The sequence below is a fragment of the Stenella coeruleoalba genome, assembly GCF_951394435.1.
Source record: "Stenella coeruleoalba genome assembly, chromosome: 2".
Lineage (NCBI taxonomy): Eukaryota > Metazoa > Chordata > Mammalia > Artiodactyla > Delphinidae > Stenella > Stenella coeruleoalba.
This window is the reverse complement of record NC_137147.1, coordinates 150,346,401-150,790,661: the sequence shown is the minus strand read 5'-3', so window position 1 is coordinate 150,790,661 and position 444,261 is coordinate 150,346,401. Positions and strand designations below refer to the sequence as shown.

Here is a 444,261-nt window from a genome sequence, read left to right as displayed (position 1 = left end):
AATTCACGGGACAGAAGCTCCTGTGCTCAGGATTCTTCCAGACCCCACCCCATGCACCTATTCCTTTGGCTGTTCCTCTGTACCCTTTACAGTATCCTTTATAATAAGCCAATAATAGTAAGCAGAGTGTTTCCCTGAGTTCTGAGCCATTATAGCAAATTATCAAACCTGAGGGGAGGGTCGTGGGAACTCCTGATTCGTAGCCAGAAGTTGGACAGAAGTTGGATAGAAGTTGGACAGAAGTGTGGGTAACCTGGGGACCCACTATTTGCATAGTGGGACTGATCCCCTTAACCTGTGTGCTAACTCTAGATTAATAATGTCAGAATTGAATTAAATTGTGGGACACCACTTCGTGTGCACAGAGAATTGGAGAATTGCTTGGTGTGGAAAATCTACACACTTGGCGTCAGAAGTGCTACGAGCAGAGAAACAGTTTTCTTTTAGCCAGGCACCTTTCAGCTCTCCATCTGGGTGGCTGAACCTCTTTCCATGCGGCTTGGGGCTCCAAGAGGGCAAACGTGGAAGCTGCACAGTCTTTTAAGACCTGGCACAGTATCACTTCTGCTGCTTCTATTTGTCAAAACAGGTCACGAAGCCAGCCCAGACTCAAGGGGAGGAGAAATAGACTTCTGGTCTCTATGCAAGGACACAAAAGATTTTGTGGCCATCTTTTTACTATTTATTTATTTATTTATTTATTTATTTTATTTATTTTTGGCTGCATTGGGCCTTCGTTGCTGTGCACGGGCTTTCTTTAGATGGGTCGAGTGGGGTCGACTTTTCATTGCGGTGCGTGGGCTTCTCATTGTGGTGGCTTCTCTTGTTGCGGAGCACAGGCTCTAGCTGCGCGGGCTTCAGTAGTTGTGGCGCGTTGGCTCAGTAGTTGTGGCTCACGGGCTCTAGAGTGCAGACTCAGTAGTTGTGGCTCACGGGCTTTGTTGCTCTGCAGCATATGGGATCTTCCCGGACCAGGGCTCGAACCCGTGTCCCCTGCGTTGGCAGCCGGATTCTTAACCACTGCACCACCAGGGAAGCTCTTTGTGGCCATCTTTATCATCTATCACAATCCATCCTCTGGCCATAAATTACTGGCATTTCTCCCTTATGCAAAACACATTCATCTCTTCCAGTACCTCCCAAAGTCTCACCCAGTATGGCAGCTGCTCGGTGCCCAGAATTTCATCATTTGGATCAGGTCTGGATGTGGATGAGGTTGCTTGGGTGTGGCTTTTCTCAGTCTGGAAACCTGTGAACTAAAAATTCAAGTTATCTGCCACCATCACCAACCCCCCTCCCCCAACCCCGCATGCAGTGGTGAGAGAGGGATAAGATAGCAGCAGATGCTCCCGTTCTCAGGGGGAGGACATTAAAGGCACGTAGCAGGCACGGGTCCTTAGCAGTTCTAAAAGCCAGCTGTACACATGTTGCCAGTTTCCCTAGGTCTGGAGGGAGGGACTATTGCTTGATTGGGGCCTGCTTCTGCTCCCTCCTCCACCACACCCCGCCAAATTACCATCACATCACCTTGTTCTTTTTTTCTTGCCATTTGAAATGATCTTGTTTATGAATTTTCTAATATGTTCACTTTTTCCTCAATCCATTGTTCTTAGCTGTTGGCTCTGTCCTCTGAGACCTTTTTCATTTTCCATGAGAAATGGTTCATCTCTGAGGCTGATTTCTCAGTCTGCTTCTTGCTCATGGAAAGGTGGGAGCCCAGAGGCCTCTTTTCATTTTCAACTGTCTTTGTTCCTTTAAGTGTGTACAGTTCCTTTTAAAATGCTGTGGATGTTCTGTATGGTAAATTATAATCTACTCCATTAGACAAGAGTCACACACCGATCCACACATCTCTTGGGAACGGGCCCTCTGCATTTTGGGCTCTGAGGTCTTAAAATAGGTCTTACAGCCACACCCTCAACTTGATCTTGACTAAGATCACGTTTGGCTGGCAGCATGCTGAGGCCATTTATTATTTTTTCTGCTTGAAAACTGAAATTCTCGTTCATCCTTCCTTCCCATATTTTATGACAGGCAGCTAAAAGAAGCAGATTAACCCCTTTGGCATTCTACTTGGAAGTTTCCTTTGGACAGACCCACAAGTTCATTAAGTACATTTTCTATCTTACATGTTACCGCAGTCATCAGCTTTACCAGCTGTTCCCCAGCTTTACAACACAGATGACCATCTTTCCAGCGTTCCATTTGCTCACTGCCTTTGCCACCCTTCCAGCCTTCCTCCATGGCTCAATCTCAAAATCACCTGCTTTAGGTTTCCGTTACAGCAGCACCCCACTTCCAGGTGCTACTTTCTCTTTCCGTTTTCTATTGCCATGTAATTAACCACCCCCCAAAATAATGACTGAAAACAGTGATTTATTGTTTCTCATGATTTTGTGGGTTGACTGCAGTAACGTGACCACGTTCTTTTAGGAGCTCGGTGGCGCTGCACTGTCCAAGGTGAACTCTCATCCTCCAGAGGGTGTCTCCATGTGGCCCCTCATCACTCACTAGTCTAGCTCAAGTCACTTTTCAGCATGGTGGCTAGCTTCCAGAGACAGCGTTCCAAGAGGACAAGCTCTAGTGTGCGAGTGCTAATCCAGTCTCCTTCTACCATGCTTGCTAATGTCCCACTGGCCAAAGCAAAGCACACGATCAAGTAAACTTGCTTATGAGTTTTCTAATTTGTTTACTATTTTCCTCTCCCTACCAAAATATAATATCAGGGGTTCTTGTCTACTTTGTTCATAGCTGTATTCCCAGAATTCCAAGTAGCTCCAGTACATACTAAGTACTTAATAAACTTTTTCTTTTTGTTTTCTGGCTGTGTGGCATGCAGGATACCAAGGACATGAATATTGGAAGGGATGATTTGTTGGGGGTCACTGTCTACCACACTCTCCAGCTGTATGTCTGACCAGTTTCTCCCTTGTTTATTATGCTGAATTTACACTGTGTTCCTTGCTGTTCCCTGACACAGAAATCTCTTCCTTGCCTCAGTCTTTTTGATTTTCTCTGCCTGGTTCACTCTATACCCAGTCTTCAAATTGCTGTTCTTTTATATTCTTCAGGTATCAGCTGAAATGTCACACCTCCCCTCCTTCCACCAGGCCGAGTTACTATCACATTACCTTGTTCCTTTCTTTCTTGACATTTGAAATAAACTTGTTTATGAATTTTCTAATTTGTTTACTATTTTCCTCTCCCTACCAAAATATAATATCAGGGGTTCTTGTCTACTTTGTTCATAGCTGTATTCCCAGAATTCCAAGTAGGTCCAGTACATACTAAGTACTTAATAACCTTTTCCTTTTTTTCTTTTTTTTTCTGGCTCTGCGGCATGCAGGATCTTAGTTCCCTGACCTGGGATTGAACCCATGCCCCCTGCAGTGGAACCATGGAGCCTAACCACTGGACCGCAAGGGAATTCCCAATAAATGTTTCTGACGTGTGATGAATGAACAAATGGATGGACAAATGGATGAACTAACTAAATCAGTGTAAAGAAATTTGTAAGTAAATATGCTTATTTTTGTAGAAACTGTATCAAAGTTTTAAACAACTACTGACTACTAAAAATCAGGAGTGATCCAGAAAAAGCCTTTTTGAGAACTGGACTGAACAATGGTTATAGCTTGCTGAAATATTTAAAATAAATGATATACTTGAGATTTGTTTCAAGATAATCTGGAGAACATGGGGAAAATGGATGGGAGTACAGAGAAAATGAGACTGACTGTGAATTGATACTTATTTAAGTTGGGTTAAGGGTACATGAAGGTTCATTATACTGTTCTCTTAACTTACATATTTGTTTGAAATTTCCATAATAAAAAGTTTTAAAATTACATGTAGATTATTAAGGGACTGAAGAGCATTGGAAAGACTGTGAGAAATATTCATAAGTATGAACTAATTTATTAATATTCCTACTTCTCCTACATCTTTTAGAAAGAGATATGATGGGAGGCATTTTAAAGATCATCTAGAAATGTCATTGGCTAGATACTCTGAAGGTTATTTAGATGTTGCATTTAACCTGTAATAGACCTTATTTTAAAATATTCCTGGAACTTTGCATGTGGAACAGATTTCGGTAAAGCAAGTCATTTCCCCATTGATTTCCATTCAATTTTGAAGACATGCTCTCATACCTCCTGATTTCCCAGTCTGCTAATTATAGCCCAAGGTAGGAGATGGGAAGTACAGAGCTCATGTAAGCATTGGCATTTTGCCTTGATCTGGGGCTCAATCAGGTATCTGGTGCAAGAAATTTTTATGTTCTCTGCCTGGATCAAGAAGAAGCCAGGGAGAGCAGGAGCTTGCCTCCACAGATGCCATCCTCAAACTGACAACTGCTTTGCCTGGCTTTGTTATCAGTCTGGGGAGTTGCTAGTAGGTTGGCAGAATTCAATTAATAAGGACTTTTAATTATTATATATCTTCCTTACAAGTCATAATTTGGGGAAATATAGAAGAAATACAGTTTTGTCCCTGGTATCAAAGAGCCTGAAGATTTCAAGGGCTTAGGAACAAGTCCAGCCTTAAGCATTATATAATATTTTCCATCCAGAACTAGAAGAAGAGTAATGTGTTTGGGGGCTGTCATATCCTGGGCATTCATTTAAGGGATCAGGGCCATGGGGCCAAAATCATTCAGCACAAAGCTTATTCATGAGTGAGCAATGGAATCGATGATGTGGTTCTTGGGGCAGAAGACCAGGTGACTGGTTTGCAGGCAGAGGAGTGAGCTCTCCCACTCCTAGACATCCCCAGATTTATTATAACTAGGCAAATCCATTCAGGAAGACCATTCTGCTGGGCATCTCTGCCTCTGGAATAGAGATAAGGCAACAAGTATGAATTTGTTTTAATGGAAGTCTCTTTGCTGGGGGATTTGTCCTCATTCAGAATTCACACACACCCCCCTACATTTAATGCTGTCTGATTATAAAAATGGTTGGAAGAAGGCCAAAACACAGAAATAGAGGTGTGTGGAGGGAAGAGACCTGGGGTAAGAGAAGCATAACAGTTTAGGGTGCTCTCAGCTGCAAGTAACAGTGAACCGCAAGTGTGGGTTAACTTCAGGCAGCTTCTCGTTCTCAGGGAGGCCCTGAATTTATACTGGAGGCCAGGGGCCAGGTGGCCTGAGTATTGGTCTTGAGTCATCACTTTTCTCACCTTTCCAAACCCAGTTTTCCCATTTGAACAAGGAGGGTGTGGTCTAACTTCTCTGAGATATCAGGATCTAAAGATCCAGGAATATTTGGTGTGTAGTTCCTGTAGGTGGGTAGTAGATCATGGACAAGTGGGAGGAACTAGTTCCTCATTTTGTGATTATGTTCAAAGGCCCACATTGACCTTGGCTTTTTGGAATAAGTTAAATGAAGGTACCTGCCACGGTGCTCAATGAATGTGTCTCCTGCTTCCTTCCCATAGGTGAAGCCCACCTTCCATATGTAGGACCACATCACCTGGACAAGAGAGAGAAGCAGTTCTGATTTGCAAATGCAAACACAAGCCTATGTCAAGACTTCCTTTCAAAAAGGGCTTATTAAATTAAAAAAATATACATTTGCATAGCATAATTTCACATAGACAACAGTAGACTCCAATCACAAAAATAAAAATATAAAAATGTTATATTCTTATTGGAATTCAGTTAGATTTGAGGATGTTACCATTTACAGACTCATGATAAAACAGTAGTTTAATCAAAGATCTGTTTAATGCAAATATTTGGAGTCCTACCAGAAAGACCATAAGGCTATTGTCAAATCAGTTAAATGTCTGTTACAAGCAGTAAGGGTGACCATCTGCTGTGGTTGGCAAAAAATTAACATATTTCAAAATACAAACACTTCTCAGTCTACCCCTACAGACCTCAAAGCAGTCATCTTCGCTATAGACAGTTTGGATCTAATATCTAGTACTTCAACTAAAACGATATCCAATGTCTTTAAACAGGCAAGAGATATTGGATAATAAATGTTCCATTTATTTGCTATTATGAAAGATGACAAGTTCTTAGCTTATTAATACTTCGTGCCTTGTTGAGAAACTCAATCTGAAAATCCCTGGTGTTAATTCAATTAGGCAAACAAGGATTGTGCCCTTGCTCTAGACAGTTCATTGGGCTCCATTGTTTGAGGTATACAATGAAAGGAGACTTCAGGGAGCCTCCAATTTAGTGGGGGCTATGGATACGCACGTTTGCCCATACAAGGCAGAATACTATCACAGAGGCTGAATCCAGTGCCACAGGAGTCTTCTTATTTTATAGGCTTGTAAGGCAAAGGTTACCCCTAAGATGGCAGTTGCGGTGGATTTTGAAGGAAAGTATGACCTCAGTTAAAGAAAAAAAAAGTACAGAGGACAGCCTGAGCAAGACTAACAGGCATAGGAATGCACTCTACTCAGGACATAGCACGTGGTCCTGTTTGGCTACATGCGTTTTGTAAGATGAAGCTCAAAAAGTTGTGTGGGAACAATGGTGGGCATCTATTATGATTTTTGCCTGGCTTTGATTCTCCTTCTTCTAGAAACAGCACCATGGTTTTCCCTTGGGAATCTATGCCTGCCCTCTTTTTCAGCTCATGTGACTTGAAGGAGCTGATTGTGCAATGCCATGAATACCATCTAAAAGGCTTGGATTTTGAGTTCCATATTTCAAATCTCTTATTTAATAGAAGGGAGAATCATGAAAACCTTTGTAAATGAAAGAATGTTCAAACATGTACAGAAGTAAAACAAAACAAAACAGTGAATCTCTATAAGCCCCATACCCAGACTAAACAATTATAGGCATACCTCATTGTATTGTGCTTTGGTTTATTGCACTTTGCAGATAATGTGTTTTTTACAAATTGGAGGTTTGTAGCAAGCCTGAGTTGAGCAAGTCTATCAGCGCCATTTTCCCAACAGCATTATTTCTAAATTAAGGTATGTACATTGTTTTTTTTGTTTGTTTGTTTGTTTTTGTTTTGTTTTTTGCGGTACGTGGGCCTCTCACTGTTGTGGCCTTTCCTGCTGCGGAGCACAGGCTCCGGACACGCAGGCTCAGCCGCCATGGCTCACGGGCCCAGCCGCTCCGCAGCATGTGGGATCTTCCCGGACCAGGGCACGAACCCGTGTCCCCTGCATCGGCAGGCGGACTCTCAACCACTGCGCCACCAGGGAAGCCCCTGTACATTGTTTTTTTTTTAGAAATAATGCTATTGCACACTTAATAGACTACAGTATAGTGTAAACATAACTTTTACATACACTGGCAGACCAAAAAATTCATGTGACTCGCTTTATTGCAATATTCACTTGATTGCAGTGGTCTGAAACCAAACCTGCAATATTTCTGAGGTATGCCTGTGTCAAGATTTTATCATTCTTCCTCTATCCTCCGCTCTGTCTTTTGCCAAAGTATTTCAGAGCAAATCCTGGACATCCTGTGTTTTCAATTCTATGTATTTTAGCATGCGTCTCTAAAAAGTATGGACATTTTCTTACAAACAAAATGTCATCGTCACACCTAATGATTCTTTGGGATTGACTAATCCCCAGTCCATATTAAAATTCCCACTGCTATATTTAAAATAGATAACCAACAAGGACCTACTGTATAGCACAGGGAACTCTGCTCAATATTCTGTAATAACCTAAATGGGAAAAGAATTTGAAAGAGAATGGATACATGTATATGTATAACTGAATCACTCTGCTGTACACCTGAAACTAACACAACATTATTAATCAACTATACTTCAAAATAAAATAAAAATTGAAAAACAAAATAAAGTAAAATCTCCCTATCTAAAAAATGTCTTTGGTTAGCTGGCTTGTTTAAATCATGTTCTAAACAAGGTCCACACATGGAATGTGGTTTTTATAGCTCTTCAGTTTATTTTAATCCACAGCAGCCCTACTCACCCCACCTTTTTCCTTTATTTACTATGAACTTTAATATAACGTTTTAAAAAGTGTCTTTTAATCTACAGGTTCTCCTTCCATTGCTTTTTCTTTTTTTTCCTTGTAAGTTATTTGTTAAAGAAACTCAACTGTTTGGCCTGTAGTTTCCCAGACTCTGGATTCTACTGATTATATCTCCATGATGCAGTGTTTCATGATCTGTGTACTTCCTGTAAATTGGTAATTGGGTACAGAGACTTGATTAGATTTCAGTTTAATTTTTGGAGGCAAGCCTACTTAATTGTGAACTGTACTCTTCTATATTGGGGCACATGATGTCTTTTTAATTCTCTCTTTGTGATATTAGTAGCTGTCAATGCCCATTGTCTAGATCCATTCAATTCATTAGGGATTGCAAAATGACGATATTCCAATTTTATCACTCCCTTACTTATTAGCTAAAACATTTCTATATAGAGTAGCTCCCCCTCATCTATTATTTGATTATCCAGTAGTATAGCTCACATAGGAAAGGCAGGATAAATATTTGATTGTTTCCCTTTACCCAGTTTTAAAAATAATAAGTTGGTTGCCTATCACCCTCAAAAGGTGACCAATTAATTTTTTAGGATCATTAAAACTCATGGATTAAAACATTTTAAGTGTGTCAATCCCCTGAAGTTATTACCCCTATGGAGTTTAATTGTTCCAACTCTGGCCAGTGGCAGCTTCTTCAAGTTGGGTCTTATGTCCTTTTGACATGACCTCAGTAGTATTTGATAGTTTCCTTGCTATCGTATGGCAAGATATTCCATGAGTTCACACTGATACTTCCAATGCAAAGTCAGGACTGTAATGTTTTTACTTAACATCTTCTGTTTTACATCGGTATCACCTTTCTTCTGAGAATCCAGGTTCTCAGAGACCAGAGAATGATAGAATTAGAAGATCACACAATTACAGTGTGCATGGTCTTGCATTATACCCCACTACAGTCTCAGCAAAATCACCCATTGTACCATCACCAGTACTACTGAAACAGTTTAAAAACTGTTTGCATATACTCTCTCCATTTTCTTTAGTTTGATTTTATATACATTTTCAGAGCATATAGCCAATACATAGTATGCTCTTTCTTCTCTAACCCTCATGTGGTCTTTGTTTTACAAGTAAATAGGTATTTAATGCTCACCACCGGTCCTTAGGTTGACATCTCTCTAGTCGTTTGGACATTTGAAGTCTGTTCTCTAGTAGATTCTTTACGAAATGTGCAAGGAAACAATATTAAATGCCTGTGCTCCCCCAATGTTTCTAAAAGAGTATGGCATCAAGCATAGATTTTTATTTTATTTTTTTGGCTAACCTGATAGGTAAGGAGGGCCAACTTGGCATAGTTTTAATTTGTATTTCTCTTAGTATGAATCAGGTTGAGAATTTTTTTTTAATGTTTAAGGATCATTTCTTCTTTCTGTGAGCTGTCTGTTCACATCTTTTGTCCACTTTTCTATGGGGTTGTTGGTGTTCCTTCTTCCCCCGTTTTTAGGAGTTCTTTCCATATTGGAGCCATTACTCCTTTGTATGTGGTATGTGTTAGAAATATCTCTTCCTACTTTGTCATTTGTTATTTGACTTTACTTATAGGGATTTAGGAATATGACTCTGTTTAATACCTAGTAGGGTCAACCCCTCAGACATTGCTTTTTTTTTTAAAGATTTTGTTTTGGCGGGGGGCTATAATTAATTATATTCTAAGAATACATTCAACTTGTCTAGAAAAAAAGATTGACATTTTTGTTGGGATCATGTTAAATTCATCAATTATCTTAGTGATGTTGTGTCTTCCCATCTAAGAACACGGTTTTCTCATTCCATTTGCTCTAGTCTACCTTGTGTCTTTCAGTAAAAGTGTTTTAAAAATTCTCCTTATATAACTTTTGCACGTTTCCCATTAGGTTCATGGCTGGATATTTTATCTTTTTTCTTGCTAGCATAAAAAGGATCTTCTCTTGCATTATATCTTCTAGCTGGTTATTGTTTATATATACGAAGAACACTGATTTCTGAATATCAAAGGCTTTTGAGTTAAGGATTTCAAAGGTGACATAGTACAGAGATGATTAGAAAAGTGAGAGATAATTAAGTTACCGATATTTCAAGTGAGAAATGAATCCATGTACCAGGGCAGGATCAGGAGGGAAAAGAAGAACAAGGAGATAGGGACATCAAAGGTATAGAACTTGGAAACTAATTTGATGTTGAGGAGAGGATGAAGGAAAGGGCACATGAGCTTTCAACTGAGTGACTGCAATGATAGTAATGTTGTTAACAAATAATAGGAAGAGGAGAGGGTTGGGGAAAAGAGAGTGGATTTCAATTCTGGGTGCTTAGATTTTAAGACTGGAAGTCAGGGAGAGGCTGGAAGCCATCTGGAGGAGCTGTAGGAGTGTTAGAAATGACTAGGGAGAGAAAGCAGAATGAGAAAAGACAATGATAGGATGTTGAAGGATTTCTATATCTAAATAATAGGCAGAGGAAGCCGATTTATGAGAGAGATGGGCAATGAGGGGTCTGAGGTAGGAAGTGAACCAGAAAATAAAGCCATAGAAACCAAAGGAACAGTGTTGCAGGATTTACTAATTATGAAATCACCAGTAATTTTGAGACAGCCATTTCAGAACTGTTGTGAGGGTGTGGTAAAGTTATGAAAGACTAAGTAGAGAGATTATATTGACTAGGGGTGAATTGGCGTAGGAAATTTAAACTCTGTGTCCTTCAAACATGTGAAATCTAAATACATGGTATCATGATTTAAATAATCTATGAAGGTGTCAGTTAAACAAACATGCTCAGGTTGACAATAACTTGGTTTAAATTAAATTTTGTTAACGGTGATTTCTTATGGACACATAACCTAATTCAAAGTTCAGCCCTTTGTCTGAATATAATTCTTACTTTACCTCCTGACAGATGTGATATGTGTGTGTTCAAGTAAAACAGTGCATTTTAGTGCTAAAAAGGACAAGAATTTTTCCCACTCCTAGGTGAATGTCTGTTCTTTTATGTAGGCATTTATAACAATCATAATAGTTTATATTTAGGGTTTACAAAATATTGTCATTTCTCACTGAACTTCACAAAAGATTCTGGGATGTAACCAGAACAGAGGTCATTATTCTTCATAAAGTGCAAAGAGGGGGAAAGAATGACAGAACCAGGTCTGGATCTCCGATGTTCATGACTCCTACCTTGTAGGCGCATGAGTCAGAGTTATGTGTAGGAAATGTTTATTCTAGGTATTTTAAGCAAAAAAATACTTAATGCAGGGAATTTGGTACTTCTACATAACATGGAAGAACAAGCTTTAGACTGTGCCTCCAGAAATGACAACCAGAACAACACGGTAGAGTTGATCATTTGGGGGACAAGTTCATACCTGAGACCACTCCACGGATCAGGAAGCCAGACCAGGAAGTTGCTGATACTGCTGCTGTTACCATCACTGCCGCCGCTCGACTGTATCTTGATATTCACGGAACTGCTGACTTGGCACTGGGACGTGGACCCTAGATACCAAAGAATCTCAAGAATGGCCTCTAGAACATTGCTGCTGCTATGAGCTTGCTTTCAAGAAAATCACCAAAAATGGGTAGGAGGATAGCTTCTGTTTCATTTTCATCCTCCAGATCTTGCAAGAATGCATCGAATAGACAGCATGCAATTCATATCCAGAACCCAAGCTGTGAGGAAGTCTAGAAAATGTAGTTTTGGGCTTCCCAGGGTCTGCATAAGAGGAAGAGGCTGGAACAGAAATTGAGCAAGCTGTTCCACGGTACTTGCCATAGTAAAACTTTTGTCTTCATTCAAGATGTTGGCAAAAATAACGAACAGGCCAGAACCATGTGGCACACCACTAGGAAATGCTCTCCAGATGGTTATCATTACGAGTACTCATATAACTTGGTAGGGTGATGGTTATAATTGGCAGAGCTGAGATTTAAACCTAGGTCTGACACCAATGACCGGAAAGCCGTATTTCCTTTTGATTCAATCAATTTTCTTTTGTTGTTTAAGTAGCTTAGAATCCACCTGAATTTATTCTTTATATTGGGCAGTCATGAAACACTATTCAAATCTGTGCTAAAATCAGGGTATTCTTTCCAAGAGTCTCTCCTGATTTACCAATTTCAACGAAAAGGAGATGCAAGTTTGTCATTCTGCAGGGGAACCCACGATGGTTTAGTGATCCCCATGCTAATCTAACATTCCCCACTCCTGCTTAAAACCTTCTAGTGGCTACATTGGTTAGAATTTGCATTTGCGTTGAGTAACAGAAAACTCAGAATGACTTGAACCAGAAAGAAACTTCTGCCTCACATAAAACACATCCAGAGGCAACAGTCAGGACTAGTAGGGCAGCTTCCCTCACAGTCATCAGGGCTTCGGGCTCTTTCTATCTTGTTACTCCATCATCCTCTGTGGCCTTACCGCAAAGTCCAAGGGAGCTACTGGAGTTCTAGTCATCATATCTACATTCTAGCCAGCTGAGAGGAAGGAGTGCAGGAACACTTCGAAGAAACACACAAACCTTTTGATTCTTTTTGGCTGAGTACTTGGTAAGCAGCTCCACTTAGCTACAAGGGAAGCTGGTAAATGTCTTTTGTGCAGATGGCTAGGAGAATGTGTTAGTGGCAAACAGCAGTCTCTGCTACAGTGACATCACTGCATCCTGCAATCCTGTTCATTGTGCATCTTCCTCATCATATTGTAAAATTTAAAAATGGCAGATGTCTTCTCCTACTCCTGGCACAGACACTGACATATTTTAGGCACTTTATCATTTGTTCAACAAAACATTTTTTGCCTAGTTTTTATTTCCTGATGAAATTTAAGAGGTGGTTTTAAAATAGATATGATTAGGTATACCTGTAAGACGTGCTTGAAAATCTGTGCGTAAAACAAAATTTTCTATTTAAATCTTACTTCTCCCTTGATTTCCAATACATTAGGGCATGTATTTCCAAGGGGGGGGAGAAGGGGAAAGGAACGCAAATAATTTAGAGGAAACTTACAAAATACAGGCAAAATCCAAAAGCAACAAAAATGCAAAGGAAGTATAAGAAATATAAGGATCAGAGGTTAAACAGAAACAAAATTCCCACGAAAATCAAATTTAATTTTAAATTTTAAGCCAGAATGAAAATTTCAAAGAAGCCACCAAATCAAACTACTACTGTAGGTAATTTGAACAAGTATCTTCAAGTACAGCATAATAGTTGAGAACTTGGCTTTGGAACCAAGTTAATTGCAGCTCTTCCTATTATTAGCTGTTACTCCTACCAGTTAATATCTGAGCTAAAATTTTCTCACTTGAAAAATGATATTCTTTCGTAATTGTTACAATGAGAAAATCAGAATATATGTGAAGTATTTAATACAAGGTTTAGTGCAAGGAAATATTCTATATATGGTAGTAATACCATTCTCATGATACATTTCACTTATAAAACTATTTTCCCTTCTCTCTAAAATTAAGTAGTTCTTAGAAATAAAACCTATCTTGAAAGTTGTTGCCTTTTTGTTTTTCCCCTTCTAAACTTATAGCTCCAGGACTAGTCATATACGTATTTTTTAAAAATTCCAGATCATGTGCTATTGATAAATGATCCCATTCACAAATTTGTAATTCTAATTATTTAAAAATTCATTGATAGCAATGTATATCAAAATAAATCTCTACAGACTCAACAGAATCAAAATCTCGGTCTTCTATGACAGTAATAGGTACTGAGGCAATTTACACTTATGATATTCCATAATATCTGATTTTCAACTCAAGAGAGGGAGGCAAGACACAAGTTAACAGTTTACACTAGTTTACAGGCTACTTCTAAATGTAGTCCTTACTAACGACCTCTTTTGCCCAGTTCATGGATCCTCAGAGTGTGAACTCTCACCTTTTTTCTTCTAGATAGCATGCCATATATACTTCTAATTCGCACTTATCAAAGAACATGCAATCAGTTCTTCACAAGACTATGAGCCTCTCTCAAAGGTGGGCACAATATCTTAAGTCCCTGGTATCTTCTCTAGGTTATGGAACTCATTTTCAGTGGATGATCACATGCTCCTGGAAATGGGCCCCTCCCCTAGCTATAAAAGATGAATCAAGAATCTAAACTAGTTAGTTTTATGGTGGGCCTTGACCTTCTTTTTTCTAACAAGATTAAGTAGGGGGTGGAGTGGGAGGGAGTAATGGGAGAGTATGGGAAAGATATTTTTCTCTCTGATAAAAGGCTGAGAGCTGCCCTTACCACCTTGTTTGGGATGTATGAAGATACCATATTTGGAGCTGTGGTAGTCATCTTGTGACCATGAGGCAATAGACACAGAACAGCAACGCTGAAGCTGATGGAACACAGAAAAAAACACTGAGTCACTGAATGAACCTGAGCACCTCCTATCACCAAAATTCTTATTAAGCTAAAAATAAATGTCCTTATGGCTGAAGTCAGTGTTAGGTTTTCTCTTACTTGCAGCCAAAAGCACCTCAGATACTACATAACACTTCTTCCTCCAGAATTTCTTATTGGTTCATTATATCCATTGGTTCCTGTTCTGCTTGCCTGTTCTTCACCAAAATGCCTATAATGCTTTTGGACATAGCTATGCTTTAAAATTTTCTGTTACTTTTCTATTCAAAGTTCCCCAAATACCCATATCTAGGTACTACACAGACTAACATTTGAAAGCAAACAGTATATGTCAGTGAACGAAAGACCTTTTTTTTTTTTTTTGGACAACATAAAGCTCTATGCCATGTATCATTCATTGGTAATAAACTCTAAGTTAGTAGCAGAGTTCTGATGAACAAAATAAGATTTGTGTAGCCCTCCGGATTAATAGCAGAGAATAGATTAGCAGCACTGTTCCTCCTGATGCTGATTTTTTCCCATTTTCTCAACTTTCATGAGATCAAAGGAAGAAACGCTTCAGGTCTGTTTACAAAATGGCATGCTGTCTACATAAAACGGATCCCATAAATCACCTTAAGATCCAGTCAGTTTAATATAAAATGTTTTTAATTGTTTTTGAAAACATTTAAAAAACAATTTTTGAGCACTTTCAATAAAAAAAGAGAACTGAAATGCTACTGCAATATTCAACTACTGTAGTTTCAGCAGGTACAACAGACAACAAAACACTGGGGAAATCTTGAATTTTTGCACTAAATGAAAACATGAAACAGGGCTTGTTTTTGTCATTTATGGTGTAGTAAAACACATTATAGTACAAGACTGTTATATGAACCTCTGATGCACTGCACAAAAAAACACTTTCCTTCTTTTCAGTTCAAAAGTCAGTGCTTATTGCAATTATATGCAAAATTATTTACTTCATGAAGTCTTATCATGATAAACAGTATGCAAAATGTTTAAAACATCAAAACAATGAAAATAATCTGAGAAAAGAACATATTCAACAATAACTAAGCAGAATTAGTAAACATAAAAAAGCAAATAACTTGTGAATAACTATGCTTGTCTGGTTAACAATGAACCAGTTTCAGTACAGCCAAGAAAAAAAAAAAAAGTGGTTACAGGAATACCTAGTACTGTACAAGATAAGTCAATAACACTCATGCACATTTTGTGATCATGTATTAACATGGTGAAGCAAACTAAACTTAACTTTTCCTGCTGTAATATTCTCATGTAAGAGAATAAGAAATAGAAATATCTCATTGAGATTAATGCACATTGCTACATAAGACAATTTTATCTGTCACTTTGATGACATTTTGTCTTTTCATAATGAAACACATTTAAAAAGTTTAATCTGTGGACTGTATTGGTTGCATTTATCCTAAGAGATGTGCCTACCACAGGTTCAACAAATTTAGTGCAATATATGAACCCCAGAAAGTTTGCTGGACGAATTCAACCAAATTTAAAGTGTTTGCTGCAATACTGTACAGGGGGTTAAAAATCCTCCAGTCTTTATATTTTTATCAAAAAAGATTTCCATTATTTTTGTATTAGTAGGAAGTTAATAATGTAAACAAGGGATTAGAATGGCCTCAAAATCTCCTTTTCAGAGTATCTCATGTAGAAAGGCTCCCATCATTTGTTAAAAGAAATCACACAGTTTCCTTTGGGTATTGCATACTTTGGTGTGCAGTAGTGCTGTGTCTCAATGTACAGTGAAGAAATAACTAGCATCAAGAAAGAAAATCTAACAGATCATTAAATCAAGATAACAGCAAACACACACAAATGCCAATAACTAGGACATATCAATATATAAACCTCTGAGCCAAACCTAGCACCATTTATTTATCAAAATGTTAATACCCTACTTTGCAAATTTATTGAACAATGAAATCTTATTAAATTAAACCCTTCATCACATTTGTTAAATATTCATGGATTGTAGTCTTCTGATTGGCTTACTAATTAAGGTAAAGGAAAGCTTAGCTAGGCTCAAGGTAGCATAGAAATGGTTTAATGTTAGCTTTAAAAACTTAACGGCAATTTTTAAGTCTATTTGAAACTGATCTTGAAGCTCACTTAAATGGAGCTGTCAACTAATGAGAAGATTTGTGTCACCATGAAGTTCATAAATAATTATTCACAAAACAAAATGGGAGCCACAGAGAGAAACATTTTAAAACAAATCCTGAGTGCTTCTTTTGCAATTGTGGTTATCACAATAAATAAAAATTAAGCATGTTATAAAATGCTCCTCTTCTTCAAGTACTATTGATATCCCCTTTGTTTTATCAGAGATACAAAGATTTGTGACTTCAGACCTCAGGTGGTGAAATGTTTTCTGTTTAGTTTTTTATGTTCTCTCCTGCTTATTTGTCTTTCAAAGGGATTCTCATGATCAAATTGCATTTCTATATTCAGGAGCAGTGAAGGAGTCAGTCACTAAATCGAGGACTTATAATTAAAACCCTTCAAAATAAATCTTAAATAGAATTTTAATATGTGCATGCAGACATACTGTGATGAAACTAAGAAAATGCTTTTAGTTTCCTTCTAAATTCCCCTATCTCAACTACCAAATAATAAAACATAAAATATTCTTCTAACATGCTTTTATTTATTCTATTAAATTACAATGTTTGGAATTACGTACTTGTTTTGTTTGTGTGTGTGTGCACGTGCGGGCATGTCTCTGTGTAAGCTCCATGTTAAAATCAACATTTTAAAAGAAGACTAATGCAAGGTCACAAATATAAATGGCTACTAGTTTTTTCCTTTTAAATATTTTAGCGCAGCTTTTGCTTTCCTTACATTAATATTTAATTTTCCATTATCTTCTCCTATTTAAGCCCTTCGTTGCAGGTGCAAATGGTACTGAAGTCCCAGAAAGTCCTACAGAGATTTTTTTTTCATTCTACAGTAGCTCTATGCTTCAAGCCTAAATATTTATAATAACCTGAATATTATCCCTGTTTCAAGGAAGACCTTCTTGTCTACAGTTCACCTTAACTATGATTTCATATCTAAATGATAATGCCAACAACAAAAAATATCCTATACCTAAAATCAATGGTTTCCTCTAAAATCTGTGCAGATCAACCAATGAATTAAAATAAACTTATACAAAATAAAGATCTAGACTGCTCTCGTAAAAGCTGGTTATTCTTTTGCTTACTAGCGAACAATGTGATTAAATGGGGAACATTATAAAATTGAAAACCTAATATTTGTTTTTCTACAGCCTACTCTCTTCAGAAACTTGTTAAGAGCTGAGGCGAGTCTAACCATTTCCTACTGAAGAAGAAACCGCTTCTGCAGCAAACTCTTAAAATGTCACAATTAATAGTAAGTGTTTCTGCTGCGGGAGGCACTTCCATTAAGACAAATACAATACATATGTCTTTCGATACAGTGTGCTACATATTATAAAATACAATTTAACCCAACATTTCAACAGTAGGGTGGTCCTTGCTTTCTATCCATTCAAAACCTGATGAAGTCATAGAGCTCATGGATTCACTGCAAATTTGTTGAAATAATGGGTCATTCTTTAATTCTTCCAGTGTAGCTTCATCATCTTGTCCCTGCTGACGACCTGGATCAAACAGTAGATTTGGATCTAAAGCGTTCAAATCATTGATGCTGCCTGAGAGCTCAGAAGACAACCTGATGTCGCTAGAAAAATCAGATGCAGGATTAGTGAGATCAGATGCTACCTGACCTACCAGCTGCTGGTTGGTTTGCAAGCTGTCTCCACTCAACAGGTCTTTAACAGTGCTACTGAAATCTAATTGTTGCTCTCCAATTTCTGATTGTGCTTGATTATCGCCAGGAGAAAAACTGATCTGATCGGTGCTATTACTTTTGGTGAGGTAAGATGGTGCTTGGAATTCATAAATAGAAGTGCTGGAATCGATCATATTCTGCGGATTGGCACTAGGAAAGACAGTGGAAGTTTCCAAAATCTGAGTGAGATTCATCCGGGCTGTATAATTGGAGGGCAGGTTGTTCATGCCCAAACCTCTCACTGCATCATCATTGTCAGAATCAAGTTTACTCAACAAAACATTGGTTATTTTTTTACTGTTTGTTTGCTTCTGAAGAGCATTTGGGAAGGCTGTTTGCATCATGACTGTCAATGGAACCGACTGACTTCTTTGAGCTATGTTGTTGGCACATGCATCCGTGTGAACGTTTGTGAAAATATGAACTTCAGGGGTTACTGGACTTCCAAAGGGGGTCACATTAGATCGGGGGATATTAGATACTGGGTAGAGGGTGCTTCCACTAAGATTACGTTGGCGATGAACAGCAGGGCTCACGCTTCGGCACCGGAAGTTGCTGCTGGCCGAAGAGTTAGTTCCTTTATTATCAAGAGGGGCAGGGACCGCAAAGCCCTCCTGTTTGTTGGTGTTACTTACAGTGGCACCTTGATGCTGCACAGGAGAGACAGGAGTCAGACGACCAAAATGAGTGTCATGATGTCTGGATTGAGACTGGTAGGACTGTCCAGGCACAGCAAAAGCATGAGGTTTCCTGAAACGGTCTTCCACTAGTTCCTGATAGCTTGGGAGAATGCCATGGCCAGAAACGGATGAATTACCAACCCCACTATACCCATTATTCATCCATTCAAGCTTGGTTTTGTCGGGGTGTGTGGCCATGGGTCTCTGCATCGGTTTCACAGGACTACTTGAGACAATGCTGGCGTCATGATATGCCATACTGGAGCTTATTGGGGTAAATGCAAATGGATTCCTGCATTCCACGGGGCTGGGAGGGACACTGCTGCTGCAGTTAGAATGGGGAGTACCGATGGGTGTATGTCGGCTACTTCCTAAAGCACTATCCACGGGCGTGGTCTGGGCCAACCTGGAGCAAGGGCTCTCCCGTGACAGGCTCTGAGACCCAGCAACCACTTCAGATGTAGGGGTGGGGGTGGGGGTGGGGGTCGGGGTCGGGGTGGGGGTCGGGGTGGGGGTGGGGATCGGAGTGCCATTGCTACGGATGGGGTGATAGAAGTGGGTGCTGGGGGCGTGAGATGACGCTGGAGCGCCTGGAGTCACAGACTGACTCTGAAGGGTCATTCCCAAACAGTTACCGTAAGCATGGGAATTGTTCATTGACATCTGCTGCTCCATGAGTACCAGCTCCTCTACAATACTGTCCTGTGTAAGCTCCTCATCGAAAGGAAAGTAGCTTTCATTTGCTTGGGAAACAGAAGGCTCGAACTCCTTCAGTTCGGACTGTAGAGGTAACTGATCTGAAGACTGTGCTTGCATTTGACTCAAAGAAGATTCTTGTATCTGGCTGTGTAGTTGCTGGGAATACGTGTCCTGTGGCATTCCTTCTAATTCCCAAACAGACTTCTCTAAGTCATTGATATCAGAGTGCTCAGGAACTGTCATGACACTGATATCTTGCTGTTGTTCACAGCCGGCAGATAGAAACTCAGAATCCTTAGTGACCTGTTGCCATTCATTTGGATTAAAGCTGCCATGCGATTTTGAATCACTGTCCAAGAGAAAGACACTGCCTTCAAGCTTTACTTTTATATCTGGAGATGATGATGGTGTGGTTTGCTGTTCTGAAGCTAAATCACTGGTAACAAGAGCAGAGGAATTCACTTGCTGAGGATGACTTGCCACTACGTGTGAGTTAACATTTGTTGATACCTTGCTAGGAATCTGAGAACCTGCTGCTGAACTTTCCGTTTTCCCTGAATGTGGAACCTTTTGGTCCTTCTTAACACTGCCTGGTTTCTGACCTTCTGAGATAACTGCAGAAAGCTGTTCCACAATTGGTTTCTTTACAGGAGGCACCTGGGACTCTTGCAATGCAGAAGACAGCCGCTTTCTTGGACTTTTAGTGCATAATTTAGGGTCTTTATTTATTGAGTCACCATTAGATGGTGAGCTGGTGCTGGTGAAAGTTAAGTTCTGAGTGGCAACTGAGAGAGTGATAGTGCTTTGATTATTGCCTGTTGAAGTGCCTGGCAGAATTTCATTACAGCGATTTTTACATTTGGTCCTCTGGTCACAGACCTTAGTTGCTTTTATTTCATTAACACCTTCATTTGAAGGTTTTTGCACTACTCCCTCTGTATTACTTTTCTGCCCTGAGAGGGCACTAGGTGTTGTTTTGGGCACGTCAGCCCCATCAGAGTTCTCTTGGCACTGTACAGGATGCTCATCTGATGACATCTCAGGTTCCATTTTGACTTCCACAGCAGATGGTCCCCCGGTGCTGCTGGTCCTGGATCCAGGAGACTGAAGTGAAACAACAGAACCATTCTTGATCTGTGGAAGGGTCCTTGATTCTTCCGTTGTCGCTGCAGCACTGTTTACTGAGGCAGAATGTTTCAGAGGGGCACTACTGTTGCTGGGTGTGAGGGATATTGCTGTCATTTTCACCACATTTAGAGAACTCACGTGTGACGTGGGTACAACAGCGGTTTTGATGGGACTACTAGTAAAGAGGACAGTAGTTGGAGAGCGGATGGTGAGGGCACTGGTGTTGGCTGGTTTGGGTAAGATCTGAGGGTAGCGGTGTCGGGCAGAGCGATCCCCCCCAGGACTGGCTGGGACGTGCTGAGGAGTCTTTGGTGCCTGCTTCACAGACTGCATGTGCTGGGTGACCACCTGTACATTGAGGGGAAGAACTTTGCCGTCAGAAGAACTCATTGGACTTGGTGAAGTTACCAGTTGCCTGGTCCGTTGGACCTGTTAAAAAGGCGGAAAACAAAAATATCAGATGTAACAAGTCTAGAATACAAATAGCAATTCATATATTCATTAGTATTAAGGCATTTAATACATGTAATGCTAAAAAGAAAAAAAAAGACAGTTCGTATGTTAGACAAGTTTTTAGACCAGATTCGATAGGATCAGACAAGTAAATACTATAATAAATGCAACATAGTGTAATACAGTTACCAAATACAATGATATGTAAGAAGAGAATTATTAAGACTTCAGTGAAAAACTTCACATTTGTGATGAATACTTGCTAAAACAATGAATTTGAAGGAGGTTATAGGGAGCAGAAATAAAATCTTGAAGAAACATGCAACTATAAAGGTATCTAACTGGAGTCTGTGGCAAGATGACTCACTCACAGGGGAGACTGTCTTATAAATGGATCTACCTTGGGCATTACTAATAAATCACTGCGGATAAGGTCTCAGATAAAACTACTGCCTTCCCCAGTTTGCTCTACAATGAATAGTGCAAGAGTATGGTTCCCAGGTATTCCATGTTTCAATAACATGATGATGACGATGATAAGGATAATGATAAGAACAGGAAAAACCACAAGATACTATATTTCCCTAATAACATCATAAATAACAACATAAAATACCATCTTGCTTTAGCATGATGCACTCTCATTTTATTTTTATTTTTTTATTTTTAAACATTAAAAAAACATTTATTTATTTATTTTTGGCTGCTTTGGCTCTTTGTTGCTGTGTGTGGGCTTTTCTCTAGTTGCGGCAAGTGGGGGCTACTCTTCGTTGTGGTGCACGGGCTTCTCATTGTGCATGGGCTTCTCATTGCGGTGGCTTCTCTTGTTGTTCGGCATGGGCTCTAGGAGCACGGGCTTCAGTAGTTGTGGCATGCGGGCTCAACAGTTGTGGCTCACGGGCTCTAGAGCGCAGGCTCAGTAGTTGTGGTGCACGGGCCTAGTTGCTCTGCGGCATGTGGGATCTTCCCGGACCAGGGCTTGAACCCGTGTCCCCTGCACTGGCAGGCGGATTCTTAACCGTGGCGCCACTAGGGAAGCCCCTGCACTCTCATTTTAAAAGCCTCTTCATCATAAACTCAGTTGTGTGAGACAGACAAGTAGACCATAACCTCTATTTGTTGATAAGGAAAGAGACTCAGAGTAGCTTAGAGACTTGACCGAGGTCCCACCATTGAGACAAGTCTATGTTAATGTACTACCAACACATATTACAATTTTGCTCCATCTGAATGTTAAAAAGGAAACAAATATAAACCAAAAAAAGTTTGCAATTTTGTCACCTTTGCTTGGCTAGAGATGAAACAACTCTGAAAATGACTCATCTCTTACATAAAGCTCTGACTGGTTATGTGCAAACTTGTATGTCTTGTAATTGCACTTCCGTTCCTTTTATAGCTCACGCTGTAATCAACAACGTATATCCTGAATAAAAGAACCGACTGAAGTGAAATCTGTGTGTGGTCACAAAATCAGTTTATAACTGAATCTACACCTATACTTGCCTCCTTCTTCTGTGCCACTTTTAACTAAACAACTGACTTCCCACAATCCCAGTAAGGCCAAATGCTATTTAATGATATTACCGGAATGGGACTAGGGACAGCTGCCACAACGATACCAATAGGCTGAGGAGAGAGGATTGCAGGATTTCCATTAGAAAGACTAGTCACTCCATTGGTTGTAGCGCCTTCTGATTTTTTTGCTGAGGACTCTCCTGGCAAAGGGGATTGTAGTTTCTGTTCTTGTTGTTTCTTTTGGATTTTCCGTTGCAATTGCTGTTTAGCGTCAATAGGAGATGGCAGAGTCTTCACTTGAGGCTGAAAGGAATTACTTTCAGCTGTAGGTATAAAAGCAGAAGGCTGGGTAATTCCTTTAATTCCTGAAAATAAACAGAAAGTAAAGCTAAAATACTCCTCTTTATACAAAGCGGTTACAACTCAATTTCTAAGACTATGTAGCCATTTACTGGACAAAGCAACCAAACCCAGCAAATTTTAACTCACAGTTTCTTTATGAAGCATAAATATTACACTTCCAGTTTATAAACATTTGTCAATATGGTTTTAACTGACACCTTAAAATACGGTTCAACTTGGGTGACAGCTGTAGTTATATCTGCAATAATAGATGAAGATTTTGAAAAGAGTAGTAGCTATGTCACTAATGTGCAAAAGCTAAGATAAATGCCAAGAGAGCATGTTTTACATATTATCAGTAGATGTCAGAAAAATCTTCCTTCCCCCTTCTCTAATTAAGAAATTCATGCATTTTCATGATTTTAATACTCAGTCCACAAGGGGTACTCAATAAATATTTGCTGAAACCATCCATATCTTAGGAAAAAATTGTACGGGGAAAACAAGTCTTTAATTCTACATGAATTTCACGAAAACAGGTAATACAATTTTAACCGCTTTAATTAATTAATTATTCCAGTATGACCTAGGAGAAATTAAGCAGAGCTTCTTAATAAGACTAAGGTTAAGGTATTCTAAAAAAGGGTCACTGAGAAAGCTTTTTAAAGTAGTAGTAAGATCAACACTGAGGAAAAGGGATGATAAAATAAGCAAGGGATAAATTTTAAGAAAACTTGATTATGTAATACAACTGATTTTTCAAAAGCTCATTTCACATTTAGGGAGTGGCATTAAGATCATTAGATAGTGAGCAGGGGTCAGTAGAAACAGTGGAGAGAGGCAAAGGGAGGACACCCCTGTCCTGCTGGCACATCCTGACCTTCCCTTCCCCAGCCGTTTCTGCTTTTCATCTTGTCAACAGCAACAGCTTCGTGAGGGGGAGGCGGGAAGGAGAGAAAGGGACTGTAAACTCTAACCCACACACTCACTGCTCAACAATCCCACATGTTCTGACCGCCCTTTTATCACCTAAGTACTATTCTTTCTCCTCAAATCCAACTCGAATTGCGCTGCTCCCATCCAGTCCGCAGCCTCGGCTCTGGCTGCTCAGCACCTGAACCCGAGGGCCTGTGCCAACCGCTCAAGCTCGCTGCCTCATGCCTCCTGCTAGGGTTTCTGGACAGGCATGAGTTCCAAGCAGCTGCTTACAAAGGACGTCTGTAATACAACCTGTTCTTAATATGGAGACGATATTTACAAAAAACCAAGTGCACCTTCAAAGGAAGAAGATTCATCACTACCAAAGATATTTTTAAAAGTGGCAATGGGGCTTCCCTGGTGGTGCAGTGGTTAGGAATTTCCCTGCCAATGCAGGGGACACGGGTTCGAGCCCTGGTCCGGGAAGATCTCACATGCTGCGGAGCAGCTAAGCCGTGTGCCACAACTACTGAGCCTGAGCTCTAGAGCCTGTGAGCGGCAACTGCTGAGCCCAGGTGCCACAACTACTGAAGCCTGTGCACCTAGAGCCCACGCTCCACAACAAGAGAAGCCACCGCAATGAGGAGCCTGTGCACCACAACGAAGAGAAAGACGCTTGCTGCAACTAGAGAAAGCCTGCATGCAGCAGCGAAGACCCACTGCAGCCAAAAATAAATTAAAAAAAAAAAGTGGCAATGGCTGAGAACGAAATTTCAGAAGATTGTTAAAAAAACAGTCAGCCTCCCGAGCTACTTTCAAAAAGTGAAAATGCCTACTTATATATGTGATTTTTAGTATTTTGGTTTAAAAAATATACCTTTCTTCACACTTAGCCTTAAAAATCCATTCATTCAACATTTCTTTCAGTGAGACTATGTGAATAATGTGGGAAATAAGAAGATAGAGATGTCTCTGTTTCTTTACCCCATGATACCTCCTAAGTCCTCAACTTGTGGAAGTACTCTTCTGGGTGTCAGTAGGGGTAGCAGAAAGAGAACACAGAAAGCTGAAGGGCCCATATCTTTTAGAACCTCATTTTGCCAGAAGCTAGGAAGACAGTCTGGTGTAAAGGAGTAACCTGGGTTTTGGAGAAGGACAAACCAGGATTCAAATTCTGGCTAATTCCACTACTTATTTGACTATGGACAAATTACTTAACCTCCCTGAATCTGTTTCCCGATCTGTAAAATGGGAATAAATATCCCCTACCTTACAGGACCGCTGGGAGAATAAATGAGGTAACAGATGTGAGCTATCTAGCTAGATAAGGCTGCCTAAGCACTCTTCTGCCCCTGTGTAACTACATAACTATACAGATTAGAGCCATCCATTTTATATCGAGACAGGAAAAACTATGAGGAGGCTCTTGTAAAAAGCTATTTTGCTGATATTTATGGTCCTCAATTGACAATAAAATGAGAGAACAGAACAATCTCTCTCACACACATACTGCAAATGCTTAAAGCTTCTGATAAATTTAAACAGAGAAAAAGGATTCCTTATTAAAATAATGAAGTTAAGATAGAAAAGTAAAGTCATTTAAGAGTATAATTATAATTATAATTCTGGCTGTGATAAATCTACTGTTTCATATTAATAAATTTTTTATAGAAGTTATAATTTCCTAGAGTAATAAAAAAATGTATTCACTCTTTTTTTAGGTTTATAAAGTATGACTGAAATAAGACATTTTAAAAATTTCATTAAAATAGATACTTTACACAGCTATTAATTTAGGAGGGAGTTATTATTCCAACGATACTGTCAGTCCTAATACTGTTAATTCTTAAGTTGCTATCTGAATAAAAATACTCATCTGAATGCATATTAAAAAAATCACTCCTGCTATTTCATAGTAATGCTTCACATGGTTTATTTTTTGTAAGACTAAGGTACCTTTCACATTGTCCAAAGATCATTTCACTTATAAGTATTAGTTTAGGGGATAAGAGTCGTAGCAAGTAATTAAAAAACTTAATCTTACTTTATATTTGTAATATTTAATTTATCAATTTAGAAATACATATATACTTAAAAGTACACATACGCATCTTCTTTAAACTTTAAAACAGCAATGGAAAAATTAATGAAATACCAACTAGGAAATCATAAAAGTTTCATACTTAAGCAGAGCAACATACAAAGCTATAACTTAAAGTTTATCATGAAAGAACTATTATTATTTTTGTTAGCTCAACAAGCCCATCTGAATTTAGTATTAAGGGAAGTAAGAGTGGACGCATACAAATACTAAAAAGGCAAAGGAGGTTTTTAGCTAAGCTCTTCTTTTTACTACCAACTCTAAAGACAGTTAACACCCTGTCAGTTTTAGCTTGTTAATAATTTTGTACCTGGTGGTGCTGCGGCCATTACAGTTAGAGCTGCCATCGACTTGGTGCCTATATAGTGACTTTTTACAAGGAAGCGGGCTAATTCCAAGACCGTGTCAAATGGCTGGCTTAACACTTTCTGGGCCCATTCACACACAAGACGGCAAGCAGAAGTGATAACTTCCTCATCAATATTTTGAAGCTGCCCGGAAGGTTCAGCTCCTTCCAACTAAACAAAGGAAAAAGGAAAAAACTTTTAAAAGAAAGTTCAGAGAAATTAAATTGAAGCACACTTAAGATACATGTTCTTAATCAGAAGACACAATATAAAACTATTGAGTCAAAGTAGTACTAAGTGAGTGGTACTGGCAGGCATAAAAGTACTGCAAATATGAGGTCTATGCCTATACCCACTGGTGCACAGCCACCAGCAGTGTTGTGAATATAACATTTAAACATATATTGTTAAACATATATGGAGACTAACAGATCTTTTGAATTTTTTAAAAAGCCTTTTCTAACATCAAGAAAACAAGCTATGCCATAAGCCGTATTTCCTCTTCTGAAAACATTCGTTCTACACGTTATTCTATAACTTAAATTTGCCTCTTGACAATATATACCATAGATATATCTACCAATCAGGAACTTTAGATCCATCTTTTTTCTCCTTAATTTCACGAACCACGGTGATATAAGTCATATATGCTAACAGTTACCAGCCACTGTTGAATTTTTTGGCTCATTTATTTAGTAAAAGACAGTTCCTGGTCCCTGGTTTTATCCAAATGAGACCATGCAGAATCGTTTCAATGTTGATAATAAGGTACAATTCTACTTATCAAAAAGAAAAGGCAGAAATTCTTACCCCATCCCCAGTTTTGTGAAAATCAAGATTGGGTAGTGTTGGCATATGAACAAAAGCTTTTTTTCTTAGTCCACTGTAGCAATACGTAATAAATGGTTAAGGTCTGAAGTACTCGAAATTAAATGAACTGTTTATATAGTTAGCACTTGAAAAGTAACCATATATGAAATGAGAATAAAATCAGCCTGAGATACCATCGACTTTCTGAATTCTTCTGTAAAAGAAAACTTAATTATTAGAAGCTCAGGACACCTTTACTCTTTTGAAACTGAAACAGTCCTTGTAGAATGTTACTGGCTCAAATGGAACAAAATGATTTTCATCTGTTATAAATTTTATGAATAAATGTTCCTAATAAGCGGTGCCAGCCACCAGTAACAAACAGGTCAGAAGGAAAGGAATATCCAGATGGAAACCTGGCAGAGAGAAGGGAAACTTTAGCCCAGGGCACTGGGACAAAAACAACTCTTATGAGTGTCACAAGAGCTTTAACCTTTTCACTTCTCTTTTTCCACTGAAACGTACAGGATTATCACCTGTAACATGCCAAAGACACATGAAGACATTTTTGTTTGTACTCAGGAAACAAGACTCGGTCGTGCAACAACTGGTTACAGAACACCTGGAGCCGTTTGAGAAAAGCAGCCTCTCCCCTTCCCCTCTTCATCTCCCCCACAGCAGAATTTTTATGTTTTGGAAAAGGCCAAAAGCTAAGCAGAGAGAAATGATGCATTTCTAATATGATACAGAGACCCTCCATGTTACAATCTTCTTCCAAGGGTAGGAAGAACTTTAGTAAACTCTTAATTTTAATTTCCTTACTTCTGTTTGCTCCTAAGTATTTCTCTATCATGAGAGGGGCCTTTTCTATGCCCTGGCTTTAATTTTAATACAGCCTTTAAAGGGTTGGATGAAAATACAAAGAGAACACTAATCCTACAGCACAAGTTCCACAAAAAAATTGTTTGAATGTTGTATATATTACCAAAGAGATCCCTATGTTTCTAAATTAGAGGAAGGAAAGATGATAAACTAACATCTTTCTCCACTTTCACTGACATAATTTACAACTGCTGTACTGTGGCGTGCCTTAGTAATTCTATTGTTAAGGAAAAGAAGATCAGACCATTAAGAACACATTATAGTGACAGAGTAAGGTGAAATCTATCACAATCCTAATAACCACTATTTGTTATTTCTCTTGCAGTGTGATAAACAGCTGGGAAAATACAATTTACAATTATTCTAAGTACTTTTGAGTCGTTTATATTTGTTGATTTAAATTTATTTCTAAATATAGTTGCTAGTTGAACTACAGCAGCAGATGTTCTGTAATAAGGGAGAACTTAAAGAGATTACTAAAAACCATTCTGGTAAAGGATATTTAGATTTGCCTCTCGTGCCCAGACGACGTGCCTTCATGTTTGGAAAGACATTTTTCATGATCTTTCCAAAGTCAGCAGCACTTAATGGATGGTAACCAAGATTGTCACAATAGCTCCTGCAAAAGAAGGAGGGATCAATTCAGAGAGAGCAACAGAATTCAGAATCATATTAGCACAGCGTTATTTCAGTCCAATTTGACCCCTATGACAAAGTGAAAAAACACATCTTCAAGTCATTCACCACAAATTTCATTGATACATGCTCATCCTTCTTTAAAGACTAACTCAGGCTTACTTAGCTTGTTTCATCCTCAGGGTACACAGTACTACTGCTTTTAATAGCAAAAACTTGCAGTAAGACATTGGCAGTACAACGTTTTCCAGCTACAATCCAAACGTGCATTCTGAAATGAGAATATCCAGGCTCGACCAGTAAGGCTATACGTTTCCACATATATATCAAGCTCACATACTGGAATAATTTCCAATGTAAACATTATGTGTGTCAGACATTAGAGACAAAACTACTACATGGTTTGGAATAGAAACACGATGTATTAGAACTAAAAGGGACCTTAGGGATCATCTATACCAACACTCTCATTTTACCAATAAGGGAAAAAAATGAAGGCACAGTGTTCTCACCCCCCCTCCCCCATTATTGCAAGGAGAAAGTACCTTGTAAGGCAGTAACTTCAAGTGGGACCAGGGAAACAAGCCAAGTCTCACCTACTACTAGATCAGGTGTTCTGTTTTTCTATACAGCTGCCAGTCATGGGTAAAAGGCCAATTCCTTCTCTACCAGTTCAGCAGCAGGAAAATGCCATGTCCTGTTCTGGCTACCAAGGCCAACAGTTATGAGGAGAACCGCTACCAAAGAGCAAGTCAGAGGAATTCCAAAATAACTCAATCAAATCTCCCCAGCTCATCCCCCATTTCAGCATCAACTAGAGCAGCTTCTTGATGAAGCAGTCATGCAGTAGAGAGCCAAGGAGAGAGGTTTAGGATGAAGAAGGAAAACCCCTGGAATGGGCAGCATATAACAGTAACTGGGACTTGAGTTCTTGTAGATGGCTGAATACCCTGGCAACATTCTTGAAGTGACCTGAATTCCAGAAGTCAAATTGGTAGACTCAGGAGAAGGTTGGGACCCCTGGGAGACTTAATAGAGAGAACAGGGTAGGTCTGAAGACTGGTGTTTTTCTTGATTGTGCCCTCCCTATCCCAGCACCAAATACCACACACTTCTGCTGGGGGTGGGGCTGAGGGGAAGGAGAAGAGTTGCCTGGCAAGTGCATTCTCAACAATGCCGCACAGTAGGGAGAAGGGAAAGGAGCTAATATGTATCGAAAACTCCCTCTATAAGAAATATCAGATACATCATATGTAAGTTGAGACTAATACTCCAAGTGTCTGGGGGCCAAGGTTTAAAGCACAAAGTGAAGGAGTGACTATTTTGGGGGGCTGACAATTTAAATGAATTGCATCAAATCATAACCATCTCAGTAGCAAGTTAAATTGGTCATCTTTATGGTTTAAACCAGCGCAGAAAGAAAATGTGAATGATCTCTTTTACACCTTAGGGACTTGATACTTGTTTCCTCTACCTGGAATATTTTCTTACCCTTCAAGCCCCTGCTTGTTATGATTTTGAAAGGGTCTCTACTGACTACCCTATCTAAAGCAGTACTCTCCTGCCATACCCTCACCATATTCCTTGTGTGTGTACTTTCTTTTCAATGCCTGACTTAAAATTATGTAACAGCCAATTTATTTGTTATGTATCCTCCATTAGACTGTAAGTTCAACCAGGGCAGTGACCATATCTATCTGGTTCATCACTGTATTCTTAGCACTCGGAACAAGACTGAAGAGTCATATTATGCCCACGTGTCACATTAAACCTTAATATGACATACAACTTAAAATGACTTTAAATATGACTTAATAAGTATGTCACATTTAAAATGACAAGAACCTTAAAGAAACACATAAAACAAACAAAGCAAAAAAGAAAACAGTGCCCACTGGCTCCTATGACAGCACTGGCAGAGGGGCCTAAAAAAACTGAAACCAAATAAAGAGAATCAAAGCAATGAGTCTAATGAGAGATATAATATCCATTCTCTTCTCCTTTTGTGATTTAGGTTTTGATATTTTTTCCATTATATTAGTATACCGAAGTTCTTTATTTTGGCAGAAGGGGTAGGTGGAAGGTTGACAAAATTAAGTATCAGGATGACGAATGCAAAATTTGTTTGTCAAACTGAACTAATCCTGAGTGTGATTTCAGAATGTGACCATCTAGTTTCATCTGGTTTTTGATTCTTATTTATTCCACTAGAAGCAGGGAATTCACTATTTGGAAGGATAACAATGAACTTACCTTTAAAATACTCTTTAGTGGATAAATATATAAAGTATCGGTTGGCCAAAAGGTTCGTTTGGTTTTTTCTGTAAGATGGCTCTAGTAGCACTTATTGTCTTTAACTTCATTCAAAACAATTTTGTTAGATTGTATGTGACAGCTGTCATATCAGCGTGCATTTAAAAAAAGACATCAAAACTGGTGAAGTTTTGTGTAGCCATTTTAATATTGAAGATGGAAGGAAAAAAGCAACATTATTTCAAGAAAGGTAAAAACGCAACCGAAATGCAAAAAAAGATTTGTGCAGCACATGGAGAAGGTGCTGTGACTGACTGAAGGTGTCAAAAGTGGTTTGCGAAGTTCTGTGCTGGAGATTTCTCGTTGGACAATGTTCCACGGTTGGGTAGACAATTGAAGTTGATAGTGATCAAATAGAGATATTAATTGAGATCAATCAACGTCATCCCACGTGGGAGATAGCAGACATACTCAAAATATCCAAATCAAGCGCTGAAAATCATTTGCACCAGCTTGGTTATGTTCATTGCTTTCATGTTTGGGTTCCACATAAGTTAAGCGAAAAAAACCTTCTTGACCGTATTTCCACATGTGATTCTCTACTAAAACATAACGAAAACGCTCTGTTTTTAAAACAAACTGTGACGGGCGATGAAAAGTGGATACCGTACAATAATGTGAAACAGAACAGATCATGGGGCAAGCGAAATGAACCACCACCAACCACACCAAAGGCCGGTCTTCACCCAAAGAAGGTGATGTTGTGTATATGGTGGTATTGGAAGGGAGTCCTCTATTATGAACTCCTTCTGGAAAATCAAAGATTAAGTCAAACAAGTTCCCAATTAGACCAACTGAAAGCAGCACTCCACGAAAAGCATCCAGAACTAGTCAACAGAAAACACAGAATCTTCCATCAGGACAATGCAAGACCACATGTTTCTCTGATGACCAGGCAAAAACTATTACAGCTTGGCTGGGAAGTTCTGATTCATCCGCCATATTCAACAGACATTGCACCTTCAGATTTCCATTTATTTTGGTCTTTACAAAATCCTCTTAATGGAAAAAATTTCAATTCCCTGGAAGACTGTAAAAGGCACCTGGAACAGTTCTTTGCTCAAAAAGATAAAGTTTTGGGAAGATGGAATTATGAAGTTGCCTGAAAAATGGCAGAAGGTGAATACGTTGTTCCATAAAGTTCTTGGTGAAAATGAAAATTGTCTTTTATTTTTACTTAAAACCGAAGGCACTTTTTGGCCAACCCAATACTTTGGAGACATATAATAAACAACTCAAATTATACCTCCTGAATCATATAGTAGGCAATGTTAAGAATAAAACTGCTTATGGTTCAAGACTCTATACGTTGACACCTTACATGTCAAAGAGAAAATAAAGAGCGCCTCAATTTGAAAGTAACAATGACAATACCCAGACAGGTCATCAATTTCTTTAATTTTGTGAAATTAATGAACTGGAAATGAGTTCAGAAGGTTGTATAGTTCAACTTCCTGCCAGGTGTGGAAATGGCTATCCTCCTGAATGATGGGTTACCTCTGAACACTTCTCCTGATAGGAAGGGCTCTATATTGTGACCTGGCCTATCCAATTTTCAGTGGTTCTAATTTTCAAAGAAAAATAACTTATTACAGCCTCTTCCCCATTGAGAAGTTCTAGACATTCAGTGACACTGTTTAATATAATTAAGCATTTATAGGCTATCTATTCATAATTTTGAAACCAGGGCTATATAAGATGCCATAGGTCATTCCAGGCCATGTGGAGATCTTGGATAGTTTACACCTTGTTTTCCTGCTTCATAACTAAACTGCAGGTTGATCAAGCAAGATATGGTGTCAGTTAACACCTAACTCAGCGTCAGATTATATTTATGCAAGACTCAAAAAAGGGGAAGGTACAGAGAATGTTCTGTTCACAGGATAACTAACACTCTAATGCCATTCTTAAAATGAGATTTTTCCTTTGGTCTTGCTCTTTTTTTAAAAGTATGCTTTACAGACTTTGAAATTAAGCTTAATATTTAATATGGCCATGAACATGTCACTCAAAATCCTCAGTAGCAAGTCAGTCTTCAATGTTTATTCATACCATTTACAAATAAACTATTAAGTTAAAGGTAAACACTGCTTAAAGGTACAAAAATACAAATAAAAATCATAAAAGACTTGTGGCAAAATATAGTCATAGGATACATAACAATACCTGGACAGTTTTGGACTGCTTTGTATGTGTTACATCAATTAATCCCCCCAACCACCTTGAGGCAGGTTGTTTTTTTTTTGTTTTTTTTCCTGTGAAGCTGTTTTTATAGTTCTTTTGAGACATTAAATTTCAAAACCCATTATAAATAAGCCCCTATTTTCTTACAGATGTTAAAAAAAATGGCCTCAACATTATTTATATGAAAACATTCACACATACTTTAGTATACATAAAGTATATGTTACCTATACTGCCTAAATGCCAGTTAATGAGGATGGTGACAGTAGCTCCTAGAATGCAATTAAGCTGTCTCCTTGCAATGACACATTATTACCTATAAAAAGACTGATGCAAAAGATAATCCTTACATTATTATGTAGAAAATAAAGAAAACAGCATGTGTATAAAATGTTATAAAGTCCAACTGCTTTTATTTATAAGAACATGCTTTCAATTTGTGCACCAAAAATTCTAATTTGCCTATGGACTCCTACAATTCAAGGCATATACTTCTGACTTAATGTATGATTTCAAGATTTTTTATTTTTAACCTCTTGACCAAGTTCACTCATCTCTCCCACCCTCTACCATCATCCTTTGACAACAAACAATATATTATCTATATCTGTTAGCTTTTTTTTTAAAGGGATTTTTAGTTTCAACATGTAAGAGAGATCACATTGTATTCGTCTTTCTCTGTTTGACTTATTTCACTTAGCATAATGCCCTTGAGGTCCATCCATGTTGCTGCAAATGGAAAGATTTCATTCTTTTTTACAGCTGAATAATATTCCACTGTATATACACACAATTTCTTTATCCATTCATTCATCATTGGACACTTAGGTTGTTTCCATGTCTTGGCTATTGTAAACAGTGCTGCAGTGAACATGAAGGTGCTTATCTTTTTGAGTTAGTGTTTCATTTGTCAGATATATACCCAGAAGTGGAACTCTGGATCATATGATAGTTGTATTTTTAATTTTTTGAGGAACCTCCATACTGTTTTTCATAGTGGCTGCACCAATTTATATTCCTACCAACAGTGCACGAGGGTTCAATTTTCTCCACATCCTCACCAACACTTGTTATTTGAGTTCTTTTTGATAACAGCCATTCTGACAGGTGTGAGGTGATATCTCATTGTGGTTTTTTCATTTCCCTGATGATTTGTGATGTTGAGCATCTTTTCACGTACCTGTTGTCCATCTTTATGTCTTCTTTGGAAAATGTCTATTGAGATGTTCTACCCCATTTTAAAATCGAATTACTTTTTTTTTCCCGTTATTGAGTTGTACGAGTTTTTTATACACTTTGAATATTAACCCCTTAACAGATATATGACTTGCAAATATTTTCTCCCATTCAGTAGGTTACCTTTTTATTTGGTTGATGGTTTTCTTTGCTGTGTGGAAGTTGTTTGGTTTGATATAGTTCCACTTTTTATCTTTGCTTTTAAAAAATTTTATTTTTGGTGTCAGATTAAAGAAATCATCGCCAAGACCTATGTCAAGGAGCTTGCTACCTATGTTTTCTTCTAGGAGTTTTATGATTTCAGATCTTATGTTCAAGTCTTTAATCCATTTTGAGTTGATTTTCCTGTACAGTATAAGATAGTGTTCCAGTTTCACTCTTTTGCATGTGGGTCTCCAGTTTTCTCAACTCCATTTATTGGAGAGACTGTCCTTACCCCACTAATTTTGGCTCCTCTGTTGTAAATTAATTGATCACATATGTGTGGGTTTATTTCTGGGCTCTCTATTCTGCTCCATTCAACTATGTGTTTGTCTTTATGCCAATACCATACTGTTTTAATTACTATAGATATGAAATAGAGCTTGAAATCAGGGAGTGTGATGCTTACACGTTTGTTCGTCTTTCTCAAGATTGCTTTGGCCACTTGAGGTCTTTTGTGGTTTCATAAAAATTTTAGAATTCTTTGTTCTATTTCTGTGAAAAATGCTATTGGAATTTTGATAGGGATTGTATTGAATCTGTAGACTGCTTTGGGTAGTATGGACATTTTAACACTATTAATTCTCCCAATCCATGAGCACAAAATATCTCTCCACTTATTTGTGCCTTCTTCAACTACTCTCCTTGATGTCTTGTAGTTTTCAGTATGCAGGTCTTGAACATCTTTGGTTAAATGTAATCCTAGGTATTTTATCCTTTTTAATGCAGTTGGAAATGGGATTGTTTTCTTAATTTTGCTTTCTCATAGTTTGTTATTAGTGTGTAGAAATGCAAAAGATTTTCGTGTATTGATTTTGTATCCTGCAACATTACTCAATTTGTTTATTCGTTCTAGAAGTTTTTTTGTTGGAGTCTTTAGGGTTTTCTATATATAACGTCACGTCACCTGCAAATGGTGACAGTTTTACTCCCTCCTTTCCAATATGGATGCCTTTTATTTCTTGTTCTTGCCTAATTGCTCTGGCTAAGACTCCCAACACTATGCTGAATAAAAGTGGCAAAAGTGGGCATCCCTGTCTTGTTCCTAATCTTACAGGAAAAGCTTTCAATTTTTGAGTATGATGTTGACTGTGGGCTTGTTGTACAATATATGGCTTCTGTTATGTTGGGGTACATTCCCTTCATAGCCACTTTGTTGAGTTGTTATCATAAATGAATGTTGATTTTTGTCAAATGCTTTTCCTGTAGCTATGGAAACGATCATATGATTTTTATCCTTCATTTTGTTAATGTGTTGAATCACATTGACTGATATGTGAATGTTGAGCCAGCCTTGCATCTCTAGAATAAATCCCACTTGATCATGGCATATGATCCTTTCAATGTATTGTTGAATTGTTTGCTAATATTTTTTACACCTGTATTCATCAGGAATACTGGCCTGTAATTTTCTTTTTTTGTGGCATCCTTGTCCGGTTTGGGGATCAGGGTAATGCTGGCCTCACAAAATGAGTTTGGAAGAGTTTCCACCCCTTCTATTTTTTGGAAGAGTTTGAGAAGGATAGGTAGTAATTCTTCTTTGAATGTTTGGTGGAATTCACCAGTGAACCTGCCTGGTCCTGGACTTTTGTTTGTTGGCAGGTTTTTGATTAGTGATTCCGTCTCCTTACTAGTAATCAGTTGGGTCAGATTTTCTATTTCTTCATGATTCAGTCTTGGTAGGTTGTATGTTTCTAGGAGTTTATCCATTTCTTCTAGGTTGTTCAATATGTTGGCATATAACTGTTCAAAGTAGTCTCGTATGATCCTTTGTATTCTGTGCTATCAGTTGTACCATCTTCTCTTCACTTCTGTTGTTATTTATTTGAGTCCTCTCTTTTTTTCTTGGTGAGTCTAGCTTACGGTTTTTCAGTATTGTTTATCTTTTCAGAGAACCAGCTCTTATTTTCATTGATATTTTCTATTGTCTCTTTCATTTATTTCTGCTCTAACCTTTGTTATTCCTTTCCTTCTAGTAACTTTAGGCTTTATTCTTCTTTATCTAGTGAGGTGAAAAGTAAGGTTGTTTATTTGAGACTTTTCTTGTTTCTTAAGGTAGGCATTTATTGCCATTAACTTTCCTCTTAGAACTGCTTTTACTATATTCCATAAACTTTGTTATATTCCCATTTTCATTAGTCTCAAAGTATTTTTTTATTTCTCTTTCGATTTCTTCTTTGACTCATTGGTTGTTCAAGTAGCATGTTGTTTAAGTTCCACATATTTGTGAACTTTACACTTTTCTTCATGTAATTGATTTCAAATTCATACCGCTGTGGTTGGAAGAGATGCTTGACATGATGTCAATTCTCTTACATTTATTAAGACTTTGTCTTGTGGCTTAACATATGATCTATCCTGGAGAACGTTCCATCTGTACTTGAAAAGAATGTATTCTCTTGTTTTTGGATGGAATGTCTTTTATATATCTGTTAAGTATATCTGGTCTGCTGTGTTTTTGTTTTTTTTTTGCAATATGCAGGCCTCTCACTGTTGCGGCCTCTCCCATTGTGGAGCACAGGCTCCGGACGTGCAGGCTCAGCGGCCATGGCTCATGGGCCCAGCCGCTCTGTGGCATGTGGGACCTTCCTGGACTGGGGCACAAATCCGTGTCCCCTGCATCGGCAGGCGGACCCTCAACCACTGCGCCACCAGGGAAGCCCCTACTGTGTCTTTTAAGGATGATGTTTCCTTATTGATTTTCTGTCTGGATGATCTATCCACTGAGGTAAAGGGGGCATTAGAGTCCGCTACTATTGCTGTACTGGTGTCTGTTTCTCACTTCAAGTTTGTTAATATATGCTTTACATACTTAGGTCCTCCTAAGTTGGATAAAAAAATATTTTATAAATGTTTTATCTTCTTGTTGGGTTGGCCCAATATAATATAATGTCTTCTTTGTCTCTTATTATATAGCCTTTGTTTGAAAGTCAATTTTGATAAAAGTATAGCTACCCCAGCTTATTTTGGTTTCTGTTTTCATGGAGTATCTTTTTCTATCCCTTCACTTTCAAGTCTCTGTGTGTCCTTATATCTAAAGCAAGTCTCCTGTAGGTAGCATATAGATGGGTTTTGTTTTTTATCTATTCAGCCACTCTGTCTTTTGATTGAAGGAGTTAGTAAATTTACATTTAAAGTAATTATTGACAGGTATGTACTTATTGCCATCTTATTTGTTTTCTGGAAGTTTTTGTGGTTCCTCTCTTGCTCTTGCTCTCTTTCTTTGTAGTCTGATGACCTTCTTTAGTGATATGCTTGTACTGCTTTCTCTCTATCTTTTGTGAATTTACTATAGGTTTTTGCCTTATGGTTACCATAAGGCTTACATATAAAAACTTTTAACAGTCTACTTCAGGTGGTTAACACCTTAAATTTGATTACATTCTGAAGTTCAACGTTTTTACTCTGCCCTCCAATGTTTTATGTCACATTTTATATCTTTTAATCTTCTGTATCCATTAGTTATTATAATCATAGTTTTACTACTTGTCTTTTTATCTTCATACTAGCTTTATAACTAACCCATTACATTTACTATATATTTACTTTCTCAGTGACACTTATTCTTTCATATGTTTTCTTGTTACTAGTTAGTACCCTTTCTTTAGAGCTTATAGAAGTCCCTTTAACATTTCTTGTAAGGCTGGTTCATGGGTGATAAACTCCTTTAGCTTTTGCTTGGTTTAAAATCTCTTTATCTCTCCTTCAATTCTGAATGATAACTTTGCTGGATAGAGTATTCTTGATCACAGATGGAGATTTTTTTCCTTTCAGCATTTTGAATATATTGTGCCAATCCCAAAGGCTTGTAAAGTTTCTGCTGACCAATCTGCAGGTAATCTTATGAGGGTCTGCTTGTACATAACTAGTTGTTTTTTCTTGCTGCTTTTAAGATTCTCTCCATGTCTTTAACTTCTGACATTTTAATTATAATGTGTCTTATCTCCATTTTATTAAGAATTTTTGCTGAGGTTTTACCTTGTTCTTTCATTTGGAACACTTATATATATATATTTTAAATTTATTTATTTATTTATTTTTGGCTGCATTGGGTCTTCGTTGCTGTGTGTGGGCTTTCTCTAGTTGCGGCAAGCGGGGGCTACTCTTTGTTGTGGTGCACGGGTTTCTCATTGTGGTGGCTTCTCTTGTGGAGCATGGGCTCTAGGCGCACGGGTTTCAGTAGTTGTGGCTCTCAGGCTCAGTAGTTGTGACTTGCAGGCTCTAGAGCGCAGGCTCAATAGTTGTGGTGCACGGGCTTAGTTGCTAAGCAGCATATGGGATCTTCATGGACCAGGGCTCGAACCCATGTCCCCTGCACTGGCAGGCAGATTCTTAACCACTGCACCACCAGGGAAGTCCCTGGAACATATTCCTTTGTTTCTTCATTTTGCTTAACTCTGTGTTGGTTTCTATGCAGTAGATGAAACTACCACCCCTCCCAGTCTTGAAGGATGTAGGAGATGAAACTTGTTGTTCAACTCTGTCCTAGGTCTTGGTTGTCCCTTAAACTTTTGTGCTTGTCCAAGCAGCTTATTATATCTTTAATAGCTCCCAGTAGTTAGGTATGTACCAAGACCTATCAAGGTCCCAGAAGGGAGGATCTCAGCACCTAAAATCAGGCTGACTGGAAGTTGGACCCTCAGGCAGCAGCTTTTAAAAGTATGCAAGTATATATAGTCCAGTATGACTACAGCATAAACCCTGCTTGCCACCAGAGCCAAGCAATCTGGAGGTGTCACTTGGGCAGTTGCAAAAATCAGGGCTCCTGACAAGTGTATGAGATACTGGTGAGCTGGAGCAAGGCAGAGGGAAAGAGGCAAGACTACATCTATTCCTTGAGAGTAGCTCTGTAGGCCACTAGACATATGCCAAACCTGAAGCCTACCCCTTAGGCCAAAGCTCGAGGAAAGCAAAGAGGCTTCCTTCACAGAAAAACTGGGGATGGGAGGGGGTGTCCCAGTCTGCTGTCTGTGCAGTGCCTTGGAGGTGGTACTTGGCCAAGAACTGTCTTTCCAACTGCCACATTACTCTGGAATGACCCAGGAATGCAAGCCCCCCCGGCTACCAGAGCCAGTTGATTTAGGGGCATCCCCTGGGCAGTGGCTACAAAAACCAGGCTGCCAGATGAATGGAAAGCTCCCCCTGGGGGCACACTGGCATTCAGAAGTGTGGCAGAGGGAGAGCACAAACATAGCACCAGCCCTCTGAGGTCTCCGAAAAGGATTACAATCAGTTGCTAGATACACGGTTAAGTAGAAGCCTGCCCCTCAGGCTGCAGCCGTGACAGCTGGGTAACAGGTCTCCACAGAAAAACCGAGCTCTTGGGTCTGTGACTGCTGCTGTGCCTAGAGGTGGTAGCTGTTGAAGAACTCTTTCTCTGTTGGTTACAGTCCTGTGGGACCCTTTACTGTAAGCCCCACTGGCACCGGTGCCATGCTATGTAGAGGTATCCTCTGGCAGCAGCCACAAAAATCAGGGTGCCAGACAAGGGTGTACGATCTCCTTTCTGGGTGACTGTGTGTTACAGTTCCATTGGACTGGGAACACAAGCTCCCCTGGCCTCCAAAGCAAGGCAATTAAGACGTGTCTCCTGGGCGGAAACTGCAAAAATCAGGGCACCAGATACATGTAGTAGCTTCCTTCTGGGAGATACTGATATTCTGGAGCACAGCAAAGAGAGACTGCGAAGATAGCACCTGCAAGTCTCTGTCCCTGGACAGTGTTCCAGCTGTCTCCTACATGTGTCTTCAATTGGATGCCTACCCCTCAGGCTGATGCTTTAATATAAGTAGGTGATCCTCCTTCCCTTATGTCTGGGCAAGACAGGCTGACTCTGAGCTGGGCCCTGGGGCAGGTAAGTCCGAGTGTGTGGGCCCTCCAATAGCCATGTCTCAGAACCTTATAGTCTTGTAGTTCTCGGGCTGTGAGCCCCACTGGTTTTCAAAATTATATGTTTTTTTGAGGGTTCGTCTCTCAGGTGCAGGTCTTAAAACTTGGGGTGTGCAATGTGGAGTGTGAACCCTTTGCTCCTAATGAGAAGCTCCGGGTTTTGAGTTCCCTCTTGATTGGAGGTTGCTGTGTCACTGGTGGGGTTTATGGCAAGATTGTGTCTGAGCCTCCCCTACCTGCTTCATGTGGCTTTCTTCTTGTTTGTCTGATGTGTAGTCGTCACTCGGCCAGCCTTTAGGTTTTTTTTAAAGAGGAAATTTTCCATATGTAGCTGGAGACTCAGTGTGTCCATGGGAGGAGATGAGTTCAAGAGCTTCCTGCATCAAGATCTTGAACTGTTCTCCCCAAGTATTTTTTATTATACACATTTTATAAATGAGACACTTGCATAGAGAGCTGAATCTGGAAAGAATTTGCTCATCTAGCCTAATCCACTCATTTTATACGTGAGAAGATTTTGTTACTAATCAGTGAGTGTAAGCAAACTGAATGGCTTGGAAAGCAACCAAAATTATATCACTGAAAGTTTTTCTAATACTTCGAAAGAGAAGAACTCATTAATTTCTATTAGGAGTCTTTTTCTTACCAAGACCTATAGTATTATTAACATTCATGTATTACAGATGACAATAAAAGATGGAATTTAGAAAGGTCCCAAAGACATGGTAGAATTATATTCCCTTACAAGTATTAAGCAAATAATACATTCACTAGGTAATACATAAATGAGGTAAAAGTAATACGGTCAAACGTCTAATTAGCCTGAGCCTTTGAAAGTATAACAGTTGTTGAAATCCTCCAATAATTTTAAGGTACAATTAGATCGAGTCTCTGGAGAGAAAACTCTTTGAAGGGGCCTGACCTTGATCATAAAGAGATTTGATTTTTCTTATTGTTCCCGGTTCTGGACAGAACAATAATACACAGCTGAGTCTGAGGCATGGCTAAAGTCCACCAGCGTCTGGCATTTGACAGGAACACTCAGAGAACACTGCAGAAGTACACAGTGTAAAGTACATGAAGATTTGGTGTCCCAGGGAATAGCACAGCTGGAAAAGCACTGCATAAGTCTGTTGGTTAGTTATGGTGTCTTCTAGTCTAGGCCCTGGAGAGAAACTAAGAGCTGTTAATAGTACCATTAAGCCGAGCTTAGACTAAGATCAAACATCACCTTTGAAATTCACGTGGTAAATCTTATTTTTGTGGTAACTACATAAGAAACAATATACTTAAAAGATTACTTTGAAGTCAACATAATTAATTTAAAGAAGAATTAGAGCATCTCCCCACAACTAGGACACCTGCTGGCGGCTGGTGGGGAACACTGATGCCCAAGGAGATAGGCGGAACCCTCAAGTGAACCAGTAGGACATGGGGGGACTGAGGGGGGAGGGCAGTGGAGGCCAGACAGGATCGGCACCCTTGAGACCAGGGAGATCAAGAGAGGCAGGCAGGAGGGACTCTGCAGGAAGAGCGGGAGAGAAGCGGAGGGTGACCGCCTGGCCCACTTGGGCCGGGGAGCCTGTTGAGCTCCCAGGCAAGTCCCCTGTCCTCTGAGGCCCCCCTGTCCCCGCTGCCACGTTGGTTCTTGGGGCATAGGAGAGATCAGGAAAGACAGGCAGGAGAGGCCCTCCCAGACCGGAGGAGCAGGAGAGGAGAGGAGGGTGTTTACCCCGCCCACTCGAGCCCAGGAAGCCTGCTGGGATCCCAGGTGAGGTCCTCTGCCCTCTGAGACCAGGGGTGGGGGCATGTCTGGGCCCCTTCTGTTCCTTGAGCTTAACTAAGCTCCAACCCCCACAGACCCCAGAGCCTTTTCCAGCCCTGTGGGTCCTAAGCATAGGCCCTGCCCACAACCCAAACCTCACCCTTGTTTCAGCACCCCCCTCCACAGCCAAGGCCTCCCCGCCACAACTTTTTTTCTTTTCCCCCATCCCCTTTCTTACTATTGTGGTACTGATGTACCTTCTGGTTGTTTATTCATCTATATTTTAATTTTTAAGTTCTTTCTAACATATCTGTTACTTTCCTAGTCTAATTTTATTTTTTACTTTGTAATTGCTTTTTTGTTTTGTTTTGTTTTGTTTGCCATCCCACGCAGCTTGCAGGATCTTGGTTCACGAGCCAGAGGTCGGGCCGAAGCTCCTGCGGTGGGAGCTCCAAGTCCGAACTACTGGACTAACAGAGAACCTCAGACCCCAGGGAATATTCATCAGAATGAGGTCTCACAAAGTTCCTCATCTCAGCACCAAGACCCACCGAAGCTCCTGCGGTGGGAGCTCCAAGTCCGAACTACTGGACTAACAGAGAACCTCAGACCCCAGGGAATATTCATCAGAATGAGGTCTCACAAAGTTCCTCATCTCAGCACCAAGACTCAGCTCTACCCAACAGCCGACAACCCCCAGTGTTGGAAGCCTCAGGCCAAACAACCAGTAAAACAGGAACACAATCCCACCCATCAAAAAAAACAAAGAAAAAAGAAAAAGAGACGGCAAAACAATATGTCACAGTTGAAGGAGCAAGGTAAAAACCTACAAGACCAAATGAATGAAGAGGAAATAAGCACTCTACCTGAAAAAGAATTCAGAGTAACGACAGTAAAGATGATCCAGACTCTCAGAAAGAGAAGGGAGGTACAAACTGAGAAAATACAAGAAATGTTTAACAAAGATCTAGAAGAACTAAAGACCAAGCAAACAGAGATGAACAACACAATACTGAAATGAAAAACACACTAAAGGCATCAATAACAGAATAACTGAGGCAGAAGAACGAATATGGGAGCAGGAAGACAAAATGGTGGAAATAACTGCCAAGGAGAAGATTAAAGAAAAAAGAATGAAAAGAATGGAAGACAATCTCAGAGACCTCTGGGACAACACTAAACGCAACAACATTTGAATTATAGGATTCCCGGAAAAAGAAGAGAAAAAGAAAGGGTGTGAGAAAATATTTGAAGAGATTATAGCTAAAAACTTCCCTAACATGGGAAAGGAAATAGTCACCCAAGTCCAGGAAGTACAGAGAGTCCCATACAGGATAAACCCTAGGCAAAACACACCAAGATACATATTAATCAAACTAACAAAGATTAAATTCAAAGAAAAGATATTAAAACCAGCAAGGGAAAAACAAAAAGTAACACACAAAGGAATCCCCATGAGGTTATCAGCTGATTTTTCAGCGGAAACTCTGCAGGCCAGAAGGGAGTGGCAGGATATACTTAAAGTGATGAAAGAGAAAAACCTACAACCAAGATTACTCTACCCAGCAAGGATCTCATTCAGATTCGATGAAGTCAAAAGCTTTTCAGACAAGCAAAAGCTAAGAGAAATGAGCACCACCAAACCAGCTTTAAAACAAATGCTAAAGAAACTTCTCTAGGCAGGAACCACAAGAGAAGAAAGAGACCCACAAAAACAAACCCAAAACAATTAAGAAAATGGTCATAGGAGCACACATATCGATAACAACCTTGAATGTAAATGGATTAAATGCCCCAACCAAAAGAGACAGACTGGCTGAATGGATACAAAAAAAAGACCCATGTATATGTTGTCTACAAGAGACCCACTTCAGACCTAGGAACACATACAGACTGAAAATGAGGGGATGGAAAAAGATATTCCATGCAAATGGAAATCAAAAGAAAGCTGGAGGGCTTCCCTGGTGGCGCGGTGGTTGAGAGTCTGCCTGCCGATGCAGGGGACATGGGTTCGTGCCCCGGTCCGGGAAGATCCCACATGCCGCGGAGCGGCTGGGCCCGTGAGCTGTGGCCGCCGAGCCTGTGCGTCCGGAGCCTGTGCATCCGGAGCCTGTGCTCCGCAGCGGGAGAGGCCACAACAGTGAGAGGCCCACGTACCGCAAAAAAAAAAAAAAAAAAAAAGAAAGCTGGAGTAGCAATATTCATATCAGATAAAATAGACTTTTAAAATAAAGATAGTTATAAGAGACAAGGAAGGACACTACATAATGATCAAGGGATCAATCCAAGAAGATATAACAACTATAAATATATATGCACCCAACATAGGAGCACCTCAATACATAAGGCAACTGCTAACAGCTATAAAAGAGGAAATCGACAGTAACACAGTAATAGTGGGGGACTTTAACTCCTCACTTACACCAATGGACAACCATCCAAACAGAAAATTAATAAGGAAACAGGAGCTTTAAATGACACAATAGACCAGATAGATTTAATTGATATTTATAGGACAGTCCATCCAAAAACAGCAGATTACACTTTCTTCTCAAGTGCACATGGAACATTCTCCAGGATAGATCACATCTTGGGTGACAAATCAAGCCTCGGAAAATGAAAGAAAATTGAAATCATATCAAGCATCTTTTCTGACCATAACGCTATGAGATTGGAAATCAATTACAGGAAAAAAATTGTAAAATACACAAATACATGGAGGCTAAACGGTGTGCTACTAAATAACCAAGAGATCACTGAAGAAATCAAAGAAGAAATAAAAAAATACATAAAAACAAATGACAATAAAAACAGGACAACACAAAACCTATGGGACGCAGCAAAAGCAGTTCTAATAGGGAAGCTTATAGCAATTCAATCTCACCTCAAGAAACAAGAAACATCTCAAATAAACAATCTAAGCCTACACTTAAAACAACTAGAGAAAGAAAAACAAAGAAAACCCAAAATCAGTAGAAGGAAAGAAATCATATAGAGCAGAAATAAATTCAATAGAAACGGAGAAAACAATAGCAAAGTACAATAAAACTAAAAGCTGGTTCTTTGAGAAGATAAAATTGATAAACCCTTAGCCAAAGTCATCAAGAAAAAAAGGGAGAGGATGCAAATCAATAAAATTAGAAATGAAAATGGAGAAATCACCACTGACACTGCAGAAATACAAAGGATTATAAGACACTACTACAAACAACTATATGCCAATAAAATGGACAACCATGAAGAAACGGAAGAATTCTTGGAAAGGTACAATCTTCCAGATTGAACCAGGAAGAATTAGAAAATATAAACAGACATATCACAAGTAATGAAATTGAAAATGTAATTAAAAATCTTCCAACAAACAAAAGTCCAGGACCTGATGGCTTCACAGGCAAATTCTATCAAACATTTAGAGAAGAGCTAACACCAATCCTTCTCAAACTCTTCCAAAAAATTGCAGTGGGAGAAACACTCCCAAATTCATTCTACGAAGCCATCACCCTGATACCAAAACCAGAAAAAGATATCACAAAAAAAGAAAATTACAGAGCAATATCACTGATGAACATAGATGCAAAAATCTGAACAAAATACTAGCAAACAGAACCCAACAGCACGTTAAAAGGATCATACACCATGATCAAGTGAGACTTATTCCAGGGATGCAAGGATTCTTCAATATACGCAAATCAATCAGTGTGATACACCACATTAACAAATTAGGAAAAAACCCCATATGATCATCTCAATACATGCAGAAAAAGCTTTTGACACAATTCAACACCCATTTATGATAAAAACTCTCCAGAAAATAGGCATAGAGGGAACCTACCTCCACATAATAAAAGCCATATATGACAAACCCACAGCAAGCATCATACTCAATGGTGAAAAACTGAAAGCATTTCCACTAAGATCAGGAACAAGACAAAGACGTCCACTCTTGCCACTATTATTCAACATAGTTTTGGAAGTCCTAGCCACAGCAATCAGAGAAGAAAAGGAAATAAAAGGAATACAAGTTGGAAAATAAGAGGTAAAACTGTCACTGTTTGTTAATCACATGATACTATACATGGAAAATCCTAAAGATGCCACCAGAAATCTACTAGAGCTAATCAATGAATTTGGTAAGGTTGCAGGATACAAAATTAATGCACAGAAATCTCTGGCATTCCTATACACCAACAATGAAAAAGCAGAAAGAGAAATTAAGGAAAACTCCCATTTACCATTGCAATAAAAAGAATAAAATACCTAGGAATAAACCTGCCTAAGGAGGTGAAAGACTTGTCCACAGAAAACTATAAAACACTGATGAAAGAAATCCAAGATGACATAAACAGATGGAGAAATATACCATGTTCTTGGATTGGAAGAATCAACACTGAAAATGACTACACTACCCAAAGTGACCTACAGATTCAATGCATTCCCTATCAAGCTACCAATGGCATTCTTCACAGAATTAGAACAAAAAATTTTACAATCCATATGGAAATACAAAAGACCCTGAATAGCCAAAGCAATCTTGAGAATGAAAAACGGAGTTGGAGGAATCAGGCTCCCTAACTTTGAACGATACCACAAAGCTACAGTAATCAAGACAGTATGGTACTGGCACAAAAACAGAAATATAGATCAATAGTACAGGATAGATGCCCAGAGATAAACCCACGGACATATGGGCAACTAATTTACGACAAAGGAGTCAAGAACATACAATGGAGAAAAGGCAGCCTCTTCAATAAGTGCGCTGGGAAAACTGGACGGCTATGTTTAAAAGAATGAAATTAGAACACTCCCTAACACCATACACCAAAAATAAACTCCAAATGGATTAAAGACTTAAATGTAAGACCAGACACTATAAAACTCTTTGAGGGAGGCATAGAAAAACACTCTTGGACATAAACCACAGCAAGATTTTTTTTTTTCTTTTTTCTCAGTACGTGGGCTTCTCACTGTTTGTGGCCTCTCCCGTTGCGGAGCACAGGTTCTGGACGCGCAGGCCCAGCGGCCATGGCTCACGGGCCCAGCCACTCCGCGGCACATGGGATCCTCCCGGACCGGGACACGAACCCACGTCCCCTGCATCGGCAGGCGGATCCTCAACCACTGCGCCACCAGGGAAGCCCGCAAGATCTTTTTTGACCTACCTCCTAGAGTAACGGAAATAAAAACAAAAATAAACAAATGGGACTTAATTAAACTTAAAAGCTTTTGCACAGCAAAGGAAACTATAAACAAGACAAAAAGACAACCCTCAGAATGGGAGAAAATATTTGCAAATGAAACAACAGAGAAAGGATTAATCTCCAAAATATACAAAAACCTCATGGAGCTCAATATCAAAAAAAAAAAAACCAATCCAGTTAAAAAATGGGTGGAAGACTTAAACAGACATTTCACCAAGGATGACACAGATGTCCAAGAGGCACATGAAAAGATGCTCAACATCACCAATTATTAGAGAAATGCAAATCAAAACTACAATGAGGTAACACCTCACGCTGGTCAGAATCAAAATATCTAGAAACAATAAATGCTGGAAAGGGTGTGGTGAAAAGTGAACCTTCCTCCACTTTTGGTGGGAATGTAAATTGATACAACCACTATGGAAAACAGTACAGCAGTTCCTTAAAAATCTAAAAATAGAACTACCATACGACCCAGCAATCCCAGTACTGGGCATATACCCTGAAAAAACTATAATTCAAAAAGAGACACGTACCACAATGTTCACTGCAGCACCATTTACAACAGCCAGGACATGGAACCAACCTAAATGTCTATTGACAGATGAATAGATAAAGAAGATGTGGCACATATATACAATGGAATATTACTCAGCCATAAAAAGAAACAAAATTGAGTTATCTGTAGTGAGGTGGATGGACTTAGAGTCTGTTATACAGAGTGAAGTAAGTCAGAAAGAGAAAAACAAATATCAAATACCATATGCTAACGCATATATATGGAATCCAAAAAAAAAAAAAAAAGGTACTGATGAACCTAGTTGCAGGGCAGGAGTAAAGAGGTAGACACAGAGAATGGACTTGAGGACATGGGGTGGGAGAGGGAAGCTGGGACGAAGTGAGAGTAGCATCAACATATATACACTACCGAATGTAAAACAGTTGGCTGGTGGGAAGCAGCAGCATAGCACAGGGAGATAGGCTCAGTGCTTCGTGATGACCTAGAGGGGTGGGATAGGGAGGATGGGAGGGAGGCTCAAGAGGGCAGGGATATGGGGACATGTGTTATGCATATGGCTGATTTGCTCTGTTGTGCAACAGAAACCAACACAGTATTCTGAAACAATTATACTCCAATAAAGATCTATTAAAAAATAAAAATAAATAATTAAACTACCATGTATATATAAACAAATGATCATAATGATCATGTATGACCTTAGTAACCAGGTCTTTTCTTCCAACTTGCCTTTCCTTTTTCATGGGATTATTAGCTGAAATGATTTTAGGTAACAATCCCATGAAAAAGACTCAGCCATGATGAATCATGATTGGTATGTCAAGGATCTTATTGCAAAGTTTAAAAATTACTAATAAAAGAATATAAACCTCAGGTGTAGTCACTGATAAATCCTCAATATTTTAAAAAGGAATTTGTGTCAATTTTTTAATAATAAAAAGTAAATATTTCTGCTTTTATTATTTCTTAAAAAAGACTTGATTTCTCACTATTGCTTATAAAAGAGCCATTTAAAACAATTATCCTTTTGCTCAATTTGGATTGTAGTTTTTTTTTTAATTAAAAAAAATATCTCTGTATATAGTGCAAACTATACTGGTATGCTTACTTTCATTTCTAGATTGTCTCAGTTTTTCTTTGTTTTAAATTAACCTCACATAAAATGTTCAGATTATATGAATGTAGTTTCTGCATACAGATTAAGAATGAACAAAAATACTGAAGCAGTGGGCCTTGAGTCAATTAATTCCTGATCAACCATTTCTGTTCTTTGAGTTTCCACTCAAATCCAATTTTACTACAATTTTTCTTCAATAGTTTCAAACATTTCTGAAATAATTTTAGTAAAATGATAAGTTCAGACAGGAACAAGGTTGTCTACATTTAAAAACCCCCAACAAACTCCAACATCATCTTGTGTATTCACACCATGTTATAGATGAAGAAACAAAAGAATAGAGAAGTAGAGATGACTTGCAAGTTCATTAGTGAAGGGTTCTTCTATCACCAATGGGCCAAGCAGAGTTTTATACAATGGGTATTCAATATATATTTGTTAACTGGTGGCAGTGCAACATCTTCCTTCTGAAGAACATCGATCAGTTCCCAATTTAATCTGCTGCATAAAGTTTCCAATCAATAAATATATAAAGCTATGATGTATACAGCATGGCATTCTTCTAGAAACTATGTCAGCAGTTAATGATGGGTGTGATATATTTACCTGCCTTTAAAGATTATACAGGAGAGAAAAATAAAGACTTAAATAGGTCCTTCATGAAAAAGGATATCCGACCGGCCAAAAAAAATATTAAAAAATCAGTCAACTTTATTTAGTCATCAAGGAAATGCAAATTAAAACCCAAATGGGAAAAAAACCTAATGTCCATACACAGTAGAATGGAAAAAGAAATTGTGGTATATATTCATAAACAGAATACTAAACAGCAATTAGAACGAATGAACCAAAACTACAGAAAGCAAAATGCTTGAATCTTACAAACAAAATGTTGATCATTGTATAATTTCATTCATATAATGTTCTAAAACAAGCAAAGCTAATCCATGGTGTTTAGAAGCCAGGAGAGCAGTTGCTCTTGGCAAGGGTAGGGTGGAGGTGGTGGGAAGGGTAGTGACTGGAAGAGGAAACAAGGGGCCTCTGGGATAATGGCCATGCTCAGTTTCTTGATGTGGAAGCTAGTAATACATGCATACTCACTGCGTGAAAATTTATTAAGTTGTACACTTACAAGGTGTGTACTTTTCTATGTGTATGTTACACCTCAAAGAAAGTTACATAAAACACTGTAAATAAATGGTAAGAGAGATACAAAAAAGGTGTAATGTGATCAAAAAGTAGAGAGTAATTTAACTTACGTCATTGAGAATATAATCGTATATGGAGAAAGTGGATTTAAACTGGGCCTTAAAAAACAAGCAGATTTAATCATATGGGTGTTAGTGTGGGAGGGGGTGATTCGTGTAGAGGAGTGTGAACAAAAACTGAGAAGAGGAGGGTGTGCTTCTGAAATCTCAGTAAGTTCAAAAGAGCTAAGGTGTAGGATGAATGGTGAGGAAAAAGAAGGAGGGGGAAGAAGTTTATACAAAATAGGGATTACACCAGGTAGGCCAAAATGTTGGGTTGTGGAAGAGTTTGAGTAACAACTGCTGCCACATATTGAGGGCTTACTATGCTCTAGGCATTGTGACAAACATTATATATATATGGTTTTAATTAAACCTTAATAAAAACAGTATAGTATCTTTACATTTCACAAAGGGATAGAAAGCAACTGACACTAAAGATTAAGGACCTGCCTATGGCTACAAACCCCAGTACACTTTAAATTAGTCTCAAACTTTGATGTGGCTAATTCCAAAGTCTAATCTTTCTCTACCATATAATTCTGCCTTCCTCTGAAAAATAAAGGTGTTGAACTTTATTCTGTAGCAATGGTTAATATTAAATATAATTTAGAATGAGTCTTTCATAGTTTATGATTGTAGACTTTTAAAGAAAGTATAGAGGTCTTCATCTTCTAGGCTGAACAATCTTATTTATGTTTGAAACGGCTATTCCATTTGCTGTATCATTTCAGTTAACTTCAATGAAGTGTGGCACTCAGAACTGCATATACCATTTCTGGTCCTTTAACATTTATGAATTTCAATTTTATAGTTTTGGTGAAACATCAATGAACATTGCATAGTAAGGACCATTAAGATTCGCTTCTCCATAAAATACCCCATTCTTCAGCAGTAGCCTTGAAAAGTAACAGCCCGTATTCCTAGTTTGGGTGGCCGCCAGAAGAAATATAACACAGCTAGAGCTCTCTCAAAGCCTCATCCCAAAGACTCATTGTTTGTCTTGTGTGGTGGATCCTACGTAGACCCCACCTACTGGTTGTATTTGACCTGTGTTGGAACGTGCCCACTGTGAAAAGCTTTCTCCTTTGTCGGGGTGGAAGGATGGGGAAAAGAAGTTGTTAAAAAAAATTACAGGCAAGTATCTTAACTTCGTGACAGCCTGAGACACTGACTATCAATTAGGGCAAACAATAGACTAACCAAAAAGTTTAAAAGGCAAAGCTGGGAAGTAAGATGTCCAAAGAAGCTTTGAAAAGCTCCAACATACTCCTGGGAATCTAGAAAGCCATGTACATGCAAAGAGTTATGTGCAATTCAAGACCCAAGAAGTCCCTAAGCTCTAACCTTTTGCTAAACTTGAGGCTTCAAAAAAGCAGGAAGTGAAGGCTAAGGAAGAGCTGTCAACTGCTTGAGAGTTTATGGTGTACCCCAACATGCACACAGAGCCCTCTGGCAAAGACTGATTTATTGGTTTAAGATGTTTAAGGAAATCTCTGTCCAATCAACAGCTGACTATTAAGTGAACTGAGTAGAGACTTCAATGGACAGACAAAAATATGAGAATTCATCAGTAGCAGACTGGTCCTATAGGGAGTCATTTAGGATTAAATGAAAGGACAGTAAACAGTCATTCAAATCCACATTAAGAAATAAAGAACACCATTAAAGGTAACTACATAGGTAAATATAAAATACAGTCTAAATGTATTTTTTGTTTGTAACTCCTTTATTCTCCTATCTGATCTAAAAGACAACTACATAAAGCACCAAATATAAATCTGTGTTGAATGGGTACACAATGTATAAGATAAATGGGGGTGGGGAAGATAACAGAGATATATAGGAGCAAAAGTTTTTATATATTTTTGAAGTTAAGTTGGTTTTAATCCAAATAAGTGTTAACTGTAATCTCCAGGACAGCCACAGAAGAAAATAATTTAAAATACACAACTACAGTAAAAGAAACATGAAGGGGTTTAAAATGGTTTATTAGAAAATGCCCATTTATCACAAAACAAGTTAGTAATGACAGAATTGAAGAACAGACATAAAACATATAGAAAACAAACACAAAAATAGCAAATGTAAATATCATCAGTAGTTACATTAAATGTAAATGGATTAAACTTCCCAATGAAAAGGCAGGGACAGGCAGAACGGATTTAGAATAATATATGATCAAACTACATGTCATTTACGTACTACATATATATTTTACACTCAAAGACACACATAGGTTGAAAGTAAAAAAACAGAAAAAGATGCAGCATGCCAAAAGTAACGAAAAGAGAACTGAAATGCCAATTTTAATATCAGAGAAAAAGACTTTGACAAAAATTGTTACTAGAGAAAAAGAAAGTTATCATTTCATGACAAATGGGTCAACATCAAGAAGATACAACAATCATAACCTGTTATGTACCAAACAACAGAGCTCAAAATACATAAAACAAAAATGGACAGAAATGAAGAAAGAAACAGAAAATTTAACAATAATAATTGGAGATTTTAATACTCCACTTTCAGTAATAGATAGAACTAAGCAGAAGATATACAAGGAAATATAAAACAACAGTATAAACCAAATAGAAACAGTAGACATCTATAGAACACTCCACCACCCAACAACAGAATATACATTCTTCTCAAGTGTACATGGAATATTCTCCAAGATAGATCATATGTTAGGCTATAAAACAAGTCTCAATACATTTAAAGGGAATGAAATCACACAAAGTATTTTCTTCAACTATAACGGAATGGAATTAGAAATCAATAACTGAAGGAAATTGGAAATTCATAAATATGTGGAAATTACAAATGCGTCAAAGAAGAAATCAAAAGAGAAATTAGAAAATACATTGAGAAGAATAAAAATGAAGGCACAACATTCCAAAACTTATGGGATGTAGTGAAAGCAGTGTTTAGAGGAAAATTTATAGCTGCATATGCCTACATTAGAAAAGAAGAAAGGTCTCAAATGAATAATCTTCCATGTTAAGAAACTAGAAAAATTAAGAGGAAACTAAATCCAAAGCATGCAGAAGAGAGGAATAATATGGATTAGAGTGGAAGTAAATGAAACAGGAAATAGAAAAACAACAGAAAAAATTTAATGAAGCCAATAGTTGATTCTTTGAAAAAGGTCAACAAAGCTGATAAATCTTTAGCTAAGCAGACCAAAATAAAAAAAGAGAGAAGGCGCAACTAAAATCAGAAATAAAACAGGGATATTATGACCAACCTTACAGAAATAAAAGGGACTGTTCAAGAATACCATGAAAAACTGTATGCCAACAAACTAAATAACCTACATGAACAGGCAAATTCCTAGAAAGACACAAACTACCAAAGTGGACTCAAAAAGGAGTAAGACAATCTGATCTATAAAAAGAGACTGAATTAAATTTAATTTAACTGAATTTAACTGAATTTTAAAAGTACCCACAAAGAAAAGCCCAAGACTAGATGGCGTCACTGGTGAATTCTACCAAATAGTTAAAGATTAATACCAATCCTTCGTAAAGTCTTGCATAAAAACAGAAGAGGAATACTTCCAAACTCATTCTGTAAGGGCAATCTTACCTGATTCCAAAGCTAGACAAAGATATCAAAGAAAGAAAAATACAGACCGATATCCCTTATGATTATAGATGTAAAAATCCTTAACAAAATACTAGCAAACTGAGTTTGTCAGCATATATAAAGAATAATACATCGTGACTAAGTGTGATTTATCCCAGGAATACAAGACAGATTCAACATACAAAAATCAATCAATAACATAATACACTGTATTAATTGCATAAGAAAAAAATCTATCACGATTATCTAAATAGATGCGTAAAAAGCATTTGACAAATTTTAACATCCAACAATCTCGCAATAGAATGTAAGTTCCTCACATGTATAAAGATAATCTATGGAAAACCCATAGCTATCATAGTTAATGATGAAATGCTAAAGACTTCCCCCTTCAGACTGGGCTCATCATTTCTATTCAGCACTGTACTGGCGATTCTAGCAGAGCAATTAGACAAGAAAGTGGCATAAAAGCCAGATGAGAAAGGAAGAGGTAAAACTATCTCTATTTTCAGATGACATTATATGCAGAAAATCCTAAGGAATTTACTAAAAAAAAAAAACTATTATCAGAGCAAATAAACTAGTTCAGCAAGACTGCAGGATACAAGACAAACATATAAAAATTAGTCTTACTTCTATAAACTAGCAACAATCAAAAATGAAATTAAAAATTAACTCCATTTACAACATCATTAAAAAAAAAGCCAGGAATAAACTTAACAGAAGTATAAGATAACTAAAAAGTATAAGAAAACTATAAAACATTTCTTAAAAAATTAAAGACCTAAGGAAATGGAAATATATTCTGTGTTCATGGGTTGAAATAAGTAATACTGTTAAGATGACAATACTCCCAAATTGATATACAGATTCAATGCAATCTTTATGAAAATTCCAACTGTCTTCCTTACAGAAACTGAGAAGCTGATGCTAAAATCCATATGGAAATTCAAGGGACCCAGAAGAGTCAAAATAATCTTCCCAATTTCAAAAATTACTACAAAGCTAAAGTAATCAATACATCATAATACTAGCACAAAGAAAGATACATAAAGCGATGGAACAGAATTCAGAGTCCAGAAGTAAGCCCTTATACGTATGGTCAATTGATTTTCCACAAGGGTGCCAAGACCATTCAATGGGGAAGAAGCAGTCTTTTCAACAAATGATGCTGTGACAATTGGATATTGGATATCCATGTACAAAAGAATGAATTTGGGTATCTACTTCCCACCATGTACAAATATTAACTCAAAATGCAAAGACCCAAATGCCTGAGCTAAAAGTATAAAACTCTTATAATTATAAGCATAGTGTAAATCTGCAACAGTTTCTCAGATATGATACCTAAAAGCACAAGCAACCAAAGAAAAAATAAATTGGATTTCATCAAAATTAAGTTTTTGTTCATCAGATGACACTATCAAAACAATGAGGAAAGCCCAAAGAGTGGGAGAAATATATGCAAATCATAATATACCTAATAAGGATCTATTATCCTGAATAAATATAGAGCACTTATAACTAAATAATAAAAAAACAAATAACAAAAATGGGAAAAGAATAAATATTTCTCCAAAGGAAATATACAAATAGCCAATAAGCACATGAAAGGATGTTCAATATCATCAGTCATCAGGGAAATGCAAATCAAAACCATGAGCTACTACTTCGTATGTACTAGAATGGCTATAATATAAAAGGCAGACAAGTGTTGGTGAGGGTATAGAGAAATGCAACCCTCATACATTGTTGATACGAATGTAAATGGTGCAGCCATTCTGGAATACAGTTTGGTAATTTTTCAAAAAGTTAAACATAGAGTTACAATATGGTCCAGAAATTCCACTTCTAGATATATGCCCAAGAGAAAGGAAAACACATACCATATCAAGACCTGTAGACAAATGTTTACAGCAGCCTTATTTATAATACCAAAAAGTGTAAACAGCTCAAATGTTCATTAACTGATGGATGGATAAATAAAATGTGGTATATTCATACAATGGACTATTATTTGGCCATAAAAGAGAATGAAGTACTGATATATGATACAACATAGATACACATTGAAAACTACGTCAACTGAAAGAAGCCAGACAGGAAAGGCCACAAAATATATGAACCCATTTATATGAAATGTCCAGAATAGGCAAATTCATACAGAAAGATTATTTGTTGCTAGGGTCTGGGAGGAAGGAAAAATGGGTAGTTACCACTAATGGATAATGGGGTTTGGGGGAAGTAATGAAAATATTCTAGCATTAGACGTGACTGATGCACGACGTTGTAAATATACTAACACCCACAGAATTGTGCAATTTAAAAGTGAATTTTATGTGACATATCTCAAAATATAAAAGCTCATAAACAAAACAAAATGTATAGTTTTGCCTACCTGTGAATAACTGTCTTAGTCTATAATATGCAGTAAAATGAGACATTACTACTGTGTGAATCTGAATCATATGCTTTAAGACTGGGTAGTAAAAATAAATAAATAAACAAAAGACTGGGGAGTGGAAGTGACTCCTTTGCTGAGATATAAGCTAGCCAATTACATTTGCATAAGTAAGGCTCCACTGTTCTCAAATCATTAAAACACAGACTCCAAATATGAAAAAAATGTTTTTCTATATTTAAAATAGCTCCAAACCTGGTAATAGATGGATTAGAGGATTGTTAATTTTCCCAGGTGTGATAAAGTATTATGGTTATAAAAGGGATTGTTCTTACTCGTAAAAGTATCATATCCAAAACTTAATTTCATATGGTACAGGAAAAAAACTGTTGAATCTAGGTGGAGAATATGTGTATATTCTTACATTATTCTTTCAACATTTGTTATATTTGAAAATTTTGATAACAGAAGTTGGAGGAGAAATTGCCCTGAACACAAAACAGTTCTCCAGGGTAGATGATGACAGTACTGAATAGAAGCTGAAGAGATCTAAAAGAGTAAGGATATTCCCAAAACTATGAATTCATGTACGATGTATAGTGTCTACTTGGCAAATTTCAGGCTGCGTTACCTGGCAGCATCATGGTTTTGTGAAAGGGTGAAATGTTTGTTTTCTAATTCTGTTTTCTTTCTGATGGTACCCACTACGATTGATCTTTTTGGCCATGGCACAACATTAGGCTACTCTTCCCAGGATATAATTTATAAAGATCTTCCTGAGCCATTTATAAAAGGTAGCTGAAAATCCTCTTCCTGTAGTACAGGTTATTTTCTTAAATACACTTACTTTTGCCCACAGTGAAGTTTCCTGATTAAATATGCTTATGTGGATTTTTTCTGCCAACTTATATGCCTTAGGACTGTTCCTACAGTTGATATACTGCTGGCATTCTTGGCCTGATAGAGCTCAGCGTAAACTGCCTTTCTTCTTACATGGCCCACAGAGGACTACCCTGCTGTTTGTACTTCTCCTTTAAAGATGTTATTTGTTTACCCTCATTTTTACTTCCCTATCCTTCAGCAAAGTGATCCAGTAAAAAATAAAAACAAAAACATCCAGGCACACTACCTTGTTAAAGGCTTCTGAAAAATCAGAGTACCCTTTACTCTTCAATTTAAACATAATATAACCTAAACATAAAGGCAAATCTAACAGTAAAATAAAAATGGTTAAGTAGCCCGTATGTGGCACACCTAGATTTCACCTGAATTAATAAGTGTCCTGTAATACAACCCAGTTGTGACAACCAAAAATGTCCCCTGGCGGGCTAAACTACCTGTAGTCGAGAACCAGTACTCTAAAGCAGTACATGTCAACTCTGGCCTCAAAGTAAGAACACTTGGTAAGCATTTAAAATTCCTAATGCCCAGCTGCACCTCATATGAATTAAACTGGACTATCTGGGTAGACAGGGGTGAGAAACAGACTTGTTTTGAAAGCACCCCAGGTGACTGCAATTTTTAGCCAAACTACTCTGAAGTGACAATTTTATATATAATTTCTCTCTCCCTTAACTCTCAGAAAGAGAGGACAGGTGCATTTTGGGTATATGCTGGTCATGTCTAGTCTGGCTACTAGATGAAACAGTACACTCAGGGAAGAGGTGCTAAGAGCTGGGAAAGAAAAGACTTGTTATAAACTCATTTACTTTCAGTAAACAATTTTTTAACCTACACACCCAACGCAATTTTGAAGTTTTTAGAAATTCAATAGTACTGCTGCTTATAGTTGGTAGGGTGCCATGGAGGAAGGGAGAATGGACGGGTGGTGGGGTGGAGCCGGGGTGTGTGTGTAGGAGATAAAGTAAATAGGGTATATGCTCCCAGAGACATGCAGGGATTTCATGTTGACTGATTAGTTTCTTCCAGAGAGTTGCAGGAGAGAATGTAATGCATACAAGCAATACAGTTAATAAAGTTAATATTTTTAAGCATACATTTAAAATATTTTTCTATATTATCTCATCAAATTCACAGACTTGAATTATTAGAAAATGTAATAACTTCTGCCTAAAAAATTTTAATGAAGACAGAATATGGTGAGTTGCAGAGTGAATGAGACATGAGGAAGTTAATGTATGGCCCACTTCTACTGAAAGAAACTTCTTAGAAATCTAAAAGTTATTCTGCCTTAGGCTGTCAGGGTAGTTATTTACACTGTTTAAGTGTTTCCTAGGTGCTAGGTTCCTATGGGGATTTAAGGTTAATCTGGAAGGCCAGAAAACTTGAGATAGTTACATAATCATATGCTGCATTACACTGTCATATGCCAAAGTAAGTGAAGAAAAATTCTGGTTCAATGGACAGATCACATGCTTAAAAAAAAGTTAATATAAGGAATAAATCCTCCCACCCCCCCCCCCACCAAGGCACAGAGTAACAGCGGTCAGAAATCATCTCCCAGGCAGAATAACTTAACCCTTCAGAGAAATTTAAAAGGAGTGAGTGACAGTCAAGAGAAAGCAAAAGGTGAGGTAGAAATCTCAAGCCAGTCTGGGTGGTAGTGGGGAGGGGAAAGGGGAATGCAGTGCAGATTTGTTAAAAGTCTGCTAACAGAATAGTCCATTTCTCCCTTCCCTGCCCAATGTCCAGAACTATTCCCAGTAGCCAGTGGTGCTTCCTAAGCAGAAGTTTGGAAGAATCCTTCTGAAGAACAGAGAGACACCTGGAGAACATAGAGACATTTGGAAATCTCTCAAAATAAAGCCTGGTCACCTAAAAGTAAAGCCCAACAGCAGACAAGCTCTGGCTTGCCTTTCAAAATATGAAGATAACAAAGAGCACTGGACGTGTTTAAGAAAATCTCCAACGTGAAAGAAGATTTAAAAAAAAAATAAACTAAGAATAAAAATTCAGAAGCAGAGATAATGCAGGAAATGAAGACCAAAAAGAATGTGCATCTCTATGTGTTAGATGACTTATGTCCAAATTACAAAAACACAAATCCTTAGTAATTTCATGTATTGGAATTTGTTTTACTGATATACGTGTGTGTTCATTGACGGCAGCACTGTCAGTATTACCAAAAACGCTAGAAACAACCTAGATGTTGATCAACTGAAGTCTAAATATACATAATGATTCATATGATAGAATGAGATGAGGCCATTCGTAATTAAGATTAATTATGATTATTTAATTATAATAATTATACAGGCATACCTCAGAGATATTTCCGGTTGGGTTCCAGACCACCGCAATAAAGAGAACATCACCATAAAGCAGGTCACACGAAGTTTTTGGTTTCCCAGTGCATAACAAAACTATGTTTACACTATACTGTAGTCTATTAAGTGTGCAATAGCATTACATCTAAAAAACAACATACATACCTTAATTAAAAAACACTACTGCTAATAAATGCTAACTGTCACCTGAGCCTTCAGTGAGGCATAGTAAAATCAAAGATCACTGATCATCATAACAAGAATAATAATGATGAAAAAGCTTGAAATTCTGTGAGAATTAACCAAAATGTGACAAAGAGACATGAAGTAAGCAAATGCTGCTGGAAGAATGGTGTCAACAGACTTGCTTAAGGCAGGGTTGCCACAAACTTTCATTTGTAAAAACTGTAGTACCTATGAAGCACAGCATAGCAAAGCACAATAAAATGAGGTATGCCAGTATAGTAAAACGATTAATAATTAATGTTCTGTTATGGATAGATCTCAGGATACGTTGCTGGGTGAACAAATGCAAAGCAAAAAACCATGTAGACAGCACGTAAAGAAAGAGGAAACAAAAATATGTAATACTGCTTACCTGTACAGTATTACAAAATATTGCTGCAATGACAGAAAAGAAACTACAGTAAGTCCCCTACACATGAACGAGTTCCGTTCCGAGAATGCATTCGTAAGTTTAATTTCTTTGTGAGTCCAACAAAGTTAGCCTAGGTACCCAACTAACACAATCGGCTGTATAGTACTGTACTGTAATAGGCTTATAATACTTTTCACACAAATAATACAGAAAAAACAAACACAAAAAATAAAGAAAACCTTTTTAACCTTACAGTGCAGTACCTTGAAAAGTACCAGCTACACCACCGTTGCTTTTACGCTTGCTTCTGGACATCCTGGGCTTGAAATAAAGATACTGTACTACTTACTGTACTCTATCCAGTACTGTAAAGTACATAAAAGCAAAACTACTTGTAGAGGATGCATGCACATGACAATATATGCCAGACACGTGAACTAACTTACGTGATTGGACATGCAAACACACGTTTGCATCTTTGAAAGTTCTCAATTTGAAGGTTCGTATATAGGTGACTTACTGTAATATGAGTTGCTGCCTATAGGTTTAGAAAATGGGTGGCTGAAGACAAAGATGAGATGGACTTTCTTCCTTGTATACTTTTTATGCTTTATGATTTATAATCATGTGAATGTAATCATTCAAAAACTAAATTAGAATGGATAAACTAGCTTTTGATCTAACAATTCCAAGTACCACTGCTCCCTGAACAACCTGAGGCTGAACTGCATGGGTCCACTTATATGCAAAATTTTTAAAATAAATATTACTACAGTACTATACTATCCTTGGATGGTTGAATTCACAGATGTAGAACGAAGGATATGAAGTACCAAGTGTAAATTTATAGTGGATTTTTGGCTGCTTTGGGTCAGCACTCCTAACCCTTGCAATGTTCAAGAGTCAATCACAGTGTATACTTCAATGTTACTTTCATACAAGTGCAAAGATACTTCATTCAAGGCTGTTGAGCATTTTTTTAATAGTAGAAAAAATCAGGAACTACCTAAATGTCCATCAATAGAGGCTACACACACACACACACACACACACACACACACACACACACACACACACACACAGACACCATGGAACATTTATATTATGAAATACTGTGCAGCAGTAAAAAGAAAAAGAATGTAATAACTCTACATATATAGACAAGGAGAACTACCTAAGATATAGTACTTAGTGATAAAAGTAAGAACAACATTTACAGTATAGTTTCATTTTAAATAAAAAACTGTATGAATAACTGACAGGACTCATAGGTACAGAAAAAAAGAACAGGAAGATAAAGCTGTTAGGAATATTTAAATCTCAAGAGCATAGTGGGATGAAGGGGGGAATAAACAAAGATCTTAATTTGATGTTATATTTTCAGACTGTTTTAATTTGTTATAATGAACACATATTGTATATTATTTGTAGAATTAAAAACAAATTAATGTAAATAGCTCATAAGAGGTTAATATTCAGAATATATAAGGAACTCCTACAACTCAACAACATAAAAACAAACAACCCAATGCATAAATGGGCAAAAGAACTTGAATACATTTCTCCAAAGAAGATATACAAAAGGCCAATAAACATATGAAAACATGCTCAATACCACTAATCATTCAGGGAATGTAAATCAAAACCACAATGAGGGAATGGAAGAAGGTATCCCATGCAAACAGAAATCAAAAGAAATCTGGAGTAGCAATATTCATATCACACAAAATAGACTTTAAAATAAAGACTGTTATAAGAGACAAAGAAGGACACTACATAATGACCAAGGGATCAATCCAAGAAGACGATATAACAGTTGTAAATGTATATGCACCCAACACAGGAGCACCTTAATACATAAGGCAAATACTAACAACCATAAAGGGAGAAATCGACAGTAACACAACAATAGGAGGGGACTTTAACATCCCATTGGCATCAATGGATAGATCATCCAGACAGAAAATCAATAAGGAAACACAGGCCTTAAATGATACATTAAACTAGATGGACTTAATTGATATTTACAGAGCATTCCATCCAAAAGCAGCAGAATACACATTATTCCCACGTGCACGCGGAACATTCTCCAGGACTGACCACATGCTGGGCCACAAGGCGAGCCTTGGTAAATTTAAGAAAATTGAAATCATATCATGCATCTTTTCCGATCACAATGCTATGAGCTTAGAAATAAACTACAAAAAAAATTATAAAAAACACAAACACATGGAGGTTAAACAGTAATGCTTGAAACAACCAATGGACCACTGAAGAAATCAAAGATGAAATCAAAAACTACCTAGAGACAAGTGAAAACGAAACCACAATGATCCAAAACCTATGGGATGCAACAAAAGCAGTTCTAAGAGAGAAGTTTATAGCAATACAGTCTTACAACAGGAAACAAGAAAAATCTCAAATAAACAATCTAACCTTATACCTAAAGCAACTAGAGAAAGAACAAACAAAACCTAAAGTTAGCAGGAGGAAAGAAATTATAAAGTTCAGTGCAGAAATAAATGAAACAGAGACAAAGAAAACAATAGCAAAGATCAATGAAACTAAAAGCTGGTTCTTTGAAAAAGAAAAAGAAAATTGATAAACCTTTAGCCAGACTGATCAAGGAAAAAAGGGAGAGGAGTCAAATCAATAAAATTAGAAATGAAAAAGGAGAAGTTACAACTGACACCACAGAAATACAAAGGACCTGGTGGTCCAGGGCTTAAGACTGCGAGCTCCCGATGCAGGGGGCCCAGGTACAATCCCTGGTCAGGGAACTAGATCCTGCATGCTGCAATTAAAGATACCACACGTGGCAACGAAGATCCCACATGCTGCAACTAAGACCCGGCGCAGTCAAAAAGAAAAAAATAAATAAATATTTTTTAAAAAGAGGATCATAAGAGACTACTATGAGCAACTGTATGCCAATAAAATGGACAACCTAGAAGAAATGGACAAATTCTTAGAAAGGTACCTCCCAAGACTGAACCAGGAAGAAACAGAAAATATAAACAGACCAAGCACAAGCACTGAAATTGAAACTGTGATTAAAAAACTCCCAACAGGGCTTCCCTGGTGGCACAGTGGCTGAGAGTCCGCCTGCCGATGCAGGGGACACGGGTTCGTGCCCTGGTCTGGGAAGATCCCACATGCCGTGGAGCGGCTAGGCCCGTGAGGCATGGCCGCTGAGCCTGCACGTCCAGAGCCTGTGCTCCGCAACGGGAGAGGCCACAACAGTGACAGGCCCGTGTACCGCAAAAACAAAACAAAACAAAACAAAAACCTCCCAACAAACAAATGTCCAGGACCTGATGGCTTCACAGGTGAATTCTATCAAACATTTAGAGAAGAGCTAACATCTATCCTTCTGAAACTGTTCCCAAAAATTGCAGAGGAAGGAAAACTCCCAAACTCATTCTATGAGGTGACCATCACCCTAACACCAAAACCAGACAAAGATGCCACAAAAAAAGAAAATTAGAGGCCAATATCACTGATGAACATAGATGCAAAAATCCTCAGCAAAATACTAGCAATCTGAATCCAACAATACATTAAAAGGATCATACACATGATCAAGTGGGATTTCTCCCAGGGATGAAAGTATTTTTCAATATCCACTAATCAATCAGTGTGATACACTGTATCAACAAATTGAAGAATAAAAACCATATGATCATCTCAATACATGCAGAAGAAGCTTTTGACAAAATTCAGCACCCATTTATGATAAAAATTGCAGATATCAAAACTAATACAGAGGAATATGCTGCATTTCTATACACTAACAATGAAAGATCAGAAAGAGAAATTCAAGAAACAATCCCATTTACCATTGCATTAAAAAGAACAGGGCTTCCCTGGTGGCGCAGTGGTTGAGAGTCCACCTGCCGATGCAGGGTACGCCGGTTCGTGTTCCGGTCCGTGGAGGATCCCACATGCCACGGAGCGGCTGGGCCCGTGGGCCATGGCCACTGAGCCTACGCGTCTGGAGCCTGTGCTCCGCAACGGGAGAGGCCATGGCAGTGAGATGCCCGTGTATGGCAAAAAAAAAAAAAAAAAAAAGAACAAAATACCTAGGAATAAACCTATCTACAGAGGTGAAAGACCTGTACTCTGAAAACTATAAGATGATGATGAATGAAATCGAAGACAAAACACACAGATGGAAAGATATACCACGTTGACAGACTGGAAGAATCAATATTGTCAAAATGACTATACTACCAAAGGCAATCTACAGATTCAATGCAATCCCTATCAAATTACCAATGGCATTTTTCACAGAACTAGAACAAAAAATCCTAAAATTTGTATGGAGACACAAGATCCCAATCCCAAATAGCCAAAGCAATCTTGAGAAAGAAAAACAGAGCCTGAGGAATCAGGCTCCTGGACTTCAGACTATACTACAAAGCTACAGTCATCAAGGTACTATGATACTGGCACAAAAACAGAAATACAGATCAATGGAACATGATAGAAAGCCCAGAAATAAACCTATGCACCTATGGTCAATTAATCTACAACAAAGGAGGAAACACTACACAGTGGGGGCAAGACAGTCTCTTCAACAAATGGCACTGGGAAAACTGGACAGCTACATACAAAAAAATAAAATTAGATCATTCTTTAATACCATACACAAAAATAAGCTCAAAATGGATTAAAGACACTATAAAACTCCTAGAGGAAGACATAGGCAGAACACTCTGACAGAAACTGCAGCGATATCTTTTTTGATCCATCTCCCAGGATAATGGAAATAAAACCAAAAATAAACAAATGGGACCTAATTAAACTCAAAAGCTTTTGCATAGCAAAGGAAACCATAAACAAAACGAAAAGACAACCCACAGATTGGGAGAAAATATTTGCAAATGATGTGACCGACAAGGGATTAGTCTCCACAATTTACACACAGCTCATGTGGCTTAATATCATCAAAACAAACAACCCACTGGAAAAATGGGCAAAAGATCTAAATAGACATTTCTCCCAAGAAGACATACAGATGGCCAAGAGTCACAGGAAAAGATGTTCAATGTCACTAATTATTTGAGAAATGCAAACCAAAACCACAATGAGATATCACCTCACACGAGTCAAAATGGGCATCATCAAAAAATCTAGAAACAATAAATGTTGGAGAGGGTGTGGAGAAAAGGGAACACTCTTGCACTGCTGGTGGGAATGTGAATTGGTACAGCCACTATGGATAACAGTATGGAGGTTCCTTAAAAAACTAAAAATAGAGCTACCATATGACCTTGCAATCCTACTCCTGGGCATATATCCAGAGAAAAACATGGTCCGAAAGGATACATGCACCCCAGTGTTCACTGCAAGCACTGTTTACAATAGCCAAGACATGAAAGCAAACTAAATGTCCACTGACAGAGGAATGGATAAAGAAGATGTGGTATATATATACAACGGAATATTACTCAGCCATTAAAGAGAATGAAATAATGCCATTTGTAGCAGAATGGATGGACCCAGAGATTGTCATACTGAGTGAAGTAAGTCAGAGAAAGAGAAATATCATATGATATCCCTTATATGCAGAATCTAAAAAGAAACGATATGAATGAACTTATTCACAAAACAGAAACAGACTCACAGACTTAGAGAATGAACTAATGGTTACTGGGGGGGACGGGTGGGAGGAAGGGATAGTTAGGGAGTTTGGGATCAGTATGTACACACTGCTTTATTTAAAATGGATAACTAACAAGGACCTACTGTATAGCACAGGGATCTCTGCTCAATGTTATGTGGCAGCCTGGATGGGAGGCGAGTTTGGGGGAGAATGGATACATGTATGTGTATGGCTGAGATGCTTTGCTGTGCACCTGAAACTATCACAACATTGTTAATCGGCTATACTCAAATATAAAATAAGAAGTTAAAAAAAAAAAACCACGATGAGATACCACCTCACACCCACTAAAATGGCCACTATCAAAACCCCCAGAAAATAATAAGCATTGACAAGGATATGGAGAACCTTGTACACTGCTGGTGAGGTTGTAAAATGGTATAGTCATTATGAAAAACAATATGATAGTTCCTCATAAAATTAAAATAGAATTACCATATGAGCCAGCAATTCTGCTTTTGAGTATATACCCCAAATAACTGAAAGTAGGTCCTGAAGAGATATCTGTACACCCATGTTCATAGAAGCATTATTCATCACAGCCAAAAGGTAGAAGCAAGCTAAGTACCCATCACAGAAGAATGGATAAACAAAATTGTGAATACATATAATGGAATAGTCTGACACATGCTACTACATGGATGAACCTTGAGGACATTATGCTGAGTGAAATAAACTATTCACAAAAGGAGAATACCATATGATTCGGCTTATATGAGGTAATACTTGGAATAGTCAAATTCATAGAGACAGAAAGGTAGAATGGCGGTTGCCAGGTGCTCAGGGAGGAGGGAATGGGGGGTTATTGTTTGATGGGTACAGAGTTGCAGTTTTGCAAGAAGAAAAGAGTTCCCTGGATGTATGGTGGTGTGGTAGCACAACAATGTGAATGTACTCAGTACCACCAAACTATGAACTTAAAAAGGGTTATGATGGTAAATTTTATGTGTGTATTTTACCACAAATAAAAATAAATGTGGTTTTATTATAAGCAAGGCTTAGTGCAAGGTTTTTTTTTTTAAAGTATCTATTTGGGAAGAGAAAAAAAACACTATATTTAAATGGTAATTTAGAAAACCAGAAGACAGGATGATTAGCTTTAAATAAGTAACATAAATCAGTGATTTTCCAAACTTTTCCTCCCTTCCATAATGCATCTGAATTCTAAGTCGCTTAGTTTTCCCATCAGCCATAGTAGCTCGTTTTGGACGCAACAAGTAAAACCAGACTAGGGATTATGGGTGGTGGAGTGGGGACTTAGAAGCCTGGATCCCTGCTAATATTACAGAGCTGGCAAAAGGAAAACTGAATTCCTTCTTCTTGTTGCAGCTACTGCTCATTGCATGTTGCTATATGCAAATTAACTTGATCCCTAATGGATGAGACTGAAAAAAAAAAAATCTGTTCTCACCACCTCACGTCTCTACTTCTAACTACTTTTTCTTTCTCTAACCCTTTAAAAATAAGTCTCTACTCAAGTTCTTTACTTCCCACCTACTTACCTTTCATGACATTGAAATCAGGCTTCATTCCCTAATACGATGCGGAAACTGCTCTGGCAACAGATTCCAAATAGGCTATTAACTGACTTTCTTGTCTTCCTTCTTACTTGAGCTGCCTGACGCACACGAGACTGGAGCGAATTCCCTTCTCAAAATAATCTCTTTTCTCACATTATAACACAACGTGCTTTCTTGCTTCTCTTTTAAATTCCTCTTCATTTTTGGAGGGCTCTTGTTCTTCCTGTTCCTAACTCTTAAATACTAATTCTCTCCTTAACCTTACAGTTTCTCACTTTCTGCCGATGTTTGTTTTTATTAAGTTTTCAGTGAGCCTGCATGACCTGGTCATGGAAGTAGTCTAACGTTTTTGGCCTGGTCTCTGACATCTTCTCCTGAACTCTGATTATAAGCCTCCATGCATTACGTATTGCACCTTCCACCTAGAACCCCCTTCTCAATCCCTAGTCTGCTTGGTAAACTTCTCAGTTTTTATAGAAGTCACCTCTTCTGTGACGTCTGCCTTCACATTCACCAAGTTAAGCTATAGTAACTCTTTCTTTGCACCTGTTTACTTACTGGTCTGTTTCTCCTATTTGAGAGCAGGGATTGTGTGCATATAATGCTCGGTGAATTAATGCACTCAAATTAATTTATTTTTAATAATTTAATTTGTCCTCAGGAGTAGTAATGTTGAAGTCTTAATAGCATTAGCTAAAAGAAAAGTACTCAGTGCCTATCAATTGCAACATATCATGTTAGTGGCAGACGAAAAAAAAAAGTTAAGGTAGTAAGAGCAGTGATGGATTGATAACAGAAAGATTCAAGATACGGAACAGCTGGGCTCATGAACATGCAGTTTACACGGGTGGGGGTATTGGAAAGGACTGATTTTAAATTAGGAGACTTGCTTTGTAGTTCCAGTTATGACTATAACATATGTTTAGTACAGTTGGTGTAATTTTGGACAAGTCAGTCAGTCTTCTCTACAAATGTGTCAAATAACAGAACTAGTTCCTTTCCTGATATAATATTTACAATTCCAGCTTTATTCTCCACTGTGCTGTTACTGCTCTTCCTATTATTATTGTAAAGAGTTGAGGAGAGGAAGATGAGAGTAAATGAGCGCTCTGTGAAAGTACCAGAGGTCAGAAACATAGAGAAGGTGAGGGAAAGACAGATTATCAACTAGCTCCTTGAGAATCAAGTCAAAGGAAACACAGGGAAAACAGAAAACTAGGATAAGGACCTCTGTGAAACAGGCCACACCAAGGAAGTGTGAAAAAAAACTTACCTGAAAAGTAATAACTTAAAGGCTAGACAATGTATTTAGGGTAACAATTCAGACTACAAATATTAATGTAAATTTAAATGGTAAAAATCTTAAACCAATTTATGTCTTAAGCATATTTAGTATATATTTAACTATCAAATATGAACAAAAAGTCAGTAATCCCAAAATTGATCACTTTTAAGTTTTAGCTTACTATTTCCAATTAGTTATATATATTTAAAATACAATTAAGGCTTGGCAAATGCTACTCTAAAATTTTAAATTTTAAAAAGAATAGCAGGGACTTCCTGGTGGTGCAGTAGTTAAGAATCTGCCTGCCAGTGCAGGGGACACGGGTTCGAGCCCTGGTCCAGGAAGATCCCACGTGCCACGGAGCAACTAAGCCTGTGCACCACAACTACTGAGCCTGCGCCCTAGAGCCTGTGAGCCACAACTACTGAAGCCCGCGTGCCTAGAGCCCGTGCTCTGCAACAAGAGAAGCCACCGCAATGAGAAGCCCGCACACCACAACAAAGAGTAGCTCCCATGTGCCACAACTAGAGGAAGCCCGCGTGCAGCAACGAAGACCCAACACAGCCAAATAAAATAAATAAATAAATTTATATAAAAAAGAAAAAGGATAGCATTTGGGACAAGTTTCTAGAGGTAATAGGGATTAATGTAAAAAGAGCCCAGCTTTGAAGTCAGAAAACCTGGTTTCAGATTTGTCCAAAACAATTCACTTCTGAATCATAAGAACATCCACAAAGCAGGAATAATATCTGCTTCCATTTATTTCATACAGGTGATATAACATTAAACAATACGTATTTAAGAAATTTATAAATTCTACACATATGTTTAGGTCTGACCCAGATTATAGGTTGCTGTAAAACATATATATGTCATTTAACTCATGAAATGTTCACTATTTTAAAGGTCTTAAAACAAGTATGTTATTAGAACTTATTTCTACCTTCAAGGTTGTCCTAAGAATTTAACTTACATTGATTAATACAACAAATTACAAACGTAGATGGGTAAGCACTAAAGTATCACACATACAAAATTAATGACCATGCACAAACTAAAAAGCAAAACAGGGAATTCCCTGGTGGCGCAGTGGTTAAGAATCCGTCTGCCAATGCAGGGGACATGGATTCGAGCCCTGGTCTGGGAAGATCCCACATGCCGCAGAGCAACTAAGCCCGTGCGCCACAACTACTGAGCTTGCGCTCTAGAGCCCACGAGCCACAGCTACTGAGCCCGCATGCCACAAATACTGAAGCCCGCGCACCTAGAGCCCATGCTCCGCAACAAGAGAAGCTACCGCAATGAGAAGCCCGTGCACTGCAACGAAGAGTATCCCCAGCTCGCTGCAACTAAAGAAAGCCCGCACGCAGCCAACAAAGACCCAACACAGCCAAAAAAAAAAAAAAAAAAATTCTTTTTAAATTAAAAAAAATAAAAAGCAAAATAATCATATTCCTTAAAATATTACATAGATTTAAAAAAAATGGATTTGGAGAGAACATCTGTGTCCCAGGGAACACTGCAGCCAAAGTTGTCAAGTCTATAAATCTGAACATTTGTGATCCTACCGAGAATGAAAGCAAACAGATTTTCAGGAATGCTAAAACAGGCTACATATTATTTAGTAAGAAATCCACTTAGGATTAATGCTTGTGTTTCTCTAGCATACAGCAGGAAAAAGCAGCAGGAACTGTGGCTGCTGCTGTCTCTGTTGCTAAGTGTTTGCAAACATCAGAGTTCTCAGACTGGTTCATTCCACCAGCTTCTCCTATCGGTCAGATTTTAAGACCAAAGACAATTTTAGATTAAAAACTTTAGAAACATAATAATGTAAACTGCCTAAAACAAAATGACATAAATGGTAAAAATAAAAGGATGGAAAACTATATACTTATATTAGACAGATATCCAGAATGGGTTACAAATATTGGTATCAAAGGAGAATTTAAGACAAAATGCATTTAATATGACAGAGGATCTTTTTTTTTGTTGACAATAGGCTTTAACTATCATACAGATATATAATCATGAATGTTTTTTGTCTAACAGCCCCAAGACCTGTGCAGCAAAACCCATTAAAAACACCATAAGGAACTGTGAGAAATATCACTTTTGTAAGAGATTAACACAGTACTCATGCTAAACTAATTAAACAGACGAAAGAGTAAGGACTTCTTGCAGAATTCGAAGGATCTGAAAATTACAGGAACTGGATTCAGTGCTTATCAATATAAGTCAATATACAGTGCAAATAAAGAGAACGTCCAGACATATTTATAAAAATTGAACGTTAGTCTGAAAGTAAACCTCAATGATTATAAAAAAATCAAAAATTGAATGAGCCACATTCTTTGACTATAATATAATAAAACTAGGAATTAATAAAGTGCAAAACAAAATGGAAAAAGCCCTCAACTCCCTCAAGCACGTGAAAAGTTAAAAAAACCACTCCTAACTATTTTGGGTCAAAGAAGAAATCAAAGCTATAATTGCACACTATTAGAAAATAAAGGTATATTAGAAAATAAAGGTAATCATATCCATACCTAAGGAATACAGCCAGAACTATAAGAGGCAAATTCATAGATATAAAGATGGCTCTCCTGAATGGAAAGAGAGTCGTGTAGAATGTTGACTACCAGGCCGTGTATAGCAGAAGAATGAAAGTGGAATTAAAAATAAAGATCCAATTCGGAGATTTTTTTTTTGAGCTTTTATATTCAAGTTTATTCTTCATTTAATTTTTTTTTTTTTGGCGGTACACGGGCCTCTCACTGCTGTGGCCTCTCCCCTTGTGGAGCACAGGCTCCGGACGCGCAGGCTGAGCGGCCATGGCTCACGGGCCTAGCCGCTCCGCGGCATGTGGGATCTTCCCGGACCGGGGCACAAACCCGTGTCCCCTGTATCAGCAGGCGGACTCCCAACCACTGCGCCACCAGGGAAGCCCCTTCATTTAATTTTTAAAACACTACTATAGTTGAATATTAAAACAAACAGTAGCAAGTAGTGAGCATATTATGATTACGGTCCTTCACTCAATCACTACTGCAAATAAAATGCCAACAGTGAGTGTTATTCACTGGCCATATTAGGAGGTCTGACAAGGAACACCACCCCAAGGATGATGTTCATCATCCTCATATGCTTCTCCATTGTAATGGTGCCGTCTTTTTTATCTTAAATATGAAAAGAATGAAAACGAAGTAAGCATTCCATTTAATAAGGAAAAAACCTGAGAAAATCAGGGTAACAAAAATAGACACCTAAAAATGAGACATCAGGCAAAAAAAAAAAAAAACTGACTTATCAATCTTAGGGTTTTTTTTTTAACAAAACCAATAAAAATAAACTACAGCTAAATATACTTTGAAAAAAAGAGGAAAATTCAAATGACTAAAACTAGAAATATAAAAAAGGATATAACAGATAAAGAAGATATTCAATTTGTGAGAAAATAGTATATATAATGTTATGCCAATATATTTGAAAATCTGAATGAATTCCAGGAAAAACCAATGACCAAAACTAATGAAGTAAAAATCTAACCAGAAACCCCCCCCCCAAATTGTCAATGAATTACCTCCAACAAAGGTTCCAGGCCTAGATGGTATTATAGTTGAGTTCTTTAACATTTTCAAGAACAAATAATTCCCAAACCATATAAACTGTTCCAGAGCACAGGAAATTAGGGAAAGACTTCTAATTCATTTATGAAGCTGGCCAAACCCGATATCAAAACTTGACAAAGACAGCACAAAAACAGAAAATTACAGACCATATTCACTTATGAATATAGATGCAAAGATCCTAAAAAATATACTTGAAAATAGAAACCAACAGTATGCTAAAAGATTACAGATCTTGACATGAAGAAGACATTCATTCTAGGAATAAAAGAAGGGTTTATACTAGGTAGTATCTTTATATGTCATATCAATAGGTAACAGAAGAAGCAATGAATAATCTTAACAGATGCCCAAAAAGCATTAGATGAATTTCAATATCAATTTCTCATAAGAAAGCCAATAAAGTCTTGGTCAATTATAAATGATACACCCTTAACATCAAAGAACTGTAAGACAAAATGATGCCTATTATTGCTATTATTCAAAGTCAGAAGGAAAATCAATTCAATGTAATTAAATAAAGAGGATGAGGAAGATATACAGGATAAACGCTACCCAGAAGAGTCCAAAGTAATAGCTGAAAAATTAGGATTAAACGAAGTTCACTAAATATAAAATGTGCAACATAAATATAATAGAAGTCTACAGATATCTTACAAACCAAACCAATAATAAAATACATTTTTCATAATATAAATAACATAATAAAAATTTGTAAGGAATAAACTTAACAAGAAAAATAAGTGGAGTCAATTGAAGGAAAAATAACTAAAACTTTACTGAACGACACGAGAAAGATGTTAAGAAACATACTTCTAGCTCTGAAGTTAATTTTTCTAAAATAAATTTTCGTATTTAATGCATTTTGAATCAAAATTCCTTTGAGGTTTCCCTTTTAAAAAAAAGTTAGAAAAGTGATTCCAAACTTCACAAGAAATATTAAGTGGTATGAAAATAAAACCATGGAAATTTTTGAAAAAGAGGAATAATGAAGGAAGACTGTTCCCACTAGCTTTTTAAACATTTAATGGCTAAAATACTTAAAAATGGTATGGTACTGGCATAAGAACAGAAAAATACAAAGGAAGAAAATTGAATCCTAAAGGCTTTAGTAAGATAAAAATTACATTATAGATTAGTATTGAGAAAAAAATTGTCAATAAATAAGACTGGGAAATTAACCATTTAGAAAAAATTAAAATTAGCTCCTTATCTTATGGCATTTATCAAAATAAATGTATATATTTGGTCTAGAAGAACTAATGGGTTATATGTGAAAAATGAAGTAAGTAATATCTAGGGAAAATACACATGAGTATTCAGCTGCTAATGGAATTGGGAAGAAGTTCTTTCTAAGCAAAATAGCAATGTTACAAGCTGCAAAGAAAGAAGACAGATCAGACTACTTATTAAAAAATTAAATAATAAACAGCAATCTTGAAAAAAATTTATATTTCAATACTTAATATCCTTAATATATAATGGTTCATAAGCAGCAATTCCAATTGTAATAATCTACACTAAATTATATAGTCAAGAATGTTCACTGCAGTATTATTTGCAACTGTTCCCCCATTCAAGAATTGTGTAACCAGTGGGGTCAAGATTTGATTAAACAATAACAAGAACATATACATGAAAAGAAGGCGGTAGAAAAAATAAAAAGAATTAATAAGCCAAAATGGTTACTTGTAGGTAGTAAGATTACTGGTGCTAGTTTTCTTTTTATACATTTATAACTACCTGCCAAAACATTCATGATGAACACATACTACTTTCATAATTAGAAAAATTAACACATTAATCATCACTTTCATAAACACATGTGATTATCAGACTTCAGAAGTTTCAACAAATATAAAAATTCACAATAGTTTGTAAATCGACTGTCTTTGCATGTGGGAAGTCCCTTAAAACTTTGGTTCTATTAATATCTTAATTTAGCATAAAAATACAGTTAAAAGAAACCATACTGTCTTGGATTACATCTTCATTTTTTCTCTCAAAGGGATTCTGATTTTAATGGCTATGAAAGGGATTGATTTTCACACAAAGATATCTAAACATCACTGCAATGAATAGGAATGGCTTAAAATAAATGTACATTTCACATTAATAATATTTTTCAATGAATATTTAGAACAGATTCAATTTAAGGTTTGTCACTCTATGTTTTTACTCAGGAAACCTCATTAAAGCATTCCAAACTGGAAAATGACTAGTCCAAAAGGCCTGTAGAAAAGGACAAAATTTCTCTAAAAATCTCTTCTGGCAGGAAGTGTTATTTTGTGTCTAATTGAAATCTCTCCTCCTGTGATTTAAACTTCTTGTCCTTTAAAAAAATATAGCTATATTCCATTTTGCTTTCTCTAGACAACATAATTTAAAAACGTTTAAGTATCTATTTCCTAATACTTTGATCTACTTTTTGCCTGTCTCTAGCCTTTCTACAGTTTTCATCAAGTTATTTAAACCCACATAGCAAATTATGGTTTTAGGCAATGTACAATGAAATGAGAGAATAGCTTGGAGCTCCCACATGCTGTAATTCTGTGGAAACACAAACATACTTTCTTCTTAGAACATGGCATGCTGCTAATAGATGTTACTGTGCTGTGTCTCTTACAACACTCACATTATCTGTATGCATGTATACTAACCGTATATTAACAGATTCATATTTTGTGCAGCTTATTTATTGACACTAAGTGGAAGCCCTAGGCAACTTTATTTCTAACTACTTTCCCAACCTATTCTACTCGCTCTGCTTCATATCACTCAAATTGAACAGGTTTGCCTTCTCACTTATTATGAACTACTCATGGAATCTGAGTTCTAGCCTTATATTCATCCCTGACAAATTTTGGAAGACTGGAAGAGTCACCTAACTTTCAAGTTTTAATGTTTTGCCTATACAATGGGGATGGTAGTGTACTAGAAGACTTATAACACTGAAATTTTACTATGAATGTCAAGATCAGATTCCATTCAAGTCACTCATTTTTTTTTGAATTTTATTTTTTTATACAGCAGGTTCTTATTACTTATCCATTTTATACATATTAGTCAATCGCAACCTCCAAATTCATCACACCACCCCCCGAGCCCACCACTTTCCCCCGTTGGTGTCCATACGTTTGTTCTCTACATATGTTTCTCTATTTCTGCCCTGCAAACTGGTTCATCTGTACCATTTTTCTAGGTTCCACATATATGCATTAATGTACGATATTTATTTTTCTCTTTCTGACTTACTTCACTCTGTATGACAGTCTCTACATCCATCCACATCTCTACAAATGACCCAATTTCGTTTCTTTTTATGCTGAATAATATTCCATTGTATATATGTACCACAACTTCTTTATCCATTTGTCTGTCAATGGGCATTTAGATTGCTTCCATGACCTGGCTATTGGAAATAGTGCTGCAATGAACATTAGGGTGCATGTGTCTTTTTGAAATATGGTTCTCTCTGGGTATATGCCCAGTAGTGGGATTGTTGGGTCATATGGTTATTCCATTTTTAGTTTTTTAAGGAACCTCCATACTGTTCTCCATAGTGGCTGTATCAATTTACATTTCCACCAATAGTGCAAAAGGGTTCCCTCTTCTCCAAACCCTCTCCAGCATTTGTTGTTTGTAGATTTTCTGGTGATGCCCATTCTAACTGGTGTGAGGTGATACCTCACTGTAGTTTTGATTTGCATTTCTCTAATAATTAGTGATATTGAGCAGCTTTTCATGTGCTTCCTGGCCATCTGTATGACTTCTTTGGAGAAATGTCTATTTAGGTCTTCTGCCCATTTTTGGATTGGGTTGTTTGTTTTTTTAATATTGAGCTGCATGAGCTGTTTATACACTTTGGAGATTAATCCTTTGTCCACTGATTTGTTGGTAAATATTTTCTCCCATTCTGAGCGTTGTCTTTTCGTCTTGTTTATGGTTTTTCCTTTGCTGTGTAAAAGGTTTTAAGTTTCATTAGGTCCCATTTACTTATTTTTGGTTTTATTTCCATTACTCTAGGAGGTGGATCAAACAAAGAACTTGCTATGATTTATGTCAGACAGTGTTCTTCCTATGCTTTCCTCTAAGAGTTTTATAGTGTCCAGTCCTACATTTAGGTCTCTAATCCATTTTGAGTTTATTTTTGTGTATGGTGTTAGGGAGTGTTCTAATTTCATTCTTTTACATGTAGCTGTCCAGTTTTCCCAGCACCACTTATTGAAAAGACTGTCTTTTCTCCATTGTATATTCCTGCCTCCTTTGTCATAGATTAGTTGACCATAGGTGTATGGGTTTATCTCTGGGCTTTCTATCCTGTTCCATAGATCTATATTTCTGTTTTGGGGCCAATACCATACTGCCTTGATTACTGTAGCTTTGTAGTATAGTCTGAAGTCAAGGAGTCTGATTCCTCCAGCTCTATTTTTCTTCCCTCAAGACCGCTTTGGCTATTGGGGGTCTTTTGTGTTTCCATACAAATTTTAAGATTTTTTGTTCTAGTTCTGTAAAAACTGCCATTGGTAATTTGATAGGGATTGCATTGAATCTGTAGATTGCTTTGGGTAGTATAGTCATTTTCACAATATTGATTCTTCCAATCCAAGAACATGGTATATCTCTCCATCTGTTGATATCTTCCTTAACTTCTTTCATCAGTGTCTTACAGTTTTCTGCATACAGGTCTTTTGTCTCCCTAGGAAGGTTTATTCCTAGGTATTTCATTCTTTTTGTTGCAGTGGTAAATGGGAGTGTTTCCTTAATTTCTCTTTCAGATTTTTCATCATTAGTGTATAGGAATGCAAAGAGATTTCTGTGCATTAATTTTGTATCCTGCAACTTTACCAAATTCATTGATTAGCTCTAGTAGTTTTCTTGTGGCATCTTTAGGATTATCTATGTACAGTATCGTGTCATCTGCAAACAGTGACAGTTTTACTTCTTCTTTTCTAATTTGTATTCCTTTATTTCTTTTTCTTCTCTGATTGCTGTGGCTAGGACTTCCAAAACTATGTTGAATAATAGTGGCAAGAGTGGGCATCCTTGTCTTCTTCCTGAACTTAGAGGAAATACTTTCAGCTTTTCACCATTGAGAATGATGTTTGCTGTGGGTTTGTCATATATGGCCTTTATTATGTTGAGGTAGGTTCTCTCTATGCCCAATTTCTGGAGAGTTTTTATCATAAATGGGTATTCAATTTTGTCAAAAGCCTTTTCTGCATCTGTTGAGATGATCATATGGTTTTTACTCTCAGTTTGTTAATATGGTGTATCACATTGATTGATTTGCGTATATTGAAGCATCCTTGCATCCCTGGGAAAAATCCCACTTGATCATAGTGTATGATCCTTTTAATGTGTTGTTGGATTCTGTTTGCTAGTATTTTGTTGAGGATTTTTGCACCTATATTCATCAGTGATACTGGTCTGTAATTTTCTTTTTTTGACTATCTTTGTCTGGTTTTGGTATCAGGGTGATGGTGGCCTCACAGAATGAGTCTGGGAGTGTTTCTTCCTCTGTAATTTTTTGGAAGCGTTTGAAAAGGATGGGTGTTAGCTCTTCTCTAAATGTTTGACAGAATTCACCTGTGAAGCCATCTTGGCCTAGACTTTTGTGTTTGTTGGAAGGTTTTTAATCACAGTTTCAATTTCATTACTTCTGATTGGTCTCTTCAGATTGTCTATTTATTCCTGGTTCACTCTTGGAAGGTTATATCTTCCTAATAATTTGTCCATTTCTTCCAGGTTGTCCATTTTATTGGCATAGAGTTACTTGTAGTAGTCTCTTAGGATGCTTTGTACTAGTGCGGTGTCTGTTGTAACTTCTCCTTTTTCATTTCTAATTTTATTGATTTGAGTCCTCTCCCTCTTATTCTTGATGAGTCTGGCTAATGGTTTATCAATTTTGTTTATCTTCTCAAAGAACAAGCTTTTAGTTTTATTGATCTTTGCTATTGTTTTCTTTGTTTCTATTTAATTTATTTCTGCTCTGATCTTTATGATTTCGTTCCTTCTACTAAGTTTGGGTTTTGTTTGTTCTTCTTTCTGTAGTTCCTTTAGGTGTAAGATTAGATTGTTTGAGATTTTTCTTGTTTCTTGAGGTAGGCTTGTTTTGCTATAAACTTCCCTCTTAGAACTGCTTTTGCTGCATCACATAAGTTTTGGATCGTTGTGTTTTCATTGTCATTTGTCTCTAGGTATTTTTTGATTTCCTCTTTGATTTCTTCAGTGATATTTTGGTTATTTAGTAACGCATTGTTTAGCCTCCATGTGTTTGTGATTTTTATGTTTTTTTTCCCTGTAACTGATTACTAATCACATAGTGTTGTGGTCAGAAAAGATGCTTGATATGATTTCAATTTTCTTAAATTTACTGAGGCTTGATTTGTGACCCAAGATGTAATCTATCCTGGAGAATGTTCCATGTGCAGTTCAGAAGAAACTGTAATCTGCTGTTTTTGGATGGAATGTCCTATAAATATCAATTAAATCTATCTGGTGTGTTGTATCATTTAAAGCTTGTGTTTCTTTATTAATTTTCTGTTTGGGTGATCTGTCCATTGGTGTAAATGAGGTGTTAAAGTCCGCCACCACTATTGTGTTACTGTCGATTTCCTCTTTTATAGCTGTTTTAGCAGTTGCCTTATGTATTGAGGTGCTCCTATGTTGGGTTCATATATATTTATAATTGTTATACCTTCTTCTTGGATTGATCCCTTCATCATTATGTAGTGTCCTTCCCTGTCTCTTGTAACATTCTTTGATTTAAAGTCTGTTTTATCTGAGATGAGTATTGCTCCTCCAGCTTTCTTTTGATTTCCATTTGCATGGAATATCTTTTTCCATCCCCTCACTTTCAGTCTGTATGTGTCCCTAGGTCTGAAGTGCTTCTGCTGGGTGCCCTCTGGTGGATGAGGCTATGTAAGAGGTTTGTGTAAGTTTCCTGATGGGAGAGACTGGTCCCTAGTCACTCTTAATATTAAATTAGTGCCTACTATGTGGAAACACTATGTAGAATACAACAGTGAATAGCGTACATTCTTAGTGAAATGTGTTTTGAACTAAAATACTCAGATTCAGTTACAGTACTATTGTATAGTAATATACTGATTTTTATAAAGAGACAATCATTAGTATAATACTTTCAAATTCCATGAACAGAACTGGTATTTCTTTCCTATTTACGTCATTATCAAGAATTTCCCTTACCTACTACTTCCTTTTAAAACTCTAGCCTAAGTTACTTCCTTTTATTTCAGTTGCTCTCTACTGAATTGCGAATAAACCGCTCAAAATTGGAGCTACCATTCCTTGTCCCAAAACAATGTTATGTTTTGGTTCTCTTTTGTTTAGGAAAAACCTTTAACTTTTCTTAGTGAAAAAAATTGTAAGAATTTATGAGAACCTTAGAAAATGATTTCACAGCAAAATATTATAGAAAAATATAACTGTGCTTTGCCCAAGGCAGGAAACTTTTAGGAACGTAAGGACTGCTTTAATGGTTCAGAGTCATACTTCCACAAATGTAGGGTGCTGTCTCTAATGGTGACGCAAAGGGTTGTGCAGGAGAAGGATATCACTTCAAAAATATATAAATATCCTCGGTTTCCTTATTAATTCATTATGGAAATGTCATGCATTAATTTGTCCGATTTGCCTTTTGGGAAACATGAGACATTTTGGATAATTTGTTTTCCTCATTTCCTACCTCAGACAACTTTCAGAATTTTAGAGCTAAAGGAAACCTCATACCTCTTCAATCATCTCATTTTATAGATTATGCAACTGAAAAAATAGTGGTTAAAACACCTGTCCAGGTCACACAAGTTTAACGACAGAACCTATTCTCTTGATCCTCGATACAGGGTTTCTTAAACATATCATGTTTGCTTGATATTAATAAACTTTTAATGAATTTAAATTTACTTCTTTGTAGTTTCACAAGGTTATCTCTATCTTAATTAGAATTAACTTGTAGTTAAGAATTCATGCTCACTATATATATATTTTTTATATATATATTTTTTGTTTGTTTGTTTGTTTTTGTTTTTTCATATTCTTGATGAGGGCAGAAGCTGTGTTTTATTTGTTGTATCCTCAGAACTTCTTACAGGGTTTGACATGGCACATAGCAGGTATTCAGTAGACTGTTGTAGACTGAGAAAATGAACTTTATAGACTTGGATCACATGTACTCTTAGCTTTAATTTTTCTAAAGAGGAAAAATCTAAAGCTGTTCAGTTTAACCTTGTTCCCTTGATTATTTCAGACGTATTTCTCTAGACTTTCTCCAGTTCTACTGCATTTCTTAAGGTGAGGGAATCAGAATTTTGAATGAGCACAGAAAGTTTTCTTTCTAGATACCAATAATCTTCTCAGTAAGTGTAGTTCTTTTGCATCATCTTACACTGGCTAACAGCAGCACTTATTTGACACTTTTCTTCCACATTGTGTAAGTACAACACATACGTGGTCCTTGCTTTGATATTTCAATACCCAGAAAATTTTGGTTTCACTTACTCTGCTAGAACAAATTCCCGCTTCCAAATCAATTATAAAATGTTAAACAAGACTAGATTCAGCATCTATAACATTTATCCAGAAAGGCCCATTAGCCTCTATACTTGTGTTTTCCGTGTTTAAATAAGTTATCTGTACAATCAAAACTGTTTGAGTGTCTTCTATGTGCAAGCCACTGAACTCCTTCGTCTGAGTAAGTAATTCACAACATTCCAGATACTTAGCTTTTTCTCGGGGTGGCACAGAAAATGATTAGGAAAGTTTTGGATTCATGAAAAAGACATTTAAGAAATCTAAATAAAAAAGATGTTTTAGTTTTTCCTTATGCATTGATTTATTTATTGCCATCCACTGTCCCTCTACGAACCCCAGACACACCCTTCTTGTCATCCTTAAGAACTTCACAGGAATCCTTTTATTCACCAAACCTACTCCATTGTCCCTCTGCCCTCAGACATCCCTCCTGTGATCCAGAAGAACTCTAAAGAAATCCTTTTATTCAGTAATCCTGTTCTTTATTACACACGCTACCAGAGGAGCTTAGAAATGAATGGAATCCAGAGATTTCTAAGTTAAACTCTCATATACCAGTATGATATTTGCCAATGATAAAACAAATCATTATAGCCAAGTATAGTATACCATCTCTTTAATATACTGCATGCCTGACATATACACATAATACTTACTTGTACTCATCATAGACTTCCTGTTTGGGCAGTGAAGTCTCAGGATGCTCCTCTAGGGTATTCCGAATCCAGGAAAAGGCATGCATTTGCTGTGCCCGACTAGATGACATGGCATTCTGATCACTAATCATAAAACAAAAACATGTTTTAGCTGAACTAGACAGCAATTCATTGATAATTTTTGAACCAGGCCTAAATGTTCCACTAAAGGACTGTGTGTAAACTCACTATAAATGACCAAACCAAACTCAGGACATAAAGTATATGCCTAGTTATCCAAATACAAATTGTCCACCTGTGGTTGTGAGCCATTTTCTATAGCTAGTGTCTGACTAAAGTTATCGCCCTGTTCCATCCCCACCACCGTCTCTAAACTGGCAGAGATGATGGAGCATTGAAAACATAAGGTATTTGTTCGGCCAAAATTACCTCTAAGGGGATATTTGTTTATTTACTTGCCTGTTCATTTGCCTAAACTTACCAAATCATCAAACTATAAAATGAAAGTTATGGAAAAAATTGTTTATTTTCTATTTGCTTAGCATTCTCAAGTAACTACCCTGAATCTTACTAAAGCCTCTATGATCCAGAATGGAATTCACACTGGAGAGATCCTGAAAGGACAAGTCTCCCTCTATGGTCCTTTCTGTAACCAGTCCTCCTCTCCAGGACAACACCTCCACTAAACATCATAAATTTTTATTATTTGGCAGTGTCTCTTATAACATGAGGGAAGCTCCTCACTCATAAATAATAATTGATGCATTTTCAAAGAAATTACTGAGCAATTTCTAGGACAGAAAATTATTAAAATAGTTACAAAATGTGGTCCAAGGGGAAAAAAGTAAAAGCAACAGATTTTTCATTCCAGTTCTTTTCATACCTATACTTTTAAAGTAATGTTAAGCATAACTTATATGAATGAAATGAACTCTGAGAAATACTTAAAAGGGTAGAGAAACTCCTTTAAGAACAGAATGCATGAACCAACAACTTTTCTCTATATTTTCTAAATGAGGCTATTAAATATTTGTACTAATGAAAATAGAGTAATACCCCGCAAGCACTTAAAACATCACACATTTATCATAAATTCATGTGCCATACAGGCAATTCATTTTTTTTTCTTTTTTATGCTCTGTGATCTGCTTACCTGACAGTACCTAAAAAAACTCTTGCACTTTATTGCTCACAATACTTATCTGTTTATTCTTTGGCTTTCTGTTCAATTTTCAACATCTGCCACACTGTATAAATACACTAATCTGCTTATAAAACATAACCCAACTGCATTTCCCAGCACTCATCCAGGTACACAAATGAATTAGCAAAAACTATGGGTAAACACTTAACCAAATATGATCAAAGACTAAAAAGATCTACTGTTTTGACAGTCTGTTTCCTGATGGTTTTAGGAATAGTGCAAAACAATAACAACCACAACACACACATAAACACTGTAACTGAGGCAAAGACAAGAAGTGATATTACCTTTTCTCTCCATTGCTGAGACCAGAAGGCAGCTGAAGGTAGAGGTAGAGTTTCTCTAGGTCTGTAAACTTCTCAACTTCTTGCTGGTTAAAAAGGATTAAAAAGAAAGATCATTTAAAAAATTCTTGTTTCTCCCTCAACAAAATTTACTAACACCTCCCTAAAAATACTATCTCAATTTAAACCAGGTGGAATGAATCACTTGCCAAAGAAAACAGAATCTAGGCTTTTTTCTTATCAGTAAAATAATACAGTCAAGTTGTGTGATAAAGTTGGTAAGAAAAAATGGTACTTTCCTATTAATTCTTACATTCTAGGTATAAATAAAACCATAAATCAATGCTTAGACGAAAACTTCTCATCTTAAATCACATTTAAAGAAGGAGGGTTGTGCAATATTACAGGAAAAGTACTAGATTGGGAGTCAAGAGACTATTTATTAGTTGGCCTTAGCCTAACTATTTAACTGGTTATGAGGCTTCCATTCTCTGGCGGATTTTCCTTAGAAATGTGAAATGAATGAGATGATTTCTAGGCTTCTTTTCTATTTCTCAAAAATCTAGAACATGTGACTGATGATGCTACTATCACTGGGGGTGGAACTGAGGTTTAAAAATATAGTTATCCCTCAATATCCGTAGATAATTGGTTCCAGGAACCCCCTTCTCCCCTCCACGGATACCAAAATCCACAGATACACAAGTTCTTTATATAAAATGGTGTTATATAGCTAGTCCTCCTTATGCACAGTTCCTCCATAACTGAGGAATCAAATCTGATCCAGGGTTGGTCTAATCCGCGAATGCAGAACCTGTGGATACGGAGGGCCAACTGTTCCAAAGTACAACTAACAATCTGTTCCATGCTATGCAGATGTAATTACTCTCTGACTTGCAACAGTGGATGCTATTTGGAGAACCTACTTGTAAGACTGTCTATCACTACTGTTGTGCAACTTTGTCATTTTGTCTATAAATGTACCCTTTAAGAAAATTTCTGCTATGCAGAGGACTGTATAGTTTTCTTTCCCAGCTGAGTTTGCCACAGGATAGCTTTAAATGTGCCACAAATCCTACCTTAATAAAAAAAACATAATAAAATTTTGGTAGCCATATTCATTACAACTGAATTGCATTGCAATGGAAAATATGGACAGATTACTGGCATTCTTGGTGGCAGAATTTATTCTTACACAATAAAGCATAGCTCAAACATAGATCCAATTTTTTAAAAAAGATTACAATGATATAATTTAGCCTGTTCTTATTCTCACCAGAATTCATTCACGAAACAGTTTAATCTTAGAATTTATCCATAGAATGACTTAGTCTATCAATTACATGCAATTAACTCTCAAATCCATATTTTTTTCATTCCACTGTCTATGGGGTATTTTCCGATTAGCTCTTGCTTTAATATCTGATAGACTGATCAGCAATTATCCTGCATAACTCTTCCCTTGACAACAACAAAAAACCCCTACACGTACACAGGCATTTTCTTTCTCAGTTGTTACTTAGCACCTTCTTTTCTCTAGTTTCCCAGTGTTCAGTTTTGAGTCTGCCTAGTTCTGTTCCTCTTGTTGTATTACACTCTAATCCTTCATTTAGCCTTCTTAACTTTTTCCACCATGTTCTTCTAGTCTATTTCCCAGCCACCACATTAGTTTAAGTCTTTAGCTGTCTTTCTTTTAACAATAAAGGAGAATTCATCTACTCATTTATTTATTCACTAAGCTTACTTTCTGCAATGTTCCACAAATGATTTATAACTATGAACTTATACTGTGTATCACAACCTATACAAAGACTGGAAATAGACAGATGAACAACACAACAATAGGCCCTGCCCTTAAGGAACTTACAATGATTCTTGAATTACTAAAAATGTCTAACTACTTGCTTTCCCTGCCTCCAGCCTTTCCCCACTTTAATCTGTCGAAATGGAAATAAAAACAAAAATAAACAAATGGGACCTAATGAAACTTAAAAGCTTTTACACAGCAAAGGAAACCATAAACAAGACAAAAAGACAACCCTCAGAATGGGAGAAAATATTTGCAAATGAAGCAACTGACAAAGGATTAATCTCCAAAATTTACAAGCAGCTCATGCAGCTCAATATCAAAAAAAGAAACAACCTAATCCAAAAATGGGCAGAAGACCTAAATAGACATTTCTCTGAAGAAGCTATACAGATTGCCAACAAACACATGAAAGAATGCTCAACATCATTAATCATTAGAGAAATGCAAATCAAAACTACAATGAGATATCATCTCACACCCATCAGAATGGTCATCATCAAAAAATCTACAAACAATAAATGCTGGGGAGGGTGTGGAGAAAAGGGAACCCTCTTGCACTGTTGGTGGGAAGGTAAATTGATACAGCCACTGTGGAGAACAGTATGGAGGTTCCTTAAAAAACTATAAATAGAACTACCATATGACCCAGCAATCCCACTACTGGGCATATACCCTGAGCAAACCATAATTCAAAAAGAGTCATGTACCACAATGTTCACTGCAGCACTATTTACAATAGCCATGACATGGAAACAACCTAAGTGTCCACTGACAGATGAATGGATAAAGAAGATGTGGCACATATATACAATGGAATGTTACTCAGCCATAAAAAGAAATGAAATTGAGTTATTTGTAGTGAGGTGGATGGACCTAGAGTCTGTCATACAGAGTGAAGTCAGTCAGAAAAAGAAAAACAAATACCATAAGCTAACACATATATACGGAATCTAAGAAAAAAAAAGGTCATGAAGAACCTAGGGGCAAGACAAGAATAAAGACACAGACCTACTAGAGAATGGACTTGAGGATACGGGGAGGGGGAAGGGTAAGCTGGGACGAAGTGAGAGAGTGCCATGGACATATATACACTACCAAAAGTAAGAGATAGCTAGTGGGAAGCAGCTGCATAGCACAGGGAGATCAGCTCAGTGCTTTGTGACCACCTAGAGGGGTGGGATAGGGAGGGAGGGAGGGAGGGAGACGCAAGAGGGAAGAGATGTGGGGACATATGTGTATGTATAACTGATTCACTTTGTTATAAAGCAGAAACTAACACACCATTGTAAAGCAATTATACTCCAATAAAGATGTTAAAAAAAATAAAATAAAATGATGTAATGGAGATAAGCAATAAAATAAATAAATAAATATCACCCCTAAAATACCTCTTGTTCAATATTGTTAACATCACCCACGTAATCCCAACAGTGCCTCTCATATTAAATCGAACATAGATTATGTTACCAAAAAATCCATTCGTATTATTATGGGCAAAGTCTGAGAGAACACAACATAAAACATCATTTTTTTTGGATAAAGAAACTCTCTCTCTCAATGGAATATTATTCAGCCATTATAATGAGTGAAATCTTGCCATTTGTGGCAACATGGATGGACCTGGAGGGCACTATGCTAAGTGAAATAAGTGAGACAAAAAAGGATAAACAGCGTTATGATCTCCCCTTGTATGCGGAATCTAAAAACAACAAAACAGACAAAAAAACCCTGAGCCCATGGATACAGTGACGACTGGTGGTGGCCTGAGGTGGGGGGGTGGGAGTGGGGAAAATGGGTGAAGGAGGTCAAAAAGGTAAAAATTTCCAGTTACAAAATGAATGTCATAGGGATATAATGTACAGCATGGTGATTACAATTAATAATACTGTACTGCGTATTTGAAAGTAGCTAGGGTGGTAGATCTTGAAAGTTCCTGTCGTAAGAAAACTTATGTATGGTGACGGATGTTAGCTAGATTTACTGGGGTGATCAGTCTGCAATACAAGCATACCTCGAGGTACTATAGGTTCAGTTTCAGACCACTGCAATAAAACAAATACCGCAATAAGGCGAGTCACACAAATTTTTTGGTTTCTTAGTGCATATAAAAGTTATCTTTACCCTATACTATAGTCTATCAAGTATGCAATAGCATTACGTTTAATAAAACAAGGTACATACCTTAATTAAAAATACTTTATTGCTAAAAACATGCTAACCATCATCTGACAATGCAGGCAGGCTTACCACAAACCTTCAATTTATAAAAAATGCAGTATCTGTAAAGTGTAATAAAGCGCAATAAAATGAGGTGTACCTGTATATACAAGTATCAAATCATTATGTTGTACACCTGAAACTAATATAATGTTGTCAGTTACACCTCACTTAAAAAACATCAAATGAAAAACACATCATTTTTGATGACTAAGAATAAAAAAACTTCATACTGTTGGAGAAACCTTGGATGCTACAGTTTTCAATTTTTATATATGCTAGAGAAAAGAACAGAGAAGAAATTCCAGAAGGAATTCAGAAGATAATCCAAATTAGGATAAAGTGCCAAAGAGATTTAATTTAAAGACGGAATAGTTTTGAAAAAGATCAAACTCACTGCTGCCCCCCTTTTTTTTGCCTTTCAAACAATGAAAACTTACTACTGTCAATCACTCTTTTATTTGTTATGTAGGACTCAACACACAGAAGAAAAAATTGGGGGAGTTTACTAAAACTGATTATCAAAATTCTATGAAGCAAATGAGAACAAAACGATGCAAGTGTATAGTGATGGCATTCCAGTCCAGCAAAGCTGAGTTCACCACGAGGATTTTTGGTTTTGGATACACTTGTCATTTACGGCTAATCACTGGCTTCCAAAACAATGATCAGTGGTGTAGAAGACCTTAACCTTGCTTGATTATCAAGGCAAGAATATCATTTGGCAAGTATGTTAAACCTCAGATTATTTGATATACTTTGTAAAGATTTAAACATCAAGAATAAAAGGTTTGGACTTCCAAGGTGGCACAGTGGTTAACAATCCACCTGCCAATGCAGGGGACATGGGTTCGATTCCTGGTCCGGGAAGATCCCACATGCCATGGAGCAACTGAGTCCGTGCGCCACAACTACTGAGCCTGTGCTCTAGAGCCCGCGTGCCACAGCTACTGAAGTTCGCGGGCCTAGAGCCCGTGCTCCGCAACAAGAGAGGTCACTGCAATGAGAAGACCGTGCACCGCAACGAAGAGTAGCCCCCGCTTGCCACTACAGAAGGCCCGAGAGCAGCAACGAAGACCCAATGTCGCCAAAAAATAAAGAATTAGCTTTCTGTTCCAAGTGGAGATTCATTGGTTGTCAAAAAGAAATATGTTTGATGCATTTATGAAATGAAGGACAAAGCTGCTTTATTTTTAGAGTATTAGGAAAAAGACCAACTGCATAAATTAAAAAAAATTGTAATTTAAAAACTCAGCCATAAAAAGAAATGAAGTATTGATACATGCTGCAACATGGATGAACCCTGAAAACATTACGCTAAGTGAAAGAAGCCAGTCACAAAAAGCCGCATATCAAATGCCTTCACTTTTATGAAATACGCCGAACAGTCAAATCCATGGAGAGAGAAAGATTAGTGGCTGCCAAGGACTGGGAGGAGGGGAGTAAGAGGACTGACTGCTTAATGGGTTTCCTTTTGGGGTGATGAAATCATGTTTTAGAGCTGGGTAGAGGCAGTGTTTACATAACATTATGAATATACTATAATAAATATCACTAATGAGAAACTTTATGTTAAGTGTATTTTACAATTAAAAAATCACAATTTTTAATAGCATTTGGCATATTTGACAGATATATCTGAATATCTGACCTGAAACGTCAAATGACAAACAACAACATCTCTACTCATTAGTCTTAAAAGTCTTCATTTTCTCGAGTTGAAGAAGTTAAGTTCTCAAAGCAAAGTTACTGAAAATGTCTTCAAGTTTAGGGGGAACCTCAAATATTATCTAGTCTGTTGAATGAACTAAGGTGATGATTTCCCACTACTGGCGTTGAAAATCTTGCCCAAAAGCTTATGGGGACTTCTCTCTCACACAGTTCAATCTTTGCAAGAAGATATCCAAGGGATCTTGGAACTGAAGTTTGATTTAGATGTCAAAGACATGCCAGGAAACCCCTTTGGAGAATTTTTGGTAAAAATCTCCCTGTTTACTTCCCCGTAAGTAAGCAGACCTTGTGTGTCGATCATCCCATTTACATAAGCATACATTTATGTAGCTGGTTTTTCAGAAACTTTGGGTATGAAAACAAAGCAATGTTACAGACTTAATGTTGCAAATGACCTAGATAGTGCTTTGCTCTTTCACATCCTAGACAGAAAAGCATATAGCAAACAACCAGATTCAACATTCACTTTGATATCATATGATCCAGAGAAAATTAAAGGTGTAAAGCAAAATATACAAGATCAAGTTACTTTTGGAGGATCAAGGTGGAGTTTTGTGTTCGAGTTCTACCACTCCTATGCCCTTCCCCTCTGAAACTTTGGCTGATAAAGAATATTCACATGGGGCTTCCCTGGTGGCGCAGTGGTTGAGAGTCCGCCTGCCAATGCAGGGGACGCAGGTTCATGCCCCGGCCTGGGAGGATCCCACATGCCGCGGAGCGGCTAGGCCCGTGAGCCATGGCCGCTGAGCCTGCGCGTCCGGAGCCTGTGCTCCGCAACGGGAGAGGCCACAGCAGTGAGAGGCCCACGTACCGCAAAAAAAAAAAAAAAAAGAAAGAAAAAAAAAGAATATTCACATGAAGAACGAGAGCATGGAGCTATCTAATTCTTTCTATGAGGTGTAAGTAAAGTGGTTAAGAGAATAAGGAACAGAGACAGTTCATCAAATATTCCATCTGCTCACCTACATTTCTCAGCCTCTTCTGCAGTTAGTTTAGGGCCATGAACTTAGCACAAGTGATGCATTTCATTTCTCAGCTGACATAGTTAAGAATCAATGTGTCACCTCTATATCCTTTTTCCCCCTTTGTGGCACCTTGGCAGTCCTGTGTTTCAGTGGTGAGGCTATAACATGGCAATGTCTGTCAATGTGGGTTCCTGAGGGACTACGTGGAACAGGGTCCTCCAATGATTTGTGCTATACAGGTAGTGTGAATGAAAATAAGTTCTTCTGGTTAGGCCACTGATATTTCAAGCTTCTTTTGTTTCAGCAGCATAGCCTTGCCCATCCTGCTTAATATAGCAAGTCAGACCTTTCCCCCTAGCACTTCTGAGAGAACTGAAGATCCCTTTTAGATATGCAGATAAAAACGTTGAGAGAGGAACTGGGCTCCTCTCTAATCACAAAAGCTTTCATTTACTCATTTTTAGAATAGTATTTAACATATTTTGAAATTTCAAATTATATTAACCAAGAATATAAGATATTTATGTTTATCAAAATGAGACATGGGCTAAAAAAAGTTAAGAAGTACCAGTTTAGAATATACAGCCTTCATGCTCTCTCCCACTTTATTTAAAAAAAAAAAAAAAAAAACCTAGTTAAAAAATTCAGCTCTAATAGATTTTGTACACAAGGTCCTATAATATGCCTGTTTGTCCCTTTACTTTGGGCCACAGAAATTACTCAGGGATTTATACTCAATTAATTTGCATTTATTGATTGCTAAAAAACAGTTTTTCGGTATCTAGTTACACCTTCCCCCCTCAGCTAGATCGAAGATTCTGGTTTATCCAAACTCAATCACCTTTTGAAGCAGAATCCTGAAATGTAAGACAGAGCCAGATGGTACTCCTTTTAATATTTAATACTCCATTTAATTTTTAAATTTAAAATGATAAAGTATTTCAACCAAAGTATACAAAGTAGTACACATGTATCACTATCCATATTTAAAAGATGCTAACTTTTTACCATATTTGCTTCAGAATTCTTTCACTTTTTAGATTATACAGTAGTGTTTGTTATATGGACTGAAACCAGTTTATCCATTTCTTTATGACAGACAGTTGTTATAAAGTCTCATTATTTCAAAGAGTGCTGCAATAAAAAATTTTATTTGTGACTGTTGTGTCCTTGAGTGGGAGTTTTTTCTACAGTACGAACCTCCCTAAAAGTAGAAGTACTTGGTCATATAAGATGCCCATCTTCAACTTTGTTGGTATTCCCAAATTGCTCGCCAAAACTGTTATGCCTATTTATATTTCCAACAGCAATGCTACAGTTTCTCCACATCCTTGTTAAAACTTAAGATTTCCATTTTAGCTAATCTTATAAGTATGAAAAAGTATCTGTTTTATTTTACATTTTCTGATTGACGATGAGACTATCATATTATTTACCATTTGAGTTTACTCTAATACAATGGCTATCCAATTTTATCATGCATCAGAATCACCTGGAGAGCTTGTTAAAGATGACAGTTTCTGATTCAGTAGTCTGGAGCAGGGACCTTGACAACCTGGATTTCTAAAAAGTTCCCAGTGATGCTGATACTGCTAGTCAGAGGATCACATCTGAAGAACCACTGCTCAAGGAACTACACATTTAATGATGGGAATATTTACTATGTAGTCCACATAGTAATCTTCTATCGCTTAGAAGTGTTGCTAGTATCTTCTCTAGTTGTAGCTTGTATTTGCATTTTGTTTTTGGAGTCTTGAGATGCAGAGAAGTTTTTAATTTCCAGGCAGTCAAATATATCAATCTTTTCATTTATAATCTGTGCTTTGTTGTATCTTATTTTGAAATCCTTCTCTATCCCAATGTCATCAAGATATCCCATGTTTTCTTTTTAAAGTTTTGTTTTTCACATTTAGGTCTTTAGGTATTGTACTTAATTCCTCTAAAATTTATTTTTCTCTAAGTTATGAAGTAGAAACCTAATTAAAAATTTTCCTCAAGGTTAGCTAATTTTCCAAGTATAATTTATTGAATGATTCACCAATTCTAATTTTCATGCCACATCTATTATGGGATTCTTGTTTATTAAAGGTTAAAAATAATGCTGTTTTTACTTTCAGTATTTAAAAACAACTTTCACTGAGTTGGAATTTAACTTAGAAAAAATCTGGCAACTTATCCTTGAGAGGATCATATAGCAAAATGTATGATTCACTGATCCTTCTTGAACTTGTGAAACAGACTTTTCATATAAGAATATCTCCCAGTAACTGATGAGTGTAGTAATAAAGCGGCTTTGATGGAACTTTTAGAAATCCGAGGTTAATAGGCAAGTCTCATATTGATAAATTAATAGTTAGTGAGGATAAAGGAGCTATATCATGTATTATAGATGAATAAAGCAGCTGCTACTTGAGCTTGATTGGTGGACCTTTCAAATCTAATGTATCTAAAACAGTAGGATATAGTGCTAAGGTACAGGATACAGAATCAGAAGAGTTCCAGATTTGCCACTCATTAGCTCTGTGATATTAGGCAAGATGAGCATTAATTTTCAAGTCTGTAAAACAGTGATAAAATGCCCATAATATTTTTGTGAGGATTAAAATAAATTTATAAAAGGTATCTATAATAGGTATTATTATTACATAAATATTATTTTAAAATATATACTTGCTTAAAGTCAGATTTTGGCAAAAGAGTTTATAATTCAAATTCTATCAACAAGTATAGAATCTTTTATTTGAAAAAGCAAGGTATCTTAAGAAATTTAGGAAATATTCTGCCTGGTGACCTCCACTAGCTTAAGAGGTATACCACAAGAGCAAGGTTCCTAGATTTTATGTGAGCATCAGACTTGACCACAAATTACTGAAGACAATGTTCCACCAGCACTGACTTTCGTCAGGGTCTAAGTGCAGAAAAATGTAGACACTATTCCTTCCTGAGCCATCAAGATGTAACTGAAGTTAGAAAATATTTCTGATTAACTGTGATACTAGAGAGAAAGGAATGAATCTAAGCAGAATAGGTCAGAAATAAAAGCTTTCCCTAGGTTGGACTTGGAAAAAAATGTATAACTTTCCATTTGTCTTCCGTTATTAAAAAAAATACCTGAAACAATATTCTATATTTCAGAAAACTGAGTTAATTTTTAGTGCTTCAGCTTGTCTGCTCAGGACATCCACCTCCAAACTGTCAAAACATACCAGAAGAATTGCAGAGAACCAGGTAGAATTTTCAATGTCTTATTACTAGAACTTGAAAACCTTCAGACGGTAAGGAAAAACGTTCCCACTATTTACTGGCATAGAATACAGTTATAAGGTAGTCTGAGTGGAGAGATCTGCTCCGGTTTTTAGGGAACAACCTGAATCAGGTTTACCCCACAATTTCTCAAACATTACTAAAAAAGGTTTTCCCTGTTTGAAATAAATTTCTTTGCAGTGATGTGTTTCTTGTTATGAGACTTTGCTCTCAGGTGTTATTCAGGTTTGTTTTTTTTTACAAGGTCACAAAACTGGGGAAGGGTTGATGGTTATAAAGATGGTAACAAGTAAGGACTTAACTGAGGAGCTTTCATGCAAATCCTTAACGGATCATTATCTTTATTTCCAAAAGAAGCAGAAACTCCTGTTGAGATGTATAAACACCTTTCAAGGAACTAGTCAGGTTGACAATGACGGAGTCTTGATGGAAGATGACCAACCAGGGTGTCACATTCATGATTACTTCTTTAAATTTTACTTTTCAAACTAGTATCAGAAAAAGGTTTTAGAAGAATTTTTAATTTAAATTTGTATTTAGAACAGTTAGCTTAAAATCCAGAAACTTAAATTCTCCAGTTTGACAGTTTCTTCAGTTAAGTTACCAGGTAAGGAGCGAAAATATATACAATGACAGGATAATCAGACTTGAATTTGTTTTTTAATTTTGTAAACTTCAGAAACAAAACAAAACGTGAAAAAAATTCTAATTATTTCTTCCCCGACAAGAGACACTGATTCCGGAGCACAGTTACTAAAAGGCCTCTTTCTTGACCAGCATCACTGACAGAAGGACTTGAATGGGAAAGTAGAACCTTATTCTATAGCCTTTTAAAAAATTTATGGAAACAATGAACATACCTGATATTACATTCTCTCAGGCCCCAGCAGTTGTGAAAGCTGTCCTTCCACAGGATTGAATAAGGAAGATAGAGAAAAAGGTCAAGGTATAAGGATTCTATTTTTCAATTCGTTTTGCTTAGAATTCTTAATTTTCAGTTTCCTAACCTGCTATGAGAAGCATGTGGTCATTTTTTATAAATGTGCCCTAAAATATACTCTCTTGATTTTTTTTTTTTAGGGCTTAACAAAAAAGGAAGCTAAATCCCTCAAACTGAAATAATGAATAACATGGTAGCAAGTACCACAGCTACGTAAATGCCCAGATGACTAAAAACCAAATGCAATGCTGAGACAAGGGCATATTGCTAGGGTTCAAATAGGCAGAGGGTACAATAAACCTATAGATTTGAGTCCCTTTGAAACAGGATTCAAATGAGAGCCATCTCTAGGGAGAATACTTCTGCCCATAGTTAAATGCTACAAAAAGTGAGCATCACGGAATGATCATGTAATCTTTCTCTGGGTCATTTAGGTGAGGCAAAGGTTATTATCAATGTTTCTGTATGCTGTTTGAGAAGATCCTAGGGTTCTACTACTGGTTGGGGATAAGGCTGAGGGCACTAGCAAGAAGGATAAGGTTTAGGTCTTTCTAGTCACTGTGTTTAAAGTTTTTTTGTCTGTTTGTTTTTGTTTTTATGGCATGGAAAGAAAGGATAGTCCCTGGGAGCCCAGCTACTATTACGTTTCCGGAAAACTGGATTTGTTCTAATTGATTCTTCAAGATCACAAAGCTGCAGCCTCAACCAAGGTGTAGGCCACAGAGGAAAAGTTAGTTCTTTAATTCCTGTCTCTGCTCCTAGTAACCTTTCCTTCTTTCCCCCTTAGTTTATTTTTCTGTAAGTCTGAAAATAACTTAAAATGAACAAATAGAAAAACTAGAATACTATAAGAATTCATTTGTTTTCTATCAAAACGCATTATTGTGTATTGTATCATTCTTTGAATATAAAGGTACTAATGAAAATTGGGCTTATTTCAGGTAAATGGGTGAGAGATTGCCATCTTGGTCTATCCTATTCCTCTTAGTGGCAATAAAATGAATTTGAAAGCTAGCTGACAATGATAAAGGCATTCTTTACAATTACGAAAGAGAAAAGTAACCAGAACTCATGATTTGGGCCTTAGCGGCAATTTAGTCCACTTGAATTCCTAACAGGAGAAAACCCAAAGAACTGAAAACATTATAACTATATTATCCTCCCATACTGAGGGATAAAATAACTCATGTACTTGATGTAAATAAAAAGGAATAAAAGGTTCAAATTCCTCTGAATGGATGGCATGGCCCTATACAGATGATTTCTTTTTGTGATACTCAAAAAACAAAGCAAATGCAGCTATTTAAATCCAGCCCCTCTGTCAGCAAGCACCATGCCCCAACCCCTGCCAGGACAGGTAAAATCTACACAAAAGTAGCTCTCTTGAAAGTTACTCATTTCCTCTCCACCAAGTGGTTGAAAGGAAAAAGTCAGATTCTAAGCTAGGTCTTTACTAAGAGTAACCCCAGTGCTACATCACATGATAAACCCTATCTTCTATTCTAACAACGAGCCTTTTTCAAGTCTGATGTATTTTAATTAGATAGTCCAAACAAAATTTTTAGTTTCAATCAATACTGGGTCAGGAAATTGACCTTGGTCATCATTTAGTATTCATTATAGCAAGGATTTGAGGTGAGAAAGCATGCTTTCCTCCATAAAGGAGGAAAGGGAGGAAAGAAGTCTTTTCAAATTGTATATACCTCATACATGCCCCCTCAGTAACATATATCTCTGGAGGGCAGGAGAGGAGGTGTGCCTTTTGTGAAAAATTCTCCCTTGAGCAAGTTACTCGAATGTATTTCTGGGAGTGTGTCATCTGTCTTAGAAAGTCCCACTCTAATAACATTAGTCTGGTTCTCAGGAAGCAGATATCCTACACCCTGCTTCACATATCTTTTACTTCTCATCCAACCACTTCAGCAGTAGGCACATTAAAAGAATTGGTTTCTAACTTAAAACATTAACTATGGGATAGATTTGAAAAGTTTAAAAAATTAAATGAGATTATATTCATTCATTCATTCATTGAGTATTGAGTGCCAACTATGCTTTAGACATGCATGACCTTACATTTTAGTACCAGGGAGACAGAGAATAAAATTTAAAAGTAGAACATCCGTTACATGATAATGATAAATGCTATAAAGAATAAGTATTGGTAACGGGTACAATTTAAACTAGAGAGGTCAGGGAAGGTTTCATTGGGAAGTATGAAGATAAAACGTTTTACACAGTAGCTAACCAATAGGAAAGCTTCTCAAAGATCTTTACCATTATCCTTTGTTCTACCCTACTTTTGCTTTCTACTGACTGACTGCTGTAATGGCCAGGCAGGGCAAGAACTGACAGTAAAGAGGTCACATTACTAAGAGACAAAAATGGAGGCTGCCTTCTCATTATCTGTCCTCATACATACTATTATGGCTCCTCCAATCCTGTGATGAATGGCTCTCAGGAAAATCTTGCCCCCAAAGGATCTAACACAGAGGTCAGAAGCTCAAATGCCAGGTAGGTAATGCAAATGATTAAACTAGACTACAGGTAAGAAAAATATATATGTTTAGGAGTTAAATGCATGGCAGGAAAATGCAAGAAAACTGGAAAATACACATCATATAGAAATAAAGACTCATCAGTGTCCTAAGTTTTCAGAGAGGCCAGACACCTGATTTTTTTCTGTGAACTCTCCCAATTTTAAAATTTCAAATTTGAAATATGGCAACCAATTTGAAATTTAGAAAATGTTACCGTGGGCCAAAGGAAACACCTCTGTGGAATGGATCTAGTCTGTGGGTCTCCAGTTTAGCTCCTCAGGTCTACAGGGTTAAGGGTTGATTCCTTCCAGGGCCATAAGCACCAAGATGCTTGAGTTGCTGGACCAGGCCTGCTTGCTATCACCATCCAGTCCATAGCAACCATATGTTTTAAAATCCAGGATCTCTGGAATGTACAGTACTTCGATTCAGAGTAAGCTATATGAATAAGATGCTATAAGCCAAGATGAAATGAAACTGGAAAGGTTATACCCAGGGTAATATTCTCTACTGCAATGTTCCAGATAGGACCCTGGTGAGAATGTAAGTAATGTTGAACCTCTACTTAGATATCCATGATAAATGAATAGACTTGCTACAGACAGATTGCTTGCCCTGCTCCCCCCACTGCCTGTTTTCTAACCAACTTATTACTGTGCTAAACAGGGTTTTTCAGATGGGGTAGTTAGTACCTCCATTGTGATTCTCTTTCCAGGTTTTAGCATTTATAATGGACAACTCACGTGTGCCCAGAAAGTTGGTTCTTAGGATTCATCTAATAATAGACTTTGGTGTCCATTACAGAAGGAAAGTTTTTATAGAACATAGCTTAGACTGTTAATTATTGTTCATTTCCCCCAGGGAGGACAAACTAGTCCAGCGTGGGTGGGAGGCGACAGCAGAGTACTGAAGGACTACTTAATCAGCATTCAAAAACCTAACACACGCTGACTATTGATTGATTCCCTACAATCTTACCCTTTCAAGTTTTCTACTGTATTCCCTTGCAAGAGGACCCTATTGAGAGTTCTCCCCTGTAGGGAACCTGCCTCACTACAGAATAATCTGAATGATGGCATCTGTCACCAAATTTCAAGTTTCTCTAGCCCTCCAGAAGGAATAGGCATTCTGGCAACCTCACATCACTTTCAACTTCTCTCTCTTACTGGTAATCCTAGAAAGTCCTCCTTGGTTCAACTCGCATGAATATAACTCGCTCTCTCCCAGTATAGCAGACTTCGGTCAAGAAGTCTTTAGACTCATCTGTGCAAGGAAATCATTAGACATGTTCAATTTCTGCCCAGTTGAGTTTACTTGGCCTTCTTGGTGCACAGCATAGAATGCTCTGTAAAGCACATGCTTTATTAGGCCATGTTAACTCGTCAACACTGCATTTATTAAACTTAGAAGTAACTAGCAATACATAAGAGTCCTCTCTTAGAATACTGGTCAGTAGAGAGCCCTAGAAGTAAGGCAGTATACTCTTCCTAAGACATTTAAAATATGGACTTAAATGGATCTAAAATACAGTTGACCCTTGAGCAATATGGGGGTTAGGGGTGTCTACCATCCTTGTGGTTGAAAATTCGAGTATAACTTCACTGTTGGCCCTCCATACCACAGTTGCATTTGGGGACTCAACCAACCACAGATCCTGTACTACCATATTTAGCAAAAGAAATCTGCATATAAGGGACCCAAGCAGTTCAAAACTGTGTTGTTCAAGGGTCAACTGTACTTAGCCTCCCTTATTCCTCCTTTTAAGCCTTTTATCTCTCCAGCTGATGGGAAAAAAAGTAAACAAAGATTGTCTACTCTTATCTCTATAATCTTACTAGGATTGCTGTTGAATTGCCCAGTCCATGAGACAGAAATAGTTTTCTTCTTGCTTTCAACTGATTTCCTGATAAGCGAAACGTTATTTAACATTTACATTAGCTTTTCCTAATGGGAACCAAAATATATGGTCATTTTCCCCCCTCTCTTGTTAGTTCTAGTAACTCCAACACAACTAATCAATATAGGGGACCTCAACATTAGAACTGGTGAAAGATTGCTTCCTGGTAGCATACACACCTAATATACAGTAATATAAACAGGAAGTTCTCAATATCCTGATAGTTCTGGATAGCACATGGAAAATAATTTCTCTCTCTAGTGCAGAAACTTACCCTATCAGTTTTATCAATCACTTCCCAAATAGTGTGTCTTCTCATGAACATCAGTTTCATGAGAAGTTTTATGAGGGGAAAAAAGTCTTGTATATATTGAATATTTGTTAGGATTCACAATACACAGCAGTATATTAATAACAGCTCTTGACACATCCTTCAATCCAGAGTTCATGAAACATATTTGACTTTTGGAACCTTTTTTGCATATTAACATCCTATGGAATTATTCTTCCAAGGACCATATTTTGGGAAATTAACTATTATTTCCCATCCTTCTGTGGTTGAGCCTCACCAAACCAGGCCTTTTCTCCATCAAACATTCAGAATTATTTCTCTCACATTTTAGGCCTCGCTATAGCTTTCAGGTAGTCCAACTTTCATTCAACTAAAATAAGGGGCCTAGGTAATACGGAATGAGCAGCTTTCAAACTCTGCTGAGGTCTAGCTAATCCTAGGGGGTTGGAAGTATCAATGGTAAGATTTTTGCCTTGACTATTAAGCTGGTTATGAAAAATATAATTGGATCAGCTTTACAAATATATAATGACATTATAGATCTAAAATTGTTACAACTCATGAGAAATTTAGTTTAAGTCATGTTGATTACTATTAAAATTAAGTAAAAATCAACTGTTTTATTGCAAAAGCATTAAAATATTAACAAAAAACTCTGTTCACAATTATGCTTCTGCAAATATTTTCCATTTGTCTTTACTGATAAGCAGGCAAAATACTAGGCTTTAAAAATAGCACAGATACAATTTTCTATTTGTCACTTCTAGCATATTTCACAGCACCATAGTCTTCACAATTGTAATCAATTTAAATAGTTGAAATCATTTTAGCAATTTTGTTTTAATGAGCATATTATGTTTTTAAAATGGCATTCAAGCAACCTGCTTGCAAAAAAAGAGACTGAATTTAGAATTACTGACTACTAAAATTCAGTAAGATAATGAGGACAGCTTTACATTTTTTCTTTTCAGATTTATTTTCAAAGTGGATAATTACTTTCAGGAACATTTCTTAATTACAGGAAGATGAAGAAGTAGAATTCTTAAAAATTCATATATAATAACCTAATATTTCAGACACTTTAAAAATGTTATGTATATCACAGTTTTTTAAAAGCCTGGGCTCTGGAGTCAGACGATCTGGATTACAAGCCCAATTTTATCAATTAGCAAGTTTTATGACCTTGAGTAAGTTACTTAACCTGTCTGAGCCTGTTTCTTCATTTGTAAAATGAGGATAACAGATTAACCTCATAGGCAAATTATGAGGGGCGAATGATAAAATATGTAAAGCACTTGTCTGGCACATGATAATAAATAATAAATGTTAATAATAATAACAACAACACGTATAAAGAAACTCTGGGGATATTATGTGCATATTATACATTCTTTTTGATAATTATTGTTTGTGGATAATCATTCAGCAAATATTTACTGAGTGTCTTCCACGTACTAGACACTGCTAAGCACTGAGGATACCAAGACCGTAAGACACAGTCCTTACTACCAAAAGCTTATTCTTGGGGAAGAAAATCAATTAATCTGGGGATTAGCATACTATATGGTAAGAGCTTTAACAGCGGTATAAAGCTTTTTATAAGGTGCATGACAGCAGGGGACCTTAACATGAGAAGGTATGGCAGACAGGCTGGACTCAGACGTATATTGCTAACCACCTTCTTTTTGGTCTTCTTCTAGTAGGTATAGAGGCTAGAAAACAAAAAACTACATATCCTAGTTTCCATTGCAGCTCGAGGCCCCCAAGTGACATTACCCTGGAGGTGGAAGTTCCTGAAGTGGGTTTTTGAAACAGAAGTCCTGTACTGAAAACAAAGACAGAGCTTCCCTAGAAGAAAGCCCTTTGACCCTTCCTCCCTTCTTCCTGCCTTAGCATTTGGACAGAAGGCATGAAAGTGCAGCAGCCATCAATGACATGACAGGATAAAAGATGACACAGCAAAAAACAAAGGGCCTAGGATTCCAGTGGCATTACTGAGTTAACTGTACCACTCTTGGATGCCTAACTTTGGACTTATTAGATGACACAAACTCTTATTTCTTTAAGCCACCAATAGTTGGGGTTTTCTCTTATCTACAACTGAATGCATTCCTAATAGATAAAAAGCATTCCGAAAAGGGTTTTTGGGCCAAGTCCAAAAGGACTAGGAGTTATCCAAGTGAAGAAATCTGAGAAGGGTACAGGTGGCAGAGGAAACAGCACCTACAAAGGCCTGAAGGGGGAGGGAGCATAGAGTGTTGATACTGGCAGCTGTTCTACAATATGTACCTTCTGGCTTCCAGGCAGCTTTAGCCAGGTGATTCCCAACTTCTCTGTCTTCCACTGTCTATGTTTGAGGGGTTCAATATTCTCCCCTCATTGGTTCCATACGGTAAGCATTCATTCTTAAATGGTAAGTTTTGTGATGATGAACATAAAATGTTATCCCTGACTAACATTTAGACTTCTAGAAACATAAATGTGTGGCAATAAAGTCAATTAGATCCACATTAACAATTTACACATACAACACCTTCAACTGAAGCTGTCATGTGTGCTTACGATGTACCAGGCACTGTATTTATACTGTAAGCATACTTCCTTTTATTGAGCTTCCTTTTATCACACTTTGCAAACATTGTGTTTTTTACAATTTGAAGGTTTGTGGCATCCCTGCGTTGAGCAAATCTATCAGCACCATTTTCCCAATCTTATTTGCTCACTTTGCGTCTCTGAGTCACATTTTGGTCATTCTCACAGTATTTCAAAGTTTTCCATCATTATTATTATATCTGTTATGGTAATCTGTGATCAGTGATCTTTGATATTACTACTAAGACTTGCTGAAGACTCAGATGAGGGTTAGCATTGTTCAGCAATAAAGTATCTTTCAATTAAGGTATGTACAATTTTTTTTAGACATAATGCTATCACACACTTAAAAGACTACAGTATAGTATAAAAATAACTTCTTTTTAAAACTTTTTATTTTATATTGGAGTATAGCTGATTAACAATGCTGTGATAGTTTCAGGTGCAGAGCAAAATGACTCAGACATACATATACATAAAGATAACTTTTATATGCATTGGGAAACCAAAAAATTTGTGTGACTCGTTTTACTGCAATATTCACTTTACTGCAGTGGACTGGAACTAAACCCTCAGCATCTCTGAGGTATGCCTGTAACAAGTACAGTTGTTATTTCCTTTAATATTCACAGTAACTCAGTGGCTTAGGTACTATTATTATCACCTTTAAAAATATAACTAAAAAAAAAAAACTAAAATAGGTTAAAATTGTCCAAAATCAGACAATAATGGCAATAATGGTAGGGGCAAAGATTCAAATTCAGGACTGTGTCATTCTATAGCTTCAGCTCTGAGCCATTCTGTTATGCTGCCAGTTTCTCTTAGTTTCTGAACTATTTATCCCACTTTACTTGCTTAAATCCTTCCTGAATCTATGCAATAAAGTTTCAGTTCCCCATCTGTACTCTGGGGATGAGTGGGAGTGGTTTTGGCTGGTTCTCTCTTAACAGGTTAGTGTAGGAGGAAGGGAAATACCTAGCTGAGAAGAACAGGGGAAAAGAGGAGAATGCCAGGGGAAAAAAAAAAAGTTCCTTCCCTCTAAAGGAATGAGACCAGTTTCTGTTCTTACGGGCAAACTGTGAAGTAATTCCAACAAATAAATTCAAATGTTTTATCAAGTATATGGTCTCTAAAGAGGCCTCAACTGAAGGCGGTAACACTTCTTTACATTTTACATTGCAATATGTTTAATAATTGAGTCATTAGATTATACTCATTCATACATTTAACAAGTATTTATTGATCATCCTCATGTGCCTTTGGGCATATTCCAATATGTTCCTACACTCAAGAAGCCAAGAACAAATAAAAATGCTGATTATGACTATCATAGAGGTGACTGCGTAAAACAAATAAAGGTAAGCACAGGACATTAGGGGACAGAAAATGTATCAGACTCAGACCTGATAAATCACAGATGGTTTTCCGAGGGGTGATATCTAAGATGAATCTTAAAATATAACTAGATAGAGGGAAAAAAAAAAAGAGAGGATAGTCTAGACCACAGTTTCTCAACTTTAACACTACTGACAATTTTGGACTGATAAAGTGATGTCCTGTGTTTTACAGGATGTTTAAACAGCATACTTGTCCTCTACCCACTCAACTGGTAGCAAAACAAAAATGTCTCCAGATATTGTCAAATGTTTCCTGGGGGGCAAAACTGCCTCCAGTTGAGAACCACTGTCTAGATATGCACTATCCAAAAAGGTTGCCACTGGTCACTTGCGGCTATTTAACTTAAAATTAAATTAATAAAATTAACAGTTCAGTTTCTCAGTCACACTAGCCACATTCCAAGTGCTTAATACATAGCTACATGTGTCTACTGGCTACCATACTGAATAGTGCATATACAGAACATTTCTACCACCACAGAATGTTCTAATGGCTACTGCTGTTCTAGACTGAGAGAGTATATATTCTCTTTTCTTACTCCACAAATGTTCATTACAGCTTGCTGACAGCCTGTGGAGGGAGTAGAGAAAGATGACATTAAATAAGAAAAGTAAAGCCTGAGTATGAAGAAGGGTCTTCAATGCCTTAAAGATAGAACAATGGGGAACCAGCAAAAGGTCTTAAGCAAGGGTGCAAAATACACAGATTCACATTTCATAAAGATGATTGTAATGATATGTGAAGAATGGAATAAAAGTGGAGAGACGAGAAGCAGAAAACTAGCTGCAGTATTTCCAACAAGTAAAATGATCTGGATTAATGTAGGAGCTGTAGGGACAGACAAAAATGGAACAATTATGAAGACAGAAGTGATAGGACTTGGTGACTGACTAGATGTGAGGCAGGTGAGAAAGAGGATGAAAACAAGAAGGACCGCCAGGCTTTTAGGTTGGATGAGTGAGGATATTCACTAAGGCAATATGGTAGAAAGAATAATGGCCCTCCAAGATGTTCATGTCCTAATCCTTGAATCCCTGGAACCTGTTAACCTGCTTCCTTACATGGTAAAAGGGACTTTCCAGATGCGATTAAATTAAGGACCCTGAGGTGGGGAGAGCATCCTGGATTATCTAGTAGGCCTAATGTAATCACAACTGTCCTAGTAAGAGGGAAGTTGAGGGAGATTTGACTACAAAAAAGAGATGTGTCAGCGTGATACAGTGTAAGAAAGACTTGAGCAGCCATTGCTGGCTTTGAAGATGCAGCCACTAAAAGCAGTAAAAAAAGGCAAGGAAACAGATTCTCCCCTAGAGCCTCCAAAAGGAACACAGCTCTCTCGACACCTTCATTTTATCTAGGTGAGACCTGTGTCAGACTGCTGACCTGCAGAACTAAAAGATAATAAATGTGTGTTGTTTTAAGCCACTAAATTTATGATAATTTGTTACAGCTGCAATAAGAAACAAATACAAATATGTTCAGAATTTGGGGTGTGATACAGTGAGATTGGTTCTGGAAAAGCTGAGTCTGAAGTGCCTATGTGACATCTTAGTAAAATTGGTGAATTGATAACAGTTTGGCTGTATGGGTCTAGAGCTTAAACTGGGGATGTATAATTATGCATCATCAGTATACTGAGATTAATTGAAACCATCAAAATAGATGAGCTCACCATGGGCAAATATAGACAGAATACAGAGGACTTAGGTTGAGGAACAGGGGCCCTTGAAGAAACTGGGAAGGAACAGCCTAAGGTGTAACAGGAAAACCAGGATAGTGTGGCATCTAATGAATTAAAAGAATGAGAATGAACAAGGGAGGGTTAAAGGATGGTCAACAGAGTCAACCGAAAAAGGGTTGTCAAGTTAGAAACTGAGACTGTCCATTATATTTAGCAATGAGAGGTCATGGTATCCTTGATAAACACAAGTTTCAGAGGAGGAGACTGAATTCAATCAACACTTTGACTAAGCCTTGACTTTCTTCTTTCAAAAGAAAGAGGACAGGGTGGTAGCTAAAGAAGGGTTGTGTGTTTCGGAAGGATTGTTTTTTAGATGGAAAAAAATTAAGCACTGAACTCTTAATGGGAAAAGGTCAGTAGAAAATGAGAGCATAAAAGAACAGGAGGAAGAGAATAAATGAATTCAGAGACAGGAAGAGATGGAATCCAGGGCCTAGAAGGAGGAGATCAACCTTCAGATAGGCAGAAAGATATTTCTTCTGTTGGGAGGAAGGGAAGAAAGACATGGTACGGAAGTGAGGAACTACTGAGTTGGGAATTCGAAGTGGTTTTAATTTTGTGGGATACCTACACTGCATCTTCCTACTTCCTCAGAGAAGTAGGAGGTGAGATCATCTGCTGACAACAGAAGTGACTTTAGGAACTTTAGCTAAAGAAGCTTAAGTTAAAAAGAGCACATTTGTTGTCCATTTTCTGAAAACAGAGTTGTATATTCTACTGTCATTGGATGGAATGTTCTTAGCAAAAAAAATAAATGAGATGATTCTGTCTGAAGGCAACTTCTGAACTGTGGTATAGGAAGTAGGAACCCAAGCAGTTCAGTTTCTGAGATCAGTGTCTGAGAAGGCAAAGTACCAAAAGGAAGGAAGACACAGAAATATCTTCAAAATCTATACAAATCCCTATGTAGATTTGGAATCTACTGCTGAGTATTAAACTATATATGGGTAGAGGAAAACTCCATGAGGCTGGGAAAAGAACTACCAGGGAACTGTAACTGACTGTGACATGTTCAAATTCCAGTTAGACAGCACTGAGATCTCAGTCAACATCCAAGGAATGCAGTATAGACACTAGAGTGGTAACATTCTAGTGTAAAAGCTGAACTCTAAAGTCTAGCTATTCTAGACTTGCCACAACAGAGCTTAAACACAGCCTCAAAAGGATCAAACTAATCTGCAAGTAGTTTAGCTGCCAGCCAAAGAAAACTGCAATACATTTTAAAGAAAGAGAACAAAATCTAGACATTCTAAATAAATACTAAACTAAAAATTACTAGATGTGGAAAGAAGCAGAAAAACGTGATCCCATAATTGCAACAAAAACTCAGTAAATAAAAAGATACTTAGAGATAATATAACTAGCAAACAAGGACTTTAAAATAGCTATTATAAACATGCCCAAGGATAAAACAAGGAAAGAAATGGAGGATATATATATTAAAAAAATAACCAAGTGAAATTTCTAGAACTTAAAAAATGCAAGGTCTAAAATGGGTAATTCACTGAATAGAATTATAGCAGATTAGACACTTTAAGAAGATTAAGGAATGTGATAATAATAATAATAAAGAAATATAAAGTATCCAAAATGAAGCAAAAAGAGAAAAAAATAAACATAGCCTTAGTGTCCCGTGGAAAATTACTAAGGAATGCAATGCAGGCATAGTTTGAATCCCAAGATGGAAGGGGGCAAAGAAGAGTATTTGAATGGCTGGAAATTTTTGAAAGTTGATGAAAAATCATAAGCCCACAGGTTTGAGGAAGCTCAGTAAACCACAAGCAGGACAAAAACAAAGAAAACCATACTAAGGTTATAAAATTGCTAAAAACCACTAATAAATAATCTTAAAGGAAGCCAGAGAAAAAAACAACACATTACACACGGGAAAACAAGTTAAGAATGACAACAAACTTCTCAGTGGAGTCTATGCAAACCACAAGAAAACGGACCTACATTGCAAAAATGCTGAAAGAAAAAGTATCTAGAATTCTATACCCAGTGAAAACACCCTTTGTAAATGAAGGGAAATTAAAGACCTTTTTCAGATAAGCTAAAACTGGGAGAATTAATCAACAGGAGACCTACACTACAAGAAGATAAATAGCAAAATGGTATACATACATTCAACCAATCACAAGACAAAACTTGTCAAACTGGTTAAGAGACAAGCATATGATGTCAACAACAACAAAACACTTTAACTACAAAGACTCAGATTGCTTAGAAGTAAAAGAACGAAAAAAGATATGCCACACAAACACTAATTATAAGAACGATGGAGGGGCTATGGTGATATCAGACAAAGCAGACTTGAAAGCAACAAATGATACCAGAGTTAAAAATAGAAATATCATAATAAAAGAATCAATTCATGAAGAATACATAAAAATCCTAAAAATTTATGCTCCTATTAACAGCTTCAATACATGAAGCAAAACCTGACAAGATCAGAGAAAAAAAATTCACAATCACAAATATGAGATTTTAGGCATCCCTCTCAATAAGTGAAATAAGTAAAAAAAAAAAATCAGTAAGGATAAATGTCTTGAAAAACAATAACCAACTGATATATACATATATCAGTTTATATATCTATATATAAATATATATAGAGAGAGAGAGCACGCAGTCCATCCAATAACACTAGAATATACATTCTTTTCAAGTACACATGAAACATTCATGAATATATACCATAAACAAGATTCAATAATCACTCAACTATTTGGAAACTGATCAGCCTATATCTAAGTGTTCCATGGGTACAGGAATAAATCAGAATGGAAAATAGACAAAAAATTTAATTGAAAGATAATGAAAACACAACATAATTTATGGAACGTAGCTAAACCAATGCTTAGAGGATAATTTGCAGCATTAAATGCTTACAATGAAAAGAAAAAAAAGTTTGAAATTTCCTTCCTATTTACAAAGTAACAAAATTATTTAATATAATTAATTTTATTTATAAAATTTTTAAAACTCTAGCTAAATTGATCAAGAAAAAAGAAGACACAAATGGCCATTATCAGAAATTAAAGGAAACTGCTACAAATCCTACAGATAGGAAAGGATGATAAAGGAATATTATGAACATTACACTAACAAATTCACTAACATAGGAAACATGAACAAATTCCTTGAAAGACACAAACACCAAAACTGCGTGAAGAAAAAATTTAAGAATTTAATAACCTTATAATAATTAAAGAAACTGATTTCATAACTAAAACCTTTTCCACTGATAGTTTCACTAGTGACCTCTACCATAAACATTTAAAGAAGAGGGAATTCCCTGGCAGTCCAGTGGTTAGGACTTTGCGCTCTCACTGCCGAGGGTCCAGGTGAGGGCCTGGGTTCAATCTCTGGTCGGGGAACTAAGATCTCACAAGCCGTGCAGTGTGGCCAAAAGAAAAAAACAACCAAACATTTAAAGAAGAAATAATATTAATTTTAAATAAATCCCTTCAAAAAATAAAGGAAAAACACTTCCAAACTCATTTCATGAGCCAACATTACCCAGAGAGCAAAAACAAAAAGACATTATAAGAAAACAGCAGATCAAAAGTCCTGATTAACACAGACAATAGTCTTTAAAAAAACAGCAAATCCAATGTAGCAATATATAATAGTATAACACAACATACGGAAATATATGCACCATATGGAGTTTACCAGGGGAATGCAAAGATGGTTGATTTTGGAAAATCCCTCAGTGTAATTCACCTTTTTAACAGAATCATGTAGAAGTACCATGTGATTATTTCAGTAAGTGCAGAAAAAATCATTTGATAAAATCCAACATGTATTTTTGATAAAAATCCTCTTAGCAAAATAGGAACAGAAGGGAACATGTTCAACTTGAAAGGAGCATTCATAAAAAAGCTAATGCTAACATCACATTGTAAGGTGAATGAATAAACGGCTTTCTCCTAAGACTGAGAACAGGGAAGTAAATCCAATTCTCACCATTTCTATTCAACATTGAACTGAAGGTCCTAGCTGTGAATAAGGTGAGAAAAATGAGTAAGTAGACATTTAGACTGAAATGGAATTAAACTTTTCTTTATTCATGGATAATATGATTGATTTGGTAGAAAATCCAAAAAACTCTACATCTCATATGAGAATTTAGTAAGTATGCATACTCACAAGGTCAATATAAATATTAGCAACAAAACATTGGATAACAAACACTTTTTTTTTTTTTTGCGGTACGCGGGCCTCTCACTGTTGTGGCCTCTCCCGCTGCGGAGCACAGGCTCCGGAGGCGCAGGCCCAGCAGCCATGGCTCACGGGCCCAGCTGCTCCGCGGCATGTGGGATCTTCCTGGACCGGGGCACGAACCCGTGTCCCCTGCATCGGCAGACGGACTCTCAACCACTGCCCCACCAGAGAAGCCCACAAACACTTTTTAATGCCGTTTGTGATAACATCCAAAATCTTAAAATATCTAGGAATAATTTAAGCAAAACATATACAAGATCTATACACAGAAAACTAGAAAACACTGCTGAGAGAAATTATAGAAGAATCCACTAATATGGAGATATACTATGCTTATGGATTAAAAAACTTGTCATTAGGATGTCCACTGGCCCCAAATCTATCAATAAATTCACTGTAATCACAAACAAATCCCAGTAGACTTTTTTGTTGAAAGAAATTGACAAGGTTATTCTGAAATTTGTATGGAAATGCCAAAACCAATTTGAATTATCACACTACCTGATGTCAAGACTTTTGACAAAGCTACTGTAAACAAGACAGTGTGGTGATGTCATAAAGAAAGAGACAGCAATTGATGGAAAAAAGAGACTCTAGCCAAAGACCCACGCATAATGGTTTTTGATATAGGAAGTGACTGGGGAAGGGTAGACTTTTCAATAAGTGATGCTGGAACAACTGGATATCTATCCATACGGTAAAAAATAAACACTGAAGTTCACCTTATACCAAACAGAAAATTTAAATCAAAATGGTTCACAGACCTAACAGAAAAAGCTAAAACTATAAAACTTCTTGAAGAAAACATGATAAAATCTATGTGAGAAAGCTGAGCTATCTAGAACAAATGGAATGAAGAGCCAGCAAATCCTCCCCTCAAAATAACTCTAAAATGATGAAAAACTGTCAAAAAGAATGATTTTAGGGCTTTGGAAACTGATGAAAGGCAACAAACTGAGAGGTCTTTGGTCATTAAAAACTACTGAACTTCAGGTATTAACTGTGAGAGTCTGTTTTACTCTTGCTTGGGGCTTCTCCCATGACCTATCCCACATGGATGAGGCTGACTGTGTGTAAACATAAAAAGGAAACCATGATGAAAAGGAATGAAATAATAGGGAATCTTAATAAAAACAGAGAAACTAGAACACAGGGAAAAATAATCAGAAAAAAAGAAACAAAGCCCCAGAGACTAGAGTGATAAAATCAATAATTTCAACAGCAGTGTAATGGCAGCTTTCTATGGAGAGGGGAATCCAAGGGACAGAAAAAGTATTTGAAGAAATAATGGCTGAAAACTTCCCAAATCAAATTAATCTACAGATGCAAACTCAGCAAACCCAAAGTAGGATAAACACAAAGTGATCCACACCTACATATATAGTCACACTGTTGAAAGCAAGAGTAGGTGGGTGAGTGAACAGTGAATGAATTTATGAATGAATCTTGATAGCAATAAGAGAAAAACAACTCATCATGTACCAGAAAACAACATGATTAATGACTGACTTCTCATCAGAAACAATGAAGGCCAAAGGAGGAAAACTATCCTTCAAAACTGAAAGTAAAATAAAGACATTCACAGATAAATACTGATCAAGAGAATTCATTATGAGCAAACCTGCCTTGTAAGAAATACTAAGGGAAATCCTTTAGACCAAAGGAAATTATCCTTAATTCCTCTGTTTCTCCCTTCACATTCAATACGTCAGCAAGCAAGGCCTACTGGCTTTATATCGAAAATATGCCTTGAATTCATCTATTTTTTCCCCATCTTCCACTGTCATCATCCGAGCAAGAGCCTTATATTCTCACTTGGACTTTTCCACTAGCCTAACTGGCTTTCCTGCTCCTACTCTCATCCCCCTACAAGCCCATTTTCCAACAACAGCTAAGGTATTAAAAAACAGAAAAACAAAAACAAACAAAAAAGCTAGATCATACTATTTTCTTACTTAAAACCTTTTAATTGGCTTTCCACTCACTTAGAAGAAAATACATACTATTTGCCATAGCTAAATAAGCCCTATCTAGACTTTTCTCCTATCATCCTCTCCTCCTTTCATAAGTTCCAGCATACTGGGTTCTTTGTATTCTTCAAACATCCCAGACTCATTTCTGCTTCAGAATTTTTGTACTTTCTGTTCCCTCTGCCTAGTATGTGTCACTGGCAGATCTTCATACAAGACTGGCTTCCTATTATTCAGGTCTTCTCTCAAATGTCATTTTCTCAGAGACTTTTCCTAATCACCCAATCTGAGGTTATCCTACCCACCATCAGTTGTCTCCTGTTGCCTTTAAAAATTCTGTAATAGTATTTATGGTTACCTGAAGTTATAATGTTTACTTATTTTACCATTCATTTAATGTCTACTTCACACAATAAAATGTAAGATTCATGAAGACAGAGATCTTACTATCTTGTTCATCAAATACATATAAGTTTAAAACTTATGCTAAAATATAAACACTCCTGAACTCTTGAAAGATTAAAAAAACCCTTTTTGTTCTTATTTAGTATTTTATAAATGCCATATTTAATAAATTATAGTAGTCTTCTGTCTCAATTTTCTCAATGAAAAGAAAAAATTGAATAATCCTCCAACATTATCTCAGATACTGAAAAAAAAAAAAAAAGGGCAGGAGGTCTTAGATAGCAACTGTATCTGTCTTGTTTACCACTGTATTCTGACACCCAGACAGGGTCTAGCACAGAGTAATTATGCAATAGTTACTGAGTGACAGATATAAACAATGAGACTCCAGAGATGGGAGATTCAGAAAATGCTCTGGGGGGTGGGGGTAAGGTCGCCCAATCCATCCCCAATCACCACCTCCCTAGATCTTAAGAGCACTATTAAATCTATTTTAACAGACTGAATTTCTTGAGGGCAAGGCAACATGTCCTTTTAATGTTGTATCCCTTATACCTAGCATGGGCTCAATAATTATTTTTTGAAGTAAATGCAAGAGCATCAGTTTCTTCATTTGTAAAAGAGAAGTAACAAGATTATCTGCTTCAGAGGGTTACTGTGGAAAAAAAAAGACAATAAAGGTAAGTGAAAAAAAGGGGAAAACATCCCCACAAAGTCCTCTTTCTTAACTATTAGGTTAGAAAGGCATAGGAGAACTGATCAAGTTACCTGTTCTCCTATGAAGTACTGTTATCTACTCACCTACCTAGAAACTAACAATAATATCATAAACTAATAAGATCCCATACTATTTCAGCACCAGACACTACAGACACTTACTCCCTAACAAAAAAATGTTAGCTTATAGTGAAGACCTGAACATGAATAAGAAAGTTCTGATATCACAAACATAGAAAGAGGACTAACTACAGTGACATTTTGGGGAATCTAACAGTGCAGAATCACTGAATATTCTAGAGCCTAGGGAACATTCCATTAATATACACTTCCATGAAAGAAGTCAGTACTATTCCAGTAGTCTCAGTAGCTGCATACTTCTTCCCTCATATGTTTAAGAGAAGATCTAAGGAACTAAAAACACAATCTAAATTTAAACTATTTTTGTGGCTTTACGCCTAAAGGCCAGCAATCCAAACATAAAAAGTATATTATAGCAACAAAAACCAACCCATAAAGTATTTTAAAAAGCTATCATTTAAACAAATTCTTATAGTCTGCAAGTCAAACCTGAATGTAAACTATTATTGTGGTTTTAATTCCTGAAGTCTAGCAACGCAAATACAAAAAATACACTATCACAACAAAACTTAACCCATCAAACATCTTGAATTTTTTCTTTAACAAATCCTTTAAGAGTTGTTAGAAAAGAAAAATAAACATTCACTTTATTAAATGCTGAAGTGATCTTTAGTAAAAGCCAGTAAGTTTCAAAAACATGCAATTATTACTGATGAGATATAGGAAAGTATCTAGACAGCACATAGCCAGTTCACCCCTAGGGTTGTAATTAAATGTCAAATTTTATTCACTTAAATTGAGTTATACTTAAAATAAATATTTACTCAAAAATGTATTTTATATAGTGGGAAAAGCCTTATAACAAAAGAACTTTAAGATTAGTTATTTTACTTACCAAAATGCAGTCCACTTTAGATTGTATAGTTTTGCTAAAAGAAAAAGAAAGTTAAGTTAATAAGACTGATAAATTTATTAAATGTTCAAAGCATTTTCAAACAGACATCGTAATTCGTTATCGTACTATGAAAAAAATAAGCAAAAGTTCTTAAGATTAGGCATCATACCCTAAAACTGCATGTTTCACAAAGCAAAACAAAAGTCTGCTTCCCACTCATTGTACTAAATTCAATCCTAAAGCATGATCAGAATATTTTCTGAGTTCACTGCTACAGTCACCCTATTGCTGATATGCTCTATCTTTGTAAAAGATGTTTTTGAACAAAGTTTGTTTCTAGTGATACATAAAAGTGCAGATGTATTATTACACATAGAAATAGAACACAGAGTTTACAATGAATTATGATTTTTACTCTATGACTGCCACTCTGGACAATGATTTGTTTAGCATTTAAAAGCCATAATGGTGTAACATTATCTGTATTTCTAAAGACTTATTACAAAGTAGATTCTCTTGAGGACTTCCCTGGCAGTCCAGTGGTTAAGACTCCTCGTTTCCACTGCAGGGGATGCGGGTTCCATCCCTGGTTGCGGAACTAAGAGCCTGCATGCCGCGTGGCACGGCCAAAAAAAAAAAAAAGTAGATTCTCTTCCCCTCCTCTCTTTCTCCCCCTCTCTCATGCACACACACACACACAGACTCCATAGACATAAAAGTAATAATAAAGATTAGCTAATATAGTAATAAGTTGGAGAGAAAGACTGTATTTAGAAATAAATAACACAAAAAGCCACTATATAAAAATTTAACTGAACTATTGAATATAAGTGAACGATTAATATATAATATAAATGAAGCTGGTATAAAATAACTGAACTATAATTTGGATTTTAAAATATCGAAGTGCAAATGCAATGAAATCATGCAAAAGTTCAAAGACAGTTTATATACTATCTTGAATAGATGTTACAAACCAAATTATTTTCCATAAAAGGTTCTAGAGCCAAATAAATTAAAAAAAGGTGGTTATTTACCTTTGTATATAGCTATACAGTTAATCTATAGAGTAAGTAAAAATAAGTATTTAAATCACAATTCAGTTAATTCAATCAGTAACCTCAAAACTTTACACCTGTACTTGAATTTCAAATTTCATTATTTAAAGAACAAAGTATTACTGGATTAAGCTCAACTGCAAAATTCACAATGACTAAAAGGAAAAAGTAAATGATACCTCTAGGTAAGAGGAACTGAAATCCCCTCCTTACCATCCCACAGAAGATCTTTAGAAGTTTAAAATCTTTGGAGACTGTGTGTATAGCTTCTCACTCATTAGCAGCTAAAGTGTGCTGTTTTTCCCTCTTCTTCATAACTCCCACAGTTTCCCTGAGATAAGAAGGTAATCTACAGATTAAGAATTGATGCTAAAAAGTAATGTATCAAAAATACAACCGGGACTTCCCTGGTGGTCCAGTGGTTAAGAATCTGCCTTCCAATGCAGGGGGCTCGGGTTCGATCCCTGGTCGGGGAACTAAGATCTCACATGTCACGAGGCAACTAAGCCAACGTGCAACTACTGAGCCTGCATGCCCCAACTAGATAGAAGCCCACATGCCACAACTAGAGAAAAGACTGAGCCCACGTGCCACAACTAGAGACAAGTCTGAGCGCTACAACTAGAAGGAAGCCCACACGTCGATCCCGCGTGCGGCAACTAAGACCCGACACAGCCAAAAAAAACACAAAACAACCATTTCTCACCACCTTGGTCTAAACCATTATCATTTCTTTTCAAAACTGTTATAATAACCTTCTATCTGGTCTCCCTGCTTCTATCTTTACACCCCCACCACCTACCTTGTGGGCTATTCTCAACCAAGTAGCCAGAGTGATACCGTCCACCACATTAGTCCTACGCTCCAAGGTCCTTATCACGGCCAACAAAGCCCTGTATGATCCAGTCCTCTGCTATTTTTCTAATCTCATCTCATATTAGTCTACTCCTCATTCATTCAGCTCCTGCCACGCTGTCCTCCATGCTGCTTCTCAAGGCAGGAGTAGGGCCTTGCACTGGCTTTTTCGGTCAGCATCTAAGAATCTTCTCCCATGTAACTTATCTGTTCAGTTTCCTCATGACTTTGCTCAATATTGTCTTTCACAGACACTTCTTCCCTGACTACTTCCTCATGTAAAATACTCTCCATCACGCTCTATCCCTCTTATCCTGTTTTAAATTTCATTACTGCACTTACCACCATTTAATATTTTTATTAATTTATTTGTTTACTGGCTATCTTCCTTGTCTAGAATTTAAACTCTATGACAGCAGGATTCATCTGTTTTGCTCACTGCTGTATTACCATTTGGCATATGTTAGATGTTCAATAAAATCTGTTGAATAAATGAATGACAAACAGACATTTAGTCCCCCATATAAAGACAACTCTTTGGGACCACTTAAGAAAGAGTTTTCAGAGAAATTAATATGAACTTGAACATGTGATTATTTTAAAAACAATAGATCTAAATATATTCCCCTTCTACGAGAAAGTGACTGCTCTATAGGATATGTAAAGAGGATGACTGTGACTTCCTATCACAAACAAACAAGTTGGTAAATCTCTGAAAAGAATATGTAAAAGACGGCCTTTTAAAGAATAAACTTATAAAGTAAAATGGGAACACATCTAAATCTAGCCCTTCATACTTAACACAAACATGATAGAGGGATATAGAAGACATTTAAGTCCCCTTTGTTCTTCTGTCCAGTCTCACACCCTCCCCTACCTTCCCAAACACAACCATCATTAATCTGATGTATAACCTTCCCAGGTGGTATTTCAATACCTGTATTAGATCTACAAGCAACATACACTATTGCTCCATGAAGCTTTTAAGTGTTTATATAAATGCCATTACATTGTATATATTCTGCAAATGTCCTTTTCACTCAACCCTGTTTTTGAGATCTTTCCATGTCGACACACTTAGATGAAGTCCATTTATTTCAACTGCTCAAAGTATTCCATTGAATGAATGTATCAAATTTATTCATCCATTCCTCTATTGAAAGCCAATTATGTACTTTTCAGTTTTTCTACAAACAATGCTGCAATAATGTCTTTGTACATGTCTCCTGGTATACACAATCAAAAATTTCTCAGTTATAAGTCTAAAAGTTGATTTTCTAGGATTCATGGATATATCTTTTCAGTTTTATTATGTATTACAGAATTCCTTTCGCAAGCACTTGTATACATTCATACTTCCATCAGCAGTATATGTAGTCCCTATTATCCTGTCAACTTCCAAGAAAAAAAAATGTATATACATATGCCATTTATATATGATACATATATTATGCTGACATATATTAAAAACTTACTATTCTAATGGATATGAAAAACTCTTTGTCATTATCCCAATTACTAGCATTGTTGTATACCTTTTCACCTGCTTTTTGACCACATGGGTTCTCCTCCATAAACTGTTGGTTCTTGGCTTTTGCCCATTTTTAAGTGGAGTTGATGATTTCTTACTAAATTGTAGTAGTTCTTAATGTACTCTGGATACTAATCTTTTGCTTGTTACATATACTTAAGTTTGTTAGTGGTACATTTTAATAACTTACTAAAGTTTAAATTTTTGACTTAGTAAAATTTATTAATTTTTTTCCTTTATGACCTGTGTTTTTTGTCATAAGAAATCCTACCTAGCTAAGGTTTTAAAGACATTCTATATTTCATTCTAAAATTTCTGAAGGTAGTTTTGTTTTTGATCTTTATTTTAATCAGAATTTATTCTTGTTTGGTATCTGGCAAACCAATTGTTCTCTATTTTATTATGTCAAGTTTACATATATGTTTGAATCTGTTTCCAGCTTTTTTTCAGTTTTATTATTAATCTACTTGTCTATACTTAAGCCAACACCACACTTTGAATTTGTATGACACTCCTCAACCATTTTCGGAACAGCCTTGAGAATTCTTGGACCTCTAATTTCCAGGTGAGCTTTTTGTTTTTCCAACTCAACAGAAGTCCTAAGAGTTTTATTGAACTGCACTGATGTTGTAGATTGAACTGGGGGAGTTGACTGATAATTTGAATTTATTCTTGTCTGTTCTTTAAGAATGTCATGTAATTTTCTCTATATCTTTTGTTACAGAGTACTAGGTAGCTTGTAGATGGTATTGTAAACTGTATCTCTTTTTTCTTAATATGTTTTCTAATTGGCTTTTGCTAATGTGCATGCTGATGTGCAGAAAAACTATTGGTATTCTATGCTGGCCTTATATCCAGCAGCCTTCCTGAACTCTTATCTGTTCTAATAGTATGTAGATTCTCTTGTTGATAATAATTTCACTTACAATTAATGAAAATATTTTTTTTCCTTTCCAATCTTTAGGCCTCCCCCCACCCCCACACCCCGCTTCTTATCTAATTACTTTGGCTAAATCTCTCATCTAAAGGTGAAGAGTAGCAGTGATAGCAGACATCCTTGTTTCCAAATTTTGTTTCAAAAATTTAACATAATGTATCGTAATGTTCCATTTACTGGATGTTTTACAATTTCCTAAAATATTCTTTGAATAATGGATGCTTTGACTGAACTAAAATAAAATAATGCTTCACTATTGTAATGTTCTGCTTTGAAATGACAAGCTAACTTATATTAGAGTAACCTTCCCACCCTTAACAATTATATACTGTGGATAAAATATAAAAACAAACATTAAAATATAAAAACAAACAAGACCAAAAACAGGTAGCAACTGGAGGGAAGTCATCCTTAAAAGAAGGAACTGCACCAGGTAGGAGCTGTATTTATAGGGCTGTTGCCTGATAGCACTTATCTGCCCACACAGCAACAATCACTCAGGATGGAAGCAGAAATCTGCCTTCTTGCTAGCTGAGGAGCCACAAAGGACAAAGTCTAGGGCTGCCAGAGCCACTGTAAAATAAAGATGAATCCCAGAAAGGAAAATGTCACAAAATTTCTGTATAAATTATGCCCAAATATTTGGATGACCTTCATTTGGGGAAGACTCTAAGGTTACCAGCAAAAAGCAATAGCTGGAAGGTGTAAAGATGTGAGTTGAGACTTTTGTTGTTACTTAACACAAAAGAGATAATGTTGGAGTTTGAATCCAGCCCTGTTAACTGGCAACCAGGATAAAAAAAATTAACACTCATCAGAGAAAAATAACAGAATCCAAAGTCTACAACATATCACTCACAATACCCATTACACAAGCAAAATTTACCAGAACAAAGGAAAAAGAGACCCAGAGTCAAGAAAAAAAAAGCAGCTCAAAGAAACCAAATCCTGAATGACCTAGACATCAGAATTACCAGATGAAGACTTCAAAGCAAGTATTACAAACACATTCAAGTATTTAAAGGAAAATATGGTCATAATAAATGTACACCTGGGAGGAATCTCAGCTGAGAGATGGAACCAAAATGAAAGAACCAAATGGAAATTCTAGAAGTAAAAAGGACAATATCTGAAATGAAAAATTCATTGGATTACCTTAAAGGAGATCAGCTACAGCAGAAAAGGGGACACTAAACCAGTAAATAAATCAATACATTTTACTGATTCTAAAGGAGCAAGAAAAAGATCTTCAAAATAATAAACAGAGCTTCAGAAATTCATAGTACAATATCAAGTGGTCTAATTATGTACCACTGGAGAAGATAATGAGACAGAAAAATATCTGATAATGGCCAGAATTTCCCCAAATTTTGCAAAAAACACAAACTTACATATCCAAAGAAGCTCAGCAAATGACTGGGAAAGAGCATATATGGACTCTCTAGTATACTGTAATATACCCATTTCCCCTTTTCAGGAAAGAAGGACTCTGTCCCCCACACCTGCTGGGAGTGCTTCCAGCAGAAAGCCCTCAGCTGTCAGCCCCCTATGGGGATACCTATGCTGAAGAAAACTTCACTCCCTAAGGTCATACCTCCTTCCAGGGACAGCCCACATCCAGAGGCTGATCAACATGGGGGTAATAAAGGCCCAGCTCTTTGTCTTAACTTGGACATCTCTGATGGGCCATTGTAGCTTCAGAACTCTCCGCACTACAGCTTAACTTTCTCTCTGCTTCCCTCCAATCCATTCCTTTCATAGATGCCAGTCTCCTTAATAAAGTGGTTCTTAAAATGTGATTCTTGGACTAGCAACACCTGGGACTAGTTAGAAATGCAAATTTGTAAGTCCCACTTCAGGCCTACTGAATGAGAAAGCAGAAGCCCCACCCATCTGCAAAGACCTTCCTGTCAGCTTTTTGTGCCTCACTCTTAAATTCACTCAGATGGGTGTACAATTGGGAAAAATCTCTAATATGGAAGACAGAACATTCCCCTTATAAAGGGGGCATGAAACCATCACTTGGAAGGAAGAAGACCATGAAAGAAGGAAAAAAATTTTAATTCTCACAAAGGTAAAAACCAAAAAGTGGGTACTATATTACTATATATAAAAAAAAAAAAGTCACTAAAAAGTGGTGTCTTAGAAATTAAAACTATTGGGCTAAATTTTTCCTGTTTGCCCTTTCAGATCCAATTCCCACCCTCTGCAAAAGGAGGTTGGTCTTTATGCATTGTATCTATATGACTTCCTTCCCTTTTGGTTTCCAGTGGGCTGATATTAGTCACGAGAAGGAGGTGAGAGAGCAAAAGAGAGAGGAGGTATTTACCGCACTTGGCTTTTCTCTCTGACAAGGCAATAAGTTAGTGGTTGGGGGACTGTGGTTCTTCTTAGCTAGTCTTGTAAGACCTTTTTGACTCATTAAACTATGAGCATTAAAACTTCAATCAAAAATGAACCTTAAATATATAAAATTTAAATTAAAAAATCTCAAAGCTATCAAACAAGAAATGAGATTATCTATGAATATATTTGGGATTATAATTATTTTTTCACCATTATTTCAACTCATTAAGTTTAAGAAAACTTCTTCAGCAGCAGGAAAAATATGCACAAAGATACGATCATCGCTCGATAATGAACCACTGATGCACATTTGAACCTGCACTTAAGTGTTCTTCATTTTTATTTTTGAATAAAAATGTATTTTTATTCAAAATGTATTTTGTTAATTTTATCCACAAATAGCTTATGTTCAAATAATACATATTTAACATTAATATTTTTATAAGGTTTTTGACATTTTCTGAATTGTTGATAATTGATAATATTTGATATGCATTAAACTTTTGGCCTCACTTATTTTTTTAAAAATCGTTATTTTGTAAACATTTTAATTAAATAGTATCAACCTGGTATTTTGGTATTAGATAAAAACAAAATATCAGGATGATAATTTTGCTGTGCTATTGTAATTACAAAGTTTATGAAACATGACAATCATTCATCTTCTAAATCTTTTAGTTCAACCTTCGCATATCAAGTCAGATCACCACAATGTTATAAAGCAAAGCTTAATCCTAGACCAATGGAGTAAGAAAAAGGGGAAAACACACCAGCAAGGAGAGCATATAAAAACTTATGGAAGAGGGGTACAGTTTGAGAAAGCATATTTTGTTTTCCCTAAATCAAATTACAGAGTGAAGCTGGGGAAAACCCAGTAGGACTACACAAAAGAGAGTAAATTGAAGAAGCAGATGTTTAAAAAACAAAAACAAATAACTTAATCTAAGCCTACTTTACCTCAAAGAAACACTTCGCAAAAATACCCTGTAATATTTCCTTTCTTCAGACTTAAAATATGATACAATAACTAAATTAACAGTCATGGGCCAAACACACATGGTATATAATAAATACACTGTAAGTAAAAGGATGCGTGAAAGAACACTTAGAGACTTCTCTTGCTAAAAACATTTCAGAACCTGCTTCCCCACTTTAAACAAGTTGTTTCTAAACTATTTGTTTAATGCAAATAATATCATTCTAAGAGACTCCCACTCATCTCTTCCAACACCAGTTTGGCCTCCATCCAAAAGTTCAGTACTACTTCTAAATTTATTTGGAGTCCCCAAGTTTGAATTCAGACTCACAATTCCTATATTCTTGATTCAAAATTCTTGTGTTGCAGAAATAGAGATCTGTGAACACTAGATACAAGACTTCACCCACAGAAAATCTGAGGTAGCAGAGTACCGTGTAATATATCAACCGTAAGAACCTTTTGCATTCTAGTCTTACCAGGACCAATCAAACTCTTACATTCTTCTCTTGTAAAATACTTCTGTTAAAATATATTAAGACTTCAGATCTTTTTTGTGGATTATAACTCAGCTCACAATCCAACATATAAAATGAATTTTAACTTTACATTTGTCGATAATGAATGTGAAGCATTTACTTTCAGTTTGCTCAAATGAGAACAAATACAATTTTACATTAAAAAATAACCATAGTAATAGTGGCTAATTCTATAAAGGTTAAAAGGTGTAGCCAGAAAAATATAAAAAATTTTATATTTTTTATAGTGATAAAAAAATCCCACTATCCAGACATTTTGATTCAATTACTTAGAGTGTCATCTTAAATATAATTGGGATCTGTTGGTGAGAATGTGGAGAAATTGGAACGATTACACACTACTGGTGGGAATTTAAGATGGTAGACTTGCTGTGGAAAACAGGTTGGCGTTTCCTCAAAAAGTTAAACACAGAATTACGATAAAATCCAGCAATTCTACTCCTAGGTATATACCCAAAGAAATGAAAACAGCTATGCCAACAAAAACCTGTATATAAATATTCACAGATGCACTATTCACAAGAGCCAAAAGGTGAAAACAACCCAAATGTCCGTCAATGGATGAATGAATAAACAAAATGCAATACAGCCTCACAATGGGATTATTTAGCCACAAAAAGGAATTAAGTAATGACATGTGCTAAACATGGATGAATCTTAAAAATTTTGTGCTAAGAGAAGGCAGACACAAAAGGTCACATATTATATGATTTCATATATATAAAATACCCACAATATCTAAGAAGACAGATTGGTGATTGCCAGGGGCTGAGATGACAGGAGAATGAGAAGTGACTGCTTAATGCATATGGGGCTTCATTTTGGGGTAATGACAAAAATTCTGGACCTAGACAGAGGTGTTGGTTACACAACACTAAATACCAGTGAATTGTACACTTTATTTATTTATTTTTAATTTATTTTGGCTGCGTTGGGCCTTTGTTGCTGCATGCAGGCTTTCTCTAGTTGTGTTGAGTGGGGGCTACTCTTCGTTGTGGTGTGTGGGCTTCTCACTGCGGTGGCTTCTCTTGTTGTGGAGCACAGGCTCTAGGCGCGGGCTGCAGTAGTTGCAGCATGTGGGCTCAGTAGTTGCAGCACACAGGCTTAGTTGCTCTGCAGCATGTGGGATCTTCCCAGACTAGGGATCGAACCCATGTCCCCTGCATTGGCAGGAGGATTCTTAACCACTGCGCCACCACGGAAGTCCCTGAACTGTACACTTCAAATGGTTAATTTTATGTTATGTAAATTTTACCTCAGTGAAAAACAAATAATTGTTATCATAAAACTACGAAAAATTCATTTTGATGCTACCAGTGACTAATCAAGAAAGTACTGTTTATTTTTATAACCCAAAATGATTTAAAAATAGTTACTGTTTCACAGTTCTTATCTGCTTTTATGAACCTTCAGGTGATCTGCTTTGAAAGGAAATTAGCCTGTAGACCAACATTTCTCAATGGGCCATTGACATTTATTGGCATCCTTCTTTACAAGTTTGTCCTATACATTACAGGATGTTTTGCATTACTAGATGCTGCCCACTAAGTGTCAAGAGACATTATAACAACCAAAAATGCCCCACCTACTATCATACATACCTAGTTAAGACCCACTGCTCTAGACTGTAGAGAATAAAGTCATTTATATGCTATGTGTTGAGTCACATATGAGATGTTCTCTAACATGCCCAACACAATGCTCCACAAATGAGTCACTTCAAAAGTTCAAACTTCTTCAGGTATGAAAAGTGAACTTCTTGCTTTCTACAAAGGACACGGGAATATCTTGTTTTATTGCATTTTGCTTTTTTGCTCTCCACAAACAATGCATTTTTTATAAATTGAAGGTTGATGAGAAACCCTGCATCAAGCAAATCTACAGGTGTCATTTTTCCAGCAGCACTTGCTCACTTCATGTCTCTTTGTCATATTTTGGTAATTCTTGCAATATTTCAAACTTTTTCATTATTATTATACCTGTTATGGTGAACTGTGATCTTTGATGTCACTATTATAACTGTTTGGAGGCACCATGAACTGAGCCCATATAAGATGGCAAAATTAATCAATAAATGTTGTGTGAGTTCTGATTGCTCCACTGACCAGCCAATCCCCCATCTCTCACCCTCTCCTCAGGCCTCCCTGTTCCCTAAGACACAACAATATTGAAATTAGGCCAATAAATAACCCTACAATGGCCTCTACATGTTCAAGTGAAAGGAAGAGTCATATGTCCCTCACTTAATATCAAAAGCTAAACATGATTAAGCTAAGTGAGGAAGACATGTAGAGAGCTGAGACAGGCCCAAAGCTAGGCCTCTGGCACCAGTCAGCCAAGTTGCAAATGCAAAGCAAAGTTCTGGAAGGAAATTAAAAGTGCTACTCTGGTGAACACATGAATGATAGGACAGCAAAACAGCCTTATTGCTGATATGGAGACAGTCTGAATGGTCTGGAAAGAAGACCCAACTAGTCACAACATTCCCTTTGGCCAAAGCCTAATCTAGAGCAAGGCCCTAACTCTGCAATTCGATGAAGGAGAAGAAAAGTTTGAAGCTAGCAGAAGTTGGCTCATGAGGTTCCAGGAAAGAAGCCACCTTCATAACATGTAAGTGCAAGGTGAAGCAGCAAATGCTGATGTAGAAGCTGCAGCAAGTTATCCAGAAGATCTAGCTAAGATCAATAATGAAGGTGGCTACACTAAACAACAGATTTTCAGCGTAGACAAAAAAGCTTTATACTGGAAGAAGATGCCATCTAAGACTTTCATAGCTAGAGAGGAAAAGTCAAGGCCTGGCTTCAAAGCTTCAAAGGACAGGCTGACTCTCTTGTTAGGGGCTAATGCAGCTGGTGACTTTAAGTTGAAGCCAATGCTCATTTTACCACTAAGAAAATCCTAGGGCCCTTAAGAATTATGCTAAATCTACTCAGCCTAGATGGAATCACGTCTGTTTATAGCATGGTTTATTGAATATCTATGCTCAAAAAAAAAAAAAGATACCTTTCGAAATACTACTGCTTATCAATAATATATCTGGTCATCCAAGAGCTCTGATGGAAATGTACAACAAAATTAATGTTGCTTTCACACCTGCTAACACAACCATTTTGCAGCCCATGATCAGGACTTATTTTGACTTTCATGTCTTATTCTTTAAGAGATACATTTTGTAAGGCTACAGCTGCCACAGACAGTGATTCCTCTGATGAACCTGGGCAAAGTAAATCGAAAACCTTCTGGGAAGGATTTACCACTCCAGATTCCATTCATGATTCGAGTTGTAAGAAGTTGATTCTAACCTTCACGGATGACTTTGAGGGGTTCAAAACATCAGTGGAGGAAGTAAATGCAGAGGTGGTAGAAATAGCAAGAGAACCAGCATTAGAAGTGGAGCCTGAAGATGTGACCGAATTGCTGGAATCTCATGAGAAAACTTGAATGGATGAGGAGTGGCTTCTTATGGATGAGCAAGGAAAGTGGCTTCTTGAGATGGAATCTATTTCTGGTAAAGATGCTGTGAAGATTGTTGAAATAACATCAAAGGATTTATAATATTACATAAACTTAGTTGATAAAGCAGTGGCAGGGTTTGGGAGGACTGACTTCAATTTTTAAAGAAGTTCTACTATAGGTAATATGCTATCAGACAGCACTGCATGCGACAGAGAAATCAGTCTTGGAAGGAAGAGTCAATCGACGTGGCTAACTTTACTGCAATTTTAAGAATTGCCACAGCCACCCCAACCTTCAGCAACCACCACCCTGATCAGTCAGCAGCATCGACATCAAGGCAAGACCCTCACCAGCAAAATCATTATGACCCGCTGAAAGCTTAGGTGATGGTTAGAATTTTTTAGCAATAAAGTGTTTTTAAATTAAGGTAGGTACATTGCTTTTTTTTTAGACATAATGCTATTGGACACTTAATGAACTACAGTATATTGTAAACATAACTCTTATATGCACTAGGAAACCAAAAAATCCATGCCACTCACTTTATTCTGATATTCACTTTATTGCAGTGGTCTGGAATCGAATCTGTAATATCTCCAAGGTATGCCTGTATTATAAACGTTTGTTAATTTTATCATAAAATTCATTTTGTTGCTCTGAACATTAAAACTAATTTCAACCAGAATTAACTCTTGTCACTACTCTATAACTTTTGCCTATGATTTAATTACTGATTATATTATTAAAATTAACTTTTCAACTTAGTGACATTATTCCATTCACTAATATTTTCTTTTCTCTTATTATTTTTTAAATTATCAAGTTGCAGGAATATAGCAAAGTTACAAAGAGTATTAATAACACTCATGTACCTGCCAACCAGTTTGAACAAATCTGAACATTTTGCCTTTGTTCCCTTAAGGAAGAAAACTTTATGGATAAAACTGAAGCTGCTATGGTCCTTTTGCAATTGCATTTCACCATTCCTTTCTCAGTGGTGAGAACTATCCAGAAGTTGCTGTTTACCATTCCCATAAATGTTGAGATTTTTACTATAGATGTTGAGTTTACTCATAAACTATATAAAGCAGTTTTGTTTACTTTATAGACATGGAGTTATGATGCATATATCACTCTTTTTTTCCCTTTTACCTAATAGGCTTTAGAAGTTTATCTGCTTTGATTCATTCTAGTTTATCCATTTTTAACTGTTACATAGTGTGATGGGTTGCATTGTATCTCTCCCACCCCAAAATTCATATGTTGAAGTTCTAACCCTCAGTACCTCAGAATGTGACCTTATTTGGGGACAGGGTCTTTATAGGGGCAATCAAGTCAAAATGTTAATCAGTATTTGAGGGACGTTATTCCAATATGACTGGTGTGTTTATAAAAAAGGGAAAGGTGAACACAGAGAAATACATAGAGGGAAGATAATGTGAAGAGACATAAGGGGAGGGCCACCTACAAGCCAAGGAGAATGCCCTGTAAAAGAGATCCTTCCCTCATACCCCTCAGAAGGAATCAACCCTGCTGAAACCTTGATCTTGGACTTCTAGCCTCCAGAGCTATGAGAAAATTATTTTCTGTTGTTTAAGCTACCTCATCTGTGGTACTTGGTTGTGGCAGCCCTAGCAAAGTAATACATATAGTATCCCATTATTTGAACATACCACTTTTTATTTATACCTTCTCTCACTGAAGGACTTTTATGGTATTTCCAGCTCTATTTTTGAAACACACAATATTGCAACAAACATGTGGCACACAGATCTTACTATACACACTGCCAAGACTTTTCCTCAGATAGACACATACAGAAACATACATAGACAAACCTTGCAGGGGAATTCTGGAATGTTGATCTTCAACTTTCTAATTATTGCTAAACTGCCTTCAAAGTACACTCCATGAACTGTGCATAAGAATGATTTCTCCCTATCCTCTCCAAAATGTGGTAATGACAGACTTTTGCCAATCTCATGTGTGTGAAATATTTTGTTGTTTTAATATGCATTCCCCTATTAGTGAGGCTGAACATCTTTACATGTTTAATGACCATTAATCTTTCAACTGTGAACTACCTACTCATATCCTTTACACATTTTTCTATTTGGTTATTTGCCAATATTATATATATATATTACTTAGAGGAGCCCACTTATACTTTGGATACTAATCCTTTGCCAATTATTTGAATTACATATATCTTCTCCCCAGCTGCAACTTGTTTTTCGTTTTATGGCATTCATTGTTTTACAGAAAGTTTTTATTTTAATATAGTCAAATTTATTAGTATTTTTCTTCATGAGAAGTGTTTTTGGTGTCTTAAGTCTTCCTTTAAAAAATAAAGTCTTCCTTATCATGAGGCCACAGAGGTTTTTTATTTTTAATGTTTGCTTTTCACATTTAAGGGGTTAAATTTCCCTGGATTCTGCATGTGATATAAGCTTTTTTTCTTTCATATAGATAACTAAAGGTCCCAGCAGTCCCCCCTTTCCCTTAAAGATAAGGCCTATGTCTTATTAATCTGTTTCTTAAAATCACTTTTCCTGGTGCATATTAGGCAGTTATAAATGTGTGATCAATAAAAGGAGGAATAGAGGGAAGAAAAGGGAAAGAAAGGAAGGCAAGGTAGGGATGGGAGTGTGGGGAAAAGTATTCAGATCATAGTCCTTGGTGCAAACTAAATATCAGACCCATACAAGTCAAAAGGTATTAAAACAGATTCAGAGGTGGTCTGCAGGAAGATGACTTTCCAGAACTCTTGAAAGTTAAAGGCAAAGATATTACTCATGTGTACTGATACTGACTCTGCTTTTTCTCTCCCAGGATGAGAATATGGCCTTCCTGGTGTTGAATTGGTTCAAAAATCCAGAAAACTGTGATGTTGTAAGCATCACTTGATTGTTACATCAAGTCTTTGCAGAATGTTCATCAAAGCCTAAGTATAAAGGGCAAAGATATACCAAGAATTCGATATAATAACTCTAGCTGAATTTTTCCTGTAGGAAAGGTGGCTATATGTACCACAGGAAGCCTAGAGAGATTGGAAAAGCTGTTAAGAGGTAAGCTGTATTTATTACTATTCAGAACAGTCATGTGGCTTCTACATCCTTAACTAAATAATACAGGAACAATCAACAGGTGGGTGAATAGTCTCCTCCCAACCATTCTTAACCTGAAAGTCAAATGGGGGCGGGGGGAAAACAGAAAACAAAGAAAAGAATGAGACCTAGAATGACTTTTGTCTCAGTGGCCCTCAACAGAAAAACAGCTCCCTCGAGTAACATTATGGTATCTAGTTCAGTATAGTATAAGAAGTATGTTCCATAAGAGTGAAAGGGAATATTCTTGCTGAAATACTGAACCATGTCTGCATATTGAACCATATATACATCTAACCACCACTATACAGGAAAAAGAGGGGAAGAAAAATATGCTAAATAGCACCATGGGAATGAAACCAGCAAAACCCAGACTGTGGGAAAATCCCGAGAACAAATGATCCAGCTTCTTCAACAAATACAAAAACTACAAGAAAAAATTTAGAAGAACATCTACAGATTAAGAGATTATCAACCAACAGCAGTGTATGGATGCTGATTCAGACAAACTGTAAAGGAAAAAATAAAACAAAATGAGATGTGGAAATTTGAGCACTGACTGTATGCTTGCAAATATTAAGGAATCACTATTTTTTGTGTGTGTTAATCATAGAGCTATATTTATTAACAGATGAAATCATATGATGTTTGAGATTTCCTTCAAAATAATCAATGGAGGGTTATAGATTGGGTTATATAAAAATAAGATTAGCCAGAGACTAGTTGTTGAGGCTGAATAAGGACAGGAGAGTTCACTGCATTTTCTCTCCTCCTGTACACAACTGAAATTTTTCAAAAAAACGTTTAGAAAGTGGGAGTACTTAGTAGCTCCTTTTCGAAAGAAAAGCAAACTGACCATGTAGGTTCTAAAGCTGAGAGAATAGTTTGAGACCTAGAAACCTTCTGATGTTGATAAAACTCTGAAGGACTTAAATTCTGAGAGGACTATATAGAATACTTAAGATCATCCACTATAACCAATGTCTACTGAGTGATACTGAAAAATCATGTTGGTAGTACAGTCAGCCCTCAGTATCTGCGGGCTAACTGTACTACGCCATTTTGTATTAGGGATCTCAGTGGCGCAGATTTTGGTATCCGAGGGGAGTCCTAGAGCCAATCCTCCAAAGATAATGAGGGATGACTGTATTACAAAGTTTAGACTATAATGACTCATTTTCATAAAAAGTTTCTAATGAGTTATTTTTCCTTTTTTTGCTGTTCTTCCACATACAGGCATCTTTCATTATATGAGCTGGTTGTTCCAAATGCTGACTTTTACCATTAAAATTTGCTCTAAAAGGACTGTAAAAATCTGTACTTTGGGGAGGCAGGGTACTGAACAATATTGGTTGTTCTCTTTAGTCTCAATCTATGCATTTGCCCAATTTTTTTCAACGCAGATTTTCAGGTTGATAATAAAAGTTCAAATAGTCAACAGGATTCAAATGTGCAGTCAAATAAAAGGAAAGCATTTGCTCATAAATATACTTTTTAAAGTTAAAAAGACTCCTTCAAAGAAATTTATGTAGTAAGAAACACCATGATACATGTAGCAGGAAAAAAATATCATTTTTAAAAAAGATTTATTTATTATTTTTTAATTTATTTAATTTATTTTTGGCTGTGTCGGGTCTCAGTTGCGGCACGCGGGATCTTTCGTTGTGGCGCACGGGCTCTTCCTTGAAGTGCATGGGCTTCTCTCTAGCTGTGGCATGCAGGCTCCAGGGCATGTGGGCTCTGCAGTTGCGGTGCGCAGGTTTCAGAGTGCATGGGCTCTGTAATTTGCAGCGCGCAGGCTCTCCAGTTGAGGCGCCCGAGCTCAGTAGTTGGGGTGCGTGCTGGCTTAGTTGCCCCGCGGCATGTGGGATCTTAGTTCCCTGACCAGGGATTGAACCCACGTCCTCTGCATTGTAAGGCAGATTCTTTACCATTAGACCACCAAGGAAGTCCCAATACTGTGGTTTTTGAAAGAAGGAACTCCAATTTTGCCACTACCAGCGATATGCTTCTTACTTAGATGAACTGTTTTTTCTTGAGGAATGATACCTCCAAAATTTTTTGTGAACATTAAACAAGATGATTTATATAAAAGCCATACTGCAACAACAAGCAAGTAATAGATTGCCAATAAATGTTAAATGAAACTAAATAGTCAAATCCTTTTTCATTTATAGTAAGGAAACTAAGGATCAAAAAGATTAAATGGCTTGTGCAAGGTCACTCATTGATTTTTTTTAAACATCTTTATTGGAGTATAATTGCTTTAGAATGGTGTGTTAGTTTCTGCTTTATAACAAAGTGAATCAGCTATACATATACATATATCCCCATATCTCTTCCCTCTTGCGTCTCCCTCCCTCCCACCCTCTCTATCCCACCCCTCTAGGTGGTCACAAAGCACCAAATGGATCTCCCTTTGCTATGTGGCTGCTTCCCACCAGCTATCTATTTTACATTTGGTAGTCACACACTGCCCCATTATCTAGTAAAAAATACTAACTGATAATAATGCCTCTATTTTACACTGATATTTTAATTAAGAAGAAAAACTGTGCCCTAGTCTCATCACTTGGGAACTTACTTCTCCAAAAAACATTAGGTATTGCCGGTAAGTGGGCTGGATGAAGGCTTTGACTAGCTCCCAAGCCATATACTCTTTGCTGGGCTTCAATGCCCTCTAGTGCTGATCTGCAGAGGCCTCAGGTTCCAAACAGAATAGGTTAACAGTGCCCATAAAAATAACGAAGTGAAACATGAGACAAGTGCATGCACGTAGAGACCCATCTATAAAGGTGACTCCATTTTCTTTGGGAGATGAGATTTTTTTTTTTTTTTAAACATCTTTATTGGGGTATAATTGCTTTACGGAGATGAGATTTTTGAGAGGCTCTGTTTTCTTTTCAAACTTAAAAAAAAAACTTTTTACACTTTCTGTTTTTGTTTGAATTTTTATAATAAACATATTAAACTTTCAAAAACAAACTAAATTATGCAGAGGACAGAATCATGTGGGTAGCCCAGTGGGGTAAACTATTCTTCTCCCCCTACTGCATAGTTTCAGAAAAAGAGTTACACAGCCATGCAGCTTCATATCTTCTTATGTTACCTTATGAAAAAGCAGGATCAGAGAGAAGGTAAATCTTTAAATTGAGAAAAACAGATAAAGGTAAGTGACTTCATTTTCTTTGGAGGTACCTTATGTGTGATCAATAGGTGACATACGTGTAAGTCTTTTTTTTTTTTTTTTTTTTTTTTGTGGTACGCGGGCCTCTCACTGTTGTGGCCTCTCCCGTTGTGGAGCACAGGCTCCGGACACGCAGGCTCAGCGGCCACGGCTCACGGGCCCAGCCGCTCCGCAGCATGTGGGATCCTCCTGGACCGGGGCACAAACCCGTGTCCCCTGCATCGACAGGTGGACTCTCAATCACTGCGCCACCAGGGAAGCCCTGTGTAAGTCTTTTTAAACTAAAAAGCATTATACTAACCTGTGGTAGTCATTACTAGATGCTTAACTGAGATTCTAAAAGAAGGAAACCAAAGTGAGGATGGCTATAGAGGACTGAACTTAAAATGAGACTTCCTCGAAGATGGCAGATGCAGGCAATGATGCTTGATGTGCAGATCAGAAACTATGCTAATGGTTCATATAAACGGCTACAAGAATATTTCTTAAAATTGTACTTGAAGTGACCCTCGTGTATACTGCCTTCTTGAGACATGACTTACTACTACCCTTTTCTAGATTTTATTAGGGCTGTAGAGGGTTCAGTATTTCAATATCTGTTCAAAAAACGAAGCCACCAAGTTCAATGTCCTACTGTCTGCCATTTAAGCTCAAGAATCAAGGACTTTTGTCAGAAAGTTAAAAACCAATTTGATAGTTAATACTAAAATTATTTCCCCCAAAGCACTAAAAGAACCAAAAGCAGAGAGCCTAACCTAAAAACAGTGTTCCAATCTATAAAGTAGAAGATCATCCAAGGAGATCAAAGATATTCAATGCTCAGATGTTTTAGAAAGGAAGATACTGATGTATTTTAAAGACAGAATAGTTATCAATTCAAATAGGTAAAATAATTTATTAATGATACAGTTAGAAACAACTAGATTTTTCATCTTTCTATGACTAAAGCATGATTTCATAAAGGAACGTCTGGTAATAATCTCTTCTTGGGATACTTCAAAGAGACTTACAGAATGAAGGATCATTTGATCTTAGGTCAAAAGTTTTCAAAACAAAAACAGAATTCTTCCCTGGGCCAGAAAGCTTTATAAAAACCTAAATAACGAGGTTCAGTTCTTCAAGATCTGTCAGTGCATGGGAAAATTATCTACAGTCTCACTGACTAATAGCAATATAATACAAGCCACATACGTAATCTTAAATTATCCAGTAGTCACAGTAAGTAGTAAAAAACAGATGAAATTCATTTTAATTAAATATTTTATAAGTAATACATCAAAAAATTACCACCAGTATTTCAATATAAAAATCATTAAAATATTCTTGATAAAGATGTGGTACATATATACAATGGAATATTACTCAGCCATAAAAAGGAACGAAATTGGGTCATTTGTAGAGATGTGGATGGACCCAGAGTCTGTCATACAGACTGAAGTAAGCCAGAAAGAGAAAAACAAATATCATATATTAACACACACATGTGGAATCTAGAAAAATGGTACAGATGAACCTATCTTCAGGGCAGAAATAGAGACGCAGACATAGAGAACGGACATGTGGACACAGGACAGGGAAGGGGAGGGTAGGACAAATTAGGAGATTAGGACTGACATATATACGCTACCATGTGTACAATAGATGGCTAGTGGGAACATGCTATAAAGCACAGGAAGCTCAGCTCGGTGTTCTGTGATGACCTAGATGGGTGGGATGGGGGGAGGTGGTGGGAGGGAGGTCTGAGAGGGAGGGGATATAGTATACATATAGCTGATTCACTGCATTGTACAGCAGAAACTAACACAACATTGTAAAGCAATTATACTCCAATAAAAAATTTTTTTAATAAAAAAATAAAGGCATTAAGAGAGAAAAAAATTACCACCTCAGTATTTAAATACAAAAATCATTAAAATATTTTAGATTGTTTTTTCATACTTCTAAATCTTTGACATCCAGTATGTATTTTCTACTTAATACATCTCCATATGATTTAGCCATATTTCAAGTGCTTAATAGCCACATGTAGCTAGTGGCTAGTGTACTGGATAGCACAGGTGTATGGCACAGTATGTCTCCTGGGCTATACTTAAAAGACATATAAGACATATAAGACATCCCAGCATGTGGGATCTTCCCGGACCGGGGCACGAACCCATATCCCCTGCATCAGCAGGCGGACTCTCAACCACTGAGCCACCAGGGAAGCCCTCAATTGACTTTCGACAACAGTGCAAAAGCAATAATGGAGGAAAGACATTTTCAACAAACAGTGCTGGAGCAATTCAACAAACAGTGCTGGAGCAACAGTGCTGGAGCAAAAAAAATGAGGTACCATCTCACAGCCATTGGGATAACTACTATCAACAAAACAAAAAAACAAAACAGAACAACAAGTCTTGGTAAGGATATGGAGAAATTGGAACCCTTGTGCCATAAATACTGTAGTCATAATTATAATTAGCCTTGGCATTTGGTATTTCAAGTTCTTAACTTTGTCCTTCTTTAGGAGCACCTTGACTACTCTTCCACAAAAAGCTTAAAATTAGATAGTGTGTTTTTTTGAAAAACAATATTTTGTTTAAAATTGCATTGAATCTGTAGAACTATTTGGTAAGAAATGAAAAAAAATCTTCACAGTACTCTTTAAATAAACATGGTAAGTTTCTCCATTTATTTAGGTCTAAATTATTTTAAATCTTTCAATAAGGTTTTAAAATCTATTAAAAGGTTGGCACATTTCTTATTAGATTTATTTACAAGTACCTATTTGTTTTGTTACTGAATATGTTTTTAAATTAAATTTTATACTTGTATATAAATTTTTAGATAAAATTACTGTTGTATAGGCAAATGCAAATGACTCTTGCTAGATTATTTTAATAATTTCAGTAATTTTTATGTAGATTGAGTTTTCTATACAAATTAACCCATAAATTTGCTTTTTCCTTGTAATTATTCCTAACTTTAACTCATTTTATTTTTTTCTTTATTTCTGAATGTACAATGTGTATAAGAGTGATAAGAAACATCACCATCTTGTTTCTGATTTTAAAAAGTGTATTTTAAATCTTTTTCACTAATAGGTATGTTTTTTGTAGTTTCTTTGTAGATACACTTTTAACAAATCAAGAAAGTTCTATTCCTAGATTGTTAAGAGTTTTATCATAAACAGATACTGAATGTTATTAAATTCTTTTCCTGCATCACAGATAAATAATTTGTCTTCCTGCATGTTAAAGTGGTCATTTATATGAATAGTTTTGCTAATGCACTAACTTTGTACTCTGTAAAACTCAACCTTTTTAAACATTTTTGGCTTCAATCTTCTTATTTTTGTTTTGGACATTCTGTTCCTATGTTTGAGTGGTATAGTAAAATTAAAGACTATTTTTAAATATTCTACCTGATTTGGGTGCCAAGATTATCCTAGTCTCACAAAATGAGTAACAGTATATATTAGTTATTTGCTGTGTAATACATTACCTAAAAACTTAGTGGTTTAAAGCAACAAACTTTTCTAACAGTTTCTGTATGTCAGGAACTTGGGAGTGGCTTAGCTGGGTGGGGTCTAAGCATTTCTCATGGGGTTTCAGTCAGGATGTCAGCAGGGGCTGCAGTATCCATTGTCAAGATGGCCCAATCACATGCTGTTGGTGGGAGGCCTCACCTCCTCAAACAGAGGTTCCACCATAGCCTTGAGTGTCCTCATGATAATTAGCTGGCTATTCCAAGAATGAGTAATCCAACAGACAGAGTGAGGAAGAAGCTGCAGCGCCTTTTAAGAACTATTCTCTAAAGTCTCATACCATCGCTTCTGCTTTTTTTCTGTTAAGGCTGTGTCAATAGGGGACTTCCCTGATGGTCCAGTGGTAAAAAATCCGCCTTCCAATGCAGGGGACATGGGTTCTATCCCTGGTGGGGGAACTAACTAAGATCCCACATGCTACGGGGCAACTAAGCCCACGTGCCACAACTACTGAGCCTGTGTGCCTCAACTGGAGACCCCACGTGCTGCAAACTACAGAGCCCACACGCTCTGGAGCTCATGCACCACAACCAGAGAGAGAAAGCTCGCCCGCCGCAACAAAGAGCCTGCAACGAAAGATCCGGCATGCCGCAACTAAGACCTGGCACAGCCAAAATAAATAAATTAAAAAAAAAGGTTGCATCAATAGGTCCAGCCAGTACCCAAAGAGTTTAACATATTTTACAATGACCACAGAGTATTCTCTCTTTTTCTGATTTCCAAATTGGTGTACAATTGGAATGATCTGTTCCTTGAATATTTGGTTGATTCCACTTCTAAAACTATTGTGAGTTGGTATTTTCTTTGTAGGCAATTTTTGAAGAACAGATTCAACTTCCTTAATGGTTAAAGGGCAACCAGCTTTTCTGTTACTGAAGTAATTTAAAGTTTAAAAAAAATTTATCTACTGCATTTAATGTTTCCAATTTACTGACATCAAGGTTGCTTACAAATTCCCTTACTTTGATCTCTGCTGCATCCATAGTTATATCTCACTTTTCATCGCTAATATTATTTCTATCTACTTTTTTCTTGATTCATCACTCCTGAGTCTTGACCATTTAACAGGATTTTGCAAAGAAACGAACTCTGATGTTGGATCCTATCATATCTTGGTTTTCTATTCAATTGATTTTTATTCTTACCTTTATTACTTCCTTCCTTCTATTTTCTTTGGGTTAATTCTGTGGTTCATTTTTCATCTTAAACTGAAAGCTTAGCTCATGAATTTTCAATCCTTCTTTTTTCCTAATACAAGCGAGGAAAGCTACAAATTTCTCTATTAAGTACCAGTTAGCTACATCTGTAAGTTCTAACAGGGAATCTTTTCATTATCAGCCAGTTCTTACTATTTTCTAATATTCATCATCATTTCTTCTTTGAAGATATTTTTTAAATTGCTAAATGCATGGAGGTGTTATCAAACTTTTCATTATAAAAACAGTCAAAGCAAAGAAAATTTTTTAAAAAGTACAACCAACAACTGTATATATGCTTCACCTAGATTCAATAATAATTATTCGTCAAATTTATTTTCTCTTAATACACACACACATATATAGTATATATAACACATGCATTTTGCTATACCATTTAAAAGTTGTAGACACTAAGACACTTGATCCCTAAAGAGTCTGGCATGCATCTCCTAAGAATAAGCACAATCTCTTAAATAACCACAACTCCGTTATGTCACCTAAGAAAATTAATAATAATTCCACAAGATAGCATGTAGCCCACATTCACATTTTCCCTAATTATCTCAAGAATATCTTAGTATAGCTTCTATCCCAGAACCAGATCAAATCCAGATTCATACACTTTAAGTGGCTCTTCTATCTTTTATCTAGAACAGTCTCTTCCATTTTTCCCCTATGACATTCACTTTTTGAAGAGTCCAAGTCCAGGACAGTTGACTTGATAATGTCACATACTCTGGATTTTTGTGATTGCTTCCTCCTGATGGCACAAGTGAATGCAAGGACTATTCTAAAGCAAATACTTTATCTTTTCCACTAAACATTTTAAGTTATGAGTCAATGTCCATATAATCTGAGCACCAGTTTGGATGTCTGAGAACGCACTAGCTGAACTGCATGGTATGTAAGATTTATTTGATTATAGCTTTAATTTGACCCAAATTTAATGATATGCTTTGTTTTTGTTTTCTGGCAAAGTATTCAGACACAAATGCTAAATAGCTCAGGTAAATGATAGTTATCAATATTCTTTTACTCAACCAAACCAATTTGTCAGTTTTTCTTTCATTTTTATTATTTCTCCAGTAATGAACTAGCACCAAGGTCTACTGCATGTAATAACAGCATAGAGTTTAATCCTCATATTCAATAATTCACATATTAAAAAGAGAACCAATATTCCTTGATCCTGCCTTCTTCCCTGGTACAGTTATGACTGAGACTTAATCTTTCTCTACATCTTCCCTAAAGAGTAGGCTCTAAGGAGTCCTTCAACAATTCACTGACTACTGACTATTGTACATCATTAGTCCCTTAGGTCTTAAATCCCAAATAGAAGAAACATAGTGTCCCTAAAACCACAGCAGGGGCAATGCACTGTCAGGCTGATTACCTGGGAAACTGGAGAAAACACAGTGAGCCTGGTTTTTGGAACTACAGTACCTGGGCCTCTAGAGGCAAGAAGGGATGACAAATAGTTATTCTCTATTTGGGAAGGAAGTAGAGACTGAACTTTAACAGCATGTGCAGTGAGCAACAAGAAAGATCTAATCACCTCTGTCCAAAACAAAGCAAAAAAATACTAAAACAAAACAAAAACTCTCCCAGGTAATAATGTTATCACATACTAAGTGCCAATACACAGTATTTTATATACATTGCTTATAAAATGAGGTACAAAGAAATACAAATCTAGAAAAAGAACCAGAGTTCAAATGTAGGTCTGTCTTATTACAAACCTATACACTCACTATTTACCAATACCAGGTAAGAGAAACACCTAACTGCAAAATTAGAGAGTTAATGTCCATTAGAACAGTGAATAAACTAACGTAAATAAGTGAAGGAACTCAAGTTCAAATAAAAATTTAGTGAGCAAGATGACACTGGGAAAAGAAAAGGTTGGTAACATAATACCCTCTGAAGTTTACTACAAAAACCTAAAATATATTAAGTCCTTGGTTATTAACTGGCAAAACTACAATATTTACTTTTATTTCTTCTTTCATCAGTTCCTTTGTCATGTATATTGAAGCTCCATTACATGACAACACAAAAACGTGTTTTAGGTTTCTAGGTCTTTTTGATTAATTGGCTCTTTTATCATCATGAAATGTCCCTCCTTATCACTGGTGATGCTCTTTGTCTTGAAGACTACTTTGTCTAATATTAATAGAGCTGCTCCAACTTTCTCATTAGTGTTTACCAGTATGCCTTTTTTCCTTCCTTTTACACCTAGTCTGTATCTTTATAGTTACAGTGCATCTTGTGGAGACAGTATATAGTTGGGTCTTGCATTTCTATTCAGTCTGAAAATCTCTGCTTTGTAACTGTAGTGTTTAGTCCATTTACATTTAAGGTAAATATTAATATGGTTGGCTTTGCTTCATCTGGTATCTCTTAGTATTCCATTTTATCATCTCTATTGGCTTTTTAGCCATACCACTTTGTTGAGTGATTGCTTTAGGGATCTGTTCTATTATATCCTCAATCTATCACAGTCTACCTTCAGTTAATACTACACCATTGCATCATCTTACAAGTATGTGATTCAATCTACCTTCCTACTATCCTGTGCTACTGTCCCATGTTTTTTACTTTATCTCACAATATATTAACATTTTTGTTTTAAAGAGGCAATTTTAAATAGAATTTTTATAGATAATAAGAAATAAGAAAAATGTTATTTATATTTACCTAAATAAAGACCAATTCTGGCCCTCTCCATTCCCTCATTTAGAGCTGAGTTTCTGACTGGTATGTTTCCTTTAGCCTGAAAGACTTACTTTAGTATTACTAGTAGTGAATTCTGATGGTGATGAATTCTCTTAGCTTTTGCTCATCTGAAAACGTCTTTATTTTGCCTACAATGCTAAAAGATATTTTTGCTGGATTTATAATTCCAGGTTGATTTTTGTTTTCTTTCAGCACTTTATAAAGAATATATTCCGTTGTCTTTTAGTCTCCATTACTTCTGATGAGAAATCAGTGGTCATTCCTATTATTGTTCCCCTATTATAATGCAATGTCTTTCCCTCCCTTTAGCTACTTTTAAGGTGTTCTCTTTATGTTTGGTTTTCAGCAGTTTGACTTGATACGTTAGTATGGCTTCCCTTGTGTTTACTGTACTTGGAGTTTCTTGACCACCACAGGTCTGTGAATTTTCATCAAATTTGGAAATCTTTCAACTACTATCTTCAAATATCTTCCTGCTCCAATCTCTCTTCTCTTTCTGGGCTCTATTTACACAAACGTTCTACCACTCAATAGTGGCCCATGGATCACTGAGGCTTGTTCATTTTTTTTCCTCTCTTTTTTCTCTCTGTGCTTCAGTTCACTTAAGTTTTCTTCTGCCGTTTACAATTTGCTATTAAACCTATTCAGTGAATTTTTATTTCAGATACTGAATATTTCTGTTCTAGATTTTTCATTTGATAATTACTTAGATTTCCACTTCTGTTGAGATTCCCTACCTGCGCACATGGATCATGCCCATCTTTTCCTTTACATCCTTGAAAATATTTACCAGAGATAATTTTTATTTATTTATTTTAATTAATTAATTAAAATTTATTTATTTATTTTTTGGCTGTGTCAGGTCTTAGCTGCAGCGTGCAAGATTTTTGTTGAAGCAAACAGGATCTTTTGTTGCAGCACACAGGCTTCTCTCTAGTTGTGGCATGCAGGTTTTCTCTTCCCTAGTTGTGGCACACAGGCTGCAGGGTGTGTGGGCTCTGTAGTTGTGGCATGTAGGCTCTCTAGTTGAGGCACACGAGCTCAGTAGTTGTGGCGCGCAGGCTTAGTTGCCCCGTGGCATGTGGGGTCTTAGTTTCCTGACTAGGGATTGAACCCGCGTCCCCTGCATTGGAAGGTGGATTCTTTTACCACTGGACCACCAGGGAAGTCCCATTTACCAGAGATAATTTTTAATATCTGCCTGCTAATTCCACATCTCTGTCATCTCTGGGTCTGTTTCTATTGTTTTTTTCCTCTACAGATGAGTTGCATTTTCCTTCTTCTTCATATGTCTAATAATTTTTTATATAACTGGACACTGTGGGTACTATGTTGTTGAGTGTCTGAAGTTCCTTCAAAGTGTGTTTTCTTCTGGCAGGAAGTTAATGTATGGCAATTCAACATGATTCTGTTGAAGCTTAGTTTTAAGCTTTGTTGGAGTAGGTCTAGAACAGCCCTTACTCTATGGGTAAAATAGCCTTAGCCCTAAAATATAAGACTTTCTGGGGTCTCAACTAATACCCAAGGTGCTCAGCAAGGTCTTTCCAATCTGCTTGGTTGAAATTCTGTCTCTCAGCACCATGTGACCTTCAGAATCTCCTGCTGACTTAAAGGTCCCAGTAGTTGTTCTCTGAAAAAAGACCTGTCCTGCACATGTGGAGGTCACTATTTAGCCAAAGAATCTGACAATCACTGTTGAAATTTTTGAAGCTCCTTCTATAAGTATCTCCTTCCTTTCTAGTACCTCCAATTCCAGCTGTTTCAGCAGCCATGCACTCCAATCGCTGTTTCCACCATCTCATTAAATCTCTGGTCTCTCAGTGGGCTCTACTTCCCTGAGTTGCAGTCTGGAAAGCCAGAGTGAGCTCACCTCTTGAGTTTTCCTTTTCTTAGGGATTACAGCCCTTACCAAAAAACAACCTAATTAAAAAATGGGCAGAAGACCTGAATAAACAGTTTCCCAAAGAAGACATACAGATGGCCAACAGACACATGAAAAGATGCACAACACCACTTATCATCAGGGAAATGCAAATCAAAACCACAATGAGTTATCACCTCACACCTGTCAGAATGGCTATTACCAAAAAGACAAGAAATAACAAGTGTTGTCAAAGATGTGGAGAAAAGCGAACCCTTGTGGACTGTTGGCGAAAGGTAAATAGGCACAGCCACCATGGAAAACAGTATGAAGGTCCATCAAAAAATTAAAAAGAGAACTACCATATGATCCACCAATGCTACTGCTGAGTCTTTATCCAAAGAAAACAAAAACACTAACTCAAAAATATATATTCACCCTTATGTTCACTGCAGCATTATTTCAGTATCCAAGTTATGGAAGAAAGCTAAGTGTCCACTGATAGATAAATGAATAAAGAAATGGTGGTATATGTGTATATATAATTTACCATCATATTACTTAGTGTGTGTGTATTTATTTATTGTTTATTGTCTCCCTCAACTACACTGCAAGCTTTATGAAAGCAGACATTTTCCACTATTTTGTTTGCTGCTATAACCCCAGAGTTCTAAAAGAATCCCTGCTTAACAGCAGGTACTTATTATTTGTTGAATGAATCATTATATGAATATTAAAGAAGGATAAACTATACAATATGATTTAAACTAGACCAAAACAAAAATTATTTATAGGAAAAAAAACAAAAGAAACATGTTTATAAGTTTCCTGTAATTAATATTCTTTGCTTTGAAGATGTAAAAAATAAATGATCTTTTTGAAAAAGACAGTGCATTTGGATTACATATCAAACAAGAATAAATGCATATAAGTAAAAAAAGAACTAAAACATCTTTCTGACTAGTGATTTAAACTGTGACAAATTATTATTTATATCAACTTAAGACCATAAATATTTGCTAACGTAGCACTGTGGGAGATACAAAGATGAATAAGATATGGTTGTTGCCCATCAGGGACTCAACATCTACTGGGAAAGAAAGACATACACAGCACAAAATACAGTACATGCAAACTGTGATAAGTGCTATACTGGAAGTACAAGGTAAAATGGGGTAAAAGAAACACTGGAAAGAATACAGTAAACTGGGGTGGCCTAATTATGTTCTTGAAAACTGTCTTTGAATATGCAGAGGGAAAAGGGAAGCCAAAGCCAAGGAAAAGAGATGAAGACTATGTGACAGATCTGTAAGAGAACAGCACAAACTCCAAAACACCCATCAAGCAAGGGGTGCAAGGCAAGGATATCCTCCAGGGCTAGACAGAAAACCTAAATGTGTGATACATCAGTATCTAATACAAATAAGATGTGGTGGGCCATGCTGTGAAATCAAACAAATTGAAGGTATTCACATTAAAATTTCTGTAAAATTTTATAAAAAGCATTGGGCTAGTCCCTGGTAGACACACTGTGTAAGAGAAAGTAAGACAGAGAAGAAAAGCTGGAAACAAATTAGGAAGTGTTTAGACTTCATCCTGTAAGCAATTTGAAAAGAAATATCTTTTAAAGTAAAGTAAGTAAGCATTTCAGAGAGGTTCAAAAATACTAAAAATAAAATAAAATAAATAATTTTGAAAATCACCCACACCACCACTCCCAACATTATTGAAAGGCAGTATTTTGGTGTGTTCTTCTCTCACTCTCTCTTCTAAGATTAGGGTTGTGTGTGGGTGTGTGTGTATGTGCACATGTGTGTGTATGTTTGGTTATGTGTATGAAATGTACACCTATATTGTTTTTTTATTCCACTAAGAGTCTATCAAAATATTTTATTTATTTATTCTCCTCAATCATTTTTAATGGGAGCATAACCATTTAAATTTTATTCTGTTCAATCTGTCTTCTAATTTGGACTAGGAGGTAAAAAAAATTACTAAGTTTTTTGTTTTTCATTTTAAGTAGTAAAATCTTTTTTTCTTCTTTTTTTTTTTGGTTTGTTCTGAGATGTCTTCTACTACTTCTAACAGAAAAAAATCTTTCACTACACCAAAACTGATTTCTATTTTGTTCTAGTCTTTTATTTTAATCGACCCATTTTTTTTCTTTTCATTTAACTATTTATTCATCTGTAATATATTGATGACTGCTATGAGTTGCAGCTTTAAATTTAAGCAATTGTACTAATACCATTTCTTAAATAATCCTCCTGCTCATTTGTGGTGCCCTTTTTATCATGTATTTGTATTACAGTTGAAATAACAACTTGATTATGATTCTAAATTTTAAAAAAATATAAATGACAGTAACAAACAAAATTATATTATTAAATATTACTTAATGTAACAGCTTTATATTTGGAACTCAAGGGATGAATAATTGCAATCCAAAACAGCCAAATTATACAGGTCTAAAATACAGTTTTGTTTTGTTTTTTAATCTGCCATGATCACTCCAAAGCCCATTCATCTCTTTAAATTATCAGAAAGATTAAACACATATAACCTCAGCTATATACTCAAATAGCAAACACACTACAGCACTGACATCCCAGAACAATTTCCTATAAAACTGAATTTCTCAGGCTTCCCTGGTGGCGCAGTGGTTGAGAGTCCGCCTGCCGATGCAGGGGACGCGGGTTCGTGTCCCGGTCCAGGAAGATCCCACATGCCGCAAAGCGGCTGGGCCCGTGAGCCATGGCCGCTAAGCCTGTGCGTCCGGAGCCTGTGCTCCGCAACGGGAGAGGCCACAACAGTGAGATGCCCGCGTACCGCAAAACAAAAACAAAAACAAAAACTGAATTTCTCTAGCTGGGTTTCATTTATAGTCCCTCACAGTTCTTTGTCTTCATCCAGCAAAGCAATTGTCTGAGCAACCTCTAAATTCTTCATACTGCATTGCCAATGCTGGAATACAACTTCCAACTTACTTAAAAAAAAAGATTTTAAACAACTACAGAGAATTTATTCTGTTATTTAAATAAAGCAAGACTAAGCTGCATGTCTACCCAAATAAGCTGAAATTTTAGAGAATTCACAACACTTCACATTCTCACTTCAGGAGTCAGGTATCCCAAAATGTCCTTTTAGCTTAATTCCTATCTGTCTTCAACTGGTGGGAATTTGGTAGCCTTATATCTGGAGACTAAAGCAAGAAAGTAATCAGCCGAGCACAGCCCTTCCTTCTGTTAAACTTGCCTGCTGACTAACACCTTCTCTACAGTACATTATTAAATAATTTTGCATAATCTTTTCCATAGCAAAGGCTCATCACATCTTTTCTTTAAAAACCTGATTATGCATTTCCCTGGTGGTCCAGTGGTTAAGACTCCGCGCTTCCACTGCAAGGGGGCATGGGTTCCATCCCTGGTGGGGGAACTAAGATCCCACATGCAGAGAGACGTGGCCAAAAAAAAGAAAAAAAGGATAAAAACCTGATTAGGCTTTGAAATACCCTGATAAAAAAAATATAAAGCTATCAACTTCTCAGATTCTAAATTTAAGAAATGACATACAATTTTAATAAATTACATAAAGTTTTTTCTTTTATGATGGGGAGAGAAAGGTATGAGACAGAAAAAAACGTAAAAGAAGAGGGGGGAAGGAAAAGAATAAGAGAGAACAAAATAATAGAAAAAAGGGGGATGGAGAAAAATTGAGGGAGACAAACTAGGAGGTTCTGAATTAGCTGTTATAAACACCTTGTACTAATATGAGCACTGTGAGGAAACACTTCACAGTTTACTGGAAATTATCTCTTGTCTTGTTTTAGATGAGATGATCCACATTTATGAAACAAGTTTAAAGAAATAAATGTACTAGACCAATGTAAATATTTTGGGGCCACAGAGAGTCTGCCTAAAGAAATGACTAGAAGAAATGAGAAACTGATGATTAACTATGAAGATTAAGAGGAAGTACAGGGTAGATATCCACCGTTACTTATCCTGAGGGAAGTCCCCCCGAGGAGGATAGAGAACAAGGAATAGCTCTGGGAAGAGTGACAGACAGATGCTACATGCCAACTGCAGAGGCAGAACTGGAGGAAAAAAGACAGACAGTGATGAAAGAAACTGAGAAAGAAAACCCAGACTTAAATGTGCTAGAAGCAAAGATGGAACAAGAAGGTAATATACAGAGAAAACTGTAAATACTTACACACTGTGTTAAGACCTGCTCTTTCACATGACAAAAGTGTGACCCTGATGTAATTACCCACCAGTATTTAAGTCCATAACCAAAGATTTCCTTATCATTATGGTATATATGATATATAGAATGAAAAACTATAAATAGTTGAGCACATAATGTGTGAAACCCTCCAGAGAGGAAGAGCATAAAAACAAGAGTGCAGCCCCAAGAAAAGTGGCACCCAACACTGGGATGGGCGTAAGTGTGGTGAACCACAAGCCAAAGAACAAAAGAGAGCTTTCTTTAATGTTTGGAGGTTCTTCAGATCCATTTTACATAGGAGAAACTTCTTTGGAATTCTCTGTGTTTAAAAAAAAAAACAAAAAAACTCCAAAAATCCCCAAGCAAGAAATTGTGAATAAAAACTTTATTACTCTCCAAGGGGAAAAAAGCGATCAGAAAGATTTTTTAAAGAATTGAGATAGACATAAAAACATATGTGTTTAGTTAATCTTGAATTCCCTGGAAATGCCCTTCAAGAAATAAATCACATCCCCCCAGAATTAAGCCTTAAGGATCATAGCTAAGTGCGTAGGCTGTCTATATGCCAGACTTTCCTTCATACTGTTTCCCTCATACTGATTAGTACACTCAGGCTGTATTAATCAGACATGTCATCATTTCCAGATATTAAAAATAAAGAAGTGGGGCAGTGACACCACAAAGTCATTTTTTTTTCTCCTCCCCTACCTCCCCAATGAGAAATTATAAAGAAATTAAACAAATTTCTATTAAGAGCACTTAATACTTCTTCACAATAAAACATACTATAATATATATATATACACACACCAGTAAAATCTACCATACTGAGGGAAAAAGGAATATGTGGGAGAGTTTCAGAAAAATGTTTCATACTTCAAGCTAAAAAACACCAACTTGAGATAATACATATCAATTTGAATTCTGATAAAATGATTTATTTTTGGTAATGCTGTCTATATTAACACTAATTTAGACATTCAAAAAGATCATCTCTAAACAGAAATTTTAAATAAGCTATACTTTTGTACTGTTGAAAATGGTTTATCAAGAAAACTTAAGATTTTTAATGGTAAAAATACTAAAGTTTGCTATTTTTATTTATAACTCCTACACTTAGTAACTTATAACTTAAAACATGACATGAGGGGTAGACAGTGGAAGGTGGGAGAAGGAATAGCAGGAAAACTGCACCAGACCTCCAACTGAAGTTTAAAAGAAGTCTGGTACATAGTTATTAAGTTAGCTCCTGTACACATGCATGTATTCACTGCACTGGGGAAATATCTTTGAGAGATACAATCCCTGTCTTTATGGTGCTAATATTCTAACGGAGGAGACTATGAAGTTATTCAACTATTTTACTACAATTGTAATGCATGGTAACAAGAACTAGAACCTAGGAGAGTGATGGATCTGACTTACCTTAAATTATTCAGGAAAGATTCTTTCCTTTTCGAGTTATATGAGTTGAGCTCTGAATGATAAGCAGAAATTTACCAAGGGGGTATTAGGGCTGGGAAAGTGTGGACCAGTGAGCGTTTTAAAACATCAGTAGCATCATGTCACTCCTCTGGTCAGAGCCTTCCAGTGGCTGCCATCTCACTCAGAAGGAAAGCCTAAGTCTTACTGCTTACTAGACCTGCAAGGCCCTAAACAAATCTGCCCCTCCATCTCTGACTTCACTTGTACACTCTGATGCACTCTCATCGCTTGGCCTCCCTGGGGAGGCCTTCTCATGACTTTTGCATTTGCTGTTCCCTCAGCCTGGAAAACTTCCTTCAAATATGGTTCCTTCTATCACAGTACAGTAATTCACTAATTAGAATCAGGAAGTAACCTGAATTCTCTGTGTAAACAGATTGTGTGTTAAAGTGAAAAAGTTCTCTGAATTTTACCGTGGTTAAAAAATAGCCAACATTTACTGAGTACTTACCATGTGCCAGATTCTGTACTCAGTGTTTTACATGAATTATCTCATTTAATCTTCACTATAACCTTACCAGGTAAACACTATTACTGTTTCCATTTTACTGATAAAGGAGACAACTTCAAAAGGTTATGTGACTTGAGTGGCAAACCAAGGCAACTAATTTCAGAATATCTTATAATGACTTATACCACTGCACTGGACGGCCTCTTTGTGATTCTGATTACTTTCACTTTAAAACTGTTAAATATGTAAGATTTTAAAAATAAAAGTTACTCTATTTTGTAAGTTTTTATGCTTGGCAGAGAAAATTTCTAACCATCTTAAAGAGAAAATTAATTTAGGACGGTACAATGACCTCACTGGTTCAAAAACATGTTAAAGAAAAAAGTGAGAGCTGACATATTATGCTTTATAATTACAAATACATAAAGTAGAAATGTCTTAAAATAATGTGTGCCGTAGTAAGACTCACACAAGTGTTTAACCAGTTATGATGAAGCTCAAGGCAATACTTAGAAAAAATTTTTTTAGCAGAAAGCACCTAAATAGAAGAAAGCTTTTTAGCATATCTAAAGTAATGAAAGACTGGTCCACAGAGGATAAAGACAAGCAAAGACTGCAGGGAAAAAGAGCAGAGCCAAATGCAACTTCATTGCTTGAGTTTCTAGAAACCCATGTACTATTGTTAAGTCTCATCAACAGGTAAAACAAAAACTCTACCTCAAATGCTCCTACTACCTTTGACCCTGAAGAATTACAATTAGACAAATAACCTTTCCACTTCTAGTCAATATAATTAATTTCTCAATTGCTTAAAAAAAAATTAAAGCATTCTAAAATTAGATCATGGTGATGACTGCACAACTCTGTAGATATACTAAAACCCCTGAATTGTACACTTAGAACAGGTGAATTTAATGGTATGCAAATTATCTCATTAAAGCTGTTTAAAAAATCAGAATCTACGTAAGAAATGCTCAATAATTACTTGTAAAATTAATTTTAAATGGATATTAAATAGTTTATAGACAAAACTGGGCACAAAACATGGCCACTCTCCCTTGAGCTCTTTACCATTTAAACTGCTCACCATTTGCTTGCAACTTTTATAGCAAAGGTTCTCAAATTCAGTTACAACATATTCCTGAGCTATGTTACAAGTAATTGCTTACTAAATGTACCAAAGTATCAGAACAGTAATACTTGTAGACAACATATAGTTGGGGCTTGCTTTTTAACCTACTCTGACAGCCTCTTTTAATTGGTGTATTTAGAACATTCACATTTAAAGTGATTATTGATATAGCTGGATTAATATGTACCATATTTGTAACTACTATTCATTGCCTTTTTTTTTTTTTTTGGTCTTCTCCACCTTCTGCCTTCTTTCATTTTATTTGAGCATTTTATATGATTCTATTTTCTCTACTCTCTTAGCATGTCAATTATACTTCCTTTTTAAATCTTTTTACTGGTTACCCTAGGATACTTTTATGACTGCTCTAAGTTCACTTTCTTTCTACCCATCCATCCATCTATCCATCTATCTATCTATTTATGGCTGCATTGGGATTTCGTTGATGCGCCCGGTCTTTCTCTAGTGGCTGCGAGCGGGGGCTACTCCTCGTTGCAGCGTGCGGGCTTCTCACTGTGGTGGCTTCTCTTGTTGCGGAGCATGGGCTCCAGGCGTGCAGGCTTCAGTAGTTGTGGCACACGGGCTTAGTTGCTCCGAGGCATGTGGGATCTTTCTGGACCAGGGCTGGAACCCATGTCCCCTGCATTGGCAGGGGGATTCTTAACCACTGCACCACCAGGGAAGTTCACTTTTAAGTAACACTATACCACTTAACAGTCAGTGCAAGTACCTTTTAAGAGTATTCCCAATTCCTTCTTTCAGTCCCTTATAACATAACTGTCATTCTTTCACTTATCCATAGCTATAATTACCAAACGCATTATTTTGAACAAACTGTTAGCCATTAAATCAATTAAAGAAAAATAAGATTTTATTTGATCTTCATTTATTCCTTCTCACTCTTTCTATCTTTATGCAGACCTGAGTGTCTGTTCTATATCAGTTTCCTTCTCTTTGAAGAACTTCTTTTAACATTTCTTTCAAAGCAGGTCTACTGATAACGAATTCTCTCAATTTTTGTTGGTCTGAGAAAGCCTTTATTTCTCCTTCACTTTTTTTTAAATATGTTTATTATTTTTTTTTAATTAATTTATTTTTGGCTGCGTTGGGTCTTCATTGCTGTGCACAGGCTTTCTCTAATGGTGGTGAGCAGGGGCTACTCTTCGTTGTGGTGTGTGGGCTTCTCATTGCGGTGGCTTCTCTTGTTACGGAGCACAGGCTCTAAGCGGTGGGCTTCAGTAGTTGTGGCACACAGGCTCAATAGTTGTGACACACAGGCTCTAGGGCACAGGCTCAGTAGTTGTGGCGCATGAGCTTAGTTGCTCCGCGGCATGTGGGATCTTCCCGTACCAGGGCTCGAACCTGTGTCCCCTGCATTGGCTGGCAGATTCTTAACCACTTTGCCACCAGGGAAGCACTCTCCTTCACTTTTGAAGGATAATTTTACTGGTTGGTGGTTTCCTTCTTTCAATGCTAAATATATTACTCTACTCTCTTGGTTGCTTGCTTGCTTACTTGGTTTCTGAAGAGAAGTCTTATTGTAATTCTTACCCTTGTTCCTCTGTAGGTAAGGTGGTTATTTCCCTCTGAGTTCTTTCAAGATTTCCTCTTTGCCTTTAATCTTCTGCAGTTTGAACACAATATGCCTAGGTGTAGATACTTTTTATTTATCCTGCTTGGTATCCTCTAAGCTTCCTAGATCTGTGGTATGCTGTCTGTTATTAATTGGGGAAAATTCTGCCATTAAACTTCAAATACTTTTTCTGTTCCTCTCTTTCTTTCTTCTTCTGGTACTCCAATTATGCATGTTACATTTTCTGTAATCGTCTCACAGTCTTGGATATTCTGTTCCACCTTTTTCGTTCTTTCTTCCTCCCTGTATTTTAGTTCTGGAAGTTTCTATTGAGATATCTTCATACTTCATACTGATTCTTTCCTGAGTCATGTCCAGTCTACTGATGGACCCATCAAAGACATTCTCCATTTCTGTTATAGTATTTTTGATTATTAGCATTTCCTTTTGGTTCTTTCTTAGAGTTTCCATCTCTCTGCTTGCATTACCCATCTGTTCCTGCATGTTGTCCACTTTTTCCATTAGAGCCCTTAGCATATTAATCTAGTGATTTTAAATTCAGTCTGATAATTCCAAAATCTGTGTCATATCTGAGTCTGATTCTGATGCTTGGTTTACCTCTTCAGATTGTGCTTTTTTCCTTTTAGCATGCCTTGTAATTTTTTGCTGAAAGACAGACATGATGTTGGATAAAAGGAACTGAGATAGATAGCTCCTTACTGCAAGGTGTTATGTTCATCTGTCTAGGAGCTGGGCTGCGTTGTTTGCCATTGCTGTGGTGCCTGAAACTAAAATTTTCTCTAACTTCCTTGTTTTTGTCTCCCGTGTTGTCTGAGAGTACCTATAATAAGGTACTTATTAAGCAAGGTCTGAGGTTTATAGTTGTTTTAGCTGTAATCCCATTATTATACAGAAGCCCTACTGACGTGGTAAAATTGGGGGTGGGGGGTGAGGAGCATTCTACTGTCCTATGATTAGGTCTCAGGTCTTTTTTTTTTTTTTTTTTTTGCGGTATGTGGGCCTCTCACTGCTGTGGCCTCTCCCGTTGCGGAGCACAGGCTCCAGACGTGCAGGCTCAGCGGCCGTGGCTCACGGGCCCAGTCGCTCCGCGGCATGTGGGATCTTCCCAGACCGGGGCACGAACCCGTGTCCCCTGCATCGGCAGGCGGACTCTCGACCACTGCGCCACCAGGGAAGCCCCTGGTCTCAGGTCTTTCAGTGAGCCTGAGTTGGGTATTTCCCTTCCCCCACATAGAAGACTAGAGGGGACTGAAGTTGGGTATTTCCTTTCCCTCAGGTCAATTAGGCTTTGGTAAAGTCCCAGTTGGTTAGGCTGTGGTAGAAGTTTCCCTTGAGGCAGGCCTTCTTAAAGAGAACAAAGCGCTCTGGCTGTATCTCAAAATGGTTATTTTTCTCCTCCTTTTATTCTTGTTGCGACAACAGGAGTGAAGACTTTCAAGCTCTTTATATGTTGGACCAGAAATCAAAAGTCAGTATACTTTATTATCATCACTAGGAGCTGAGTTACGACTACTGCTGAAATATAACTCTCATTTGTATTCTAATATGCTTTGCATATAATCCTGGTTTTACCCAAGGGAGAATTACAAGACAATTAATATCAAGCAGGTGACTAGCATCCATTCTTTGTCAATGTAAGATAGTGAAGACTGAGAACAGTTATCTGTATTCTTTGCATACTTCTCCCAGGTAGCAGTGGTATACAGGGGTCCACAAAATACTGCCCAAGGGCCAAATCCTGCCAGCAGTGGAACAGATTTGGCCATCCCCATTCACTAATATGTTATTGATGGCTAATTTCCTAATACAACGGCAGAGTAAAGTAGTTGCAACAGAGACTCTATGTCCTACAAAGCCCAAAATATTTACTACTGGCCCGTGGAAGAAAAACCTTGCTGACTCCTGGGTTATACATCCCATACTTTCTTGCACATGTGGTCACTGGTATCGTGTGCCTGACTGCCTGTCTTTAAACTGTTGACCAGGGATGAGTGCAATGATGACTATGCACTATCTGTTTTATTTTTATTCATCAATTCACTTAACGTACAATTACTGAAACTAAAGATTTCGACTTAGTGGAAATCTTTTACAGCACAGTGTAAATGATGCTATAGCAGAATTATATTCAAGTACTATGAAAATTAAAATAAAGGAGTTACTAACTCTACCTGGGGTACTCAAGAATTGAGAATACTAAAGCTCTGCCACAGAGAAGACTTGGGTTTAATATTTTATTAGAAGATATCTCCTTTAAGCCAGTGGTTCTCTAACCTCAGTATCTATCAGAACCACTTGAAAGGCTACTAAAACAAAGACTGCGGGTCACACCCCCAGTTTCTGTTACAGTACATCTGAGGTAGAGTCCCCAAATTTACAGCTCTGACAAGTTCCCAGGTGATGCTAGTATGACCACCATTTGACAACCACTGTTCTAACAAACCAAGTGGCCTCATATAAATACAATTGTAAAGCTTAAAAAGTCTTTTAAAGATAAACTAGTTGCTGTATTTCTCTGAAAGAATATCTAGCAGGCCAAATAAACAAATTTAAAAGGCTCCATGTCAGATAAACAGGTCCAGCAGACTAGCCTGTTTTATGAATCTGAAATACTTCAGGCCCTCAGAATTATTTTCATATTTTAGTCATTCCCTCCTTACTTCCCAGATAAATCCACCTCCCTCAGTTACTTGCCCTCACTCACAGGTTTCCTTTGCTGTCTTCAGGCTTCAGTCATGACTCAACAAGTTACCTTAGCCTTGGATCTTGGCTCCCAAAATAAGTAGGTCAAACCTTCCACCAGGACCAAACATAAAAGAAGCTATCTCCAGCTCAACGTTAAGAGAGTCTTCAAAATTCCAAGTTTATCACTTGGGAACTAAGCTGGGACACAGCTGATCAGTCCAGAAAACCCTAACTAAATACAACTGACCTCTGAACAATGCGGAGGACAGGCTGCCCACCCCTGTGCAGTCAAAATTCTGAGTATAATTTTACAGTCACCCTAAGTATCTGTGGTTCCGCATCTGCGGTTTCAACCAACCACGCATGGTGTAGTACCACAGCACATACCTACTGAAAAAATTCCACATAAATGTGGACCCTCCCAGTTCAAACCCACGTTGTTCAAGGGTCAACTCTACTACTGTATACTCACTCATGAAAGGTTACAGAACTATGTAGTAGTCATCTGCTCAGTATTTTTTAAATGAGGGACACAACGGCTCTCACTTGGGATATACATCATTTTTTAATCTAAATACAGTGAAAGACATTTGACTAGTGAAACTGAAACTCGAAACATGATTACTTCAGTTTCACCCATATAATTTTTTAAAAAACAACTGCTATAAGGCCTCTATTATGTAAAATGCAGCATGAGTTTAATAACTTGTTTGGGGAGGAAATTATCTCATTAAATATATAAAATACAGAAACATTAATATGTAGAAAAAAATACCTCTAAGAATATAGTGAACAAAAATGGTATTCAGTAGTACCTACTGCTACATGAGAAATAAAAAGATGCAAAAGATGTTGCCCCCAGCTTCAAAGAACTTGTTGTTTATTGAAACAGCACAGGAAAAAAATTAAGAGTGATTAAGTGCTTAATTGTACAGACCTCAATATACAACATGAGGCCAAGAAAAAACAAATATGGACTAGGGTAGCTAAAGAATGTTTTATAGTACAATAACTTGTGCTATGACTTCAAAATAGTTAAAATGTGATTAAGCAGGATTTGGAGACAGGGGAGTGGAGATTCTAGAAAAGATACAAAGCAGGAGTGAAAGCAGGACCACAAAATATAAGACAGACAGTGGAGTGCCTGCTGCACTGAAGTGGAGCTGAATGCTTGTGAACAGCAAGAAGTAGGGCTGGATGTACTGTACAGGACTAGGTTACAAAGGCCTTTGAAACCTGACAAATATTCAATCACGGTACGGGGGGCAAGAAGAAATTACTGTAGGCTTTAGATACATAAAAAAGGATGTTTTAGAGACTGATTTTAGCAGCAGTATACAGCATCACTGAACAGGGGGAAAGGCCAGGGGCAGAGAACAGCCATTTTGCTGCTGTAATAATCCAGGAATGAGATAGTAAAGCACTTAGCTATGGTCCTGGCAGTAGAAATAGGAAGATAGGGAGAAACTTAAGTGACAAGGCGAACTTGGCAACATGTTAAAATATTGGGCAAGGGATGAGAGAGAAAAATCAAATATGAAGCCAATGCTGCTAGCCTTATAGAATGAAGGAACACGGGTATCTACTACCAAAAGAACTAGAATAATTGGAAAGGAAAGCAAATTGAGGTGGCAAGGCATCATGGCACAGAAGAAGGTTTAGTGTGAAAATGCCAAGTTTAACGTGACAATGGTGGCAACCTGTACTCTGGCGAATGAATGAGTAGATGTGGTTAGAGTTGTCTGGTGAGCCTATCTATTTCGTGACTTTAGCAAAGATATAAAAAGAGAAAAAGAATGGATGGCTGAGAAGTAAGTATTTGGATATGCACAATTAAAGAGCATCTAGAGGAAAGCAGCAGAACAGATAAAACATTAATCAGAGGTAAGGTCCCGAAAACAGAGATCCTACACCCTTGCCCATGGAATCCCCAATGCCTGGCAGAGCAGCTGATACAAAGGTGACTCTCAAAAAGGAATGAATGAGAATTTCCAAAGTGTGAAGGAATCTTACTAATCAGAAGAAAAGTTACAAAATGGAAAACAGAGTCTCAGAAAAGGCCACTAAGTTGGCAAGAAGAGCAGGAAGCCAGACTGCAAGAGTTAAAATGGGTAAGAGAGAGAAAAGATCTGAAGGACAGACGGCAGCCTAAAGGGAAGAGCAGCAGGATAGACAACGAGCATTATTTTACTTGTTTGGATATTTTTCCAAACTAAAATTAATACTTGCTCATTTAAAAAAAATTGGAGAATATAACAAAGCAGAGGGAAAAACCATACGTTGTTCCAACACCTAAGTGCAGACACAGTTAACACTTTTAAAATATATGTTCAAACTTATTCTACCAAAAATATGAGTGGGCTTACATACCATACAACAGGATAATATGTGAGGGACTGGAGGGAGGGAAAGAGATAAGGAAAATAGTAAAACTACCAGGGGTAAGATTAGTTAGCAATAATTACTATATTTCTTAAACCTTTTCTTAGTGGTCAGAAAAATAGTACTTTTCTGTTATAATTGTTATCATCGAGAGTAAAGATTTTTGCATATTTGTTAATAGTTTATGCTATTCTTCCTATAAAATGAGTATCTACATTCTTCATTCACTTACCTAATGACGTTTTTCTTATGACTATGAATGAGCTCTTTAGGTCTTTGAGGGATCAACTGTTTGTTTTACTGCAAAACCTCCAAGGTTGTTTGCTGCTGATTTAAGAAAGCCCTAAGCATGTATAAAGCCACAGGAAAAGCAGCCTATGGAAAAGAACAGTTTGATGATGCTGACAGAAAAGGGGTATGTGTTAAAACAAATTCCCTAAATATATGGACACAGATGAATCCAACGGGGAAAGCAAACTGCCTCCAATAATAGAAAAGTGCATAGATATAGATGCCAAGATATAGGAGCCAAGATATGGGCTGAATGAGATACATGAGGGACCCCCACATTAAATATTCTAATCCTCTTCATGAAGTGGCATCACTCACTGAGTCAATTCAGGGTACACAGTCCCCTGCCAAGACTGCTATTGGAGCAGTTCTGGTCCCCTGCCCCAGCTCCACCCACCCTCGTCCTTTTCTTCTCTATTACTACTTTATATTATTGCTTCCACCTCTGTGCATTAAAATTTAGATGAGAGGATTGTGATTGGTGAAAACCCCACTCCTCAGTCAAGCAAACTTTGTCCTAAGCTATTTTCCTCTAATTAGTCTCATTACTGGCAAGGCTTACTGTCATCCACAACTCTGAATCTAATTCCTGATAGTGGGAATAAAGACCTCCCAGTAAGCAAACTGTTAAATGTATCTGGATCAATAGCCCATCCCTTGATTTTTTGCTAAGGCCATGATCCTGAATTTTGCCAATAAAACTATTTTGTCCTCACTGAATCTTTCTCTCATCTAATTCGGTATTTGTTTATACCATTGATTACACCATCACTGCATGTAACAAAATCTTACTTTTGTTAAATTCAATTATGTTGCATACAACTACACACAGAGGGTGAATGTAAGGTAGAGCTAGCGTCATATTGCTTTTTAATCTTTCTATGCCTGTATGCAGTAGACATTAAAATAAATGTGCACTGAATTCAGTTTTCTTTGACCACTTGATTCCATAAATGCAGGATTAGTTGTTGACCTTCTCACTTCTTTGGAACTTGTATGTACAGAATTTGCCCAAACAAAGCTTGCTAATATCTTCTACTGCAGAAAAAGGGATCATGCATTTAGTAATTTGACAGTTAATTTTTTGATCATAGATTGCTTATACACAAATGCAGTTAATAAATCTAATGAATGCAATCAAATTACGGAAATGATTCACTTACATTAACTGAAGCATCTTGTTCAAATACATTTCCCAACCTCACAGAAGCACCAACTTTGCTCCAAGCAAGATATCACTGAAGTGACCCTCTTATCCAATTACATTTTAAAAATTTCATGTATACTGCAAAAACAATGGCAAATTCTTGGCTCTCCCATATACAAATAATATTTTACTGTCATATTGTAAACTACTTATTATGCAGTGATTGCTTTGTTTCAAGTATATTCGGTCTCTGAATTCCTATAAACCTTACATATTGGAAAATGAGAATGTTTCATTTAAATTCAGTAAAAATTCACTAAAATGGATTCATCTCAGGTAAGGCCAGTCTAAATTACTGAAAAAAAACTAATTTATACACTTTAGATCATTGTTCCTTAGGAGTTGGGAGAAGTTTCATGGAAGCAGTAGCACATGAGTTGGATCTTAAAGTTAGACACTTACATCAACAGAAAAAAGAGAAAGGTTTTTAAGGTAGCAGGTAAAAAGACCAGCACAGGCATCAGCAGAGAAACAAGATAATGAAAGCAAAGAAAAAGGGTTATGGATAATACAAACTGAAGTAGCCAATTAATACAGTAATCCCATTCCCATCTTGAAGCTACTTAGCAGCAAAGGATCATCAAAATAGGAAAGCCACAGAAAAATAAAAACACAAGAAAGAATGAAAAACACAAACCCAAGTGCTCTATATGCTTGGTTTGTATCTTAAAATTAGGAATCACAGATGGCAACCCCAAAGCTCTAGGGAGTCATCCATCAAGACAACCAATAGTTCTGATGCTTTACCTATAACACAGCTCAAATTCTAAAAATCACGGATTTCAGAAAGAAAAGGGGAGGTAAATATAGGGCATATGTACCATCACTTCCTATTCCCATGCCCTTGGTAGGCATCACTCATTAATCAGACTTGTGGCATGCAAGTTCAAGTCCATTTGAATCCTGTGTTGAAATGAGTGTAAAGGTATCCTTTGCTATCTGAACCCTTCCTATCCAAACCCAGACCACCACAAACAGGTTCAGGAATTTTTTTTTTTTTTTTTTAAGATAAAGCTATTTGGAGGATATGGTATTTCCCACCATATGTACTCTTGCTTCCCCAAATTCCAAAACAGAACAGATTCGGAACCTGTCACTCCGACCTCTCACTCTTCAAATTAAGAAACCAAATAGGGTACAAATAGCAAGGAATACACTTGTATGTTTTCAGTTTGTTCTGAGATACAAAACCTCACCTCCCACACATTCTTGTAATATATATAGGAGCTCCTGTAATAGATGCCTGATAGAGGTATTGTGCATAATTAACCAAACCTCATTGTTTTCTATTTCCTCTTATGAATAGGAAGTACACAGTCCATGACACAGAAAAAAGTAAACGTCTCAAGAAAGAAAAATTAAATCATGTTTTAAAGTTTTTATTCATGTGGGTTAAGGTTAAGCGTTAACTACCTTAATCTCATAGTCAGCAATCAAGTGCATTAAGGTTTCAGAGCTTATTGTTCCTTATTATCCTGCCCAGGGCAGAAAGAGTCTTCCTCTTATTGGCCCATGTTACTCTTCTTTAACCTGAACTTTTAGAACCTCAAGGAAGCAGAAAAGAAAGCAACTAAAAAGACCAAATGCAGGGGGCTTCCCTGGTGGGCAGTGGTTGAGAATCCGCCTGCCGATGCAGGGGACACGGGTTCGTGCCCCGGTCCAGGAAGATCCCACATGCCGCGGAGCGACTGGGCCCGTGAGCCACGGCCGCTGAGCCTGCGCATCCGGAGCCTGTGCTCCGCAGCGGGAGAGGCCACAACAGTGAAAGGCCCGCGTACCACAAAAAAAAAAAAAAATGTCTACCCTTGATGAATAAAGTGGTGAAGCTCAACTCAACACTCAATTTTCTGAAAAGAATACACACCTTTCTTATTTACATAACCAAATTTACAATATAACACTCTCTACTGCCTTAAAATATTATATTATTACTACAGGAGAAAAGTTCCTATGTGACATGCTCTTAAGTATTGAGCACCTCTTCATAAACAAAACAATCACACAAATAACCCCCCTAGTGCAATCTCTCAACTAGCAACTAGTAAACTCCCCAACACCAGGGAAGCACTACATAGTCTCACATATTTTTGCATAATCAACAACAGCTCTTAGAATACATTAAATGTAATACATGCTCAATAAATATTTGCAGACTGAATCTCATGTAACAGAACTCTTGCACGAGGTAACAATAAGTGAATTACACCTTCAGGTAGTTCTCCTGGGCTAGCACCCAAGAAAACACTGACAAAACCTAACAATCCATCCATTGAAAATGTTCTGCTGATTGTTGATTAATTAAATGTTAGTCTTTCACTGTACTTATGGTCTGCTTTATTATTGCTGTCAATATTAATTTAGTAAAAGAGCCATAGAAATTTAAGCTAAAGGAACTTGCAGGGTCATCTAGCATAAACCTTTCATTTTGCAGACAAGGAAACGAAGGGGTCTACTTTTCCCATGCTCTGGCACTTGTCACCGCATTTCCTGGTCCTCTAACTGAATGAAAGAGACGTTTTATTGCACATTTTTGCTTAGGTTAATATTACATGTGAATGGGCATTCCTCAAATGCCAGTCTCTAGAATAGTACTTTGTATACAGCAGGTACTCAGGTGAGTACTTAAACACTGTTCTTGCTTAAAGTGTTGAAATCTGAGTGAACGACAATGCTCATTTTCATTTGTACAGTTTTAGTGTGTAACATTTTTCTAATATAAAAAGTGATTTGACGTAAGTTTTTATTTAAAGCGTCTTTCATAACAAATAAGACATTTCTGCCTTTCCTACCACTGTGAAGTTCATTTCCCCCAATAATACCAAAAACTAATAGTGACACAGAAACCAAATCAGTTCTGCACATTACATCATTCAAGACACCTCCCAATGGGGAGAGCAAACTGGTCAATAATTTATACACACACATGATCAGTACCTAAGTTAAACGAGGCCATAAAGTTGAGGGGTTTGAAACTGCCTAACTTGCCTATCTGAGCAATAGGGAAGACAATTTCATCAGTTTCTGATCATAGAGGAGAACAAGGAATTGCCTTCTTTCTGGAATCAGAAACACTTAGTGCTAGGATGCACCATCACAGCTGGCCTCAATACAGACAAGCTAAAAGGACCCTAAGTCTTCGGTGTGCTTGGTATGGAAGATAGGTTGAACTCGGTAGGTGACATGTCAACCAACTAATCAAAATGTTTAAAAGCCAGCTGATGTACTAGTCAGTCTCTAATTTTAAAGCAAAATGAAAATCTTGGGCTTATGGTTAAAGTAAACTCTAAAGTCATGAGCTTTATAGCAAATGTTTCCCACTGAAGTTGAAGAAACAATAACTATTCCTTAGAGCTAAAAATTGCCTGTCCCAGAGCCAAGAACAAAACTGAACTACTGAGTTCTATGACAGGGGACAGAAATCAGAACAAATATGGCGCTAATAAGAAAAACGTATGGATCGCCGTACTTTGCTCACTGCAACTAAGAAATAAGAGAGTAAAACAAAATTGCTCAATTTGGGTTTAAATTCTAAATCTAAAATATACCAGATTCAGACCTCTGTATGACTTACAGGATTAAATAAAGACAAGGAACTATAGCCACAGCACTGCTCCCAGGATCTGACAATGAATCAGAGGAATCCTATAGCTTCCCTGTCACTCAATTTATCTCTTTCCATAAAGTGTGTAGAATAATGACACATCATATAGAACTGTTTTAAAAAAATGGTTTTTAAGGTCTTACTTGCAAATAGTTACATAAATAAAAATAATAACTGATAATAATGAATTCTTTTAAGAATCCCTGAATTTGTTTGTTGAGTAAATACAGTATTAGAACATTTTCTACAATGAAACATCATGATTTCTTTTGAATTTATAGGTAAATGTTTGTCGTCTACGTGACAGTCTAATTCCAAATATGCTAATCACCCCCAAACATGCAGGTATGATTATTCTTAAACATAACTAATCACAAACAGGCAGAGTGATTTCAAATGCAATTTTTCCACAGTAATTTTATTCTATCAGAGTTTCAGGAAAAACTGCTTTAAAAAGGAAAAGAAAAGCACTTAAATTCTTTTGGTCTAAATTAAATACAAACATTCTTTTTTTTTAAAACTGGGAAGACACTGGGAGATAAGAGGAAGGAAAAACTTGCTTCAGTATTCTTTTTTCAGGTAACCAAAGAGGGGTGCAATGTAAGTTAAAGAAGTTTGCAGTGAGGTTAGATTGTGCCTTTGTTTTAGGTTGCCAGTATGAGTTTTTATTTAGAAAAAATGCATGAGTTACTAGCTTTCCTTTTTTAATGAAAAGTTTATATCAGAATTCTATTATTTTCTATTACTTACAAAATATAAATACTATGTTATAGCATATTCAGTATTAAAACACACCTCTGCAAATAAATCTCCTTTCAAGTGAGTTGTGTAAGTGATCTGGACCTCTGTCTATGGAGTGGGAATAAGGAAGACCAAGAAAGGTACAGGCTCGTTACATTGGACTTAAGCTGAAGATACCCGTAAATATATTACACAAATACTACAAGACTATCAAGTTATCAAGTTAGTAACTTTATTTTGTAGAACTATCTTAAAAATACATTATATTTCCAATTCTTAAGAAATCTGGTTTCTGATGTTAATCATTAAGTACCATGATTTCAACTCTGAATACTTAATATTTTTTCCAAAGACTCATTTTTAATGCTTGAAATAACCATGGTCATACTTTTATCTAACAGTATTTTAGTTTACTAAACAGAATAGATTAATTATGAACTGACATAATAAATAATTCATTATCCAGCTAAAGGCCTACATCACATACTGTATATGTGTAAAATAGGAGGACAAGTTCAGACTTGTTTGTGACCTGCAAGTCCAATTATTTAGAAACTATGATCAACCTAAATGCAAAACCCTTTTGATAATTATTAAATGCCACATTTGTTTAATGCAATTTTAAATTCTCATTAGTAATGATACCAAAGGTTGATACAGGATGTACTACAAAACTGATAATCTTTCAGAACATTATCAAGTGATAAAATAATTGGTAAAAAGATACTGTTGCTTCAAAAAAATGAAAAGAGATACCTAAAGAACTGTACTCTTACCTATTAAAAGTCATTTTAATTTTATACACATACACACACTATTTCGTAGGAAGAGATTGTGGTGAAGGAGATTTCACTTTCTAATGTCTTTATTTTATATAGTCACTTGATGAATAACATAAATCCAGTCTTGCGGAGCAGCGGCTATGAGTCTATATATTACATAGAGCCACTAACGTTGTTTATGATCCACAAATGTTGTTTATTCTAAAGTTTTAAATATAAAGAAATAATTTTTGCAAATAGGATTTCTAAAGCTTAAAATTAAATGCTACTAAGTGTGCCAGTACAATTTTATGAAGCTATAAAATTGTACATTTGGGGATTAAGGTGTTTGTTGTCAGTTTTTCTTTTCAGAGCAAGTACCAAAAACTGAAGCACACTGTACTTCAGAAGTTTTTCTTACATTAAAATCAGCGCGGTTAAGTTGTAATGGATGTGTAAATATAAATTATCAATTAAAGAATAATTAAATCACATGATTTACCAAAAAGAGCACCACTCCACTATCATTATCATTCAAACACTTCAGTCCACTGCCTATACAACTTATTCATATTTTAAAAATATAAGGTGAAGGTTCCTTTCCCCTACTGTTCTCATAATAAATTAAAACATATACTTACTAATTCAACTTTCAAATTTGCCTTTCTTAAAAGATTTTAGTCCTTTAACTTGGATGTCCCTTACCTGAATGTAAAAACCAAAGTGCTCAATTCAGATTTCAGAGACACTAGTTACATCAAGTTAATAGGGGGGAAAAAAAGCCTGGTTTCTGGAAACCTTGATGGTAAGGAGATTAAGCATCTCTTCCTTTAAATTACAGCTTTAAAAGGGCATAGGGCATCCATCGAAGAATAAAGCCTTCTCTCTCTCTCTCTCTCACACGCACACACACAAGGCAATCCTATTTATCTGACCTATTCAAACTGTCACAGCAGGACTATTGTTAACCCTAAAAAATTCTCCTTTAAAATATTTAAACTTCATTTTAAAATTAAAACTGAAAGCAAGATACTCAGCTGCCAACTACTGTGTAGTATGAAACTATTAAAGCCTGCACTGACCTACTTCATATTATCATCATGACAATATGGATGTATGCCAAGAAAATAATGAAATTACTATATAACAAACTTTAATTTTCTATTCAAAAATTGTCACTGTTTTTAAATGTGTAAATATTGTACTGCAAGGCCAGTTGTTTTATACTTTTTAAGTTGCAATATAAAAAAAGGAGTTTTGATATTTCAGTAATCATATTCAATGATGAACATGCAAGATCTCATTTTTAAAATCAGAGCTTTTTTAAACACCACATTTAATTTTATTTTTAAACTTCTATTAAAAGCAGTCTCTTAGACTAAACTCCAAATAATGCTTTCCATTTTTAAAATAGCACTACACTTCTTAAAACATGTCAGTTAATGAAGAACCCTACAAAAATAATGCAAGTTCATGTTCAAAGAATATTTGCAATGGCTCTAACAGAGGACAGACTTAAGTCAGTGTATTTAATTATTAAAAGACTGCTACCAGTCTTTCAGAGTTTAATCTAATGTTGAAATATTAGAAATTATCATACAAGAAAGTATAGGAATAGCAAAGGATATTTCATCCATGGTTTCTAAAAAAAGACACACGGAATGGCAACACATTTATTTTAAATTAAGCACATCCTTTTAAATTAGAAAATCACTTTGCTGTGTAAACTACCACCTTAAAATATCTCATACTAAAGAAACCCTTTCTTCACAATCAATGCAAAGATTAAGATCCCTGGAAGAGAATTTTAATCTCAGAATAAAGAAGGCAAAAACATCCAGAAACAGCAGCTAAACCAACTGAAAGGAAGAGACACATTAGGTTTTGTGCTGCATATTAATATTCTTACGCACAGTGTCTGTTTGGTGAAAATTCACAATACACTTCTTCCTCCCAGTATGACTGCAAAAAGGAGTAAACACATTTTACATTCCTCAGTCCCAAATTCATGCTACCATCATGCACCATGACTTAATTTCGACCCGTATTCCTCTTACACATAAGTGAAAAACATAAATGACTTGTTTATCTGCACTCGAAATTGAGGAGGGGGCAAAAGCATTTTTTGGCTCCGGAGCCCAGGAGCTGATGCAAAGTCCCCACACCTCCAGAGGTCCTATGAATATGCACCCGACTTTGTGGAGACCCCCATTCAATGAATGCATCAGCCTCCTCCTCGGCTCCCTTGCCCGCCGCCCCCCACCCGCTTTGCAGCAGAAATGTGCCTGGGCTTTTTTACCCCAGCGATGGAGGATCCTCTTACCAGATGGAGTTCTTGATCCTGTGTTGCAGCGCCCTGGCCTCTGTCCCTGGCAGCCCGGGCACAAGGGCTGGCAGAGCCACCCCCGAGTTGGGGGCGCTGGGGGGAGGCTGCTGATGGGCATCAGGCTGCTGTGGTGGCGGCTGTTGTTGTTCCTCTGCCATCGCTGCTGGAGGGGGGGGGAGGGACGGGGGGAGGGAGGGAGGGAAGATGGGGGCGCGGGGAAGGGTGAGGGAAGAGACGGGGAGGGGAGGACGTCGGGGGAGAGGAGGAGGGGGGAGGGGAAGAGGAGGAGGAGGACGAGGAGGAGGAAGGAAGCTGGATAAGCTAGGCCTTTACCCCAGGGCTCGAGTGAGTCGCTTTCGCCTGCCGCCTGGGGGACATCACCGGGGAGACCGAGCGGCTCCTTACGGCCGGGGCGCTTCACCGCGGGAGAGGCATGGCGGCGCCCCTCAGCCCCCCGCCGCCACCGCCGCCGCCTCCTCCCGTCAGCGGCCGGGGCTTGGGGGGGTGAGGAGGGGGCGTCTGAACACGAGGTGGGGGGCAGGGCTCCCCCAAATCCAAGGAGAACGGTTGCTCAGGGACCTGGCGGCCTGGCCTTCCTTTCTTGCCCCCGGGGCTTTCTACTCCGGCAGCCCCGCGCTGCTGCAGCCCCAGGCTCGGCTCCACGCCACTCCCCACGCCGCCGCCGCCGCCGCCGCCGCGGCCACCGCTGCCCTGCCAGCCCCGGAGGCAGCCCAGTGCGCGCAGCCGCACTGCGGCCCGGCGCAGACGGCAAAACACCTACCGCTCGGCCGCGGGGGGGGGTGGGGGGGCGTGGACCAGTGTGTGCGGGATACGCGCGCGGGCGCGGGGGGCGCACGGGCGCGGAGGGCGGGCGCGGGCCAGCTGGGCCCGGAACGTGAGCCGCCGGGGCCGAGGAGGGGACTGGCCGAGCTGGTGGAGGAGAGCAGGAAAACGTGGGGGGAGGTGCTGGCGAGAGAAAGAGAACTTGCGTGAGGAGGAGGAGGAGAAACCAAATTTAACATTTGGCGTGGAAATGGGATTTTTTTTTTTTTTTGCATCCTCCAAGCAAGTAAAGTGAAATCAATCAACATTATCCTCCCTCCCCTCGGCAAGTGAGGATTACTTTCTCCTTGGGTAAAGGAAGAGAACTGAAGCAGGTAAGAGCATAAGCTGACTTTTCAGAAGCCCCCAAAGAAGAACACCCGTTGGAATTAACCACCCTTTAGGTCATTCAGTCTTGAACGGAAATCGCAAGGCAGGAGCTGGGTTGAGTGCTCCTCGGTCGGGCATTCAAAGCCCTCCAAATCTGGCCCCACTTTAGCTATCCAATCATAGCTGCCTCCATCCCCGTGCAAGAACTCCCGGCTCCAATCAGTGAAGTCTCCATGCCATTCTCAATGCGCCGCAGACTCATTCTTCCTTCGTGCCTTTGCTCGTGCTCTTCCTCTCACCTCCCTCCCCACCCCACCCCCTTTCCTGGATTGCCCTCCCTCCTCCTCTATACCGCTCTCCAGCCAACCCAAGCTCTCGGGCACAGCTCAAGTCGCGGCTTGTCAGGGTCCCTGGCAGCTAAGGCCCCTGCCTGCCTCGGAAAGAAACGCGTGTAGTTCTCACAACATGGAGGCTCAGGCTCCAGCCACAAGCTCCTTCCTTCGGAGCCAGTTGAACCCCTGGACGTACTCTCTGCCCCCTACCACGCTACTCATCTTTAAGAGCTAGCTTTGCCCACCAAGAGTAAGACTCCCTGCCAGAAACATGCAAGTCCCCTTTAAGAGCAGAAGAATTGGCTTTTCTAGGTGGGGCTGATCAGGGAGGCCTAAACTGCCTGGGTGTAGAAGACTACAGCCAAGGCCTCTGGCACCAGACGGAACAGCTGCTCAGCTCACACTGACCTTTCTATGGGCCTGTGGGTGTTATGAGCTATTCTGCTTTAACTTTTCTGACAGTTTCTATCAGGTTTCTACCTGTCAGATTCTCTGGCCACTTTCCTGCAGTGCTTGGACTTTGGGCAGTGAGTCCCTGCCACCTTTTAGACTCCTCCTGGGTGGGGAATCTGATTGGCTTGGGTTTCTTGGCCTTTGGAGTTCTAGGTTCCCTGCCTTGGCCTGGAACCTTTTCGCTTTTGCACCACTGTGCCCTCAGGCCTGACTCACAGAATCCACTCCCAGCTTCCCCCTGAGTTCTTGCACGTGGTGGGAGCAGGAGGAGTAGGAGGGAGGAAGGATACCTGCGTGCTAGACAGCTCCTCCATGAGGATTCAAAGCCCCTTGGATTCCTTTGCACCCTGAAACCCACTGCACTGACTCTGCCACACAAACAAGCCCCCTCTTCCATAACCTAGGGTCACTATTCGCTTAGCCATTTTTAGAAAATATTAGTTGTTTATGAATTCATTTTGCTTATGGACCCTTATGTTCTATGTAAAAACAGGCTTTTTTTCTGTACCAAATTGATAGACGTGCTGTGCACTAGACAGAAGCTTTGAAGAATGAAAATGCCTGATGTTTGCTGAGCACTTTTTACTGTGCAAGGCCGACCTAGCACTTTCCATATATTGTCATCCCCAAATTGTATAATGTAGTAATAGTCTCCCTATTTTACAGAACCAGAAGCTTAGCGAGGTTAACACTCTTAAAGTGACCCAAATAGTAAATGAGGGAGCCAGGATTTGAATCCTGAAGTCTAATGCCAGAGCTTACAAGCCTTGGTGAAAATGAAGTTATACTGAAAAATCTTGAATGCATGTCTAAGCTGTATATCCATGGGGAAGATGGAGGGAGTAAAAAGGCATTGGGGAAAGTTGCAAAGTCTCCCAGGTTCTAATTTTTTTACCTTGCCAAGAGAGAATGATGGCTCCACGTTGCCACACCCTGGGAGGGGGAGACCCTAGGGAGGAGGTTCATCCAAGAAGGGTAATGTATCTGAGACTGCCAAACGCCTTAAGAAAAGGAAGCTGAGAACCAAGACGTTTCTTTTAAAATTTACTACCGGGTGTCACACAGGCTGACTTCCCGACTGCTATTTTTCAGTGTTTTATAGGTTCCATAAAAGAGCATGTCATCCCAGCAGCCACTAGAGGGCACAGCAGAGCCGCAACCCTGAACTGCCCTCTAGCGGCCTGACGAGAGGGCAGTGTTGAGCCTGTGGGCCCTCAAGGGCCCACGGGGGGTTGACATCTGGGACTCTTAGGTTCAACCAGCAATGAGAGGGGTCGCAGATAATGTCAGACTTAAGAGATCTTATTGCCAGAATGGACATCCTTGCAGGGAGGCTTTAAAGAGTCAGCCCCCACTGCTCACTTAAAATCTGGGAGTGGAGTGTGTGTTTTGTTACCGTCTTCCGAGAGGGCGGTGAATACGGTTATACCAGTAGAAACCTAAAAGAAATCTGATGAAGTTATTCAAAATCGTGGGTGGGGACTCAAGCCAAACCCAGATACCTCGAGTAAAGGTGGCAGTGTAGCCATGGTGCTTCTGAAATTGTGTTTGCCCCCCTCTGGTTATGAAACTCTGTACTAAGGTCCCTCAGGGACCCAGAATCAATGTGGCTGAATTCCTCAGACCTTCGGTTTGACTCAGTGAGAAGTAGCGGAAAACATTATAGTGAACATGAATTTTCAAGAGAATACACTAAATTTTGAGCTTTTGTTTCTCAACCCTGAGGAGTATAAGTCTGTTCTCCCTGGGAAAGTGTACTCCCGTGGAAAATTTTGAGAAACGCTGATGTAGTGGGGAAGAAAGACTCCAGTCTGAGAGTCAGAAAACCTAGGAATTCAAACCCTCTGTTCTCATCTCTATAAAAATGAAAATCATTACCTATCTCACAGGGTTATTGTGAGAAACACATAAGGTGATACCTAAACCAGGGAAATGCTGTACACAGAGAAAGACAATCTATAAGGTGGATCGTGAGTACCTTGAAGCCTTATTTTATCTTAGTAATCCCGGGACACAATTCCTTACTCCTGGGTGTTCATATTTGTTGAATTGAGTAGTTACCTAACCTGAATTTTCTTAGCCCAGTACATTATACCATCTTGCTCTCTTATGTCTAAACTTTGTCTCCTTTATGAAACTAAAGGAGTACATATGTTTATGTACATATGTTTATCATACATTTATTATACCCCATACATAAGTGTGTCAGGCATTGAAAATATAAATAAATAAATAGATAGGTAAGACCTGGTCCTAACTTGAAGTAGTTTACATTCTGGCGAGCAGAGAGACCTATTAATATATACTAGTTACACAAGGTGGTGAGTATAGTGGAGGGAGGGATTGGTCCTGCTCAAGGTAAAAGAGCTTTTGGAGAAGGCCTCTTGGCTATCATTTGAATGGGGTCTCATCGGGTGAATAGAAGTTCAACAGGCAGTACACTGAGGGAAGATGTTTTCAGGTCAAGGAGCAGCATGAACACTGGTGTGAAGCCATGAAAGGGCACATGAGATGAGTGCATAATGCAGAACCCAGTGTTAGCTCTGTGCTCAGATCCTTAATGGAGTGTATAGGGGAGGGAAAGGAGGGGAGGGAGACACAGCCCATTTTACTAAATGTTACTCTGTGTTAGTTACGATTGTTCTGACAAAATGAGGCCTCAAATAGGCTCATCATTGGTTAATATTGGTTAAGTGCTTAAAGTGTACATTTAATTTCCACCAAGTATGGTGGTTTACAGATGTGGAAAAGATCAGGTTCTACCCTCTTTTCCTTTCCCTCTTAAAAACAAAGGATTCCCTCATCCTTTTTTCCTTTATCATTACTTTCTCTGCCTTCTTCCATTGCAAACTTTTCCCTCTAGCAGCTGAAAGTGGAATATGTAATTATCTACATGTTATTATTTAAGGGAACAGGGAAGGAAGGCTTTCCATCTCCAAAAAAACTTTCTGTGTATCAGAAAGTGATGATTAATTTCTTTGGACTAAGCTCTTGTCTTTCAAAATGCATGTAGTACAAGGGGAGCTGATGTATCAAGTTCCAGTGCTGTAATGTAATTGAGTTTTCAGTCTTTTACTAGCATTAGAGGGAGGGAGGTGAGGGCAGTCAGGGGGAAGACAACAAAGAGGAAGCAAGATTACAGAAGAGGGAGGTTGGAAGGCTCAAAACCAGGTGCATATTGGCAAATTTGGTTAAATTTTCTCCATGCCATACTTACTAATGTTAGCATGATGTGAAAATATGATTTCTCCTGTTAGAGCGCAAATATTTTATTATGTCATCAAAACAATGGTTTGTTAAGGGGAAGTGGCCTAACTATTCAAAAACTGGGTAAGGCAGCAAGGTGTTAACAACCCTGTCACTACCTGGCTATGTGACCCTATCTATACCAGTCATTCTGTCAGGTCCCTTTACTTACTCCTAAGGATTGTTGGGATAAAGTTCTCGTAATGTACTTGGCTCTTCAAGTGAAAGGTATTGTGAAAATGAATGCCAGGTACTGCTTTGATTTCATTTAGAAATTTTCCACTGTTGTTACAATACACGTTTATGTTGTGACCTGCATTCTTTTTTTATGAAAGAAGGTTCAAGTTAATATCATCCGTCTGAATTTTAAAAGAAATGTTTACATGGCCCCAAGTAGCAATTTGAGATCTTGGAAATTCAGGCCAGCAGCAGCTATGAACAGAAGCTGGTAAAGGAAAAGCATATTTACCTAACCCTAAAAGTGACAGTAAAAAGACACTAGAGCCAGTCCTACAATGAGGAGGTCAGCACTGGTGCAGTCTGAACTGGTAGAGCCTAGTCAGTAATCCACAAACTCATCACTCCTCAGTTCAAGACACATTTAAGTCCCTCTTATATACTAATTATTATGCTGAAACTACAGAAAGATTTAAAAATAAGTGGTAAGGGACTTCCCTGGTGGACCAGTGTGTAAGACTCTGTGCTCCCAATGCAGGGTCCTGGGTTCGATCCCTGGTCGGGGAACTAGATCCCACATGCGTGCCGCAACTAAGAATCCACATGCCACAACTAAGAAGTTCGCGTGCCGCAACTAAAGAGCCCACATGCCTCAACAAAGATCCTGCGTGCCACAGCTAAGACCCAGCACAGTCAAAATAAATCAATAAATCAAAAAAAAAATTAAAAAAAATAAGTAGTAAATACAGTATTGTTCTAATCTTCAAGAAGTTCATAATCTAATTGGAACATAGACATATCAGCCCACACATATTTTTAAACATGAAGTGAAAATGCAGGGGACAAACAAAAAAATAAGTGTGTGCCAGGATAATTTATTGAGCTATTAATTTGGTTTATGTTCCCCTTATATTTTCCCTCCTCTCCATTCCAAACATGCTTCAAGGGAGTTTTGTGTTTCTAGGCAGAAAGAAGTTTACAGGAGCTCCATATTAGACCATTCCAGGGGGCACCACTCACATTGTAATTGAAGCCTCCTGGACCACAACTCCTTAGGATGCTGTTACCCCTGGAGTTGTGCCCAGCAATTTGCCTTCCAGGTTCCTTGCTCCTAGAGGGATTTTGCTAGGGGGTTCAAGAGGTAGGGGCATCTGGTGAGGGAAAGGAGGAAAGAGAGAGAAGGAAGGAGGGGTTGTGCGTAGGTGGAACTGTGGCAAATGAAAAAATTTCCCAAACTGGAAGAGAGTCAAAGTTCAGGGTTGCAGTAGTGGGGACACCAGCCCTGTTTCCTCGATCACCCCAAGTGATAGCCAGACCTCAGACAGATGCATGGTGACCCTATGGAGGCTGGATCGCCCTACCACTCTTGGTCTATGAGCAGAGCTGTTGCTTGGCTTCTAGGGACCATGTATCCCTGAACAATGAAGTTGTCAAAGTCCATCTTCCCCCATTTTCTGGGCTCAACATAAATCTTCCAGACTCTAGTGCATTTCTAGGGAAGAACGGAGGGAAGCCCAGTAATAACTGGGATTGGAGTTCCTTCTACTTCAGTGGAATTAAGGCTGGGATCATTTAAGTCTGACGTGAATTTAATTTGATTTAAACACAATAAAGAAACGTGACATTTCTTGCACGCCCAAATTTGTACTTACAGCTTTAAACCTAACTAGTGGTGGATACTATATACAAAGCAGCGTTAAGCGAGATGTGTAAGATTAAGCATCACAGTGAATGGCACAGCTAATAACTGCTGAGGGAGTTAAGAGAAAGCAAAGAGCAAATGGAGGTGGCTTCACGGAGGGCCAAAAAAAAGTAAAACAGAGGTGGCTTCACAGAGGGCTTCGGACAGAGTTGGAGCGTAAGGAAAGGGAAGAAGTTTGTGAAAGTGGGAGAGAGAATGTCAGCAAGCCAGAAGGGAAAAGCAGTGTGAACAGAAGCAGGAAAATCAGCATGACTAAAGAGACAAACAGGAGACTGGCCTAACCGGAGTGAATAGCTGATGATAAAGGTTGTGCTGGGTACCAAATTCCAAATCTCTGCTTCTGTCCTCGCTGTATAAGGCAGGGTTGTATCAGAGAACAACCAGTAGAATATATTATAAATTTCTTGTAATATTCATTATGATCACATATTTATCACAATATTTATTGTAATTTTTCTATTATAATATATAATTTAAAGGAACTGGCTTGCCTGATTGTGCGGGTTAATAGGTCCAAACTCTGTAAGGCAGGCCAGCAGGCTGACAGGCCAGAAACTCTTGGGCAGGAACAGGCGCTGCAGTTTACAGGTGGAATTTCTTCTTCCTTAGGAAGAACCTTAGTTTTGCTCTTAAGGCCTTTCACTTGATTAGATGGAGTCCACCCAGAATATCAAGGATAATTTCCTTTACTTAAAGTCCAATGATTGTAGATGTTAACCACATCTAACAGAATTCCTTCACAGCAACACCTAGGTTAGCATTTAATTGAATAACTGGTACATTAGCCTAGTCAAGTTGACACATAAAACTAACAGTCACGTTCACTACACTCTTTATGTCATCCCTCATGTATTTGAGAAGAGGAGGAAGTCTTTGGACTTTCTTCTTAGGAACCTCAGGAAAGATCCTTTCCTATGAAGTAGGGCAACTTGTGTCCTTTCCTTGGGTACATTTATTTTCTTTGCTCTTTTTTGTATATAAATATACATACTCCCAGGAACTTCCTGTTTTTCTTCATCCTTCCCTCCCGCCCCCATTACCTGAAGTTGTACCAAGTAAGAATTGTGGTTTGATGTTAGTATGGGTTTTTAAAAAATCTTTTGTTTTTCCTATTTATAGTGCCTCTAATGTACCTATTAGCATCATTCTCCTGAGTTGGCCAAGCTCTCAGATTTCTGCCTTCTGTAGCTACCCTCTAAAGGGCTCAGCTGATGTAAGCCTCCATCCTCGTCACTTGTAACCCTGGGTCTGTGGTTGGAACAGGGCTCAGCATCCAACATAAGGGCAACCAATCCCCTGGTGACCTGTGAGCTGGCTAAATATAAGGTCTTTGCTCAAGGAAGAGGTTAGTAATTAATTAACAAATTGATTCCTTTCTTGGAGAATATGAATATGATAAAGAGAGACAGTTAGGCAGTTGACGGTAAAAAAAAAATAAAGTAGCTAAGAGACACAAGTGAGGCAGACCTCAGAAAGCATTAGGCAGCAGCAACCAGTAGAGGGAATAAGTAAGAGGCAACTGTGAGAAGACAAGCAGAAAAGGCTTTCGGAAGATAAGATAGTTGCTTAGTAATGGTAGGAGCAATAGGCCCAGAGGTGGGTAGAAACTGGGGAGATTTTTTGATGGAGCTCCAGAGTAAGAGGGCACAAATGAGGAAGAGCAGATTATTGGCCAGGCCTTGGGGAAATCCAGAATAACTGACCAGAAACCAAGGAGCAGAAAGTCTAAGTGACTTCATACAGACTTGAAGAGAGCTAGGGAACTAAAAGTCCATTTAGGTTCCAGTGCAGTTCTAGCAAGTGGTTTATTTCCTCAGATCCTCAGGAGAAGGTTTCCATTGCTACCTTACTTTAGGGTGGATCTCTCTCTTCCAAAAGATTCTTACACATGCGGTTATGGTCCTGACCATCTGAAGGGCTCAATTAAATGTCAAGAATTGCGTCCTCTTGAAAGTCTTACCTTATCCATTCCTCATCTCACCCGCACCCAGGTTGAGTTAGCTGTCCCTTTTCTGTGGTCCTTTAGGACCTCACACAGCCTTATGTCAAAGACACTATCTCATTATATGGTAATTGTAGGCTTACTTGTCAATTTCTTGTACTTACCCTCCCCACCGTTGGCTCCAAGTACTGTGAACTGTATGTGGTTAGGATGTATGTTTTTATAATTTTTTTTTTTTTTTTTTTTTTTTTGCGGTATGCGGGCCTCTCACTGCTGTGGCCTCTCCCGTTGCGGAGCACAGGCTCCGGACGCGCAGGCTCAGCGACCATGGCTCACGGGCCCAGCCGCTCCGCGGCATGTGGGATCTTCCTCGACCAGGGCACGAACTTGTGTCCCCTGCATCGTTAGGCGGACTCCCAACCACTGCGCCACCAGGGAAGCCCTATGTTTTTATTCTTTTCTGTATCTCCTACATATAGTACAGTCCCTACCATAAAGTAGCCAAATAATAAATGTTTGTTGAATTGAATTATTGGGTTAGAGAGAACTCCTTTTGTTTAGGCCAAGAAAAAAAAGGCAGGATGCAGGAAAAAGCAGAATGGGCTAATAAGAAAACTCAATAGCTTGTCCGTAATAATAGTGCATGTACTAAGAACTTAGTTAATTCATACTTAAAATTCATGTCTCTGTGACTATACAAAAATTTCCCAAGCAGCCAAATATTGTCTGTTCAGCTAGACATCTGGTGCTATGATTCACCAGTTTTAAAGGTACTTTGGCCAGCCCTCTTCCTTTTTTTTGTTTTGTTTTGTTTTTTGCGGTACGCGGGCCTCTCACTGTTGTGGCCTTCCCGTTGCGGAGCATAGGCTCCGGACATGCAGGCCCAGTGGCCATGGCTCACGGGCCTAGCCACTCCGTGGCACGTGGGATCTTCCCGGACCGGGGCACGAACCTGTGTCCCCTGCATCAGCAGGCGGACTCTCAACCACTGCGCCACCAGGGAAGCCCCCTCTTCCTTTTAAGTAGAAGAGTCGGCTACGTTCTCCCTTCAGCCTCCAGTTTCTCATCTGAATTCAGATCCACACTCTTGGACAGGCCAGGCTTGAGGCTCACTCTCAGGAACATCCTTTGGGCTTCAGAGCTGAGAGTCCAGGACCCAAATCCCAGCCATACCCCTTGCTACTTTTGTAGTCCCAGACAAGTCCCTCACAACTCTCTGAGCCTTGGTTTCAAAGTGGTAGAAGTGGGGAAATAGGACTCCCTTACATAGTTATGCTGAATGTTTGATGAAAAATATTTGTGAAAATACCTAGCACAATGTTTTATACTTCGTAAGAGCCAAATAAATGTGAATTTCCTGTATATTCCTGAGGAGGTGGAGAAGGGAAGGGAAGACATAGGATGATGGTGGAGGACAAGGACCTTGACAGTAACAGGGCCCCTGAAAATCAAATGGGCCAGCAGCTGAGGGACCGTGTGCCACCACTTGAAAATCTGTTAAAGCACAGGTCTTAGTCATCCAAAGCCACACTGCTCCAGAGGCAGCTGCCACAGGAGATTTTTTGATCAGTGTGGAAGGACATTCAAACCCTGCCAGGTTGAAATTGGGGCACAGTTGATAGTGAGATAGGCATCATTAATGGCAAGGGGAAAATTTTTGGCCTACACGAAGCAGAGAAAAATTTGAGATTCATCTAATGCTGTCTCAGAGAGTTCTGAGAATGTACAGAGGCAACCCCTGCAAATAAACCCAACACTGGAAATGGAGAAAGAAGGGAAGGTGTTAATAATCAATTGAGGAATCTCAGAGTATTCATAGGAATTTCACATCCACATGTATCCCTTCTGAGGTCCCGAAAGAAAGCCCAATGAGACCAGCTACTCTTCCCAGGGACTTAAGAGCCCAGATAATGTGTGTGTGTGTGTGATTGAGGGAGGGGGGCGTCAGGGTTTATGTTTTCCAGCTGCTCTGGGTAGAGTTCCCTTAAATCAGGATTAAAAACTGTTAAAGTTAGCTCATAAACAGGCTATGAACAGGCTGCTTGGCAGGCAGGGATTGAGGTATGGCAGGACGGGGGTAGCATTCCAAAACAGGATGAGCTTGTTAGTCAGATTTTTCTGACTGAATATGTCACAGATGTCACTGATTGCTGCCTAATGTGTCATTTGTTATCAGGCGGAAAATGCTAAATGATTACAGCTCTGCAGCAACCGGTGTCTCCCACCCCCATGAAGGAACACTTTTTAATTGAATGGACCACCGAATCTATTTTTAAAGGCAAGTGACTCAAGACTAAGTACCCCTTTTCACTCTAATTGGTGAACATCGTTTTCTCATTTCGAGTCCCCTCAGAGATGCTGTTGGAGTAGGGCTTCAATGTTCTTTCTGTGTCGTAGATGCTCTTTCTGAGTATATTTTTAAATGTTTTGAAATTTTAAAAATGGTAAGATAATAAGTTACCACCCACAAATAAATTATATTTAATGGTGTTTTGAAAGGGTTAGTTTTAAAATCCTGTGTTTGAAGATTAAATCAAGACGTCAGACTGAAGGAAGCTTACCTCTACCAAATCTTATGAAATGACAGAAAAGGTTGAGAGATGGGGGAAAGGGGAAGGGGGAGAGGAATAATTGGTAACAGGACTGGGGACAAAAAAGTGTCATCAGTGTATCAGAAAATTTGGAAAATTTTCTTGGAAAAACAAATTAGAGCACCTGAACCTCAAATACTCCTAAGTTTAAGACTGCTAAAGGATTAGAGGCAATTTCAGGGCTGCTCCCATCTCAGAAAGAGCAGATTCAGTGCGTAGAGGGTGCTAGCATAATGACCAGAGCAATGAATGAAGATATAGGAGTTGGAGCAGCTGGACTGCTGATCTCCTTCCCTTTTCCTGCTTAGAATTGTCCCCAGATTAAAGCAGTGAGCCTGTGGGTCCTGGGAGCCAAAGATAGAATAATAGCAATGGACTCCAGGAGGGACAGGGAGACCCCTCGCTCTGAAATCACTCTGCCCAGCAGTATGTCCTTCCCTTCTGCTATAATCACCGGAGTCAACTCACATTAAGAAGAAGTAGAGCACTAAAAGGAATTTTCATTTACAAAGTAAAAGATTAATCAACGTAAGAATAACCCAAGTTTGTAGAGGCAACAAACTCAGTAAATACTGAAATAATACCTGTGGAAAGATAAATGAAAAGTAAGTATAAATTTCATCTTATTTTAAGAAAAATATAACTATAAGTAAAATATATACTTGCTACAAATTAACAGTTATCTTCAAAGAGATTAGGACATTATTACATTAGTGGAAAGGAAGCAAACAGTGATCTTAGGGGTTAAAAACATGATTTTCAAAATAAGAAAACTCAGCAGATGTGTATCATCAATAGAAATTCCTTGAAAGGATAACTGACTTTTGGATGAATTTTAATAAAATAGATAATGAATCCAAGAAAGGTGAAGATATTCAAGAAACAGTGGAAAGGAAAGAAACTAGTTAACTTGTCTAATTATGGCCTGTGTTTAAAAATTAGTAACATAAAATTAAAATCTAATTAGATGCTGGCAGACTTTTCCTGTAAAAGACCAGAGAGTAAATATTTTCAGCTTTGTGGTCCATACAGACTCTGTCTTAACTACTCAGCTCTGCTGCTATAGTGTGAAAGCAGCCATAGATAATATGTAATTAAATGGGCCTGTTTGTGTTCCAATAAAACTTTATTTACAAAACAGGCAGCAGGACAGATTTAGCCTGCCTGCCACCCCTGTTTTGGATGAATGCAGCATAAAGATGGCAGAGACAAGGTGTGATGAAGAGATAAGAGGAAAGTTCTAAAAGGTCAATTAATAATGAACCTTTACAAACCTAACAATATAACATCAAAAGTCATGTTTATAATATAACGTATAAAGTAAAAACTGATAGAAATACAGGTAGTGATGAAAAATACACAGCTATTTTGGAAGACTTCAACCCAGAAATTGACAGATAAAGTAGGAAAAAAGGAAGCAAGCGTAGTGAGAATTTGAATAATACAATAAAGAAACTTGACTGAATAGGTGTAAAGGACTGTACACAATAAATGGTGAATGCATAATCTCTTCTAACACACATGCAACATTAACTACTTTCTAAAACAAAGAGAGAAAAGAAAATGTTAATAAATTCCCAGATAAGAAATCATTCAGGTCACATTCTTTGATCACACTGCAATAAAATTTGGAGTTAGTACAAAAGAATACAATTTTTGTAACTTGGAAATAAAAAACCCACACCTTTAAATAACTTTAACTTAGAATAACTTTAATGAAAAGAAATGTAAACTGAAGCTATCAATTATTTAAACATAACAATACCAAAAATTTATTAAACGTTACTATACAACCAGCTTTGTGGTAAGTGATCCACCTGGATTGTCTCATTTTATTATCACAATAATCCTGAGAAGTTGATTCCATTATCATCTATTTCACAGATGAAGAACTGAAACACAAAGCTCTGTTAAATAACCTGCCCAAGGGCACATAGTCCATAGATGACAGAGTTGGGATTTGAACCTAGATAGTATAGTCCAGAGCCAGTATATTTAACTGCTACAACAAGAAGAACAATGAGATCAATACAATTCAAAATCTATACATACTCAGAGAAAACTTATAGCCCTGGATGCATGCATTAGAAAATAGGAAAAGATTGAATGGAAGTAAATCGTGCATACAGTTCAAGAAGCTAAAGGAAGAAAAATAAAAATATATAAGGAAAGTATTACTAAAGAAAAAACCAGAAATGCATGAAATAAGGAGTAGAGTTAATCTGAATAAAATTAAAACTGATCATCTGAAAAGAAGCAAAAATATCAGAAGTCTAGAATGTTTAATCAAGGTTAAAAAAAAAAGAGAGACAGAATTATCAACCTTTGAAATAAGAAAGGGACATTATAAGTATAGAGTAGATTCTAAAAAATCTGAGATGAATACAAAATTTAAGATAATAAATTAGAAAATTCTAGATTAAAATAATTTCTGGAAAATAGAAATCACCAAAATTGACCCATGAAGAAATAGTCACCTTAAAACAACAACAATAAAAACAGTGAGAGCATAGTCAAAGCTCTCTCATAAAAGGTCACCCAACAAAGATGGTTCTATAAGTAAGGAACAAATAATCCCTATGGTATATTAATTAGTTAATCCAAAGCATGGAAAAAATAGAAAGTTTTCTAACTCATTTACATTGGAGCTGACATGGCCTGAATTTTAAAACTGGCAAGAAAAGCGTACACTCACTTATGAACACATATACAGATATCTTAAGTATTGGTATTAGTAACACTTTACTAATGCCAGAAATGTATTTTTTAAATGTCATAAGTAAGAAGGATTTATCTAAGCTATTTATCTAAGGTATTCAAGGCTGATTCAAAATTCAAAATATATTAATGCAAATCATTACATTCAAAATAAAAAAAATATTAAGAGATACAAATGGCGTTTGATACAATTTGACATCTATTTTTTTTAACATCTTTATTGGAGTAAAATTGCTTTACAATGTTGTGTTAGTTTCTGCTGTATAACAAAGTGAATCAGCTATATGTATACATGTATCCCCATATCCCCTTCCTCTTGCATCTCCCTCCCACTCTCCCTATCCCACCCCTCTAGGTGGTCACAAAGCACAGAAACCTGTGCTATGCAGCTACTTCCCACTAGCTATTTTACATTTGGTAGTATATATATGTCAATGCCACTCTTTCACTTCGTCCCAGCTTACCCTTCACCCACCCTGTGTCCTCAGGTCCATTCTCTACGTCTGTGTCTTTATTCCTGTCCTGCCCCTAGGTTGATTAGAAAGAAAACCACTTTTGCCAACCAGAAATAGAAAGAAACTTCTCTGTTTTAATGAAAGATATCTGCATACACAAGCATCATAGCTAATGAAGTATTAGAAGCTTTCCTATGAAAGTTTTTTCAATATTGCTTTGAGAGTCCTGGCTAATGCTATATGATAAGAAAAAGAAAGTTAAAAGTGGCAAACCAGGAGAAAATATTTTCAAAATATATATTATTACATTTAATAAAGAACACCCCAAAATTGATAATAAAAATATAAGCAACCTAATAAAAACATGTGCAAAGGATCTAAATAACCACTTCCATAAGGAGAAATGTAAATAATGAATAAAAAGTAATTTAAAATAACAGTGAATTGCATTTTTTTTTTTTGCCCTTAGAACTGGCAAATGTGTAAGAGATTGATAATATCTAGTGTTTATAAAAATGTTGGGAAACAGGTATTTTCATATACTGTTGGTCAGAATGTAATTTGTAAGACTTTCTTAGAAAGCAATTTAGCAGAATTTACCAAAATTTTTACTCTACAATTTCTTTTACTCAGCAATTTTGTTTCTACTGTTTCAGCCAAAAGAATTGTTCATAGTGCACAAAAAAGAAAATACTTGTTTGTGTGCACCAAGAAATTTTAAGAAAGTTTGTTGCAACATTGTTTCAAATAGTGAAAAATTAGGAGTAATTTATATATCCGTTAGTAGGGAAATTAATTAATTATGTTACATTGATACAATAGAATACTGTGCAGCTGTTAAAATGAGACTGATCTGTATTCGACAGAAAGAGCTGAGAGATGTATTTTTAGGCTAAAAATAAAATTACAGAATTATTGTGAAGTGTGGATGTGAATTTTTTAATGTTACACATACATATGCATATACATATATATATATATATATATATGCACATATATATGTGCATGTAAATGTATAAAAGATAATTTGGAAGTAGAATCACCTAATGTTTTTTTTTAGGGAGGACAGCAAGAATGAGGGACAGGAAACAGAGGTAAGACTAATGTTTTAGTCTCTATATTTCAGTGTTGTTTGAATCTTTCAGTGAAAATATATCCTGTAAATTTCTATGATTTTTTAAAGTTTTTTTTTTGAGTTTTAACATACTGAGACTAAAGTGCACAAATTATAAGTATATAGCCCAATGAATTTTTAAACGTGTATTACTCATGTAACCACTACCCAGATCAAGATGTAGAATATTTCTGCTCCCTAGAATGCTCCATTGTGGTCCTCCATTGTACCCACCACCACAGATTATTTTATCTGTCCCTGAAATTCATAGAAATAGAATCATACAGCTTATTCTAATTTTGTGTCTGGCTCTTTTAGTTTCATATCATGTCTACTATACTAATCCATGTTATCAGTTCTTTTCTATTGCTTATAGTATCCCACTGTATGAATACACCACAATTTAGTTATCCATTCCTCTGTTGATAGACATTTGAGTTATTTTCAGTTTGGGGCTATTAGGAAGAAAACTGCTATGGCTTGCCTTGTACATGCCTTCTGCGATATTCATGCATTTCTCTTATATACCTAGTACTGGAACTGCTGGGTCGTAGAGGAGGTTTTAGTAGAGTGATTCAAGGTAATTGTAACAATTTACACTTTCATTAGTGTATATGGAAGTTCCAGTTCCAGTTGCTCCATAATCTGGTTACCACTGCATATTGTCAATTCTTTTCATTTTAGCCGTTCTGATGAGTCCATACTGATATTACATTCTGGTTTTATTTTTATTTGCTTGATAACTAATCATATGGAATATCTTTTCATGTACTTATGTCCATGCTGATATTCTGTTTTCTAAAACTCCCACTCAAGATTTTTCTCATTTTGTTTGAGCTGTTTATCTTCATTGTGTTGTTTATCTTTTTCTTACTGATTTGTTGGCATTCTTTAGATATTGTGGCTATGAGATATTTTTTGGATATATATGCTACATCTATGATATATGTATATAAACATGCATATATATATATGCATATATATCACAAATATCTTCTCTTGGTCTATGACTTTCTGGTTCACTCTCTTGATGGTGTACTTCGATAAATAGAATTTCAGAATTTATAAATCTTTTATGGTTCATGGTTTTTTGGGTCTTATTTAAGAAATCGCTGCCTACCCCAAGGGCATGGAATTATTCGTCTATGTTATCTTCTAGAACGTGTCAGCAGACTATGGCCCATGTGGCCTGCCACCTGTTTTTGTAAATAAATTTTTATTGGAACACAACGATTCCAATTCGTTAGTGTACTGTCTATGGTTGCTTTTGTGCTGTAGCAGCAGAGTTGAGTAGTTGCAACGGAGACCATGTGGACCACAAAATTGAAAATATTGAGTATCTTGTACTTTACAGAAAAAATTTACTAACCTCTGTTCTAGAAAATTATTGATTTCCTTTCATATTAGGCCTATAATCCAATTGGAATTAAGTTTTGTAAATGGTATAAAATAGGGTTAAAGTTTGTTACGTATGAATTATCTAACTGCTCCAGCATCAAGTTTTGAAAAAAAATCTCATTACCACAAAATTGCAGTAGCACCTTTGATGTATATCAGGTTACTGTATAGGCATGGGCCTGTTTCTAGACTCTCTCTTCTATTTCACTGTTTGTTTACCTATCACTGCACCAGTACCACACTATCTTAAATATTGTAGGTTTATGCTAAGTCTTGGTATCTGATCTTGTAAATCTTCCAACAATTTCTTCTTCCTGATTTTTTGGCTCTTGCATTTCCGTATAAAGTTTAGAATTGCCTGATAAATTTCCACAGAAAACCTTGCTGGGAATTTGACTGTGACTGCATTGAGTCAATAAATTAATTTTGGGAGAATTGATGTCTTTATAAAACAGAGTCTTCAAATCCATGAACATGGTATATTTATCTATTTGTTTAAGTGTTCTGTGGTTTTCCCTACAATGTTTTGTATTTTTCAGTTTAGCAATCTTGCGTGTCTTTCATCAGATTCATTCCTAGATATTAGACCGTTTCCAAAGCTATTGTTAATAGTGTTGTATCTAAAATTTTATTGACTAATTGTTTTTGCAAGTGTAATATATAGAAATGCAATAGATTTTTATATATTGAGTTTGTATCTAGTGACCTACCTAAATTCATTTATTAATTCTAATAGTGTACATATTTTTTTGAGTTTTTCTATATTGACAACCACGTCACCTGGAATTACATTTTTACTTGCTCCTTTCCAATATTTATACCTCATAATTCTTGTTTTGTACCCTTTTGCACTAATTGGGACCTATGGAACAATAATTAACAGAAATGATGAAAACGAATGTATTTGAATTGTTCTGAGCTCAGGGAGAAAGCACTCAACATTTCACCATTAAATATGTGAGCAATAGACTTTTTATGTATAAACTTAATCATATTAAAGAGGTTCTCTTCTATTCCTAGTTTGTTGAGAGTTTTTATCATGAACTAGTGGTTAATTTAATTGGATGCCTTTTTTTTTTTTTTTTTTTTTTTTTGTCGGTACGCGGGCCTCTCACGGCCGCGGCCTCTCCCACTGCGGAGCACAGGCTCCGGACGCACAGGCTCAGCGGCCGTGACTCACGGGCCCAGCCGCTCCACGGCATGTGGGATCCTCCCAGACCGGGGCACGAACCCGTGTCCCCTGCATCGGCAGGCGGACTCCCAACCACTGCGCCACCAGGGAAGCCCTGGATGCCTTTTTGTATCTGTTGAGGTAATCATATGGCCTTAATGTTCACTTTTTGTTAAAGAAGTAAATTATATTGATTAACTTTCAAAATTTAAACCATTTAAAAAAATTTTTTTGCCCACACCCCATGGCATGTGGGATCTTAGTTCCCGCGCTAGGGATCAAACCCACGGCCTCCATTGGAAGGCAGAGTCTTAACCACTGGACCACTGGGGAAGTCCCTATACCATTTTTTATTCCTAGAATAAGCGAATTTGGTCATGACGTAGTACATATATTCTCTGGATCTGATTTTCTAATATTTTATACTAATGTGTGTATCAATTAATAAGAAGTACACTTATGCAGTTTTCTTTTCTTGTAATTTCCTTGTATATTTTTGTATCAGGCTTATGCTGGTCTCATAAAATGAGTTAGGAAGAAGTGCTCTCTCTATATTCCTTAAAAGAGGTTGTACAAGATTGGTATTATTTCTTTCTTTAAATGTTTGGCAGAAATCACCAGTAAAGTCATCTATACTCGAATTTTCTTTGGGATAGATTTTAGTTACAGATTTAATGTATTTCTTTCTTTTATTATTTATTTATTTTACCTTATCCATTTTTTCCTTTTTATTTTATTTATTTTTTTTATTTTATTTTTTTTGCGGTACACGGGCCTCTCACTGTTGTGGCCTCTCCCGTTGCGGAGCGCAGGCTCTGGATGCGCAGGCTCAGCGGCCATGGCTCACGGGCCCAGCCGCTCCGCGGCATGTGGGATCTTCCCGGACCGGGGCACGAACCCGTGTCCCCTGCATCGGCAGGCGGACTCTCAACCACTGCGCCACCAGGGAAGCCTCCTTTTTATTTTTTAATTGAAGTATAGTTGACATACAATATTATATTAGTTTCAATTGTACAACATACTGATTCAGCATTTATATACATTACAGACTGATCACCACAATAAGTCTAAGTCCATCTGTCACCATACAGAGTTATTACAATAGTATTGACTATATTCCCTATGCTGTACATTTCATCCCTATGATTTACTTATTTTATATCTAGGAGTTTGTACCTCTTATTCCCCTTTACTTGTTTTGCTTAACCCCCTACTCCCCTTCCCTCTGATAACCACCAGTTTGTTCTCTGAATCTATGAGTCTGTTTCATTTCGTTTTATTTATTCACTTGTTTTGTATTTTTGTATTTTTTGCAATGTTGTCAGTTTTATTTTTGCATAGGAAAAGCATCATAATGACTAATGAGAAGATTAAAATGGTCTCTGTGAATCATCATCTCTTGCCAGTGGTTATTCAGATTCAGAGTGGAGTATGAGATACTCTCTGCTTAATAATTTGTCAAAAGCAGTGGTTCTCAACCAGGGGCAGTTTTGCCCCTGAGGGGTTGTTTTGTATTTTAGATTCCACATGCAAGTGATAACATAGAGTATATATCTATGGCTGAGTAATATTCTCTTATATATATATAATACATAGATATATAATATATATGTATCTCACATCTTCTTTATCCCTTTGTCTATAGATGGACATTTAGGTTGCTTCCATATTTCCACATTGGCTATTGTAAATAATGCTGCAATGAACATAGGGGTACATATATATTTTTGAATTATATTTTCATTTTCTTCAGATAAATACACAGAGGTGAAATTGCTAGATCATATGATAGTTCTATTTTTAGTTTTTTGAGGAACCTCCATACTGTTTTCCATAGTGGCTGCACCAATTTACATTCCTACCAACGGGGCATGAGGGTTGCCTTTTCTCCACATCTTTGCCAACACTCATTATTTGTTGTCTTTTTGATAATAGCCATTCTGACAGGTGTGAGGTAATATCTCCTTGTGGTTTTGATTTGCTATTCCTTGATAATTATTGATGTTGAGCATGTTTTCATATGTCCATTGGCCATCTACATGTCTTCCCTGGAAAAATGTCTATTCATGTCCTCTGCCCAATTTTTACTTGTTTTTGTTTGATGTTGAGTTGTGTGAGTTCTTTATACATTTTGGATATTAACCCCTTTTGCAACTATCATCTCCCATTTAGTAGGTTGCCTTCTCATTTTGTTGATGGTTTCCATTTCTGTGCAAAACCTTTTTAGTTTGTTGTAGTTCCATTTGATTATTTTTGCTTTTGTAGCCCTTACCTGAGAAGACAGATCCAAAAAAAATATTCCTAAGACCAATATCAAGAAACCTACTGCCTATATTTTCTTATAAGAATTTTATGGTTTCAGAACGAACATTTAGGTCTTTAATCCATTTTAAATTTATTTTTGTAAATGGTGTAAGAACATGGTCCAGTGTCCTTCTTTCCCATGTAGCCGACCAGTTTTCCCAACACCATTTATAAAAAACAGTCTTTCCCCACTCTATGTTCTTGGCTCCTTTGTTGTAAATTAATTTGCCGTGTAAATGTGGGTTTATTTCTGGGCTCTCTATTCTGTTCCATTCATCTATGTCTGTTTTTGTGCTAGTACCATACTGTTTTGATTACAGTTGTTTTGCAGTATAGCTTGAAATCAGGGAGCATGATACCTCCAGCTTTGTTCTTCTTTCTTAAAATTGGTTTTGCAATTCAAAGTCTTTTGCGGTTTTATACAAATTTTTGAATTATTTGTTCCAGTTCTATGAAAAATGCCATTGGTATTCTGGGATTGCATTAAATCTGTAGGTTGCTTTAGGTGGTATGGTCATTTTAATAATATTAATTCTTCCAATCCATGAGGACAGTATATCTTTCCATTTATTTGTATTGTCTTCAATTTCTTTCATCCACAGTCTTATTGTTTTCAGAGTACAGGTCTTTCCTCCTTGGTTAAATGTATTCCTAGGTATTTTATTCTTTTTTGATGCAATTGCAGTTGTAGATGGGATTGTTTTCTTAATTTCTGTTTCTGGTAGTTTATTATTAGTGTATAGCAGTGCAACAGTTTTCTATATATTAAAATCTTGCATCCTGCAATCTTATTGAATTCATTCATTAGTTCTAATAGTTTTTGGTAGTTTTAGGATTTTTTTATGTATAGTATCATGTCATCTACAAATAGTGACAGTTTTATTTCTTGCTTTCCGATTTGGACACCTTTTATTTCTTTTTCTTATCAGATTGCTGTGGCTAGGACTTCCAATACTATGTTGACTAAAAGTGATGATATGAGCACCCTTATCTTGTTCCTGATCTTAGAGAAAGAGCTTTCAGCTTTTCACCCTTGAATATTATGTTAGCTGTGGGTTTTTCATATATGGCCTTTATTATGTTGTGGTAAGTTCCCTCTGTACCCACTTTCTGGAGAGTTTTTATCATAAATAAATGTTGAATTTTGTCAAATGTTTTTTATGCATCTATTCAGATGATCGTATTATTTTTATCCTTTGTTTTCTTAATGTGATGTATCATGTTGATTGATTTGCAAATAATGAATCAACCTTGCATCTCTGGAATAAATATCATTTGATCATGGTGTATGATCCTTTTAGTGTATTGTTGAATTTCGTTTGTTAATATTTTGTTGAGGATTTTTGCATCTGTGTCCATCAGGGATATTGGTCTGTAATTTTTTTGTAGTATCTTTATCTGGTTTGGGTATCAAGGTAATGCTAGCCTTGTAGAATGAATTTGGAAGCATTCATTTCTCTTCAATTTTTTTAGTAGTTTGAGAAGGATGGGTATTTACTCTTCTTTAAATCTTTGGTGGAATTCACCTGTGAAGTTGTCTGGTCCTGGACTTTTTTTTTTGTTGGGAGTTGTTTGATTACTGATTCATTACTAGTGAACAGTCTACTCAAATTTTATATTTTTTCCTGACTCATTCTTAGAAGAGTGTATGCTTCTAGGCATTTATCCGTTTCTCCTATGTTGTCCAATTTGTTGGTGTATAATTGTTCATAGTAATGTCTTATAATCTTTTTTATTTCTGAGGTCTAAGTTGTACTTCTCTCTTCTTTCTGATTTTATTTATTTGAATTCTGTGTCTGTCTCTCTCTCTCTCCTTGAATGAGTCTGGCTAAAGGTTTATCACTTTTGTTTATATTTTCAAAGAATCGGCCCTTAGTTTCATTGATTGTTTCTATTGTATTCAATCTCTAATTTATTTATTTCAACTCTGATCTTTATTATTGTCTTCCTTCTACAATACTAACTTTGGGGTTTGTTTATTCTTCTTTGCTAGTTCCTTTGGGTGTAAATTTAGTTTGTTTATTTGAGATTTTTCTTGTTTCCTGAGGTAGGCCTGTATTGCTATAAATTTCCCTCTTAAAACTGCTTTTGCTGTGTCCCATTGATTTTGGAACACTGTGTTTCCATTTTCATTTGTCTTAAGGAATTTTTTGATTTCCTCTTTGATTTCTTCATTGACTCATTGGTTGCTTAGAAGCATGTTGGTTAGCATCCAAGTATTTGTGTTTTTTTCTTAGTTTTCTTCTTGTAATTGATTTCTAGTCTCATAGTGTTATGGTCAGAAAAGATGCTTGATATAATTTCAGTCATCCTAAATTTACTGAGACTTGTTTTGTGGTCTAACATGTGATCTATCCTGGAGAATGTTCAAGGTGCTCTTGAGAAGAATGTGTAGTCTGCTGTTTGGGGGTGGAAAGTTCTACATATATCTGTTAAGTACATCTGGTCTAATATGTCATTTAAGGTCAATGTTTCCTTATTGATTTTCTGTCTGGATGATCTGTCCACTGATGTAAGTGTGGTGTTTAGGTCCCCTACTATTACTGCATTACAGTCAACTTTTCCTTTTATGTCTGTTAATATTTGCTTTATGTGTTTAGGGGCTCCTATGTTGGGTGCATAGGCAGTTACAAGTGTTATGTCACCTTGTTGGATTGATCCCTTTGTCATTATGTAATACCCTTCTTTGTCTCTTTTTACCGTCTGGGTTTTAAAGATTATTTTGTCTGATATAAGTATTGCTACCCCAACTTTCTTCTCATTTCCATTTGCATGGAATATCTTTTTTCATCCCTTCACTTTCAGTCTGTGTCTTTACATCTAAAGTAAGTCTCTTGTAGGCAGCATATATATGGGTCTTCTTTTTTTTTCTTTAATCCATTCAGTCACCCATGTCTTTTTTTTTTTTTTTTTTTTTTATGGTATGTGGGGCTCTCACTGTTGTAGCCTCTCGCATTGTGGAGCACAGGCTCTGGACATGCAGGCTCAGCGGCCATGGCTCACGGGCCTAGCCACTCCACGGCATGTGGGAGCTTCCCGGACCGGGGCACAAACCCGTGTCCCCTGCATCGACAGGCAGACTCTCAACCACTGCGCCACCAGGGAAGCCCCACCTGTGTCTTTTTATTGGAGAATTTATTTACATTTTAAGTAAATATTGTTAGATATGTACTTATTACCATTTTGTTACTTGTATTCTGGTCGTTTATGTAGTTTTTCTCTGTTCCTTCCTTCTTTTTTTGCTCTCTTCCCTCATAGTTTGATGACTGTCTGTAGTGTTATGTCTGGATTCCTTTCTTTATTTTTTATGTAACTGTTATAGGTTTTTGGTTTGTGGTTACCATGAGGTTCATATATAAAAACCAATGTATATTTCAGTCTATTTTAATTTGATGGTCACTTAAGTTTGAATGCTTCTAAAAATGCTACATTTTTTACTCCCCCCTTCCAATGTTTTATGTTTTGGATGTCATATTTTACACCTTTTTATTTTTTGTATTGCTTAACTAATTATTTTATTTTTTAATTTATTTATTTTACTTTATTTCTTTGGCTGCCTTGATCTCAGTTGCGGCACGTGGGATTGTCGTAGTGGCATGTGGGATCTTCTGCCACAGCGCTCAGGCTCTTTGTTGCAGTGCGCAGGCTTCTCTCTAGTTGTGGTGCTTGGGCTTCTCTCTAGTTGTGGCATGTGGGTTTTCTCTCTCTGGTTGTGGCGTGCAGGCTCCAGGGCTCATGGACTCTGTAGTTTGCGGCACATGGGCTCCCTTGTTGAGGCGCACGAGCTCAGTAGCTGCTGCGCATGGGCTTAGTTGCCCCGTGGCATCTTAGTTCCCCGACCAGGGATGGAACTTGCCTTGGAAGGCGGATTCCTTACCACTGGACCACCAGGGAAGTCCCTAATTATTTTAGATAGATGATTTTACTACTTTTGTCTTTTAACCTTCATACTAGCTTTATCAGTGGTTGATCCGCTATCATTACTATGTGTTTGCTTTTACTAATAATACTTTTCTTTCATAATTTTCTTGTTTCTAGTTTTGGCCTTTTCTTTTCTATTTAAAGAAGTCCCTTTAACATTTCTTGTAAGGCTGGTTTAATGGCGATGAACTCCTTCAGCTTTTACTTGTATGGAAAACTCTTTATCTCTCCTTTTATGCTGAATAATAACCTTGCTGGGTATGGTAGTCTTGTTTGTACATTTTTACACCTAACGTTGTCTCAGAGGTCTCTTAAACTATCTTATTTTTGTTTGCTTGTTTTAGTGCTTTTTTCTTTTTGCTGGTCTAATTGGGCGATTTCTACTACCTTGTCTTCCAGATTGCTGATCTGTTCATCTGTATCCTCTAATATGCTATTAATTCCCTTTAGTGTATTTTTCATTTACATTTTTGTATTATTCAGTTCTGCTGGTTCTTTTTTATATTTTCTATCTTTGTTGAAGGTCTCATTGATTTCATCCATTCTTCTCTCAAGTTTGGTGAACATTTTTATGACTATTACTTTATAGTCTCTGGTAAATTCCTTATCTCCATTTTGTTTAGTTTTATTTCTGGGGTTTTGTCTTATTCTTTCATTTGGAGGTATTACTTTGTCTCCTATTTTGCCTAACTTTCTGTGTTTGTTTCTTTATTAGGTATATCAGTTACATCTCCTGGTCTTGAAAGAACAGCCTATGTAGAAAGTGTTTTGTGGAGCCCAATAGTGCAATCCCCCTGGTCACCAGCGCCTCCAGGAGTATTCCCTCTGTGGGCTGTGTGCACTCTCCTGTTGTGGTTGGGCCCTGATTGTTGCAGACACACTGGTGAGGGGGGCTATCCCCTGGTATACTGGCTGTGTGGCCTGGCTGTGACTTCTGTAGTCATGCTGGTGTGCAGGGCTGCCCCCCAGAGTGGGAGCTGCTTTGGAGGGGTGCCAGTGCCAGCCAGGGTACCCACTAAGTGGGGCGAGGTGGGAGCCACTTTGGAGGGGCTGGCCAGTGGCTGGCAGGCTTGGTAGATGGGTCCTCAGGGGAATGCCAGGGCAGGACATATGGCATTAGCTAGGTTGATGGAGAGTGACAGAAATGGTGCCTGCCAGCCCTGGGCCAGCTAGGTAGAAAGAGAGCTAAAAATAAAAGATGGTGCCCATCAGCACTTCCATCCCCAGAGAAAGTTCCACCAGATACCTGCCTCTCCAGCATATGCCCTAAAATTAGCCAGTGAATCTCCTTGTGTGACCCAGGTACTTTTCAAGCTTCTGCCTCTGTGCTGGGTATCAGAGTGAGTGAGTCTGTGCATGAGCTCTTCAGGAGTAGAGTCTTGCTTTCCCAAAGCCCGCCAGCTCTCCTGGTGAGCTTGCTGGTTTTCAAAGCTGAATGTTATGGGGGCTCATCTTCCTGGTGCAGATTTTCTGGGTCGTGGCGACCCACATGGTGCTCAGACCCCATACTCCTCCAGGGGAACCTCTGTGGTTGTAATATCTTTCCCATGTGTGGGTCACAGCACTTGGGGTGTGGGTTCTGACTAGACCATGTCTCTGCCCCTTCTACCTGTCTTGATGTGGCCTTTTCTTTCTCTCCTTAGTTGTAGAAAATCCATTCTGCAGGTCATCAGGTTATTCTCAGAGATAGTTGTTCTATATGTAGTTGTTGTTTTGTTGTGTCCATGGGAGGAGGTGAGCTCAGAATCTCCCTACTCTGCCATCTTGATCTGGACCCCTCTGGATTTAATATATTTAACAACTATTCAGATTAAAAAAATTTTTTCTTGTGTCAATTTAGATAACTTGTGATCTTAAAGAAAATCATCGGTTTTATTTAGTTTGTTAAATTTATTTATATAAAACTATGTATCATAACCCTATATTATCTTTTTATGTCTGTAGGATCTGCAGTGATATCTCCCTTTCATTTTGATATTAGTAGTGTATACTTTCTTTTTCTTGATTGGTCTTTCTAAGAGTTTATCAAGTTTATAGATATTATGACAGAAAAAATTTTTGATTCTGTTGATTTTTGTCTATGTATGTGAGCTTACTCTTTTTTCAATTTATGTTTTCACTTTTATTAATTTCCTTCTATTTTTTATTCTTTTTCTAACTTCTTGAGATGGTAACTTAGAAGTTGATTTTTCATTTTTTTCCAATATATGCATTGAAAGTCATTTTTCTCCTAAGCACTGTGAATCAACAGGTCCAATCAGGAGAGAGAAATCACACAGTAATTTCAACAGAAAGATTTTAATATAAGGAATTATTAACCATACCAGGGGATGGCAGTAATGAGGGATTGGTTAGCAAGAATTAAAGAGGATTCAAAAGAATATAGGAATAGTAGATACAGGGAAAAGCTAGTACACCCCAAAGCTGAGATAGCACACCAAGGAAGAGGCCCACTGAGGCCTGAGATCCAGACCTTTCTTTAGAAGGCACAGCGTGGCTCACTAGATGGCAGAAAGGTTACTGTGGTGCCATCCTGCTTCAATATGCTGGAAATCCACCCTCTGAAACTTGCTGGAAATCCACCTTGTGGGGTGCCAGGGAAGACTCTTCACAGGGAGATATCTCACTGGAGGCCCTTTGCTACAAAAGTGCCTGAGGGATATGCCAGGGGAAGCCGCTGGCTGCTAGGTGCTGCTGGCCACTGTGCACTGCAGAAGTCTAGTGTAGGGGGAAATAATGCATCCTGGAGAAGCTTGCACAGCAGGCACCCCAGAACCAGGAAGCAAAAACTTTTCCCTCCTGCAATGTATTTACAGTGCCCTCTAATGGCAAAGTACCAGTTGGCAAGGGGAAATATTTAAAGGACCCAAACCCATTTTCACAAAGCAGCCTAATAGGTGGAACTTAGAACTGAAAGGCAGTAAGTAATAACCAGCACACACCATTTTAGCCATATCCCATAAAGTTTAGTGTGTTTTATTTTCAATATCTAATTTTCATCGTGCTTTCCTGACTGCTGGGTTATTTAGAAGAATGTTGGTTAACTTCTAAACGTTATCAAATTTTCTAGTTATCTATTAATTGATTTCTAGTTTTATTCCACCATAGCCTGAGAACATACCCTATGTGATTTTAATTTTTTGAAGTTTTTTCAGACTTGTTTTATGTATACCATATAGTGCATTTTGGTAAATATTTTGTGAGCACGTGAAAAGAATGTGTATTCTCCAGTTGCTTAGTGTAGTGTCCTACATATATATATATGTAGTGTCGTACATATATAGTGTCCTATATATATATATATATATATATATATATATATATATATATCAGGTGGGTTAAATTTTTTAATAATTTTGTTCAAAGAGTCTATATAACTTAGTTTTCTTGTTTTAGTCTAACACACCAGAAATAGGTGTATTAAACTAAGTTTGGGGTTATGTCTATTTCTCCTTTTTTGTATTATTACCTTGTTTGAAACTATGTTATTTTGGATGTAAAAACTCAGGATTGCTGTGTATTCATGTTGAATTGACCCTTTTATCTTAGGAAATGCCACCCTTTATCTCTAGTATACTTCTTGCCTTAAAGTTTACCTTATCTGTTACTAATATTTCCACACAAGCTTCCTTTACTTTATAGTTTGTATGATATTTATTTCCATTACTTTGGTTTCAATCTGTGTACTTATATTTAAAGTGTAACAGCACACACTTGAGTTGTTTTTTTAAATCCAGTCTGGAAATCTTTGCCTTTTAATTGAAGGGTTTAGTCCATTTGTACTTCATATAATTAGTCATATAACTGACTTGCTTATGTTTTTAATTTCTCTCATCTGTTCTTTCTTTTTTCCTTCTTTCCTATTTTTTAGGATTAATTATTTTATTATTCTGTATTACTTCTTTACTAGTTTTTCTTAAATACCATCACGGTCAAGATGCAGGCATAGCTTACAGATTTGCTTTCTCAGTGCATATAAGAGTTGTTTATACTATACTGTAGTCCATTAAATGTGAAATAGCATTGTCTTTTTAAAAAAGTGTACATACTTTAATTAAATAATACTTTACTGCTAAAAAATATTAACCATCACCTGAGCTTTCAGAAAGTCATAATCTTTTTGCTGGTGGAGGGTCTTGCCTCAGTGTTGATGCTGCTGACTGATCAGGGTGGTGGTTGCTGAAGGTTGGGGTGGCTATGGCAATTTCTTAAACCAAGACAGAAACAAAGTCTGCTGCATCAGTAAGCTCTTGCTTTCACAAACGTTTCTCTGTAGCATGCAATGCTGTTCGATAGCATTGTACCCCCAGTAGGACTTCTTTCAAAATTAGAGTCAGTCCTCTCAAACTCTGCCACTGCATCTTCATAGCATCTTCACCAGGAGTAGATTCCACCTCTAGAAACCACTTTGCTCATCCTTAAGAAGCCACTCCTCATCCGTTAAAGATTTATCATGAGATTGCATCAATTCACTCACATCTTCAGGCTCCATGTCTAATGCTAGTTCTCTTGCTATTTCCACCACATTTGCAGTTACTTCCTCTATTGAAGTCTTGAACCCTCGAAGTCATCCATGAGGATTGGAATCAACTTCTTTCAACTCCTGTTAATGTTGATATTTTGACCTCTTACCATGAACCCTTAATGTTCTTAATGGCATCTAGAATGGTGAATCCTTTCCAGAAGGTTTTCAGTTTACTTTGTCCAGATCCATCCTAGGAATCACTATCTATGGCATCTATAGCCTTACAAAATGTATTTCTTTAAGAATAAGACGTGAAAGTTGAAATGACTCCTTGATCAATGGGCTGAAGTATGGATGTTGCATTAGCAGGCATGAAAACAATAAGCAGTAATATTTTGAAAGGAACCTTTTTTTCTGAGCAGTAGGTCTTAACAGTAGGCTTAAAATATTCAGTAAACCATGTTGTCAACAGATGTACTGCTGTCCAGGCTTTCTTGTTCCATTTATAGAGCACAGGCAGAGAAGATTTAGCATAATTTTAAGGAGCCTAGGATTTTCAGAATGATAAATGAGCATTGGCTTCAGCTTAAAGTCACCAGCTGCGTTAGCATGTGATGAGGGAGTCAGCCTGTCCTTTGAAGCTTTGAAGCCAGGCATTGACTTTTCCTCTCTAGCTACGAAGGTCCTAGATGGCATCTTCTTCCAATATAAGGCTACTTTGTCTGCATTGAAAATCTATTTTTTAGTGTAGCCATGTTCAATATTGATCTTAGCTAGATCTTCTGGATAACTTACTGCAGTTTCTACATCAGCACTTGCTGCTTCACCTTGCACCGATATGTTATGGAGACGGCTTCTTTCTTGAAACCTCATGAACCAACCTCTGCTACCTTCAGACTTTTCTTCTGCAGCTTCCTCATCTCTCCCAGCCTACATAGAATTGAAGAGAGTTGGGTTCTTGCTCTGGATTAGGCTTCAACTGAAGAGAATGTTGTAGCTGGTTTAATCTTCTATGCAGACCGCTCAAGCTTTCGTCATATCAGCAATAAGGCTGTTTTGCTGTCCTATCATTCATGTGTTCACTGGAGTAGCACTCTTAATTTCCTTCCAGAACTTCCCTTTGCATTTGCAACTTGGTTAACTGTTTGATGTAAGAGGCCTAGCTTTGGGCCTATCTCAGCTCTCTATGGGCCTTCCTCACTTAGCTTAATAATTTCCAGCTTTTGATTTTAAGTGAGAGACATATGACTCTTCCTTTAACTTGAACACTTATAGGACATTGTAGGGTTATTAATTGGCCTAAGTTTAAGATTGTTGTGTCTTTGGGAACAGGGAGGCCTGAGGAGAGGGAGAAAGATGGGGGAAACACAGGTCAGTGGAGCAGGCAAAACATACACATTTATTGATTAATTTTGCTCTCTTACATGGATGCAGTTCAAGGTGCCCCCCAAAATTACAATAGTAAATAAAAGATCACTGATTAGAGATCACTGATTATAAAACACCATGACAGATATACAAATAATGGAAATGTTTGAAATATTTGAAGAATTTCCAAAGTGTGACAGAGAGAAATGAAGTGAGCAAATGCTATTAGAGAAACAGCACTAAGAGACTTGCTCAGTGCAGGGTTGCCACAACCAGCAATTTGTAAAAAAAAATGCAGTATCTATAAAGTAAAATAAAGTGAAGCACAGTAAAATGAGGTATGCCTGTATATTACACTTCCGTGATTCCCAGAATTGTGCCTGTGTCCCTTTAAAGCCAGTCTTTCCCCATTCACCAATTGAAAAACATTTGAGTTATTCCCACTTTTTTTTTTACATCTTTATTGGAGTATAATTGCTTTACAATGGTGTGTTAGTTTCTGCTTTATAACAAAGTGAATCAGTTATACATATACATATGTTCCCATATCTCTTCCCTCTTGCGTCTCCCTCCCTCCCACCCTCCCTATCCCACCCTCCAGGCAGTCACGAGCTGATCTCCCTGTGCTATGCGGCTGCTTCCCACTAGCTATCTATTTTATGTTTGGTAGTGTATATATGTCCATGCCTCTGTCTCGCTTTGTCACAGCTTACCCTTCCCCCCCCCATATCCTCAAGTCCATTTTCTAGTAGGTCTGTGTCTTTATTCCTGTCTTACCCCTAGGTTCTTCATGACATTTTTTTTTCTTAAATTCCATATATATGTGTTATTTGTCTTTCTCTTTCTGACTTACTTCACTCTGTATGACAGACACTAGGTCTATCCACCTAACTACAAATAACTCAATTTCATTTCTTTTTATGGCTGAGTAATATTCCATTATATATATGTGCCACATCTTCTTTATCCATTCATCCGATGATGGAAACTTAGGTTGTTTCCATCTCCGGGCTCTTGGAAATAGAGCTGCAATGAACATTTTGGTACATGACTCTTTTTGAATTATGGTTTTCTCAGGGTATATGACCAGTAGTGGGATTGCTGGGTCATAAGGTAGTTCTATTTGTAGTTTTTTAAGGAACCTCCATACTGTTCTCTATAGTGGCTGTACCAATTCACACTCCCACCAGCAGTGCAAGAGTGTTCCCTTTTCTCCACACCCTCTCCAGCATTTATTGTTTCTAGATTTTTTGATGATGGCCATTCTGACTGGTGTGAGACGGTATCTCATTGTAGTTTTGATTTGCATTTCTCTAATGATTAATGATGTTGAACATTCTTTCACGTGTTTGTTGGCAATCTGTATATCTTCTTTCGAGAAGTGTCTATTTAGGTCTTCTGCCTATTTTTGGATTGGGTTGTTTGTTTTTCTGTTATTGAGCTGCATGAGCTGCTTATAAATTTTGGAGATTAATCCTTTATCAGTTGGTTCATTTGCAAATATTTTCTCCCACTCTGAGGGTTGTCTTTTGGTCTTGTTTATGGTTTCCTTTGCTGTGCAAAAGCGTTGAAGTTTCATTAGGTCCCATTTGTTTATTTTTCTTTTATTTCCATTTCTCTAGGAGGTGGGTCAAAAAGGATCTTGCTGTGATTTATGTCATAGAGTGTTCTGCCTATGTTCTCCTCTAAGAGTTTGATAGTTTCTGGCCTTACATTTAGGTCTTTAATCCATTTTGAGCTTATTTTTGTGTATGGTCTTAGGGAGTGATCGAATCTCATACTTTTACATGTACCTGTCCAGTTTTCCCAGCACCACTTATTGAAGAGGCTGTCCTTTCTCCACTGTACATTCCTGCCTCCTTTATCAAAGATAAGGTGACCATATGTACATGGGTTTATCTCTGGGCTTTCTATCCTGTTCCATTGATCTATATTTCTGTTTTTGTGCCTGTACCATACTGTCTTGATGACTGTAGATTTGTAGTATAGTCTGAAGTCAGGGAGCCTGATTCCTCCAGCTCCATTTTTCGTTCTCAAGATTGCTTTGGCTATTCGGGGTCTTTTGTGTTTCCATACAAATTGCAAAATTTTTTGTTCTAGTTCCGTGAAAAATGGCAGTGGTGGTTTGGTAGGGATTGCATTGAATCTATAGATTGCTTTGGGTAGTAGAGTCATTTTGACAATGTTGATTCTTCCAACCAAGAACATGGTATATCTCTCCATCTATTTGTATCATCTTTAATTTCTTTCATCAGTGTCTTATAATTTTCTGCATACAGGTCTTTTGTCTCCTTAGGTAGGTTTATTCCTAGATATTTTATTCTTTTTGTTGCAATGGTAAATGGGAGTGTTTTCTTGATTTCACTTTCAGATTTTTCATCATTAGTGTATAGGAATGCCAGAGATTTCTGTGCATTAATTTTGTATCCTGCTACTTTACCAAATTAATTGATTAACTCTAGTAGTTTTCTGGTAGCATCTTTACGATTCTCTATGTATAGTATCATGTGATCTGCAAACAGTGACAGCTTTACTTCTTCTTTTCCGATTTGAATTCCTTTTATTTCCTTTTCTTCTCTGATTGCTGTGGCTAAAACTTCCCAAACTATGTTGAATAAGAGTGGTGAGAGTGGGCAACCTTGTCTTGTTCCTTATCTTAGTGGAAATGCTTTCAGTTTTTCAGTATTGAGGACGATGTTGGCTGTGGGTTTGTCATTTATGGCCTTTATTGTGTTGAGGAAAGTTCCCTCTGTGCCTACTTTCTGGAGGCTTTTTATCATAAATGGGTGTTGAATTCTGTCAAAAGCTTTCTCTGCATCTATTGAGATGATCATATGGTTTTTCTCCTTCAATTTGTTAATATGGTTTATCACATTGATTGATTTGTGTACATTGAAGAATCCTTGCATTCCTGGAATAAACCCCACTTGATCATGTTGTATGATCCTTGAATGTGCTGTTGGATTCTGTTTGCTAGTATTTTGTTAAGGATTTTTGCATCTATGTTCATCAGTGATATTGACCTGTAGTTTTCTTTCTTTGTGACATCCTTTTCTGGTTTTGGTATCAAGGTGATGGTGGCCTCGTAGAATGAATTTGGGAGTGTTCCTCCCTCTGCTATATTTTGGAAGAGTTTGAGAAGAATTGGTGTTAGGTCTTCTCTAAATGTTTGATAGAATTCACCTGTGAAGCCATCTGGTCCTGGGCTTTTGTTTGTTGGAAGATTTTTAATCACAGTTTCAATTTCAGTGCTTGTGATTGGTCTGTTCATATTTTCTATTTCTTCCTGATTCAGTCTTGGCAGGTTGTGCATTTCTAAGAATTTGTCCATTTCTTCCAGGTTGTCCATTTTATTGGTATAGAGTTGCTTGTAGTAATCTCTCATGATCTTTTGTCTTTCTGCAGTGTCAGTTGTTACTTCTCCTTTTTCATTTCTAAATCTATTGGTTTGAGTCTTCTCCCTTTTTTTCTTGATGAGTCTGGCTAATGGTTTATCAATTTTGTTTATCTTCTCAAAGAACCAGCTTTTAGATTTATTGATCTTTGCTATCATTTCCTTCATTTCTTTTTCATTTATTTCTGATCTGATCTTTATGATTTCTTTCCTTCTGCTAACTTTGGGATTTTTTTGTTCTTCTTTCTCTAATTGCTTTAGGTGCAAGGTTAGGTTGTTTATTCGAGATGTTTCCTGTTTCTTAAGGTAGGATTGTATTGCTATAAACTTCCCTCTTAGAACTGCTTTTGCTTCATCCCATAGGTTTTGGGTCGTCGTGTCTCCATTGTCATTTGTTTCTAGGTGTTTTTTGATTTCCTCTTTGATTTCTTCAGTGATCACTTCGTTATTAAGTAGTGTATTGTTTAGCCTCCACGTGTTTGTATTTTTTACAGATCTTTTCCTGTTTTTGATATCTAGTCTCATAGCATTGTGGTCAGAAAAGATACTTGATACAATTTCAATTTTCTTAAATTTTCCAAAGCTTGATTTGTGACCCAAGATATGATATATCCTGGAGAAGGTTCCATGAGCACTTGAGAAAAATGTGTATTCTGTTGTTTTTGGATGGAATGTCCTATAAATATCAATTAAGTCCATCTTGTTTAATGTATCATTTAAAGCTTGTGTTTCCTTATTTATTTTCATTTTGGGCGAACTGTCTATTGGTGAAAGTGGGGTGTTAAAGTCCCCTACTATGATTGTGTTACTGTCGATTTCCCCTTTTATGGCTGTTAGTATTTGCCTTATGTATTGAGGTGCTCCTATGGTGGGTGCATAAATCTTTACAATTGTTATATCGTCTTCTTGGATGGATCCCTTGATCATTACATAGTGTCCTTCTTTGTCTCTTATAGTACTTTTTATTTTAAAGTCTGTTTTGTCTGATATGAGAATTGCTACTCCAGCTTTGTTTTGGTTTCCATTTGCATGCAGTATCTTTTTCCATCCCCTCACTTTCAGTCTGTGTGTATCCCTAGGTCTGAAGTGGGTCTCTTGTAGACAGCATATATATGGGTCTTGTTTTTGTATCCATTCAGCCAGTCTGTGTCTTTTGGTGGGAGCATTTAATCCATTTCCATTTAAGGTAATTATCGATATGTATGTTCCTATTCCCATTTTCTTAATTGTTTTGGGTTTGTTATTGTAGGTCTTTTCCTTCTCTTGTGTTTCTTGCCTAGAGAAGATCCTTTAGCATTTGTTGTAATGCTGGTTTGGTGGTGCTGAACTCTCTCAGCTTTTGCTTGTCTGTAAAGATTTTAATTTCTCCATCAAATCTGAATGAGATCCTTGCTGGGTAGAGTAATCTTGGTTGTAGATTTTTCTCCTTCATCACTTTAAATATGTCCTGCCAGTCCCTTCTGGCTTGCAGAGTTTCTGCTGAAAGATCAGCTGTTAACCTTATGGGGATTCCCTTGTGTGTTATTTGTTGTTTTTCCCTTGCTGCTTTAAATATGTTTTCTTTGTATTTAATTTTTGACAGTTTGATTAATATGTGTCTTGGCATGTTTCTCCTTGGATTTATCCTGTATGGGACTCTCTGTGCTTCCTGGACTTGATCAACTATTTCCTTTCCCATATTAGGGAAGTTTTCAACTATAATCTCTTCAAATATTTTCTCAGTCCCTTTCTTTTTCTCTTATTCTTCTGGAACCCCTATAATTCGAATGTTGGTTTGTTTAGTGTTGTCCCAGAGGTCTCTGAGACTGTCCTCAGTTCTTTTCATTCTTTTCTCTTTATTCTGCTCTGCAGTAGTTATTTCCAATATTTTATCTTCCCAGTCACTTATCCATTCTTCTGCCTCAGTTATTCTGCTCTTGATCCCTTCTAGAGTATTTTTAATTTCATTTCTTGTGTTGTTCATCATTGCTTGTTTCATCTTCAGTTCTTCTAGGTCCTTGTTAAATGTTTCTTGCATTTTCTCTATTCTATTTCCACGATTTTGGATCATCTTTACTATCATTATTCTGAATTCTTTTTCAGGTAGACTGCCTATTTCCTCTTCATTTGTTAGGTCTGGTGGGGTTTTATCTTGCTCCTTCATCTGCTGTGTGTTTTTCTGTCTTCTCATTTTGTTTATCTTACTGTGTTTGGGGTCTCCTTTTTGTAGGTTGCAGGTTGGCTTCTTGGTGGCGGCAGCAGCAGCCTCAGCATCTCATGCCCGTCTCTAGGGTCTGCGCTGTTAGCCGTGGCTTGCGGCCATCTCTGGAGCTTCTTTAAGCAGCGCTCTTAATCCCCTCTCCTCACGCACCAGGAAACAAAGAGGGAAGAAAAAGTCTCTTGCCTCTTCAGCTTGTCCAGACTTTTCCCCAGACTCCCTCCTGGCTAGCCGTGGTGCACTAACCCCCTGCAGGCTGTGTTCACACCGCCAACCCCAGTCCTCTCCCTGCACTCCGACCGAAGCCCGGGCCTCAGCTCCCCACCCCACCCGCCCCGGCAGGTGAGCAGACAAGCCTCTCGGGCTAGTGAGTGCCGGTCGACACTGATCCTCTGTGCGGGAATCTCTCCGCTTCGCCCTCCGCACCCCTGCTGCTGTGCTCTCCTCCACGGCACCAAAGCTTTCCCCCTTCGCCACCCTCAGTCTCCGCCCGCGAAGGGGCTTCTAGTGTGTGGAAACCTTTCCTCCTTCACAGCTCCCTCCCACGGGTGCAGGTCCCGTCCCTATTCTTTTGTCTCTGTTTATTCTTTTTTCTTTTGCCCTACACAGGTACGTGGAGAGTTTCTTGCCTTTTGAGAGGTCTGAGGTCTTCTTCCAGCGTTCAGTAGGTGTTCTGTAGGAGTTGTTCCACGTGTAGATGTATTTCTGATGTATCTCTGGGGAGGAAGGTGATCTCTGCGTCTTACTCTTATGCCATCTTCCCCCTCTCCCTATTCCCATTTTTTGACTATTAGTAGTAATGCATTTAACTTGCTACCAGTTTTTGGGAATTTTGAATAGATTTGCTAGGAACATTCAATACAGGTTTTTGTGTGAATGTATACTTTGCTTTTTACTTGGTAATTACCTAGGAGTTGGATTGCTGTGTCATATGATCAGTAAACGGTTAATTGATAACTAAGAAACTGAAAACTCATTTCCAAAGTAGTCATACAGTTTTTAAATTCCTACCAATAATGTATAAAAATTTAACATCTTCATCAGCCCTGGGTGTTTTCAGGTTTTTTGGTCATTTTAATAGGTGTGTAGTGGTACCTCGTTGTGATTTTAATTTGCATTTTTCTAAAAATTACTGATGTAAATTATCTTTTTATGTGCTTATTTATCATCTATAAGTTGCTTTGTTTTGTTTTTATTATTTAATACTTATTTTATTGAGCTATAATTGACATATAAAATTATATTAGTTTCAGGTGTATAACAATGATTCCATATTCCATATGTCTTTTTTGGTAAAGTATCTGCTCAGATCTTTCACCAAGTTTTTTTCCAGGATTTCTGTTTTCTTCTTATCAAGTTTTTAGCGTTCTTTATATACTGAGGACGTGAGACTTTAACTGATAGGTGTTATTGAAATATTTCTGTCCCAGTCTGTCACTTATCTTTTATTTTCTTACCATGGTCTTTTGAAAACCTGAAATTTTGAATTTTGATGTATCAATTTTTTCTTTTATGGTTCATAAATTATTGAGTAAGATATCTGTCTATGAGATATTTGCATGACCTAAGGTCACAAAGACTTTATCCTGTATTTTACTGTAGTTGTTTTATAGCTTTAGATTTTTCATATATCTGTAGCTCATTTGACTTCCTTTTTGTGTATGGTCTATATTATGTGCTGAGATTTAGTTTTGTTTTTGAAATGGATGTCCTAATTTTCCATGCTGTTTGTTGAAAGTATGACATCCTTTCTTTATTGAATTGCCTTTGCAATTTTGTTGAAAACCAGTTAGCTATGGTTCTATTTTTGGATTACTTGGTTCCATTGACCTATGTGTCTGTTCTTTCACCAGTATTACAATCTTGATTATTTGATTATTTGTAATACATCTCGAAACCATATAGGAAATATCCTCCACCTTTGTTTTTTTCTGTTTTGTTTTTGTTATACTAGCTCCTTTGTCTGTTCATATAAGTTTTCTACTTTCTTAAGATAAAAGCTTAGATCACTGATGTGAGACCTTTCTAATTTTCTAGTAGCATTTTTTTAGTTTTTTATTTTAATAAACTTCAACTTTGGAATCATTTTAGATTTACAGAAAATTTGCAGATATAATACAGAGAGTTCCCATATAAGTCTCACTCTGTCTCCCTATTGTAACACCTTACCTCAGAGTGGCACATTTCTCACAGCTAAGAAACCAACACTGGTACATTGGTACAGTACTATTAGCTAAACTACAGACTATTTGGATTTCACAGGTTTTTCCACTGATGTCTGTTTGTTTGTTTGTTTCAAGATCCCTTCCAGGATACCACATTACATATAGTCATGTCTCTCTTTTTTAAAGAATTTTTATTGGAGTATAATTGATTTACAATGTTGTGTTACCTTCTGCTATACAGCAAAGTGAATCAGTTATACATATACGTATATCCACTCTTTTTAAAAATTCTTTTCCCATATAGGTCATTACAGAGTATTAAGTAGAGTTCCCTGTGCTATACAGTAGGTCCTTATTAGTTATCTATTTTATATATAGTAGTGTGTATATGTCAATCCCAATCTCCCAATTTATCCCTCTCCCCCTTCCCCCCTCACCAGTAACCATAAGATTGTGTTTTATATCTATGACTCTAGTTCTGTTTTGTAAATAAGTTCATTTGTACCATTTTTTTAGATTCCACATATAAGCAATATCATACAATATTTGTCCTTCTCTGTGTGACTTACTTCACTCAGTATGACAGTCTCTAGGTCCATCCATGTTGCTGCAAATGGCATTATTTCATTCTTTTTTATGGCTGAGTAATATTCCATTGTATATATGTACCACATTTTCTTTATCCATTCCTCTGTTGATGGACATTTAGGTTGCTTCCATGTCCTGGCTATTGTAAATAGTGCTGCTATGAACATTGGGGTATATGTGTCTTTTGAATTATGGTTATCTCTGGGTATATGCCCAGTAGTGGCATTGCTGGCTCATATGGTAATTCTATTTTTAGTTTTTTAAGGAACCTCCATACTGTTCTCCATAATGGCTGTACCAATTTACATTCCCACCAAAAGTGTAGGAGGGTTCCCTTTCTCCACACCCTCTCCAGCATTTATTGTTTGTAGATTTTTCTGTGATAGCCAGGTGATATCTCATTGTAGTTTTGATTTGCATTTCTCTAATGATTAATGAAGTTGAGCATCTTTTCATGTGCTTTTTGTCCATTTGTATGTCTTCTTTGGAGAAATGCCTATTTAGATCTTCTGCCCATTTTTGATTGGGTTGTTTTTTTGTTTTTGTTATTGAGCTGCGTGAGCTGCTTGTATATTTTGGAGACTAATCCCTTGTCGGTCACTTTGGTTGCAAATATTTTCTCCCATTCTGTGGGTTGTCTTTTCATTTTGTTTATGGTTTCCTTTGCTGTGCAAAAGCTTTTAAGTTTCATTAGGTCCCATTTGTTTATTTTTGTTTTTATTTTCACTACTCTAGGAGGTGGATCAAAAAAGATCTTGCTTCGATTTATGTCAGAGAGTGTTCTGCCTATGTTTTCCCTGAGAGTTTTATAGTATCCGACCTTACATTTAGGTCTTTAATCCATTTTGAGTTTACATTTGTGTATGGTGTTAGGGAGTGTTCTAATTTCATTCTTTTACATGTAGCTGTCTAGTTGTCCCAGCACCACTTATTGAAGAGACTATCTTTTCTCCATTGTATATTCTTGCCTCCTTTGTCATCAGGTGACCATAGGTGTGTGGGTTTATCTCTGAACTTTCTATCCTGTTCTGTTGATCTATATTTCTGTTTTTGTGCCAGTACTATGCTGTTTTGATGACTGTCGCTTTGTATTATAGTCTGAAGTCAGGGTGCCTCTCTCCTTCAGCTCCGTTTTTCTTTCTCAAGATTACTTTGGCTATTTGGGGTCTTTTGTGTTTCCATACAAATTTGAAGATTATTTGTTCTAATTCTGGGAAAAATGATATTAATTTGATAGGGATTGCATTGAATCTCTAGATGCTTTGGGTAGTACAGTCATTTTGATAATATTGATTCTTCCAATCCAAGAACATGGTATATCTCTCCATCTGTTTGTGAGTATGAGCATTAATATTAAAAATGTCTCTGTAAGGACAGCTTTATCTGCATCCCAGTAGTTTTGATATGTTGTATTTTCATTTTCATTCAATCCCAAATATTTTCTAATTTCCTTTCCAAGATTTTCTTCTACCCATTTGTTATTTAGAAGAGTTTTAGAATTTTCCAAATAGAAGATTTTGTCAGAAATCTTTCTTTTTACTTTAATTCTGTTATAAAAACATACATTGTATGGCTTTAAGTCTTTTAAATGTGTTGTTTGTTTTATGGCCCAGAATATCATCTATCTTGGTGAATGTTTCATATTTTCTTAGAAAGGATAACATATGCTGTGGTGGGTAGAGTGTTTTATGAATACTAATTAGTTCAAGTTGGTCGACATGTTGTTCAGGTTTTCTAATTCCTTATTGAATTTTGGTCTAATTATTTTGTTGATTATAGAGAGAAAAATGTTTAAATCACCAATCATAATTTTGCATTTGTCTTTATTTTTTCATTCTACCCAGTTTTGCTTCTTGTGTTCTGAAGGTCTTCTGTTAGGTGCATGTGAACTTAGCATTTTTTGGTGTATTCTTAGTGAACTGATACCTTGGTCATTGTGTAACTTTTCTGTTTATCCCCAGAAATATTCCTGTTCTGAAGTCCAATTTTCTGATATTAGTATTGCCTTCCCAGCTTTCTTTTGATTAGCATTTGTATAGGCTCCTCAAGTTCCAATCTGTCATGTCACCTTCTGTAACCACCCAAAGATCTGCAGGTTTTTCTTACACTCATTCTAATTCTTCTACATGCACCAAGTCTAATCTGTAATCCAAGCCCAGAATTAGCCAATTCCACCAGGGAAGAAAACTGCTTGCCAGCATAGCTTATTAGAAAGGGTTCTTCCTTCTTTGGAATATTATCCAGTCCTTTTTGCTTCAATATCACTCTGATGTCTTTAAAAATGTGGTTTTTGTCATTTATTTATTTTTTTCTAATTGTTGCATCTGGAACATTGGCCTGATGCAATCTATTAAATTGCATTCAGAATTTTCATTTTTTGTTAATTTAAGGAAAAAAAAATAACCCTGTTCATGTACTTATCAGTGACAGGGTTTTTTTTTTAAGGGGTTTACTTGATGCTTGCATTTAGAAATACGCCACAGGGATTATAGTTTCTCATGTTTTATGGTATTTGAAACTACATGCCTTCATATTGTGTTGAGAAGAGCTTGGGAGGAGAATAACATAGGAAGCTTTGACCTCAAAAGTGAACTATGTGTTAAACATGAGAATTGTCAAAGTGTAGTTTCTTTAAAACATTAAGACTGGTTTATTATGCAAATATTATAGTGAGCATGGTGGGTCAGGGATTTCTTAATCCATTATTGAGGAAATCATAAAGATGGCAAAGCTGATTCAAAAAAAAATCTGAGGAACCCAAGATAGGTGGTTCTCCAGTGAAAGGAAAGCTGAAATGTATTTGCTAACAGCTACAAACTAGTTAATGTCCTATAGGGCAAGAGAGCCGTAACCACTGGGGTTACCTTTATTTCCAGAAAAAAATCTATAATTAATATCTAATTTTATAGAATCTAGCCCCTAATCAAGAGTAAATAGTCAAGCAAGGGTAAAATTCCCTACTCAGGAATTAAATAATCTTTGGACAGAGCCATTAGTGCTTTAGAGTAACGTGTGGACAAACAATATCTCCTGCCATATCAGTAGGATGTTGCAGCTATCAAGCCATCAGCTACTGCAGCCACCCCCACCCCCTACCCAGTGGTGCACCCTGAAGGGGATTCAGGATGGAGAAAAAGAGGATACTGGCCCTAAATAGTTAAGGTTCATATCAAAGGAATAATTTCATTAAGTCCAGACTCTTGCATATTCCCATACTTAGAAAAGTGCTAAAATCATTAACTTGAGATGTCTGGTTTTTCTTCGATTAGCAGCAATCTTTTGATGTTAGACTACCTGGGTTTTGGGTTTTTTGTTTTGTTTTGTTTTGTTTTTTGCAAAAATTCCTATATATCCTGGCCCCTCCCTTTCCTCTTCGGAACAGTCCCTCAGAACTATCTGAGAGGCTGTATCCTGGGCTGAAGTTCTCAGTAAGTCTGCTGAATAAAACATAATTCTCAGCTTTTAGGTGGTGCATTTTTTTTCAGTCAACACATGAAAAAGGTATGTACTTATCCTTTTGCTTTATTTACAAATATCAGAACATTTTTCTTAATGTAATTATATTAACATGAAGCAAATGTCTCAGAAATATTAAATTTGTGTACAGAAAAGCAGAAATGGGCTATAAGAATTGAGAGATAATTTGGAGGCATTTCCTCCCTATGATCCTTACTAACAACTTTAGCTTGCTTTGTGGGAATTACCTCTGGTGTTAGGGAGATGAAGGATGTTATTTATTTTATTGTTAAACCCTCACATTGTGTAAGTCTTGAAAATACACACGTTCTTATGCAGGAATAATTTTACCAGAAGGGGTAAATAACCCCCTTTTATCTTCTGAATATTCTACCCAAAGGCAAAGATGGGGGGTGGTAATGATAGATGTAATTTCTGTGCATAAGGAATAAATTACATGAGCCAAGTTAAATAATGTATGATTGTGGCTGCTACAAATAAAAGCAAGGTTATGCCTACTTTAACCATTTTCTAGCAGATTTATAAGAAAAAGAAACATTGTCCACAAGAAAGATACAAAAGAACATAACTCCATCAGGATATTTTTAATTTCAGAGAACTGTTGTTCTGAATAAAGTTATCTGGAGAGAGATGTAACAGAATCATCGGAGCTGGGAATGATTTCCACATTTGTCAGTCCCTGGCTGAATCATTTAAATTCTCAATGCAGATTTTATGCCTAAGAGTGAACATTAATTAGAAAAACCAACATTATTGCAAAGCCACATGAATAACTAATGCCTGTCATAGATCTGCTGAAGTAATTTCAACCAAAGGTTTGTGTTGGGTTATCAGTCACTGAATTAAACCAGAAACCAAAGCAAAGTTGTCCTTTATAGCTTCAGAAAGACTTAATTTGATTTAAGTTTGATTCTTTTGAGTTCAGAGGTACTCCGGGGATTTTTTTTTAATGATTGGTAAGAAAGTTATTGTGTGTGTGATAGAAAACTTGAACTGAACAGGTTAAATGACATCTGAGTTACTTGCATATTACCTTCAGCATTACAAAAGTGCTGGTGTTTCTGAATATAAGGGTTCCTAAATGCTTAATAGGCCTTTAAAGATATTTGTGTCACAGAATGGGAAAGGGAAAAAAAATAGAACCCTTTTAAGGCAAATGAAAAGAAAATTCCCGAAAAGATATTAGTTAACAGAGGTTAGTATATGGGTTTAAATCCTCAGGTAGTCAAAATAACTGAAAAGCAAAAGAAAACTGTGGTATCTATATAATGAAGTAATTTTGTAATATTTTTGCCCTTTGAAAATAAGGTCTTTGACCTAGGAACTTGTGAGAATTGGTGTGGCTGACTGCATGCAGGCAGTTTTCATGGCTATGATACTTTATACTTCTGCCCCAATACAGTGTTTCCCCCCTAAGAACTACAGATTGAGTAATTTGATTCATCCACAGATGATGAGATGATATGGGTTCATGCTAATCGAATTCAGATTATCAATTGTTTTTTTTTCAGATTATCTTTTTTTCAGATTATCAATACCTTTTTTCAGATTATCAATTGTTTTTCATTTATAATAAAAGGCATTTCTGGCTTAAGTTGAGAGACTCCCTGCTCCTTTAAATGTTGATGTTCTCTCATTCTAAGTTACCGCTCTCAAATCATTGTTACTAATCCTTCTCATTCATATAGGTGCAAAAAATGCTAAACAGAATGTGAGAAAGAGAAAGCAACAATTGTATTTTTAATCTCCCAGACCAAAGAGATTTATCCCAGGAAAGAAATCAAGATTCAACATTAGGAAACTTTTCCTGTGATACATTGTATAAATAAGTCATATAAAAATCACGATCATGTCAACAGATACCAAAAGGGCATTTAATAAAACCAAAACCATTCATATCCTATAAAATAATAGGACTAGGTAGTTACTTCCTTAACATAGTAGAGAGTATATATTACATATGTCACCAGTAGACATCATATTTTAAATTAAAACAGAAAAGACATATTTATTAAAAGTAGACACAATATTGGGGTGTCTACCATCACTATTACCACTTAATATTACATTGGAAGTTCTGGTTAGTGCAATAAAGATAAACCAGAAATAGGTAAACTCTCATTATTTGCAAATTATATTTGACATCAAGAAATTTCACTTGAATTTCTAAAACCATCAGAATTAGTATGATTTTATTAAAGCACTGGATAAGCACTGGATATCAGAAAGTGGGAGAAATATCACAAGCTAATACCTGAAGGGTGGTTAAGAGTTACCAAGATGAAGGGGGGCAGAAAGGAACTGAGGCAGATGAGAGTACTCTTCCTATCTAAGGGAATTTCTAAGCAAGACCCGGGGGCAAGAGGAGGCCCTTTATCGCTGAGGGAGTAAAGGAAGTTCAATATGCCTGTTAGTGTTTATAGGAGTTGATGCGATTCCAGACAAAACTTCAGTGGGATATTTTGGAACGTCACAAGTTATTTTAGAGTTCTTTTTGGTTAAGGAATGTACCACAATTATGACAGGTGAAGGGAAAAAAACAAGTTTAAGAACTGAATGTGTAGTATGAACCAAGTTGTGTCAAAATTGGGAAGGGGGACTGGACATTATATATGTTCTTATAAATAAATATATGGACAATTTCTGGAAAAATACAACCAAAAAAATGTTAACAGTGGCCCCCAAGGAGCAGCACTGAGAGTTTGAAAGGAACATGGAGGGAGCAAGCTTTTCTGTTTGCTTTCTAATCTTCAATATTATTTGCATCTTTTTCTATGACTGTGTTGTAAGTTTCTTATATCCCTGTTTTGAAACACAGACAATCAGCAAATAATCCCCACTGAAAATATTTCTAGAAGAAAAACAACAAAAATATGTTTGAAAACCATCTGTTAAGTTTTGGTCCTACTAGAATTAAAGAATATTGTAACACACAATTATAAACACCATTAAATACTGGGGCAAGAAGAGATAATCAGTGGCACAAGACAGCCCAGAAATAGACTTGAATATAATGTGAAAGCAATATAGATAAAGGATATATCATTAATCAATGGAAAAAGAAGGAGTTATTCAGTGAATAATGCTAGAGCCATTGTTTAGCAGTTTGGAAAAAATATCATGTAGATTTTCACCTCACAACAAACATAAAAATAAATTCCAGATGGTTTGAGTTAATATACAAACAATTTAAAACAAGAAAAATAGAAGTGAATATTTATCAAACTTTTGGAAGTAGATAGTTGAAAAGCAATAGAAAAAATTAGGGAAATATTTAACTATGTGAACATTTAACATTTCTTTTTATCCCCAAGGTAAGCCACAACTAAAATTGAGACAAACATAAACCTGGAGGAAAAATCACACTTAATTTGATAGCACTGATACAAATTTGATAAAATACTGAGACTTCAATTGATACACAAAGGAAATGAATTCACAGAGGAGAAAATACAAATCTTCAATAAACATGGGAGTGTCCAACCTCACTGGTTATCAGAAATGTGCAAATTAAAATGACCTTCCATTTTTTATCTATAAATTTAACAGATTTTTTAAGATTGATAGTGGAATTCCTAATATCAGTGAGCTGCCTAGGTCAATTGCTGATGGCAATGTGAGTTAGTACAAATATTTTTTAGGAAGCATTTTGGCAATATGTATGGAAGTCCCTAAAAGTGTTTATTTCTTTTGTCCTAGAAATTACACTTCTTGAATCTAACCTAAGGAAATAATCCTAAATATGAAAAAAACTTTATGCATAAAAATGTCATCTAAATAGTATTTAAAGTGGTGTCCAGAAATAACAGAATGGCTGTTATGACATCCTCTATATAGAATATTATATTTCCATTTTACCAAGTATGTGTGGATAGAATGTAAAATGCCTCTTATAAAATATCAACTAGAAAGAAGGAATATATTTATTGAATCATTTATTATATTTGTTGAATGATTATTATTTTGTTAAATTAAAAGTATGTAGAAAAAAGATGGGTAAGAAATAAATTGAATATAATGACTCACTCAAATGAGTGAGGAGACTATGAGTGATTTTTTGACTCTAATTTTCTCTAAAGATAATGCTTTCCTTTTTAAGTGGAAAAGTATGATGAAATGAAAATTGTTCATACTCCCCACATAGTTCTAATAATCCTTTTTCCAAATTTTATTTTAATTCAGAATAATTTAATTAAAAATAAAATTGTATTTAATTATTATATTCATTTTATATCAAAATATATAAAATAGAAAAGAATGATAAAAACATGGAAAAAATTTGGGGGCCTCAGAGTTAAGTCTTTGGCGTCTTTCTTATATTTTACTTTCCCAAGGTGATTCACATCATGACCTCATACATTAATGACTCTGGCAACTCTAGGCCTGACATCTCCCCCGAGTTCCAGACACATATTTCCAACTGACTTCTGGACAACTGTTGTCCTGCAGATAAATCAAACCCATTTTCTCCCCAGATGCACCTCTCTACTCATATATTTCTAAATATATGTTTCCTTTTTTCCTCCATCCTCACTGACACTGGCTTGATTTTTTTTTTTCAAGTTCTGATCTTCTCACAGGACTTAAACCACACTCCCATTTGGTCTTTCTGCTGTACCTGATTTTTAGTATTAACTTCTAGCTTACTTCTTTTGTGACAAGAGAACATTTTCTAAGGAATCAAAAGGAAAATCAAATAATATCTGAGAGAAATGAAAATGGAAACACAACATACCAAAACTTTTGGGATCCAGCAAAAGCAGTTCTAAGAAGGAAGTTTATAGCTGTTAATGCCTAAATTAAGAAAAAAAGAAAGCTCTCATATAAACAACCTAACATTATACCTCAAGGAACTAGAAAAAGAAGACCAAACTAAGCACAAAGGTAGCAGAAGGAAGGAAATAATAAAGATTAGAGTAGAAATAAATGAAATAGAGAACAGGAAAAAAAAGATCAACAAAACTAAGAGTTGGTTTTGAATGATAAACAGAATTGACAAAACTTTAGCTAGACTGACCAAGGAAAAAAGAGAGAGTACTCAAGTAAATAAAATCAGAAATGGAAGAGGAGATATTACATCTGATACCACAGAAATACACAGGATAATAAGAGACTACTATGAAAATTATACACCAACAAATTGGACAACCTAGAAGAAATGTATACATTCCTAGAAATATACAAAGACTGAATCATGAAGAAAAAGAAAATCTGAACAGACCAATAATGAGTAAAAAGACTGAATCTGTAATCAAAAGCCTCTCCAAAATGAAATGCCCAGGACCAGATGGTGTCATTGGTAAGTTTTACCAAACACTTAAAAAGAATTAATGCCAATTCTTCTCAAACTCTTCCAAAAAAATTGAATTTGAGGGAATACTCGCAAACTCATTTTACAGGGCCAGCATTACCCTGATACCAAAGCCAAATAAGGACACTGCAAGAAAAGAAGATTACAGGCCAATATCCATGATGAATTTAGATGCACAGATTCTCAACAAAATACTAGCAAGCTGAATTTAGCAGCACATTAAAAGAATCATATAACATGATCAAGTGGGATTTATCCCTGGGATGCAAGGATGTTTCAACATGTGTAAATCAATAAATGCGATATATCCCATTAATAGAGGGATAAAAATCATATTATCATTTCAATTGATGCAGAAAAAGCATTTGACAGAATTCAACATTCTTTCATGGTAGAACTTTCAACAAATTGGGTATTGAAAGAACATACCCCACTATAAGCAAGGCCATATATGACAAGCCCACAGTTAACATCATACTCAGCAGTGAACATTTGAAAGCTTTTCTTCTAAAATCAACATGGTACTGGAAGGCCAAGTCACAGCAGTTAGGCAAGAAAAAGAAATAAGAGGCATCCAAATCAGAAAAGGAAGAAATAAACTTGTCTCTGTTCACACACCATGTGATCTTATATATAGAAAACCTTAAAGACTTCACCAAAAAACTGTTATATCTAATCAACAAATTCAGTGAAGTTGCAGGATAGAAAATCAACATAAAAAATCAGTTGTGTTTCTATACACAGTGAACTATCTGAAAAAGAAACAAAGGCTACAATCCCATTTACAATAGCATCAAAAACAATAAAATACTTAGGAATAAATTTAACCAAAGAAGTAAAAAATTTGTACACTGAAAACTGTAAGACATTGATGAAAGAAATTGAAGAAGACATATATAAATGGAAAGATATCTAGTGTTCATGGGATTGGAAGAATTAATACTGTTAAAATGTCCGTATTACCCCCAGCAATCTACAGATTCAATGCAATTATCAAAATTCCAATGACATTTGTTTTCGCTGAAGTAGAAAAAAAAATCCTAAAATTCATTTGGAATCATGAAAGACCCTGAATAACCAAATCAATCTTGAGAAAGAAGAACAAAGTTGGAGGCATCACACTTCATGATTTCAAACTATATTACAAAGCTATAGTAATCAAAGCAGTATAGTTCTGCCATAAAAATAGACATATAGACCAATGGAACAGAATCAAGACCCCAGAAATAAATCCATGCATATATGGTCAATTAAATGTTTGAAAAGAGAGCCAAGAATATTCAGTGGTGAATAGATGGTCTTTTCAATAGTGTTAGAAAATGGGATATTCACATTCAAAAGAATGAAAGAGTAGACCCCAATCTTAACAACATTCACAAAAATTAACTCGAAATGGATTAAAGACTTAAATGTAAGACCTGAAACCATAAAACTTCTGGAAGAAAACATAAGCTCCTTGATATTGATCTTGGCAATTTTGGGGGTTTTTTTGTGTGTGTTTTTTTGGATATGACACTAAAAGCATAGGCAACAAGATAAAAAATAAATGAGTGGAACTATATCAAACTAAAGGCTTCAACACAGCAAAATAAATGATCAACAAAATGAAAAGGCAACCTACAGAATGGGAGAAAATATTTTCAAACCATATATTCAAAATATATAAGGAACCCATATAAATAGAAAAAGTCAAATAATCTGATTTTTAAAATGGGCATTGGACCTCAGTAGACATACAAACAGCCAGTAGGTACATGAAAAGGTGTTCAGCATTAGTAATCATCAGGAAAATGCAAATCAAAACCGTAATGAGATATCACTTCACCCCTGTTAGAATGGCTATTATCAAAAAGACAAGAGATAATAAGTGGTGGCAAGGATGTGGAGAAAAGGGAACTCTTGTGCTCTGTTGGTGGGGATGTAAATTGGTGCAACCACTATGAAAAACAGTATGGAGCTTCATAAAAAAATTAAAAATAACACTACTACATGTTTTAGCAATCTGACTTCTAGGTGTATATCCAAAGGAAATGAAATCACTATTTCAGAAATATCTTCACTCCCATGTTCATTGCAGCATTATTTACAATAGCCAAGACATGGAAACGACCTAAGTATCCACTGATGGATGAATGGATAAACAAAATGTGGCATATATACACACACACACACATATATATGTGTGTGTGTGTGTGTGTGTGTGTGTGTGTGTGTATATAAAATTCAGCAATAAGACAGTAGGAAGTTGTGCCATTTGCAACAACATGGATGAAACTTGAGGGTATTATGCTAAGTGAAATAAGTCAGAGAAAGACAAATACCTCACTTATGACCTCATAAGTATGACCTCACTTATATGTGCAGTCTAAAAAAGTTGAACTCATAGAAATGGAAAGTTAGATTGTTGGCTACCAGGGACTGAGAGGTGGGGGAAATGGGGAGATATTAGTCAAAGGGTACAAACTTTTAGTTATAAGATGAATATGTTCTGGAGATCTAATATACAGCATGGTGACTATAGTTCAAAATGCTGTATTGTATTCTTCAAAGTTGTTAACAGGGTAAATATTACACGTTCTCGCCAGACACACAAAAAAATGGCAACTGTGAGGTGATGGACGTGTTGATTTAAAAAAAAAAGTAATAGCAGAAACTCAGTGGTGAGGGAGTAGGCTGAGGGAGTTTATGGGAAGTCTCTACTTTCCACTCAGTCTTTCTGTAAACCTAAAAGGACTCAAAAAAATAAGGTCTATTAATTAAAACAATTCTATATAATTTTAACCATATTAGATTTGTTGAGACTTAATGTTTCATGTGCGCTTGGAAAAAAATGTGTGTGTTTTACATTAATCCTTTGTTTAGGTCAATTTTCTTTATTTTATTCAAGTCTTTTATATACTTATTTTTGTGTGCCTGTTGTTTGGCAAATTTTTGCTTTAGAAATTTTGAGACTGTATTATTAGGATTATACAAATTATAAATGTTTATATCATCCTGGCCAATTGTACCTTTTTCATTATGAAATGATCTTTTTTGTTTCCAGTAATGTTTTCTGTCTCGGCATTTTATTTGTTTGATATTAACATAGCAACAGCTACACTAGGTTTTTAGGAAAGAGTTTAGTATTTGCATGGTATATCTTTTTCCATTTTTTAATTTAAATCTTATTGTTTTAGACATGTTTCTTGTAAATGTCATACAGTTAATTGTGTTATTTTATCCAGCCTGAATCTTTCTTTTTCTAGAGCATTAAGTCTATGTCAGGCAATTCCTGACATATTTGGGTTTAAATCTGTCGTTTTATCTGTGATTTCTACTTGTCTCACTTTTCTGTTTCTTTCTCTCTCTTTTCTTGCCTTCTTTTTGACTTCTTAAAAAATTTAATATTAGTTTGGAATTTATACATCAAGTTTCTCTTCTCTTAATAGTGACACTAGAAATTTAAAAATTTATACCTAGGGCTTCCCTGGTGGCACAGTGGTTGAGAGTCCGCCTGCCGATGCAGGGGACACAGGTTCTTGCCCCGGTCCGGGAAGATCCCACATGCCGTGGAGCGGCTAGGCCCGTGAGCCATGGCCGCTGAGCCTGCGCGTCCGGAGCCTGTGCTCCGCAATGGGAGAGGCCACAACAGCGAGAGGCCCGCGTACCGCAAAAAAAAAAAAAAAAAAAAATTTATACCTAACTTATCAAAGTGTAATCAATACCTTTGCTCTCCTCCAGCACAATACAAATTTCTTAGAACACATTAACTTTATTTTCCCATCTCCACTTACATGTTGTTGAATTTTAAAATTCTATGTTGTAATTTTTTAAATTTCACAAGATGTTATTATTTCTCATTTAGATTTACCTATTATGTCCACCATTTTTGTTCTTTATTCCTCATTGTATCTCAGACCTTCTATTTGAGATTACTTTCCTTTTACCTGAAGTACAGCCTTTAGAACTTACCTTTAGTCTCAAAACTGTTTTCTCTTGGTACATGGAATCCTAGGTTGGCAATTATTTCCTTTAACAACATTTAAAGATATTCTACTGTCTTCTGGCTTCCATTGTTACTATTGAAAAATAAGTCGTAAGTATAACAGCTGATCTTTAAGGTGATCTTTCACATCTAGCTTCCTTTAAGACTCTACCTTTGGTGTTCTACATTTTCACTATGATATACCTAGATTATGGTTTCTTTTTATGTATCTTATTCTATATGAATCTATAGATTGCTGTCATTCATCAGTTCTGGAAAATTCTTAGCCATGGTCATGATTTTTTAAAATATTGCCTCTGTCTACCCTCTCTTTCCTTTCTCCTGGAATTCTGATAAATGTTTATTAGACCTTGTCACTCTATCCCCATGTTTTTTAATGTTTCGTTCAAATTTTTATGTGTTTTTATCTTATATGTTTCTTTCTGGATAATTATTTTTTTATTTTTGGCTGTGTCGGGTCTTCCTTGTTGCTCGCGGGCTTTCTCTAGTTGCAGTGAGCAGGGGCTACTCTTCGTTGCAGTGTGTGTGCTTCTTATTGTGGTGGCTTCTCTTTTTGCGGAGCATGGGCTCTAGGCAGGGTTACTTCTGTAGTTGTGGCACACGGGCTCAGTAGTTGTGGCTCATGGGCTCTAGAGCGCAGGCTCAGTAGTTGTGGCACACAGGCTAAGTTGCTCTGCGGCATGTGGAATCTTCCCGGACCAGGGCTCAAACCTGTGTCCCCTGCATTGGCAGGTGGATTCTTAACCACTGCGCCACCAGGGGAGTCTCTGGATAATTTATTCTAACTTATTTTTTGATTCATTTATTTTTTTCTTCCACTAGCTAGAATTGGCTGATAAGCGCATCCATTACATTTTTTATTGTAGTTAGTATTTTTTCTTTCTTGCAATTTCTAATTGGTCATTTGCAGTCTATTTTATACCTATTCTCTAGAGAAAATTCCAAACTTTCCTTTCTTCAAACACAGAAGGAATAGAGGGTTTTAAGATTTATGTCTGATAGTTCTTATATCCGAATACTTTGTACCTCTATTTATTATGCTGTTTCTGCTGGTTTTCATTAATTGTACTTTACATTTTTTTGAGAATAATTTTTATTTATGTTACAAGCTTGTATATAAATAGATTTCATTAAAAATTTTTCTTCATCAAATGCATTTGCAAACAATTACAATAATTAATACTAAAATCAGTTTCCTGATTTTAGAATTTGTAAAAGTCATCTATATGCTTATATAGTTGGGAAATTTCCAAGAAAGCATCATAATTGGCAAAATCTCCAAATTTATTGGATTGAACACTTTTCTCCTTCTTCTCTAATCTGCACTGCCATCCATCTGCCTAAAGCCTTTCACATAGTATTCAATAGAATGCTATAGAAATAAAAATGTTTATGAATAGGATGACACAACCAGGACAATACTTTTGGATTATAGACACCATACACATGGTGGTGCAGAGAATATATTAGAAGTTAGAGACACTACCACCACCAAAAACAATGACAGGTTTGACAAATTTTTTTGCAGGTCTTGCTTAGAAGTATAGTGCATCACTTTGGAATTGTAGAAAAGTTGATACCTAATATTCTGGTCTCTAATTTTGGCTATATCTGAAATGGAGATAGAAACTTTCTATGTTGATATTTCAGTTAGCGGTGAAAACTTATTTTATAGACAAGTTTATGTCTTAGATTTGTTCCCAAACTATGTGTTTAAAGTTAATTGTTGCAACATCATCTATAGCTTGGAAATGCATTTTTCTATGCTTGGTATTTTTACTGTGTATGGCTCATTGTTCTTGAAAATCATTGATGGGGATTCTTTGGGACCTATAATTAAGGCACCTGTAAAAATTTCCTATTGCTACTATAACAACCACAAATTTAATACCTTAAAATAACACATTTTATTCTTTTACAGTTCTGAAGTCTAAAATCAAGGTGTCAGCAGGGCTGCATTCTTCCTGGAGACTAGGGAAGAATCTGTTTCTTTGCCTTTTTTTTTAGTTTCTGAGGCTGCCTGCAGTCTTTGGCTTCTGGCTCTTTTTTTGCATCACTTCAAACTCTCCTTCCATCACCACATCTCCTACTCCTGACTCTGATCCTCCTGCCTCTTTCTTATAAGGAGCCTTATGATTGCATTGGGCCTACCTGGATAATCCAGGATAAGCTCCTAGCTCAAGATTCTTAACTTAATCACATCTGCATTGTCCCTTTTACCAAGTAAGGTAACATATTCACAGGCGCCACAGATTAGAACATGGACACCTTTTGTTCTGGGGGAGGAGGCATTATTCTGCCTTACCACAGTACCTTCTCCAGAGAGTATTTGTGTTTGCTTCTGCCAGGCTCCAGTCCAGAACCATCTCTCAAAACAAGTTCATGGCTTGAGGTTTTATTGATCATCCGGTGATATTAATCCAGGCTGCACATCCATGGGAGGATACACTGTGTAGTCACAAATTCTTAGAGAAGGTTTTAATCCCTTCTTTTTTCTCTTCTTCCTTCTCCCCTCCACTCCCCCTCCCCCTTCTCCTCCTTCCTCTTCTTCTTCTTCTTCCAGAACCAACGCAAGATTCTTTGCAGTTCCCCAGAAGTCGGAATTAGAGCAGATTTACTTGTTTCATCTCTATCTTGAGAGTATATCGTTTTATGGCCTCAGTTTAATTTGACTAAATCTTCTACTAGACTCCTCGCCTCTCACTTAGGATTTGACATCTGTCCCCCCTACCCTGCAGGTTTTCCAAACCAAATTCAAGTTTTCCAGGAATAACAAAACCCTCAGGCCAAGAATAGCTTTGGTGTTGTGACTTCTCTCTCTGGATTTCGGCTTTCCCTTGGATTTTGGCCTGGTAGTTCCTTATGATCTTGTCAGATTTTTAGTGCTCTTAATTAAAACATATATATTATATTCAGCATTTTTTGGTGTTTTCAGTAAAAGCATTAGTTCAAATACTTACCTGCCATCACACAAAATTAAATCCCCAAACGAATTCTTTATAATGAAAACATAATAGTTTTGCAATTTAAAACAATTATGGGCAAAACCTCAGGATATCCAAAGAGCAAGATAAGTTACAAGATAGTACATGGTCATTACCAAAAGAATGAATCTAGTGATAATTACTTCTCTTGAGTTCAGAAGAAAATGAAATCACCGGAGTTTGAAACACTTTGACTAGTTTAATGGCAGAAGTGTGATTTAAAGTGCAAGATAGACCAAAGGATTTTGATGTAATAGGTTAAAAAATATTTAATTAATTTTAATGGCTTCACCTTTAGCTCATGATCAAAACTGTGTAGCTGTGAGATATGAATCTATGGGGTTTTTAATCTCTGTATTTCCCTTCTCCTTACTTCTCATTCAAGCACGTAGCCCTGTGATCATTGCCTAGAAGAAGGCATGCAGTAGAAGGGAAAGCAGAAATCGACCAAGTCTCCTTGGATTTTGCATCCCAAAAGTGTGAGCCCTTAAAAAAACTTAAAGGGGAAGTTAAAAGGAAGTGGGGATAAAATTCCTAGGCATAAATGGCATGTCTCAGAAGAGACATGAAAAAACAAAGATCTATCTCAGACTGTACAGATATTCTCTCAGAGGCAGGAATGAAAGGATCTGTGAGGTACTGAGCTTAGACATTGGGGTACTGCTTTCAGCTATACCACCAGGGAGACAGCACAGAGAAAGAAAGCAGCTAGAGAGAAATGGCTCTTGGAGCATCTAGACAGATGGAACATAAGCAGTCTGAAAAAGATTCCCAGGCACTAAATTGGCACAAAAGCAGCAGAGATCTTCTAGAATTGGAGGGTCCATGGAAACAGGACAATGGACTCCCAGTGGGAACTGTGTAAGTTCCCCTCCATGCCCTGGCACTGTATAAGACCTTGAAATTATGGTACAACCCAGGGAGAAGGGCATCCTTAAGAGTGGCTGAGATCAACTTTCCTGTCATCCCAGTGGAATGGAGTCAGAAAGTAAGTCACGATCAGAAAGTAAGTTGAAATGTAAAAAAATAGAATAAGTTGCATATCTTATACAAGCTTGTGACTAACTTTCAAATTACTACGTCTTTATCTCTAAATCTGACATTTTCCTCAAGTTCCATCCAAGTGCTTACTGGAAATTTCTAGTTGGGTATTCCACTATCACCTCAAATGTGGCCTATTTATTACCATACCACTTATATTCCCACTGAGACAGAGAGAGCCAGCTGGGACAACTACCTCTGTACTCTTTTTCCTCTAATCAGGGGAGAAACAGGGAAAAGCAACATGAGCAGAGTGTCCCTTGTTACTTAATGTCAGAATGTTTTGTAGTTTAGCCCAGATCAAGGAGGATGTTATGTTCTTTTAACATAAGGCCTACGTTTGTAATAAATAAAATCAAAGTTATGCCAGTAAGAGAAATAGAAGTCTTTTGTGTAGAGAGATGTGTTAAAATAAATTAAACTTCAAGGTTGATCGTTGTTTGATTATGATTATTGAGAAGAATCCCAGCCACAGGTAGAGTGGAAACTTCCTGCTCCCATTCTTTTCCCAACTTTTCATGGGACAAAAGTGTGAAGAGCAGTGGGACTTCCCTGGTGGTGCAGTGGTTAAGAAGCCACCTGCCAATGCAGGGGACACGGGTGCGAGCCCTGGTCTGGGAAGATCCCACATGCTGTGGAGCAACTAAGCCCGTGTGCCACAACTACTGAGCCTGCGCGCTAGAGCCCGCAAGCCATAGCTACTGAAGCCTGCACACCACAACTACTGAGCCTGCATGCCACAACTACTGAGCCTGCATGCCGCAACTACTGAAGCCCACGCCTAGAGCCCATGCTCCACAACAAAGAGGAGCCACCATAATGAGAAGACCGTGCACCGCAATGGAGAGTAGCCCCCGCTCACCACAACTAGAGAAAGCCCACGCCCAGCAATGAAGACCCAATGCAGCCAAAAATAAATAAATAAATAAATTTATTTATTAAAAAAAAAATGTGTGAAGAGCAGTGAAGGATCTGAAACCGAGCCTTACTTGCATGCTAAACGTCAGCCTGAAACTTTCAGGGATGCTGGCAGAAGACACAAGACTCTTGGGTCAGAGACAAAGGACTTTTTACTCATGGCACAGCAGACAGCATAAGCTTTCTGTTTCCTTTGGTTGCCTTTACACCCCTAAGTCCCATGAGGGTGATGCAAAATAGATTTTGTACATGCAGTAGATATGCAACAGGTCCCAAGAAGGGTTTAGGAGTTGATGAGTTGTGTAGGGACAGGTGGCAGATTCCAAGGAAATGGAGAAGCAAACACTGCAGAATGTGCAGATGGAAATAGAGCAGGTTAAAGATAGGGACATTTTCAAAGTGAGTGGGGTAGATCTTCTAACTACCACCTGAAGGTCTAGAGAGTGAAGCTTTATATGGAGAAGGGAGCAAATTTTAAAACCCAGGGACCCAATACCCCATTTTCTACTACCACCAACCACTCAACACTTGTCTCCTTCCATTTGATTTGGAGAAGGTAGCTACTGTAGGTTGGGTCCTCCAGGACGCAGACTCTGAGTTAGAGTTTAGAGTGCAAGGTGTTTATTACAGAATACCCTCAGGATTAATACCTGTAGCGGGAAAAAAAGAAGCAGGTAGGTGCAAAGAGAAAAACCAAACTGTAATGCAGGCTTGATGACATTTTTGCCAATGCCAGGGAGAGCTCTGGAGCTAATCGTCAGAGTTGCTTTATTTGGGGTGGAAATGATGGGGCCCTTATTCTTAGTGTCAATCAGTCATTGGATGTGTGCCATTGAGAAGGGTTGTGACCTTGGGTGAGGGATGTTTCTGCAGCTGAGGCAATCCTGGAAAGAGCTAAGAGCTGGGTCCAAAAAAGCTAGTGACTGGGCAGCAAAGTCCTTCTCTAAACAGGGGTCTGGGCATCACAGTTTTGTGTCTATCGCTATATACCCTCTGCACAGCTCAAATCTACTTCTTAAAATAGGACCGGAAGGAAGCTCCTCTAGGATTCTGATGGACCTCTCCTACTGGAGAAAACTTAGAAGAGGAATGTTAGTGAGGTGAACTACAGCCCTGTAATTGCAGCTTGTCTCAGTCCAGATGTTTGTCATCCTCAGCTGGCACCTCTGCTGTTTTTAGACATGACTACCAAGTCTAAAAGCAATATTCAGCAGTCTCTGAAACATTTGGACAGTTCCCTTTTCCCAGTACATGTGTATCTGAGTAAATGTCCATAGGTCCCAGTGGGAAAAGATTTTTACCGTGTACATTTGCCCTGCTGTTGTAGGGCTATTCCTTCTGAGGAGCTGGCATCCTCTGGTCCAAAAAACTGGTTTAATTTTGAAAACAGGGCAAAAGATCATGAAGTTGTTTGGTTTTTTTTAATTTATTTTTGGCCGCGTCAGGTCTTAGTTACCTCACGTGGGATCATTCATTGTGGTGCGCAGGATCTTTCGTTGTGGCACGCGGGCTTCTCTCTAGTTGTGGCTTGCGGGTTCTCTCTGTAGCTGTGGCTTGCAGGCTCCAGGGCACATGGTCTCTGTAGTTGTGGCGTGCAGGCTCCAGAGTGCATGGGCTCTGTAGTTTTGTGGTATGAGGGCTCTCTCATTGAGGTGCCCGAGCTCAGTAGTTGTGGCACACGGGCTTAGTTGCCCCACGGCATGTGGGATCTCAGTTCCCTGACCAGAGATCGAACCTGCGTCCCCTGTGTTGTAAGGTGGATTCTCTACCACTGGACCAGAGAAGTCCCGATCATGAAGTTTTGTTGGGACAACTGTCCTCAGCCTCCTAATTAGTTATCCTTGCTCTCTTCTGATGGTACAAGTTGAATAGTGCATTTGGTTTTGTCCATCTGTTTTGTTGCTGGGGATACTGTATCATACTAACCATCTCCATAATTTTCCATGGGTCAGTTCCTCTCAGTTCCCAGACTGAACTTGCCATTCATTACAATAATTGCATCAACCTGGCTTCTGATCATTAAGTACTACCACCTGTCCTCTATCTTTTGGAGACCTTATCATCCCTATTGCCATGAGTAAACCTGGTTATCTAATTGTCTCTCCTATCAAGAGTACATGCATACAAAAGAGAACCAACACTGAAGTTTTCTGGGAATCTTGTCTTCCTCTCACCAGCACGTCCGTATGGTCTCGGTAAATTGTGTATCCTTCAGGTCTTCCCATTGAACATAACTAGAGGGTTTTTTTTGGTTTGTTCTTTGTATGATATGGTATATCTACTCTAGGATGCTTATTTCCTTGTGCCTTTCAATCCCCTTTTCCATCTGCCACAGGGATTCTGGCATTTTGACTTCCTTTATTATGCACCATCATTTTTTGCATGCTTCTATGTGCTATCCAATTAGTGAGTTCACACTCCCTCTTGGGATCTTTGCTATAGTTGTTAAATCCTATATCTCAGCATTTAATAAATAACTCCTTTTACAATCTTTTGTTCTAATCCTCTTGATCAAGCACTCCAGAATACAGTCCCAGGCATACTTCCCAAGCTCTTTCCAGCCCATGCTGGCTGGCTCCCGCATTTCCTTTCTGTCCTTATTAGGCCCAACATGTCCCCAGCTGGGTTTTGCTTTGACCCCCATCAGAATCATTCCCCCAACTGCCTACCTTACAGATTCTTAGAGGAGCACATATTGTCTGGCAGGAGAGAGAAATCTGCATTTTCTTAAAGCAAGAGACGCATGGTAGCTCTGAATAGGGAGGGTTGGGCCCTTTCTGTAGCCTGATAGCTTTCAGGAAACCTGAGAATTTGATATTTTCAAGGGTATCAACCCAGACTTCCCCACTCTAAGTGTTAAGGCCCAATTCTTTCTCAAATAGTGTCTTGACCTGTCTTGTTTGAAAGTTGAACTGTTTTGGAAAGTACCTACTCTAACAATTAAGTTCTGGGCCTGGTCCTAAGTTTTCTATGCCCTCCTACTTCAGGAAAGGAGAGCCACTTTGTATGCTGCTAAGGGGCCGCCTGGTTTTCCATTTGACTCTCAATTGTGTGTTAATTGCTCTCAGCCTTTTGTTGTCTTTTTCTAGAGCATCAATCCACTTTAGCATTAGCTATGGAATTCCATTGTCCTTGCAGTTACTAATGTATCCATATTTCTCAAATGTCTAATACATCAGACCAGCTAGGTTATTTCTTTCCACTGGTATGCCTTCCCAGTTCACCACGAGTGGAAATTTGGACCATTGCAGAGCTCCCTGCCTCCAGAGGCTGTCCATGCTTCATTTGCTGTCAGTGATGGCATCCTCTTTACCGAGCAGGTAGTGAATGAACTAACTCTAGATCCCTATCTTATCTGTGTTTTAGACCACCCTGGCACTAATTATTGCAGGTTGGACTTTCTGGGAAGCATACTGAATTGGAGTTTAGGGTACAGGTTGTTATTAGGGAGTGCCATTGTGATCAATAGCTGTGGAAGGGAGGGAGGAGCTCTGGAGCTAAAATAGCCCATCAGAGTTTTCCTGTATTGGGCCCATTTGGCAGGGCCTTTATACTCCCCTGTTAATAAGTCATGGCTATGAGCTGCTCTGGAAAGAGCATGACCTTGGGCTAGGCACTATCTGTGCCTGAGGCGGACCCCATAAGCGCTGACAGCTAAAGGCTGCCTGCTGACAGCACTTCCAGCAGCTGGAGTTACAAACTCTTTCCATGAAGGGGAATCTAGATGGTATGTCCTGTCCTTCACAGTCGGTGAGGCAGTATCTGAAGCATTTAGGTGGAAGTCTCCTCCTTCATAAATCAGCAGGCATCAGCTCCACCTTCATTGTGTATTATTGGGTATAAGGCTTAACCACTCACAGTAAACAAGCCAGCTAAAGGAAACCTAATTTTGACCCCTATGACCTCCCCTCTTGCCATTTAGGGAGGGACCTGCCACATAGTTTCCCCCTAAATAAATCCCCTAATTAATTTCCTTCTTTCAGATAATGGTGTCATCTGTATCCCAGTCAACCATACTTCAAATGATAATATCATGGCTCATCCCTTTTCCTTAACCTTTCCAATCATTTAGCAAGCCCTGTGTTTTTTGTTTTCTGGGAATTTTTTGGTGGTAAAATACACATAACGTAAAATTGACCATTTTAGCCATTTAAAAATGTACAATTTAGTGGAATTAAGAATCGCAGTGGTGTGCAACCGTTATCACTATCTAGTTCCAGAACATTTTCATCATCCTGAAAAGAAACCCTGTATTCATTACATAGTCACTCCCCATCATCCCCTTACCCCAGTCCCTGGTAACCACTAATTTGCTTTCTGTCTCTACAGATTTGCCTATTCCAAATATTTCAAATAAATGAGATCATACAATACTGGTCCTTTTGTATATGGCTTATTTTACTTAGCATAATATCTTCACGGTTTATCCATGTTATAGCATGTATGAATACTTCATCCCTTTTATTTGCCAAGTAGTATTCCATTGTATAGGTAGACCACATTTTGTTTATCCATTCATTATTTGAACATTTGAGTTGATTCCACTCTTTGATTACTATGAATAATGCTACTATGAACATATGTGTACAAGTTTTTGTTTGAACACCTGTTTTCAGTTTTTTTGAATATATACCTAGGTGTGGAGTTGCTGGGTCATATGGTAATGCTATGGTTAACCTTTTTAGGAACAGCCAAACAAGCCCTGTGTTTTGAAATAGGCCTTCCATCTATTCATTATTTCCATTTTTGTTACCATCAGTATGAGGCCTTATTCCCTCATGCTCGAATAACTTCAAAATTTCTTTACTATCATTAATTCTCCTTCTGATAGTTCTGCTTAATGCATCACACATCTTCCCAAAATAAAGTTTTAATGCCATCAATTCACTTCCTAAACACCATTGAAGACTTCCTTCTCACTCCAGGATATTATCCTAATTCTTAGTTTGGCATGTAAATTCTCCACTTTTTCATTCCAGATTTAACTCTCACATCTGGTTCTGGAAACCTTCCAGATAAACTAGTTCATTTGTCTTCTAAAGACATCTTGAGTGTTTCCAGTTCTTCCTGTTTTCTTGAACTATGTCCTCATTCCATCTCAAGCAAAGATGGGTTATAACCCATTCTTGATTTAGAAAGCCATTACCCTTTCCAGTTTGCCCCACCTCTGAATTTCCAGAGCATTTTGATCATGTTGGAATTTTATAGCCTGGAACACAGAATTTATTCTTCAGAAAATATTATAGTTTTAAAGAGGACAAGATTTCAGGGGTAGGTGGATGATTTTATGTGAAAAATATAAAGAAAACCACCAAATCGAATTCATGACAGTGTTTAAAGTAACTTCAGTTTGGACTTTTGTGGAATCTAATGAAAAGAAAGAGATTTGTGAAGATGCATGCCAGACCTGAGGCAACATTCTCATACAATAATGGAAAATACCACTATGGACTTAAATCTGACTAACAAAGACCCGAGGATAATGTGAGATTGGAATCTCTGAAGAGAGAGACCATGTCCTCTATGGTTCCTCTGGCTTTGGAACTGAAAATGGGATTGTCAAAGGCAAAAATTTATTTTACTTTAAGTACAGACTCTGACCTCCCTAGTGATTTCAGCATCCATGAGTTTTTGGCCACATGCCAAGATTATCCATATGTTGTGGATACTAGGGTTAGAATATCTATAAAAGAATATGGTTCAAAATATATGAGATTTTTATAAAATTATCACTATGCAATCATTAATTATATCATTGGGAAAGTGAGATAACCAGCATACAAGGAAATAAAATCAGCTATATAGGGAGCTTTGTGATAAGCCCAGGCTTTAAAATGATCTAAAACAAAATAGAGGGTGTGTCACATAATTCAAAGACAACAAAATGTGCTGTGAATGTTTAAGACTGGAAGGCTGGAGTTCAATAGATAAGATATGCTAAAGACATGAAAAGTGCCCCATCTCCCATTTTAAAAAAAGATGTTTAGATGATTGGATTAAAATGATTGAAAAGACACACTTTAGCTATTTTAGCAGGTTAAGCAATGTTTACTAAGGAAGACAGGACTTGGTAACTCCTATTTTCCTTCCATTTTGTCTAGCAAAGAGCATTCAAAAGTAGAACTAACAAAGTGGAAAGAGAATAGAAGCCGTTTATAAGTAAGGAAATGGTTTTAATGCACCTAGGAGCTTTAGATAAATTTAGAATTCTTTATTTATACAAATTGTAATGTAGACTGAGACACTTTTCTAAATACATATGCGAAAGGTCTTCTGGGTCAGAGCGGTTGCAAGTCTGAACAGGAGAAGAAGGATACTATTGGACTTGGTCATGACCATGGACTGTGGTATGTTGCTGAAGAGTCAACGATGCTTGTTTTTGCTTGGGATGAGAGGAGCCGTAAGGAGACCCTTTGGTCTCCCTTGCAGTCATTTGGTGGCAAGTTGATTACATGAGATAATGTCCACCTTTGAAAGATCAAAAATTCGTTCTAACTATGATCGTTCTGGGTATGGGTGTGTCTTTCTCGTTTACAGAACCTAATCTAACTGTATTCTTTGACGGCTCATAGATTTTGATTAACTGACATAAGATCCCATATAATATCTCCTTAGAACAAAGGACCCATCTTATGGCAAAGGAGAAGAGACAACTTGCGTTTGAATATAGAATCCACTGGTCCTACCACATATAGCATGACCCGGGAGCTGTCAGCCTGATAATGTGGTGGAATGGCTTTTTGAAGCTTTTGCTGAGGTGCTAGCTGGGAGATGACTCCCGAGTGAGAAAGGAGCGCTGTTCTTTAGAATGTTGTGTACATACTAAAGTGATGATTATTATATGGAGCTATGTCTCAGGTAGTTAGAATGCATAGCTTAAGGTTCTAAGGGGTAGAAATAGTAGTATCCCTACTCAGCATCACTCTCAATGACCCACTTGGAGAATTTGTCTTCCTATCCTTTCAGGTTTAGAATCTGAGGGTTGAGAGTTCTGAATTTTCAGGGGGGTGGGTCCTTCCACCAAGGAACATAGAGTACCTCTAAACCTAAAGCTATAACTACTTCCTGGTCACTTTGCAATCCTTGTCCCTCTACAGCAGTTGGTAGGCAAAGAAAGTAACTACCACACTGGCAAGGGTAATAACCTTCATCATTATGAAGAGGTAGAACTGTTGATATCTAAAGGAGCAGGGGGAAATGGCTTCGCTATTCAGGTGATCTGCTGTGGCATCTATTATTCTCCTGCCTGATTTTAACTGTAAATAGATGAAAATAGCAATCATAGCCTGAGAAGGGCCTTAGCCCTGCTCACAATGAGGGTCTGAGATACTACACCAGGCAAACCTAATCCAGTGGAAACCCTTGCCAGTGGAGAGGAGAATCTAGAATGAGCGGCAGAGGAGCGAGATGATGAGTATCTGGCCTTGTGATCAAATGTAGCAGCAGAGGACTAAAGTCTGTCCCGCTGACCTTCCTTTTTGGGGAAATGAATGCTCCAGAATGCTGGAGAAGCCGTGACTGGGCGGAGTGAACTCACTGTGACAGCACACTGATGTGAGCAGTACAAAGTGTGGACTACAGTCATTGCTATTGGTGGCCCACCCATACCTGCTTTTCCAGGTGAGCGCATCTGTTCTTGAGCTGCTGCCTGTGTGCCTATTGATACTGGCTCACAGCTGCACCCAACTCTGGAGAATTGCCTTGGGACACTAGTTGCTGCTTCACCCAGTAATGCCTGGGAAATAATGCCTCCCCTCCCCCGTGGTGGCCCAAAGCCAATGGCTGACTGCTTTGGAGATACAAAGCCTCTTCTCAAGGTGGGTCAGGTCTGAGGTGCAATCGATGTCATGCCCCTGGTCTATGGCTAGACTTCAGCTGAAACCATTTCTTTGCTTAGCATCTTCCCCTGTACTATCGTGCTTCCCTTACATCCTGATACTTTCTGCTGAGAACACTCCTTCAGTAAATCACTTACACAAGAGTCCTTGCTATGCTTCTAGGGATCCCGACTAACGAAGTCCCCTCTTCTCCATCTCCAAAGAGAAAATTCCTGGGGAAGAATTCTGGTTGGCCTGGTATGCAGTAGAAAATTAACCTTATGCAGAGAGTGGTCTGGCCTTTCCCTCAACTACAGGGAGGTGATCTCTAGCCCGTTGGAATGTCCTGCCTGATTGGAGTATTGTTGCCTGAGGGTTTTGGCCCACTAATTATCCGTCTAAAAATGTGGTTTATGATGGGGGCTTTGGGCCGTGAGGTTTCAGTTTTGTCTCCAGAAGGGACTGGAGACTAAAGATATCAGCCCAACCTCCCAGAAGGGCTGGAGAGTGAAGGTCAGCCATGTAGATAGTGTGTGATGGAGCCCCAGTAAAAACTCTAAACACCGAAGACTGGGGTTTGCTTCCTTGGCTGGCCATGTGTATTGTCACATAACATGGCCATAAGGAGTTAACGCTGTCCATGGCTCCATATGAAGAGGACAACCAGGAGCTCTGTATTTGGACCCATCCTGGACTCTGCCCTATGCATGCATCTCTTCCCTTGACTGATTTTAATCCCTGTAAGATCCCATAACTGTGGGTGTAGCAGCTTTCAGTGCATACTGAGTCCTTCTAGCGAATTATCAAAACTGAGTGTGGTTTGGGGAATGCCCCACATTTGCAACTGGTGTCCTAAGTGATGGCAGTCTTGTGTGGACACTGTTCCTCCTAAGTGTTCAGTTGGCTAAACTCTCATACTTGGCTTGGCGTCTCATCTCCAGCTCTGGAACCATCACTAGGACCAAGTGAGTGCCGCCCATCAGTACATGTGATTGGAGTTGGGAGGCGGGGGAGCTGGTCGGATGGACTGACAAAGAGATGTTTAGTTTCAGCAGCATTTTCTGGGACCTGGCATCTGCCCTGGCGTGACCAAAGTCTGCTTTTCCATTCAGACTATTGTTGATGCTGCTTCTTTTCCTTCCTTCTCTTTCTTGCATCAGGGACAGATATTCCCCTCTCACCCCTAACCTTCACCCTCCTCCTCCCTTCAGATGCCCAATGTATGCTTTTGTTGACACATCTGATATTATTTTGCTTGGAAATCTGTATTGAATCCTTCTTTATCTGATGCACAGATACAACTCCTGTACTATATATTTTTATCTCTGAAATTGAGTTTCTAATGTTAAAATGTTTCTTTACGTTGAAACTTCTTTGTGAATAGATGTAGTAGGGCATCCATAGCATTGTCTTTATGATTTTTAAAGATCTGTGGTAATTTTCTTCTGAAGTTTTATTATCCTAGATAATAATATCACCTCATACCTTAGTTTTCCCTGTCGTCAGGTGTTAGTTGATATTGGGAGCTAGGAGGAGGCTACATGACTGTGACCCAAAGATATGAAGGAAATTTAAGTTGGAATTTGAATACTAGCAGATTTTAAACACAAGTTCTGTTTCACTTAGGATTAGTTTAGTAACTGGGGTAATACATCTACCAATACATCCCAATTGGTAGACCAATTGGGAGAGTAAAAAGGCAAACACTAAGAAACCAAGACACAGATTGAGAAGCGTAGACATTATCTAAAGATTTCACTAATATCCAAATGAGAAAGGACCAGTTAGCATTAGATCATCACAGTAACAAAGCCTGTGTTTTATTTTCATTTTGCTATACATATATTAAAGTAAGCTGAACTATACACGTAAATGAAATTTTTTTTTTTTTTTGCTTAACTGGTAATAAACTGTACATATTTTATTCCGTAAGATAAGCCTATTTTTTTCTCAACTGCTTTACTGAAACCAGACCCAGTGCAGCACCTTATTAGCTGAGTGGCTGGGGACCCTTTACTGTACCTCTCTGAGTCTTAGTTTCGTATCTGTAAAATACTAGTAAGTCTAAGTACCTTGTCAGTTGTTGAGAGCATTATAGATAATTTACGAAAAGTGCTTGGCCCAACTGAGGTGCTCAGTAAATGTAGCCATTACTAGTAGCTCTTATAACATTCTGGGTTTAAAAAACTTCTCACCAAGTATTCTTAAGGAGACACCACTCTGGTGTCCTAACTGGATGTACAAGTTAATCAGCATCCTTTTTTTTTTTTTTTTTTTTTTGGTGGGTTTTTTTCCGTTACGCGGGCCTCTCACTGTTGTGGCCTCTCCCGTTATGGAGCACAGGCTCCGGACGCGCAGGCTCAGCGGCCATGGCTCACGGGCCCAGCCGCTCCACAGCATGTGGGATCTTCCCGGACTGGGGCACGAACCCGTGTCCCCTGCACTGGCAGGCGGACTCTCAACCACTGCGCCACCAGGGAAGCCCAATCAGCATCCTTTTTTGAATGTATATAAGTACAAACCATTCCTTTTGGGTTTCCATCCTTTCTACGTCACGAATCACTTCTTGAGGACTGAGTTTTATAGGCTCTGCCTTCACTAGCCCTGCTCTTTTGAAGGCACCAATACCCTCAGCCTGACATTCAGCTAAACCAGGTTCCTGACTCTCTTGCAGCCATTGCTTTTATCTTTGTTCCTAACAGGCAGTGTTTAAAATCAGATTCAAACCAGAGTCGTTGGAATATGGGATTCATCTTACTGCTTTAAGCCTGGGTTTTGTGTGCCTGGGAAGAGCCCTGGCTTCTCATATGGCCCGAAGCCCAGGCTCTGCTCATCCTTCTATGCTCTTCCAGGCCATTTGACTGGATTTCTGTCTCAGTTAACTGTTCAGAACTCAAGTTCCCCTTTGGAACAGGAGGACTGAACCAAATCCACGTGAATGGGACCCTAACAGCCCACTCTTGAGGTGCTGAATCCTGTGCTCCGTAAACTAAGGCTTTGTTAGACTCTGCTGCCGAAACCCCAAACCACTACCTCTTCTGACTTCATTATTTTCTAATCTCTATACCCTTGCCCACTGGAATGGACCAACTTTCATTGCCAGTCTGAATCAGTGAAGAATTTGCCATTTGAACACTAGCTTCCAGCCCCATGACCCAACTTATACGTGGATCTGTTCCTCTTCCTGTCTCATCCGGGATTCAGCCCCAGTATACCTCAGGGTCAAGCTCATACAAGTGTTAAGTACTGCTAAATGCACTCCGGTATTATACCTTTTAAAAATTCACATAAATTACATTCCGTATAGTACTTTGTAGAGCTACCTGCTGTCTACTGTATTACATGAATTCTTTTAAAATCTTCTAATTATCTAATTTTGTGACAGTCATTCTAGTTTGTCACTGAGTTTCAAATTCCATTTTGTTTTAAAGCCCTAGGAAAATTGCACACACGGCTTTAATTAGTATCAATTTGGTTGTCAAATTTTCAAGATGAAGCCATTGTGTTTCAGCATTATTTAAAGCTAGGCAATTGAAATAACTGGGGATTTTTCAAGAATCACTCATTATGACCCAATTTTAAAGTTATTTTAAATGTAACATTAAAAAGAATTATTAACAAGTCTGTATGCTATCTCTTTGGTCTACAATATCTCAAAGTTATATAAAAAGCTAATTGCTAGCCAAAGGTCCTTTTACACTTTTCATTGTGTAAAATATACTGTCAACTCAATTATCTGCATCAGGAGAAGTAGAGGTTGAGCAATCCAAAAGGAATTTATGTTTGTCTTTGGGATGTTTTTGCCCTTAAATTTGAATATGGGTGAGTCTGATGTCTGGGGAATTCATGTCAAAATAATGAAGCTGTATTACAAAGATCTCAAATCAGGAAGCTGATGAGTTCAATTTTTTTTGTTTTGAGTTGCTTTCCCAGGTTGAAAGAAGCAAGTAAAGCTGAGCTCTAGTCCTCATTGGAAGATTAGAATATTGAACCCAGATGTTAAATCATGGGTCTGGGAAGAATTCAGTAGCAGATTAGAAGCTGCTGAAGTAAGGATTTTTAGATCCCTATTAGGTTACAAATTTAGATTCCTATTGGGAAACAACAACAAAAAAGGAAGAGAGATTATGTCATAGGAAAAAAAAACATTTAGAGAAAATACTGCAGAAATTCTGTAAAGAGAACAGGGAATGATATCTGGCCAAGTATTATGTTGGTTTAGAATTTCTCTACCAAATTCGATATACTGCATGCCATGGACGTAGAGGTAAATTGGAAAAGGAAGTGAAATAATAAGCTAATGAAGTAAAAACTAGTGTCTTTGAAGATTAGGGCATTTCTTGTGTCCTGGTATGTAAGAAATGCACATACACACAATATTTAAAAACAAATACTCTTTTGAATAATTTTTCACCATATGTATCTTTTACTACCCAACAACAAACTTGAAAATAGACACCTTGAATTTGAAAATATGTATGGAATTTGACAGTAACAGCAAATGTTTCTCCTAATGACAAGTACCTAACACTCTACCTAGCTAGCTTAGTTTGCCACAAAATTTCTAAATTGAAAGACAGCATGCTTTGTTCACCTTCTTCAACTAGACAGTACATGCCTTAAGGCAAATTACTGTATTATAGTTCTTTATATCCAACGCAGGCTCTAGGAAAACACTTTGCACATAGTAGGTGCATATTTTTTGAATGAATGAAGGCATGAATATGGAATGCATGAGTGTCTCTGGTTAAATCTGGCTGCCCCAAATAACAAGAACACAGCAGAGGCAATTTGATCATTTTAGCCATTTTAATGACCCACCAAATTGCCTCTGCCATGTTGATTATGTGATCTGCAAGGAACAATTACAGCTACTATAATTTATTTCATTTATATTCCACCTCATTTACAAAAAAATTTTTAGATGGCACCAAAATTGCTCTATTGATCATGCCACCCTGTTTAGTTTTTTTTAAAGATCCTAACAATGTTCAACATGCTGTGCCATGTATGTTTAGTTTTTCTTTCATAATGGTTCATTTTTAAGAAAATATTTATTTATCTTAGTTGCAGCAGGCAGGCTCCTTAGTTGTGGCACGCAGGGTCCTTAGTTGTGGCATACGAACTCTTAGTTGCAGCACGCATGTGGGATCTAGTTCCCTGACCAGGGATCGAACCCGGGCCCCCTGCATTGGGAGTGTGGAGTCTTATCCACTGCGCCATCAGGGAAGTCTCATGTTTTGGTAACACTTCCTTTGCCTTGGCAGATGTACTGATCTCATTTAACTATGTCATTCCATCTTTGTTGTAAACATATACTCCCTCTCTCTCTCTCTCTCTCTCTCTCTCTCTCTCTCTCTATATATATATATATATATATATATAAAAGGGACACGAGATAGTCCTTCACATTTGTAACTATATTTGTTTTAATAATGGGAATCGATTTACTGGTGTGTAGCTAGCTAGGCAATTAAGAACTGACGCTTTTTTTTCTGTTTCTTAACAATCAGATAGATGCCCTTTCAGGAAAACTAATATTTAGCAATAATAGCTAACATTCATTCAGTACTTACCATCTTCCTAGCACTGTGCTGGCTCTTTAAATGCCTTATTTCTTTTTTATTTAAAACTTTTAATATATGCACATGTAATTTTATATAAATTTATAAGTATGATTATACCATGCATGGTGAGAAGAGCCTGAGGGTCTGGGTGTTTCCCCTTCACGTCAAGGCAAGAAAGAGGAACTTAGGGAAACCACTGAAAGAGCTTAATATGTGCTCCCTGGCGTTTGGTGGATTCAGAAGACCGGTGTCAGAATAATGCTTGAAAAATCTAAAAAATGAGGGCTTAAGAGGAAGTCACCAATGGCTGCAGTTGGGAAATCAGTGCCCTTTAGAGTCTGTCACAACAAGAGTTGTGAGGTTTCCCATGGACCAGATCTCGGTGGGTAATGTGACAGAGTCAGTCTGGGGTTGTCTTAGTTCCTGCCCAGGAGGAAGCCTCAGTAGAAGTAGGCCAGAAGTGGACCCGCAGAATCCTCAGGGTATGGAAGAAATCACAAATGACTAGCTGGAATAGAGATGGATTGGACACATGCAGAGTGGTGGTCATGGTGATAAGGTTTGCAAAATAACCCAAACATCATCTAAGAGAGAAAGAGCCAGATTTAAACATCTGCCAAGTCTAAAAGGAGCCAATGGCAGCCAGCATCAGCATCAGTTAAGTAAGAATTTTCCTGCCCTGCTTTCCTCTCCTCTCCCTCTGCACTCCAGCTTTGGAGAGTAGTAAAACTATGAGAGGAGCAGTAGAAATGCAATGAAAAGGAAAATAATCATATTCCCTTTCCTGATTTCTGGCTTCTCTGACTGCAGGCTGCTTTGGGTGCAGCAAATCTGAGCCACATATAGAGAGGAGAAGCCTAAAATATAAATGAAGTTTCTAATTTTGATTATTAAATGGGAATAGAATTTTTTGTTTGCTCCTATATGTTTATTTTATTGTGTCTTAAATTGAGATATAATTGACATAGAACATTATATTAGTTTCAGGTGTGCAACATAATGGTTCGATAGATGTATTTATTGCAAAAACGATCACCATAATAAGTCTAGTTAACACCCATCACCACACATAGTTAACAGATTTTTTTTTCTTGTGATAAGAACTTTAAAGATCTACTGTCTTATAACTTTGAAACATACAAGACAGTATTATTAACTGTAGTCACCATGCTGTACATTGCATCCCCAGGAGTGCCACTCTGTTTTTATTCTAAGTTTCTAGATCTTCTGTCAACAAGTTTCTTGTTATCAGTAAGGAAAATAATCTCAAAGCAGTACCAAGTGGCTTCAGTCACTTTCATACCTTTCCTTCAAATTAAACGTCTGCCTTAAAAGTAAAGCCACTTTTGACCTTTCCTTCTTTATTTATCCTTGATAGAAATATACTTTGATTAGTTAGAAATCTAAACTGTATACTAGCTTTTAAATTTAGTGTCCAGGTTTCTTTGATATGAATTTATGCAGAAAATGTAGATTTGTTTAAAGATCATAAACCATTTTATTTTTTTGTTATACTTCTCTCTTCTTCCTATCTACACTGGGCCCTCATTATATAATCAGAAAAATAAGTTACTATAATTTTTTTTACCCTGCCTCTTCCTCAAGCTGTCTCATCTATCCTTTCCTTTAGTGGTGAACTTGGAAAAGGAGCCCACTCACATTACTGCTTTCACTTTTTCACTGCCACTCACTCTGATCCTCCCAACTCTGGTTCACGTCTCCAGTGAAACTGCTTTTCAAAGGCCACTCTTGTCCATCCTAAGATTCAAAGGCTCTCTCTTAGGCTTTGTTTTTCTGGATCACGTTTGTGACAGTGCTTAAGGCAGTGCCCAGTAACCAGTCAATTCTTAATACATTTTAGTTCTATTCCCACAAGAATTTGTTTAATATTATTGATTAAATGAATAAATACATAGTATTCTTTATCTGCATAAAAGATCGAGTTGAAAGAAGATTTAGGCAGTCCTGGTTTACCTGTTGCTAATGCAGCACAATACATTTCAACACTTTTTCACTCATATCCAGGGTGTGGGGCCCGATATTTTAGAAATTCAGCTCTCGTTTGTTGTACTTCATTGCCATGCCTAGTAATATAATTATTTACCTAAAATATAAAATAAATAAGTTCTGGGGATGTAATGTTCAGTATGGTGACTATAGTTAATAAAACTGTATTGTATATTTGAAAGTTGCTAAGAGATTAGGTATTAAAAGTTCTCATCACAAGAAAAAAAATGTAACTATGTGAGTTGATGGATGTTAACTCAACTTATTGGGGTGATCATTTTGCAATAGTACATATATCAAATTACTATGTTGTACACCTAAAACAAATACAATGTTATATGTCAAGTATACCTCAATAAAATAGGAAAAATGATACAGTTTTCTGGCAGGGAAATGACTCGGTCCACTGTGACTATAAGCAGTGGGATAGCTGCCTTCCCTATAAGAAATCAAGCATAAGTTTGTTTTCTATATCTGTGACTCTATTTCTGTTTTGTAAATAAGTTCATTTGTACCATTTTTTTAGATTCCACACATAAGTGATATCATATGACATTTATCTTTCTACTTCACTCAGTATGACAATCTCTAGGTCCATCCATGTTGCTGCAAATGGCATTATTTCGTTCTTTTTTATGGCTAAGTAATATTCCATTGTATATATGGGGGGGATGAATTGGGAGATTGGGATTGACATATACACACTACTATATATAAAATACATAGCTAATAAGAACTTACTGTATGGCACAGGGAACTCTACTCAATATTCTGTAATGACCTATATGGAAAAAGAATCTAAAAAAGAGCAGATGTATGTATATGTATAACTGACTCACTTTGCTATACGGCAGAAACTAACACAACATTGTAAATCAACTATATTCCGATAAAAAAATTAATAAAAAAAGAATTCAAGCTAGCAGCCAAATGAAAGTCAGAGAAGGGGATATAGCAAGCTGTTAATTGAATTAAGCTTCCTCCAGATCACAAGCCAGTGGTCTCTTGTCTCAACTTTTATTTTCCACCCTCCTCCCAAGTTTATTGTCTAGAATGGCCTCTGATGAGAGAATCTGCCTCTGTTCCCTAACTTTGGATTCCCCATTCTTTATCACAGCTCCTCTTCCCAGCCCAAAGATATGGACAGCTGTTTCCAGTTTCCCTCTCTGGCAACCCTCAGGCTATCCCACCTGATCACTGCCAAGGCTGAAGGGGGGTAAAAGTTGTTAAACCCTGGGCAGGAAGTAGCCTCAGCTCTGTTATCTAAATTTAGCCTGATGGGAATGAAACCAACCAACATTTATTAAATGCCTACTGTACGCCAGAAGTTTAAAAAATAACAGTTTTATTGAGATATAAATTCACCCTTCTAAGTGTATAATTCAGTGGTTTTTTAGTATATTTGTAGAGTTGTGCAGTTATCACCATTATCTAATTTTAGAACATTTTCATCACCCCAAAAGGAAACCTTGTACTCATTAGCATACACTCCCCAGTCTCCATTTCCCCAACCCCAGAAAACTACTTGACTACTTTATATCTTTATGGTTTTGCCTATTCTGGACAATTCACATAAATGGAATAATGTATAGCCTTTTATGTCTGGCTTCCTTAAGTTAGACTAATATTTCCAATGTTCATGCATGTTGTAGTGTGTATCAGCACTTCATTTATTTTTATAGCCTATAATATTGCATCGTATGGGTATGTCACATTTTGTTTGTAGATTCATTAGTTGATGGGCAGTTGGGTTGTTTCCACTTTTTAGCTATTATGAATAATGCTACTGTACAAGTTTTTTTGTGAACATAAGTTTTCAGTTCTCTTCAGGATAAATCTAGGAAGGAAAATACTGGGTCATATGGTACTCTATATTTAACTTTTGAGGAATCACCAAACTGATTTCCAAACTGGCTGTACCACTTGATATCTTATCAGCAGTATATGAGTGTTCCAATTTCTTCATATCCTTGCCAATACTTGTTACTGCCCACCTTTTCGATTATAGCCATCCTAGTGGGACTGAAATGATATCTTATTGTGGTTTTGATTTGCATTTGCTGATTAATGATGTTGAACATCTTTTCATGTGCTTATTGACCATTTCTTTGTCTTTTTTTGGAGAAATATCAATTCAAATCCTTTGCCTCTCTAATTAGTCGTCTTTTTATTGTTGAGTTGTAAGAATTCTTTATATATTCTGGATACTAGGCCTTCATCAAATAGTACATAATTTGCAAATGTTTTCTCCCAATTTGTGGGTTGTCTTTTCATTTTCTTGTGTCCTTTGAGGGACAAAAGTTTTTAACTTTAATGATGTCCAGTTTATCTATTTTTTCTTTTGTTGCTTGTGCTTTTGGTATCATATCTAAGAGACCGTTGCCTAATCCAGGGTCATGAAGATTTACCTCTTTGCTTTCTTCTAATAGTATTATAGTTTTAGTTCCTACATTTAGATCTATGATCCATTTTTAAATTAATTTTTGTATATTGGGTGAGGGAGGGGTTCAACTTTATTCTTTTGCACATGGATACCCAGTGGTCCCATCATCAGTTGTTGAAAAGATTATCCTTTTCACATTGAATTATATTATCCCTTTTCAAAGATCAATTGACCATAAGTAGGAGTTTCTTTTGTTTCTGGATTCTTGATTCTATTCCATTGATCTGTATCCTTTTGCCACTCCTACATTGCCTTCATTAGCATAGCTTTGTAGTAAGTTTTGAAATTGAAAAGTGTGAGTCCTTCAACTTCATTCTTTTTCAAGATTGATTTGGCTTTTCAGGATTCCTTGTATTTTCATATGAATTTTAGGATCAGCTTATTAATTTCTGCAAAAAAACTACCCAGGATTTTGATACTGATTGAGTTGAATTTGTAGATCACTTTGGGGAGTACTGCCATCTTAACAATATTAAGTCTTCTGAATCATATACGTGGAACGTCTCTCCATTTATTTAGATCTTTAATTTCTTTTAAAATGTTTTATAGTTTTCATTGTGTAAATATTGCTCTTTTGTCGAATTTATTCCAAAGTGTTTTATTCTTTTTGGTGCTCTTGTAAATGGAATGCTTTTCTTAATTTCAATTTCAGATTGTTCCTTGATAGTGTATAGAAATATAATTGATTTTTTATACTGATCTTGTGTTCCACAACTTTGCTGAATTCTTCTCTTAGTCCTAATGGTATATTGTGTGGATTCCTTAGGGTTTTCTATGTACAAGATCATGTCATCTGAAAATACAGATAGTTTTTATTTCTTCTTTTCCAATCCGAATGCCTTTTACTTCTTTTTCTTGATTTTCCTCTGGCTAGAATCGCCAATACAATGTTGAAGTAAAGTGGCCAGAGCAGACATCATATTCCTGTTTTTGATTTTAGGAGGAAAGCATTCATTATTTCACTGTTAAGTATGATGACAGCTGTGGGTTTTAAATGGATGATGACCTTTGTCAAGTTGAAGAAATTCCCTTCTATTTCTTATTTATTGGGCGTTTTTATTAAGAAAGGGTGTTAGAATTTGTCACATTTTTTTCTATGTCTATTGAGAAGACCATGTGGTTTTGGGGGTTTTTTCTATTAATATCACATTAATTAATTTTCCAATTTAATCGAACTTTTCATTCCTAGGATAAATCCTACTTGGTGTGTAAACCTTTTAATATATTGCTGGATTTGATTTGCTAGTATTTGCTGGTATTGAGAATTTTAACCTCTATATTCATAAGAAATATTGGTCTGTAGTTTGCTTCTTTTGTGGTGTCTGATTTTTATATAAGGGTAATACTGGCTTCATATAATAAATTGGGGAAAGTTTTCTCCTTTTCTATTTTACAAAAAAGTTTTAAAATGATTGATATGAAGTCTTATTTAAAAGCTGAGTAGAACCCTGGGTAGATTTTTAAATTACTAATTTAATATCTTTACATATCATGATTTTGTTCATATTTTCTATTTCTTCTTGACTCAGTTTTGGTAGTTTGTCTTTACAAGAATATATTCAATCTAGGCTATTGAATTTGTTGGCAAACAATTTTTCATTCCCTTATACTCCTTTTAATTTTTTTTTTATAGGAGTATAGTTGCTTTACAATGTTCTGTTAGCTTCTACTGTGCAGCAAAATGAATCAGCCATACATATACGTATATCCCCTCCCTTTTGGATTACCCTCCCATTTAGGACACCACAGTGCATTAAGTAGAGTTCCATGTGCTGTACATTATGTTCCTGTCAGTTGTCTATTTTATACGTACTATGAGTAGTGTATATGTGTCAATCCCAATCTCCCAATTCCTCCCAACCCACTCCTTTCCCCCTTGGTATCCATACATTAGCTCTCTACGTCTGTGTCTCTATTTCTGCTTGGCAGATAAGGTCATCTATACCATTTTTCTAGATTCCACATATATGAGTTAATATACAATATTTGTTTTTCTCTTTCTGAGTTACTTCACTCTGTCTGACACTCTCTAGGTCCATCCATGCCTCTACAAATAACCCCATTCCGTTCCTTTTTATAGCTGATTAATATTCCATTGTATATATGTACCACATTTTCTTTATCCATTCCTCTGTTGATGGACATTTAGGTTGCTTCCATGTCCTGGCTATTGTAAATAGTGCTGCTATGAACACTGGGGTGCATGTGTCTTTTGAATTATGGTTATCTCTGGGTATATGCCCAGTAGTGGCATTGCTGGCTCATATGGTAGTTCTATTTTTAGTTTTTTAAGGAACCTCCATACTGTTCTCCATGCTGTATCAATATGCATTCCCACCAACAGTGTAAGAGGGTTCCCTTTTCTCCACACCCTCTCCAGCATTTATTGTTTGTAGATTTTTTGATGATAGCCATTCTTACCGGTGTGAGGTGATACCTCATTGTAGTTTTGATTTGCATTTCTCTAATAATTAGTGATGTTGAACATCTTTTCATGTGTTTTTTGGCCATCTATATGTCTTCTTTTGAGAAATGTCTGTTTAGGTCTTCTGCCCATTTTTGGATTGTGTTGTTTGTTTTTTTGATATTGAGCTTCATGAGCTGCTTATATATTTTGGTGATTAATCCTTTGTCAGTTGCTTTGTTTGCAAATATTTTCTCCCATTCTGAGGGTTGTTTTTTCATCTTGTTTATGGTTTCCTTTGCTGTGCAAAAGCTTTTAGGTTTCATTAGGTCCCATTTGTTTATTTTTGGTTTTATTTCCATTACTGTAGGAGGTGGGTCAAAAAAGATCTTGCTACAATTTATGTCAAAGAGTGTTCTTCCTATGTTTTCCTTGCAGAGTTTTATAGTGTCTGACCTTATATTTAGGCCTTTAATCCATTTTGAGTTTATTTTTGTGTATGGTGTTGGGATACCTACATTCTTCTACATGTAGGTATCCAGTTTTCCCAGCACCATTTATTGAAGAGACTATCTTTTCTCTATTGTATACCTTTGCCTCCTTTGTCATAGATTAGGTGGCCGTAGGTGGGTGGATTTATCTCTGGGCTTTCTATCCTGTTCCATTGATCTATATTTCTGTTTTTATGCCAATACCATACTGTCTTGATTACTGTAGCTTTGTAGTATAGTCTGAAGTCAGGGAGCCTGATTGCTCCAGTTCTGTTTTTCTTTCTCAAGATTGCTTTGGCTATTTGGGGTCTTTTGTGTCTCCATAAAACGTAAAATTGTTTGTTCTAATTACAGGAGGAACGCCATTGGTAATTTGATAGGGATTGCATTGAATTTGTAGATTGCTTGGGTAGTATAGTCATTTTCACAATATTGATTCTTCCAATCCAAGAACATGGTATTCTCTCCATGTGTTTGTGTCATCTCTGATTTCTTTCAACATTATCTTATAGTTTTCTGTGTCCAGGTCTTTTGCCTCCTCATGTATGTTTATTCCTATGTATTTTATTTTTTGTTGCAATGGTAAATGGGATTGTTTCCTTAATTTCTCTTTCTGATCTTTCGTTATTAGTGTTTAGGAATGCAAGAGATTTCTGTGTATTAATTTTCTATCCTTCAACTTTACTAAATTCATTGATTAGCTCTAGTAGTTTTCTGGTGGCATCCATAGGATTTCCCATGTGTAGGATCATGTCATCTGCAAACAGTGAGAGTTTTACTTCTTTTCCTCCTTAGGTAGGTTTATTCCTAGGTATATTATTCTTTTTATTGCAGTGGTAAACGGGAGTGTTTACTTAATTTCTCTTTCAGATTTTTCATCATTAGTGTATAGGAATGCAAGAGATTTCTGTGCATTAATTTTGTATCCTGCTACTTTACCAGATTCATTGATTAGCTCTAGTAGTTTTCTGAATCCTTAGGATTCTCTATGTATAGTATCATGTCATCTGCAAACTGTGACAGCTTGACTTCATTTCAGATTGGATTCCTTTTATTTCTTTTTCTTCTCTGATTGCTGTGGCTAACACTTCCAAAACTATGTTGAGTAATACTGGTGAGAGTGGACAACCTTGTCTTGTTACTGATCTTAGAGGAAATGGTTTCAGTTTTTCACCATTGAGAACAATGTCGGTGGTGGGTTTGTCATATATGGCCTTTATTATGTTGAGGTAAGTTCCCTCTATGCCTGCTTTCTGGAGGGCTTTTATCATAAATCGGTGTTGAATTTTGTCGAAAGCTTTCTCTGCATCTATTGAGATGATCATATGGTTTTTCTCCTTCCATTTGTTAATATGGTGTATCACATTGATTTACTTGTGTATATTGAAGAATCCTTGCATTCCTGCATAAACCCCCCTTGATCATGGTGTATGATCCTTTTAATATGCTGTTGGATTCTGCTTGCCAGTATTTTCTTCAGGATTTTTGCATCTATGTTCATCAGTGCTATTGGCCTGTAGTTTTCTTTCTTTGTGACATCTTTGTCTGGTTCTGGTATCAGGGTGATGGTGGCCTTATAGAATGAGTTGAGGAGTGTACCTCCCTCTGCTATATTTTGGAAGAGTTTGAGAAGGATAGGTGTTAGCTCTTCTCTAAATGTTTGACAGAATTCCACTTTGAAGCCAGCTGGTCCTGGGCTTTTGTTTGTTGGAAGATTTTTGCTCACAGTCTCAATTTCAGTGCTTGTGATTGGTCTGTTTATATTTTCTATTTCTTCCTGGTTCACTCTCTGAACGTTGTGCTTTTCTAAGAATTTGTCCCTTTCTTTCAGGTTGTCCATTTTATGGACATATAGTTGCTTGTAGTAATCTCTCATGATCCTTTGTATTTCTGCAGTGTCAGTTGTTACTTCTCCTTTTTCATTTATAATTTTCTTGATTTGAGTCTTCTCTCTTTTTTTCTTGATGAGTCTGGCTAATGGGTTATCAATTTTGTTTATCTTCTCAAAGAACCAGCTTTTAGTTTTATTGATCTTTGCAATTGTTTCCTTCATTTCTTTTTTCATTTATTTCTGATCTGATCTTTATGATTTCTTTCCTTCTGCTAACTTTGGGGCGTTTTTTTGTTCTTCTTTCTCTAATTGCTTTAGGTGTAAGGTTAGGTTGTTTATTTGAGATGTTTCTTGCTTCTTGAGGTAGGATTGTGTTGCTATAAACTTCCCTCTTAGAACTGCTTTTGCTGCATCCCATAGTTTTGGGGTTGTCGTGTTTTCATTGTCATTTGTTTCTAGGTATTTTTTTGATTTCCTCTTTGATTTCCTCAGTGATCTCTTGGTTATTTAGTAATGTATTGTTTAGCCTTCATGTATTGGTATTTTCTACAGATTTCTTCCAGTAATTGATATCTAGTCTCATGGCATTTTGGTTGGAAAAGATACTTGATACAATTTCAGTTTTCGTAAATTTACTAAGGCTCTATTTGTGACCCAAGATGTGATCTATCCTGGAAAATGTTCCGTGTGTACTTGAAAAGAAATTGTATTTTGCCGCTTTCAGGTGGAATATCCTATGAATATCAATTAAGTCTATATGGTCTATTGTGTCATTTAAAGCTTTTGTTTCCTTATTTATTTTATCTGGATGATGTGTCCATTGGTGTAAGTGGGATGTTAAAATCTCCCACTATTATTGTGTTACTGTCCATTTCCCCTTTTATAGCTGTTAGCATTTTCCTTATGTATTGAGGTTCTCCTATGTTGGGTGCATAGATATTTACAACTGTTATATCTCCTTCTTGGATTGATCCCTTGATTATTATGCAGTGTCCTTCCTTGTTTCTTGTAATATTCTTTATTTTAAAGTCTATTTTGTCTGATATGAATATTGCTACTCCAGCTTACTTTTGATTCCCACTTGCATGGAATTTCTTTTTCCATACCCTCACTGTCAGACTGTATGTGTCCCTAGATCTGAGGTGGGTCTGTTGTAGACAGTGTATACACTTGTCTTGTTTTTGTATTCATTCAGCTAGTCTGTGTCTTTTAGTTGGACCATGTAATCCATTTACATTTAAGGTAATTATCTGTATGTATGTCCCTATTACCATTTACCTAATCGTTTTGGGTTTGTCCTTGTAGGTCTTCTTTCTTTTCTTGTGTTTCCTGCCTAGAGAAGTTCCTTTAGCATTTGTTGTAAAGCTGGTTTGGTGGTGCTGAATTCTCTTAGCTTTTGCTTTTCTGTAAAGCTTTTGATTTCTCCATCAAATCTGAATGAGATCCTCTCTGGGTAGAGTAGTCTTGGTTGTAGGTTTTTGCATTTCATCACTTTAAATATGTCCTGCCACTCCCTTCTGGCCTGCAGAGTTTCTGCTGAAAAATCAGCCGATAACCTAATGGGAATTCCATTGTAGGTTATTTGATGCTTTTCCCTTGCTGCTTTTAATATTTTTTCTTTTATTTAATTTTTGTTAGTTTGATTCATATGGGTCTTGGCATGTTTCTCCTTGGGGTTATCCTGCCTGGGACTCTCTATACTTCCTAGACTTGGGTGGCTATTTCATTTCCCATGTTATGGAAGTTTTCAACTATAATCTCTTCAAATATTTTCTCAGGCCCTTTCCCTTTCTCTTCTTCTTCTGGGACCCCTATAATTTGAATGTTAGTGCATTTAACGTTGTCCCAGAGGTCTCTGAGACTGTCCTCAAATCTTTTCATTCTTTTTTCTTTCTTCTGTTCTTTGGCAGTTATTTCCACCATTCTATCTTCCAGCTCACTTATTCGTTCTTCTGCCTTAGTTATTCTGCTGTTGATTCCTTCTAGTGTATTTTTCATTTCAGTTATTGTTCATCACTGATTGTGGGTTCTTTAGTTCTTCTAGGTCCTTGTAAATCTTCTCGACCCATGTCTCCATTCTATTTCCGCGATCTTGGATCATCTTTACTATCATTACTCTGAATTCTTTTTCATGTAGATTGCCTATTTCCTCTTCATTTATTTGGTCTTGTGGGATTTTACCTTGCTCCTTCCTATGTAACATATTTCGCTGTCATCTCATTTTGTCTAACCTACTGTGTTTATGGTCTTCTTTCCACAGGCTGCAAGGTCGTAGTTCCTCTTGCTTCTCTTGTCTGCCCCCTGGTGAATGAGGTTGGTCCAGGGGCTTGTGTAGGCATCTTGGTGGGAGGGCCTGGTGCCTGCACTCTGGTGGGTGGAGTTGATTCTTTTCCCTCTGAAGGCCAGGGCCTCTTCAGGTGGTGTGTTTTTGGGTGCCTGTGAACTTAGTACGATTTTAGGCAGCCTGTTTACTGATGGGTGTGGCTGTGCTCCTGTCTTGCTAGTTGTTTGGCGTGAGGTGTCTAGTACTGGAGCCTGCAGGCTGTTGTGTGGGACTTGGACTTGGTGTTAATATGGATACGTCTGGGAGCACGCACGCTGATTAATATTCCCTGGATCAAGGAACTCTCTGGTGGTCTAGTGTCCTGGACTCTGTGCTCCCACCCCAGAGGCACAGACCTGACCCTTGGCCAGGGAACCGAGAGTCCACCAGCTGTACAGCAAAACATGAGAGAAAAGAGAGGAAAAAAAAAAGGAAAGGAAAAAAAAGTAAAAATTGAAGGAAGCAAACAGATGAACAAAACCCAAGACAAATAGCAAAACAACATCAAACAAACAGCAGCAACAACAGCACAACACACACACATGCACACACACACTCTCAGAAAAAAGAGGAAAAAAAATTTAAGGAAAATGAAGGAACAGAAAAACAAAAATGCTAAAATTAGAATAGTCAAGAACTAAACTAACAAAAACAAAGAATGAAAAATAAAAACAGAAAGCAAACAGAGAACAAAAGAAGCAAAGAAAACGTAAAATATACACACAAAAAAACATGAAAAAGACTCCCTCTTGCGAGACCACCAGAATCACAACTAACTGCTGAACAATCATGGACAGGAAGACACTGGAACTCACCTAAAAAGATACCCCACATCCAAAGACAAAGGAGAAGCCACAATGAGACGGTAGGAGGGGTGCAATCACAATAAAATCAAATCCCATAACTTCTGGGTGGGTGACTCACAAACTGGAAAACACTTATACCACAGAAGTCCACCCATCGGAGTGAAGGTTCTGAGCCCCATGTCAGGCTTCCCAACCTGGGGGTCCAGCAACAGGAGGAGGAAGTCCTAGAGAATCAGGCTTTGAAGGCTAGCGGGATTTGATTGCAGGACTTTGACAGGACAGGGGAAACAGAGACTCCACTCTTGGAGGGCACACACAAAGTAGTGCGCACATCAGGACCCAGGGGAAGGAGCAGTGACCCCATAGGAGACTGAACCAGACCTACCTGCTAGTGTTGGAGGGTTTCCTGCAGAGGTGGGGGGGGTGGCTGTGTCTCACAGTGAGGACAAGGACACTGGCAGCAGAAGTTCTGGGAAGTACTCCTTGGCGTGAGCCCTGCCAGAGTCCACCATTAGCCCCACCAAAGAGCCTGGGTAGGCTCCAGTGCTGGGTCACCTCAGGCCAAACAAACAGCAGGGAGGAAACCCAGCCCTACCCAGCAGCAGAAAAGTGGATTAAAGTTTTACTGAGCTCTGCCCACCAGACGAACAGCCAGGTCTACCCACCACCAGTCCCTCCCATCAGGAAACTTGCATAGACCTCTTAGATAGCCTCAACCACCAGAGGGCAGACAGCAGAAGCAAGAAGAACTACAATCCTGCAGCCTGTGGAACAAAAACCAGATTCACAGAAAGATAAACAAGATGAAAAGGCAGAGGGCTATGTATCAGCTGAAATAACAAGATAAAACCCCAGAAAAACAACGAAATGAAGTGGAAATAGGCAACCTTCCAGATAAAGAATTCAGAATAATGATAGTGAACGTGATCCAAGACCTTGGAAAAAGAATGGAGGCAAAATCGAGAAGATGCAAGAAATGTTTAACAAAGACTTAGAAGAACTAAAGAACAAACAAACAGAGATGAGCAATACAATAACTGAAATGAAAACTACAGTAGAAGGAATCAATAGCAGAATAACTGAGGCAGAAGAACAGATAAGTAACCTGGAGGACAGACTGGTGGAATTCACTGCTGCAGAACAGAATAAAGAGAAAAGAATGATAAGAAATGAAGACAGCCTAAGAGACCTCTGGGACAACATTAAACACAAGATTCTCATTATAGGGGTCCCAGAAGGAGAAGAGAGAGAGAATGGACCCGAGAAAGTATTTGAAGAGATTATAGTCAAAAGCTTCCCTAAGATGGGAAAGGAAATAGCCACCCAAGTCCAGAAGTGCAGAGAGTCCCATACAGGATAAACCCAACGAGAAACACGCCGAGACACATAGTAATCAAATTGGCAAAAATTAAAGACAATGAAAAATTATTGGAAACAACAAGGGAAAAACAACAAATAACATACAAGGGAACTCCCATAAGGTTAACAGCTGATTTCTCAGCAGAAACTCTACATGCTAGAAGGGAGTGGCATGACATATTTAAAGTGATGAAAGGTAAGAACCTACAACCAAGATTACTCTACCCAGCAAGGATCTCATTCAGATTCAATGGAGAAATCAAAAGCTTTACTACAAGCAAAAGCTAAGAGAATTCAGCACCACCAAACCAGCTCTACAACAAGTGCTAAAGGAACTTCTCTAAGTGGGGAACACAAGAGAAGAAAAGAACCTACAAAAACAAATGCAAAACAATTAATAAAATGTTCATAGGAATATACATATCAATAATTACCTTAAACGTGAAAGGATTAAATGCTCCAAACAAAAGACACAGGCTTGCTGAATGTATTCAAAAACCCATATATATGCTGTCTACAGGAGACCCACATCAGACTTAGGGACACATACAAAATGAAAGTGAGGGGATGGAAAAAGATATTCCATGCAAATGGAAATCAAAGAAATCTGTAGTGGCAATACTCATCTCAGACAAAATAGACTTGAAAATAAAGAATGTTACAAGAGACAAGGAAGGACACTACATAATGATCAAGGACTCAATCCAAGAAGAAGATATAACAATTATAAACATATATGACACCCAACATAAGAGCACCTCAATACATAAGGCAACTGCTAACAGCTATAAAAGAGGAAATCGACAGTAACACAATAATAGTGGGGGACTTTAACACCTCAGTTACACCAATGGACAGATCATCCAAGCAGAAAATTAATAAGGAAACACAAGCTTTAAATGACACAATAGACCACATAGATTTAATTGATATTTGTAGGACATTCCATCCAAAAACAGCAGATTACACTTTCTTCTCAAGTGTGCCCGGAACATTCTCCAGGATAGATCACATCTTGGGTAAGAAATCAAGCCTCAGTAAATTTTAGAAAATTGAAATCATATCAAGCATCTTTTCTGACCACAATGCTATGAGATTAGAAATCAATTACAGGGAAAAAAACATAACAAACACATGGAGGCTAAACAATACATTACTCAGTAACCAAGAGATCACTGAAGAAACCAAAGAGGAAATCAAAAAATACCCAGAGAGAGATGACAATGAAATGAAAACACGAAGATCCAAAACCTATGGGATGTAGCAAAAGCAGTTGTAAGAGAGAAGTTTATAGGGATACAAGCCTACCTCAGGAAATAAAAAAAAATCCCTAATAAACAATCAAACCTTACACCTAAAGGAACTAGAGAAAGAACAAACAAAAGCCAAAGTTAGTAGAAGGAAAGAAAGCATAAAGATCAGAGCAGAAATAAATAAAATAGAAACAAAGAAAACAATAGCAAAGATCAATAAAACTAAAACCTGGTTCTTTGAGAAGATAAATGAAATTGACAAACCATTGGCCAGACTCATCAAGAGAAAGAGGGAATGGACTCAATAAATTTAGAAATGAAAAAGGAGAAGTTACAACAGACACCACAGAAATACAAAGCATCCTAATAGACTACTACAAGCAACTCTATCCCAATAAAATGGACAACTTGGAAGAATGGACAAATTCTTAGGAAGTTATAACCTTCCAAGACTGAACTAGGAAGAAATAAAAAATATGAAGAAACCAATCACAAGTAATGAAATTGAAACTGTAATTAAAAAATCTTCCAAGAAACAAACGTCCAAGACTAGATGGCTTCACAGGTGAATTCTGTCAAACATTTAGAGAAGAGCTAACACCCATCCTTTTCAAACGCTTCCAAAAAATTGCAGAGGAAGGAACACTCCCAAACTCATTCTATGAGGCCACCATCACCCTGATACCAAAACCAGACAAGGATGTCACAAAGAAGGAAAACTACAGGCCAATATCACTGATGAACATAGATGCAAAAATCCTCAACAAAATACTAGCAAACAGAATCCAGAAGCACATTAAAAGGATCACACACCATGATCAAGTGGGTTTTATCCCAGGACTGCAAGGATTCTTCAATATATGTAAATCAATCAATGTGATAAGCCATATTAACAAATAGACGAATAAAAACCGTATGATCATCTCAATAGATGCAGAAAAAGCTTCTGACAAAATTTAACATGCATTTATGATAAAAACTCTCTAGAAAGTGGCCATAGAGGGAAGCTACCTCAACATAATAAAGGCCATATATGACAAACCCACAGCAAACATCATTCTCAATGGTAAAAAAACTGAAAGCATTTCCTCTAAGATCAGGAACAAGACAAGGATGTCCACTCTCACTACTATTATTCAACATAGTTTTGGAAGTCCTAGCCACAGCAATCAGAGAAGAAAAAGAAATAAAATGAATACAAATTGGAAAAGAAGTAAAACTGTCACTGTGTACAGGTGACATGATACGATACATAGAGAATCCTAAAGATGCCACCAAAAAACTACTAGAATTAATCAATGAATTTGGTAAAGTTGCAGGATACAAAATTAATGCAGAGAAATCTCTTGCATTCCTATACACTAATGATGAAAAATCTGAAAGAGAAATTAAGGAAACACTCCCATTTACCACTGCAACAAAAGGAATAAAATATCTAGGAATAAACCTACCTAGGGAGACAAAATACCTATATGCAGAAAAGTATAAGGCACTGCTGAAAAAAATTAAGGATGATACCAACAGATGGAGAGATATACCATGTTTTTGGATTGGAAGAATCAATATTGTGAAATTGACTATACTATCTAAAGCTATCTACAGATTCAATGCAATCCCTATCAAATTACCAATGACATTTTTTACAGAACTAGAACAGAAAAATCTTAAAATTTGTATGGAGACACAAAAGACCTCGAATAGCCAAAGCAGTCTTGAGGGAAAAAAACCGAGCTGGAGGAATCAGACTTCCTGACTTCAGACAGAAATATAGATCAATGGAACAAGATAGAAAGCCCAGAGATAAACCTACACACCTATGGTCAACTAATCTATGACAAAGGAGGCAAGGATATACAATGAAGAAAAGACAGTCTCTTCAATAAGTGGTGCTGGGAAAACTGGACAGCTACATGTAAAAGAATGAAATTAGAACACTCCCTAACACCATGCACAAAAATAAAGTTGAAATGGGTTAGAGACCTTAATGTAAGACTAGACACTGTAAAAGTCTTAGAGGAAAACATAGGAAGAACACTCTTTGACATAAATCACAGCAAGATCTTTTTTGATCCACCTCCTAGAGTAATGGAAATAAAAACAAAAATAAACAAGTGGGACCTAATGAAACTTAAAAGCTTTTGCAAAGGAAAGGAAACTACAAACAAGATGAAAGCACAACCCTCAGAATGGGAGAAAATATTTGCAAATGTATCAACAGACAAAGGATTAATCTCCAAAGTTTATAAACAGCTCATGCAGCTCAATGTTATAAAAACAAACAACCCAATCAAAAAATGGACAGAAGACCTCAATAGACATTTCTCCAAAGAAGACATACAGCTGGCCAAGAAGCACATGAATAGCTGCTCAACATCACTAATTATTAGAGAAATGCAAATCAAAACTACAATGAGGTATCACCTCAAACCAGTTAGAATGGGCATCAGAAAATCTACAAACAACAAATGCTGGAGAGGGTGTGGAGAAAAGGGAGCCCTCTTGCACTGTTGGTGGAAATATAAATTGATACAGTCACTATGGAGAACAGTATGGAGGTTCCTTAAAAAACTAAAAATCGAATTACCGTATGACCCAGCAATCCCACTACTCGGCATATACCCAGAGAAAACCATAGTTCAAAAAGACACATGCACCCCAATGTTCACTGCAGCACTATTTACAATAGTCACGTCATGGAAGCAACCTAAATGTCCATCGATAGACGAATGGGTAAAGAAGATGTGGTACATATATACAATGCAATATTACTCAGCCATAAAACGGAACGAAATTGTGTCATTTGTAGAGACGTGAATGGATCTAGAGACTGTCATACAGAGTGAAGTAAGTCAGAAAGAGAAAAACAAATATCGTATATTAACGCACATATGTGGAACCTAGAAAAAGGGTACCAATGAACCGGCTTGCAGGGCAGAAATAGAGACACCGAAGTAGAGAACAAACGTATGGACACCAAGGCGGGAAAGCATCAGGGGGTGGGGGTGGGGGTGGAATGAATTGGGAGATTGGGATTGACATGTATACACTAATATGTATAAAATGGATAACTAATAAGAACCTGCTGTATAAAAAAATAAATAAAATAAAATTCAAAAAAAAATAAATAAAATAAAAAACAGATATCAAAGAACAAAAGCAAGGAAAAAACCACAAATTAACAACAGTAAAGTAAAAATAGAAAAATTTAAAATAATATATTTTGAAAAAAGATTAAGAATATAAGAATAAAAATCAAAAACAAAAGATAAAATATAATAAAAGCAAGAACACCAACAGCTGAGCAAAAAAAACAAAAAAATAATATTAGTACTAAGAATATTTTCCTGGGGCCTCCTCTGTCAGTGTACTTGCTCCCAGAGTGACCCAGTGCCAATCCCCGCCTCCTCAGGAGGCCCTCCAATACCTCTAGATAGGTCTCTGGACCTGCTGTGGGAACTGTGGAGCCAGCAGAGACTCTGACCTGGCCCGATTCCTGAGTGTACTTGTCCCCAGAGTCCAATGCTGTGACAGCTAGACCAGTCTCAAATGTTGAAACAATCGTCGTCTGTTCAGGTATTCCACAGATGCAGGATTTACCCAGCCGACATGGGGGTTTAATCCACAGCTTGTGCAGGTGCATGGCAAGATTTCCATTTCTCTTCCTTAGTCGCACTGACCCTGAAGCTCAGTTTTGGTTTTGACCCCACCTCTCTGTGCGCGCCACCCTCAGGAGTCTGTTCCTTGCCCAGGCAGGAGAGAGCAAAAGCAGCGGCTGCTTGGGGCACCCTTTCTCACTCATGTTGTGGCCTGGATACTGTGGCCACAATTGAAGTGTCTGCAAGTTGCCTGCAGCAACGGGTCCAGCAAACAGTTGGAATAGACTGTGGCGCTGGCAAATGGGAACAGGGTCAGCCTGCCCCCGCCCGCCCCCATGCCTCTCAACAATGGTGCCTCCCTTTCCAGGCAGCCTACTCTTCCTCTAGGGTCATTCGTGGCCACGCCTCCCCTCACTCCCGTCCCTTCTGCTGTATCCATGTAGCCCACAGCATTCCTCTCCCTGGATTCGTTCTCCCAGCCCCACTCTTTAGCACTCAGCCCCCTCGAGCATCTTCAGACTCTTGTCCCAGGCAGGGGCGCCCAGGCCTGATTCCCAAGGAGGCTTTGGGATGGGCAGTGCTTAGGCCCCCGGAGCCCACGCAGGCGGAGGAGACCCTGGCCCGGGCGGGGGAGTGGGCCTGCTCAGATGGGAGCTCCTCCCAGTGCCCGCAGAGGGTGAAGAAGCTGGCGGTTGGGGGTTGGCAAAAGGGCTTATAATGGCGGCTCTGCCCCTTGCACACCACTTGACAATGACCCCTTGCTTTTATGGTATCTCAGGCTTCTTCTGCAGACTTACCCAGTTGTGGAGTTTCTTACCCCTGTCCCTTCAGGCTGTCTTTTCACAGCCAACAGCTGTCCCTTCCCTGGGTCCACACTCCAAACTCCACTTTCTAGCACCCAGCCCCCTTTTGCAACAGGTGACTCGTGATTCAGGAATGTGCAGAGCAGTGGTGTAGACCCTGAATACAGTTCTTACTTTGTCCTGCCTTCCACGGACTGTCTGCTGCATTCTCCTTTGATCCCCCAAACGTGCTTTTCTGTCACAGCTGATTCTCTCACCGTGAGGGAGTTTTTCTGAGTGTGGGGACCTCCGCTCACCTTCAGCTTCTCACCATGGTTGCTGGTCCCTTTTTTGATTCCTCTTTTCTTTTTTTTCTTTTATTTCTTTTTTTTAGGTGTCCAAAGTTTTCTGCTAATGTTCAGCAGGTGAACTGTGGGAATTGTTCCATCTGTAGATAAATTTGCAATGTACCCGTGAGCGACGAATTCTGCGTTCTCCTATTCCACCATCTGGATTCCCTCCCTCCTCCTTTTAACTTTTGTAACGTAGTAAATAGCTCCTTTTCATTTGTACTATTAATACTTTTAGTTTTCTTTTTCTTTATCGGTCTAGCTAAAGGATTGTCGATTTTGTTGATCTTTTCAAAGAACTAACTTCTAATTTTGTTGATTTTCTCTATTTTTTATTTTCCATTTCATTTATTGCACTCTAGTCTTTATTTTCTTCTTTCTGCTTGCTTTGGATTTAGTTTATGCTTCTTTTTCTAGTTTATTAAGGCAAAACTTTAGGCAACTGATTTGAGATCTTCTTTTTTAATACTGGTGCTTATAGGTATACATTTCACTCTAAGCATATATTTAGCTGTTCCATAAGTTTTTTGTATATGTATATGTGTGTGGGTGTGTGTATGTGCGTGTTTGTGCATGTATATATTTATTTATATTTCACATTTTCTTTATCCATTCATCCTTTGACAGACACATACTTTTTTTTCCATGTCTTGGATAATTTGAATAATGCTGCAATGAACCTGAGCTTCCAAGGTCAAGGTTCTAGCTGATTCATTTTCTGGTAGGCGCTCTCTTCCTAGCTTGTCTTCTCACTATGATGATGTTCTTACTATATCCTCACATGGCCTTTCTTCTGTGTACAGAGAGAGAAGAAGTGAGCTCTCTGGTGTTTCTTCATATAAGGACACTAATCCTATCAGATCAGAGCCCCACTCTTATGACATCATTTACCCTTAATTATCTATATATAGGCCCTATCTCCAAATACAGTTACACTTGGGGTAGGGCTTCAATATAGGAATTTGGGAAGCATGCAAATATTCAGTCCATAACAACGCTTAACACTTAACACAATGGCTATAAATAGTCCTAAAATAGACTAAAGAAGGACCACATTAAAAATACGTGCCATTCAAAAAAAGCCGTAAGACTGAAGTCTGGGAACTACCATGGCAGTTTGTTGGCACATGGATATATATTGATTATTTTATTCACATTGAAAGAGTAAAAGGAAGAGAGAATTCATTTGCAAGAAGACGTAAGAATTCTCATGCTCGAGAAAGACACCTTTGGGTACCACTGTTTTGTGAGGTGAGGTCCCATGTTGTCATCCTGAGCTGTGTTCACCCCAATACTTCAGCATTTCTGAATGTGGCTGGAGGACTCATAGGGTGAGGTTGCTGAAGATCTATTTGCTTGGTGAAAGAACAATGTTTCAGGGTCAGAGTGAAGGAAAAACTCAGAGAAGAGCAAAATGCCTGACCATCAGTTTGCCATTGTGTTGGTTTTCTTCCCTTTCTCCCTCCTCTCTACCCTTCTCTACCCTGTTTTCTCCTCCAGAAAGCTGACCTATATGGAGCACATCAATGGGCTTCCTCACCCTTTAGATTTTACCTGAAGACAATTATCCAATCCAAGTTTTAAAAGAGATAAGGTAAATGGGTGGAAACTGGTCATATGTCAAAATGGAGCTAGATGACGAAAGCCAGTAAGGCCCGAAATTGAATGAGGTGAAGGCCAAAGGAAGCTGATGTTGAGCAAAGACCTTCAGGGTAGGGACTTCCCTGGCAGTCCAGTGGTTAAGACTTCACCTTCCAATGCAGGGGGTGCAGGTTCCATCCCTGGTTGGGGAGCTGAGATCCCACATGCCTCGTGGCTTGTGGCCAAGAAACCAAAACAGAAGCAGTATTGTAACAAATTCAATAAAGACTTTAAAAATGGTCCACATCAAAAAAAAATCTTTAAAAAAAAAAAAAAGACCTTCAGAGTAGATGGAGAGATTCCCAAGCCAACGTGCATAAAGCTGTAGCAGTTTTTAATATAGTTTGAGCCTTGATTCTAAGAGCTTTTATAGAAGCAAGAGAAGAGCAGATTTAATGTTCTGGGTTCTTAGCATTAAGAATTCAGATAGCAAGAAACATATCCAAGTATTTAAGTAATCACGGTGTTGCATAAGAACAGAAGACTGCTGCAGTCCAGCCTAAGTCATTATAAAGAAGAATTCAATTACATACTAACTCAAGAAGACAAAGGTCATAGCTGTGAAGGAAGAACAGTGATTTTATTTGGATCTAGATGTTGCATGGCATGACACATACTAAAAGTTACTTTCTCTGGAGTAAAATGCAGGAGATTTTGTATTTCTGGAGTAAAATATATTGGATTTTGAATTTCCAGCAGTATCGTCTAAGCTATTACAAGAGCCATGAAGTAAAGAGGGGGTAGTCATTCTTCAGGGCCATCACAATTGTCAAAATGAAAACAGCTCATATGTTATTAAATAGGAATGCCACTGCTGTGCTAGAGCTGGGGATAATCTAAAAGCCTCATAATTTTGCCCAACAGAGGGACCCATTTTCAGTCAGGCTGTAATCAGGAAGAAATTCTTTCACCTCAGGGGAATATTATATATAATATGGTGTGTATAACTATGGTAGGGTTACCAAATATTATATGGGCCTACTTGGACCTTCAGCCTCATACACTCCTCTCTCCACCACGGGCCACGTTCTGGTACTTTCATAGAGGCATGTGTCCTACCTCTGAATACCAGGAACTTCTTATGTTCTGTAAAGGAGGCCAGAAGGACAGGAGTCCTGTAAGAACTTCTGTGCCCAAGACAGGGAAGAGGGCACGAAGGCCAGGACCCTTCCCACTGAGAAGTGGAACTTGGCTTAGTTTTGCGTTTGATTTATGTGAAGGAAAAGATGATACAAAAGAGCCAGCTAGAACAAGCCTTGTGGGTATGAGAAGGAAGAGAGAATTCATGCTGCACATGTGTGTGTGTGACTTTTGCTGCATGATGGTCCCATCCACTATGGCAGGTGGTCCAAACAGACTCCTGGAATGTAGCTCATCAGTCTTCTCCAGAAGGAAGAAGAGGAATTGGGAGAAAGAAAGCTTCCCCGAGAGGCTCCCTTACAAGCTATCTAAAGTGCTCAATTGATGTTTTATCTTTTATTTATTTTTTGTCTTAGATATTATCCTGAATGAGCAGAATGTGCCTCTCCTCCTCAGGAGTTTGTTGCACAAACTTAAGAATGATAAACACAGATGCCTTCCTAGAAATACAGTGCCATTAAACCAGACAGTTGGAAGGAAACTTTGATAACATCTAATGAAATCCAGTGCTCTCATTCATGTCTGGAGTTAAGGAACCTCAGGCCCAGAGAAGTTAAGTGAGTTCCACAAGGGCATCCAGATACTTAATGGTAGGAACAAGTATGGGGTTTACTGTAGCAGAGGTAGAGTTGACTACAACTCAGTATTTTATTACAAGTAAAAGCCATGTAAGCCAATCACACCCTAGCTCACATACTCAGAAGGAATAAACTAAACCACAGGTCAAAAGGAAACAAAGTGTCCTCAAACGGCATTGCAGAACCAGTCTAGTTTCTTACACATAAGGTACCTCTCTTATTTTTATCTCGAATGATATTTTATTAATACTTAACCTGGTGGTGAAGCTGAAAAACTCTCTCTCGGGAATTACAGAATTACCAAGGGCTTCTGTAATGTGCAACTCGCCTAGGCAGAAATAAGCTGTGTTAACAGAGTATTTTGTTAACAATGCTGTTTATCTGGTTTTCTCCATGCTGGGTATTGGAATTGTTATTGTAAAACTCAGATAGGGCCCACCTAGCCCAGTTAACACTTATTTAACTCAGGATTTTGTAAGACTAGTAGTAGATGTGTTGAGAATGACTAAACTCACACACCTGAATGAAAAAACTGTCTTTTAATATTGATATCTCTTTTAATATGTATCAGAACTGAAAACATCATAAAGCAATTGTTCTTTACTTTGAGGGAACTTTTTCAGATTCTGATGAAATTTATGGATATATCTTCCAGAAAAATTTTTATACACAAGAAGTTTTAGTTATAATTCACAGAAGTTCCATAGACCCCAAGGTCCATCCAAGGAGCCCAAGATAAGGCCCTCTGCTGTATCATGAGTTCTGGTATCATCTTTTAGTTCCTCTTTCAGCCATTTTGGCTAAGGGATTAGTCTCTGTTCTGGTCCAATCTGCATGACTTTCCTGCATCTCCTTCCTGCTTCACCACACTTCTCTTTTGGGATGTCATTCTCTAGGTTCAGGGGCCTTAAAATTCTACCCTGAGAACTCCCTTTATGGGTGCATTGTTTTCACTCTAAGAGGTGTAACAAAATTCTGGCTGCCAATTTTACTTTAATGCTAGGAATGACTTTGGTTCCTTTCTTTGACTCTATACGCCTTTCCTTGTCTGTCTAATTTCTAATGGTTCCATATTCCCTCCAGAGCTTAGAGGACAGGGGGAAGGGGAAAGTTTTATGTTGTGTATGTATGCTGTATATAATTAGGGTAGCCGTATAATTTATAATCAAAACTGGTACACTTTGGGAGTAAAAAAGGTGTTATCAATAATTATACCCACACATCCAGCACTGTCCTGACAAACTAGGCCATATGGTCCCACTAACCTAAAGCTAAAGTACTGCTTGCTTTCCCTTTGCCCTTGTTGCTTGGGCATATACCTCTCTCAGGGGTCTTGTGAGAAGTAGTGGTTAGAACTTGGAAATGAAGAGGCCTCCAAGGTGAATTCAGAGCTAGAACCCAGTGTAGCCTCTCTAATATGCATGGGACAAAGCCCAAGCAGCTTTGTGACTCATCAGTGGTTGTTGAAGCTGCTTTGCAATATAGCCTGCCAGATATGGTAACCCCTGGTGTTCATGCTGCAGCTGCACCAGGCTCAGGAACTAACCTGTGTGCTTTCTGATTTTTCCTACTTCTTGGAAACCCAATCCCACTATATAATTCATGGGTCAGAGTTCCCAGTGGGTGTGAATGATTAGTGGGTGTGAAATGGTCAAATAAGAATACACCAGGGCTGCAGTAACCAGGCTGGAAGTTGGACATTAGCACTTAAACCCTCCTGTCCCAGGGCACACTCAAAACACAAATGTGGCAAACCAGAGTCAAGGGCAGAGCACAGAATGCTCAAGTAAAGAAGCAACTGCTTTATGCATTCATCTGTCAGTGGACATTTAGGTTGTTTCCGTGTCTTGGCTATTGTGAATAATGCTGCTATGAACATAGGGGTACATGTATCTTTTTGAATTACAGTTTTATCTGGATATCTGCCCAGGAGTGGGATTGCTGGATCATATGGCAACTCTGTTTTTAGTTTTTTGAGGAACCTCCATACTGTTTTCCATAGCAGCTGCATCAATTTACATTCCCACAAACAGTGTAGAGGGTACCTGTTTCTCCACACCCTCCCTAGCATTTACTATTTGTGGACTTTTTGATCATGGCCATTCTGACTGGTGTGAGATGATACCTCATTGTAGTTTTGATTTGCATTTCTCTGATAATTAGCGATGTTAAACATCTTTTCATGTGTCTGTTGTCTATCTGTATGTCTTCTTTGGAGAAATGTCTATTTAGTTCTGCCCATTTTTTGACTGGATTTTTTGTTTTTTTGATATTGAGCTGATGAGCTGTTTGTATATTTTAGAAATTAATCCCTTGCTATTTTTTAATCGAGTTTTTTTTTGGATGTTGAGTTGTATGAGCTGTTTATATATGTTGGATATTAACCCCTTATGAGTCATATCATTTGCAAATATCTTCTCCCATTCAGTAGGCTGTCTTTTTGTTTTGTTGATGGTTTCCTTTGCTGTGCAAAAGCTTTTAAGTTTAATGAGGTCCCATTTATTTATTTTTGCTTTTATTTACTTTACTTTAGGACATGGACTCAAAAAAATATTGCTGTGATTTATGTCAAAGGGTATTCTGCCTATGTTTTCCTCTAGGAGTTTTATAGTATCCAGTCTTACATTTAGGTCTTTAATCCATTTTGAGTTTATTTTTGTATATGGGGCTAGAGAATGTTCTAATTTCATTGTTTTACATGTAGTCCAGTTTTCCCAGCACCACTTATTGAAGAGACTGTCTTTTCTCCATTGTATATTCTTGTCTCCTTTGTCACAGATTAATTGACCATAAGTGCAAGGGTTTATTTCTGGGCTCTCTATCCTGTTCCATTGATCTATGTGTCTGTTTTTGTGCCAGTACCATACTGTTTTTATTACTGTAGCTTTGTAGCATAGACTGAAATCAAGGAGCGTGATTCCTCCAGCTCTGTTCCTCTTTCTCAAAATTGTTCTGACTATTTGGGGTCTTTTGTGTTTCCATACAAATTTTAAAATTATTTGTTCTAGTTCTGTGTAAAATGCCTTTGTTACTTTGATAGGGATTGCACTGAATTTGTAGATTGCATTGGGTAGTATGGTCATTTTAACAATAATGATTTTATTAATTTTGTCTTTTAACCTTCCTACTACCTTTCTAAGTGGTTGCTCTACTGCCTTCACTGTATGTTGGCCTTTACCAATGAGATTTTTCCTTTTGTAATTTTCATATTTCTAGTTGTGATCTTTTCTTTTCCACTTAGAGAAGTCCCTTTAACTTTTCTTGGAAAGCCAGTTTAGTGCTGCTGAACTCTTTTAAGGTTTGTTTGTCTGTAAAACTCTTTATCTCTCTTTCGAATCTGAATGATAGCCATGCCATGTAGAGTATTCTTTGTTATAGGTTTTTTCCTTTCATCACTTTGAATATATTGTACCACTCCCTTTTAGCCTGCAAAGTTTCTTTTGAAAAGTCAGCTGATAGTTATGTAACTTGTTGCTTTTCTCTTGCTGCTTTTAATAGTTTCTCTTTATCTTTTTTTAATATAAATTTATTTATTTATTTTTAATTTTTGGCTGCATTGGGTCTTTGTTGCTGCGTTCGGGCTTTTCTAGTTGCGCTGAGTGGGGGCTACTCTTCGATGCGGTATGTGGGCTTCTCATTGCGGTGGCTTCTCTTATTGAGAAGCACGGGTGCGCAGGCTTCAGTAGTTGTGGCACACAGGCTCAGTAGTTGTGGCACACAGGCTTAGCTGCTCTGCGGCATGTGGGATCTTCCCGGACCAGGGCTTGAACCCGCGTCCCCTGCATTGGCAGGTGGATTCTTAACCACTGCTCCACCAGGGAAGTCCCTCTTTATCTTTTTGATATTTTAATTATAATGTATCTTGTTGTAGTTCTCTTTAGGTTCATCTTGTTTGGGACTCTTTGTGATTCTTGAGCCTGGATGTCTGTTTCCTGTCTCAGGTTAGGGAATTTTTCAGCCATTATTCTTCAAATAAGTTCTTGCCTCTTTTTTCTCTCTTCTCCTTCTGGGGCCCCTATAATTCAAATGTTAGTATGCTTGATGTTGTCCCAGAGGTTTCTTAAATGACCCTCATTTTTTAAATTCTTTTTTATTTTTTTCTATTCAATTTGGGTGATTTCCACTACTCTGTCTTCCAGTTTGCTGATCTGTTCTTCTGTATCATGTATTCTACTGTTGATTCCGTCTGGTGGGTTTTTTGTTGTTGTTGTTTGCTTGTTTTTGCCATATCATGGATCTTAGTTCCCCAACTAGGGATCAAACCTGCGCCCCCTGCAGTGGAAGCACAGAGTCCTAACCACAGGACTGCCAGGGAATTCCCTCTAGTGTATTTTTAAATTTTAGTTATTATATTCTTAAGCTCTGTTTGGTTCTTCTTTATGTTTTCTAATTTTTTGTTAAGATTCTCACTGTGTTCATAGAGGCAGTAATTTGAAAGGAGCCTAGTCAGACCCACCTGCTGATCTTGAAGGGCCTCCTGGTGAGGCAGGAGGCAACTAGGACTCCCACTGGGAATATAGGCACTGGCAGCAGCCATTTTGGGGAGCTCCTTCTATCATGAGGTCACTGGTGCTGGCAAGCGCCATACTGGAATCTTTCTTCTAGTGCATTAGCACCAGGAACTGACCCGTCCACCAGTGGACCAGCAGCAGTTCCAAGAACTCCCAGGCCACACAGCCATCTGTGCAGGGACCTAGCCCTTCCCACACATGGGCTGGTAGCCACCACGTGAGGCAGGACATGACAGCCAATCAGGCTGGGGACTAGTCCCTCCTATCAGTGCACCCACAGTACTCAGCCCTGCCACAGCCTGGGTAGAGGGCATCCCTAGAGCATATAGCTCTGGTGACCAGAGGCAAGTATGCTGCTGGGCTCCATAGAATGTCTCATAGATAGTTCCTCTGTAAATAGTTGTAATTTGTGTATGTCCATGGGAGTAGGTGAACTCAGGGTCTTCCTACTCCACCATCATGGCCACCAAGCCTTCTCTAGACTGTTGCTTTAATAAATTTATATCTTTCTGAAGGATACAAAGATACATCTGCCTTTCCATGTGTAGGCATATTATAGGCCACTGACACAGTAGAAATAGTATATGGGAGTATGTAACTTGCTCCATCAAAATTCCCTTATGCAGTAGTAAGTAGAACCTTGAGTACTGATACATCTCAACACTTGTGCTAATGGTATAAGAAAGAGGATAGGTGTGGAGGTAGAGGAAGGTAATATATGAACAGAGTCCTGAATGAACTGAGAAAGTGAACCATGTCAAACTCTAAGGAAGAGTGTTCTAGTCAGAGGGAACAACAAGTGCAAAAGAGGTGGACACATGCTTTAGTTTTGAGGATCAGCAAGAATGCCAGTGTGGAGAGAGAGGAGTAGGCAAAAGTTAGGGGAGCAGGCAGATCATGTGAAGTCTGATAGGCTTTCATAAGAATGAGTTTCAGTTTAAGTATGGCAGGAAGCCACTGAGAGTAAGCAAGGGAATTATCTGATCTGATTTGCATTTTTAAAAGCTCACCATGGTTGCTATATGGAGAATGAATATTTGGGGGCAAGTATGGAATCAAGAAAGACATTGCAACTGTACAGAAGTGGTGGCAGGGTGGAAGGAGTTTAGTATGGAAGGAGTGAATGAGATGGAAAACTTTGTTCTGTTTCCTGGCCAGAACCCCATCTCTGGTTCATCATTGCAATAATATTCTTAATATTATTTTAGGATTCCTTATTCTCCTGGGCCTTAAATAGACATTGTAGTACATGTAGAAATGCTTCTAGGTAACTTGAATGCTAGTTACAGTTGGAGTCTAAGAATTCTTTTAACGTTTTATTGAAGTATAGTTGATTTACAAGGCTTCAGGTGTATAGCAAAGTTATTCAGTTATATATATATATATATATATATACATTTTTAATATATATATTCATTTTCACTTTCTTTTCCATTATAGATTATTACAAGATAATGAATATAGTTCCTGTGCTATACAGTAGGTCCTTGTTGTTTATCTGTTTTACATATGGTAATGTTCAACTGTTAATCCCAAATCCCTTATTTATTCCCCCCCCACTTCCCTTTTCCCTTGGGTAACCATAAATTTGTTTTCTATGTCTGTGAGTCTATTTCTGCTTTGTAAATAAATTTCTTTGTATCATTTTTTTAGATTCCACATATAAGTGATATCATATGATATTTGTCTTTCTCTGTCTGACTTACTTCACTTAATATGATCATTTCTAGGTCCATCCATGTTGCTGCAGATGGCACTATTTCATCCTTTTTTATGGCTGAGTAATATTCCATTGTATGGATATATATATATATATATATATATATACACCACATCTTCTTTATCCATTCAGCTGTTGATGGACATTTAGGTTGCTTCTATGTCTTGGCTATTGTAAATAGTGCTGCTGTGAACACTGAGGTGCATGTATCATTTAGAATTAGAGTTTTCTTATTTTCCAGATATATGCCCAGGAGTGGGGTTGCTGGCTCATATGGTAACTTTATTTTTAGTTTTTTAAGGAACCTCCATACTGTTCTCCATAGTGGCTTCACCAGTTTACATTCCCACCAACAGTGTAGGAGGGTTCCCTTCTCTCCACACCCTCTCCAGCATTTATTATTTGTAGACTTCTTGATGATGGTCATTCTGACTGGTGTGAGGTGATACCTCATTGTAGTTCTGATTTGCATTTCTCTAATAATTAGTGATTTTGAGTATCTTTTCATGTGCCTGCTGGCTGTCTATATGTCTTCTTCGGAGAAATGTCCATTAGGTCTTCTGATCATTTTTTGATTGGGTTGCTTGTTTTTTTTTGATATTAAGCTGTATAAGCTGTTTGTATATTTTGGAAATTAATCCCTTGTCGGATGCATCTTTTGCAAATATTTTCTCACAGTCCATAGGTTGTCTTTTCATTTTGTCTATGGTTTACTTTGCTGTGCAAAAACTTATAAGTTTAATTAGGTCCCATTTGTTTATTTTTGCTTTTGTTTTCATTACCCTAGGAGACAGATCCCAAAAAAGTATTGCTGCGATTTATGTCAAAGAGTGTTCTGCCTATGTTTTTCTCTAAGAGTTTTATAGTATCCAGTCTTACACTTAGGTCTTTAATTGATTTTGAGTTTATTTTTGTATATGGGGTTAGAGAATATTCTAATTTCATTCTTTTACATGTAGCTGTCCAGTTTTCCCAGCACCACTTATTGAAGAGACTGTCTTTTCTCCATTGTATATTCTTGCCTCCTTTGTCACAGATTAATTGACCATAAGTGCGAGGGTTTATTACTGGGCTCTCTATCCTGTTCCATTGATCTATGTGTCTGTTTTTGTGCTAGTACAACACTGTTTTGATGACTGTAGCTTTGTAGTATAGTCTGAAGTCAGAGAGCATGATTCCTCCAGCTCTGTTCTTCTTTCTCAAGATTGTTCTGGCTATTTGGGGTCTTTTGTGTTTCCAAACAAATTTAAAATTTTTTTGTTCCAGTTCTTTGAAAAATGCCATTGGTAATTTGATAGGGATTGCATTGAATTTGTAGATTGCATTGGGTAGTATGGTCATTTTAACAATATTGATTCTTCCAGTCCAACAACATGGTTTATTTTTCCATCTGTTTGTGTCATCTTTAATTTCTTTCATCAGCATCTTATAGTTGAGTACAGGTCTTTTGGCTCCTTAGGTAGGTTTATTACTATATATTTTATTCTTTTTGATGAGATGATAAATGGATTGTTGACTAAGTTTTTTTTGTGGATCCAAGACACCTGACTGTATAATTTTCTCTAGCAGTGTTCAGAAGCCCAGGTGTATAATGAAGGCAGATGGTTAAATTAATCTAGAGTCAAGGTTTTGCTAGACATGTCTGGGGGATGAACAAAGGGGCCAAAATAATATTACCACAATTCTCACTAAATGTTAATATGTTAATCCACTACATATTACAAGAGAATATTACATGGTAATATTACATGGTAAAGAGAGGTAAAGAGAATATTACATGGTAAAGAATATTACATGGTAAAGAATATTACATGGTAAAGGAATATTACCTTACCTATCAAGGTAGGTAAGAGGACAGTAAGAGGAATGGTAAAGAGAGGATGGGAGAAGGAGGGGGAAAAGAAAGAATGTCAAAAGGTACTGTCTAACAAAATAAATTATGAATGGTACAACTTCAGGTTTTTTTAGGAGAGTAATCCTTCCTGGAATTCCTCACATCATGTTACATATCTGTAATTTACTTTATTTTTTTCTTTTTAAGAACTTTTTATTATTTTCAGATTGATCTTTTTAAATCAACATAATAGCATCTCAACTTTCACTAAAGATACAAGTAAAAGAATTTTTTCAAGTCCCTCCCTACTTCCTGAAAATATTTCTTTTGCTGGGTGTTATTTGTGCTGAATGTTCAGATTGGTTCTTCAGTCCCTCTCTTTGAATCGCTAAGTCTTTTCACAATATCAGCATCTTTTCACCATTTACTCATGCTTTTTTTTTTAACTTTTTATTTACATTGGAGTAGAGCCGATTAACAACGTTGTGACAGTTCAGGTGCACAGCAAAGGGACTCAGCTGTACATATGCATGTATCCATTCTCCCCCAAACTCCCCTCCCATCTAGGCTGCCACATAACATTGAGCAGAGTTCCCTGTGCTGTACAGTAGGTCCTTGTTGGTTATCCATTTTAAATATAGCAGTGTACATGTCAATCCCCAACTGCCTGACTATCCCTTCCTCCCTTCCTTCCCCCGTGGCAACCATAAGTTCATTCTTTAAATCTGTGAGTCTGTTTCGTTTTGTAAATAAGTTCATTTGTATCATTTCTTTTTTAACTTCCTTATATAAGGGATGTCATACGATATTTCTCTTTCTCTGTCTGACTTACTTCACTCAGTATGACAATCTCTAGGTCCATCCATGTTGCTGCAAATGGCACTATTTCATTCTTTTTAGTGGCTGAGTAATATTCCATTGTATATATATATATACACCACATCTTCTTTATCAGTTCCTCTGTCGATGGACATTTAGGTTGCTTCCATGTCTTGGCTATTGTAAACAGTGCTGCAATTAACATTGAGGTGCATGTATCCTTTTGGCCCATGTTTTTCTCTGAATATATGCCCAGGAATGGATTTCGGGGTCATATGGTAGCTCTATTTTTAGTTTTTTAAGGAACTTCCATACTGTTCTCCATAGTAGTTGTACTGATCTACATTCCCACCAACAGTGTAGGAGGGTTCCCTTTTCTCCACACCCACTCCAGCATTTATCGTTTGTGGATTTTTTGACGATAGCCATTTTGACTGGTGTGAGGTGATATCTCACTGTAGTTTTTTTTTAGGGGGGGGTGGTTCGCGGGCCTCTCACTGTTGTGGCCTCTCCCGTTGTGGAGCACAGGCTCCAGATGTGCAGGCTCAGCGGCCATGACTCATGGGCCTAGCCGCTCCACGGCATGTGGGATCTTCCTGGACCGGGACACAAACCCGTGTCCCCTGCATCGGCAGGTGGACTCTCAACCACTGCGCCACCAGGGAAGCCCTCACTGTAGTTTTGATTTGCATTTCTCTAATAATTGGTGAGGTTGAACATCTTTTCATGTGTTTCTTGGCCATCTGTATGTCTTCTTTGGAGAAACGTGTATTTAGGTCTTCTGCCCATTTTTTGATTGGGTTGTTTGTTTTGATGATATTAAGCCTCATGAGCTGTTTGTAAATTTTGGAGACCAATCCCTTGTTGGTCACATCATTTGCAAATAGTTTCTCCCAGTCTGTGGGTTGTCTTTTAGTTTTGTTTATGGTTTCCTTTGCTGTGCAAAAGCTTTTGAGTTTAATTAGGTCCCAGTTGTTTATTTTTATTTTTATTTCCATTATTCTGGGAGACAGAATGAAAAAGATATTGCTGTGATTTATGTCACAGAGTGTTCTGCCTATGTTTTACTCTAAGACTTTTATAGTCTCCAGTCTTACATTAAGGTCTCTAACCCATTTCAACTTTATTTTTGTGCATGGTGTTAAAGAATGATCTAATTTCATTTTTTTACATGTAACTGTCCAGTTTTCCCAGCAACATCTGTTGAAGAGACTGTATTTCCACCATTGTGTAGTCTTGCCTCCTTTGTCATAGATTAATTGGCCATAGGTGCATGGGTTTATTTCTCGGCTTTCTATCCTGTTACATTGGTCTATATTTCTGTTTTTGTGCCATTACCATACTGTTCTGATGACTACAGCTTTGTAGTATAGTCTGAAGTCAGGGAGCCTGACTCCTCCAGGTCTGTTTTTCTTTCTCAAGATTGCTTTGGGTATTCAGGGTCTTTTGTGTCTCCATACAAATTTTAAGACTTTTTTTGTTCTACTGTGAAAAATGCCATTGGTATTTTGATAGAGATTGCATTGAATCTGTAGATTGCCTTGGGTAGTGTAGTAATTTTGACAATATTGATTCTTCCAATCCATTAACATGGTATATATTTCCATCTGTTAGTGTCTTCTTTGATTTCTTTCTCCAGCATCTTATACTTCTTGGAGTGCAGGTCTCTTGTCTCTTTAGATAGGTTTATTCCTAGGTATTTTATTCTTTCTGATGCAGTGGTAAATGAGATTGCTTCTTGAATTTATTTCTGATCTTTTTTTTTTTTTGTGGTACGTGGGCCTCTCACTGTTGTGGGCTCTCACGTTGGAGAGCACAGGCTCCGGACGCGCAGGCTCAGTGGCCATGTCTCACGGGCCCAGCCGCTCCGCAGCATGTGGGATCTTCCCGGACTGGGGCATGAACCCATGTCCCCTGGATCGGCAGGCGGACTCTCAACCACTGCACCACCAGGGAAGCCCCAAACTGACCACTTCTTGATGGTCTCTGGCTTACATATTTCAAATGCCGGAAAATTGTATGAAACTAGACCTATTTCATGGTCTGACTAAAGTCAGTGTCAATAATGTCAATTTTTAAATTAACATTTTTGGATCCACATTTTATGATTTATCCAGACTCCTAAATCTTTTTCCACTTCTATGTTTTGTGAATGTGTATTTACCATTTGTACAAAGTGCTACAGTGATCCCTTATCTCACATTTGAAGGTCTAGGAATGAATATATGGTTCCAAATAATCCAGTACTCCTAGTATCATTAGTAAAAATCATAAATGATTCCCAGATATCCACATAGTTTGATTAATTAGGCTCAGAATTAGAGACTCTCCAAGTTGAGAGGGATGTTAAAGATCCTTCCAGCCAACTGCCCCCGTCAAGAGTCAGCCAGGTTCCGCTCACAGTCTGGCACTTGTCACTGACAAAAATGCTCTTTTTCCAGAGACAGTTTATTCCAGTTTGAAGCAGCTTTAACTGCCAGACAGTTCTTATTTAAATAGAAATTCTTCTCCTTGTGACTTCCACTAGGCTCTTTTTCTATGGTTTCTTTAGTATCATGATGAATACATCAATTTTTCTTTTACTTATTAGCCCTTTAAATATTTGAAAGTAGTTTTCATGCCCCCATCACAGCTTTAAAACAAACACTTATAGACAAATATCTTTATTGAAGAACACAGAAAGAACTCTGTGTTCTTTAACTTTTCTTTAACTTTCCTTCTGTTTATGTATTTTTACATCTGACTTATAAAACATCATATATAAAATGTTTTTTAAACTTTTATTAAATTTTTACATAAATCATCTGAGCTTTAGTAGAAGTATTTGAAAATTACAGATAGATATCTTCATATGAGTATGCCTAGAAACAGATGAAACAAGGATTTGAGTGTAAGCAGATTATTTCGGAAATGCAGAGTACTTATGGGAATGGAGGAGTAATATAACGAAGAGAATCCAACCAGTGAAGGGTGTGTTATTAAGCCAGATATGACAGTGGGCTACTAAAGAGAAATCTCATGGAGAAATCCTGAGAAATGCTGTAAAAAAATGCCTCAGAATGAGGTCACCTCAAGGGTGAGCTACTACCTCAGCATTTTCAGCCTGCTGCCAGACAAGCTGTCTTCCACAGTTCTGGAATAAAAAGCTGTCAGACACAGAGGAAGCATTAGAAGTTGGCTGCAGTACTACATGGGACACTGGCAGCATCTGTGATAATAATCAAAATAATTATAACTATAATTATTAATGAATAAAATTTTGATGTAATTCTATTCAGAATTTTTCTATATATATATATATATTTATATGACTATAAGTTATCATAAATAAGGTAATTCTGGACTTCCGTGGTGGCACAGTGGTTAAGAATACACCTGCCGGGGCTTCCTTGGTGGCGCAGTGGTTCAGAATCCACCTGCCAATGCAGGGGACATGGGTTCGAGCCCTGGTCTGGGAAGATCCCACATGCTGCGGAGCAACTGGGCCCGTGAGCCACAATTAACTGAGCCTGCGCGTCTGGAGCCTGTGCTCCGCAACAACAGAGGCCGCGATAGTGAGAAGCCTGCGCACCATGATGAAGAGTGGCCCCCGCTTGCCACAACTAGAGAAAGCCCATGCACAGAAACGAAGACCCAACACAGCCATAAATAAATAAATAAATAAATAAATAAATTTATTAAAAAAAAAAAAAAAGAATACACCTGCCAGTGCAGGGGACACGGGAAAGATCCCTGGTCTGGGAAGGTCCCACATGCCGCAGAGCAACTTAAACCCGTGTGCCACAACTACTGAGCCTGCACTCTAGAGCCTCGAGCCACAACTACTGAAGCCCACGTGCCCTACAGCCCACGCACCCCAACCACTGAGCCCATGCACCACAACTACTGAAGCCTGCACGCTCTAGGGCCCATGTGCTGCAACTACTGAGCCCGTGTGCTGCAACTACTGAAGTCTGTGCACCTAGAGCCTGTGCTCTGCAACAAGAGAAGCCACCGCAACGAGAAGCCTGTGCACTGCAACGAAGAGTAGTCCCCACTCGCCTCAACTAGAGAAAGCCCACAAACAGCAACGAAGACCCAACACAGACAAAAAAAATAATAATAAGGTATTCTACAATATTAACTTGCAGCCTGCTTTGACACTTAGTAATACCATACATCATATCTTTCTGTCAATAAATATAAATCTACTCATATCATCACTAATTATGATATACTATACCATGACTTATTAAACTAATTCTCTAGTTGGACACTTAGATTGACTCCAGGTTTTTGCTGTTCTTCAGGGAGATGCTTTATTTCAGTCTCGTTTGAACATTGAATTTATACTTGGTTCAGTTGCCGCTCAACTATATGTTTATTATGATAATGTGCTTAAAAGATATAAACAGTGTGGGAAAGAACGCTGTGTATTCAAATGCCAGTGATTCATACTTGCTTTGCAGTTTAGGAATATTACTTAATTCAGATAAATTTGAGTTCAAAACACTGTATTATGTCTTGTGATTATATCACAAGATACAGCCATTTAGGTTACAGAGATTCAACTTCATGTGTTTCACTTAACACCACTACCACAACTTAGGATCCATTTCTTTATATTTATGAAGATTAATTTGGATTCGAGCTGAGTACCACGAGTTCAGAGCCATCACGGCTTCCTGTGTGTGGTTATATAGTTGGAGTACTTTCTTTTCTCCTCAGAACCCTTGTTGTCTGTTAGTTTATAGCAGTGCTAAATTATGCATCATATCCTCATGATCTCAACTTGTTCAGTGGGTATGATATTAAGTTAGGTTTTCTGAGAAACAGATTGAGATGGAGATGTGCATGTGGGAGGTTTATAGGAGTGTAGTCTCAGAAACATTCTGAGAAACATAACTTCATCTGGAGACAGTTTATCCTGGGTTCTGTTTACTCTTTTTTTTTTCCTGGAGAAATTTACAACAGGGTTAGTAGGAAAAATTCCAAATCCTAACATTGCATTTGATCTTGAAACTCATCATGTCTCTCCTTTTCCACAGATCCTATATCTCCTTTACATTTAACTAGCCCTTCTGCTGGGCTAGGTGGCTTGTCTGGTGGGGCTATCCAGACTCCCTTCTTTGAGGGATCTAAGTCCTGAGTTACCATGTCTGTCTTAGGTTGTGGACGCTTAGGCTTTGTCCATTTGCTATGAAAATTGCCTAGGGAAGTTATCAAGGGGCATTCCAGTGGACCAGCTAAGTGCAGAATAGGCTTCCTTCCCCTGCATCGTGTAACACAATGCTACCTCATCCAAGTCAGTTACCCCGCCAGTACAGGGACTCTTTTCCTTGACAGCCAGCCTCTTGGCACAAGGAATCCAAAATGAGCAGGCAGTAGCCTCATAGTAAAGTTTAATGACTCTTATTACTGTGTTCCTATTTGGAAGCATTTCCCCTATGCAAACTAGAACCTCTAGGCCTGCAGAGCATGAAGCTGCAGTGACAGAAATCACTTGGGGCGCTAGTAGAGAAAACTACTCCTACTTCCACAACCTGGGTTCCCCTGTTTGGAAAATATCCCCATACAATGGCTACTGATTTGTGTGAACCCTATCCTGAAGAATCATGCCCATGCATACATGATGCTGTGCTTTCGTAAGTCTGTTCTACTTCTCTATCAGGCCTGCAGGTTTGGAGGGATACAGTGTGTGATAGGACCAATGACTCTCATGGTTCTGGGTCCACCACCACATCTCTTTTGTAAAAATGCTCACTTCATCTGAGACAGTGATCCTTTGTATAGTGGTGTTGTCTGAGGCACTTTGGGCAGGAAAATTAAACCCATTCCTGAAATAGATCTCAATATTAATTTGGAGGGGATGTCTCAGCAAGCCCCAGACCTTAAAAACTTCACTCACATGGGTAGGCCTGAATTTTCATAGGGTTTGTCTCCTATACTCTGGAGTGCATGTGTCTTATCAAGGTATACAGAGTACTTGCCTGTTTCTTAGGCAGTAAGTTCAACTAACATGAAATCTCTAATGTCATAGAACAGTGTGGTGTTCCATGGGAAGTCCAGATGGTCCACGTATTTTCCACTATGTTTTTTTTGTTTGTTTGTTTTGTTTTTTTTGCGGTACGCAGGCCTCTCACTGTTGTGGCCTCTACCGCCGTGGAGCACAGGCTCCGGATGCGCAGGCTCAGTGGCCATGGCTCACGGGTCCAGCCACTCTGCGGCATGTGGGATCCTCCCGGACCGGGGCAGGAACCCATGACCCCTGCATCAGCAGGCGGACTCTCAACCACTGCACCACCAGGGAAGCCCTCCACTATGTTTTAATGGAGAGTTAACCCTGGAGCAAGACCATTAATGTATACTATTGTCCATTCCACGTAAAAGCAAAGTGCTTAATCTCCTCCTGCTTCTAGGTATTGAAAACACGTATTTCAGATTAATAGCCACATACCACTTATTAAGGGCTGTGGTAATCTACTATAACAATGATATCACATCCATTATAGTAGCTACAATTAGGATTACTGCTTAGTTAAATTCGAGATATTATCCTCCTTTTATTTTAGAGGCCAGACAGGGCAGTTACAGATGAATAAAATGGGTACCTTCAAGGGGAGTGCTAACCTTCTCTCCTTTCATACAACACTACCCACTGGCATTTTTCACAGAACTAGAACAAAAAATTTCACAATTTGTATGGAAACACAAAAGACCCCGAATAGCCAAAGCAATCTTGAGAAAGAAAAACAGAGCTGGAGAAATCAGGCTCCCTGACTTCAGACTATACTACAAAGCTACACTAATCAAGACAGTATGGTACTGACACAAGAACAGAAATATAGATCAATGGAACAGGATAGAAAGCCCAGAGATAAACCACGCACATATGGTCACCTTATCTTTGATAAAGGAGGCAAGAATATACAGTGGAGAAAAGACAGCCTCTTCAATAAGTGGTGCTGGGAAAACTGGACAGCTACGTGTAAAAGAATGAAATTAGAACACTCCCTAACACCATACATAAAAATAAACTGAAAATGGATTAAAGACCTAAATGTAAGGCCAGACACCATCAAACTCTTAGAGGAAAATATAGACAGAGCACTCTATGACATAAATCACAGCAAGATCCTTTTTGACCCACCTCCTAGAGAAATGGAAATAAAAACAAAAGTAAACAAATGGGACCTAATGAAACCTAAAAGCTTTTGCACAGCAAAGGAAACCATAAACAAGATGAAAAGACAACCCTCAGAATGGGAGAAAATATTTTCAAATGAAGCAACTGACAAAGGATTAATCTCCAAAACATACAAGCAACTCATGCAGCTCAATATCAAAAAAACAAACAACCCAATCCAAAACTGGGCAGAAGACCTAAATAGACATTTCTCCAAAGAAGATATACAGATTGCCAACAAACACATGAAAGAATGCTCAACATCATTAATCATTAGAGAAATGCAAATCAAAACTACAATGAGATATCATCTCACACTGGTCAGAATGGTCATCATCAAAAAATCTACAAACAATAAATGCTGGAGAGGGTGTGGAGAAAAGGTAACCCTCTTGCACTGTTGGTGGGAATGTAAATTGATATAGCCACTATGGAGAACAGTATGGAGGTTCCTTAAAAAACTAAAAATAGAACTACCATGTGACCCAGCAATCCCACTACTGGGCATATACCCTGAGAAAACTATAATTCAAAAAGAGTCATGTACCAAAATGTTCATTGCAGCTCTATTTACAATAGCCAGGACATGGAAGCAAACTAAGTGTCCATCAACAGATGAATGGATAAAGACGATGTGGCATATATATACAATGGAATATTACTCAGCCATAAAAAGGAACAAAACTGAGTTATTGGTAGTGAGGTGGATGGACCTAGAGTCTGTCATACAGAGTGAAGTAAGTCAGAAAGAGAAAAACAAATACTGTATGCTAACACATAAATATGGAATCTAAAAAAAAAAAAGAAAAGAAAATGGTCAGAAGAACCTAGGGGCAAGACGGGAATAAAGATGCAGACCTACTAGAGAATGGACTTGAGGATATGGGGAGGGGGAAGGGTAATCTGGGACAAAGTGAGAGAGTGGCATGGACATATATACACTACCAAATGTAAAATAGATAGCTAGTGGGAAGCAGCCGCATAGCACAGGGAGATCAGCTCGGTGCTTTGTGACCACCTAGAGGGGTGGGATAGGGAGAGTGGGAAGGAGGGAGATGCAAGAGGGAAGAGATATGGGGACATATGTATATGTATAACTGATTGACTTTGTTATAAAGCAGAAACTGACACACCATTGTAAAGCAATTATACTCTAATAAAGATGTTTAAAACGAAAAAAACAAAACAACAAAAAAAATGGGTACCTTCAAACCTTCATCATTTATGTCTTTGAAGATGGTACTAATCTCTGCTGTTCCCACTAGAGCAGTATTGTTTTTGATTTTACAGTCTTCCAAGGATGGGGAGGGCAATATCAGGGGTTTCCGCTTGGCCTTTTCTATTATAATGGTTTTTCTTTCATAGGTCAGGAAACCAATGTGAGTGTTCTGCCAGTTGCTGAGAATGTCCACTCCAATTATGTATTTAGATACCAGGGAAATGACCCTTAGATCATTTTATATTTATTTTTATTCTTGGAACCAATGGAGGCACTATGAGATGGACTTAGGCCAAGATTCCATTTTTTATCTGACTTCCTTACTCTAACAGAACTCTATTCCTTAGTCTAACAGAGGTGTTGTGATAACGTTTTGGGCCATGGGGTGTTCAACTCTGTTCATTCAGACCTTACATCCAACATCCCTCAGAAACTTGTATGTGTTCCCTTTCCTCAGTTTATAATTACCTGAGAAAAGTCTTTGTGGGGGAGGACTGGGGAATCACTGTGGTACACATTTGCTGTTGTATTGCAGTGTCCTTCTTCAAGGGATCTGGCCTCCCTAATTGATGGGTTCTGAGTCTGAGAACTGTCTTAGATCTGGAAACTAGGCAAGGGATTTTTTCTTCCTACTGGGGCAGCTGACCCCAATCTTTTGCTGATCCAGTAATATATGTCCCTGATTGATTGTTTATAGTGAGTAATACTTTGTTGAATACCTATCTAGCTCCTGGATACATCACGTTCTATAAATTACTGTGAGTTGGGCTTCCCTAGTTGCCTTGCTACCCAAGAGAATAATTACACCCACCTTGCTTCTGACAGTTAGGTGCTGCCACCTGGCCTCTACTATTCCAGGATTATACCATCACTATTAGGGAGGCTAGTTGTGTTACAAAATTTCTTACTGTCAGCTTCTTCTTACAGAGAACAGGCACTACTGAGCATCTCCCTGCTGCTGCAGCCCGTCCTCACCATTGCATCTTGTATTGCTTTGGTAAATAGCATGTCTTCAGGGCCATACCAGGCAATATAATTAGCTGTTGAATTTTCCACTTCATTTAACATAGGCCATTGCTTTTTCAAAGCTTCTAAGAACCATCCCAGAAACGTACTAGAACTGGATGTCAAGATCCTTGCCAGGGTGTTAATTCCAATGTTATAGGAGAGTGCCTGTGTATCAACAGACTCTTCTTCAGTCCGCTTTATATTCTGTTCCCTGTGATTCAGCATCCTCAGGATCTACTTCCATGTATATGGTCCCGGTTTTGGGTCACTGCATGTTATTGAGATGCTACAGCTCATTTGTTGCTCATTTCTCTTCTGCCTTAGCAAACCCGACACTCCCGAATTATGTTGAGATTTTACTCTAGTTATTGATCTGGACATAAGTTGGAGGCAGATCCCAAGAAGGGTAAGCATTGTTTTGTAAGTCACCTGTCTATTTGAAACATCTGCATATTCTTCAAGCAGAGCAGTGCTCATCTTCTAACAAGAATGAATGGGGCATATCTGTAGGCTCAGAGGGTTCAGATATACCAGGGGTTCAAAGTTCTGAGCTGGATCTACCCAGAATCCTTAACTCAAGTCTCAGGGTCTCATTCTTTCCATATCAGGGCCCTGATTTTGGCATAGGAAACTTTCTAGGGTTGAAAATGCAATATTTTCTAAAATTCCGCTACTCTTAAGATGAGGTCCTCAGCCAATGATGACTTCTTTAAGTGCTACCTAATAAGATCTTTAGTATTCACACTTTGCTTTGAATTGATGAGTAGTCATCTTTAGCCTATCATTTTCTTTTTTCACTTCAAAACATTGATGGTGTTCAGCAACAACTAGGCAATTCCACAATCCTTGTAATTACTACTTCTCCGGTACCTCTCAAATGCCAGAGATATTGAACAAGCCAGTGCATCTTCTTCCAGATCATATCCCAATTAGCCACAATTGGGAAGCCTTAATGATTTTACTGCTTCAGGATACCAGGACTACCAATACTCTACCTACCCACAGGGGTGAGGTCCTCATTGGCAGCTGGCCAGCAAGTGATTCAGCTCCTGAATACCATCCTTAGAGTCCACTTCCTAGCCCATTCCTAACACATCCTGAGGCTCTGTAGGAGCAGAAGCTGAGACAAGGATTCAGATGCAGGGGATTTATTGAGGGAGTGTACTTCCAGAAGAAACTTAAAAGAGATAGAAGTGCAGTGCTCTGGTGTATTTTAAATGGTTTCTTTTCCTCTCCCCCTGAAGAAAGACCAAGGGGATTTCTCTCCACTATATACTGTGGGAATCTGGTCAGAGTCCTAGAGGTAAATCTCACAGTATGTGGGTACCCTCCATGACTGAATTTCTTTGGAGTTTTTAACCCTCAGAGTTGTCTGTACTGAGCCTCCAGCAATTTGTCAATTACTGTTCTGTTTTTCCTACCCAGGCACTGGTTCCTGTGGCATTTGCAATTGTGAGTTTCTGCTCTGCTATGTACTTAACAATACAAATGATGAAGCATTTTTACTGAGTCAGGGCAGAGATTTCAGCATTTTCTAAAGAAAACTTACACCTAAAATTGTGCTCTTCTGTGGCTATTTGGGATAATCATGTGGAAAATCATTATAAATGATGCATGTTTCATCAAGGGGCCACCAGAATCCTGTGTCTTTTAGGTTACCTTGGAGGAAACCTGAACCCATTCTGAAAACCAACCAGCAATCAGTACTAAAATAGCATATAAGTCCTGTGGAAACGTTTTGAACAACTATCATGAGTAGAAAACAATCTAAAAGATTTGAATTTCAACACAATCACTGTTTATAAATGTGTATTTTAAATCATATGTTAATAAAGAACAGTTTCTTCTAACATCAAAAAAGTAGACCATTTAATTTTGACTCTTTAATAGAATTAAAAAAAATAGAAGAAATATAGCTCAGTTTTACAAATGTAGCCTTTAGGACATTAAATAGATTAGATTTCTATGGATACAATAACATAGAAGTTCATGGCAAAGTTTTCAAATGTAATAAAATCTGTTGGATTTTTCTATAATAAATACGAGTTAAAAAAAAAAGAGGGATAGAAGCAAGCAGGATAGGGAAGGGGAAAGAGCATGCAATGATGAGGTCGCAGGTTAAGTCTGACTTAAGAATGGGGCTGGGTCCTCTGGAATATAAATCACACTGACAGTTTTCCCAACTTGAGGCAAGAGAGCCAGGCTTTTAGACTTTTAGGTCGGTCATTTACTAACACCCCAGCCACTAACCTATGCACCTGGAATGCTTCTTTTGTACTTTGAGCAATAAGTAGAAATTTGGAAAAATTTTTTTAAAAGTGGCCTCATGCTGTTTACTTTCTTCCAAGATTTCCTGGTTAATTTTATTGGGGAGTAATAACAAAAACCAAAGTGTGGAGTCCCTTAAATGTTCCCATTGCTCAAGCTGTGATATTTGAGCAGGAAAATAACAATAAAAATTATTATTATTTTAAGAATTGATGTAAAATGTGAGTCTGTGAAAGGAAGTGAGAATATGCAAAAGAAAAATTAATATAAAGTATTTAAAAAGATAATCATAATTATAAAAATGTTCACTTTAATAGGAAATCTTTAATGTTAATTCTAGGTACACAGGAGAGTTACTGATAGGCAAAAATGCTGATAATTTTAGAGGCAGAGGTGGAAAAGATAGTTCTTTTTAAAAAAAGTTATGAGTTCATATTGATCTTCCCAATTTATCATATATGCCGATACCCAACTTTTTTTTATCAACTATGTTTTTTTTGGCAAGTGAGGTTTTCTATTACACTGACATAGATTTAATTCCATGCCAAGCCCTGTGCTGAAGCCCAGAGTCTAGAATTTTAAAAGTTTAAACATGAACTTTCAACTCAGTACTAAAATACCACTCTTTCCCATTTTCTTGGTGCTATTATTGGTGGTCACTACTCTTGTGACCCCGTAAGAATAATAGCTAATAATATGCAAGGAACTCTTCTAACACTTCATATTATTGCTGTCACATTTTACAGTAACCTTATGAAATAGGAAGTATTGTTATCCTCATTTTTCAGTTTAGAAAACTAAGGCTCAGAGAGGCTAAGTGTAATTGTCGCATAGCTAGTAAACAAATGAGCCACATGACCACCTCTGCTCATTTTAGAAAATGAATTTCATGGTAGCTGGTTTTAAAAACTAAAAATGTTAAGAATAATTTTTTCTGTGGTTGTCTGTTTTACTTGAGACAACAATCTTCCATCTACCCATCTGTGGTCAAGGAAGGAAGTAGGGGCAAATATTATGGTTCAGAACATTCAGTATTTTATTAAAGAGAAAGAAAAGAAGCTCTGTGTGCTGGAGAAAAGTTGGTGTTGCGATGAGGGGTGGCAGAAATAAACACACCTAAACACTGGTCCACTGCAATGAGTTCCTAAAGAGATAGTAAATTACTTTTTTAAAAGCCTCTGTATAAGAAAAATAGGCAAGAGTTTACATTGGACTGAAATACTCTGCTCAGGGACAAATGTGGCTTTCTTAAGGATTTGGGGGTATGTCATAGTTAAATAATTCAGAAACAATTAAATATAATTATTTCACCTGGTTATGTAAGGAACTGACAAATGTGTTCTGTTTTCCCATCCTTTAATATTCCTTTCCAGTGACAAGCTAATCACCTCTGTTTCCTTCTTCATCTGTCTAATTTCCTCCTTCAAGCAGAATGTGTAGCAGTATGCAGTTCGAAGGAGCAGAAGTGAGAAAACATCTCCTTTCTTTTTAAGAGTTTTTAAAAGCTTTTTTTAAAGAAAAATTTTTTCTTTATTCCTCTATTCAACTCAGTGGTGCAAAAAGGATATAAATACTTTTTAGAATTTGTGGAGGTACAAAATACTTTTCTACTGTAGTTTGGAGTCTCTGTGCTTGAGGTCTCTGCCACTGGCTCAGATACTTTGCTGTGTTATTCTAAAATAAATGTGAAGTTTCAGAGCTGGAGTACAGGAAGTCTTGCTGTAGTGATGATCAGGTACTATCATCATTCCTCACTCCACTTAGGCTCTGATTCAAACAAAACACCTGGTCTAGGAAAAGTATAAAACAGTAGCAGCCTGGAGAACTACCCAAAGATGCCTAAGGGGACATATCAGTTGTGGTCCCAAAAATGTCATGATTTTTTGATTCATTTCATTAGGCCTTGAGCTTGCATTGGTCCTTAAAAGGTCCCTAACTAAAGTGAAAATATTTGTGGGAGGAGTAACAGTTTAGAAGATAGTCAATTAACTGATAGCTTGCTGTGGCCAAGACCAGGCAAGAATATGCCATATAATGAGTGTTTAAAGAGTCTGTAGCATGTGTGGAGGTGGAGTTGGTAAGATGGAGGAAGGGCAACTGTAAAACATTTCCATAGCTTGATTGAAGGTCACTGTTTCAGGAGACCCTTGTCAATTTTCCCTTCATAGGCTATCAAACCCCAGACACTTAGGATACAATGTTTTCCCTGTCTCTTGAGAAAAAGATGAAAATAATTTGTGGCTATTAACCATGTTTTGTAGGTCTTGCCAGATTTTGTGCACCTTTCTATGAAAGATACATTTCACATTATAGCAATCATGGATCCAAAGTAACTTTGTTTGAAATTTATGCCAGGTTTCTGTTTATTGTCTCCAGTTAAGGACAAAGAAAGATCTGCCTAATAAACTGTCTCAAATGAGATAATGGAGTTATGATAGGATACCATCATTATTGAACATTTCAGCCCAAACAGCAATTATAAGAAGGTTAGAACTCCATCCTCCTTTGAAGAACATATCTGTTGTAGGCAAAATCCTCTGGATTTGCCCCCAAAATGTCAGAGTGTGTAGTTTCACTTGAACATAAAAAAATTATTTCACAAGCAGAGGACTAAGACTGCACAAGGGTTGGACTGCAGCCAGTGTGGTGGTATTTGCATGTTGTGTAATATTGTTTTGAATGGAGAAAAATGAAAGGACGGCAGAATAATCCTTGACTGATCTCTAGGTTTTTAGCTAGTCAAAATATCAGGCCTAGCTAGAGGTTATTAACTCTAGATTCAGCAAATGTCTTAAGCAGTCAGACTTAGCAGTTGCCAAAATATTGAGCTCAAAAAATTTCTGGCTTCATAAAATCATTTAAAAATGTAGTCACAAAGATTGAGTTATGTGTAAAAGAGAGAACTGCTGTTTTATCTGGCACTGTGTATTTCTTTAATCATTCAAAATGTTATTTAAACTAAAATACCAAGCTGAGGTATACAATATGCTTCCTCTTGATTTCTCTAAATCCTAGTGCCTAATTTTGTTAAGGAGGCACTTTAGACACTGTTGTCATTCTCCTTAGTACTTGAGATGAGTGGGAGAGGATGCATGATAAGTACATAATGAAGCTCTTAGTGTGAAGGTATCCATCCCTGTAAGTGAGCTTAAAGCTATTATAAGGTGAACAAGATTGAAAGAGAAGCAACTTCGATACTTTGGGGAATTAACTTCATTCAGGGGAGTTAGCTTGTGCAGGTTTAAAAGGACTCCCAGACAGAAGTAGGTTGGAAAGTGTTGAGTGATGAGGTGTTAGGTGTGAGGTGCAGGCAGAGATGTTAATTGCTGCATTTCTATTTCAAGCTCTGCCATGTGTCTTCCATTAGTATAAACCTATTTAAATTATTTACTTCTCTTGACAATGCAGTGGCTGATGGCACTTCTTGTTTATTATCTCTGTTGTTTTCAGTATTCTTACTGTAATATGATGCTTTTATATCAGGTTACTGAATAGCAGGAAACATGTTTGCCATCACATCAGAAATATATTACTTTGAAATTTAAAAATAAGCTTTTCATACACAAAATTTTAGTTACTCCACCCAAACTCTGAAATAAGATAGTCAGTTAATAAAGACTAAGCTCTGTAACATAATTTCACACTAGATGAGAGTGCTTGAAAACTACATTTCTAAATATCTTTGAATTATTTTTCCCTCTCCATCTTCTCTCCAATTCAGCTCATTGTCTAAACTACCTAAGGTAAGTTCTTTCATATTCTTATACAAAACTGATAAATATTTGGATCCTTGTAATATAGGGCCTAATGCTTGGGTGCCTGACCTGCTCACAGCCCCTTTCTGAACAAATAGACCAGTAGCAGCCCTTAAGCATAGGTGGCCATGCTCAGGTTTATAGGATCTCAACACCATAACCACAGTTGATTAGACCCAAAGGTAGCAAATGACCTGGCAAGCAGATGAGTGAGCCTATTGTGAGAGCTTTGGCCAAGAGTGGTGCCCAGGTGCCCCGTAACTGGCCAATACCAACAAAGACTTCTCTTGGAGAGTTTGAATGAGACACTTGTTTTGAAAGGGTTATTTCACTGTTCTTGCCCGGAGCAGTAGCAATAAAGACAGTGACTGAGTCGTGGAGCACTAGAATGGGGAGCAATGAAAGTCTACTGTTGTCTGTATGAGGAAGTAAGTAGATTGCTAAAGTTCTGTTGTTTCCTTAATGACACCCCAGTTCTCCATGGCCTGGCTATATGGCTTTTGAGACGATTTCCTTTTCTTCCAGTGACCTCCTCCTGTATATCCACAATAGAGACTCATTAATTGAAATAACATGAGAGTGTTCCGTACAATCCTAAAAAGCCCAGATCAGTACTTCTCAAATTTTAACATGCATACAAATCTCCTGGGGATCTTGTTAAAATGCAGATTCTAATTCAGTAGCTGTGGGGTGTGGCCTGTGATTCTGCATTTTATAAGTTTCCAAGTAATACTGGTGCTGTTAATCCATGGTCATGGATTGCACTTTGAGTAACCAGGGTTTAGATAACACCTCCTCGATGGGCTACGTGCTAAATGATTGATTGATCTAAAGTTCCTACTAGGAAGTAACATCTATAAAGATTATTTTAGTCTTCAACAACAGAATTTTAGCACTGGAGAAATCATCTACTTCAATGCTGTCTTATCTATTCAGGCATATGGTATATGAGAAATACCATAGAATGGGATTGTGTATAAACAACAGAAATTTATTTCTCACAGCTGTGGAGGCTGGAATTCTGAGATGAGGGTGCTAGCATGGTTGGGTTCTTGAGAAGCCCTCTTCTAGGTTGCAGGCTGCTGACTTATTATATTCTTACATGGCAGAGAGCAGAGAGAGAAAGCGAGCTCTCTGGTGACTCTTACAAGGGCACTAATCCTGTTCAAGAGGGTTCCACCCTCATGACCTCATGTAATCCTAATTACCTACCAAGGCTCCACCTCCTTATACCATCACATTAGGGAGTGGGGTTTTAACATGAATTTTGGGAGGACAAAAATGTTTGGTTCATAACAAATGTCTCAACCAATGCCAGAATCTTTTTCTACTGTATCCATGATGTGTGGTCTCATTCAGCCTCTGAGTGAATGCTTATTAGTGATGAAGAATACACTACCCTACAAGACTTTCTATTCTACTGGCAGACAACTCTGGTTATGAGGCCTCTCAAAGGCAGGGCCTAACTACAGTGAAACCTACTCTAAATGTGCAAAAACTATGAATTAGAGGATTTTAAAATAATCATATTTACTACCTATTGATTGTCATGACAACTCTACAATATGGGTTTCTCCATTTGACAAGTAGAAATTGAGGCTCAGGGTAGGTAAGTTACTTACCCAAGTTTGCACAGCTATTAGATGGTGGAACCAGGAATCACACCCAGATCAGAGTCTAAAGTGGGTGTTCTTTGCACAATACTATATTGTCTTTCAAAGTATAATTTTGTTTCTTTCAAATGCTTTAAATGTCTAATTACCAAAACAGTTTCTTAGGTGGGACCTCTGCACACAGAGGTCCTCTTCCTATTCATTTTATTTACTGCTGTTGGATGAATTGTCCTTAAAAATAAATAAAATATATAGTACTTCTCCAAAGTTCAAGGAGCCTTCGACGTTTTCTCACTGTCCTTCACTCCTTATTACTCCCTGCTACCCACTGTTAACACTGTATGGGACATCCCAGTCTCCTCTTCCCTTCCCTCCAAATACAAATGATTCTTTTGTTTCCCAATGTTTGCCAAATGTTACATATTCTTTAAGGCCCAGGTCAAATCCTTCAAATGTATTTTTTCCTTCCCCGTGAAGTTTTTCCTTATTTCTCAAGACATTTAGGAGCTTTCCCTTCTTGAATTCCTATAACAACTATTACATGTTTTAGCCCTTTCTGAATCACAAATTCTATCATATTGTTGTCTTGACTTTTACATTTTTTCAGTCTCATTTCCTCCAACATCATTTAAACATTTTATAAACTGCTAACATATAGCTTTATATGTAATGGATTTTCCTACGCAGCCCAATTTATACCTCGGAAATAGCATGTATTTTATTTTTATACATTTTATAGTTGGCTACAGACAGAATGTCAGGACAGGATTGTTTTCTTAAACTTTGTACTTTTAACATGTCTAAGGGTTAAATTCTGATTTTGAAACACTTTAGAGAAAAATAAATTATTATAGTGGTTATAAAATTAAAGTATTACTCTAATTTAAAATTTTATCAAAAACAGTGGGGTTGGCGGTCATAAAAACCTGGCTTTTAACCCCAAAGTTACTGTTAATGACCCATGTAACCTTGAATGAATTTTTAAATCTCTCTAGATTTAAAAGGTTGATTTCCTAATTATTGAAAATGAAGAGCCTATGCCAAATACTGTACTCCTCTAAAATGTGATGATTCTATAGTATAATTTCATCTGAAACTTTAAAAATACTTTAAGTAGGTTGGGATTCCATTCTAGTTAACGTTAAGGATATCTTTGATGGTTACAATTACCAAGCTGTGTTTGCATCATGCACATTTTGAGCTGAATTCTCATTAGCTACCCGCCCCCCAATAAACCTTTTCTGTTTCTAGTTTCTAGCTCCATATTATTGAATCAACTGCAAATGTTTATTCGTGTCACGCTCAAAGTGATGAATATTATTGGATAAAGGTCCGGAATTCACAACATCCTTTGAACTCCTGCTTGTTTTCACAATGTTTCCATAGCTAAATGCTCTGTTTTATACATTCTCATCACCCCAAAACATTATTTCAAAATACATGTGGTGACTACATAGAATTACAAACATTCCTAATTTTTTCCAAATATTTGCAGAATTGAATTATGAAAGACTAGTTTTGAATGGGCAAGTTCCATTTAAAGTGGAGGAAATCAAAAGCACTGTTTCAAAAGTTTATCAAAGAGTACTTCCTTATTCAAGAGAGGTATTGTGAGAGATGATACGTGCCCTCTATGACTTGACTGACAGCTGAGTCTTTTAGTCATTTTGTAGGTAACAAGTATTATCTGAAAGACACCAGAAGATTGGTATTATCAGAGCAGGACTTGAGGAGACCTCTGTCATTTGGGGGATGACAGATCAAAATATGGTACAGCTTTTCAACCAGGTCTAATAATTATTACACATAAACATTGGCATAGAGAAAATTTTGAATAATTAAAGCTAAGGCTCAGCTTTTGCTCAAGAAGGGCTATGGATTTTACACACTCTTTTCTGACCTCATCTGACATTAATTACACAATGTTTGAAGGTAGGGAACAGCTGCTGAAAATTACATAACAAAGAATAGTGTGGGTGAATGTGTCTTGTTTGCTGCCAGTTGTCAATCTTCTGGGGAAGAAGAACATCCAGAAATCATCTCTCCCTCCCCAAATAGATTATTAAACATGCTTAGTTAGGGACAGTGGTGAGATGGAAAGAAATTTTTCTTGACTATTCATTTTATTCATTCAGTGTGACTCTTATAAAAGGTTGACTTTTTTTTAAATTGAAGAATAGTTGACTTACAATATTATATTAGTTTTAGGTGTACAACCTGTAGAGTGATTCAGTATTTTCATAGATTATACTCCATTTAAAGTAATTACAAAATAACGGCTATATTTCTCTGTGCTGTACAATATCTCCTTGTTGCTTATTCATTTTATACATAGTATTTTGTGTCTCTTAATCCCATACCCCTCTCTCATCCCTCCCCCTTCCCTCTCCCCATTGGTAACTACCAGTTTGTTCTCTTTATCTGTGAGTCTGTTTCTGTTTTGTTATATACATTCGTTTTATTTTTAAATTCCATATATAAGTGATAACATACAATATTTGTCTTTGACTTATTTCACTAAGCATAATACTCTCTAGGTCCATCCATGTAGCTGCTAATGGCAGAATTTAATTCTTTTTCATGGCTGAGTAATATTCAATTCATCTGACAATGGGCATTTATGGTTGCTTCCATATCTTGGCTATCGTAAATAATGCTGCTATGAAGATTGGGGTGCATGTATTGAATTAATATTATAAAAAATATTTTTTCTCATAATAATTTGAAAGCAAGTAATTTGAATAAACAGGATTTACATAGGCATCTACACTTATCATAAAAGATTGAAGAGCTAATCCATATATTAATAACAGCACCATTTTCTGCGGTGAAGAGAAAGTGAGAACTTTCCCTGTATGAATTTTGTCACAAAGTTCTTTGATAACTGAAGCTGGAAAACACATTTAAAGTTTTTCTACTAAACTTATGACCAGGAAGAAATAAATTAAGTGAGTTCCATAGTCCTTTTCATATTGCCCTGACTGGACTGTACTTGTTTTCCGTTTATAACTACTTTATGCATTTTGGTGTATAGTATATTTGATTTATTATATTGTTTGCATTTGTTGAGAAATACTCAGATTTTATAAGTTTGTTTTAATTCAATTTAATTAAATTAATGTATATGCTGTTGTTTTTGGTTCTACTATTTCCCTTCAGGACAGCTATGTTGAAAAATGAATAGTCACTTCCCAATGATGCCACGATGAAATGTTCAGCTTTGGATGTTTTTAAGTAAAAAATGAAAATAACAATTACTGCTGAATTTCTGATATCTATAAAAACACTGGGGAAAAAAACAAAACCATATTAGCACTCTAAATTAATAGAGAACACTTTTGAAAATTATAACCTACAGCTTTCTGAATTGTGAGAAACTTCTTTTAAAGTTACATTAATATCAGTAAAACAAATTTTTGACCATGATTAAAATTGTGAGTTTTAAATGACTTATTTAAAATAAAATGTAACAAAAAGTGGGAAAAAATCTAGCAAAAAGAGATGATGTGGTAAAAATTTAAAGTGCCATATGTAAAGAAATTGGCAAGAGGCAATTCAGTTGGTCAGGCCTAAGCTTCAGATTTTGGGATATGGACGGATTCAAAAGAATTATGCAACCATCTTTTGGCACCAAATTCCTCAAACATATTGTTGATAGTAATTGCCTTCCACTCATTCCCTTATAACATGGCTTCTAATTCTTCTACTTTACTATAAATATCCTTCCTGAGGCCAGTGGCTTCTTTCTTGCCAAATCCAGAGATCTTTTCCCAGTCTGCTTATTGCTCAGTCTTTCCACTGTATTTTAGACGGGTAACTTCATATGTGTTTCATTTTATTTTTAGCATTGTACATATTACAAAAGTAATATGTGCTCTTTTTAGTAAATTAGAACATACAGATTTTAAAAAATCATATGTGATAACAAAGGCTGACATTTTAGTGGAATCTTTCCTCGCTTTTAAATATGTTTATATACTTTGCACATTTGTATCCTGAGTTAGGTCACTTGGGGTCAGAGGTAGGAATCATTCTTACATTAATACTCAGATGTGGCTGGCTTTTGCTCCACCTGCTTAAAGAGGACATTACGCACTTTTGCAGTGTCCTTCAGTTATTACTAGGAGTCCCTAGAGGTGTCTGTCCTGTAGTTACAAACAAATCTTACCTTAAAGGTACTGCTACTGCTCTGTGAGATATCCACTTCTCTCCCATTGGGCATTGTAAACTCTGCTGAACACCAGCATTGGCTTTTTAGAGTCCTTGAATTGGCAAAGCAGGACTTATGTCCAAAAGTAAAAAGATGGGGAAAAGAGAGACCAGGAAAATGACCAATGAAAAGAATGCCTAGTTAGTTATTTTTATAGCATATAAAATTGACCAACTAAAAAGCATTATTGGAGATAGATTATTACATAATAATAAAAGGTTAGTTTCACGAGGATTTAAACATTCTTTCTTCTACCACATTTCAGTTCTAACATGTCCTTTTTTTTCTCACATTTTAATATATCTGAAGTCAGAAGGCATCTTATAGTTACAGTGAGATAAGTGGCAGAAACAGTGTGATCATCACTGCTTGAATATTCACTCCAAAACTTGCAAAATGGAGTCAGAAGCATGGAAGAAAATCTGGAGAAAATAGTAGTGCACTCAATAAAAGTTGCACAGCTAAACTTGATGATACAGAAGAAAGTATTATATGGAGAAGGATGGATATCCTTGAGTCAGTTGAAAAGCGATTCAAACAAGTCAGACTGAGTATAGGAATTTTTAGGAATGTCTTAACCAATCTGTTTTTCTCCAGCTTTATTGAGGAATAACTTACACACAGTAAAGTTCACCCATTTTAAGTGTATAGCTTAATGAGCTTTGACACTTATATGTACTCAGGTGTCCACCACCACAATCAAGGTATAGAACATTTCCAACAACTAAAAATTCCTCGTGGCCCTTTTCAGTCAAGGCCTTCCTCCCTCCTCCAGTTCCAGGTGACCATCGATCTGCTTTCAGTCACTATGGTTTGCCTTTTCCAGAATTTAGTATTAGTGGAATCGTATAGTATATGGCCTTTTGTCTTTGATATATGTTTTCATTTGTCTTGGGTAATTACAAACTAAATTGCTGTGTTGTATGGTAACCATATATCTAACTTTATAAAACACTGCCAAATTGTTTTTTATATGGTATGGAGTGTGGATCAAGGTTAACTTTTTCTCATGGATTTATAATTGTTCTAGCAATATTTGTTTAAAAGCCTATTCTCTGGCTCCATTGAATGCCTTTGCACCTTTATTAAAATGTGTGGGTCTACTTCTAGACCCTCTTCTCTTCCATTGACCCACATGTCTACATTTTTTGTCAGTACTACACTGTCTTCATTACTGTACTTTTAAAATTAGGTATTGTGAGTCCTCCAACATGGTTCTTCTTTCTCAAAATTGTTTTATCTAGCCTAGTTCCTTTGTCATTCCACATAAATTTTAGAATCAGCTTGTTGATTTCCACAAAAATCTTGCTGGGATGTTGAATGGAGGGAGCTGACATCTTCACAATATTGAGTCTCCTAAACCAGGAACATGGAATATCTTTCCATTTATTTGCTCTTCTTTGAAATCTTTCATCAATGCTTTGCAGTTTTCAGCATATAGATTTTGCAGATATTTTGGTCGATTTTTACCTAAGTGCTTCATGTTCTTTTGGTCCTATTGTAAATAGTGCTGCATTTTAAAATTTAACTTCCAGTTGTTCATTGCTAGTATATAGAATTACAATTAGTTTTTGTATATTGACCTTGTATCTTACAACTTTGCCAAACTCAGTAAGTAGCTCCATAGATTTTCGGGGGTAGATTTTTCAGAATTTTCGAAATAGACAATCATGTCATTTGTGAATAGAAACAGTTTTACTTCCTCTTTTCCAAGATTGCTTGATTGATTAACTTACCTTATTGCACAGGATAGAACCATCATTCATAATGTCCAGTATGATTATGAATAGGAGTAGTGAGAGTAGAAATTCCTGTTTTGTTCCTCATATGAGGGAACAGCATTTGCTTTTTTATCATTAAATATGAAGTTAGATATAGTTTTTTTTGAGATGCTTTTTATCAGGGTGAAGAGGTTTCCTTCTACTCCCAGTTTGATGAGAATACAATTTTTAGTCTTACTTTTTTCTTTAAAAAACACCACATGGTAGGCATTATTATTGATAGGAATTTTAGAGAAATTATTTATTTAGACCTACCTGCACATTTACCATTTTATTTGATTACCATTCTTCTGGCCTCTCAAAATGTTCCTCTGGTATTATTTTCTTTCTTCCTGAATTACATCATTTTGAAGTTCCTTTAGTATGAGTATGTGGGTGGTAACTCTCTTAGGTTTTATTCATCTGAAGATATCTTTATTTCTCCCTCTCTCTTGCAATATAATATTAGAGACTGAGTACACAGATCTAGACTGAAATTATTTTCTTTGATCACTTTGAGGGTATAATAAAACCCCCTCATAATAAGATTCATGAAGATGGAAAATTTCAATTGTGTAAAAAGAAGGGTGGGCTTATTGCGAAAATTAAAGAAATGAGTCATCTGAGTCTGTCTAGCTGATTGGCTAGAAGTTCTAGTGGTCTGGCTCTATAATTAAAATCTTTGCTCATCCTGGTTGTGGTTTAGCACCACTTGGTGGTGGCTGTCTGCTTCAAAATAAACATCAGTGGTGCCAATTCTGGATCCTGTCTCACTGGCTGGAACTTCCAGGTCAGTGGCAGCATTAATAGTAACCTCCTGTTTAGCTGGGGCCCATTTAGTCAGTCTAATCAAAGGAGATTTAGCTAGAAGAATAATGGCAATAGAGGGCCCCTGCCTCCCTGTTTCCTGGGATAGTGTGCTTACTTTTTTCTCACCCAGCCTTACCCTTTCCTCCATATCCTGTACCCCACTCACATTCCTATCCCAGAAGATAAAAGTTTATCCCAACCAATTTGGGGCTAGGCAAAAGGCAGCCAATCATTAATGATTAATTGGTGATTAATCACCAATCATATTTGACCCAAATTCTCATTTATAATGGGGCTTATTATCCTAGGATTTCAGTCATTATTTTAGTGTCTTCTAGCTTCCAGTACTGCTATTAAAACATCTGCTTTCAGTCTAATTGCTTCTTTCTAGGTTGTCTGTCTTTTTTCTCTTTGGCTGCTTTAAAGATCTTTTCTTTTTCTTTGGTGTTTTGGATTTTATGACAGGCAAATAGATTTTAAAATTTATCCTCTTTGTGACACTCTGTGCTTCTTGAATCTGTGCATTCATTTCTTTCCTAAATCCTAGAAGATTCTAAGTAATTAACTTTTGTAATATTGCTTCTCAATTCTGAAAATCTGTCCTTGGAATCTGCTTATTTATATGTCAGACCTTCTCAGTCTAACTTCTGCAATTGTTTAACATTTCTTTTGTATTTCCCATGTCCTTATCATTCTCTGTTCATTCTGGATAATTTTCTTAGATATTTTATGCTTTGCAAATCATCTGTGTCTAATCTGCAATTCAACCCATCCACTGAGTGTTTTCATTTCAACAAATGTGTATTTGATGTCTGAAAGCTTAATTTGAATATTTGTCACATTTGCTTGGTCATTCCTGATAGTCTCTTGTTGCTTGCTCATCATTATGATTCTATCCCTTATTTCTTTAAATATTTTCTAAATAGATATTCTACATTTCACAGCTGATACAATTTTAATATCTCTCTTGGGAGTTCTAAATATTTATTATTTCTTCCCATTTTTCACTAATGGTGATTTGTTTCCTTTATGTTTGGTGGGTTTTTTGTTTTGTTCTGTTTTTTGCGGTACGCGGGCCTCTCACTGTTGTGGCCTCTCCCGCTGCGGAGCACAGGCTCCAGACGCGCAGGCTCAGCGGCCATGGCTCACGGGCCCAGCCGCTCCGCGGCACGTGGGGTCCTCCTGGATCGGGGCACGAATCCGTGTTCCCTGCATCGGCAGGCGGACTCTCAACCACTGCGCCACCAGGGAAGCCCTGCTTGGTGGTTTTTGATGGTGAACTCACATTTTCTTGATCTTAATCCCGGAATCTGGTGGGCTTAATTAGAGATCTTTTTCTCTGAAGAGGATTTGTGTTTGATTCTGCTGGTAGCCTGGGGGCACTACCAGTCTGGAAGTATTTTAGCCTTTTTCATTTCGTTTAGTAGCTTAGAGCAAGGGTCTCAAGTTCAGCTCCTTCATATTACTGTTGACTTAAACACAGACTGAGCACAGTTCTTTTATGGGCATTTTCTCAGATTAGTTCTTTATTTTTAATTGCCTATTCACAGAATCAGTTTTGTTTATTTGAGGGAGCAAAGAGCTGGAGGGGGAGATGTCAGCAGGATACATAGAAATTTTCTCTGCGTCCTTCAAGTTTTCAGCAATGCATATATATTTGTCCATTTGATGGTTTGTTTTAATAGAATCTGGTTGATTTGCAGTACAAGGATGCCCCAGATGATTTAGCTTACAATTCTTTTGGAGAAGTCTCTTTCAGCTTATTTTTTTTAAAAAAATAGACTTTATTTTTTAGAACAGAAGTAGATTTACAGAAAAATTGAGAATAGAGTACAAAGTTCCCATATATCCTGCACCCAATTTCCCTTATTATTAACATCTTACATTAGTATAGTACATTTGTTAGAATTAATGAACCATTATTGATACACTGTCATTAACTAAGTCCATAGTTTATTCATATTTCTTTGGTTTTTAAACCTAATGTCTTTTTCCGCTCCTGGATTCAGTCCAGGATACGACTTTACATTAACTTGTCGTGTTTCCTTAGGCTCCTCTTGGTTGTGACAGTTTCTCAAACTTTCCTTGCCTTGCCTGACCTTGATAGTTTTCAGGAGTACTGATCAGGTATTTTGTAGGCTGCCCCTCTATTGGAAATTTTTTACTGTAGAAAAATATACATAACATAAAATTTACCATTGTAACTATTTTTAAGTTTACAATCTGGTGGCATTAAATATATTCATAACATTGTTCAGTGATCACAATCGTCCATTTCCAGAACTTTTTGATCATCCCAAACAGAAACTCTGCACCCATTAAAAAAATAACACGTCAGTCCCCTCTCTCCCCATCTCCTGGTAACCTCCATTCTATTTTCTGTCTCTGAATTTGTCTACTCTAGATACCTCATATAAGTAGAATCATACAATATTTGTTCTCTTGTGTCTGGCTTATTTCACTTAGCATGTTTTCAAGTTTCATCCATCTTACAATGTGTATCCAAATTTCATTGTGTGTATATACTACATTTTGTTTTATCAATCTTGCTTATAAGTTCCAGAAGATTTTTGTTGATTCCTTGGGATTTCTCCATAGACACTCATGTCATCTGCAAATGAAGGTATTTTATTTCTTCATTTCCAACCTGTATACCTTTTATTTCCTTTTCTTGCCTTATTACTAGCTAGGACTTTAGGTGTGAGAGTAAATAAGAGTGATGAGAGAGGATATCCTTGTCTTGTTCCTGATCTTTGGAGGAAAGCATTCAGTTTCTCACTATTAACTATGATGCTGGGTGTAGGTATTTTGTAGATGCTCTTTATCAAGTTGAGGAAGTTCCCCTCTATTGCTAGTTTGCTGAGAATTTTTACCAGGAATGTTGTTGGATTATCTCAAAAGCTTTTGCTGCATCAATTTGTATGCTTGTATGATTTTTCTTCTTTATCCTCTTTATGTACTAAATTATACTGAGTGATTTTAGAATGTTGAACTGTCCTTATTCACCTAGAATAAATCCCACTTGGTTGTGTTGTATAATTCTTTTTGTACATTATTGGATTCAATCTGCTAATATTTGTTAAAGACTTTTACATCTATGTTCATGAGAGATATCAGTCCATAGTTTTTCTTCTTATAATGTCCTTAACTGCTTTTGGTATTAGGGTAATGCTGGACTCATAGAATAAAGGAAATGTTCCCTTTATTTCCATTTTTTAGAAGAGATTGTGGAGAATTGGTATCATTTCATCCTTGAATGTTAGTTGAATTCATCAGTGAAACCATCTGGGCCTGGTGCTTTCTTTCCTGGAAAGTTATTGATTCAGTCCTTGATACTCAGATTATCTATTTCTCCTTGAGTGAATTTTGATAGTTTGCATCTTTCAAGGAATTGGTTCATTTCATCTAATTTATCAAATTTCTGGGTATACAGTTGCTGATAGTATTCCTTTATTTTCCTTTTAGTGTTCATGGGATAATTAAAGATGATCCCTATTCCATTTCTGATAATGGTATTGTATTGTTTATTTAAACATTTTTCTGTATATTATTATTATTATTATTATTTTGCGGTACGTGGGCCTCTTGCTGTTGTGGCCTCTCCTGTTGAGGAGCACAGGCTCTAGACGCGCAGGCTCAGCGGCCATGGCTCACGGGCCCAGCCGCTCCATGACATGTGGGATCTTCCCAGACAGGAGCACGAACCCATGTCCCCTGCATCGGCAGGCGGACTCTCAACCACTGCGCCACCAGGGAAGCCCTCTGTATATTATTATGTTTTTACATCTTAAAAAAGGTTTCTGGCTGGGGAGGGACTCCTTGGCATAGCCAATTCTTGGAGATAGCAAAGGGCTCAGCCAGGTGTGTACCTTAAATATACCAACTGACTAATGCAGAGTCATACCTCCTCTATCTTGCCTGTACACCTCAGGAGGCAATATTCCTCTATTTTAATCATCCCAGGGCCAGATACCAAGCAAGTAGGAACAGACCCTAAAGCTTAAAGGGCTGCTGAAATGATTCAAACTAGCCAATCCTAAACTGTTCACTCTGCCTTACTTTTTCTATAGAGTAGTCTAGGTTTTCCCTTCACTCATGTTTTCTGCCTCCTAACTACTCTGAGTCTTTTCCATATATCTCTGCATGCCATGCTGTGCCTCCCAATTCTAGGACCTATGAGTATAATGAACTTTGTTTTCATGAGCCTCTTCTATACCTTCTCTTGTGGTTGCACCTGACTGACCTGACTGACCATCACATAAAAGAACAGAACAGGTAATTTCCTTTTTTTCTTGGTTAGTGTGGCTAGAGGTTTATTGATTTTATTGATCCTTTCAAAGAACCAGATTTTGGTTTCTGTGATTTTCTCTGTTGTTGTCCTGTTTTCAATTCCATTGATTTGTTCTAATTTTTATTATTTCTTTTCTTTTGCTCTCCTTAAGCTTAAATAGCTCTTCTTTCTCTCATTGCCCAAGGTGGAACCTTAGATTGTTGATTTTAGATTTACCTTCTTTTCTAATATATACATTTAATGCTAAAATCCTAAGTGATGCTTTCATTGTATCCTACAGGTTTTGATAAGTTGTATTTTCATTTTCATTGAGTTCAAAATACTTTTAAATTTCTCTTTAGACTTCTTTGACCCATGTATTATTTTTAAATGTGTATTTAATCTCCAAATATTTTGGGATTCTACAGCTATTTTTCTGTTATTTATTTCTAGTTTAATTCCATCATGGCCTCAGAGAAGATAGTTTATATAATTTCTGTTACAGGTTGAATTGTGGTCCCCCAAAAGACATGCTGAAGTCCTAACCCATCACATACACACACCCCCCCTTAACATGTGAATATGACCTTATTTGGAAATTGGGTCTTTAAAGATGTAATCAAGTTAGCATGAAGTCATTAGGGTGGGTCCTAATCCAGTATGACTGGAAGAAATGCGATGTGAAGACAAACACACGTAGGGAGAATGCTGTGTGATTACAGAGGCAGAGAGTGGAATGATGCAGCTACAAGCCAAGGAATGCCAAGGAGTGACAGCCACCACCAGAAGCTAGGAAGATGCAAGGAAGGATTCTCCCCTACAGGTTTCAAAGGGGGCATGGCCCTGCCAACACCCTGATTTTGGACTTCCAGTCTTCAGACTGTGAAACAATAAATTTCTTTTGTTTTAAGCCACCCAGTTTGTGGTACTTTCTTACAGCAATTCTAGGGAACGAATATGATTTCTATACTTTTAAATTTATTAATGTGCATTTCGGGGCCCGGATAGTCTCTCTTGGTAAATGTTCTGTGTGACCTTGAGAAGGATGTGTATTCTGCTGTTGTTGGATGGAGTATTCTCTAAATGTCAATTAGATCAGATTGATAATGCTGTTTAGGGCAATTATATCCTTACTGATTTTCTGCCTGCCTGAACTATCAACTACTGAAAATGGGGTGTTGATGTTTCCCAATGTATTTGTGCATTTTTCTATATCTCTTTGCACTCCTATTAGTTTTTGCCTCATGTATTTTGACACTCAACTTTTTGGTTCATACACATTAAGGACCGTTATATCTCCTTGGAGAGTTGACCTCTTTATCATTATGTAGTGCTCCTCCTTATCCCTGACAGTTTTTCTGGTTCTGAAATCACTTTGTTTGAAATTAATGTAGCTACTCCAGCTTTCTTTTGATTAGTGTTAGTATGGCATAACTTTTCCCATCTTTTGACTTTTTAATTTTAATAATTTATTTTTAATGTTTTAACAACTTGAGTGATGTATTTCACATATCCACCATTCACCCATATAAAGTGTACTATTAATTGGTTTTAGTATAGTCACAGAGTTGTGCAAGCATCAGCACAATCAATTTTAGAACATTTTTATTACCCCTCCCCCACCAAAAAAATCTTGCAACCCTTTAGTCAACCCCCCATCATCTGCCAGGGCTAGGCAACCACTGAACTACTTTCTGTCTCTATAGATTTGCCTATTCTGGACATTTCATATAATATGTGGTCCTATTAGAATGGAATCATATGATATGTTTTTTTGTGAATTGCTTCTTTCATATAGCATATTTTCAAGGTTCATCCATATTGTGGTATGCATCAGTACTTCATTCCTTTCTGGTGCTGAATAATATTCCGTTGTACCAATATACTACTTTTTATTTACCTATTAATCAGTTTATTATCATTTGAGTCATTTCCACTTTTTGTCTTTTCTGCAGTAAACATTTGTGTACAACTTTTTGTGAGGGTATATGTTTTCATTTCTCTTGGGTATATAGCTAGGAGTGGGTTGCTGGATCATGTGGTAACTTTATGTGTGAACTTTTGAGAAACTGCCAGACTGTTTTCCACAGTGGCTGCACAATTTTGTATTCCTACCAACAGTGTTTGAAGATTTGAATTTCTCCACATTTTCTCCAACACTTGTTATTGTCCATCTTTTTTTATTATAGTTATCTTAGCTGGTGTGAAGTGGTATCTCATTATGATTTGAATTACACTTCCCTGAAGACTAGTGATTTTGAACACCTTTTCATGTCCTTTTTGGCTATATCTTCTTTGAAGGAATGCCTATGCAGGATACTTGCCCTTTTAAAAATAGCTCTTTTATATATTCTAGACAGGTCTCTTATTAAATAAAAGATTTGCAAAATTTACGTCCCTTTCTGTGGTTTGTCTTTTCACTTTATTTATGGTATCCTTTAAAATGAAATGTTTTTAATTTTGATGATGTCTAGTTTATTGATTTTTCTTTCTTTGCTTGTGTTTGTGGTGTCATTTCTAAGAAATCATCACCTAATTCATGAATATTTATACCTGTTTTCTTTAAAGAGCTTTATGGTTTTAGCTCTTGAGGTTAGGCCTTTGATCCATGCTGAGTTGATTTTTGTACATGGTGTGAGATAAGGGTCCAACTTCATTCGTTTACATGTTGACATCCACTTAACCCAGTACCACTTGTTGAAAAGACTATTCTTTTCCCCATTGAATGGTCTTGCTACCTTCGTTGAAGATCAGTTGACCTTAAATGTGAAGTTTATTTCTTGGATTCCCAAGTTAATTCAAAAAAAAACTGGAATTTTTGACTGCTTACTGTGTTCCGGGCACAATCCTAAGCACAAATGCACTTATCCCTCATAGTAACTCTGTGAGATGGGCACTATTCTTACCCCCACTTCACGGATGAAGTAGCGGAGATAATGATTTGCCCAAGCTAATAAGTGGCAGACCCAGGACATGAATTTAGACGACTGCCTTGAGAGCCTGAGCTTTTAACCATGCTATAAATAAATGTGCTAAGTCAGAACTTGGAATCCCACTAAATAGTTCATTTTAAACAAAACAGCTGGAGGTCAAATTGGCCACTTAGTTTGGAAAAACCACAACGGAGGAGGAGCTTTACTAGCTTGCTTCCTACTGAGTATTAGAAATGGACCTGTCTTCCTTGGTTGAAAGCCCTCCATCGCCAACTTAAGAATTTATAAATCAACGCACTACTTCGGCTTCTTCTGTTCTTCCAGCAGGACAGACGTTAGCCTTACCGGCGAGGAGCGGAAAGGCAACAGGGCCCACTCCTCAGTTCTCAGCCCCGCCGCAGCCTCGCGCTATTTTCTGCCAACAGTAGGGGCGTGGACAGAATCGCCCCCCGGGCTGGAGGCCGCCCGTGTTGTCGTAACTCTCGCGGGAAGTTGCGTCGTTGCCTCGGTAACGGCGTCGCGGCCGCGAAAGATGGCGGGGCGAAGTTTTAAGGTTAGTTCAACTCTACACGGCTGGGTAGCAGCTAGGTTTCGGGCGGCCCTGCGGACACCGGAATTCATTTAACTTTGGGTCTGAAAGTGTCTCTTTTACAGAGACGGGGCGTTTCAGGGACTCCGCTTCCACCACGCGTTCAGCAACCTGCCACACCTCGTCGGGACCTCCTCGCCAAGGAGGAAGAATATAAGTAAGAAATTTGGCGGTTCAGCTTTTCCTTTTTTTTCACTTAAATGAGGCTGCTTACATATACTTTTCCTGGTGACTGACTGGATCTTTGGGACCATTCACTGTCCAGCAGTTTATCATCCCGTTCGCTTGCCCTTCTTTTTAACTTGAGCTGCGGCCTCGTAGCTGTTGAAAGTGGGCGAAAATTTAACCCAAGTGAATAAACCTGTTCGTCAGCGAGATGATACCGCTAAAAGTAGTTTGGATAGCAGGAATTGCCACGAATAGTTCAGTTTCTACTTAAAGGAATTCTACTTAATTTCAAGTTCCTAGAGTTTACGTATGTAAATTTCTTTTAGGTTTGGTTTCTAAACTGAAAGCATGTTTCTCAGGGCATTTGGAATTACCGTTCTCATCCACATTTGGTGGTGTTGGGAGGATTTCTCTTCCTTATCTGCTGCCAGTGTAATTAGAGCTATCCTGACAACACGTGCTTTCATTCTTGGACCACTCCACTCTTCATCCCCCGGTTTTCATGCAGATGTCAGAGTAATCTTTTAATTTGATCTTGTCACTCCCTCGTCTAAAACTTTGCAGTGGTTTCCAGTTGCACTTCAAAAGCTCTGTCACACCTGGCTCCTACCTCTTGTATGATCTTGACCTCTCTCCTTTTTGCCTACCAGAGTGGCCTTTCTTGACTATGATAAGTAGGCTCCCCATTACTCTTTTTTAATTGTGTGATTAAAGTTTCGTTGCAATTAGCATAACTTGTTACAGTAAATTCATTTGTTAGTTTACATTTTGTTCTGTTTCCTCCACTGGACTGTTAGTTCCACAAGGTCAGAGACCATGTCTTTTATTTGCCCTCGTATATACCCTTACCAAAAAAAATATATTTAAAAAATTCACCCTTTTAATTTAAAGTAATTTAATTTAAAACTTGGGAAACATTCTGGCAGTTCCTCAAATGGTTTAACATAGAGTTACCAAATGATCTGTACTTAAAATTAAAGCATGTTTAGAGTTAAAACTGAAGTGTCCTTTCTTTAGATAAACTAGACATGTGTCAACTTGCATGTAGAAACATAATGATCTTCCACTGCTTGATGAAATGGGCCTGTTATTCAAGTATGAATGTACTTAATCAGTGGATCTGTTGTTCATATACAGCTCTGAATCAGCTGTTTTCAACCCAAAACATTTGTTTTCTTTACCATGCACCAGACAGCACTAAATACATGCACTGATTAGGTTAATTCATTTGGTTATTTAAAGATCTATTTGCATCTGGCCCTTCATTAAGGATATGCTCCTGATCAAAGTCAGGCATCTGTAGTAACTATTCGATTTTAGCAAAAGTTTTGTGGTAAAGGCTCCCACTTGTTACTTGTTCTGTTATATGCACTCCGAGGTGTGCAAATCTGAGGCGTTTGAACAGAGTAGCTCCCAGGCACTGCTTGAAACTTGTGATCACTCAGCACTATGCGCAAGGGTGAAATGTCTGGCCATCCTTATAGGCAAGACTATGAGTTCATAACAGAGTATTTTGCCACATGTTGTCTTGGTGGTAAGCATATGGGGATGTTGTTTTAATCAACTGAACACAGCACTTTCCAGGGATCCCAATGCAGAATCTTTTACAATCAGCTCCTGTCAAATAGTTGGAGGAAATAATCACTATATGAGACAGTAAACCAAGGAATATGCTGATCACTCAAGTCAATAGATATTCCAAGTCTTGTGCGTATATCATAAAACTAGAGAGCTAAACAATAAGATTACGTGACATCTGGTTTAATTGATCTTGATAACTGGAAGGGCAAGCCTTCCCCCAAACTTCTTGCCCATAAATAATAATTACATTGGATTTATAGATTAATTTGCAGAGAACTGACATCTTTATGCTGTTGAATCTACCCTTCTACGAATGTGATATATCTCTATTTACATGTGGGTGTTTTGGGTATTCATTAATAATATTTTATCATATTACTACATAAGAGTCTTGCATGTACAATTTTTTCAAGGTACCTTATAGTTTTTTCTTGCTATAATGAATGGCTCTTTTTCTACTACATTTTCTAATTGGTTATAAGTATAGAAACATTACTGATTTTTGTATGTTGATCCTAGACCTATATTTATATAGATTGTCAGCTCTGCTGAACTCTCTTACTCTGCAGAGTCCGTTGAGTTTTTTATAAAGACAGTTATATCATATGCAAATTGTGATAGTTTTGTCCCTTTACAATTTCTTCTACATTCTTTTTCTTGATCTGGTTAGAACTTCCAGTGCAATATGAAATAGAAAAAGTAATGGTAAGCATTTTTATCTTAGTTACGATTTTCAGGAGCCCACTTTTAATAATTTATCACTACATTTGAGGTTTGCTGTAGCGTTTTGGTATTTTTTTTTTAATCAGGCTTAAGGACGCCGTTTCCCTTAATTATTTTTTCATCAAGGATAGCTGATATGCAGTATTATACCCTTAATTTGTATTTTGAATGAATGTTAAATTTTAACAAAGCTTTTTCCCCCCAAATTTATTTAGGCAATGAAATTTTTTTCACCCCCTCATTTAATGTTTTAACATACTGAACTACAAAGGCAGATTTCTTGTTTTCTTTTAAAGTCCCTTGGATTAGATTGCTTTAATTTTATGGAGGTTTTTTTTCAGCTATAAAAAGAAATGAAATTGGTCTTGCACTTTTTTCTAGTTCTTTGCCTTTCTGATTTTGATGTGATTATTATCCTAGCCACATAAAATAAGTTGAATAGTTTTCCTTTTTTGTTTTAGTCTGTTCTTGGAAGCTTCTTGTAATCAGAGATCATCTGCCCTTTGATTAAAATTGTGAAACTGAGTCTAGTGTGGGTTTTTTTTTTTTGCCTGTGAATGCAGTTTCTTTAATAATTTTTGCTTCCAGAATAAATTTTGGTTATTTTCTAGTTTTCTGGAAAAGTGTCCACTTCATGTATGTTTTAAAATGTATTAACATACATTTATTCTAATTATTCTCTTACGTTTTAAGTTTTGACTGTATCTGTAACCTTATACACACCTTCTTTTGGGGACTTTTCTGTCAGTCTTGCTGGAAGGTGTATATGTTTTATTGGTCTTTTCACAGAATTAGCTTTTGGTTTTATTGCTAATCTATGTGATTAAATTTTTTTTTTGATTAGTCTTATCTCTATTATTTCTCTCTCTTCTAATGGTGGATTTATTTCTTCTTTTTTTTAGTTTCGTTTTTCTTATTTTTTCATACATACATTTAATTTCTGTATATTTCTCTCCAACCACAGCTTATCGGTATTTCAGTATCTGTTTTGATATATATATTTCTTTTGTGGTTATTTAGTTTTAAATATTTTATGATTTTTCATAGTGATTATTTTAGGAGTGTGTTTTTGTAGTTCCCAAGCATCCGTTTGTTTGCTTGTTTGTTTTATTTTTGTTATTTTATAATTTATTTTTAATTGTACTATGGTCAGAGAATGTATATAATATTGATTTTCAAAAATGTTTTGAAACTTAGTGGTGACCAGGTAATGTGTTGAATTTTTGTAAATATTCTGTGTGTTCTTTGATAGAAAGTGTATTCACTATTTGTTGACTCATATCTTAGATCAAGCTAGTTAATATTGCTGTCCATAACATCAGTATCATCACCATTTTTTTTCCTAGTACCTGTATTGGTTTCTGTTAGAGATGTACTGAAATTGGCTATAATTATGATTTAAAAATTTCTCCTTATAATTGTGTCCAGTTTTGTTTGGGGGCTATATTATTTGATTTATTTAAATCCTCTTGATGAATAATTCCTTTCATTATTATGTAGTGTCTGTTATATCTTTTCTCATTCCTTTATTCTCAAACTTTTTATGTCATTTAGCTTTATTAAGAGCATTTCTTTTATATTCTCTGGTAATTTCTGCCTTCTAATGAGTGAATTTATTTATATTATTTTGTTTATTAATTTGAAGTTGTTTGGGCCATCTAATTTTTTTTTTCTATTTATGCCTTTTCTTTGTTTTTTTTTCTGTCTTTTGTTGGTTGAATGAGTTTTCATTATGTCTTTATTTTTCCTTTACTGGTTTGGAAAGACCTTAGAATGTTTTAACTTGGTTTCCCTCATTTGTCAAGTTATATAATACTTATTTCCCCTTTGCTTTGAATACCCTTACCTGTTATTTTCGTATTCTGTACTAATTTAGATTTATCATCATGTTTTCTCATTTCTTTGCATTTTTTTTCGAGGTTCAATTTCCTCTTTTCTGAAGCATAGACCATTCAGTACTTCTCTGTATGAAAATCGGAGTCTTAAATTCTCCAGTCTTACCCGAAAATTTTGTTACTTTGCACTTATTCTTCAAAGATAGTTTAGCTGAATATAGAACTTGAAATGGCTAGTCCCTGCCCTCCCACCTCCCAATGGTCCATTAAAGATACCATTTCATTGTCCATTGGAATCTAGAGATATTGATAAGGCATCTACTGCCAGCATTTAAGATAGTCATGCTGGTAGACTATTTTTCTCTCTTCTTTTTAAATATTTGGTTTGTAGTTTAAAGAACATTCTCCTTGTCTTTGAAGTTCTGCAGTTTCACTATGATGTGTACAGGTGTGGATTTTTTTTCTTAATTCTGCTTGAGCTCCCTATATTCATTTCTGGAACATTCTCAGCATTATCTCTTTTTAAAAAAAGTATTGTCTTTTGTTTTATGTTTATTGCTATATTCTTCAAGTTTCAAATATTTGTCATTTTTCTTTTTGTTTTGTTGCAGTATACTTGATTTACAATATTATACCATTTTTGGGTATACAGCATAGTGATTCAAAACTTTTATAGATTATACTCCATTTAAAGTTATTATAAAATAATGGCTATATTTCCTGTACTGTACAATATATCCTTGTATCTTATTTATTTTATACATAGTAGTTTGTATCTCTTAATCCTTTAACCCTATTGTACTCCTCCCCCCTTCCCTCTCTCCATTGGTAACCACTTGTTTGTTCTCTACATATATGGGTCTGTTTCTGTTTTGTTATATTCATTATTTGCTTCATTTTTTCGATTCCACACATAAGTGATAACAGAGTATTTGTCTTTCTCTGACTTATTTCATTAAGCATAATACCCTCCAGGTCCATTCATGTTGTTGTAAATGGCAAAATTTCATTCTTTTTTATAACTGAATAGTATTCCATGGTATGTATGCAGATATATATATATATATCACGTCTTCTTTATCCATTCATCTGTTGATGAACATGTAGGTTGCTTCCATATCTTGGCTATTATAAATAATGCTGCTATGAACATTGGGGTGCATATATCTCTTCAGAGTAGTGTTTTCATTTTCTTTGGCTATATATCCAGGAGTGGAATTACTGGGTCATATGGTAGTTATATCTTTAAGTTTTTGAGAAACTGCCATACTGTTTTCCACAGTGGCTGCACCAATTTACGTTCCCACCAACAGTGCACAAGGGTTCCCTTTTCTCCACATCCTTGCCAACATTTGTTATTTGTGGTCTTTTTGATGATAGCCATTCTGACAGGTGTGAGGTGATATCTTATTCTAGTTTTGCTTTGCATTTCTCTGATGATTAACAGTGTTGAGCATTTCATGTGCCAGTTGGCCATCTATATTCTTCTTTGGGAAAATGTCTATTCAGGTCTTCTGCCCATTTTTTAACCAGGTTATTTGTTTTTTTGATATTGAGTAGTATGAGCTATTTATATAGTTTGGGCATTAAACCCTGGTTGGTCATATCATTTGCAAATATTTTCTCCCATTCAGTAGATTGTCTTTTCATTTTGTCAATGCTTTCTTATTTATTTATTTATTTATTTGCGGTACACAGGCCTCTCACTGTTGTGGCCTCTCCCGTTGCGGACCACAGGCTCCAGACGCGCAGGCTCAGTGGCCATGGCTCACGAGCCTAGCCGCTCCGCGGCATGTGGGATCTTCCCGGACCGGGGCACGAACCTGTGTCCCCTGCATCGGCAGACAGACTCTCAACCACTGCGCCACCACGGAAGCCCTGTCAATGCTTTCTTTTCCTTTCCTTTCCTTTCCTTTCCAATTTAATTAGGTCCTATTATTTATTTAGTTAGTTTCCTCTGCCTTAGGAGACAGATCCAAAAAATACTGCCGTGGTTTATGTCAGTGTTCTGCCTCTGTTTTCTTCTGGAGTTTTATGCTTTATGGTCTTACATTTAAGTCTTTAATCCATTTTGAGTTTATTTTTGAATATGGTGTGAAAAAAAGTTCTAACTTCATTCTTTTACATGTAGCAGTCCAGTCTTCCCAGCACCACTTATTGAAAGACTGTCTTTTCCTCATTTATATTTTTGCTTCCTTTGTCATAGATTAATTGCCCATATAAACGTGGGTTTGTTTCTGGGTTCACTATTCTGTTCCATTGATCTCTGTGTCTGCTTTTGTTCCAGTACCATACTGTTTTGGCTACTGTAGCTTTGTAGTATAATGATTATGGATCAATCGAAGAAAAATATATAACAATTGTAAATATATATGCACTCAACATAGGAGTATCTAAATACATAATGCAAATGACAACAGAAATGAAGGACAGTAACACAATAATAGTAGGGAACTTTAACACCCCACTTACATCAATGGACAGATCGTTCAGACAGAAAAATCAATGAGGAAACACTGGCCTTAAATGACACGTTGGACCAAACAGAACACATAGTATTCTATTCAAAGGCAGCAGAATACACATTCTTTTCAAGATCACATGCTAGCCCAAAAAACAAGTCTTAGTAAGTTTAAGTAAATTGAAATCATATCAAGCATCTTTTCCAACTACAGTACTATGAGATTAGAAATCACCTACAAGAAAAAAACTGCAAAAAACACAAACATGTGGAGGCTAAAAAATATGCTACTAAACCAGTGGATCACTGCAGAAATCAAGGAGGAAATCAGAAAATACCTGGAGACAAAAGAAAATGAAAACACAGCAATCCAAATTGTATGGGATGCAGCAAAAGCAGTTTTGAGACGGAACTTTATAGCGATACAAGCCTGCCTCAGGAAACAAAACAAAATCTCAAATAAACAACCTAACCTTACACCTAAAGGAATTAGAAATAGAAGAACAAACAAAACCCAAAGTTAGTAGAAGGAAAGAAATAATCTGTTGATTGTCCCTCCTGGGCACTTGTTTCTTTTTTTTTTTTTTACATCTTTATTGGAGTTTAATTGCTTTACAATGGTGTGTCAGTTTCTGCTTTATAACAAAGTGAATCAGTTATACATATGTTCCCATATCTCCTCCCTCTTGCGTCTCCCTCCCTCCCACCTTCCCTATCCCACCCATCCAGGTGGTCACAAAGCACCAAGCTGATCTCCCTGTGCTATGTGGCTGCTTCCCACTAGCTATCTATTTTACGTTTGGTAGCGTATATATGTCCATGCCACTCTCTCACTTTGTCACAGCTTACCCTTCCCCCTCCCCATATCCTCAAGTCCATTCTCTAGTAGGTCTGTGTCTTTATTCCTGTCTTACCCCTAGGTTGTTTATGACATTTTTTTTCTTAGGTTCCATATATATGTGTTAGCATACGGTATTTGTCATTCTCTTTCTGACTTACTTCACTCTGTATGACAGTAGGTCCATCCACCTCACTACAAATAACTCAATTTCATTTCTTTTTATGGCTGAGTAATATTCCATTGTATATATGTGCCACACCTTCTTTATCCATCATCCAATGATGGACACTGAGGTTGTTTCCATCTCCGGGCTATTGAAAATAGAGCTGCAATGAACATTTTGGTACATGACTTTTTTTGAATTATGGTTTTCTCAGGGTATATGCCCAGTAGTGGGATTGCTGGGTCATATGGTAGTTCTATTTGTAGTTTTTTAAGGAACCTCCATACTGTTCTCCATAGTGGCTGTACCAATTCACATTCCCACCAGCAGTGCAAGAGTGTTCCCCTTTCTCCACACCCTCTCCAGCATTTATTGTTTCTAGATTTTTTGATGATGGCCATTCTGACCGGTGTGAGATGATATCTCATTGTAGTTTTGATTTGCATTACTCTAATAATTAATGATGTTGAGCATTCGTTCATTTGTTTTCTGGCAATCTGTGTATTTTCTTTGGAGAAATGTCTATTTAGGTCTTCTGCCCATTTTTGGATTGGGTTGTTTGTTTTTTTATTATTGAGCTGTATGAGCTGCTTGCAAATTTTAGAGATTAATCCTTTGTCACTTGCTTCATTTGCAAATATTTTCTCCCATTCTGAGGGTTGTCTTTTGGTCTCGTTTATGGTTTCCTTTGCTGTGCAAAAGCTTTGAAGTTTCATTAGGTCCTATTTGTTTATTTTTGTTTTTATTTCCATTTCTCTAGGAGGTGGGTCAAAAAGGATCTTGCTGTGATTTATGTCATAGAGTGTTCTGCCTATGTTTTCCTCTAAGAGTTTGATAGTTTCTGGCCTTAAATTTAGGTCTTTAATTCATTTTGAGCTTATTTTTGTGTATGGTGTTAGGGAGTGTTCTAATCTCATACTTTTACATGTAGGTGTGCAGTTTTCCCAGCACCACTTATTGAAGAGGCTGTCCTTTCTCCACTGTACATTCCTGCCTCCTTTATCAAAGATAAGGTGACCATATGTGCATGGGTTTATCTCTGGGCTTTCTATCCTGTTCCGTTGATCTATATTTCTGTTTTTGTGCCAGTACCATACTGTCTTGATTGCTGTAGTTTTGTAGTATAATCTGAAGTCAGGGAGCCTGATTTCTCCAGCTCCGTTTTTCGTTCTCAAGATTGCTTTGGCTATTCGGGGTCTTTTGTGTTTCCATACAAATTGTGAAATTTTTTGTTCTAGTTCTGTGAAAAATGCCACTGGTAGTTTGAAAGGGATTGCATTGAATCTGTAGATTGCTTTGGGTAGTAGAGTCATTTTCACAATGTTGATTCTTCCAATCCAAGAACATGGTATATCTCTCCATCTATTTGTATCATCTTTAGTTTCTTATATCAGTATAATTTTCTGCATACAGGTCTTTTGTCTCCTTAGGTAGGTTTATTCGTAGATATTTTATTCTTGTTGTTGCATTGGTAAACGGGAGTGTTTTCCTGATTTCACTGTCAGATTTTTCATCATTAGTGTATAGGAATGCCAGAGATTTCTGTGCATTAATTTTGTATCCTGCTACTTTACCAAATTCATTGATTAACTCTAGTTGTTTTCTGGTAGCATCTTTACGATTCTCTATGTATAGTATCTTGTCATCTGCAAACAGTGACAGCTTTACTTCTTCTTTTCCGATTTGGATTCCTTTTATTTCCTTTTCTTCTCTGATTGCTGTTGCTAAAACTTCCAAAATTATGTTGAATAAGAGTGGGGAGAGTGGGCAATCTTGTCTTGTTCCTGATCTTAGTGGAAATGCTTTCAGTTTTGCACCATTGAGGACGATGTTGGCTGTGGGTTTGTCATATATGGCCTTTATTATGTTGAGGAAAGTTCCCTCTATGCCTACTTTCTGGAGGGTTTTTATCATAAATGGGTGTTGAATTTTGTCGAAAGCTTTCTCTGCATCTATTGAGATGATCATATGGTTTTTCCCCTTAAATTTGTCAATATGGTGTATCACGTTGATTGATTTGCATATATTGAAGAATCCTTGTATTCCTGGAATGAACCCCACTTGATCATGGTGTATGATCCTTTTAATGTGTTGTTGGATTCTGTTTGCTAGTATTTTGTTGAGGATTTTTGCATCAATGTTCATCAGTGATATTGGCCTGTAGTTTTCTTTCTTTGTGACATCCTTTTCTGGTTTTGGTATCAGGATGGTGGTGGCCTCGTAGAATGAGTTTGGGAGTGTTCCTCCCTCTGCTATATTTTGGAAGAGTTTGAGAAGGATGGGTGTTAGGTCTTCTCTAAATGTTTGATAGAATTCACCTGTGAAGCCATCTGGTCCTGGGCTTTTGTTTGTTGGAAGATTTTTAATCACAGTTTCAATTTCAGTGCTTGTGATTGGTCTGTTCATATTTTCTATTTCTTCCTGATTCAGTCTTGGCAGGTTGTGCATTTCTAAGAATTTGTCCATTTCTTCCAGGTTGTCCATTTTATTGGCATAGAGTTGCTTGTAGTAATCTCCCATGATCTTTTGTATTTCTGCAGTGTCAGATGTTACTTCTCCTTTTTCATTTCTAATTCTATTGATTTGAGTCTTCTCCCTTTTTTTCTTGATGAGTCTGGCTAATGGTTTTTCTATTTTGTTTATCTTCTCAAAGAACCAGCTTTATGTTGTATTGATCTTTGCTATTGTTTTCTTCATTTCTTTTTCATTTATTTCTGATCTGATGTTTATGATTTCTTTCCTTCTGTTAACTTTGGGGTTTTTTTGTTCTTTCTCTAATTGCTTTAGCTGGAAGGTTAGGTTGTTTATTCGAGATGTTTCCTGTTTCTTAAGGTAGGATTGTATTGCTATAAACCTCCCTCTTAGAACTGCTTTTGCCGCATCCCATAGGTTTGGGTTGTCGTGTCTCCATTGTCATTTGTTTCTAGGTATTTTTTTATTTCCTCTTTGATTTCTTCAGTGATCACTTCGTTATTAAGTAGTGTATTGTTTAGCCTCCATGTGTTTGTATTTTTTACAGATCTTTTCCTGTTTTTGATATCTAGTCTCATCGCATTGTGCACGGAAAAGATACTTGATACAATTTCAATTTTCCTAAATTTACCAAGGCTTTATTTGTGACCCAAGATGTGATCTATCCTGGGGAATGTTCCATGAGCACTTGAGAAAAATGTGTATTCTGTTGTTTTTGGAAGGAATGTCCTATAAATATCAATTAAGTCCATCTTGTTTAATGTATCATTTAAAGCTTGTGTTTCCTTATTTATTTTCGTTTTGGATGATCTGTCCATTGGTGAAAGTGGGGTGTTAAAGTCCCTTACTATGAATGTGTTACTGTCGATTTCCCCTTTTATGGCAGTTAGTATTTGCCTTATGTACTGAGGTGTTTCTATGTTGGGTGCATAAATATTTACAATTGTTATATCTTCTTCTTGGATCGATCCCTTGATCATTATGTAGTGTCCTTCTTTGTCTCTTGTAATAGTCTTTATTTTAAAGTCTGTTTTGTCTGATACAAGAATTGCTACTCCAGCTTTCTTTTGATTTCCATTTGCATGGAATATCTTTTTCCATTCCCTCACTTTCATTCTGTATGTGTCCCTAGGTCTGAAGTGTGTCTCTTGTAGACAGCGTATATATAGGTCTTGTTTTTGTATCCATTCAGCCAGTCTGTGTCTTTTGGTGGGAGCATTTAATCCATTTACATTTAAGGTAATTATCAATATGTATGTTCCTATTCCCATTTCCTTAATTGTTTTGGGTTTGTTATTGTAGGTCTTTTCCTTCTCTTGTGTTTCTTGCCTAGAGAAGTTCCTTTAGCATTTGTTGTAAAGCTGGTTTGGTGCTGCTGAACTCTCTCAGCTTTTGCTTGCCTGTAAAGGTTTTAATTTCTCCATCAAATCTGAATGAGATCCTTGCTGGGTAGAGTAATCTTGGTTGTAGGTTTTTCTCCTTCACCACTTTAAATATGTCCTGCCAGTCCCTTCTGCCTTGCAGAGTTTCTGCTGAAAGATCAGTTGTTAACCTTATGGGGATTCCCTTGTGTGTTATTTGTTGTTTTTCCCTTGCTGCTTTTAATATGTTGTCTTTGTATTTAATTTTTGACAGCTTGATTAATATGTGTCTTGGCATGTTTCTCCTTGGATTTATCCTGTATGGGACTGTCTGTGTTTCCTGGACTTGATTACCTATTTCCCTTCCCATATTAGGGAAGTTTTCAACTATAATCTTTTCAAATATTTTTTCAGTCCCTTTCTTTTTCTCTTCTTCTTCTGGAACCTCTATACTTCGAATGTTGGTGCGTTTAATGTTGTCCCAGAGGTCTCTGAGACTGTCCTCAGTTCTTTTCATTCTTTTTTCTTTATTCTTCTCTGCAGTAGTTATTTCCACTATTTTATCTTCCAAGTCACTTATCCGTTCTTCTGCCTCAGTTATTCTGCTATTGATCCCATCTAGAGTATTTTTACTTTCATTTATTGTGTTGTTTATCGTTGCTTGTTTCATCTTTAGTTCTTTTAGGTCCTTGTTAAATGTTTCTTGAATTTATTCTATTTCCACGATTTTGGATCATCTTTACTATCATTATTCTGAATTCTTTTTCAGGTAGACTGCCTATTTCCTGTTCATTTGTTAGGTCTGATGGGTTTTTATCTTGCTCCTTCATCTGCTGTGTGTTTTTCTGTCTTCTCATTTAGCTTATCTTACTGTGTTTGGGGTCTCCTTTTTGCAGGCTGCAGGTTTGTATTTCCCATTGTTTTTGGTGTCTGTCCCCAGTGGCTAAAGTTGGTTCAGTGGGTTGTGTAGGCTTCCTGGTGGAGGGGACTGGTGCCTGTGTTCTGGTGGATGATGCTGGATCTTGTCTTTCTGGTGGGTAGGTCCATGTCTGGTGGTGTGTTTTGGGGTGTCTGTGGACTTATTGTGATTTTAGGCAGCCTCTCTGCTAATGGGTGGGGTTGTGTTCCTGTCTTGCTAGTTGTTTGGCATAGGGTGTTCAGCACTGTAGCTTGCTGGTCGTTGAGTGAAGCTGGGTGCTGGTGTTGAGGTGGAGGTCTCTGGGAGATTTTCGCCATTTGATATTGTGTGGAGCTGGGAGGTCTCTTGTGGGCCAGTGTCTTGAAGTTGTCTCTCCCACGTCAGAGACACAGCACTGACTCCTGGCTGCAGCACCAAGAGCATTTCATCCACACGGCTCAGAATAAAAGGGAGAAAAAGAAGGAAGGAAGCGATGGAGGGAGGGAAGGAAGGAAGGAAGGAAGGAAGGAAGGGGATAAAATAAAATAGTTATTAAAATAAAAAATAACTGTTAAGAAAAAAAATTTTTTTTAAGAAAAACAAAAACAAAACGGACAGATAGAAGCTTAGGACAAATGGTGAAAGCAAAGCTATACAGACAAAATCTCACACAGAAGCATACACATACACGCTCACAAAAAGAGGAAAAGGGGAAAAAATAATAAATCTTGTTCTCAAATTCCAGCTCCTCAATTTGGTATGATTCGTTGTCTATTCATGTATTCCACAGATGCAGGGTACATCAAGTTGATTGTGGAGCCTTAATCCGCTGCTTCTGAGGCTGCTGGGAGAGATTTCCCTTTCTCCTCTTTGTTCGCACAGCTCCCAGGGCTCAGCTGTGGATTTGGCCCCGCCTCTGCGTGTAGTTCGCCGGAGGGCCTCTGTTCGCTCAGACAGGACGGGGGTTAAAGGAGCAGCTGCTTCGGGGGCTCTGGCTCACTCAGGACGGGGAGCAGGAGGGGTGCGGATGCTGGGCGAGCCTGCGGCGGCAGAGGCCGGCATGACGTTGCACCAGCCTGAGTCCCGCTGTGCGTTCTCCCAGGGAAGTTGTCCCTGGATCCCGGGACCCTGGCAGTGGCGGGCTGCACAGGCTCCCCGGAAGAGGAGTGTGGAGAGTGACCTGTGCTCGCACACAGGCTTCTTGGTGGCGGCAGCAGCAGCCTTAGCGTCTTCAAGCCCGTCTTTGGGGTCCGCGCTGTTAACCGCGGCTCGTGCCTGTCTCTGGAGCTCCTTTAAGCAGCGCTTTTAATCCCCTCTCCTCGCACAGCAGGAAACAAAGAGGGAAGAAAAAGTCTCTTGCCTCTTTGGCAGGTCCAGACTTTTCCCCAGACTCCCTCCCGGCTAGCCGTGGCGCACTAGCCCTTTCAGGCAGTGTTCACGCCGCCAACCCCTGCGCTCCAACCGAAGCCCGGGCCTCAGCTCCCAGCCCCGCCCGCCCCGGCGGGTGAGCAGACAAGCCTCTTGGGCTGGTGAGTGCTGGTCGGCACCGCTCCTCTGTGCGGGAATCTCTCTGCTTTACCCTCTGCACCCGTTGCTGTGCTCTCCTCCGCGGCTCCGAAGCTTCCCCCCTCCGCCACCCACAGTCTCCGCCCGGGGCTTCCTAGTGTGTGGAAACATTTTCTCCTTCACAGCTCCCTCCCACTGGTGCAGGTCCCGTCCCTATCCTTTGTCTGTTTATTTGCCCTACCCAGGTACGTGGGGGAGTTTCTTGCCTTTTGGGAGGTCTGAGGTCTTCTTCCAGCGTTCAGTAGGTGTTCTGTAGGAGTTGTTCCACGTGTAGATGTATTTCTGGTGTCTCTGTGGGGAGGAAGGTGATCGCCGCGTCTTACTCTTCCACCATCTCCCCCCCCCCCCCCGCCCCCCGTCCAGGCACTTGTTTCTTAATGCAATTTGTTACTTTTGTGAGGACATCTTTAATGGGGTTTGCTTTCTGAGAGAGTTGCATGTGTTCTAGATGAGTAAATCCCTAAGTGTGGTTTTGCATTTAACTTTATTAGCTTATCAGAGTTTTCACTGGTTCTTATCCAATTTACTATATTAAAGTTTTGGCATAGTGTCCCTGTACCATCTGGGTAAGATGAACTTGGAGTACACTCCTGTGTGCTCTGATTACTCACAAGAGAATCTTTTCCACACACGGCTCTAGTTTCATTTCCATTCACCTAAGGTTATGGGTAGTGTTTCTGTGGTATGTGGTTCACAGGTGTAGCCCTTCGTGACTCTCTCATGTGCATCAGTTTCTAGCTGTTAAGCTGTTTTGGCTTCTGTTCCTGTTTACTGCTCTCATTTTTAGTTGCTGCTTTATTTTTAGTGCCAGGGTATTTTCCCTGCCTAAGTTTAAGTTTAGCAATATTTCGTTCATTGTATTTTATCCAGATTTCTATGGGTTTTGGAGCAGAAGAATAGCCTTTTGATTTATCTCAGCCTGCTATATTGACCAGAAACCTCTATTGGTTCTTGTTAAGGAAATGTGAAAAATCAGGTAAAGGCATCTTGAATACAACTTTAAGTCTTTATTAGATATTTTTATTTTGATTAACTTATCCTAAGATATAAAAATATTTCTTAAAACATCAGACTTTTTAAAGAAGGGATGTGATACTGCTTTTTTCTTCCTGGGGGTGGGGGTCATCACTGGTTTGTGGTACTTCTGAATCACATATCTGAAAAAACAAGGTATCTCATTTAAAAAATTGCTCTGCATATTTTCTTCATAAAACTTCAGAAGAGCCTAGATAGTCTAGAAGTGTGATCTACGAATAGAATTTAAAAGTTACATGCTTTTGAAGTTGTTTATTATAATGTTAACCTTTAAAACTGAGAAGCGGACTTCAACTAACAGGGAGAACGGTTTAGTACATTATGTTAACTTCAACTCTAGAATATTTCATAGCCATTTAAGGCACTAATTATAAAAATTATATAGAGATAAATATATTCCATCTGTATTGTTATGGTAGAACAGTACAAAATTGTGTGTGTGCCTACATATGAAAATTAGAAGGGAATTTTAAAAATGATTGGATGATAGTGGTAGGATGATGAGCAATTTTTTCTTTAAAAACAGTTTCCCGCAATGGCATTGCTATTCTTACAGTCTTAATGGGACTACATAGTATTCCTATTCTTTGCTAGATTCCAAATAGATTGGAAAAAAAAAAGGAGTGGCAGGTGTAGGTGAAAGTAATCACCTGTGTTCCTGATGAAGCTGATATTGAAGTATGTAGCTGAGGTATGAGCCACCTCAGGTCTGCTCACTAAACCCCAGATATACCTCCCCAGTCACCTGAACACCCCTGATGAAATCAGCCCCCTCCACACCCCACCCCACTCCTGTTCCCAATTGGAGTTGATCCCAAGAACATGGAGAGTGGAACTGAGTTGAACCCACCCAGTTTATTCTTCCCAAATAAATCATTCCACCTGAAGTAATGGCCAGGGAGAGGCTAGGAGTTACATGGTTTGAGCTTCCACCAGGAAGAAGAAGGATCATGGGGATTTGGAGATAAGCTTTGTAATAGTTGTGTTAATTTTCGAATAAAAATGTCATGTGTATGTTTTGGCATTTATTGATTAGCTAAATTGTAGTTATTGAAATTTAATTACTTTTATTTTTGTGTTACAATCTTCAGTCTATCACAATTATTGTTTTCTCCTTTTAGGCGTTTAAATGCAGAATTAGAGGCAAAAACGGCTGATCTGGTTCGACAAGCTGAGGAAGTAATAGTAAGTGAATGTACAATTAATAGTAATTCCATGTAAGTGCTAGTGTTTTTTTGTTTTTTTTTTAAATTAATTTATTTATTTATTTTTGGCTGTGTTGGGTCTTCGTTTCTGTGCGAGGGCTTTCTCTAGTTGCAGCGAGCGGGGGCCACTCTTCATCGCGGTGCGCGGGCCTCTCACTGTCGGGGCCTTCTCTTGTTGCAGAGCACAGGCTCCTGTCGGGCAGGCTCAGTAGCTGTGGCGCACGGGCTTAGTTGCTCTGCGGCATGTGGGATCTTCCCAGACCAGGGCTCGAACCCGTGTCCCCTGCATTGGCAGGCAGATTCTCAACCACTGCGCCACCAGGGAAGCCTAGTGCTAGTTTTTTAACTTTAATTTGATGTGTAACATACATGCAAAAAAGTGCCCAAAGCATAAATTTTCAGCTCAGTGAATTATCATAAATTGAACATCAATATATGCATAAGTATGTGTATACATGCATGTATATGTTTTTGATAAGCACACTTTTTTAAAAAAAATTATTTTTGGCTGCATTAGGTCTTCGTTGCGGTGCGTGGGCTTCTCATTGCAGTGGCTTCTCTTGTTGTGGAGCACAGGCTCTGGAGCATAGGCTCAGTAGTTGTGGCACACGGGCTTAGTTGTTCCACGGCATGTGCGATCTTCCTGGACCAGGGCTCGAACCTGTGTCCCCTGCATTGGCAGGTGGATTCTTAACCACTGTGCCACCAGGGAAACCCAGCACACATTTTCTAAAAGCCACTGAAAAAGTGTTTTCCATTTAGATATTCCAATCATCTAATTAATAGGAATATTAATATTGAACAGTATTTCCCACTGTTTTAAGATTAATATTTGCAAGTAGCTATATAGAATTAGTACTGGTAATTCAGTAAGGATAGAAATAAAATGGTCTTTGGACAGAAGCTGAATAAAGGTTAACAACTACCATTAATGCTCAGATGGTAATCCGTTTCTTAAACTCTGCAGTTGGATATAACTCAGATTCTTAGGGCTAGACCATAATCAGATTTATAGTCAGGAAAAATGTAGTGAGGTTACATCACTAGACAATGTAAGCATATTTGCCCCATTCTGGCTACCAAATTGGTTATTTCTACTTTAAGCATCCCTCCCTAAGTATCAGCATTCCCAATATTAGTTAATAGGATATAGTAATATTCCTTAGAGGAATAAAGTAGCTGCTTTCAAACTTTTTAAATTTTTTATTCTAATTCATTTATAATTCTCTTTCATTTAAATCCCACCCCCACCCCACTTTGGAGTTGATGGAGGCAGGGAAGAATAGGCAATATTTTAATGTCTTAGACAGATCTGTCATTATTTGTTAGTTTAGGAATGGGAATATTTAGATAATGGTTACAAATTTACTAGTTGCATTTGTAATTAAATATTTTACTAAAAAATAAACATTTTATTACATCTTTTAGTTTTTATCAGTGTCTGAAGAGCAGGAAAATAATTTTTCTGAAAATAATGTTCAGAAACTCAACATTATGGTAGAGTGAGTGATTCATTATGTATTCTGATCAGAGTCCTCTAATGGATATAACTTTTGCCACATTGAATTTTTGTTTTTTCACTTTCATATTAATACATTTTCTCCAAAAGCTTTCACTCTTAGTGCTTCATTTTTAGCACTTTCATTTCTATGTGGTCGTCTTAACATTGAAGTTTTTATGATTTGAGACAAGTTTTTCTATCCATTAAATGGATTTATGTTTCCACTTCTTGTGAACCTTATTTCCTTTGCATGTTACAGAAGATGGAAGCTCTAATGTAGTTGGGAAGCAGGAGTCAGCTAAGATCATATAAAGGCATTGGCATTCTTACAGTTTTGCCTTAGAACTGACTCTTTTAACCAAGAATGAGTGAAAGGGTGAAACTACATTGTTACAGATCTTATTTTGATACCATAGCTTTTAGAATTCTGTGCTTTGATTTTATAGAAATTGTGGACAACTCTGAAATAATTAATGATCAGAAAGGCACTTGAATATATCCTAGTTTTGTACATTATTTTCCTACATGACTTTGTTTTATTTAACTAGAGAGATCAGCAAGAAGTACGATCTCAGTCTATTTCAACACAAATTAAATCATATGAAGAGGAAGATGATTACAGTTTAAGGTAAGACTTAAATTCCCAAACACCTTAAAAGTTTTTTCTTTTTACTGGGTAAATGCTTTAAGATTATTTTCTGTTTGTTTTTTTTTAATTAAGGTATATTTGACATACAACATTATATTGGTTTTAGGTGTACAACACAATGATTCAGTATTTGTATATATTGTGAAATGGTCACCACAGTAAGTATAGTTACTATCCATTACCATACATAGTTACAGAATCTTTTTTCCCTGTGATGAAAACTTTTAAGATCTAATTTTTTAGCAGCTTTCAAATATGCCATTAGTATTGTTAAGTATAGTCTCCATGCTGTACAGTACATCCGCATGACTTACTTATTTTATAATTGGAAATTTGTACCCTTTGACTCCTTTCACCTATTTCGCCTGCTCCCAACCAACCAGCCTCTGGCAACCATCGATCTGTTCTCTGTATCTATAGGCTTGTTTTTATTTGTCTGTTTTTAGATTCCACATACAAGTGAGATCACTTATTTGTCTTTGTCTTTCTCTGACTTATTTCACTTAGCATAATGCCCTCGAGGTCCATCCATGTTGTCAAAATGGCAAGATTTCATTCTTTTTTTATGGCTCAGTAATAGTTATATATATAAAAATATCATTTTATATAATACTTTAACATATATATATAAAAGCACATGTTCTTTTCTCATTCATCCATTGATGGACATTTAGGTTGTTTCCATATCTGGCCTATTGTAAATAATGTTGCAATGAACATGGAGGTGCCTATATATAAAAAAATAAGTGTTTTCATTTTCTTCAGATAAATACCCAGAAATGGGGTTGCTGGATCATATGACAGTTCTCTTTTTAATATATTTTTTCTTTTTTCTTTTAATAGATCTTTATTGGCGTGTAATTGCTTCACAATACCATGTTAGTTTCTGTTGCACAACAAAGGGAATCAGCCATATGCATACACGTGTCCCCATATCCCCTCTCTCTTGAGCCTCCCTCTCATCCTCCCTATCGTACCCCTCTAGGTCATCACATAGCACCGAGCTCATCTCCCTGTGCTATGCTGCTGCTTCCCACCAGCCAACTGTTTTACATTCAGTAGTGTATATATGTCGATGCTACTCTCACTTCACCCCAGCTTCGCACTCCTACCCCATGTAATCAGGTCCATTCTCTATGTCTGCCTCTTTATTTCTGCCCTGCAACTAGGTTCATCCGTACCTTTTTTTTTTTTTTTTAGAACCTATATATATGCGTTAGCATACGGTATTTGTTTTTCTCTTTCTGACTTCTCTCTGTATGACAGACTCTAGGTCCATACACCTCACTACAAATAACTCAATTTTGTTTCTCTTTATGGCTGAGTAATATTTCATTTTATATATGTGCCACATCTTTATCCATCCCTCTGTTGATGGACACTTAGGTTGCTTCCATGTCCTGGCTATTGTAAATAGTGCTGCTATGAACATTGTGGTGCTTGTCTCTTTTTGAATTATGGTTTTCTCAGGGTATATACCCAGCAGTGGGATTGCTGGGTCATATGGTAGTTCCATTTTTAGTTTTTTAGGGAACCTCCATACTGTTCTCCATAGTGGCTGTATCAATTTACATTCCCACCAACAGTGTAGAAGGGTTCCATTTTCACCACACCCTTTCCAGCATTTATTGTTTCTAGCTTGTTTGTTAATGGCCATTCTGACCAGCGTGAGGCGATACCTGATTGTAGTTTTCATTTGCATTTTTCTAATAATTAGTGATGTTGAGCATCTTTCATGTGCCTCTTGGCCATCTGTATGTCTTCCTTGATGAAATGTCTATTTAGGTCTTCTGCCCATTTTTTAACTAGATTGTTTGTTTTTTTGATATTGAGCTCCATGAGTTGTTTGTATATTTTGGAGATTAATCCTTTGTCTGTTGTTTCATTTGCAAATATTTTCTCCCATTTTGGGGGTTGTCTTTTTGTTTATGGTTTCCTTTGATGTGCAAAAGCTTTTAAGTTTAATTAAGTCCCATTTGTTGATTTTTATTTCTGTTACTCTAGGAGGTGGGTCAAAAGAGATCTTGCTGTGGTTTATATCAAAGAGTGTTTTTCCTATGTTTTGCTCTAAAAGTTTTATAGTGTCTGGTCTTATATTTAAGTCTTTCATCCGTTTGGAGTTTATTTTTATGTATGGTGTTAGGTAGTGTTCTAATTTCATTCTTTTACATGTAGCTGTCCAGTTTTCCCAGCACCACTTATTGAAGAGGCTGTCTTTTCTCCATTGTATGTTCATGCCTCCTTTGTCGTAAATTAGGTGCCCATATGTGTGTGGGTTTATCTCTGGGCATTCTATCCTGTACCATTGATTTGTATTTCTGTTTCTCTGCCAGTAACATACTGTCTTGATTACTGTAGCTTTGTGGTATAGTTTGAAGTTGGGGAGCCTGATTCCTCCAACTCTGTTTTTCTTTCTCAAGATTGCTTTGGCTATTCGGGGTCTTTTGTGTTTCCATATGAATTGTAAGATTTTTTGTTCTAATTCTGTGAAGAATGCCATTGGTAGTTTGATAGGGATTGCATTGAATCTGTAGATTGTTTTGGGTAGTATAGTCATTTTCACAATATTGATTCTTCCAATCCAAGACCATGGTATATTTCTCCATCTGTTTGTGTCATCTTTGATTTCTTTCATCAGTGTTTTATACTTTTCTGAGTACAAGTCTTTTGCCTCTTTAGGCAGGCTTATTCCTAGGTATTTTATTCTTTTTGTGACAATGGTAAATGGGAGTGTTTCCTTAATTTCTCTTTCTTATTTTTTGTTGTTGGTGTATAGGAATGCCAGAGATTTCTGTGTGTTAATTTTGTATCCTGCAACCTTACCAAATTCATTGATTAGTTCTAGTAGTTTTCCAGTGACATCTTTAAGATTTTCTATGTATAGTATTGTGTCATCAAAAAATAGTGACAGTTTTACTTCTTCTTTTCCAACTTGTATTCCTTTTATTTCTTTTTCTTCTCTGATTGCTGTGCCTAGGACTTCCAAAACTATGTTGAATAATCGTGGTGAGGGTGGGCATCCTTGTCTTTTTCCTGATCTTAGAGGAAATGCTTTCAGTTTTTCACCATTGAGAATGATGTTTGCTGTGGGTTTGTCATATATGGCCTTTATTATGTTGAGGTAGCTTCCCTCTAGGCCCACTTTCTGAAGATTTTTTATCATAAATGGGTGTTGAATTTTGTCGAAAGCTTTCTCTGCATCCATTGAGATGATCATATGGTTTTTATTCTTTAATTTGTTAATATAGTGTATCACATTGATTGATTTGTGTATATTGAAGAATCCTTGCATCCCTGTGTTAAATCCCACTTGATCATGGTGTATGATCCTTTTATTGTGTTGTTGGATTCTGTTTGCTAGTATTTTGTTGAGGATATTTGCATCTATATTCATCAGTGATATTGATCTGTAATTTTCTTTTTTTTGTAGCATGTTTTTCTGGTTTTGGTGTCACAGTGATGATGGCCTTGTAGAATGAATTTGGGAGTGTTCCTTCCTCTGCAATTTTTTGGAAGAGTTTGAGAAGGATGGGTGTTAGCCCTTCTCTAAATGTTTGATAGAATTCACCTGTGAAGCCATCTGGTCCTGGACTTTTGTTTGTTGGAAGATTTTTAATTACAGTTTCAATTTCATTACTTGTGATAGGTCTGTTTAATTCTTCCTGGTACAGTCTTGGGAAATTGTTCCATTCCAAGATTTTGTCCATTTCTTTGTGGTTGTCCATTTTATTGGCATGTAGTTGTTTGTAGTAGTCTTTTATAATCCTTTGTATTTCTGCAGTGTCAGTTGTGATTTCTCCTTTTTCATTTCTAATTTTATTGATTTGCATCCTCTCCCTTTTTTTCTTGATGAGTCTGGCTAAGATTTTCTCAATTTTGTTTACCTTCTCAAAGAACCAGCTTTTAGTTTTATTGATCTTTGCTATTGTTTTCTTTATTTCTATTTCATTTATTTCTACTCTGATCTTTATGATTTCTTTCCTTCTACTGACTTTAGGTTTTCTTTGTTTTTCTTTCTCTAGTTGTTTTAAGTGTAGGCTAGATTGTTTATTTGAGATTTTTCTTGTTTCTTGAGGTGAGATTGAATTGCTCTGAATGTCCTTCTTAGAACTGCTTTTGCTGCATCCCATAGGTTTTGGGTCATCATGTTTTCATTGTCATTTGTGTCTATGTATTTTTTATTTCTTCTTTGATTTCTTCAGTAATCTCTTGGTTATTTAGTAGCGCACTGTTTAGCCTCCATATATTTGTGGTTTTTGCAGTTTTTTTCCTGTAACTGATTTCCAATCTCATAGCATTGTGGTCAGAAAAGATGCTTGATACAATTTCAGTTTTCTTAAATTTTCCAAGGCTTGATTTGTGACCCAAGATGTGATATATCCTGGAGAATGTTCCATGTGCACTTGAGAAGAAAGTGTATGCTGCCAGTTTTGGGTGGAATGTTCTGTAAATATCAATTAGATATATCTGGTGTATTGTGTCATTTAAAGCTTGTGTTTCTTTATTTATTTTCTGTTTGGATGATCTGTCCATTGGTATAAGTGGGTGTAAAATCCCCTACTGTTATTATGTTACTGTCAATTTCTTCTCTCATGGTTAACATTTGCCTTATGTATTGAGGTGCTCCTAAGTTGGGTGCATAAACAATTATAATTATTGTATCTTCTTCGAATGATCCCTTGATCATTATGTAGTGTCCTTCTTTGTCTCTTGTAATAATCTTTATTTTAAAGTCCATTTTGTCTGATATGAGAATTGCTACTCCAACTTTCTTTTGATTTCCATTTGCATGGAATATCTTTTTCCACCCCCTCACTTTCAGTCTGTATGTGTCCCTAGGTCTTAAATAGGTCTCTTGTAGACAGCATATATATGGCTCTTGTTTTTGCATCCATTCAGCCAGTCTGTGTCTTTTGGTTGGGGCATTTAATCCATTTACATTGAAGGTTATTATCAATATGTATGTTCCTGTTACCATTTTCTTAATTGTTTTGGGTTTGTTTTTGTGGGTATTTTTCTCCTCTTGTGTTCTTGCTTAGAGAAGTTTCTTTAGTGTTTGTTGTAAAGCTGGTTTGGTGGTGCTGAATTCTCTTAGCTTTTGCTCGTCTGAAAAGCTTTTGACTTTTCCATTGAATCTGAATGAGATCCTTGCTGGACAGAGTAATCTTGGTTGTAGGTTTTTCTCTTTCATCACTTTAAGTATATCCTGCCACTCCCTTCTGGCCTGCAGAGTTTCCACTGAAAAATCAGCTGATAACCTTATGGGGATTCCTTTGTATGTTATTATTTGTTTTTCCCTTGTTGCTTTTAATATTTTTTGTTGTGTTTAATATTTGTTATTTTGATTAATATGTGTCTTGGTGTGTTTTTCCTAGGGTTTATCCTATATGGGACTCTCTGTGCGTCCCAGACTTGGGTGACTATTTCCTTTCCCATGTTTGGGAATTTTTCAACTATAATCTCTTCAAATATTTTCTGAGACCCTTTCTTTTTCTCTTCTTCTTCTGGGACCACTATAATTCAAATGTTTGTGTGTTTAGTATTGTCCCAGAGGTCTCTGAGATTGTCTTCCGTTGTTTTCATTCTCATTTCTTTATTCTGCTCCTCGGCAGTTATTTCCACCATTTTGTCTTCCAGCTCACTTATTCATTCTTCTGCCTCAGTTATTCTGTTCTTGATTCCTTCTAGTGTATTTTTCATTTCAGTTATCGTGTTGTTCATCTCTCTTTGTTTGTTCTTTAGTTCTTCTGGATCTTTGTTAAACATTTCCTGTATTTTCTCAGGCCATGCCTCCATTCTATTTCCAAGATTCTGGATCATCTTTACTGTCATTACTCTGAATTCTTTTTCATGTAGCTTGCCTATTTCCTCTTCATTTATTTGGTCTTGTAGGTTTTTACCTTGCTCCTTCATCTGTGTGATATTTTTTGCTGTTCCTTTTTTTTTTTTTTTAATTAGTGGGATTGTGTTCCTGTCTTACTCGTTGTTTGGCCTGAGGCTTCCAACACTGGAGTTTGTAGGCTTTTGGGTAGAACTGGGTCTTGATGCTGAGATGATGAACTCCAAGAGACCTCACTCGGATCAGTGTTCCCTGGGGTCTGAGGTTCTCTGTTAGTGTGCAGTGGTTTGGACTCAGAGCTCCCACCACAGGAGCTTCGGCCTGACCCCAGGTTCATGAACCAAGATCCCACAAGCCACCTGGGGCAGAAAAGAAGAAAAAAGAACAATAACGAAGTAAAAGATAAAATCAGACTAGGAAACTAACAGATATGTTAGGAAGAATATAAAAAATATATATAGATGAATCAACGACCAGAAGGTACATCAGTACCACAATAGTAAAAAGAGGAGGAGGGAAAAGAAAAGAAAAAAAAAAACTGGGGGGGAAGGCCTTGGCTGTGGAAAGCAGGGACTAAGCAAGGGTGAGGTTTGAGCAGTGGGTAGGGCCAGTGCTCAGGACCCACAGGGCTGGAAAGGGCCCTGGGGGCTGAGGGGGGGGCTTAGGTTCAAGGAACAGAAGGGGCCCAGGCATGACCCCCACCTCTGATCTCAGAGGGTGGGGGACCTCATCTGGGAGCCCAACAGGCTTCCTGAGCTCGATTGAGCAGCCCAAACACCCTCTTCTCCTCTCCTCTCCTGCTCCTCCAGTCTGGGGTCTGGGAGGGCCCCTCCTGCCTGCCTCTCCTGATCTCCCCGGCCTCCCTCCTATGCCCCCAGGACCAACGCGGCCAGGCGGGGAATGGGGAGCCTTGGAGGGCAGGGGACCAGCCTGGGATCTCAGCAGGCTTCCCATGCCCAAGTGAGCGGGGCAGTTGCCCTCTGCTCCTCCTGGAGGGCCCTTCCCACCTGCCTCTACTGTTCTCCCCTTGGCCTCCTTCCTATGCCCCTAAGGACCCACGTGACCTGGAGTGGGGCTTTGGAGGGCAGAGGATTGGCCTGGGAGCCCAGCAGGTGTCCTGGGCCCAAGTGGGTGGGGCAAATGCCATCAATTCCTCTCCTGCTCTTCCTGCAGGGTGCCTCCTGCAAGGCCCCTCCCACCTGCCTCTCCTGATCTCCCTGGCCTTCCTCCTATGCCCACAAGGACCCACACAGCCTGGAGGGGGCTTGGAGGGCAGGGGATCGGCCTGGGAGCTCAGCAGGCTCCCTGGCCTGAGTGGGCCAGGTGATCGCTCTCCACTCCTCTCCCACTCTTCCTCTTCCCGGAGAGTCCCTCCCAGCTGCCTCTCGTGATCTCCCTGCACTCAGGGGCACCGATCTTGTCTGGCCTCCACTTCTCCTCCCACCTCTGTCCCCCTACATCCTACCAGCTCACTCTGGGGTTCCTCCCATCTCAAGGGTCAGAGTCCCCCACCAGCAGTCGGCAGGCACCCTAGTTGTAGGGAGATGCTAACTTTGCGTCTTTCTACACTACCATCTTGACTCCTCCCCGCTCTGTTTTTAATTTTTGAGGAACCTCCATACTGTTTTCCATAGAGGGTGTACCAAATTATGTTCCCACCAACAGTGTGCAAGGGTTCCCTTTTCTGCACAGCCTTGCCAGCATTTGTTATCTCTTATCTTTTGATAATAGCCATTCTTAAAGGTGTGAAGTGATAGCTCATTGTGGTTTTGATTTACATTTCCCTGATGATTAGTGATGTTGAGCTTCTTCTCATGCATCTGTTGGCAATCTATTTGTCCTCTTGGGAAAACGTCTCTTCCACTTTTGCCCATTTTTAAATCCAATTGTTTGTTGGTTTTTTTTTAATTGACTTTTATGAGTTTTTTAAGTATATTTTTGATAGTAATCCTTTATCAGATACATGATTTTCAAATATTTTGTCTCATTCAGTAAGTTACCTTTAGTCTTGTTGGTGCTTTCCTTTGCTGTGCAGAAGCTTTTTTTTTTTTTTTCAGAAGCTTTTTAGTTTGATGTAGTCCCATGTGTTTATTTTTGCTTTTGTTGCCATTGGTTTTGGTGTCAAATCCAAAAAAATAATCACTAAGACTGATGTCAAGGAGCTAGCCACCTATATTTTTCTTTTAGGAGCTTTATGGTTTCAGGTTTTACATTCAAATGTTTAATCCATTTGAGTTTACTTTTGTGTATGATGTAAGATAACAGTCCACTTTCTTTTTTTTTACACGTGTCTGTCCATTTTTCCCAGCACTATTTACTGAAGAAACTATCTTTTCCCCTTTGTATATTCTTGGCTCCTTTGTCATAAATTAATTGAGCTTATATGAGTGAGTTTATTTCTGGGCTCTGTATTCTGCTCCATTGATCTATGTGTCTGTTTTCATGCCTATACCATACTGTTTTGATTACTATAGCTTTATATAATAGCTTGAAATCGGGAGAATGCCATTTTTCTTGGAGAGTGTATGTGGATCTGTTATTATATAATTTTTTTTACGTGTAAGTATTAGAAATCTATAATTTAAAGAATAAGGTAAGTTATAAAATACTAATAATTGGGGGCTTATACCAGTCAGACACAATGTAAACCTTTTACCTATTTTATCTCATTTAATTCTCATTTTAAAAAATGAGGAAACTGAAGCTTAGAGAAGTTCAGTAGATTGCCTAAGGACTTACAGATGGTATGTAATTTCACTGAGATCCAAACTACAATTAATTAATTAATAATTAGTTTTAATATGTCTCGGTTTAGTATCATTTATTAACATATGGTGTTTACTTTTTTTCTGTAGACATCCATTATTGTCTGAAGGGACAGTTGATTTACGTTCAGAAACTAAGGTAAGAAATCAAACTTTTTGTGAATGTGATTATATTCTGTAGAATTTAGGTTGTTTTTTAGATTTTTCTCTCTTTTTTTGGTATTTATTATTCTCACTTTTATTGTGTTTATTGCAGGTAGGGTAGGGGGTGTTTTCTTTAAAATGCTTTTCCTGAGTCACAAGAACTCCAGGGCCCCTGCCTATGAGTGGGCAGCTGGCACATGTCACTCCTGCAACATTCTGGAAAGAAGGGGCAGGCAGGCCCTCCCCCAAAGGGCTCCCCAGGCCAGCTCTGCCGGCCTCAGCCCCTCTGAAAAAGAAACCCAGACCCCAGAAGCACCCCACCCCTTGGGCTCACGAAGCTGGATGTGCATCCCTGCTACCCCACAAGCGGCTTCCTCTCCCTCCTTCCTACCCCCTTTCCTTGGGCTTCTCCGTGCTCCCCTTGTGGGCACTTCAGCCCCAACCTGCCTGCTTCCCGTGCTGCCCTGGAAGATGCTTTCGTATTTGCCAGGCTTGCCTGTTGTTTACAAGACCCAGGATGCTCACCCGGTGCACTCCGGCTGATTCTGGCTGGGCACCCTTCCCCCACCCCTGGTTGCCTCTACCCTGTGACAGTGCACTGGCCTATGGGGTAGAGGCAACCAGTCCCGCCAGCCTCCCACTAGCTTGAAGGGAGCAGGTCCTAGGGCCCACAGCACGCCTTCCAGTAACAGCTAGAAATAGAATATTAGCCTTGATATTCAGAAGGGATGTCTTTATGAAATGTTGCTTGTAAAATGAATTGAGTCCTTTTTTGTCTCATAACTTCACTGAACAATTTGGAGATACATTGGAAAAATTCTAAGTGAAATTAAGTTTTCTCTCCAAAGCCCAAATTCACTAGATAGAAGATCTGAGAAAGAAAAGTATTCATATACAAAGAAGGTGATTGGGAAGGTTTATTCATTTATTTAAATATTTACAGTGTGTAGAGATCACTAGTCCAGGTGCTGGGCACACTGGGATGTACAAATTCCCTACCCATGGGAATCTAGACCTAAGGAATAGTATGCGTGGAGGCCTATCTGAAGAATAATTGGTGAGGAGAATTAAATTCTGTGAATCAGAACATCCAGTTTAACATTCCACTAACTAGTTGAACATCCTTGAATCTTTGGGCCTCATTTTCTTGTCTTTAAATCTCTTGGTCCTAGTAATAACTAGGTCTTTTCCAGGTATACAATTTTGGATTCCTTAAAATATAATTTGATTAATTCTCTGAAAATAGGAATTCTTCTGTGTAGCAATCTAGCAGTTCTGTGTATTACACAGTTGCCTTCCTTGGCAAGTGATTAGAGTCTAATTAATTAATCGTTTAAATTCTTTTCATGTAGCCAAAGACCAACAACGTTGATCCAATAAACAAAGTTCAAAACAAATTACACTCTGCAAGTAAAGGAAGGAAATCAAATTCAAGGTATAGTACAGTTTTTAAAGTATTACTTTTTAAGAATTTTATAATTTATACTATCATTGTTCTTAATAAGATCTGTTTCTCTAGATCTTTTTATACCCAAAATATACAAAATTATACTCTGTATTTCTTCTCCACATTTAATAATTTAAAACATCTTCTAATCAGAAATGTCTTGCAACAGTTAATGAACATTTTGTATTGTTCTCTTAAGCAAAATTGCCACATTTCAAATTTTTTAAACGTTATTTTTAGCTAGATATTTTCTTTGATCAGAAACTAGAACCTAGATGTCTTTCTCTGCCTAGTTCTCTCAAATAGACTTATACTTTTTGAACACCATGCATTATTGTATATTGTATATATTGAGATACAGAATGATTTTGGCATGCTCTCAATAAAACTATAGTATAGTTATAATTTACATTCTATTGCTTTTGGTGAGAAAGAATTCAAGACTGTTTTTAGTACTTTAAGCATAAAAAGGGGACCCAAGAGGTTCTTTAGGATAGTAGACCTTCTAGAAAAGGAGGGTCACACCTGCAGTGGATGGTACCAACCAGCTTCTAATTCACAGTAAATTGTTAAATTTATGTCTGTTGCTTACCCAAACTGATAATTGCATTGTAATTCTAGAAGAATTCTTATTAATCCTTGTGTCTTTTAATTGGCTAAGTAAAATTTTTGTTTTTTGAACAAAAGAGACAAAAAATAGGGTGAAAGGATAAGGAAGAATAAAACTAAAATTGATAGAAGAGAACATATGTTACATACATAAGTACTGTACATACATCAGTACTGTATATACATACATAACTGGAAAGGGTCATCTTATTTTCAGACTTCAAGTTTACTTTTTAAATAAAAGGTTCTTTTTCCAAAAGAATTCTAAAGCATTTGCTTATGTGTTAAAAGTAAGTTAGGCTTTAAAGTAAGTAAAAGGTTAAAAGTAAGGCTTTTGGAAGCGAACTTGATGGATTAGGCCTGGCCCATTCCTCAACGCCATTAGAAGTGACTTTCATTTCATATTTCTCTCTTCATTAAAGAAAAAAAAAATCAATTTTTGGTAAACTTTGATCCTGCTTAAAATATGTTTTTTTAGGTGGAAAAATGAGTTTGAGCTAAGAACTGTTCACTCTGTAATTCTTTCTTAAGAGGTATTATTCTTCAGTGTTTGCAGAATTATGACTAGAGTGATATCAAATTGTACAGTTCTACTCCAGCAGCATGTAAAATTAAAAGCCCCAGGCTGGATTTCACCTAGGAGGCCAAGTTCAGTACTCTTAGTTTTGATGTTCACTTGTTTGGGAGTGTTGACCTAGAACACATAATTCTCCAGCAAAAAAATGGGATTATTCGGGATCAGCAGAATATTGCACCTCAGGGTCTGAAATGATGGCGAGCCACGTGCAAGTCTGCACACAGCAAGGCAAGGAGAACTCTTTTATAGAAGGAAAAAGGAAGTTGGGAGGGCTAGAGTAAACAAAGGTTTTTCATTACCTGACTTGTTGCCAGGAGTGAAGAGGAGCCTTCCTTCACACCGCGGGGCTCTGCTGTTGTCTCAGGGTGTGAGAGCTCCCCCTTCTGGTCCGCTGACTGTTAAATTGAGGCTTCTGTTTATTAATATTTTACACTGGCCATGTCTAAGTGGCCTCATAAAGCCTCCTCTAGCTCAGTGGTTGTGTGATTCATAAAGACTGAAAGTCTACTAAGTCTCTTGTAATATAGTCCTTGAAAGTATCAATTGTAGATTTCATCATAAAATTTATAATAATTTTGATCTGCTTTTTTATTTGGATAAAGGTCATATCTGGGAGTCATATCTCCTTTTTTATTATATGTATATAATATATAATGTGCCTATATGTGGTTTTTTTAGAGTAAAATTGAAATACTCTGATGTACAAACTGCCAGCGATGTTGCCATTCCAGAGGATTTCTCAGACTTTTCTCTTGCAAAAACAATTAGCAAAATTGAAGGGCAACTGGAAGAAGGCTTACCTGATTATATAGATGATGGTATTTTTTGTGGTGTTAGTGAAGACATTGGAACAGGTAGGTGGTTTTTTGTTTATTTTTATCCTTATATCACAATTATTTAGAAAATATAGTGATGTCTTGCATTTGTTTAATGAAATAAAATTGGTTTTGAGTCAATAATTGTTGAAAATGGATCATGGGTGACCAGGGTTTCATTGAACTCATCTCACTACTGTTGTATATGTTTGATGTTTTCCATTATAAAAAGTAAAATTAAAAAGAACTATCTGGGGAGTTCCCTTGTGGTCCAGTCGTTAGGACTTGGTGCTTTTACTGACGTGGCCTTGGGTTCAATCCCAGGTCGGGGAACTAAGATCCCACAAGCCCTGTGGTGTGGCTAAAAAAAAAAAAAGAGAGAGAAAAGAAAAAAAAAAAAAAAGAACTCTCTGGTATTGGTTTCATTGACCACTTTTCAAATAAGTTAAATGCCCCATAGCTTAAAATTAAAACATTGAAATAAATTTTTAAAAACCATATTTCTTTGAATTCCTTCCATTTAATGTTACTGAATTCTCTTTATTGTGTGTTAAGTCAACACATGTTAAAGGATAAATGAATTATTGATGTAGTATCAGGTAAAATAATGAATTTTCTAATGAATATTATTTTCTTTCTTATAAATTCATTCTCTGCATACCGCTAGAAAAATAATACTTAGTCTAGATCATCAGAAACATGTTAGTTACCAGTAGTGCCTCTAAAATTGTTGAATTTATGAGGAGCCACCTATGCTATTATAAATTTAAAAAAAGACAGTCGAGTGTATATGAACAGTTAATGCTGAACTATAATTAATTGTAGGTTCAGACAAACTGCTTTAGCCTCTCTGTAATAGCAATTTCTTCACTTGAAAATGAAGCAGTTTGTATTAAATGATCACGAAGTTTACCCTTAAAATTCTCTGATTCTGTGAAAATCACAACGATTTACATGTGTAATTATTGTGCTACATGCTAGTTAGTCATAAACGCAGATTAATTCATTTATGCATTTATTACGTTTACTGACCTATCCAAGCTTTCTGGGGCTAATTGTTAGGAACGAAGGTAAGTGAAGCAAAGAATTAACCTTCATGCCTCTGTTAAGATACCTTCAGGGATGCAATGGTCAGATGTTGGCTGTTCCTCAGTTTACAGTCACCCATAGCCTTGTTAACAAAGGTCCTCCTCCCAGTATGGGAACCAGCACAGACTACCTTAAATTACTGCTTTTATTCTTATTGCTGAATGACCTCTTTGCATCCCTGTCTTCCCTTTTCAGAATCTTTGGCCAAGGTGTCTCCCCTTTTAGGGGAGCTTTCACTTATTCCACATGATTGCCTAGAATGGCTGGGTTATGTGTGGGAGGAAACAATAAAAAAGTAGTTTAGGAGCACAGACTGTTTTATAAGACTAAAGTTGGAGTGGGATGGTTGGGGAGGTTAATGCTGTGGACCAACAGAGACAGAGCACTCAAATCCTTGATGATACTACCGGGGTTAGAGTTGGGGAGAAAAAGAGATGCGAAAAGTCATGCTCTCCCATTGCTTCTTCCTTCTTTCCCCCTAGAGACCAACTACTGCAAACGTCACACTTTTAAGTTTATTGTTTCCCTTCTGTCCTCTGCTAACCTGGAGTTACATGAGAAGCTAGAAGGAGAGTTGAGGCTGGAAGAAGCTAGGTGGGGTTAGAGCCAACCATTGTTCATTGGCTCCATGTAAAACAGGGGACTTCATAAGAAGAGCTTTGAAACAGGAAGTATGTGTGGAGATGTATTGTGCTCTGTGGAATTTGTCCTAATAACTTTCAGAGGCTATTCAGAGTGTTTACTCAAGATAAGTCCCATGAGGGCAAACCTTGTCTTGTAATATTGGTATTATGCCTGGAACATAGTAGAGACTTGATGTATATCTTTTTTTTTTTTAATTTATTTATTTTTGGCTGCGTTCAGTCTTTGCCTCTGGGCACGGGCTTTCTCTAGTTGCGGCGAGTGGGGGCTACTCTTCGTTGCAGTGCGTGGGCTTCTCACTGCGGTGGCTTCTCTCGTGGAGCACGGACTCTAGGCACGTGGCCTTCAGTAGTTGTGGCATGTGGGCTCAGTAGTTGTGGTTTGCAGGCTCTAGAGCACAGGCTCAGTAGTTGTGGCGCACGGGCTTAGTTGCTCCGCGGCATGTGGGATCTTCCCAGACCAGGGCTTGAACCTGTGTCCCCTGCATTGGCAGGCGGATTCTTAACCACTGTGCCACCAGGGAAGTCCTGATGTATATCTTTTTAATGAATGATTGAATGAATTATGAGTGAGTTCTAAGTTCAGTTTTTACTTTATTTACTTTTATAGGCCTAAAACCCTCAGAGATTTACTGATATTATTGAATAAAGAACTTTTGATAGCAATACCAAAGGTAGATGTTCGTGAGGGGTTTGTGGGAGAAAGCTTCGGTAGTAAGGTATTACTGCGTTTTTTTGCTTCTCAGACACGTCACTACATTTTAACATCTGTGAAATTGGGATGTGTATTACAGTCAGTGGCATTTTATAATTACAATGGCTGGGATTGAAGTTCAGTTTTGCTAGACCTGTGTTTGCTTCTGCCAAACACCTGGGGGCATTACCGATCTGAGACCACTTTAAGTTCTGTTTGATGCGTTTCGAACCACCTGGGTAAGTATGAATTCAGTCTGCAAACTTATGTGAGTACTTGGCTTGTGGTTCTGATTCTCAGGAAAAGTTTTTGTTTTTTTCCTCTTTCTTTACTTGGTTCCAGTGTAACAGTTCCTTTCTGTTGGATGGATTTTTCATTTACCTCTACATTAGGGGTATGTAGTGTCTTGAGTGTTCCCAAACAGGGATCTCCTATTAGAGAGACTATTAGACTCCCCATCTTGAGCCTTTTTTCCCTCATAAAATAATAGTCTGTCTTACAATTGATGGCATCTTAGATTCAGTGAAAGACAATAAATATTATTATTAAATTGACACAGAAGCACAGATCAGATTTCTGAAGGCCAAACTCCATGTTATGCAGGAGGAATTGGATAATGTTGTATGTGAATGCAATAAAAAGGTAAGTTTTTAAAACCTTTCAGAATAAATGCTGTAATATTCAAAGTCATTTTAGGAGTAGTTTTCAATTTTATTTTAAAAATAGCTTCATTGAAGTATAATTCACAATTAACTTTTAAATTCAGAAATTTAAATACTGAACTTTATTCTGAGATGTTGAATTTTCACAGAGCTGAAGAATTTTAAATACTTGCCAGCAATTAGAATGCTGTGTATTAGACTTACAAGTGTAAGCTATTAAGTGCAAATAAAACATCTGTCTTCCATTTTGAGGATGAAAATAGAATGTAACTCGTTTTTCTTAGTGAAATTGGTGTAAATATCTCACCAAAGATCATACGAAGCTCTTTTATGTTTTCTGCTTTATGTTTTGATACCAAATCATGTATGTTTTTCCATATAATCTATAATTTCATAACTATAGGAGGATGAAATTCAGGATTTAAAGTCTCAACTGAAAAATTCTGAAGGAGATTGTATGAGACAGCAGCGGACAATTAATTTGCAACAGTCTCAAACAGAAAAGTATAAAACTCTTTTTGAAGAAGCAAGCAAGAAATGTGATGGATTACAGCAACAGTTGTCTTCAGTAGAAAGGGTAATAATTTTGCTATTTTTTCCTAATCTAATGCCAAAGATGCACAAAAACATATAAGTTACATGTTTGCATAGATACCACTTTTCATTGTTTAGTTATTTTGTTAGTGTATACTAAAAACTCTTCCCCCATTATTAGGAGAGTATTTTTTAACAACTTTATTGAGATATAATTCACAAACATCTCACCCTTTATACAATTTGGTAGCTTTTAGTGTATTCACAGAGTTGTGCAACCATCACCACTCTCAAGTTTAGAATATTTTCATCACCCAAAAAGTCACCCCATACCCTTTAGCCTCAGTACCTCTATCCTCTTCCCCTAATCTCCTCCAGCCCTAGGCAACTTCTCATTTATTTTCTGTCTTGATAGATTTGCCTATTCTGGACATTTCTGTATATGTAGAATCATACAGTATGTGATACTTAGTAACCAACATTTTTCACTTTAAGTATTGTTTTTAGGGTTCATCAACATTGTAGCGTGCATCAGCACTCCATTGCTTTTTATAGAGTAATATTCTTTTTTATAGAGTATATGGATGTAATACATTTTATTTATCTGTTTATCAGTTGATGGACATTTGGGTTGTTTCTACTTTTGGGCTGTTTTGGATAATGCTGCTGTGAACATTCATGTACAAGTTTTTGTGTAGATATATGTTTTTGTTTTTCTTGGGTATATACCTAGGAGTAGAATTGGTAAATTATAACCTTACATTTAACCTTTTGAGGAACTGCAGGCTGTTTTCCAAACCAGCTATACCATTTTTACATTTCTACCAGCAGTATATAAGGGTTCCAATTTCTCCACATCCTACCAACACACGTTAGATTGGTGGTATCAATCCCCTGTGGATACTGAGGGATGACTCTATACAGTTCTATTATGAATTTTGACAAATGCGTAGTCACATAGCCATCACCATAATTGAGATACAGAGCACTTTCATCATACCAAAAAATTTCTCTGTGAATTTAGTCAAGTCCTCTCCCTACTCCCAACCTCAGGCAACCACTGATCTGTTTTTGATTCTTATATTTTGGCCTTTTCCAGAATGTCATATAAATAGAATTACATAGTAGCTTCCTGAGTCCGATCACTTAGCATAATGCATTTGCGATTCATCCATGTTGTAGTCTGTTCCTTTTTATTGTTGACTGTAACATTGAATGGGTATTCCACATTTTGTTGACCTTCTCATCTGGAAAGAAAAATTAATTATAGTATCTAATAGTCTAAGCCTGTGCTGTCAAAAATGGTAGCCACTCATATGTGGCTATTCCAACTTGTAAAGTGCTGTAAGTGTAAATCAACATCAAATTTTGAAGATTAAATACGAAAAACGATGCAAAATCTCATTAATATTTTAATGTTTACATGTTGAAATGATAATATTTTGGATATACTGGGATAAGTGAGATACAGTAATAAAATTTATTTTAAGTATTTCTTCTTAAAGTGACTGCTAGGGAATTTAAAATTACGTACATAGTTTGTACTATGTTTCAGTTGCTCTAAGAAATAAAGGCAAGTGGTCTAAGAAAAAACAAGCTGTAATATCTGGGAAACAACTGTTTTAATTTGTCACCTTACCATTTGTCATCATCCATCCAAGCTGTGGTCATGTCACTGCTCTAGTCCACATAACTTGCCTGCATCTTTGATTCTTTTCTTGTTCTTAGCTCTCATACCCAATCCTGTGTTTTCTTTCCTCTAAATGTTTTCATTCATCTCTTCTTTTCAATTCCCATTGCCACTTCTTAGTTCAGGCTATTATTATCTTACTTCTGAATCCTTCTCACTGGTTATTTTATGTCCTTTCTCTTTTTCTTATCCACGGTATTCTGTACCCTGTCAAAAGATTAATATTCTCAAAGGACCACATTGATTATAACTCTACTTTCATTTGGGCAGAAAAGGAACTAACATTTTTTGAGTGTTACCTGCCAGGTAAAACACATTTTACAAAAGGGAAACTGAGTCTGGGAGGATAAGCAAATTGCCTAAGGTCAAACAGGAATGGCAGAGCAGGATTCAAACTCTGTTTATCTGACTCTGTAAATCACGTAGACTCTTTCTCCAACTCCCCAGAATTAAATAGACTTAAACACACAGCTGTTTTAAAATCTCGTTATTTAGAATTAATATTTGAAACTTTTAGTTCACAGTGAATGTACTAGGGCATTATGATACACTGGCTAGCTGAAGATTTTTATGAAAATTTGCACTGGCTCTGAGCTTCTCAGCTTGAATTCCTATCTACCTACCAGCCAGAGAGGCATAACATAACTCTCCTGGATTATGTGAAACTCAAGATTGAATCTTTCTTACTAATTCATTTTTTATATCTCTAGAAACACACCTAGTGTACAGTTCACAGAAATGCAAAACAGAGCTTAAGTAGCTGCTTCTGTAAACCTGCAAAAACCAACTATTAAAACATTGTTATGTATATTAACTTATTTTAGCTGCTGATTCTAACAGATGAAGTCATTTTTAAAATATAAAAACAGAGGGCTTCCCTGGTGGCGCAGTGGTTGAGAGTCTGCCTGCCGATGCAGGGGACGCGGGTTCGTGCCCCGGTCTGGGAAGATCCCACGTGCCGCGGAGTGGCTAGGCCCGTAAGCCATGGCCGCTGAGCCTGTGCGTCCGGAGCTTGTGCTCCGCAACGGGAGAGGCCACAAAGCATTCTACTCCAGCTTTGGATTTTATTTTTCTATCACTCCCCCAAATTTCCTTTGTGTCTCTACCCCATAAATCCCCAGTGTCTAATCATAGCCCCAGGCAGCCACTGATTTGCATTCTTTTACTACAGATTTGTTTTCCTTGTTATAAAATTTCATATAGATGGATTCCTAAGTATGTACTTCTTTGCATCTGTCTTCTTCAGCATAATGTTGTTGACGTTCATCAGTGTTGTTGCTTGTTTTGTGATTCATTCCCTTGTATTGCTGAGTGGTATTTATTTATGGATTTACACATTTCATGTGTTCACCAGTTGATGGGAATTTGAGTTTTTTCCAGCTTTGGACTATAAAAAATAAAGCCACTATGAATTTTCATGTACAAGTTTTTGTGTAGATACATGTTTTTGTGTAGACACATTCAGTATCATTCATGATGTTGATTAAATACCTAGTAGTAGAACTTCTGAGTATTATATAGAGTATATGTTTAACTTTTTAAGAAACTATCAAACTATGTTCTAAAGTGATTTACCATTTTTCATTCCCAATAGCAATGTATGAGAGTTCCAGTTACTCTATATCCTCACTTAACACTTGATGTTGTCAGTCTTTCTAGTATTAGCCACTCTAGAGGGATAGAAGTAGTATCTCAGTATAGGCTTATTTGTATTTCCCTGATAACTATTGATCTCGAGCATGTTTTAATATGCTTATTGGCTGTTCATATATCTTCTTTTGTTAAGTGTATGTTCAAATTTTTTGCCCAATTTAAAAACATTGGGTTGTAGTAAGAGTTCTTTATGCTTCCTTATATAGTTTCTTTGCTACAAAGAATATGTATTGTGAATAGTTTCTCCCAATCTGAATTGGCTTTTAAATTTTCTTAACAGTGTCTTTCAAAACCACACAGCGTGTGGTTTTGTGCTTTTTTCATCCTATTTGAGAAGTCTCTGCCCACAAATTTTATTAGTCTATATAAGTCTATTTGGATTTTCCATAACTTTTTGAGTCAGTTTTGGTAATTTATGTTTTTCAAGAAATTTTTCCAACTCATCTAAGTAGTCAAATTTATTGGCATAAATTTGAACATAATATTCATGTATTATATTTTTATTTATATTTTTAATATCTGTGATAATGACCCCATTTCAGTCTTGATATTAATAATTTGTCTCTTCTCTGTTTTATTCTTAATCAGTCTAGTTACATACTTATCAATTTCATTGAACTTTTCAATGATTCAGCATTTGACTTCGTTAGTTTTTTTGTACTGTTTGTCAGTTTTCTGTTTATTGATTTCTAACCTCATCTTTAGCATTTCCTTCATACTTATTTGGGCTTAATTTGCTCTTATTTTTCAGGATTCTTAAAGCAGAAGTTTAGATAATTGATTTTCTACTTCTTTTCTCACATAAGCATTTAAAGCTATAAATTTTCTTCTAAGTGCTGCTTTATCTGCATCCCACAAAATTTGAGACTGTCTTTTTATTTTCATTAAGTTCAAAGTATTTTCTAATTTCCTTCCTGATATTTCTTTTATTTAACATCTTTATTGGTGTATAATTGCTTTACACTGGTGTGTTAGCTTCTGCCATATAACAAAGTGAATCAGCTGTATGTATACATATATCCCCATATCCGCTCCCTCTCACCCCCTCATCCCACCCCTCTAGGTGGTCACAAAGCACTGAGCTGATCTCCCTGTGCTATGCGGCTGCTTCCCACTAGCTATCTCTTTTACATTTGGTAGTGTATATATGTCAGTGCTACTCTCACACGTCGTCCCAGCTTACATGTCCCCCTCCCTGTGTCCTCAAGTCCATTCTCTAAGTCTGCGTCTTTATTTCTGTCCTGCCCCTAGGTTCATCAGGACCTTTTTTTTTTTTTTTTTTTTTAAGATTCCATATATACGTGTTAGCATACAGTTACTTCAGTCAGTATGACAGACTCTAGGTCCATCCACCTCACTACAAATAACTCAATTTCGTTTCTTTTTATGGCTGAGTAATATTCTATTGTATATATGTGCCACATCTTCTTTATCCATTCATCTGTCGATGGACACTTAGGTTGCTTCCATGTCCTGGCTATTGTAAGTAGTGCTGCAATGAACATTGTGGTACATGAACTCTTTTGGAATTATGGTTTTCTCAGGGTATATGCCCAGTAGTGGGATTGCTGGGTCATATGGTAGTTCTATTTTTAGTTTGTAAGGAACCTCCATACTGTTCTCCATAGTGGCTGTATCAATTTACATTCCCACCAACAGTGCAAGAGGGTTCCCTTTTCTCCACACCCTCTCCAGGATCTATTGTTTGTAGATTTTTTTTTTTTTTGTAGATTTTTTTGATGATGGCCATTCTGACTGGTGTAAGGTGATACCTCACTGTAGTTTTGATTTGCATTTCTCTAATGATTAGTGATGTTGTGCATTCTTTCATGTGTTTGTTGGCAATCTGTGTATCTTCTTTGGAGAAATGTTGATTTAGGTCTTCTGCCCATTTTTGGATTGGGTTGTTTGTTTTTTTGATATTGAGCTGCATGAACTGCTTGCAAATTTTGGAGATTAATCCTTTGTCAGTTGCTTCATTTGCAATATGTTCTCCCTTTTGAGGGTTGTCTTTTCATCTCATTTATGGTGAAACACTATTTTAAAAAATCTCTGATAATACTCTTTGTTCCAAAGTCTACTTTGTCTAACATTAGTGTAGTAATTGCAGTTTTGTTCTCAGTGTTTGTGTGAGACTATAATTATTCTACTCTTTTTTTAAAATTAATTTTTAGTGGATTATAGTTGATTTACAATGTTGTGTTAGTTTCTGCTGTACAGCAAAGTGAATCAGTTATACATATACATAAATCCATTCTTTTTTAGATTCTGTTCCATATAGGTCATTACAAAGTATTGAGTAGAGTTCCCTGGGCTATATGGTAGGTTTTTCTTACTTATCTATTTTATATATACTAGTGTGTATATGTCAATCCCAATCTCCCAGTTTATCCATCCTGCCCCCTCTCCCCCTTGATAACCATAAGTTTGTTTTCTACATCTCTGACTCTATTTCTGTTTTGTAAATAGGTTCATTTGTACCATTTTTTTAGATTCCATATGTAAGCAATATCATATGATATTTGTCTTTCTCTGTTTGACTTACTTCACTCAGTATGAAAATCGCTAGGTCCATCCATGTTGCTGCAAATGGTATTATTTTGTTCTTTCTTATGGCTGAGTAATATTTCATTGTATATGTATATTACATCTTCTTTATCCATTCCTCCTTCAACAGACAGTTAGCCATGTCCTGGCTGCTGTAAATGGTGCTGCAATGAACATTGGGGTACATGTATATCTTTTCAAATTATGGTTTTCTCTGGATATATGCTCAAGAGTAGGATTGCTAGATCATATGGTAGCTCTATTTTTAACTTTTTAAGGAACCTCCATACTGTTCTCCATAGTGGATGTACTAATTTACCTTCCCACCAACTGTGTAGGAGGATTTCCTTTTCACCATACCCTCCCCAGCATTTATTTTTGTACATTTTTTGTTGATGGCCATACTGACTGATGTGAAGTGATACCTCACTGTATTTTTGATTTGTATTTCTCTACTAATTAGTGATGTTGAGCATCTTTTCATGTACCTCTTGGCCATCTGTATGTCTTCCTTGGTGAAATGTCTGTTTTTATCTGCCCATTTTCTGATTGGGTTGTTTGGTTTTTTTTGATAATGAGCTGCATGGGCTGTTTGTTTATTTTGGAGATTAATCTCTTGTCCATCACTTCATTTGCATCCATTTTCTCCCATTCTGTGGGTTGTCTTTTCATTTTGTTTATGGTTTCCTTTGCTGTGCAAAAGCTTTTTTTTTTTTTTTTTTTGCGGTTCGTGGGCCTCTCACCGTTGTGGCCTCTCCCATTGCGGAGCACAGGCTCCGGACGCGCAGGCTCAGTGGCCATGGCTCACGGGCCCAGCCACTCCGTGGCATGTGGCATCTTCCCAGACTGGGGTACGAACCCGTGTCCCCTGCATCGGCAGGCGGACTCTCAACCACTGCGTCACCAGGGAAGCCCCTGTGCAAAAGCTTTTAGTTTTAATTAGGTCCCATTTGTTTATTTTTGGTTTCATTTTCATTACTCTAGGAGGTGAATCAAAAAAGATCTTGCGGGCTTCCCTGGTGGCGCAGTGGTTGAGAGTCCGCCTGCCGATGCAGGGGACACGGGTTCGTGCCCCGGTTCGGGAAGATCCCACATGCCGTGGAGCGGCTGGGCCCGTGAGCCATGGCCGCTGAGCCTGCGCGTCCGGAGCCTGTGCTCCACAACGGTGAGAGGCCCGCGTACCGCAAAAATAAAAAAAAAGAGATCTTGCTATGATTTATGTCAAAGAGTGTTCTTCCTATGTTTTCCTCTAAGAGTTTTATGGTATCCAGTCTTACATTTAGATCTTTAATCCATTTTGAGTTTATTTTTGTGTATGTTGTTAGAGAATGTTCTAATTTCGTTCTTTTACATGTAGCTGTCCAGTTTTCCCAGCGCCACTTATTGAAGAGACTGTCTTTTGTCCATTGTATATTCTTGCCTCCTTTGTTTTAGTTTAGGAGACCATAGATGCGTGGGTTTATCTCTGGACTTTCTATCACAACTCCAACAAAGAGAGCCCCTGCTTCCCCACAGCTCCAACAGGAGTCTTGAGGTTGATTCCCATTAGTTTGTCCCCAAACCAATTACTTTAGCTTTGCAGACTCAGCACTGGACAAGCTTTGGTCGGGTGTTGAGCTCTGGACATGGGAACAGAAGTGGGTGGGAAATGAAGTCCATCCCTCCTAGTCACAGGGACTGAGAGTGGCTAAGGGTTGGGTCCCGAAAGAAGAAAAGAGGATCTATTATCTAGAAAAACAACCTTTCCTGAACCCACCATTTTTAGGAAGAAACTAGAACTTGGTCTCTTGGTACAACTCAGACCAGGTAAATGCAGGTGAAAGTATCCAACCCAGAGCGATCCATTCACCCATATTTGGAGACATCAGTCTGCAGGCTCACTCGCTTATCTCCATCATACCATGGATGGAATGACCTATAAATAGCAAAATAACTTTTGTGTACTGACCTTGATCTGTTGGACAAGTTCCCCCAACCTTCTGCACAACCCCAGGGTACTGCTTAGGCTAACCCTCTCCATGGGGTGTTCCCAGGAACGCAACAATGGTCCCTTGATCTATATTCCTGTTTTTGTGCTAGTACCATACTGTTTTGATTAGTGTGGCTTTGTAGTATAGTCTCAAGTGAAGGAGCCTGTTTCCTACAGCCCTGTTTTCCTTTTTCAACATTGCTTTGGCATTTGGTGTCTTTTGTGTTTCCATACAAATTGTAAAATTATTTGTTCTAATTCTGTAAAAAATGCTCTGTAAAGAATCAATGACAGTGTTGATTCTTCCCATCCAAGAACATGGTATATCTCTCCATCTGTTTGTGCTATCTTTGATTTCTTTCATCAGTATCTTATAGTTTTCGGAGTACAGGTCTTTTGCCTCCTTAGGTGGGTTTTATTCCTAGGTATTTTATTCTTTTGGATGCCATGGTAAATGGGATATTTTTCTTTAATTTCTCTTTCTGATCTTTCATTGTTAGTGTATAGGAGTGCAAGAGATTTCTGTGTATTAATTTTGTATCCTGCAACTTTACCGAATTCATTGATGAGCTCTAGTAGTTTTCTGGTAGTATCTTTAGGATTTTCTATGTATAGTAACATGTCATCTGCAAACAGTGACAGTTTTACTTCTTTTCCAATTTGAATTCCTTTTGTTTCTTCTTCTTCTCTGATTGCCGTGGCTAGGACTTCCAAAATTGGAATAAAAGTGGTTGAAAGTGGACATCCTTGTCTTGTTCCTGATCTTGTTGAATAAAAGTGGTGAGAGTGGACATCCTTTTTTTGTTCCTGATCTTAGAGGAAATGCTTCAGATTTTCACTGTTAAGAATGATGTTTGCGTGGATTTGTCATATATGACCTTTATTATGTTGAGGTAGGTTCCCTCTGTGCCCACTTTCTAGAGAGTTTTTATCATAAATGTGTGTTGAATTTTGTCAAAAGCTCTCTCTGCATCTATTGAGATGATCATATTGTTTTTATTCTTCAGTTCGTTAATGTGGTATACCTCATTGATTGATTTACATATGTTGACGAATCCTTACATCCCTGGAATAAACCCCACTTGATCATGGTGTATGATCCTTTTAATGTGCTGTTGGATTCTGTTTGCTAGTATTTTGTTGAGGATTTTTGCATCTATGTTCATCAGTGATATTGGCCTGTAGTTTTCTTTCTTTGTGACATCCTTGTCTGGTTTTGGTATCAGGGTGATGGTGGCCTCATAGAATGAGCTTGAGAATGTTTCTTCCTCTGCCATTTTTTGGGAGAGTTTCAGAAGGATTGGTGTTAACTCTTCTTTAAATGTTTGATAGAGTTTGCCTGTGAAGCCATCTGGTCCTGGACTTTTGTTTGTTGGAAGATTTTTTTTTTTTTTTTTTTTGTTGGAAGATTTTTAATCACAGTTTCAATTTCAGTACTTGTGATTGATTTGTTTACATTTTCTATTTCTTCCGGGTTCAGTCTTGGAAGGTTGTTCTTGGAAGGTTGTACGTTCTCAGAATTTGTCCGTTTCTTCTAGGTTGTCCATTTTATTGGCGTATAGTTGCTTGTAGTAGTCTCTTGTGATAGTTTGTATTTCTGTCATGTCCATTGTAACTTCTTTTTTATTCTACTTTTTTTTGATTTGGGTCCTCTCCCTTTTTTTCTTAATGAATCTGGCTAAAGGTTTATGAATTTGGTTTATCTTTTCAAAGAACGAGCTTTTAGTTTCATTGATCTTTGCTATTGTTTTTTTTCCTTTCCATTTCATTGATTTCTGCTCTGATCTTTCTGATTTTCCTTTTACTAACTTTAGGTTTTGTTTGTTCTTCTTTCTCTAGTTGCTTTAGTTGGTTTATTTGAGATTTTTCTTGTTTCCTGAGGTAGGATTGTATTGTGATAAACTTCCCTCTTAGAACTGCTTTTGCTGTGTCCCATAGGTTTTGGATTGTTGTGTTTTCATTGTCATTGCCTCTAGATATTTTTTATTTCCTTTTTGATTTTTTCAGTGATCCTTTGGTTGTTTAGTAACGTATTGTTTAGCATCCATGTGTTTGTGTTTTTTACAGTTTTTTTCCTCTAATTGATTTCTAATCTCAAAGCATTGTGGTCAGAAAAGATGCTTGATATGATTTCAGTTTTCTTAAATTTACCAAGGCTTGATTTGTGGCCCATGATGTGCTCTATCCTGGATAATGTTCCATGTGTACTTGAGAAGAAATGTATTCTGCTGCTTTTGGATGGAATGACCTATAAATATCAATTAAATTTATCTGGTCTAATGTGTCACTTAAGGCTTGTGTTTTCCTTATTAATTTTCTGTCTGGATGATCTGTCCACTTGTATAACTGGTGTGTTAAAGTCCCCCACTGTGAATGTGTTACTGTCGATTTCCACTTCTAAGGCTGTTAGCATTTGCCTTGTACATTGATGTGCTCCTATGTTGAATGCATAGATATTTACAATTGTTATATCTTCTTCCTGGATTGATCCTTTGGTCATTATGTAGTGTCCTTCCTTGTCTCTTGTAACAGTCTTTAATTTAAAGTCTATTTTGTCTTATATGAGTATTGCTACTTCAGCTTTCTTTTGATTTCCATTTGCTTGGAATATCTTTTTTCCATCCCCTTTCAGTCTGTATGTTTCCCTAGAGTTGAAGTGGGTCTCTTATAGATAGCATGTTTATGGGTCTTGTTTTTGTATGTATTCAGCTAGTCTGTGTCTTTTGGTTGGAGCATTTAATCCATTTACATTTAAGGTAATTATCAATATGTATGTTCCTATTGCCAGTTTCTTAATTGTTGTGGGTTTTTTTGTTTTTTTGTGTGTTTTTTTTGCAGTACGTGGGCCTCTCACTGTTGTGGCCTCTCCCGTTGCGGAGCACAGGCTCCAGACATGCAGGCTCATCGGCCATGGCTCACGGGCCTAGCTGCTCCACGGCATGTGGGATTTTCCTGGACCGGGGCACGAACCCATGTCCCCTGCATCGGCAGGCAGACTCTCAGCCACTGTGCCACCAGGGAAACGCTGTGGGTTTGTTTTCGTAGGTCATTTTTTCTTCCCTTCCTCTTTTGTTCTTTTCTCTTGTGGTTTGATGACCATCTTTAGTGTTGTGTTTACGTTTCTGTTCCTTTTTTGTGTGTGCATCTATTGTAGTTTTGGGTTTGCTATTCCCATGAGGTTTTGATATAGCAGTCTATATATGTATAAGGTTGTTTTAAGTTGCTGGTCTCTTTTCCCCCTAGAGAAGTTCCTTTAGCATTTATTGTAAAGCTGGTTTGGTGGTGCTGAATTCTCTTAGCTTTTGCTTGTCTGTAAAGCTTTTGATTTCTCTGTCGAATCTGAATGAGAACCTTGCTGGGTAGTGTATTCTTGGTTGTAGGTTTTTCCCTTTCATTGCTTTAAGTATATCGTGCCACTCCCTTCAGACCTGCACAGTTTCTGCTGAAAAATCAGTTGTTATCTTATGGGGATTCTCTTGTATGTTAAATGTTGCTTTTCTCTTGTTACTTTCAATATTTTTTCTTTGTCTTTAATTGTTGTCAGTTTGATTGATACGTGTCTCAGCATGTTCCTCCTTGGGTTCATCTTGTATGTGATTATCTGCACTTCCTGGAGTTGAATGATTGTTTACATTCTCATGTTAGGGAAGTTTCAGCTATAATATCTTCAGATATTTTCTCAGACCCTTTTTCTTTCTCTTCTCCTTCTGGAATCCTATAATGCAAATATTGGTGCATTTAATATTGTCCCAGAGGTCTCTGATACTGTCCTGATTTCTTTTCATTCTTTTTTCTTTGTTCTGTGGCAGTGATTTCCACCATTCTGTCTTTCAGGTCACTTATTCATTCTTCTTCCTCAATTATTCTCCTATTGATTCCTTCTAGTCTGTTTTTTATTTCAGTTATTGTATTCATCTCTGTTTGTTGTTTAACTCTTCTAGCTCTTTGTTAAGCATTTCTTGTATATTTTTGATCTGTGCCTCCATTCTTTTTCCGAGATTTTGGATCATCCTTACTATCATTACTCTGAATTCTTTTTCAGGTAGATTGCCTGTCCCCTCTTCATTTAGTTGTTCTTGTGGGTTTTTATCTTGTGCCTTCGTTTGCAACATATTTCTCTGTCATTTCATTTTCTAACTTTTTATGTATGGGGTCTCCTTTCCACAGGCTGCAGGATCATAGTTCTGCTTGCTTTTGGTGTCTGTCCCCTGGTGGGTGAGCTTGGCCCAGGGGCTCCTGCAAGCTTCCTGGTGGGAGGGACTGGTGCCTGCCGTTTGATGGGTGGAGCTGGGTGGGTCTTTTCTCTCTGGTGTGCAGGGCCGTGTCAAGGGGTGTGTTTTGAGGTGGCTGTGAGCTCAGTACCACTTTAGGCAGCCTTTCTTCTTATGGGTGGGGCTGTGTTCCTATCTTGATGGTTGTTTGGCCTGAGGCTTCCCAGCACTGGAGCCTGCAGGTTGTGGGGTAGGGCTGGGTCATGGTGCCAAAACGTGGACCTTCAGGAGAGCTCACTCTTATCAGTATCCCTGCGGCTTCTGCTGTCAGTGTCCTTGCCCTCACAGTGAGCTATAGTTGACCTTTGCCCCTCCAGGAGACCCTCAAAGACCCCTAGCTAGGTGTAGCCATGTTCCTTTGGAGATACTGCTTTATGCTGGGTCCCAGTGCACACGAGATCTTGTGTGCACCCTCCAAGAGTGGAATCTCTTTTTCCTCCAGCCCTGTGGAGCTCCTGCACTCAAGCACTGCTGGCGTTGAAGCCTAAATGCTCTGGGCAGTTCTTCTGCCAAATGCCAGACCCTCAGACTATCTTGTAGGGCCATTTTATGTGGGAACGTCCCTGTGTAGCCTGCGTGGTTTAATATTTTTTGGTGTGAGGGCTGTTTTTAGTATGGATGTCTGCCACCTCTTTCCTCGCTGTATGTTGGCCATTGTCCCCTTTATAGGAGGTGTGACTGATGTTGTGGTGACCAGAGCCTGCACTGGATATTGAGCAGAGCCTGCCCTTTGCTCTGTGGTTGTCACTGCCGTGTCAGAAGTGGGGTCTGCTCCAAAGTTGTTGGATTAGAGACCCCAGATCTGTTTCTTAGCTGTGTTTCTGGTCTGTGGTGTGAGGTTGGAGGGATTGGAGCACTCACATTGGGAGGGAAGCCACTGAGTATTCCTCCTCTGGAGCTGTTCACCTGTGGTGTGCTCTGTTATGTCACCTTTCACCTTTTGTTCAAGCTGTCGTATTACACTGTTGTTGGCGCTGCTCTCAGCTCCACCTTAACTGTGGGTATGCCGGCAGTTGGCCTGGTGTCTCTCAGACGTTGTTTCCACCAGACCACCAGTGTAGATCCACTGAAGTCAGGTCCCAGGTTTGCAGTAATCATGGATCTGGACCCTCGGTGGGTGCTCTGGGGGCAACTCAGACTCTGGCCTGGCCCGACCCCCATGCGTATGTGCCTGCATAGTCTACAGCAGCTAAAGGTAGACCTGTCTTGGCTGCGGGAGCACTCGTCGTCCATTTAGATGTTCCGTAGCCACTGAGTTTACAGTCAGTCGCAGTGGTGTCAATTTATGGTTTGCCCAGCTGCGAGGAGAGATTTCAGCTTTTCTTCATTAGTTGCACGGCCCCTGGGGCTCAGCTGTGGTTTCAGCTCCACCTCTGCATGTGGGCCACCCACAGGGGTCTGTTTCCGAGGCTGCTCCGGAGTACACGAGTCCGCCCTGGTGAGGAGGGGCATGGAGATGGTGGCAGCTGGGGTCACTGGAGCCCTGGTGGGGACAGGGCACACAGGGGATCCAGCAGCTGCAGGCTCAAGAGAGCCAGCGCCAGCGGGGGCCCTTCCTAGTGCATGGGGAGGCAGGGGCTGGCACGTGGGGAGAGAGGCTGCAAATGGCCCCGCCCCTTGTGTGTCACTCAACAGTGGCTCTTCGCTTCTGTGGAGGTCTGCACTTCTTCCACAAGCATTCCCAGTTGTGGATTTCCTCACTCCTGTCCTCTCAGGCTGCCTCCTCGCAGCCAACAGCAGTCCTCTCCCCAAGTTTGCTTTTCAAACCTCACATTCCAGCACCCAACCCCTGTCCACACCAGTGGACACATGTCTCAGGCAGGGCATGCAGGGCTGTGGCGTGGACCCTCTGTGTAGGTCTCACTCTGTCCTGCCTGCCACAGATCGGTTGCTGTGCTCTCCTCTGATAGCCCCCAAGGCTCCCCTTCTGTCCCATCTGATCTCCTCACCAGTAAGGGGGCTTCCCTGGATGTGATAACCTCTCCTTTCCTTCAGCACCGCCCCTCTCGGGCGCAGGTCCTGTCCCACTTCCTCTCCTCTTCCTTTTCTCTTCTTTCTTTCATCCTACATGGTTATGTGGGGATCTTTCTTGTCCTTGTAGGTGACTGAGCTCTTCTGCTAGTGCTCAGCTGGTGCTCTGTGAGAATCATTCCATTTGTAAATGTATTCTTGATGCCTCTGTGGGGAGAGATGAACTCCACATCTTCCTACTCCTCCACCATGTTGACTCTCTTTTATCATCTTTTTACTTTTAATCTGTTTCTGTACTGAAAATGGGTTTGTTATAGAACCCATATAATTGGTTTTTGCTTCTCTATCCACTCTGACAGTCTTTGTCTCTTACTGGAATGTTCAGTCCATTTACATTAATGCAGTTTTTGATGTTTGGATTTAAACCTACTATCTTCCTATTTGTTTTCTATTTTTGCCAACTGTTAACTTTGTTACTTTTTCCTCCTTTGAATTGAATATTTTTTAGTATTCCATTTTTTCCCTCCACTGTTAGCTGTATCTAGTCTTAGATTTAAGGTTTACAATATACATATTTAACATATCACAGTCTACCTTTAAATCATGTTATACTATTTCATGTGTAATATAACACTCTCATACTCCATCTGCTTCGTTTGTGGTCATACCTTTATTTTTAAAGGTCATACATCACACAATATTTTTTTCTTTAAACAGTTATATTTTAAAGAGATGAAGATATTTGCCATTTCTTGTATTCTTCATTCTTTAGATCTGTTTTCCATACTTCTGCTTGATATACCTACCCTTTCAATTTTTGTGGTACCAGTTTGCTAGTCACTAATTCTCTGTTTTTGTTTCTCTGAAAAAGAGTATTTTCCTTACTTAAAAAAACCTTTTTATTTTGAAATGATTATCAATTCACATGAAGTTGCAAAAATAGTACCTCTAGGGCTTCCCTGGTGGCGCAGTGGTTGAGAGTCCACCTGCTGATGCAGGGGACATGGGTTCTTGCCCCGGTCCGGGAAGATCCCACACGCCGCGGAGTGGCCGGGCCCGTGAGCCATGACCTCTGAGCCTGCGCGTCTGGAGCCTGTGCTCCGCGACGGGAGAGGCCACAACAGTGAGAGGCCCGCGTACCGCAAAAAAAAAAATAGTACCTCTAGAGAGGTCCTGTGTATCCTTCAGTTTCCCTCAAAGGTAACATCTAACATAACTATAGTCCAGTGTTAAAACCAGGAAACTGACATTGGTACAATCCACAGACATTATTCAGATTTCACCAGTTTTGTATGCACTCGTGTTTTTGAGTCCTTTAATTTTTGAAGGGTATTTTTCACTAGGTATAGAATTGTCAGTTGACTATTTTTGTTTTTTGTTTTCTTTTGTTAGTTTAAAGATGTCCTCCCTTTGTCTTCTGTGTTGTATAGTTTCTGACTAAAAGTCCACATAATTCTTCTCTTTCTACTTTTGTATGTAATGTGTCTTTTTTCTCTGCTTTTAAGACATTCTCTTTGTTAGTGGTTTTCAGCAATTTCATAATTATGTGCTTTCTCAGTTTTGTGTGGGGAGTGTATTTATCCTGCCTGAAGTTTGTTGAGCTTTTTGAATCTGTGGGTTTATTGTTTTCATCAAATTTGGAAAATTTTGGTCATTATTTCTTCAAATATTTTTCCTGTACTCCCTATCTCCCTCCCCCACCTGAGAGTCCAATTATACTTCTGTTAGACTACTTGATATTTTCACATTGATAATATCAGTGATATTAGGTTACTGATGAGCTGTTTTCAGCCTTTTTTCTTATGTTCTTTATTTGGATAGATTCTATTGCTATGTCTTCAGTAGGTTACTGATCTTTTCTTTGTAGTGTCTAGTATGCCCCTATTCTTAAGCAGAGAGATGTTCATTTTGATATATTATACATCTATAGAAGTTCCATTTGATTCTCCTTTATAGCTTCAGCTTATTTTCTCATTATATTAATGTTTTGCTTTAATCACTTATGTATAATTAAAATAGCTGTTTTGACAGCCTTGTTCACTGTACCCATTATATTTCTCATTTATGGGTTTGTTTGTATTGACTGATTCTTTTTCTCCTGGATATCGGTTACATTTTCCTGCTTCTTGACTTGGTTAGTGATTTTTTACCAAATGCTAGACACTGAATATTATATTGTTGAGCATTTCTCTTTAGTGTGCTTTTTGAAGACAGTGTTGAATTTTGACAGGTAGTTATTTGCCAGTTTAATCACTTTGAGACCTGTTTTTAAGTTTTGCTAGAGTGTGTCTAGAGCAGCCTTCAGGAATAGTTCAGCTCTATCCTTAAGTCTTCCCCTAAAGAGACCTTTCAGGATCTCCACTGAATGTCCCTGATGATCACTGAGGATTGTCATTCTGGGTGATTAGACCTCAGATGTCTTCCTGCCCTGTGTGAGCTATGGGAATTGTTCTATTTACAGCTCCCTAATGGTGCTTTATCTGGCCTTCTTGAATTTTCATGTATTTAGGTGTAGCCTAATAGACTCAAGGGATTTCCTGTGTAGATTCGTGAAGCTCTCTCCTAGTGTAGTTCCTCCTTACTTGAACCTTCACACAAATTCCCAGCTGCCTGTCTCCTCCAGCTGTGTTCTGTTTCCTCAACTCAGTGGACCTCTGGGCTCTGTTTGTATTTTCTCTTCCCTGTAGCCTCAGTGTGGATATTGCCTCCCAGAAGAATGCTGGGGTGATTGTAGGACTTGTTCTGATTTTCCCTTTTCTCAGGAATCACAACCCTACTGTTTTCCAGTATTTCTAAACAGTTATTAAACATATCTTAATCATTTTTTCTGGTTGTTTACAGTGCATTTTTGTGTTACGTGTTTATTATTTCTTCATGGCCGGAAGACTTAATCTCACTTTTGTTTTGTTTTTTGGTTAAGTTCAAGTTATTGGTGCACTCCACAAGTTTCTCTGACCATGGATTTGTCATATTAACACTCATATTAACATCAGTAACTCACCTTTTTTAAAAAAATGTCTGCCCTCTTGTTATCTTGCTCCAGGTAAAATTGATCTCTGTGTCATTTCCTAAAGCTGCTTTGTTCTTTTCTGCTTTCATAGTAAAAACTCTTCAAAAGCATTTTCTCACCTTCTTCATTTCCTTATATTGTAAACAAAGCTTTTTTCATTTTTGCCTGTATTTATCCTGCAAAATCATTATATGAATGTACCTTATCGTTGTTTAATATTGTATATCTATCATATACATATAAGAGTTGTATATTCTCATTTTTATATATTTTATTACATAGCTCTACCCCTTCCCCCATATTCTTTATTTCCTTCTTTTCCAGCTTAGGTTCCATGGTACACAACTTAATTATCCATTGAATATATTCTTAATTTCCCTGCCAGTGTAGTGCGTGGCAAAACCCAACCTAATTTCCCCCATACTGCTTGTCTATATGGCTGGACAAAAATACACAACCAAGTGGATTGGTCCTACTTTAACTTATTTACAAATATCAAGTGTAATGCTATTTTCCTCTCCTACTTTCTGAGAAGGTAGTCCCCTCTCCCACTTTCAGAGTTGATTATTAAACAGGTTATTTTTTCTCCTCATGTTTCCAATACCTCTTCCAACATTACCATTCTCAGTTCAAAACTTCTCCCTATTTTACTAAGAAAACAGTAAATTTTACATCAGTCTCTTGGCCTTTGTACCCATCTACTCTTCTTTCCCCCTCATTACCATGGATTACTATCTCTTCTGTCTAAAGCTGATCACCTCACTGTGCACTGGATCCCATAGTCTGTCTTACTCAAGGACTTTGCTCCTACAATTATCCTGTTTTCCATTCTCTTGCAAAAATCACATTTACTCTATCTGTGAAATTATTTGCATTAGCATACAGACATGCCATAGATCTCCAATATATATATTTTAAAACCTCCATAGATCTCATATGTACCTCTTGCCCTGTATCATTACTCTCCTTTATAGCAAAGCTTCTTAAAATAGTTGTCTCTACTCAATTTTTCTATTCCTCATTTGCCATTCTCTTGAAACTACAACAGTTAGGCTTCTATCTCTACTCTGCCTCTGAAACCATTCTTAACAAGGTCACTAGTAAGCCACATTGCCAGTTCTAGTCAGTTATTATTCCTCATAGTAATTTATAGCTCAGCAACATTTGACATAGTTGATTTCTCCCTCCTTGAAACACTTGATTTGGCTTCTGGAGCATCACACTCGTAATTTTCTTCCTTGTTTTCCTGACCTTTCTATGTTGAAGTGTCCAAGGCTCAGTCCTTGGCTCTGTGCTGTCTACATCCAATTCTGAGATGCACTCATTCATTTCCATGGCTTTATGTACCATCTATATGTTGTTCACTCTCACATTTCTACTTCTTGCTCGGATCTTTCTTTGAGCTCCAGACTCTTATTAACATCTTGCTTCCCACTTGATATCAGTACTTGGTATGTTAAACATCCTATGTCCTAAAGAGGGAGCTCTTGCTTCCCTGCTCTCTGCAGACCTTCTCCTTTTCTCCCTCTCAGGAAAAACATTGAGTTATTTAGGCCAAAATCCAAGAGTCATCTTGATCCTTCTCTTTCCTCACACCATCATCCAATCCATCAATGAGTCCTGCCAATTCTGTTTTCAAAATACATGGAATTAACTACTTCTCAAAAACTCATTACTCCCACCCAAGCCCAAGCTACTGTGTTTCACTTATACTATTCTAATGACCTCCTAGATTTCCTACACTCAGTAGCAATACCACAGTAGCTAGAGTACAGTTGACCCTTGAGCAGCCTGGGGTCTAGGGGCGCCGATCCTCTGAACAATCTAAAATCCCCATATATAGTCGGCCCTCTGTATACCCAGTTCCTATGTACCTGTGGTTCCACATCCGCAGATTCAACCAACTGTGGATCCTGTATTACTGTAGTATTTACTATTGAAAAATTTCTGCGTGTAAGTGGACCCACATAGTTGAAACCCATGTTGGCTTAACTGCAATCCTTAAAAAAACTTAGGATAACACACACACACACACACACACACACACACACACACACACACACACATCGACTAAAAACCCTCCAAAGACTTCCCATGTCATTCAGAATAAAATCCAAACTATGAGGCAGGGTTTACAAGGTCCACCTAAGGTCACCCTGGGTGTTTCTGCAATCTCGAGACCTAACACTGCCTGTGTCAGTGAGCTGAAGCCACACTGACCATGTAGGTGATCTTTGAATATATTAAATGCATTCCAGCCTCAGGGTCTTTGTCTTCTTTGTTCCTCCAGATCTATACATGAATCATTCCCTCATTTGGAAGCCTTTCCCTAACCACTGTATTTTAAATAATTATGTCCCTCCCCGTTACTCTGTCCTCTTTTTTTTCCTTCTTCCTTTTTTTTAGAGGGGTTGGTGGTGCTTCACTGCACGGCTTGTGGGATCTTAGTTCCCTGACTAGGGATCGAACCAAGCCCAGCAGTGGAAGCACAGAGTCCTAACCACTGGACTGCCAGGGAATTCCCTTTCTTTTTCTTCATAGCCCTTATCACTGTCAGATGTTACATACGAGTGTGTATGTATGTATGTGTTTATCATCTGTCTCTTCCTCTAGAGTGCAAGCTTTACTAGAGGAGAACTTTGGTTAATTGTCATGTGCCCATCATGTAGACTAGTACCTGGCAACGTAGTAAGTGCTCGATAAATGTGTTGAATAAGTAAAACCTATTAGACATAGATATTACTACTCCCAATTTCAGATGTAGAAACTGAATCTACCACAGCTGGCAGATTTTTTGATTCCAAGTTTATTGCTTTTTGAACCTCAGCCACTTGTTTCTAGAACCTTATCTGATCATTTATTTGTCCTCATGTGATTTCTCCTCATCAGAAATACTATGGTTGTTTTTGTTACTCTTTAAGCATTTGCTACATTTGTTTTGTACTGTTACTGATGCATGCCTCTTTCTCGCACTATCCCAGTACCTTATGAATGCTTTAAAAATTATGGGAGAATCACAAATTATTTCTTCTTAGATCTCTTAGTATTTGAGTTTTAAACTTAGACTTGATTTTCTTTAAGCTATCCAGCTTTTTCTTTTAAAACTAACGTGAAATTCAAGATTTGAGATTTTTCATAAAAATTTTCTCTAGCAACCTGTAAACTTCTTAATTTGGGAGGTAATAATAGATTTACTTTAGGAGAGAGTTTTCATCCTAAAACTACTCAATATTGGTATCTTGTCTGCACTTTGTAAAAAGTACTTAAGTATGATTGAAAACAGAAGTGTTTTCAAGTTTTTGTTAAGATTATCCCTTTCTTAATGGATTTTCTCGCATAGGAAAATTTTATTTCCTACTTTACTATTCTTCTGACTATCCTTTTTCTTTTTCACTTTTTCCCAAGAAGTGGGGCAGTATTGATTCAGCAGTAGGGGAACATCATGTGGTAAAGAAAGGTTTTCTTTTTTCTATGAAGTAGGTTACAGAGCCACTAGCAGGAAAGAGAAGGGCAAAGATTCATTTCCATATTCTTATGAGAAGAGGCTGAAATGAGGCAGCAAGAATTGTGCCTTGGTAGCTAATGAGAGTCTCTGCCTTTTCCGTGTGAACAGTGAGAGAAATCAGGCTGCTCTTAGTGTAGCTACCACCCACAAAGCTGTGAAGAAGGCTGGTGAGAGCAGATGGTATCCAGGCACAGTTTGATTTGTGTAGAAACCTGCATAAAGAGCAGCATGTGTTTTGTTTTGTTTTGTTTTCCCCTTAATTACTGAGAGCCAGGGAGATCAGTGTTCAAATAAAACATAGTGATACAGCCAGGAGAAAAAATTGTAAAAGAAGAAAACAGACAACTACGTTGTTAACTGCATCATTTCAATTCCATGATATTTACTGAGAGTGTCTGCTTTGTATAATGCTCTGTACCAGGCATTGTAGGACATGCAAAGAAGAGTAAGTTAAATATTACAAAATAAATTCAGTTCAGTAAACATGTCACTAGTGCCTTTTATATGCTGCTGAAGTGCTGGGAATATAGAAATTAAAGTAGTTCTATCCTTAAGGAGCTTACAATATAGTGGGGGAAATGAAGTAAATGGATAGTTTCGGTTCCACACAAGCAGGTTCTATGATATATGTATATCAAGGTGCTATAGAAGCTCTGAAGAAACGGTACTTAATTCAACCTGGGAGGAGAGTGAGGAAGACAGTGAGGGAAGGCTTCTGGGAGAAGGTAAAACCCCAGTGTATAGCTCTGAGTCTTGAAGGATGAATAGTTGCAGGAAATATCATGGCTGTTTGGGAGAGATCCAAGCAAGTACTGCTCTTGTAGCTGAAGGTAACATTTGTGGGAGGAGATGAGATTATGGTACCAGATTGTGATGGAGTTTGGAGCTTATCCTGTATGTTCATGTTTCTTCCTTTGTGGCCTGTAGACTCTGCAACAGCAACTCTAGAATATTTGCAGAAATGCAGGTCTAAACCCACACCAAGATATGGAAAATATCCATAGAATCTGTTGTTTTTGCTCAGAATTGGGATTTTCCTATATTGCTAATGTACAATAGAATGCTCTGTATTTAACAAATATTTTTTAAGTGATATATTTCATCAGGTTTACGCAAACACAGTATTTATGAGAGAATTTATGTCTTACATTGGTGTTTTAGGAGGTTCCCAAGAGAAGAACCATGATTATAAAATGTTGTTTATAAAGTAAATGTAGAAGACATGTATACTGACTCTTGGGATCAATAAAAAGGCAGAAAATTCCAAACAAAAAGCAATTTGGAAGCCTAATTTGTGACTACATCTTTAAGGATATATTTTCCTAAAACCAGTTCAGAGTGAGAATTCCCTGAGACCTCTGTCACTCAGTGTTCAGTCTCTGGCCGTGTGTGTGTGTATACAGTTCAGGAGAAAGCAAGGAATATGGAAATGGAAAACGTTTCAGAATAATAGAAAGAACTTATGATATGTTTATAAATGTTCTACATATCTCTCTTACTGTACAGGAATTAGAGAATAAAAGAAGACTACAAAAACAAGCTGCCGCTAGTCAAAGTGCCATGGAAGTTCGCTTGAATAGAGCTCTAGAAGAAGCAGAAAAGTATAAACTGGAGTTAAGTAAAGTAAAGCAAAATAACAAGGTATGGAAAAACTGAATAATTTGGGTAGTGATCACCTTTGGTAACTTTCTCTTTTAGGCAAGACTCGAAAGTGATAGTTTTTAAATTATAATTCTTGATGTCACGGTAAACACACCTCTTTTCAGAAGAAATATCCTTATTAGCAATATGTACATTTCCAATAAGTTAGAATTATATTGCTTGGACTAGTGCCATACTTGGGTGATAGCACAACTCTTTGGAGAATTCATTCATTTTTTCATCCAACAGATCTTTATTGTGTGCCCATCTTATATGCCAGACACCTTTCTAATCTCTTGGAATAAATAAATGGTGGGGAAAAGTCTGTTTTGAATCTCAAGTCTGTTCTATCCCTCTCTGAGCCTCAATTTTCTAATATATAATGCAAGGGGCTATTTTACAGGGCAGTGGTTCTCAAACTTGAGCATATATCAGAATCACCTGGAGGGTTTATTTAAACATAGATTCCTGGGTCCCACCCACAGATTTTCTTATTCAGTAGATTTGGGGTGAGACTTGAGAATGTGCAGGTTTTTTTGTTTTTTGTTTTTTTTTAATTTTTATTGGAGTGTAGTTGATTTACAGTGTTGTGTTAGTTTCTGTTGTACAGCGAAATGAATCAGTTATACACATATATATATATATATATATATATATATATATATATATATCCATTCTTTTTTAGATTCTATTCCCATATAGGCCATTACAGAGAATTGAATAGAGTTCCCTGTGCTATACAGTACTGTGTGTATGTCAATTCCAACCTTCCAGTTTATCCCTCCCCCCTTTACCCTCTGGTAACCATGTTTGTTTTCTAGATCTGTGACTCTATTTCTGTATTGTAGATAAGTTCATTTGTACCCTTTTCTTAGATTCCACATATAAGCAATATCATGTGGTATTTGTCTTTCTCTGTTTGACTTACTTCACTCACTGTGACGATCTCTAGGTCCATCCATGTTGCTGCAAATGGCACTATATTGTTCTTTTTTATGGCTGAGTAATATTCCATCGTGTGTGTGTGTGTGTGTGTGTACACATATATATATACACACCACATCTTCTTTATCCATTCCACTGTTGATGGACATTTAGGTTGCATCCATGTCCTGGTTATTGTAAATAGTGCTGCAGTGAACATTGGGGTGCATGTATCTTTTCAAATTATGGTTTTCTCCAGATATGTGCCCAGGAATGGGATTGCTGGATCATATAGTACCTGAATTTTTAGTTTTTTAAGGAACCTCCATACTGTTCTTCATAGTGTCTGTATCAATTTACATTCCCACCAACAGTGCAGGAGGGTTCCCTTTTCTCCACACCCTCTCCTCATTTATTGTTTGTAGACTTTTTGATGATGGCTATTCTGACTGGTGTGAGGTGATACCTCACTGTAGTTTTGACTTGCATTTCTCTAATAATTAGTGACGTTGAGCATCTTTTCATGTGCCTCTGGGCCATCTGTATGTCTTCTTTGGAGAAATGTCTATTTAGATCTTCCACCCTTTTTTTTTTTTTCTTTTTGTGGTACGCGGGCCTCTCACTGTTGTGGCCTCTCCCGTTGCGGAGCACAGGCTCCAGATGCGCAGGCTCAGTGGCCATGGCTCACGGGCCCAGCCACTCTGCAGCATGTGAGATCTTCCCAGACCGAGGCACGAACCCGTGTCCCCTGCATCGGCAGGCGGACTCCCAACCACTGCACCACCAGGGAAGCCCTTCCACCCATTTTTTGATTGGGTTGTTTGGTTTTTTGGTATTGAGCTACATGAGCTGTTTGTATATTTTGGAGATTAATCCCTTGTCAATTGCCTCATTGGCAAATATTTTCTCCCATTCTGAGGGTTGTCTTTTGTTTATGGTTTCCTTTGCTGTGCAAAAGCTTTTAAGTTTAACTAGGTACCGTTTATTTATTTTTATTTTCATTTTCATTACTCTTGGAGGTGGATTGAAAAAGATCTTGCTACGATTTATGTCAGAGAGTGTTCTGCCTATGTTTTCCTCTAGGAGTTTTTATAGTATCTGCCTTACATTTATGTCTTTAATCCATTTTGAGTTTATTTTAGTGTATGGTGGTAGGGAGTGTTCTAATTTCATTCTTTTACATGTAGCTGTCCAGTTTTACCAGCACCACTTACTGAACAGGCTGTCTTTTCTCCATTGTATATTCTTGCCTTCTTTGTCATAGATTGGGTGACCATAGCTGTGTGGGTCTGTCTCTGGACTTTCTATCGTGATCCATTGATCTGTATTTCTGTTTTTGTGCCGGTACCATACTGTTTTGATTATTGTGGCTTGGTAGTATAGTCTCAAGTCAGGGAGCCTGATTCCTCCAGCTCCTTTTTTCTTTCTCAAGATTGCTTTGGCTATTTGTGGTCTTTTGTGTTTCCATAAAAATTGTAAAATATTTTGTTCTAGTTCTTTGAAAAATGCCATTGGTAACTTGGTAGAGATTGTATGAAATCTGTAGATTGCTTTGGGTAGTATAGTCATTTTCACAATGTTGATTCTTCCAATCCAACAACATGGTATATCTCTCCATCTGTTTGTGTCATCTTTTATTTCTTTCATCAGCATCTCATAGTTTTCAAGGAAAGGTCTTTTGTCTCCTTGGGTAGGTTTATTCCTAGGTATTTTATTCTTTTTGATGCCATGGTAAGTGGGATTGTTTCCTTGATTTCTCTTTCTGATCTTTCATTGTTATTGTATAGGAATGCAAGAGATTCCTGTGTATTAATTTTCTATCCTGCAATTTTACCGATGCATTGATGAGCTCTAGTAGTTTTCTGGTAGCATCTTTAGCATTTTCTATGTGTAGTATCATGTCATCTGCAAACAGTGACAGTTTTACTTCTTCTTTTCCAATTTGGATTCCTTCTATTCCTTTTTCTTCTCTGATTGCATGGCTAGGACTTCCAAAACTATGTTGAATTATAGTAGTGAGAGTGAACATCCTTGTCTTGTTCCTGATCCTAGAGGAACTGCTTTCAGTTTTTTACCATTGAGAATGATGTTTGCTGTGGGTTTGTCATGTATGGCCTTTATGATGTTGAGGTGTGTTCCCTCTGCTCGCTTTCTGGAGATTCTTTATCATAATTGGGTGTTGAATTTTGACAAAAGCTTTTTCTGCATCTATTGAGATGATCATGTGGTTTTATTCTTCAATTTGTTTTTTCTTTAATATTAATCTATTTATTTGGCTGCGCAGGGTCTTAGTTGCAGCATGCAGGATCTTTGTTGCCGTATGCGGCATCTGTTGCGACATGCAGGATACTTAGTTGCAGCATGCAGGATCTAATTCCCTGACCAGGGATCGAACCCAGCCCCCTGCGTTGGGAGCAAGGAGTCTTAACCCTGCTTAACTAGTCTTCACTGGACTGCCAGGGAGGTCCCTATTCAGTTTGTTGATGTGATGTACCAGATTGTTTGATTTCTGTTATTGCAAAATCCTTGCATCCCTGGGATAAATCCCACTTGATCATGGTGTATGATCCTTTTAATGTGTTGTTGGATTCAGTTTGCTAGTATTTGTTTGAGGATTTTTGCATTTATTTTCATCAGTGATATTTGCCTGTAATTTTCTTTTTTTGTGATACCTTTGTCTGGTTTTGGTGTCAGGGTGACAGTGCCCTTGCCTCATAGAATGACCTTGAGAGTGTTTCCTTTCTCTGCAATTTTTTGGAAGAGTTTCAGAAGGCTAGGTGTTAACTCTTCTCTAAACATTTGATAGAATTTCCCTGTGAAGCCATCTGGTCCTGGGCTTTTGTTTGTTGGAAGATTTTTAATCACAGTTTCAATTTCAGTACTTGTGATTGGTCTGTTCATATTTCTATTTCTTCCTGGTTCAGTCTTGGAAGGTTGTACATTTCTAAGAATTTGTCCATTTCTTCCAGATTGTCCGTTTTATTGGCATATAGTTGCTTGTAGTAGTCTCTTATGATCCTTTGTATTTCTGTGGTGTCCATTGTAACTTCTCCGTTTTCATATCTAATTTTATTGATTTGAGCCCTCTCCCTTTTTTTCCTTGATGGATCTGGCTAAAGGTTTATCAATTTTATCTTCTAAAGGAACCGACTTTTAGTTTCATTGATCTTTGCTATTTGTTTTCTTCATCTCTATTTCATTTATTTCTGCTCTGATGTTTATGTTTTCTTTCCTTCTGTTAACTTTAGGTTTTGTTTATTCTTCTTTCTCTCGTTGCTTTAGGCATAAGGTTTGGTTGTTTGAGATTTTTCTTGTTTCTTGAGGTAGGAGTGTATTGCTATAAACTTCCCTCTTAGAAATGCTTTTGCTGCATCCCTTAGGTTTTGGATTCTCATCTTTTTGTTGTCATTTGTCTCTAGGTATTTTTTTAATTTCCTTTTTGATTTTTTTAGTGATCCATTGGTTATTTAGTAACATATTGTTTAGCTTCCATGTGTTTGTGTTTTTTACAGGGTTTTTTGCCTGTAATTTATTTCTAATCTCATAGCTTTGTGGTTGGAAAAGATGCTTGATATGATTTCAGTTTTCTTAAATTTACCAAGGCTTGATTTGTGACCCAAGATGTGATCTGTCCTGGAGAATGTACCATGTGCATTTGAGAAGAAGGTGTATTCTGCTGCTTTTGGATGGGATGTCCTATAAATATCAATTAAGTCAATTAAGTCTATCTGGTCTAATACTTCTGTTTACTTATTAATTTTCTGTCTCAGTGATCTGTCCATTGTGTAAGAGAGGTGTTAAAGTCCCCCTCTATGGTTGTGTTACTATCAATTTCTCCTTTTATGGCTGTAAGCATTTGCCTTATATATTGAGGTGCTCCTATGTTGGTTGCATATATATTTACAATTGTGTACTTAAATATGCAATTGTAAATTCGTCTTGGATTGATCCCTTGATCATTATGTAACATCCTTTCTTGTCTTGTAACAGTTATAAGGTCTATTTTGTCACATATAAGTATTGCTGTTGCAGCTTTGTTTTGATTTCCATTCGCATGGAGTATCTTTTTCCATCCCCTCACTTTCAGTCTGTAAGTATCCCTAGGTCTGAGGTGGGTCTCTTGTAGACAGCATAGATATGGGTCTTGTTTTTGTATCCATTCACGCAGTCTGTGTGTTTTGGTTGGAGCATTTAATCTATTTACACTTTAGGTAATTATCAATATGTATGTTCCTATTGCCATTTTCTTAATTGTCATGGGTTCGTTTTTGTGGGTCTTTTTTCTTCCCTTACTCCTTTGTTGTTTTCTTTTGTGGTTTGATGACCATCTTTAGTGTTGTGTTGGGTTGCTTTTTCTTTTTTGTGTGTTTATCTATTGTAATTTTCAGGTTTGCACGTCCTATGAGGCTTTGATAAAGCAGTCTTTATATATACAAGGTTGTTTTAAGTTGCTGTTCTCTTAATTTCAAATGCTATTCCCATTTTCTGCATTTGTACTTTTCTCACGGTTGCTGGATTTGATATCATATTTGTGTATGGATGATTTCCTGCCTTTACTGTATGTTTGGCTTTACCAGTGAGCTTTCGCATTTTTGATTTTCTTGTTTCTAGTTGTGACCTCTTCCCCCATCCACCCCCCGCCTAGAGAAGTTCCTTTAGGAGTTTAGAAGTTCATTTGTTGTAAAGCTGGTTTGGTGGTACTGAATTCTCTTAGCTTTTGCTTGTCTGTAAAGCTTTTGATTTCTCTGTTGAATCTGAATGAGAACCTTGCTGGGTTCTCATTTCAGCCCCACCTAATAGTGTATTCTTGGTTGTAGGTTTTTCTCTTTCATCACTTTAAGTATATCCGGCCACTCCCTTCTGGCCTGCAGAGTTTCTGCTGAAAAATCAGCTGATAACCTTATGGGGATTACCTTGTATGTTATTTGTTCCTTTTCCCTTGTTTCTTTTAATATTTTTTCTTTGTATTTAATTTTTGTTAGCTTGATTAATTTGTGTCTCAGCGTGTTCCTCCTTGGATTTATCCTGTATGGGACTCTCTGCGTTTCCTGGACTTGGGTGACTATTTCCTTTCCCATGTTAGGGAAGTTTTCCACTATAATCTCTTCAAATATTTTCTCAGGCCCTTTCTCTTTTTCTTCTTCCTCTGGGACTCCTATAATTAGAATGTTGGTGCATTTAATGTTGTCCCAGAGGTCTCTGAGACTGTCCTCATTTCTTTTCATTCTTTTTCTTTATTCTGTTCTGCAGCAGAGATTTCTACCATTCTGTCTTCCAGGTCACTTATTTGTTCTTCTGCCTCAGTTATTCTGCTATTGATTCCTTCTAGTCTATTTTCATTTCAATTATTATACTGTTCATCTCTGGTTTTTTGTTCTTTAGTTCTTCTAGGTCTTTGTTAAACATTTCTTGTATCTTCCCTATCTGTGCCTCCATTCTTTTTCCAAGATCTTGGATCATGTTTACTATCATTACTCTGAATTTTTCTTTAGGTAGATTGCCTGTCTCCGCTTTATTTAATTGTTCTTGTAGGTTTCTATCTTCCTCCTTCATCTGCAACATATTTCTTTGTCTTTTCAATTTGTCTAACTTACTGTATGTGTGGTCTCCTTTCTGCAGGCTGCAGGATTGTAGTTCCTCTTGCTTCTGGTGTCTGTCTCACCTAGTGGGTGAGGTTTGTCCAGAGGCTTGTGCCATTATCCCCTTGATAGGAGGTTTGACTGGTGTTGTGGTGACCAGAGCCTGCCCTGGATATTGAGTGGGGCCTCCCTTTGCTCTGTGGTTGTCAGTGTCCTGTCAGGGGTGGAGTCTGCTCCCTGGTTGGTAGAGTAGAGGCCCCAGATCTGTTTCTTAGCTGTGTTTCTGTACTGTGGTGTGAGGTAGGTGGGAATGCAGCACTCCCACTGGGAGATAAGCCACTGAGTATGCCTCCTCTGGAGCTGTTCACCGTGAACGTACTCTGTTCTGTCCCCTTTCGCCCATTGTGCGGGCTCACAAAGTACACTGTTGTTGGCACTGATCTTGGTCCCACCTTAACTGCCGGCAGCTGGCTCTGGTGACTCTCAGACGTTGTTTTCACCAGGCCACTGGCACAGCTCAACTGAAGTCAGGTCCCAGGACTACAGTAGTCGTGCACCTGGACCTGCTGTGGAGCTATGGAAGCAGCTGAGACTCTGGCCTGGCCCAACCTCTGCATGTATGTGCCCACAAAGCCCACAGCTGCTAAAGCCAGACTCGACCCACCTGCTGGAGCACTTGTCCTTTCAGATGTTTTGCAGGCACTGAATTTAGGAAGCCATCAGCGGAGGTGTAACTCCGCAGTTCACGCAGCCATGAGGAGAGATTTCAGCTCTTCTTCCTTAGTCACATGGCCCCTGGGGTTCAGCTGTGGTTTCACACCTCTGTGTGTTCCTCCCACCAGAGTCTGCTCCAGAGGTTGTCGGAGCACAAGAGCCCATCAGGCAGGAAGGAACCGTGGTGGTGATCGGGGTGAGCAGGCTCCCCAGGTGGGAGGGTGCTGGGGTAGGGATTGGAACATGTGAGCCCATCAGGCAGCGATCAGGTGAGTGGGGCCCCCAGGCTGAGGGAAGGGGTGGAGGAGGCAATAGCAGAGCCATGAGAGCCAGCTCCAGCGGGAGCCCTCCTTAGTGCCCATGGATGCAGGGGCTGGTGCGTGACGGGAGAGGCTGTAATGGCCGCCCCGCCCTTTGCACATCACTCAACAATGGTTCTTTGCCTCTGTGGAGGTCCAGGCTTCCTCCACGAGCATTCCTGGTTGTGGAGCTCCTTACTCCCGTCCCCTCTGGCTGTCTTCTCACACCCAACAGCAGTCCCCTCCCCAGGTTTGCTCTCCAAACCCCACATTCCAGCCACCAGCAGAAACCTGTCTCAGGCTGAGGTGCACAGGGCTGTGGCACAGACCGTCTCGTCCTGCTTCCTCTCCTCTTCCTTTTTCCTTCTTTCTTTTGTCCTACCCAGTTATATAGGGATCTTTCTTGTCCTTTTAGGTGTCTGAGGTCCTCTGCTAGTGTTCAGCAGGTGCTCTGTGAGAATTTTTCTATTTCTATATGTATTCTTGATGCCTTTGTGGGGAGAGATGAACTCCACGTCCTCCTCCTCCTCCACTGTCTTGGAAAGTCCAAATATGCAGGTTTAACAAGTTACCAGCTGATGCTGATGCTAGTGATTCTGAGATGACATTTTGTTAACCACTGTTACGGAGTTATTATAAGGATCACCATTGTGTCTCTAGCATCTAGCCAGTGATTGGTGTAGAATTAACACTCAGTTCCTGAAATATCTGTTGAATAAATGAAGACTCAAATATCAATGGGTGTGAAAGCCTTTTGTACACTCTATAAATACTGGCTATTAGTTTTTGGTTTTGTGTCAACCTGAAAGTGACACTCCATTAGGACAATACTTAGTTATTTAACAGTGCCTTGGATGATGGATTTAGGTGTCACCCTCCTTACATGCACAGATGATACATTTTGGATTAAATTAGTAACACTTAACAGGACATAGAACTAAATCAATCTTGGTAAGTACAATATTTTTAACACAGGCAAATATATTACAGTGACTACAAAGTTGTTTTGTTTTTTTTTTTTTTTTGTGGTACGCGGGCCTCTCACTGTTGTGGCCTCTCCCGTTGCGGAGCACAGGCTCCGGATGTGCAGGCTCAGCGGCCATGGCTCACGGGCCCAGCCTGTCCGCGGCATGTGGGATCCTCCCGGGCTGGGGCACGAACCTGTGTCCCCTGCATCAGCAGGCGGACTCTCAACCACCGTGCCATCAGGGAAGCCCAGAGTTTTAAGATATTGTCTGTGTGTTAGTTTATGCTGTATGATCAGACTGTGTTAACATTCAAGAGCCATCCATAGTATGATGACTGGGAATTATTAATAGAATGTATTTAATGAACAAGTTAGGAAGTCAGCTTTACAGACTTGCCAGTAATTATGTTATTGGAGTATTATTTCTAATTTTGGTGTATTCTAAAGGGATTTTGAAGAAAATAAAATGTAATAATCATGTAAATATCAGTATTTGCTAATTCTGGTTTCAGATTTGAGCTGTATTTTAGCACATACATTAGAGAAGTAGAAAGAAAAACTTACTTCCATGACAACAGATGACTCTCCTATTCTAGCCAGCCATTTTGCAAATTCAAGTAATCAGGACTTGGTATGTGAACATCTCAGTTCAAAACCATCAACACTATAAAAACAACTTAGATGTGTACAAGACAAATTTCTGACCCTAGGTCTGCATTTTGGTGATCGATTTAAACATAGTGGGATGACATTTTGTTGTATATGTTTAAGTATTTATTATCAAGTAGACATTTTGAGATCAGAGTTCTTAAATGTACTTGTTACATGTATATTGTTTCAGATTTCTGAAAAAATATGTGTATGTGTCTTAAGTTTTTGATTTTTAAATTATTTTGCCTTGTTTCTAACTTTGAGGGGTGTTTTCAAGATACGCAGTAAGATTTTCCTTGGAGTCTAATCTGTATATAAGTTTTTCTTTTGGGAGTAGTTATATTTTTTTCCATTTTAATTCTTTGTACCTTGCTTCTCTTTCTGATTAGACATATTATTATAGTTAGGTAGGCAAGTAAAATTATTCAGGTTTATATGTGTAAGAAATAGTAAGATTTCCATAAAATAGAACAATATTGTCTCATAGTCATCAGAAAGTTAAAGATTTATTTTAAAAATAATGATAAAAAAATAAAAAAAATTTTAAAAAGTAATGATAAACTCATTCTGCACAGAGCTTAGGAAACAAGTAAACTGGTTTAGAGTAACTTTTGAAAAGTCAGTCAACTTAAACCAGATGCTGCATTAGTGCAGGAACCCTGTCTCTTTCACTCCTATGCCTGAGTGCCTGGAACATAATAATTGCCTCTGAAACACACTGAAGGGAGGAATGATGAAAGACAACCCTGTGATGGTTTAACTGCGCATTTGATTAGATGGTTGCTTGAAGTTCATTTAAAATATGTCACCAACTACATGTTACTTCATTTAGGAACAGATAATTTCTAATTCTTCATTAATTCATTTATAAATATTTATGAGGACCTGCTATGTACCTGTCAGATCTTTACTAGAGGCTGGAGATATAAAGGTGATAAAAAATAAGTATGGTCCTTGTAGTCATGCACCTTACAGTGGAGAAGTTAGATGTTATTTAGACAAAACATCAAGCAAAATTAAGGTGCAACTGTGATGAATGCCATGAAGGAGGGTACATGGTGCTTTGAGCAAGTAACCAGATCAGTGAGTGAATTTTAAAAAATGTAATCCTAAGCTAAGATCTGAAAAACATACAGGAGTTATATATCAGGGGAGAGATTGTGGGCAGAAGGAATAGCATTTAAAAAAATGGCTCTGCAGCAAGAAAGAAGACAGGGTAATGGAAGGCAGGGATGGATGTGAAGGGGATGTTGCAAAGGGAGGCTTCAAACACAGGGAGAGGCCAAACCATCTAGGCCTTCAGGCCATGTTAAGTATTATGGATTTTATCCAAAGGGCAGTGTAAAGCCACTGCACTGTTATTTTGAAAAAGATGACAGGAGATGATGCCATGATCAGACATGCATCTGGAAGTACAGTCGTCTCTCAGTGTCCACGGGTGCTCAAGTCTCTTATATAGAATGATGCAGGGGCTTCCCTAGTGGCACAGTGGTTGAGAGTCTGCCTGCCGATGCAGGGGACACGGGTTTGTGCCCTGGTCCGGGAAGATCCCACATGCTGCGGAGCGGCTGGGCCCGTGAGCCATGGCCGCTGAGCCTGCACATCCGGAGCCTGTGCTCCGCAATGGGAGAGACCACAACAGTGAGAGGCCTGCATACCGCAAAAAAACCAAACAAACAAACCAAGAACTTTATTAAACAAAATAGTCACCCTTTTGTTCCACTACCTTATGCCATTTTTCAAGCAACTTCATAATTCCATCTTCCTAATACTTTTTTATCTTTTTGAGCAAAGAACTGTACCTTTTACAGTCTTCCAGGGAATTGACATTTTTTCCATTAAGAGAATTTTGTAAAGAATGAAATAAATGGAAATCCGAAGGTGCAATGTCTGATGAATACAGTGGATAAATCAGAACTTCGCAGCCAAGCTGTAATAGTTTTTGCCTGGTCATCAGAGAAACACGTGGTCTCGCATTATCCTGATGGAAGATTCTGCATTTTCTGTTGACTAATTCTGGACGTTCTCATTGAGTGCCGCTTTCAGTTGGTCTGATTGGGAGTAGTATTTGTTGGAATCAATTGTTTGGATTTCTGAAAGGAGTTCATAATAGAGGACTCCCTTCCAGTCCCACCATATACACAACATCACCTTCTTTGGGTGAAGACCAGCCTTTGGTGTGGTTGGTGGTGGTTCATTTCGCTTGCCCCAAGATCTCTTCCCTTCCGCATTATTGTACATTATCCACTTTTCATCGCCTGTCACAATTTATTTTAAAAATGGAACATTTTCATTACATTTAAGTAGAGAATCACATGTGGAAATATGGTCAAGAAGGTTTCTTTTTGCTTAATTTATGTGGAACCCAAACATCAAAGCAATTAACATAACCAAGCTGGTGCAAATGATTTTCAACACTTGATTTGGATATTTTGAGTATGTTGGCTATCTTCTGTGTGGTATAATGTTCATTGTTCTCAATTAATATCTCAGTTTGATCGCTATCAACTTCAACTGGTCTACCCAACCGTGGGGCATTGTCCAGTGAGAAATCTCCAGCACCAAACTTCACAAACCACTTTTGACATGTTGGATCAGTCACAGCACCGTCTCCATACACTGCACAAATCGTTTTCTGTGTTTCAGTTGCGTTTTTACCTTTCTTGAAATAATAAAGCGTAATAGGCTGAAAATGTTGCTTTTCTTCCATCTTCAATATTAAAATGGCGACATAAAAATTCACCAATTTTGGGCTTCCCTGGTGGCACAGTGGTTGAGAGTCCGCCTGCCGATGCAGGGGACACGGATTCGTGCCCCGGTCCGGGAAGATCCCACATGCCGTGGAGCGGCTGGGCCCGTGAGCCATGGCTGCTGGGCCTGTGCATCCGGAGCCTGTGCTCCGCAACGGGAGAGGCCACAACAGTGAGAGGCCCGCGTACCGCAAAAAAAAAAAAATTCACCAATTTTGATGTCTTTTTTTAAATGCACGCTGATATGACAGCTGTCACAATCTAACAAAATTGTTTTGAATGAAGTTAAAGACAAGTAAGTGTTATTAGAGCCATCCTATGGAAAAAAACGAATGAACTTTTTGGCCAACCCAGTACATCTATAATTTAGTGAGTTTGGGCTCAACCATCTGTGTAACCACCACTTCAGTCAATAGATAGAATATTTTCATCACCCCCAGAAAGTTCCCTTATATTCTCTTTTCAAGTACTCCATCCTCCTAAGTGGAGGATGTTCTGAAATTCGTGTTCTTGACTTTCATGTAAATGGAGCTGCATAGAATGTACTCCTTTGGGACTGGCTTCCTTCACTACACAATAATGTTGAGATTGATCCATGTTGTCAGGTTTTTTTTCATGATCAGTCTTGCTAACCAGTTATCAGTTAATCTTTTCAACTTTTTAAAAATTTTTTCTATTGTCTGTTTTCTATTTTCACTGAATTCTCCTTATACAATTTTGTCTACTTTGCTTTTTTAAATATATTTATTGATATTCATATTTTTAAATAAATTTATTTATTGTTATATTATTTTTGGTTGTGTTGGGTCTTCGTTGCTGCGCATGAGCTTTCTCTAGTTGCAGCGAGCGGGGGCTACTCTTCGTTGCGGTGTGCGTGCTTCTCATTGCAGTGGCTTCTCATTGCAGAGCACGGGCTCAAGGGTGCATGGGCTTCAGTAGATGCAGTGCATGGGCTCAGTAGTTGTGGCTTGTGGGCTCTAGAACACAGGCTCAGTAGTTGTGGCTCATGGGCTTAGCTGCTCCACGGCATGTGGGATCTTCCAGACCAGGGCTCAAACCTGTGTCCCCTGCACTGGAAGGCAGATTCCCAACCACTGCACCACCCGGGAAGCCCTGCTTTGCTTTTTAATTTGCAATCTTTTCAGTTTCTTAAATTGAAGACTTAGATCATTGATATTTCAACCTTCTTTTCCAATACAGCATTTAAAACTAAAATTTTCCTCAAAATGATACTTTAGCTGTCTCACAATTTTTTATTTGCCTATCTTTAAGTGTATGTATTTTTATTTCTATTTTATCACATTTATTGTGGTGTAATTGACATATAATAAACCTGCCCATATTTAAAGTGTGTAAAATTTGATGATTTGTGACTATGTGTGTACCTATGATAAATCACCACAATAGAGATAATAAATATATCTATCACTCCCAAAAGTTTCCTTGTGACCCTTTATAATCATGCCTTTCTCCCAACCCCTATCTTCAGATAACTCATTTATATTTTCTAGAATTTCATATTTTTTAAAAGTGTAACTTCTTTCACTCAGTAAAATATTTTGAGATTCATCCACGTTACTGCATGTGACAGTAGTTCACTTTTAATAATTTTACACATGGTGTAAATCTACCAAATTATACCACCTGTTGATGGACATTAGGGTTGTTTCCACTTTTTGGCTATTACAAGTAAAGCCCACAGGCACATTCACGTGTAAGTCTTTGTGTGGACATGTGTTTTCATTTCTCTTGAGTAAACACCTAGGAGTCGATTATCTGGGTTGTATTTTACATGTACGTTCAGCTGCCAAACTGTTTTCTAAAATGGTTTTACCAATTTACATTCTCAACAGCACTGTATAAAAGCTGCAGCTGTTCCATACCTTCACCAATACTTACTGTGGTCGGTTTTTTATATTTTAGCTGTTCTAATAAGTGCCTAGTGGTATTTCATATTATGATTTTAATTTGTATTTCCCTAATGACTAGTGATGTTGAGCATATTCATGTGCTTATTTGCCATCTTGATATCCTTTTTCCAGTTTTATTGAGATATAATTGACATACAACATTCTATAAGTTTAAGATGTATAACATGATGATTTGACTTACATATTTTGTGAAATGATTACCATAATGTTTAGTTAATATCCATCATCTCATATGTATACAAAAAGAAAAAAAAAAATGGTTTTTTTCTGATGATGAGAACTCTTAGGATCTACTCTCTTAACTTTTAAATATACCATAGAGCAGTGTTAACTCTAGTCATCAAGTTGTATATTATATACCTAGTACTTTTTGTCTTATAGCAGGAAGTTTATACATTTCGACCACCGTCATCCAATCCCACCCTCCCACCACCCTCTGCCTCTGGTTACCACAAATCTTATCTCTTTTTCTGTGAGTTTATTTTTTTGTTTTTGTTTTAGATTCTACACATAAGTGAGATCATACAGTATTTGACTTTCTCTGACTTATTTCACTTAGATAATGCCTTCAAAAGCCCATCCATGATGTTAATGGCAGGATTTCCTTCTTTTTTATAGCTAAACAATATTCCATTGTGTATATATCCCACAACTTATTTATCCATTCATCTGTCACTGGACACTTAGGTTGTTTCTATGTCTTGGCTATTGCAAATGCTGCTGCTGTGAACATTGGGGTGCAGATATTTATTTGACAAAGTATTTTTGTTTCCTTTGGATATATTCTCAGTGGTGGAATTGCTGGATATATGGTAGTGATATTTTTAATTCCATAGTGATTGGAATATAATGTACAGTCTTATCAACAGTGCACAAGTGTTCCTTTTCCTCCACATCATCACCATCATGTGTTACCTCTTGTTTTGTTTTTTTTATGATAGCCATTCAAACAGTCATAAGGTGATACCTCATTGGGGTTTTTTTTTTTTTTTAAAACCTATTTATTTTTTTAAAATTTTTGCCTGCATTTGTTCTCTGTTGCTGTGCGTGGGCTCTCTCCAGTTGCGGCGAGCAGGGGCTACTCTTCATTGCAGTGCGTGGGCTTCTCATTGAGGTGGCTTCTCTTGTTGCAGAGCACAGGCTCTAGGTGCACAGGCTGCAGTAGTTGTGGCACGCGAGCTCAGTAGTTGTGGCTTGCAGGCTCAGTAGTTGTGGTGCATGGGCTTAGTTGCTCCGTAGCATGTGGGATCTTCCTGAACCAGGGCTCAAACCCGTGTCCCCTGAATTGGCAGGTGGATTCTTAACCACTGTGCCACCAGGGAAGCCCCCTCATTGTGGTTTTATTTTGCATTTCCCAAATGATTAGAGATGTTGAGCACCTTTTCATGCACCTGTTGGCCATTTGTAAATCTTTGGAAAATTGTATATTCATGTCCTTTGCTCATTTTTTAAATTGGATAATTTGATTTTTTGTATGTTGAATTGTATGAATTCTTTATATGTTTTGAATATTAACCTCTTCAGATATATGGTTTACAGTATTTTTCCCATTCTGTAGGTTGCCTTTTCATTTTGTTGATCATTTTTTTTTTGCTGTGCAGAAGCTTTTTACTTTGACATAGTCCCACCTGTTTATTTTTCATTTTGTAACTTCTGATTTAGGTATCACATCCCAAAAAGTCATTACCAAGACCAATGTCAAGGCTCTTTATCCTGTGTTTTCTTCTAGGAGTTTTATGGTTTCTAGTCTTACACAGAAGTTTCTATTCCATTTTCAGTTCATTTTTGTGAGTGATGTAATATAGGACTAGTTTCATTCTTTTTACATGTGAATATCAAATTTTCCCAGCACCATTTACTGAAGAGACTGTCCTTTCCCCACTGAGTATTCTTGGCTCCTTTGTCAAATATTAGTTGACTGTACATGCTGGGGTTTGTTTCTGGGCTCTTGATTCTGTTCCAGTGGTCTATGTTTCTGATTTTATGCCAGTACCATACAAATTTTGATTACTACAGCTTTATAATGTAGCTTGAAATTGGCAAGTGTGATGCCTCTTGCTTTTTTCTTTCTCAGGATTACTTTGGCTATTGGGGTCTTTTGTGATTCCATATAAATTCAGGATTTTTTTTCCTAATTCTGTTTAAAATTTCTTCAGAATCTTGATGGGGATTGCATTGAATCTATAGGTGGCTTTGGTAGTATTGACATTTAAAAAATATTAATTCTTCCAATCCATGAACACAGGATACCTTTCAACTTATTTGTGCCTTATCTGATTTCTTTCATCAATTTCTTAAAGTTTTCAGTGTATAGATCTTTCACACCCTTGGTTAAATTAAGTATTTTATTCTTGATGTAATTCTAAATGGGATTGTTTTCTTTCTTTTTCAGATAATTTGTTGTTAGTGTATAGAAACTACTAATTTTTTAATGTTAATTTTGTATCCTACAACTTTACTGAATTTGTTGATGAGATCTAACAGTTTTTTGGTGGAGTCTATAAGACTTTTCTATATATAAAATCATATCAACTGCAAATAGATGCAATTTTACTTCTTCTTTTCCAGTTCTGATACTGTTTATTTTTCTTGCTTGATTTCTCTGGCTAGAATTCTAGTACTATGTTAAGTAGGAGTGGTGAGAGTGGGCACTTGTCTTGTTCCTGACCTTAGAGGAAAAGCTTTCAACATTTCACCATTGAGTATGATTTTAGCTGTGGGCTTGTCATATATGGTCTGTTTTTCATTGAGGTAAATTTCTTCTAAACCTGATTTGTTAAGAGTCTTTATCATGAATGGATGTTGAATTTTGTCAGATGCTTTGTCTGTGTCTATTGACATGATCATGTGATTTTTTTCTTTCATCCTATTAATGTGATGTATGACATTGATTTGCAGATATTGAACTGTTCTTGCCTCCCTGGGATAAATCCCATTTGATCATGGTGTATGATCCTTTTAATGTATTGTTCAATTCAGTTTGCTAATATTGTTGAGGATTTTTGCATCTATGTTCACCAGTGTTATTGGTCTGTAATTTTCTTATTTTTGTGGTATCTTTATCTGATTTTGGTATTAGGGTGATGATGGCCTCAAAGAATGACTTTGGAAGCATCCCCTTCTCTTCAGTTTTTTGGAATAGTTTGAGAAGGATAAGAATTAAGTCTTCTTTAAATGTTTGGCATAATTCATTTGTGAAGCCATCTGGTCTTGGACTTCTGTTTGTTGGGAGTATTTTTTAATTACTGATCTAATTAGTGTTAATTGGGGTCTGTTCATATTTTGTATTTCTTCCTCATTCAGTCTTGGGAGACTGTATATTTCTAGGAATTAGTTCACTTCTTCTAGGTCGTCCATTTTATTGGTGTGTCATTATTCAGAGTAATCTCTTATGATCCTTTGTATTTCTGTGGTGTCAACTGTAACTTCATTTCTGATTTTACCTATTTGGGCCCACTCTCTTTTTCTTCTTAATGTGTCTGGCTAAAACTTTATCGATTCTGTTTATTTTCTCAAAGCTCTTAATTTCTTTGTTTCTTGTTTTCTCTCTTTTTCATTCTTTCGTGTCTATTTCATTCATTGCTGCTCTGATCTTTCCTTCTACTAACTGTAGGTTTTGTTTGTTCTTTCTGATTCATTTGGGTGTAAGGTTAGGGTTTTTGAGGATTTTCTTGTTTCCTGATGTCAGCTTGTATCACTATAAACTTCCCTCTGGGAACTGCTTTGCTGCATCCCATAGATTCTGGATCACTGTGTTTTTGTTTCTGTCTCCATGTATTTTTTTATTTCCTTTTTGATTTCTTCAGTGACTCATTGGTTGTTCAGTAGCATATTGTTTAGCCTCCATGTGTTTTGGTTTCTTTTAATAGTTGATTTATAAGTCTCATAGTGTTGTGGTCAGAGAACAGGCTTGGTATGACTTCAGTCTTAAAATTTATTAAAACTTGTTTTGTGGCCTAGCATGTGATCTGTCCTGAGAATGTTCCATGTGCACTTGAAAAGGATGTGTATTCTGCTGCTTTTGGATGGGATGTTTTATATGTATCTATTAGGTTCATCTAATCTAATGTGTTGTTTAAGGCCTGTGTTTCCTTATTGATTTTCTGTCTGGGTGATTTGTTCATTGATGTAAGTGCAGTGTTAAAGCTCCTGGCTATTATTGTGTTACTGTCAATATCTTTCTTTATATTTGGAATGATTTGCTATATGCATTTAAATGCTCCAGTTTGTGTGCATAAATATTTACAAGTGTTATGTATTCTTGTTCATTATGTAATGTCCTTCTTTGTCCCTTTTTCATTACGTAGTCCTTCTTTGTCTCTTGTTACAGACTTTGTTTTTCCATCCCCTCACTTTCAGTCTGTGTGTGTATTTAGATCTGAAGTGAATCTCTTATAGGCAGCATGTGTGTGTGTGTGTGTGTGTGTGTGTGTATCTTGTTTTTGTATCTGTTCAGCCACTGGATCTTTTGATTGGAACATTTAGTACATTTACATTTAAAGTAATTATTGATAGGTACATACTTATTGCCATTTTGTTAATTGATTGGGGGTTGTCCTTGTAGTTCTTATTTCATCCTTTCTTCTTTTCCTCCCTTCACTTGTGATTTGATGACTATCTTAGTGTTATATGTGTATTCCTTTATCTCTTTTTGTGTATCTATTATAGATTTTTTGGTTTGTGGTTACCATGAGGTTTATATATAGCAACATACACAGGTGAATATTGAAAGTTGAAGATGTCTTAAGTTTGAACACATTCTAACAACCCTGGAGATGAGCAATCTACCCAATAAAGTGTTCGTGGTAATGACCATAAAAATGCTTAATGTACTAGGAAGAAGAATGGGTGAACACAGAATTTTAAGAAGGAGTTAGAAAATATAAAGAAGAACCAAACAAAGCTGAAAAATACAGTAACTGAAATAAAAAATACACTAGAAGGAATCAACATTAGATTGGGTAATACAGAGGAATGGATCAGTAAACTGGAAGACAGAGTAGTGGAAATCACCCAAGTTGAACAAAAAAAAGAAAAAAGAATTTAAAAAAATGAAGACAGTTTAGGAGACATCTTGGAAAACATCAAGCATGCTAGTATTCACATTATAGGGGTCCCAGAAGGAGAAGAGAGACAGATAGGGGCAGAGAACTTATGTGAAGCAATTGTAGCTAAAAACATACCTAACACGAGAAAGGAAATGGACATCCAGGTCCAGAAAGAACAGAGAGTCCCCAAAAAGATCAACCCAAAGAGATCAACACCAAGATACATTATGATTAAAATGACAAAAATTAAAGATAAAGAGAGAATATTAAGAGCATCAAGGGTAAAGCAACTAGTTATGTATAAGGGAACTCCCATAAGATTGTCCACAGACTTTCAGCAGAAACTTTGCTGGCCAGAAGAGAGTGGCACAATATATTTAACGTGATGAAAGGAAAAACCCTGCAGCCAAGAATACTCTATCCAGCAAGGCTGTCATTCACATTTGAAGGAGAGAGAAGGAGTTTTACAGACAAGCAAAAGCTGAAAGAATTCAGCCCCACTAAACCAGCTTCCCAAGAAATGTTAAACGGACTTCTGTAAGTGAAAAAGAGAAGACCACAACTAGAAATATGGAAATTACGAAAGGAAAAATCTCATTGGCAAACACAAACATATAATAAAGGTAGTAGATCAGCCAGTTATAAAGCTACTAGGAAGGTTAAAAGACAAAAGTAGTAAAATCATCTATATTCACAGTAAGTAGTTAAGGGATACACAAAACAAAAAGATGTAAAATACGATGTCGAAAACATTAAACATGCAGGGAGGAGTAAAAATGCAGAGATCTTTCTTAATGTAGGCATTTGTTGCTATGAACTTCCCTCTTAGCACTGCTCTTATTACATCCCATAAGTTTTGGTATGTTGTGTCTCCTTTTTCATTTGTTTCACGATCATTTTTTTTTCTCTCTGATTTCTTCTTTCATCCGTTGGTTGTTCAGGAGAGTCTTGGTATCTTCTTTGGTGAAGTGTCTGTATAAGTCTTTTCTTCTTTTAAAAAATTGTTAAATGAACTTTAATTTTTAGAACAGTTTTAGATTTACATAAAAAATGGGAAATTAGTACAGAGAATTTCTATAATCTCTACACATTGTTTCCTCTGCAACTAATATGTACATTAGTATGGTACATTTGTTACCATTAATGAATGAATCATTATTATGATTCGCTATTATTAACTAAAGACCATACTTTATTCATATTTCCTTAGTTTTTATCTCTTTGGTTCATTTTAAAGAATTGAGTTGACTTGTTTTATAATTGAGTTTTAAGAGTTCTTTATATATCCTAACTACAAGTCTTTGTCAGATACCTGCTTTGCAAATCTCTCTTGCCTTTTATTTCTGTAACAGTTTTTTTGAAGAGCAATGTTTAAAATTTTGATGAAGTCCAATCTGTTGTTTTTCTTCTTTTATAATTTATGCTTCTTGTGTCCTATTTAAGAATTCTTTGCTGAACCTAAAGGGTCACTAAGATTTGCTCTTAGGTTTTCTTATAGAAGTTGCATAGCTTGAGCTTTTATGTTTTGGTGAGTTCTTGTGCATGATATAAGGGGTCAGGGTTCATTATTGGAATATGTGCAGCACTATTTGTTGAGAAGATTATCCTTTCACTATTAAATTGCCCTGGTACCTTTGTTGAAAATCGGTTGCCCAGATATGTGTGGATTTGTTGCTGGAATCTCTCTCTTGTTCCATTGATCTGTATGTCTGTCTTCATGTTAATACACTGTCTTATTATACCTTTATAATAAATCCTGGGGCTTCCCTAGTGGCGCAGTGGTTGAGAGTCCGCCTGCCGATGCAGGGGACACGGGTTCGTGCCCCCGTCTGGGAAGATGCCGCGGAGCGGCTAGGCCCGTGAGCCATGGCCACTGAGCCTGCGCGTCCAGAGCCTGTGCTCCGCAATGGGAGAGGCCACAACAGTGAGAGGCCCGCATGCTGCAAAAAAAAAAAAAAAAAAAAAAAAGAAAAGAAATCCTGAAATCGTGTAATTTCTTTTAATTAGTCTTGACATTAGTGTTGTCCTTTCCATCCCTTCATTTGTAACTCCTTTGTATGTTCTTGTAGGCAACATATAGTTGTTTTTCTATTGTTTTAATCCAATCTGACAATTTGACTTTTTAATTAGGAGGCTTAGACCATTACCTTTAATATGATTATTAGTAATGGTTGGGTTTTATTCTATTAACTTGCTATTTGTTCTCTTCTATTAACTTGCTATATGTTCATGCTTTCTTCCTGTTTCTTATTTTTCTCCTTTTGAATATTTTTAACAATTTCATTTTATCTCTTTTACTGGATTATTATCTCCACTTCTTTTTATGGACATTTTATCTTTTATCAGATACACCTTTAACTTATCATTGCCTACCTTCAAGCATTTTATGAATAATGTAAGAACCTTTCAGCAGTATACTTCTCTCCTCCCCTTTTTGTTGTTGTCATACATTTTATTTATTATACACAAACTCCACCCTACATTGTTACGTTTTTGCTTTGAGGAGTTAATGAACTTTCTGAATTAAAAAAAAAAAAACCTTTGTATTACACTACACATAAAATTTACACTAATTTTTGAAAGTGTACAGTTTACTAGTGTTACATACATTCATACTGTTGTGTACCCAAACTCTAGAACTCCTTGTTCATCTTGCAAAAACTAAAAACCTATGTTCATTAAAAAATAATTCCCCATCCCCCTCTCCCTGATTCCTGGCAACCACAATTCTACTTTCTGTCTTTATGATTTTGACTACTCTAGGTACCTAATGTTAAGTGGAATCATATACTATTTGTCTTTTTGTGACTGTCTTATTTCACTTAGCATAATGTTCTCAAGGTTCATCCATGTTGTAGCATGTATCAGAATATCATTCCTTTTTGAGGCTGAATATTCCGTTGTATGTGTGTAACAGGTTTTGTTTATCCATTCATTGGATAAAGCAACCTGGGTTGCTTCCACCTTTTGGCTATTGTGAATAATGCTGATATGAACCTGAGTGTATGGGTATCTCTTAAAGACTCTGCTTTCAATGATTTTGGATATTTGCCTAGATGTGGTATTGCTGGATCATATGGTAATTCTATTTTTAACTTGAGGAACCACCATACTGTTTTTCCATAGTGGCTGCACCGTTTTACATCCATAGCAACAGTGCACAAGGGTTCCAATATTTCCATATCCTTGCCAACTTGTTATTTTGTGTTGCTTTTTTTTAATAGTCATCATCCTATGTTTATTAGGTGGTATCTCATTGTGGTTTTGATTTGAATCTCCCTAAATATTAGTAATGTTGACCACCTTTTCATGTGCTTGTTAGCCATTTGTATATCTTTTCTGGAGAATTATCTATTCAAGTCCTTTGCCCATTTATTAATTGATTGTGTTTTTATTATTGATTTGTAGGAGTTATTTCTGTATTCTGGACATTAACTCTTTATCAGATATATGATATGTAAATATTTTCTGTAGGTTTCTTTTTCACTCTGTTGATTGTGTCCTTTCACGTAATCCTGTTTATCTATTTTTTTCTTTTGTTTGCCTGTACTTTTGGTTTCATACCCAAGCATCCACAACCAAACCCAGTGTCATGATCATTTCCCCTACATTTTCTTCTAATTGTTTATAGTTTTAGGGTTTACATGTAGGTCTTTGACCAACTTTGAGTTGATTTTTGTATATGATATGAAATAGGTGTACAGCTTCATTGTTATGCATGGAGATATCTAGCTTCCCAGCTCAATTTGTTAGAGGCCATCTTTTCCTAGTGAATGGTCTTGGCATCCTTGTCAAAAATCATTAGACTTTATATGCAAGGGTTTATTTGGGGGCTCTTTATTACATTGGTAAATATTTCTTTATGTCCGTAATTACACTATTTTGATTACCATAGATTTGTAATAAGTTTTGAAATTGGGGAGTGTGAGATCTTCAACTTGTGTTATTCATTAAAATTGTTTGGCTATTTGCGTTCCCTTGAGATTCCATATAAATATTAGCTAGCATGGATCTATCTGTAAAAATGCTCTGTAAAAATGCCATTGGGGTTTTGATAAAGATCATACTGAATCTGTAGATCTCTTTGGGTAGTATTGACATCTTCTAATCTATGACCACAGAATATCCTTCCATTCGTTTGTCTTTAAATACTTCGAGCAGTGTTTTGAAGTTTTCAGTGTAAAAGCATTTCACCTCCTTGGTTACTTTTATTCCTAAGTACTTTATTCTTTTTGATGGTATTATATTTGTAATTGTTTTCTTAATTTTTTTAGGAATGTTCATTAGTAGTATATAGAAACACAACTGGTTTTGTGTGTGTGTTGATTCTATATCATGCAACTTTGCCAAATTAATTTATTCGGATGAATAAATTGTGGAATCTTGTGGAATCTATAAGGTTTTGTACATACAAGACAATGTCATCTGTGAACAGAGATAATCTTGCTTCTTTTTGATTTGGGTGCCTTTTATTTTTATTCCCTAGCTGCTCTGACCAGAACTTGCAGTACTGTGTTGGATAAAAGTGACAAAAGTGAACATCCTTGTCTTGTCTCTGATCCTAGAGGGAAAGCTTTCAGTCTTGTACCACTGAGTTTGATGTTAGCTGTGGGCTTGTCAATATATGGCTTTTATCATGTTGAAGTAGATAGAATCCTTCTGTTCCTTGTTTTTTAAGTGTTTTTTTATCATGAAAGTGTGTTGAATCTTGCCAAGGGTCCCAATGTGTCTCAGAGATGGTGTTGGACTGCTGGTGGGCGGGGCCAGGGTCTAGCGGTGGGGAGGCACCCAGTGCTGGTGGCTGGGCTGGGTCCTGCCACGGCAAGCTGTGGTGGTCCTGGGCTGGTGTCAGCCCACTGGTGGGTGGAGCTGGGTCCCAGGGTCTCTGGTTGCAAGGCCCTGGGGATCCTGGGGCTAGTGCTTCTGCTCGTGTGTGTGGGACAGGGTCCTGGGCCCTCTGGTGGGCAGGGCTGTGCTGTGTTCCAGGTGGCTATGGGCTCAGGGGGTCTTAAGATAGCCTGCCTGCTGGTGGTAGATGGGGCTTTTTCCCTACCAAGCTAGTTGCCTGGCCTGAGGCTTCCCAGTACTGGTGCTGACAGGCTGGTGGGTGGAGCCATGTCCCATTGCTAGTAAGCTAGAGGAGGACTCTGAAGTGGTGCTTCCCAGCATCAGTGTCCACGTGATAGAATGGGCTCCCACAAATGACTGCTGCCAATGCCTATGTCCCAAGGACAAACTTCAGTTGCCTCTAACCTCTTGGTGATTAGCAGGTGGGTCTGACCCAGGCTCCTTTCAAAAATTACTGCTTCTTTTCTGGGTCCTGCAGCATTTGAGATTTTGTGTACACCCTTTAAGAGTGGAATATCTATTTCCCATAGCCCTCTGGGTCTCCTCTCCACTGGCCTTCAAAGCCAAACATTCTGGGGCTTGTCTTCCCAGTACAAGACCCACAGGCTGGGGAGCCCAATGTGGGGCTTAGACCCATTGCTCCTTAGGGAGAACCTCTGTAATTGTACTTAGCCTCCCGTTTGTGGGTTGCCCATCTGGGGTATGGGTCCTGACAATACCTCCACTCCTTCTACCTATCTTATTGTGGTTCCTTTTTTATATCCTTGGTTGGAGAAGATCTTTTCTGTTAGATTCAGGTCTTTCTCATCAATAGTTGTTCTGTACATAGTTGTAATTTTGGTGTGCCCATGGGAGGAGTTGAGCTCAGGGTCTTACTCTGCCATCTTGGCAACCAAATCTAACCCACTGTCAATTATCTTTTAAAGAGAAGTTTTTAACGAAACGCTATTAGTATTTACCACGTGTTACTATTTCTGATACTTTTTTTTTAAATGTGTGTGTATGTAGATTCAGATTTCCTTCTGGTATCATTTCCCTTTTTGCATGAAAGACATCCTTTCACATTTTTTCCAAGTACCAGATGTTCCTCTACTTACATAGTTTCTACTTACTTGTCTTAGAGTTCACTGGTCCTTTTTCTCCATTGTCCAAATTGCTGCAGAGCTCATCCAATTAATTTTTACCAAGATTACAAACTCGGTCTTCCTTATCACGGGCAGTGGCTGAATTCTCTGCTCAGCTCTTTAGACCACGACTGTTACCTTTCGTGGGTTCCTAGGAGTCTCACCCTGCACGTGTTATTTAGGTGCCAAGGATTTGAGGGAACTGTGTATGCAGATTTTGAGGGATTTCCCACCTGGAAATTTCTACCATCGTGGCAGCCATGCTGTCCAATTCCTTAGCCCAATAAGACTGATACTTTTTGCTTCAGGTCTGTCCCTGTGAACCAATGAACTGAAAAGTGCTCTCAGAAACCAGCTGAATGTGGATCTCAACCAGTATGCTTCCATTTTTTTCAAGGATCATAACCGTCTCCAGTTTCTGCCTACTACTGATTACTCATCTCTGCCTTCAAATATAAGCTACTTTGGCATTATTGGAATTAGAACTGAGTTGTTATTTTAAAAACGTTTTTTAAAATGCTAGAGGTGTGAGCATCATTAAAAGTTATCAGAGTTACAGTAATTTAGTAATGCAAAAACTAAAAATAGCTTTTATTGCTGATATCATTTTTTCCATTCAAATACTGCAAAGAATAAATGGGATTATTTTTTTCTTTTTGCAGGATATAGCAAATGAAGAACACAAAAAAATTGAAGTGTTAAAATCAGAAAACAAGAAGCTAGAAAGACAAAAAGGAGAATTAATGATAGGGTTCAAGAAACAATTAAAATTAATCGATGTTTTGAAAAGGCAGAAGGTGAGTTTATCCTAAAAAACAAAGTTAAAATAAATCGTAGATGTTATTTGGCTCTTTCTACTAAGATATTTAGTATTTCTACTTTAGATATGTTTATTTTGACATGCTTAGTCACAAAATTTTATCTATACATCAATGCAAGTAAATTAGAAATGTAGAAATAGGACTACTAAATACAATATGGATACTCCCTAACTAAAGAAGATACCATATATAGAAATAACTTAGGGGATCCGTCTGCCTCCTGAAGAGTGAAAACTGATTACAAACCACTTTTGTTCTGTTCACTACACGAGTTACCTAGTGGTAAGAGGATATGAATTCATGGCTTTGCCACTGTCCCTTTTTGCAAAGATTAGGTATTACAATATTATTGAATTGTTCTCTCAACAGGTTGGTACAATACCAGCAGTGAACGCAGGTTTTTAGAGGCTGACCATTTCAAATGTCACACTGTAATTAGAATTACATATTCCTACAACAAAACTTAATTTGATAGCATATTATACACACACTTTTATAAATTTCCTGTTGTTCTGTGGTCTACTCTTAACACTAAATTAGACAATATTTGTTTTTAAACACAGATGCATATTGAAGCTGCCAAGATGTTGTCTTTCACTGAAGAGGAATTTATGAAGGCACTCGAATGGGGAAATAAGTGATCTACCTTTTAACCTATAGTGCCTGGTGGATATACCCTTTATTTAACTTAAGTTGTAATGGTTTGAATTATTTTTACTCTAAGAAATAGAAATGAAGATACTTGATAAATCAAAATAATTCCAAATTCCCTGTGTAGATCTGGGTATGTAAAATTGATATCTATTACAAAATGGAAATATTTTATAAAATAAAGCAATAGGAATTTAACTTTTGATATCTTTCTTATGACCATCTAGCCCTTTTTCAACTGCACTTATGTTCTAGAGATGTAACTCTAGGTTTTAAATGATGTTTATATGAGAGAAACTGTTTGTGTTCTTACTGACAATTAAGTGCATTCGCTAGTAAAGCACGTTGAAATTCCTCACTCTTTTCCTGTCTACTGTGAGAGGAGAAAAGTAAAGTTTTCCCTGGCCAAATAAGGGAAGTAAAGTTCCAAGACACCAACATAGATAGAAGTGGTATGAAGAGGTTAGTCCCCTGGGTTGTTGGATTTTATATATATATATATTCCTCTATATGGAGTGTGGTGCAGAATTCAGATCTTCAAATTATTAGTACAAAAACAACAGTTTGATTAAAAGCAATTAACTTTGCCATTAATTTTGCAGTGAAAAAATACTCAGTAATTTAATTTTTATCAAAAACAAATGTTTTCTTATAAATAATTGTTTATAAATGATGAAATACAGATGTTTTAGAAAATCCAAAGACAAAGAATGGATTCCTACCCTCACCGAACTGTAAAACAGAAGTTACACTGACATCTAGTGGTAACATACAAAAGAATCCAGGTTTACCAAATTTTGATGATATCACTTCTCTTCACAAATTTCACTCCTTTTCTGATATGCTTTTCTAAACTCTTCACCAAGCATATCAATATCATCCTCTTTTTTGAATACTCCCTACAAGAAAAATATTTTGTGGGTTACTGTGAATGCCAGAATAATTCACTAAATGTTCATTAACGCTAACAGATATACAGACATGAGGTTTGTAAAGTTATTTCCAAGATAACAAGATCTAATATATTTATGAAAAAAATTTTTCTGAAATTATTACTTGATATATACAAAATATTCTTAGCCTGACCTGATTTCCTGATTTACCAGATCCTGTGTTAGAACTTGTCATAGGAATCTGGGCTCTTCTGCTTTATTACTACAAGTACTACTGCTTTGATGGGCTGAATAGGAATTAATTTAATCCATACTATACCCTCTACCCTTGTTTTGAAACAGCCCTATAGTATGTATGATATGAGGGAGGTCAGGGTGAAGAGGTTGAGCTTTGCCAGATTCATGCATGGGATTGGCTCTTGCCTCAGTTCTGTGTCTAATGAGCAAACATTCAGACCCAGGTTGGGAAGCCTGATGTGGGGCTCAGAACCTTCACTCCAGTGGGTGGGTGGACTTCTGTGGTGTAAGTGTTCTCCAGTTTGTGAGTCACCCACCCAGCAGTTATGGGATTTGATTTTATTGTGATTGTGCCCCTCCTACCATCTCATTGTGGCTTCTCCTTTGTCTTTGGATGTGGGGTATCTTTTTTGGTGTGTTCCAGTGTCTTCCTGTTGATGATTGTTCAGCAGTTGTGATTCTGGTGCTCTCACAAGAGGGAGCGAGTGCACGTCCTTCTACTCCACCATCTTCAGTTTCCCTCTGAAATCTTAATACCATGTTTTTTTCCCCACTATTAGAGGTTATATGTTAAATGTCACTTACTTTAGGGAGATATCCTAGTAATTCTGTAGCATGTTCTTTGAGAAGTTTTAGTCTTTCTTCTTCAATAATTTCATTAATACATCCTTGCCTTCTTTGCTGCAACTGCCATTCCTCCAGTTCACGTTGCTGGAAATATAAATAAAATTTATTTTATTGTCAGAAAACACATTAAACTAAGAATGTGTCCGATAAATTTGTCTAATTTACTCTTGCAGTAAATCAGATAAAACTGATAAGTACTAGATAATATATTACAGTCACTATTTCTTTAAAGTTACAAGAAAAATCCCAGCTATGACTGGGATTTTAGGGAGGCAAGTACATATTTTCAGGACAAGTATCTTCATTACCAAGGAAAAAAGATTCAAAGAAATTATTCCCTAATTAATTCAACAAATATTTATTGCGTGCTTACCATACTCCAGGTACTGGAAGCAGCTTACAGTGTAAGATGAAAAAAAAGGTAGATAAAACAGAATAGGGATATCTAAAAGGTAAGTACTGCCATATAAAGTTTTGTAAAGCCTGTATGAAGCACAAGAGTAAGAGCAAGAGTTCCAACAGGCAAGAGTTCTGATAGAGGGCCTTTCCTGGTGGCGCAGTGGTTAAGAATCCGCCTGCCAATGAAGGGGGCATGGGTTTGAAGCTGCCAAGATGTTGTCTTGAAGGTCTGGAAGGATCCCACATGCCGTGGAGCAACTAAGCCCCTGCGCCACAACTACTGAGCCTGCACCCTAGAGCCCATGAGCCGCAACTACTGAAGCCTGCGTGCCTAGAGCCCTGCTCTGCAACAAGAGGAGCCACCGCAGTGAGAAGCCAGCACACCACAACGAAGAATAGCCCCCGCGTGCCACAACAAACACCCAACACAGCCAAAAATAAACAAACAAACGTCTGATAGACAACCACACCAAACTTCTGTGCCATATAAATATGGAAGAGCTGACTAGCTTTAACACGTTTTAGGGCTTAAAAGAACTCTTATGGAAATATATCCAAATAGTCCTATTGGATAGTGAAGGATACTAAAGGCAGACCACTGAAAAAACATTGATGAATTTCTGCCAAGAATTACTTTAAAGTAGTATTAATGCTAAACTTTTCTTTGAAATAACTAAAGTCATGTAAACCAGAAAGCAGGATATCTGTCTTTTTTGCTACAGTGAGAGGCAAGCTTCAATATAATCTCTTTAAAGTAATTGAATGAAAATACAGAGGAATGCTAGGACACAGCCATATCCAATGCCAGTTAAACCTGGAATTGCTTCTCCTGAGAATATTTTGTCTACTATCATGTCAGATTCATTTGTATTACAGAATTAGAAGTATCACTGACAGCTAATTGAGAAAAGACTTACACTTTCACCCATGTTGCTACTGAATCAAAGGGTTGAGTTGCTCTTAATTATTTTATCTCTAAGATGAAACAGGGTAATAGAATCTACCATAGAATCACTATACCTGATTTTTTTTTTAGACTACATTTCTAACACTCCTTTAGGGTCAAATGTGGTCACAACAGGACTAGGATTTTGCCAATGGAATATAAGCAAAAGTGTCAGGTGGCAGTTTCCAGGAATCAATCTTATATCCTTTGTCCCTTCTGCACTTCTTCCATCTGCTGCTTGAAACATGGATATGAAGGTTGAAGATCTAATTTAAACCATGAAGATGATGGCTATAGCCTACAGAAGCCATAACGAAAAGCTAGAAGGAGCCTGGGTTCCTGAAGACTATGAATAAAGTCTCAATTTCTAGACTTTCATGTGAGGGAATAGTAAACTATCTACTAAGCCACTGTTAATTTGAGACTACTTGTAGCCAAGCACAATCCTAACTGATCTATTCCTTATAATAGGGAGGTGCAAGAAGTTCTATAATGTTATGAGAAAAATTCACTCATTAGATTTTTGTCCAGTGATGTATATGGGCTCTAATTTGGGTGTAATACAGGATCTCCCTTTTTAGGATGTGGTAGACCACATTAACTGTTCATCCTAAAAAACATTTTTATAGTTAATTAGGGTAAATATTTTAGAAAGGTATGAAACCAATTTGTTCATGAGGACAAAAAAAAACCAGAGCCTTATATGATTGTGTAATAGAATGGATTCATGATTCTATGATCATGAAAATTCATCCTTGCCCTTGGACCAGAATAGAAATGCGACCCAATCTCACTGATATTGAAATTAAGCCCACAGCTTCATATTGGGAACGTTTACAATTTTAAAAAAATTAAGATATAAATTTTTTGTAAAAGTATTTATGCTTTAGGTAATATTTTCAGATTTCTTCCATTTATAGCTGTCTTGCTAACTTTTCCAATAGCTTTCAGATTAGCTCTGTAAGCCATGAGATAGTAGGACAGTCACAGTCACTGGTTCTACCTCTTTCTATACAAGGAGTATTCAAAGCTTTCTGGTCAATTTCAAAAGGCTTTTAATTTTCAGTCTCCTTGATCACTTTGCTCTGACCAGGCAAAATGCTAGGTGCTTTAAAGGTAATTATCTCCCTTAAAGGTTACAGTAGATAATGGTTGGTTTATATCAAAGCTACAGAATTGAAGTTTTATTCAGTAGGAATCCACTTAAGTTAAGCAGGAGGAGGACATAATGAGATTTTTTTTATACCTTGCTAACTGGTAGCAGACGCCACAAGGAGACCAATTATAAGTCAATTTCAGTAGTCCACAGAATGATACTGAATGTCTAAATTAAGTTATGAAGAAGAGAAACTGAATTTAAGAGGTGAAATCAATAGGACTGTTGAGGTGGAATCAATAGGATTTGGTGGCTGACTAAAAATTATTACGTAAGAAATAGGAAGAGTCCAGGAATGATTCCTAGGTGATAGCATATTCACTCAGTCACTGAAGCCTGTCTTTAACCAGGTTTGTCTGTTACATTCACTTTTGGAAACCTAAATTCTAAGGCACCCACAAGATTTCCAACTGTGTCCTTTAGGCATCTGGAAATATGACAAAAGAACTACGGCGTAAGGGGACTTTCCTGGTGGTCTAGTGGTTAAGAATCCGCCTTCCAATGCAGGGGACATGGGTTCCATCCCTGGTCAGGGAACTAAGATCCCACATGCTGTGGGGCAACTAAGCCCATGGGCCACAACTAGAGAGAAGCCTGCACTCCACAACTAGAGAGAAGCCCAGGTGCCGCAACAAAGAGCCTGCACGCCACAACAAAAGATCCCACGTGCCGCAACTAAGACCTGACGCAGCCAAAATAAATAAATATATTTTTTAAAAAGAGTTGATTAAGTATAGAGGAAAGCCAAAAATTGAACCCCAAGTCTCTCAACACGTCATTGCAGCAGTCAAAAGAGCTGATCTCTCTTGGTTTTCTATGACTGCCAGATTCTTTTATCTTTCTGACCATTTCTTGGTCTTGGCAATTTTTTCTACTACTTCCACCTCCTAACTAGAATGTTCTCCAAGTCTCAGTCACTGGCCCTCTGATTATTTCTCATTATAATATATTATTTGGAAGAATCACCTTAGTTTGAAACTCTCTGTGCTACTTAATGACAGAAATGCTTGTCTAAGAATACTTGACCTAAGTTTTCTTCTGTTCAACTGCCTTCAGGATTTTTCAACTTGTGTTTCTATTTCAAACTCAGTATGACTAAAAATGAAGTCATTATATCTTTTTGCTCCAATTCAAAACAACAGCACTTGTATTCCTTGAGTTTCTCATGTTTGAAACTTTGAGAGTTATTTTGACTCCTTCCTCCACTCTACCTTATATGGTCCAAAATAATCATACAAGTCTCATCTATTCTTCCTTTAAAAATATTTAAACTCTACCCTTTCTCTCTCCTTCCACTGCTCTGTTAACCTATTCCAGGTCATCTCTTCACTCTTAAATTACTACTTTCTCCTCTTGTTAAACACCATATTAGGATAACCAGTTTCTACTGTATCATGTCCAAACTCCTCTGCCTACTATTCAGGTTTCTCCATTTGATAATTCCATATGCTGCCAACTTGGAATAGCCTTCCTCTGTCTTCTTTTATTCATTTTGTATGTATTTCCAGATAAGTCCACATAGTTCTGTCGTAAAGGTATTGCACACTAGTAAATCCCACACTACCACATTCTACAAATGTTTACATTGTACATTTAAGAAATATATTCTTAATATAGTGCTATATATAGTTGAGTCTTTTGGGTATCTAGACCTTATTTTCTTTTGCTAGATTAGAAGCTACCAGAATGAGCTTTTATTTGTTTTGATTCCCTCACCAACACTCAGCAGAATGCCTAGCAGATCAGTATCTGTTGATTATAAGAATATCTTGAGATTTCTTTTTGTCTACCCATGCAGGAAAGATCAGCATTATGATATTAATTTAATAATCCCAGCTCTGCCACTTACTTGCTGTGAAACCTTGGGCAATACATATAATCTCTATGCCTCAGTTTCCACATCTTTAAAATGGGGGTAGTAATAGTACCTAATTCACAGGGTTGAAAGTTAAAAGTTATTACTTTGCTTGTAATGAGTATAGAATAGTGAATGACATATGAAAATGCTCAGTAAATGTTAGTTATTATTACTACCACTTCTATTACTACTTAAAAATATTTGCCATATGCCTAATCTGTACTTTTCATATTTAGAGTTCTTTATCTTTTCAAAACACTTACACATTTTCTTATTTGGTTCTTAAAGTATTATTTCAGTTTTACGGATGAAACACAAATACACAAATCAATGTGTCCAAAGTCACAAACCTAGTTTCCTCACCAATCTTAAATCCACATTTCCAACTAAGAAATCTTCCCCTGGGCCTCAAAATCAATGTGGACAAAATGGAATTATATACTCCCTCAAAATCTGTTTTTCTTTATACATACACTTTCTGTAGCACATCACCACTCACTGAAGATGGAAGTACATAATAGCATTATTTGTTAGTAGTAGCCTAATTCTTCTTTCAACTCTCCAGAACTAATTGGTCACCAAGCCCCATCAACTCTACCTTCCTAACATCTCACAGATGGATCCCTTCTCTGTTCACATGGGTTTTCATCACCTATCACTGGGATAACTATAATAACTTCCTTACTGATCTTCCTGTCTCTGGTCTTACTCCCCTCACATCTGTCCTCAACACTGCTACCTGAGTCATCCTTGCAAGTGCAGATCTTATCATGTAGCTTTCTTAATTCTTCAGTGGGTCTCCCTGGATAAAGTCCACCATTAAAATAGCAGCCAGGGCATTCATGATCTGTCTTCTCTCTGCCATACCAAGATGTCCATGTCTGTATAATTATCATCACATGCACTTGATATACCTTTATAATCATTGTTTTTAAGGTATTTTTCTTAAACACCACCAAAAACTCATAGATGATATGGACTTAGTCATATTTATCTTTGTGTTCTCAACACCAACCAATGTCTAACACACAGAAAGCATCAATAAATATTTTCTAGATTCATTGATTAACAAGTGGTCAGAAAATTTATATATCATATGATTAGTAAATGGATATCTAACATCTGGCACATAAACGGTTCTCAGTTAAATGTTTAGTGGATAAATAAATTAGCTGGTTGTTATTCAATGATAATTACCAAAAAAAAACCCAAAATACTTTTCCTTACTTTTTCTGCAAGGAACTGGTTGCGACGCTCTTCAATAAGTTTTTCCACAGCCCTCTTGTGTTCTAGTTGCTTCATTCTTTGCTTCTGAGCATTCATTAATTCTATTCGATCATCCTCAGCAAATTTCGCCAGCATAGCTTTTCTAAAGATCTCCTCTTCTTCTTTTGCAGCCTGAAGTACTAGTTCCTTCAAGGCCATTTGTTCCATAAAATTTTGCTTCAACTCCTTTTGCTTTCTCGATTTCTCTTCTGCTTCTTCCTACATCACAATACATATAAAAGTTAATTCAGTAACTATGTCTTTACAGCAGATTTATAAAGAGAGGGTAGGACAGAGTTTGATTAAGCTTAGTGTTACAATATGAAATAAAACTGAAAAATTAAGGCTTTTCAAGGTAACACTTGCCCCATCCTTTAAAAACTAATAGTTACACAAAGTACATGTTACCCTTGGATTGCCTCCTATTACTTATTTTAATTAATATATATTTACCACCTTGTTTCTGTAGTCAGAATTAACGCATTAACTTTGAAAATAGCTGATATAAAAAATTTTTGCGTATCTCAGTTTATTAAATTTGTCATCTGTATAATTTGTACCAACTATGAATCATTCTAGAAACTTGTGTTCAAATCATTGATAAATATTTTTCAGAACAATAATCTAGCAATGACAATCAGAGTATTTCAGGGAAATTCAAATTTACTTGAAGCAGTTAAAGTCCTTTCCTACAAGGTTTAATTTCCCCAACATTTTATTATGAAAAATTTCAAAAAATACAAAGAATTTTACAGTCATCACCCATTTTTGCTGTATCATCTATCTATTCAATTAGGACCGATGTAAATTTTAAATCATTTGCTAATCTAACAAACTTTGTTCAATTCTAATACAAGCTCCAGGTAGGCCAGAATCTTCAAAGCATTCAAAATATTGCCTTAACAACACCCAGATGGCCAAGGTTCTTACCTACAGATAAAACAAACTACAAGGGATTTACTATAGGCCATCAGGTGGCATACAGAACTTCCAGGAAGGCCAGGGAACCAAGCTGCCCTCACACTGCTCAAGTCCTATTATGGTAACTCTGACTGCTATCTCATTTTGCTCACTTCCATCTTCACACCTTGAAGTGGGGGTGATGACTGTTGGAGGTAACATAGTTCATATGAAGAATTCTAGCTAAAAGAAGAGAAATATAGTTTTAACTTTATAGTCTTTATAATAAAGACAAATGAATTTAAAACGGGGTAGGATGTGGTAGGAGTAGGAGTGGGTTTTAAGAGAGCCAATCTGCAGTATCAGTTACAGCAACTTTGTTCATTATATTGATCATTCAGCCTCTTTTTCCTCATTTATCCCTATCTAATCCTCTTTTCAAATCCTACCTCCATAGTCTTCTCTAATCACTCTAACTCAAACTTCTCTCTCTTTGTGAGCTCTTATACCATTTAATATTCCATCATTTAATTTTATTCCATATATACATGCCTCATCTCCTCACTAAAAATAAATTCATAGATGGCATATCTTATATTCCTTTGGGATGCTGGGCACGTAGTGATTTTGTAATATATAGTTTGTGTTTATTTGCCATATATCTCATAGAAGTCAAAGGCTCACTGAAGGCAGAGATGCTGTGTCAGTTAGCTTTGAATTCCTCCAGAGCTTATCATAATACTTTGCACAGAGAAATTCAGTACATATTGAACTAAATGAACTGTTGACATGCCTGGCAACCATCTCCCATACAAATTTTAGTTTAATCCAATGGTGAAGACATCTGGCTAAAGAACAGGGAAGAGTTTGGCAAAACAACACACCATTTATTATGTTTTTTCAACCAGAAAAGTATTCATGTACTCTGATGTGTCTGGATCAGGATTATGTAGTTACATAATATGAACTGTATAATTTTCCATCCTTTTCTGTGTTCTAAAACCCATTATGTGGTTTGAGGAACAGCTGTTCACTGAAGGTTTGAAGTAATTTGCTGTAAAACTACTCTGAGGCTGGAAACTTTTTAGAGATATCTTAGTCTGGGTTCTCCTCTGAAAGCAGAGCCTTAAACAAGGACTTATATATAGATATTTTACTGGGGAGGGAATCTCAGTGGTGAGGGACAGAGTAAAACAAGGAAAGAAGAAAAGCCAACACAAGGGTACATCACTGAGCTGGTTACCGCCTCAGACAACTGAGGCTTAATCCTGCCAGGACCTTGTGAGGAATGCATGGAGCACCTTTTAGGACCTTCCCAAAGGCCGCCAGGCAGAGAAGAATTTATCCCTCAATTTCTGTCCACTGTTGGTTGAGGGATGCCCCAAAGGATGTTACCTCCCTGCCCCCACACACACCCCTGCACTTTAAGAAGCCGTCAGCACAGAGTCCGTCTGAGCCCTCACAACTGTTCCCCAAAGCTGTCACTGAAATCAGAGGTGAGACTGAGAAGATGTGAGGCAGGGCACAAAAGTCTTGTGATAGAGGAAATATCCTTAATAATCTTATTTTGTCTAGTTTTCCTACATTTTTTGAAATCACTGTATTTTTAATGCAGCAAATTATGCCATTGAGATTTTCATTTTATTAGTAGATAATTGAACAACTTTTCAGTATTTTTCTAATCTACTCTCTTTATAGACCCTTTATTCCTTCAAATTTTGTTTTCACCTTTTTTCTTTTTTATTATGTTTTTCCAGAGTAAAATCTTTTTCCTCCCAATATTAAGCAACTGGATTAATAAATGCTAATGTGTTCTCCTGATTTTTGGTTTATTTCTACTTGTATCTTTATTATTTCCTTCCATATTCTTGCCTCATACTTGAATTTATATTGTTTTCTCAGTTACTGAGTTGGGTGCCTACACAGTTTTTTCTAATATTTCTCATTTAATAATTAATTGCCTGATAGATTTTGATAGGTCATAATCTTATCCTCTGAATTTTGTGCAAATATCCTCTTCAACCAATAATAATTGAAAAGAAAGTTTTTAGATTTTCAGTTAGTAGTTTAAAATATTTGTTATTAATTTCTAGTGATGTTTAAACACCCTTTCCCCTTGTATTATTCCAGTAAATTTTCTTCGGCGATCTAACAGCTTTTAAAGTTACGTACTTCAGTACAACGTTACATGGAAGATTAAATGTTCATTCTGTTATACCTCCCTTGGTGATTATACCTTTTATCTGTGGTATCTGGGATTCATTTGATGTTCCACTTACCTAGTGATAACCCTGCCTACCTGCTTCCCATTTGGTCATATATGCCTGTTATGCCTTCCTCCATCATTTTATTCTTAATGCTTTTGGGGTTATTTGACATTAGGTATCTATAAGTGGATTACATTAAGATACTTTTTTTAAAAAACTGGACACATTTTATATTCTTACATGCAGTTAATTATTTACATGAAATAAGTATTGATATTTTACATGGTATCTATTTCCTCCTCATTAATGAAACAGTATCTAAAATAATGTTCCATTTTTATATAGCTGATAATATTACAAATAATAGTACTAATAGCTATAATATATTGTGTACTTGGCTATTCATATATCTAGTTTTACAAACTGTTCAAACTTTTGGGAATTCCCTGGTGGTCCAGTGGATGGGACTCCACACTGTCACTGCTTAGGGCATGGGTTCAATCCCTGGTCAAGGAACTAAGATCCTGCAAGCCATGCAGTGTGGCCAGAACAAACAAACAAAGTGTTCAAACTTTTGGCTCATTTAAAAAAACTGGGGGGCTTCCCTGGTGGTGCAGTGGTTGGGAATCCACCTGCCGATGCAGGGGACATGGGTTCGAGCTCTGGTCCAGGAAGATCCCATATGCCGCAGAGCAGCTGAGCCCGTGCACCACAACTGCTGAGCCTGCGCTCTGGAGCTCGTGAGCCACAACTACTGAAGCCCATGCACCTGGAGCCTGTGCTCTGCAACAAGAGAAGCCACCGCAGTGAGAGGCCCACACACTGCAGTGAAGAGTGGCCCCTGCTCGCCGCAACTAGAAAGAAAGCCCGCGCACAGCAACAAAGGCCCAATGCAGCCAAAAATAAATTAATTTTTTTTAAATGGGTTTTTTATATTTTTTATCAAGTTATGAGTGTTCTTTATATATTCTGGATAAAGGTTATTTGTAAGATATACATATAGGGAATATTTTCTCCCAAACTGTGGCTTGCATTTTCATTTTCTTAACAATGTTAAGAAATTATTAATTTTTAAAAAAAATTTATTTATTTTTTGGCTGCGTTTGGTCTTCATTGCTGCACGTGGGCTTTCTCTAGTTGCGGCAAGCGGGGCTACTCTTCTTAGTGGTGTGCATGCTTCTCATTGCGGTGGCTTCTCTTGTTGCAGAGCATGGGCTCTAGGCATGCAGGCTTCAGTAGTCGTGGCTCACGGGCTGTAGGCACGCAGGCTCAGTAGTTGTGGCACACAGGCTTAGCTGCTCCATGGCATGTGGGATCTTCCCGGACCAGGGATCGAGCTTGTGTCCCCTGCCTTGGCAGGCGGATTCTTAACCACTGCACCACCAGGGAAGTCCGGAAATTATTGATTTCAATGTAGCCAGTTTATAAATTTTTTTTATGCCTCATGACTTTTTTATCCTTCTAAAAAATTTTTGCCATTCTCAAGTTTATAACAACCTTCTCTTATGTCTTCGTCTAGAAATTTTTTAGTTTCAGTTTTTTTGTGTTATAGCATGATAGAATATAACAAGTGTTGGCAAGGATGTGCAGAAATTGGAACCCTCCTGCACTGGTAGTAGTAATGTACAATGGTGCAGCCTTTGTGGAAAAACAGTTGGGCACTTCCTCAAAAAAGTAAACACAGAATTACCATATCCACTGCTAGGTATTTACCCAAAAGAATTTGAAAAAGATATTCAAACAAAAACTTGTACACAAATGTTCATAGCAGTAACATTCACGACAGTCAAAAAAAAAAGGTGTAAACAAACCAGATATCCATAAACTGTCGAATGGATAACAAAATGTTACATATCCATGCAATGGACTATTACTCAGCCAAAAAAAGGAATGAAATACTGATACCTGCTACAAAATGGATAAACCTCCAAAATATTATTCTAAGGGGAAAAGAAATCCCAACACAAAAGATCACGTATTGTATGATCCCACTTATATGATATACCCAGAATAGCCAAATTCATAAAGACAGAAAGCAGATTAGTAGTTGCCAGGGTCTAGAAGAGCACAGAAAGGGCAGTGACTGCTTAATGCAGGTATCCTTTTGGGGTAATGAAAATGTTTTGGAACTAGACAGAGATAATGGTTGCACAATATTGTGAATGTACTAAATGCTGCTTTAAAATAGTTAAAGTAGTCAATTTTATGTTACATGAATTTTACCTTAATTAAAAAAAAACACTTTAAGGAGAAACACACAAATCCACAAATATATGGTTAGAGTCATCAGCAATCCTCTCTCCACAACTGATATAACAACTAAATAGAAAATCAGCAAGGATATAGAAGAACTCAACAAAACTATCAATCAGTAGGATCTAATTGACATTTATAGAACATTTCACCCAAAATAGCAGAATACATATTCTTTTTAAATGTTCACAGAATTTAAAGCAAATAAAATCATATTGAGTGTGTTCTCTGATCACAATGGAATCAAACTAGAAATCAATAATTTTAAAAAAACACAAAAATTTCTGGACATTTGGGCACTAAGTAACACACTTTTAAGTAATCCACTGGTTAAAGAGGAAGTCTCAAGAAAATAAATACATCAGAGTTAATGCAAATGAAAACAAGACATCAAAACTTGTAAGATGAAACTGAAACAGTTTTGAGAGAAATTTATAGCACCAAATGCATCATACATTTTGTAAAATGCATTTATAGCATTAAGGGCATGCATGTAGGAAATGTCTCAAATCAATAATCTAAGCTAAAAACAAAACCAAACAAAAAACTACATCTTAACCAACAAGGACCTACTGTATAGCACAGGGAACTATTCTCAATATCCTGTAATAACCTATAAGGAAAAAGAGTCTGAAAAAGAATTTTAAAATTAATAATAATCTAAGCTACTACACCTCAGGAACCCATAAAAAGGAAGCAGAAGGAAGTAAATGAAGAGCAGAAATCAGTGGAATTGAAAATAGAAAACCAATAGAAAATATCAATTAGGCAAAAGGCTGGCTCTCTTTAAAATATCAATGAAATTGAAACCATGAATCTCCTAGAAGGAAACACAGGGGGGTTAAGTTCCTCTATATCAGTCTTGGCAATATTTTTTTTGTTATTTGACACCAAAAGCAAAATAGACAAGTGGGATTACATCAAACTAAAAAGCTTCTGCACAGCGAAGAAAATCATCAACAAAATGAAAAGGCAACCTATGGAATGGGAGACAACATTTGCAAATCCTGTATCTGATAGGAGTTAATGTCCAAAATACATAAAGATGACATAAAATTTAACAGAAAAGAACAGAAAAACCCAATTAAAAAATGGGCAGAGTATCTGAACAGATTTTTTTTCCAAAGAAGATATACAAATGGCCAACAGGTACATGAAAAGGTACTCAACATCACTAAACATCAGGGAAATGCAAATCAAGATCACAATGAGATACCTGTTAGAATGGCTATCATCAAAAAAAACCTGAGAGATAATAAGAGTTGGGTGCGTATGTGGTAAAAAGGGAACCCTTATCACTGTGGGTGGAAATGTAAATTGGTAGCCAGTATAGAGGTTCCACAAAAAATTAAAGATAGAACTATCATGTGATCCAGCAATCCCACTTCCAGGTATATATCCAAAGGAAATGAAAACAGGATCTTAACAAGGTATATGTACTCCCATGTTCATTGCAGTATTACTCACAATAGCAAAAATATGGAAACAACCTAATTGTCCATCAACATATGAATGGATAAAAAAATGTGGTACATCTATATAAAATGGAATATTATTCAGCCATAAAAAAGAATGAAATCCTGCTATTTTTGACAACATGGATGGGCCCTGAGGGCTTTATGCTAAGTGAAATGAGCTGGACAAAGAAAGACATATATTGCATGGTAACACTTATGTGTGGAATCAAAAAAGAAAAAAAAATGTCAAACTCATTGAAAGAGAAAGTTGAAAAGTGGTTGCCAGAGGCTGGCAGGCGGGGGAAATAGGAAGAGATTGGTAAAACGGTACAAATTTCTGGATCTAAAACAAATAAGGTCTGAGGATCTAGTGTAAAACATGGTGACTATAGTTGATAACACTTTCTTGTATAAATGAAATTTCCAAAGAGAGTAGAACTTAAAATATTCTCACACATAAAAAAACAAATCTGTTAAGTGACAGATGTGTAATTAACTAGATGGGGGAATCTTTTTACAATGTAAATGTTTATCAAATCACCACAGTGTACACTTTAAATATCTTACAATTTTATGTGGCAATTATACCTCAAGAAAGCTGAAATTTAAAGAAAAATCAGATAAAATTAAATCCTAATGTAAGAGTGACCAAAAAAAGGAAGAAACAAACTATCAATACCAGAAATGAAACACTAGAGACTCTGCAGACATTAAAAGGATAATAGTACAAACTATTCTACACACCTAAGTTTGACAATTTAGACAAAATGGATCACTTCTTTGAAAAACACAAGTCACCAAAACTCACCAAATATGAAATAAGATAATTTGAATAACTCTATTCAGTAACTAATAAGAATATTGAGGGGATGAGACAAGATGGTGGGGTAGTAGGACTTGAGCTCACCTCCTCTCATGAAAATACCAAAATTACAACTAACTGCTGAACAACCATCGACAAAAAAGACTGGAACCTACCATACAAGATGTTCTACATCCAAAGACAAAGAAGAAGCCACAACTAGACGGTACGAAGAGTGCTTTCACGATATAATCAAATCCCATACCTGCGAGGTGGGTGACATGCAAACTGGAAAATAATTATATCGCAGAGGTTCTCCCACAGGAGTGAGAGTTCTGAGCCCCACGTCAGGCTCCCCAGCCTGAGGGTCTGGCGTTGGGAGGAGGGACAAGTGTACACGGAACATTCTCCAGGATAGATCACAAGCTAAGCCACAAAGGAAGCCTCAGTCAATTTAAGTAAATTGAAATCATATCAAGCATCTTTTCTGACCACAGTGCTATAAGATTAGAAATCAACTACAAGGACTTCCCTGGCGGCGCAATGGTTAAGAATCCACCTGACAATGCAGGGGACACAGGTTAGAGCCCTGGTCTGGGAAGATCCCACATGCCATGGAGCAACTAAGCCCGTGTGCCACAAATACTGAGCCCGCATGCCACAACTACTGAAGCCCGCACGCCTAGAGCCCATGCTCCACAACAAAGAGAAGCCACCACAATGAGAAGCCTGTGTACCACATCGAATAGCAACCCGTGCTTGCCACAACTACAGAAAGCCCGTGCTTAGCAACGAAGACCCAATGCAGCCAAAAATAAATTTTAAAATTTATAAATTAAAAAAAATCAACTACAAGAAAAAAACTGTAAAAAACACAAACATATGGAGGCTAAACTATGTATTACTGAACAACTGATGGATCACTGAAGAAATCAAAGAGTAAATCAAAACATACCTAGAAACAAATGAAAATGAAACCTCAATGATCCAAAACCTATGGGATGCAGCAAAAGCAGTTCTAAGAGGGAAGTTTACAGCAACACAATCTTGACTCAGGAAACAAGAAAAATCCCAAATAAACCACTTACCATTACACCTAAAGCAACTAGAGAAAGAAAAACAGACAACACCCAAAGTTAGTAGAAGGAAAGAAATCATAAACATCAGAACAGAAATAAATGAAACAGGGATGAAGGAAACAATAGAAAAGGTCAATGAAACTAAAAGCTGGTTCTTTGAAAAGATAAACGAAATTGATAAACCTTTAGCCAGACTCATCAAGAAAAAAAGGGAGAGGGCTCAAATCAATAAAATTAGAAATGGAAACGGAAAAGTTACAATGGACACCACAGAAATACAAAGGATCATAAGAGACTACTACAAGCAACTATACACCAATAAAATGGATAACCTAGAAAAAACGGACAAATTCTTAGAAAGGTACAACTTTCCAAGACTGAACCAGGAAGAAATAGAAAATATTGAGTTGGCCAAAAAGTTCGTTCAGGTTTTCCTGTAACATTTCATGGAAAAACCCAAACGAACCTTTTGGCCAACCCAATACGAACAGACCTATCACAAGTACTGAAATTGAAACTGTGATTAAAAATCTTCCAACAAAAAAAAGCCCAGGACCAGAACTCTAGCAAACACAGCTGAATTCCAGCAAACATTTAGAGAAGAGATAACACCTATCCTCTGAAACTCTTCCAAAAATTGCAGAGGAAGGAAACACTCCCAAACTCATTCTATGAGGCCACCATCACCCTGATACCAAAACCAGACAAAGATACCACAAAAAAGAAAATTACAGTCCAATATCTCTGATGAACACAGATGCAAACATCATCAACAGAATACTAGCAAGCTAAATCCAGCAATACATTAAAAGGATCATACACCATGATCCAGTGGGATTTATCCCAGAGATGCAAGGATTTTTCGATATCTGCAAGCAAATCAATCAGTGTGATACACCACATTAACAAATTGAAGAATAAAAACCATACGCCCATCTCAATAGTTGCAGAAAAAGCTTTTGAAAATATTCAACACCCTTTCATGATAAAAACTCTTCAGAAAGTGGGAATAGAGGGAACATACCTCCACATAATAAAGGCCATATATGACAAACCCACAGCAAACATCCTTCTCAACGGTGAAAAGCTGAAAGCATTTTCTCTAAGATCAGGAACAAGACAAGGATGTACACTCTCATCACTATAATTCAACATATTTTTGGAAGTCCTAACATGCAATCAGAGAAGAAAAAGAAACAGAAGGAATCCAAATTGGAAAAGATGAAGTAAAACTGTCACTGTTTGCAGATGACATGCTACTATACATAGAAAATCCTAAAGATGCTACCAGAAAACTACTAGAGCTCAACAATGAATTCGGTAAAGTTGCAGGATACAAGGTTAATACACAGAAATCTCTTACATTTCTACACAATAACAATGAAAGATCAGATAGAGAAACTAAGAAAACTATTCCATTTACCATTGCATCAAAAAGAATAAATTACCTGAAAATAAACCCACCTAAGGAGGCAAAAGACCCTTACCCTGAAGAGTATAAAGTACTGATAAAAGAAATCAAAGATGACACAAACAGATAGACAGATATACCATGCTCTTGGATTGGAAGAATCGATATTGTTAAAATGATTATACTACAAAAGGCAACCTACAGATTCAATGCAATCCCTGTCAAATTACCAATGGCATTTTTCATAGAACAAAAAATTTCACAATTCGTATAGAAACACAAAAGACCCCAAATAGCCAAAGCAATCCTGAGAAAGAAAAACAGAGCTGGAGGAATCATGCTCCCTGACTTCAGATTATACTATAAAGCCTCAGTCATGAACACAGTATGGTAGGGCTTCCCTGGTGGCGCACTGGTTAAGAATCTGCCTGCCAATGCAGGGGACACAGATTCGAGCCCTGGTCTGGGAAGATCCCACATGCCGTGAGCAACTAAGCCCATGCGCCACAACTGCTAGCCTGCGCTCTAGAGCCCGTGTGCCACAACTACTGAGCCCACGTGCCACAACTACTGAAGCCCACGTGCCTAGAGCCCATGCTCCACAACTAGAGAAGCCACCGCAGTGAGAAGCCCGCTCACCACAACAAAGAGTAGCCCCTGCTTGCCACAACTAGAGAAAGCTCACGTGCAGCAATGAAGACCTAATGCAGCCAAAAAAAACAAACAAACAAAAACCAGTATGGTACTTGCACAAAAACAGAAATATAGATCAATGGAATAGGATAGAAAGCCCAGAAATAAACCCATGCACCTATGGTCAATTAATCTATGACAAAGGAGGCAAGAATATACAATGGAGAAAAGACAGTCTCTTCAATAAGTGGTGGTGGGAAAACTGGACAGCTACAAGTAAAAGAATGAAATTAGAACATTCTCTAATACCATACACAAAAATAAACTCAAAATGGATTAAAGACCTAAATGTAAGACCAGATACTAGAAAACTCTTAAAAGGAAAACATAGGCAGAACACTCTTTGACATAAATTGTAGCAATATCTTTTTTGATCCACCTCTAAGAGTAATGGAAATAAAAACAAAAATAAACAAATGAGACCTAATGAAACTTAAAAGCTTTTGAACAGCAAAGGAAGCCATAAACAAAATGAAAAGACAACCCACAGAATGGGAGAAAATATTTGGAAATAATGCAACTGACAAGGGCTTACTCTCTAAAGTATACAAACAGCTCATACAGTTCAATATCAAAAAAACAAACAACCCAATCAAAAAATGGGCAGAAGATCTAAAGAGACATTTCTCCAAAGAAGACATACAGATGGCCAAAAAGCACACAAAAACATGCTCAACATCACTAAAACTACAATGAGATATCACACCACATCGGTCAGAAGGGCCATCATCAAAAAGTCTACAACAATAAATGCCAGAGTGGGTGTGGAAAAAAGGGAACCCTCCTACACTGTTGGTGGGAATGTAAATTGGTACAACCACTACGGAGAATGGTATGGAGGTTCTCTAAAAAACGAAAAATAGAGCTACCATTTGACTCAGCAATCCCACTCCTGGGCATATATCCAGAGAAAATCATAATTCGAAAAGATACATGCAGCCCAGTGTTCACTGCAGCACTATTTACAGTAGCCAAAACATGGAAGCAACCTAAATGTCCATCAACAGAGGAATGGATAAAGAAGATGTGGTACGTATATACAATGGAATATTACTCAGCCATAAAAAAGAATGAAATAATGCCATTTCCAGCAACATGGATGGACCTAGATATTATCATACTAAATGAAGTCAGAGAGAGAAAGATAAATATCATATGATATCACTTATATGTGGAATCTAAAAAACAATAGAAATGAACTTACTTACAAAACAGAGACTCACAGCCTTCGAAAACAAATCTATGGTTACCAAAGGGGAAAGGTGGGGGGGAGTTATAAATTAGGCGTTTGGGATTAACATACACACACCACTATATATAAAATAGATAATCAACAAGGACCTACTGTATAGCACAGGGAACTCTCAATATTCTATAATAACCTATATGGTAAAAGAATCAGGAAAAGAATGGATATATGTATAACTGAATCACTTTGCTGTACACCTAAAAGTAACACAATATTATAAATCAACTATACTCCAATATAAAATAAAAACTTTAAAATAAATAAATATACAATAAAATATTGAATTAATATTTTAAAACTCTCAAAAAATAAAACTCCTAGCCTAGATAGTTTCACTGGAAAATTCTACCAAATGTTTAAAGAATTAACACCAATTCTAAACAATCTCTTCTAGAAAATAGAAGGAAATACTTCTCCATTCATTTTATGAAGACAGTATTACCCTGACACCAGTATAAAAAATGAAAACTAAAAACCAATATTCCTCATGAATATGGATGCAAAAATCCTTAACACATTATTAGGAAACTAAAATCCAGTCATATATTATAAGAGGTATACACCATGACCAAGTGAGATTTATTCCAGTGATGCAAGGTTGTTCAGTAACCCCCCAAAATCAATCAATGCAATCAACCAGGCTAAAGAAGAAAAAGTACATGGTCATATCAATAGATGTAGAAAAAGCATTTGAAAAAATTCAACACCCTTCATGACAAAAATCTTCAGAAAAACAGTGATAGGAGAAAAAGTCCTCAACTTTATAAAGAGCATCTACCAAAAAAAACTACAATTAACAGAATGCTTTTCCCCTGATAGATAACAAAGAAAGGTGATGTCTACTCTCATCACTTTTATTCAACATAGTGCTAGCCAGTGCTGAGTTTTAGCCAGTACAATAAGGCAAAAAAAGTAAATAAAAGGTATATAGATAAGAAAGCAAGAAATAAAACTGTCCCTGTTTGCAGAGGACATGACTATGTATGGAAAAACAAACAAACCAACTCCTACAGCTACTAAGTGAATTCAGCAAGGTCATGAGACGCAAGATAAACATTAAAAAAGTCAATTCACTAGCAATGAGTATGTGGACAATGATACTAAAATTTAAATTCCATTTACAATCACTCAAAAAACTGAAATACTTAGATGTAAATCTAACAAAACGTACAGGATTTGTAAGCTGAAAACTATAAAACATTGATGAAAAAATTCAAAGATCATCTAAATAGACTTGACTCTTGAACAACACAGGGGTTAATCCACAAAATTTAGTCAGCTCTTTATATCCACAGTTGCTCTATATCTGTGGAATCAACCAACCATGGACTGTGTAAATAGTAGTATTTACTACTGAAAAATATCTGAAGATAAGTGGACTCACACAATTCAAACCCGTGTTGTTCAAGGGGCAACTGTAAGTGGAGAGTCATTCTGTGTTCATGGACTGGAAGACTCAATATAATGAATATGTCAATTTTCCCCAAACTGATATTCAGACTTAATATAATTCCTATCAAATTCCCCAATGACTATTTGTAGATACAGACAAGATTATCCTGCATGTCCGGAGCCTGTGCTCTGCAACGGGAGAGGCCACAACAGTGAGAGGCCCGTGTACTGCAAAAACAACAACAACAACAAAAAAAACTGTGGTACTGCTGAAGGGATAGACACATAGATCAACAGACAAAATAGAGATCCCAGGAATATACACACAAATATGCTCAACTGTGTTTTAAACAAAGGTACAAAAGCAACTCAATGTAAGAGAGAAAACCTTTTCAACAAATAGTGTGGAACAACTGGACACAGAGAAGCAAAAATGAAACCTGACCTAACTCTCATACCTTATAAACAAAAATTAACTGAAAATGAAACCTTTTAGGGAAAAAAAGGAGAAATTCTTCAGGATGTAGGCAAAGACTTCCTAGAATTGATACCAAGGTATGATCCATAAAAACAGAAACTGATAAATTGGACTTCACAGAAATTGAAAACATTTACTTGGAAAACGACTTTGTTAAGAGGATGAAAAGACAAGCTATAGACTGAGTGAAAATATTTGTAAAACACACACCTGACAAAGGACTAGTAACTAGAATACATAAAGAACTCTTAGAATTCTACAATAAGTGAACAAAAAACACCCATTTAGAAAACTGACAAATCTTGATTTGTTGATATTATTGTTCAACACTATATTCCATGGTTTTCTGACTACTTATTTTATATAGTAATGAGAAGTATTTAAACATTCAAATATAAATAATTATGGATTTATTTCTCCTTTCAGTTTTTCCAGTTTTGCTGCATGTATTTTGAAGTTTTACTTAGGTTCACACACCTTTAGGGCTATTACATCCTCTACATGAATTTAGCCTATTCATCATGATTTCTACTCTAACATGGAAGGATCTTGGTTGGTATTGGTATGGTATATCTTTCTCCATCCTTTTGCTTTTAAACCATATGTGTCTTCATATTTAAATTATGTTCCTTTGTAGATAATATAGTTGCATCATGCTTTTGATGCACTTTGTGAACTGCTGCCTGGGTCTAGCATTTTTACCCATCCTAAAAATCTCTTTTAACTGTAGTGTTTATACTATTTACATATAAGGTAATTATCAATATGGTTAGGTTTAAATCTATTATCTTTCTACTGCTTCATCTCAAAATGATACTCTTCTCTATGTTAATCATTCCTTCAATTTCCAAAACTTACTTTTAGTTTCTTCCTATGTATTTCTGCTTGTTCTTCCTGGTATAATTCCTGTTGCACTTGTTCTAAATCTTCACGTTGTCGCAGCATTTCTTCCAATCTCTGAGTCAGCTATTAAATTTTAAAAAAACACACAAACATGTAAAGGAATCAAATTCTATGACAAATATTTCAGAATTTCTCCAGTGTTAAAGAAATGGTTATTTTAATACCATATTCTGAAGCTGTAGCCTTTTTTCTTCACCTTCTTGAACTTTTGCCATCCAATCTTCTTCTCTTTGTTGCTGCATCTTGGCAAACTCTATGATTTTTCTGTTTTCTTCTTCCATTTCCTCATGTTTCTTTTTTCTCCAGAGAGCCTGCTCTTTCTTAAAGTCTTCTATATACCTTCGAATTGTATTCATTTTTTCTAACTTTTGTTGTCTTTCCCTAAAAAGCAATAGTGAATGCAGTTGTATAGTAACAGAAATAATAATAAAATATCAAAAAATGTAAGTATCATTTCCTTCAGTTGATAATGATGTGGAGAAAAATGGCTTCCCTATTTACAATTTTTTCATTCTTTCATGCAACAAACATTTTGAGTGTTTACTATGTGCCACTAAATATAATAACAGATATGAATTTTCTCTGAGTCAACTACTACTATGCCTCTTCTCTAACCTATTATGATGTTTTATGCATCTCACTTCAGAAAGGCCACCACCTGTTTATATATGTTTCACAGCACTCTACACTTTAGCTGTCTACCAGGGAAACTGAACAGAAAACAAATTCTCTTGATATGGGCTTACTTAAGAAAATCAAAGTTTAGCCATTGTCAATAAGTATTTCTTAACTATCAGACAATTAATTATCATGCTAACAAAGATAAGTAAGACTTGGGGGCTTCCCTGGTGGTACAGTGGTTGGGAGTCCGCCTGCCAATGTGGGGGACACGTGTTCGAGCCCTGGTCCAGGAAGATCGCACATGTCGCGGAGCAACTAGACCCATGTGCCACAACTACTGAGCCTGCGCTCTAGAGCCCGCGAGCCACAACTACTAAAGCCCGCACACCTAGAACCTGTGCTCCGCCACAAGAGAAGCCACTGCAATGAGAATCCTGCGCACCACAACAAAGAGTAGCCCCGGCTCGCCGCAACTAGAGGAAGCTGGCACACAGCAACAAAGACCCGACGCAGCCATGAAGAAAGAAAGAAAGAAATTTATAAAAAAAGAGAAGACTTGGTCTCAGTTTATGTGATAACATTTACTGGGACTTACCATGTACTGGGCACTGTTTAGGTGATTTCCTCTTCATGACAAGCCTGAGATAAATCTAATGTAAATGTTTAGGCATGTAAGAAAGTTGGGATAAACTTACAATTGATCTTCTTCATAGATTTTCCTAACAATTTCATCAATCATGAGTTTCTCTTTCAGCAGTTGCTCATAAGCTTCCTGCTTCTTCTTTCCTTGTTCTTCAAGTTGTTTCTCTAAGTCACGACTGTACTGTGCTTTTACTTTGTTTCGTTTTTCCTCCACAGCATTCTCTTCCTTTATTAATCTCTCGTGTTCTTCCATCATAGTTTTGGCAATTTCAGCATCACGTTTCTGTTATTAGAACAAAATTCATCTTTCCACTTTCAAATCTGAGCACAGTAGGATAGAATACTTTTAGCAGATGGAATTGAATACTATAAAGCCTGTTATATAAAATATTATGTAACTGTGTAGGTAAAAAGCAAAGGTAAGTCACTGTCACCTGAAGGGTTTGAATGATGAGTCAAACCCTAAAGAGGCTTTCCTATTCCTTCAAGTAGCTCTCTCAGGGCAATAAGGAGAATAAACTCCACATTTGAAAAACAGTAAGTAAAATTAGAAGTGCTTTGTTAACAACTATGTTAACTGCCAGAGCAGTAGTCATCTTTTTCATCTATTTAAAAGTTGATGTAGGCAATTTTCACAAATTTTAGCTCCACTGGGTATTGGCTGCTATTTAGAGTAAGGACGGTACTATCTTTTTTATACAGGTCTGCTATTAAATAGCTCTGAGCAGCTCTTAAGTTTCTCTCAGCCTAAATTTTCTTTCCTGCTACTGGCCTTTGAAGTCTCCTCTTTCTCATTTATTAAAGGCCCCTGGTAATCACTTTAATTTAATAAAAGGGTCACATATGTCACTGTGCCTGTTTTCTTAGGTTTTAATTCACTCATTCAAGACCATTCCTTCTGAGTTAGACACAACCCTGCTTCTTGAATGGGTTAACCTCCTTACTTGTTTTGAGCATTTTGAAATCATTTAACAAAATGTTTTAAAGTAAATATATTAGGGCACTTTAAAAAAATCATCCTTGGGCTTCCCTGGTGGTGCAGTGGTTGAGAGTCCGCCTGCCGATGCAGGGGACACGTGTTCGTGCCCCAGTCCGGGAAGCTCCCACATGCCGCGGAGTGGCTGGGCCCGTGAGCCATGGCTGCTGAGCCTGCGCGTCCAGAGCCTGTGCTCCACAACGGGAGAGGCCACAACAGTGAGAGGCCCGCGTACCTCAAAAAAAAAAAAAAAAGTCATCCTTTACCATTAGGATCACATCCCAAATGCTAGAATGGCTAGCAGCATCAAACATAAAAGAAGAAACAGATTAAAATATGAATGCTAATGCCATTCCTGATCTAATTGATGCCTTTAACATATACACTGTTAATATGACTTGACCAAAATTCTTTCTTTCCTTCTCTTTTCTTAGCACATGTTGTACTAGGCTCTATAGAAAAAATATGACAAGACAAAAACATGTATGTACAAATTATCACACACTTATAGAAGTACAATGTTCTCATTTCACAGATAAGAAAATTTAGGCTGAGAGAGAGAGCCAAAACTAGCACCTAAATATCCTGACACCTAGTCAAGTCCTAGGAGTATTTGACTTTAATTTTTGTGGATCAATTTTATTTAGAAAATAACAGCAATTCTTTCAACAGCCAGAATAAATATCTACAACTGCCTCGAATAATCTCAATTATCAAAATAATTAAACTGCAATCTACTGGTCAAATAGTACATTGTTTATGTTCTACTTTATTTTTTAAAGGGTAGAGTATGGCTCATGAAGTGAAGTCTCCTTACCCTCTCCTACCACCTGTCACACCAAAGGTTATCATGTTAACAGCATGCTGTACAACCCACCAGACTTCTTCTATACTAACACACATGCACACACACATTTCACTATGGCCAGCATCTGTTCTTATTTGAAGCCTGTATAACACTGCACTGGTCAAGTATTTTGATATCACCCCTCTAATTCTATGTGTGTGTGAACATGTGTGTTGATATACATGCACACACAGATGCTGATATACACATACATACATGTACAAGTTTTAAAAAATGTACTGTGAAATGTATTATTCTCCAAATTTTTTTGCAACTTGCTTTTTTTCCTTTTAACATATAATATATTCTGGCCAACTTTAAAAGCCAAACTATTTCCCTTTACCTCTTTCTCTTTAATAGCCGTATAACATCTTTGAAAGGGATCTAGGAGAGGGGGAACTCTGCTATCAAAATGCTCTACAAAGTAATAGAGAAATGAGAGAAGGGAACTTAAAAGACTGTGTAACATTGCAATCAGACCTTTTCATCTATGTCTAGCCTTTATGAGTGACAACGAGAGCTCAAGTGATGACGTACACCCTGCTTTTAAGTGTTAATAAACCCTATTTTATATTATACTGTGCAACACTACTGCTGCATGTGTCTGAAACTCCTTTGCCCAAGAGTAACTATTACCAGTAATGCACAGTAGGTCAGGAGTAAGAAAAGAGGATAAAAATAGAGGAAAACATGAGAAGAAAAGATTGATATTTATGAAACAGAAAAGTTTCCTGCTTATAGTTTATTTTTTAAAACATTTTAAAAATTAAAAATTTAGTAACATTCTAAAATACACTGATTATGCTAACAACTTGTATTGGTTTGTCAGAGAATAATCAGTTAGAGACCATCAAGAATGCTGGGAGTTACTGAATATAGCTGTTCATTCTAAGCGTCAACCTAATTCCTTGTGTCTCTGAAAGGTTCTACTATTAAATTACACAAAGCTCAATATCCATAATTTCTTACACCTTAAGGATCTGCAAAGTATAAAAGTATTTGAGAAATCTAACAGTGTAAATTCTGTATAGAATATAACAATTTTCCAAAAATTGGTCTATTTTTGGTTTTCTAAATGAAGCTAAAAATATGGAAAACATAATGACCAGAAACATGATTACCATTTGCTCATATTTGATGGCATCCTTTTCAGCAATCTGAGCTGCTCTTTCTTTACTCATGTAAGCTGCTTTTAATTTCTTCTCCAATTCTCTGAGCTCAATACTGTTTTAAAAAAGACAGAAATTTAAATTCGAGGACCATGTATCTCTTACCATTTTAAAAATAATATGTATCTGCAATTTAAATGAATTTTTTTCTAAATGCATAAAAGATATTTACATTATTTTTTAAATATTTTGAAAAAATACCCCTTTCTCCATTCATCCCAAGAAAAATCAGAATGCATGTGAAAAGAGACATTGTAATTAATTTTTCTAGACAAAACAACCCTTTTATTTTCAATAATCATCACTAAAAATCTTTCTGCCAGTGCCTGGCTCAGAAAAGGTGCTATATCAATATAGGTTAAAATTTCTGTCCAGTTACCAGTACTATTAGGCTAAAAGAATAACTATAGTGGAGAGGTTTAAACCTATACAAGTTACTTAGATTTTGTACCTTGGTTTTGCTATCTGTAAAAGGTGTAGTTTTGGCAATTAAATAAGTTAATGTGTATAACAGCAGACACTCTACTACATATGGTAACTATTTTTTGATGATGATGAAGAGGGAGTAACATGGGCAAGTTTAGGTCACTTCTCTGGGCTTGTTTACTTATCTGTTAAAAAAAATGGGGATTGGCGTCAGATAATCTCTGAATTACTTTTTAATCTATCACTCTCCTAAATTTAATGAAAACAATATGCCATACAAAAATTTTTATTTTACTGTGCCAGTCATAATTCTGAATATGACAGAATATGAGAATTCTGAGTTGGAAGGGCCCTGAGATGTCACCAAGATGTACATGTTAATTCTTACTGGAACAAAGAGGCACTCACCTACCTATAAACTCAACTTACAAGTACCCCCTACCTACAAAGAAACAATCCTAAGGGGTAAGGGAAGAGAGATATTCCTGGTATTATGGTGTGGGTCCTTCTTGCCCTTACCATTGTAGGTGCAAATGTATATGACACAAGATTACCTTCTTACATAAAAAGTGTTAGAAACGAGGATTAAGTTTCTAGGTTAGTCTACATATTTTATTCCACTAAGAGTTTGAGATACATTTACAAAGATTTTTGTTAGAGTTGGGTACTAATGATTATGCACCAATATACAAACCCAATCAATTTATAATATTGTCTCTACAAAAAAATGTGCATTAAGTTGCAAACAACCAACATTCAAATAAACGACCTTCATTTGAAGGACAAGGGCACCCATACCCATTGGATATATACCTAGAAGTGAAATTTCTGAGTCACAGGGTAGGCTGTGTTCAAATTGAGTAGATAATGGCAGTTTTCCAAAGCTTTGTCAGATTTACACTCTCATGAACAGTGTCTAAGCACTTGCACCACTCCACACCCTCAGCAACACTTTCGTCTTTTCATAGATTTTAACCATTCTTTTAGGGGATGTAATTTATCACTGGGGTTTTAATTTATGTTTCCCAACTACTAATGGAACTGAGACCTCTTCATATGTTGACTCATTTGTATAACTTCTATGAAGTTCTTGTTTAATATTTAAAAAAATATTTTCATTCTTATACTGGTTTGTCTACTTCTTATTGTTGCATAGAAGTCTTTTAAAATTTATTTATTTACTTATTATTTTTGGCTGCGTTAGGTCTTCGTTGCTGCACGCCAGCTTTCTCTAGTTGCGTCGAGCGGGGGCTACTCTTCGTTACAGTGCACAGGCTTCTCACCGCGGTGGCTTCTCTTGTTGCGGAGCACAGGCTCTAGGCACGCAGGCTTCAGTAGTTGTGCAAGCAGACTTCAGCAGTTGTGCACGCAGGCTCAGCAGCTGTGGCTCGCGGGCTCTAGAGCACAGGCTCAGTAGTTGTAGCACACAGGCTTAGCTGCTCCACGGCATGTGGGATCTTTCTGGACCAGGGCTGAAACCCATGTCCCCTGCATTTGCAGGCGGATTCCCAACCACTGTACCACCAGAGAAGCCCAAAAGTTCTTTATATATTCCGGATACAAGTCTCTTGTTGGTTATATGCATTGCAAATACCTCCTTCCAGTTTGCAGTTACTCTCACAGTGGTTTCTTCAGATGAAGAGTATTCTAATCCACCAATCTTTTTCTTCATTGTCAGTAACTTTTGTGTCATGTTTCAAGAAATGTTGCCCACCCCACAGACATAAATACATTTTCTTGTATTAGTCTCTCAAAGCTTTGTTATTTCACCATTAACTTTTAGACGATAATCCTCCAGGAATTGATTTTTATGTGTGGTGTGAGGTAGAAATCAAGTTCATTTTCTTCCATATGGATATCTAATTGATACAGTATCATTTTTTTTAAATGTCTATTTCTGAATGCCCTGCAGTGATTCTAAAATGTATATGGAAATGCAAAGTAGGAATGGCTAAAACAATCTTTTTTTTTTTTTTTTTTTGCGGTACACGGGCCTCTCACCATTGTGGCCTCTCCCGCTGCTGAGCAGAGGCTCCGGAAGCACAGGCTCAGCAGCCATGGCTCACCGGCCCAGCCACTCCGCTGGCATGTGGGATCCTCCCAGACTGGGGCACGAACCCGTGTCCCCTGCAACGGCAGGCGGACTCTCAACCACTGCGCCACCAGGGAAGCCCTAAAACAATCTTTAAGAAGACCAAAATTGGAGACTTCTTCAGGATATGAATACTTATTATAAAGCCACAATATTTAAGATAGTGTAGTTTTAGCACAGGATGAACAAATGGATCAATGGAATAGACTAGAGCAGCTCTTCTCAACTACAAGTTTTAAGCCCTAATGCCCTTAAGCATCTATTATGTGCAGTGAATTAACTTGGTTCCTCTGGATCTAAAATAATACCAGCTATATACTGTCTTTGAGAAAATTAAAAATACAATCACTCAACTTTCTGTGACACTTGGTTCTCCTATGGAACCCCAGTTGCGGAAGGATGGGATAGAAAAATGCAAAAACAGATGCATGCACATATGCACACTTATTTTATGACAAAACTGGCACTGCAGAGCCAGTTTCCCTTTCTACTACTGCTAGTCAGTTTGGTAAATGTGCTATTTAGTAATTTACCTAAATTTTCAAATTTGCATAAAATTGTTCACAATATCCTGCTATGACCTACAGTGATCTCCCATTTGTACGATCTACAGTTATAGCACACTATCTATTCCTAGAATTGGTTATTTGTACATTCTCTTTTACAGTTATATATTCCTGCCAGGGACTATCAATTTTATTGGCCTTTTTAAAGGCACAATTTTTGGCTTTGTTGATTCTACTTTATGTCTACATTCTAAATTGCTCATTTCTGACCTTATCTTTATCCTACATTATTTTTTAATCACTCCAGATGGGAATTTTCTCTTTGTTTTCAAATAATTCCAGATGGAGTCTTCTTTTCTAATAGTCATTTTAGATTATAAGCTATCCTCAAGGAATAGCTTTAGCTATTTATGGGACAAGTTCTGGGGGGTTTTTAATCCTAGAATTTTTTTCTTGTAAAATATATATAACAAAAATTTGTCATTTTAACCATTTTTAAGTGTACAATTCAGTGGTGTTAATTACATTCATAATGCTCGGCAACTATCAACACTATTTCCAAACTTTTTTTCCAAAAAGAAATGCTGTACCCATGTAAGCAATAACTCCCCATTCCTCCCCTCCCTGCTAATTTACTTTTTGTCTCTGCAAATCTGTCCCTAGGTATTTCAAGTAAGTGGAATTATACAGTCTTTATCCTTTTGTTTCTGGCTTACTTCACTTAGGATAATGCTTTTCAAGGTTCAACCATATTGCAGCATGTATGAGAGCTTCATTCCCTTTTATACCTGAATAATATTCTACTGTATGTATATGCCACGATTTGTTTATCTACTCATCTGCTGACAGACACTTAGGTGGCTTCTACCTCTTGGCTATTGTGAATAATGTTGCATTGAACATTGGCGTACAACTATCTGATTGAGTCCCTGTTTTCAATTTTTCAATTCTTTTGAGTGTACACCTAAGGGTGGAATTGCTGGACCACATGGTAATTCTGTTTAACTTTTAGAGGAACTGCCAAACTGTCTTCCACAGTGCACCATTTTACATTCCTACCAACAATGTCTGAGGTTTCCAATTTGTCCACATCTTCACCAACACTTATTTTCCATTGTTTTTATTACAGCTATCCTACCAGGTGTGAAATGGTATCTGCTTGTGGTTTTGATTTGCATTTCCCTAATAACAAATGTTGAGTACTTTTTCATGTGCTATTGCCCACTGTCTGTCTGCTTTGGAGAAATCTTTAAGTACCAGGCCCATTTTTGAATTGGGTTGTTTGTCTTTTGTTGTTGAACTGTAGGCATCCTTTATATATTATGGAAATTAAATCTTACCAGAGATACAATTTGCTTTTCTGGCCTGAGTTCTGAATTAGGAGAAACACAGATAAGCACATTGTGTCAGTCCTTCAGGTAGCTCCCAGTTAGGTTAGAATATACAGACACAATAATTTGCAAATAAGATCTGCTCTTCTTCCTCCAGAACCAGGGCCTGGTACTCTATGGGCTGCTGTCCTCAAGACTGCCTCATAGCTGGGAGGGGATGGAGCAAGGAAAAGTAAAAACACTAAAGACTTTGCTTCCATTGCTAAGTTGCCTTTTTCTTGTTTGAGCATGCAGTTGGTTGCTATAAAACTTTGTTGTTCAGAGTTCTTACAAAGTTGATTCTGACAGTTTCTGCTACTTTGACTGGGAGGACAGGAACTTGGAGCTGCCTACTACACCATTTCTCAGATGTCACTCCAATCTTACAACCATTACTATGTGGCATTTTCATTATCATTCAGTTAAAAATACTTTCTAATTTCAATTCTGATTGCTCCTTTAGCCTGGGGTTATTTAGAAGTACATTTTAAAATATCTAAATACACAAAGATTGTCTAGTTTTTTGGGGTCTTTTTGTTACTGTATATCTAGTTTAACTCCACTGTGGTCAGAGAACATACTATGTATGGAATAAATGTGTTAAAAATCTGTTGTATTTGTTCTGGCATAACAAATGGTCTGTTTTCATAAATGGTTCAAACATGTTTATTATAACTACTAATATAGTTGGGTTACATTTACAATCTTAATATATTCTTTCTATTTGTCTTACCTGTTCTGTGTTCTCTCTTCTCTTCTTTTTGTCTCTATGTTTGGAGTCCCCAAGACCACCCCCACACTGGGTTCCATCACTCACTCAGAGGACTCACAGGACTTAGTATATAGTCATACTCATGGATATGATTTATCACAGTGAAATACAGAGCAAAATCGACAAGGAAAAAAAGCATGTCGGCAAAGTCTAGAGGAAATCAGCTGCAAGTTTCCAAAAGTCCTCTCCCAGTGGAGTCACACAGGAGACACTTAATTCCCCCAGCAATAAGTTGTGACAACATGTGAGAATTGTCTACCAGGAAAGCTCGCTAGAGACTTAGGGCCCAAGATTTTCATTAGGGGCTAGTCATGCATGTACCCTCTGCCTACAAGTACCAAAATTACGACTACCAGAAGGAACAGAGTTCAGAATGAACCATACTGTTTTTCCAAACAATTAGGCACTCTTATCATAGAGTGGTGGGAACCTTCTTGAAATCCAAGTTTCCAGATGCCAGCCAAGGACAAACTTGCAAAGCAGGGCTATCTGAGGAAATTAGCCTCAAGTGTGCTATGTCAACTCTTTCTGCACAGCCTCATCATTCTTTATTATCACATTTTTCCCTCTATTCATTTGTTAATTGTATATTCTTTTCCAAATTTGTATTACAGAGATTACATGTTTGTTTCAAGTCTGATAAAATTTGTCCATTTTTTACCAAACAATGAGAGATTCTTGACCACTTTAACTCCATGTATGTACTTCCTACCTCACTTTTGTTATGGTTTGTTACATTTTTAACTATTTATATATTTTAAATCCCAAAGACATTACAATAAGTGATTTACAGATTCATATTTCACCTAGACTTACTACGCATTTTCCTCCCTGAAGTTTTGAGATTAATGTTGGGATCATTTTTATTCTTCTACCTGAAGAACAACTGCTAGTATTTCCTTTAATGCAGGGTTATCGTGATCAATTCTCTATTTTGTTTGACTGAAAATGTTATTTTTTTAAGCCATCTTATTTATTTTAATAATTAACATATTGATTATCAGTCAGAAATGTAATATAATAGTACTGGCATCAGCAAGGAACTAGTTGTACATTTAATAAGGGCAGACTGTCTCTTCTTTGAGATAGTTTTTGCTGAACTTAAATACAAGTTATAAACAAGGTACTTATTTTTTCTTTCATAAAGCTATGTGTTAGCTATATAATAAATATAAATTGCTATTATTTAATAATTATAAATTGTATGGTCATAATTATACAATTAGTTGTAATAACTGTAAATAATTATAACTAATTGTACAACTAATTATAATTATTAATGCTACAATTAAAATAGGATTTCTAAAACTAGACAGTGGTGGGGGCAGTCCAGATGGCGGTGTAGGAAGACATGGAGTTCACGTCTCCCCACAACTAGGGCGCCTGCCACACGCTGGTGGGGGACCTAGACGCCCAAGGAGATGAGAAGTACCCCCTGAGCAATGGGTAGGACGTGGGGGGAGTGAGGGGGGAGGAGACGTGGTGGCTGGGAGCGGGGAGGGGTTCCCATGCCTGGAAGGACCCTCAGGGGCTCAGATATCAGTGGGAGCACGCCTAGAGTTTCCCTTGCCTAATCGGGCCCCAGGAAGCCTGCCGGGCTCCCCAGCCGGGTCCTCCGCCTTCCAAGGCCCCCTCCGGGCCACGTTGGTCCTAGGGGTATAGGAGGGAGATGGGGGGCGGGACTGAGCAGAGAAGAGGAGTGGTGGACAGGGAGGGGCCCTCCAAGATCAGAGGATCAGGGAAGGCATGGAGGGTGTTTCCCCTGCTTACCATGGCCCAGGAAGCCTGCTGGGCTCCCGGGCCTGGTCCTCCATTCTCCCGGGCCTGGTCCTCCATTCTCCCGGGCCCTGTCGGGTTGTGAGGGTCTTAGGGGCATAGGATGGAGGGAGAAGGGGGGTAAGAGGAGGAGAGGCAGATGGGAGGGCCCTCTGGGATTGGAGGAATAGGGGAGGGGCGGAGGGCATTTCCCCCACCCACTAAGCCTCGGGAAGCCTGTTGGGCTTCCAGGTCTGGTCCCCTGCCTTCTGGGGCTCCCTCTGGCCACGTGGCTCCTAGGGGCACAGGAGGGAGGTGAGGGGAAAGAAGAAGAGAGGCCAACAGGGAGGGGACCTCTAGGATCGGAGGATGCGGGGGAAAGCACCCTGCAATTCCCCCCACCCACTAGGGCCCAGTGAGCCTGCTGGGGTCCTGGACCTGGTGCTCTGCCCTCCAAGGCCAGAGGCACTCCTGGGTCCCTCCTGCTGCCTTGAGCCTAAGCCTCACAAGCCACCCAGGGTCTTTTCCGGCCCTGTGGGTCCTAAGCATAGGCCCTGCCCACCACATAAACCCCACCCCTGCCTAAGCCCCACCCCCCCACACAGCCAAGGCCTTTTCTGGCTTTTTTTTGTTTCTTTCCTCTCCTCTTTTTTACTATTGTAGTTCTGTTTTAGCTTCTGGTTGTTGTTTCATCTATATTTTTATTTTTTTATTCTTTCTAACATATCTGTTAGTTTTCTAATCTTATTTTTTACTCTGTTATTGTTCTGCTCCTTTTATTCTTCTTCTTCCTTTTTTTTTGCCGCCCCACGTGGGTTGTGGGATCTTGGTTCATGAGCAGAGGGTTAGGCCAGAGCTCCTGTTGTGGGAGCTCCGAGTCTGAACCACTGGACTAACAGAAAACCTCAGACCCCAGGGAATATTCATCAGAGTGAGGTCACCCCGAGGTCCTCACCTCGGCACCAAGACTCAGCTCTACCCAACAGCCTACAAACTCCAATGCTGGAAGCCTCAGGCCAAAAACCAGTAAAACAGGAACACAATCCCACCCATCAAAAAATAAAATAAAATAAGACAACGAAAAAATGTCACAGATGAGGGAGCAAGGTAAAAACCTATAAGACCAAATAAGTGAAGAGGAAATAGGCAAGCTACCTGAAAAAGAATTCAGAGTAATGACAGTAAAGGTGATCCAGAATCTCAGAAATAGAATGGAGGCACAGATTGAGAAAATACAAGAAATGTTTAACAAAGATCTAGAAGAGGGCTTCCGTGGTGGCGCAGTGGTTTAGAGTCCGCCTGCCAATGCAGGGAACATGTGTTTGTGCCTCGGTCCGGGAAGATCCCACATGCCGCGGAGTGGCTGGGCCCGTGAGCCATGGCCGCTGAGACTGTGTGTCCGGAGCCTGTGCTCCGCAACGGGAGAGGCCACAACAGTGAGAGGCCCACATAATACAAAAAAAAAAAAAAAAAGAAGATCTAGAAGAACTAAAGAACAAACAAACATAGATGAACAACATAATAACTGAAATGAAAAATACACTAGAAGGAATCAATAACATAAAACTGAGGCAGAAGAACAAATAAGTGAGCTGGAAGACAGAATGGTGGAAATAACTGCCGAGGAACAGAAGAAAAAAGAATGAAAAGAACTGAAGACAATCACAGAGACCTTTGGGACAACATTAGATGCACCAATATTCGAATTATAAGGGTACCAGAAGAAGAAGAGAAAAAGGAAGCGTCTGAGAAGATATCTGAAGAGATTATAGCAGAAAACTTCCCTAACATGGGAAGGGAAACAGTCACCCAAATCCAGAAAGTGCAGAGAGTCCCATACAGGATAAACCCTAGGAGAAACATACCAAGACACATATTAATCAAACTAACAAAAATTAAATTCAAAGAAAAAATATTAAAAGCAGCAAGGGAAAAGCAAAAAATAACATACAAAGGAATCCCCATAAGGTTATCAGCTGATTTTTTAGCAGAAACTCTGCAGGCCAGAGGGAGTGGCAGGATATACTTAAAGTGATGAAAGAGAAAAACCTACAACCAAGATTACTCTACTCAGCAAGGATCTCATTCAGATTTGACAGAGAAATCAAAAGCTTTTCAGACAAGCAAAAGCTAAGAGAATTCAGCACCACCACACTAGCTTTACAACAAATGCTAAAGGAACTTCTTTAGGTGGGAAGCACAAGAGAAGAAAAGGACCCACAAAAACAAAATGAAAATAATTAAGAAAATGGTAATAGGAACATACATATCAGTAATAACCTTGAAAGTAAATGGATTAAGTGCTCCAAATAAAAGACACAGGCTGGCTGAATGGACACAAGAACAAGACCCATATATGCTGTCTACAACAGACCCACTTCAGACCTAGGGACACATACAGACTGAAAGAGAAGGGATGGAAAAAGATAATCCATGCAAATGGAAATCAAAAGAAAGCTGGAGCAGCAACACTCATATCAGATAAAATAGACTTTAAAATAAAGAATGTTAAAAGAGACAAGGAAGGACACTACAAAATGATCAAGGGATCAATCCACGAAGAAGATATAACAATTATAAATATTTATGCACCCAACATAGGAGCACCTCAATACATAAGGTAAATGCTAACAACCGTAAAAGGGGAAATCGACAGTAACACAATAATAGTAGGGGACTTTACACCCCACTTAACCAACGTACAGATCATCCAAATGGAAAATAAGGAAACACAAGCTTTACATGACACAACAGACCGGATAGATTTAATTGATATTTATAGGACATTCCACCCAAAAGTGTCAGAATACACTTTCTTCTCAAGTGCACACGGAACATTCTCCAGAATACATCACATCCTGGGTCACAAATCAAGCCTCGGAAAATGTAAGAAAATTGAACTCACATCAAGCATCTTTTCTGACCACAATGCTATGAGATTGGAAATCAATTACAGGAAAAAAACTGTAAAAAACACAAATACATGGAGGCTAAACAGTATACTGCTAAACAACCAAGAAATCACTGAAGAAATCAAAGAAGAAATAAAAAAATACATAGAAACAAATGAAAATGAAAACACACAACCCAAAATCTATGGGACACAGCAAAAGCAGTTCTAAGAGGGAAGTTTATAGCAATTCAATTTCACCTAAAGAAACAAGAAAAATCTCAAATAAACAATCTAACTTACACCTAAAGAAACTAGAGAAAGAAGAACAAAGAAAACCCAAAGTCAGCAGAAGGAAAGAAATCATAAAGATCAGAGCAGAAATAAATGAAACAGAAATAAAGAAAACATAGCAAAGATCAATAAAACTAAAAATTGGTTCTTTGAGAAGATAAACAAAATTGATAAACCTTTAGCCAGACTAATCAAGAAAAAAAGGGAGAGGATGCAAATCAATAAAATTAGAAATGAAAAAGGAAAAATCACAACTGACACCACAGAAATAGAAAGGATTCTAAGACACTACTACAAACAACTATATGCCAAGAAAATGAACAACCACAAAGAAATGGACAAATTCTTGGAAAGGTACAATTTTCCAAGACTGAATCTGGAAGAAATAGAAAATATAAACAGACCTATCGCAAGTAATGAAACTGTAATTAAAAATCTTCCAGCAAACAAAAGTCCAGGAGCAGATGGCTTCACAGGCAAATTCTATCAAACATTTAGAGAAGAGCTAACACCTATCCTGCTCAAACTCTTCCAAAAAATTGCAGGAGGAGGATCATTCCTAAATTCTTTCTACAAAGCCACCATCACCCTGACACTAAAACCAGACAAAGATACTACAAAAAAAGAAAATTACAGACCAATATCACTGATGAACATAGATGCAAAAAGAGGATACAGACAGATGGAGAAGTATACCATGTTCTTGGATTGGAAGAATCAATATTGTGAAAATGACTCTACTACCCAAAACAATTGACAGATTCAATGCAATCCCTATCAAACTACCAATGGCATTCTTCACAGAATTAGAACAAAAAATTTTACAATTCGTATGGAAACACAAAAGACCCCGAATAGTCAAAGCAATCTTGCGAAAGAAAAACGGAGCTGAGGAATCAGTCTCCCTGACTTCAAACTATACTACAAAGCTACAGTAATCAAGACAGTATGGTATTGGCACAAAAACAGAAATACAGATCAATCATACAGGATAGAAAGCCTGGAGATAAACCCATGCACATATGGTCACCTAATCTATGACAAAGGAGGCAAGAACATACAATGGAGAAAAGACAGCCTCTTCAATAAGTGGTGCTGGGAAAAGTGGACAGCTACATGTAAAACAATGAAATTAGAACACTTCCTAACACCATAGACAAAAACAAACTCAAAATGGATTAAAGACCTAAATGTAAGACCGGACACTATAAAACTCTTAGGGGAAAACACTCTTTGACATAAACCACTGCAAGATGTTTTTTGACCCACCTCCTAGAGAAATGGCAATAAAAACAAAAATAAACAAATGGGACCTAATGAAACTTAAAAGCTTTTGCACAGCAAAGGAAACCATAAGCAAGACGAAAAGACAACCCTCAGAATGGTAGAAGATATTTGCAAATGAAGCAACTAACAAAGAATTAATCTCCAAAATATATAAACAGCTCATGCAGCTCAGTATCAAAAAAACAAACAACCCAATTAAAAAATGGGCAGAAGACCTCAACAGACATTTCACCAAGGAAGACATACAGATGGCCAAGAGGCACATGAAAAGCTGCTCAACATCACTAATTATTAGAGAAATACACATCAAAACTACAATGAGGCATCACCTCACGCCAGTCAGAATGGCCATCATCAAAAAATCTACAAACAATAAATGCTGGAGAGGGTGTGGAGAAAAAGGAACCCTTTTGCACTGTTGGTGGGAATGTAAATTGACACAGCCACTACGGAGAACAGTACGGAGATTCCATAAAAATCTAAAAATAGAACTACCATAGGACCCAGCAATCCCACTACTGGGCATATACCCTGAGAAAAACATAATTCAAAAGGACACATGTACCCCAATGTTCACTGCAGCACTATTTACAATAGCCAGGACATGGAAACAACCTAAATGTCCAACAATAGATGAATGGATAAAGAAGATGTGGTACATATATACAATGGAATATTACTCAGCTATGAAAATGGATGAAACTGGGTCACTTGTAGAGATGTGGACGGACTTAGAATCTCTCATACAGAGTGAAGTAAGCCAGAAAGAGAAAAAAAATATCGTATATTAACACATATATGTGGAATCTAGAAAAACGGCACAAATGAACCTATTTGTAGGGCAGGAAGAGAGATGTAGACGTAGAGAATGGACATGTGGACATGGGGGGGAAGGGGAGGGTGGGACGAATTGGAAGACTAGGTTTGACATAAATACACTACCAGGTGTAAAATAGAGAGCTAGTGGGAAGCTGCGGTATAGCACAGGGAGGTCAGCTCGGTGCTCTGTGACGATCTAGATAGGTGGTGGTGGGGTGTGGGAGGGATTCCCAAGAGGGAGGGGATATAGGGATACATATAGCTGATTCACTTCATTGTACAGCAGAAACTAACACAACATTGTAAAGCAATTTTATTCCAATAAAAAATAAATAAAATAAAACTAGACAGTGAGTTTCTCAACTCCAGTTAAAAGCTATAATAAAATTAGATTGTCTTTTAAATATTTTCTTGGATTAAAAAAAATCATGTGTTCTAAATAATACAAAAGAGTCTCATGACTTCTGAACTTGAACAATTATTTTCAAAATAAATTTCACTGAGTTTTAAAAATTTACCCTGGGTTTTTTTTCTTTTTTCTTTTTTTTTTGCAGTACACGGGCCTCTCACTGCTGTGGCCTCTCCCGTTGCGGAGCACAGGCTCCGGACACGCAGGCTCAGTGGCCATGACTCATGGGCCCAGCCGCTCCGCGGCATGTGGATTCCTCCCGGACCGGGGCACGAACCCGTGTCCCCTGCATCAGCAGGCGGACTCTCACCCACTGTGCCACCAGGGAAGCCCTACCCTGGGTTTTAAAAATTAATTTCTTTTAAGTTTAAAGAGCCTAATCATGATATAGGTGATTTTTAATTACTTTGGATACATTTCAAGCACCACAGCAAACATTTCCTTCAATTTAGACCTGCCAATTTCCAGATGAATACACTGATCAGAAAATGGTCCATTTCTGCATGTCAGTCAAAATTTTACCACGGCTTATGCACAAAATTAAAAACTCTTAGCAGTTTTGACACTGCTGAGAGGAAACATACTCTATTTGAAAGAATACTCAAGAACGACTTTTGCCTTATGTTTGAAGAAACTTTCCACAATGTATAGATTACTAAATTTTCTTTCAGTCCTTTAAATCCAGTCTTCTAGTTTCTAATGTTGCTGCTCAAAGTTCAGTCATACTTCTCACTGTTGCTCTTTTGAAGGCAGTAGTCATTTTTGTGTGGCTACTTTTGTGATTTTTATGATTTTCTTTATTGTTAGATTTCTGAAGTTTGACTAGGATGAGCATGATGTATTTTTAATTATTTACTGTGTCTTTGTGGCTTTATGCCTTTTTTATTTTTGAAATTCTCAGACTGTATCTCTTTGAATACTGCTTCTGCATCATCCACTTTCATTTCTACTACCAGAATGAAAATTATACATCTGGTAGAACAGGTCCCCAACCTTTTTGGCACCAGGGACCAGCTGGTCTTGTGGAAGACAATTTTTCCACAGAGGGTGAGGGGTGGGGGGAATGGTTGAGGCGGTAATGTGAGCGATGGGGAGCGGCAGGTGAAGCTTCACTCACTTGCCCACCACTCACATCCCGCTGTGTGGCCTGGTTCCTAAAAGGGAGTGGGCCGGTACTGGTCCACAGCCCGGAGGTTGGGGACGCCTGTGGTAGCACTTTCCAGCACAGCCCTTATCTCTTTTAAGTTCTCTTTTGTATTTTTCTACCCTTTTGTCTCTCTATGCTTATTGTGGATATTTTCCACTAAACTGCACAGTATCTCTTCATCTGTTTCTATCTAATAAAATCTAATTAAATTCTGGATTATTAAAGTAAAACATACACCAAAGTACACAACTCTTAAGCATACAGCGTGTAGAATGATGTTGAACACCTTACTATATGCTTACTGGCCAAGCTCTGCTTCACTTGTTTACTCTCAGCCATACTTTGCCATCTGCAGAAACTTCCAGGAGAAATGCAGCTACAAATGCCAGGCTCACCATTCTGGTTTCCTTCCTCTCCCATATCTTATTATTTTACTTTCTCTAGACAGTCTTCTCTGAGAGGGAGCTTTTATCTGAATCACCTAGCCTTCAATTGCTAGATAGGTCCTATATTTAAATCTTTTATCAGTGAATCAGACAAAGAAATATGAAACATTTCATCTTCAGAAAACATAAAAGTGTGAGTGATAGCTAACAATAATTGCAGAATTAAGATCAAAAAAGACAGTTTGAGACTAGAGCAATACGAAGACATTAGCAGCAATTTTAAATCTTTTTTTTTCTTCTAAGAATTAGTAATCCCTTAGAGAATGTGATAAAAGTTGTGGACACAGAAAAATACACATGGGTACATTTGCCAAACATACATATATAATTTAATGGGCTCAAAATCTCTGGAGCTCATCCATGGGTTATATAATATTCTATAGAAGCCTTGCTCAGTTAAAGATAAAATGTAACAACTATCAAAGTAAATTCCTAATATATTCAACTACATAAGTACAGAATGGGCATTTAGTTAGTCTGAGTTTTAATCAATAGTGTGATAGGCTGCCACTGAAAAGTAATTCTATATGAGGCAAAATTAAGAAACATATTCTAGAACAATGTGGTTAATAGTCTCACTATTAGAAGTACTAAACAGTACCCTAGGGACTTCCCTGGTGGTGCAGTGAATAAGACTCCATGCTCCCAATGCAGGGGGCCTGGGTTCAGTCCTTGGTCAGGGAACTAGATCCCACATGCATGCCACAACTAAGAGTTCACATGCCACAACTAAGAAGCCCACATGCCACAATTAAGAAGACAACATGCTGCAACTAAGGAGCCGGTGCTCTGCAACTAAGGAGCCTGCCTGCCAAGACTAAGACGGTGCAACCAAATAAATAAATAAATATTTTTTAAAAAATTAAATAAAATAAACAGTACCCTAGAGTATTACACATAATTGTGGGGGCAATATTTTGTTAAGGAATACTAAAAATCTACATTACATCTACAGAAGAGAACCAGGATGGTAAAGAAGCTTGAAATCATGTTATCTGAGGAACAAATGAAGGAATAAGGGACATTTAACTTACAGAAGGAAATGTTTAGTGGATTCATAAATATGAAGAGACGTCCTAAAGAAAAACTCAATTTATTTCTTTTTCAATCAGATAGCAGAACTAAGATAAATGCCTGGATATTACAGGGAAATTAATTTTGAAACAATAGGGAAAAAAAGATTATTCAAAGATAGGGCTGAATGAAAAAGTTCCTATGGCAGTCACTGGACGTGCTAAACCACAGCTGACCAGTCACCTTCCAGAAATACTGTAGGAAATTTATGTAGGGGCATAAAATTAAATTAGGTATCACCTAAGATTTTTCTTATAAGTAGAATTCATGAGTCTATTTTTTATAAGAGGTCATTTTAAAAATTATCTTTAGAGAAGAGGGAATTGATACTGATTTTCACCTTAAATATTAACACTGTATTTCTAAGAATATTACCTCTTTTCTCAGATGAACATATATATAGGATTTAAAGCAGTATTTCTAGTCAAAATATTAACTAAGAACAATGGCATAAAGAAAGAAATCTCACTCTCAGATGCTAAGCATTACATAAAAGTTTAAAGATAAGTGAAGTAAGTCAGACAGAGAAGGACAAATATATCACTTATATGCAGAATCTAAAAAAAAAATGATACAAATGAACTTATTTACAAAACAGAAACAGACTCAGAGACTCAGGGAATTAGCTTATGATTACCAGGGGGGAATGGCAGAGGGGAGGTGTAGATTGGGAGTTTGGAATTGACATGTACACACTGCTATATTTAAAATAGATAACCAAGGACCTAAGGCAAAAAAAAAAATTTTTTTAAGTGGCCAAAAAGACTAAATAAATGAAATTTTTGGAAGCCAAGATACCTGTTTTCTCTTACTTGTTGCCTCATCTTTTCATCCTTTAGACTTTCATGTTTAAGTTTTGCCAATTCCATAGCTAATTTTTCTTCTTGTTCAAGCTGGAGCTCCCTCAATCTTTTGTTTTCTTCTGCCTAAATAAAAAAATAAATAACTTTAGTCATTTGTCCCCCAGAACCAGATTTTTTTTCATTAAGGTTGAATTTGTTTTATAGCAAAAAACTACAAGTACCTTCTGAGCAGTCAACTGTTTATGTTTTAAAATACAAAATATAATTTCAATAAATAATTTTTCTGAACATTTTATCTGGAAAATGTTCTGAACATTTTATCACGGAAAATTTCTGAACATTTTATCTGAATGTTTTTTTTTTCTGAACATTTTTTCATGGAAATTTTCAAACATCACCAAAAGTAAGAAGAATACTGAAACACTCCCTCAGGTAGCCATCACTCATCTTCAAAAATTATCAGTATTTTGCCAATCTTTTTTCTCTACTCTTCTACTCCACTCCCACTTTTTCCTATATATATATATATTTTTTACTAGAGTATTTAAAAACAAATCCTAGATATATCATTACCATGTAAATAATTCAATATTGATCTCTACCTGACAAGAATTTCTTCTTATATAACCATACAAGTAATAAACTGAAATAAATTAACAATAATTCCTTAGTAAGGTCTAATAACTTTTCCATATTTAGATTTCCCCAGCTGTCTTGAAGATCTTTTTTTTTTTGGTTTGTTCAAATCAAAATCCAAACAAGGTCCATATATTGTATCTAGTTATGATTTCTATTAAGTCTCTTTTATTTTTTAACAGTCTCCTCACAGACTACCCCCTGCCAGCACACTGATTTGTTGTGGAAATTAGGACATATGTCCCACAGAATGTCTCACATTCTGAATTCGACTGATTGCTTCACCAGGATATCTTGTTTCTCTTTTGTATTTCCTATAAAATGGTAGAAAGATCTAGAGACTTGATTAAATTCTGTATTTAGGAAAGAATATGCACATGAAAAGATGTTCAATATCATTAGACATCAGGAAATTCAAGTTAAAACTACAATTATATATCACTACATACCTACTGGAATGGCTAAAACAAAAAGTAGCAGCAAAAACAAATGCTGGTGAGAAACAGCATTATTCACTGGGTGGGAATGTAAAATGGTATAGCTACTCTGGAAAATAGATTTTACAATACAACTCAACAGTTGTACTCTTAAGCATTTCTCCCAGAGAAATGAAAATTTATGTTTATTAAAAAAACCTGTACCCAAATGTTTACAGCAGATTTATTCAAAATACCCAACTGAAAATACCCAGACATCCTTCAACAGGTGAATGGTCAAATAAACTGTGGTATATCCATACTGTGGAACACCACTCAGCAACAAAAAAGAATGAGTATTCATACAAACTACAATCTGGATGAATCTCCAGGAATTATGCTGAGTGAAAAAATCCAATCCCAAAAGGTTACATACTGTTTGATCCTATTTATATAATGTTCTTGGAACATGTTCTATTTTAAAGCTGAAACATAATTCACACAGCATAAAATTCACATTTCACAATTCACGACTCAGCAGTTTTTTAGTACATTCACAATGTTGTGCAACCAACACCACTACCTAGTTCCAGAACTTTTTTTTTTTAATAGACTACTATTTGGAGCAGTATTGGGTTCACAGCAAAACTGACAAGAACAGAGTTCCCAATAAACACTCTGCCCACACACATGCACAGCCCCTTATCAACATCCCACACCAGAGGGGACATTTGTTACAATCAGTAAACCTACACTGACACATCATTAACACCCAAAGTCCATAGTTTACCTTACTGTTCATTCTTGGTGTTATATATTCTATGGGTTTAAACAACTGTATGATGACATATATACCTACCATTACAATATCATACAGAGTAGTTTCACTGCCCTAAAAATCCTCTTTGTTCTGCTTATTCATCCCACCCTCTCCAAAACCCCTGGAAACCACTGAACTTTTCACTAACCCCATTGTTTTGCCTTTTCCAGAATGTCATATAGTTGAAATCATACATTATGTAGCTTTTCAGATTGGCTTCTTTCACTTTCATGTCTTTTCATGGCTTGATAGCTCATTTATTTTAGCACTGAATAATAATATTCTATTTTGTGGATTATTTATCCATTCACCTACTGAAGGACATCTTAGTTGCTTACAAGTTTCGGCAATTATGAATAAAGCTGCCATAAACATCCATGTGCAGTTTTGTGTGTGGATGTAAGTTTTTAACATTACAGAACATTTTTATCACCCGAAAAAGAAACCCCATACCTGTTAGCAGTCACTCACCATTCCACTTACCCCTCAACCACTAATCTACTTCCTATCTGTGTGAATCTGCCTATTCTAGATATTTCATTGAAAAGAAATCATACAATATGTGGCCTTTTTGTGTTTGGCTTCTTTCATTTAGCATAATGCTTTCAACGTTCACCTATGTCGCAGTACATATCAGTAATGCATACCTTTTTATGGCTGCATAATATACAATTGTACAGATATAACATATTTTGCTTATCCATTCACAAGCTGATGGGCATTTGGGTTGTTTCCACTTATCTGGCTATCATGATTAATGCTGCTATGAACATTTGTGTAAAAGTTTTTGTGTGGACATAGATTTTCAATTATCTTGGTCATATGCTTAGGAGTGTAACTGCTATGTAATATAGTAACTATGCTTAACTTTTTGAGGAACTACCAAACAGTTCTGTACAGCCACTACACCATTTTACATTTCCAGCAGCAATGTACAAGGGTTCCAACACTTATTTTCCTTTTTTTTTTCCTCCAACTGCAGCAGTCCTCGTGGGTCTGAAGTGGTTATCTCACTGTGGTTTTGATTTGCATCTCCCTAATGATTAATGATGTTGAGCATTGCTTTTTGGGCTTATTGCCCACTTGTATATCTTCTTGGGAGAAATGGCTATTGAAATCCTTTGCTCATTTTACTGATGAGTTGTACATGTAATGTTCTTTAAGTGACAAAATTATAGAAATGGAGAACATATTAGTGATTTCTACAGTTAAGGATGAGGTAGGGATAGACAAGAAAGAGAAGGGTATGTACATAAAAGGACAAAACGTGGGATCCTTGTGCTCATGGAACTCCTCTGGATCTTGGCTATGGTATTATATATACAAAGCTACACGTGTTATAAACTGTATAGAACTAAACACACACACACACACACACACACACACACACACAAATAAAACTGAGGAAATCTGAACAAGACTGGTGAATTGCATCACTGTTGATATCTTGTTTGTGATATTGTACTATACTTTTGCAAGATGTACCATTGGGAGAAATTGGGTACAGGATATATAGGAACTTTATGTATTTTTCTTACAACTTCATATGAATCTATAATTATCTCAATAAAAATTTCAATGAACAAAAAGCAACAGCAAGTACTGCTGTGGACACAAAGCCATTGGAATTCTTATACATTACTTGAGGAAATGCAAAGTAGTGCAGTAACTCTGGAAAATGATTTGGCAGTTTCTTATAAAATGAAACTTACACATACCATATGACCCAACCATCCTACTATCAGATATCTATCCAAGAGAAATGAAAATTTATGTTCATAAAAAAGTTTGTATTCAGTTTTATTCACATTTGCCCAAAACTGTAAACAACTCAAATTTACTTCATACTGTGAATGGATAAACAAACTGTGGTACCTCCATATAATAGAATACTACTATACCATTCAGCAATTAAAATGAATGATTCATGCAACAACACAAAATCTTAAATTTGTTTTGCTAAGTGAAAGAAGTAGACCCAAAAGGTGACATATTACATAATTCCATTTATATGATACTATGGAAAAGATAAACCTATTGGACAAAAAAGAAATCAATTGTTTCCAGGAATTGGGGGGTGGTGTGAGTGGTTGACTATAAAGGGGAAGCATGAGGGGACTTTTGGTGTGATGGATTGCTTTGTATGACATTGTGATGGTGGAAACAGTAATCTGCATTTGCTAAAATCCATAGAACTGTACATAACAAAGAACGAATTTTATAATATGTAAATTTTAAATGAAATCAACTAGTACATCCATGCTGTGTACTACTACTTAATAATAAAAAGGAATCAACTGTTGACACATCCAACAACATGGATGAATCTCAAGAGCATTATGTGGAGTGAAAAAAGCCTATTCTAAAGGTTACAGACAAGGTTATACTGTAGATAATGAGAGCCAGCTTTCTTTTTGTTGGGAGAATGCAATTACAAATAAGGAAAGGAGAAAGACTAAAATGACCCCTGTGGTGGCAGATTGGAGTCAGCAGTACCAACTCAGGCTCATGGGTTTTTTTATTAATAAATACATGCAGATAGACACACAAATGTAAACACAGATGTGTGTGTATGGTTATTTTCTAGTTTGTTTTCTAGTTCTTTCCACCTAGAGGGAGTAGAGCAGTAAAACCCCAGTAATAATGAACACGTCCATCATTCAGACCTTGGTTTCTAAATACCATTTTCCAATAAAAGGAACCAAGTCTTCTTAGAGAACTGGTTGATTCCAAGGCAAGGGAAGAATAAGCTGAGCCTGGAACATCTTGTGGTACCAGAAAGCAAGTAAACTGCATGTGTAGAGAGGGTCACGTGGCAGGGAATGTCAGCAACCTCTGGGAGATGAAAACTTCAGGCTTACAACTACAAGAACATGAACTCTGCTGACAACTTAAACGGGCCAAGAAGAGGCCCCAAGATCCAGATGAGAATGCATCCCAGGCAACACCTTGATTTCAGCCTTGTGAGACCAAGCAGACAATCCAGCTACACCATGCCTGGACTTCTGACCTACAGAAATTGTGAGGTAATAAATGGATATTGTTTTAAGCCACTAAGTTTGTGGAAGTTTGTTACACAGCAACAGAAAACTAATATAACAAATGAACTATAGTCTTCAAAATTGTCAAGCTCATGAAAGAAAAAAAAAGGGAGGAACTCACAGAATGGAGGAGACTTAGAGGAGACTAAGGACACCTGACAACTAAATGCAATTTGTGATACTGGAACAACAACAACAACAACAAAAAGGTGTTAGTGGAAAAACTGATGAAATCTGAATAAATCTCACAGTTTAGTTAATAGTATTGTGGCAAGGCTAATTTCTTCATTTTGATAATTATTCTATGATTATCTTAGCAGTGACATAAAGGGAAGTCAGGTCAAGGGTATTATTTTTGCAACTATTCTGTAAAACTAAACTTATCTCAAAAAGTTAAAAATATGCATATGCCCAAGTTCTATCTGCTGAAAAGACCTGGAACCAATATAATAAGCATATCTAACACCCAAGAGTAATAAGCATACCTAAAACCAAAATTGTCTCCACTAAATGATAATAGAACTCCTTGGTACAATGGCCAATACCAGGTATGAAGCAAGAAATTTACAAGATGAACCTTGTATTAGGGTTTTCGAGAGAAACAGAAACAATATAATAAGGAATCAGCTCAAGCAATTATGGAAGCAGGCAAGTCCCAAGATCTGCAGGGTGAGTTGGAAAGCTGGAGACAGAAGCCAGCCAATAGTTTAGTTCCAGTCTAAGGTCAAAGGCCTGAGAGCCACTGGTGTAGTTCCCGCCTGAAGGCTGGCAGGCTTGAGACTCAGTAAGAATTGTTTCAGTTCAAAATCTGCTTTACTCGGGCTTCCCTGGTGGCGCAGTGGTTGAGAGTCCGCCTGCCGATGCAGGGGACACAGGTTCATGCCCCAGTCCGGGAGGGTCCCACATGCTGCGGAGCGGCTGGGCCCGTGAGCCATGGCCGCTGAGCCTGCGCATCTGGAGCCTGTGCTCCGCAACGGGAGAGGCCACAACAGTGAGAGCCCCGCATACAGAAAAAAAAAAAAAATCTGCTTTACTCAGTCTATTAATTTAAATGCTAATCTCATCCAAAAACACCCAAAATAATGGCTGACCAAATATCTGGGCACCCCCCAGCCCAGTCAAGCTGGCACGTAAAATTAACCATCCCTAGCCTGTAACACTGTATTCTGACAAAAAGCAAGAAAGCTACCACAAATAAAGGGAGTCTTGTCAAAAGGACACAGAAGCAATAAAAGGGCATCCACTGGCCAAATGTAGGACAATCTGAGCATGAAAAAGAATAATAAATACAATTAATTCAAGTATATAAAGGCCCATGACTCCAAAAAAAAAATTTTTTTTAAGGGAAAAAGTCCAAAGCTCAAGAAAATAAAATTTTAAAAAGCAACATAGGCATACACCAATGGAAGTGACTAGGGCACCAGTTCTTACTCTGAAAATTATTTATCTCCCTTTCCAGTAAAAACTATATCTCAGGGTACCAAATTACGCTAGTTGATGAGGGAAAGTTCTTTACAGAGGAATTGCAGCTAATTAAATGTGAAAGGAACAACAAAATTAGAAAATCAGTGTTTTGCAACCCCTAATAATGAAAAAGATTTATTGGTGAAACCAAAGATTAAAGTTTGATGGGGATCTTTACAATGGAGGAACCAGGCTGTCTCATTAAACCCACTAATCAACATTAGCATCAACATCAGCACCAGTATGTGCCTGCTGGTGGGATAAGATAACAAGGATAGCACTGCCATGGAGTCACAGCCAAAAGAGTTGTACCTAAATCTAATCCTGCCCTTAGGGCTAACTTCCATTTAGAGGAAATATAAGAGATAGCGGAACAAAGTAAAGGAACCACTGAGGAAGCAAATAGATAAATTCAGAAAGTGGGATATCCTATTAAACAACTGGCCTAGCTTCTTTAACAAGTTAAAAACATGAAGTTAACAAAAAAAGCACAGGGAAGGGTTGTTTTAGATTAAAAGGGACCTGACATAACCAAATACACTGGATAAACCTTGTTTGGATCTGATTAAAACAAACCAACTCTAAAAGCAGTCTTCTGACACAATCATAGAAATTTGATTATGGAATGGTATTAAATGATACCTTGAATTTATTGATAATTCTATCAGGTAAGATAATGGCACTATGCTGCTGCTATATAAAAATAAATCCATATTTTGTAAGATGTATACTGAAGTATACGAGAGAGTTGATATGATATCTGGGATTTTCTTTAAAATTAAAGAAAAATAAGAATAAAAAGAATAGGCAAAAAAATCTAATCCCCAAGGATCTTCTTGCTCAGGGTTAGAAAGTCATGTCTAAGCTTCTGGAATTTGAAACTCAGAAGGATGAATACCACTTTTAAAACTTGGTTTTGCCATTCCCCACAATATATTACAAAATGTTGAACATATAGCAGACACTCAAAAAATACTGAAATATCAGAACATCTTTTTCACATTTATGAGAACTCATTTCTTTTCTCGGTGGTTTCCCTTTTTCTACCTCCCTCATCCCTTAAAATATGCACTGAAAAACTGTCTCCACACTTTAGTAGTTACATACCTACGTATTATACCTGAATTTTTCAAGGCAGTATTTCAAAAATCAAAAATACAAGTAAATTCATAGCTAATAAATAAGTGTTCATTTTCTACCGCTTAATGTACATGTTTAATCTCAATAAATTCAAAAAAGGTATTCTTAAATTTTTGTCTTTAGAATTTTAGGGAAAGCAACAGAATTATACTTATGTGAACAAAACTGTGGAAGTTAGTAATTATGAATTTCATATTTATGAAAAAAAAAACCTGAGTGCTTACTCTTCCAGGCACTATTCTAAGGGCTTTGCCTGTATTAACTGATTAATTACTAAAACAATCCTATGAAGTAGGTACTATTATTCTTCTCACTTTCTAGATGGGACAGAGAAAGTAAAAGCAAACTACCCAAGGTTCCACAGCTAACATATAGTAGTACTAGGACTCAAAGATACACAGTCCAGCTCCAAAACCCCAGCTCTTTCCCACTATACTGGGCTGACTCACTGGGAGGCATCCTTTGCCTGATACTTAGTCTCTCTACTCAATTCCAGTTGGCTTTCATTGTTTCCAAAGAGAAAATGAAGGAAAAAAATGATGTAAAAATGAATAGTAAAACTTACCTTTTGAATGGCCTCTTCCATATCCAACTCAAATTGTTCATTCTGTAATAATCGGAGGAACCTTTTGCGCTCAGCCCGGTCATCATTCTCATTCTGCACCATTTGGTCCCTGATTTGATTCTGCAGCCTTTGTAGTGCCTCGACATGCACTTGTTTGCAATAGTTTACATCTACTAATTTCTGATGCCTTTCACTAGAGCTCAGAGTTCTACTTCTGGAAGCCTAAAATGGGGGGGGGGAGGGGGAAAGCATACTTTAGTGCTCCAGGATCTAATTTTTTTTAATATATTGATGTAGCCCCAGAAACAAATGAAATGAAGATAGTTAACAGTAAAAAACGAAAGGCTTTTGGCTTCCTTCCTAAATTCAAAGAAATATATCATAATAAAAAAGCAAATGTGGTAGGTAACTACATGATATATCAATGAAGCAGGTACTATTAGTGTTCCCCATCTTATATATGAGGCATGAAAATTAAAGCAACTTGACCCAAGTTTCCTCAGCTAATAAACAGCCATACTAGAATTCAAAGACGTGCAGCTGAGCTCTATAGACCCAGCTCTTTACCACTACGGAGGGAATTCCTACTCATTCCACCCTCTACCCCTTCCCATTTGGCTGTAAAGTGAGGTTCAAAAGCTGGTCATGTCAACCTGGAAGAAATGGACAAATTCTTAGAAAAGCACAACCTTTCCAGACTGAACCAGGAAGAAATAGAAAATATAAACAGACCAGTCACAAGCACTGAAATTGAAACTGTGATTAAAAATCTTCCAACAAACAAAAGCCCAGGACCAGATGGCATCACAGGTGAATTCTATTAAACATTTAGAGAAGAGCCAACACCTATCCTTCTCAAACTCTTCCAAAATATAGCAGAGGGAGGAACACTCCCAAACTCATTCTAGGAGGCCACCATCACACTGATACCAAAACCAGACAAAGATGTCACAAGGAAAGAAAACTACAGGCCAATATCACTGATGAACAGAGATGCAAAAAACCTCCACAAAATACTAGCAAACAGAATCCAACAGCACATTAAAAGGATCATACACCATGATCAAGTGGGGTTTATTCCAGGAGTGCAAGGATTCTTCAATATACGCAAATCAATCAATGTGATAAACCATTTTAACAAATTGAAGGATAAAAACCATATGGTAATCTCAATAGATGCAGAAAAATCTTTCGACAAAATTCAACACCCATTTATGATAAAAACCCTCCAGAAAGTAGGCATAGAGGGAACTTACCTCAACATAATAAAGAACATATATGACAAACCCACAGCCAGCATCATTCCCAATAGTGAAAAACTGAAAACATTTCCACTAAAATCAGGAACAAGACAAGGTTGCCCACTCTCACTGCTATTATTCAACATAATTTTGGAAGTTTTAGCCACACCAATCAGAGAAGAAAAAGAAATAAAAGGAATACAAATCAGAAAAGAAGCAAAACTGTCACTGTTTGCAGATGACATGATACTATACATAGAGAATCCTAAAGATGCTACCAGAAAACTAGTAGAGCTAATCAATGAATTTGGTAAAGGAGCAGGATACAAAATTAATGCACAGAAATCTCTTGCATTCCTATACACTAATGATGAAAAATCTGAAAGAGAAATTAAGGAAACACTCCCATTTACCACTGCAACAAAACAAATAAAATACCTAGGAATAAACCTACCTAAGAAGACAAAAGACCTGTATGCAGCAAACTGTAAGACACTGATGAAAGAAACTAAAGATAATACAAACAGATGGAGAGATATACCATGTTCTTGGATTGGAAGAATCAATAATGTGAAAATGACTATATTATCCAAAGCAATACACAGATTCAATGCAATCCCTATCAAATTACCAATGGCATTTTTTACAGAACTAGAACAAAAAATCTTAAAATTTGTTTGGAGACACAAAAGACCCCGAATAGCCAAAGCAATCTTGAGAAAGAAAAACGGAGCTGGAGGAATCAGACTCCCTGACTTCAGACTATACCACGAAGCTACAGTAATCGAGACAATATGATACTGGCAGAAAAACAAAAATATAGATCAATGGAACAGGATAGAAAGCCCAGAGATAAACCCACGCACCTTTGGTCAACTAATCTATGACAAAGGAGGCAAGGATATACAACGGAGAAAAGACAGCCTCTTCAATAAGTGGTGCTGCAAAAACTAGACAGCTACATGTAGAAGGATGAAATTAGAACACTCCCTAACACCATACACAAAAATAAACTCAAAATGGATTAAAGACCTAAATGTTTAAGACTGGACACTATAAAACTCTTAGAGGAAAACATAGGAAGAACACTCTTTGACATAAATCACAGCAATATCTTTTTTGACTCACCTCCTAGAGTAATGGAAACAAAAACAAAAATAAACAAATGAAACCTAATGAAACTTAAAAGCTTTTGCAAAGGAAAGGAAACTACAAACAAAACGAAAAGACAACCCTCAGAATGGGAGAAAATGTTTGCAAACGAATCAACAGACAAAGGATTAATCTCCAAAATATATAAACAGCTCATGCAGCTCAATATGAAAAAAACAAACAACCCAAACCAAAAACGGGCAGAAGACCTAAATAGACATTTCTCCAAAGAAGATATACAGATTGCCAACAAACACATGAAAGGATGCTCAACATCACTAATCATTAGAGAAATGGAGATCAAAACCACAATGAGGTATCACCTCACACCAGTCAGAATGGCCATCATCAAAAAATCTACAAACAATAGATCCTGGAGAGGGTGTGGAGAAAAGGGAACCCTCTTGCACTGTTGGTGGGAATGTAAATTGATACAACCACTATGGAGAACAGTATGGAGGTTCCTTAAAAAAACTAAAAATAGAACTACCATAGGACCCAGCAATCCCACTACTGGGCATATACCCTGAGAAAACCATAATTCAAAAAGAGTTCATGTACCACAATGTTCATAGCAGCACTATTTACAATAGCCAGGACATGGAAGCAACCTAAGTGTCCATCGACAGATGAATCGATAAAGAAGATGTGGCACATATATACAATTGAATATTACTCTGCCATTAAAAGAAATGAAATTAAGTTATTTGTAGTGAGGAGGTTGAACCTAGAGTCTGTCATACGGAGTGAAGTAAGTCAGAAAGAGAAAGACAAATACCATATGCTAACACATATATATGGAATCTTAAAAAAAAAATGGTTCTGAAGAACCTAGGGGCAGGACAGGAATGAAGATGCAGACGTAGAGAATGGACTTGAGGACACGGGGAGGGGGAAGGGTAAGCTGGGACGAAATGAGAGAGTGGCATGGACTTATATACGCTACCAAAAGTAAAACAGATGGCCAGTGGGAAGCAGCCGCATAGCACAGGGAGATCAGCTCAGTGCTTTGTGACCACCTGGAGGGGTGGGATAGGGAGGGTGGGAGGGAGATGCAAGAGGGAGGGGATATGGGGATATATGTATACACAGCTGATTCACTTTGTTATACAGCAGAAACTAACACAACACTGTAAAGCAATTATACTCCAATAAAGATGTTTTTAAAAAGGTCACGTTTTTCCAATATACATTTAATAGGTCAACCCGCTGCTATTTATTCATTCGCTCTCTCCTGGACCTTCATTTCCACTCATTTGTTCAGCGGTTCTTAAACATTTCCCAAATTTCCACTTGTGTGGGAAGTAAGATTTTTACCGGTCAGATTAAATATACTGTGGAGAAATGCGAAAAAAGGCTGGAAGCCACCAGGAGCGTCCCTTAAATAACAGCACCTGAGGTCTCTGAAAAAAATACGAGTTTCCCACTTTATTCTCAGATTGGGCACTTCAAATCCTTTTTTAGAAGCAGGCTGGCTCTGAACTAGAATTAAATCAATAGACAACCAAGTAGTCCCTTAAATAATAGCACCTGAGGTCTCTGAAAGCAAATACGAGTTTCCCACTTTATTCTCAGATTGGGCACTTCAAATCCATTTTTAGAAGCAGGCTGGCTCTGAACTAGAATTAAATCAATAGACAACCAACTAGTTTTGAGACCCCCCGACAGGCTCACCATCTCGGCCGACGAAACTCCCCCTCGCTCGCTCTGGCGGCCACCAACTCAGGCGGTTTACCAAGACGCCAACAGAGCTCTCCGGTTTTGATACGGTTTCCCGGCAACTGCCGGCGCAGCGCGCCAGCCACCCGCGAAGGCCGCCGTCTCCCATTGGGCGCAGCCCTATCCAATGAGCGCTGAGCTTCTTGGGAGGCTTGGCAGGGCGGCTACTTCCGTAAGTTTTTTTTGTTTGTTTTTGTTTTTCCATAAATTTTAAGGAGGTGGGGTGGGGAAGTATAAATGTGTCCTGAGGCAGGCCCTTTGCAGTCTGTTAGGAGCCAAGATTTCCCTCAAGCCACTATCTGTCGGTTTGCTGGAGTTGGGAGCCAAGTTGAGGTGTGGAAACTGTTTACAGAGAAATACGGCAAACTCCTAAGACATGAGGCCAAAGTCACTTTCCGTGCACAGTACTTACTGCACCGTCAATGCATGTTCTGCAGGGTTGATGACGGCATTCGTTTCAGCAGTGGGAGGCGCGGTCACGGTCTCCCTAGCTGAGTAACTGTGCACTGTGGGGGACCCAAAGAAGCTATTGGTAAATTGAGGGAATAAAATATATGGGCCACATGGATCTTATTCTATGTAATACAAGGTCCAGGTACCAATGAGAGAGCAGACAGATGATGGCAGGATTTTGGTTAGGTTTATTTTATTGGCAAGTTACACACTGAAGTCCATTTTAAATGGAAGAACTTAAGAACAGGAATGGGTCAGAGAAATTAGTCAAATATATTGATTTTAGAGATGACATATTTAGAGAACTCTTGTCCAAACTAAAAAAAAAAAAAAATTGTTAAGGTAGTTAGCATGTGAACTTGGCTTAGTTGGGGCTAATTTGAAGTCCATCTTTTGTAGCAATATGTCTGCTTAAAGATTAATTAAAAATAGGACTTATGGTTTCAGCTTCAAAATATAAAAAACTTGGAAGTTATCACTTCCCCCCTTACTACCAGATAAAGCTGGATAAACTCGAAACTAATGACTTTTCTTGCATTCATCATAAAACTGAGGTCACAGGGCAACCCATCACCCTGAAATGTGGGGAGAGGTAAATCCAGAGAGTCACAGTCAAAACCTCCTTACATGGAGCAGAAGCCCCTGAAGCCATGAATTAGGAATAATTAAATGGTAATTTTGATGGATTGCTGGAGACTGAGTATGGACTAGAATCAGTGAAACTAGTGGGGGCTGCCATGTTAGGGAGGCCTCCACACTTCTCTGGGTTTTGTCTCCAGGAATCTCACCAGGTTCTCACAATGAAGAACCGAAAAAGATCGCCCATGGTCATGGCAGGAGGCTGAGAAGAAGAATCATTGTGAAATATGTCCAGAGCCTTCTCCACAATAAAGGCCTTCTCCACAATAAAGGCCTACTTTACAGAGGAAAAGATTTTACCAGAGCCTTCTTCTAGCTGGGGCAAGGACATTTCTCTGCCTCCAGCCTTTCTGTCTCACCTAAGTGGACAAAGGGGATCTAAGAAATATGCGTGAAGGTCCCAGCCCAGGGACACAGCTCTACCAAAAGACTTAACCATAAAATGCTTCCCCTTTCCCACACTTTATCACCACACCAACAATGCTCCAGTGTAATAATAGTTGATTACAGCTGGAAGTCCTTCAAAACACACTCTAACAAGGAATTCTTAGGGAATCCAAAGACAACAGGAGATAAAAACAAAAACAGAGGAATCTGAAGCCTCTAGAACCTACAGCTACAGCAAACATTAAACACAGCTTAACTCCTAGCCATATAATAAAAAAAAAACCTCACACTAAAGCCCTGTTTACCTCAGTTCCCGTTACCCAATATACCGTGTCCACCTTTCAACAACAAATTACAAGGCTAAAGGCAGATTGTTAAGAGGCAAGGGAAAGCACAGTCTGAAAAGCAAAGTAAGCATCAGAACTAGACTCAGCTCTCACACATGTGGAATCAAACAGGAATTTAAAATAACTATGATTAATATACTAAGGCATCTGACAGACAATGTGGACCACATACAAGAACAAAAGAGTAATTTAAGCAGAGACATGGAAATGGAAGAATCCAAAGGAAATTCTAGAAATCAAAAACACTGTAACAAATGAGAAATGCCTTTAATAGGATATCAGAAGACTGGACACCACTGAAGAGAGAATCAGTGAGCTTGAAGATATGTCAATAAAAACCTCCCAAACTGAAATGCAAAGAGAATAATAGCAAATAGATAACCCTAATGGGCTTTTAGACCTCACCTTAGACTCAAATTGCTTTCTAACATCAGAAGGGACTTGTGCAAGTGTATGCGTGTGTGTGTATAGGGAGAATATTGTCAATGTTTCTGTCTTTTGGGAGTCTTATAAACCCAGTTACTACAAAAGTAAAATTGACAACAGGGTGTGTACAGTACAAAGCACTTTGAAACCAGGATGTAACTATTATTTGCATTTAATCCCCTGTTAGTCTAGCAACTTCCAAAAGAACTCTCCGAAAATCATGGCTTATGTATAGCTTCTCTTAAAGTAGCCTCTAATTACACCTTGTTGACTGGGCTGTCAGCAGAAATTTTGTTTGTTTGTTTGTTTGCGGTACACGGGCCTCTCACTATTGTGGCCTCTCCCATTGCGGAGCACAGGCTCCGGACGCGCAGGCTCCGGACGCGCAGGCTCAGCGGCCATGGCTCACGGGCCCAGCCGCTCCGCGGCATGTGGGATCTTCCCAGACCAGGGCACGAACCCATGTCCCCTGCATTGGCAGGCAGGCTCTCAACCACTGCGCCACCAGGGAAGCCCTGTTGTTGTTGTTTTGAACACTAATGTATCCCAAGCATTTAAAATAGTGCTTGGAATATAGTAAGTGATAAATAAATATTTGTTAAATGAACAAATGATTGAAATTATATTACTGTTATGCACACAAGAGAAAGCCCTACCAGAAATAACTTTGAAGAAATATTGTTCTTCATCAGTTAGAGTTTTATTAATTTTATTTATGTTTTCAAAGAGCAAACTTTTGGTTTTATTAATTTTTTTTCTATTGTTTTTTTTATTTACAAGTCCATTGTTTTCTGCTCTTACCATCATATTTTCTTCTGTGTTTGCTTTGGGTTTAATTTGCTCTTCTTTTTATAGTTTCATAAGGTGAAAGCTTAAATCTTTAACACCATTCTTCTTTTCAAATATAAATGTATAATTATATTTCCCTCTGAGCCCTGCTTTAGCTGCCTCCCACAGATTATGATATGTTCTGCATTCTCATTTGTTCAATTCAGAATATTCAGAGACTTCGTCTTTGACCCATGAATTATTTAGAGGCGTTTTGTTAACTTTCCAAACATTTCAGATTGTCCAGGTGTCTTTTTGTTATTGATTTCTAGTTTAATTCCATTATGGTCAGAGAACACACTCTGTATGATTTCAAATCTTTTAAATTGAGGTTTGTTTTATTGTTCAGAATACTGTCTGTTCTGGTGAATGTTTCATGTGTCCTTGAAAAGAATGTGTATTCTGATGTTTTGGGTGAGATGTTCAATAAGGTCAAGTTGATTGAGAATGCTGTTCAGGTATTCTATATTGTTACTGTATTTCTATCGATTTGCTTTATTAATTACTGAGAGGAGTGTTGAGGTCATCAAGAATAACTGTGGATTTGCTTATTTCTCTTTTCAGCTCTTTTTTTGCTGCATGTGTTTTAAAGTTCTATTGTTAGAGGTATACACCTTTAAGATTATTATGTCCTAAAAGTATTTTGACATTAACATTCTGAAATGACCCTCTTTTTCCCTGGTGATAGTGTTTGTTCTGAAGTCTTTTTGATATTAATGTAGGCAGTCCAGATTTTATTTAGTGTTTACATAATATGTCTTTCTCCTTGCTTTTACTTTTAATGTGTCTTTATATTTAAAATGGCTTTCCTGTAGATAGTGTATAGTTGGGTGTTGCTTTGTTATTCAATCTGACAATCACCATCCTTTAATTGGTGTGTTTATGCCATTTATATCTACATATCATTATGGATATTATGCATGGATTGATATCTACAATTTTGCAAATTTTAAAATATTTGTTGCATCTGTTATTGATTCATTTTCTCTTCTTTTTCTTGCTTCTTTTTGATTAATTTTTGTAGTTCCATTTTATTTTCATTATCAGCTTATTATTTATACCTCTTTATTTTTTAGTGATTGCCCTAAGATTTACTATATATATGTGTGTGTGTGTGTGTATACAGTTTACAACAGTTTAATTTCAATTCCTGCATCCCATCTTTTGTGCTATTGTTATCATACATTTTATTTACATATATAAATCCACAATACATAGGTTTCCACATATATTAGGTGATTTGATAGTGTCATGAAGTTCTCAAATGCTCTGCTTTTTCCTCCTCCAATCTTTCTATATTTGTGTTTCACTTTAGGTAGTTTTTATTGCCATATCTTCAAATTTTCTGACTCTTTCCTCAGCTATGTCAAGTCTTCTGATGAGCCTGTCAAAGGCATTCTTCATGTTCATTACTATTTTGTTTTTATCTAATATTTCCATTATCTCTTTCTTATACTTTCTACCTTCTCAGCTAAAAATACCCATCTTTTCACATATATTGTCTGTCTTTTCCATTAGAGACTTGAGTATATTAATTATAGTATTTAAATTTTTCTGATAGTTTCACCATCTGGGTCATATGAGTTTTGTTCTGTTGACTGCTTCACCTTTGTACACTTTTTACAGTGTTTTCTCTTGGTTTTGTGTGTGTGTCTCATACTTTTTGATTGAATGCCAGACATCATGTGTAAGACAGCAGAGACCGAGATAAGTCATTTCTATGCCTGGCAATAGCACACCTATTCTCCTACAGTGAATGTAGGAGGTTGACTCTGTATAGTCAGAAGCTGAGCTGGATTTGAACTTTGTGTTGCTTCGGTTATCTTCAGTGCACCACTGTCTTCAAATTTCTCCCGTGTTATCTTGTGCTTATGTTGGGGGTTGGTCTTCCAGATTGCTTCTCTCAACATTCCTGACTCACCCTTACCTTTAGGCCTTCCCTGTATTCCTGCATGTCAGAGGTTCTCTCCATACTCGTCTCCTCCCGAGCAGATTGCTCTTCTTTGTTGCTCCTGTTTACTAGCCAGGAGGTGGGAGGAAAGGGGTTCTCTGTTATCCTGGTCCAGTCTCAGCATTTTAGACAGGTCTTGGCACACTAGGTCTCTGGTGTCTCATACTGGAAAAACTTTCCTTAATGATAAGAATTCACTGTTTTCTTTTGGCCTTTAAAGAAAGCCTAAAACCATCAACCTGACCTGTAAAGGCTTATATATCTAGCCCTTCAGGTTTCTTCTTCAAACTTTGGCCAAAATGGACTTCTCTGAGCTTTCTCTTGTCAGAGGGCCTTTGTATGTGTGGGTTTCTGTCCTTAATAAGAGTATGTGATGACAAAGTCCACCAGCTGCCTTGCCGATGAGATAACACATGCTCTGGATGGCAGAGCAGAAAAAGAGAAGGAGCCTTGCTTCTTTATGACCACAGAGCTACCACACCAGCCCTGGGCTACCTAAGTCACGACCTCATGCTATCTGACAGAAAAGTAAACTAATTTGTCTAAGCCTCTGTGTCCTCTTCTCCACCCGGGATTCTATTACAGTTATCCAAATGCAATTCCTAACTGATACAACCACTATCTCTGTTTAATTTCATGGGTGAAAATGATTAAGAAAAACAAAACTTTTTGCAGCATTAATTGCCGTTTTAAATCAAAATCAGTGTTTGATTTTAAAGATTATTAGTAGTTAGAGTGGAAAACCTCTAATTTCCTTTCTCACATTTTCCTCTCTCCCTTCTTTATTTTCTAGAAGCTACTACCCAGTTTCCTTCCTTTAATCCCTGTGATCTCAGTCTTGACTACAATTTTTAATTCTTGGTTTTGTTCTCCAAAATATCCATGCAACATATTTGTCTAGTAATTCGATAACCCAGAGTCATGTCATTGCTATCTAAAAATTGGCACTTGCCATCTGCCTTTACAAGGATTAAGTCACTAGCCACTGCAGTAACTGACCTTCAATACACCCTGAAAGGAGTTCAGGGTGGAGATCAGGAATGAGGCACTCTGTGCTCTGGGAACAACTAGCAGAACAGGCCTTCAGATAGTTAGAAACTTTCAGGAGAAGATTTTATGAGCCCAAATACTTGCATCTTCTCATATGCAGTAAGACACTAAAATCATTAACAGAAACATCTGCTCCTCATGACTAGCAGCAACCTTCATGAGCCTAGCAGTCAAGTTTACTTTTTACAAAAAAAAAGTAAACTTGACTGCATGTATCCACCTCCACTAAAATCACCTATAATACTGACCTTCCCCCCTACCTCTTCAGAGAAGTTCCTCAGAGCTATTTGGGATGCTGTCTCCCAGGCTATAGCCCTCATTTTGCCCCAAATAAAACTTAACTCATAGGTCTTACATTGTGCTTTTTCAGTTGACATCATTTACAAATTGGATAAAAATGCCTTTCATATTTTCAAATACTTCATAGATAAAAATGCTGAGTAAGACTGGGAGAACACAGAGCCCTGATACGCACTACTAGAGTATCTCTCCAGGTGGACCTAGATCAGCAAACTCTGAGTACAATCATTCAACAATTTACCAATGCACTAATTTTACTAATATACTGCCAATATTTCTATACCCCTCTATAAGAATATAATGAGGGAATTCTCCAAAAAGACTTCTCTAAAGTCTAGATACATTATGATTTCTTCATTTCCTTATCTACCTAACACAATCTAATTAATTGCTTGGCATCCAAATGACAAATTCTTTGGTTGCAAACATAGACTCAAGTCAACATGATTTATCTGAAATGCTCACACATCAATAAATAGAAATGTCTTTGAAACATTAACAGGGTACAAATCTGATCTTTAAATGTTTAGTTACTTGATGAAGGTAAGCTCTATCATGTACAATGGACTTCTAAATCACAATAGGATATTAGTTTTTGCAAGGAAATATTTGTAACTTTGAGACTACTCATTAATCAAATACACAAAGTATGTCACTCATCGATATATAGATTATCTGTTTCATCAGGCAGTTAAATATATCAATACTATTTTCTTCTTAAAACATGCAATTAATATTTCATAACATCACATACAGCAGTAGTTTAAATGCAGTACTAATTGTCTAAATTTACCAAAATGTGGTTAGCACAGAGCCCTGAACATAGCATAGCTTAATAAATATCCATTGAAGGATTAACATTATATTTAGAATGTACTAATTTGAGTGTTAGGATGATTAGAAGGGTAATTCAGGTAGGGAATCTATTATGTGGTGGTGGGGGAAGCACTGCATTCAGTTAGTACAAATAAACTAAGGGGAAGCCATGTAGGTCATCAGAAATTATGAGAGACGAAGGATTTGTGGAATGGTTGCCACACTTTTAAACACAATAGTGAGGGGGAGCTGAATAAAACCAATAGGATTCTGACCAAGTACAATTCAAGTTCTCAGTTATAAGAGTATTCACACTGTACTCCCGGTTGCCCTAGCAAAGGGACCTCTACCTTAAGGTAATGACATTATAATAAGAACAAAGTCTACTAATGAAGAAACAGTGATTAAAAATCGAGCCATACATAATCAAGTTAAAACATGCAACAGTCACCTTGAAGGAAATTGTGGTTAAATGGTATATACCGTTGACCCTTGAACAACATGGGTTTGAACTGCAAAGGTCTACATATACAGGGATTTTTTTCAATAGATACATACAGTACTACAGGATCACTGGTTGGTTGAATCTGCAGATGCAGAACCACGGGCACTGTGGGCTGTATATGGGACTTGAGCATCTGTGGATTTTGGTATCCAGGGCAGGTCCCGGAACCAGTTCCCCGCAGATACCCAAGGACCACTGTATGTGGCAAACACTGAGACCGTGAGAAAAAGAATACACAGCACGAATAAAAAGCTTCCGTTGAGCCTTGAAAGAGTTTTTGGGAGCTGCAAACCTTTTGCTCCCCTCTCTCCTTGAGTCACTGGTCACATGATTGCATATCAGCGTTACCTCTACTGCTCTACTCATTGGCAACACTGTCTAAGAGGAACAGAGGAAGGTTACCCTCTTGGTGTTGTATATAAATTGACTTGAGATGAAGCCTACTGCAAATTTCTTGACATAACCATCTTCTCAAAGTGTTAGGCTCCTTGAAGTGAGGGTAAGAGATGAGGATCAGTTCAGGATATAACAGGTTCAGTAGCCTAGAATTTGTTAATTCCTAATAGTGAAATGTCATGCAGCATTGCAAAGTATTTTAGCAAACATGTATGCTTCTCATTTATTTTGCTTCTCTAACTGAGGATCTTTGACTCTAAAGGAAATTTTAGTTGTAGCTCCTTGTGTCTAGTCCACACATGGGTATTGTAGAAAGATTCTACAATAATTTATGCTATTTAATAGGGGGTCTGCCAGAGAAAAAGATTTTTGGCCTGACTGTTCATCTAAAACAAAGACAAATTTAATCAATTGCAACGATTAACTGATTTTATCTGAAGAAAATTAGCCTAAATTTTTTTTTAATTAATAGTCTTTGCTTTTTAGATCAGTTTTAGGTTTATGGAAAAATTGATAGAATACAGAGAGTTCCCATATGTGCCCTCTTCCATTCACACCCACACAATTTCCACTATGATTAGCACCATACATTTGTTACAGCTGACGAGCCAATATTGATACATTATTCATTATAGTCCATAGTTTACATCAGAGTTCACTGTTTTGTGCAGGTCTACATGGATTTTGACAAGTGCATTTTGTCATGTATCCACCATTACAATATCATGCAGAATAGTTTCACTGCTCTAAAATGCCCTGTGGTCCACCTATTTATCCTTCCCTCCTTCCACCCAAACCTCTGGGACTACTAATCTTTCTACTGTCTCTATAGTTTGCCTTTTCCGGAATGTCATATAGTTGGAATCATACAGTATATAGCCTTTTCAGACTGACTTCTTTCACTTAGTAATATGCATTTAAGGTTCCTCCGTGTCTTTTCATGGCTTGATAGAGCATTTATTTTTATCACTGAATAATATTCCATTGTATGGCTTTTTAAAAAAATAATTATAAGCCCACATGCCTAGAGCTCATGCTCCGCAACAAGAGAAGCCACTGCAATAAGAAGCCTGTGCACCACAACGAAGAGTAGCCCCCGCTCGCCGCAACTAGAGAAAGCCCACGTGCAGCAACGAAGACCCAACACAGCCAAAAATAAAAAAATAAAATAAATAAATTTTTAACATATATTTAAAAATTATCACATTTAAAGATGTCTCATGATAAATTATTACTATTATAAACGATATTTCATTGTTAAGGACGGATTTATGCCCTCCCAGAATTAAGGGGAAATCTCCTGGTTCATTTCCCCTTGGGATATAGCTTTTCACTCACAGGTCTAGACTAAAGGTCTAGATTGCTGAAGGGAAAAAGCTTTCCCTGATAATAAATGATGGATTATACTGATTAATGTTCCCCAATAGTTACAACGTAAAAGGGTTGAACATATCGGAGGTGCTGATATGAAATAAGGCATGTTAATAGGTACACACTGTAAGTTCTAACTCTGCAGGAGAAATTATTTACAAAATCGTATTGCTTTATAAAATGAAGCAATTAGAACAATTTTTCTTTTGTTCAGAAAAATGCCCAAATCTAATCTAATTTGCTGCAGCTGGACACCACCTGCAGATGACTGTTTAAGTACTCTGAACATTACACACTTATCTTTTAAATATTGATAATGCCATTTTTCATTTCCTTGACATGAAATCCCACAGGGAATAATTATGCTAATAAACCTTAATGATTCTTGCAAATAAATGATCAAACCAAATTGCTACTGTTGATTTATATTAATGGATGCCTTTAGGATGAGATTTGCCAGTACGGTGCTGCCTCTTGAATCTCAATTCATCTTATTTAGCTGAAGAGCATACATAGTTTGTTAAATAGATGGACTGTTTAAAATATAATGTGTTTGTGCAGTTTTTGCACTTCATAATGTTCAAGCATTACCAACTTGCCTTGTGGCAAATCTGCATTTAATGGTTTCATCGTATATAACTTCCTTTTGTACTTTTTCTCTCTGTTATATGCAGTTAGGAAATGACTACGTTCTGGTTGATTCAGAATAGGCCAGCTTCCATGTGTTGAATCTGGTTGTTCTGTTAAGACAATGAAATCTGTTTCTAGATATTTTAGCCACCATAAGCTGGGAATCACATTGACTATGTGAGGATGGGATCAAGTGTCACATAATTGTTTGGGGTGGGGGGAAGGGCACTATTAAATGGCTTATTTGTTGCCCCATTTAAACCTAGATCTTCCTCTCCTGCT

The 444,261-nt window shown here is 37.5% G+C and overlaps 3 protein-coding genes across 6 annotated transcripts; 1 reads left to right on the top strand and 2 right to left on the bottom strand.

Moving 5' to 3' along the window:
- Nucleotides 1-14,929: 14,929 nt before the first annotated feature.
- RFX7 (regulatory factor X7) lies at nucleotides 14,930-163,641 on the bottom strand. Of its 2 annotated transcripts, none has more exons than XM_079912285.1 (10): nucleotides 163,637-163,641; nucleotides 162,853-163,018; nucleotides 112,653-112,686; nucleotides 82,974-83,056; nucleotides 81,483-81,605; nucleotides 28,554-28,670; nucleotides 27,170-27,254; nucleotides 26,323-26,530; nucleotides 22,721-23,016; nucleotides 14,930-21,112 (listed from the first exon to the last, which is right to left on the bottom strand). In XM_079912285.1, the coding sequence occupies exons 2-10, from the start codon at nucleotides 163,011-163,013 to the stop codon at nucleotides 17,828-17,830; spliced, it is 4,392 nt and encodes a 1,463-aa protein (XP_079768411.1). In that variant the 5' UTR covers nucleotides 163,014-163,018; nucleotides 163,637-163,641; the 3' UTR covers nucleotides 14,930-17,827. The 2 variants fall into 2 exon arrangements, with proteins under 2 accessions (XP_079768411.1, XP_079768410.1); XM_079912284.1 differs by lacking the exon at nucleotides 163,637-163,641 and adding an exon at nucleotides 163,189-163,291 and having other exon boundaries at nucleotides 162,853-163,015.
- Nucleotides 163,642-173,939: 10,298 nt separating this feature from the next.
- On the top strand, nucleotides 173,940-379,736 carry TEX9 (testis expressed 9). Of its 3 annotated transcripts, none has more exons than XM_079912289.1 (12): nucleotides 173,940-174,141; nucleotides 178,688-178,717; nucleotides 312,522-312,585; nucleotides 314,655-314,734; nucleotides 323,450-323,498; nucleotides 324,856-324,938; nucleotides 326,815-326,990; nucleotides 329,935-330,017; nucleotides 330,441-330,614; nucleotides 352,694-352,828; nucleotides 378,326-378,460; nucleotides 379,048-379,736. In XM_079912289.1, exons 1-12 carry the CDS (start codon nucleotides 174,050-174,052, stop codon nucleotides 379,123-379,125), a joined length of 1,179 nt encoding a protein of 392 aa, XP_079768415.1. In that variant the 5' UTR covers nucleotides 173,940-174,049; the 3' UTR covers nucleotides 379,126-379,736. The 3 variants fall into 3 exon arrangements, with proteins under 3 accessions (XP_079768415.1, XP_079768414.1, XP_079768413.1); XM_079912287.1 differs by lacking the exons at nucleotides 173,940-174,141; nucleotides 178,688-178,717 and adding exons at nucleotides 296,234-296,260; nucleotides 296,362-296,453; XM_079912288.1 differs by lacking the exon at nucleotides 173,940-174,141 and having other exon boundaries at nucleotides 178,696-178,717.
- On the bottom strand, nucleotides 379,729-433,867 carry MNS1 (meiosis specific nuclear structural 1). Its single transcript, XM_079912286.1, has 10 exons — nucleotides 433,836-433,867; nucleotides 429,769-429,990; nucleotides 421,682-421,809; nucleotides 405,549-405,651; nucleotides 402,658-402,887; nucleotides 401,506-401,722; nucleotides 401,297-401,404; nucleotides 386,479-386,736; nucleotides 380,851-380,976; nucleotides 379,729-380,034 (listed from the first exon to the last, which is right to left on the bottom strand). Exons 1-10 carry the CDS (start codon nucleotides 433,836-433,838, stop codon nucleotides 379,942-379,944), a joined length of 1,488 nt encoding a protein of 495 aa, XP_079768412.1. The 5' UTR covers nucleotides 433,839-433,867; the 3' UTR covers nucleotides 379,729-379,941.
- Between the last annotated feature and the right edge of the window lie 10,394 nt (nucleotides 433,868-444,261).

Excerpts from the sequence above, each read along its gene's own strand:
- RFX7 (XM_079912285.1), bottom strand. The coding sequence starts at position 163,013 with ATGGCAGAGGAACAACAACAGCCGCCACCACAGCAGCCTGATGCCCAT. Across the intron at positions 83,057-112,652 it reads CTAAAGTGGACTGCATTTTG|CAAGAAGTTGAGAAGTTTAC; the intron begins GTAAGTAAAATA and ends CTTTTTAACCAG. Across the intron at positions 81,606-82,973 it reads CTCAGCAATGGAGAGAAAAG|TGATCAGAATGCCATGTCAT; the intron begins GTAATATCACTT and ends TTTTATGATTAG.
- TEX9 (XM_079912289.1), top strand. The coding sequence starts at position 174,050 with ATGATTACAGCTCTGCAGCAACCGGTGTCTCCCACCCCCATGAAGGAA. Across the intron at positions 178,718-312,521 it reads ATGAGGGACAGGAAACAGAG|GCGTTTAAATGCAGAATTAG; the intron begins GTAAGACTAATG and ends TTCTCCTTTTAG. Across the intron at positions 330,615-352,693 it reads AGTTGTCTTCAGTAGAAAGG|GAATTAGAGAATAAAAGAAG; the intron begins GTAATAATTTTG and ends CTTACTGTACAG.
- MNS1 (XM_079912286.1), bottom strand. Across the intron at positions 421,810-429,768 it reads TGGAAGAGGCCATTCAAAAG|GCAGAAGAAAACAAAAGATT; the intron begins GTAAGTTTTACT and ends TTTTTTATTTAG. Across the intron at positions 401,723-402,657 it reads ATCTATGAAGAAGATCAATT|GGAAAGACAACAAAAGTTAG; the intron begins GTAAGTTTATCC and ends ATTGCTTTTTAG.